Source organism: Paralichthys olivaceus, chromosome 17 (assembly GCF_024713975.1).
Source record: "Paralichthys olivaceus isolate ysfri-2021 chromosome 17, ASM2471397v2, whole genome shotgun sequence".
Taxonomy (NCBI): Eukaryota; Metazoa; Chordata; class Actinopteri; order Pleuronectiformes; family Paralichthyidae; genus Paralichthys; species Paralichthys olivaceus.
This window is the reverse complement of record NC_091109.1, coordinates 12,496,119-13,072,834: the sequence shown is the minus strand read 5'-3', so window position 1 is coordinate 13,072,834 and position 576,716 is coordinate 12,496,119. Positions and strand designations below refer to the sequence as shown.

Here is a 576,716-nt window from a genome sequence, read left to right as displayed (position 1 = left end):
AACACACAAAGTGGACATATCCAACAACAACTTCCATACTTACCATCAATAAGCAGTAATTAGGAGGTTATTAAGGTAAAACTGTTAATCAATGGTGTAGTTGCAGAATAAGGTCATTAAGAATAAGGCATTAATAAGTGCTTTATAATGACTAATACAGAGCCAATATGCCTGTAATGTCCATGCTAATAAGAAACTAGTTAATGGTTGATGTGTTCCCTAATATAAAGTGTTACCAAAAAAATATATATATAACTGTGGAAATACATTGGAACTTCACCCACAGTGTCTCAAAGGTCTGTACAATCTTTATCCAACATGGGCCATTCTAGTATTAATTTTGCAACACAAATTAACTGACAAACCATACACATCCATATGGAATTGCAACACTCCCTTAAAATCTGGTCAAATTATAGATGTAAGTGCAGACAGAGCAGAAATGGGATAGAAGAAGAAGTTAAGCCTCTGGGTACATTACAAGAGTAGGAAGAATTTATTAGTGCACCACAATAGTAGAACGAAATGCTGCTCTCATTTTATCCCTGCCCGTAAGCATGGCCCCTATTTTTCATTGACGAGACTGTTGATCAGCTGAAACCCAACACCTCCTCGTGCCCCGGCAGAAAGTGATGATGACTGAAAAGTTTTTAGCTTACTTTACTGACAAGGTTGAATCCATAACAGCTTCTATTACACCCCATGGGACACACTGTGATGCTTATCACTCACCTCAGAACACCTCACATCACTTCTCTCCCACGTCTATGTCGGAGCTTTTAGAAAGAATATCTCAAACGAAAGTGTCCTGTTCATTCAATTTACAGTTTCTCAGTCACTGAATCTATTGAGCTCCGTCTGCTGTCAGATTTTAACAGTCCCAGTGTGTCCAAGATTACTTCAAAGTTGCTTCATGACCTTTAAAAAAAACCTGGATGGGACCCTTCCCTCACCCAGAACTACAGACCAATCTCCAAGCTTCCTTTATTAAACCCACTCACTTGCAGTGAATTCACCGGTTAATCTCCTGCTGTAGTCTCACATGGGTTTGCTCTGACATTATCCAGAGTTGTTACTCTGGTGCTGGCAGGAGAAACTCCTCAGTTTAATTCTAGAAGAATGTCCTGGGTTCAGTTAATGTCTTAAATGTCTGAGAGCAGCTTTAGAGAAATTACTTATACCAGCAGAAAACGTTTTTGGCAATTCAAAATAAATGTGTTCTTCTGGACGTAAATGCAGCCTTTGTCTGAAACTATTTTGTGATCGAGAGGCTGAGCCACAGAGCTGGGCTATTGCTTCATTGCTTCTAAAAGGAGGGTCTGTGCTGTGATGGAAGATTTCTGGAAGCAAAAGGAGAACGTGAAAGGAGAACTCAGGCAGCAGCTGATGTCTTATGCAGAAGATTTGAATGTAGACTTGATGCATCAAGGAGCAGAAGGTGAAACAATATACAAATGCTAACAGAGTAACATGAGCAATTGTCACCTTCAAGTCTGAAGATGTCTCCCACAGCATCCCAATTTATCTCCCTCACCCTGTGTCACCCATCTAACAGAATATCTATGAAAGGGTAGAATTGCTGTCACTCTCTATTACATGTAGGTGTTCACATCCTATTGGACAGTTACGCCTAAAGCACGCATCCCTAAATCGCATCGCCACATCTTGCCACTGATGTAATTTACGAAAGAGTTGAAGTTGGTGCCTCTCTGTCTGGGGCATCTGAATTAGATATGAAAGTCCATGAGTGGAGACACTGCAATGTTCTGCTATGTGGCCCTTTACCTATAGCCTGACCTTGGCTATTGCTTGGAGAGAAAGGAGTATGTGTGGGAAATGAGACAGGCTCCATTCTCCTGTGAACAGGTGTATTGTGTGAGTATGGTCAACAATTCCCTCACAACTGCCACAGTTATCTCTTGTCCCACATGGGTCCCATTTGGGTTGATTATATTTTATGTCTTTGCTTACACCTTTTTCTTTTTAAAAAATGGTTTTTCCCCTATTATTACAATTAATTACAGCTATAGCTTCTTATCATAGTAACAGATTCTGAAAGAAGGAGTTCACTACACGACTAGAATGAAGTCAAGAACCAGATGGTGCAAAACCCTGTTGCTAAGAATCTTGGTGTTTAGACTAACTTTTAGTACTGTGTCATCTATAGATTATTTAAACTTTTTATCAAGGTTATCTTTCAAAGGCCATTTTAACTGCTGTCATTTTCTCATGATTATTGTACCAGATGCTTCACCTTCACTGTCTCAACCCAAAAATCTTTTAAAATTCTCAGAATGCCCAGAGCTCAGAGAAGTGACAACAGTATTACAGTTTTAGCCTTGTTGCACTGGCTCCCATTATGTTTTAGAATTGATCATATTTGCGCAGTGCCCATTCTAAGCCTGCCTGTTTGGAGTGGGCTGTTTGCTTGGCCTCTGGTACTGCTTGTTGCAGCTCTCTTTCTGAAAATGTATCAGTGACCAGCAGTGATTGAACCCTAAAGCCACCTCTGCTGCAGAAATGCTGTTCATCTGTTTATTGATAGTTTAGTGAAGACTCAGTTTGCAGAATCCCAAACTGTAGAATCAAATGTCGTTGTTGTCGTGAACGTGTCATGATTGACAATGTCAGTCGGATTATGCTCGCCTGTTCATTCAAATTTTACACCAAGTGTGAAGCCAATAGGATTAACAGTTCTTGAGATATGCAAGCCTCATACAGACAACTAGACAGATATATATGGAAAAAGATCTTGTTGGGGTTGCATTGTGGTACAGCGATTAGCACTGTCACCTCACAGTGGGAATATCCTGGGTTTGAACCTGCAGGCCAGCCGAGGCCTTTCTGTGTGGAATTTGCATGTTCTGCTTGTGTCTGTTTGGGTTTTTCTCCCACTACTCAAGATTCCTCCCACAGTCCAAAGACATGCAGCTTAGATTAATTGGAGACTGAATTGCTTGTAGGTGTGAATGGTTGTCTCCTTATGTCAGCCCTGTAATGGAGTGGCGTCGATGTTTCTCGCCTTTCGCCCAATGACAGCTGAGATTGGCCCCTGCCAAGTATGAATGGATGCATGGATCTTAGTATTGATTTTTGAGGCTTTTTTATGGCCTTGCTGCTCATTATACTGTATATCTGATCTTTAAGTTGCAAATGAACCAGTTAGCAGCCAGAGGTACTCGGGGGTAGGTTTAGTTGTGAGGTGCAACTGAAAACTGGAAAAACAGAATAACAGGTAAAGCTCGCTTTTCTTGAGTTTTATCTAATATTATTGACTGCTCAGATTGCTTGATTTTTTTTAATTTTTATTGATTGATTGTCTTTTTTCTCGGGACATTGTAATTTGGTTTGTTTTTATTGACAGCCCTGACTGATTGATTTATATAGGTTTATAGATATTCTTGTTGTAATGTTCTTCTTTGTGAGGAACCTTATTTTTAAGGTATATAGAAATACAGATTAATTTATTATCAAAGCTGCTTAACAATATTAACTTTATACTGCAACTCATCCTGTTCAAGCTGTAACAATGACATCACTGTGAGCACCCCCACTGCAAACTAGTACTTTGACATTTCTTTTATTTCAAAAATCAATTTTCCATTTCTCTTGGAATCTACTCTTCTTTCTCGACAGTCACAATAAAGCATGTCAGTATTGACATGTCCACTATGTGTGTGTTCAGGAACACCCTGACTGGCATACAGTTAAAGGAGTCCACCCTGAAGGACATGTTCGTCTCCAAAAACCATTTATTCTTTAATGGCAGAAAAAAAATGTCATGAGAATTTCTTTGTCTGTCTGTGTTGCTTGGCCTTGAGGCCAATCATAGTCCAACCTTGCGCTAATGGCAAAGAAGCAATTATAAAACTGAGCATGCTGACTAGCATAATCTTTTCAGCATGCCAGACATTTTGTCTGTCCTCCAGGTCTTACAAAAAATACATCAAGTCCAAGGTGATTTTTTTTTTTCATAAGCCCATTTAGAGGGTTTGAGGAATCTTCCTAACTAATTTCAGTTGTATAAACTAAGGCTGTTTAATGACCTCTCAACTTGTTTTTTAATAAACTTGAAAGTACATAATTAAATATGGCAGCTTCACATATGTGTGAGCCAAACAGAAACACTAATCTGGTAATGTAATCTTAATCAAATTTCCAAACACGAAACATCAAACTGGCACCAGTAAGTCGCTGATATGTGACCCCTGTTTGTGGTCATTTGCCAAGAATGAGAGTTGGTCTTTATTTATTCACACAACTGTAGAGCAGGAACAGCCAAAACAACAGAACTAACAAAATAATTTAGACTTACTTATTTAAATCTGTACCAAAGAGACATTACAATAAACTATTTGAACTTGCACTGTTTGCAAATGCTACTTCATCCTGTTAGAAGAATATAATGCAGCAGATGTGTGTAGAATTTGGGTCAGGGAGTCATTTCTTTTTTTAGGACTAGTAACACAACATAATATTAAATGAAACCCCCCAACTACAAAGCATATACAACCTTTACATGCTGATAAACCAGATGTTTACTGGCAATACACAACTAGTATGTGGCACTACACATAAGCATTTCAAAACAATTAATTATATCACATGTCTGGTTTACTGGAAACACCTTTCCCTTGTCAAACAATAATAATCCAGAACAGACTGTAGACTCTAGATAGCACTGCTCATTATGAGCAGGGGCCCGGAAGGTTAGATGGCTGGTTGTCACAAGAAGATCCAGCCTGTGGTTTGAGGGAAATGTTGCACTGCCTGTGCAGTCACCAGCTGTCTGTTGAAATATAAATCTGTACTGTCAAACTGGGGCTGAAACATATATGTGGGGACAACATTGGGGCCACTACTGATGGAGCAAAGCAGATAATATTAAAATAAAGAACAGAGTGTCTCCAAATATATTAATTTGGAGTTTTTCCACTTAAACTGAAAGATGATTGAGGATAGTACATTTATTATTTAATTGAAAAACTAAACCATCATTTGACTGGCTTTTACATGACAAGGACAGATATATTTATTGAAGTCATTTATCATGTTTTACTCTCACACAGAAGGTTGCATTGACTTTGTCTAGCCTTGATGACAATATAGACATTTCATTGTAAAGCTCTAAATTGCTCCATGACTGTGGAAGCAATGCCCTTCTTCAGGTTCGCACACAGAAATCAAAAAGGTGATTCAGACACTTGGCTTGTGTCACGTTGGTTAAATATTAGACCTTAATAAAAAAGTCTGAGACCTTTCCGACTTATATTTAGCTAATTTTATTCTGCAATTATATGTATATGTATATTTTAAGAGCCACAGAAACAAGTTGGAAATGTATAGAGATAAAACTGTGATGGCGCTCAGTCTTGCTCTGAGTGGTGAGAGAATCAACTCACTGCGATCTGGTGTGTGTGGCTCTGATTGGCGGTGATTGAGCCCAGGTGTGGGGAGCCTTCATATACCCTGAGTCTCCAGCGCCCGGTGCTGACTCATTGTCTCACCTTCAGAGGCAGTGAGAGCTTCTCCATGTTGTCAGTGTGTCTGAAAACACACCACTAAGAATTGTGCCTGTAGTTTTCCCAGTGAATATGTTGGTGCTGAAGAGTTTGCTGTGACTCCAGCCTTCACCTTTCATTTAGAGTTGTCTGGGTCTCCTGGACAATTTGAGTTTTTAGTCAGCTGCTTGGCAGTGGTGGTTTTGTTAATCATTTGTGGTGCATTGTTTCTTTAAGGAAGTCTGTGGCTCTATACAATTTTGTTGTTTTGTTTTCCCCCCATTTCCAATCTATCGCTACTGTGATTTTTGTGGTTGTCCCCCTGGGATAGCTTGGAGACACCCTTGGGTCTGCACCTGTGTCCCACTCCCCCCCCTCCTTTCCTGACATAAAAAGTGGCATTTTAGCCTGCAGTGTTTTGCATTTAAGGATCCAGCTAAGCCTCTGACCAACCAGTGGTTTAAACACTGGATATGCACATACATCTTTACAGAGAGCGGCTGCTTTTGGCTGCATGTGGAATACGTGATGCTCCAATTCAGTTTCAAAACATGCATTCATGATTTGGAGGAAGATAAAGATGCTGCAGGCAGAGATAGTCAAAGAGAGAGCATGTGAAACACAGCAGGTGATGAGTTTATGCAACGAGGAATAAAAAGCAAAAATTGCAAGAGGGTAGGAGTAGAGAGGAGAAAATGAGTTGCCTGTTCAATGGACTTAGGGAGAAGTGGAGAATACGCAAGAGGTTTTGTGGAGGACTGCAATGTAATGACAGCCTAAGAGAGAATCTTAAGCTTTTAACAGATTTATGATTACCAGGAGGTCTCCACTCAAATGATCACATCAGCAGAAAACTGTTAATTCGACACAATAAGGCTCAGGCTTCTTCCACTGTAATTAACTCAGCCATTTTACAAACTGACACACTACCTGCTGCTATCCTTTCCCAGAAACAGAAACCACACAAAAAAACACCAGTTTACAGGGAGTTCTTTGTCTCAAGAGCACAACAACAAATAAGTTGATGGGAAAAGACAAGAGGGATAAATAAAAAGGCAGCAGCGGCAGAGGTGAGGAGGAGAGCGGGACATAAATAAGGTGAAAGGAAAGTGTGAGAGGAGGAGAGAGAGGATTGATTGTTGCCCTGCAGCTCAGGAAACAACCACAGAGCAGCAGCGTTCATGACCTCTTGAAGAAGGCTTTATTACTCCGTGTTATCTGCCGTGGTGAGAACCTCCCCACGCTGCTGCTGCTGCTGTTGAGAACGGCCTGGTCATTTCTACAGATGGTAGTCTGCTGAAATGTACGAGCACAAGCAAGTCGACTGTTGCAGAATGAGTTTCGATTGACGTTGAGTTGCACTCTCAGTTTACAAGCCTTGTTAAATGTTTTTGTGGGTAGATGTTAGAGGTGGTGCCTGTAGTTCAGGAGAGGGTTCCGCTGACTATTGAATGCAGCTGCGTGAAATCCTTTAAACCCAGTTCATCACGCTGGCCAGGACGTCCTACAGAAGCGCAATAACGCAAAGCATGAATGCAAAGCCAAAACACAGCTGCAAAAGTGACCACACATCTGTCTGCTCAACAGTGAGCATTGAACTGGACTATTTCAATCACCTGCAGTGTAATACTGTATATACTGCAATATTGTAAATTTCACCTGTTTATATTCAATACTGTAAATTTCACATGTTAATATTTATTATTATTATTATTATTATTCACTGGACACTTTATAGCATTAAGGCAAAAATAACCTTTTTAACACCAGAACTTTTTAAACACTAAATTATTTTTAGTTTTAAGTTTTTTAAGTTCTAGTCTTTATTTTCTTCATATTTAAATGTATTACTATTCTGGTAGCAGGAACAATAATAATTTCACCACACACCGTACTGTGTATGATTGTGTATGTGACAAATAAAACAATCTACTGTATCTATCCATCTATCTACATCTACCAGAGCCACATCCAAAGAGGATTGAGTATTATTCTACCTTACTGGGTGCTCCGAGCACTTATACCGTAACCCCTCAAATAGACAAGCATCACATTTTAAGCAGCGACTGGCTTGACTGCAGTAACTCTGCTTGGTTCATTGTCAACGTACAATTTATGTGCAGGTTTTGTGGTTCATCGGGTGCAAGAGCAGTTCTGTGTGACCAAGGAGATTATAAAGATTTTGTTGGAATATGTAATATTAAATTATTAGAATAGTAGTAATATTAGAGGGTTAAAAGTTAAAATGCCAAAAACTGAACCAAGAAGTCCTCTCTGTCTACTCTCTGTGCCGCTCTACTGCTCCTTCTTCAAATCAGCGTGCAGTCTCCTCACTTTGCATCTCGTCCTCGGCATGTCTTTTCTCTCTCTCTCAAGTCTCCTCCTCCGTCTCCTTCCTACCCAGTGCCTCGTGTTTTCCATCTTCTCTTCTTTTGTTTTGCATCTGTAGTGCCTCCTTGTCGCTGCCCTATTGTTGCACAGGCATATGGCTTCACAACCATCACATCATTAGGGGGATGCCCCGACAGGAAGTAAACAATGGCTGTGTCCGACACCACTCACTAATCAATATATAGTCCACTATATAGTGAGTTTGCCATTTGCAGTGGACTCATTGTTTCCCACAATGCATTGTGAAAGGAAGTGAAAAACCAATGTTCACTAACTGAGCAATATATCAATCAATCAATCAAAATTATTTGGATAGCCCATATTCACAAATCACAATTTGTGTCATAGGGCTTAACAAGGTGTGACATCCTCCGTCCTTAACCCTAAACAAGAAAAAAAAACTTTTAACAGTGGAAAAAGAAAACGTGGAAACCTCAGAGAGAGCCACATGTGAGGGATCCCTCTCCCAGGACGGACAGAAGTGCAATAGTATTTACAGCATTGGTTAGAATAAACAGTTAGCATAATGGAAGGTAAATAAATTGAGGAATTATTGTCAATAATAGAAGAGTATCTGAGTAGACATTCTGTATATTAAGCAGCCTTGTTGTAATCATTGTCCACAATCACGATACGCCATCCGAATCTGATGCCATCACATGATCCACTGCCGCCATCAGGATCCACCGTCAGCTGTCACCTCGATCATGGTATATATACCATCATGCATTGGGCTGGGACATGGTCAACAAAATGGTATAACTGTCCATTTGAATCTAGAAGCACACACTAAAAACAACAGAATCATAAAAATAAAACAAAGTATATAAAAGCCTACTGATTAAATGCCAACAGAAAATCGTGCACAATAGATGCTAACCTAACCCTATCCACATGACCAACAATAACACATTAAACTGTCTACTGACCTGCCACTGCTGTGGTTGGGGTTAAACTGGGTTTATGCACATCTTGATGAGGAGCAGTAGTGCAGCTCAATAATCTGAGCCCTCTTACCCATTAGTAGAACCATTTACACCATTTACATGCCAGGACAAATCAAGTGTAAACCCATGCATGTGTACAGATTATTGATCAAGTGTCAACATGTTTACAAAAACACCCTGCGGTTACCTGTGCAAAGCTTTCACTTTGAGGTGTTGCAACATTTACTTTGATCGGTCCTATCAAACTCTGAGCATCAGACAACGGTGGCAAATCGTCTTAATGTGGACCACACAAATGTGAAAGGCTTGTGTTATACTTCATTTTCCAATAAGGGAAAATCCAACAAGACTTTACCGCAACTAAAAGATGAGTTCAGTCTGTGGATATATGAAACATAAAGTAGAGTATTAACAGTGAAAACCCAGGATTAGACTGGCTCTCATTTCAAACTGAATGTCTGGTCTTAAAGCAGGGAGTTATGTTAAATAATAACTCAGGCTGAGTTATTAGGCTTCTCTGATGCTGCTGAAGGTTTATTTCCATCTGTAAAAAAGATCAGAGCACTTCAGTAAACTCAACACTTTTCAAAGTTACTTGAGAAACATTTTATTTTGTTATCACCAGTATCTTGAATTTTATACAATGTTGTAAAATACTGTACAACAATGTACAATGAAACAGACCACTCTGTGTTATTGATGTATCTATGCTTTCAGTGTAATCTGCTGAAAATGGCATCCTCCTGTAAAGCTGCTTTCAGACATGCACCGGACTCTGCGGAACCCAAATGCACGAGTGAGACGCAGTTTCAACAGACTAAATGAAAACAAATCACTCTGGGTGAAAAAGCGGTGTCCTCCACGTAAAAGACAGAGAAGTCCAGAGAGTTTGTGGTGATCATAGCTGACGACAGGGTCTTGGTGCTGTAAACAAAATCATGTGATCTTCACTGTTGTCTGCTGCACCCGGCTGCTCCACCTTTTGCCTGAATAATACAGAGGATTTGTTACTGTTGTGAATGCGTCTGTGTAGATAACCTCCCAATTGCAGGAGTGGATTACAGCATAAGCATCTTTCAGGGGCTACGTACAAAGGAGTTTTAGTTTTAAAGCACATTTCTTTTGCTACGTTTCCACTTGGCGTCTTCACTGCAGCATTCTCAGGCCCCTGGAACTAAGACTTTAGGAAATGCCACTGGCCCTGTGTAGGTAGTACTTTTTGAAATGACGACGCAGACGCATGTTTGCTTCCAGATTGGCTCTTGGATCAGTCATCCCTCAATGAATGCAACATTGATTATACTGCAAGCTTGGTTAACATTGTCATTGACATCTGAACCTTGACGACGGTTCAATAAAGGAGAACTCCCTGCTCTAATTTTCACCATTGTTGTTCCTTGTTAAGAGTATTTTCTGCAAATAAGCCAACAACTGCAGAGTAGACAATCTGATATACTCAAAAACATGCACATGGCCACTGTATATAAGTGAACATGTGATATGTGTTTTCAGGCCGGTTGGTGGGGCTCAGAATCTGTAACATCAGCAATATAATAAAACGTATCTATGATTTTCCTTCATCGATCTAGACTCAATACCCCAGAGACAAAGTGAGAACTGCTGCTGTAAGATATATAGACTTTATGCAAAGATGCATGACACCTCGCACTATCCAGAAATGAAGCCAACTATCCTGGATACAACAAATTTGAACACTTGAACCTGAGAGACAGAAACTCAGTTTGAGAAAAGTTTATGTGACGTGCACTTTGTTTTGACAGTTTGCTCCATGTCCTATCCACTAACATGGTGGAGGCAGGTATCATGACCTATACTGCAGCCAAACACCGGGTGACAGCAAAGACGATTTGTTTTAAGTTTTGAGGAGCTGTCATGTGAAAGTTCAAGAAAGGTTAAATAGCTGTTGCCTTATTGAACCAAAAGTTGAGGCCTTTTTTTTTTTTCGCTTCACCATATTATCTGCATCTGCACTGAAGAAAAGAAGCATTCTGATTGATTTATCTCTGGTTAAATTCATTCTGTCTCTGGTTTGACTTTGAGAGAAAATGCCTCACAGACACTTTTGGGTATTTCTGGCAGGGAATCTACCCAAACATAAAGATAAATATTAGCACAACTGATTGTTTTTCATCATCTTCACTCCAGAAATATCACCATCTGTTTTAATTTAAAAAAATCCTTATCGGTGAAAACAGAGTTGAGCCTCACAGTGGGAGTCAGATTATAATTGAGAGTCTCCTCAGTCCCTGAGTTCTTTTAATGTAGGAGAAAAACTGAGTTTTAGAGAACGAGAGGGACGATGAGACGTGAGAGAAAGTGAAGGAAAGTGATGAATTAATCAAAGCTAACATGTGTCCACCAATGTCACAGTGCAGCATTATAATCCTTTTCAATGATCCACAGCTAACGAACGACACTCCTGCATTTGTCTTCAGAAGTGACAGCTTAATGGCAGCTGTCTCTTGGCAGCAGTCAAAAAGTAGCTGGGGATATTTCTTTCTCTCTCTTTCATGTAACACTTTCTGGTTCCTTATTGCTTCCTCTTTCATTTTGACCCAATTTCCACTCCTTTAACTGCTTTTATGACGTGAGGAGAATATAATAGCTTGGTTATGGTCCAGTTAAATTCAGAGCAATTTTTAAAGGTAGAATTGTTCATATTACAATTGTAATGTCAACAATTGCTTTGTTTACAGCGCATGTCATCATTCTCTGCAGTTCTCTTAAAGCCCCAACATTGTACTTTTCATTTTTAACCCAAACCCTGTCGTAAATTGTTTCCTCTAGATCTCACTGGTGGCCCGACCCAACCAAAGACATTGAAAATAACTTTCTTCCTGATTGTCTCCTTTGCAGTTGTAGATCACAAAGAGGCAGCTATATTAAAATGAGACCATTTCAGAAAACTCCTTGTGGTACATTTTACTTATGTAGAGCATTTTAAAGTTCTTTCAACTCATTGTTTTGGTCTTTATTGCCTGCAACTTTCATATTTCATTCAGTTCATTTCTAGCTGCAGCAGACAGCTGTTTTCAGTGAAAACGCTTGGATACAGCATGAAACAGCACAAAGATATATTTGGCAGCAAGCTGGTGAACATAGTTGAGCATTTAGCAGAATAAGAGCCAAGTGCAAATGTTGCTTTGTCTGCTGGAAGCAACTGATTCCTTTTGCTATATGTAAATTTTTTGTACTCACCCTAAATGCTCAGAACAATACGAGCTCAAGTTTTGAGTCTCAAAAAGGCTTATTGAGAGTTTCACTTACTTGAATAAATCTTGTTTATTACAACTTGGGTTTATTTCTGTAGTTTTGACTGCCATTTCTAACTGTTATGATAATAAATGTTAAGCTAAATAAATCAATTGTTGACATATGACATGACTCAAGTATCAATCCTTAAGAGAGTCTTCACACAGAGCTTAAAGTTTAAGACCACTGCGTTGAAATAGCGGCATGTGGCCTGGGGCCACTTTAGATCCAAAGATAGATCCAGTAATTATATGTCTATGGGAAATAAGCTTGTATTAACTATCCTGTAGCAAAAATAATGGCTGTATACATGTGCATACACACTCAAAGAACCTAGTATATTGTATAAATAAATAAAAACACAATAATAAAGAACAAGTAATCCCAAATTGACAGTGTATGAATGTAGTGTGATAGTAAAAATGCTGCATATAGAGTACATGTGTATGTCTTTTTATATATAGCATAATGTGTATATATGTAAATAGAGTGTTTGCCAGAATCACGTAGGAAGTCCGCAGCATGCTGTTGGCTACTGTCAGTCCTTTTACTGACTCTCCCTGTGTTTCCAGTATGTGCATGAGAACTTACAAGTTGCCATCATCATTAAAAATCACTGAACACCCCCAACGCCCAACGATTTCTCCATCTTTGACTTCTGCTTCACAGTAAAAATGAAGGTACATTTCCAAATCTCTAAATTCGGATTATTTGCAATTAATTGTGTCTTTTCAAAGCTGTTAATGTTTGTTTGTCTTTCTTTCTCTTTTTCCGGCTGCGTTTCTACGTAATACTGTGTTCTGTCTTTTTTATTGTTCTGGGATTTTACAAGGTCTGACATTGACGCTTAAAACATTTTGTCTCACCTCAAAGGTACTCCCCCGGGTGTTTCTCTAAGCCTGAATATTAAACATTGTCTGAATGTTTGTTTACCTGCCCGAGTGTTGTTTTTAGCGATTTTGCAGCTCCTAGATAGAAAAAAAACACTTACATAAACTGCAATGATTTTTTTAAAGCAATGTTTTTTACTGAATACAGTTCCAGTTCCAACTGCGGTGCCGATGCAGGAAGTATTTCCTATATGTCATGAAAAGCATTCTAACAGTATGGAGCTCAGGCAGGTCGACAGACGTGTAGCATAGTCCTTCAAAGCAGAGTAAAGTTATCGTCCCATCATAGACCAAATAAAGAAAATCCATAATTTATCTTTCTATCAATCATAGCCATGATTTTCTTTAACCTTAACCAAACCTCACTGGCCGTGAACAGATTGGCACAAAAGCAAGAATTTGAACAGCATTGTTATTGGATGTATTCCAGGGACGGCAGTGGGGCTGTGATGAAAAGATGCCATTTGTTTTTGTGTGAGAACAAATTTCCTGTGAGAACAGTTTTGTCATTTTGGTCTAGAGGGAGGGAGACAGAATGTTGACTCTTGCCTTCTTTCATTCCTGACATTTCCCCGCACCTTCCATCGCCTGCCTCACTTTCTCTCTCTCTCTCTCTGTCTGTGTAACCCCACCTCTTCGCCCAGACTGTGATGTACGAGGCTTTATTCGAGACTCTCCGATTTCTCCCAAACGTCTCCACAATGAGACATCAGGGGTAAAGAACCTATTTGTATCCATGCTAATGAGGCTGAGTGAGTCCATCCCTCCTGGTGTGCGCACAAGCACACACTCATGCACACGCACACACACACCCCATGAAGCGGCCCTCCCCACAGTGAGAGTCTACAGACAGAGTGATTAGAATATTCTCTTTTTTCTCCATATCAGGCCTGTTGGAGGCTGTCCTTGTTGGTATTTACTTTAGTGGAGGCTTTTCAAATTGAGTGAATTATCTGCTGGTGATGGAGCTATAATTATAGTGCCTCAGCAGTCACTCCAGGGAGAGGGTCCACACTGTTTTATCATGAATACAAGGAAACTGGCAAAGTGCAGAAACAAAGAAAGAATGGAAGAAAGTTACATTTGTGGTTAACAGATAGTTTAAACTGCTGTGTTAATTTGTAATAAATCCACAGTAAGCCTTTTTGCACCACTACAATAGGGACCCAAAACAATATCTCAGTTTCCAGATCTGGCCCTCAAGACAATTCCATGAGGCCGCCCATGTTTGATTGTTGACTTGGCGAACAAAACAGTTTTTACGGATTTCCCCCAGTCATTTCTTTAACAGTCATTGTCCAGAATTGTTGTTAGATTGTTAACAATCTTATGTTGGATTGGCAGTAAATCACCTGGAATTGAATATTGGTCTACTTTTATGATTGTGTTTCAGTCTTGGCTATTTGAGTCAAATCAGGTAACGCCATGTTGTTCTCTCCCGTGCTAGGGTTAGGGTTAGGGTGCTGCTTTTTCAAATCAAACATCTTCTCAGTAACCATCCATGTGGTTGTTTGGTTTTAATTTGCTTGAAATATCAAAAAATGTTTTTACAACAATGATTTGATATGACAGGATATGAGGGGAAAGCAAGATAGGGAATAATGTCCAGGGGACATCTGGAGCTGGACATGAACTGTGGATGATGTGGGGTCATGACAAATACTCTAATGCCATCCTGCACTATAATATACTATACTTCACTTTCCTATATCAACAGTTGAACATTTTGAGTGAGTTAGCATACAAGCATTGTTTCACTGCTGAAATACAGTGATTGAAATGCTGTTTAAACAATGGATGAAGAAGAAGAAGACACCGCCAAAGATGTCGAGAGCCGTGGCCGGTGTCGATGTGCTGTAAACAAAACTACGTGATCTCCGCAGATGGAACTTTACCCTCTTTCTTGTTTCTGCCTGCTGCTCCACCCCTCACCTGAATGCTCCGAGGTTTCTGTGTTGTTGTGAACGCGTCTCAGAACAGAGAATCTCTTGCAGCGTAGTTCACGAGGGAAAGTCTGGACCCAATTCTGTAGACATCCGCTGACGTTCATTTTCTGAAAATGGAAATTAAAACAAATGATTCTGAGTGGGTTAGGGTTAGCATGACATGTTCCTTAAATGCTGTTGCTGCAGTGGATGAACACCAGAACAATAAATAAACCTAAACGTGCATGTGAACAAGACTTAGTGATGCCAACCCCATAAATATTCGTGTTTTATTGCTGCTTGTTCTTCATTTTAACTTTGTTGGTCCTCAGAGAGTTAATCAACATGAAATATGGACAAAACATTACCGTCATCATCCCACTCATGTTTTTTTTAAGGACACAAAGTATTTTACCGCCAGACAAAATAAGCAGTTGATCTGCTACAAGAAGCCCCATGAGGAGAAATGATGTGTATTAAAAGTTGTATGATTTTCTACCAAAGAGGACATACTGCAGTGGTGACTCAGTCCCAAGTGCATAAACAAAAGAATGAAACCTTATCAAAACAGTTCATTTCAAGTAGCAATTGCAGATTTCTGGCAAGTGGAAAAATGATAACAATCAAGAGAAAGAGAAAGCTTTTAAGACTCGCTCTGTGGCATAAGAAAAATCAATTTTTATAGGCTTGGGTTTACAGATGGATTGTGCTTTGTGCCTGTAAATGGCGCTGTGAAGCTCATCATTGCATGGTTATCAGACATTTGGAAAAAAAATGTGACAATCATAAAACCACCAGCTGTCCAAAAAAGGACACAGTGCATCTAGTCCTTACGTAAATGCATGTTGCCTTAAATATCTATTTCAGTTAAATTGTTCTCTTTAGCGCCCCTGAGCCTCCTCACTAGCAGAAATTATATTTATTTGCGAGGAAACAATTTTCACTTTCGCTGCACCTTGAAAGCCACAGTCACATTTTATCCAAATCATTGATTGGGCACTTTAAAAGGGATGTTGGACGGGCTCCAGGTTGAGACTCCGCTGTGCACACGAATGAGAGGCAATGCAAATTGGGAGCTTCATGATGTTCAGAATTGCACTGCATGGAACACTTTAGAGGTTTTTGGTTTACACTTGTGAATCATTCTGATGCTTTGACTTTTTGTGTAATGGACTTTGATTTATTAGGGGCCCGTGCGCAAAAACTCACAGATTTTGATTGAGGGAAGTGGAAACGACATGTTGTATTCCTCTTTTTACAAGACTTTGAATGACGATGCGAATGTTGCTGAACACATGTGACATTTTCTCCTGATGGGTCAACATCTGGGGTCTACTTCCCCCTCCACACTATCACTCTCTCTTCTCTCCCCTATTTTCCACCCATCTCTCATCTCCTTCCCCCGTTCTCTCTGCTCACCCCAACCGGTCGAGGCAGATGACCGTCCACATTGAGCCTGGTTCTGCTGGAGGCTTCTCCCTGTTAATGAGGGAGTTTTTCCTCTCCACAGTCCCCAAAGTGCTTGCTCATTGTGGGAACTGTTGGGTTTCTCTATATTTTGATTTTAAGGTCCTGTCTGTTTTTTTTCTGTGTTATTGCCTTTTCAACTTTAATTTCTGTAGTGTATACTACACTTTCTTTCCGCTGTAAATTTCCCCGTTGTGGGATGAATAAAGTGTATCTAATTCTTTGTCACTACAATGTCACTTCTCTGCTGTGCTCGTGTTGTACTGACCTGTTGCTGACAAATATAAAAGTAACCACACCATGTGGCTGTAACTGCAAATATGTCTGTGCATCTAGCAATTTAAGCACTCATCTACTCTACTATTATGCTGTTATGGCAAATCTTATTATATATGACAGTGCTTCATCACAGCGCATCATATATTTTTCCCTTGCAAACACAAATGTGCTCACAATGAACAATCACATAACAATAACAAATGTGCATGGAACACATATAGAAATCAGAGGTCATCACATTTTGGGTCTGTGCTTTTGTTTTTTTTGGTTTCATTTCACTGCAAAACTTGTCTAACCCATTTAGCAACCACACACACTGTGCTGACTCCACATGATCACACCTTTAGGCACACACCCCCAGCACAGACACAACATCTGTACTTCATTTACGCCGCTTTAAGCTTTGTCCACTTTTAATAAAAATTTGAGTTGCTGAACGTATCGTCGCCTCTTTTCTGTCACCATTTCTGACGCCTCTGTCAGGACGCACGCCCACAGTTGGCACAACACAGCTGGCTTCAACTACATCTGACACAATCTCTCCATTCGCACTCGTACAAATCAGTGCGTCAACAACAAGCATCTGGAAAAATAACACATATTATCAACATGAATGTATTCGTGGTCATCCAATTGTGAAAAAAAAACTATGAAATATCTTTCTCTATAACTTGAAAAATCCTCATTTTTAAATACAATGCTCTGCCTCCTCAAATGTCTGGTTCACATGCGGAAATTAGACGCCACCTCATACGGTGACTGAACCCCCACGGCCGCAGCCAGCTAGGGCCTGGTCAACGCTGCTGGCAGCTTTAATCTTTATTTGGAATTTGAGTTAATTATTTCCTGTTTTACTTTGTCGAGTTACTTTACTTCCAGTCTTTTTTTCTAGTTCCCTCATTTGTGATTGGCAGTTCTTCCATTAAGACCTTTGTTTATTTCTTACTTTTCACTTTTGTCATGCTTCAATTTCTTTTAACGTCCCTCATGCTTCCTTTTTAGTTTTTTCCCTGGATTTCTTTGTGCTTAAGTTTTGGAACATTAAGTTTGCCTGCTTGCTTTAGTCCACACATTATGCCCACCTTGCTGTGTGGCGTCTGCTCTTGGGTCCTCACCCTACTCTGGATGTAATGTATGATGGAATATTTTAACTTGTCTAATAAAGGAATACAGTGGTCAAAACGTGATGGCAATCTGCCCATTAGAAAACCTGATGATGCCACAGGATCCACAAAGTCATTTTGATGCATCATCTGGGAATGTTGAATGTCTGGACCTTTGGTCTGAACCTGAATTAGGTTGGTGACTTAAAGGTACAGTGTGTAGAATTTTGTGATATCTAGTGGTGAAGTGTCATGTTGCAGCTGAACACCCCTCACCTCATCCTTTCTTTCTAAACATGAAAAAGAACCTGTGGTAGCTTCAGTTGTCATAAAAACTCAGAAGGTGTTTAGTTTGTCCAGTCTGGACTAATGTAAAAAACATGGCGGCCTCCGTAGAGAGGGTCCCCTCGATGTAAATATAAAGTATTTAAATATAAAGGGTCTTTTCTGGGGTAAAGAAAACTACAACTCATACAATTTAGATGAAACAAACTAGTGAAAACATCATGAGGATTATTAAATTACTGACAATAGATCCCTTTCACTTAAATCTTACACACTGGATCTTTCAAAGAATTCCACAACTATGGACCATAAATGTCTGTAGAAAGAAACATGGGAAACCATCTTACGGTGGTGAACTGACTGACTGAAATACACTGTTACCTTTAAAGCCATGTAAACAACATGGCTAAAAATGTGTGTGTGTGTGTGAGCGTTATGGGACGCTTGTTGGATTCAAAGGTGTGGCATGTATCATTTTTAGACATCACTATATCACTGTCGAATTATGGTGCTATCTTGGTACATTTACTGTGAACAACTGGCCCCACGGTGGGGAAGATTGGTGGTCTCTGTCTGGTCTTGTTAACGCTGCTGTTGTGACAAATTATCACCACATCTCCTATAAACCAAGTTCACTGGTTTAGCACCTAGGCCATACATTCCATTGCACCATGTGTGTCAATACTCTGACAGAGGTCACTACTGAGTTAAAGGCAGCAAGATAGAAAACTAAAATATCATCAGCACAGAGGTTAGTCACTTTTTTAAAATTAAAGTGTCAAGTGACAGTGCTTCTGAGGCCTCCAGATGCACTCATTGTTTTTGATATACTCTGAACTGTATGTGGCTCGAAGCGTTAATTCTGCACGCATTGCTATACTGGGACTTTCATGTTTGCAAGCTGTTTACATGTCACACATTCTAAACATATAAATGCACTGTACTCGGCTGTATTTATTATCAGAGGAGTTCTCTAATTTAACTCATAGCCTCAAACCATATGCTGTTTAACTATCTATACATGGAAAGAGAAATCTGGTTTTTTTTTATCCTCTGGTCCTGCTTCCCCTTTTCTTATTTTATTTAAGTCGTGCATGATTTTATTTTATTAATAACAAATAGGATATGTGTGAAATTCAAATCAATCGAGCCTTTTAACAGATGGACAAAGGTACAACAGAGATGCTCTGAATTTGTGCGTGATAGATGATTGCTGCATAGTTGAGGCACAACTATTAAACAGCTGAAATGCACTGAGAGCTGAGAGGGAAGAGGATGTTTGTCACCCACTGTTTTCACACAAAAACAGCAGCTGTGGCTGAGGGGTAGAGCGGTCCTCCAACCAGAAGGCTGGCCTGTGGGCAAGGAGCTGAACCCTGAATTGCCCCTCATAGAAAAGAAAGTGCTGCTAATGGATGCACTGTATGAATGTGTGTGTGTGTGTGTGTGAATGGGTGACTGGCAAACTGTACTGTAAAGTGCTTTGAGTGGTCATCAAGACTAGAAAAGATCTCAAATTCAAAATTCAAACCAAATTTAGAAACCTCATGATGATTCTGAGAATGGATAGAATATCCACACACGTCATGAACCTGCCAGACCAGTTGTTTCATCCGAGCTACACAGAGCTGAGCACAGATCATACGCACAGAGAGGTGAGGTGACTGCTCAGGTTTGTAGTCGTGTGTGCCTCAAGACCGATGCACCAAACACATCGATATCACTCATTGTGACTTCCACTTCCAGTAGATGCCATTACCACATGTCCATCTTAAATAATCAGCCAAAAGTCCTCCACAACTTCCCTGAGAATAATCAGGATTTTTATTTTCTTTGCTAATAACATTACCAAGTAATAGTTTGGGACTAACCTTGTCATCAGGACATAAAGACATTCTGCAAACCCCAGATGTGGGTATTTATTCACAGTGATTCACAAATGTCCGTTTCAGACATGGGAATATTCAGCAGCGTTCTCCAGGCCCAACTAGGAAAGAACAAAGGGCAGCCTGATATCAGCTGTGTCCAAAATTAGCCACTCACTCACTCACCGCTACTTCTCTATAGAGAAAATTCTATGTAGAGCACTATATAGTGAGCTCATCTGCAAAAAATAAATAAATGCTTTGATACACAACTCAGTGCAATTTCTGTGCGTCAGTAATTAAGTCATTGTCATAGGATTATAACAAACTACTTCGACCACCGATAGAAAATCCTCTAATAAATTTTAAAGGTTTATTTGCACTTGAATGTGAAATAAACCTGTTTGCTACAGTTTGTGATGCTCTGCTCTTAGTTATATTTGTAGGACAGGTCAGGCTGTTGCTGCCGCCTTCTCTCCTCTCCACCATTTTTCTTCCTAAATGCCACACACGCAATGCATGATGGTATATATATTGCTCGGTTAGTGACCTTTTGCTTGTGCACTACTTTTTCGAGATTTTCATTTTGCAATAGAATTAGTCCACTATATAGGTTTTTAAAAAATACACTAAACATTCAGACAGCACTACAAAATGGCAAACTGATTATTAGTGAGAGATGTTGGACAGAGCCATAGTGCAACTAACCATCAAGTTTCAATTCAGTACTTGCTAAACACCCTGCACAAACACAAACCGTGCATACTTCACCCACCACCTATACCTTTCCTGCACATTTGAACCCTCCCGGAATAATAAAAAGGGACTTGTTTCCCTGGGGACTGCTTTAACTGCGCATCCAGGAAGCTGGAGAAAGGAGATCACATGTGAGTGAGAACACATAACAAATGTTTATTATATTTTTGGGGTTTTAATCCTAAAAATACATGCATGTAAACAGTATGTAGTATTAATATAGTCTATGCTGCTGATTAACCAAGAATTGCCTGTAGAATGTTCAAGGCTATTTTGCTACTTTTCATTATGGCACTCATAACTTGCTCAAATTAAATATTAAAAATCCTTGAGAGGTGACAGTGTTTCAGCTCAACTCTCATTCACGGTGACCTCCACTGTCTGCATGTCATGTTTCGGAGGAATTTTTTTTCTGTAGAAATGTTGGCAATTTAGAAACTCTTTAATGTGTAACTCATAACTTGCTTATAATAAATATCATGTCAAATAAAGGTGACAAAGATATTTCACCCTATTCAAATTAATGGTGACAACCAATGTCTGCATGTCAAGTTTCAGAAGATTTTTGAAAAAATTAAAAGCAAATTGGCTACTTTTTCATAATGACACTCATAGCTTGCTCTTATTGAATATAATTTGAAAAATAAATCCTGGAGAGATGGCAAAGATATCTCACCTGACTCTTCTTCCTGGTGACCAACACTGTCTGCATGTAAAGTAAAATTGACTACTTCATTCATTATGGCACTCATAACCTGCCCATACTGAATATTATTTAAAATATATTTTTAAAGGTGAATCAGATATTTCACCTCTTCCCACCACCCAGTGTCTGGAGCAACTACATTATGTAATACACACAGTTATTCTAAAAACACCATGACAACAGTTGCTTGTCCTCATTATTAATCATGCAAATACTTCACTGTGCAAATTAATGCTTTCTTCTCAGTGCAAATATTGTATACTGTGCAAATATACTGTTCAAACAAGGAAGTAACACAGAAACGTAACAGAGACTGAGAGGACTCCTCTGACTTTCTGACAAACGTTGTGTGTAGCATTGCATAGATGTCCAGTTTTTCATTTCCATCTAAGTTCCTTCATCACAACCGTGACAGAACAAAAGATACATGATCATCCAAGAAATCAGAGTAGCTGTCATATAGCGCAACCATGGAGGGACAGCAGCAGAGACTTAAGAGGTGTTTGTCACATTTGATTGACAAAGAGTTTGGAACTGTTACGTACTGTTTTAAAGGTTCCATGGCTGCAGGGGTATTCTGAATAAACTTTTCAAAAGTTAATATTGTGAAGATTATATTCCACCAATGGTCGAACGTGGTATCCCAGTGGTATTAACTGTGCAGTGCTGTGTAGAATATTCTCGGTTAAAGTTAATGACTGGTTCCTGAGTGGTGTCTCCAACAGATACACAAAACACAAAATACAAAAATATAAGTGGATATAGAAAAAACCCCAAAAGTGATTGGTGGAAAAGGTTAATTATGCCACATAATGCAAGTCTCCTCATTAACAAAGTGTAGAATTAGTATTATGGGTACAGCAATCTGGTCAGGGCCATGGATTTTTAAGTGCTGGATATTTTTGCACAGAAACTGGTGATGAAGCAAGGCCTGTTTAAAGGTAAAGGAGCTGAAACAATTATATCTATGTATTTATCTAGTTCTGTGATCGGTGCTTAGAGTGTTCAGAGTTTCTGTGTGACTTGTGAACAGCTTATAGATCTGACAAACCCCTTAATTTTTTGATATCTAGTGTCTGGTACATGTCAGCATTATTTAAACGGTGAGGGCTTCTTGTGCAGCAACATTAAATTCATATTCACAAGCTAACAATACTTTTTCTATGCTGCCCCTGCTGCATATCGCCTGCTGCTGCTTTAATACTGCACCACGCTTAACCCACAGGTGAACGACTTGTGGGTTTGATGGTCGACTAGTCGTGTGGTCTGTGAAAGCAGCTCTAGCTTCTGACTTCCCAAATCTGAGTGCCTATCCCGCTCCCGCTGAGTGACCCCCCCCTCTTTGAGTTGGATACATCCATCAACCAAACCCTTTAACTGCAGCTCTCCTCTCAGAGTTCTGAGCTCTTGGTTAATTGCAAGGATTTACTGTAGAGTCCTAGTACGGTCCCAAGGATCAGTTGGATTTACTGACTAAAGTAACCTTAAAGAACCATTGATGGTCAACACATTCATTTGTGGTTAGACTATCTTGAAAGAATCCCAAAGTTAATGCTACAACTATTCTTTAAATGCAACTTATAGAGTTCATTGATGAATAATACTGATAAACACAATACTGATTAGTGGGGTGGGGGACTACATGGCCTTTGTAATCGATAGCCATGGAGCTTAGGTGAGCCAGTGAAGAGCCACAAATCCATACAGAGTCCCTTAATCCACACAAGATCCCTTGTCGATGACAGTTTGTGAGCACAAAGTGACTCTACTCCAAATTGTAATCCAAAGCAGGTTGGCAAAGTCCACAAAGAATAGTTAATCCTTCGATTTGGGGAAGATTCACCAAAGTCCTCTGTTTCTTTTGGAGGTGTGGAGGTAGCTGGGAGAGCACCTCCACCTGTAACAGAGGATCGATCAGTGCAGGTGAGAGCTGTTAGCTGATTGATCCTCAGGTTTAAAAGGCAGCAGCTGAGCTGCCTCACGAGGAGACGGACCGAGGACAGAGACACAGGAAAGAAACTAGGAAGGACTGAGCTTCAAAGCGAGACCCTTTAAGTTCAGTTCATGTATGTTCGCTCACGTGTGTATAGTGTGAACAAAGTATGCTGAAAAGCAACAGTTTTGTCTTTGGCTGAGTGTGAGAGACCCCGGTGGCATGGTTAATTGCCACAGGAGGACACTCAACACGAAGAACTCAGAGGATGCACTCTGACATTCCTGACACACAATTATGATTAACTCACATACTTGAGGCAGTGTTGCTGCTGTTACATTCAGCAAAAACAACCCAAGGGTAGTGGTTTGTCAGGGACCATGGTGTAAAATTGAAAGAAAGTTACAAAAGTAAATATCTCAAATATAATTTATAATACAATCTAAAAAGACATTTTTGTGTAAAGCCAATGATAAAGAAACCATAAAAAGAAAGGATTTGAGAAATATTAACTCAAAGTCCCCCCACCCCTTCTTCAGTCTCTGATGGCCTCTCCCACTTCCTGCGGGCTGTCTTTAAAAGGCCACATCTTTCCCTCTGGCAAAAGGCTTCAGGAGCTCAGTGAGGCAAACAAAAAGGTTTATGTTAGCAACAACTCAAAAGACCCTGTGACAGAATTTTAACTTAATTGTGTGCACCCAAATTATTATCAAACAGAATAGTGTTACAGAGTGTTACAAACCAAATCGAAATAAATACTAACCCCGGTGGGCAGCTCCTGATGTGGCGGCATCATGGTTCACTCAACATCTTATAATGCAAATCAAACTCTCTCTCAATATAAATATGTAGATATTGAGTGTGTGAGTGTGGAAACAGAACTATTTAAAGATGTTGCTAAGGGCTGAGTGACATGATCAGACAGGGATCTCAACTTTTCTCAACATAGTACCATTGTATTGAAAATGTCCATATATTTACAAGCTATTAGTACAAAGTGACCATGAGTCTTTTACCTACTTCCTCTCTAAGTAAACCAGAAACTGCTCTATCCTCCATCTGCATTGTAGGAGTAAGTAAATATGCTGTGAATAGGCAAGTGGCATCTCATCTGTACCTGTGCAGTAATATACATAATGCAATAAAGTGCTGTACATAAAGTGTGCAGGAAGTATTACAGATCCTTTTCAAGGTAGCTGTGTGTGTACTGATTACAATGTCTGTCTCTAAGAATCAATAATAATAATCCATGTTGATGCATAATTAATAATAATGTTGGAGTACTATCTCATACTTATAATTATGGAGGGGGGGCTGGTAATGCATATATAATAACAATTGAAATGAATTATTTGAACGCATTGATTACCATGGCAATGGTCCACGCTTCACAGCAGTCTGATCAGCCCACAGTATGGGGTATTTCACAATTATTATTATTATTATGAAATTGATGATTAAGTATTCTCATCCTTTCCTTAAGTACAAAGTACTTATACCACATGGAAAACTACTCTCTTACAAGTAAAAGCCCTGCGCTAAAAAAGTACCCGATGCAGAAAAGGTCCCCAGTTGATGTGGAGCTCTTTCAACTATTTTATATCCAACTGCAACAAAGGATCATTTTCTTAATGGACCAGTCTCCTGTGTATTTTCTCAATGCACAGATAATTTAGTTGAAAATAAAATAGTGATGATTGCAGAAACTACAACTAACTCAACTATCCACATCTTTATCAATTACGATACTGCTGCCATGATAATGACTGTACCTTTATTTAGAAACTTAGAGGTAAGAAAAATATAAAATATATATATATAATATATTTCTATATACACCACTGTGGCTTATGGAGTCTTTTGTGACGTAACATAAAAGGGTGCTGAATTGGATCAAGTTTAACATAAATATAGAAATGAAAACTAAGGAACCCAATCCCATTGTGCTACAGACAGCCTTTGTGACCTGCACACGGGAGCAGGGCCCCTCTCCAGGCCAGCACACATGCGAGTGTCGAGAGCAGGAATCTTTTTTCGACGTGAGATATTAGTTAAAAAGAGATGTTGCTAATCACACTAATTAAGGCTCCGTACCTAAATAGAACCTTCATCGATGTCATTAACAACACCCATGTTTACCCACGTCTTCATGCCAAAATGGCTGCTGTGAAAACATTCTTTTATTCTGTTGGGTTCCTTTAATTATCCAGTTGTCTATACACTAATTGTGTATTGTAATTAAACCACCCTTTATCAAGGTAGTAAAATAGATATTGATCTTGAGATTTCAGCAGGTTTTTGAACCCAGAGGTCATTGCTTTAATTGATCTTTTATAATGGATTTAATCCATTTAAACTTTTGAACAGTATACAAATTATGTACTTATATATCTAAATATATATTTAGATATGTCATTTGACAAAAAAACGGTCCTGCTCCTCCCAATATTTTGCGCACTCGAGTAGAAATGCCCAATACTGCATATTCATTAAGGCAAACAAACTAAATGGACAGCTTGTGTTATTCTACATGCAATCATCAGAGCACGACGTTAGTAGATCAGCTTGCGTGTTTTTTGGAGGGTGAAATCATGTTTGCACATGTTGTTACACGTGCAAATCTTGAGTAGATCAGTCCCTCAGTGTTTGTATTTCCTTCATTACATTTCCAACCTACTAGCTTGATTAACTGTTAGCCTCTGTGGCATCCTTGTTGCCATTTCTTTGCAGCCACGTTGTGTGAGAACTCAACCACTTCAACAAGTCAAGTCATTTAACATATGTTTAAAGAAAAAGCATTGATTCCATTTGGTGTTGGTGCAGGACCAGTAGATGCTCAGCTTCATACACTGGGGTCCTGGCAACGAATTGAGTGAATGGGTCTACTTATACATGAGGAAATAGAATACTAAAGGCCCAGGCGTTACAGTCTGCTGGGCCTATGACATGGCACATCAGGAAGCCCCTCACCCACATGTGTTGTCGACCATCAGAGGTCACTTTCCTGAAGAATGAGGAATATACAAAAGCTCAAGGTCTAATATGTAAAGACTATAAAAATAAAAACTTTTAATTGATATGTAATTATGGTCATAAACTGAACTTTTGTTAATTTGGCTGTTATAATTCTAGTATAACTTGAAATCCATGACAACAACAAGACTTCAGGCTTGGTTTGTGCTTTTGAACTTTTGCAGATCAAACCTGAGCAATGACTCTAAATTGTTATTTCCTGCCTAAAACAAACAGTACTTACTACTTGTTTAACTGAAGACATTTCTGGCACATCCAATACGCTACGTTCTTTCAATGTGCTCTCTCACAACTTGTATGGGATTATAGTCCCCAGGTGAAATGGTTATGTAAATCTAAACTTCATCTGCATAATGATGGTAACATATTTACATAGTGACAGAGGCAATTTATGCAAACATTATACTAATGTTATCACTAACCAGGCATATTTAATCCAATTTACCTTGATTCTTTCAGCCCTTGCTATGGATCTGGATGCAACAGTCTTCATCTTGTCTGTTTCAGTGTGCATGTTTTGCTGTGGAAAAGCATTTGTCGATTGATGACCTGCGTTTGTGTTCCAACACAATGTTGTACACGTTAGACTATAACTGCCACCTACTATGTTGAAACTGAAATTCTTTTTTTAAAGGAAGTGTCACACTGACAGGAATAGAGCTTCAGGTGCTGCTTTGAAGCTGCACTCATTATCTTGTGTACTGTACATTACACTGACTACTTTCTGTGTGTGTGTGTGTGTGGACTTTCCATTGCACAGTTCAGTATGAAGTCATTGACTTGTCATCACTCAAATGGTCAGAAATCACACAATCTCACACATTAACACTCTTGTGCTCGCTGTTTAGCAGGTTCCTCATGGAAAAGTCACGATCGTGCTTCATCATCACAATTTCCCCTGGCAGCCTCTGCTCTCTAAATCTCTATGTTGAGGAAAATAACATAGATTTATGGGTGGGGCGCTAACAATATTCTCAGTTATTGCTAGAAGCAAATGAATAAATCACCATGCCAAGATGATTTGGTTGCATTGCCTCGACCCTTAAGAACTGTGTGTGTGTGTGTGTGTGTGTGTGTGTTCCTGCATGCAAACTCATTTGTGCCTCCGAACAGTATTGCATCTGTTTGCCTTTGCATTCAATTTGAAATGTGTTATCAACCCAAGCTGCAGCCTCCTTAAATCATTCCTGTTTGGCTTAACCAGTTGATTGTTGTTGGTTTTCAGTTTCTTGATGAGGCTGATGAAATCCAGTCACCTGTTAAACTCCGTTGCAAAAAATAAGGGCCGGATCTACTAAAGGTTTGCGCGTGTAAAGATGTGTGCAAACTTGATTTCACCTGCAAAAAAACATGCAGCTGATCTACTAACGCTGCACACTGAGGATTGTGTGCAGAATAATATACTGTCCATTTAATATGTTTGCCTTAATGAATATGCAATATTTGGCACTTCTCTCCAAGTTTGCAAAATACTGGGAGGAGCAGATGCAAATATTTCAATTTAGCACACGCAATGTGATTTCAAAAAGCCTGAAAAACATTGGTTGTGGCTGCATCCATATTTAGTACGTTTGAAAGGTAACTGCTAATCGGCACAGCGTTACGCACAGATGGCTGCAGTTATTGTGGTGAGGAGGAGACGGCATGGAAGAAGACGGAGAGAACAGGTTTTGTTCTGCTCGTGTTAACATGTGTGGATTGACACAAGCAAAAATAATCCCTCTCTTGTCAGGGCACTGATGGCCATCGTCACACCAGATACAGCACTGTCCAGCTTTCTGGTGTGCGCTACAGCGGCCCGAGTGTCGCGCCTGAGCGCTCGTGCCACAGCTCTCACCTGCTGCTCAATATTGGTCAGAGGCATCTCTTCCACCGGCCCCCCCACCTGTCTTATTTGCCAAGGTTTTATTATGAGCTTTTTTCTTTTGTTTTTGTTATGTCCTGCCATCTTCTCTTAATTTCATCAGTTTTTGTTTGACCCACAGCATTTACTTTCTCTCCCATATCGAGTTTCTATGAGTTCCATTAATATTTCTGTGCTGTGGCTCAAGCACTTGTGGTCACTCTGCTCTCTGTAATGCTCCATGGCGGAAACCAGTAACACGCGCAAAACACTCATTTAAATAGTACCGTCCTCTACCATGTTTGCACCTTTTATCATTTGTGCAATTACTTTTAGTAGATTGCCTGCAAAACGCCCACAAACTAAACATGCAATCTTTTAGAATGCACAAGTAATTTATCACTCTTTGTTTGGGATTTTAGTAGATCAGGCCCTAAATGTAACCACATCTCCTGTTTGTCTTATTTGTCAGGACATTTTGTTCTGCAGGACTGCTTTTAAAAGCATGATTGTGGGTGTTCATCTTATTGGATGTCTTTAAAATCAACTTTAAATTCCCTAAAGGGAAAAATGCATAATTTATACAGAGGGTCACATTAGTTGGTATAAATAGCGCAGTATGAAAATCTACATTGAGGAACTCAAAGAGGATTAAAAGCTTGTAATGAATCTTAATGAGTGTGTGTGTTTGTATGCATTTATTCAAATGTAGAAACTATTGCTGCTTTGTAATACCCTGAATTAAAAAGAAAATTCTGAACGTACAATATAAACGTACAATCTTATCAATTCTATCATCAGATGTGCCAAAAGATGCCATCACCTGGATCTGAAGCCATGAACAAAGAGAGTGAGGGAGACACAGGCTGACGCACACACCCACTCACACTCAAACACAAACACAGTTATAAGTCATTATACATGATAACCGTGGGACGGCATGTCTGCTACCGTGTTGTCAGTCCCCTTGAAAGTATGAATATCTAGACTAGGGGGTGGAGAACCTTTTTGCTACCAAGGCCAATTTCAATTTTTATAACATCCTTTGGGGGCCATACTAAATTATTGAACACTTATATCACAGTAACCTCTCGAATGTGAATTAAATCAAACAAAGAGGCGCTGGAGAGAAGGGTTTCACACACACTGAGGAAGAGCAGTAATTAAAGTCTGGGACACACCATGATTCATAACTTTAAAAATTAATTCATGAAAATGTTGTTGCACAGAGTTCAACATAGATGAACTTGAACCAGGAGAATTTGACTGTTGATCGAGAGAGCCGAGGAATATAAAACAGAGACAGACTTACCGGCTGTGTTGCATCATTTTACTTTTCGCCTCCTATGAAAGAGTAAAAACTGTTTTGCAGACAGTTATGAAACAGGAGTTGATGGATGAATAGGTTGGATTTTAACTGTGTGAAATTGTCCTTTGAGTGACCAAGCTGAGCTGAGGTGTTTTTTTTTTTAACCTATTCCTGTATAAAAGGGAATAAATGTCAGGGCTAAATAACAAACAACCATTGCAAAAACAGAGAGATATCCCCGGAGGCCTGAAGATAGTCGCTGTGTCACCAAGCGGGCAAGTGTCACATATATCTTTTTTACATGTGTGAGCCCAATGGGAAAAAAAAAGTTATCGATTTTCAGTTGAGTAGTTTAGCCTCTCTGCTTTTTCCCCCTGGTGTGCCAGGTTCGATGTGACAAATGCACCGAACACTGAGGTGCTCTCTCACCTCACTCTCTTGCCAAATTGGCGCGTTCACCCCGATGCCTTGTTTCCATCGCTGCCAATCAGAACCCGTGTCTACTCCAGAGTCCTTTGACCTCGGTGTTAATGCTGATTTTATCCTTTCCTATTGCTGAAAAAATCTGGTGTTTGTGGGTGTTTTTTGACCAGTGGAAAATGATCTTTGCCACTGTATAGGGGGAGCACATGGGGCTAGGTTCTTAATGCCAGAATGGCCAACTCTGCCTTAAGCTTCCTAGTGTTATTTCTACACAGAAAACAGGACAGCTAAATGAGTCTGAGCATCATCAACGATATTAGTTTGGTGGTTAAATTTCAAGACCATGGATTAATCATAGGATACCACAGTGAAGTTTTTAGTACTGCTTTATTTTATAGACAAGTTAGACAGTCTCCAGAATCATCACATGATTGTGCACCAGAGTTCCACACAATCTATCAAATCACGAAACTTTTCAGTCAGAAACAAAGTGGTGGAGGCAATCTACCTGTGCTTGCAGGGTGGCAATACATTGTGTGACAAAGTCTGGTTCTAAGCTGTTTCTTAAAATGATCTTCTAAACCATTTGTGTTGGCATCCCACAGTAACTTTCACTTTGTGTTTAGTGAGTTTTACAATTGCATTTCTACATTTAACCAATTTAGGGCCAAATCCTCTCTTCAGTTTTTGTTGAAATACTTGAATAAACATGTCGAGAGAAAATCCATACAAGCTGTTGAGCTGAAGAATAACAGAAAACGTGTTCTCTCTCCCCCTTCAAGGGATGCTTGATGACATATTGATTTAGCAGTATGTCTGAGGAAATACAATCCACATGTCATGCTGTATTTTCTTATTGTTTACCATTTGTCTTTATACGTTGGAGTGTATTGTGTCTCGTTGCACATTTCTTAATTAAATTCTGATAGGCGCTTCGGCGATAGACTGTGGGTGTGCGGGTTGGGGGTTGCCAGCTCAGGCGCTCTTATAAATAAGCGGGGTAATTTATCATGTGGTGCTGGACCAACAGTCCAGACCTCAAAACACAAGAAGTAATGACCAGAGCGTCATGGGTAGTTTAGTTGCTCATTTCTAATTGATGCGTTTCTCCCCCTGACAGTATAGTGCACCTCCCTGTTGAGAGTCTCACAGTGATCTGTGCTCTGAGGTGTGGAAGCATGGCTGACACGAGTAAGGAACATGTAGAGAGCCACTGGTGTCAAAAGTAGATCCCAGCATGGATCACAAACACAACTCAAATGTTCAACATCTGTAAATACATAGTAATATTCAAACTACTTTTGTCATGTGTGTGTGATCTCTCACTACAGATATCTGCAATCCAGATGAATTATCATTAGGTTACTAACCCTGGAGTGCAAGGAACTATTGGAATTGCTCTGAATATATTATATTTTAATCTTTAATTCCAGCTTCAGATATCTACGATTTAATTCTGACTAATCATAATTCAAGTTCATGATATCTACAACACCATACTCACTAGTTCAAACTTACTTTAAGGTATCTTGAATTTGGATTATGAATAGTCAGAAATGAGTCGGAGGTATGTCAATCTGGAATTATCAACAGCCCTCATATAAACCCTGCTACAGAGACAACTGGTGTCCACACTGCTCTGGGACTGCAGAGGTGTGTGAATATTATGACAAAGATACAACCGCTTGCTTATTGGATCTTTTCTTTCACGATGTAGTCTTTGCTGATTTGTCAGACTCCTATGACGTGACCCCCTTCTGGAGCAGCATCGGCCTCAGCAGTGTAGGACGCAACATGGATAATCACTTACAAGCGTTGCTGACAATGTTGTCTTTGCTAACAGCTGTTGTGCATTTTACAATGATACAACTGCTTACATTTGTAGGAGACATGCTAATACACCAGCCAAGGCCTTGGTCATGAAGCCAACATTGGGGGGACCAAAATCTCACAACTCATTTTTCTGTATTTTGTTATTTAATACAATTGAGTAAGTATATAAAATTATACAAAATACACATACATATATTTAAATTAGCATGCATACATTAGACTTAAGACATAAGACAGCAAACACATAAGGGCCCTCAGTGTTTAATATTTTATGGTATTATTTTTTACCAATGAACAGAAATATGCATTGCAATAGATCTATGGAGACAAGAACAGTTGTTTTCGCAAAAGGTTTGGCAAATAGTTTATGATTGATCCTCTGTTCAGTCATCCTTTATCCTCCTCTTCTCCTCCTCTCCAGTCATCTTTCCTCTCCTCTCCTCTCCAGTCATCTCTCCTCTCCTCTCCAGTCATCTCTCCTCTCTTTTCTTCTCAGTCATCTTTCCTCTCCTCTCCTCTCCAGTCATCTTTTTTGCTCGTCATCGTAGCATAACAGTTTTATTATTATTATTCATCCAGTTTGCAATTCAGTTTATTGGGTTGGATAGACTAATTTATAATAACTACTATTATGACTACTGCCCTGACACCAGCACAGGCATGCCCAGTGTACCTGAGTGGTGATGTGATATGCGTTTTCGTTTGTAGTAGTATGGATGTAGCCTGATACTGGCAGCCTCAGAGGTTTGCTGCTGGCTTTTAAAGCATTGAAAACAAGATACTCCACTGAATTGTTTTTAAAAGCCTTCATGTAGAGCTGAGATCATTGAGCAGTGGCCAAAGGCCAGGATTGATTGAGCTTTTTCTGTTCAGACCCAGAGACTAATGTCTGAGAGGATCCACTTCACTTAGTCTTTTTCAGTCATTTCTCAAATTATACTTTTGTCTCACAATTTAGTTTGATTTAGGTAATTAAGCTTTTATATAACCACAGCATCCCAAGCCTGTTTTATCTAGGATTTGTTTTTTCTTGTTACAATTTGAGGTTGTTGTACTGCTGTCCCTTGTACAATGTATTTTGCTCCATCCTTTCATTCTACTTTTGTGATTGCCTCATTATTTTTATGTTGTATAGTACTTTAATGTTGGATACTCTTATACCCAAAAGGATTTCTTAATCTTAAATTATATATAGCATATGAATGGAAGTGGTGGACTAACTGACCGATAGATCAAACTGTCATGGTCCTGGCCAAGGCTAAAAGTTGTTCTCCCTTTTCCTGAGCAGCAGCGGTATGACAGAGAGGGCCATCAGTGTTGAAAAGCATCAGGGGACTTTCAAAAGGGTCAGTGTGAGAACCCAGACGGATCAATGGCAGCAGGAAATGACAGTGACTCTAACTTGTATAGCAGTAAAGGCACTGTCATATACTATTCACCCAAGTCCTTACCCATGACCACTCTTATGACAAAACCATTTAAGGAATTCAGACCTTTGTTGTCACAACGTATTGAATGTAACAGTACTGCCGAATTTAAGGGAGCAAGTTCACTGCAGGAGATCTTGAATGCTGCATGTGATGAGGAGTTCAAAATTTGTGAGAGTCAGAATGTGACAGATGTGTCAGATCAGAAATATTTTTCAGGACAGAAAGAGCGTCGGGTCCATCCAAGAAGAGTTCTTCACAGTGTGCCATTAGGAGGTTGTGTTAAATGTCTAATGAAGCCACCAACCCACAAAAAAAGTGAATTTTGAAGTAGAGATTAAGATAAAATGCATTGATGACCTCATCATGATTACTCAGAGCCTTTGGTCAGAGGAATGATGGAGTGCATATATCCCTGGAGCTCGTGTTTTTTTCCCCCTCTGGCAATGAGTGCTGTCCATTTCTGGAGATTTGTGACACCATTGGTGCGGAAACTCTTTCTGGGAGAGAATGGTTTAACATTCAGAAGACTTATGTCCCTGAGGTAAATGAGTATTCAAATTATTCAAGTAGTATTCAAAGCCATGGTGTTGGGGAATGGAAAGCAGCCCCAGAGGCAGCGCACAAGCTGGGCGAGAGAGCCTTAAGTGTCATCTGGCACCAACCAAGCCAAACATCCAGTCGGCCTTTTGTTATCGTAAGACAAAACATACACAAGATAAACAAGGTAGCTTAAAGCAACTCTCTTGCACTTTTTTTTAACCTGAAAATAACAGTTTTAAAATTAGTTTGACAGTACACAGAGCTCTAATGCCACTTTCATTCCCACTTCTCGAACTGCACACCTGTATTTGCACAATGTAACTTCCATAAAACTTCCTGTGAGATGTGCAGTACTTTCAAAAAATATTTAGAAGTCATTTAAAAACCAGCATTGATCTTCAATATTCTCCAACGAAACTTTTGGAAAATAGTATTGTAATTATATTGTGTCTATACAGCAGCAGCCCGTCTGGTTCAAGATCATAAGGAAAATTCATTATTGTGTTTCAGTTGAAGAGAGATTCATTTGACCTTAGAGCCATGCGGAGCTCAGACAAAGATTCCGACACTGAGCACAACAGAAGTAACTGCCACTTAAAAAATCATTGCGTAGCTGTAGAGGGCGCTGTTGCTCAGTAAAAGTTATAGTGTTGCTCTAACTTACACCGGTTTATTTATCGAATATTCGACATACAATATATTGTGTTCATACCTGCAGTACATGACCCCATCTGCCCCTGACTACTGCTAGCTAGCAAAGTAGTACCTTAGTACTACTTAGTATTAAAGTAGTAGTAGCTTGATACCCCAAGCATTCCAACTAACCAATTAATCAACATTATTCTTCTGACAACAGATTGCTTGCAGTTGGGATTTAGTTCTGTGACCACACATGCACCAGGTGGTGTTGCCAGCCTCTCGACACTTGGGGGAACCTATGAATGCTTCTCTGAACACGCTTGAGATTCATTATGTTTCTGGGATTTCCTCAAAATACCTTTCACCTTGGTCCTCAATCAATCAATCACGTTTTATTTTTAAAGCCCACATTCACAAATAATAATTTGTCTCATAGGGTTTAACAAGGTGCGACATCCTCTGTTCTTAACCCTCAACAAGTGACACTTTTGGGCCAGAGTTTGCTTGTACTTTTGCTTTGAAAATAACGTCCTTTTAGGTGCATATGAGTTGTTTGAAAAGGTCATCTTTTCATGGGAGAGTCCTTTTTAGATATGATCTTAAATTATACTTCACTGATAATATTTCTTTTTTTACATTTTTGCCCTCTGAATTTCAACTCAGGCCTTTCACAAAATCAAACCCTCCTCTTTATCCCTGAATTAGATTGTAATATTGTAATGTTTCTTTGATATGTGGGTCACGAGAAAGGAGAGGACGATCATCCGCGGCCTGATACAACAGTGTTGACTCCAGCCTACAAATGAGTAGCACATTAAAGGGCATACGAAAAATGTTTCTTAAGGTATTATTGGGTATAAGGTCTTAAAATAGTTTGATAAAGGTTGAGAACACTGTCTTTAAATACCACTCAAAAATCTCCAATATGTATCTGTGGCTTCATTTATAGAACAATACATGGATGTATATGTATCCATTTTTGTGAACACAAACCAAAACTGACCCTGCAAAAGAAAATCAGTTAAAGCACATTTTAATCTTTTATTGTATTGTTGTGTTAATAATTAAATACAGAGACTTATGTGTGGTGACCTTTAGTCATTTCCTACATGATGAGAGTGGTAGATGGCAAGTGGGTTCTCAGTGAAAAGCTTTCTGGTGACGGGGCTGCAGCTGGAGAACATCTAGCCGTCCCGAGCACCAGTGCACGGCTTTGTGTCAAGATAAATGAGTCATTGGTTAAGTCAAGCCATTGCGACACATAATTTGAAAAGACAAATTAGTCACATATGACTTTCACATTTCTTAAAGTCACACGCTTTCGATTTAAATAGAGAAATTTGTTTTCAAATGGCGCCCTTATAGCAATGTAAGTGCAGTCAATTGTGTCTGACTACATTTGGAAACTGGACATTATTGCAAATTGCCTTTTGATGTTGTGCTGCCCTGTTCTCCTAGAGTGTAAGGAAACGTGATGTATTGACTATTCATTTTAATAATCCCATCCATAACAGAGGGCATTATTGAACAGAGCTCTAGAGATTTTAAATTGGCTTACTGGCCAGTCATATAGGCGAGAGGATTGTTGTGGTCCCTTAATACTCATTGCCTCCTCATTTTTCCAATCACATAGTCGTCTAGCAGTGCTGGCGTGCCGGCATCCATCGCATAGTACTGGTCACAAGTGTCCCCCCCAGTATTTACAGCAATCACATTGATTGCTTCACACCTCGCCAAATTGAAAGTAAGGATCAGTGGTACACTCTTTATATATTTACTTAAGAGGGGTCTTCACTGCCCTCTGTGCAACTGACAGCACATTTGTGTTCACTGCAGTAATATTACATGCAAAACATATACCAAAATTATACTTGCTGAACTTCAGAATACATTTTTCTTTTTTTTAATATTCTTTTTATTAGGTTATGATTTTGGGAACACATAATGAAAAAAACATACCCCTAATAAAGGTCAACGTAAATACAAAATGAACTAATATATGGTCTGTATTTATATTTACAGAACAGTTTATTACCATTCACCCATTCACACAGTGCATTTATTGGCAGAACTTTTTCTATGAGGGGCAATTCGGGGTTCAGTTTCTAAAGCCAGATGCTCTTCCCAATCTGAGTAATTCACACAGAGGTAAGCCGTTTCTAACCAATTGTCTTCAAAAATATCAACTTGAGTTCTTGATTAAAATGTAATTCTCAACAGTATATATATATTCTATATCAATCCACTCGTTCATGGTTGGTGCATCTGTCTTAAGCCACTTTCTGGTTTGTCTGCAACTTGCTGCACCCTTAACAAATATTCATCTTGATTTGCACAGCGACGTTCTTCTAGATTCCCAAGGTACATGATTTTAAAATTAGAATGAATGTTCATCTTGAGAGCTGCCGTCAGGGCACCATGGACACTTTTTTCAAAATGGAGCCACAGGCAGACAATTTCCAAAAATATGAACATGGTTTGGTACCACACTACCACAGGATCTTTAGCAGGCTGTCTCAGAATACGTCTTTAAAATTGAACATAAGTGTTCAGTATTTTTTTTACTATTAGGCTATTTACACAATGTAGGCATTTAGATATTTGATGAGGTCATTTTATTTTGTACATGTCACTTAAATGTTTTCTTAAGCTATAGCATCAAAACTGGTCTCCAAATGTCTTCAGAAAAAGAGACCTAACATTAAAACATCTGTTCTAGGCAATATCATTTAGCCATGAAGTCAGAGCGGGATTTTCATAAGATTATCACAAAAATACCACCTTAATTAACTAGATTATACGCTGCACAAGACCAATAAACTCATGTGGTGATTTCGAAATCTCTCTTTGTGCTTTTGATAGGAATCCATCGAAACCAATTTAAACTTGAAGCTAACTTTGAGTATGACAGTCTCTGCCTGTGTCCTTCTTACTTGCACCTCAGGTAATTTTGGAAAGTAGTGTTTAAAGCGGCTAGCGGCTGTTGAGCCTCCTCCAAGAAACTTGGAGTGTGGCAAAAAAGATATTTGACTCCCCTCAGGCCAGCCGTCAGCAGTGCATTCAACAATAAAAGAGCCAAATAATTACTGTGCCTGAGGAGTTGATGTGTCTGCAGCCCCCAGTGGTGCTCCACACAGGGATGACTGCCTACAGGCCTGTGGTACATGGAGATATGAGGGACTGATGAGAGGGGGAAAGTTGGTGATGAAAATAGTGAAGAAAACAACGAAGTTGGGGGTGAGAGTTAAGGTGAGAGGGAGGAAGGACACGGCACATTTCTACTGTTTAAACTTTCTTCAGTAAGAATGATTTCAGTTCGGGGAGCTGCTTGTCCTCTTGTGCAGCTTCTTGTGTGGGGGGGTGGAATGATCTTAATTCCTGTGTGTGGGCCTAATTGAAATGCTGGGATATGATGATTCATGCCACTGATTTCCCTTGTCACAGGCCCTGCTCGGACCTGGTATTAACATCCGTCCTGAGAGGTCTGGTCACAAGTGGACAGCGTTAAGTTCGTCTGTTCACACTTGGTATTAAAATGCGTCCTGAATGTGTCTCATGTGAACACATGTGATCAGATCTCACTTCCTCACTCTATATGCAAATAAACACAACTGACATTTATCTTCGCAAAGACCACAATATGTTGTTTATACCCAAGTGTTGGTGTGTTGTGTGCGTGTGTCAGAGATATATAGAAAGAGAGAAGAATGGCAAGCATCAGAAAAGCACCAATCATTATTTGTTGGTCATAGACAAAACAACAGATGACCCTGAGAAGCATATATATATATATGTTAAAGCTGTAGCAGGCCAGAGGACATGAGGGTAGATTTGCATTCACATGCATTTGGCCCTTTGTGCTTTTTGATTCTTATTAATTACAGACATCATCAGCACCCTTCCGTCTGAAAGAAAGATGCTGAAAATAAAAACCATTTGTGATGAGGTGGCTGCAAAGATTTAGACGTGAAACACGGTCACACCTCAGAGCTCAGCACCTGATCATGGATGGTTAATATTTAAAGAGCTTAGGTTCCTACAAAACACGACTCCCTCCTCTGAGGGATAAATATGTCTGCAGGAGAACAAGACACCGAAAACTGAAGTCTAGATCCAGGAAAATAATCCAATACACTATTGAATGTTATATCCAAAGCAGGTTGCACATGAAACATTTTTTATACAACACAGCTTCATGTCTGAAACAATATCTTCATGCTGAGACCAGGCCTCTGGCTTTAAACAGGCAATCGTCATATTTCTCTGTGGACTCGTACAGCACGAATGTCCTCTTAATGAAAACAATACCAATGCAGTCAATACCATTAATCTCAAAATGTATTCTTCTGAAAAATCCAGTTGCCTGAAACCTGTGCTGTGTGGCAGCTATGTTTGTCTTTCTTACTGTCTTCTAAGTGCTAGATGTTCTCGCCAAAGGGCAACACAACCTCAGTGCGTGCGCAGCACGTTTTCACATCCGCACTGTCCTGGATGTGCTGCCTTCACTGGCCTACGTGACAGCTGGGGGCTTTGCAGGATGGAGCTGAGGTCCTCCACTGACTCAATCAGCATTAAGCTGCGAAGAAACCTAAAGCCTGAGAGCGCGTCTTCAGTCCATCTGCCTCCCATCCGGCATCGGCTTTCCAGAGACAGGGCTGTTCAGTTGCTCTGTAGTCGTGCTGTACTGTAATGCACTGACAGCTTTCAGACATCCTGCCCACCCGGCCGTGCTCAGTTTGGTTTCCCGGTCTTAGAGGGCGAAGCCTCTATAATCCTGAAACATGAACTCCTGCTGAGCTTGAGTCAATGGATCCTCTCCTTTCACTGTTGCTGTCATAAACCCGCTTTTCATTTTTCATTGTGAATTCAGAAGAGTCCACTGAGATCAACACCCTAGACAAAATATTTCATGCCAAATGTTAAGAACTTGCTGTAGAATATACAAATGTGGATTTTAAAGCTAAAAGAGAATGAAAACATCCTCCATTGTTGGTCTATTGTAAAAAGAGGTGGTTTCATAAATATTGCGCATTCAGATTATGTCCCGATACCAATCATCCACATAAAAGAACAGAGGAAATGCACTTAACATGCATGGTTCAGAAGAAATGAATCATTCAGTCATTCTCTGAGGTAAATTTTCCACACTCAATAGAATGTGTGCACAGTGCATTAGACTGTGCTTCACCACATGGAAATGCAGGTGTTTCTGCACCCAGGATGCATTGAGGATTTTGTGTTTTGTGATCTGAAGTGGTCAAGGAGGTATTGTGCCCACATGGAAGTAAACAAGTAAATGCAATTGCATTGACAGTCCAACACTATGTGGGCAGGAATAATAATCATGTGTGACTGTTTCTGTTATGCTCCTAGCAGCCATTAGCCAGTAAGCACACAACACAGTCCTCTCCTCAGTCCTCAAGTTAGTCAACAGACCTGTCAGATCTCAACATGGACACTAGAGACACTCACATCTAAGAAATGTATTTTATCCTTCGTTTTACTTGAGCTGGAGCTTGGGATAAAAACTCTTCACTATTGGGGCTGGGCAGTTAACTGAAAAAGTACTGAAACCAAAATGTATAACCGCTTATCAACTTAATTGTGCTCATGTCGTTAATTCTCTTAATAGTTTCCCCAACGTGTGCATTCACAAACTGTCTGTTTTCCGCTACGTTCATTTTGCAGTGGCGGCCCGGGTACCTTGTATCATGCTGTATTACCCTGTGTTTCATGTCTCTCTCCAAAATGTGGCAGTCAAACACACATTTTAAATAATATATTCTTCTGACTCGAGGTTGTAAACTGGGCATCAAACTCTCGAGGATGACTGGTCAGTGAAACTGGTGATATTTGATGAGCACGATAGTCAACTTCTACTATGAATCCAGGATGTGTGTATTATTCTTTTGAATCGAAGTGTGTTTAAATCACCTGCAGGGATGATCCATAGCAGCTTGAAGTACAAAAGAATGGCCTCCATGTCCCCATATGGCTGCCAGTGGTCTCCTGCATACCAATGTGGGGCTGTAATTGGAATGTGTGACCTATCAATAGTACCACATGCTGGGGTGAGCCCCTGTGTTCCCTTTATCAAAGGCATCAATGTTCTGGCTTCTCTGGGGATTTTTCTGCAGACAGATCACAGGCCCAGGTTTACTGTCTTAATTCCAACAAGGATGATCTCTTGCTTCATTTCCGAATGTATTTGAATATTAGTAAGCCAGTCGCACTCTGTGTCACTGACAACACCACTCACTAATCTGCAGACAGCAGAAGTAGAGATGCTGCAGCTATGGTGTCTGAGCTATCCATCATTAGTCAATCAGCTGCTCCTGTGTTTTGACTGACCGCCAGTCAAACTACACAAAGCAACACGATTGTTTTACATGTGTCAGGTTGTCAAATGTGGAATTTAACGCGTTTCACATCAACTATTCCTCTGGACATTGATGTGTAAAAGATGCAAGAGGAGACACATCTGAAAACACTAAATTTTGAAATCTTATCACAAATTATTAGAGCTGCAGAGACTTTAAGGGAATACTAAGGACTTAAGAATGGTGATGCTTAAAGCTCAGTGGACTGCAAACTTTGGACACATGCAAAAGTGCATGAAAATGAAGAAAACATTTGAAACATCTGAAGACAGCCAAACATAGAGGTTGTGCTTCTGTTCGCAGCTTGTTTATTTATCTGGTTGTGTTTTCTATAAGCGTCTTGCTTATTCACATCATACACACCAATGGATTGTTGGATAATTCTGATTTTACTGACCTCCATGTTCAGTATGGAATTTGTTGTGTTATTATATTCTTTCTTATATAATGTCTTACACTTTGTAGTGCCTGTCTAGTTAAGTTAAATGGGGTATGTGTAGCTGTGCCATCATCTTCTGCCATGCAAAGACAACATTGAGAGAATTATTTTTACTAAGTGTGGAAAGGTTGTTTTTCGTAGTCAAGATCCAAGTTATGATAATCCAGTAGTCTGTTGCTTGTTACAAAAAATAGCTTTTCTTTCCTGTTGAAATAAGAGCAGGTGCTCTTCTTTGGTCCTGATGCAAAATATTGAAGCCAACAGAAACAAGCTGCTTCTGTGGCTAATAGGAACGACACTGGCATGAGGCCTGGTGTGGCAGTGTGGACAAATACTTGCCCGACAAAGTGTGCAGCCATCAGGCAATAATCATTTTGTGGAGGAAGTCAATTAGGTCAGTTATTTTTTATCTCTTCTTCATTTAGGGTCTTTTTAATTGTGCAATTAATGTTTTTACTCGTTCCAATTCAGCAATAAATTATGACTGTCTATGTGTTGATGCGCTGCAGTTAGAAATGTACAATATTTAAAAGAAACATATCATGAATGTGGGTCTCTGGGGTGGCTGCCAATGCAGAAACATCTAAAAGCCAATGAGCTGTTGAGATATTAAGCCCCCATCTACCTCCAGTGGGGAATCTCATTGAATTAGACCAAACCACACTCTCTGAATATGCACCAAATCTCTGCCCATAGATTCCGAACAACAAATACGTTCGACTTTTCCACAGGGAATATGTCACAACGAGCAAAGCACGCAAAATACACTGTTGTTGGACCCCCAGCCTGAGGAGACGAGAGTTAAGGGATGGAGTTTGTTTATCACCTTGTTAGCCTTGTCACCTGGCTGAAGAGCAGCCAAAGGCACTTCTAAATCCGTGCTGTCATCACCTCAGCCCTGCCTCACACAGGAACTTCAAAGCCTCGTCCCTATCTTTGCCATGTGCAGCCCTAAACACCATGCAAACAGCACCCATCATCCAGCAACCATGCAAATATGGCTCTATTGGCTGGGCTTCTACCCACTACTGACGAGGCATTTCAGGAGCTTCTGTTGCAGTGTTCTCTGTGAAGGAGAGGAGCTCCCTTTGCTGTGGGTGACATGCAGCAGCCGCAGCCAGCGTGGCCCAGGCGTCATACCTCGGCTTCATATTTGTGCCACTGCTAATGTAATGTTCTAGTATTACCTTGATATCCCCAAGTCCAGAGTTTATTTTTTTCTCCTTGTTTTGTGTGAACCACAAGAATAAAAGGCACACTAAAAGTAAAATGTGGTCTGGATTGAAAGTATTATTATCCTAACAAAGCATGATAATATTATAAATACTATTTTCTTTTCCTAACAAGGACGTCATGCATGATGCAAATAATTTCAATAAACCTGATGAAGGCCAATGATCAGCATTAGCCACACTGTGTGCTTTGGTTTGTTTCCTTTTTCTTTGAATCTAAATATATCAGCCCTGTGCCAAGGATTCTTTTGCACACACATTTCCCAACCCTTTTTTACCTTTCAACAAGGACATCGTATTTTGGATGATATGTATTTGCAGGGATTTATTTAGATGAACATTTTTCCACTCATGTAATGTGGTCTCTCTCTTCCAGGGCTATTTAAAGGGCCAATTAACCCTAATAACTATCAAAATGACTATTTTTGTACATATATGTTGTAAATGATATAAAAAGCAAGAGGTTTTTACTTATTGTAATAATTTTTAGGATTTCTACATGTGTATAAACAAGTATATAAAGTGTATATATATATATATATATATATATATATATATAGTAAATAAACCAAGAAAATTCCAATTCCTATGTTTGTTGCCTGTCCATCATGACAAGAATAACAAACGACCTGGAAAGGATTAAATGATTTTAATCAAAATGCTTTACAACTGCTGACACTACCAGACACCACAAGTTGTGTAGCATCTAAACTGCCGCTGTGAGTGTCACAGGCAGCAGGAATAATATCCACAGGCTAAAAGAACGTCTAGTGATGGACTCATGATTGAGCTTGAAGCTCTCAGACGGTTGTGCGGGCTGCTGTTCAGTACAGGAAGTGAAGACAGTAAGCGAGTCTGTCGGAGAGCTGATATAAGCAACAGTGTGGAGTTTGTGTGTTAGAACTGAGAAGGTCTTCAATAGCAGTGGAATAAGTGTCAGTAACATCTATTAGAGCAGGTAGGAAAAGCAAATCGCTTTTGAGGGAGACTTACATTGACTTGACAGTGGGAGCATGTGTCCAGCACTGATTGTAAATACGTGTTGAGTTTGACCGTAATTGTCCTTTCGTGCTGCACCTCTCAGACAACCACACATGTTCTCTAAAACGCTCTCAGCTCTCCTTGAAACATAAACTACTCATGTTTGCCATTTAAGAAAGAAAAAGTGATTGAGGAAGAAAGACTGACCCCTGCTATTTTCTGTTTAGTGTTGTTTATCTGATAAATAAGTGAATATCACTGTTCAGGTGTTACTATGGAAACTGCAGCTCTTCTGGTAGTAAACACAACAGTGGATGGACTAACCTGAGTGCGCTTCATTATATCCCCACACTGTTGTGCTTTGAATTTTCTTTTAGTGGAACCTTTTTTAAATTTTGCTTTATGTCACCGATGTGACAGTAAACTCACGATCATGTCCGTACCACTAAATTGTCAGTAAATGATAAATCCATTAACGTATTTTCTATCCTTTCAGGGTCAGGAGGGAACTAGAATTTAAAGCGGCACAATGCAAGATCCACCCTCGGCTGTACTGGAGCCCCCTCCTCCTCTTCATCATTTCCACCGACAATGTCTGTCTTGGGTTTCTTTAGTGGCTCTGCGATGATGTCGAGCTAGTTGGCTCTTATAGCTGCTAGCTCCGGCTCTGGTTGTTGGTGTGTGACATTAGCCATAAAGCCGGCTGTGATGTTCCTGCACGGTAAACCAGGGTTACATGGTGAGGTTCCAGGCCTCCAGGGGGCACTGTGGCAATGACAGACATGCCATTCTCCTTCTTTTAAGTTTGTGTACCTTATGAATGATTTTGAAACCTTTATTTTAAGGTATGAAAACTACCTTGTGTTGCTTTGAAATGGAAATAAAATAAAATAACCCAGACAATTAAAATGGACAGTTATTATAAAATTGTGTCAGCAACATCTCAACATTTCGATTTTTCACTTCATGAAATAAATTTGTGCAAATGATTAATAGATTCCCACAAAGGAAAATAGAATAGGAAATTTAGAGAAGTACCAAAAAAAAAAGAAAAGCTCTTGGCATTTCCTTCATGAACACATTCAAATTAGGCTTTTTCATGTTGTGCATAGAAAACACACACACAAACACAGATCTCATGTGTTTCGCTTCATTCCCTTTGCTCTATATTTTCACACCTCCTACAAATTGAAATGTCCATCAACATTCAACTTTAAAATGAATGAAGATAGTTTGTGACAGGTTAAATGAATGACCAGTCACCAGTAATGAATGTAAAACCACTGAATGCAATCAGAGTTTTAAATCATTAATAGACCCACTGAAGATTTGTTTGTTGATCACAGCTGTTTGTGAGACTCTTTCCCCCTGAACGAGTCCGTTTATTAAAAGCCTGGAGCTCAGAGATCATTTAGCAGCAGGATCGATGGCAGCGTTGCCATTTACGCATTTGACGTAGTAGCTGTTATAGTTCCTAATTATGCCTGACACTGCGACAGGACTGGTCAGAGCTAATGATAGTGTGTACTTTTCATTTATTCAGACAGGAGCTGGAACACACACAGACACCAAGTTTATATAGGCTACAGTCAAATCAATTGTAGCAGAGCGGCAATCCTCAGAGCTCAATCAGAGCTGTCAGGACATATTTATTTTACAAGTATTTTAGTCCAATCTGTTTACTGGAAAGTCAAAACTATTCCTCTGTGCCGTCAAGAGTGCTATCAGGGGAACCTTTCAGTTTGAATGATTAAATACTAAATTCGCACAGCATTGGTGTTTCTGTGCATGTTGATGTATGACCACATAAGATACAGAACATGATCCCTAATAATGATGAAAACTCATTTTCTTGTATCATGACTAACTGAACTGGATGAACCATCTTTTTTTTTCAGCTTAACCTCAATATATCAAATTCATTTTCTCTTTTCTTAACAAGGACATCATGCATGAATTAAAAAAAATTAATAAACCTGATAATGGCCAATGATCAGCATTAGCCACACTAATATGTGTGCTTTGGTTTGTTTCCTTTTTTCTTTGTATCTAAATATATCAGCACTGTGCCAAGGATTTTTTTTTACACATACATTTCCTTTTTTACCTTTCAACAAGGACATCATAATTTGGATGATATGTATTTTTACATGTAATGTGGTCTCTCTATTCCAGCCCCATTTAAAGGGCCAATTAACCCTAAAACTGTGAAGGCGCTCAGTCTTGCTCTGAGTGGTGAGAGAATCAACTCACTGCGATCTGGTGTGTGTGGCTCTGATTGGCGGTGATTGAGCCCAGGTGTGGGGAGCCTTCATATCCCCTGAGTCTCCAGCGCCCGGTGCTGACTCATTGTCTCACCTTCAGAGGCAGTGAGAGCTTCTCCATGTTGTCGGTGTGTCTGAAAACACACCACTAAGAACTGTGCCTGTAGTTTTCCCAGTGAATACGTTGGTGCTGAAGAGTTTGCTGTGACTCCAGCCTTCGCCTTTCATTTAGAGTTGTCTGGGTCTCCTGGACAATTTTAGTTTTTAGTCAGCTGCTTGGCAGTGGTGGTTTTGTTAATCATTTGTGGTGCATTGTTTCTTTAAGGAAGCCTGTAGTGGCTCTATACAATTTCAGTGTTTAGTTTTTCCCCTATTTCCAATCTATCGCTACTGTGATTTTTGTGGTTATATCTTTCAAATTAAATATATCCTATTAGCCATGTGGACACACAACAGTTAATTTTGGCACTGTGCATGTCTTACTATTAACCATATATGCAGAGCTAATGAACATCTGATTTAGTGGACAAAATGTTGCAATGGAAAAGTGATTAAGACATATCAGCCCTAATGTAAATAATAATGTTTGTGTCATGTTAAGCTTTAGTGTAATCATACGTTGTCTGCCTGTTACATCATGAATAGTAATTCAGCTACAAGCTCAGATGACAATCCAATTATCTGCTACATCTGTATCACTATATTTACTATTGACTCATAGCTGATGAGCCACGAATCTAAATGGACTGACTCATTTAAAACATAGGGGGGACATTTAGAAAAAAAAAACTGTGAATAAGCAGCAACCCACCATGACATCACACATTGGTTTGTGCTGTTTAGAAGCCTCGTGTTTGGCATTTTGTCCAGTGCCATTTTGATTTATGCAACCAAAAATAACCATATTTAGAGGGGGTGGAGCCTGATTGAGAGCTTTACACTGCAGGCCCTCCTTCCCCTGCCAGCATTAGATGGGCCCTAGCTGTCAATCACATGGGATGGCCCCCATGCATGTTGCCTCACTTCCCCTTCCTCATGTGCCTCGGTCTGATTGTCTTCCCCGATCCTGATTATGCTCACCTGTTTCCCATTACCTCCATGTGTGCTCATAGTCTGCGTCTCCCCTTTGTCCTGTGTCAGTGTGTCTTGTCCTCTTGTCAAGCATCTTGCCTTTTGCCTCATAGTTTTCATAGCTCCTTTGGTTAGTGTCGTTTAGTTTATCTTTAGATCTTGTCCCTCTTCAGAGGTGATTTTTGTTTATATATATTAGAAGTGTTGTTTCCCTGTTGTAGGAGTTTTATTTTAGTATAGGTTCATAGTTGATTCCCTCTTAGGAGGAGATTTTGCTTTCTTGTAACTAGTTACAGCTGATCCCTCATTGTAGGAGCTTTTGTTTAAGTTAATGTTGGTAGTTTATTCCCTTTTATTTGTAAGTTTTGTAATCATTCCCTCTTTTCTCCAGTATTTGTATTTGTTTGACAAATAAACACCCAAGCTGAATCAGCTCTCTCCTAACTCTGCGCCCGAGTCCTTCCTCCAAGTCCTGTGCGTGACAATTAACTGTATAAAAATTTTGATTGAAGCTATAAATCAAGTTTATCTATCATTTTCATGATAGATAAACTTTTTGCAACCAGAGGAGTAGCCCTCTGCTGGTCATTTGAGAGAATACACACAAGATTGAAGACCTTATGATTTAGGAATCAAAATTAGATAGAGTAGGAAGAAAAAACTGTTCAGCTAGGTTATAGCGTTTGTTTTGGTTTCAACTATGTGCCCAGTGAGTTTTGAGCTCGAGATGCTGGCTATCAATCTGACCTCTTATTGTCGCTCACAGCTGCTACTGATTTCAAAGCTTCATGAAAAATTCAATAAAGAGATGACAAACCTTCAAGTGTCTTTTCATATTTCAGCTTCAATAAAAGGGCTATTCAATAAAAGTTTCAGAAAATGGTGAATAGTACATTCCCCCATAATACTCAGCACAGCAGGAGCAGTGTGGACATCTTCAGTCATTATGTAAATCTTCTTACATGTCGCAGGGTTTGACTGTGAACTGACCTTACTTCTCTGACAACAGAGAGCTGTTCTGAAAGATTCACAGTTTATACAATGACAGCAGATGAGCAAAGCCTGCATATCATTCTGTTTTGTTATTTAAGGACTGTTCACATTTTTCTCTCTCTTGAATAGAGAAGGATATGAGGCACAGATAAATATATTCCAACAAGGAGAGTGGAGCAGAAAGTGTATTTTTGATTTGTATTTATTATCACCTGTTTTAATTGTAGGGTTTCCTGAAGTACTGCTACACTTCAGGCTGGGTGGTACAACTTCAAATCAATCAATCAATTAATTAATGATTATTTTACGCCCTCCTCACTCTATCCCCCTCTCTCTCTCTCTACTCTGCTCTTTTCTAATCACTCACACGTAAACCTGCTCAATTCATATTTATGTTCCTGGATAAACAGGATACAATCGCCTCTTCTGCAACAATGAAGTTAAAACATTTAGTTGCATCATAACCTGGGGGAAGAACCTCTCTGCTGTCTGATTGCACACACTGAGGAATGTATTTACCAAATTGACCGCAAGATTAAGTCTGTGAGGTTATAAACTCCATTTTGGCAACTGTGACACAAGTAACTTTGTGCTGCTCCTCATCTTTGAAAATATCAACATGACACTTATTTTCATTGCCGGAATGCTGGTTGCAGTTTTCCATCTGAAGCCACCCCTGCTACACGAAGAGCTGTTCACCTGTTTATTCAAAGATCGGTAAAGCTCGACTCAGTTCTCAGAACCCTCAACTGGAGAACAGGTTGCTGTGAACGTGCACAAATATCAGTAATGGACATAGATTGCCATCCGAGGTCCGTTAAGCAGTCGATACATCTTCAGGACCAAGTTCACAACTTTTCAAAATAAAAGCTCTGTAATGCCGCTCAGTATAAATCATTGCAGTAACAAATGAGCACTGTGTTTTTACTGTGAGGAGAATTTGCAGAAGAGGAAGTGCTTCTATAAATGCTGTTGCCAGGACGGAGATCAGCGCCCACAAAAAAAAAGATTGTGCTGTAGGTTATCCAAGGACAAGATACTTTCAACTATGTTCCACCCCCCACTGGGTGCAAGGCGCTGTTTGCCTGTTCATTAAATTTGTATTAATATTGAACGTATTGCATGTCCAAATTAATTTGTCACTTTGGCCTTTTTTTTTTATTTCTAATGTTCTCTTCTAATTGTTTTTGGACTGTTCCTATTGACTTGTGGAGGCACACGTAGATTGTCACTGTCCGGCTCAAAGACAGAGACAAGAAGGGAAATGACACGAGTTGACGATACTAATACAAACATTTATTTGAACAATAACAGAATATAATCAACACAACGTGTAGGAATCAGTAAGTCAGTTTGTAAAGCATGCATGGGTGAGTGAAGTGTGTCTGTAAGCAAAACGAAAAGGGATGCTGCTGTCGGGAGTCAGGGAGAGCAAGATACAGTGTCACTGTTTACTCCAGATTAAATGCGAAATAGAATGAAGTGCTTGATGGTTTATAATGCTATATAAAGGGAAGGACTCTGCAAGTTCCAGGTGTTAAACATGTTCTCTCCATATCCAGTGAAATCACTCATTAGAAAGAACAGAATTCCAAGGTAACTTCCATAAAATGCAGAAGTGAGAAAATAGCAGTCACAGTATAACTGCCAGGGCCTGAAATAAATTCAGTAAAGGAACAGAAATTGTTTTTCGTTTCACTTTCAAGAAATACAAACGTAGGAATGCTGGGAGTGGATGCACCCAGAGTAATAGAGGAGAAGTGGAGGAGTAAGTCAAACTGAAACTCATTTCACAAGCATTTTTGTGCAGTGATGAGCAAAGACAAAGAAGCGATGTTGTCATTAGTGCACTTACACAAATTCACATGTAACCATTTTGCCACATCATTTATGATTCAGTGGTAAAGATTTGACACAAAGATAAAAGATTTTGAGCTGCACAGTGCTGCGCTGTGAGCAGAGGTCCCACTAGAGGTCGTCTGGGCCTCATTTCACCCTCATGGAGTCTGTTTTCTATGCAGAAACATGCACACCAGTAGCCTGCTGGAGGTCATGTTGTAGGGCTCTGGCAGTGCTCCTCCTGTTCCTCCTCTCACAAAGGAGCAGAAACTGGTCCGGCTGCTGGGTTGATGCCCTACTATAGATTCCCTGTCCAGCTCTCCTCGTGTAATGGTCGATCTCCTGGTATCTCCTCCAAGCTGAGACTGTGCTGGGAGACACAGCAAACCCTCTTGCAAGCGCACTAATGCATGCGCCTTCCTGGAGGAGCTGGACTCCCTGTGCAACCTGATTGGGCTGCAGGTACCTCCTCATGCTACCAGTAGTGACAAGGACTTGAGCAGAACACAGAGAAGAATCAATCAGGAAGGAAAAGGAACGATGAGCAGGACTGGTACATTCATTTAAGAATTCTCTTGATAATATCAATAATTAGTCAAGGGCTGATATCAACCCTTGTGTGGCGTTCATGTTTTTGTCACTCAGCCAGTGTACGCGGGTCTGGTGGACCCACGACATTATTGGGTCTTTCAATCAAGACAGCTATAACAATTTATGTAAAAATACTTAACAGATGTTTACTGTATCCCCATTACGAGCAATATAGACAGTATATATGGTTAATATTTGTCATTTACCCCTGTTAAATCAAATTTATGAATAAAAGTGCTGTTCGTTTTTTTGTGACAAAATGCAATTAAAAAAGAAATGTCAATTACAATCAAGATATGGATGGAAAAAAAATCCTTATTACATTGGTGGCCATTCCTGGGGCTGGTTGCGGATGAGCTTTTATTGGAGCTTTGAATCTCATCCTCTTCCTCTTCTTCAAACTCACTGTCAGACTGAATTGACAGAAATATGATCCACATCTTTGTCGTCTTCCAAAGCTTCTCTCTCTTCAAAAATATTTTCTAAGGCCCTCTGAGCAGAGAATCTCTTCACCATCTTCATTGATTGTGATAAGGAGCCACACGGTCATGGCTATGTATTTGTTGTCTCCCGCACATAGACTGTATATCCCCGCCCCCAAATTGCAGCTGGGATAGTGTGAGAATATATAGAATATTACACTTCTTAGCCCTGGATCCAGTGGACCCGAACACTGTATATGTAATATAAATGTGTAGGGGGGGTGTACAGTGTATAGTCATTGAAAATATGTTCTTTTATATGTTCATCACAGAAAATGAGCCAAAGCCAGTGAGTCTGAGGTTGAAATAATTATTAATCACATCATTTTTCTTTTAGCAAACATTGAAAATGGGTCCCACAGACTCGAACACCACACAAGGGTTAAAGATCTGTGACTGTGTGACCATATGGGACTGTAAGTGTTTACACCTCGAGTGAGCCGAGATGCATTTGAAATGAAAAGATGGAAAGAGGAAAACCAGAAAGGCCTTATCAAAGCTTATGAGTAAAGTAAAACAAAGTCACAGTGTTTTCATGGTTCTTATGATTCATATAAGACACATCCAATTTTTCAGTATTTAAATAAACTACTGCAGTGTCCAAACTAAACGTGTCTGTTCTCTTGGTCCAGAGCTACTTCAGACTTATTCCTTGTCATTAGTGAGTCCTTCTCAAACAGTTCTACAAAGTACAGTTACTTATTCTTGTTTGAGCGCTGGACGTTGTGTTCTGATTTTTTTGTTAAGTCTGTGTTGCAGATTAAAGTTAGAAAATGTCCTGTAATCTGATCTACAACTTCTCAAATCATGCAGTTCTATTAATATTATAATAAAAAGATTCCTAATAACTAACGCCCCATCTCCCTCGCCCACCCTCCCTCCAAGTTTCAAGGATGGTTCCTCAGTCTGTGTCCTCCATGATCTCCTCTCTCCTCATCTCCTCTGAGACACATTGAAGTGACTGGAACGGCCTTGACATCAGTACCTCTCCACATCAGAGGATGAAGGAGTGAGAAGCATGATCAGAAGAATAAAAAGCACACAGTAGTCTTAAGGTCGCCATGCATTGACCGTAGCATATATTCAATTCCTTTTTTCTTCTCTATTTCACCGTTTGGATGTGTGCCACCATGATTTTAGTAATGTTGTGTTCATAAGAGGAAACCCTTGTGATCATGAGATCAGTCAGGGTTTTTTGTTATTGTAGTCCAGTCACACACTTCCCCAGGTAAATTGATGCAATGATGATCCTTAAGGTCTCATTGTGGGGCATATTTGACTGTCCTCAGTAAAGTAGGCTGTTCAGCCTCCAGCCAGTTTGAACCTTGTATAAATCAATGACAGAGAAAAAATGATATAAATACAGAAAATATTAATATTTAAATAAAGAAATACAGTCTGTGATGAAAAGGGCTATTTCTGTATTTCTACATTATTTCTGTATTTATACATCTATGCATTTCAATATGTATTTATTTATTTATTTCTGTATTCCGAAATGTATTTAAATATATTTCAAAGAAAATGTATCTCAGTAAATGTAGAAAGGAATAAAGAAAGCAATGACAAAATGAATGATGTATAGAAATAAATTAATTTATGTCAAAATACTCACATTTTGTCATGAATCAATTTATTAATTATATATTAATTAATTGATATGAATTACTTATTCAGTCCATCTTCAGAATTTAATGTTTCAGATATGTATGCAAACTGAACATGCCAGCCAACTCCAATACTCAAGAAACAAATGAAGCAGCTTGGAAGCAGCCTCCTGGGAGGTTCTGTTTACGATAACAAAAAAGTATAAAGATTCTTTTCCTCTTTTATTTAAAACTAGATCCAGACGCAGAGATACTTGAAGGCATCTACTGTTCAATTCCTTGTCTTTTAAACTTGAATTCAGCTTCCCTTACATGTGATGGAGGTTCTGTAATCAAACAGCCCCGTTGCTTTGTTCTGATTTATTTGGACTTGAAATGGGGGCTTCAAGGGAGGTGTCCCACGAAATAGGACAAAGAAAACCAGTGGGAGTAATTGTTTTCGCCTCACAGGGACGACTGAGGCACACGAAACAAATCTTTGCTGTTCAGTGCCGGCTCGTCAAAACAGTCTATGTGATTTCCAAAGCAGATCAAATCAGGCCGCGCCGCACGGATATCAGTGATGGACACAGATTGCTATCTGCGGCAAAAAAAAATATGCTGGGGAATGTAACTGCAGAGCACTGAAATTAAAACGTCCACAGAGATAACAATGAAATGAATTGTAATTGCATCGACTTTGATAAACAAAATGGAACTCAAACACATCACACGACCAAATACAGTGATGGAATTAAATTTGATTTGTTTTTATGTGCAGCTTCAAAATCAAAAAAATGAGGAAGCTCAGTTCTCTTCATGAATTTCTAGACGAACAACTGAGGTGCAATGTGCCTGTCATGGTGTTAATGATCTATGTTTAACTCATTCTAAAGGCAGGCTCATTCAACAGTCATGCTTTATTGAGACTTAATATTCCAGGGTTTTTCCTCTCCTCTCGCTGCTCATGTGATAAACATGAAAAATATCTGAATATTCAAGAACACATGCCAGAACAAGGCAAACATCCCATTTTCATTCTCGCAGTATAAATCGAAGGACGCAACAAAAAGCAAGTAGACGATTTGTTTGTAATGTCAAGCTTGGAGTGAGGATGGCGCTGAGGGAAAGGTCACAGAATTCATTACTTACATGTTAATACATGCTGTCGATTATTTATTCTGTTTGTTTATTTCTCAGGAGAGCACATTAATAAAGATTTCTATTGTTAAGACTCACTAATATGCAACAACTAATGAATGTTTTTTTTTCTGTCTCATATATTGAAACACACACACACACACACACACACACACACAGTCAGCATCAGAGGAGGCAGTAGTGTAGACCCTAAAGCCATGTTATAAGTCAAGACAGGGTGCAGGGTGCATGTAGCTCTAATCCTCCAATTAATTCTCATTCCCCACAAGCAGACGACCCCTGAGAGCGTCTTGACACTTCCATTAAAAAGTAAAAATGAAACACAGCATGAAGGTGAAGAAAAGAGAGATCTCTTTCTTCTGCCCATCTCTACGGAGAGAGCAAACTTTTACAACATTCTTTTGGCAAGTAGGGAGATGTTCATTTCTTTTCTCTTGTTCTCCTGTGGGGCTGGTATTCAGAACACAAGCCAGTTTGCACCAGGAGATTAACACAAAGTGGGAGCGGCCCTTTTTCTCCTCTCTCCTTGTCATTAATTAATGCAGCAATTTCTACACACATGCAAATATTCAAGAGACTACTGGCACTAGAGACCACTTTGTGAGGAGATAACAAAAGCCGTCCACATGTGGACTTTCCGACGCATGACACTTTGAAATAAATGAGATTGAATACGGAAACTAACCCTATGGAATTGTAAATTCTATAATTTTGCAGCGTTTGTATATGTTATGACTTTTTTGACATATTGTAAGAACAGGTGAAATTGCGAAAGTACTAGACAATGACTGTGCATTTAAAAAATGTTCAATAATAAAACGACTTAATTGGCTCCCCTCCTGTTTTCTCAAGTGCACAGACACAGCTCTCTGCGACCTGTAATAACCTTGTAGGTTAGGAGTTAAGAGTCATATAAACATGAAAGTTATGGGTTCATTCATTAATCCAATCTTTTTTACTTCAGAGTAAAGAATGAGTGAGGCAGGCTATCACAGCAGAATGTAGCACATGCATTCAGACGTTCTGAATTCTTATATAATGCTGGATAGTTGTTGTGAAGGATGCATTCTATTTGATAGATTTGGATTTGATTTGATGATCAGAGTGTTACTACAGTGTTACAACCAGCAACAAAGGAAGGAGATGCACTTTAAAATCTGTTTGGAATCCGAAGCTGGAGTTGTTGGGTTTTTTTTTATCGTCATTAATTAACACAGGATGTGGTGGTGGGGAATCAGTAGAGAGTGTGGGTGTATTGTAGAAATGAAAGATGACTCAAACACAGAAGCGACGCAGCACACAGGCTTAGTGGTGATGCAGTTCCAGCCAACACAAGGCACACACTCATCCAGGACCAGAGCTGTTGGGTATCGTAGGAGAATTGGTCTCAAGAAGAGTGTGTGGAACACTTCACATGCAGGTGCAAATCAATTAAGAAGCGCACAAGCATGGTCGACTCTTTGGCATCTGAAATTTAAGCTCTGTACATCTGAGTACAGAGCTGATGTTTAAACCCCAGAGTGGAATTCTGATATTACTCATCAACGTGTGTTTACAGACGCGGCACACTGTTTCATCAGTGTTCCTTTTGACACTTGGTTTTGATTGTGTCTCGATGAAAAAGTGTATCAGCCTGACTTTCAGGTTTGTGTTGCATTTTCATCTTTTAGGTCTTCTCTGCACTTAAAGGCTACAGCTACCTCCTCCTTGTTGTTTGCAGTTACCATGGTTATACGTGTCGTTCCTGTCTATTGAGAGGTTAGTGAAAAAGGCAAAGCTTTCTTATTGTCTCTCTCTCTCACACACACACACACAGTGTTCCTGTCACTGTGCTCTGCAGTGATAAAACAGACTCATTGTCCTCAGTAAATCTTCTTGTCATTTGCTGTTTGAGGAGAACCACTCTCACTCTCTCTCCCTCCTGTTGGTTTTACTGCAACGAGTGTTTCCCGTTATCTGCTCTAGAACAAGTAATAAACAACTTGGCTTCCCTCACTTGTTCACGAAAATATTGTTCTGGATTTAACTTTTGAGGAGAAGGAATTTTTCATAAGATTAATACAGGGAGTTAACACTATATTACATTTACATTTAGGGCATTTAGCAGACGCTTTTGTCCGAAGCGACTTACAACATTTGTCACAAGAGAGAAACCACAACATATCACCGTCGATGGGGTAAAACGAAATATAGAAACAATTGTCAAGCCCTCATCTGAGGATCGTAACTGCTATATTATTACATTATATATATATATATATACTGTTCTAAACCTGCCTGTTTGCTTGGCCTGTGGTAATGCTGGTTGCAGAGTTTCTTTCTGAAACTCTAAAAGTGACCTGCAGTAATTTAGGCGTGGGAAAGGTTTAGTGATCCCAAACCTGAGAAACAGTCGTCGTGAACACGCTGTTGCCGTGAGAGACAATGTCACTTACGTTGATGAGTTCCGGCCGCTGCTGTTAAAGAGCTCTGGTCACCTGTTTATTATTATATATATTTGTTAATATTGAAAGTATCACGTGTCCAAATCGCACTTTATTCAACACTGCACTTTCTTTGGCCCCTTAACAAAACCCATGCCACATATGTCGAGCATTGTCTCTGGCAAAAATCTTTGATACTTAGTATTTCGGGTTTCATGAGAGGAGCATTATGACATCAGGTAACTGTGATGGTACCAAATGGTCTACTCTTGGGATATGTCATCTCCTGATAACTTATAAATGTCAGTATGCTGCCGGTATATTGTTGCTTCCTGTCTAATTGTCAGTGGATTGTAGATTAATTTAGTCTATAAATTTGTCTCATCCAACAACCAGTGACACCAGACGACATGACTTACAGAGACGGAACGTCACTGAATCTGAGATAATCCTGCAGTGAAACCTCTCAAACATCTAAATCAAAAACTTGGAGCTTGTGATTAGAGTGTTATGCCACAGACGAGCAGGTGATTGAATTGGAATGTGCTTCTCAACAGTAATTAGCTGGTTTTGAAACGTATCCAGTTTTTACTTGAGTTCACTTGATTCCCACGATGGCCCTGCTCTGAATATCCATATTCAGCAATAGTGCAATTTAAGGCTGGCATTATGACATGGTGTGTCACTCTGATCCATATTATTGAAAAATAATTCTACGAAAAATGCTGTTGCACAATACTCCACTTCCTCTTTCCTCCCAATTTGCAAATGTAGTAATTTCGAGTGCAACAGTATACTACATTTCAACATTTCTCCAATGTCTTGACTTTGCTCCTGACATACCAGAGAAAAATGGATGGAGAGACGTCTTATCTAAAAGCATCACTATCTGCTGAAGCCCCATATTCATTCTTGACGACTTGATGTTTTTTTTCTACCCTCTCTCTGTCAGTGGACAGAATGTTGGAAATTTAATCTTGGGTTACCATTTATCAGTGAGCAGCATGCAGGGTGTAATTTGGCAGTGAGGGTGGTTGCAGGTGATTTGCCGGCACTTAAAATAGAACCAGTGTTGGGACGAAACTTGTAAATATATATGCACCTATATTCGGCTCCTCAAAGTAACATTTTACTTTTAATACATAGATGAAATAGATGAATGCACTCAATGATACCCATTTGAACTGCCTGTGGTTCAGGGAGCAGAGCGGGTTATCCACTAACAAGACTGTCAGCGATTTGATCCCCATCTCCCCTGTTCTGCATGGGGTGACCTCGGGCAAGATACTGAACCCCAAATTGCCCCTGATGACTGCTGCTATTGTATGAGTGATGCATACTAGAGAAAGTGCTGCCCATAGATGAACTGTATGGATGTGTTTGTTTATGCATGAATGGCAAAACTGTACTGTTACGAGCTTTGAGTGGCCAGCAAGACTAGAAAAGATCTTTATAAATACAGACTATGAAAATGAAACAAACTGTTGAAAATAAGAATCATTCAGTTGTTCCTGTGCCAATATATTCCCAATTTAAGAATGAGGCATCAGTATTGTGCATGGTGTTTGTCATCCACTGTCAATTGTTTCCTGTTTTATATTGTGAAACTCTTTTGTGTGATTACCGTCCATACCCCCCCTTATGACTCATATCAACATCGTATCTCCTACGTGACATGTCCAACGTCTCACTCAAACCCGGGGGAGGAATCATCGAGCAGTTAGCAGCTGTGCACAATCCTGAGAAAATACAAAGTAAAGACATACAGTAAGTATGTACACACACACACTGGATTTACCGCAAGTAGAGGAGGGTTGATGGCGCTTCCCACACGCTACATATGCTAAAATAAAAAAAAATAACTCTCCCGGTGAAAAAGTGGGGACATATATTGAATGGCAAAACTGTACTGTTGGGTGGTCATCAAAACTAGAAAAGCAACATATCAATACAAACGATTTACCACATGTCTACATGTTTTCATATGCCGTTCAGAGAATCAAATAGATGGCCGGTGCATGGCTGACACCGCTACGCTATGTGGCGCTGCACCCCGTTCAACAAGTGGTTGTAGAACCACTTCCGGTTGACCTATACGTCACAGCAACAACAAACTATCTGGCGACATTTCTATCGGTTCTCCTCGTCCGTCCAGAAGTGAGTTGTTGATTTCGTCGAAGCCGTGGTGTCGTTTGAAATTTTCCGGCAACAACACTACTATTTATTACCAGAGCCGTCTCATTACAACTGGAGGAATGAGAAAACCTGTAGTGTTTGATTATACAGATGACTCAACCCCTACATGCTGAGGTCACTTTCTTCATGATAGCTTTTTAATTTCAGTAAGATCAGTAACGTAATCATGTGATCTTGTAATATTTTATTCATGAATAACCAAATTCTTGAAATTTTACTTTGACTGAAACCCTCGTACAGTGTGAAATGAAAGGAGTGAATCAAATCAATTATTTGAAGAATAATTTATTCTGGCAGGTTGAGATAATAAAAAACATCTATCTTAATGCTGGAAGGTTTGAAGTAATCAAAAAGCTTTACACTTGCAAACACAAGAGCGAAATCAATAAAGCTTTTAACTCCTTTTATGAACCGTTTGAGTCGCAGCTCAATGTTATTTCCCATTTGAACTGTGATTTACACAAAACTTGAAAGATTACATTTCATTATCACCATTTGCAAAATTTCACATAGCAGTTTGAGATATGATTCCTTATATACACACAGTATCACACAAGAAACACAAGAATTTGCAGACTGAAAGCCACGTAGAAATTTTTTTGAAAATGCGTGTGTATGAATAATAATTTTTTATTACAGCCCTTAAAATTTGGGATTTTTTTGGGGGGTTGGAGAAATAAATTAAGACACTAGGCTGGTTTCCTTCTTAACTTTGTCCAACTTTCAAATTCTGTCACACAAAGGGGACAAATGAATCACGCACATTAGCCTGATGAATTGAAATTCTCTCACAAATGCCAGTGGACAAGGAGGTGCTAGATTAAATGTGAAATTACTTGTGCCAGTTTTTTATACATTTGAAAATATATTTAATTAATTTGTGGAAACCAAAGGTAATATTGTGGCTTTGGTCACAACTAATAAAGTGTTAAGAAGTGTTCATTATGAAACGGTAGCGGGTCAGAGACATCAGCAGGTGATCCCAGACCAACTTCAAATGTGAATGTGAATCGGTAAAGTGCTCTAAGATGCATCCTCAGTGTGCTCAGACCTGTACTTGGAGTAGTCCACTTGTGATCACATCACTCAGGACAGATGTTAACACCAGGTCTTACAGGGGTCTATGGAGTTATTTCAGGTGTTTTTAAAAAACATGCTTTGAAGGACACAAACCAGTGCTGAGGAATAAAGGGCTCCACACTCCTAAAGATCATTAGGCGTGGTTTTTGTGGACACATAGTTTTTGCTGCTGTTTTGACTGACAGAGATGTGCCTCTTTAACCGTGGGAAGCGTGTCACCAGAATCTGCCTAAAGTAGTTTTGGAACTTTTTCCCCACAAATGTGTAGAAGATGGGACTGACGCAAAAGTAGATATAAGCAATGTTGCGAGTGATGTGTAGTGCATAACCCCTTCTCTGGATCTGCGCACACCCTTCAACACTCATCAGCAGTACAACGTTGAACGGAGTCCAGCAAAGGAAAAACAGCAGGACGATGATGAATATGAGCCTGACAGTCTTGAACTTGGTGACTATCCTGGATGAGAGGACAGTGATCGTGATCCTTAGGTAACAGTAGATAATAACCACCAGGGGGAAGATATAGAAAAGAAAAAGCTGAATGTAAAATTGAGCTTTCATCAGATGTTCCATATTAATATTTGGCAAATCACCTGGAAACTCATCACAGTGAGTATTGTTAGAGGAATAATGGCTAAACGTGGTGACGACGATCATCGGCCTGATGCACGCCAGGCTGCTGATAAGCCACACCACAGCACAGGAGATGGCCGCATAACCTTGGTTCCTCACTCGCGATGCCCCCAAGGAGTAGACGACAGCGAGGTGTCGGTCGAAGGTCAGGAGAGTAAGAAAGAGGATAGAACTGGAGAAGCCCAGAAAGTAGACGCTGTACACAATCTTGCACATAGCCTTGCCGAAGATCCAGCTGGAGAGCTGCATGTACACCCCCATGAAGGGAAGGCTGCTCATGAAGATCAGGGACGACAACGACAGGTTCAGCAACAGGATGTTGGTCACAGTGGTTAGCTTCTCAAACCTAGGAAGAACAAGAGTCTAGATGGATCAAAAATGTTTGACACTGATCCTTTATTTTGAACTGGTTTCATGTGGCATGATCTGGGTTCCCGCAGAAGCCAACTTTACCTGCAATGCTGCAATCACATGTCATGCACCGCTCTGAACAACCCTCTACAATACACACCCTCCCAATTCAGTGGTCTATTTAAACAGCAAAGATTTCCCATCACCCACTTTGCTTGCGCCCCCGCTGCTGCTGTGCCAGTATTGCTGCTGAGTGGTTAAGCCCCATCATCCACCTGTAGGCTCTGACGGGGGTTTTATATTTTGCTCATAACTCCGATTATATCGGAGCATAGACGCCAAAACCTAACATGTCCTGCTACTGCAATAAACATTTCAAATGTTAGTTGTCTGACTGAAATAACTGAATGTGATTTGACTTGCGAGGCAAAAAAGTTTCACTAACATGGTATGAATCCACCTTAAGCCTGAACATAGGTTCGGTCAAGGTTATGAAATGAATAAATATTGAAAAAGATATATTTTTTTCTTTTTTACTTACTTATTTACTTAGGAGTATTGGAAACATGGTTATTTTGTCTTTTACAATGGGTTGAATGAAAATATATGTGATAGGTAGAATAAGAAACCAAAGAGAAAAGGAAAGATTACCTTCTTCAGGAGGGTTATGAAAAGATGTTCTAAAGCATTCCCAGCCTCAACGATTAACGCTGTAAGAATCTACATCGCTGTCAATGCATCAAGGACTAAAAATCACATTGGTTTAATTGATTAAAATGTGTCCACAGCTAAGCCGCAGGACTGAATAGTGTTTTGTTCATCTACTTTTAGAACGTTAGAAAAAAGTATTCATAATCAAGGTTTTTGAAGAAGGAAATGAGGGAGGGAGATTTCACTTGTATTTTCTGTGCCTGAATGGATCCATAGAAAGTGTCTTTACTTACCCTGGCAGCATCTCTTCAGACCTCTATAATACACTGCGTTCTAAATTCACGGCCCTGTCAGATTCTGCTGAGATCCCCTCTGACGCTGTCATTTGTGTTTTTTCATGACCAGCGTCAATTTTTGCTTGCTCACAAAGTAAGAGATCAGTATCAGTAACTTTAAAGTGACTCTGAGAGGAACTTCACCTCTGAATAGTTACTGATAGTTCTTGTTAGTTACTGTATTCCTGTCTCTCTGGGCTTCTTTTTTACGACTTCATCTAACAATCGCCCTGTCATCCTCTTTGCCTCCCAAATGTGAGAAAGTGAAACTGATTGAGGGTGGTTCATATATGGAATTAAAATTGACCTTGATTCACACTTAAATTCTCAATCACACATCTCCTAACTGAAAATTGGAGATAAATGCTGTTTTTAAGTCTTTTTAACTGATGCACAGTTCAGCATTACTCTGGAACTTTCTTGGCCTTATTCTGGTTATTTAAGCTGAAATCCGATATCTGACAGTTCCTTACTGCTCATAGGAGATTCTGTTCAGGGTGAGGAGAGGGAATGAAAGTGGCCCCATTCTCCCCGTTCCAAGTCAGTGAACAATCTATTCTTTAATTCTAGAAATCTGTCTGTATGTCTCGCAAATCTTGAGAACAGTTCATCTCATCGGCTCCTCGATTGGCATTTGTACTGTTAAAGGTATGCTTTATTGATTTGGTGCAATCTGGGCACGTGATACATTCAGTATGAATACAATTTGAATATAATGTTGACCAAAACGCTCTGTAGCAGCGGGGCCTGGGACTCGTCAGTGACATTGTCGATAACAACAACATTCGTTCATGTCAACAGCAAAGACAACTAATTCTCAACAGTGCAACACACTTGCACAGTGTTGCTTTATGTTATTTAAAGTTACAGTCCTCATGCATCAACCCAAATTTGACATTTATGCTCAGAAAACCTCCAGCAAAGCCATTCAGTGTATGTACATTCTGTAATCAATGCTCTATGTGACAGTTTTAATGTTAGTAGCTGAATCCACAACCCCTGCACTGGATTTACATTGAAAATATGCACCCAACTCATAAACAAACATAGTTGCATATAAGCTCATGATGTCAGTGATATTGACCTAATTTTAAACTAGTCACTCGTCAAACCATACTGGAGCTAAGTTACTGCTGATTTAAACGTTGTTGTGCCATAAAATAAGATCACGGATCATAGGGCTACTCTTTGAATGATGGGAAAAGACCTGTGATTGACAGATGTCTTTGTAAAACAACATGGGTTGTTTGGTTGCAGAGAAAACAGATTCACCGGTTGGTCTTTTGTTGTATTTCTGCCTAAATAGCTGCTCATTGAGTGTTTCCAGTAGTTTAATACCACACTTGCAGTCACAACATCTACAACTCTCATTTACACCGACTATAAAATCTGAATTATACCCTAATTCTGGGTGTGTGTATTCTAAACACTAAATCATACAGTAATTTAAACTAACCCCCATAAAAACGTTTCAGATGGGGTCATGGACACTACATTAAACTGCAAACCTAGACATTGTTTACGATGGATTATTTTTAATCATGCCTGCATTATGCAGTCTTTGTTTTCATTCAAGCTGAGATGGTTTTTTTGTTTGTAGTCCACTCACCGATGGATGATGACCAGAACCAGCCCATTTCCACAGAGGCTGAAGAGAAACATGAAGTAGTACAGGATGGATAGCTGAGCCCCGAAAATGTTGTCTTTGTTCCTGTCACACGGTGCGAAATCATCATCCGAGTCATTGTAAATACTATAGTTGTAATCGAATGCTGGTTCCATCTCAAATGTTTGCAGGATAATCTGTCAGAAGAACAAATGCAGCCATTAAACCATACTGTGTTTGAAATGATAAAATGATCAATCCTTAAAAATAGTTTTCAGGTATGTAAGAGCGATTAAACTCTGCAAATGTGCTCCTGAGACTCAAGAAAATGAGAGCGCCAATACAATGTGTTCAACTAAAAGAAGGAAAATAAAAGCAGATGTTCGTGCTGAGCTGTGATGACTTACCGCCCAGCCAGTGGAGACGCTTCTGCTCACTGTCTGACTCAAAATGAGTTCAAGTCACTTGTCAGGCAGCCAGGGTGAGGAAGTTCAAGTGTGTTGGTGAGATGTGTGTGTATAAAAGGGAGGGATCTGCTAAGAGCAAAGCATTGCTACAGAATCACCCTCCTCCTTGGATCAGATTCAGACGCTCTATTTACAGAGACAGGCTGAGAACATCTGTGCTTGCAACTCACTGTGACCCTTGTGAACGTCCACAAAGAATTTAGTAAATATTTTTTTATAGTATTTATATAGTGGTTTTCTAGTCTTGATGACCACTCAGAGTGCTTTACATTACAGTTCTCCATTCACCCATTCACACACACATTCATATAGTGCATCTATTAGCAGCACTTTTTGTTGTTCTATGGGGCAATTTGGGGATCAGCATCTTGCCCAAGGACACTGTGGCATGCAGATGGGAAGACTGGGGATTGAACTTCTGACTTTCTGGTTGGAGGACAACCGCTCTACCCCTCAGCCACAGCCACAGCCACCCCATCAACTGCCATGAAGTAGAAAACTGACCCATGTGCCCCAGAGGAGCATGTGAGCTTGCGAACAAAGAAAAGTGACAAAGAAATTTTGAACGCAAGTTTTCTAAAAACCATCACATCGCTTCAACTAAAAAAGGTGTTCAGACCAGGGATTGTAAAAAAAAACAAAAAAACATGGATGATGCTTCTCTACTTCCTCCTACCAAACAAAAATATTTTAGAAAAAGGTGCCACCATCTTGCATTTTTGACGTTTGAAGCCGGTGTCTGCACACTAGTGATCGTGATGTGGAGCGACAGCATCATGAGTCAGTCTCAGCTGTCAATCATGCAGTTTCACTCTGTTGTTTGTTTTAGCATCAAAAAACTAATTAAAACCACACTCATCAGAAACAAGAACACTTGAACCTACATCAGTGTTGTAAGAACTACATAAAATGACAACAAACATCTTTGAGAAAAAAATATTTGATGCGTACTTTTACTTTTTAGATGTTTTGGCTTGACTTTTGGGAGCTGTCATGTCGTCCATCTTTATATACAGTCTATGGCTCCCACCAACAACTCCTGTGTTGCTTCAGCAGAGTGAGACTATAAAATATGATCGAGAAAGGCCAGTTTGCAGTACAGCTCCATGAGGGAGTTATCAGGTGCCAAAATCACAACACAGCAGTTTATAATACAAGGAGGAGGACGGGGGTTTACAACTCTGGCAGCTAACAGTGCTGAGCCTGAAGATTGCCAGATAAACAATAGACTACAAAGAAATCTACCGGGAATGTGCAATGGCACCTATCAGATTTGGATTTAACCAACAGAAATGAACAAGGCAGCTGCACTTTTACATATTATTTATAACGTCAGTCTTTACATAACCGGTAACAGGTAAAAATATATTGCATGATTTTGTAAAACCAAATACAAAGACAGAATTCTTTGAGCAGTCAGCCTTCTACAGTATCTGCACATGGTGTGGTTACAGATAAGGACAAATGTTTTCAGTTCTGGTAAGAATTGGATGGAACCTCAGCCAGATTTACACTAAAGCAGTTACTGTAAGATATTATATGGGAGTACAAGTGCGATGCGGTTAACTGATGACTCAGTTACAGCTCATACAAAAATCTTGATCAAAGTTATAAACCTCTGTTGGGCAACTCAGCGTCACGTCCAACAGTGAAAAACTGATGCTGTCTCAAAATTAGGGGGCCCTAATCCTTTAGAGGCTCAATTCAAAGACCAATTCCATCACAACGGTGCGACTGGGCTGTCCCATTTCTAAGGCTTCTTCAAATGCACCCAGAAGAGTCCTGCTTTCATCCCCAAGCAATGAATGCTCCAACTGGTGGATCCCTCACAGGCTATACCTATCCCAGAATTCATTGCACTTCAGTGATGAACTGTTCATCAAAGAGATAATTGCCTCAGCAAGCAACAAGACCAAAACATCAGGTGCTTGCACTTTTATATATAAAAGTGCAACTCAGCCAACGCTGTACACATGTTAAAAAACGTATGTAAAATGCGAAAGAACTACTACATTAAATATTGTAAATATTCAAAATTGCCTGGCATAATTATACAAATTTAAATAAAAGCAAGAGAGGGACATAAATTACTGTGGGGTCTGAAACTCAGAGTTTCTGACCTCACTGAACCTGCAGAATTATTATTTTTAAATTTCTGATGTAGTCATTGTTTTTATTTTCAACGGAAAGACTGCTCTGACTCTCTGTCTGTGATATCGTCACTTGACACTGGGTTTTAGTTGAAGGTCCAGTGTGAAATTGAATGTAGAATAATTCTCATGAAGTTTTCACTAGTTTGTTTCATCTAAATTGTATGAATTGTAGTTTTCTTTACCCCAGAAAAGGTCCTTTATATTTAAATACTTTATATTTACATGGAGGGGACCCTCTCTACGGAGGCCGCCATGTTTTTTACATTCGTCCAGACTGGACAAACTAAACACCTTTTGAGTTTTTATGACAACTGAAGCTACCACAGGTTTTTTTTTTTTTATGTTTGGAAGAAGAGGGTGAGGTGAGGGGTGTTCAGCTGCAACATGCAAATTCCAACACTAGATATCACTAAATTCTACACACTGTACCTTTAAAGGCTGCTTATTTCTGTTTTGGTTCCAAATTAATTCCTGCGAAGACATAAAATAAGGATCATGTTTATCTTGCTCTTGACTTCAGTATCCTGTCTGTGACTCAGTGCCAAGCCCATTGCTTCATACTGATGGTGCAACTCAGAGACACAGAGACAGGAAGCTAGAAGGCACGATAGATAGATAGTTGCACAGAACACCTGCTATCTTCAAAAATATATTTCACATATATACCATGCAGAAAGGAAGGAAATCACACATTCATTTGGATGAGAAATGTGTTCACCACCTCTAAAAATGGTAACGAAGACGTCATCAGCAGTCAGCAGTCAGTCTGTTCATGGGGGGAAACAGTGGCAAATGTAATTTTTGCAATCAGTAGATTGTAATTTTCATCTACTCCTGCTTGTGACTCAGCGGTGAAGCTCTAAAACAGTCTGAAGAGATGTGACAGTCAAAGTTTGAGGATTTCTTTTGTTCAACATTGTGTCAAAAGTACCAGACAGATACTAATTTGTCCCCATGGACGGAACAATGACACTTGGAGGCAGAGCAGATTAAACCTGAATGCCTCCCCGATGAGTGTTATTAGCATTCCTCTTTCCTGAAGACACACTGATATAAGAACTTGTGATTGTGCTTTAACTGAGCTGCTGTGAAATTGGCACTTTCAGAGGCCTCATTACTTTATCCTCCGCAAAGTGACACCAAGTCTTTGTTAGTTTCCCCTTTGACGCTGTCGTCATTTTCTGGTCTAGTGGCCACGTTGTTTAAATAACAAATGCCTTGGTGTCCGTCTGAACCAATGGGTGTGTTTAAAAAATAAGGTGTGGTTAGGATTGCATTGTTAAAGTATTTTCTATCTTAATTAACTGATGTTCTATACAACATTATCCAACTAAATACACTTAGACCAACTTCCTGTTGTTTGTAAAACGTGGTTTTCGAACTGAAACAACTCTGCTGCTCGACATTTCCTGTTTTCTGCTGGTGCTGTTACTTTATGCACATATTTTTGCAAAAACGTTACCATGTTTATTAACGTGAAGCAAGCAGTGTACTGCTGACTGTGTTTAAAGGAGAAAGTATAAAATGTGCAAAGCTAAAAATGTGGAGTCCCTTTAAAGTTGTAAAAGCTAAACTGGCTAAGTTTGTTGACACACTCCATCCATTATCTTGTATCATTTCTATGACCTGGTGGGACAGGTACTCCTTTATTGTCATTTCTATTTGATTTGTAATGTTTGCTGACCTCCTGTCATTCCAGTGCTTCTTACCCAAGTTCAACCTGACTAGAAGCCCAATGAGCGAGGAGCACTGAACCTTTAAAAACATATACTATGGTGTCAGTTTGGCCCCAAGCTCCACTGTGAGGAACCTTGGAGTTATGTTTGACCAGGACATGTCATTTGACCCACATGTCCTAGAGACTTGTTTTATACAGCTTTCTTCCACTGGCACAATATTGTAAAATTTGGAAACATCCTGTCTCAGAAAAGTTGCTGAGAAACTAGTCCACTCTAGACTAGATTACTGTAATTGTTTCTTATTAGGATTTCCCAGGAAATCCCCCCCCATTCATTTGTTTATTTTAATACATGTCAATAACTATGTCACTTTTTTTCTCTCATGGTCCCTCTCTCTCTCTCTCTCTCTCAAGTGCTACTCATTGTGGGAACTGTTGGGTTTCTCTATATTAATACGATTTTAAGGTCTTGACCTTCTGTGTAAAGTGCCTTGAGATAATGTATTTTATGATTTGGCGCTACACAAATAAAATTGAGTTGAACTGAACTGAATTGAATATTCCTTAAATGTTTAAAGGTCTTCTGCGCTAGTTCGATTATTAGTTGCTAACCACCAGCAGATGTTAGGGGTCACCTGTTGTGTACCTCAGTGTCATTGGTTGTTTCTGCCTTTTAATCAACTTTGAAGTTAACTTGGATCATTTGCAATAAAAAATCATGTTTTTTCTAATCCAATAATAGTCACTCAAATAATTTAGTATAAAGCAACTGAGGGTGATGCATCCTGAGTTTCCATGGAGTCAAGCACCAAATCACTGGATCCTCCACTTCCTACAGTTCAGCTCAGTAACATATTTAATACTCTTTAATTACCTGTCAGGTAGACAGGCCCTTGTCTTTCAAATAACACCCCCCCCCCCAGTGTGTAAGACAGGATTTATGTATATTCAGAGAAAATAGTGCCCTCTCACAGTGACACAAATGACAAAATAAATGATACTTTAAAATGTCATCATGCTCACTTTTCTCTGCGGAGCTTCCATCATCACGCCTTCATATTACAGTGCCTTGTAATTTATTTTAAAAAAAAAACTCACTGCTGTCTGTTCCAAAGTGAATTGATGTGTGGCTGTGCTTAGTTTATGACCTGTTTATACAAAACAGTTAAGGCTGTGAAATATAGTTCACTGTCCACTTGAGTTTACAGCTACACTGTAGTTCGTATAAACACTCAGTGCTAAAAACCAAATGGACTAATATTTATATTCAATCATAGCTGATCTTCATTGTTCATTCTGTTGTTATTTTATGTTCGGTTATTGGCTTTAAAAACAAAACCTTGATGTATGAATAAGAATAGCACATACCTCCACCCAGGCCCAAAATTCCCCTTAAATTCAGTTAAACCACAGCACATTAAACACACCCATAGATATCAGTCTCTTTTATCTGCCAGATTTATTTAGTCAAGATGTGAATCATTCAACGGGAAATCCTAGAAAATGTCCCAGGTTTCTTGGAAATCAGGGGCAAAAACATAACCTCCGCGGCAGAGGTAATAATAAAGCAGGTTTTAACTATAATTAAAGGTAAAAGTGTATTTTTAGTCAATGTTATCATGAACAGATGAATGAAAAAATGAAAAGATTGGTAATTAAGTCATTAAATTAAATGAATTGCGCTTGAGGTCCCTGGAGGCTGGTTCACTTGGCTCAGACCAAGGAGACCATAGTTTTATGAGTTTTGCTCTACTGTTACTGTTTTTAGAATCCCCTAAGCTACCACTACAGGAAACAACCACCTCTGAATGTAAAGTGCCCAAGGGAACAGATAGCAGTATGATTCATTAGGTTGGTTGTTGTTCATCTTTGCAAATGTTGCAATGAGAGAAGAAATAAATATCTAAGTTATAATCTGAGATGTCTAAACAGATTACTTTTACTGGTGCTTAAAATTAATTCGTTTACAGACTGACTCTCATTTTCTTACACTGTTATAACACTAAACTGAGAGTAGAGATTTGCTACTGACCAAACATTGACTTCTTTATATTAAAATGTATACGATCTTTTCAGACAATGTCCAGTAAGGTAACAGAGCAGAGGGCAAACAGGGACTCAGAGACAGAAGGTGTACTCACAAGGTTTTCTTTGAACAAAGGTGCAGTCCACAGATGGACTGTGACGCAGCACGAGAGAGCAGCGTCACAGTGAAGGTCAACAACACAGAGTAGAGAACTGGATAGTAAAAAAAGAAAAAGGAACAGGATGAAAAAGATGTTCAGAATATTCTGTCAACCATACAAAACAGGATGAAACCAACACTAAGAAAAGCAATCAATCAATCAGGTTTTATTTGTATAGCCTGTATTCACAAATCACCATTTGCCTCATAGAACTTAACAAGGTGTGACATCCTAGAGAGCCTAATGTGAGGTATCACTCTCCCAGGATGGACAAAGGTGCAAGAGAAGCTTTAGTGTTTTACACCAGGTCAGGTCTCTGTTGATCTGTTGAATGCAAAGGAGAGTTACTTCAGCAATGTCTCAAAATAAATGTTTCCAAAGTGAGAGGCAGTGCCCCAAGAGCAGAAGAGGCTCTTTGTGAGGGAAGAGAAAGCAGACAGACAGGTGGGAACTGCTGGTCTGTGGTCTGGGGCATTTTCCTGCAGCAGTTGTAAACATTGATGAGTGTGAAAGTGGACAAAGCCAATTATATACATTTTGGAGAATAATCAGTAAATCCACCAGCCACAGTTGCATTATAATTGATGGCTCATCCTTGATGGCTGATGATGCAAAATCCCTAATACAGGCCATGACACCCCAAAATACTGTAATATCTGTGCATAATGTTCTGTTGTATCTGTGCATAATGTTCTGTTGTATCTGTGTAATATCTGTGCATAATGTTCTGTTGTATCTGTGTTGATGTTCTGTGTATCCGTGCCTAATGTTGATTGGCTAACCTGCAGGTTCAGGAGTGGGTGGAGTTAAGGGGTGGGAGAGACAGGGAGTTGGATAGAAGCAGAGAGTTGTAACAGGAGTGTTATCAGAGAAGTATCAGTGTGAGTTGTGGCTGTGACAGCAGCTCATGTTTAGGGAACCTTATTGGGGTTGAAATAAAGCCATTGAAAATAAGGCAACGACTCTGGCTCTCCTTCCTTAACCAGAGGCATTACACTGGTGTCAGAAGCCTGTGATTCGATTCTGCTGCAGGGGCACCGGCTCAGGACACTTTGGCAGCACTAAAACCATCCGAAGGCTGCGCCAGGGGTTCTACTGGGGTCAGCTACGGCGGGATGTGGAGGACTTCTTCCGGCGTTGTGATGAGTGTGCAGCCTACAAGGCCCCCCCACACGCCCCGCTTCAGCAGCAGGCAGGAGGGGCACCTATGGAGAAGGTAGCTGTGGACATTATGGGCCCGTTCCCCCTTACGGACAGACGGAAGAAATATGTGCTGTGTGTGATGGACTACTTCACCAAATGGCCATAAGCGTAGGCGCTGCCAGACCAGGAGGCTTAGACAGTAGCGGATGCTCTGCTGGAGGGCATGTTCAGTAGGTTCGGGACTGCAGACATTCTCCACAGTGACCAAGGCAGGAACTTTGAGTCCAGGGTTTTCGCATGCCTGTGTTAACGGCTGGACATGCAGAAGACACGTACCATGCCATTACACCCACAGAGTGATGGTCTGGTAGAACACTTCAACTGCACCATGCAGCAGCAGCTCGCCATCCTCACAGCCAACCGCCAACTCGACTGGGACAGGCACATTCCTCTGGTGAGTTGGGCCCGAGCAGGCCAAAGAGACGGAGGCAAAGACCGCCAAGGTTTAGGGAATTTTTTTAATGACCCCTCGTGGGTGACGGGCTTCATAAAGGGGGGAGGGGCAGTGTAATATCTGTGCATAGAGTTCTGTTGTATCTGTGTTGATGTTCTGTGTATCCGTGCCTAATGTTGATTGGAGTGGGTGGAGTTATGGGTCGTGCGAGACTGAGAGAGGGAAGTGTGGGAGTGACGGAGTTGGATAGAAGCAGAGAGTTGTAACAGGAGTGTTATCAGAGAAGTATCAGTGTGAGTTGTGGCTGTGACAGCAGCTCGTGTTTAGGGACCTATATTGTGGTTGAAATAAAGCCATTGAAAATAAGGCAACGACTCGGGCTCTCCTTCCTTTACCAGAGGCATTACAATTCATTTGGAAGATGTGCTAATATCAGTGGTGGGTAAAATAGTGCATTTACTTCATTGTTGTACTTAAGTACATTTTTTATGTATCTGTGCTTTACTTAAAGGTCCAGTGTGGAAGATTTAGGTGAAAGGGAACTATTGGCAGAAATTTAATGTAGAATAATCCTCATGATGTTTTCACTAGTTCATTTCATCTAAATTGTATGAATTGTAGTTCTCTTTACCCCAGAAAAGGCCCTTTATATTTAAATACTTTATATTTACATCGAGGGGACCCTCTCTACGGAGGCCGCCATGTTTTTTACATTAGTCCAGACTGGACAAACTAAACACCTTTAGAGTTTTTATGACAACTGAAGTTTACCACAGTTTCTTTTTCATGTTTGGAAGGAGAGGGTGAGGTGAGGGGTGTTCAGCTGCAACATGCAACTTCCACACTAGATATCACTAAATTCTACACACTGTACCTTTCACTTTTTTTACACCTTACTACATATATCAGCAAATATCAGTACTTTCTACTCCAATAAAGATTGACAATATGTTACAAGTTCACATACAGCTACAATTTGCAAGTACTTTAGGTATATTCAAAGCAAGTACTTGAGTACAATTGTATTTATTCATTTGTACTTTTACATGATCAATGCAACTTAAATTAATAAATCTTAAGTGCTGACACCTACAAACTAATGAGTATAAAGAATGTAGATGGAGATGGATGAACAACAACAGGCCAAAGTAATGGTCTAGGTTCTTGTCCTGTGATAATAACACTGTTGTTGTTATTATCACAGGAACTTGCACAATGTCTCTAAAAGACATTGTGCAAGTTCAGATAAATTCAGATTGTAGACATTGCTCTGACATTGGGACATGGATCTGAGTGTCACAAGCATGATCAGAATGAAAAACGGTGCCACAGATCCTGAGGTCTAACCACTGACGACATCTTTCACAAAAAGAAATAGGGACGAGCTTTTTCACATGACAGCAAAGCTGTACAGAGCAACTGAAGCATTTACCAGTGCCCTGTCCGACCTAAAAGAGTGTATAGTGTAAATTATGCAAGATGTCGAATGTTCAGGAGTGGAAAGTGCACAGACAGACGTCTAGCACCAAACAGGGTTTCCTTACACAAGCACACTCAGCAGGCAAAGTAGCATTCTGCCAAAGGTGCCTGCAGAGTCAGCCAGACAGACCCCTGCCAGTAGCCCGCTGTTGGAAGATTAAGGGCGTCTTCTTTCAGATTGACTGGGTGACACTTCCCCCACAGCCCGGGTTGGAAACTTGGTGTGCTTGGTGTAAACTAAAGCCAGTGTCACACGATCCACACACACACACAAACACACAAACACTGAACAGGCCATTTACTGTGACAACAAATTAAACAAGGTCTAGGAGTAGGGATGTTTTCTTTTAAGCAAACTAGAATCAAGCCAACTGTCCAAGAACATAAAGATGACCAAATTAAGTGAAGAATTCGTAGGATAATGAAACAAATATTGACATATTAGGTAATCTGCAGATACTACCTCTGTAATAACGGTGTCTCTTGTATTTCAATCTCTGTCTGCTGTCGTCAGATTTAGATTAAACCCACAGTGTGTAGAATTTCGTGACATCTGGATGAAACACTAGTGAAAACATCACTAGGATTATTTTATAGAAACAATCAATGGACAACAGGCATAACAATTGATATATAAGTCTAGTGTAGTGTGTAAACAATGAATGACCACCAACACAGCATCTCAGATACCCCTCCACATCCTGACAGAAAGACAGGCATGTCTGATTTTTCATATTAAGGCTTAATATGAAAAATCAGACATACCCTTAATGATTAAGGGAATCTGCGCCCAAATTCAAACATGTTAAATGTTTGTTTGTTGAGCTGCGGTAACCACACCTCTGCCTTATACACATTTCCTCAAGGGATGATCACGACATAATAAAAAGAGAGACCCTGGTCAGTCAGTCACAAGTGCTTTCGAGTGACGTCATCCACGTTGTATAAGATGGCAAACGCGATTGGTCAGGAAGCAATGTTCTGACTGTCATGTCAGAATTTATGACTCTTTAATCACCTAATCGGAATCAGTGACCATCTAAACAGACAAAAATATCTCATAGTCTGACCCCATTAGGCAGATAGCAGCCTTTGGCCCACAGCCTATAAAGCAGTATGATAATGGGTGCAGGGACACAGCACTGCTGAGATAGGTCTGACTATCAAAGACAACTGTCTGTGTAACACTGTGGTTGGTCTGTTTTCTTTTCTAGTTTAAACAGACCAAATATCTGCGAAAGCATTTAAGAGGTGGGTTCCCCAGCACAGATCTGACCTTTGGAGTTTGAGGGCACTGGTCTCAATGTTTGTATGCTGATAGGATCATAGTGCAGCCAGTGTTGCTAACACTTCATATTGCTGATCAAAGATCACTCAAAATCACCATCATGTAGCTAATAAACAGAATGGCTCCTTCTGAATTTGTTTTATCCAAAATCTGTCCTGACTAAAATATAATTAAAAAGTCAGTAGTCAGTCATTAAAAACTCAGTGTTACATAATTAAAGTTTATTTAAATATAAAAAAAAAACTTTACAACAAACTTGATAATGCCATGTTTTTTTCATATGTTGTTTATAAAATGTACAAAAATATTATTCCAGCATTCATGGATATTAAACATCATATTAATCAATTTGTAGAATCAGTTTTGTAGAATATGTTTCAATTACAGAAGATTGAAATGCAAAGAAGTCCTAAGAACCTGGTTAGAGATCTTGTCTAACCCTTGTTTTCTGACACGATGGCAAAACAGAAACTCAAAATGCCACAGGTAACAAATCATTTTACCATCTGCACTGGAAAATAGTTTTTTAACAGTGAAGATTGTTTCAGAAAACACATTAAGTAGGTGTCAGCACTCAGGAAGGATATTAGAAAAAAAAGAGTTGATATAGAAGTGTTAAAACCACCCACAGCTGCACCTTTCAGACTCACAACATTGAATGTGAGACTAACCAGCAGAAACACGGGAGCTTAGTCAGTAGCAAAAGCGGAAGTAGCGTGACATTGATGTACTGCTACAAAAAGCTTTAGGTGGCAGGCTGGAGTGGGTGTACAAAAACATGTGACTGTGATGCTGAAGCCTCTTCTCTACCGCTTTCTGTTAGTCCACAGATAAGTGACACAGTGCAGAGGTAAGTGTGTTGATGGTTTGGTGTATGAGGCACTTTTAACATCATGACTCACATCAGTGTGAACCATGTATTTTTAGAGTTTAGGCTCATAAAACAGTTGGTTAAAGGGAACTCAAAGTCTATTGAATCTCTTTCCATTTAACAAAGTGTTTTGAGCAGAATGAAACCATACAAACCTAAATTTTGCTTTAGCTATTTAGGGAAAACCAAAATTATTTGTTCACAAAAAAGAAAAAAAGTCAAAGTTTACTATATCCTTCAAATAAATTGTTTATGAATATTATATTTTTGAGAGGCTGATTGTCTTTCAATTGACCTTTATTGATCACTTTCATGCTCCTCAGAGGATGAACCATATCAGCATTCAATGAAGTTCCCTCTAGCACCACCCTCAGAGCAAAATATCACATTAGCTTCAATTTATAACACAACAAATTAACATCTTAAGCACATTCATGGTCCCCATGAGCTTCATGAGCCCTTCTGATTTTTAGAGACCCTATATCTTAACACTAAAATGTACATGCGTTCAAAATGGCAGATTGTCATGATCACATTCATGCTCCTCAGAGGGTGAATCCATTCCATGTTCACCGTTTCATTTTACCCAAGTATGCTCCACAAGGCACCTGAAGAGGTTGTGTGACAATATATCTGTGAACAGCTATGAAAACAGTTTTCTGAATTTTTGGGCGGGAAGGATAAACACCTCATGTCTTGTCATATCAAAAAATAATATGCTGTCTTAAGCTAAGTGATGCTAAATCTTTTAGCATTGTTTTTTTTAGATAGCTAACAACACATGCAGGGATAGCAGGTGATCAACTGAAAGAGGTCTTTAATGGATCTAAACTGTTTGGGCTCATTTCAAATGATAACACTGAGTTTTTCATTTTTATTTCTTTAAAAATAGAATTTTTATTCATAAAAGATTTCTAATAGTTTGACATCATTTTACTTCACCAGGAATGGGATGGCCCTATGAGCCTAAGGAGGATGTAAAGTCAACCAGTAATGCAGGTATTGTTATTGTTCAATTAATGGTTACTCAATCTAGTGCAAGAAATAGGAAATGAAAGTGACTGGATGATGAATGAAAACAGTAGTTCATTAGTTAACATATTAGACAATATGTTGTCGCATTGATGAAATTAGTCCTGTCAAATTAGTGTGGAGATGCATCTTTGTAAAATCAGGACAACAGAAAACATGGAGGAGGTTTCGAGTTAGAATTGACAGTAATGTGGACAAATAAAGAAACAGCGAGGCTTCATCCCTTAAACATGAGAAGATATAAATATAAAACAAAACAGAAAGAAATGCCTATCAGTAACATAAATCTGTATGATTCTGCAGTTGAGGCACTTTCTTGAGACTTATTGGCACCAACCCAAATGCGAGCAAAATAAATCTATATAAAATTGATAAACAAAAAGAAAAGATGATGGCTAAAAATAGGCAGAATAGAATGGATCCTTGAGAGCTGTGTCTGCCGCAGTGATTGATTAGTGCAGCCCTTGGTGATAGTAATGTGCTTTTCACTTATACAAGTCTATAAAGCAGGCAGACTGTAAAATAAAACCAATATTGTGGTTGTAGTGACTTCATCTGCAGGTTTTATCTTTCGCACTCAAGAATTTTTTGGTTCTTATCTTGTTATTTGTTTGTTTTCACAAGATGAAAAGGTGAAAGGTGTTGAAATGGTGTGCTCCATTCCTCCATTGTGACATATCCAGATGGAGTATCATGAAATGTACTGTACTTTTAACATAATTTGCTGATACAATCATTCTCTCTGGAACAGAGCTGCGCTGAGGGTAGATTATACTCACCCGTTGATATAAATCTCAAGTGGTGAAGCCAAAGGAACCGCAGCTTTCAAACACAGAATGAGAGATAAGTAATATGCAGCTTTACTCATAATATGAAATAATTAGAAAATGTCAATTACTCATTTGGGATCTTTTGCAACATTATTCCATGTATGGAAAGACCAAAGTTTTATTTGGCTTTATAGGTGATCTCTTATTAATTGTTTTTTAAAGATATTTTATTTCATTAAGTAGATTTGTCTGTTTTTGTGAATGGGGGTTGGAATTTGATTGCTGGTGATGCTTGCCTGTTGGCCTTGTTTGCAAAGCTTTCTGTTTCATTAACTTAAAGAGTGACTCAGGTAAAAGAGGAGGTAGCTATTGTGTTGTGTTTTCCCAAACATGAATTCTCTTGATAGTTACACAAAAAACAACACGTCTCAGTTACAGCCATTCTGGTGCTTATTAAAACTTACTCAAGATAAGAAACCACCATTTAAACCTGCTGTCAAACTTTGCAAGTTTAAAGTTTGAATTAGCCGTGTCAGCCTGGTATCTCAGTAAGTTGCCTGCTGACCATCTTTAATCATGAAATCCATAATCATGGGGGTATGTCTGCCTCCAGTGCAGCTGTTTTCCACTCTGTCATAAAGGAGTCCACAGTCACACACATTTCTGGGAATCTCTAATACAGTAAATCACTTCCATAAAAGCAGCCACACTGCTGTGTCCTCAGACGTTGGGTCCTTTGCTGTAATGTTCCCTGAGGTTGAAGGTCTGATAACACATAGAAGCATCACACACGCCTGGAGGCCCTGAGCTGCCCCGTTTACCAGGGTCTCCCTGAGGTCCTGGTTTTCCAGAAATTCCCTGACTGCCTGGATGACCAATTCCATCAAATCCCCGCGGACCCTGAATTCCTGCAGGGATAAAGAAGGATAAAACAGAATTTTGTAAATGGTATTTCTGCGCCATTTATGGAAATAACCTCAAATGTTCTAACTAAAAATAGCATCCTTTGGATCATAAACATCTACTCATGTGATTATGACTTCCACAGAAAAATACTGCACTTAATATCTGTATCTTGCCTTCACATTCTCCCTCACCAAACCAACCAAGCTGTCACTAATAGTACTCATCGAGAACTAAGTTCAACCAGGATCCACCCACGAATGTATTAAATATGTAACACTACAACAAGTTCAGATGCCTTTTTGTTAAAAGTGCATTCGTGGACAGATCTGAAAGCTCAGATGTCAGAACACTGCCATTGCTGAAATAGCTGTTACTTCACATAATGGAATAATGGATGAGTCATTTTAAAGACCGTGCGGAATAGGTGCACTTTTTACATACCTGGATGTCCAGGTGGTCCTGGAGGTCCACGGTAGCCCTCTCCTTTGCTGCCCTTGAGTCCTCTGGATCCCATGTCACCTGTGGACATAATATATCTGCTTAAAAAAAAAGTACAATTCAAGTATCTGCAAATGGGCTGTCAAGTTGGGCACAAAGTAAAGGCTATGTTTAGTTAACAATGTCCAGATCTGTGCGGAGTCTTTCATTAAAATGTAACAATACTGCAACTTATCAACACCTAACTTTTTTTACAACCTTACTCTTACTGAACCAAAAAATCTAAAGCACTGGAGTTTCATTTAAATCTTCTGTCTCTTTTGGACACAACAGTTTCAGTGTTCCAAGTGGACACTGGAACACCTCACTATCATCAGACAGGATTTAAATGAGTTTTACTGATCATTGTTACTTTCACAAGTTGGAAATAAGAGAAATGTTTGCAGATTTTTAAAGTGTGAAACCTCAGAAAACTCTCTGCAGGACAAGTCTCAGAGCTGACATTCATGCCAGTGGTTCTGAAGCTGTATTTAGGCACAATAGTGCTTCAAGCATGCTAACATTTTACATGATGCTAATATAGTAATCTATTCGTAATCATAAATATCATTTTAGCATGTTGAAATTTGCTAATTACTATGAAATACCACGTTTATATGTTGGATGACATATTGCTTTGACCTGATGATGTATAAAATGAAAAGTCAGTGGATGACCATCATTAAAATCTATCCTGTGGGAAAGATTAATACCCATACTAAATGTGATGGCAGTCCACTAGTGGGTGAGACATTTCATTTAAAAAATGTCAACCCCATGGTGGCACAAGATGAAAAGTTTGGTGATCACCAGCACTGGGCACCACGGGTATTTGTTCAAAGTTTTCTCTTAATCAGTGATATAGTTGATACTTTCTGTGTGAGCCAAAGTGGTGCACTGACAGGCAGACTAATCAATGTTGTCGTCTTTAGAGCTGTGCCAATTGTGTGGGAAAAAACCCTCTGAATACAGTTGCCAGCAGGATGGTGTTTGCGCAGCACCACTCCCCAGGATCTGGAGAAATCTCATGGGGAAAATCTGTCCATCCAGATGGCTGAGCGCAAGTAATACAGCTGAAAAAGACATTATTCTTTCATTTAGCTCCTTTAAACATTCTCTTGAAGCCTGACTCTACAAAGTTCTCATCGATTAGAGGAAACGCAATGTTCATACCCCCAAGTGAAACTTTGTAGACACATAATTCACAACTCAGAGAGAAAGAGAACGAATCATGTCAGGCCAACCTTGGCTCAAATTCATAATGTTGTCCTTGATCTCTATGTGGACAAAGATAACTAAAATAAAACTTAAGCTTCTTTCAGACATGCACATGAACCCCAGATAATCACCTGAAATAATCAGCAGGGGCTGTATGTGGGAACACAAATGTCAGAGTCATTTGCTGTGCATATTCTGCTGTGTTTCTCCTGCCAGCCCTCTATTAAAAAGTCCATGTGGATGGATTGATGATGACATGCGATTAATGCAAAACAAAAAAAAAAAAACAAGCATAGAGAATAGAGAAAAAATCCATCATACACGTCGATGACACTGGTTAAAATGTCAACTTAATATGCCAATCAAATTCGAGAGCTATTTGTGATGCTGGTGTTGATGTGCTGCAAACAAAATAACTGTGGCATATTGCACCCCCCTCTCGCCTGAACACTCAAGATTTGTTTTTTTTGTGAACACATGTAAGCAAATACTTTCCTACTGCCTGAGAAAGCCAAATGTCCAGAACCAAAAAAGTTAAGACCCTGTTGTGAGGAAATGTTGTCAGAGTTCATGTCTAAAAATGGCTTTAAAGATGTACTCCTGTACTCCTGAATTGTACTTTCATTACATAACAAAACAGTGCCAGAGCAATAGAAGACATTATGCAGCTGTTTTTAATATGTTGAACCTGCAGACTGTTCCTTTAACTTAACAAAAGAGACAAGTTCATTCAACTACAAATGACATGAGTGCAATTACCCTTTTGAGATTCTCTGGGAATAAAAGGTCATTCAGGACATTTTATCCCTTTTCTCATTGGATTCAGCCTTTATTCTCTTCCCTCGGTGTTTCGAAGCAAACCTCACACCTCTGGTGTTGCTCTTCTCCTGAACTAGCAAATTGAAATAGTCCACAGGAGAAGAGTGGTACAGTTTGGCATCTTTCACAGCTGATTAGCCATTCCCTGTCTTAAAGTGGTGATAAATCACAGACAGCTTATTGGGATGCGTTCAGTATTTGTTGTCTTTTGCTCTGCTGGCGTTCACTGATGTTCACTTGTTTAATGATCTTGTTTTATGGGGTACAGTGAACATCAACGCATCCAATTTGTGCGGCGTTGACACTGTTTTGATTTTAATAGTTGATAAAAGAAACAGTAAATTTTGCCTGCACTCTTGTTCATGAAGACGTGTTTTTTGTTTCCTTCAGGGTAAAAAGAGATGTTTGTCACAGTTTCAGACAGTGAATCAGACACTGTCTTAAGGAAGAGAGCATGAACTTTCACAAGGTGTTGACGAGTACCTTAACAAATTCATACATTATGGGTCATATCACCTTTGAGGCCTGCAGGACCCTGAAGTCCAGGTGAACCGGGGTAACCTGGAGAGCCGCTCCTGCCAGGGTAGCCTGGAGTTCCCATGGAGCCTTTGGGTCCTGGTGCTCCTGGCTCGCCTGGGGGTCCCTTTATGTTCTGGCAGGGTTCACACCTAGCTGGGGGGGCCAAGGTCTGGAGCAGTGCTGGGAGTTGGTCTGTAGGGCACAGCCAGAAAATACTATCAGTGTTATTGAATTGGATTTATCCTCTCAAAGTCTGAAGGTCTATATAATATTCAGGGTTACAACATTCTTAGGGTTTTTCCTGGTAGGTACCACTACATTGAAACAATACTTACTTATTATTTTTACCTTTTAAGGGACCAAACTGCAGGTTGCAAAAGAAAGAAACCATGCTAAAGAGAGTGGATTGGATTCCTTCACGTTTACATCTCTTGCATCTCTCTTAGTTTTTGTTATTAGAAGCTAATATGTGACTTAACGAGGCAAGGAGGCATCTCATGCTTGAGTTGCTTTTAGATAAAGGGTAAACATGGCAAAGGCATTTACACAGTTATGGAGTGTTTGATTATTTACATTCATGTCAATAACGCTAAATAATGAAAACCGTCCAATATGTTTTGTGTTATTTAACGTAGAAGTAATTAACCTGCTTAACCCCAGTTTGTTTTAATGAATGAGAATCAATCAAAGGAATGTTGTGAGATGTGAAGCTCTCAATTTGAGACAACTCATTCAGGCTGAACCATGGGAAACAGTGGGTTTCCTCTCTGGTCGACATGAAAACAGTGACATAATAAAAGACACTTACTTCGCAGAACATCAGTGCAGAGCTTTAGAAGATGTTCATCTGAGGGGGGTTTGCCCTGCAACACACAATTACACCTTTCTTCAGCTGGATCCACTCAGGGACTAGGAACACATGCTCATCCTGTGATTGACTATGCCTGCAAATTTACAGGATCTCACGATCCACTCTTTATCTTCACATTCAGTAGCCCACACACACTGATAGTTGCACCCCATTACTCCCAAACATAACTCCCCGAGTCCAGACAGAAAATCACTGATTGTATCTTTCAGCCCAATTATTTCTCTCTTGGTTCACTCACAGGTTTCCCTGGATATCCTGGCTGGCCTGGTTGGCCTGGCAACCCATCCTGGCCCGGAAACCCCCTGGGGCCGACAGCACCCATGTGGCCCATGTCTCCTTTCTTTGCTTCAGGACCCCTGGGGCCCATGTCACCTGTCACACCTTTCTGAAAAAAGCAGGAGGAGAGAAAGACAAATCAGACATTACAGGGAAACAGCTGTGGGCTTGATATTGTTTTCAGTAATTTACCAAATTACGCTGTTTTATACTGGAGATTAATTGACTGTTAATCTCCAGTACAAAGCCTCTAAATATTGTCCAAATATAGGGCACGGGTGGCCACCAATATTAATGATATTTGCAGCTACAACTAATGATATCTGACATGGACAATTGGGATTTCTGCTCACAAAATCAAAATCCTCTGGATAGAAAAGAGAAGCCTGGTTTTGTCTACCGCTGTCTGAAATCAAAGAACCATTGTTTAAAAAGAATTAATTTCTAGAAGAATTTTAAGTGGTACATGTGCCACTGTGGTGAAACTGATGTGTACAAGAACAGAAGCAGGACTTATTGTAGTATTGCATACTGTATATACAGCATTCTAATGTTTTCTACTTCAGTTTTTATTAGAAATTAAAAAGCATGTTAATGCAGTGTATATTCAGTTATATCTTCCGAATGGTACAGCACTGGCACAAGTGAGAGAGGCTGCACAACTTGTGATTCTGAAGACAGTACAGTAAGTGTTTGATATTTAAGATGTGTGCGCCTTTAGAAAGGAGTACTTTTGTGATGTATATTTTTGCCCGGGGGGCCAGATTTCCCCCGGCCTGGAGGTATTGGTTCTGTAAGTCTTCTATAGCAGCCGTGCAGGCTTGACAGGGCTTCTTGCCGCGGTGAAGAATAAGACAGAATGGATTATATCTAATACCGCAAAGTCTAATTCGACAAACCTCTCCTTTCCTTCCCCTGGGTCCCACTTCGCCCTGGTGGAAGAAAGAAAAGAGAGCAAGAAGGGTGGGGAGGGAGGAGAAGAGGAAGAAATGGAGAGAGACAGTTAGAAACTTCTGCTTTCATATCAAAGGCTGAGACAGTACATCGGAGGGGATATGCTCGCTGCTCTGCATCGCTGATGCAGGAGTGTTCTCTTTTCTGCCAAAACTGATGGCTTACCAATCATTTTAGATTGGTTATTGTAAGGTGTTATCTAAAGTGCTCTCTTTTTTACCACTTTTTTAATTTGATGAAAAATGCAGATCGTAGTCCTTAAACAACACCCTCCAGTGTTAACACAATTTCTGTGAGGCTTTTGTTTGAAATTTAGAACCAGGACATTATCTGAGGCTCATGATGTGCTCTGTTTCCCTTAAAATCCTTCCTCTTTTCCCTCCACATGTAGCTCGGTCTGATGTCAGGAAGCTTAATCAGAAGTAACAGAAATATATCATATCAGAGAACATAAACACAGCTTCCTCCAGCTATCCTTCTCCAGTCAAAACCCTGGAGACGTGCAACAGGTCGCTATTTATCTGTTATTCATTAATTCACATAAATGGATTTATTAACTAACTTAGAAACCATGCTGCTGCCACATACCTAAATTTCTTAGGTAACTTTAAGCAGAGGACTCGATGGAAACAACACTCGTGCTCATTTCAAGGATGAAGGATTCCTAATTTCTCTGCAATAGAACTTTAAAGAGCTCCTGGGACTTGAATAAGAAATTCAACACTTAAAACAACCTCACACAGGAAATAAATTAAACTGTCATGCCTTGGTAATGGCAACATGAGAACACAACAGTGATCCACTCTGGTTACAAACAGCAGTAACATCTGCCTGTTTCTGTTTTAATCTATTTTCTATATCCTTTGTCTTTACCACAGATTATCTGAGCCTCCTATTGCTCCAGTTTCAGTTGTCGATCCCACATCTGACAGAAGGAAACCTCACCCTCAAAAAGACATGTTTACATTGGCAGCACCTTCGAGCAGCTGTAGAAATCATGACGTAAAGCCAGAAGCCACAGTCTGTGCAACGCTGGGACAATGTGATAAGAACTACCTACCATTATCATCCAGTAACTACAAGGTTAACCTTAAGTGCCTTGAGATAATGTATGTTGTGATGTGGTGCTACATAAGTAAAACAAATCGAATAGAATAAATTGAAGCAAATTGAATTGGATGTGAGGTTTATGATCAATTTACAACCAGCCACTAGGGGGAGATCAAGGTCCTTTGGATTTACTTTTGGGGGGTCATCACATTGTCCATTTTTATTTATGGTCTATGCTAGAAATGGTTTGTTTTTAACGGACTTCAGTTACCTTGGGCTCAACACCACCCTCTGTGATTGGAAACTGATCTTTCTGAAGGGCAGACTCCAGGCAGTGCAGAGAGGCAACACCACATCCTCCACCCTGACTCTCAGCACCGGCGCCCCCCAGGGCTGCGTGCTCAGCCCTCTCCTGTACTCCCTGTTCACGCATGACTGCATGGCCACCCACAGCTCCAACACCATCATAAAATTTGCTGATGACACAACCGTCATAGGCCTGATCATCGCCGACAGTGAGATGGCCTACGGAGAGGAGGTCAGAGCCCTGACATCTTGGTGCCAGGACAACAACCTTCATCTCAACATCAGCAAAACTAAGGAGCTGATCGTGGACTACAGGAAGAGACAGGGAGTTAAACACGCCCCCTTCTCCATCAACGGGACTATGGTGCAGCGAGTCAGCAGCTTCAGGCTCCTAGGGGTTCACATCAGTGATGACCTGACCTGGAGTCACCACACAGACTCCATTACAAAGACGGTGCACCTGCATCACCGCCTGGTATGGCAGCTGCACCGCCCTGAACCGTAAGGGTGGTGAAGTCTGCTCAGCGCATTACCAGGACGGAGGACCTCTACACCCAAACCATAAACTGTTCTGTCTGCTGCCATCTGGCTGCCGTTACCACAGCATCCGGGACCACACCACCAGGCTCGGGACAGTTTCATCCCCCAGGCCATAAGACTTTTAAACTCCTCCCATCAATCATAATTCATCTCTCTGCAACTTACAATATTTGCACTACTTTCGTATTTTTTTTAATATTCTATTTCATTTTTTATATTTTATATTCTATTTTTATTTTCGTAATTTCAGAGCATGTCTAAAGGGGGGCTTGGGACTCAAGCATTTCATTGCCAGCAACTGCTAAATGTAATTGTTGTGCATATGACAATAAAACCCTTGAACCTTGAACCTCGAACTGGCTTTGGCATCTGTGATACATGGTGATGACAGATGGCTCATCCAATCAGCAGTCACTCGTATTTTGTGTGAGCACCTGCAAAGTACGGTTGTTGGGTTTGTGTGACAAACCCTCTGTTGTGTGTCATGCCAGTGACGTCATTATTGTCACAGTCAGTCTCCCATCCTTCCACCCCTCAGTACTTTTCCATGGACTCCGCCTCTGCTTCATCTGCCAGCCAAGCCACACCCTCTCACCAATCCAAATCAGCTGCTCCTCATCACCTGCAATCAGCCCAGTATATATTCACCAGCTCCACTCTCAGTCAGTTGCCAGATTGTTCTACGCCTTCATGCAAGACTTTCCAGCAGTTATCTGCGGACTGATTCTTTGTTGCCGACCCTGCCTGTCCCTGACTAACCTGCCTCGTCCGAAACCTGGTAATCACCTCTGCCTTCCGTCCCTGACCAAGTCTTCTACCTGTTGCTGTCTGTATTGCCTGCCACCTGATCTGCTAAGAGCTGAGAATAAAGAATGTTACCAACTGTCCATGCTTGTTGTGCAGCATTTGGGTTCAAACCATACCCGTTACAATTATAAAGCAGAGCATAGGTTTCTAAACCTAACCAAATCATCACCATAAGGGTTATCACATCATAAAAGATATTTATATTTCAGCGGTGAACAGTAACCTTAAGTTTCAGAGACACTTCTGCGGTGTTGACCCAAATAAAGCAGCTTTCACTCCAATGTATTATGTTGTATAGAAGTTGCATTGGAGGTGCAGTAATGTTCAACTCTGCCTCCACAGCTCACTTTCCTCCCTTACTCGCTTACTCCATGTTATGTTACCTACGTGTAGTCACAAGAAAAAGGCAATAGGGGAACGATCATTGTGTAATTAGCATCTTTTTATCACCCTGAACCAAAACGTCTAATTTATTGAACCTGAGAGGCGCTAATCGCTGTGCAGAAGAGCCTCGCTTTTTGCCCTAAATCTTAATGCCACATTACTTGGCGGACGAGTGGAAGCGAGGAAGGAAATAATTGAAACAGAGCACACCCTCACTTCTCCTGCAGTGCAGTTTTATCCTGCAGGAATTAGGAAGTCTGTCTGAAGGCAAAAATATGTCATATTCATTTCTGGGGGTGACACACTTGTGATAGACTGCTGATGCTTTTAGCCTTGAGGTCGTGTCACATAGAAGTTGGGCTACTCTCAGCAGTGTGTGCACGTTAAGCTGCATGCTGAGAAATACAATCGTTTTATCTGTCTCAAGTGGCACAGGCAAAAAAACACAATTCTGCAATATAGATCCTGCTGCACACGCACAATTACACACACACCTCTGATTGAATTCTTTCTACAATAGAGATTGATGCCTCAGTAATTGATACTCACTGATCGATTCTATTCATTTGGTGTTGTTCCCAAAATGTATCAATTAAGAATGCTAGGCCTGAAGGCTTAAAATTGCTGCAGATAGTACAGCAATTTATATCTCTATTTTTATTCATTACCAATTATTGATGATGTTGATAATCTCAGTATAGATAAACATGTGAAATCAGTTATACTGTTCTGCTTCTTTCACCTAATGAAACCTCATTTCATCACATCAAATCATTCCTCACTGCTCAGATTTAAAAATGATTTTCTATTTAGATGGAATTGCATTTTATCTTCAGCTTTAGTGTACGCAAATATATCATCAAATATATACAGTTCACACTCTGGAAAACAATAAAAAAGCACAACATATATGACACAATCATACAAAAAACTCATTGCAATGACTTTGATATTAGTTAACAGTGTAAATTGGTGTGTCCGAGTTAAACTACAGGTAACAGATTTGCATGGATTTGCTTTGCCTCTGCAGCAAATCTGATTCATTTCAGTGGAATCACCATAACCAGTGGATTTGCTCAGACTGTTTTAAATGATGGTGGGGCTGCACTGTCTCTAACACGCCGTCCTGCCGTCACTGTATCAGAATGGTTTGCCTGCACAGACTGCTCAGGCTGCAAAGTGACCATAGATTTCCGGTTCAGTGTAATTCAACTTGCAGTGACTGAGCATCTTACCATTGTCAAGAATCTGAACTGTGACACTGCAATCCTCTTATGGGTCTGAGGTTGAACCTAAAGCAGGCAGTGGCTTTAAAATGAGGGGCTTGAGGTTGCGGATCCTCAACAGAGTAGCCAGGTCTCTTACCTCATCGCTTCTGAAAGTTCTCTTTTGCAAAGTACATTTTATTTTATGATTTTATATTATTCTATGGAGCTTGGGTCACTTTGTTATCTTATTTTTGCTTTTTTCTTGTCTCTTCTGTAATCTGCTTTTTCTTTTATTTGTCTTGCTCTGTACAGCTCTGTTCACTCCCACTGATTTCTGCTTGGCTTTGTGTTCTAATTTTTATCTTTCTACATTCCGTTGAATTTTGTATCTGTTTTGGAATTTATTTCAAAACCTTTTCTATGGATGGTACCAGCTGTGGCGTGCTTCTGTCTGTCTACAAGGTCACAGTCCGGGTGAACGAAACATGTGGCTGTAAAGTATCATTATTACAAGCATAATGGTGAGAAAAGAAAATTGGTTGTGGAATTTGCCATTTCTAAGAGTAAAGTAAAAGAAAGTCGCTGTGCCTGGTTTGCAGGGATGTGGAGATGTGGAAAACTGAAAATACAGCTGGAAACAAGCAGCTGAACTGGATGAGTTGCAAGGACAAATGCACTTGAAGGAAGTTAATGCTCTTTGGCGGAGTTTCGGTTCCCAATAACCAGCTTCCACGTAATCGCATTCTGACACAGACGGTGTTACACAGGCAAGGTTTGTGGTGAGAGAGCTAATAACTGAGAAGTTGAAAGACTCATTGAGAAGGACAATTTGCCTTTTTGCTGCTGTGTCACTGCTAGAAACGGACAAAGTTGTGCATTGTGTGACAGCACAGTGCAGAAAAAAAAACGTGTGCTATTTCCATTGTTGTGACATCTGAATTGCATTTGGTGAGATGTTTCAGGACATGAAATGTGGAACAGATTTGCCTGATAACCCCAATATTAAAAAATTAAATTTACCAAGCAAGGACAAGCTACAAGTTCAGTACCTACTGTTGTGATAAGAGCTAGTGCAAAACTCCGCTCAAGACCCACTGACCCAATCCTGGAAGACCGAATGTGAGTCATCATCATCATATTTACCATCTGACATCAGATGCCTTGTCACAGAGGAGCAGTTTCAGACATCTCATTAGAGTGGTCACAGTGAAATTTGTGTTTTGTAATTTAGCAGGCCCACAAAAGATATTCTAAAAGTCCAAATTAGATGCAAGTTAGTTTAACATTTTATCTCATTTTGTTTTAATGCAGACAAAAATATTGCGGTCATAATAATTTTTATAGTATTTCAGAGTGCTTTTTATATTTAGGAATCGTCTTTTCTTCTTATGCCCTTGAGGGGACATTTGTGACCACAAACACATTTAAACCACAGTGTCTCTGCCAAACCAATCTCATAATCTTCGCTGCCACCCCGTGGAAGTAAAATGACTCTACACTTACAGGCACACCGGGAGTCCCAGGTTCTCCATCTCTGCCTCTCTCCCCCTGCAAAGACATACATCATGATTAACTGAAGGTTTGTGTGAATTAGCTCACATACACTGTGTGTGTGTGTGTGAGAGTTCCTTTACTTATATCTTTGTGCGGACCATTTTAAGCATAGTCCCTACAGAGGACAGTTTTGCAGTGAGGACATTTTGACCAGCCCTCACTTCCTCAGGGTTACGACTTGGTTTTAGGGTTAGAATTGGGTTGAAGTTAAGGTAAGGGTTAGGCATTTAGTTTGGATGGTTAAGGTGTAGGTAAGGGGCTCGGGAATGTATTGTGTCAATGGATGTCCTCACTAAGATAGAAGCAGAAATGTGTGTGTGTGTGCGAGGATGAGAGTGAATACGTGCAACAACAGTGTGTCAATGTAGTTATGTGTGTGTGCCAGTGTCCGCTGGTCCATATCTTCATTCTGTGAGTGTGTGAGCAGGAGAAAAGGTCATGATTACCACTAGCAGCCAATAAGAGAAACCCAGGGAGAGAGGGAATAGGAAATGGCTAACAGTGACCTTTAACAAACCTGACTTTTTATCTTGTGTGTGGCTTTCCAACTGCATCCTGCAGCACTGTAACACACTGCTCTTCTCTCTCTGCTCCGCTGGGCCTTCACACTGTTTTCCATTAGCGCGCGTACAAGGGAGCTAGTGAATCTGAGCATTCATCACATGCTGGGATTGTTCACTTTGTGATTGGTGCTGCTCACAATGCTAGAAGTAGAGTGGCTGATGTAAATCACTGCAACATGACTTTTAGATTTTCTGAGTTCCAGTAATGAGGAATGGGTGCAATCTTAGAGACTGTTGTCGCACCAGCCACAAGGGAACTCCTCACTAAGATCAGTACATTACAATCCCATAATCAAATTAATTACATCAGATCCTCTTTTATCAAAAACTTTGTGTAATTAGATTTTGTCAGTTTCAAGCATGGCCAACTTAAATTGTCTGGAATCACTTTTTGGATTTAATTTGAACAAGTTCCACACATTCATTTTGAATGTTGCTGGTTTGATACAATGACTGACAGAGGTATCCAATGGCAACACTATATTTTCATTATAAATAGTTTATGGCCGATGTGTCTAAGTCTATTAAATCTGCTATTGAGACAGCACTGAATTAAAATTTCACTGTAAACAAAGGAGAAAGGACCTCACACAATAGTTTGTATAATGTAAGGATTGAACAATGCAAATTGCCTTGAGATATTGCATGTCATGATTGGATGCTATACAAATTGAACTGAATACAGTTTTCTTTCACACATGTATTGTTGCTGCGATTGGCTGTATAGTTCAGTTCTGCCACTGTTGATAAAGTCTATTAGAAATTCCTTGTGTCATTGCAAAGTGGTCTGATTATACCAATGAGTCCAATTCTGTAATAGGGTTATGTTCATAAACACAAAATTGCTCGTTAAAAACACTTACCATTGTTTGGCAGGGTTTTTTAAAGGTACAGTGTGTAGAATTTAGTGATATCTAGTATTGAAGTTGCATGTTGCAGCTGAACACCCCTCACCCTCTCCTTCCAAACATGAAAAATAAACTGTGGTAGATTTTAATTGTCATATTTAAGACTTTTTAAGGCCATGTAGACAAATGTTCAAAATCTTTATTTAACACTTTTATTGATGAGTGATGAGTTTGTCAGACTTTCCACCCTGTCAATCTGCTTCACCAGAAATGATTAAGACATAAACACTAAAACAACCCAGGTTCATGCTCAATAAATTATATTTCAATGCAGGAGTTGTGTGACACAAATACCTGGTTTCCTTTCGAGCCAGTCTCTCCGCTCTCTCCCTAAAAATACAACACAGAACATAAGAACACGTCCCACTGAGAAACCGACAGTTTGACATCCAAATAAAATAATGCTGTTTGAGGAATTAATACTAGAAAAATAGCATCAGTATTCTGTTTACATAATACTGTACAGAAAACAAACACAGCACATTAAACTGACTGATCCGGATTAGGATTGTTTGTACTGTATTTGTGTTAGGCCGTACTGCTTTTGATGTGTGAAGGACGACCTTCAGCATCATTAAAATGAATCATGTCATCTAAGCCCGATAATAAATAATGCATTAACAAGTACGTATAATGTTAAGCTGTCAACACTTCCGCAGTACAACATGTAAATTGTGTAAGCTCCTCACAGCTAACGCCATTAATCATTCATGAAGTGGCTCCTTTGTGTCTAAATGTGGACTTGGTTCGGTAAAAAACTAAATGAGGCAAGTCATTTCTTTTTATTTGATTGATTCTGTCTTGGCTCCCTGACCTTGTGACCTTTGAACCCCGGCAGCCCCATGCCTCCTGGCAGCCCTGGAAAACCTGGCTCCCCCGTTGAGCCCTGGAAAGGTCAAAGGTTATTGATCTTTGGGAATCAGAGTTAAAAAAGAAAACGTTTAAAGAAAAGTACCATGGAAAACCATGGTACTTTGGAATCAAACAAGGGAGAATCTTCATCTGGCAGGAAAAAAAGATCCAATTATGTGTGTGACATAGACTCTATATAAAGATGGATGACCTGACTTCTCCTGAACCCAAAGCATCTCAATTGTATAGGTTATAAATCCCACCTCTTTAATATATGGGACATGGTCCAAACTTAAAAGCCAAAGTGCACATCAGATCATTTTTTCTCACAGATAGTCTCTGTTGTTTTAGGTATAGGTCTGATTACACTAATGAATGTTCAAGTGTTCATTCATAAGGAAAGTTTGATTTTAATTAGCTATTTGATGCTATAAAAACAGGGTTAAAGGTCATGATTCAGAGCAGAGACTGATGATTAGTCACAGCCTCCATCCCCCGATCACTACTGCGCAGGCTCCGGCTACAAATGTGCAAAAGGACAAAACGTCCGTGTGGAGGGGGCTGGGAGAGCACCTTCACCTGGACCAGAGGCTCAATCAGTGCAGGTGAGAGCCGTTAGCTGATTGATCCTCTGGTACAAGAGGCAGCAGCAGAGACGCGCACAGAGGACAGAGACACCGAGACTGAAAGACTGAGCTGCAGAGCTAGTAGTTTATGTTGAGTTTTGATTCATGTTTAATGGTTGTTTAACAAAGTGATACTGCAAAGCAACAGTTGTGTCGTTGGCTGTGTGTGGGAGAGCCCTGTGGTCGTTTAATATTGTAGTATAATAAGGATATTTTGGATTCCTGTCTGGATAGTGGAGATGCTTCGTCCATCTTTGTATACAGTCTATGATGTGTGACAAGCAATGGGTCAACTGCAATAAATGACTGTTGCACTGTGAGAAAAAATAATTATTTGCAAGTAATCAAGGTTTAATATTATATAAATATTTTAAAGATGCTTGAGTGAAAACTTTACTCCATCCTAAAAAAAAAAAAAAACACCTGACACCTTCAAATAACCAATTACCTGTAATTAAGTGAAAGAACAGAGACAACTCAGAGTCTGTTTAACATCACAATGGTTGACATTTATGGGCGTAATTACTGAGAAACGTGTCAATTAGCAAACAAGTGGCATTAACAGTGTAGCTGTCACACATCAGCAGGATTCAAACTGCAGGCTGGTGAAATAAGAAGTGGCTGTCAGGAAGGGAGGGAAGAGACTGAGGACGAGGGTGGTTCAGAAAAAAAAAGAAAAGGCGAAAGCTGTCACCCTGATCACACCCTGATCCCTTCGGGGGGAATTAGCAGAGCCCCTATTAATCCTACCACCATGTTGAATCCTCTCAAACTCACTGGGGGGAAAAAAGTGCAAATAGAGTAAATGCTATTGCCAAGTGAATGAAAATGCAAGACCCCTTTAAATAACACACATAAAACTTCAAATCTGTTTTCATGAGCAATTCATTTCTGCTAAAATAATCCATCTACCTTGTAGGAGGGGCATGACACGATACTGATTAAAGAGCGTGATTATTGCCCAGGTGGGCTTTGAACTGGTCACAATAAAAGGCTGCTCTAAAATGTGCAGTTCTTTCATGCACAACAATACCACAGATGCCACAAGTGCGGAGGGAGCGTGCAATTGGCAGGCTGACTGCAGGAATACAGAGCTGTTGCCCAGGAACTGAATGTTGATTTCACTACCATGATCAGCCTCCACGTTGTTTCGGAGAATTTGGCAGTACCTCCAACCGGCCTCACAACAGCAAACCGCATAAACCCTGCCAGCCTAGTGTGGCCATCTTCAGCTGAGAGATGATCTGATATCAGCCACCCAGACAGCTGTTTGCACAACTGCAGAATTTCTGCAGTCACAAACAATCTCAGGGAAGTGCCTAAAACAAGTCTCTCTTCAAGATAAACTTCACATTTTAGAGTGGCCTTTTCTTGTAATCAGTCCAAGGCGAGATTTGAGAGAAACAAGCCTTTTGTTTGCATAGAAGAAATCTTACATCTGTTACTTCCACTCATGAAAAATGGGAGCGAAAAACAAAAGTGTTGCGTTTATACTTTCGCTGAGTGCACATGTCCCAGCACCAGTTTTGTTGAAACACACACTAAAAGACAGGACATAGATTCTCAGTGAAATGTAAGATACAGATAAATATTTAGGAATAAAAGAGGACTTTTGTGGTTTTAGCACCGTATTAGCAGTTTTTAAGATGAATTGAATGTGGATTTTTGTGATGATGGAGTATCTATGATGATTTTACCTGCTCATATTTTGTTGTGTACTTTTATTTTTAAGTGTGTGTGTCCTGCTTGCACACCATGATGTAGTGTCTCTTATCCACTCTGTAATGCACCATCAAGGAGCCCTGTGGCGAAACGTATTCTTTAAATAAATAGCAGACCATTGTTGCCAAAGGATGCAAATCCTTTGGCTTCCACTGGGCCACAAATGATCAGTTGTAATTTACATAAAGAGCAGCCTCTGACGGTGATGCCATCATTTTTAGTGGTTAATTATCACATAGATTATATTGATTTTCATTATCGGCTATGGCCTTCGTCTTTAGGTTGTTTTGATTTACTGTTGTCTTACTGGGGTTTTTGCCTCTTAATTTCATAAGAGCAGAAAATGAATAAATTAGATTTTGCTATGCTTTTTACACTGAGGGTTTGTCATCATCATGAATCAGTGTTTGGCAAAATGCATGTCTTTTTTGATACCACAGCAAATGGCAGGGATTATTTTTACTGGCTGGTGGACATTAGTTCTGCTTTTGTCAGGTGCTTATGAGAGAATCTTATATTATAATATATATATCTATATATATAGATATATATATACCATAAGAATGTCCTGAAAACGGGACACTATAGCAGCAGTGGGTATGATGTGAATCTCTGTGTGAATAATCCATAAAAATAAAAAGACAGTGACTCAGAAGGGTGGACAGAGGAGGAAAAGCAACAGACAAAAGAAAGGGAGGTAAAGTGAGGACAGGGGTTAAAGGAAACAATGAAATCTGCTCGATAATCAGCTGCTGCACTCACCTTCTGGCCTGGTGGACCGAAAGAACCAGTGACTCCTGGATCTCCACACGTTCCCTAAATAAATCACACACACACACACACACACACATACATTGCATTTGTCTGGAGATGCCCGTGAGAGCCCCCATCTTTACAACATGCCTTCCTCAATCTAATCTTTATAAAGTCTTGGGGCTGTATTTAGCAATCATAGAGACCAGCACGCAGGTCACTGAGGACACATCAGAGAGTAGCTGCTATTTGCATTCATATAGGTGCAGGCCGCCATGCACAAAGAGGTGAAGCGCAGAGGAATATAAATCAGAGTATGTGATGTGTAATCATTATCCTCACAGCCAGTCACATTATTGTTCTCCTCCCAGTTAAACATGCAAAAGTGGCCCAGAGACCAGCCTTGCCACATTCCCAGAGCATGAACATGTTTCTAAATAGTAAGATAGTATTCATCAATAAGTAGATATTACACAATAAAAGTCTGTTGTAGGCTACAGTGACATTAGTGCAATCAAAGGGCACATGTGTTTTTTTAAATTAAGGTAAGGGAGCAATATAAGTGTAAAAATATTATGGCAACATGCAGAACACTAACTCCCTGGATGGTCAAACATGGTCAATGTCTTGTTATGCAGCAGGGGAGGAACTAAAGAAAATGAGTCAAGCGTGCCAATGGCACCATTATTTCCACATCACATGAAACAAGGGGCGATAAAAAGACAAACAAACCTTTGCTGTGTCCGAAATCACTCACCAATCACTACTACTATCCACTTTTATACCTTATATGGTGGACTCTATGTGTAGAAGAATGGAGGAGAGTTTAGAGGAGAAAGCGCAGCACGTCTCAGCCTTCTCTCTCTGGTGATTCTTCTCCTAATTGTCATCCAAATTATCGGAGTTATATTTCAGATGGTGCAGTTTGGTTTTGTATGACCGGCACGATAAATCTGAGATGTGGCAGTAAAATATGTAATAAGAGCCGAGCAGCGAATCACAGCATTACAACTGTGACAATCAGGTTTATTCCTACATTGAAACGTCAGCGTTTTTTTACCAACATGTATTGCAAAATTAACATTTAAGAATTATTGTGGGATTTTCCACCAGCTGGGATTGTTGTTGTCATAATCCTGTGATAATGAAAGTGTTGTTTTGTTTTGCAGAATCCACTCTATAGTCCTCGACATAGAAGTGGAGGGTAGTGAGTAACTGTGTGATTTCAGAAACAGCCTCAAATTTTTAAATAAGGTGAGACAGATATTTTGGCAGACAACAATTGCAATCAAACTGTCATTTATGGTAAGTGTACAACGGCCATGTTTGATTTAAGAAGACACTACCCTGTTGACCTTTGCATCCCTACGCCAGTATGTACATATTGTACAAGAGTTATGAAGTATTTGAATTGTGACACAGTCTAATTTATTATTATTATTAATTGGTAAAAAAATAAACATAGAAGGTTATGCATGTGGTGTTTGTGCACTTAGACAAGGTTACAAATTATATGTGCACAGAAACACAGAGGTTTGTGCAGTAGGTGTACAGCAGCTAGATATTTGTAACTAATAACTAAATTAAGTGAAACAACCATTGTGTGTGTAGCACTGCTTTTAAATTAATGTGTTTTCCATCTGCAGTTAGCGGCTACAGATGGAACACACATCCTTCAGACCTCTGTGGGGTGTTTATGAGCTGATGGGGAGCTGATACACAGACAGGAGTAAAAGCAGGTGACGACACAACAGATGCTTAAGATCAAATTCAAAATTGACAAATATAAAATTGGAACTAACAAATCCAACATTGTCCCTCTGAAAACAGGCCGTTCCTGTTTCACTTCTCTATATATCAAACTCTGATCTTCCACCCCTGCTTCTCTTTCCATCTTTGTTCTGTGCATGCTGTGCCGAGTATACAAATTGCAAAGAGACAGGAAATGTGCAATCCAAGGTCAGAGAAAGAGGAACGTGTCCCTGTGCCCCTTGTGTCAGTCTTTTTGAAAAGACAGAAGCAGATGCCTTTGGGCTCTACACAGATTTTACACATAAAGGTGAGTTTAAAATCAGTCTTGCTGCTTTTTAAAGTCCCAATATCACAGTCTCTGGTGCTTTGATTTAGACCAGAATTGATTAAAGTTATCATCAACTGTACAGAGGTGCAGGAACAAATCAGTGGAGGAGCTCTTCAATCTGTAACTAGTCGACACATTTACAGTTTGCATGTCTAATAAGAGAGTTAAAGTAATTCTCTGAAGGAGGGAAATACATGCATGCAGACACCAGCAGACCCATTATGAAGTGTCCTTGGCAGAGTGGCATTTATCGCATGTTTAGAAGCATCTACAATTTTACTCCAAACAAGCTGACTCCCGCTCAGCAGTTTTCTCCACGGGAACATCAAGAGAACAGGGAGGGAACAACATCAGAACAGGCTGAGAATAACCGAGCGGTTAGGGAGAAGCAGGCCATTAGCATAATAACTAATTATAACGTTCAACGAACAGACCTTGGGACCATCTTGGCCGATCAGTCCGGGCGGCCCCGGGGGCCCCTGGATTCCCTGGACAGAGAGAGAGGGAGAGGTTTTGGAGGAGAGACAGAAAAGTAGCGGGGAGGAGAGGGGAAGGGGCGAGAGGGGAAGGGGCGAGAGAGGAAGGGAATAAGGGAGGGAGAGAGAGAATGAGATGAAAGAGACGGACACACTGCTTTGGGCTGAATGTGACAGAGTGCATGACGGCTTAGTCAGGAGGCACTGAGGGAGAAATGAGATGGCTCAGGTCCACACGCGCACACACTCACACACGCACACACACACACACATAAATGTACGTCCACATATGCACACTTGTATTTGTAAATACACACACACACACACAGAGTTTGCATATTCAACAAAGCATTCTGCTGTATCCAGAGCGCAGCTTGAAGCTGTTAGACACTTTATCTTCCCACATACCTTCACCACAGAGAAAACACACACATATCAACCTTCTATCACATGGTTTCGCTGACTCTAGTCTACAGTCTAATATGACCGACTGACTGACTGTAACCATTCATTCATACAAATCATTTCACTGTTACAGTTTCTGACTGTAAGGGAGGAACAAGCACTACATTTTTTTCAGTAACAACAGGGTATGAAAGCAAAATAGATATGGATACTGCTGTTCTGTATTTGATGATTCAGGTTCTAGTTCCTTATATGATTGCAGATTGATCCAAATTCTAAATATCTACTTAATATGACTCCCACAGGCCAAAGATACACAGGTTTGTGGACGACTCTAAATTGCCTGTAGGTGTGAGTGTGAGGATGAATAGTTGTTTGTTTGTTGTATATGGCAGCCGTGTGGCCAACTGTGAAGCTGTCCAGGGTGTAGCCCCCGATGTCAGCTGGGATTGGTCCAGTCCTCTCTGAACAGCAAAGGATAAGGCTTGGATGCATGAATAGATATTTGTCTCTAAATCCGTTGGAACACAATGTGCATAATATTTCTCTGGATTTGTCAGCAAAAAGACAATATTAGGTAAAAAGAAACCCACATTGTGAAAAAAGTTATATCCCAAAAAGATTTAAAGGGAAACTGCCTGTCAAACTTGTTTACAGTCAACTCTAAATACTTATTTTAAGACAGAGGCACAAAAAACTAACTTCTTATATTTAGACTGATTGTATCAAACTATCAAAGGAGCTAATGTTAGCTTCATGAGTTGTTTGAAAAAGTTTTCTCTGGCTGATTTTTACAGGGTTGATGATTTTTTAGCTGCTTAAGGACTGAGGCTAAGATCCCAGGCAAAAAGTCAACATCCTGTCCAGCAACATCCTGTCCAGTTAATGAACCATGAATGTCAAATATCCGCTTAAACTTTTATCCCACATCTTGCCCTTGTTTTCTGTTTCGTTTTCAATTCATTTTTGTCTCGATCTCATTGTCCTGATCGACCTGTGCTTCCTGTTCTCTTGAAGTGTCACACCTGAGAGGCCAGAGTTTCTCTTTAGCGTTGCCAGTTCATCTTGATATCTTTTGAGTTCATTGATCCAGCACTTTGTTTGAGCAGCAGCATTTGGACAAGCTGCAGGCCTCGAATGCATGACTGGTCAAAGCCCACATACAAAGAATTACAGTAGTCAAGTCGAAAGGATGTGAGGGCCTGGATCCCCCTCTCTAGATCTTTAGGGGGGAGATAGGCCTTTACCTTGGCTGTAAGTCTCCACTGAAAGAAGCTAGACCTTACATCTGCTCATCAGATTTGAAAATACTGTCAAAATAAACACCAAGACTCTTCACAGAGGAGTGAATATTAGGGGCTAGAGGGCCAAGGTTGCCCACATCCAACAGTTCAGGGTGTCCAAACACAATGAACTCAGTCCTGTTTTCATTTAGGGTGAGGATGTTTAAGCTCATCCATTATTTAGTGTAATTTAGACACTAAATAGCAGGGGCTGCAGTAAACCCTTAGTTTTTTGATTCAAGGGCAAGAAGACTTGCACATATATAGAGATAATAGGATGGGGCCCAGAACAGAACCTTGAGGGACACCACGGGTAAGTGGGGCTGTCTCTGAGGAATAATCACCCAGTTGGACAGAGAAACTCTCAGGACTGACACCACCTGAGTGAGTTCCTACATGTATGACCTCTGATGCTCATGAGCTGCTTTCAGACATGCACTGAACTCCATATAATCCATTGAGAACACAGCAGGGGACTCTACGCAGGATTCACCACAAGCAACTTGGTGTGTTGATAATGTTTCTAACAATCTTCAGATGACATAAATTATACAAATATCAGGATGAAAAAGCAGTGCCACCCATGTTGAAGACACCATGTCAAATATCAAGAGAGCTTTTGGTGATAGGGGCCGATGCCAATGAAGATGTGCTGTAAACGAAACTGCATGATCAGCTGAAATTATACATCCTTCCTCTGCATGCTGCATCAACCCCATCTGCATGCACCACCGATTTCTGTGTTGTTGTGAACATGTCTCTCCTGCTGCGTAGTGTGAAAGGAAAACTCGAGATGATGATGATTCTGATACCTTTACTGTCTATTGGACTGAACTTTTGTATTAAAGACCTTAATTAGTAACCTGATCCTGTCTCTAAGTCTGCATTGTAAGTCCTTTGCTTCTGACCAGTGTACAGCCCCTTATCTTCAGCCATGACATACACCATTTAAAAGCTAAAGTTTATCCAAACTTAAGGATTTTGTGACATTTTCACGTTTTGGTTTGTTGTGGGAACAGATTTATGATATACATAATTTCTAGCACCAAGAAACAAACCACTGTGTGTCTATTGATTAAAAAGAGCAAAACCTAGAGTACGAACATTTGAAATGCCAGGTTTGATTGGTGTTGTTTGGATTAGCTGACATTTAGTTTGACTCCTATGTATATTTATCATCACATGATCGTATGTGGTTGCCTGGATACGAGTGGTGGCTCATCCAATACCTCCTCCTCTTGACTCTGTGTGTGTTTGTGTGTGTCACATAAGTCAGAGGCTCACTGCAGGCATGTCGTCACAGCAGTTCTCTTTTCTACTGAGCATGAAGGCTAAAAGAAGAAGCCTGTGGCTGTGGAAAGATGACCTCACTGAGAAGTGCTCAGGTGGCTGCAGCAGCTTTTAGCTCTTATTACCAAGGCTTTATAGAACAAACAGAGAATGAGCCGATTGCAGTCGAAGAATACTTGAATGTATCTATGTATCTCAATATGTACAATTAATGTTTCATGTGTTGCATTGGGATCCAGAAAAGATATCGAAATATTTTATTTTTTATACATCGATCAGTGAGCGTTGCCCAGTTCATCATAACAGGCTATGCAATGCAAATCTTCATTTACGTGATACACTTAAATGCCTGTAAATGATTCACTGAACCTATTCTTCACCCCACATATCTGTACTGCCTCTATTTGACCACAAGAGGGTGGCAGAGCAATGACCGCAGTGTCCAGCCACCACCATGGAGGCCTCAGTATTCACAATGCTCTGCTGTAATTCCATCTGACTGCGTGTAATCTTGTTTACCAGAGGGGGGGTGCCCTCACTGTGTGTGAAGCCGTAACCCCACACACACCCGTCTGACTCTGGCGCTAAATTAACAACCACTCACCACCTTAATGGCATTGCTAAATAAATCAAATGGAGTCATATGGTGCCTGCACCAAATTAATGATCTCATTAGGAGCCCACTGCAGGGACGGGACAGTGAGCAGCTTTATGTGCCGCAGTGCTCAAAGACAAATGAAGAAACCGATAGAGCCGGCAGCCCACTTGTTACAGTACACAGGTAACAGTTGGGAAGATGCTTTCGGATCAGACTTGTTGAAAGTCAGTGTGGACTGACTGGGCCCTTTTCTAGTTTCTTGTTGACAAGGTAAACTCTCCTCATCAGCCTGATGGGACAATAGCCTTTAATTATTCAACATATTATTTCTTCTTTTCCTTTGGACGGGGATTTTCTTTCTTCCTCCCACTTCTGAATACCACATGCACTGCACTCATTGTCATTGTCGACTGTACTGACGGCCTGGGGAGGCTGTGCTGAGATATGTGCCACCTCCATGTTGCCAGCTGCTTCCTGTCACCTGCCAGCACAGAGCTGCATGATGAGGGAATAAGGGCCGGTGTGCTAAGAACAAGTTGTAGGACGTCTGAGTACGTTGAAGGGCAAAAGTGTGTGGAGCTGTTCTGTGTAATCCCGTATGAAGGTGAGTCAGAGGGCTTGTCATCAGAGTCTTCCTCTGGCTGAATCCCACTGGCTCCCTAACTCTCCAGGAATTCTGTGTCGCGTGCACACTTTGAATTGTGCAAATCTACGATAGTTTCTCCCAGTAGGTATCCATGGTGTTCAGTCGAACACGTGAAAAGTTGTAGATGTAACTGTATGCCTCACACGTTACTGTATATGCCACTATATACTGTATTATGTATATATAGTGTATATTACGTTGTGTCTCTACACCATTAAAAGAAGAGAGCCTGGGTAAGTCCACAGATCCCTCCCTTCTCTCTCTAAGCAGTACCCAAGGTCAGGTTATAGATAAAGGACCAACCAACAGTGAATTGTAGTGTCTACGCTTAGAGACTTTCATATCTACCTCAGATTCCCCAGACAGACAGAGAAACTCTTTTGAGTATTTCACCAGTGGCAACACATAAGGACACAATGTGATTTAGGAATGCATATTTAGACTTAACCATAAAATAGGATGTGAACACCTGCATGTTGCATAGAGAGTTACAGCAATTCTAGTCATTCATTGATGTGCTGTTAGAATGGGTGACACAAGTAGAGGAAGATATATGGGGATGCTGTGGGAGACATCTTCAGACTTGAAGGTGACAGTTGCTCATGTTGCTCTGTTTCAGTGTTTGTATATTGTTTCATCATTGCATCAAGTCTACATTAAGTTGTTAACTTAATAGTTGCATGAGACATCAGCTGCTTCCTGAGTTCTCCTTTCACCAGCTTCTAGAAAACTTCCATAACAAGTAGGAAGCACAAAAGCAGTAGAAATCACTGCAAACAATACAGATTTGTCATACAAAATGAAGTACTAATACTGCAGTGGCGCTCTGTGTTAAAGTTAAAGTCAAATCAAATGTGTTGACATCTTCTAGTCTTCTAGTACAGTCTCTGGCAACATAACATTCCTTTGGGAACATGGCACAAGCAAAAAACTTGATCAAATATGTGTCAATAATAAATCAATCAATAAATGTAATTGTATTTGTATAGCTTATATTCACAAATCACAGTTTGTCTCATAGGGCTCAACAAGGTGCGACATCCTCTGCCCTCAACAACAGAGAGGAAAACCACCAGGAAGGACAGAAGTGCAGTAGAAGCCGTGAGCAGAAGAGCGCATCAACAAAATAACAATATCCAGCAGAGCTCATCTAAGTAGAGTATGTCCAGGCCCATGTGTGCAGCCATGAGAGAGTCATGGACCCATGTGATAAACAGAAAAACACAAAAAACACCTTATTTTGATCATCGTGCAGAATTTGACATGAACAGGATCACTCCAGTGTCTGAACCAAGATGAAAAAACATTGACGTTACCTTCATCCCTGCGAGTCCCTGAGGCCCAGGCAACCCTGTGTCTCCCTAAAAAGACATTGAAGGACACAGAAAATAAACAGACGCAGGTGGATTTAAGCCACCAACAGCACTGACATGTTAACAGGAGGTCAGATCTTACCGGAGCTCCAGCTGGGCCCACTTCACCAGGAGGTCCCTGAACACCCTGTGGACAAGAGAGACTAATTTTGTATAAACTGCATATATAGATGTATTATTTAAATTTTCATCTTTTGAATGTTATATACTTAAAAATGCTGTTACATGCAACATTTGTCATTCAAATACAAAAATGACAAGCTTGAGACTCTATTTCTGTGTCGGCGGGGAAACAACCACTTCTTTCCTGTGTGTTGCAATTTACTTATCACTATGGAAAGGAGGAAAATGATTATTTTAGCTAACCCTATCCCACATAATTGATATGGTACTTAATATTCCAAAATCCACCATACATGAACAGAAAACTGTAGCAGACCGCAGAATTAAGAACTGAGTCATATTTCTAAAATGTAAACCCACTGAAGAAGTTGGTCAAGACTTTGCAGGACTGCCACAACATGAGCTATTTAGCAAAGTTGAATGATTGCATTGATGAGTTCCACGTGACAATCAAACCAAAATCCAACTACACCCAGTATTTTGACGTATAAGGATATCCACCCGCATTCTACAGTTTAGACTGACACACATTAGCTTGAAGGTTTGTTTTTTTGGCTGTATTCTAGGACTTATTTCCCCCCGGCACTGTGCATGGCAAGAAAACATTTTCAGTAAGTAGCTGATAACTCTCTACCCTCTGCTCCCATGCCCAAGCTTTAGGAGAATGAGATTCTGTTAAGTCAAGTTTTAAAAAAGACAAATTGAGCAACTCCTTTGTGGGAATACTAATGAAACAGTAGTGACATCCAGCAAACCCCTAAATTCAAATTAGCGTTGTGAAAGAATAGTCACTGAGTCTAGACTAAACAATATAATTGTTTTTATCCAACTTTCAAAAGTCTGTTTTTCCTTTCGGATATAAAACAGAAAATGAAAAGAGCAACACTGGGATTCAGGTCACGTGTCTGATAATAAAACCAATGTCAATGAAACATAGGACGAATGAATGTGCAGCTCTTAATCCAGCACTACTTTATGCTAAATGTATTAGCTGTAACACAACACAGACTTTATTCTGTGTAAGCTCAGTTTCTGCACAGTTCTCTGATGCACTGACCTCAGACCAGCATTCTCGCTGCACTCTGCGCTGTGGTCTGGTCAAGTGCTCATAATGCTGTTTAAGAGTCAGAGTCTGACACTGAAAAAATAAAACGAGCCCATGGATGTTTAGTCTCATGTGAATCGGCTGCTGGAGCTGGATGCAGGATACGCAGCAGCAGCAGAACTGGTTTCAGTTTCAGCCTCTTAACAGAATGTACGACTCTGAGAAACGACACAAGACGAATCCAGAACAAACAGACAAAAGATCACATAGGACTCAGAACAAAGCCAAAAAGGCTGTCACCTCCGACAACTCCTATACAGACACACGCTCCACTATATAACTGAACTGTCTACTGACAACACACACTCGCACACATGCACCGTATCACTGAGTACCTGTGTATTATTTGTGTCTTTGCATTATTTTGTGTACATTCAATCTGTGTTTATGTATATTTGTTGTCTCATTTTGCTTCTTTTTTTACTGCACACTACTTGAAGAGCTGCTGAACAGACTGTCCTTGTTTTAGCAATGGCATTAAACAGCTATATAAGAGCCCTGCTATTTTATTTTATTCTATTCTGTCCTATTCTGTTCTATTCCAGTCTATTCTAGTCTAGTCGATTCTTTCGGACACTACTTGACACATTTTCTCTGCGGCAGTAATAACATCATTGTCGCAGGTTTATGACGTACAACAACATCAACGCTGGCCATTGGAAAATCACATAATAATTTTTAAATATTTATTTTACACTTAAGTATTAATAGTTTTTGGTAAAAACATGTTGAATGACCATCTTTAAATGTAGAGATAAAGAGGTTTGCTGCAGCTTGTGGTTTCATGCAGCTCCACTTTTATTTACGTTTGTACGTCAATTCAGGCTGTTCCTGCTGCCGTCTCTCTTCATGTCTCTCTGCTGCGAGCACAATGCATGATGGTATATATTGCTCAGTTAGTGAACATCTGTAATAAGAAATTGGTGCTTCTAATCTTTCAGTTTTTTGCTCATAATCATTGATCTACTTTGTTCTTTTGCCTTTTGGAGTAATTTTTTGTGGGGTTATTAAATTGCAAATAGAGAGCCCAATCAAGTTTCACAATACAATCATGTATCTGCATTTTAATTAAGTTTTAAATGTGGATTCTATTTTCAGTTTGGATTTAATTTAGCTTATTTCCTATTATTTTCCTATTTTCATGCAAAAATCAACTTCCAATTTGCATGAAAACAGATACATCACATTATAAAATGACTTATGGTTGTTCATATTTTGTGTCTTGGAAAATAACTGTTTGGAAAGTGACATATAAAGGTGAAAGATCGTCCTGATGTAATTTCATAAAGTAAACATGAAAAGGGGGTTTACATTGTGCAGTGTCCTGTTGTGTCATGCACTGTCAGATATCAGCTTTGAAGCTCTACTGACTCTCACCACAGGATCCGAGTGCTTTGCATTCAGACTATGTGAACCTGCACTGATGATTCCACTATAGATAAGTGTGCGCTGTGTGTGTGTGTGTGTATGTGATAAAGTAAACTAAGTGTAATCCCTGGGGTTTAGAATGAGATTGATGGATCTGGATATCAGCAGGTCTCTGACATGGTGGCTTTACTCTGGCAACAACACTGGGACTGTTTAGCATCAGAAATACATTTTGTGACCTCTGTGTTCTCTCTGCTTATTCTGTCTGTCTGTGAAAAGTTTAGCCAATGTCAGATCAGACGAAATGATTCAAATTCCATTTTAATGGTTTGTCAGATTGTGACGGAAGGAAATGTGGAATTAAATTTGAGATAAAAAATCAGCTGAGCGCTCGTGATAACAAGTTCTCTCCCAAGAGAAAAACTCACAAACATGTTTAAGTGAAGCGGGCCCTGCATCACAGCATTTGTCTGAACTCATCTATCTCTCAGCAGCGTACCAGCAGGTCTGAGGCTAGATGAGGACATGATCTGTCTTTGGCAGATTGTGGTTATCGACACATGATCGTACCTGAGGCGAGAAGAAGAGGGCGGGATGAGAGATGAAAGAGAGAGGCCACAAAGGGCGTGTAGAGGAGACGATCACAAAGAGGACTAGAGGATTATCTAACTTTAATATTTTGGACCAAACAACAGCAGTGAGTCTGTTTGGGACAGATCAAAATAAGAAAAATGCCCCTCATTCTAAAAACGTTCAGTCTTACACACAATTATACAATCGGCATCACATTTAAATGAACTTAAGATCTGGATTTTAATTTGGATCTCCACCAAATTGCACAATCTCATAAATATCAATTTTTTCCTTTAAGATCTGTGAATTATTTTCTGAGAAATCAACCAAAATGTGGATAAATGTCTTATCTCACAAGCAACAAAAAAGATTCCTGGATCAACCCACTGATCTGGATCCACATTCAAATTAAAAAGCTTTTTTCGTGTCTCATAAAACATCCCTCCATTAAGTCTCATGGTAAAACAACCAGCAGATTTTGCGTAATCTGACTAACTATTTGACATTACATTTCTGAGCCAAGGAAAAATAATGTTTGGTTTCACCCAATGTCAGGCAACAAGAATATGATGAGTATTACCAACAGGCAAAGTGTTTTAGAAGGACAAGTATTTATTGTTAATAACCCTGCACATAGTCGCACAACAATGGAGACTGAATGGACACAAAATAATGTGACAACATGGACACATTTTCATTTAAATTTGACAGAGAGATAATCTAAAGCTTGTATTGAATAGAAAACTATTCCTCATCGTATTATGTCTCTAAAAACAGATTGTTACATGTGAATATATAGAATCTGTGGACGAGGGAAAAGATTTTGGGCCGGCAGTCTTCAGTATTTAGTCTTCTAGTTTGACCAATCACGTTTTAAAAGGCTTTGGTTGCCCACAGGTAAACAGTCCATGTGGAGAGCAAAAGAGGTGGAACACACTGACTGAAAAACAATGGCTACCAGCTTTTTAATTATATGCAGACAGCTGTTAAAGAGATTAAATAAAAAGTTGTCTGGATGTAAAGGTACAGTGTGTAGAATTTAGTGATATCTAGTGTTGAAGTTGCATGTTGCAGCTGAACACCCCTCACCTCACCCTCTTCTTCCAAACATGAAAAAGAACCTGTGGTAGCTTCAGTTGTCATAAAAACTCTGAAGGTGTTTAGTTTGTCCAGTCTGGACTAACGTAAAAAACATGGCGGCCTCCGTAGAGAGGGTCCCCTCGATGTAAATATAAAGTATTTAAATATAAAGGGCCTTTTCTGGGGTAAAGAAAACTACAATTCATACAATTTAGATGAAACAAACTAGTGAAAACATCATGAGGATTATTCTACATTAAATTTCTGCCAATAGATCCCTTTCACCTAAATCTCACACACTGGACCTTTAAGAGAAACCTTTAAAAAGTAGTGTGTGGAGAAACATTTGACTTGCAGGATTAAAATAGACTAGTCGCACTATAAATGGTGTACAGCCAACAGAAAGATGGAGTCTGTCTGCTCCAGAGGCTAATTCTGAAGTGTATGATGTCATGTGACGTCATGAATTGTGACTGTAGTATAGTAAAACTATTTTCAATAACAATAGCTGCATTCGTAGTGTTTTTCTCTCACTGTGCTTGAGAATCAGCTTGAAGCAGTGGGAAGCTGCTCTGCACGCACGCATTATGTAACGTAGTTCCACTAACACTTAGTTTGTTTTAGTTTTTTTTGTTCGGTTCCACGTCTCATCACTAACTCTCCTGTCATTTCAGGGCCTGCCTTTCTCCCCTGCCTTGCAATCACCTCATTTCCCTCACTTGGTTTTCCCCGCCCACCTCCTCACCTGCAGTCCATTTGCTCATCAGCTCCTCAGTATATATTCCAGTCATTTTCACTCGCTCCCTGCCAGAACGCTAGTGTGTTCTTGCCTAGCGATCCTGTGTTGTATTCTGTGTTCTTGCCTGCCTGTTCCTGACCTGACTGCTACCCCGTTTGGATTTTGGATCCCCTTCTTGCCTGCCCCTTCGGATTTGTTTGCTGTACCGACTGATATCCTGGTTTTGACCTCTGCCTGTCTTCTCTCTGCCTGACGGTGAATAAACCACGTTGCCCACACTAAGACTGTCTGTTGGCGTGCTTTTGGGTTCTCCCTTGCCAGCAGCAGTGTGCGTGACACATTAAGACCTTTCTATTTGTGCTTTGCTTTACATTCTGGCCAAGATAAAGTGTGGGGTGTGACAGTGATGAGTTTAGCAGTCTGACTCATGCAGACATAGGATATTAAAGCAAGTACATAAAAAGGGCATAACATTCAAGAGTTAAAGAGATTTTCACCTCAGAGGACAAATAGTGACGCGGGCTTGACATAAGTAGATTCATTGGCTTTTTCTTGCAGCTGGTTTGTATTTATTTATTACCATATAGGTGTATTCAACAGTGGAATTGAACTTTCTGATGATGCTCACTGCCCACGTACAGACACAAAGGCTGAGGTCTGCTCTGGGTGCATTTGCATTGGGTCTGTGTGTATGTGCGTGCGTGTCCGTGCGCGCGCACTGGGTTTACTAGCACGCAGCAGTGTGTAAAAGCAGCAATGAATCTGAGCTCTCATGTTTACGTCCTGATTATTCTTCCCTTCAAATCTTTATGGCACCAGTTAAAAACTAGCTGCTTGTTCTATCCTCAGAATGCTGAGTAAACAGGAAATGTGTTTGAGCATGGGGGTGAGCAGTCTCTTCACACATTATTATAATAATATAACATATAAATGTATATTTTTCTGACTATTGGAGTAGCCGTGTAATTATAACAGAGGAGTGTTTTGGCTTTATTGTCAAATAACTTGGCCAGTTTGACATTTGACAGATATGTGATGCTTAAAACTTAAAAACCCCTTATGCAGCCTTCTGTAATACACATAGCAAGTATATATTTATATATATATCACCAACTTACCGGGGAACCTTGAGCTCCACTAGCACCAGCGAGTCCAGGACTCCCCTTCTCTCCCTGAGGACACAACAGACATTTAGTTACAGCCATTCACTTTACTAGTGCTGCTATGAATAAGCTCCACATGGTAGCATCAGTTGTCATCGGATCCTCATCATTTAACTAGATATTTCTGTCGAAGACAACATGACATTAGAAGAATACATGTATAAAACACACTAGATCCACTTACAGTGATTTAGCAGCAACTAAAAGCAAAGGTGAATCAGTGTCTCTGGCTTTGGAAACAAATGAATGAATGCACGAGAGAAAGAACTGATGAGTAGATGGTGGTTTTGTGCATGAGCTTCATTCTGTATCCACGATAACATAAAACAGACATTTTAAAAAGGAATCTAGGTTTAGAGGTAAAGCCTGTCAGAGTCTATGATTAGGATTAAACCTTAATATGGTACATTTATATATAGTAAAATAATAAAATGTATATATGTATAGCCATTGTAGCAGCTTAGTTTATATCTTACAACTGTCACAATTTGTACAGACATTAATGGTTCACAGACAGTCCATGCTTCTGACTTTGGTCTTCCTGCAGCATGAGGTTGTCATTTCTGACTATAACTAACAGACCCCTCGTGATTTATGAATTTTAATTTGAATAACAGGTGATTCTTCAAATATTCTAATGTGTCCAGTATATTGGTTTACACTGACATTCTCATCAGCTTCTATTCATGTAGAGCTAAATGGCAAATGTTAGTGTGCTGACACACTGCACTAAGATGGTAGGAATCTTACTGTGAGCATGTCAGCATGCGGTTTAAACCACCACTGTGTTGCCTTATAGAGTCGCCAGCATTGTTAAACCTGGTGCAAAATAAATATTTGAATGAAGAAGCTGGTTCTCAGCTGAGTATTTGTATTTGCTTACTAAAATATAGAAATATGGTAATTAGCTCGGAAAAAGCCCCTGAGTCAACTTTTGAGGGAGATTTCTTTGTCTCTCATTGATCCCAGGGTCAAGAATGAACTTCCATATTCAGATGAAATGGACTGTTACTTCCAGACTTCAAATGTTCAGACATAAACCTTTTGGCCTGTTGTGTTTAATGCCATGTTATTTTTGCTTCACTCTGTGAATGTCCATAGAACTTGCAGTTTGAATATGACGGGAATGTTTGGATTAAGCATGTAATGAGTCTCAGTTCTGACGCAGGGGCAGCTTGTGGTGTGGCGAGGCCTGTGGGCGGACGTCTCGCAGAAAGGCGGCAGCTTGTTAAAGTAAAAATGAACGGTAACAAACAAACACATTTAAAGCCACAACACAACATGCAAATAAAGTTTAAACCTCCAGTAAGACCTCTCTGTGCTGTTTAACTGTGTGTGTTTAATTTGTAACGATGTATGTGGTATGTGACCTGGTTCCAGTGTGTGCCACTATGATACACTGGCAATGACCATGTGAGACAAGCTGTAAAACATGTTATACAGTGAAAAACATTCATTTGTATGTGACGCCTCCTGTAAAGCTCAGACTCCTCTGTTAACTGCAGAGAGTATATCTGTTGCATCGCATTTTTGTGGTCGGCCTGTCGGGATAACAAATATTGTTGACCCAAACATCGTTGGGATAAATGGAGCGAACCCTGCGAGCTAGTTCAGGCAGCCAACTCCAGCTGCGCTGCTCCAATCATGTGACACACATCATGTGACATACCTCATTCTCAACAATCATCTATTATACATACCCACCTTATTAGGCAGCCTATTTAAGCAGAGAGAAATTTCCCATCAACCCCTTTGCTCGCACTGCTGCTGCAGTATCGCTACCAGTTGCTTCAGCCCCTCCACCACCCCAGCATCCGCCTGTAGGTTCCGGGGGGGGTTACAAGTATCTGCTCGTCACTCCCATCATATCTGTGTAATCATATCGGACTATGATGCATGTTTTGTGTTTGTCATGCATTTGTATATCTTGGGATAGTGTTGGAAGTGATCTCTCTTCAACATGTCTCTTTGTCTCTCATACCTCTAACATATGCATATTGATCGGATGCGTGTTTCCGTTTGTGTCCTTCTTAATGGTAAATGGATTGAATCAGTTCTTTTCCAGTCTCCACTCAAAGAGCTTTAAATTTTGTATTCATCCATTCATGCACACAATCAGACAGCACTTATTTACACAGCTATTTTGGGGTTTGTAATCTTGCCCAAGGGCACTTTTGAATGCAGAATGGAGGAGCCAGGGATTGAACCACAGCCTTCTGGTTAGTGGACGACCCTCTCCACTCCCTGAGCCTCAGCAGCTCCAATTAAATATCAAATACAATAGCTCACATACAACAAAAATCCTTGAGGTGTACTGTCATGAGGTGGTTGAAGGTACAACTGGCAATATTCCACGTTTTGATTTCTCGTCAACAAATCTTTTAACAATTCCAAAAGCAAAATTGTTTCCTCCTAAAGCTTTATATATTTAAAATGGATCACAAGTCTGTAATTTTACTTTATATTCTCAGTAATTCCCTTAAACAGATGGGCACTGTAGGTTTTATCAGTCGATTCTCAATCATGGGGAAATAGTCCATTTGTTAAGGACCATTAATATAAAATAAATTAAAATAATCAGGAGCAAATTCAAGCATGAATGACCTTTTCAAGATTTGCAAATGATGAAAAGAACTTAATTTCAGCTGCAGCAGATGTAATGGCACAGTCCTCATCAGTTGAGTGGAAACAAGAATGGTCTAAATCGTAATATTAGATAACAAACATGACTGAGGACAGATAATGATGCTCATTTTAGTGGTCATCCACATTGCAGCCCCATCTGTAAGGTTTCATTCAAGGGTTGTAAAGGCTCAGCTTGCAGTTTCAAATACACTCAGAAGATTTCTCGGCTGCATGGCACCAACATTTCCCTCACATAGCATTTCCAATCTTTATTCAAGAGCCTGTTCTGTCAATTTCAGTGCAATATTTCTTAATTCCACGTTCATATTTTGCTTTCCTAAAAAACTCTGCCCTTGCAAATATCCTCAAGCACACATTTTCTCTGCTCCTGCTCAAACCTGTGTGTGTTTCTGCACAAAGTTCATCAGCTTCAGTTTGAGTCCTTCTCCTCGTGTTAAGGTTGTTTCCGTGTCCTTGCAAAACGTTTACTCTCAGATTCTGCAAATCTTCTGCTCTTGTGCACTGAACCTACTAAAAGGCCCACTAGAGTATTACATACCCTTAAACTCTTCTTTCTTCCTCAAAACTACATATTCAAAAGATTTTTCATGAAAAAATTCCACTCATGGCCTTAATATAGTTTAATAATATATATATAATATAATATACTCTACACCTTCCTTCTTCACTTTGTGAGTGGGGTCTATTAATATGCTAATATAGCCCCACCCCTGCCCCCATCTCCCTACATTCACATCTAACCTGCAGTTAAGGAGCTACTGAGCCCGGCTCACAAGTTAACAGGATTGCTTTCTTTGAATTGAGGAGACCAAAAGATTTCTGAGTGTACAGAAGCAGACTGAGCAGGACGAGACAGACTTACAGGACATCGTTGCTGCAGCGATATATATATATATATATGTAGATGTTTGAGTGCAGATAAACTGTTTTAAGCAGCATCAGAGCTTCATATTTTCACATTAGCAATGACTTTTGAAGAGAGTGGGCAGGTTTGGAAGGAACACATTGCATAATAACGTAGTTTATGTTAGTTTATGCAAACCATTCTCTTGAATAAAGATATACTACTATAATGAACATGTTCCATTCTAAAAAGCACTTGTCATCTCTCATTGGCTGCTATTTATAGGGCTCATTCACATACAACTATCAAATCGATGGGGTCAACGCCAAAGTCTTATACTATACAAATAAATACTGCAAATGAATCCATCCATGACCTGTGCCTTAACAGAGCCCCTAGCATGGATGCAAACAATTTAATTAACATTTTAATTGTTTTGAGGATAAATTCATTATTTACCTAATTATTTAAATAGTTTTAATATAATAAATACAAAGATAAAATAACTTAACATGGTCAGTGAAACAATTTTGTTTATTCTCACAATGATCATGTTCCTGCATAATCAGACAAGTATGCAACAAAATGAAAACCTGCCTGTGTCTGTGGTCTTAAAATCTCTTTTCTTCATCTAATACAAAATCCTGTGATGCCATTTAAAGCCACTTTACAACCAAAGGTATCTGGAACTTTTAGTCCCGGAAACTTTTTCTAAGAACTAAAAGGTTCCAGCAGATCGGCGTTTGATTCGATTTCCACACGGTCTAAAGACCAGGGGAAATTAGACAAATTAGCCTGCTGATGCATGAACAGTTGATGGTTACAACCAACTGTTCCACTCCAGTCTGTGGTGGAAGTTCTCTGGAAGCAGGCAAAAGGAGAAATAAGGAAGCTGCTTATAAGTTCCAGAGAAGAGTTTATTGCAGCTTGTTCACAGAGTCACATGAGCAGATGTCTCACACAGCCCCCCAACCTATCTCCTTCCCTCCCCACCTCGCATCACCCATCCTAACAACATGAGGTGCTGTCACTATATGTTGCATGTATGTATTTGCATTTTATTGTATACCTCAAGAACACATCTAATTCATAATTGTGTTCCTAAGACTTGGACCCCTTCTGTCACCTCTGATATAGATATGGAAGTCCCTGAGTGTAGAATTAACCCCGAGTTTGACCCTTTGTCTCTAACCTGGCCTTGGGTATTGCCAGGAGGGAAGGGAGTATGTGTAAAATGAGATGGGCTCTGTTCTTCCAATGGTAAATAAATAGCAGATGTGCTATTTGAGGATTCTCAAAACTTCCTTAACCTAGCAATGATGATGCTATAAAAATCATTACTAAATGTAACTATATAAATCATTACAACAGTAAACATGGAGGAGATTGATAGTGTTGCTGTTCAACACACAAAAAATCCCACATTGACCAAATTAAGTAAAACTCTGAAGTACTGTACCAAACACAGCACTGGAGGTCTCACCCCAAAGGTCCCTGTACTTTTCTAAAGTACTACCCCCGAGCAGGGACTCTTGGGGGGTAAAAAGATTTCACCTGTACTTAATCTACGCCTTGGTTCCTGAGGTGGAATCGTTCCTGTAAAGGTTCTTACTTACTGGGGGAAAGTTCCTGTGGTGGAGACACATAAAGATGACTTGTTGTTGACTGCTCTTTCTGATCCTACCGTTAACCTGAGCTCATCTATGATCTAACTTTAGCCCTGGTTCGGCTCAGCTCTTCAAGTATGACGCCATGCAGGTGTGAAGCCCTTTCCCTCTGTTTGAGCCTCTGCAGACACTGAGGGTACCAGGTCTCACCAACGTGTATTTTAAGTGCAGATTTCTGCATGTTGGCAGCGAGGAAACAACTGAATTAGCTCTCCTCTGCATCTGCTTTCCTTTGAAGCGTCTCGCCACACTACGCACATAAACCCGTAAGAGCAGCAGACCTCATAATTACACAGCCAAGACGCCCACCACAGTCCAATAAACGACAAGATGGCATAAATCTCTCAAGGTCTAGAACAAGAGAAAATAGACAAGTGCTCTGACACTGTCCTTTCATGTAAGCAGACGAATCTGCCACTTCAGCCTGCCGCATATTGTTAAAGACTGAGGAGACTGTAACCGCTTGACGTCTGAACTACACTAAGATTCAAATTGAAGATCTGAAAAAAAGTCAATAAAAGATAAAGACACCAAGCAGAGAAATACAAGAATACACAATAGAATGTGTGACTGACCAGAAACTTTTCTAACAGGGGAGCAGCAGCTCGCTTGCTCTGGGCCGAGAGTCAGTCGCTACTGCTAGTCAAGTAGTTTAAGTATGTCAGGGCTGACTCATGAGTGGGTGGTGAAACAGTATGTGGGATCGACAGGCTGATTGTGCAGCTTTAGCTGGAAATGTACCTGACTATTGTGGTAAGGAGAAAAAAGCCCTTGAAGCTTTCGAGGTACTGTTCAGTCGATGTTCAAACCCTCACCAATGTTCATGAGGTTTCAGGACCGAAAAAGGAAATAGCAGACACACAAGCAGGTGAAATGAGTTTGCTTTACAGGAAGTCTGTGAAAGAGGATCTAGTTGAGGTGGTTAAGGATCTGATACGGATTACTCCTGGCCTCACTTTAGTGGTTTTTCTGGGTGCAACCAACTGGGAGGAGACCCCAGAGAAGACCCAGAACATGCTGGAGGGATTATACATCCTATTTGGCCTGGGCACGCCTTGGGATGCTCCATGATGGAGCTGGGAGATGTGGCTTGATGGGTATTTCTGGGAAGTCTTTGAAGCTGTATCAACCACTCAGTGAGGGATACTGGATTTGTTGTACATGCCCCATGGGTGGTTGACATATTCAGGTAAAACATCAACTATGATCATTTGTTGGCTATACAGATAGCACCAAAGTGGCAAAAAAAAAAATAAGGAGGCATTTCATTCATTAATATCTAATTGTGTATTTTGTTGATTTGGCTTAAAATCTTTGAAAGCTATAAAAATTTGACAAAATTACAATATTAAGTATTAAATAATTGATTTATTTGGATTAAAAATGAAATAAAAAGAATATAATTCATAAATGAAATATGAATCCATGAATGAATAGGCCTAACTAAAATAGGTGTGACCCAATAACTGAATGGTGAGTGCACATGTCCTTCCCTTACTCTCTTTAAACCTGTTGAGTGGTTGTTAAACCAAGAATGTAAATTTAAAAATGTATGACGAATAAATAATGAATAGATAAATAATGGAATTTAAAACCTTAAAAAGAGAAATTCATGAATGGGCTTTCATATTAAGAATCCATCCATGTATATATTTATATCCCATTTTGACTTCCATTTTCCTGTTGCTCTACTTTTTCCTGTTAGCCATTTGATTTTGCTGTAGCTTCTGCTCTTAGCCTTTCCATGACACTTTGGTCTTTGCACTGGTAAAATGACATCATTTTAGTCTTGACATAAGTCTCTCTGACTGAAATTGAAATTAGAAGCAGATATCAACAGACTAAATATACCTCATATTTTTCTACCCCATTCTAGCTTTACCATGCTCCTTCCCTGCTCTATATAGAATCTTGCCAACGGCCACAGGACCGTGCGTCCACCAGGACAAATTTAGATCTAAAGGGAAGCCGACTGTCAGCAAGTGCAGGACTGGCTGATTAATTCTAACCTCACATGATGTCACTTTACTGCAGGAAGCCTCTCTGTGCACTCTACCATTATAAATAGCCTGTCCTGTTTGTGTGCGTTTAGGGGTGGGAGGTCAGTATGTGTCAAGGGATGTGCCTCATTTACCTCACTCTGTGCATTCACATGAGTCAAACTGCAAACTAATGACCCTCTATAATCACCATGATTAATCACCTCATTACAGAAAGTTTAATGTGTGATGCTACAACTTCTACATTGTTTAAGCATAATATATTCTTCTGGTGATGTTCTTCTGAGAAGCCAAGTGGGAGTTTTCTTTTCTTTTTAGCAGACAGGGCTCTGAAAGTCAAGGTCAAGGTTTTCTTTTTACTTCAACAGATGGTCAGGTGATTGAAAGTTGAAGGTTTGTGGAAATGAAATTCCTGAATAAAAGAATCAGCAGAATAAAATAAGATTAACAGCGTTACATGTTAAATAACCAGTCCTTTGATTAAAAGTCAAAAAACAAATCAATACAGGTTATGGTTCTTTCCAAGAAACATCTTAAAGGAAAATCGTGCATTAACAGAAAATCTTAAAGGTTTTGTTTCAGATCATCCTCTGTTTCCAGGGATTACGTATTAAATGTATTTATTTATTTGCTGTAGGTTGTTAAATACATATGAGCCTGATGGCATGCTGTTATTTTATTACCAACTCTAACCATGAATCCTGCCGAAGAACTTATTTTGCATAATAACAAGAACAAATAATAGAATTGTTACATAATGAGGAGCATTAAAAAAATAAAAAAATGCGCAAAATACAATTGGAACCAGGGATTTCTCCCATCTTTCAACTCTACTTACCAGCATATATTTATGAATACAAATACAAAGAAGCACAAATTCAATGACAACATCCATAACAACAAATCTAACTTAAAGACCCTATGATATAGATTTATTTGAAGAGGCAAAAGTCTGGTTGTTTGTTACATACAAACTTGGATGTCTTTCACTATAATATGCCAAAATAAGAAATGTTCACATCTAACTACTTCACTATTTAAACAGCTATTAAAGTCCATTTAGAAAAAAACTGTATCAACTATAGTTTTCTCCCAATTATATCCTTATTGTTCTGTTGCATTCAGTTTGAGTATTCAGTTTATAATTTACCACATCAGAGTTTTCTTTTTTAACCATGTGACCCCCGGTGGCTCTGTAATCTGTACTTGTGGTGAACAACTGATGATTTGGACGTCTAACAGCCTGAGGGATGGAGAGGCTGTAACTTTCACATTAGCAGGTCTCTGAACCTGCTGCTAAATTACAAGCATAGCAGTTTAAAATAAGCCCGGCTTAAACCCACAGTGGCTTCTTTGTAGTCTATACAAAGACTATTGTCATGGGTTTGCTTGTTTGAGCGACATATTTTAAAGCATCCCACTTTCACCTAACACTTGGAAACAAGGTTTTGCTAATATTGTTGATTATTTTTGTGCTTTTTGATTTGTAAAGAACATATTAAAGAAAATGTATATTTCGATCACTAAAACATTTTCCAAATGTCTCCTTACAGATTTCACTTATACTGTTTAATTACAGGGAGAGAGAGTGTGACAGGCACTATCTTTATCTCTGTGACATTAAAACCTCACACAGCTACATTTAAAAATCCATAATTTTAGGTGTAGAAATCTCTATACCAGATAATAAGAGACCTACGACCACCATAAAGCAGATAACTTTCTTCGCTTGAGTGTCAAACATTAAATCCAATGTTGCTGAAAGATAGCAGTTTTCTGTTTATGTGCCTTTTTTTGTATGTGTGTGTGTGTGATTAAAGACCAGGCTGCTGTTAGCCTGAAGCCTTGTACACTATATCAAAGTTTAGGCCTCATTAACATTCAATGGAGCTGTCATGGATGGGTACACAGAAATTCCTTACAGTTGATGGAAAATGTTTTCCTCAGGCGGTGACCACACTGGTGAGTAATTTGGTTGTGCACGGATCACATCTGTTTTTACACACACACACACACGCACCTTCATATATATCATATACTGTATATTTCAACTTTACCCTCACTGAGTCTCCACTCCTTGGTAGTTGTGTAGGAAGTGACATAATTGCAGACGTATTTTTTGGCGCTATTCTGATGAGGAAGTTTTGGTAGTGAGATATCAAAGAATCTAATTTGAAAAAATCTACCATGTGATAAGTTTATAATGTAAACTCCTCCTTCGATCATTACAATCCTCCAGTCCTCCACAGATAATACTGAAGATGTGGCCTTTGTGTAGCGCGGTTCCTGACTTACAGTAGATGTACGTGATAGGTGAATATAAATTCAGAGAACAAAGCAGATGAATGAAGAACTGTTAGATCAGACCACAAGAAACAGTTGAAAGCTCCAAATTATTAACAATCCGACCTATGACCTTAGATCCACTTTGGAAAATTTTGCTCCCAAAGGTCAAGAATATATCCCTGCACAGCAAAGTTTCATGTATTCATGCCTTAGGTTACTCTCAACAGCTTTTTAAACTGATCAAACAAACCAACTTCACCTACATCACAATAGTCAGAAGCTGCTTTGATAAGCACTGGAGCAGACATGTCAAACTCAAGGCCTGCGGGCCACTTCCTGCCCGTGGTACAAGATAAAAAATATCATATGTCTATCTTAACTGGCCCACCAGTAGTGCACAGGCTCCACTGGCCGAGCCACGGTGCGCACTGCCCGGCTAGACATACACAGATCTGGCTCTGGCACATGCATATAAAAGAACAATGAAGCTGACCTAAATGTGTTTTCTTTTTGCACTTTATCCAATATCCTGTCTATCCTGTTTAATAAATGCTGACCTTGTTTGGCCCTCGACGTCGTCCCAGTTTTTAATTTTGGCCCTCTCTGTGTTTGAGTTTGACACCACTGCATTAGACACCATTCGGTCATTTCTAAATGCTTAATTTCAATTGGCTTATTCTGCTATCTGCTTCAACGCTTTAATCACCAACCATTCACACAGCTCTCAGGGTTGAGGTTGAGGCTCAAGAATTCTGCATGTGGACTGAAAGAACCAGGAATCGAACCACCAACTGTGATGGCACTCAGTCTTGCTCTGAGTGGTGAGAGAATCAACTCACTGCGATCTGGTGTGTGTGGCTCTGATTGGTGGTGATTGAGCCCAGGTGTGGGGAGCCTTCATATCCCCTGAGTCTCCAGCGCCCGGTGCTGACTCATTGTCTCACCTTCAGAGGCAGTGAGAGCTTCTCCATGTTGTCGGTGTGTCTGAAAACACACCACTAAGAACTGTGCCTGTAGTTTTCCCAGTGAATACGTTGGTGCTGAAGAGTTTGCTGTGACTCCAGCCTTCGCCTTTCATTTAGAGTTGTCTGGGTCTCCTGGACAATTTTAGTTTTTTAGTCAGCTGCTTGGCAGTGGTGGTTTTGTTAATCATTTGTGGTGCATTGTTTCTTTAAGGAAGCCTGTAGTGGCTCTATACAATTTCGGTGTTTTGTTTTTCCTCCATTTCCAATCTAGCGCTACTGCGATTTTTGTGGTTGTCCCCCTGGGATAGCTTGGAGACACCCCTGGGTCTGCACCTGTGTCCCACTCCCCCCCCCCTCCTTTCCTGACACCAACCTTCTGGTTAGAGGATGACCCACTCTGTCTCTTTATTCCCTGTAGAAATCATTAGTAGGAACCCAAAACGGCCAAACACTGACCAAGTAATGTGTTGTATATGTGATTATTATAAGATTAAATTATTCTACTGGGCAAAAAACCAAAGAAGAAAAATAACTGAAGCTACTTTTGCAGGACTCTGTTGTTTTATTTTGAAATAAAACAGTGAATACTGTTATCAGTCAGAAACAATGCAAATAGAGTCCTCAAGCTGACAATGTCTGTAACATGACTATTTGTCCAACAGTCTTCTCTGATGAAGCTGTGATCCAACTAACTCAGCCTCACATGCTCCAGATTCACTTCACTCCACTTAAGAAAGATATCGTGTCTTTGCTCAGTTGACTTTTCGTGCTGGAGCTGAACTGAGACCTTGTTAGACGTGTTTTCAGCTCACCTCTCGTGTATTTATATCCAGACTGCTCCAAGGTAAATGTCCTTGTTAGACTTCAACAAATATTAGAGAAAAACTAACATGTACCCAAAGTACCTCAAATAAGTGTGACTAAAATATGTATGTGTGCTGCAGCTATTCATAACGGGCCAGTTTGGGGAACGCATTGGAAAATGTTAGTGCCTGAAAACATCCGACACCAAATGATGATTTTCAGTGTCATAACAGGAGAAGATGGAGAGAGGAAGAGAAAGAAGTCAGTGTGGGATCTCATGGGATTAAATCATGCTATGAAGTGTCAAAAGTGTCCTTTGTGTGTATAATAACGCACTGAAACCCAGAATTCACCAAAACCTGTAGCAGCCATGAACACCACTTCACCTAACAGCCGTCTGACAATCTGGGCAAAAGTCTGCATTTAAACTGTGCCCTTTTAACCCTAACATTATACCCAACAACCAATTAGCCCTTACAGCACACAACGCTGTGTTCTGTAAACATCAGACGGTTTCCTGTAAATCATTAAGACGCTTAATGTACCCTGACATTGTTGCGGTGAAGAAATTGTGCTTGTTTGTTAGTCTTGCGGAGTCAGTGATGTGACTCAGGTCTGATCAACACCAGCTTGTTCCAGGAAAGTCGATCATCTGGTGGTCCTGCAGTTTCAACAGGATTTGTGTTGATCTATGTGCTGAATCATAAGACGAAGCCTTTAGCAGCAGTGGCTTGACATAGCCAAGACATTTAACTAGTTAGACACAGACATGATGTCATGGGCCCATGGATGTGGACAGCTCCAAATTAATATGCATTCATATTCTTTTTGGTTCTATCTATAGGTATGAGGGTTTTTTATCAAGGTGCACAATGCTGCATATCTGACTGAATATGAAAAATACAAAAATACTCCTCTGCGATAAGAAGTCCTTAATTAGATTTTATGTATTATACTATTGGATTATTATTGAAAATGAAATAAGATGAGTTTTAATGTTGGAACTAAATGGGACAGAGCCAACAGAACATTTTCTTTCATATCTTAAACAGCCAGAAACTGTTGTGGGTAAAAAGGTAGTCCAGAAATATGTCCTTTTTCTATGTTGCTAAGTCATTTACATTACAAGTAAAGTACTTATATATATATATTCTTTGTTACTCTCCATCTCCATAAGCAGTTCATGTCAGGAAATCAGGGGAAAGTCCTGGTAAATGACTGTATCCATGGCAGTTAGTTTCCTGCATAAAGCCAATAATTTTCACCATCCTTTAATTACTGTCAAACAACCTTGTCTCTCTGGTTTATACACAAGTCATTTCTACCAGCCATTTATGCACTTACGTACTACTGCGGGAAGTCGTGTGAGGTTCATATAGCACTGGGACATCAGAGAGCATTCAACGCACTTTATTATCAGTGGGATGAGCTAATGTGGAATTGTGAAATTAATGTGAATTTTAGAATTGTGAATAAATTAGTTCAGTAAATTATCTGGGTGATTTTTACTAAAATATGTTTTAATACAAAAGGTATTTGGGAAGGAGTGCATATTCATGTCATGATGGAGAATTGAATAAGGAGATTGGTACCATTTTCAACATGTTAGTGAGTTTTAGAGAAACACACTGAAGTTGGTTATCATTCGGTTTGTGTCTTTCAAAAGTAACACAACAGTTGTAGATGCTTACTAACTGTCCACACACACCATCACAACCCCCCTGACAAGTCCACACATGGACACCAACTGTGTTCTTACTCCCTGTGTACCACCACCCTCCCGTTGGTGTAGAACACTTCCAGACTCTTGGGGAAAGTAGTTTATTATGATAACAGGAAGAGTCCTAAATTACTGAGCAGTGCGGCTGCGAGTCAAACTGCTGGAGCGCTCAGAGGACTTCAGAGGGGACTCAAAATAGCATCACGCGCTTGTAGTTGGTGGGCGTGCTCGCCTGCCTGCACATGTGAGCCTGTGCTCTTTCATTTAGCCACTTGCTCTTTTCAAGTCACCACATTGGGGACATCCCATATAAGTGTACACGGGCCACACTCCTGCAGCGGTGTCAGTGTCATTAACTGACAAGAGGAGAGAGTTTTCAGATTTACTGTGTGTGACATAACGCTGAGGTTGATACTTTTATGTCTAACATGGAAGAGGATGTTGGCTGGCTTGTTTCACTTTCACACACAGGAAGCTGCTCACTTTCCCCTCCGTGTACCAGTGTGCAAAGAAAAGCAGTGGATATCACAATGGCACAGCTTTAAAATTCCTGTGTAGCTTTTAAGGCTATTGTTCATAATATAGTACAGTCAGGCAATTACAGAGTGGTGTTTGAAAACTAGAACTTCTATTACTTTATACTTGTACTTCATTGTATACTATACTGCATTTTCAGAAACAAACTATTTTTTGCATTGTTTTCAATTTCATTTTCAGATTAAACAAGCATTGGTGTGTATTTTTCACAGAATTTAATTTTTGTAAAAGTCTTTTTTGATGTTAAGGTAAAATGAGTAGCAACCAATGTTTGCCTGGTAGAAAGGAAAACAACAAGAACCATATATGTGGGTATCCCTGTATGTGGATATTTGCACGACATTTATGTACTTTTGGTCTGGGGTTGTTTTAATGGTTAAGTAAAAATATTTTTTTGGGTCCAGGTTCAGAAATATTGAAGAAAGAAGAGTGGAGGCTGTTAGAGCAGCATAGAGAATGGATTTCTGTGTTTTTTTGCACAAGATGTCCAACATTTAGTGTGATGTGTGATCTCCCACAGTCCACACTGACCTTTGTTCCTGGTGGCCCGACCAGTCCACCGGTGCCTGGTAGTCCTGGCTCCCCCTGTTTGGAGAACCAACACACAGTGAGAGCCAAATCCAACACTATCACAGTATTTTTCTGACTTAAATTGTTTCAGAGGCAACTCTGGATATCCCAAACACACGCAGGGAGCCAAAACACCAGAATTACAGTTCAGTTATGTTCTCTTTACTTCATTTGAATTATTGCATCTTTCGGGCTACACATGTTTAGGTTTTCACTTTGACTGTTAAACAGAACTAGATCTTACCATTGATCCAGCCTCTCCCGGAGGTCCTGCCTCACCCCTCTCTCCAGGAAGACCCTATGTAAAACATAAGCATAAAAATAAAATACTTGATAATTGGACCCGGATTACCACTTTGAATGCTTTGTGAATTGGTGGTTAAATTATTCAGTTAACTGGGTCATTAGAAGTGATAATAACACTGTCCCAAAAATACCATTATGGTAAATTGTAAATAGATTGCATTGAAACTGTACTTTTCTAGTCTCATTGACAACTCAAAGAGCTGTACACAGTGCTTCTATATGCTGAGATTTTCTGTCACACGTTCACACTCAATTTATGGTTCAGTAGTAAGTAGCTGACAGGAGATCATATCGCCAAATTCCCACAATGCTCATCACGAATCTGACAGGGATAGCACCAAGTACCACATCCACAGTTGGATGTCACTAAAATAAACCTGGACCTCTCACTCTTTACAGATCTAGTTAGTATGGAATAAATAGGATTTTCATTAATTTACAATTTGGGTTGAATATAATCATTTATATGTTTAAATATTCATTCAAACCTTAAATTATTATTATTATTATTAAAAGCATCTGGCTGTCCTTAACAATAAAGTCTTGTGTGTGGGAGCTAAGTTCAGTTTTGCTCAGTGTGCAATTTTGCTGTTAGGCTCATAGTCTACAAATTGTAATCTCACCTTGGGTCCAGGGAGTCCTGGTTCTCCGATTAAGCCCGGCTGCCCTCTGTCTCCCTGAGAAACATTGATAGCATAAGTTGACTGTCAGTACTGGCTGCAGATCAAAAAAGCCACAGTACAGATGCAACCACTGCTTTAAAGATTTACCTTGTCACCTTTTAGACCAGGCTCCCCTGTCAGTCCTACAGGACCTCCTTCACCCTGCCAAGCCAGGTCAAGACAATAGGTAAGAACTCAAAAGCCAAGTCACTAAGTGTTCACTGAACTGAACAAGTCGTCTTATCACTTTAAAAATCAATTAGTCTGGAAAATTGGAAATTTGAAGCATTATTCCAGAAATGACCAAATAGCTGTTAATAGTTTTTTTTTCTTTCTTTCTCTCGTTGAGGGTTAAGGACAGAGGATGTCAAAATTGGATTCATTGATTGAGAGGATTTACCCTGCTACAGGAAGAGAGAATCATTTGATGAAAAATAATCAATATTTGTGAGGGACACAACCAAGAAACCCTGGGAGGTCTTAATAATAGTAATAATTGTGCAAAAGTGTTAAGTAGCAGTTTGGTTTTCAGTGCATGTCAATGGTCATGACATGAAGACACAGATTGATGTTTGTTTACCAATTAAACTTGGCAAAGCTCAAAACTGATCTTTCTCAAAGTTAAACCAGGAAACAAACATCATCAGTTAGACCAAAGGTTAAGGAGTCTTCAAGCTCTGGCCTCCTGAGGCTCACATCGGTGCTTCAACAAACTAATTATGGAAATGTAAAGATGACATATGGAGCAGCTGAATCCAAAAAGAAATTGCGAATAGCTGGAAGCTGTTTAAAGGTAATGTGCAGGCGTGTTACCTTCAACCCTGTTAATCCAGGAGGCCCAGCAGCCCCATGATTCCCGTCCTTACCCTGAGGACAGAGACGATTTACACTGATTCCAACATGAGCATGTATGTCAAAGACTGGTGGCAGCAGTACGAAGAGGTGAAAAGGTACAGTAGAAGGAACTGATCGGCACTTACAGGCTTACCATCAGGTCCCGGTGGTCCTTCCCTTCCTTTTTCTCCTCGGAAACCCTGCGGAATTATAACAACACACATACATTTCAATAGCCATGCTGGTGGCCTGGATCTATGGCAAGAGTGGTCCGACAGTCTGTTCAATTATCGGATGAATAGCCATAAAATTTGATATATAGATATTTAGGCTTCCATAAAATCAGAATGACTTTTGTGATTAACTGACTTTTCATTAAGCTCCATGAGGCTGACATTTGTAGCACAGGGTGAAATGTCTTGACAACATTTATGTGAATTGCCATGGCAGGTGGTACAGACATTTATGTTCCCCTCACAGTGAAATGCAGTAACCTTCATGATCCTTTGACTCTTTACCCTTAACTATCACTTTTGTCCAATGTCTGTTTGATTTATGTTCAAATACCTGACATGACAGATTCATTGAATACTATCAGTAAGTCATTAAAAGGACAATTACTCTAGAAAGTTCTTTTAACATTAACCACAACAACTTACTGGTCATACATGCCATGAGTATTGCAAGTCTAAGTTTTCTGCTTTTTAAGAAGCTTCAAAAGGACATTTGGAGATTCCAAAACCCTCCTTGGATAAACAAATACTTACTGTGAGTCATTGCAAGTGAGTATTAATACGAGTTATTATTATAATTATTAATTATATTACAATAAATTATTAAGTCTTTAAAGATGATTGGAAGAAGAAATTTGATGGAAGAAATGTATGTATGGGCAGTTTTCTAGTTCTCGAGACAAAGTTGTGGTCTTCCCTCCCTCTCCAAATTACATATTCCATCGTGATAAATAGTCTGTACATGAATAACTACTAGTGTATGTAATAACCTCTGACTTCTGTGGAGCAAATGCATTATTGCAAAACAACATGGGGACAAAAAGGTGAAGACAAATGGGAAAGGTTTTGGTTAGTCAACTGTGTGTGTCCACGTATGTCCACGTGTGTATGTGTATGTGTTACCATGCGGCCTGGTGGGCCACGCTGCCCTGGGGGTCCAACTGCACAGTGACTGCAGTCGGCCTCTTCCTCAGGGGCAGTGCGGTTCAGAGGACACTGAGGAAACACACACAGACAGTCAGTGTTTTATTCATTAGGATTAAAAAAAACACAATCAGATCATAATAACCAGCTGATTTTAAAAAAAAAATGTTTAAACGTGTTATTATGTTAATATAAATGTTTTGTAACACTTGAAATAAAAAGGTCACACTTTAATTATCATTTCAACTCATATCTTATTAAGTTCTCTAGTTTTGCATTTCCCCTGTGGCTAAATAAGTCAGATTCAAAATGTGAGAGAAACAGGAAACTGCACTCACCCTTTCATCATCCTGTGCACCATCAGAAAGACAGGACAAATGTGTGTTACTATCTTTGTAGCCTCATACACGCAGCAACACATTGAATTTTAAGTTTGACATGTGACCTGTGTAGATTCAGGTTGGTGACGGTGGAGCTCTTACCACAGAGTAGATCTCACAAGCAGTTTCTCTCTCACTCTGGTGAGGATCACAGTACAGACGCAGCTTCTGAATCTCCACCTGAGTCAAAACAATCGGAAAATATCATCATATGGCAAACGTCAACAATATGTTTAGAGTTTTTCCACCCTTTTCTCTACTATTTAGTGCTTTAAACCATTTTGTATGATCACCTGCCCTGGTTAATAAATAAATTCAGGGCACTCAGAACTTTCGTCCGCAGTTTTATTTAGAGGTATGACTTGTGTACTCACGGGCACAGTGAGGCCTGTTCCTCTCCTCTTAGCCACCTGCGTCTCCCCATTGATGTAAATGGGCTGCACCGGTTCCAACATGACTTCCTGGATCAGTTCATCGTCAAGGAAACTGGCGACCTTGCGTGGCCTCACTACAACTTTGAGCTGGTGCCATTTTCCGTCATACAAATTCTGAAAGAAGGAACAAATATTTCAAATATAAAGATACATTAACAGAGAGTTTATTCATGTTCAAGACTGAAACAGCTTTCATTCATGAGCAAAGGTGAACATAGCTATCATCTTGTCAAATCTTTAACTCAGCCTCCCATTTCTCTTGGCAGTTGTATGCATGTGTTTCATCCCGACTAATTTTTTTTAAATGTGTTATTTAAATGCTCCACAAATAGTTAGGACTGCAGAGTCATTTCGACCAAGAGCTCTTTTTCCATCACTTTTTTTCTCTTAAAGTCGTAAACCATATAGAGACAGAGAGAAGAGACAGAGCAGCTATTGTTTCATCGGAGGCTACGCCACAGCCATCATTTCTAAAAGGACAAATCTCAGGCTTATGCCTCGTGCCACATCAAAACAAATCAAATCAAACACAAGCTTAACATAATTACAACTCTCTCCTCTCTACAGTTCTAGGTGTGTGTCAGGATGGAGGATACCTTTGGTAAAAAACAACTTGACGTGTCCAACAGGATGTATTATTAGCTTGTGCTGCCATGGAAGAAGAGGCATGCTCTCCAAGTATTACAAATCAGCCAACTGGTTTCCACAAGGTAAATACAGTGGTTTAGCACAGGAAACGTTTTCTTTGAGCCTCCTGCTGGCTTCCATCACATTACATCTTCACCGGGCCGGCTGTAAATTGAACTCAACAGGCGATGATGCTTAAACTATTACTAGCTTGGCTCCTCACAAGTCAGGTTCATTCACAGCGACCAACACGAAAGGAAACTCGAGATTGGAAGAGACAAACTCACCTCACAATAAATCCTTTTAGTGGCACAGCAGGAAAATAACAAACAGCACAGAACATGACACAGTTGATATTAACCAATATACCTACGCTGTTGTGGTAAAAATGTTTGCCTGCATGGACTTAAAAGTAGAAGTAGACAAATAATTGGCCAGGCCAATATATCAGTATTACGCATATAAAACCATTTAAGTAACTTAAGTAGCTTTCCAGACATTCAATTCCATAGAAAAATACATAAATTGCTTAGAAAACATGTGCTATATATGAGAAATCACAATAAATAATTGCAAAAGACATAACTGCATAACAGCATTTTTTTCAGCCCGTCTCTTGGTATACTGAAACTTCTAATAATGTGCAAAACATGAAATGAAATGTCTGGAAAGTTGATACACTTTCTGTTTTTCTGATATTTTACATGTGAACCTTAAAAAATCAGAGGAAGAATACCAGTTCCGAGTTGTGCAGCTATCTTTGGCTTGTAAAATGGTCTGTGTTTATATAGCACTTTTCTAGCCTTGATACATTTTTGGCCATGTGCAGCACTTAGTCAACAGCTGTGGCTGAGGGATAGAGCGGTTGTCTTTCAGCCAGAAAGTCAGCAGTTCGATGGGCAAGATGCTGAACCCCAAACTGCCCCATAGATGCTAATAGATGCACTGTATGAATGTGTGTGTGAATGGGTGACTGGCAAAGTGTAGTGTAAAGCACTTTGAGTCATCAAGACTAGAAAAGAACCATATAAATACAAACCATTCTATAAGAAGGGTCAATTTTTAGGGTCAGTATCTTGCCCAAGGACGCTTCAGCATGCAGAGTGGGAATGACTGGAACTGCCGACCTTCTGGTAAGAGGATGACTGCTCTCACAAAAGTCATAATATACCTTTGTGTACCATAAATGTACATTTTGTATTGTCCATTTTAATTTGGTTGATTTACCCTTACAGCACCAGGCTCATAGTCTTTGGAACTGTGTTCAGAGGTGAAGGTGCAGTCATGTTTGTTGAGCTACTTAATACTGAGTAACCAACAGAGGGACAGATCAGGTATTTAAGCAAATGTAATCAAAATTATGAATAATTAGGAAAAAGAGCATTTTCTGTCCTTGGTCAGGTATGGATATGAAACTCAGTCCTTATACAAACCTGAAATCCAGATTTAAAGATGACACTTTGCTCCTCTTCGTTTAGTCTAGAGGTGGTGAAGGTGACAGTTTTGTCCTTTCCACTTAGTGTCACTGCCGCTTGGATCTCCTTATCCTTTGACAGCACCCTCCAAAGGTCAAAGGTCAGCTTTGTAGCCGACCCCTGTAGACGCAGGGTGGCTACAAACACATAGGATGGAGGGAGGCCTTCTGGGAAAATCTCTCTGGTATGAAAATGGAGCAAAATAATGAAAAATTGAACAATAATTGGTGCAAAATATATGAAGCATAAGAAATTGTTAAGGACTTGATCGCACTGTTGCTACCTGGTATTCTCAGTAATGTCTGTGGATGCAGTCAGAGCGTATGCTATCTCAGAAACCAGAGAGCCAGGGATCTTCTTGGCCTTCTTGTGAATGTTCAGGCCCACCATCAGCTCAAAGCCTTTCTCATCACGAGAGGCCACTGGGATTCTTGTTGGACAAACAGACTCTGAAAAGAAAAAGCCTCCTTTATAAAGACCGACTGCAGCTGTAACAGCGGGGCCGAGCCACATCTGTCTGCACTGGCTGTTAAAACATCGAGCGCAGGTTAGGTGCTGAAAAATAACTGAATTCATTGCTTTGCGTGTATTTGTGTAATAACTGTAGTTTGTCTTACCTCTGACGGCAAACCCTGTGCTAGGCTAGATAGTGATGTTGCACTGTTTTGCTGTAACATTATTCACTGCTTTCCACTGCAGCTTGAGAATGATAAATGCTAAGTTGAACATAAATTGGTATTATGATCATTACAATGTTACAGTGATCCACAGAGGATAATTAATATTAATGGCATTTGTTGATAATGACTTTGATTGCAGCTATCATAAGGACACAGCTTTAGTGTGTTGCTATGGTTATGGCTTTTGTTGAAATTTGTAGTTACATGGTTATGGTTTATATTTATATAGCACTTTTCTAGTGTTGATGACCACTCAAAGCTTTACAGTACAGTTTTCTATTCACCCATGCACACACACATTCATACAGTGCATCTATTAGGATCAATTCTGGGTTCAGCATCTTGCCCAAGGACACTTCGGCATGCACTGTGGACTGTGGCTGTTGAGTGAGACTCACTCTGAACCAGATTTTATCTCAAACACCAGCAGATCGTCTTATGAGATGTGTAACCTGACCAAACCTGACCCAAACCTCTAAAGACTTGACTCATAATCCAATCCGAGGCCCACTCAGGCTCATAGCCAGTGGCTTTCACCAGAGTCGGAGATCAGCTCCCTCCAGGAGAAGAAAAACACTTTTATTTAACAAGTCACCGATTCAAAATTCTGACCTTCACATAGCTTCTGCTCCATGGACTCTCGGATACGGTCAATGTTGGTGTAATCCTCTGCATACAGGACGTAGGTGGATGATGGTTTATTGGCGATGGATACCAGCTCTGAGGTGGTGATCTCACTGCCGACCCCGACTGCAAACACTGTAATGCCCTGGGCTCTTGCCTCCATGCTGGCATCTACCTAAGAAACAACAAATGGGCCTCTGATGGTTGAGAAAGAGGCTTTTCAATTTAGGCCAAACATCACAAAAATGAAATACATATTGCAAACATTTCAGCCAACAGCTTTTATACAGTATTTACCACATCATCTTGAGATTTTCCGTCAGTGACCACCACAGCAATGCGATTCTTCACTTGGCTGGCTCGCTGAGATGCGGCGAAGACGTGGTCAACAGCAAACTTAATGGCCCTTCCAGTCTGCAAGTCATTCAGAAAAACAGTGAATGAAAAACACCATGATGCTGTGAGGGATGGCATGTGTGAACTTGTCTGTTCATCAGTTCTCAGCCACTGACCGCATTATCACAGAGTGCAAATTAAATTGTATACACACATTAAAAAGCTTATTTAAATCTACTTGGAAGTGGAGAGTATCAATCAAAGAGAAGGGTACAGTATTCTATTTTTCAAAGAGCATGTTACATAAAGCAAATTTAGCAAGTCTGTTTGTTTATTGAGTAATCCTATGCTTGTGGTGTTGCTTGTGTGGTCTTGTTGCACCTGCTGCAAGCGAACGCTGGCACTCGTGGACCATACTTAAGTGTTGCCTGCCTCTCCATAACCAGCCTCAGAGCGCTCAACTTTATTAGTTTCTTTGTGGATGGAGTTCTGGGTGTAGTGAACATTTTTATAGGATATTTTACGATATATTTTGAGAGTAAAATCGTTTTTATTCTCCCACCACTCTGCATGCAGGTGCCCCAGGCTACCAGTTATGAGAAAACCAAGTCAGCAACCCTCAGTGGCTACCCCCCACGCCCCCAATGTGAATGCATGTGACAGTTTTCAGTGTTAACACAGTATTTTTTATTCTATTTTCTATATTAGGACTATTAGGACTACTATATTAGGCTAATCAAGCATTTCATTTAAAGTTTATTTAATATAGTACCTGTCACAGAGGAAGTCACATGGTGCTTCACAGTACAATTTATTTTTAATGAAATGATAAATCCATCAGACAAAGCTCACATAAGAAAAAGAAAACCAGGAAAAATGTGAATAAATTAGTGTTTTGCATTTTTCTGCATGCATCCACAGAGAACGCAGATCTAAGGACATTCCATCGCGTCTGATTCATGGCTTCAAACGCACAATCACCTTTTGTTTAGTGAGCACCGATCAGAGAAAACGTGCTGTCCTACCTGTGTGTTTCCGCCCAGGTAGGTGATGCTCTGTATGGCCTCAATGAGCTCCGCGCCGCTCTGGTGTGTCCCCAGAGTGATCTCCAATCGAGGTGTGTCACTGTACTGGATCACAGCCAGCTACAGATACAGCAGGACAAGGTGCAAGGGTAAAATGTTTTTCACTGAAGCTGGCAACTGATACTGGGCAGCTGTTGCCCACTGAACAGAAGGTCAGCTGTTCAATCCTAGGTTTCTCTATTCTGCATGCCTGAGTGTATATTTAATATTATGGCTGCTAAGTCAATTAATTTGAGTAAAATTTTACTGAATTGACAGAGAAAGTGCTGCACATGGCTGCACTGTCTAAATGTGTGTGTAAAAAGGGTTAAAACTTTACTGTACTGTTTTAAGTTGTTTAAGCTGTTATATAAATACAGAGCATTTACCATACTGTCAAAAATGTCATGTATTTAACATGAGGAAATATCAAGATGATAACTAAGAGATTAGCCACGAAGACCTTTAAAAGATATTATAGTGTTCAAGTACAATTGCAGCTGAATGTGTTTGCAATGAAAATGACAATCTCAGTTGGCAGGTAAATTAAATGTGTACAGGTAAATAAAGTATGTGCCCTGAAATGAATGTGTTGAGTATGACGTGCATACAGAATAATACAGTTTGCAGTACCTGTGTGTAGTGGGAACTGATGTCAAACTGGCTGGTGATGTTGATAAGCCACTGCTTGGCCGTGTCAAAGTCAGAGAATCCGACACTCCACGAGCCATCAACAATATACACCAGGTCATTGACAGCTGTGCTGCAGCCTACACACAAACACACACACTCACACAATCAACCAACACTATGGTCTCAAAAATTTGAAATATCAAAAAGTGATGTTGAATATTTCATGCATTTAAACTGAAACTGCAGCCAAAAGGTCACTCTGGTGTATAATACATGGCCGCTTCAGTGTGTTGGATTTTCTCTGTGACATCCCGACCTGCTCGCACATCGTCCTCCTCCTCTGCAGCCTCCAGTGGGGTCAGTAGTAATAATGCACTCCATACCGACCAGAGCAACATGTCTCTGTAGGAGAGCTGTCGGCCTCAGTCCAGACAGACGTGGCTAAATCAGAGCTGAAAACAAAAAAAAAGTTTGATTAACGCATGAAAGATTCAGATTTAGCTCATATGCTTTGCCATTGTCATATAACTATGAAGATTATTTTTGAACCCTTGCAATTTGGGCATTTTAACGCCTGTCCTTTCCCTCCTTTCTTTCACCATCAAACTCAAAGTCTTCATAACTAAAACTTGGTCACATCTAACTGAAATTGCCTTATGATATTTATTGCAAGTAAATTGTGATTGTGTTTGGTGACCACATCTCATCATCACAACATTTGTACAGTAGAAATATCACAATATGTTCAACAGTTTGAGAAATTTCAGATCTGTGTTTTGCTACAATCTCAAAGTTAAAATGTCCACACTGAACTGAATATGTCCTATGAAATGCTTAGGCATATGCATCTTTGCAAGAAGATTTATTATTTTGACTACAGTGTATATATATTTTATCTCCACATGTAGTAGGGCTCAAATAGCAACACAGTGATGTTGTGGGATGTAATTCATATCCCATCCTCAAGGGGTCACTAGACGTATATCCCCTGTCCACAACTGGACCCTCTGTGCTTTTCAAGCTGAGGAACAAAAGTCTAAATTCTTATTTCATCAGCTGTAGTTCCTGGCCCCTAGAATATCCACACTGTGGGGAATCAAAGTTTCCAGTGCAGTGAAGAGCATTGCTGATTTTTCAAACTCAAATCTCCATCTACTGCAAATGGAGGCTGTCGTGCATAGTGTCTCCACAGAGCTGTGTCAGTGCTGGAGGATGGTTTGTCTGTAACCATTCTCCTCCTGTTATTGGAGGGAAAATTGCTCTGTGTTACACATGATGATCTACAATTGTGTTGCATTTGCCTTAAACCAAACCATGCACCTTTCACCTTAATGTTATGTGTTGTTAAAACAGTGCACATCTTTGGAACATGCTCAGCTAAGTGAGAACTACAACAAGTGTGTCAGCCCAAGAAATATTTTCTGCTGGTGTACTGTTACAGTTCAGATGCATCTCTTTAAAATACACAGACACACACTTCATAATACACACAGTACTATAAGAACTGTATGCATGTGTACAAATTAAAAGGACCTCATTTCAACAGTCCAACATAGAAAGCCCAATTTACTGACAGTGTTTTTCTCTTTTCCTCTCCTCCGTCCCCACTGTCCTTTCGTCCTCCTCTTCCCTGTAAAACAATTTGTATAGTTCATGTTGTGCCATGCAACATGGCGCACGGCCCTGCCGTGTTCTGTGTTCGTTTTACTGCGCAAACACGGTTCCACCGACCACAAGGCTGGGTCAAAGAAAATAACTATGTGAGCGCTGTGCTGGGATGGGGAAACAGGAATATAAACATGGCAGTGAGGGCTACAGTGTGTTGGCCCTGGCTTTAAAGACAGGGGAGGATCAGGGAGCTGAGGAGAGTACAGCTGCCACAACCTCTGTTTTACAAAGTCTCCTCCCTGCTCCTGTTACCTTATCCTCTTTGTGTTGGGCTTATGGAATCATATTTCAACAATGGACTTGTTCATAGTGTTAATACAGAGTATATTTTAAAAAAAACAATATACACTGGTAAATTGATCTGTTCAGCACAGTTCTATCCTGCTCATGGAAACTACTATTACCAACACTACAGCACAGATATAGCCAGTAGCCATTTTTATTTGTGCCTCCATAAGGAGGAATTGATCTACAGCACTCATATGAATGAAGACATCATTCTCAGTCAACGTGCACATGTGCAACCCATGTGGATAAAATGTGGACAAGTGCAATACACTTGAAATGGGTAGACTAAGTGCCCCGTAAATGTGGGCTAAATGTGGACTGGATGAGACCCATATGTGTTCAATAACATGAGCCCATGTGGGCTGACTGTGGGCTCCATGTGGGGAAAGGGATTTTTATTCAAAAGGGTCCCTTTTGATAGCAGTGGTTTTAAAGTGGGCAAGCAGCTACTGTAATAGTGACTTGGAAACTGTTACTGGTGAAATCATTCATTTTAAAACATTACATCAACTGATTCAAGTCTATAGTCAATCAAGTGAGTTATTCCTGCACAATAGAGGATTTTAGACTCTTTAAGATTTTTAAAATGTGGGAAACCACAGTCATGGTGACAGATTTAACTGGTTTTCAAAATTTGAATCTTCAGAACGCACACCTGAGACGTTTGGCCAGATTGTAAGACCACACACTTGCTGTTTGTAGGAAACAATTTGACAGTGGTGACGCCAGAGACTTGGGCTCTCACAGAAACTTATGTGTGTTCTGGTCTGCAGCAAAAACCAACTATGGATGAAGTCATGGCTGAGAAGGTGAAATTAAATTGGTTTATACATCTTGCAGCGGGAGGTAAATTGGAAAACAGTTTTTAGTAAGCTTGAAAAATATGCAACATCTGATTGCTGACGTTTCCTGTTCAGCTTGCTCTCATTGGCTGTTTGTTTTTCTCAGTATTCCAGATTAGCAGATTATTGTAAGCAACAAACATGTTTGATTGATTATTTCATAGACCACACTTCAGGATTATTTGGGCGGATAATGGGAAAGTCCCTCGCGTTTGTTCGGTATGGGCAAATCAACCCTTACTGCAATAGAGCTTCAGAAAGGACCCCACAGACCATCTGCAGTAGCTAACAGATTGAAGCAATAGGGTGTTTTTATTGGCAATGTTAATATCAAGTTAATGTCTTTAAATTAATGTCGCTTGTCTTTTAAATGTATCTAAATAACTTTCTACAGTGTCCTGCTGTTACAATTTATTTGAGCTAAAACTGCTGTTAGTGTGTATTATTTTCCTTCATTATTCATTTAGCCTTTCTGTCTTTTTTGCAAGTGTGTTCACTAGTCTAACTCTTTTTATATACAGTCTATGGTCTAACCTGATTAGACCTCTACATCTACATCCTAGACTGTGTGGAAGCATTAATGGGAGTGTTTCTTGAATGACATTTTTCTGATCCTCACACTAGTTTTGTTGAGCTGCGTGATGGGGCTTCGCCTTGATTATTTGTATTTTCATGTATTTGATGATAGCTACGAATTTCATCCTGTCTCACCACACCCATTATAAAAATCTAAAAGATAGATTTATAGTTTCACAACTCTCTCATCTGTATCAAACTTTGTTAATTGTCTTTGCACAAACAAAACACAGGACTTTTGGTTTCACGGTTTTGTTTATTGCACATTTAACACTATATGAGGCATGCACATTTGGTTGGCACTGTTCTGTCATTTGTATTAATTCTCTTTTCTTTGTGTTTGAGTAACAGTATCTGCTACCTCAGTCCTCCATCCTGGTCTTAGGTCAAAAGAGGTGGCTGAGGGGGGAGCCTGATTGGTGGAATCAATGTCCTGTATTGTTAGCAGTGTTGTTTTAGTACAGTTCTGCTTGGTTGACCTGTGCTGTTGGTTACAGTACTCTTCTGCTGTTCTGGGTCAAATAAATCTGAAAGGTAATCCTGTACTTGTTTGTACTTTGGCTACTTGACTCTGCCCAACTTCAACTTCAGCAGAAACCACCTGGCTGGGTGTACAGGGTCGACGATGCCAAGAGGATTCATGCCTCTCCTATTTCTAATAGAGAAATGCTCAAATAACAGTAGGGGACATTCAGAGAGCTGTAATGGAGCTGTTTAAGGTTGAATGTGCAGCTCTGGCTTAGCCTGGACAACCGTGTAGCAACCAAGCTAAAACGGAAGCTGAGTTTGGTTTTATTGTTAATTAGTGAATAGGGTTTAATCCTGTTTTAAAATCACATAACACACTATTCTGTGTGAACAAAACCTCCGCAGGAGCAGGACAGGGTGGTCAGACGGTTCAACAAAGAATGACTTTTATGAGGGTGACCACTGTTTAATTCCGGTTTCCTACCAACAGTCAGTTTTGGTTCCATTCAACCACGACCACGAACACTAACCAGGTAGTTTAGCCATAGTGGTGACAGTTTAGGAAACAGTCAGCTAAGTGAAAACACTGCTTGTGTTGTCCTGTCAATTATGTATTTAACAAGTGAACTGAGCTATAGCTCAGGGGACTTGGAATAAAAGGGATAACGCAGCTAAAAGACGCTTTTCTATTGATGGAGCTTTGATAATGATAAAATAAACTTTTATAGCCAATCATTGGCCGGCTTTACAACAGCTCCAAACTTTACACTGACATATGTTCTTCAAAAGGCAACTAGAGGGCGTGCAATAGAAATGCTTTGTAATTAGTAGTGGTCGACCAGTAATGGCTTCTTAATGGCCAGTGCTGACATTTAAGCAGTTATCAGAAATGACCTCCCGGGGAGGTCTGGAGAATCGAGTCCTGACTCTCTGCAGAGGTTTCCTTTCACACATGCACAACACAGCAGAAGATTCTCTGCTCAGACATGTTCCCAACAACAGATAAATCTCCAGAGTGCTCAGGTGGTGCAGCATACAGGAGGCAGGATGCGATGTAACAATCAATGCATCCTTGGATATCACATGTTTTTGTTAACAGCACATCAACACCTGCATCGGCCCTTATCAGAAAAATGCTCTTGACATCTTTGTCTGTGTCTTCTCCAGGTGCACCGTGGCTTTTTTCATCCTGAGATTTCTTTAGTTGTTTGTTCTGTGGTTAAGTGCATGTCTGAAAGCAGCTTCAGAGAGCATGGTGGGCGATGGTTTATATGCAATGTCATCATTATGTTGTTGTTACTAACTTAATAATATCAAATGAGACACAAATTGCGAAACATAAACATTTTTTATCTGTGATGCATTAGTCACTTGGACACAGATTAATAATTTCAAGTAAAAGAATGTGTTTGCTTAAGTAGATCTGCACTGTACTTATTATTTGTCCACGTCCACAAGTAATAAAACAAATAAACTCTGTCAACATTTATTTAATTTATCTGTAAATATGTTCAGCACGTATTTTTGTTTATCAGCTTCATGAGCTTCTTAAAGTGCCATAGGCTATATTTGTCTGATTAATCATCTGACATTTTAATTGACACATCATGGTCAGAATCAGTGCAAACAAATGTTTTTAGAACAAATCTATCAGTCACGTTAGCAGATAGGTCCCAGGAGAACATTTCAACACAAGAAGATAGATCTGTGAGGCCTCAGTGAATAACATTAAACACTGACACTGTGTGTTTCTCTATTTCTAAATGTGTCTCTACCAGGATCCACAAAAAAACCTGCATAGACTTCATTTTTTCATCCTTCCTCAGATCCTCAGATCCATCTATACATCCTCACCTCACTGCCTCTCTCTTTCATTTTAAAGCACATTAGTCATTACAGACACTGTGGGTGGATAGGTGGGCCCTGAACCTAAATTCCTCCAAACCTCACTCTACATTTGGCAAACCAGAAGTTCAGCGAACCAACCACATCAGCCGCCTCCACTGGCTCGAGCATCACAGAACATTCCTTGTGTGCAGATGTTGGAATAGCTCGGAGCCTTTACTTGTTGACTAGAGGTAGAAATTCCAGTACACAGGCTTTTATCCTTAACATGCTCATATCTACATTTCTAACTGATAGCTGAGAATTTTGTTTTGTCACTGTAATAAATTATAACTGTAGGGTCAGGATATTATTTTATTAGAGTTCATTTGGATTTATCACCTTCTTTTACAGACCATTATCCAAAGTATTGTTTGTGTTTTTTTAGATTTTAAATGGAATTAGACAACATTCCAGTCATTATTTGAATTGATTGCACTGTGGTATTAGAATCTATTTGCAGTGTCTTGAAACTTGTAAAGAAATCTAAATGCTAAAGTAAACACAGTGCAAGGAAAAAACAGATATTGTACTTTAGATTAAAGGATTAAAGTGAGATTGCGTTCTTCTGAACTTCTGCTGACAAAGGATGGAGCTAATTCCTTCCTTAAGACAGCACAAGTAAGTAGGTAACCTCAGTTTCACATCAGTATTTTAAAAAATAATTTTGAAGCCCATGTCAAAAAACTTATTAAAGGTCCAGTGTGTAAGATTTAGGTGAAATGGATCTATTGTAATTGTTAATGTAGAATGTTTTTTATATTAGACTGAACAAACTAAACACCTTTTGAGTTTTTATAACTGAAGCTACCACAGGTTCTTTTTCATGTTTGGAAGGAGAGGGTGAGGTGAGGGGTGTCCAGCTGCAACATGTAACTTCAACGCTAGATATGACAAAATTCTACACACTGTACCTTTAAATCATGTTACTGTTATCTAGGTCATATAACCCAAATGAAATACCTTTGTCCTTTCCTGAGTAAGAGAAGCTTATTCACGCCTTTGTCTTCTCACACCTGCAGTGCACTGTCTCCATGTACCAGTCATTCCCCTGTGTCTCAGCTTCAGCAGAACGCTGCTTCTCGCAATTTGACCAACACCAAGCTTACAGGGCCCATATCTCTTCAGTCCTATTCATTGGCTGCCAGCTAAACTTAGGATTCATTTGAAGATTCTTTTAATGACTTTTAAAGCTCAGCAACGTCTAAACCCCCAGATACAATGTGCAGCTACTAACTCCCTGCTCCAAGCCATATTCTTGCAACCTTACTTGAAAGTAGTTTATAATTCAGGGCTGGTAACTGAGGGTGACTGCACATTACCCTTTTTTAAATCACTGTTTAAAATGTATTTTTATAGCAAAGTCTTTTAATGCCTGATATTTGGTTGGTTTTTAACTGATGTTTGTTTTTAATATTTTCTTTTATCTTATCTTTTTTATTGTTGTCTTGTTTTGTTCTGTGTTAGTGTATTCCTAGGTATTTTCTAAATCAATTTTTTTAACCTTGTGCTATAGAAATAAACTCTCATTGTTAATAATATCTCTCTAAACTCTGCTTATTTTAACAAACATTTCAGCAACTGATCATACCAGACCAAGAAATGTAAATTCAATCAATCAATCAATTAAATGTTATTTGTTTAGCCCATATTCACAAATCACAATTTGTCTCATAGGGCTCAACAAGGTGCTGTTTCTTCCGTCAAAAATAGTGCTTTAAGTCCAGTGATGACACGAATAACCCAACGTAAAAATAACTGGACCAAAGAATTTTAACTGTCATGTAAAGACAGATAATTGGTGACTGCTACTGAAGACTATATTTTCCTGACATTCAGCAATGTAATGGCCTTTACAAGATAAAACTATACGTCCCACACCCGAAACTGGTGTCTTATCCCTGGACTGTCTGGAATCCCACCGCACACACCTTCTCCATCATTTCCACTTCATTCTGCACTTGTACGTACGGTAATTAGAATGGAAGACGAGGTTATTTCAGTCTTCAGACTCAAGGAACAACATAACTCTGAAATGCCAAGACACAGAAAGAGAGAGAGAGAGAGAGACTGGTGCCTGTGCTATAGCTGAGGACCTCGCTGACCCATAATCACAGAGGCTGATGCACTGTATGCAGTTAGACTGTATATTTAGCTTAGTCTTCTCATTGTCCTGTTGGCTGGTCGCTTATGGCTAAATCGAATACATGTTCGCATGTCGGGAAAGATTCCTTAAGAGCAGTTGTTGATGACTGTGTGTACACATATGTACCAAATGTACAGCTGCAGATACTGGTACTGGTAAATGAGAGAACACCCAGCAGACTGACAAACCACCATCATGAACACAGAAAGCTCTTATCCTCTAATAACCAATGCATACTTTTCTAACATGGTCTCCAGTCAATACACAATAGACAATACTAATCAGATTTTGATTAGTGCAATATACTGTTAATACATCAAGGAATATGATCCCAGCCCGAGTCCTCTGAGGATTCAGGTTTACCCTCCACATACCAACACGTGCCGTAAAGAGGATGACAGGGCCTTACCTTTCTCCTCCAGCTGCGAGCAGGCACTGATGAACGCCACTGTATGTGAGGAGAGAGAGTGAAGAGAGTGAAGTCCTGACTCTGTGGTGACAGTCCTCCCTCTGGTTGGCAGAGGGAGTGGTAGGAGTGTCAGGGCAGCCTTTACAAACCATGGCCAGCTTCACCACAGAATATGACACTACAGAGACAAATCCGGATCCAGCAAGGATTTACTCTCTCATACACACTCTCCCAGTCAAGACAGGGTGTGTGGACTGACCCCAGTGTGGCAATGCATCTGTGCGTGTGTGTTTAAGCATCTAAATTTGAGTTATTACCATATTAAATCACCAAACACCAAAGGCTTAAAGCTTGTCAACTTCTAACTAATCCAGCTAATCCAACGTTATGGTTTTATGTTGAAATGAAGGCCTCATGTGAAGTTGAAATCGTAATCTGCAGTCATGTCCCACTGTAAACTGGGGCACCTATGCAGGAGTGTAATTAAAGTGCAGGTGGAAGATGCACTGCAAGGTGCAAGTGATGACACAGCACACAGTGCAACACTGTGACAAAATAATGATACAGTTACAGCGTCCTCTACTTAAACATTTTATTGTGAACATTTTAATTCAAGCCTTATCATTCAGTTGCAGGGTATGGATAATCTACAGTGTCTCCTGTGTTACCTCCGCCAAGGAGTTTATGTTTTCACCCGTCTGTTTGTTGGTTGGTTTGTTTTTGTTGGTAGTTAACAGGATTAAGCACAAACTACTGGATCACACAACTTGGTGGAATCTTACAGTATGGGACAGGGAAGGACCCATTCAATTAAGGTGTGGATCTGGAACAGTGTGAAGATCGAAGTATTTTAAAAAATATATTTTTCTTAAACATTGTGAGGTACAGCATTTTTCAACATTTTCATTGATTTCCCAGAAAACAATTCACAGATCTTGATGAAAAATATCAGGCATGTTTGAGGGACGATGGGTATTTAAAATGTGGTGTAAAAAAAGGTGGTTTCATTAGGGGACTGTTGGGAGTTCTGTTTCCTAAAAGCAAGTGTTTCAGAAAATTGCTGAATTAATTTAAATGACTACAGAACTTTTGTAAATCAATTTGTAACCTTGTTTGGATAAGTGCTATAGAAATAAACACTCATTGTCAATAATATCTCTCTAAACTCTGCTCATTTTAACAAACATTTCAGCGACTGATCATACCAGACCAAGAAATGTCCCATGTAAATTCAATCACTCAATCAAATTTTATTTCTATAGCCTGTATTCAAAAATCACAATTTGTCTCATGGGACTTAACAAGGTGTTACAACTAGAACTCAGTGAACTGTATTTTCTTTTAAATGCATGTTTTTCATAAGGTTCTGCCTTGAAAAAGTAGAAAACAATTTAAAGGTTTTTCAACAATTTAAAGTTTTACACACAATGTTCAAGGTATCCTGTGAGTCCTTCAAGGCTTCACCACATTTTTATTTAAGGGAAGGGAGACGTTTTCTTCGATGAGGCCTGTGTTTTCCTGTCAGAATCACGGTTTGTGCTCCACATGTGATGTTGTCCAAATAATCATCGCAGCTTTCCTAGAATCAAAGGACCCTTTAGTTATCGTTCCTTCAAGAATCGATTCACTTAAATTCTACATTTGAGCCCACATGTGCCTTTTTGGTCTTTTCATGACAAAATATAGAATATAGAATATAGAATACAGCCTAATCCTATCAACAGCCCCCAAAACAGATTAAAGCAGCTTTGAAGATCAAAATAATGTATTGTTTATAACAGGCTTATGAAATACCATCGACAATCAAACTAAAGATACTGAAAGAGGGCATTGAGCAATGCTCTATCAAAATCTATGGTCTCTTTTCCTGTGAGTACCTGATTGTATTGCTTCTCCAGGGGGGCTGTTCAGCACATTATCATCCAAAGGTTGTTCAGAGATTCTCCTTTTGTGAATATGTGGATATATGCATAAAACGCTTCCAAAGATCCTGCATAAAAAGGCTTTAAAAGCACAAATTGAATTGGCATCTCAACACAGACACACTCAGACCTCACTGATCTTATCCTTGTGCTTCTACGAGGACAAGAAGCCTGAACTGCTATCGCCCCCTGTTGGAGACACACGGGGAGCATGTTCTCAGAGACCCCCTCTGATCAGTGTTGCTACACTTCCCAGCTGCTGGTTAAAAGCTCTGCAGTTGCCCGTTCTGTCCAAGCTGAGAAAATACAATAAAAAAATGAAAAAAAATAACAGCAAAAAAAAAACACGGTTCTAAAATTAAAAGTTCAAATATGTGGATTTGCTTCCTCTCCAGGCAGACCACAAGAGGCTGGACGGCACAGGGGACTAGGATGAGCTCCAAGTCTCTGGTTACTGCAACGATATGATTCAGTTCTGGGTGCATGACAGTATTGTTTTCACCTAGTCATGCACATGCACAATTATTCTGAATATACCTGCGTTACGTAGAGAGCAGGGAAGGGAGGCACCTTTATTTTGCATTTAAACATTAAAAACCTACACTACACTGTACGCGGGCTGACATTCAACCATTTCACAATGTCTCTGAAGGTTGTGAGCTGTGTCTGAAAAGTTCCTCCACAATACTGAACCAATTTTTATTGAAAGGTACAGTGTGTAGAATTTTGTGATATCTATTGTTGAAATTGCATGTTGCAGCTGAACTCCCCTCATTTCACCTTGTCCTTCCAAACATGAAGAAGAAACTGTGGTAGCCTTCAAATCTCATAAAAACTCAAAAGATGTTTAGTTTGCCCGATTAGATGAAACGAACTAGTGAAAACATAATTTACGGATTATTCTACATTAAATGTCTGCCAATAGATCCCTTTCACCTAAATCTTACACACTGGATCTTTAAGGGGAAAATATGTGGTGGAAAATGATGCAGATCCAATGCAACATTTTATTTTCAACTCTATGATCTCATGCACAAGGCTTGTCCTATTTATTCAAGAAAGCACTGGATTATATTTAAAAAAAAACACTGGATGAAAAGGAAAGATTAAAACCTTTGGAAAAATTTCTCAGGCACACAGAGTTATAAAATTTGCTCTTTTGTTTTTTACTAGGCGGGGTTACAGCTCCAGACAGAATCATAAAAATTAATGAAAACCAAACTAGCAAATGACTTCTGTGATCTCATATCTGAAGGGGCTGAAAAACAGATTCAGTGTATTTTGTTGTGTTTGAAATCCACTACTGTGCATTTGCTTCTCACGGGGTCGAATCAGGAGGATTCATCTCAGCAGTCTGGTTGTCTCCTGTGTATCTGACCTCCTGACCTCAAGTTTGTTAATACAATGAAGACAATCTAGTGAGAAAAAGAGGAAAGAAGCAACTTTTACAGACTCACACAACTTTAAAAACAGAGGAATTCTCAGAACAGCCTCATTTAACCACTCTGCCGTCTGTCTACTTGTAATTGTCACATTTTTCCATCAGGGGGTGGTATTGCCTCAATGAGAGTCAATGAAAAACCAAATAAAATCTATTCATTATCTTCCTGAGAACCCAGTGGTGCAAAACAGTTAAGTACCAAGTTATTTTACTTGATTTACACACTTTTCAATTTAGAAAGAAATTTTGTTCTCTTTTACTGCACTTCATTTGTTGGATATTTTAGTTGTTAGTTATTTTGCAAATTCAGAGAGTCAATAGATCAAAACCAGCAAATTGTATAATTATAAGTGAATATATTTTGAGGTAACTTCCCAGCTCTCGCTCCCCCTTTCATTTATATCTCCTATCCTATCATCTTAGTAAATCATTAAAAAAAATGTATTGGTCCAAGAGAAACAATTTACATTATTAACTTTACCAGCTGCAATATTAAAGTGATGGACACATGATGAACACGTGATGGATACATAACTCTCAAATGGGCCATTCGGCATCTGAGCACTTTTACTTCTACTCTGCAATTATTTTTTAATGCTGATACTTAATTTTCAAATCAAGCTTTCAGTAAAATGTTACCTGCTGGTAACACAGGATTTTAATATTTAGGGCCAGAGCCTTGGTTAGTATATTTCACTGGCTTAAAATTCAGGAGACAGGCTATTAAGCTAAGATAAGTTTTGTTTGAGCCATACCCCAATCTGCCATTTTTTATTTATTGTGCAAATTTTGTGTGAATAGCAGCTATTCAAAAAACTCAACTTCAGTGACATGTACGTTCCTGCAAAGTCAAGCCCCAAAAATGTTTATATTGTGCAAAGGCCATTCCCACTCAGAGAGGAGGACGCAGAAGGATCCAGAGCTCCAACTCCCATGGCTGCCACTGCTGAACCTCCTGCTAACACTGGAGTCCGGCCTCCGCGTCCAGCCCAAAAGCAGCAGCGGTTTACACCCTGCCCCCTGCCTGTTCCGTCTCCAGCTTCCCCACCTCCTCTGACTCTGCTGATGTCGTCACTACATCTGTCTGTGATGGTTACGATGTGGTCGAAAAGTCAATCGGGGAAACAGACTCTCCAGGAGCACCGGCTCCACCATGTGTGCTCTGTGCTAATGAACCTGCCATCACTGCCATCCAGGATTATTTGTCACTGTGCCAGGTTAAAGCAGCCAAGCAGCCTGCACCTACCTCAGAAACCTCAGACTCTGCTGTGAAAACATCTCCACCTTTTCCTCTGACTCCTCCTGCTGGATCCACAGTAATTGCATCAACCCCAGATGTTGAGGTTATAAATCCGGAGGCCACCAGAAGTTTGGACTGTTTTAACTCAGGCTCTGCAGGTTGCTCTGGTTCTGCAAAACACTCTGCTGCTGTCGGCCTGAAGATGCAGAATAAGACTTCTCTGTTATTCTTTCTTCTTGATATAATTTCTGCTTGTTGCATTTCAGTTACTCCACATCATAACTCTGCCAGCTGCAAATTTGTGAGGGAATTTGCTTAAAGGTCCAGTGTGTACGATTTAGGTGAAAGGGAAATATCAGCAGAAATTGAATATAAAATAATCCTAGCGATGTTTTCACTGGTGTGTTTCATCTAATTGTACAAATTGTTGTCTCTTTACCCTAGAATGAGCCCTTTATATTTATCTACAGAGGCTGCCATGTTTTTCACAGTTGTTGAAGGCTACCACAGGTATTTTTCATGTTTGGAAGGGGAGGGTGAGGAGAGGGGTATTCAGCTGTAATGTTCAAATTCACCACTACATTCTACACACTGAACCTTTAAGTATGATATGACCTATGGCAGGTCCTGCATTAATGACATGTCATAGAAAGTGCATGAGTCAAAATCGAGTTTTAAAACTTGTATCAGTCTATATTGCTTTCATTTATAATCAACCCATATAATGCGCTTCCGAACACAGTACCCTGTGTTCAATTATATTATCCATGTCCAACTGACACAGGAAACCTGGGGCCATGCTGAAGTTGTTCCAGCATGGCCCCAGGTTTCCTGTGTGTCGTGGCATATGACAAAGCTGCCATGTGTAAACTGTTGTGTGTGTGTAGTGTACATACAGGAAGAACCCAGAGGAATTGGGTTAACGGTCTACACAATGCTGTTAGGGTCAGTAAGTTCACAGCAGCCGAGGAACCATGCAACACAAATAAATCTGTGCATCTGGGATAGAAAAAGACTAAAACACTGAGCTAAGAGAGGAAAATATTTAAAAAATCATATACAAAAAAGAAAAAAGACATTTATGTGAAAGTGATTGGAGGTCAAGGTGAATATACCTGCATATAATAAACAGTTAATTGTGCAAATGTTTAAATAATGTGATATCAGTGACTACAGAAGAAGCATAGTGAGTTATTTACTGACCACAAGGCTGAAGTACAGTAGACAAAACAGATTTCTAGAATTATATTAATCTTCATTCCCTCTTTAAATCAATCAATCATATTTTATTTGAATAGCACCGGTCTCTCTCTCTCTCTGTCTTTCTGTGTGTCTTGGCATTTCAGAGTTATGTTGTTCCTTGAGTCAAGACTGAAATGACTTTCTCTTCCATTCTATTTACCGTACGTCCAAGAGCAGAATGAAGTGGAAATGATGGAGGCGTGTCATTGGATGGTTTTCAATATAGTCCAGGGATAAGACACAGGTTTCTGGTTTAGGACACATAGTTTCATCTTGTAAAAGTCACTGCATTGTTAAATGTCAGAAAAAAATAGCCTTCAAAAGCAGTCACCAGTTATCTGTCTTTGTATCAAATAAACAATCCATCAAATTTGATTGTATGGCCCATATTCACAAATCACAGTTTGTCTTATAGGGCTTTAACAAGGTGCAGCATCCTCTATCCTAAACCTGAACAAAAGTAAGGAAAAAATACAAAAATACCCTATTAACAGGGGGAAAAAATCAGAAACCTCAGAGAGAGACATGTGAGGGATCCCTCTCCCAGGACAGACGGAAGTGCAATAGATGCCGCGTGTAACTGTACAACATCAGCGAAATAACAGTATTTACAAAACTGATTGGAAGAAACAATTTGTAACATAATGGAAAAGTGTGTCGCTGTTTCAAGTATTTGTACATATGAAAAGTCTGATAGAGATGAAGGGAGCAGCAATGAGAAATGAATTGAGGAGTTATTCAGAATCAGAATCCTTTATTGTCAATGTTCAACATTGTCACCAACATTAAAACAGTGGAAATGTTAGCAGCTCTTCTTGTTACAGCAGCATCTAACTGATTTTTGAAATCAGAACAAGAATCAAGAAGTATGGGAGGGAGTCAGTAATGGTAGGGTGTGTGCATTGTAGGTCAAGCAGTCTTGTTGTAATCATATTCCACGATCAGGATCCACCAACAATCAAAGACGCGGACATTTGCATCCTGCATCTTAATTGGTTTAATTGATAAAAAAAGCCTACTCCGGGTTTCCAGAAACTCCACCAACAGCCACGCGGTGGCGGTAGAGCGCTAACCGCGCATAGCCACTCCGCCGGAAATGAGGAGTAGAAGAAGAACGAGTGATCGGGGAAAGCAGGTCCAGCACCGACGCCGCGTCAGATGTTCAATAACCCGTGAAAACCCCGCAAACCTCCGCCTGTCCGCGCCTCTCTCCAGCGTCACCACCCCGTGTGAGTTGTGAATAATGAAGATTGATCTGTTGTTTACTCTGTGAAGCTCCCCCTGCGCCGCTGATAATGCTGAAAATGAAACTACCGATGAAAACGGCCGAGGAAGGAGAGGACGAGGCGGTCGAGGACGACTCATTGGATCGGTCGGCGCACCAACATTTCCCCGGGGCGGCATCTCCCTCCTCGGCGTCCTTCGGGCTGGAGGAGTCGCCGGGAGCTCACGGGTCTCCGTCCCAGCTGGACAAGGAGACCGTCTACGAGTGGTTCGGCCTGCATTTAAACCCGGCCAAGCGCGTCGAGTTCATGTGCGGGCTCCTACATATGTGCCAACCCCTGGAGCTCCGTTTTTTGGGATCTTATCTGGAGGACCTCGCCAGGAAAGATTATCATGTTTTACGGGACTTCGAGTTCCGGGCTAACAGTCCGGGCGATCTGGGCGTTTTGACGGACGTGATTGACCCGGTGGTCCGCTCCAAACTCCTGGTCTGCCTGTCCCTCCTCGGGTCCGACAGCAGGGAATGTGCTGGAATACTCTTCGGGATTCTGAGCCATGTAGACCCGGCCCTGTTCTACAAAAACTATGACTACTCCCATCTTCCGTTCAGGGGTCCTCACCACCACCACCACCGCCCGGTCCACCCGCCGTGTCAGGACGGGGGAGTGTACGGGCGCTCGGAGCAGACCTGCGGCTTCTCCGCCAACGAGACGGCGGCGGGACCTCTGGAGCAGTTGGCGCTGCTCTTCACCATGGCCTCTCTGCACCCAGCTTTCCATTTCCACCAGCGGGAGACCGTCCGGGGCCAGCTGGACAAAATCGAGCTGGCTATAGAGGAGAGACGCCAGAGTCAACTGAGAATCAACGCCCAGACAACGGTAACTTCACCAACACTTACACAAGCCTGTCGTTTGTAACGCTGAGCTAGCTTAACACGTTTTAACTTCTGCTCGAGTCCCTCTGTAGCATAGCTGGCTATGGGGGGGGGATTATAAGCAAATTCCACACGTATAGCTAATCAGATGATAATAGCTAATGCTAAGTACTTCGGAAAGGTCTTGATTAGCATGAGCTGTGGTGCACGCTAGCTGATTTAGCTAACATCTAAGCTGGTGGTAGCTCTGTGGTTCCAACCACTGACTCCAGCCATGTTCAAATACATGGGGTATAGCTACGTTGCCTCGGAGCCATTATGTAGCTTCCTATTTGTCTGGGTTGTGGATCAATACTTGCTGCTGTTACCTTTGTTAACCCCCCTGTAGTTAAAGTCAGTAACCAGCCTCCTGGAAGCAGAGCACTGTCATTAATATTATTGTTGTAGTGATCATTCGTTATCCAGTTTCTCCAGATTGCTCCTCCACAGCTGATCTGTGATGTAACTGAGCCACAGTGGGTGTTTGACGTGGTACTGTTTCACTTGTAGCTTTTGAACATGACACCGGGTGTCTATAGGTTTTCACTTCCACCAAACAGGACAGCAGCTCATCTTTCTCACCGTGTCTGCAGGAGAAGTCATGTCACATAACTTAGCTGGTTTCCAGTTTGGTATATTGGTGTGATCCTTATAGTACTTGTATTTTAATGGTAACCAGCATGGCACAAAGTAGATCAGACCAACCAAGGCCGATTGTCCTCTTAAATCCAATCAATCTGCACCACGTTGCACACACTCAGAATTAAACCCCCTAAATATGTTTGTTTCATTTTAATCAAGAACCATTTCATGTTTTCTGGGAAATCATTGAAAATGTCCCTCTTCAGCAGTGTGATAAAACACCACACTAAGATTTAGTGGGTCCTTCCATGACACATACCACATCCTTCCACCAAGTTTTGTGGTACACTGTGAAGAGGTTTTTGTATTGTCTGTCTTACAAACCAACCAACCAACCAACAAAGCGGACAGGGATGAAAACACGATCTCCAAGGCGGAGGTTAAAAATGTTTATTGCCAAAATGATCAGAGCTTTTGCCTGCATTTTACACAGCAACCATTTTGTCAGTTAAACTGCCGGGCACCATTAGAGCCTTCAATGAAACCAAAAATCAGAGCACATACTGAAAGACCTGCCTGAGCCCTGGAGCACATGTGCGACTTTATTTATATAACAGGGGCGCTCATCCCTATGGTGTGTAATGAGCAAACACTTCACCTCACCTGATTCAATACAGTTCAGTTTTATTTACATTGCACTTTGTCATAACATACATTACCTCAAGGCATTTCTCAGAATAAGGTGAAGATCTTACAATATAAAGAAATCAGTTCCCACCATGAACAAGCACCTGTTGACAGTGGAGAGAAAAATATACCTCAGACAGAAGTGGACTGAGGGTGGGCGGCTTCCTGCCTTGAGTGGTTGGTTTGAGAGAAAAGGAATGAGAGGAAGAGAGAGATGGAACAGCTTTACATATAGTTGATATTTTAAAAATTATTGATGGGGGGGGTGCAGTGTCTATGCAATATTTCTCTCTGTCTCCATCAGTCAACCTCTGCATTCCTTTGAGTCATGGACCATTATCGACAACGGTCAGCAGTCAGCTAGTTTTTATTCCATCTGGTTCCAAACTAATTTAAACTTTTCCTCCCCCTGGGCTCGGGGGATTTAACAGGGGAAAGAACCACTGTCTTGCTTGCTTGAAATGGAACCCTCCAGGCTGTGGAAAACACAAAGCTACTGTATATGTCTTTTAGGCAATGGTGTCTTGTTGAGTCAGTGGAGCTCAGGGTTTCTTCCCAAAGACTGTCTAATAATAATGGTAAAGCTCTGTTGATTGATGAATTGTTTCAGCATTTTTGAAGCGTACAGTCATGTGAAAAAACAATTTCTCCATATGGATTTATTGTCTTTCTCAATATATCTAAACAAGTATCCGTTTTATCCTTTTTGATTTAGAGCCTTTATATACAGGTTCTAGAACAAATATAATAAAATAATACAAATTATTTACTTTTAACACCTCAGATTAGGTACCAGTGATTACCATCTCTTCAGGGAGGGCAGGTGGAGCGTGTCTTATTCCTCTGACATCTAGACCCAGGTGTTCTCTTTGCTCTCGAAGTGTGTGGTGTCATCATCAAGATCTGAAATGCTCTCCTGGGTTTAAACGAAAAAACTGTTGTTGCCTGTGAGTCTGGCAAAAGAAGTAAAAGAGATCTTCAAACTATTTGAAATTTAAATCATTCCACTGTAATGATAACTGGCATAGATTTCAAAAACTGCCAATTTGTCCAGTACTGGCCACCCTGGTTAATTCAGCCCAAAAGCAATTAGATGCAAAGAAAAAACTCCAAGAACCACAACTTTAATCACAGGGTCTTCATCTAACTCTTGTAACTGTTAGTGTTAAAGTACATGCATCTAATTTGACAACAAAATTGACCTGTATGGGAGGCCCCTGGAAAAAAAAACATTTCTGTCCAAGAAAAATATTAGACAATGACTAAAGTGTGCCAGTGAACATATCTGTGAAGACCCAGCCTTATGGAATAATACGCTCTGGACAGATGCATCACAGTTAGAGTTGTAGGAGATGTATTTGGCGCAGAGTATTTACAGCTTCCTAGGAACTGAAACTCATCCCAACACAAACCAAGATTTGAATCCTGTAAAAATAGGCAAGAATCCCCTCATGGATCACACATCTGATGCAACTTTGCACGAAAGAGCGGTTTCAATTTTTTCGCAAACCTTAAAAGAAAGTAAATTTCCATGGGCTGTACTTTGTTTTCTTCACATGACTGTGTATATACGTATTAAAGGAAAAATCCCTAATCTGAAGTCACGTCAGACAGAGTTTCCCATCAGCCTTGTGGGTCGACCACTGTAAATGAACCTTCATTTGTGTGAATGTCTTGCTGTCTCATCTCACACGTGCATGTGGCAGTTTACATTAGGGATGCTCTTGTCAGCTAATCAATGACTGGAAATGAATTTTCAGTCTATTGTCAATAAGTCTATCAGAGGTCTCACAGAAAAAAAGCAATGATTAAAAACAATTAAATGTCAATAAGAGATTGTTGTTTCTGCCTGATAAATAATTAATGCTTGATGCCCACTGATCAGGTGTCAGAAGCAGTTTATCCTTGTGTGTGGCAGCACCACACATGATGCCATGTTTAAATATAACCAGAAATGTCAGTTTTGGTAGCAGACAGACTACTTTAACCATTTTTGTTAAGTGTGCGAATAAAAGAGGAGCTTCACCTTTTTTACTCATCAGAGTTTGTTTCAAACTACCGCATATGTTTTAAGTTTGTTGTTCCTCCAGAGGGTGCTGCCTAAATTGTCTGAAGCGATTTCACTCGTGTCAGGGTGGGTTGTGGCTGAAGACATGGTAAAAATAGAAGAAGTGAGCATACCAGACCTCTGTATCCTGCTCCTCATCTCTGCCTGAGGCTCTATGCTACATTAGCACTACTAACATAACACACTAAACTGTGAGGGTGGGTGCAGGTGCTAAAATAAACAAGGGTGTATCAAATGTAATGTTTTTTTCTTAGTTAGTGCATCAGTGTTACAGTGCAGTGCTAAACCAGTAGAGCGCTGCTTTAACACAGCGAGCGTACCTTTAATGAAGTCTGCGAGGCTGTCTGTTCTAGATGACTCTGTGAGGTTGACATCCTTATCATGAGTCAGGTCCGGGCCTGGTGAAGATGCTCGCCTCTTAATAAAATAACCCTTTCCATTTTTAGAGGACTGCACTGTGTCTGGACTGTGGCACTGTCTGATTTTTTTTTTTTTTTTTTTTTAAACACAGAAGGGGGAGAGGGGCAGTGAGTGAGAGATCGGTTAGAAACAAACCCAGCTAACTGGTGTGTGGTCCTTGTGCTGACATAATGTCTGATCCCTCCCTTTTTGATTGTTGGACTATTTTGCTTTAGTTTGGCTAGTTTGGAGCTCGGCTGTTATCACTTAAGATAAGATAAGATCGACTTTATTCATCCCACACTGGGGAAATTTCAACATTACAGCAGCAGAAGGGCATCAGGATAGAGACAAATAAAAATATAGAATAAAATAAGAATAAAAATATACATATGTATGTATATATATATCAGCACATATGTGTGTGTGTGTGTGTATATATATATAAGGAAAAATGTAAACAATATGCAAAGATACCTGATACAAAGATTCACAGTGATTATTGCACATTGGTTATTGTATTGCATATTTTTCTATGGTATTTTTATTGCACACATGTTGTTCACTGTCTTAAGCCAATCAACATTTAATGCATAGCTACTATATATATTTAGCTGAAGTTATGGGGTTTAAATTTAGGTTTTAGTCAGTGTTTACACCAGAGCTTTTGGTGAATCTGAATAATGTACAATAGAAGATATCAGATAAAAGTTCTATTTTCTCATTTCCATAAAGGACAAACTAGTGATGACTCTACTGTTTCTCTCTAACATGATTTCGGAGGCACTGACCTGTTATTTAATCATCAAACTACATAACTTAACGTGAATGAATTACCACAGGTATGAGGCCTTTGTGAGTGTGTTTCATGAGTAACTACATAACCCTGTAGTTTCACATTTACATGAAACTATTCACAGTGAAAGAAAACTACAGGTTATAAGCTCAAAATACAGCAGGACAATGAGAACAAACCAGTGTGACGCAGTAACTAACTTTCTTTTTGTTTGTTTGTTTCTAGGAGCTGAAAGGTCAGAAAGTGGATTTCCTGCCCCCCCCAGCACTGGGTTTGGGAGAGTGTACTGCTTCACATCCTCCGTGTCAGAGCCGACGCTCCAGCCGCTGGGTGGCACAAAGAGAAGGTGAATAGAAACAGTGCATATATAACAATAATTACTAACCTGACACAAGTGTAACACGGAACTTAAGTTGTGCTTCCAGTTTCTTCCGCCGCCTTGATTTTATCTACCAAAATATTTTTTTTCGAACAAGGGTCAAATAACTCAGATTAATGAAGCATGGGAATTTCTAACTATTGTAAGATTACAATAATCTTATTTATTTTGGGCCTGTAATGTTCTCTGTGTTTCCCTTCATGTTTTTCTCTAAATATCTGGTGATGCTAGACACATTCACATTTGTGAATGGGTCTGAAACCTCCCAGCTCAAAGATCTCCGTCCAAAATGCCTCTGAATAGAAAAGAGCAATGAAATGTGTGATGCAGCACAGAGGAACAGACAAATGTCTGGAAACACTTACCTGCAGCTGTTTGTGCTTCTCACATCATGATTATTCCAGTTCAATTAATACTGTGGTATAGCACATTCAACAGACCTCTCCCCAGCAGCAGCAGCAATCTTGGTTGTTTATAAAAATAATTGAGCAGCACTGCTCTGTCAGAAACCAGCCTCATGTTATAAGGGGCTGTTTTTTTGGTTACCGTATAATGTTTTTGATTGGCCTGACCAGTTTCAGTATGAAAGGAAATGATCTGATAGGGAGGACAGCCAGACCAATCCACAAAAGTGAATATGATTGGTGTGGTTTCCAGGTTAGGGCTGTAGGTGGACATACACAGTGGAAAGTACTGATTAATTCATAGCATGTACTATAATATCACAGATCATTGTATGGGCCTAAATATTTAAATAGGCTTTCAGTCGACACACACCAGTGTTTGTTAGTAGATGCCTAATCCCAGTAAGATCACAAACTCCTCATAGTTCATTAAGGATTTCTGTTGTTGTCTTTGCAGCGGTGCATATAGAGGGGATTGTGCTCAGGGGCATCTCTCGGACCAGAATAGACAAGGAATACAAATTTGAGGTAGGTAATACCACCACACACACACACACACACACACACACACACACACACACACACACACACACACACACACACACACACACACACACACACACACACACACACACACACACACACACACACACACACACACACACAATGCTCTGCTACAGCTTAAAATGTCTTGTCTAAGTGTGATTTGACATTTTTATCTATGTAATCTCAAGTTCACTAAGACTTGACCCTGATTATCGTAGTTATGTCTAGTGTTTCCTGTAGTGTGTGTGCGCACACACACACACACACACACTCTCTCACATTCTGTTATCTTATTGAGAAAACTCGTTGGCATTATACATTCCGTAGCCCCTTACCCTAACCTCAACCATCACAACTAGATGCATAACTCTAACGCTACCTTAAACTTGTGACCTTAACCCTAAAAGCAAGTCTTAAACCTCAGACATCCCATTGAAGAAGTCATAACCAGGCAGAATGTTTTCATTTTCCCAAAATGTCCTCACTCAGTCAGGTTTTTTTCTCTGAAAATTGTCCTCACAAAGCCATAAGTACAAGTGTACACACACATGCTTGCGTTCTGCTCTACTGCTAACAGCTTCCTGCATGTGCGCTCTTAGCTTTGGTCGGTGGCCATTTTGCTGCATTTGAAAAATGAAACAGTTATATTAACAGTAGAGTGTAACAATAATAGTTTTTTGGAAAAACCACAAGCTGATTTAATTGAATAAACTTTAAAGAGACTCAGGGAGATTCTCACAAACCACATTCAACCCAACACTGATGTGCAAAATATATGTACAGACCCTTGAATGGTTAAACAGTGCACCACACTTGCTCCTGCTGGTGCCCCATTTAAAAATTGTTAGTTGTTGGGTTGGTTGTTCGTAGTATTTTTTTGCTAAATGAGCAGTGTGTGTCAGGATGTGTTATTTACTTGACAACAATTCATACTTCTATCTCCTCACTGTCAGGTGAAAAAAAAAAAAGACTCACCTTATGCACAAGTCATTGTCATCTTGGTTGTTTTGTTCTGCTTGTTACTTTAGTGCTAGTCTGGAAATGAGGCTTTTTAAAAATCTCATTGTGGTACCATTATTAGCTAGTTCGAGCAGGAGGTAGCTGCCATGTATTTTGTCGCAGCCAAATCACACTTGGCCATGTGGGGAAAAAAACTGCAGGTTCTGCGTGTGTCTTTATTTTTAGATTACACATTATTATCTTTTATAGTTTCTTTGCCCCAGTTGGCAGTGAACTCAGCTAAACCGAGTGTCCAATTCTACAGTGACTGAATGTTGTGCCAATCTTGTGGCAGCTCATCACTACTGTTGACCTTATCGGTTCAAACATGAATTTTGTCTCAACACAAATTCACAGTATTTAATAAGCATATTTAGTGCTCGCTTACAGAAAGAGAGATTCGCTAAGACAGATGGAGATGAGACACTAACCGTCCTGTTGGCTTGACTGAGCTTTTATCCTGAAGCCAGCAGCATTCAGCTCTCCATCTGGACACTGATCCACGAGCAAAGACCCATCACACTCATTCTCACGTGTTCATATCTGCAAGCATGAGCTAAATAGGCATGCAATGATTCCATCATGTAGCATAATTAATATCCATTACAGATAGTTACGTTTTTAATTACTGGGAAGTGGTAGTGGTAGTGTCTTTTTGATCTCTATTAGGTAGATGAATGTTTCTGTTGTTAAAACATTTATACTTCTGTGGGGTTGTAGATCTTTAGATGTGTATCATCAGAAATATATGTGTGCGTGCGTGTGTACTGTATGTGCGTATCACCCATTAACCCTCTGAGGAAAGAGGATTGTGGGGGTTTGATTTATGACGTGAAAATCTTGTTTCATTTTCCCTCATAAAAGTTAATTTACCAAATTGTTGCATCTTTAGCTGAGTTGGTAACTGGACACGCTAAGAAAAAAAGGGATTGTGCAGCAGTATCTGTGTAGAGAATGGACTCTTATCTATATCTGTGTTTAACTTGCATGACCGACTACAACTAACCAAGTAGAACAGTAATGCCTCATCAATTCACCTCAAACACAAACTAGTGCACAAACCCTCATATTACATTCCACACACATAAGCAGCTTATTGTATCACAGGGATGCTACAGCAGTAAATACCTTCATTGCACTTTGTAGCATGTATGATGTATATGTTGCGCTGGACTGTTGCTAGTACTGACAGTAAATTCATTTCACTCAGTGTGTTATCCATATTTTCCAGAAACTTATATGGATTGATATTTCCCCTCTCGTCAACATCTACACACTTATCTTAAATTTATGTGCTGTTTTACTGGGAACACTGAATACCAGAATCAGCCAACAGACCATTAGTCTTACTCTGTTACCACACTGTACTGGATTCCAAACCAAACTTTCACTGTCTGTGGTTCTGTGGTCATTAACGGGAACTGAATTCATTATCTACACTAAAATAATCAAAACAAATCCAGTTTAGAAAAGATATTCTCACTGACGTCTTGACTTGTCATAAGAAAATATTACCAGCTGGTGTTGAGACGTGTGTCCCCATAGTTGTTACGTGATAAGTCAAAGTTTGCTATTTAGAACTGTCCCTGGGGGCTTATCTGGCCCTGTCCCACACCCACACTGTGGACAGCCCCTACAGAAGGACTGCAGCTTCTCGCTCTCCTTTTCTCAGTTGGATAAGATTTACAGAGCAGAGACAGGCACTGCTCATGTTCTGGCCTCTGTCACTTTGATTCACACTTATCAGTGTGTCTGTCAGAGTTCGGGATTCAGGAGACACCATGAGTGTTCATTGATTAATCAAAATTTATTTGTACAACCCATATTTACAATTTGTCTCATAGGGCATCCTTTGTCCTTAACCCTCAACAATAGTAAGGGGAAACTACCATAGGTAGTTAATGTGACCAGTTTGTATTTTTGTCAACTTGATTTTTGGTCTTAAACAATTTGATCCCAAATATGGATCATCGTCAAGCTTTCTCACCGTAGTCCATGTAGTGATGGAGGTCGTTCTCTGCTGTGTTTCAGGTGAAGTGGTCAGACTCTTCTTCGACCCGTGTGACCAAAACCCACCTGGAACTGGAAAACTTCCTTCTTAAGGTAAAATGTGCACTTTTGTTGAAGATATAGTTTTTTTTAACACCTTTCAATTGCAATAACAAAATTGCCAAGTTATGAGTCCTGCAGAAATGGAAAACTCCAGTTCCTTACCAGCCACACTTCATTAGCATTGACTTAAAAGCCTTAAGTAAGCTTTTAGTGTGGAACGATAGGCAAGAAATAAAGGGTGATGTCAACCTTTTCTACAAACATAACTTTCAGGTACAGAATAACATGATTAGAACAAGATGATTTACTTGGAAGTAAACAAGAAAAAAATCTTAACTGTTTCTCCACTTTATACTTGCATTTCATAGCAGATGAGACATGTTAACAGACAACTTGCAGTTGTAAACATGCAGGGGATGATTGCTTTATTTGCACAAACCTGTTTCTCAGTGAATCTTGCCTGTTGTTTACCTTTCTTCTATCTCTGCAGCTTCCTAAGGATCAGTGCACTGAGTCTTTTGAGAAGAGCATCCTGAGGCTTCTGAACCAGGGCGACCAGTATGAGAGCAGAGAGGTGGAGAAGAACCTCAGGTACATTTCACTTGTCCCATTAATATTTACATAATTAGCTGAAGTATTTTTGAGCATTCTCAAAATGACTATCACCTCAATGGTTTCCTTTAGTGAGAATCAGTATCTGCGATGTGGGAAATGTTCATGATAGATAGCATCTCAATCTTTTTTGACACATTAAAATGTTACAGACTGCAGCCTTGTCTTCGGTCAAGGCTGCAGTCTGAGTCCTGCAAGTGGAAAAAGGTCAATGTCTGTCTCAGGGTCATTTCCTGTGTGTAATAAATCTGGAAAACAATTTTAATCTGTGTCACAGTGCAGTAAAGAAAAAATTACCACGCACGCTTTCGGAATTTAAATTGGTATTCTCACCTGCAGAAATCCAAGTCAAAGATGTTAAGTCACATCTTCAATAACCATTGATGTGAAAGAGCTGTTGGTTGTCACATGACATCATAACTTATTGTAATTGATGAAGCTCTACAGTCTGTGGTTATTCAGAAAAGTGATTCAACACGGCTGCATCCCTCACCTCGGCAACATGATCCAAATTCACACCCTCCCCAGATGCATCTTATTTTCAGTAGTCCATCTGCTCGTCATACATACAAAGTTTTGGTGCAGGAATCTTTATTTCACTTTCTTGAGCATTGTGAAATATTGCCTTTTTAAAAATTGGAATCGTTTTCCCAGGAAATCATTCATGGACCTTGATAAAAATCCCATGCACATTAAGGGAACTGCTATAAGTGTGTGCAATTTGGTGCTGCTTGATTGAATTCAAGCTACTGATTGGAGGTGTGCACTCCATTCTGTATTTAATCCTATATTTTTCATATTTTGAAAACCTTGTGTTAGTATTTCTTGTTTGTAGTGTTCAGACGAGTATCACTGGTTTGATCATATTTGTGGATATTTACTCATGAGGGGCATTAAAGGTTCAGTGTGTAGAATTTAGTGACATCTTGTGGTGAAGATTCATCCTGCAGCTAAATACCCCTCACTGCACCCTCACCTTCCAAACATGACAGAGAACCTGTGGCAGCCTTCAGTTGTAGTAAAAACTCAAAAGGTGTCCATAGAGAGGAGCCAGACCTGATGTGAATATAAAGTATTTAAATATAAATGGCCCATTCTAGGGTAAAGAAAACAGTGATGTGTAATTTAGATGAAACACACAAGTGAAAACATCACAAAGATCATTTTAAATTCACTTTCTGCTGATAGATCCCTTTCACCTAAATCTTACACGCTGGACCTTTAAATGTCAGGGTTGGATGGGTGTGAAGAGGTAAGGCTCATTTTCAGAGCCAGCCACACCCTTTTTCCTCACACACACACACAGACACACACACACACACACACGGCACTGTGTCCATCAGTTTCATTTCGTGTGAAAGGAAACTTGGAGCTCGGGCTTTTCACCAGTAACTCAGCCCCAAATCCAGCTGCATTGCAAACATTGTTGCTGCTTGTATTTGCGAGTCTCTTGCCTTTTATGGGTCTCGGCGCCACTGTTGACAGGGGAAAGATTTTTGTTCTATTATTTTAACTACAGTATGTTAGTATAACTGCAACATATTGTCGTTACAAGACAGCTCCAGATGGTAGCACATGTTTGTTGTTTTATCAGTGAGGCACTACAGTGTGGTGTCATGGTTTGATCATAGCCACACAGTGATGGAAGTACGAAACTGTCTTTTCATAGAATTCATCTCTTCTTATAGATACAGAATAAAATATATGTGAATAAGGAAGTGTGTGACTTTGTGTTTCCAGGGAAAGGTTCCTGTCTGCTCCTCCAGTCTTCAGACAAACCAGAAAGGTCTGCAGCTTCTTCAACTGTGACTCCACTTACTCTGCTAAACCCAGTACTTGCAGATGTGAGTATCAAACTAAGAATGACATGATACCTTTGGAATGGGTTAACATTTAATCTGCTTTTTGCAGTCGTAGTCATACTTCTGTGCTCCTGTTACAGAACAGACTCATTTTCTCTGTGTACTTTCAATGTACTTTGATACATCACAACCATTTCTCTTAGTCCTCATGTTTAAGTTCAGTGAATATACTTGTATTCACAGTATTTAAAGGAGCAAGAACATTACTGCAGTCTTGTCGTCAGACATGTGCATTAAAGGCTCTGTTTAAGGAGTGTCACTCCACAATTATTAAACATGCTTTCATCATGACTTGAATAGTTCTAGAAATGCGCCTGGGCATTGAGATAAAATAAGTTTTTACAGTCAGACCACACATGGTAGAATTATTTACATAAGAACAAAGAACAATTTAGTTTTTCAATTCTATCATTGTTTCAGTCACAGATATGAAACCACATATGAAAAATATGCTATGGTATCAGAGATTTGTGATATCGTGCCTTGGAGGTGGTTGGTGTGGTGCCATGGATGGTTCATCATTATTTCCCATATGTGATACCTTTAGATCTGGACATAAATCAAGAAATCTTTTTCTCTATAGGCAACTGCCAGCTGGGAAAGGCCTACCAAGGAGACTGCTCCGATGCCTCCAGTCAGGAAGAAGGTGAGAGGAAGTAAAATTCCATCACAGCTTATTTCCTCTGTTTTCCTCTGTGTGGAGCAGTATTGGCAGAGCAAAGAGTAGTGTGAATTAAATGCACTGGAGCCTGTATAAACAGTGAATCAGACCTGAGTGTGTTTACAAAGGAACAGCCCCACCACTGCCACTCTAGTCACAGCTTACGCTAAATACTAAACTCGAAAAGCTGACTGGCATTTATTTTTGGAGGTTGCTGAGAAAGGCCGAGTGTGTTTCAAATCCTCATATTTCAAAGCTATATTTGCCTGCTCGTGTGCAGGACTGAGTTCAGCGCCAGCAGTCACAGCCCTGACTGGGCTCAAACTTCAGAATAGGTCAGTGCCCAGTCCATGCGGGGAAATCTTGTGTTTTGGATTAGTGTTATACTCATTACTAGTACTGCTTGTGTGGGATAAGGAAATAAAACAAAATTGTATTCTTTTTCCTTAAGCTTTAAATTACATTTTACTACAACAACAAAATAATCAAAGTGAGCCTTTTATGTGAGCAGTACTGAATAATGTTCTTTACTTGAATAACCTGGCCTATTAATAAAGTGAACCCTACTTTATGTGGCATTGTCGCAAGCAGTAACAGCTAATAGTTAGAGTTTAGAAAGGAGTGATCTGTATGTATATGTTCAAATTTGCCAGCGCTCATGATAAAAAGAAGTCCTGGTCATTTTTCTTGTCAAAGCATCTACGAAAAACATTTAATATCACATACTGTACCTTGATTCTTGATGAAAATCGGTTGTAATGACATTTTCTTGATTTGTCTCTCAGATTTAGAGTCGTATGTTCAGGGACACATGAAAAAGCATGGGACCAAGAGCCCAAGTCAAGGGTGAGTAGAGCCTCTATGATCTGATCTGTGCTTCTGCAATGTTTTCATCCCAATGAGAAAATAATACCATGAATGTAACAACTAGAAATGTAATACCACTGTGTATAGTGATAGTACTGTGATAGATATGGATCAATTCATAATTTCAGAGTTTAATATTGATGAGAATGATGAAATACTCATGTGAAAGGACGTCAAATGAAATGACTTTCCTCTGTATCAGTCTCTCTAGTGCCAAAGCCTCTCAGGGAGACAGTTGGAGAGGGGGGCACACTGCAGAGGTCAATGGTCCTGCTGAGAGGAGGAAGAAGAGCTGTGCACTGAGGAGCAGTCAGGAGGCTGAACAGGTGAAGGTACTGCTACTTGCTTTTCTCCACCCATTCTAAAATGTTTATCGTCTGCTGTACTGTAGCTGCTGTCCACATATTATTTGAAATAGGTGAGAATAGTCAGACTTTTCCATTTGTAAACTGAATTCCAGGTAAAGCTAAAGATTAAAGGAGCTTAATTACAATCTATCTCTGTAATTCAAGCCTGCGAGGAAAGTCTACCACAACAGCTAGTGTTTCTGCTGTAACTTTTCTATCACCTTTAAACTACACTTGCCAGACAGAGAATTATGAATGGATTATTCCTTAACAGGAAACATGTTTTTAGTTGTTTAAGGATTACTCAACTTGAAGTAAGAAAGCGGTGGTGGTATATAACTTCCAAAAATTTCAGATTGTGAGTCGGCAACCTCTTGTGTCACCTATGCAGGTGTCTCTTGAAAATAAGAAGACAAATATTATGTCCTCCCATAGATGAGAATAATTTTTACATAGTGTTCAAAGCCTGCTTCTTGTACAACTGAAAACTACTCACCACTAATTATGAAATACTGTATACTTGAGCTTTATGTGGGAGGTGATTGTTGGGTTGGAGGCTGTTCTGGTTCAAGATGTTTTTCTTGTCTCACAGAGTATGGCAGAGGTTTGTAGCTGTGTTTATCATTAACTTAACTGTAAACTTCAGCAGCACAGTTCACAGTTAAGGACAACTCCACGAACTGTAGTTAATCATTATACATGGTAGATACATGAAGGTCAGTAAGAGTTAGTCTGCCTTTTACCAGTGAGGTGTGTGTGTGTGCATGCAATTCATCGAATGTTTTACACAGTGCCACGTGAATGGGAGTACTCACTCACCGCTAATCTCACTGATATAGGTCAAGACTACATGTATGTGTGTGAGGGGGGGAGAAAGCACGTTGCTGACAAAGCACATCCTCTCTCTCTCTCTCTCAACAGCTCTCTCTCTTCCAGTTACTGTCATAACAGAGGCTTAACACGCAGTAAATGTCTGACCCTCTGTTCTGCTGGACTGTGTCTTCTAAACATCACAACTCAGTCTATTCTTTTCTGCGATTGTACAAATTATTACTTAGAATAACTTAAACATCACCCTGTTTCGTTTTTCATGAATTTAAACTATTTGTCAGCAGGATTATATAAAAAGTATTAAATGTAAAAGCAAGAGTAATACATGTTTTGATTGTCCAACTAAAATCTTAGAAACATGACAGGATGTCTCTCTCTCTACTCTCTCTACTCTCTCTGTGTGTGAAAGAGAGAGTGTGTGTGTGTGAGACCAGTAGTAGTTGTTGTCTAACTTTGTAGTGACTCTGTAATGACAGGAAATCACCTAAATGTGAGAGGTGCTCTTAGAAAACTGACTGCTGATGTTCTGACTTGTTTTTCTTCCTCACAGCACCAGGACACTGACAAGAGAAGCCACCCAGTCACTAAAACCAAGAGCCGGGTCGTGCCCTCTGACAGGTAGATCAGCTACTCACTATTTTAATTTAAGTCTGTTTGCTCAGCAGTCTCTCTGATAACTTAAAATCCAGGCGTGTGATGACTAAAATTCTAAAGATTATATTTCAAATTAAAGCCAATCGCAGTGGATTGTTTTAAAGTAACTGTTAATCACCTTTGCATTTTAAGATCTGATCAGATGTGTGATCTATATGGACATGTGACTGTGTATTTGATTTGACCATGGCACAACACAGCACTGATGTGTTTAGGTGTCACTGACTCCACATTTCTATCTCTGCTGATGTTCCTACACCTCTCTCTCCCTCAGGGACAAGGGGAAGGGGAAAGGAGCTGCCTTTGTGACCAATGGTAGTTTGGTGCCAGCTCAGTCGCCTCAGAGGAAAGGTGAGTGTCCGTATTGCTGTCATGATGTTTGGATGTAAAAGACAGGGGAAGTAGCTCCAGGGTGGTTGTGAATGAGTGAAACAGATATGAAATGACTGGCAACTCCCTTTGAGTGAAGGAAAGACATTTTAACTTTAAGTCAAATCAGAAAACACATTTGATGCACATACAGTATATTTAGACCATGAATAAATCCTCTTATATCCTCATATATATATATATATAACTCAATACCCCAATTGCACATTGCAAACAGGCTCTTTTTCTATTGCAAACAGGAACTGCTTAGAACTTATTTACCATAATGTATACATAATGTGCACACAGATAATAATATTACATAATATTGGCTCACAAAATGGGGTTCAAGGGTTAAAGAAAGGAAGTTGAACGTTAAATGCTTATAAATTAATAGATGGCTATCCACCAAATACAAATAATACAGAGATTACTGTGTTTACTGTAGAATCAGAAAGTTCCTTAAGTAAAGTACTTTGTCTGTATTAATGGTTTTGCTTGTCTAATCAAATAAAACAAAGTACTTTACTTAAGGAACTTTCTGATTCTACAGTGAAATGTTAAATATGTTTTGTTTCATCTGATTAGTTCTGTGAAAGCTATTTGTTTTATTTGATTAGTATAGACAAAGTACTTTACTTTACTTTAAATAACTTTCACAGAACTAATCAGATGAAACAAAACATGTTTAACATTTTACTGTAGAATCAGAAAGTTCCTTAAGTAAAGTACTTTGTCTATATTAATGGTTTTGCTTGTCTAATCAAATAAAACAAATAACTTTCACAGAACTAATCAGATGAAACAAAACATATTTAACATTTTATTGTAGAATCAGAAAGTTCCTTAAGTAAAGTACTTTGTTTTATTTGATTAGACAAGCAAAACCATTAGTATAGACAAAGTACTTTACTTTACTTTAAATAACTTTCACAGAACTAATCAGATGAAACAAAACATGTTTAACATTTTACTGTAGAATCAGAAAGTTCCTTAAGTAAAGTACTTTGTCTATATTAATGGTTTTGCTTGTCTAATCAAATAAAACAAATAACTCTTTCACAGAACTAATCAGATGAAACAAAACATGTTTAACATTTTATTGTAGAATCAGAAAGTTCCTTAAGTAAAGTACTTTGTCTGTATTAATGGTTTTGCTTGTCTAATCAAATAAAACAAAGTACTTTACTTTAGGAACTTTCTGATTCTACAGTGAAATGTTAAATATTTTTTGTTTCATCTGATTAGTTCTGTGAAAGCTATTTGTTTTATTTGATTAGTATAGACAAAGTACTTTACTTTACTTTAAATAACTTTCACAGAACTAATCAGATGAAACAAAACATGTTTAACATTTTACTGTAGAATCAGAAAGTTCCTTAAGTAAAGTACTTTGTCTATATTAATGGTTTTGCTTGTCTAATCAAATAAAACAAATAACTCTTTCACAGAACTAATCAGATGAAACAAAACATGTTTAACATTTTACTGTAGAATCAGAAAGTTCCTTAAGTAAAGTACTTTGTCTATATTAATGGTTTTGCTTGTCTAATCAAATAAAACAAATAACTCTTTCACAGAACTAATCAGATGAAACAAAACATGTTTAACATTTTACTGTAGAATCAGAAAGTTCCTTAAGTAAAGTACTTTGTCTGTATTAATGGTTTTGCTTGTCTAATCAAATAAAACAAATAACTCTTTCACAGAACTAATCAGATGAAACAAAACATGTTTAACATTTTATTGTAGAATCAGAAAGTTCCTTAAGTAAAGTACTTTGTCTATATTAATGGTTTTGCTTGTCTAATCAAATAAAACAAAGTACTTTACTTAAGGAACTTTCTGATTCTACAGTTAAATGTTAAATATGTTTTGTTTCATCTGATTAGTTCTGTGAAAGCTATTTGTTTTATTTGATTAGTATAGACAAAGTACTTTACTTTAAATAACTTTCACAGAACTAATCAGATGAAACAAAACATGTTTAACATTTTCCTGTAGAATCAGAAAGTTCCTTAAGTAAAGTACTTTGTCTATATTAATGGTTTTGCTTGTCTAATCAAATAAAACAAATAACTCTTTCACAGAACTAATCAGATGAAACAAAACATGTTTAACATTTTCCTGTAGAATCAGAAAGTTCCTTAAGTAAAGTACTTTGTCTATATTAATGGTTTTGCTTGTCTAATCAAATAAAACAAAGTACTTTACTTAAGGAACTTTCTGATTCTACAGTGAAATGTTAAATATGTTTTGTTTCATCTGATTAGTTCTGTGAAAGCTATTTGTTTTATTTGATTAGTATAGACAAAGTACTTTACTTTACTTTAAATAACTTTCACAGAACTAATCAGATGAAACAAAACATGTTTAACATTTTCCTGTAGAATCAGAAAGTTCCTTAAGTAAAGTACTTTGTCTGTATTAATGGTTTTGCTTGTCTAATCAAATAAAACAAATAACTCTTTCACAGAACTAATCAGATGAAACAAAACATGTTTAACATTTTATTGTAGAATCAGAAAGTTCCTTAAGTACTTTGTCTATATTAATGGTTTTGCTTGTCTAATCAAATAAAACAAAGTACTTTACTTAAGGAACTTTCTGATTCTACAGTGAAATGTTAAATATGTTTTGTTTCATCTGATTAGTTCTGTGAAAGCTATTTGTTTTATTTGATTAGTATAGACAAAGTACTTTACTTTACTTTAAATAACTTTCACAGAACTAATCAGATGAAACAAAACATGTTTAACATTTTCCTGTAGAATCAGAAAGTTCCTTAAGTAAAGTACTTTGTCTATATTAATGGTTTTGCTTGTCTAATCAAATAAAACAAATAACTCTTTCACAGAACTAATCAGATGAAACAAAACATGTTTAACATTTTATTGTAGAATCAGAAAGTTCCTTAAGTACTTTGTCTATATTAATGGTTTTGCTTGTCTAATCAAATAAAACAAAGTACTTTACTTAAGGAACTTTCTGATTCTACAGTGAAATGTTAAATATGTTTTGTTTCATCTGATTAGTTCTGTGAAAGCTATTTGTTTTATTTGATTAGTATAGACAAAGTACTTTACTTTACTTTAAATAACTTTCACAGAACTAATCAGATGAAACAAAACATGTTTAACATTTTACTGTAGAATCAGAAAGTTCCTTAAGTAAAGTACTTTGTCTATATTAATGGTTTTGCTTGTCTAATCAAATAAAACAAATAACTCTTTCACAGAACTAATCAGATGAAACAAAACATGTTTAACATTTTATTGTAGAATCAGAAAGTTCCTTAAGTACTTTGTCTATATTAATGGTTTTGCTTGTCTAATCAAATAAAACAAAGTACTTTACTTAAGGAACTTTCTGATTCTACAGTGAAATGTTAAATATGTTTTGTTTCATCTGATTAGTTCTGTGAAAGCTATTTGTTTTATTTGATTAGTATAGACAAAGTACTTTACTTTACTTTAAATAACTTTCACAGAACTAATCAGATGAAACAAAACATGTTTAACATTTTACTGTAGAATCAGAAAGTTCCTTAAGTAAAGTACTTTGTCTATATTAATGGTTTTGCTTGTCTAATCAAATAAAACAAATAACTCTTTCACAGAACTAATCAGATGAAACAAAACATGTTTAACATTTTACTGTAGAATCAGAAAGTTCCTTAAGTAAAGTACTTTGTCTATATTAATGGTTTTGCTTGTCTAATCAAATAAAACAAATAACTCTTTCACAGAACTAATCAGATGAAACAAAACATGTTTAACATTTTATTGTAGAATCAGAAAGTTCCTTGAGTAAAGTACTTTGTCTGTATTAATGGTTTTGCTTGTCTAATCAAATAAAACAAAGTACTTTACTTAAGGAACTTTCTGATTCTACAGTGAAATGTTAAATATGTTTTGTTTCATCTGATTAGTTCTGTGAAAGCTATTTGTTTTATTTGATTAGTATAGACAAAGTACTTTACTTTAAATAACTTTCACAGAACTAATCAGATGAAACAAAACATGTTTAACATTTTATTGTAGAATCAGAAAGTTCCGTAAGTAAAGTACTTTGTCTATATTAATGGTTTTGCTTGTCTAATCAAATAAAACAAAGTACTTTACTTAAGGAACTTTCTGATTCTACAGTGAAATGTTAAATATGTTTTGTTTCATCTGATTAGTTCTGTGAAAGCTATTTGTTTTATTTGATTAGTATAGACAAAGTACTTTACTTTACTTTAAATAACTTTCACAGAACTAATCAGATGAAACAAAACATGTTTAACATTTTCCTGTAGAATCAGAAAGTTCCTTAAGTAAAGTACTTTGTCTATATTAATGGTTTTGCTTGTCTAATCAAATAAAACAAATAACTCTTTCACAGAACTAATCAGATGAAACAAAACATGTTTAACATTTTACTGTAGAATCAGAAAGTTCCTTAAGTAAAGTACTTTGTCTATATTAATGGTTTTGCTTGTCTAATCAAATAAAACAAATAACTCTTTCACAGAACTAATCAGATGAAACAAAACATGTTTAACATTTTACTGTAGAATCAGAAAGTTCCTTCAGTAAAGTACTTTGTCTATATTACACACAGGTTGTAAGATAAACAAAACATATGGCTGAACACAACTCTCCTGTAGGCTGGTACTATTCACAGTGATTTCAGACCCTGTACCACACAGCTCCATACTGTTTACACAACTCACATGCACAACAGTAGCTCTGCTTAATGTAAACAACCATACTGTTAGACAGATACATACCAGATATTTGTTTCACACAGATGTTGTTGCAGATGGGGGTTCTGGTCCTGATACGTTTGGTGAAACATCATCAGAAAGCTACAGCTCACCATCCAGCCCTCAGCACAGAGGACCAGAGAGCCTTGATAGTGAGGATGACAACAACAAAGGTAAAATATCTTAGTATGCATGTTGAAGAATTCCAGTTTCTTTGATAGAAGACGTTGGTGTCTGTTCTTACCTGTTCTTGTTTCTGTGTTAGACACAGACAGCCACTCTGATGACTCCAGTAAATGTCCTGGTCCTGACATGTTCTTCACACGCGACACTGTTCCAGCTGTGGTGGGGGACGTCTCCTCTGTCCATTCTCTGTCTTCCAACAACCACCGGCCCCAGATAGATCCCCTGTGCCCAGAGAGCAGCACCGAGTTTCCTCCTCTCTCCTTCATGCATTCTCTGCCACCTCCCAGCCAAAGCATCGCCGCTGATGGGAAGCTCTCATCTGGTACAATGATGATGCAGATGCCCTTAGTGCCTCCAGCCATCCCAGGCCCAGGAATTGTGGGAGACCCAGAGAAGAGGGACATGCTCCCAACCTTTGGGATTCCGCTGATTGGCCTCCGCCCTCAAGGAAGTCTGTCTGTGCAGCCTTTTGTTCAGAGGTTTAAAACAGTTCTGGGTGGAGCTGATGGAGCGTCAGGGATTGGCTCTGCTGCTGCCATGCCACAGGCTTCACATCAGGCCCCAGTCAGAGCTATGAGTGTCATGACCCCTGGCCCCACATCCTTCTGCTCTCCACCTCAGCAGCCCTGCCAAGACCCAGCCAGTGTCAACTCAGGTCTGGCCTCCTCTCTGCCACATGTGGAGCCTTCACACGCCAAGCACCCGGGCTTATCTTTACCATCTGGCCTGCCTTCTCCCTACACCCTGCCCCCTATCCCCTCATCTGTCATGCCTACTGTAGGAGCACCTGTAGCCACTGGAGTGGCTCCATCTTCTGGACATGTACAAGCTGCTGTTCCTCCAGCTGTGCCCACCCACACCCCTGGACCCGCCCCCAGCCCCAGTCCAGCACTTACTCACAGCACGGCACACAGTGAATGTACATCCTACAGCAACAGTGGTTCTTCCTGTGGAAGTGCCCCCATTGCCCCTGGAATCCCTATTGCTCTTCAGCAAACCCATCAGCAACAAGTGACTCCACAGCAGCCAACACAGCCACCACCACCACAACAACAACAACAGCAGCAACAGCATCAACAACAACAGCAGCAGCATCAACAGCAGCAGCAGCAACAACATCAGCAGCAACAGATGGGCTGTGGTACGTGTGGTTGTCATAACAACTGTGGCGGGCGAAGCAGCAACAGCAGCACTGTCAGCGGCGTCTCCAGCTGCCAGACACCCTTATTCTTCCCCACCCACCAAATGGCAGCAGCAGCAGCTCGCCAGGTGTTCAGCGTTCCTCCGCCTCTCTTCCAGCTAACAAGCATGTGCAGTAACAGCTACCTCACCCAGGCCCAGGCTCCTCACCAGGCCAACGGTGCTGCCACCCTGCCTCCCTTCTTCACCGCTGCTCCACCTCCTACACACCCGTCCCCCTACGGCCCCCTCCACGCAGACGTGCCATCACACATGCTGGGCACCCAGGCCGCCGCGGTGGCGGTCGCCGCAGCCGCAACCTACAACCTCCAGCAGCAGATGGCGCCGGCGGCATCTTTCTGCCAGCGGGTCTACCAGCACGTGTACCCGAATCCTCTGGGGATGCTGCCTGCTGCAACTCTGGGAGGAGGCGGAGTAAATAAGAAGAGCGGCAATGTGTCCTGTTTTAACTGTGGAGTCAGTGGCCACTACGCTCAGGACTGCAACCAGCCCTCCATAGACTCCACACAGCAAGGTAATGCAGCTACGCAACGCAGGGAGAAACAGAGGAGCCATTAGTTTTCTTTTCCCAGAAGCCCAAACAAGTCCAGAAATAAGTCTAGACCAGTTAGACAAGTTAGAGCTTGAATCACCAAGACTGTGACAATGTGGTAGCAGTCAGACTGTCAGCGTTGTAACCTGGAATTAATCACTGTTTAACTGTTAAGTCAGTGTTAAAACCAGCTGCTCTACGTCAACCACTTGTAGGAACTACTATAGCAGCAGTGGTTTAGACCCACAGGTGTAGAAATGTCAACATCACCTTCTATTGTAACAACTGAAGAGATAAACCACTGTGTCACCTGCTGGCTATGTTACGAGAGGTTTTTTCTGCAGCCGCTGTTCTGTATGTTTCTGGGGTTTTACCGTGTTTTTCAAAAGAAGAATTCACCTGCAACTACTACATAATGTAATCACATAACCTACAATACAAAAGCAGAAACAAGAGGTTTGGTTTGGTGAACAAACATCTAGTTTTCCTCCCCACCATTGCTAAAGAGCAGTGCACAGTCGCTTCCATTAGTTTTTCAAAGGAAAGTATTTGGGCCAACTCAAGCATGGTAGCTGAAAAATGTGTAAAGCAGTGATTTCTCTTTTGAAGAACTCAGTAAATGTGGGACAAGATACCTATATATGTAAATACATACATATATACAAACATATCTATACAGGAATACACAGAAACAGCGTAAGGTTGAAGTTCACTGACCTGTAATGCTCAGATGATCATTTCCTCAGCTGTCCACTGATCGTGTATCCTCTGTGTGTTTGGATACATCTGTGTGTGTGTCCATGTGGCTGCCTGTGTGTTCCCATTGCAGGTGGCTTCCGGTTAAAGTACGCAGCCTCCCACATTTCAGAAGCATTCGACAATGCCGACTGAAGACGAAGAAAGGATGAAGAGTTCCTCTGGTCTCGTTGCCACGGTGACAGTCCTGTGTTTCTCCCCAGGCAGAGTCTGAGTGAGTGGTGCACTAAAGCATCTGTGTACTTCAGGAAAAAAAAAAAAGAATCTCAACCTGCCAAGGGCTCAGCGGACAAAGCCTAAGTACTTGTGCCTGAGAAAATCTTGTTTCCGTGGAGATGATACACTGTCTCATGCGCACCATCGGTGACTCTCTGTCCCTTCCCTTTCAGTTTGTTTTTGATATTTTTGCACTGAGGGATGGAAAATGATTAACTTATTACATAATTATTAGGAAGTTTTGTTTTTACATGAAAGTGGAGAATAGTCTCGACTGAAAATGGTTCTTTTACACTTCTTTCTAAAATAACGTATTTATGCGTTTTTCCTCATTATTACTGGTTACCTGGGATTTTATGTCCGACTAAAGTGTATAGTAGTTTTCAAAGATTAAAAACAAGAATCAAAAAAGTAATGTAAGCAAAATGGATATTATGTTCGTTCTAATTTTCGATTTTGCTCATGTTTTCTGAATGTACACCTTCTCATTTAGGGAATCTGAGTGTCTGAAAATGTGTGGCTCTCATGCATTTTTGTTACTTGATCTGTGTTTGATTAGAAGGTAAACTCGCTGCTTTGTGTTTTTCCTGTTTAATTTTTTAATTGTTTTACTTGGTGAAATAGTGAAGCAGGAACTTAAGTGCACTAAAACAGTTCTCACTGCAAACATGTTGTAAGGATTCATTCATTTAAAGATGAAAACCAACATGAAGTAGCAAACTTATCAGCAAATGCGGCATTTTGACGGTTTTGGTCTAATTTAGTATTACTAGGTGTAAAATTTCGATTTGAACTGGTTAACACTTTAGAGTGAGATCTGTGTTCTTAATGAAAAAGTACAGCCACTGTAGAAGAATATCATACTACCCTGAAACAAGCCAAGTGAACTCTGCAGAAAGCAGTGGTACTACTCTCAGAAGAAATGATCTGCTTAATCTTTACTACAGAAATAACACCTGTAGAACCTAATCCTTTGGGTAGATTCATGCTCTCCTGAAGATTCAGTTCTGATTGGATACTCATTACTGGAGACAACCACTACTATGAGAACACTAACCTCAGTTTGCTTCCTGTCCAGCCGCTTCCTTAGGCAAAAAATACGTTAAACCTTTTTTGACTCTAAGGCAGAGATCTTCCTAATGTCACTCATTAGGAAGATCTCTATTCGCCCTATTCTCGCTACAAGATTTCATTTTGCCTTAAATTCAAACTGATCATTAATAACTGAATGACAGCTGTGTAACTCATCGTCTCATCTCGCTAAGTTTTCAACATCCCGACATAGGCTTCCTATTCATAAAACAAGACTATAACTGTTTGCTGAATTGTGGCCACATGTGACTTAACACGATGTTAAATATACAGAAGGGTAGAGTCATTAAGCTGATGCACTGACCTCGTAATTACACAGTTTTCTAACTCTAGCAGGAAATATGCTACAGGTAATATTCAAAACCAAGACTAGCAGCAGGATCAGTCCCTGTGCAAAAGTGAATTTCATTTCTCTTTTAACCAGTAGATGAAGAAAGGGTTATTTCATTTTTTTAGAAGCTAAGTTAGAGTCCAAAAAGACTGTGATGAATAATGACACTAAAAGTACACGGCAGTTTGGAGTTGCTGGGTGCAGCCTCTACAGAGAATTTAGAGCATCCATCTTTTCTTTTATTAATGTTTTAATGCTAATGTTTAATATTTCAGCTGTTGCCTTCAGGGGTGCGGAAGATGGAGCATTGTTTGGGTGTTTTGGGTTTGACACGTATAGCTTGATCTCAGAATTTTCATTGTTTCTTCCCCTTAACTTTCAAACTGACAAACAGAGCAGAATTTAAAGTAGGTGTATTTTGTATGGGCAGTTTTATTTCTGTCAGATGTAATATTGAAACAGCTTGTTGGATTTAAGTCCATGTTGCGCTGCACACTGAAGAAGGAAATGTCCAACTATTTTCTGCACTCTGTAATTGAATGAAACGATGTCTGGTTTTAATTGCTGATCTAGTATTTGATTTGAGTTTCCTGACGCTGCTCGAGGATAGAATTTGAAATATGGAGCCCTAAAATATTCAATAATGCATAAATAGATAATACGCCAACAATATTTTGTGAAATAATTCATTAAAACGACTCAAATTCAACTTTTTTTTTGTCCTTTTGTCAAAAGTCTGCTTTAATTTAACAATTTAATATTTGTGTCATCATGTGACCCCTGACCTTTTAACCAGCAAGCTCAACAACTGCTGCCAGTTAGCACCGGTTTGCTAGAAGAACAACATTTAATTTATTCAACTATTATTCATATATTTATTCAACTATTAATGCTCTAATACAGAAAGTAGTGTCTCTCATATGTGTAGCTCTTAGACAGTTAATAGAAAGTGAGTGGTCAAAGAGGTTTAGGCTGGTATGTGTTTATTTACATCAGCAGCCACATAGTTGTTTCTGAATGCTCTGACGTTACTGTTGCTCTAACCAACAGGTGCTAACTGGCTAAAAGTAGCAGCAGCAGCTATGGAGCTTGGTTACTGAAGAGGTTCACTTTAGAAAAAAGCTATTTCTATACGTTAAATAAAACTCCTTTATTATAAGAATAACAATAATATTTAGCTTTTTAAATTGATATATTCTATTTATTGAATATTGAGTACTTTAGGCCTCCATACTGTGTAAAAGTACTTAACAGTTCTCATTACAAAATAACTGCAGGATGATTAAATAACATTGAAGGTGTTTTTTGTTCATGGCAGAAATGTTGGGTTTTATTTTTTAATTGAACAATAATAGTTTTTTTGTAAGCAGACATTTCTTAGTGACGCGCTTTAAGTTTTTACAGTTTCTGCAAATTAAGTGTGAGTTTGTATTAATGTGAGCGTGTGTGAAAGAAACTCTCAGGCTGCTCATTGGTTCTTTCAGGCCTTGTGGACGTGCTTGTCTCTGTTTTGTATTTTATCACCATTAACTCAAACTACTGTCAGTGCACGAGGTGAAAATGAATCTATGCATACAGTTGTTTTTTTTTCCTGAATGCTTAAGAAGCTGCCGGTGGTTGAGACTGAGGCATTTAACGTAAATCTGTAAAAGGACGAACAGCCTGGAAGAGCAGACTGAGTCCAGTTTGACTCTGAAGATTATTTATGTCCCAAACTTTCCCACAAAGTTCTTACTCTCATTCAATAATTGAATTCAATTAATTAATTGAAGTGGATTAGGCGACCCTGCTGATCAGATCATCATCAGATGTGGACCAGTTGTAGAAGAAGAGTCCAGTGTACATATACTGAGGATGCACCAAACAACCCAATGTGTACTTTTGTTTGAATCAAATTAAAAACAATGCTGTACTGTACATTTGCAAGGGATCAGTCTGCTGCCACCCTCACTTAAAATGTTTACTCTTTGATATCTATGTACTGGAAAGGTCAAATATATTTCTAGAGCAGAATTTGGATTTTATGCAAACTGTTGATCTGTTTTTTGTCCTGTAATTAAAAGCAATAAATACAAAAATGAAGTAAGATTTGTGATGAATATGTCACATCCACTTTGTCTTTTGGAAAGTTTGGACCACAATGTTTAATTTTGTTTTATTCTGTAATTTGCTTAGAATTATTTTTGTATGAATGGGGACATTGATTAATCAAGTTCTGTACTGTAAGGACTCTAAGACGAACTAAGAAGAGGACTTGTTGATTTTGCATTTTGTGCTAAATTAATGTATATTACTGTACACAAATGAGAAGCATTAATAACTTGTGTACATTATTGCTAATAAATTGGTTAAATCTTTCAGAAGCACAAGTACTAAGTTTGACACACCAGCACACAGCAGAGTTTCTTTCAAACAGGATGTGTTTGTTGTAAAACCTTTTTTGCTAAAAGAAACTGCTCTAAGTCATCTTTTAAAATTGGCCTTTTTATTTCTTTCAGTTACAAGAACCGATTGCCGCAACTACATTAAACCTCTTTATTGAGAATATCTTAGCTATTTGATCACAAAATACGATAACAAAATAATATTTTAGTTAATTACCTACAAAATTCAATCAAAGAGACCTATTTAAAAGATTTTCCGGTACAGCAGCTGCAAGAGAGAAATAGGAGCCACTTACAAACTAATATGTTCGTGTGAACTGTGTGAATAAGTGCAGTTTTAAAGGTCCTTACCAGTCTCAATGGATGTAGCAGTAGTGTTGTCACCGAGTGTTCTGTTCCTGTGTTCAGCTCCTGTTGCTCTGCAGCGAGTCGATGAGACACTTGTTGTACTCGGCCACTTGTTGAGAGACGTTCTTGGCCACTGAGGCGTAGTCGCTCTCCTGGGACTTCGAAGCGATGACTGGTGGTGCAGTTCAGGAAAAAAAGAAAATCACTGGTGGAGCAAATGAAAGGCTTTTTACAGAGACCACTCACACGTCTCACTGAGCTGTTTTTCAGTGGAGATGATGAGAAGCACCACTCAGACAATAAACACAGCGACAGATAGAGGATACACTCTTTCATCACAAAGTTGTTCTGCTCCAAGTGCTGCCACTTCCTCTCCAGGTTAGCCAGCTACAAAATAAAGCACAAACACACAGGGTATTAGCATCACAAGTTGCCCCATCAGCTTACTACTGTATTAACACAGACTTCAGACAGAAAAGAAAAGACTGGAAAGAGGAGGTCTCAGTGCTTTTAACAGTTTCTGTCCATTTCTCAGGTTTGCTCTTAGATGCAGTCACACTTATGCAAATTACGTATTAGTCAGGATGAAGATGTGACAATGACGGCTAAGTTGCTATTGTTTGAGGCTGTGATGCCTCCAGTCAAAGTTGAAGCCACAGCAGGGTTGCTGCTGTGGCCACATCTTGGACAATGGATCGTGGTTGTGGATCGTGATCTTAATGGTAGATCTGACACCTCTGTCATTACAGCTCTCTCCATCTTTGTTGGACATTTTCTTTTGTACAAATACATTAAACATTGATAAACCCCTTCATGTATGTTAGATGCTGTCTTCTCTCATCAATGTTGTAAATACTGTTATTTAGTGATGTGCTCAGCAACTCGCTGCATCTACTGCACTTCTGTCTGTCCTGGGAGAGGGATCCCTCACGTGTAGCTCTCTCTACCAGTTTTTTTCCTTCCTCCTGTTTTATCTTGTGAATATGAGCTATACAAATAAAATGTGATTGATTGCAAAGGAAGCAAATGTTTTATTAGCCCCCTAGCTTGCACAGAATGGAAGCGAACGGGAGGCGAAGGTTCGCTAAGTTCACCTATGTGTGACTGTGCCAGTTCACAGGACTAATGACACAAACATCTGAATAACTGGGCCTCCGTTCGCTAAAGAGCAAAATGCTCAGAATGATGTGTAAAATGTAACCTGAGCGTGAGTCTCGTTTTCTTGCAGTTTGGTTTTCAGAGCTTCATATTTCTGGTTCATCTCGTCCAGCAGCTGTTTGAAAGAATCTCGACGCTGAGTCAGCGACACTTGCGCCTCCTGCAGCCTCTGCAACCAAACACGAACAAGAAACAGATTATAGTGTGTTTTTGATGAACTACAAACAAATACAGCCATGTGTGCTACCATGTGTGTGCAACAGATTTGCAAAACTTATTCTATTTCTAAATGATTATCCACGTCTCCAGCCCTGTTACCTTCTTCTTCTCCTCTGCTGTGTGTCTCAGGGTGTCCAGGTCTCTGTAGGTGTGCAGCTCAGTCTCCATGGTGCTGACGCGCTCCTTCAGGCTGCTGAGCTCTCCAGTGATCTTCCCCTCCAGCTGCTGCACCTTCTCCAGGTCCTGCTGCAGACGCTGCGACTCTGGGGGGGGGGTGGAAGCGAAAGGTGTGTTTGTTTTTCATAGCAGGTGAAAAACAAACACTGTGTGTATCTGTGCACACGCTACCTGTTGTCAGTCCCTTGGCGGTGCTCTCTGATTGGACCACCTCAGTCTCCTTGCTGACCAGCACCTCCTGCATGTTCCTCAGCTCACTGGCCGTCACTGTGTCCACCTGACGTAGCCGCAGCATGTTCTACACACACACACACACAAACAGACATTCCATCACTTTTGTGGCTCATTTGTTTCTCTCTTACTATATTCTGTCTTCCGTCCACCAACCCCCCACTCCCCCCGCCACCCCTCCTCACCCTGCTGCTGTACTCCAGGAGGGAGACAGTGTCCTCCTGGCTCTGTGTCATCTTCTCCTGCAACTGAGACCTGGACTCCTCAAACGACTCCAGGAACCCTGAAACAAAGGAAGGAAGTTACTGCCACTTACGCCTGGCTGAAAGTTATTGTACAGTGAGGCCTGAAAAATTGAAACCTCATGCAGACACATTAACGCTCCTCGGTGCAGGACTGAGAAATATTCTGACTCTGGTGACTCCTGGTGGCTTCATCCAAGAAGACAATGTGTTTCTTAGTAGCTCTAATATTGTTTTAGATGCATGGTATAGTTCATCAAATAACTGAGGATCTAAGGAACCGAGAATTCAAACATGACACTGGAGCCATGTGCACATCAGTGATAGAACAATAATAATAATAATAATAATAGAATAGCAGAAGTTTGTACCATTTGAAAATGGTACAAACTTTTTCACAGCTCTTATCAATCAGCTTTATTTTTGTCTTTTAAGTAGTTCCAAGTTTGTCCACTGTTCCCCTCACTTCAATGCACCATATCATTATTGTTACACTCAAAATACTGTGACATTATTCATATCAAATTATTCAGTACATTATATGACAAAATGTCTACTTACGGTCAATTTCCTCCTCTTTCCTCTTCAGCTCCTTGTATTTCTGTTGACATTCTCCTGATGGAAAAGGCATGATCAGATATTCTTATATCACATTCATACTTTATATGGAAACATTAAAACATGATTTGACTGTCGGAGTTGCTGTATAGTATAAAGTTCTACTAAAAGATGACATGTGAAAACATATACATTTCTGAGGCTGTCTCAAGCATGCAATATAGGGTAACAGTTGACAAAGTGACTGACTGATGACCCTTAAAGACGTTCGACCAAAGGTGCTCACTCTGGTTCTGACTCTAGCAGGAAAAAAAGCTGTGATTTGATGTGTTACCCTGAGCTTCCTCTGAGTCCTGCTCCAGCTGCTGGATCTGCTCTGTGATTTGTGTGGTCCGGTCTCTGGTCTCTGTGAGCCTGAACACACACACACACACACACACACACAATTGATTATCAAAATTATTGCAGATTCATTCAGTGATCAACTGATGTGTGAGCCAGTGAGCCTAATGACATAGTGTTCTTGAAGTACAAAACTACATATACTATGAACTGTCTTGCATTACTTGGACACTTGGTATAAAACCTTGGGTGTAAACCTGTATAGATACACACAAGTATACTATTTATAGTATATATTTATAGTATACTATAAAGCAGTGGTTCTCAAACGTTTTACACTAAGTACCACCTCAGAAAATACTTGGCTCTCCAAGTACCACCATAATGACCTACATTAAAATACAGTAGCGTACCCTCACCCTAACAAAGGTTTTATTTAACAAGCATATTTAATATTGTTGGCCACTGTAACATAACACACAGTTTGAACAGTAACACTGTGCTTAAATATAGGAATATAAACAACTGTATTTCAATAATGAATCAAATAAAGTGTAGTGCACATAAAAGTTTAATAAATATTGGACTGAAATAAATGTTAAAAGAACAGTTCTTAAGTACAAAATGTACTGTACTTGATAACACAAATCTAAACAGGTTATGCATGGCTGCAGTCTCAAGTGACCGAACATAAAGTCCTCCTGAGCTGCACCATCATAATCATATCTCACATAAACCAATGCATTGGCCACCTTTGCAACAATCAGTGTCTTTTATTCTCTTTACACGGTGTCATTTGAAAGCTGCACCACGTTTTCTCTGCACACGTGCTCCGTGTCATGTCTTTGGCTAAAGGTGAACACAGCCGTTCCCCCGATCGTGTGAAGCTTACCGGGCTCTGACGATCCGGAGGCCCGCACGATATGGAGCTTCATGTGCTTTGACTATGGGTGTATCACCGGACTGAACGGTGGACTTTGACTGCTTCAGTTCATCACGTTTCTTAAATAAAATCCCACTGGTTTGTCCTGAGGGGCCGTGTGTTTGGTTGTATCATGCTAGCTAGCTTCACCGAGGCGCTCAACTAGCCACCGTTAGCGCCTGCGCTCGGCTCACGCACGCACGGCTACGTACGGCTACCCAGAAGCACTTGCAAACTTTTTAGTTTTAACTTAATTTATATCTCTTTTCGTTTTCTTGTCATCGGTTGATCAGATATTTTCATCTACTCTAATATGTCTGATAGTATTTCACATTTTAAATTTACTTTATTTATATTTAATCATGTGATTATTTTGCGGACCACTAGAGGGAGCCCACACTTTGAGAATAACTGCTATAAAGTATACTAAAAACCTCAAAAGGTTTTAAATCTATGAGCAACTGACTGATTATATGAACACTTACTGTCTCTCCATGCTGGCAATTTCCTGGTTGTCTTCCTTCACCTGGAAATGACAGAAAATCTTTATTGAGTAACTGCGTCTACTTGATCTGTCTCTGTGAGCTGCAGATGAAATCTCGAGAAAAAGCCAGTGATTGAACCTGGACTTAAATCATAAATACAACAATATAAATAGCACTGTTGCATTACAGGTTATTTTCTTTCATGTAGGATTTTGTTAACTTGTGTCTTGTTTGTCTTTGTGGAGCCGACCTGTTTGAATAGCTTCTCTCTCTCCTCCTGGGGTGAACCCAGACTCTTGTGCTCGGCCTCCATGGCGTCACGCTTCGCCTCCAGTGTCGACAGAGTCTCATGAAGCCGCACCACTTCCTGTTTTATGTGTGAGTGGGCCAGCTCCTGCACACAACAAAATGTCACATTAAACACATTTATCTACTACAGCTGGATATGGTATGAATGCTCCAGACCTCTGACCTTATGTAAAATTCATGTTGATATAACTTTTTTTTTCTACTCGTGTTTAATGAGTAACATGTCATTATCAGGAATGTAATGACAGAAATTTCACTGTACTTGTTCATAATTGTAGGTTTTATCTTCCACACATTAGCTGGTATCTAAACAATGTCTTGGATTTAACTTGAACCCAGCAGGAACCTGTCTGCTGCCCCTCAACACCCCAACTCACTGCTTCATAGTCCTCCTTCCTGGTCACCAGAAGGTCCAGCTCCTCCTGCAGAACAGTGAGCTCCTGCAAAACAAACAAAACATGGAGGCACTGAGAACAGAGGCCGAGATAAGGACATGAAGATGGTGACAGTGTAAAACCAAAGTATGAGTCCCCCTCTAGTTTAAATCAAGTTTTTATACATGTTGCCCTTCTTCCTCTTACAAGATGAAAGACATAAGCAGTCCAGTATTTCTGAGGATTGATTCAGACGGCCAGGTTTATGATGTCACACACATAAGACACCAATCCTGTCAACTTGTGGGTGGGGCTCCGTAGCTGGAAAAGGCTCCTCAACTGCAGATGTTGCTTTGAGGGTGGGCAGACTGGGAGCAGGGGCGGGGCCTTATTAGCATATTCATAGATCCCAGTCACGAAATAAGGACGGAAGGTGGAGTTACATTTTAGCCATTTTATAAGAGCACAACTTAAAGGAACATATTACATTTACAGCATGCTGACAGTATAACAGTTATACTAATACAAGCTAAAAGCAGTATAATATTCTTTATTCCCTATATAAACTACATTCATACCTGTAACAGTTCCTCATTGGCTGAAGCCATAGTGAAATACTTCTCTTGTTTTGCAGCAGACATTGATTGGACGACTTCATCAGCGACCTGCCTCTCCCTCCTGATCTCCTCCTCAATCGCCCTGATCGCCTCCTCTCGTCTGGGGAGCAAACGCACAATAGGGAAGGAAACAAGGGTCAAAGGATGGAAGGGATAAAATGAGGGAACGTGCCTTCCTTCCTTTCCTTCTTACGCATCTCATTTTCATTTCCTTCCATCTAAAGCTCATCTGCTTCTCTTCTCTCCAAATTGTCCAACCTTCTTTCCATCATTCCTCCCTCTCTCATTTCCTCCACCTAAGTCCAACCTGCTCTGGACTCCCCTCTCACCTCCCACCCATTACTGTAAAATTCTTTCCCCCCTGTTTTCTTTGCTCCCTCCCCTCGGTATTCAATTACTTTCTCCCTGTATGTACAGGCTATTGTCATTAATCCCATTTATTTATGTGCTGTATTACGTACACTTTAAATAAAACACATTTCCAACAAAAAGCTCAAAGATTGCTCTAACTGAAGTAAGACAGACAGGAGGAAGTGAGGACAGATTTCCTCATAAGTCAAAGTCATTAGCCAACAGGATGTCAGTGTATGTCAGCCTTTGTTTTACAAGGAACAAAGGTTGTTTGCTGTGCTGGCTGCGTCAGGGCGACAGGTGAATAAAGGTTTATCTTGGTGCCAGAAGACGTGCAGGTAAGTGTCTTCAGTTACTGTAAATGAATATGTAACAGTGAACTGCTTTGTCAATTCATTGAACAGTATGTACATTAAAGATAACCGGAAGGTTGTCAGAAAGGCTGCAGTGGAGGATTTTGTGTTAATATTTCTGCGTGGAATCAAATACGTATCGTGGCTAACATGATTAATCAGATTAAAGTTAATAGTTTGAAAAAGACATGTTGTTGTGTAATGTCCATTCAAACAGGTTTACACACAAGGTTTTATACCAAGTTAGTGTTCAAGTAATGCAAGGCAGTTCACAGTTCATAGTACATGTAGTTTTGGAAGTACTTCAAGAACATTATATCCTAAGGCTCACTGCTTACAGTGATCATTGTGTAATAGTAGTAGTTTAACAGACGGTACACATTGTTCTTCAATTGAACCATCAGTTGATCACCAGAAAATGAATCTGTAATTATTTTGATAATCATTTAAGAAATGCATTGAGACAAAATACCAAACTTTATTTGGATCAATCTGGGTGGACACTACGATGTCAACCATTTACCTCTGGCATCTTTCATTATATTCTGATATAGAGACACAACTATAAAATGATTGTTTCCCGCTGCCCTAAAAGGAGAAAAAAGGGACAAGAAATGTGTTTTACAGTTGACTTTATTTTATTTTATTATGTATCTTATACTTTACTTGATTTAAAACATTTCATCATTCTACTTTCTCTCTCATTCTATTTTTATTCTGATGTACTGCGTGTGACTTATTGTACCTTGTATCGTGAAGCACTTTGGTCAACCAAGTTGTTTTCAATGTGCTATATAAATACATTTGACATTGACATTACCAACTGTGTTTTGTATTTGTTAGCATGATGCAGAGGTGCCGGCAACCTCTCCTGCTGTGTTTGACTGCAGTGCTGGTCATTGTCCTGGGAAAAGCTGTAGGAGAGGATGCTGTGGTATGAAAAGTTCTTTAACTTTCTTTTATTACTCTTTTAACAGGTTTTTATGTAACCTCTTCACTGATTGTATGTGTTCATTCGTCCATCAGGATGTGAAGAACTTGACCAGCAAGGCTCTGCAGGTCATTCCTTATAATGACAACAGCCCAAACATTACTAAACTGGTGGTTGAGGGAAACCAGATCACTCTAAATGAGACGGACCAACAAGCCCTGGCCTCTTATCCCTCACTGGCAGAACTCCACTTGGATGGTAACCGGGTGACTGCAGTACCAGCCAAGTACTTCTCTGTGGTTCCACACCTCAGAGTGCTATCTCTGTCCAGGAACATTATCAGTCGGTGAATAAGAAAGCACATCAAAATGATAGCCTTGTTGAAATCTGTATTGGATAGTATTAAATACTAACTTGAATAGATCTTGTGTATGTTGTTTTAACACAGTGACATTCTCAAAATAATGTATTTTCAAAAATGTAGGGATGTGCAGGTAGGGTTGTTTGTGTGTAATCTTTGTGGATACTATTTTCCTATTTGATGATGCACCTTAGAACTGTTACAGACTTGTAAGTCAAGTATTACTCACAGTGATCACTACAACTGATTAGAAATGTGGGTGTTGTTATAGCCTGGATCCTGAAGCTTTCTTTGGCCTGGATGTCCTGACAGAGCTGGACCTGTCCAATAATCTGCTGACAAGTCTCCCCACACAACTACTGGGAGGGATAAAGAACCTACAGGTACAATGCAACGATATTCTTGTAAATCCTACAACACAAGCAATATTTTCAGTCTGTATCATTTCACATGCCAGTCATATTGATGATTTACCAGTTCATTGACCTTGGAGTTAAACTGAGAAACACAATAGTAATCAAGTAAAACAGTACTTGTAATCCTGGTCAAGTACTAAGTTTTTGTTCATCACTACACTATTTACATTATGTTCACCAGGGTATTAGTTTTACTGACAAATGCCTGATCTTATCTGGTCCCATTAGAAGCTGAACCTACAGGAAAACCCCTGGAATTGTTCCTGTCCACTGCTGAGCATCATTGGAGAGATCTCTGCAGCAAACATTACCATCGGTAAAAATATGTATTTTACACTTTTACTTAAGTACTATATAGAGTTGTGACTGACTTAGGTACACAAATTTCAGAATAATACAAAAATAATAGTTAATATACTTATATAAACAGAATTTAGTGCAAAATCATCAACTTTCTTGTGGTTCTCATTTATAAGAACAAAATTCCCTCGAAGAAACAAGAAGCATTTTTTTCCTCAGACTTTAACATTACAACACATTTTTTTTTACTGTAACCCCTTAGTTTCATTGGTGCAAGGGAGAATGAACTCTGAGTGGAAATAGCTTGTAAATATGGGAGCCTATTTATTTAAAATCAATGAGCTGTGATGTCTACAGCTGGCCCCGTAGTCTTTGGTTCAAATCCAACATATTTATTGTTTGCAATGAATACAAGTCGCCTGCACATGGTGGGGGTAGAGAAGTTTATCCTGGAAGAGTAGAGTCTGTTCAAGTTCACACTACTAGTTCACTCTACATAGGCTTTTCCTGTAGGACACTTGAGCAACCTACTCAAGTGAATGTTCATTAATTGAAGTACTTTCTATGTGGAATGTCTGTTTCTACAGGGGCACCTGGAGTCACCTGTGCTTCTCCAGAAATGCAGGCTGGCAAAGATCTTTTAGAGGCTGCAGCTGTGTGTTACCCTTCACCATCTCTCACAATTAATACTGACCGCACCACTCAACAGCCCTGGACTGCATCCACTACACTGAAGACCACACTGTCATCAAAACAGAACCACAATGGTAGGAGAAGAGAGGAATAGATGTGAATCTTCTTATATATGTGAACATGACAAGCTTAATGACACAGTCTTTCTTCTCTGTCTTCCCCCTCCAACCTCCATCAGACCAGACTCCTGTGCTCAATAACACATGGAAGTTCACAGCATGTGTCGTAGCCCTGGCACTAACAACCTCCATGCTCATTGTATGTGCCATCAAGGGGCCTTCCTGGTACAAGCTCTTCCACAACTACCGTCATCGGCGGCTAGACCCACAGGAGGATGACGAGGACAACATTGCATCAACGGTCTTCTCGGAGATGGGAAGATACCACAACCATCAGACCTTCACCTTTGAGCCAGAGAACGGGCAAGGAGAGGAGGACGAGGACGGGTATTTTGAGGATCCGTACATCAAGAGAGAAGAGTGACTTGCCGAAGAGGGGAATTTAGCAGAACCATGAAGAAACACAGAGCAGCTTTACGGCCCGGTCACACATGCGCGAATGTAACAGTGGTGAACCTTCACTTCCCATTCACTTCCAATCTGTGCGAGGGGGCGAATAAAACATTTGTTTACTGTGACGTAGCAAATCGCAGCGTGGCTTCACATGCAGTTCAACTTTGGTGAACTTTGACCTGCGATATTCGCTATGGATTCAAGTACATGTGACCTGGCCCTGAGTTACCAAAGGAGCCAGTCACCTTCTTGCACAGATACAATCTGTCACTTGAGTTAAACCTAAAAAGTGGGTGTTTAACACATTTATTTTGTAGATGTCATATCTAAAAATAAAAATAAATACAATTATTTCACTTACTTAAATATTAGCTCTGCTAAAGACTATCAGTCTGACAGTTAATGGCTCTATGGCTGTTACTGTGAGTTTGTTTAAGTGTTGGTGATTCAAGCCATTTCGACCTTTTGTATTGATTTTATGTTACTGTGTGACATCACAAAATTAAAGGAAAAACATACACATGTCAACATTAAAGCTCTTTCTAACCCAAGTCTTCCCTATTCCTAACTAACAAATCAAATATACACAATCCAGTCCTATTGAGACATGAACACCACACAAAGGTATGTCATATTTCGGTTCCACATTCCAGTGGTCCACACCCGAGTAAATGATCTACTGCAAGATGCACACTTGAGGTTGTATACAAACAAAGCAGTATTCAAGACGACTACAACTCAGCTGAAGACAGACATGAAAAGATGTAGAATCTAATTTACTAAAAGGATCAATATTAGATCGATATGATCTACAGTGTATGGTAGGATATAGTATGTACTACAGCACAAGTGAAGATGGTTTTGCAGTCTATAGAGAATGGAGATATCTGCATGCTTTGTCAGTGAAAAGTGTAAAACACATTATATTTCTGCTAACTTGAAAGACTATGCAGTCAGGTTAATTACACAGTCATATATGCCCTGGCCATTTTAGCTTCTTGGATTTGTTTAAAAGAAATTAGGGATTCTTTCTGCTTTTAATAATAAACGTAATTGAACTTTGACCAATACTTACTCCCTCCTCTCGGTGAAGATGCTGTCGATGCTTTTAGCCTCGTTGTCGTTCTGGGCTTTCAACTGGGAAGAACGGAAGGAACACGGAAGCAATGAGAGTTAATTCTCATCATATTATTTTATTAACACTCAGTTTTTGCAGTAAATCAACCTGCTGATATACTTTGATTTGACCACTAACTTTCTGGGTTGCAGCCAGAAAAGTAAATATATTGTAAACTGTCGAGTACTTACAATGTTGTAATCATTTATCATTTCCTCCATCTCTGTGTTGGTGTTGAGCTTGTCCACAAGCTGGAATTAGAAATAAAGAGTTGACACAAACATAAAACTTATAATAATATATAACAGACACTATTTCCACCTTCTTATACATCCTTCTGATTCTTAATTGATTTTTGGCTGTTGCTTTCAGAACACAACAACCATAGTCAGACAGTTACCATCATATATCACCAATGATCTACAGGATTTCCTTCACTGCCTGTAATTTGTGTCATTTAATCAGCTGATGTTTGCAGACTTGAGATTTACAGCCAGTGTGAGTCATTATGGATAACTGCATCAGCCGATTACCTATAATAACTGTGCTTTTACAATCTCTTGTTTGTAAGTTCCAGGATGCAGCAGGTATAATAATAATCATTATAATAATATAATAATTACTTTTGAGCAGCAACTCACAGAAAATAATTATCGCCTATGGTTAAAACCTAAAGATTTCAGCTGTTTACCATATTGTAGTCAGCAAGCTGGCCTTGTAGATCCTTAATCTCTGCAGCAAGACCTTCAGCTCTGAGGAAGAAAGAAAACCCCAAAGTTATGGTCATTTAAGGGATCTGTTAGTCAAGTATAATTGATACAGTGTGAACACATGCTCGTAAAAATACCACTGACCTCTTCTCATAGGAGAGGTAGACAGAGTTCTCCTGGTTGTAGTTGTCAATCTCTTTGTGCAGTTTGCTTGTCTCTGTGGTCAACTCAGTGATCTTACTCCTGTAGCAAAGCAATAATATTCACTTTGGACAATTATGTATCAACAGGGAGGTTAAGAAATGAGTCCTGAATTAGTGTCTTTGTGGAACCCAACTGTAACATAGCCTTTAAGATGAGAATATCCCTTACTATGTTCTCTTGCTATATCTAAAAGCATTTACAGTATACCACAGTTCTAAAACCTATAGTTCTATGGGATCTGTATCCCCCACATGTATATGTGCTGTATATTTATTGTATAGTTCAAGTGTGTTACCTGAGAAGGCCCAAGTAGTAGGACTTATCCAGAATCTGTCTCTGAGGTCCTGTTGGGGATTAAAGAAGGAAAGACATTTTCAAGAAAAAGAGAGGTGTTATTATAATGATGTAATGTTTTGACATATCTCACAGTAGTCATAAATGTAGAGCTAATACATGAAACTAATGCGACGTAGTACAATGATGTCACCTTTCATGCCCGTCTTCATCCCACTGAGCCCCTGTTGGGTGACTGGCCTGTCAGTCACTTTGATCTGTGCTGACAGGACTCCAGGGGTGGCAATTGCGATCCCGCCCCTCATATGACCGCTTGTACCTGGAACCATCTGTATTACAATGAAAGAAGAAAACGATATGACACTTGAGTTTAACAAAGTTTAACTTATCAGAAGGTGGAAAGGTACCTAGTCTATTATGAGAAAGGAGGCGTTGGGTTTCATGTCTAATCAAATAATGACAAACATGGAGAAAAGGAAGAAGAAAAAAAAAAAATTGAATACTGTGAAATTATAGGGTAGCCGGCAAAGGGGGAAGGTCAAGTAGAAATAGAAGAAAAATACAATGGAGGAAAATGACACTGCATTAAGCTCTCCTTTGTACATACAAGGTGATCAGCTGGAATTATTTTTCCTGAAATAAAGCTCATGGTAGTGCATTTACCACACATATAAACACTGCCCCGCATTATTAAGTTTTGAAGTTGAACTAACTGAATTATTACTAGAATTTGTATTTTATCTGAGGCAAGCACAGATTCCATTGTTCTCACATCTGTATACCAAAACATGCTGATGTTACATATATCTAAATGAGGTCAGGTTGTTTATGGGCTTTTGGATCTGACTTTAACGGAACACAACATACTCAGAGGAAGGGTACTAACTCTCACACCATCTCAACGTGACTGATTTTTTTGTGAGCTTTTTTTGTACTTTTAAGACTTTTAGTGTGTTGCGTGATATTTGAAGCACTTGACTTACCATTGTGTGTATGTATATATGGATATGTCAGGTGTTCTGAATTTATTTGAGTTATATTTATTTCAAATAGTCTCCTTTCTTTGAATAAGAACTTGCTCCCACTATTCCACCAGCACCTGTGGGCTTTTTCAGATATTACCAATCAATGATGTTTGTAATGATGCCCCTCTCAACACTCACTTAGAGAGCTGCCTTTTAACTCCAACCTAACCCCACCTCAAAGCTACAAATAATCCAAACTGCAGTCGACTTACCCCGGTTGCAACACGTATAGCTGTTGGAGGAGGTCGGACAGCTGTTGGGGGTCTCCCAGCACTAGTGGCCACAGACCCAGTGCGACTCATTGGACGACCCATGCCGGAGGGAGGACGCTGGCTCGTCATGATGCCTAAAGCACAGCAACAAAATGGATATAATGACTGATATCCATGTTGACTGATGTTGGTTGCGGTCATACAAATCCAATGTGATGAAAACTGTTTGCACATTGACAAAAAGGAACGGAGCGATGTTTCTTCCAAGGGGGACTGTTGCTCTAGCTTCAATAACCTGATTTAAACATTCAAGGACAGTTTTAAGGGGTTTTAAATCCACACATGTGGACATGAAAGCTGTCTCAGTGACTGAATGATGCCTGATGTGTGAGACCACAATCCACGCATCAGTTCTACTTGCATCACTTGTCTTAGAACCTATAAAACATCTGCATTAGCGTGATCAGATGCAGCATCACTGTATAAAGCAAAAAGCACGAACTATGAGGAGTAAACGCAAACAATAACAACAACATACCAGGTAAAAGACTTTAGCTTGACCGAAATCGAATTGTTTGTTCCTTCATTGCAGTAGAAACTTTATGTTAGCTAACAGCGTTAGTCTTATCTATGCAACGTTACGACACCAGTAAGAGTCTGTAGTAAACCCAGTCTGGTTGACTACAACTAAACTCGTCTTGAAATGATGTGTTAGCTGTCCAGCTTGGTTTACCACTAGCTAGTTAGCCTAGCTACACAGTGTAGTTGGGTGAGCTCGCAAGTGTTTCGCATATCAAACTGAACTCGGTCCTCTCTGCAGTCAGACAGTAAATACCTGTACATGTCATGCAGAGGTGGAAGTTTGGTTATTTTACCTGAATGAAGAAAAGGCCGGAAACGGTGACACGGTCAAAGCAGCAACTTCAGATGTTGAGGGTAACTAAGGAACAGTCTTCTTCTCCTCCTGACACCAAGGAAAGCGTCATGGTTAAACGCGCATTACTGCCCCCATCCTCCAAAAAAGGGTATTACATGCAGACCTGTAGTATTCTACCACTACAATATAGGGGTTTGTGTGTGTGTGTGTGTGTGTGTGTGTGTGTGTGTGTGTGTGTGTGTGTGTGTGTTTGTTTGTCAGCCAACATTCCGCTCATAACTTTCCCCTCACACGTCTCAGGGGATCATTTGCATATGATCTTTGTCATCCGATTCTTTTCATTGTGTGTTATCTACTGTTGAAATTCCATGTTGCAGCCCCCCCCCCCAAGACCTTAAACCCAACAGTTCCCACAATGATCAGCACTTTAGTGACTGTGGAGGGAAAAAACTCCCTCATTAACCGGAAGAAACCTCTGGCAGAACCAGACGGCCATCTGCCTTGACTGGTCGGAATGAGCAGGGAAAAATAGGGAGGAGAGGAGAGATGGATGGAAAAGAGGGGAGAGAAGAGAGAGAGAGAGAGAGAGAGAGAGAGAGAGAGAGAGAGAGATGGGGGACTTTCTTGGTCTTTCTGTGGTTTAATTCAACATGTGTGGATGGACTCACAACACATTAAAATACCTGAGATGTGAGAATGATAATATGGGAAACAGAACATCAATGTTTTATACCTTCTGTTGAGGTCACACTCTCTAATACTTAACACAAACTGAGAAGTTTGGTTACAGTAATTTAGCAGAATACAGAATAGATTTCTATTAAAATACATGGTGATGACTTCAAGCATGTGTTATAAATATTGTATAATTTAAATCACACATTCTGGCCTAAGTCATATTCATACCAAAGGTTAATGGTTTGGTAAAATGTTAAATAACAAACATGTAGTCTACAAAAAGATGGCAATATTCATTTTCTGCCAGGCTCCACTAGAGGTCAGTGTCTGTCTTAGCTTGTACACATCACACACACTAATGAATTCAGACTCTTGGATTATGCCTTTATAAAAGTCACACCCAGTTAACTACAGTGGGATATTACGTCATGTGGAATGCATTGCAATGTTTATCTTTAAATCCTGCAACCACAGTTTAAAAACAGCCCGAGCAGAACACAGTAAAGTCTGCAGAGTGACTCACAGACTTTTTATTTTTGCTCTCTTAACCACACAGTGTTTAAGTTGACTCAACCTGATCTTTTAAAATGAAATATCACTCCTTATATTTAGCCATATGTGGTGTGGACCTGAGATGTGGCTGATGTTTTTTTTTTATTCATTAATTTTTTTTCTTTCTTTATGAAATACAGCATACAAAGGACCCACAAAAACATAAATAACACAACTTCAACTACATAGTCCCCTGAAGTACAGTCAAATATGAGAGAAAAATAAACCAAAGACAAGAAGTCTCTGTTTTTAAAGGTCCAGTGTGTGAGATGAAATTGATCTATTGGCAGAAACTGAATATAAAATAATCCTAGTGTTTTTTTCACTAGTGTGTTTCATCTAAATTGTATGAATTGTTGTTTTCTTTACCCTAGAATGAGCCCTTTATATTTAAATACTTTATCTTTACATACGGAGCAGGTACTCTCTGTGGAAGCCGCCGTGTTTTTTATAGTAACCCAAAGTGGACAAACTAAACACCTTTTTAGTGACCACTAGATGTCACTAAATTCTACACACTGAACCTTTAAAAGACTGAATCAAAGCTCAATTAGTATAATTCCCAACTAGGGCGGCACGGTGGAAAGTGGTTTGCACAGTTGCCTCACAGCAAGAAGGTCCCAGGTCCTTTCTGTGGGTTTTTCTGTGTCTTCTTCCTCCAACAGTCCGAAGACATGCAGATTGTGGTAAGGTTGATTGGAGACTTGAATTGACCGGAGGTGTGAGTGTGTGTGAATGGTTGTTTGTCTCTGTATGTTTGTATGTTAGCGTTGTGATGGACTGGTGATGAACTGATGACCTATCTCGCCAACTGTCAGCTGGGATTGGGAAAGTCCCCTCCTTATTATAAGCATAAGTGGTATAAATAATGATTGGATGTAATACGAAACAGGGATTATAAAAGGAACCGTAACAATATCTTTTAGGTCATAAAATATATAATTGTATAAATAAAATGGATATCTGTGCAGACAAGGCCTTAATATTACTCTCATTCTTTTAGAAAACAATATGAAGCCCCCTGGAAACACAATAAGTCAAACACAAATGAGCGTTTTAGTTCATTTTATTTAATGTTTATTAATCACATCACTAATTAACAAGTAATCACAATAAACACTTTTTTTTCCAAACCAAAAAATACAATTCAAATTAATGAAAAAAAACAAAAAAAAAAACACAAAAAAACATGAGGAGGTTCTGCAAATGTCATAGTAAGTCTAACCTAACACATCCCATTGTTTTTTCAGCATGCACTGCAGGTGTAGTAGGTGTTTATTAGCGAGTGTTACACTTGTCTGGTACGAGTACATGTAGCAGTACATGAAGATCTACGTGGCTCCTCGGATCGATTATTACTGAGGAGCATTAATCACACAAGCCAAACCCAGCAGCTACAATTAGTCGCCTTAATGTCAAACGAGGATGTGTTAGGGTCTCGGTGTGTGCGGCTCTTCAGGGCAGGCTGCTGCTCGAGTGCAACGTGTAGAAGCCAATATGTATTGATATGCGTTACTTCCAAATTACAGGCTTATTCACTGACCTCTAAACTCAGTGCTTTGTGTACTGTGATAAACAATATCTTGTGATTCTGGTGGCTTCAGTCACATTCCTCTTTTTTCAAACAAACCTATACAGAGGTCACTGAATCTTTAAAGCGAATTTTGAGCTAATCAGAACATTATTTTCATCTCTTAAGACTGAGTTTGTGGACATCATTTATTAGTGTGTATTCATAAATGTGCACTACAGGTATGGTTAAATGCCTCTTGTTATAATTAGGCTCTATTTGCCAGGTTCTAAATCAAGCTGCTCTTACAGCATCTTTAATAACAATCTGGCTCTATGAGATTTTCTGCGTTCGTTGTATTTGGGTTCAGATCTCCTTTAAAAGAAGTCCGCAGCGCAGTTTGTGAAACTGGCTGTCACAAATCAAAAGTGTAACCGCTTCATCCGCGAGTGCACAACCGTCACGAGGCTACAGAAACACAACGATAAATACATATACAAAAGCGTTGCGTCTTTAGTACAATATATCTCAAAAGACATTCTTTCACTTCAGTGGCCCCTTTCCAGAGAAGAAGGCAGACCTTTTCAATTTGTCATACTAATAATGAGAATAATAGTCATAATAGTCATGATAAAACGCATACTCCCCGTAAAACCATTAAAGGTACATGGACATAAAAGCAGCCTCGAAACTCCCACCCACCAACCCCCCGGTGATGTTCTTGATTTCAGGGCCGTAAAGAGTGCATCGTTAAAATATCTTAAGTCCGAGGGGCGAGTAAAAACTCTGGGGTAAAAGCAAAGCTAAAACGCGGTTGTGGAGAGGCACAAGGAAAACTTCAGCTCGGTGACACAAATTCAGCGCTCAGCTGGCAGAAAAGCACTCAATCGTCTGCACTTTATACATTCCCTCGTTCAGAAGACATTGATCAACATTTATTGCCTATTACTGTTTTAAAAAAACTTGATCTTTGCTTGGTAGCTTTTCACTTTTTAAGGCATTCCAATGTAGAACGAAATAATGAATCGTTTTTTAATGATTGAATAGGAAAGGTGAGGGCAGCGTACGCCAGTTTATTGCTCATTTGCTTTAATTAGGGATCAATTGAATTACTTGTTCAAAGATGAGTCATTTAACGGTTAATGAAACATCATCACTCCGATACATTTAAGCATTAAGGTGCAATTTAGTTTTGTCAAAGCGTTTTATGAATCATTATTAAAGTGACAATTTGAACTCAACCCAGGAGTGTTTTTGTAGAAGGATATCATCTCTCGGGGACAGTCAATGCAGCTACGGTGGTAAAATTCAATAAAGCCAATGATGATGATGATTTTTTCTAGAAAATGCCTTTTCTAGTATTAACATTCATTTTTGTGAAATTCAGTTAATTGAAAAAATCATATATGGATATATATATATAACAAGTGCTGGGTATCAAGCTTCATCTAACTCACCGAAATGTGTCCGCAGCTTTGAGTATGAATCTGTCAGAGTTCAAATTTCCTCAGATGTGTAATTATTTGATCAGAGGGTTTTACATTTACATGAAAATATTCTAAAGAAACAAACAAAAAACATTCTATAAAATCTATTTATTTATTGAAAGATTAATTTTACACATTCCTACAAATTAAAGTCATATATTTTTTTTAATATTATTTTTCATCAAGAGTTGTTTCGGTATCAATAATAGTTCTTGAATCGAAAACGACACCCAGCCCTTGTTATAGCACTATACGTAAACTGATGAAGTGGATAATGAGCAGTATGTCATAGATGTATCAGAGATAATTGAACTGCTAATGTAAAAAAGAGTATTTCTGTCTGTTTGAGCCATTGAATCGCTGTATATAAATTTGCACGTGGAACTAAATCAAGTCTCTAAAAGATGAAACTTCAATGATCATAAACTAGTTTGCCCTGTTTGTCACCATTTAAAAATCACCATGTGAGTTACAGCACATCGACCGTCTAAGATATTTCCCCAGAGTTACACATATGGTACCAAACCACAACACTTTGAGTTATAATGCACACAGGCTTTCAGCTCCAGGGGGGATATTACAGAATCTGGCCATGCGTTTGAAAGGCAATTGGAGGCGACAGTTGAAATACATTGCTATAGGAGAAGAGGATAAAGCTGCATCATGTTCCGCTGCCAGTACTTCCAACAAGACCACGCACACTATTAAAGATGTTTTGTGTCAAGTGCCGAAAAACATGCTACTGTAACCCTCATGGGAACACCTGAACTTGTGACTACACACAGCTACCGGGACAATTTCCTTAAATCGGCTGATACCAGGTTGTTTCATATGTTTTATCAACTATGATATTCTCTCATTATCATCTTCGTCATTAACTTTAGTTTTCAGGTATGAAGGTCAGGAGGCACAAACGAGACACACATCTCCTTCAACGTCAAAGACATTTCCTATCTGACATATTCCTCATCTCCCACCGGACTGTACGCTCACTTACAGCTTCTCGAATTTCAAAGACTTACAGGTTTCTTATTTTGCCATTCACGTGAAACACACCTCAAAAGCCTCATTTCTGCACCTTTCTAGGAACACCTCCCTCCTCACTTTCTTCCTCCCTTCACATGTCACCTCTTTCCTCACTGAGTCTTGGTTTGAGAAAAATCCTGTGCGTGTTTCCAAGATGTTCGCACTACTATCAGGAAAATAAACGAACACCGTATTGCTTATATAGGAAGAAACGTACAATAAATAAATGAAAACTTGTTTTTTAAAATCAAAACCTAAGAGGAAAGACAGAAATAAAAACCGAACGGAACACCGAAGCTCATTTTTACACAATTTTTGTCACTCAAACACATCATCACAAACACAGAGAATAAAGAGTTAAACAGCCTAAAATGTTCATACAGCCTACTTGTTGTCTAGCTTTTTTTTTGTTTCTCAGCTTGTTTATGGTAAGTGACGATGATGAGAGGAAGTGATGATGAGGATGAACAATGGATTACTGTGGACGTTATTGAAGCAGAGTAAGTGGTTACTGGGAACAAACAGCCCCTACAATCACGAGGGAAAGCGAAGCTATTGTACGTGTGTGACAGAAGCCGTAGGTGAGTCTGAAAGGATTTCCATGCTGCTCGGGAGACAAGTAAACTGCTGTCTGAGGTGCGCAGGAGAGGTGATGCAGGGTCAGAGTCCACCACCAGGACGTGGGTAAAGAGGATCCAAGTGAAACTCAATGATTCCTATAAGAAGATGCAGCCACAAATGTACGGAAAACTTGCAGTCCCCTAATTTCCCTTCACGTAGATTCCCAACGAGGCTCAAGCTTAGTCTATACAGTCACTTCAGCCAAATGCAGGAGGGTGGAAAGGTTTGAAACGATGAGGGTGACGGCTCATAATGGCGAGCTCAGATGTGAGAGAAGAGGCATGAAGCAGAACTATTAGATAAGTCAAAAGTTTGCAACAACAGATTTAAGATCAGGGAGGTTTTCAGAGCTTTATGGGGGCAAAGAAAAGGTCAAGATCTCATTGAGGAGCTGCTGCCGTCCCCCTGGACCTCCACCTGGAGATGCAGCAAGGAGGGGGCGGAGGGGGAGCCGTCACAGCACGCGGTGGCGGCCAACGACCCAAAGAGGGAGACGCTGCGGCAAGTCGGGGGCAGGTTTTGGTGGTGGCGGTGTAGAGAATAGAAGGAGCCGTGTGGGTGGGGTCCGCTGTCCTGGGGGGCTGGCCAGGTGACGATGTCGGCGCCGTGGTCCGTGCGAGAGCGAGCATTCTCGCGGAAGTTGAGCTTGAAAGACTCAATCTGCAGCAGAGAGGTTGGAAAGAGGAGTGGAGAGAGAGAGAGAAGAGGGGACAGGGATAAAGGATAAAAAAAATTACATACGAGAGAAGGTGGGGGAGTGGGAGAAGATGATGTTGTGGGGGGGTTGAGATGAGGAGGGCAGAAGGACAGCAGAATTAGATGCCTGTAAGATAAGAAGTCAAAAGATGGTGGTGTGATCAGGGGCTGTGGAGTGCAGACAAGATGAATTTTAGCACAGAGACAGTTTGACACTGCAGCCACAAAGACATGAGCATGAAAAGTGCTTTTATTATATCGCGTGTGATGTCTCTGATGTTTCCTGTCGACATCACTGGTCTGTGCATCTCCTCCTGAAAAACAAACCCCAGACTGACAGTGGATGAGGCACAAACATAAACTTACTTGTCTCTGGGATGCTCGAGTCCAGAGCCTGGGGCTCCCGGAGACTCTCGCTATCACATGGAGCCCCGTCCTTCAGCCCATTCTCGTGGGCAGCGAGGTCCCCAGCCTGCCCTGGCTCAAAGCCTGGGGCTGGGGCCTGGGTGCCACTCAGGGGGGTCCCATTCCCCTCAGTTGTCTCCTGGCCCCCCTCAGCCTAGAAACACACAGCAGGCCGTGTCAATTGGTGGGGATGGGACAACCTGGCTCCAAATCTATATAACCACATATATAATGTTTTTTTTTTGTTGTAAAAATCTGTATATAGCTCTTCATGTGCGGATCAAAAAACAATAGACGAACAGTTTAGTTTTTGCTTACAAAAGTAAAGCACATGTCTGCTACAGCCTTACAAGATCTGGAGCCAGACTCAGGTGGGGGAAGATGGAATTACAAAAAAGTAATAACACATGAATGCAGTGATAGAAAAGAAAGTCAAGCACATTAAATTGAAACAAGACAGAAGTGCAGTCAACATGTGTAGAAATGGTTTTCCTGAGCTGTGAAATCTTTGGTATGATCTCGTATGTTATTCTACATCGGAGTGAATGAAGAATAATTGACGATAAGTTAAACGGCAAATGCAAAAACGTATCATCCTGGTGAAACCGGGTAAATACACATTAAAAACAAAACAAAAAGGCTTTATGGTTAAAGCACAGTGGCGTGAAAACCTCTGCACAATTAAAAAAAGGTCTGAGTTAGTGTGCAGAACAAAACACTCTCAATATGACTCATCACCTTTCCTCATTTCCTAACAATGATTATTAAATCTGGGGCTTCCATCAGTCAGGCTGAAGAAAATGATATTATATATTTGCATCTTTCTAAGACAATGAAGCAAAAGCAAGAGTGGAAAAATAACAGATTTTGTTGTTGGTTTAAAGAGGACATGTTTCAAAGTTGTGTAAATCATCTTTAAAAATAGACTTCAGTTAACACTCATCCAGAAGCTACTTGAAGGTCACTATTATCTGACTGCTATTTTTAGCTTTTCCTGTGATTATGAATCTTCACAGAGTTGGAGGGTGCAGATGACGACTGGGTGTGCAAAACAGTGCGTGAGGAGGAGGAGGAGGATGAGAGTGAAGGTTGTGATGATGAAACACAGATGGACTGCAGTAGGCTGAGGGGACAGGTGACATCATATCTAGTAGTAGTTTTTTTTTGCAAGTTCGCAGTAGCGATCCACAAAATAACCCATAATTATGATGCTTAGAACTTTAAATGAGTTGGAAAGGGCTGAGTTGAGCATTCAGACTATTTCACAACAGAGAAATAGTATTTTATCTGTATAACCGGGTCACACTGTTTGAATGAAAGATATACACAGCATCTGTGTAAATTCACGGTTGCTGTGTAAAATCTAAACACACATCAACAAAGTCTTGTGCATTAAACACTTTGTAAACAACAATACCATAGGGATATCATTCCTGCCTGTGGCTGTCAAATTGTATAATGACAAGCTGTAAATAATCTTAAACATGTATACTGTGTATACTTAAACTTACAATCATGTACAAATGTAAATCTATACATACCCAGTTCTTATTTCTACATATGTATATCTTTTATTTCATTTTAGTCTTACCTGACTTTTATATTACTATGTTTATACCTGCTTTTTCTCTTTCACCTCTTTCTCAGGAGCTCTGTGACGTTTGAATTTCCCTACAGGGATTAATAAAGTACTTCTGATTCTTCTTTAATTTAATAATAGCTCAATTAGTCATGAAAGTTTAATGTTATAATAATCTGATAATGATGAAGACGAGTGAAACAATGCATCATTTGTTGCCATCAGGATTACATCAAGTAGTCGCCACTATCAGCAAACTGCAGGTAGAGAAGGAAACAGATCTTGAACACTCCATAATATCAACTTCTACCGTTCAAACTGCATTTTAATTGTGGGGTTGAATCATAAAATAATTGAAATTGAGAAAGAAATTGAAAACAGCTCCACATCTCAGTTTCCTTTAACAGGAAAGTCAAAACAAGGATGTGTTCATGTGTGATGACCTCACCTTAATGTTCCCTCCACCAGGTGAATGGCTCAAATTGTCAGTGGAGCCCACTTTGGACTGAGCCTTTTCCCTAAAGTTCACTTTGTGGGACCCGATCTTCACGTCCCCGCCACCTGCAGCACACAAGAGTATCATCAGTGTGTGATGAACACATGAACACGAGGTTTTTATTGTTAACAAGTTCTTCATGTCGAGAAAATAAAAAGAACATATGATGTTCTTACATATCACTGTAAATGTTGTAGCTGGAGATGATTATAACTTTTGAAACCAGCTATAATGCTATGTTAACTCATTTATGTAACCAGCAGCGATGTTTCCTAAAAGTTTTGAAGACTGGATGGATGTTTAAACTATTAAATTGAAAATGAAACCAATGTGGTCTGATAGAACATTTATCATTTATATTAATTGACAGCTGTCAGTACAACACAATCATCTGGAGTTGTAGCAACACGTTGAACCTTTTATGAAGGCAGGATCTGCTGAGTGTACAGAGACGCTAATAACTATCACAGCAGACTCATAACATCTTCCAGCTCACCAGGCTTGTGCTTGATGTTGTCCTTGGAGCCGCACTTTGACGTCACCTTACTCAAATCCACCTTCTTGTTCAGTATCTGCACCTGTTAAATGTCACACAAGCTTTTCTTTATCAACAGTGACAACAGACAGGATGGGTCGAAGGTCATGAGAGAGACTATCCTCTTGTCCAATTTCATTTGACTTTTTTTGCACCACAAAGTATTACGACCACTGACTGAGCATGGGTTGTCCTTGCTGCTTATTAGTTTTTCTTTATTCTTGTAATATCATGACTTTTCTCTCATTATATTACAATTGTATTCTTATAATATCACATTATTCTCAAAATCTCAGAATATTTTAAACTTCGATGTGGCCCCAATACTCTGTTGTATTTTTGAATATTTATACTGTGTTCTGAGTGTCGGACAAGCAGTGATCACAGTATCACCTACTCCATTCTGAGGCAAAAATCTACTGAAAAAAGACAAACACAAAGAAATCAGATTGTAACTTCAAGATCGCATTTGTAAGAAAACATGCTGAGCTTTGGGATTTCAGACAGGGTCCTGGTGTCCAGGAAACACATTCTCCAGGCTCACCATCGTTGAAATGAACACTTTTATCAAATTCACATTATGACACATCACTGCAGTGACATCATTTGGCACACTTGCTGCAAAGATTGCAGGTAAAAAAAATGTCAGACACCATAAGAAGAAGCTGAGGACAGGACAGAAAAACCAGAAATCCCAAATTCACATCTGTGTCGTCTGTGTCTCAGAACCAGACAATCATTACGAGCCAATCAGAGGGCAGCGGAGTTTGTTCGATTGACTGGTGTTTAGTGAGTTAGTGACAGGGCAGGACAACACAAGAAGAGATTAAAGGAGCAGGGGGCTGTGAAGCAGGTTGTGGGCAAGGGGCCGGTGCGTTAGGCTTGCTCGCATGCTGTCCTGTAGCTCGAATTCTGTCGCAGAGCAGCGCTATGTGTTGATGTGCGGTGTGTAGCTTGACTGTGAGGGAATGCCTCGACTCTGCAAAAGGCTGAGAAGCCGGTTCTAAGGACCGTTGTTCCTTTTTAGGAGCAACAAGGGGATGGAAATACAAGATTTCTTTGATTCTGTCGTTCTTCCCATCTGTTTAACTGAGTCCAATTGTTTGACTAATTGGTCGCTGGTCGTGGGCCAGACAGTACTTACATTCCCTCCACCAGGAACATGCTTCATATTGTCCTTGGAGCCCAAGCGTGAGGTGACGTGGCTGAAGTCCAGCTTTTTGGAGACTATCTGAACCTATATGGACACAGCATAGCAGCAAGAGGGGAGAGGGCGTGACAGGAGAGGAAAAGAGAGGTGATAAGACAAAAAGAGAAGAAAAAAGAACAAAAGAAAGGAGGATAAAAAGAAGAGAGTAGAGGAGAAGTCACAGGTCGGGCTTGAAAAAAGGACAGAGGAAGGGAGCAAGGTTCACCTGGGCAAAATGGCTGCAGATATTTGAACTATTTCATCTGATCTTGCTATCAACTGCGGGGCAGATAAAATGTCTGACACGATCAATACTGCTCATGTTTCCATTTGTAAAGAAACAGTGATAAGAAGTGGGATATATCCAAATATTGTTTTATGCAAATGTGGAGAAAAGGAAGACAGGAGCCAGTGAAAGCCTCACAGGATCTATTCTATGAAGTACACACATGCAGCACACGTAGCACAACATGTGTCCCTGTTGAGGAGAATGCAGCGGAGTCTCAGAACATGTGTTTGATGGAGACACAGGACAAGTGTTAAGCACATTTAAACAAAAAAGAGTGATGACGGCAACATCGTTTGGGTTATGACATGCAGGTTAAACCAAAATTGCTATTAGACAAAACCTTGATGCGCACGTGAATCATTTTTTTTACATTTTAAAATTCAATAAAACACTTTCTCACACCATCTCTCACACAGCCTGCTTCACACATGACCATCAACCAGCAGGAGTCATAACAGCAGGGACAAGAGCATAATCCCTCATTAGGTTCTGGTCACTGCAACCAGAACCAGAGTCTCTGCAGCAGTGGGACGATCCACCAACCAAGTGCAGCCTTCTGACTGACATCACAGTCCAACACTGTTTAACACCTCGCAGGACAACACTATGTTAAAAACAAATTATATTTCTGTCATAGAAATATCTGGAATCAAAAGGACAAACATTTTCCAATCAGCCCTAAAGTGACTGATTTTAACTTTTACTGTTAAAGCTGTATTATTTTCATGCAGTTGTAAATGGAGGATCTCTCTGCAGTGATTTTGCTGTATGTGAATATTATATGAAGAAGAAGCCATTGCCAGTAACTATCGGTGTTCCCCAGGGGCCCCTTCAGTTTATTATTCATTTACTTCCTCTTGGCCACATCTTCCGTAAATTGAACATCAATTTCATTGCTATGCGACTGACACCTAGCTCTACCTGTTCACCAAACCTACCTCCATTCTCCCGTTTACCACTCTCTCTGATTTCGTACAGGAAATCAAATCCTGGTTCAATTTTCTCAAACTCAACAGTGATAAAACTCTTTCTCCTAATTGGCACCAAATCCACCTTAACAAAATCAGACAGTTTTTCCTTCACTATAGGTAATTCCTTAATTCCCCTCAGGTTGAGAGTCTGGGTGTCGTCCTTGACAGCACACTATTTTTCCAAGCTAAAGTCAATAATGTTACTGGGTCTGCATACTTCCATCCACGTAACATTAATCACCTCCGCCCGTCCCTCACACCCAACAGCGCCACCTTTCTGAACTACACATCGAAACACCCTCCCGCACTCTCTGGTCTTCTTCCTCCATCCACATCACTGTACCATCTGCCCGCTTGACTACCATGGGATCTAGAGCATTCAGCTGCTCTGCTCCCCGCCTCTGGAACTCCCTCCCACCAGACATTCATGACATTGACTCTGTCTCCTTTTTCAAATCCTGATGTCAAGCACACATCCCTAAAAATACCCATTAAATTCATCCTTTGACTTTAGTCAGTCAGGAGAAGAGGTTTCCTAATCATAGTCTGTTCAGTTGGTTTTCAAATTATCTTTCATATGATACATTTTGTACAGTCTGTTGTCATTGAGAGTAAACTGCGTTCATGTTGCCTGCTAGAAAGAACACATCATTCAAAACAATGAAGCAAAATAAAGAAGCAGAAATAATCCTTTGTCACTCATGTGATTAAAAATCTTAATTCTCCATGGACATGTTGGAATAAGTACAGTGTGTCTGTAGCTGTGTGTTTATGTTTGAGAATACAGTGTGACAGCTCAGGATACTCAGGGTACTTTTACTACTAAAAACACAAAACATATAAAAAATATGAGAAGCTGTAAAAAGGAAATTGCAAAACATGTATGAGTAATAAAATAAAGTTATAAGAGAGAGGAAAGAGGAGGACGATGTGGTGATGGTGGTGGGGATGGAGAGGGGAACTCACTTTGCCCTGGCTCGTGTCTTTGGAGGCAACAGCCCTGCTCTGAGAGGCAGATGAAACCTAGGGAGACAAGCCCACCCTGGGTCAACAACAACAACAACAACACCCTGTAACAAAACACAAGGAAAGGAGGAGGAGGAGAAGGAGGAGGATAAATATTATGACCACAAGGCAAAAATGGTTAAGGCCTTAAGGTTCAGGTTAGGGGAAAGAAGGGTAGAAGCAAAAGCAACAAATGTGATAAGGGAGGAATAGTAGGAAGAAAAAAAGGACATGGAGAGATGAGAGAAGAGAGGATGCAAGAAAGAAAAGAAGAGCAGGAAGACACAAAGGTACAGGGAAGAGGGTTGTAAAAGTAGGAAATGGAGGGAAGGTAATGGTTGGTTGCAGACACAGAAGAGGGAGGTGATATGACAGAAGAGAAGAACTTGAAGGATCATTCCACTGAAACTTGGGTCTGAGGCCAATATTTTCACAGAACTCATAAATGTGAGGGGGAGGTGTGTATCTGCAGCTACTTCAATCTGTGTGGGTCGAGGAGTTGGTCATGAAAATAAGACCAACGTTTCAATGAGTTGGGATAATCCTTTAAGAAACAAGACAGGATAGAGAGAAAGACCTAGGGAACTATATAAGACACAAGCTTCCTCTGACATTTTTTTCCAACTTATGCATCAAATGTTCCAACAAAGACGTTGTGAGAGTTAAAAGCTTGAAGAATGGTTGAAATGGTAGAAATTAACATGCTCTTAAAACCGAGCAAGACAACAACAGAACCAAATATTCAAGGAGGTGAGAAGTGTAGCTGTTGATGAGACCGTAGTAACCTGGTTGTGTTTCATGCTCACACTGAAAAGTACCAGAGTAACACGTTAGGTCTTACATTCACAAAGCATGTTAGTTGAGAGACAGTCAGAAAGTACAAGCTCTTAAAAACATAGAGAGCTATCTAGAGGTCGGACAGCTGCAGGAGAACCCACCAGTGGACGTACCTTCCCTCCTCCAGGCTGGTGCTTCATGTTGTCTGTAGAGCCGATCTTGGAGCGGGCGTTGCGGATGTCAGGGGCTGGTGCTGTGCTGGGTCGAGTCGCAGTCTTAGAGGTGGCGGTAGTTGTGCTAGAGAAAGAGGCCCGAGGGGCGCGGGGCACCAAGGGCTTTTTCTCCGGCACGGTGCTGGAGGATGGTGTGGCCGGTTTGGCTGCTGTAGTTCGAGCGCGAGAGGCGGTGGTGGTGGTGGTGGTGGCACCAGCGCTGCGGGTGGTGGTGGTGGTCTTGGGCTTGGTCGAGTCAGCTGAAAGAGAGTGTTATTTAGAGTGTTATGTGTTTCATAGTGGGGGAAAGCTGACCTGGCTCTCTCTACGTTAAATATATATATATATATATACCTGTATGTCCAAAACCATAAAACATTATTTATCAGGTGAAATTAAGTAATTAAATAACAGAGATTATTATATTTATATATTTCTAGATTTTTTGTATTTTTGTTTGTTTCTGAAAGATTGATTGAGATACATGATGATTTGTGACCTTTAGCTTATTTGGCTGTTTGAGGCAGATAAATAGACAGATCTGTTCTTATGAAACTTTGAATTTGCTTCTAGTTGAATCTGAGTGTTATTCTTTATTTATTTCCAGTGAGTTGAGAACAACATAGACTAAAACATTTTACGAAACTGCAGAAGTTCTGACACTGGTTAACAAATATTGGAATCTTTGACATTTCCCTGCTACACTTGAATGAAGAAAAATGAAAAAAGAAACTCAGAGACGTTAGGTATACCCACAACTCGCTCTCTCACTCACACAGACACACGTGCACACACACACACACACTTGACCCAAAGCCAAACCACAGAGGACACTGTCTTGCTGTCACTGGCTGTCACCCTGACAGATAAATGTGTATAAGTGTGTGTAAACACACAAAAAAGGGAAAGTGGAGTAAAACAGTGAATCAGCGAACTGTGAATCAGCAAAAGCAGACAGAGACAGAAAGAAAAACAACCCAGCACCGAGGGATCATCCTCTTTCATTCAGACCTATTTTAAAGTTGAACTTTAAGATCTCACTGACAGCTGCTGTCCTGCTTTTGTAAATCAGTGAGAATATCTCATTGAACAAACCTTATAAGTCTACGAGTTTTCTGTAGTATTTATAGCTGACAACCATTAATTCGTAATGCCACCCATGTCCGATGGAATCTGGCTGACTTTTCCATAATTAATAGTCAATAATGAATAAATAAGACCATCCTTATTCTGTAACTTGGTCCAAGAAAATCGGAGTGCTGCAAAAGTGCATGTTTAAATCTCCTCCTGTGTGAGTGAATGCAATATAGCGTCCTTTACTTCAGCAGAGGCACAGCAAAATTCACGCCACATAAAATCACTGAGGTTCACGCACAAGTTGTGATATGTCTTTCTTTACTGAAGTGCTGAGGAATGCTGAGCCACATGTCCTGCTGTTGATCCTCCCTGAGAGCCTTCAGTATATCTCCTGCTCATGTAAGACCTGTTTAATTGAAGGAAACCTCCCGCTTGCCTCCGTGTTTCTAAAGAGTAATTTGACTTGCCACACGAGCCCTGGCAGATTAGACCTCCCCAGGCTGCATCAGCAGGAGCTGCTAACTCCTGTCAACAGCGAGGGGACAGTAATCCATAAACTGCTGCCGTGAAGTTTTTTTTAACTCTCCAGGCCCTTTCAGCAATAAAGCCTCGCTCTGTACGAGCCAGCCCAGCATTGTGCTGGACGGCCAGTGTGTGTTGCACTGTCGCACTCCTGCTGACAGCTGTCATGATGCCAAAATATAAACTAATCTGTTGACAGGGAGAGGGAAGCTGGAACTGTGTAGGAAGAGAAAGGGAGGAAACGGTGTGCAGAAAGCAGAAGCACAGGGTCTGACACTAGCAGGAAATAATAGCACTATGGGTTTTTTTATATCTTTATTCAAGAGTCTATCAGTTTGAGTATATACCTAGTGCTTGCACTCTAATATACGCTGCCTGTGCTTAGATTTCCTGCTTCAGCTCTTCTCCTCATGCTCACACTGCTTCTGTGCACACGTGAAAGGTCTGCTCTCTGATTGTTTCTTCTGCTCTTGGATTTATTTTTGCAAAAAGTTTCAAGTCTTCAATAGAATGCAATGGTGCAGTGTGAAGTGAAACTGTCCTTGTAGTGGGTAGTGGTAGTTCTATGCCTTTCACAGTCTCGTACGAGTGGTTACTTTAACAAACAGGGCAAGGTTATTCTTCATCACTACATCTGGCATTGTATTGGCTAAGAAATGATTATAGAGCTGGAATCTAAGCACAACCAAGGTATATTTGAGTGCCAGGCTAGGTAAAATATGGACGTAAGAGTCCTGCTCTTAAACTGAAAGACCATGCTCTTGAATAAAGAACTGAAAAAACCCCATATGGCACTACTTTACTAGAGTTGTCAAAGTACTACATATAAGCCATTTATGTCCCTTGCACAGTCATTCTGTTAAACCTGTTAAATCACACAGTATGATCTTTTTATAATGCTGAAGATGTGAAATTACATGGATAGGTTTTAATTATTGGACTGTTTTTTATTATTTTGATACTGGTGTTACAATCGTCTATTTTCTTCACCTTGTTTTACCTACACTGAGGATCTAAATAAAAAATAGAACTTTAATAATATTTTCAGTCATTTTTAGTTGACCTTTTGATTATTTGATTATTACTGAAAATATTATGAATTAATATTAATTAAAACTCAGCTGGGTGTACTCTATAGATACAGGTATTTATAATTATATAAGTTAAGTCATTAAATGCTTACATTTTTTATTTTCCTAAATCAACTAAAAAACCTGTTCATTTGAGATATTTGTATTACTTTTCTGGGACTTTCCATAATAATGGAGGTGAGTGTTGCTATGATACCTGCAGTAGTCTTCAGAGTGCTGGGCTTCTTCTCGTCTCCTGGTTTGCTGTTTGTCTTCGGAGCTAAAACACAGACAGTTTATAGCCATTAGGACATTATGTGTGTGATTAATACACAATGTCCTGGTATGAAAATGTGGTGATGATAAGCCAAAATATTAAGAATCTCGTTATATGTGAAACCTATTCTAAAATATAACCAAACAAGATGCTCCATATTTCTCTTTTTAACACAGGGAACAGGCTGATCTTCGAATATACCCCCCCGAAAGGAGACAGCATCAAATTCCAACCTTATTTTGATAAATTTCTCATAAAATTTGACCTTTATTCTCCAAAAAAATCACATTATTCCTGTAATATTTCTCAAAATCGCAAAATATTCTCTTGACCATGGACTTATTCTGCATTATAATAATAAAAATCAATCCAAGACAAAAAAAAGAAAAGAAAGATCTCTTCTTACATCATCAGAAATGCATGTGTGTGTTTGTACATGTGAGCATGTCTGCCATACCCAGAGGCTTTTTGGCTGCAGTGGTACTGGTGCGAGTAGTCAGTGACGTCCGCACAGATGTGGTGGTTTTACTGGCTGCAGTGGTAGCAGTTCCATTTTTGGTGGCAGCAGTGGGGCCTGTTAGATTTGAGGTGGCAGTGCTCGCCTTTGGCACGAGGGGACGCTTCTCAGTGGTCGTCTAAGAAGAGGGACAGACACAAAAACAAGGCAGATGTTAACAGAGACAGAAGAGGGACAGGAGGACACCACCAGAGACTGATGTATAAAGGGTCAAATTAGTATTTATAACTAGAAATCAATGAAAAAAAGGGCACTTTGTATCATCTGCTGCTGTTAATGACGCTACGTGAGGATCGCACATTTCATTAAGCAGCATATTTTACTCTCATCAGCCCATATGATGATGCCACGCTCCACATACAGCTGAGCCGCCCTGCAACAAGCTGGCTACACTGAGCTGAGTCACACAGCACCCTGGGCGCTGAGAGACTAAACAGTGACTGCTAACTCTGTGGCGGTGGTGGTGTAACACTAAGTTACACACAGAGTGAGAGAAGGCTGACAGGGATTAAGGCACAAAGCATGAGGAAGTGGTGCAGGCCAGTGAATGGATCAAAAGACAATTTTAGCTGATGTGCGGTTTTAGAAATCAGTCTTAAGAGTTGACCCTGATATTATTAAGCAAGGTTTTCAATATTAGTATTCATACTGCCCCATGAATCATTTTTTCTACTGATGATTTTTTATTGTTGCTATTTTTAACCTTGTTTACACACAAACAGGAAAGGTAGGAGGAGAGGAACAAGACCTCCAGCAGGAATATAAGAAATACAAGTGCGAGCACTGCAGTCATTTCATAAAGGTGAACAATTTACAAATATGTGCTTTATAATATTTTTGAGTATTGCTTTCAAATGAGGCCCCATTAATGAAGGTTTTATGGGTTAAACAGATGAAGAAGAAGCTGACTTTAAAAACTTAAACCTGGAAAAATAAAGAATTTCAGGGCAAATGGTCAAAACTGCATTAGCAGGGATAAACATTCTGATTTACTCGTATTACTCTCATCAGTGCAGACTTGATGAGGTTTTCGGGAAAGTAAGACCTGTTATACTTCATTAATAACTTTAATAACTTCCGTCTTAAAGTCTTTGATTACAATAATCTAAACTAAGCAACAAAAATGTGACAATATTTTAAATCAGTAGCTTAAAACTTCTATTTAAAATATATGTATACATTATTTAATACATCAGGAGGTTATGTTTTCATCTGTCTGTTTGTTAAATGGTCTGTATTAGGATCCTCTTGTAAAGATTATGTGTAAACTACTCATCAGACTGCCATGAAACCTGTTGGATGCGGTATGCATCAGGAAAGACATTACATTTTACAACTTTACAACTGTGGTTTCATTAGGGGACTTGTGGGTCTTTGTAGAGGTATGTGCTCTTTAAGTGCCCCACTAGTGAACCATTAACAAAAGCTAGTGAGAATGTGTAAACCCATTCTACAGGACACTTTATTTTCTTATATCTGAGCTTGGACTTACTGAACATAAAGCTCAGCAGCTGTATTCCTCAGTACCCGACTAAGAGCCTGTGCATGCTAACACACACACAGACCAGATGGCCAAATTCTCCAACTAGGAGGAAACAGATTTTTACGAGGAAAGGAAAAACAACAAAATTAAGAACCGAGCTCAACATTTTAGATTTTGAATACCATTACAATCAACACAGATCCATTTAATAGGAAGATATTTTTTGACCTGTTCCAAAACCATCAGGTTTGTTCTCTTGTATAACCAACTGAGTCAATGTGACCTTATCATTTCTGGTTGAAAGTGAGAGGTTAAAACTATTAACAGCACTTCGAGGAGGCTTGTATAGACCTGTCACTGTGCTGTTGGGTGTAAATCCTATCTGCATCCAAGTGCGTTGTTCCATGTAACTGAGCAATCTGCAGCCTCTTACAGACGCTCGGACAGCCGACACTCACCTTGGGTTTGACATCACGTGTGGTGCTGGTTGTGGCTGACAACGAGAGGCGGCTGCTAGGGGTGGTAGAGGGCCTCTTTGGGCCTGCGGTGGCTGTGGATGGTGCCCTTGCTGTGGTTGCTTTTCTGTCTGAGGTGAAGGTGGTGGAGGAGGGTGTGGGGCGCTTAGACGGGGCTGCGAGCGAACCACTGCTAGCAGCTGCGGAGCTTGGCCGCATTTTGGCAGCGGCGCTCGGTTTGGTCAACCCGGTACCAGACTGTGATGCAGGAACAGGCCAAACGGGATGGATGGATGGATGGACAGGGAAAATAAGGAGGGAAAACAAAGAGGACATGGAAAAATAAAAATAAGGATAATGGAGGATAACGGCAGCAGGCAGGCAGCAGTTCAACCTTAGAAATTAAATCAAAAACACATGCTAAAAATAATAATTAGAATCACTTCTATTATTAACACAAGAGTATGCCTTGAATTAGCTCTGTAAACGTATGGATAAAACAAAGGGGTGGCAGAAGCATTAGCAGCATGCATGATACTAAAACGTTTACTTTAAGGATGGGGTATGGGTGGGAGACAAACTCATTAAAAGATGGTGTGGATCCGGATCAAGGGGCGGATCCAGGATTAAATCAATTTGTTTATGAGATGTTGATGAGTGTTTTTCAGCATTTTCGATAATTTCTCTTCGAATAATTTGTGGCTCTTGATGAAAAAAAGCTGACATATTAAGAGGACTGATATATATATATATAGGGATCTACTGACTTTAAATGAGATTTAATAAGGTGACTGTTGGGCCTTGGAGGAGGTATAAACTATACTGAGTTCCCAAACAGTTTTCTGCTATCTTGTTATCAACTTTATAAAAGAACTTTAAAATACCATAAATACATGGACTCTTTAAAGTAAATGCATCCTTTAAGTATTTACTATTAAAACAAATCCTACCTTGGTCTTCTTGTCTGCACCTGCCACGTCTTTGTTGGGTGCCACGCTGCTTCCATTGGCTAGAGGTTTCGATTTCTTGACCTTCTCTCCCACGTCTGCCTTTGCTGCTTTGTCCTTCTTGTCATCCTTTTTCTCTACAGACTTTTTTTCATCCTGTATTTGGTCCTGCTTCTCTTGCTTTTCGCTCTTCTGCTCTGGTTTTTCTGCCGGCTTTTCAGATGGTTTCTCCACCTCACCCTCTTTCTCCATCTTCTGGGCTTTGTCCGCATCAGCCTTCTCTTTCTTGTTTTCCTGCACTTCAGCCGTCGCCTTTGTCTCTCTGTCAGCCTCCTTCGTCTCTCTGTCAGCCTCCTTCGTCTCTTTGTCAGCCTCCTTCGTCTCTCTGTCAGCCTCCTTCGTCTCTCTGTCAGCCTCCTTCTCAACTTTGTCGGAACCGGTGTCGATCTTCACGGGTGTCGGCTGTGGCTCAGGGGTCTTCTCTACCTTGTCGATGTGCTCTTTGTCGTCCTTGATCGCTGTCTTCTCAAGCTTCTCAATATTTTTGTTCTCTGGTTTTTCTTCCACTTTAACCTTTTCACTTTTGTCCATTTTGTCGATATTCTCCGTTTTCTCAGGTTTGCTCTCTACCTTTTCTTCCATCTCAACCTTTTCTACTTTCTCAGTCTTCACCGATATTTCTACAGATTCTTCTGCCTTGGTCATCTCATCCTCTTTCTGCTGCATTGACTCCACTTTCTCTGTCTCTTTTTCTTTTCCCTTTTCAGTCTCCTTCTTCATCTCCTCAACCTTTTCTGCCTGTTTGTCTGTCTCCTTCACTTCTTCTGCCTCTTTTGGTTTCACCTTTTTGTCATCCTCAATTTTCACCTCCTTCTCTTTCTCTGTCTGCTTTTCCTTCTCTGTTTCTTTCTCCACCTTCGCTGGAGTCTCAGTACTTGCGTATTCGACCTTCACACCTCGTTGGTCAGCTTTGTTCAGAGGTTCAAAGTGGCCCGTCTTCTTAACGCTATCCTCCAGGATCTCCTCCTTCTTCTCTGACATCTTGTCTGACTTCACTGGAGAGAAACATAGAAAATAAAGGTTTTAATTTTGAAATCTACAACCAATGAACTCATCACTTATAACCATCATGGACTAAATATAATTTCTCAACAAACACATATAGGAAAACATTGAAACTGAAACTCTCAGAAGGAAAATAAAGAAAACAAAACTGAAGCAGGAAACTTCTACCTCAATTTTATATAGTCATCACTGCAACTAAATTTATTTAAGCAACCAACCAACCAACCAATTAATTAATTAATTAACCAACCAACCAATCCACCAAACTTTAGCACCTTTAATACAGGTGAGTACATTTCAAAGTGCTTTACAACTGACTGATGAGCCAAGAAAAGACAAAAAAAAGATATAACAATAAAAAAATGTTTTTTATCCATGGATAGATGAATTAAAAGTCAATAACATGGGATAAAAACACATACTAATAATATGGGATTATAATTTTGATGATCCTAAAGATTCCAGTCAAAGATTTAATTCCCTACATATATATTACACAAAATACTTAACGTATAAAGCAAAAATAATATAGAAAATATTCAAGGTAAATGGACTGCATTTAAATTATGTGTTTCCAGTATCAACATCTTCTTAAAGTGCATCACACAAGCCACACACACACGCAGACACACCCACACAGAAACGCACACAGAATGCTCAATAAGCCATCAGGGGCAATTTTCAGTCAAGTATTTTGCTCAAGGACAGTTTGAGATGGAGAAGCTGGGGATCAAATGACCGGCCTTCTAATTAGTGGACTACCCACTCACCCCTCTGAACCACAGCTGCCTCCAAAAGGAAACCTGTGATTCAGATTCAGCCTCTTAGCTCTCACGCAGATTTCAGCTGCACAATAGCTCAGATTCAGTGTGGGAACACACACAGTAACAAGTTAAACAGAAACGCAGGAGATGATGTACGGTGAATCTGCTGTTACTGAGTTCGATCTTTATCTTTCAACCACACACGTACACAGACGATCGCACAACAAAATAATATCGGACAGGAAAGGTTGTTGTTTTCTCCCTCACAGTCTAATCTCCCCTGGCTGCTTCCCCTCTCTGCCCTTGACAGATCGTCCCTCTGCTGTACAAAATCTTGTTGTTGTGTTCTCCATCATTTCCTGCAGCCTCCTCCTCTTCTTACCCCTCCATCATCACCGCCTTCAGGACCCCAAGCTTTTACATCAACCTGTGTTTTGTTTCTATTATAAGCCTTTTGCTATTTTAATATTTCCTCTTAGATGACCCACATGTAAAATCACTGCTGTTTTTTTAGATGCAACAGACTGATACAGCTGAAATGCACCAGCCCTTCATGTCATCCTCTATCTCGGTCATCTCTTCTACCTCTCCCCATCTGTCTGGACCAATCTCTACAGTCTCATGTCATCTGATAAGGCAGACATGCTGATGATGAAAACTGATGTCTTCCTGGTATCAGCTCAGGCTATAAAGTGAAGATGCATTTTGGACAAAAAGACAGAAAATACAGGACTAGGGCCCAAATCCATCTCTGAAATATCTGTCAAAATAAACTGCACCTGAACGCTTAATCCATGAAAACAACAATTTGGTTTTGGAAGTGTCATTAGTTATACACTTGCAGACATTTTCCAAAACCAAACTGAACCTGTTGTGCCTGCAGATGGGATCAATATAATGCAGAGCACATTTTATAAATGAAGCCAACTTTGTAAATGTAAGATATTCCACTACTGTTGTTCTGAAGACCATGCTGTGCGAATCAGGATGACGCTGCTGACCCACTAAACCAAAATATCACGCAATAAAAACAAGCCAAACGAAAACATTTCCCTCCTGTTGAGTCACTGAATGAAACATGCGCATCATCTGACCCCGGGAGATGATAACCTAAAAACGGGGTGAGCAGCTCACAGACACAGCTACTGGCTCTTGTCAGGCCATGTTCCACGTTAGAGGCCGGATCCTCAGATGCCCACATGTTTAAAATGAACATGACATAATGGATTCTCTCTTTTGTCTTTAAGGAGACACTGATTCTGTTCTACAGATTTTGGAGGATAGATGCTACGTATCCTTCACTATCCATTGTGTGGTAGGTTTGCTTTCAGGTGAAGGAAGAGAATAGAGGCAACAAAGATTTGTATCTCTCCCACTTTGTCTTTCTTCTTTTGGAGGATAGTCATGCTTCAATTCTGAAAGCAGATTAACAATGCTCTGGGGGCTTTGGGGAATGTTAACAGGAAGTATCATGTTGCTGGGATCTCACTGAGCTATGCTGTGGGCTACAACCTGAGCTCCATGTTTTTTACATATTTGTTTACAAAGGGTCACCATTAACAACGCTGAATTAGCAGGTCCTATTTAGTGTAGGTGTATATGTACAGACCAGTATTACTGTATGTCTGTGATACTGAGGAAATAAATTATAATATCACATGATTCACGTGCAACTACTGGAGCCTTTAATTTGTAAGATCACAAAATGAATCTCGGAGCCCATCTGCTATCGTCTGATGATGAATTCACCTCTGGGGGCAGCATACAATATTTTGGGCCTTCAGGTGTAGACAGCTGATATCCAGGCCAAGACTTCTGTTTCAAAACTATTTATTGTCAGACTTGTTTATTTACACAGTGATACTTTTTGTAGCTTTTGGCCCAGGTGACATCTTGGCACATCTAAGAATTATCTGTATACAAATGCAAAAAAAAGCTGAAGCATTTCAATGTGTTCCACCTCTTTTGCTGTCCCCAGACTATTTACCTATGGCAGCCAAAGCCTGCTTAAATTTAATTGGTCGATCTAGAAACAAACACCAGTAGCCCTCTGGCCCCAAAACGTTTTCCGTATTTAAAAATGTGTCATCATGTCTTTGTATTCAGAAATGACAAGAGTAAGACAGGGTGATATCTGCCAGTGCACAACAATTAACTTCCTGCTGTTTTTTTTGGAACAATAACATGCATGTGTACCTTTCACCTCACACAGCATCTTCACTTCACATCTCTTCCTCCTCGGACTCATGGCCCATGGTTTGAAAATGTCTTCCATAGAATGTAAACTTAATCAAAATCATTTTCATGGTTATGCTTGGATTTAGTAATACGACCACTAGAGTGGGACAAAAGCCACAAGCATATAACTTAACAGGTCAGAATGAATAGATAATATAAGAATAGATAATCTCAATATATTGTATATGGAGGTAAAAACTACTAGAACTAGTTTTTCAAATAGAAAAACTATGTGGTAACAGTAAGAAAGTCTATAAATTGTGAGGGACGTAAGGATACAGTTACAGTAAAGAAAACGTGTCATTATTTAATTCTCCCTCACCGTCACTCCTGTGACCTTACATGTTTCTGGATGTTCCTGGCAGACTAATTCAAATTCACATTCAGTCAAAGAGGGGAAAAAAACTTCCATCGTACGACTGAGAAAGAGGACAACCACAAAAAAAACAAGACAAAGAGAGTGAGAGTCAGTGTGGGAAACAGTGATTAGCAGGTTGGGGGTGAGTAGGTGGACAGAGATAAAGGAAGCACTAAGTAGGCACAGGAGAATTGATGGGGAGTGTTAATAAATTCACTTTCTTAAGCTGGGCTCAGACTACCAATTTTAAAATGGGGTTGCATCAAATACCTGAGGAACAACTTCACAGAAATTCTCTCATCTCAAACATGCACTCACTACAAAAAATGAAATTAATTAGCGTCGCACAACCTAATGTCACCTCTCCGATGTGATCTCATCAGGAAGATGGTGCAAAGAATAAATACATGATGGAGACTGGTGTAGGAAGAGAAAATGCTTTGCTGTGACATAAAACAAAAGCAGAAGAAACTAGTCGGGATGAGAAAATGGTTAGGGACACGTGGTCAACAATAATTATCTGCACAGTTGCGATCGGTCTTGGAAGACACGTCGCACAGGCACTCGTATTAGCCATATATCGACAAGCCTTTCCTCCAACTCCACAGGGCACTGACGTAATCATCCCAATTTTAAATCCAAAATATCACACATCTTTGATAATTATCACGGTGGCCCTGATGATTTTGCAGGTAGATCAGCAGGTTTCAAAATGGCTGAACATCAGCACCAACAAGTGTTGCAGACTGTATTCCTCCTCAGATTCTGGGGGGGGAGGGGGTGAGTCAGGTTAAAACCCCAAAATTCCTGCAGTGTGAGGCCAGCTTTATGCGTCCAATATTTAAAATATAAGTTTATAAGCATCTTAAGAAAGTGCTAATGTCAATAAACTTGTTGATGAAGGAGAGAGACAAGGAGGTCAACTCAGGGAGAGGAAAGAAAGGAACAAGATGAACGGATTGGGGTGTAAGGCTTTGACAAGAAGGCAGTGACATTATCTTACATAATAACACACAGAGACCCAGCACCTGAAGCAGTGACAGACATTAGAGCAAACAGAGTGGACACAAATAGGTGACTGTATATGAGGGAAACAAATACTGACCTAAATAACACGAGTCAACGCTGTGACAAGACAAAGGAGGGTGAAAAAACCACAGCCTTGGTTTTTCTACACTGTAAAAAACACTGAGAGACTCCAGAGATCAACTCGATCCTCTAATTAGAGAGGAAATCTGATCCGTGTCACAGCTGTGGAGAGCCTGCGGAAAATGGCTTCATTTAAGCAAACAGCAGGAGGAGGTGACACCCGCATTACAGAGACACACACACTCTCCTCTGTGAGTCTTTACCACAGTGGCCTTCTATCCTTTGTGCACAGCCCCTTGGTATAGAGCGTGACAATGACTGCCCACTTTTATAACGGCTCTGGTTCCTAAAGTACATTTCTAATTCATTTTCTCCATTGACATTTCAGAAAATCCTTTAAAAAATGGGTTTTACGCCAGGTCGACCAGCTTTGTGACGAATCAAGACCATAAAAAATCGGAGCAAAATAATATTGGAAAAATATAGGCAAAGCTACAAAACTGTGTACATACTTATCTTACGAATGAAGGATGAACCACACATCCCATAAACCATTGCGGATGATCCCTTTCTAACAAATACCAGATACCTGCTTCTTGAGTTGAACCAGACTTTCTTTTCCTCATCTCTAAAAAAAAATGCAGCATGTTACAAAAGGTAGAAAATCTAACACTTAACCATCCAAGCGTGACTCACTTAATTGTTGGATGGTTATAAAATTATGGCTGATAATTTCTATACAGAAAATGAACCAAAACTACACTGTCAATCGAAACAAGAGAACCACAGATAACGATATTTGAATATGTCAATAAACAATCTTCTTCTCCTTCTCTTTGTTTCTCAATCTTTCACCTCAGCTTCCTCTCGTCCCTGCTCCTTCAGCCTGTGTCCTCGTGACAACAGCCTTTTGTTCTCATCTTATTCCAACCCTTGTGTTCACCAATCACTTTCCTTTTCTGTCTGTTTCCACCCGATCTCACTGCTTCAGTTCGTCCCAAATACATTCTGACCGGGTGACTTTCTCAGTTCTTTCTTTCTTCTTCTTGAATTAAACCCAACCTTGCACAGAGTTTCAGGATAACTGATACAACAGTTCTTCTGTAATTGTGCTAAAAGATGAAAAACAAACTAAGACATTTCACTAAAAACAAACGGTAAACAAACATGATGCAGAAAGATAAAGTTTCAGAACAATGAGAGGGGGGGATGAGCTCAAAATGAAGCTGGGCAATTAAAAAACAAAAAAGACAATTATTGTCCTCTGAAGAGAAACATGAATTATTAACACAGCAGTAATGGACAATGCGTGTGTGCCTTGGGGGTAGATGAAGCATGATATGGAGCATTAGTGAAGGAAATATTTTATGAGAACATGCTAAGGCATGATGTCAGTCATTATCCCTGGAGCTCAGCCAAGAGCTTACAATAATTCATTTTCACAATATGAATTTGTGATTCATTTCAAATATCAAATGTGTTTTTGGTAATAAAGCCATCACCACAGAGAATAATGGGCAGAAGAAGGGGGCTCAAACGTCATGAGAAAGTGATTTAAATGCCCCTGCACACCAAGACGAAACCCACAGGTGATCATGTAACAGCAACACCTGGGATTTTTCCTGCAGTGACGTGTTAAAATATCTGCTCTGAAAGGGACCATTAAGATCTCTCATGCATTAATAATCCTCTTTTGTGTCCATCTGCATGTTCTTACTGACTCAAATCTGTTTTATTTGCACAGCGCCAAAGCAGAAGATGCATTATCTCAAGGCACTTAACATTATAATGCATCTTTAAATACATTTGCATTAGGTCAACATATCTGTTACTCTCCCAGTGCACACCTTAATACAAAATGCAAACACATATGCAGTCAGTGCTGCATATCAGCACTCCGACAATCATTAGCAAAAGCAAACACATGCCTGTGTCCAAAAAGGATTTACTGGTGAGAAGATTCCATTCATTCTTTCCTGGCGAAACATCATGAGACTCGATTCTCGGAGTGAATGCAGCTGAAAAACTCCCAGAAACCAGGAAAATATCACCAGACATGAAAGATTTAACATGACAGTAGATCTAACCAATGGATCAGGTGTATGTTTAGTGTGAGATCTGCTTTGTGTCTTTGGGTTTAACTTTCTTAAATACTTTCTTTTCAAAGTGGCGAGAACGCTGCTTTACAGAGGATTTAATTTGACTAACACACTGATTCCTCCTCATTGTTCATTCCCTCTCTTCTTTATGTCCTCCCCTCCTATCAAGTATAGTTCATCAAATCCTAGGTTTCCTGATTTCTATCATGAAACATTCATTTGCATCTCTCCCTTATTTTGTTTTTCTTTATTTCCTGTTTTCTCTTTCTACCTCACCCAATCCCCTTTCTTCTTTTTCTCAGTTTCAAATCTGCTCATCATTTTTCCGCATAGCCCCTCTGTAGAGATGGAGCCAAGACCAAGCTATAGGATACAGCACCATGGGAGCTCATATATTATATATGCATGCATTGTATACACTATACAAGTGCATAGGGACCCCCAAGCATCATTTCTTTCCCCAAAGGAACCATGGAAGTTTTTGAGCGTTATCCATTGTGGATATAAATGGTTTTCACACAACAGGAGCTACAGAAATTCTTTCATGACCTTGGTGAGAAAGCAAACAGATGCATAAACATAGCACACAGCCTGTGGCTAGATGATGCTGCCATGCTCCTATTTAGACTTCAGGGGACAGAAAAAAACCATCATTGCCCCTTTAATAGTCAGTGGCCAGGCTGGCAGCCTCTGCTACACTCTGCTTTGTGACGAAAACAACTATACAGCGAGCAGAGAGGAGAAAAACCAGACAGAGACAGGCAATGTAAAGAGACAAAGTGTAAGGTTGGCATTATAGATTGCACCATCACACTGGGTCACACTTCCCGGTCAATGACCCCATTTTGGCTCAGAGGCGATCCCCATTCAACGTGACCTGCTTGCCACCATTTTGGCTCTGTCAGTCCTTACAATGAATCTAATGAGCATTCAGAGTAACAGAAAGACAGAAAAAAGGGGGAGAAAGAGGGAGAAATGCAGACAAACTGGAAACAAGGCAGAGCAATATCACAACTATAATGAGCAGCGTTATCCTGACCCTCTATCCATATGTCAGCTCGAGAGTCAGCCTCGGTAGTAATGCTCAAAGCTTATTGTGTTGCATCTATGGCTGCATCAAACAACCTTATGCACATGGACAGACATACTGAGTCACAGCTGAAGACAGCCACCTGTGTCCCAAAATGCAAAAACTAGAACATCATAACTTTAAAATCCATTATATATAGTACTGTACATACACACTGTACAATTATTCGCAAATCTGTGTCTAAAATTGGCCCTGTGTGTATGAGTCGCACAATGAAACAGATACTACGAACATGGAATGTCAAGTAGCCTGCAGGGGGCTGCTCCGTTGTTGTCGACTTCTCTCAGCTTTTCATTCTTTCTCTTTCGCTCTCTGTGTCTCTCGCCGTCTGACACTCCTCCTTTCAGTCTGCCTCTACAGCTATTCTCAAGAAAAACTTGTGCCAGAAAATCCAATCCAGTTAGAAACTGACGGTCAATCAATGAATCAGAATCTTCATCAATAGACCAAAACACACACAATCTTCAGACATCTACCCTACATTCATGCTCATACACTAGACTTCAATATACGGGTAAGGCTGGGTTCCTATTTGAACAATGAGTCCTTAGTATTGTTGGTAGAAAAGCCTTCCCTTCTCCATGTGCTTCATTGTAATACACTACTCAGAAAACAACAGATGACAACAATTGCTCGTTTGCTGTAGCTCCTACCCCATAACATCCAACATCATTCTACAGATTTGTTGCACTTAAGATTATTTTTTTACAACAGGCCATTTTATTTCAAGATCCTGCAGGCAAAACAGTGGGAGGTAACAGGTTAATCAACAAACTCAATTATCCCACACTGGCATGTTCGGTTCTCAGAAGGACAGTTAAAAGGAGGAGACATCACCTCCACCTACCATCCATTGTGATGAAGGGGTTAGTGCTGGAGGTCAAGCCAAGGTTAGTATATCCACCCATGGTGAAGTCATCATCTATGCCCCCTGCCACTGTCAAATTGCCAGCTCCAAAGTCAACATATGCACCAGTGTTGACTTTAGTATCCACTTCCTTTCTTTCCAAATGAGCATCTTTAAACATGTCAGATTTGATACCAGTTTCTCCTTCCATGTTGGCACCTACAGTCTGAGCAGAGCTGGCATCCGTGCCGCTGAACCCCTTGGGGCTGAGGGGCACTGGAAGCACAATACCACCAGGTTCCTTCTCCACCCTGAAGCCCTCCATTGAGGCATCTAATGGTGAGAGTGGGGAGCCAGCATTGCCATCCCTCAGTGGTGGGAATGGGGAGAGGCAGAGGCGGGGTTCAGGCGGGGCCTGGCGCAGGTCGGTGTGCGTGGCGCCCGCTGCGGAGAGCGTGGGGGGTGGGGTCTGGGGCTGATCTTCTGCAACTGTCAGTGAGCGCTTCATGGAGTGTGGTGGGCGACGTGGACCACCCAAGGGCGACACCAGCTGGTCTAGCTCTGCTTCATCTCCACTTGGGTATTTATCAGGCAGTTCTAGACTAGTGGGAACCGACAAGTGGGAACATTCAGACATTGCTCGCCGCATGGCCTTCCTCTGCTGCTCAGCCCGTCCCATGAAACAGGGCTCCATCTCCTCCTCTTCTTCTATCTCTTCCTCATCGCTATTGTCCCCTGAAGAACCCTCACATAACTTTTGAGCTCCCAGAGCTGCCCCGGCTCCACCCACTTTCTCACCCCCCCTCTCTAAATGGTTGTCATTGACAACTCCTATAACACAGTAGTTAGGGGCCACCTGGGGCATAGCAATCTTTGGACTGGATTCAGCAAAACTGGAACTTTTCCATTGTTCATTTGGAGAGTCTCCATCTACTGGCGAAGCCTTCACTGGTGAGGCACCAATTGAGTGTGGAGCCATTGCATTATTCGGTAATGGCAGCTCCACAGATCTGACTGGGGATCCAGGAACCGGTGGCAGAGAGGCCCTGCTGATGCCACTACAAGGCTGGGCAGAGGGTAGCCTACCTGGTGAAGCTGGGGAAGGGAATGGAGAGGAGGAGAGCGGACTATCTGGGCTCTCTCCAGCACTGCCCAGAGAGGCATTACCCAGCGAAGTGCTTCCGGAGATGCCCCCAACAATCCCTGGCACCTTCAGCTCTGCGTCCACACCGCCCCTGCTTGGATGTTCGAAGAAGCACAGCTTGTCTTCATCCGTGAGTCCAGTTTGTGCCAGAGGTCTATCGCCTGGCACCAAGCTCCTCGGGGGGCCCATGTCCATGGCTGATGGGTGCTGCCAATCCCAGCTCTGTTCTGACACAGTCGGTGTCAGGGACGAAACCTTACACAAATCACTGTACTCTGAGAAAGGAGAGCCAGGCTGCTGATCTGAAAGAGAAGACATGCTGTCCCCTCTTTCTTTTCTCTTTCTCGCCCTTTCTTTGTTTCGCGGTCTGCCTTTGTCTCAGTCTCAGGTGTATGCAGGTAATCTTCACCTCGTCTCTTCCCTTCTCTTCCTCTTTTCTTTGTTGTTCTGAGCTGTTGCTCCTTTTTCTCCAGTCACTCAGATGCACTCTGTGCTCTGTGTATGCGTTCAGTGCTGTCTCCAGTCTGAACTCAATCACACGCTGAGGGTGAACTGAATGTGCAGCTCTCTCCCTTGTTCCCTCCTTTCTCTCTCTCTCCCTCACTGATTATTCTGGCAGTCATGTGACCAAGTAGTGGCTGCCAATTGGCTAATGCCAGTTTGCAGATCCCACCCACCGTGGTGGAGTGAGTAATTCCCCCACCCCTCAAGCTTTCTGTTTCGTTCCTCGTTTTTCTCCTCTCAACCCTTTTTTCCCCCTCTAGTTTTGTCTAGAAAACAGAATTCCCCTTGGGGAGGATTGAGTGAGGGCTGAGGTACTTTGGGTAGGAGAGTGAATTTGAACTCAAGTCCTTTCCAGACAATAGACATAATATGCATGCATTTGTCTGCAGCAATACAATGGATTTCTGGGTAACATTCATCGCTATCTGACCTGTTACACCCCTTCTATGTACTTAGTTCCATTGTACTCTTTCTCTTTTGTCTCATCCAGTGCTGTTTAATGTAAAAGAATACTAAAGGCTTAAAACCTTAACAGCCCAGGTTGGCAAAAAAAGAAAAATGGATTAGATCAGAGAGCAGAAGCCTTGAAGGTTAAAGAACTAATGTTATGAACTGTGAGTCAACTTTTCACACAAAACTGTGAAAAGTCAGATGTATATTCTGTGGGAAGTCACATTTCATGTGGTGTGTTCTGAAGCAATGCCTCAGATGTAAGTTGATACCCAGAGGTAAATATAAGGAAGACGGATGAGGAGTGAAGCCTCTGGTAAAGAGATTGTGACGTCTGTCAGAGCGAATCTGCTCATATGTGGACGAAACAATGCACACGCACGAACGCACGCGCGCGCACACATGCACACGCACACATAACAAGCTCTAGAAATACAAAGATTTCATGTTTTCATACAGTGTATGCACCTGAGTAGTCTTTCTGCCACGTACCATGTAAGAAATACTCATGAGAGACAGACATGCCTATACATGCACTTACATTATAGTCACATCCACTCAATCCAGGCTGCAGACAAACGAGTCAAGTATGAAAACCTTTGGCTATATCTGACTTACCAATCTGGTGTTCTGTTTGTAAGAAAAACACTGTTCTTATTCCGCTGTTAATTCAAATTCAAGTACAGGAAAGTTGTCACAGTTACCAGATTTAATTCTCTTGCCAGTCAAAATAGCCGCCAGTTACAGACGTTCCTGTGGCTGTGTCTTTGGACTGAAGGGTGAACTTTGGCATAAAACAATGATTTATAACAAGCAGAAGGGCAAAGAGGGACAGAGCGAGGGATGGCGGGACTGTGAGGGGGACGTAGACAGATGAGGATGGATAGAGGAACGAATGGAGGAAAAGCTGGAGGAACAATGAAGAAAAATGACAGCAGGGCATCAGGAAGAATAACTGGAAGAAGGTAGCTAAAGGATGGAGTGGGAGGAAGAGGGGGAGAGTGATAAAGAAGTGGGGAGAAAGAAAGTAAAGGACATGGGAGGCTGGAGTCAAATGAGAGCAGTGGATATTCTGTGTGTGCACACATGTCACATCCTGCCACCGTTACAGGACAGGACAGGACAGGACGACACACATGGCTGAGGGGCATGGTGCTTCTGTCTGGATTTATTCACTGCATCTTGTATTTGCACTGACAAAATCAGTAAAGGTCATTTTTTAACCCTCACTAATGGGTTTGGTTTGAGTTTAGAGCAGTTACGCTGACTTAACCTTTACGTTCTTCACTTCTATTTCAGGCCAGAGACCAAAATGAACTGGAAGGGCCAGGTCACAGATATGCAAATGAATCAGCACTGAACCTTAGCCACCTGCTTCACTTTCAATCACCCCAAGCAATAGGGCAAATAAAACCTTCATTTCCTCTGACAAAGCAAATCGTAGAGTGGCTTCATGTGGAGTCCAACTTTGGTAAACTTTGACTTGCAATATTCGCTCAGCATTCATAATTTAAAAAAAAGAATAAAATAGGCCTGTTCTGTTCAATGAACATTTTGCTAATAAACACAACCTGTGAATAACTGAGGTTGACTACTGGTATGAGTGACAACAATCGCTGCATTGAACCTGTTGTGGAAACGCCGGAGAAGCCAGCGCCATCGTGTGTTCGTCCAGATGACTATACAGTCACAGGTCAGGGAATTTAACTCCTTCCAGAAGCTGCGTCTGGATAACTGCTGTTCCAGCACTACCTAAGGCTGACCTGCTAGCTAGGGTCTGTACCGTTTTTCAGCGCTGATGGGATTTCACAACAAAACATCACGTGAAGTGCATCCGTGCATTTACTTCATCGCACAAAGATTTGCATCCCGATTGCTTATGTTCCAAAATCACCTAGGTGAATATGATTTCCTGAATCTGAAGGTTCAACAAAAAGTGGCTCTTTTAGTAACAGAGGAGAAATATTCAAATGTTGACTACATAACAGAAATAACTTCAGATAATCCTTAGTCCCCAGAATTCCAGAAGAATCACTGCTTCATTAAACAAGTCTATTTCCTGCCAGACTGGTCTCTACCTATACAGCAAGTCTGACACATCTGGTTACTGCATTCACAGGAGATCTAAGTGTGCCTTCTCCCTACCTTCAGTCCAGCCATCAGTCCATTTGAAACAGCTCCTGGTGACACCTACATGTTTGGACACCATTAAAAGGCAGCTATAGTCACCACAGTTAGAAAGCATGTTCCGGCCAAAAAACATCTCAATCACAGCACTGTCACATCAGCTAGAGCCTGTTCCATTCCCCAAACTGCATGTCTGGTCTCAAGACCCTGATCCTTCCATCACAACATTAGTCACTGACTGTCACTCTTTTCACATCACACCTGCACAGACAGACAGGGAGACAGACAAAGAGGGAGGGAGGCATGGACAGGTGGGTAGACACGCTCGAGGCTGGTGTACTGTCGCTGCCTCTGTGTATCACATCTGTCAGGGTTTTTTCCAAACTTCTCTCCCTGTCCGATTGCCGCTTGTTGTACAGAACTGACACCAGAGTCCGATGGGGACAATACAGACAGACAGACAGACACACACACACACACAGTCCACCAAATAGATGACCTCACCCTGTCTGACATGGTTGGCTGGCAAAGACACAAACACAGACACACACACACACACACAATACAAAGTGTTGCATAATCCCAGTGGACGACAGACTGGAAGACTGTGCCTAATAACCCGTGCAGGCCATTATGAGGGCAAACAGAAAAAAACTAAATCATTAAAGGGCAACTTTTTACCTTTAAAGAATGTTATTTATTTTGGACCAAAAGAGAGAAAACTGCCTGGTTTTCACAATATAGTGTGATTTCCAAAACTGTAAAAACTATATCACAAAAAGTATGAATTTCCCATAGTGCAAATTACTTACATCAAGGGACATGGTTCCTTTGCTTGAAACTGTAACTCAGGTCTGTTAAATTCATTAGTTAATAGACCTGTGCTAGAATTTTTTTTAAAGATTTGAAGTTAGTAATAAACCAAATTGAAATTTAGACCTGGTGATGGAGCTACAAAAGTCAGGAGATAAACATAATATTTAAGATGCATCATTTGGAGGCCACAAATATCTTGACAAGATATTTTATATTTTATTATATAAAAGATATATTTTATGTTCATCCATCACGTAGATGTTTAGGTATTCAATTTGATAAGTGTAAAGTCTTTCCTGTTGGTTGCATTAGAGTAGCGTCATGGGATTTTAAAAGTCAAAAAAGTGAATCTGCACAAATTTCAATTCATCCACTAGTTGCTGAGATTTTTCAGGCTGGACCAAAGCTGAGTACCGACCAAATTGACACAGCCAATCTCCAAGACCACACACTGCTAGCATGACTGAAACACAACAACATGTGTGATGAGTGTGTTAGGGGGGGAAACACAAACCGTAATGTATGCGGTTTCTCTGGAGCTGCTGACGGCTTGTTCCAGTGAATGGGTTTAATTGTTGCTGCTTGAAACCTATTAATGATTCATTGGATGGTGATGTTTCAGTTTATTAACCGAGTCTGTGCTATTATTGCAGTGCTGGTTGGAAAATTGTTTTAGCTTCAGAGTTAACAGTAAACATCACATCTGCTTTGTGTCAAACGGACAGAGCCCAGTCCTGTTTGGGCCTATGAAACCCAGATATGGAAAAACGACCATGCTACAGCTCCATCCCCCGTTCTCTACTGTACATCTCTGTTGCTCTACATCACAGGTGCGTAATGACCATTTGTATCCAGGATATTTGGGCTTTATCTTTAAATAGCAGAGAAAGTGGAGTGATGTCCTTTCTTTAAGTACAGTACATGGAGGAAATGCCAAAAACCAATCAAAACATGTAATGTATATATATTAAGACTCATAGTAATAGTTGATGGTTATTTATATATGTGATGTAACCAGTTGTATTTCAATACCTTTATTTATGTCACAAACACAATCTGTGTTTCATTGTTTATATCAGCCAACCCGGTTGTCTTGTCTTGTCTACCAGCTGTCATCCTGTATCAGTGTAAAATGTGTAATCAACACATGCTGTACATTCCCACGCAGAATATGCGCGAGTTGTGGTATTTCTGAAATTTGAGAAATTCCTTTGCTGTTACCTGAATACAGACAGGGCAGGAGGAAGAGGTGATGATCATAGGTGTAAGGGTGTTGGTGGGGAGCGGTCGGCGTCGGGGAAGTGGTGGAGAGACAAATTATGGAGGGAGACAGACAGTCTTTTAGTGAAGTCTATTTATAGCTCGATTGCATCTCCTTGGCAGCCTTCCTTACCATCCTCGCAAAGCATCGAGGAAGACCCTCTTCCCTTTTGTCGCCAAAGCAACCGCCTCCTGTTGCTATGGTAACTGGTTCCTCATCAGTGTGCCGGCTCTAGCCACATGTGGGGTTGGGGGAAATGGTTTGGGGCATGTTTGATGGTGGTGGTGGGGGTTTTGTCTGAAGAATCATGGGCTGATGGAGGGAGGGTGGATGGCAACAGTGAAAGCCAACAGATTGTGTGTGAGTGTGTGTTTGTGTGTGTGTGTGTGTGTGTGTGAATGAGGAAGGGTGAGGGTTATTCACATCTAGCATACCCCAGGGATGGCATATCACAATGCTAATGTACTCTGTGTCTTGCCACAGGTCAAATAATTCACTTCAGTCAGTGGCATCTTTGTATTAATCACATACATCAAGTAAGAAAGTCCGATGATGAAGGGATGAATGAGGGATGAATATAAAGATCTATGCTTCTCTCAAATATACCACAGACAAATACACATGCCTATACAGTACATTTGTGCTGGCACTGATCTCAAGATGTGATTTAGTTCATTTAAATCACTATGAATATTTTAATTACGCTATCCCATACAGCTATGCATGGCCTGTCAGTAGCTGATGCTTCACTTGTTCTTTAACGATCACTCTGAGCATAGAGCAGACAGAAACTGAAAGTCTGCTCAGTAGTTCATCTGCACAGTTTGTGATGACAACACATTGGCTTCTAGCTACTGTTAATATCTCACCTTGTATTGTTTCATTTGGTGAGACGATTATTTTTCTAGTATGAACACTATACCAGCTGTGGATGTGGCTATCCTCTGCACCCCTGCTGGTTGTTCATGAACCATATAGGATGTCTATATATCAAATTAGACCTGAACAGTAGCTGTTGAATTTTTTGATGATCAAAATATCGACAAGTTGAGTTATAACTTCAACTAAACATGAGTTATGAAAGCTGTGTGGATTTCACTTCAGTCAATCATCTCACATCCTGTCTGTGTTTCCATCTACCACTAATACCATGTAATTCATTCATTCATCCATTATTATATAATGCTTGTCCTTTGAGATCCCAGCTAACATTGAGCGAGAGGCGGGGACTGATCGTTAGCCCATTACATAGAGACAAACAGCCACCCTCACATTCACACTTTGGGGAAGTTAAGAGTCTCCAGTGAACCTAAGCTGCACATCATTGGTCTGTAGAGAAAACCAGAGTACCCAGAGAAAACCCAGAGCCAGAAGTACTGGCGCCATACCTTTTTTTCCCTCATCAGTTTATCCATCTGCTATTCATTGTCATGAAGCTTCGCTTTGCTTGCTGATAAAATGACTTCATTTGCCTAAACAGCCCATAACAGAGTGGGGAGAGAGTCTCATTCATATTTATTAATTAATGGCATAATAACCAGCAGCTCACTTATTCCCTGTGAAGCAGCTGCAATCGCCTGATCTAAGTTCATCATTCATAATAAATGAATCTGGCGCCTTCAGCTAATGTAGCCACAGCTGCTTCACCCGCTGACGTCTCCGTCTCAAAGACAAAACACAAAAAACCTCAGACCCTGCTGTGGTTACAGTGTCTGCCGTCACCACCGTGTCAAACTGTCCATTACATGTGACCTGTAAACACACAAAAAGCCATTCTACTGCTCCTTAAGCTTCATTTTCCCAGAGGACATTGAGGCTGTTGACCACGGGGAACCACAGCAGACAGAGCACTGGACCAGGCTCCTAAAACTAAAAGCTGATGGTACAAGGATCCACGCTAAGTGAAAGGAAAATAATCTAAATGAAAATGAGAGTGACATTTATATCTACGGCTGTAACTATTTTATTGGGATACCAACATATGAAGCACAGGAAGTATCTAAAATGTATTATTATAAGGTATAGCAAATAATGCAGTACAAAGAATTTAAAATGTCACCTGAGAGACATATAAAAGCATTGCCCTGCATTCTAAGCCTAGGTCTGGCACCAACAAATACAAAATAAAGGTCAGAGCATAACTTTACTTAAATTATAATTGCTATTGTATTATTAAAGGTTCACTGTGAAAAATGTAGTGGCATCGAGTGGTGGAATTGCATATTGCAGCCCATCTCCTCAAGCGAGTAGGTGAATCCACAGTTAGCAGGTAAAAAGAAACACAAAAGGCCCTCTTTAAAGCCAGTGGTTGTTTTGTCCATTCAGGGCCACTGTAGAGACATGGGAGCCTCCATTGAAGAGGAACTGCTCTAACAAAAACAACACAGCGATTCTTAGTTTCAGGTGATTATACACAAATGAAAACATCAGAGTGATATTGATTTTAGAGCCCACACACTTGTCCTTTAATAAGACTACAGGTTTGCAGCAATGATAGCAGCCCTGTGAGGCTATAATTAAGCACAGTGGTTTTTTTTAAGCGGAATAATTTTAGCATTTAAAAAGGAGAAACCACTTCAGCATCATGCAGGCATGCCGCACTTTGCTATCACCCCATCCTGCTCGCTCTTCTTCAGGCTGCTGGAAGATTATTCTCATTTGCAGCTCATTCCCTGCCCCACAGTATTTCTCTCTTCTCCTCCACTCACTACAATACAGCTTTCAATTTCTATTGAGCGTTCATTTCTATACTCACTGTAACACACATGCTTGGAATTTGAACTTCACAGAGCTCAGCGCAGAATGTGTGCGCCTTGATTGTCTGGTGCTTAGCTCACGCTGTTCTTTGACTGTAAATCTGTCTCCCTTCTCTCTCTTCATCTCTGTCTCTTGCTCCTTGTTGGTTTGAATATATTTCAAAGACTGTTACAGATATGCACCAGTGACCAGTCTTGTTTACTTGTTTTACATAATTTAGATGCTGAAAAAGGGAAACTTTGCTGTTTTTGACAACCTCCCACCGAGGTTTGTGCAGTGGAATCACTTATACTAAAACCCTATACCACAAAATCCCAAACAGTCTCATTCCTGCTCCCTCTGTTCCTACATTTGTAATGTTGCCCTGTTTGTGTTCATTAGTTCAGATGTCCATTGTGACAGATATACTGGACTTCCTACAATTTTTGCTGCACAATTGTCACTAGTGCAGTGCCCGTTCTAAACTTGCGGGTTTGGAATGGGCTGTTCTCTCGTCCTGTGTTAATGCTCAGCAGCTACTTCAGAATCATTTCTTGTCTTTAGTGAGTCCTCAAAGATTTCGACAACATACTGAATCATTTTTTATAGGTTTTATAGTTTATGTGTGCTGGACGTTGCGTGCAGAACTTTAATAACATCTATGGTGCAGAGTGAGGTTTTGGTTTATCCTCCCTGGTTCTTCTGCAATTAATTTTTTTTTTTTTCACAAAATGAAAATGAATTTGCTTCATTATTGTTCACATGTGTAAGTTTGAATTATTTAATGAACTGGTGTTATTTTTTCATACATTGCATGTTGGCTATATTTCAGATGTCTGTTAAGCAAATTTAAGCAAAAGTTAAGCAAGTTCAGAACTTTTAAAAATAAAGGCTTGTAAGTCTGCTCAGTATAAAGTATTAAAACAACAATCATTGTGCTTTTACTTTAAATGCAACTTGCTAAAGAGGAAGTGATTCAGTGTTTCTGATATGGTGAAATAAAATAATAAAAGGATCTGGTGGCAATTTTGACCTGTGATTTGACACAGTTAGCAACGACTGCTGTAGTTTAATCGAGGATGATTGTTCATCTCGGTCCATAGACTGGGCCACACTGCTCCACCCCCTCTTACTGCTACAGAGCGCTGGTTATCTCTTTTTTTTTTTATCTCAATTTTAAACATACCTCATGTCCAAATCTACTATCCACTGCACTTCCCTGGGCCATTAACAATACACATGCAAAGCCGATCAAATGAAATGTTTGCGAGATGCGTATTCAACATATATATTTATACATCATTTTTAGCATTTGTAGGTAGATGTTGTTGTTTATGTCCGTGTCCTAGTTTTGTATATGCCCATCAGTAAGTGCCTTGTCAGTGTAGTGTCTCATTAAGTCCAGCATCTGTTGCTGTTTCTATGGCAACAACAACTGATCCTTAGCCTCTATAGCAACCCCTCCTCCCAGTTTCTTCTCCTCCTCTTGTCCCTCCCCCAAAAGCACTTTGTGTCTCTGTCTTTCAACCAAAAGTTGAAAATAACAATTTGACCTGATCAAAAGTTTATAAAGAAAGTCTTTCACACATCAACCGATTGTTAAGTTAGAAAGATGACAAGCAAAGCTCCTGTGTGACTGTTTCATAGCGATACACTCAGGTTAGATGGACAAATGAATGTTTAAAAAGTACTTTCCAGACATGGACGCTGTGCACAGTGCCTGCCCATCTGTGTGTCGAGATTCTGTCAGAGTCCTTCATCAATTCAAAGCAGAAACAACTGATGCAATACTTTACTTTACTTTATCCAATCTCAAAAATGACTGACTTTCACAACTAACGCATTATAAGTACTCCAGCATATAAATGTATACAAGAGCTTACATACAGATGCCAAGTGAAAGACAAGAAAATAATAAAACTATGGGTTTGGTAAAACTGGGAAAGCTAGCAACAGCAGGCTACACTTTGAAAATGTGCAATCGATTCATCCCAACCCCTCCCACTGGCCCTCTTGTCAAAGCTACGCACCCAAAACAAATGAACACACACTGACTGACAACTGCTAGAAGCCGACTTCACTGTGACTCGCTCATTTTCTGTGACTCTCAAATTTATGGCTATAATCTCTGCTTGAGCAGTGTATGAGAGCACAGTGGCGGACGGATACACTGCACGAGCAATCTTTTCATTCAAATAATTTCATTGAGACCAAGTGAAATGATTGGTCATGTTTGTTACCTTTGAGGGCCTAACCCTAACCCTATCTGATGACTATATTTATTTATTTATTTATTTATTGGTGGCTATCAGGATGTGAGGAGGATTTCAACAAATAAGATAAAGTGTGTTTCAGAAACAACTTATCTTCCTATACCTTTAACCCTAACCCAAACCCTAGCCCATCTCTGTAAAGTGTTGGGCACAGATTCAGTGCTCTCCATAGATTCCAAGTCTCTGAACACTGGAGGAATGAACACATTTTACGTAAATATTCACAAATTCCATATTTTGACACAAGTGCTTACAACAAATTACAAAATAGTTTGTCTCTGTGTTTCAAATAATCCAATCAAACGTCTAAAAACAATTTACTGTGAGTGTTTTCTGATATGTAGCCTCTGTGTTTAATGTTTACACATCTAACACTACTGAAGCACTACACTACTACTACATTACTTTCACAACAACATAAAACACACCCATTGCTCATTGGGTTATATGTATTACTTCCCATTCACTGCTGTGCACAACTGTGTGTTATCAGGGTAGAGACGAGGTCTGGCAGCAAATGTCAACAGTGTGCATACACACACTATTCCATCCCCTTGTGATTAGCCTGACTGACCTTGGTTAGGATGAGATAATAAAAAAATATTTGTACATCCAACCATCCAAAATATTTGCTGCTTGTCATACATTTAAATGCTTAACTAACAGCTGATGCTGTTAGTTATTTTGGTAAGGATTGTTTTTCTCCCAAAGGCATTTGACTGGTTTCAGAGCTGGTGATTGAAGACTATACAGTAGCAGTTTCATCGATTGTTCAGTACTCTTCAGAAAGCCTTTCTGTATTGAAAGAGCTAAATGTACTAAAAATAGCTGGTTGTGGAAAAGACTTTATCCTGCATTATACTCTAAACATTCAAAAATGACATCATGATTCTATACTGACAATAGCATTAATGTGTATTTCATGGAATATGATTGTATCTCAAAGTTCTGTATGTCTTATGGTAGCTCTGTCTACATACCCCTCTATTTACCTCTTTATAAGCATATCACTGTTTCATGCACATTCTTTATCTGCCTCCCTATCTACAAGGGTCTCTTAAGTAGTCTTACCTGTTTAAGTATGCCTGTCTCTCTCTCTCTTCCTGTCTTCATCTGCATCCATAAATCAGTTCCTGCCTAAACCTCCCAGTCGCTCAGTTTGTTTATCTCCTTGCTTTTCTGTCCTGTGTTTTTCTAAACAATCCGTTGCCTCAAATCTGTCTGTTCTTGTTGTTCTGTTTTTTTTGATATCTCTTGAGTCTGTCTGAAGTCTGTCTGCCTGGGGAGTGGCGAGGCTTCTGTTCTCCGAAACTTTAGTCCTAGGATCCATTTAAATTAATTTTCAATGTTACAAGCTAAATCTGCAAAAGAGAACCTTAATAAGACTCACATATACACAAATACAGAATATACCTCAGATAAACGGATAGTAACATTCAAAAAAACAAATAAGCCATAAGATTAAAGGGCACATACCCGGAACCTACCTATAGCACTGATGATACCATATTTTTTTTTAATATGCTTCACATTAGGGAACAAAACAATTGTTTTCTAATTCTCTGCAAAGATGATATTTTGGTATTAGCTTGGCAGGACACTGAAAATACACTGTACAGTATGGCCCTGCCTGTTTACTCACCTGCTGCCAAAGCAAATCTTATCTCTGCTCTACTTAACTGGGAATCAGGTCAATGCTTTTTTACAGAAGAAAAGTTTTTAAAGAGTACAGGAAAGATAAATAAGGGTCTGCAATTGTAAACTTGTATTAATCAAACGTGTGATGAAGGGGTGGTCTTATCCAACATTTCAGAAATAATAATAATGCAATAAAGTGTAATAGAAAAGGAGTAGTGTTCCCTTTCTGTGTATAAATAACTGTTGTGATGGGTCATGTGAATGTTCCCTCTGATAGACCTTCAGCACCATGGACAGAGTCTTTTTAATAATTGTTATGTAATGTAAATATATCGTCTACAATCATGGCAGAAACTGCATGTTGATGTCCTGTATTATAGTATAGCATTGCTTTTATTATTCTGTAAGTGTATTGTGATTTTTGCTCACAGATCCAACCAAAGAAAATCAAACTATGGATGGTTCAGACAGAAAAAACATAATCTATGTCTTTCCAGACTCTTATAACAAGTGTTATGAAAACTAGAATAAATGTATTAACACATGTTAAGTGTATGTGACCATGATTTGTATGGATGCTTGAGTTAAAATTAAAAAAAACATGTTTGGGATAAAGTTAAAGTGACCATAAAAAATGTGACTTTAGACCACAAAATTTAAATCATTTGAATAAATTCCCTCCGGCCGTTCTTGAGATATTGAGAAAGCGAGATTTACACAGATGGACACAGATGGAAACCATTTGGGTCATAAATAAAGCTGATCTTTTGTTAAAGGCAGCTAAGTAACGTCATAACATAGCCATAATCTAATGATAATGCCAGGCTTTAAAATGATTGTCAGGCTGGTCAGAGGAGGGGGCCACATGTTCGTGTGCTGATGGTTTATATATGTGTGAACTTTGTGTGATGGAAATAGCTAACTGATTTAAATTGACAGGGAATGTGATTGTTTCCTGTGTTGAAATTTTGTATTGGGGGGGAAAAGGTCCTATATTATTATATTTACAGATGCTTACAATGTAGGACTCCACTCAACTCAAAAGTTTCCACTGACTGAGTTGATTCGCTGCCTTTTTAAAATGTCAATATTGAAATTGATCTTATGTGCAGCCTACACAGCTGGCATGGGGCTATCTCTGTATGCGGTGAGAATTTGTTCCTGAAGCATCATTTGAACAAATAACTCAGAGTGACTCACACTCTCTCTCCAACAGTGAGCTGTTGGCTATTACAGTGGCACCAATGAGGCAAATCCCAACACATCCCCAAAGCCGTCAAAAGGCATTAGCTCATGGTCCCTGGTTCATGGAAGGGGCCATACTGTACAGATGTCCCTTATGGGCTACCATCTAACAGGCCGCATCCCAATGAAAGGAGCCTAAATAACAGCCAAAAGCACTGATACATTCTATTCACACTTGGCTGCATTTGAGGATTTGTTGTAGTCATAACTATGTAGTTAATGTGACCACCAAAGGCAAGATCCACCTATAAAATATAAAACAAAACATGTTATGCCCCTGTTTTGCCTAACAGCACTTTGACGTGAGAGACAAAGAGAACAGACCCTAACCCTAAGGAGTGGGGAACAGCATGTGGTGGGTGTGTTAGTGTTCTTGTATGTGTGCACGACCCACAGCCAGTGAAGGAGCTGCTGTGTCACAACCAAAACGTCTCTTAACCATTACACTAATAACTGCAATGGCACATTATCACAAGGTGGCTATGTTGTGTGTTCCAAGCATGAAACTGTCCTGCGTTACTGCAGCTGTAAGTCACTTTGCATATGGAATTATGCAATCACGTGATAGATGGTATTGAATATTCATGTGTACATTTCTATGTCTGAACACATGTGGGTGACGATGCATTCTATAAAAAGAGGTGTGGAGTTGTGGTGTACAGTCAGACGGAAACACTCTGGGGTTTTCTATTAATAGCCCAGCCTCTAGGTAAGAAGGTACAGAAAAATCCACTTTAAACCCTCTGCAGTTCAGGCTGGTTGGACTTTTAGATGTAAAATAATAGATTTGAAAAGACCGAACTATGAATTAGAATTTTTCATATTTCCTTCAGTTAACAGCCTCCAAGCTCTTTCCATGTCACAATGTAGATACAGAGGATCTACCAGCACACAGTTGAATGCTCACTTTTTGCACACCCCACTCGTCTTCTGCCACCGGTTTTTCTATCAATATTTTTCAGTATTTCAAACACAAGCCTACCAAAAGTTTACATCATCCTCCATCTTCAGCCACACTTCTACCTTTCATTTTTTTACTCCTATTTTTTTACATTTCTTTCACATCCATCCCCTCTTAGCAGCTTTCTTTCACCTCTGCATATCCCTCAATCTGTCCCACAAGTCTGTCACAGAATCCTTTTCTCACTTTCTCCTTTGCGTCTCTCTCCTGTGGTGCACAAACGATATTTCTTCTTATCTCTGTACTCCTCTTTTACGTCCTTAGGTTTCTCTCAAAATTGATGAAAACCCTTTTTTTTTATTCCTCACTCCAGGTTTATTGTGTTTCAGCAGTATTTACCTCACTCTTTACTCTATACTCCCCTCTCTGTGACCTTCTTAATTCTCTCCTCTTGTTTTTTTTCTATGTGCTCCACATGCCTTCTTATCTTTTGTACAAGGCTTAAATATCACTCTGGGTGACAAAGACCCACCCTCGACACTGACAAAGGGTCTCATTACACAAAGGGCAAACAGAGCCAGCTGCATTCAGCATTCTGTGTTCTTGTTCTCTCTTTAAGAAGAACATACAGCCACACAAGCACAGATATATGCTCCAAACAATGCACACAAAATATAGAGCCTTCATGGAAATCAAATCAGACAGTTAATGGTGTCTTACATAGTGATGTTTCCTATTTTGCTGCAACAGGCACAGAAACATGCACTGACAGCAAATGCACACGTGCATAAGAGACACACATCACTGAAAGATGTGCACATTGACAAAAGACAAAACTGCTCAAAACAGCAGTTAAAACTCAGCCCAACCAGCATAAATAACCCTATTCAGATATGTTCATCCACAAAGCTGCAATACATTTGTATCAATGTGACTCAGAAGTGGCAGATATATACTAACACGAGCCCCTGTGTGGAAGGAAGTAGGGGGCATTGATCAAAGCTGCCTAATAGCCAGGTTCAACACTGCTGTTCCTGTGGTGAGCCGAAGGCTGGCTCAGTCCTCATTACAGCCTCCAATGGGAGGCAGAGACAGGAAGTTCTGACAGGAAGGACAAGGATATGAATCCTCTGGATCTGTGCATCTCCATAAATCAGCAGTACACACAAAACACGTCATGTCCTCTGGAAAAAGGCCAAAGACACATATGCATGCAGACACACAAACAAGCACTTGGAAGTATTGACACATATGTGTAGAAACTATAATAGTCACATGGATGCATCACTGCACATGAACATATAACATATACAGGTGACGTCCACATTCCCACTCACACACACATAAGCACAAGTGTAAACCTATTCCATTTTAGCTTCCATGTCTGGCTGTAGTAAACATTGTTATGTCTAAGTCTGCTGAAAACAAATCCCCTCCACATTAAAACAAGAGCTGGACAGGAAGTCGATCAACTGCTCCATTTTCACAAACCTTCACTTGAATATTAACTCTGATTTCCATCATTTAACTCACACTGATCTATTTAAAACTGCTGGGAGGATTGTCATTCCCAGTTCAGCTGAAACCTCCTTACTGAGTTGCACTGCTACAAATTAATTCTCCATTAAAAGAAGACTGCTTTATGGAGAACCAGACAACAACTTATTTAGTTTCTACTAGTTTAACAGCTTTGTCTGACTTACATCAGTTAATGCAATATATGTAAATGGATGCTACCTTGAAAAATTGTAGAGGTATCTTAATTATGTTCCTAAACCACTTCAAAAGTTATAGTTTTGGACCAAAAAATTCTAGCACCCTACGCCATAACACTACTTTGGCTTTGATACACATGTTATATTTGATGTTATATTATAATTATTCTTCAGTCAGTACCTGAAGCTCGTTATCTTAGATAGGGTTATGTATCACATCAGAAAAGGAGCAAACTGCTCCACTGCATATCACGAGTTTGAAGAATCCAAAACAGAATCATCTTCAAATTGCTTTTAACACCAAAAAGACATTCTGAAGAACCTACTGCCTTTTGAGAGGGAGCAGGTGGCCCTCTTGAAATCGAGAGCCTATACTGAATATGAATTACTTAACACTTAGAATGGCATGAAAGCACTTGATACTGTGCCCGCATCTCATTTCTGTTCTTAGCAACTGTCCCCTTGTTGCTGAATTGTGCAGTCAACAAGCTCCCAACTGCTTGTGTCTTGCATCGATCATTGTGGAATCATACCAGAATCTCAATAATGAGGCATGAACAAAACACAAAGGATTTAAAGGAGGACTCACCTATGTTGCAGAAGCAGCAAGGCAGGAATCATCGCAGAACATGGAAAGTAAAATCAACGAAAACAGAAAATTACGATTTGAAATGTTAAAAGTAATTCTCAGGAGACACAGCAGGATGTAAACTGTTGATGCGTAACAGCGAGGGTGAGTTAACATGACAACAACATAGCCCTCGGAAGTTTTGTCTAGAGGAAGTTGTAAAGAGACAGGCAGCTAGTGAGGAAACCCGCGTTAATTGGACACAGAAGAAGACAGAGTGACACCTCACACCTGGATGCAAAGAAACTAGAGCACGACTACAGTGTTAACACATACACTTGGACAGAAGAGAAACAGAGAAGGTAGGATTTCATGTGGTGAAGATGCCTAGGGGTGTCGCTAAAGAGAGAAAGACTCCGTGATTGGTTAGTTGTAGCACACCTGTCAACAGCAACTCGGTTAATCGTGAGAACATCCCAGCAGTGAATCGTGGGGAACCAAAGCTAAAGGTCAAGCCAATGCAAAACCCCAGTTGGTCATCACTTGAGTCCATGCGTACGTTAGTCACTCAGAAACACACCATATTAAACACGCCAAAAAGCCCCAGCCAAGACAAACGTGTCCATGCAAGGGACAATAAATAAGGGTCTAATCATCTACCTAATCTCTAATGAATTTCAAAAATCTAAACTACTCAAGCTGGATAGAAAGATCATGCATGATGTATTTTTCTTTTAGTTACTCTATCTTTAACTTCTAGGTTGTCCTGGGTTGACTGCAACCAACCTTCAATGGTGGGGGCAGGTGGAGGGACCACAGCTGGCTCCTCCATGGGGTCAGCAAAGCTGGGAAAGAAGGGCTTAGCTGCAGGGTTAAGACCAGATCCTGGAACTCCCAGAGGGTTGACCGGTGGAGGGGAAGAGGGGCTGCCGACAGGGGATGCCTGCAGAGGGAGCTTCTTCGCTCCTGGCGAGGTGGGACTCTTCACTGAGGATGAGGATGATGAAGAACGAGACTTCTTGGATTGTTTTTGGGATGATGTTTCATCCTTCGGCTCTTTCTGTTGGAATTCCTGTGCTGTGGTTTTGGGGGAGCGGAGGGGTGCTGGGCTTAGGGTGTTAAAGGACAAGCCTAAGCGCAGAGGAGGACCTGAAGTGCTCATATCACTGAAGTCAAAAATCTCACTGTTGCTGCTAATCTGCGAGTCGTTCAGGACCCATGACGCATCTGACGGTGAAAGAGGTGGAGCTGAGGCCAACACCTCACCCTTGGGAAAAACCCCAGGACTTGACTCCGAGGCAGGGCTGAAGGCCGAGGTGTCTCCCTCAGGCATGACTTGCATACAAGACTCCTGGAGGGAACTGGTGTTGCCAAACATCCCGCTGTCAACCATGTCACTCACTTCAAGGTCTGGAGAGTAAGATGGAGAAAAGGCCTGGCTGTCGTTGCCCAAACTGGCATTCTCAGTTTCCATCAAGAGATCAACTTCATCACCAAAGTGAGGAGACATGGGAGAGGAACCAAGTGTTGCATTGTTGGCAGTTGAGGGCATGGTGAACGGAGCTGCTGTGGCTTTGAGCTCGCTGTTCAGGACCAGTGGACCAACGGGAGCACCTGTTAGGGAGAACAGGTCTTCGGACAGGGGGGCAGGAACCAGACCTTCATCTGGGTAGACCTCCTTTTTCCAGGGACTGTGGCTGGTGTCCACTTCTGTAAATGAGGCCTCCAGGTTTGCTGGGGCTACACTCCCTAAATCCATCATCACCTCCTCTGTGACCTGAGAAGTTGCTGCAGACAAAGGAACAAATGGTTCTGCCGCCACTCCCCACTCCTCTGGAAGCTTCTTCCTGCTCTTCCCCTTCTTTCCTCGGCCTCCACTCTTCCCAATCTGCTCCTCCCAGCCGCCCTCTCCTCTCTCCCGCCTTGGGCCAATTCTCTGGAAGAACTCCTCTGTTGGGGGAGTGTTTTCTCCCAGTGCTTGCATCTCAGGGTGACCCCTGCTCTCCAGGTTTTCGTAAGATCCCTCGTCTTTCTGTCGCCTTTTCTTCTTCTTTTTCTGTTTTCGGTCCGACCCCTCTCCATCCCTTTCATCACCTCCTGCATAGGCAGTGCTCTCTCTGCTAGGCCAACTGTCGGGTGGGTCATCAGGGCTGGCTGCAAGATGGCTTGCATGGCGACTGATCATCGTATTTACGCTGGGAGAGAAAGGGAGGTCTGAAGACAGGCAGCCAGCCTGGTCAACCCAGCTGTCGCCTAAGGCACCTTGTTGTGGGTGAAGAGGGGAGAGTTTAAAGTTGGGGGGGGGTTGATTGAGCATATGAATTGGTTCCCTTAGTCTAGATCAAACAGAAAGTAACTGTAACAAAAGTAACAAAACATTCGTATAAAATAACGTAAACAGTGTCATCTAGTATCGTGTCCACTTAACATGGACACAGAGACAAACAAAAATACTGCTTCATGGAAGAAAGGAGGTCAATTAGGCAACAATGCTGCAACTAAAACAGTGTTTTTGGTTTAAGGACATTACATCACAAAGCTTAGGTCTGAAGGCCAGCAATGGCAAACAGCAGATGTCAGGGTGAATTTATTCTAAATGGAAGAAGGTAATCAAGGGAGAAGAGGCAGATGACAGGGAAACAATTGGAGGAAGAATGGCCCTCTGTATCAAAGTTGGTTTTATACTTTGGCCCAGTTTGGCCAAACACAAACAAGCACACGGAAACACACACAAGCACACACACACATATACATACAAAGCTAAAGTGGAGCAACTGTCAGACCCCTCACAGAACTGTGGCTCTCAAGAGGGTAATATTTCATTTGAACAAATCCTTGACAGAACAATGCTCGCTCAACATATACATCCTAGAAGCAGGAAATGCCCAGTGAAAGAGAATCCCTTAAATGTTGTGTCGCAATCTCATTAGGTTTGGGGGAGCAGCAAATATCAGCCATCCTGCTACATGTGCATATTGTGCTGTTACTGCATAATTTCAACAATGAATTAGAAAACAGCACAGGAATAGATTCATATCCTTCTGTGATTACATTAAATTAGATGCTGGACTAAAGCCAGGGTTTTATTTAATCTAGATATTATTATTATCTATCAAATGAGAAATGCAGTTGTTTTAGTTTGAGTCTTGCCAGATAAAACTTTACAATAAAATGCCGGCTGTTCCAAAAAATGAACAGGTGAAAACAGTGCAAGTAATACTCAAATCAGTATAACACTATAGCCCACCATGTAAATACTGATACTGCATATAAATGTTTTGATGGGCAACTTTATGGCCCAAGAATGGGCTGTACATTTTGTTCACAGCTCTTGCATGCAGTCAGATATGCTGCATGTGATAAAGGTATTTTACATTTACAAAATTGTAGAGGTATTTTATTTCAGCACGGTGGTTTTACCCAATCTGCTGATCAGCCACTGGCGATTCTAGAATAATTCTAGAAGTTAAGAAAAGGGATTAAAGATGGATGTCTACAGAGCAGGATTTAAAATATAAGCGAACTTGGCAGCTACTTTTTCTTAGGCTGGGAATTTCATAGACCTAACATGAAATCTATTTATATGATGTGTCCAAATGACACCTGTGAGTGGAAAGCTAAACCAGTGACTGAGGGAAGGTCAAAAATCTATGTCAATTAATTGTTACTGCACTTTGATGGAGATAAATTAGAATTAGTAGAATTATCAGATCAGCACAGGATATTTTCATTCTTCCTGTCGTCTCTGTTTCTGCTCTTATCACTGGTTGTGGAAGCTATTCAGATTATTAATATGCCAAAAAAATGCAATATATTGTAATTATGTTCTTATCAGAGTTACTGTCCTGTTTAACAGTGTAGTACACACACACACACACACACACACACACACACACACAAATCAGTTAAAAGGTGTCTCCATTTTCCTTTTTGCCTTCACTGCTTGTTCCAAATTAATTCAAAAAGTTTGTGAATGAATCATCTCTGTCTGCTGCAGAGCAGGTCGAGCTGCGACTCCGTTCTCTGTGCTCAGTTGTTATAATTCAAACCTTGCTGTTGTTTGGTCAATGCAAAAACAAATACAACTCCAGTTCAAACTGCAAATGTGAGCTATGATCAATCCAATTCTCTTTTTTTGCACCATTTTATAGTCATTGTTTTTCATAAAATTAAATTGTATTCGCTTTAGTATTGCATGTTGGCTATCTTGGAGGTGTGTTAAGCAAACCATCACAAAATATCAGACCCAGGTTTTTGACTTCTCTAAATAAATGCTCTGTAATTCAGCTCGATATAAAGGACAGCAGAACCGGGATGAAGGTCGAAGGTCGTCAACTTGTCTATCTGTGCGCTGCCCCACTCCCAATGATGCTAGTGTCCAAATTGCATCAAGTATGAAACTGAGCTTCCTCCAGTCCATTAAGAAAACACGTGCTAAGCCAATAATATAAATATTTCACAAGATACGTGTTCCACATTCAGGCATGACAGACTGACATTTGTGGAATTATTTAGTAGACTCTCTGTGGCTCTGATCTTTTTTACCTGAATGATCAGCCCGTTCAGCAGTTTTCCAAACTCCACTGATCGTGATTAGTTTATTATTATTATTATAACATACAGTGCACCTACATGGACACATCTATTTTCACTATTCATTATTCTACTCACTAAGTATAATTGGGTTTGTCCTGTAATTTGTCACAAGGCTGCATATTTTTGGACTCAGCTCAGGGTTATGTGGTGCTGAGCGAAAGTCTAACATCCTAGTATTCACCAGAGGAAGATGCAACACCTCTGTGCCTGCACGTCGAAAAAAAAAAAGCAGGGCCAAAATATCAGAGGGTTCTTCCACCTGCTGTGTAGCAAGGAACCATGGGGGCTGAGCTGCTGTGATGCTTTGTGCGTGGTTCCACTGGCCACACGGGATGCTAGCACAGCTCTACTTGGTGCCACAAGCCACAGCATGGTGACAGCTATGACTTCACGCCAACTAGGCTCAGACATGCATTGAACTGGAGAGGAGCCCTATGGGGGCGAAGGGAGGCCACTGGTGGGTGAGATGCTGGTGAGTGAACATTGAGAGACAAAGACAGCCTCTCTATGTACGTGCACACTCACACACAGCCTCAACACATGTATACAGTATATGTCTTCAAGCTATTAGATGATGGCACACCCCCTATATATGTCAGCATCAGATGTGCAATGACCTTGAGCTGAATCCACATTGGAGATGGCGTGTGTGTTGAAGAAGCTATAGAACAGCAAAGACAGACAGCTGATCTGAATACTGCACCCCTCTGTGGAATGAGCCAGGCAGTGCAGCACACTCATGTACCTATATGATCATGTAGATTGTACAATATATAGAAAAAACATCTCTTGATTGTCGCTGATTTAAAAATGCAGCCAGCGGATAAAATAATGATTCAAAGGTTCGCTAGTTGAAGTACCACTGTGAACAATGCTTTGAAATTGGGTCATTATCATTGCAATGATTACTAGTTATTAAATGTGATTTAAAATATTTCTGCATATTTCATGTGTCGAGTTGTCGCTCATACTAAAACATTACATTGTAGATCATGTATATATTTCTGATAAAGCTCAAAAAGATTATGTAACAGTTTCCTATAAGTAGAGCATGGTTGAAGAAGACCAGTTTACTTTGAACGAGATGCACTTCTGTCTGTGGCATGTGAGCTAATCTGCACGTGTCGTACCTGCTGACAGGTCTGCAGGGCTGCGAGGAACCTGGGGTTCAGGCAGCATGGGGCCGTGCTCTTTAGGGGCCTCTAACCCTGCTGGGGGTGTGGCGTGCTGGGGCTCTGCTATACTTGGGGGCCTGTCTGCTTGGAGAGTTGCAGCTCCTACCTCCACATTGACCCCCATCCCTCCAGGTTGGGTGAAACCTAAGGAACAACAGCAGATTCACTTAGCTTTGCAGTAATGTTACTGTTGTCGAAGGTACATCAAGAATAATGCAATATGTGCAGCCCAGTCTTACAGAATAATCTTACTGAAGCAAGATGGTGTGTGCATGCAAATAAATATGGTGAACAACAAAACAATATTTATTTATTTTTGAATTAAGGTAAAGACAAAAATTGCATCACCAGCCAAATTTGTTACAATTTTATTCAAACGTGCGTATGCTCCTTGAGGCCAAAACAATTTTTAAGTTTCAGTCATGAAAAAGCTGTAAAAAATTGAGCTAAGGAAGCCAAATGCACCTTTTCTCTGAATTTGAAAAAATATATTACTATTGCTAAATAAAAATGTTGAAAACTCAGATGCCACGTTCATGTTAGAGGCCAGTGGTTTAGCTGTTATTACCAGTATGGAGGCAGTTTGAGGAAAATAATGCAAGCTATACCTGAGAAAGCTCCCATCAGGCCAGTATCCATCATTTGGGCAGGGCTGCTCTGAGAGTCCAGAGGATCTAAATAACCCGCCATGGAGGCTGACAGGAGGGAGGCAAAGAACAACGGGTGGGAGGCACGGGGAAAAGAGAAGGACAAGAGGAGTACAAAAGAAAGAGATAGAATTGTCAGAAAAATGGTGGGTCGGGGATGGACAGATGGATGAAGTGGTAAATAGAGGACAAGAAGAGAAGGAATAGATGAGGTGGTGGGCATTAATAATTTAGATTTGGTGGACAAAACAGGAGGGTAAAAAGGCGATCAAGCATTAAAATCAAATGCAGAATGTTTGTTTTTGTTGACGATCCATGTGTAATATTATTCAGTACAGTACTGCACAAAGAGAAAAACAGAACTGTGCATCATTGCTTTACCATGTGATGAATAAATTAAATAAATATACTCTGTTTATACAAATATTACTGTATTTTCATACCTTTTGTCTGTTCCTTGTTTGTATAAAAAAAGTCTTTTAAGATGCCAAAGCACCAAAGTTATGCATTCATGGAATCAGTTGTTTAACTTCTCGTAAGGATATTTATTTCATTTCATTTCATACAAGTGTCGCTCTGTAGTTTTGCTCTCATCCTCCATACCTGATAAGAAATCTGTGGCCGAGGCCTGCTTCTGGTCAAGTGAGAGTGGCCGCACCTCTCCTTGAGGTTCTGGGCGTGACGCTGATATCTGTCCCCCAGAGGTCAGCTTACAACCTGTAGTGACAACAAGGATTATCCAACATGAGTTCCCCCTCCTTACTGGTGACGTGTCACTGTACAACCCCCATTTAATGACACGAGGCTATTAAGTATCACAGTCCGCTGAACACAAAAATGCACAAATAACTCCAAGGCATTAAAACAATTAAAAATCATAGTGGACACAATACACGTACGAAATACTCACATGGACCTGCACAAAAACATGCACCCGCTCTCTCACCTGACAAATTTCTCCCCAAGAGCAGACATCCGAGTCCCATGCAACTCAACATTCAGTGGTGTTTGCTATGTGCTGCTCTGTGCCTCTGTGACTCTGTCTGACTCTGTCTGTCTCCACTGCAGCCTCAGCTGGCTCTGAGCTACTAACACTGTGAACCCCCAGTCATACGCACTCACACACAATCCAAAACAAAGACACACACACACACACACAGGAATGCAATCACAGTCGGGGAGTCTGGGTTTTGGTATGACGTTTCTCTGTCTGTCTGGTTCAGGTCCCAGGCCCTGCTAGTTAGCGCCTCCCCTTGCAGCCCACTCCCACCCTCACTACTCCTGAAGTCACCTTTCAACTCTTGTGCCAGCCTCCAACCGGAGACCCCTGACTGAGGCTGGACTCCGTGACCTGATCTAATGTGGCTGGAGAAGCGAGAAAATAAAGATGAGGAGGGAAAGGCGGGAGAGGGTCAGGGTGAAGAGGAAGATGGTTGGACAATTTTAGGAAGCAGTTACAGGATAGCAAAGAACAAGAGAAAAGAGGGAAAGAGGATAACAAAATGGGGGAAGTAAGGAGGAAAATAGGGAGGGATGAATCAAGGACAGGAAAGACACAGGAAGAAAGTGAGGCAGAGGAGAGGAGGAAAAGAAGGAGGGAGGCACCAGTGGCAAACCTCTTCCAGCAGCATTCAGAGGGTGACAGTGAGACGAGCAGACAGGACACTACCCAAAGTCACAAACGCTTCCATATATCAGACACACACAGAGGCCATAGTGGGGTGAGCATGTCTGTCTCGACGGCACACAGAAAACACTCTGTCGGCAGGGTCACCGATTGATTCAAAAACACTAATGCAGCAGAGCTCGTCTGTCTGCCTGTCTCTCGCTCTGCTTTGTGAACAAACATTTGGGGACATTAACAGGGGATGTGTTGTGAGGCCAGGACAAACACACCCACATGCACTGAGCGTCTCCTGCTCTTCTTGGTTAAGTCAGTGAAGTGGAAGCTCGGCAGGAAACCAGATTCTCCTGCTGAGCTCGCCCGCTGTCCAAGGTGCTGAAATCAACCTGAGCCGCTTTGAAAAGGGTAGTCAGGGGAACTGGAATGAAAAACTTAAATATGCATCCATGTTTAAATTTTCAGCCCTAACTTAACCATGTGGATTGACCTGGGTAGTCAACAGTCTTATTTAAAGCTGTGACCAGAGGGTGTTTTATATCAGGGGAGGGAGGTTACACAAGTGCATATCCTCAAAGCTGGGAGCTGTCTGGTAGGTCCCAATCACTCAAAGAAAACATCTCTCGGGCAAAATCAGCAGTCAGATTAGGACACTCCACTGAGTCAACTGACTAGAGAGTAGATGCCTGATAACGTGGTACTTAAAGGGGAATAATGGTATTTTTCAACCTACATTTATACATGTGGATGTGTAAATAATTTTTTGGACTTTTAACCATCACCACCTCCATTTTCCTGCAGTTTGGATTTTACCTCTGACTGTGATGGCTTACTTGTTAGAGCTCATACAAACTAAGGATCTATATAATTACAAACCATTAACCATTTAATAATAAAGAGAGAGAGTGAGAGAGGCAACAAACAGAGAAGGGGCGAACTGCTGCACAGTCGAGAGTGAGACTTCTCGTTGAGCAAGATGTTGCCAGACTCTTAGCAAAAAAAAAACAAAATGATATTGTGGACTGTGGCAGTGACCCCATGAGATGGCAGAGTAGCCACTGCTGCTGTGTCACGGCTGACATTTATGTTTGCTGATATACACCGATAAAAAAACATTACAAAATATACCGAATAAACTATGCAGATTAATGTTATTAATGTTGACATTTCATGTTAAAAATAATTATTCTATTCATTCAAGTTCTATATTTGTGTTTTCCTTTTTATTTATAGTTATTCATGATAAAGTTCATGACTGAATTGTAAAATATCAAGTCTTAATTATATTTCTTTGTCACAGGGGTTTGATAAAGACATCCTTATGCATACAGTGCATTGGCCACAATATCGGCATCAGAAATTGTATTACTCCTTAATATCCGAATTCGCCACAGAATTCCATATCAGTCAGAATCTGAACAGTGATTTCGATCAATTGTTACCTTAACTTATTAGAATGACAAACCCCTCAGACCATAAGGTTCAACAACACCTTGATCAAAGCCCTTGATAGATGGGATTGAAGTTTTTACTTTCATTTTGTTGGAAAATCTGAGATATGGACTGTGAAGTAAGTCAAGACCGAAAAAAGAGAATCATGTTGGATTTATGCTCCACACACTGCACTGTGTTTAATGAACCAGCGCTGAACTGCTCAGCCTGAAAGGAGGAGGAAGACCAACAGCAATGCATCAAAAGGGAGTATGTGTGACCGTGTGTGTAGATTTTGGAACATGTTCCTATAAGAGTCGAGTCACTGTTCAACATTTTACATTTTAATTTGTACATGTATGTACAGTGTTTTACCGTGACAAGACCTGCTCCCTTTACCTGTGAGATCCATGTCCAGTGTGTGTTATGTAAAGCAACAACCAGATTTGCACGTAACGCAAAGTGCTTGAGATCGAATCTGTTACCAACATTAATGTTTTCCTCTCTTTTGTATGCTTATTACAATACCTCTCAACACTAGTATGGTTTTAAATGTCAAAATCACTTTACTCTAAAGTAAATAAATAACGGCTACAGTTTGAATGTATCTGAATGGATTTTCTTAATGAATACAACAAATAATGTGAAATCTGTAACTTTTGTTTTTTTCTCTCACGCAGTAAAAAATAGGTTGACGTATCAAGTATCAAGCTCCTGCTGTTTATTTGAATCATCCACTGCAAAATTGACTGCATTAACTAGCAATGTGTTGTTGATTATGATGTATGGAAGATACAAACATGGTGTGAGACAAACAACAACTGACTGCAATGAGCAAAGGATAACACTGAAATCTGAATGTAAGTGAGGATGTATGAACAATGCTGATGAGAGATTTTTGTTGAGCTGTTACACCAATGATCTGATGAAGAGGACACCAAACATACTTCTGGGTTAAAAATCTAATCCTGTGTTTACTGTGAACTAAATTTCCAAATTACGTAAGAGCTGCTGCTGCTGGGAGGTTGCTGACCTCAGTGTGAGGACGAGGTACTGCAAGACAGACTGGAGCAACTATGAGTCTGACGGATGGACTTTATCATCTCAGAGGCATGTGGGCGCGTACACACACACACACACACACACACACACAAAGTACACTCAAAGTACACTCAAAGTACACTCAAAGTACACACTCATACTCAGACAGGAACACACAGGCACACAGACACACACGCATAGAAAATGATGGCAGTCAACTACCACAAAGTCAGACACCAGGCTTAGTGGACAGTTGGCTGACCTGACAAATATGGACAAATATAGCCTAGGATGAACACACACATACAAACACATACTTCTTCTGATGCCAAATCCCCCTCATGCATGGACATGTTTAGGAAGTGGCACTGGAACATTGTGAGGTTTGTTCTGAGGACAACAGCAGCAGCTGAAATGTGTAGTTGCACGTACTATTCCTGTGATAGTTTCACCATCTGATTGTCCGGGAGTAAAATCGTCACTCCTTGCTCACCATGTTATTAGATTTTTGAAGGCATTATGACACTGGGACACAAGGCACACATGCCCAGCGCTAGCTAGAGACTTGAATGTGGTTTCGCTCTCTATGTTCACTAAATTTCTTGTTTACAATTGAGGAAATAGCAAAGTTTTCAGCAAACCTTTTTGACCTGGCAGCAACTGAGTCATTCTTTGATTCATCCCAAATATCATCAATCACCCAACTCTATGTAGAAGTTTTACACTTCCATCCATACAATTCTCTCTTTTAAGTTAAATCAATCCATCTATCCACACCAGTTATCACACACAGGCGTAAAGGTGCCCTGGAATTCTGCTGCATGCTAACAGACGCACCAAAGATCAAGAGCAGGGATGTTGTAAAGATGTCAATCGTACACAACGACAGTCCTGAGAGGTGTCAGGCAACATTAAGAACACATGGGAGGGTATTTATTCGTATATAGAAGCCTTTAATCAACTTTTGGATATTGCTATATAAATAGAAAAATATTTGAAAATATCTATTATCAGTTGTATTCTGATACATTGCATTGGTTGTTTTGCACTAATGCAAATGAATGTGTAGCTACACAATGCAACCACTTGTGGTTTTTGTCCTGCACTCTGCATGGACTTAAGTTTCATGCTGCATGTTGATCCCGCGTAGACCCTTTGGTTAGGGTGACAAAATATGTGCAGGCCCATACAGACACGTGGACCCAGGGACCAGGAATTGGTCTTGACACAGCAGCATCAAAGGAGTGACTGTAATCTTCCACTGTTCAGTGAACTGGAGGGACCCAGTGCCCGGACAGGCTCAGGACAATGGGCTTGTGAGAACAAGACACACACACACGCACGCACAAACATATGCACACACACATCTCAGATAAAGGTGATGCAGGTTTATTACTACTAATGTAGTATTTGCAAGGAGCTTAATCCCACCCTCAGTCCACTCTTTTGGAAATCTCTCTGCTTTGCTGTTCCTAATATCTGTGTCTGACCACATGTTAATTACACAACTAGCACAGATACACTGTAAACAAAGCTGCAGGCCAAAAGCCAGATGGATGAAGGTAGTTTTTAATTGTTCATGTTGAGGCTGATGTCAGAAAAAGGCTTAATTTACTCAGTTGGATACCATAGTCTGCTAACTGCATTAAAGTCATAGCATAGTAACTTTCAAAGCCATGGTGAATAACTAATACACCTATCTTTAAAGTTTACAACACGCATTGCTTCCATTTGTCTTTGAGGCATAGGTGTAGATGTACTGTTCTAAAAGTTTGCATTGATGATACGAAAACATCATTTAAAACCATGTCCTTGCTACGAGTAAAAAAAAAGAATCACATTTTCTAAAGACATAAAATTATGTGTTTTCGGATCAATCCTATAGCCAGCTAACTTTAAACCAAGCAGCTAACTTCCTGAGGATAGTCTCTGTCCTCCAGCTGACCCAGCCAGTTCCACTCCTTTTTTTTTTTTTTTTTTTTTTTTTTAAATGGGATAGATGAACCATACTGGCTAGGTCAGAGCTACTATAAGACCAGGAACAAAAAAAGTTAATTGTTCAGTGACATACAAGGGTTTCCAATTTTAACAGATATGGGCAGGGGCCCATATCAATGTGCTACTTATCCTTGAACCTCCTTTGCAAGTGAAAATATTTATTGTCCAACCAAAACTAATCTGGAATGACCCGGCAGGACAGGATAGGACAGGCTGAGGCCCTTCAGCTGTCCTCCAGCTGACTCCGGCCTCTCCCGGCTCCTCTGCCTCAGCCCGGGCTCCTCAGGCTGGGAAAGATACTAAGAACCGGAAGGGTCAGGGTCACCGCAGGACCACAGGCACACAGTGATGGTTCACCAAGAGGACAGAGTGCTATTCTCTGGTGAGCACAAACATTCAGAGTGTCCAGTTGATTCAGCCATGACAGGGCATTAATCACAGACCTTGAATCAGATTGAAGCGGTCAGTAGTTCTCATTCTGTCCACCTTTACCTACACAGATATTATTAATGTGCAATGTTTTAGAATGAATATATATATATAATTTATTTTACATATATATTTCTTTTATACCAGGTTCCTTGTCTTAGTAGAAATATGGGAACTGTATTATCATATCTTCTGTATTATCATCTCAGGGTCCTATTCCATTTCTTCCAAAAGGAGAAATTCTAAATGGAATTAATTTAATAGCAGAGAAAGAGAAAGAAGAAGTATGATGAGGATAGACGGGGAGTACACACATCTGGAGAAGGGATTAGAAGAGTAAAAAGGACTCGGACAGTGCCCCTGGGGTTAATGATGCTGTATAATGCCCAGTCAGTTTAAAGAGTACCCCTCCTGTTCCTCTGGCATACTTTCCCCTCCTATACTGAATATTCAACCCTAGCGACATGCTGTGTTCCTACCTTCATAGGTTGCGTGCATGGGGATGTGACCAGTGACTATAGAAGATCAAAGCTTGGCCTAATTTTATTTAATCCAGCCAGTAACTATGCCATGGTTTAACTTTTATAGAGCTCCTCCTGCAGCAGACAGGGCACATGGACTTTATGCACACACACAATATCAACAACATCAACAAAACTCTAGTATATCGAAGGTTTCTCTGTTGGTATGTACCTCAAGTGTAAAGTATATGAGTGCTGATGTGGAAGCTGCACGAGGCAGAGGAGGCTGAAATGTTCAGCCTGGCTGCTATCAGTGAAAAATCCAAAAAAAAGCATCACCACAGCCCTTTCTAAGATTTTAAACATGGATACAGCAACACACAACAGTTGTCTAGTGGTCCGGCCCTACATGCATTTTAGTAATGTGAGTACCCTGTGAAACCGCTTACCCCCCCCCATGTTTATAAAGTGAGATAGCATCCAGTACCTTTATGCTTCTTCTAAAAGGACCCCTGACAACAACAGAGAATACAATGCTCTTGACTATAGTGTTGACTAGTCAAGTCTTTGACTTGACAGTACTCATCCATTAATTTATTCATCAGTTTCTTCATCTATCAGTCCAGGGTGATGATGCTGCTTATTTTTGGCAGGTGATGGGAGAGGGGCACTTGTTTTTCTGCATAGAGAGGAGCTTTCACATATAAATTCTTTTTATTATAATTATATACTGTATAAATATATATTTTTTTATCATTTTATTGCCTGAGATGTGGCAAATTGTCTGAGCTAAAAGGCATTTACGGATGTATTTGGTTTAATCTTTCTTTTCCACCATGAAGAAAAAAAATTTCCTAAATGAAATGCTGCCAGGTTTGTGTGCTGGGATGACAGGAGGCTAATGCAGTGCTGGTACTAATTCAGTGTGCGAGAGGGTGATATGCATTGACAGGCAGTAGAGAAGCATGGTGTATTGGATGAGATGTCGCAGTGTGTGTGTGTGTGTGTGTGTGTGTGTGTGTGTGTGTGTGTGTGTGTGTGTGTGTGTGTGTGTGTGTGTGTGTGTGTGTGTGTGCGTGTGTGTGCGTGTGTGTGCGTGTGTGTATGTTTAAGAAGCAGAAGGTTAAAAAGACCTGCAGGTTTTCAAAACAAGGCTGCCTTTCCTTCTGAATCCTCAGATGCCATTGTATATTCCACACCTCCTTGCCCTCACCTGAATACAAGCCTGTGTTTATATGTGTGTTTAGAGGAAAATAACACGGAAACTATCCCTCTGCGGCTATTTTAATCCTCTCTGACTTTCTCCTGACCTTCTTCGTGTCAGGGTTTGTTAGTTTTTATTGGCAGGATTAAGGAGTTAAACTACCAAGAAGGATTTTTGCCCGAATTTGCAATCCAGCTGTCACACTCTCTCCTTGCAGTCATGAATCTATTGAGCCTAGCAGGGATTGTGCAGTCAGTACCCGTCAAATCAACAGATGAAGTGAACAAGTACTAGAGGAGGAAAATCACTAGTTGCATGCGGTGTTGGATGTTCCCAATTCAGAGCATTTCACATTTGAAGCTTAAAGGAAAGTCTGAGGCCTCACACACACACACTCTATATTCTGACATGAGAATAAAGAGGGAGAAATCTGTTCACTCAAAAACATACACACACATATGTGGGGATACACACAAAGACATAAGATTCGGGAGTCAAACGCACACACCTTCACATGTGAGGAACACAGATGAAAAGCTTTCTGTCTACAGAGGAGGCATCAGTGAGGGGGGAATTATGTTTTCTCCCAGCTCGGGGATTAAAGCTGCATCATGAATATTTAAAGAGGATTTACCCCCGTATTTCTGACACATCACTTCTTCAAGTGAAAGAGGCTGACAGCATGAGTTTATCAAATAACACAGAGATGGTGATGTGCGGCTGAAAGTTAGAGGAGTTGCGCTGTTCCGATCACGTAAAGAGAAGGTGACATCATGACAACGGGGCGATACTTCTTCAAAGGATGAGTCTTCGACAATGAGTTCTTACATATATACAGAATATTTACAGTATTTTGAATCAACTGCTGAAAGTCAGACTTGACCAGAATAAAATCTTTCTGCGAGTCTAAAGGCAGGATTATGGCTCTGTTAGACTGTAATGCTCATTGTTAGGGGTTACACACACACACACACACGCACACGTCATGATGGTATGCATGGGAAGTGTTTCAACATCTTTCACTATTAATAGATGAAACATCCTGGAACCATGACAGGAGCTCTGATGTACGTCTTCACTGTGTGGGCAGATGCACATCATGTACTGTTCTAATGTAGAGGGTTGGCTATGCTTTATATAAACAACTCCTCAAGTCTCTATCTCCTTCAGTCTGTTAAAAACTTTTCTCTTATTTTACTTTGAAAAGTCCTTCTCTCACCCACCTCACCCTCTTCAAGGGTAAGGCAAGAGAGCAGCTGTTCAGGGCGAGGTTCCCTCAGTGTCGGGATGTTCATACTTGTGTGTGTGTGTGTGTTTATTTGTGCTGTACATTCGGTACATTCCCTCCACTGAAAAGCACATCTGCTTACACAGAGGCCTTGTTCAATCTCTTCCTCCCTGCATCACCCACGCCGCAACTCCTAGTCTAAGTAGGACAGGCTGCCCCATATAGATGGTCGCGTGCAAACACACACATGCTGACAGAGAGCATTGCACAGGTCACAGTGATCTCTGGAGGTTACAGTGGATGGTAAAGCCTGAGCAATACTGCATCTCATCTCCGAGCTACCCTGCTGGTCATTAACTCAACAAGGTAATTAAATCATACAGAATGTTTAAAGGGGACACAACTAACCATTAGTTCAGTTATGAATTATTTCATTTGTATTACATCAAGCATTAAGACTTTAAAATGTTTAAAGCAACATTTCCATCATATTTCCCAGAACAGAGTGAGGTGAAGTCTTTTTGTCCAAGCAGCAGTCCACAACCCAGCTGATGAAGATCATCATATGATCGAAAACATTTATTTAAATCATACTATGCTTAGTCGAGGGTTCCTATGTCACAATAATAAGGGAGAACGAAAAATGTGAAGCAAATGAGACATTTTTGTCTCACGTGTTAAAGAACATTTCAGTCCTTTCATTGCTTCAAACAAATCTGATGTTTTCACAAAGTATGTTTTCGTTGCATTTTGACATTTTTCTATATCAACTTTCCAACATTCTTTGCAGTGTTTCCACTTTTTATGCAAAAACGATGCAAATGTGCACAGAAACACGTGGATGAACTTGTTGCAGTGATGCAAAATCTGGTGATGGTGTGTCGAACCAATAAACACTCATACCTGTCACTTGAAAAGGCAGTTTTCTTTAGTACAGCTGAGCATGGTCCAGTGCAATGTAGTGACTATACAAAAAGCAGATGAGCTTCTGCCATGACATCGCTCTCTGCTCTGTGCTGTCCTGAGCTCTTCAATGTTTAAAACCTGCACGTCGGCTGTAATTCAGAAAGAGAACCTCTCATGTACTGATACCTGGCAAACCTCTCTAAAGAAGGTAAAATCCCCATTATTTCCTTTTCGATGTGTTTTAAGCCACGAGGCAAGAGCGAATGCTTTTTTTATTCTTATCCCAAAAAAGGAAAGAGTAATAAAGTAATGTGTTTTCTAACCATCCTTCTGAAGTAAAAGAAAATCAAGTCCCTGCGGCAAACACTAATCTTTAAGCTTCACACTGTAAAAATCCACCTCATCTGAAAGGTTACAGCCGGCATGACTAAGCGTCTTGTTCTCTCAAAAAGCTGTAACGGTATAAAATATCCGAAACGGGGAATAATACTGTGCATAATTCAAAATGCTGCGAGGGACAGGAGAGACGGGAGAGGAGCCAAGAGAAGGGAGAGGCAGCAGTTAGACATTAGATAAAAGGTTTAGTTCAGGTTGGTTAGAAGAAGAAAGAGAAACCCAAAGCCAGGTAAGTGTGTGTTAAATATTGCTTTATTAGCACAAGGTGCAGGCAGACTACAGAGAGAGGCACATCTATAAAAGGACACTCTGGGATAATAGATACTATATGGAACAAACTAATTAAAGAGGCTGAATCAAACGCATGGTGGAACATGTATGAACTTCTCATGCAGCTAAAGAATAATAAAAAAACATCAAAACGGAAAAATATAGTGCGTTACACTACAAGGTGAAAAAACTGATGTGGTGTCTGTATCAACCTTGACATCTGATCCCTCACAACAGAGGTCTACAATGACTTTTACCTGGAAGATCCAATGAGTTTCATTAGAGTCAAACTGAGTTAAACATGCTTGTTCTTATTGGCTTGTTGGAGAGGAAATGCCATTTTAGACTTGTTGGCAGACCATAGAATCCCACCAGGCCTCATTCACAACTCCTTTTGAACATTTTCACTACGCAGAGCATTTCAAAAGATATGCCAAGATTTGTTTACAGTAGTAATACAGTGGTGTGGATAATCCATAAAGCTCCTCCAACAGTATAGGGACTATTTCTTGGCCAGACAGTGACCTCTGAGTGCTTTCAGTGATGTACTTTGAAATTCAAAGCAAACACTCGTATTAGGAAAACAAAAAGAGATGAACACCAATTTGTTTTGATGGTGTGCGTATTAGAGAAGAACCCATTCAATTTGCAAATTCACACCCAGGGGCGGATTCAGGATTGTTTGTTTTTTTTTAATCTCTTTTCTAATTTTTTCATAATTTTCCACATCTGAGGAAAGAATTCATAGATGTTGATTGAAAACATTCAGGCACATTAAGGGTGCTGCTTGCATCAGTGCAATTTGGTGCAACTTGATTGAATTTAATGGGAATTTGTGAATGAGGCCCAGATTGGGAAGTTTTCTCAATAGCTTGTTGCTAATATCACCTCGTAACTTATTTTGAGGTGAACGTAAGTGTTTTATTATGAATATTTATTGCATATAGAGTATAACAACACAAGAAAGCATAACACACAAACAACAAACACACATGACATTATTAATACTTTTAAGAAATTAATGGAGGCAAGCAAATAAAATAAGCGAGAAGTTTGTATTTAAATATAAACTGAGACCTTGAGAAATTTCTAAGAAGTGCAGACTTACAGTGAAAAGACGACGCAAAGACCAATGGGATATCTCTCTTACATTCTTTACGATTAATGATTGTCAACTCAAGGTCTGGCTATAATATTTACTTCTTCATCTTTTTGGGAATCTTAAAAAATAGTGCAAAGCAGTTAGAAAGTCCTGGTCCATCACAGGAGAAAAATAAACTGTTTGACGTAAATAAAAATGTTCCTTTGGTGGGTTAATATGTGAGTATGTTTGTGTGTGTGTGTGCTGGTCGCTGGGTGTTGACAGATGAGGCTTGTAGCGCTGGGAACTCAGTGTGAGAGGATTCAGACAGGAGGACAAAGGTTGGCAGCTCGATGGGGTCTATGCCTCTGAATCTGTGTGTGTGTGTATGTGTGGATATAAACATATTAACTTGTCTGTCTGATTCAAAGTGTTTTAATTTGCTACAGTAAAATACATGAAAGGAAATGAAATCTATAAAACAAAACTAAGGAGAGGACTTGTCATTGGACAATGGCCAAAAGGAACTAGAACCAATAAAACAATTTGACTTTCAAATGCGACTGTGTGTATGTCTAAAATCAGTTGTGTGTCAGAGACGCACAGTTTGCCCAGAGGAGCGAATCACAGTGTGCCGACATTGTTTGGAGGAACAGTGTGTGCTGAAGTGAGGAGAGCATGGCATGTGTGTGTGTGTGTGTGTGTGTGTGTGTGTGTGTGTGTGTGTGTGTGTGTGTGTGTGTGTGAGAGAACACTAATGTGGATGTAAACTCAGACTTTACTCTTCACATGGGGTCAAAGAAGCCACAGTTGGTGTAGATTGTGTGGTGGCTCTGTGTGGTGTGTGTGTGTTTGTGTGTGTGTGTGTGTGTGTTGCACAGGGATCGGGAAGAGGTGCACAGAAGCGGAAGCACAGCTGATTGACAGTCGGCATGGTGGTGGAGGCGGGTTCTAGTCCTCTGAAGCATGGGGGATTGAGAAAGGAGGGGGACAGAAAAAAAATCAGGGGGATCAAGAGAAAATCAGGAGGGAAGAGAAATAAACGTATGGGGTGGAACGCAGTTGGGGAGGGAGAGAAGGAAAGGAGATAAGTGCATCAACAAAAAATCAAAATGTAAGATAACAAATATTTCAAAGGAGGGTGAGAGGAAGGGATGAGGAGGGGGGAAAAGGAAGAAAGCAGGTTAGTAAAGCTGTCAAAAAATCAACTGCTACTCATCTAACAAATGTCAAATACTTGACCAATGGGAGAAATTTGATTTATGTCCCTCTGCAGGTTGTGTGCCAGATTCATCTACATGACTGTTGCAATGGTGCTCATTGGTCAACTATTTGGGAAAACACTCATATGTTTATATATAATGTATATATATACTTGTCTTTATATGCCATGCAGTAGAGTCGTGCAGCAGCGGTGACATGCAGCATCACACACACACATCTGCATTTGCTCTTGTCAGGATTCAGCTTACGCTCTCAATTCTCTGACCCAGTTACTACTTATACCGCCTGCGTCCTGCATCTGCTCCCAGGGGTTCACTTGAATAACAATGATGAATGAATCTAACGCACCTAGACAAAGCCAGATGCTCTGTTCACTAAAGTAGGCCCAATAAAATTATTCAGCCACACCTCACATCTCCTTTTCTATTATACTGCTGATTTCAGGACAGTTTGGGAAATCTGACACAGAACTGTTGACCAAAAGTTACAGTGAACATACACACGTACAGCTCTGTAACCATGGTAACACAAGCCACCCCATGCCATGCAAACAACCAGACAGCCAAGCGGTGAACATGCCAACACAGATGTTAGATTTACATGCAGATCACCCCTCCCACCGTCAACCAAGCTTTTCAGTCATGTCAGTGGATCATATTCAGAACATGAATGTGGCAGCAGGCAGGTTTTACAGCTTTCACCTCCCTACGTTGCACTTGTGCTGATTAGAGTTCAGTGGAATTTAGAGAAACACCTTCTGTTTGTGTCTTTTTTTGAGAATAATCTAGGACGATGGACAGAATGCTGGTAACCCGCCAAACAGGGCTCAGACAGTTACCGCATCATCACGATGCAACAATATTATGTTGACCGTATAGAAAGGTGGACGGCATGACACCTCCCCGAAAGTGAAACAAAAGCGTCCTGCTTGCCCCCTGGTGGCTGGCTACAGTATAGGTCATAAACCCCATCCTCTCCATGTTAGTGGAAGGGACACGGACCAAACTAGTCAAAGTACACAAAGTGAAAACCATAAGTCCATCTTTACATACAGTCTATGGGTTACCTTGCAGCAGTTGTTTGTTACTTCTACTTCTAACTGGAGGTCTATAATGACATTAACTCATTATTACTAGCAACACCATTAAAAAAAAAAAAATTACTAATATAATTAATCAAAAACTTAAAAAGCTTTTTTCTCAGCTGCTCAGATTAAAGCTGCAGTCATGTGTTGAATATGGTTAAATATCATATGCACTTGATGCGTTATATTTGGTGAGAGCTTAGGATGAAGAGAAATATACGACAGTCCTACACAGCCGTTAACTAGAGTGAGGCATCCACTGGCACCACTGAGGGGGGCTACTTTCTTATCACATGGTATGTCAACATTACATTGCTTATAGATGTCCTGACCATGTTTTATACTATAATATTACATGTCAGGGTAACCTCTATCTTTTTTTATACCTACCTACTCATTGACTGCATGACTCCAGTTGAGAGCTCAGATAAAGTGATTTATATTTTATATATTTGTTTGCATAGAATGCAAGTAACCTGGTCTCCATGAGGTGGATTTGCTAATCTTACCTGTAGACCCGATCAAATAGCTCTAGTATTATTATCCTGTGTGTCAATGTATCATCATTCACTTTAGCCAGGAGCATGTGTTATTTTCAGAGCTGACCTGCCAGTCATTTGTACGACTAGTTCATTGTTGACATTGTGTTATGCTGTAAGGACCCTGGGAAGGCCACTTTAGGTTTGAGACTTTTGTTGTGCACACACAGTTTGTCAACAGAGGTCAATTCACTTCGTAGTCTAAGGCATCATCCCCTGGTTATGTTTATTTCATATCTTATATCTGTGACAGACTTGTACCCTTACACCATGTAGAGTCAGTGTATCAGATCTCTGTCTGCATCACTTTCTCTTGCCCTGCTGTTTGCCTCATTTAGTTAGAGTTGAACTTGTTTACGTGTTGTGGTTGAACTGACTTGTGTTGAACAATTTTGTACAACATGTTCTACTCCACATATATGTGGGAATTGCATGTTTTCAGTGTAGAAGCCTTAACATACGAACTCATGCCGGCATGCACAGATGTGATGTTTGAAATGGAACAGAGTGAAATGAGGAGCAGGAGTGTGTGTGGAGTATGGAGGCTGAGAGATGAGGGAAAATTAGACCAGAATACGGAAAAAAACAACAACTGATATCTTGGTTTCCAAATTGAACCACACACATAAACACACACCCACACACATCAGAAACACTTCTCTGCTTATTCTATTTCGGTAAGAGCAGAAAGCCAAAAGGCAAGATGGAGGATTCGTCACTAGACACAATAAACAATCATCTCTAGAGCTGAGTGTCTTCCCTGCAGCTAATTATCTCTGATATGAGATTAGGCTCAATGATTCAGGAGTGTTTAGTACAAGGGACATGTGCAACTGGGCTTCAATGGCCGTGTTATTTCATTTGTTAACAGCAGAGCTGCTGATATTATCAGGGCAACAATTTCTGCTGCCAAGTAAGAATCCTTTTCATGAATTGATTATGCAAATTGATTCATTTGCATTTTCAAAGCAGAATAAAATTAAGTCTTAACTCCTGTGTGCATTTCCTGAGCTGTAGAAAGCAATGCAACTTTCATGCTCTAAATCAGATGTTTAGGGTGAACGACCCCACCACCATTAATGATAAAAGATAACAGTGTTAAACATGAAAGTCTATCAGAGTTTAAAGCTAGCTGATATTATTATCTAACACATTAACAGCTTATATTCAAAAATATATTATAAAATACACAAAATATGAAACATAATTGAATGAAGTGTTTTTTACATTGAATACACCTGCAGCTCCATATGATATTTATTCTCATTATTTTCATTGAAGAAAAATATACTTTTACTCACAGTGGTTTGCATGTTTAGGTGGCCTTATACATTTCTCTAATGAATTAAAAATTTGTGCTGGCAGGCTCAAAGCGACCATTAAAGGCTCCACAGTTTGAGATTCAGACACCCCCCCTCCTATAAGCCTCCAATGATTTTGTTCTGCTTGCTACTACAATTCACAACTAATGTCGAGTTATGTTTTAATAATGTGGGGGGTTAAATAGTTGCACCAAATTACTTTTTTAACTGTCTTTCATGTCTTTAGTATGTTTTGTGCGGATTTTGGGTTGTAATGATGGGAAGTTTACTTTGTACATATTTGCATATTTTAAAGGCTGTTCCACTTATTATTTTCTCGACTCACGCATTTATAGGTGAGTACTTGCAGCCCAGAGAAATAGGAGTCTGTCATCTCTGCAGAATTATATTCCTGGCGGTGTGGAGAGGGCTTTAAAATCAGTACTTTGGCATTTTCTTCACTTCAACTCCCCAATTTGAGCTTCTTAGAGACTTATGAGAGCAGCAGCCTTGTTCAGGAGAGGAGCTTGAAAGGATGCTTGAGAGCAATAAGAGCGGCTCCTGCTGTAAAATGCCGGTATAAAGGGAGTGCACGTAAACACACAAACACACAGAAATGAACTGAGGTGAAGAACAGGGAGGAAATGAACAAGACTGAAAGACTAGAAAAGACTTGAAAAAGGTCATGACTGTGGGAATGAGGATGATGAGGAGGCCTTATAGCGGACTGACCGGCAGCAAAGGGAACTAAGGGATATGTCTTACCAGGCTTTTGCACCCCATGAGCTTCCTGCTCGCCATTCTCCAATGCAGAACCCGTGTCTGCGTGCGCACACACACACACGCAGAAAACAAGCAGACACATTACTAATGAGAGCTAATGGCCAGAGATAGAAAATCAAACTAAATCGTACAGGTTTGTATGGAGAGATACAACAAACTTCATCTGTGTTCAACTGAACCCCACTGATCATTTTAGGCTTTTAAAAGGCTCCTGCGTGTTAGTGTGTGTGTGTGTGTGTGTGTGTGTGTGTGTGTGTGTGTGTGCATGTATGTGTGTATGTGCATGTTAATACCACACAGTCAAGCTATGGTCAGGCTGTGGGAAGGCGGAGGGCAGCGTGTCAGCTGGTGTCAGTGTGGGATGCTGAAGGAGATGATTCTGGGTGACATCTGACTGCTGAGTCGCTCAAATTTAACAGACACACAACACAATCACACCAATATACCACACAAATAATACACTGTATCAACACACCAAGGATCGAATACACAAGAGCATGAATGACTCAAACACACATACACATCAATGAGCATCATGTGCAGAAATATGTGCATGCACACAATACAGATTTTAGTAAATGGACAGTTTTTATCCAAAGTATGTTTTACTTCTCATTCACCCGTTAACTCACCATTCACACAGATGGTCGCAGTACAGCACCACGCCAGGTGCTGGTCTAACCACTGGGAGCAATGGGGTTCATGTTCTTGCTTTAAAGAGACAGTTCTCTCTATTTTTCAGGAACTATCCCTTTAAGGCATTTTTGCAAGCTAGGAATTAAACCTCCAACCCTGTGATTACAACCCACTCTACTACTGAGCCTTATGATATGGGATCATGCAGTGAGTTCAACTTTGTCTCAATGTCATTAGGTTACCTGAGGTGGACAATGACACTCCTTAATGACCAGGATAACAGAGCTGGGAATTAAATTGGTCAATTCATTCTAACTGAAAAGAACTAATAATTACAACCTTAAGTATAAAAATGAATAGGGTGCTGAGAGCTTTCTCTTGGAAAGAAACAAAATGTCAAAGTTTCTGACCAAACTCATTGTGTCCTTAAGACTTAAGAATGCATTTTCTTTTTTAAATTAAAAAAAAAAATGAACATCCATATTTGCTTTCTAACTCTTATTCCTCTCTGCCTTTGTTGCCACATTTTATCGTCACCTTTTCTTGCTTTGTGATACAAACCACAAAACCTTATCTATAACCTTAAACATGACCAGTTCACACATAATGCGAACCTTCACCTAACCACTGCTAACATCTGAACCCTAACCTTAACCAGGAAAAAAGATTTTTGGCCTCATTAGACCAGGCATTGGTCCCCATGGCCCCCAAGTTTGTTGGAAAAGGTCCTTGAGAGGCAACGAAAAAGTGTACACACACACAAACACACGCACACACACACACACAGACATGCAAAGCTCCAAAACCTCTAACATGCATGCAACATGCACATTCACTGCATTTACACAGAATGTAGGATTCATAAGTGTCCACACAAATTAACATACAGGGAAGTCAAACACATTACACGTGCATCGGTGCAGAAACATCATCTCCCGCTAAAAAACAATAACATAAAATAGAAAATCTCCTCCTGCGCCTGGATCTCTTGCTGACAGGGGACAATAAATTGCGGACTGCCTAGCCCTGCTATTTGGCACTCAGCGTGTCAGCACTTGTCCACATGCACACAGAGTGCCACAGCTGATCACTGGCAGCACCACCCACGGCCCGTCCTGCAGCCGGCTGCCACTGACGTGTGCCCATACACAGTCTGACTGTCTGACCAAAGTGTCTGTGCGACCACAACAGGCCTGAGAGCTGAGTCATCCCCAGTCCACTGTCACTTCTCTTTATCTGGTTATGTGCTAAGATCTTTATTTGATCCATTCACTGTTTATACATCTCTTTAGTTACCCTCCTATCTACCCAGCTGCTTGTTTTCCTTCTATCTCATCTAATATTTTACTGCTGTGTGGTAACATTTAACCAAAGTAGTGTAGATCCATGCTCCCTATATATAACATATAACATCAAAATCAAACACTGACTGGAAACATCATGTTTTACCAACTTCCTCATGCCACTTTCACAAATGAATTTTCTAAACAAGAAAAATGGTCTTTTGAAACCAATTCCTGATGAACATATTTTCTAAATGCACAGAAAAACCTGTGAATGCATTTATGTCGCACAAACACCAGATATAATATGTTCTGATGCTACACAACAAAGTTAAACGTATTGAAAGAGAACTTGTTTATTCTGGATATTCGATGCAGAAAAAGAAATAAAACCTGGTGAAGTATCATCAATTAGCTTTAGTAAATGAGTACGAGCGAATTAAGTGACATCACCATACTGTTTTACTTCCCTCCCTGCACAATGACATGATTAACGTGTAGCCGATAACAAACTGCTATCTAAAGGTCATGACCTTGGTGAGGATACGCTCTTAGGTATCATCAGATATGTGACCTTGGAACTGAACCTTAAACATCTTCACTGTAGCAGAATGAATATTCTCACTGTTCAGAGAACAAAACTTCCAGTTCAGATCCCAAACTTTAGCTTGGATGTTGAAGTCTGCTCGTGCTCAGGCTACTTTAATATCCCTGTGGCTGAATGACACGTCCACAGATAAAAAATGGCAGCCGGTGTCCAGCGGTGCCTGATACTATCCGTCATTAGGAGGCAACATGACACACAATTTCATCTGGTTTAAAATACGTTCATGCATCAGATCAAATTCAGAGGAGCAGATAAACATACCAAGTCATCAGGGAGATTTTAATCAAAATAACTCTTATTTAAATAGGAGGTGCAATCTTTTGACCTGATGTTGAACTGACACTGTAAATTCAGCTTACTGTAATGTTTTTAATGTCCGTGATCAGTAGTGGTTTCTTCTAAGCACTCCTTTTAGCCCTGTCATGAAACTATTGTTTCTCTTTTCATTGTTTCTATGAAAGAAAAGTGTTGAAACATCTTTGTATTGATTTGGTTTCCTGCACGGTCAGCACAGTCTTGCCTCCTTGACTGTGCTTGTAGTCATGATGAGTAATATCTACACTGCCCCATGCTTAACTGTCCCCAACATATCCGTCTCACCTGCCCTGGTGTCATCGTTGTCCAGCAGGGGGATGTAGTCTGTCTTTCCTACCGTCTCCCCGACCTGATCGTCGTAGTTTTCTGCCTCCAGCTGGGCCACAAAGTCCCGCTCCACCAGGTTCTCCACCTGCCCCGTCTGAGGAGCATCTGCCAGCGCGTCACTTAGACTCAGGTCTAACTCCGCCATGACTGCACAAAAACACAGAGAGAGAAGGGAGAGTCACATGATGAGTGGTGATGTCAAATGAAACAACAAGAAAATAAAGAAAAAGCTAGCAAATGGTACAATATAGTATATACTGTTCATCTCTTAGAGGGGGGACTACTTTTGAAGAAATACAAAAAATATATGCTGTACACAGACCATGAGGGTAATTTCAAAGATTCCGAAATGGTTATACACAATTGTATAATGTATAACCTGTAATCACGTGGACTCAAAAGTGTTAAGAAGACTGGAAAACATGTTCAGGAGTCATTGTGCTTCTCTTCAGCTCAACAATAGTTAAGAGAAGCTGTTGTTGAATTGGACCATATGATATAATCCAGATGAAATAATTACATCAGAAAAGCACAATTTGTTCAGTATAATGCGGTTTTGGTTTTCAATTGGTGGTTTTTAACTTAATTTACTGAAACAGTAGAGAGTGCTCCATTTCTGGGAAATTATCACTTTGAAATAATGGGAAACTCCTAACTCCTATAAATTGAATTAGAGTTACAAAAATGAAAAATGCAAGTGAAACAATGGCTTTGTGAAAACTGCAGATTAAAATGAAAAAAAAATAAATAAAAGGAAGAGAAGCAGAATAGAGAAAGATGGAAGTGAAGAGGAGAAGTGGTGAAAAGAAGCAAGAGGTCACACGGTGACAAAAGAAGCCCAAAAATAAAGCCTTCCTCATTGTTTATCGACAATGATGAGCAAAATGACAAAATTTATTTATTTCTGTGATTAGGGGGGAATCTGGTATGACCATAAATGAATGTTAAGCACTAACAAGACCTTGATCCAAACAATGTGATGTGGGGTTCATCCTGCTGAGGTGCCCCTGAGCAACACACTGAGCTGCTAGGCCTGGGCTTGACATATCTGGAGAGGAGCTACACAAAGCACAGGGATGAAAACCTTAACATAATACCACTGTCTACCACAGGGAGGCACAGTTTCAGTTGGGATTACACAGCATAAAACTATGCATGTACAACACAGAGGAAGAAATCTGGACCTGAACATGGACTCATGGACTCAGTGACACAAAGAGACCGTCATCCAAGCAGTCACCAGCTCATCCGGGAGTTCAGCTGACCAACGGCCACCAGGGGAATTTGCAGAGTCGTGATGTGTCATCCTCCAATTATAATGCCAGATTATCTGCGGTGCCAGCAGCAGGAGGAGGAGGAGGAGCAGGAGGAGCAGGAGGAGCCAGCCCCTCTCTGCTCCCCAGACAACCTCTGTGTCATCAACCCTCCTTAAATCAAAAACACTACAACCGACATCTCTGTCATGTAGAAACCATCTCTGCCGTCTTGGATGAACATCCTGTTCTCGCACTGTTGAAGCAGCCGGTCGTGATCTATCACGAGACGTGTATTGTTAGCTCCTCTTTATCTGTCAACAACATTTATATCCACTCATAAATATGAATGATCATTCTTCCCTAAACTGCAGCCACATGACAAATCAGAGGAGGAAAATGTTTTCACTGAAAGTACATCTAACACATTTTACTAGACAATCATTTTTAGTTTTGAGACTGAAATCATTATCTTAATAAATATATCGAGACTCGTTGCAATCTTCAAACGGAAGAGGTCGAAACTCAAATACAACTCCACAGCCCCATCTGCTGGATTGTCCATTCCCTGACTTAAAAGAGATCAGGTACAGGTATACTTCCAAAAATGAAGATATTGTTTTCCCAGTTTGGGGGAATAAAACTTAACTGGTTTTCTCAGAGCTCTGACATCAGCCCCAACCAGATCCTTTCAGGATGAATTGCAATTGTGAGACAGGCTTTATCATCCAGAATCTGCAGTCCTGACCGTGGATGTCTGGAAGCTGCGTCACTTTTCTTCCCTCACCCCAACCAGTAGATACCCATCTCTCCATTGAAGGGCAGATTTTTTTCCCTCTAAAGTCATAGAGTGCTTGCTTGTTATGGGTTTCTCTATCACATCTCAACCGTACTTAAGTGCCTTGACATAATTTATGTTGTAATTTGGCAAAACACAAATATAATATAATTAGTTTTGAATTGTTCTGCTGACATTTTGTTGTATAGGATATTGAATAGAACATATAGCACAAATAATCCAGGTCCAGGCCTTTATTTCAATGGGCTTGAACAATTAAAATATTATTATTATTATTTTAATGACAGCCAGTCAGTCATCTATTTAATCATGTTTTACAAGCATGTCTTTCTGAGACATATAAATCAATATAAACGATACGTTCGTGTGCTCATTACATGTCTGGTTGCCAGTGTATCAGCAGCAGTAAGTGAGTCCCCAGTGCTGAGACCTTGCAGGGTGTGTCGCAGGAAGGCTGTTGCCTTTACCACAAAACCATGGTGGTCAGAAACACTGCTCTAGTTTCCAGATTTAACCCCACATCATCTGCGTGTGTGTGTTTAGCTGTACGTCATGTGTGCCGGCAGCAGTTAGCCGAGTGATCCATGCCACCCATACCAAGCAAGAAAACACAGAATGAAAACAATAGCAATCATTTTAATGGCTGAAAAGACGGTCTAGTTTTGCATGTTCCTTTTTGGGTGTTTCAGCTTCTGTTTCTACAGTGGTTTTTCCCCACATGACCACAGGAGCAGAAGCTTTTCATTAGTCTTGTCCGACAGCGGGCTGGATTTGGGTTGAGATCCTAAAATCCTAAATTCAAGGATCTTTAGACCCTGTGAGGGGCCTCAATTTAAGCTCAGCTCCTGTTTTCCACCCTCGGCTCGTGATTGTGGTGTGGCCAGTCAAATGTAATCTGGATTCAACAAAGGAAGGAAATCCACGGAAACGGCAGTTTCTATTGTGTAGTCTGCTAACAAATGTTCCAGTGTATGTGTGGATTAGTTGTGCATTTATGTTTGTGCTTTAAACCCATATGTGTCCGTGTGTGTGTGTGTCGGTGTGTGTGTGTGTGTGCTCACGGGCTGGTGGGTGGGTGTTCACTGCCTGCCAAAAAGCAGAGGTGAAGGTTAAGCCCCTTCTTAATCTGCTTCGACACAACACTTTTGTATGTAAACAAAAGGACAGAATGACGAGCAAACAAGGGAGTGATTGAACTGCACATAGAAGTCAAGTTACCTGATCACAAGGCATGAAGGGATTAACAACGAGGGCTGAAAAGTTTGACAACAAATACAAAAAAAGGGTCTTTGTTGCAGTTATATGCAGTTTTGTTAAATGTATTATACAAGCCTGTTTTTGTACCATAATTACACTAGACATTATCACAAACCTATCCTGTGCAAAATAAAATACTGTGGTAGCATGGCTGAGGTCCTTGCATGGCTGCTTTTCTAAGAAGAGCCAAACAGAAAAAAAGTCCCTCAGTCAACTTTTTATATAAAAACATTTTGTGGTACACAAAACATTACTCAGTGATATTAACATGTAATCCTGAAATTCAAAAGTATTATCAAAAACAGCAATTTGTCAGTGATCGTAGTAATAATAAACTATAAATCAACACAGACTGTATGGATGACGCATCCAAACGATACAGAAGTTAAGCCAAAATATCTTGGATGCAAAAGCTCTCATTAATGTTTATGCTTGGAAGTAAATCATATGAATCAATTCAGAGCTTTTAATGTCTCATTAAGATGTTATTAGGACATTTTAACATCTCTGCTCCCCACTGTCCACACTCAGTAACTGCTTCTGCTTCCAATCTATGCCGTAGCTCCGGTGTAGCCTACACGTAAACATGTACTCTATGTCGTACCCTGACGTGCACCTCCCCAAAATTGGAACTATGCCGCGACAACTCGAGGCGAAGCAGACCACAAGAGCTGTCATTGGTTCGCTTGGTAGCATTGCATTTCTGGCAATATTTCCAGAATCTCCTGCTTTGCCTCACTTAGTTTAATGATCGTACAGACCATCTCCTCCGATGTCTTTCTTTTCTTCGCTGTAGTTCTTTTTTTGCTCATCAACACAGCTCCAACTCCAAAATATGTGAACAAGCCGACTGGAAACTGGAAGAAACTCAACACAGTGGCATAGAAACTCTATGGCATCTAGCATTCCGGCTCCATGCCCACTAGCGTTTCGGCAGTGTAATTGGAGAGCTATGCACACACACCTACACACAATGCTCACAACGGCGGCGTTGGCCCTGTGCGTAGCTACGGTGTAGCTTTGATTCAGAACCATGAACAGGTAGCTACTTGTGCGAGCTATATGAGGTCAACCAGAACGTTTAAGTAGAAGAATGAAAATAGATGTCTCTCTCTAATGTAATCTACAGTCACTATCCAATAATACAAGTTGGAGTTTGTAAAGACACTGTTAGTTCAGTACTCATGAGTCAGACCAAACCTATTTTCCAACAGGGCCCTCAATTACATATACTATAAGGTTTTGTGACTGCACTCAAAACTGCAATTGTGGCCACATGTTGTCAAGGATGGGAAACAATTGTGTAACTAGTTAAGGGCTCCAAGGTGCAACATCCAACAAGCTTCTGCACAAACCGGTGAAAATTAGCGTGTGAATGTGAAATATTATCCGGGCACAGCGGTGACACTGAGTGCAGACACTGATGTTGGAAAAGATACACAGGCTCACTATAAGTTCCAATGGTTATAATCATTAACAAGTCGGTGACGAAAGTATTCAGCTGCAGCTTCTCAGTTGATTCTGAGCGACGGTGTTAAAGTAACAAACGCTGCTGGCAGTTCCTCATATCAGCTGTCACTAATTAAACTTGGCTGCTGTCGGTTTCTGTGCTCTCTGTACACCATTGTCTGCACGGGTCAAAGATAGTTTACGATGGACGTTATTGAACCATGACCTTCGGTACTTGGCTCAAGAAGCTCAAAACTATGGTTTATGAAATCAAGACATCCCCTGTGTTATTTGACTATGTCAGATACTTTGTCATCCCTATATAAATGGCACAACCATAATTAATGGATCAGTAGATATAAGTGTATATTTAAACCACAAATTTAACTGTAAAGACTAAGACTGCAGCCAGTTTTTAAAACTGAAAGACAATGGTAGGTAATCTACAGTTTTTTTGCCTTATTATTATTATTTTATGGATTATTATTACTGGTAGCCTCTGAGCTGTGTTGTTTGCCAGCGTATCTGGTTTAATGGTCTGTGTCTTCTGGGTGAATCAGAATATAAATGGACTATTATCGATCTATTCTAATCTGAAATCTCTGAAAGTCCCCGCAAATTGAAAACAATAAACCTGATGTAGTAGAAGTAGGTCCAGAGTCCAGATATTGGAGTGAAAGCCCGATAGAAGTTCTGTAAATCCGAAAGGGAGTGAAAGAGAACGGAGGAAAAAAAAAATGAGTTGTGTATATGTGGGAGTTTCCATAGGCTTAACACTGGCAGGCTCATATAGCAGTTGTCATGGTGATGGGTGACATAACACTGTGAATCTAATCCAAAAAATCCCTCTGTATTTTCACCTCCTGATCCTCCAATATACAACAAAACCATGTAATGTCCTGTTGGCTTAATCCTGAGGAAAGGTTTTCTATACTCAGGAGTCTTGGAGACTGCTCAGTCACTAACGGACACCAGGATGGATCATGTCTGAGCCACAGACTGTGTGGAAAAATGATGGAACCCGGGATGTGCTAAAAGATGGCCCTGCTGCCATATTTGGATTTTTAGCAGAATAATAATTTTTTTATTAAGACAAACATTATTATTACAAACATCTGATCTAAACTGCGCTGGTTAAACATGAAATAACAATATAGATGGTGAAATGTTAATGTTAAGATGTTTACCCTTTGAAAATCATTAAACCTGAATTAATTCTTAGCTCAGATCTAAAAATCCAAAATGAAATAGTGTGTGTGTGTGTGTGTGTCAGCTTGATGAATAAGTATACACACACACTTGATACATACACTTGTGCATTCCAGCTGCAGGTCTGAAACCAGATACATAACAGCTGCTGGGACTTCTAGACTGTGCCGCCGAGCAAGGCACTGCAGCATTAGCTGCTGTGGTGTGGCTATAATTATCTCAGAAATGTGAAAAGACAAATGTCTCTTCCCTGGTGTAACGTGGTTAAAAAAGTAAGGGAAAAGTGAGAGGTTCATCCTGCGTCACACAAAGTGTTAGATCATTCCCTGAAATGTTGCACAGTCATGGTCAAAGACTAAAGGACATCCCTGTGCTGCTGAGAGTCTGTGACAGTACCATCTGCTGTTATGAAACAACATTGTTCCATAAAATCCACAACTTAAAGTTAGAATTTGCAATGTCAATACTGGACTCCCTCCAGCTACACTAACTATTACTTTAAAGGTTTGGCCAATGAGTATGGAGCTGTTCACTGTCCAAGGACAATATGGCAGTAAAACAGCCAGAGGGCAGTTTAATATCCCTACATTACCACTATGATTATGAGTGGTCACATGGTCAGAGCACTGAGAGGAAACCATAGACTGTATATAAAGAGGAGGAAACGCAGGGTGGGATCCATCTGGCAGAGACTCAGGCTTTCAAATGGACAGAGGAGGAGAGTTATTCTGTGTAATGTATGTGCAGATACAGGACAGAAGTCGATATTGAGCTTGAATATTACATTACAGAAAAAAGATAAGGCATTAGCTCTCCTGTTTGGGGAGAGGAAATTTAATACCAGATAACAGTCTGCAGCAAGTCACTGTTACCTGACTGGACTCAAAGTACGGAATACAATCTGTGTGTGGTTGGATAATTATTATTTTGATTTTATTACCACTTAAGATTTGTCTTTGTATTTTCACAGCAACCAGAAACATCATCCATCAGTTGATGGTCAGTAAAGAACGAGGACGTGTTTTCAATTTTTTATCAATAACATCTGAGGATTTGCTCTTTTTTTGAGATCTTTCACTGCATAAAGAAGCCCTGTGTACATAATGTACAGTGGAGATGTTCAGATTTCAAATAGAACGTCAAACCTATAAAATTAAATGAAATTAAGAGAATGAATAAATTAAAAAGGAAATATATCTATAACCAGTGTGGAAAGTATTATCTAAGTGCTCTGTGGTTATGCATCACGAGACCAAATTCTTCATATGAGTAAGTTACTAATAAAAGATGTTCATACGTCTCATAAACTCTTTCACAACTACAGAGAATGATGAAGTGAAAGACAGAATAAATTAAAAATGTCCCCGAACTTTAAATCTCACAATAAGTACAAGTAGGAAAGACATGAAAGAATCAATTAGCTTTTTTAAAAGATGAACTTATCAGTATCACTAGAAGTGGGCGATCTTCCCACAGAATCAAATCTTTACACCACACCAGGATCAGAATGTTGAACTTTCTTCTCAGTTTTGAAATGTTCTATTGAGAAAAGTGTGTGAAAGAGAAACGATGATGGAGACACGTGATACAAATCAGCACAGCCATCCAGTGGGCGGTCCTTCTGCTGGTTTGTGAGCATAGATCCATGATATCAGAGTGGCTCAAGTGAAAACATCATGTTACCATCTGTAATTCACTTTAAGATTAAATCACTCATCAATCACCATGTATAGTCATAATAAAGGGGGGGGTTCCACATCTTGAATATTATGCTCATTATGGGATGTTTAATAAAACTGAGTACAGTGTGTAATATGTATTTAAGTACACAGACTCAATATGGTCTGTAAAAACCTAGTGTTCAGTGTCCAGGGCCTGTAGACACTGTGTGGAAAGCTCTCCTCTGATGTCACTTTCTAAGAGAGGTGGGACATTTCCTCTACACGCCCAGTGTGCTAGGTTACCATGCAAGAGGGTGTGTATAGTGGGAGCATGTGTGTGTGTTTGTGTGAGAGAGAGGGAGGGAGAGAGAGAGACAGAGTTGGCCCGCACCGCTGCTTGACTGAATGCTTGACTCTGTGAATGTCGCTGTGGTAAAACACACATTCAAGAGGCATCAAACATTTACAGTTTTACAGATTATTCTCAAGTCTGATGTGTGCAGCTAAATAATGTTCCTAAAAAAGCAGGCACAAGTTCTGATTAATCATCATCATCATCATAACATTCACCAACAACATCTGGATTCATCTTCATGTTTATATAAAATCGATGTACTCTCGGTGATTCCACACATCCGTCCTTAAACGTATTCATGGGAGGAGAGAGGACATACTGCATGTACTATTGCTCTGTCCCAGCTCCCCTCCCTTGACCCTACTCCTAGATATGAAGTTCACTGGGAGTGTCCCCCTCCAAACGGAGCCACGAGGGGGAGGGCTAGAAAATCCTCCCCTAGGAATTGGGACACCACTCTCTACGTCATCAGCAGCCAACCAACATTATTATTACAGGGACAAACAATATGAACTAATGTTTTTTATATCAACCAACATTATAATAGTGACATAACCGACAACTGCAGAACAGATGGGACGGATTGATCTATTGACCAATACACAGTCAGTGTGTTTACATCAGTTATTTCAATGTAACATTAGTCCTGTCCATAGAAACTTCTGCCCTACACTGAAAACATCAGACCATGAGAGGGGAAGAGGAAACATTATTTCATGGTTATTTTGCAACATGCCCACCCGCAGCGGTCACCATGCTGATTTGCTTCCTCTGTTCGTAAAGCGAGTTACAAGAATGTCCGTCGAACCCTTTGCGTTCCGGGGGGTCCTGAATGCACTACGGGTGAAGGGATGTGTGAAGGGCTAGATGGTCACTACCCTTCATCACATAGAGAAATGGGACAACACTACCTCCTCACAACCAGGCGCGAAATGATTTACAGAGACAGCTGATGAGGCTCTTTTAGCTCTCACTCTCTCTCTCTCTCTCTGTCTCTCTTTCTATGTGGGGTATAATTAATACTTTAAAGTAAACTAGTCTCGGCTACTAAATCTCCCTAATTACATGATTAAGCAGTAAAAACAACTACTACAAATATTTTCTCACTTTGCTGGGGACTTGTTGGTTTTCCTTCACTTGCTTGACCAGTTTGACAAGCACCTGTTTGCACAAATGTAACTAGCTTGTACTAGTTGTTTCCCTCTCTCTCTCTCTCTCTCTCTCTATTAACCTCATGGCTCACAACCTACTTCACAGACACCAGCAGTGGTGTCTGCATGTGTCTGTGTGTGAGTGGGACAGAACATAACGGAGCAGAGATACCTCTAGGAAAAGTGCTTTTACTCACACTAAACAACTGGAATGAATAAAGGTTAATAAAAAAATGTTTTAATTGACTAAGAAAATTACAACTTTATGTAATTATGTTATTATGTAAGATATGCTGCAACTGTCTGATTGATAATGTCAGAAAGTCAAATAGCAAATCCTATAGAATGACCATTTATTACTGTGTACACTGTGTGTGTGTGTGTGTGTGTGTGTGTGTGTGTGTGTGTGTGTGTGTGTGTGTGTGTGTGTGTGTGTGTGTGTGTGTGTGTGTGTGTGTGTGTGTGTCTGGGTGTGTGTGTGTGTGTGAGATTTCTAGATGTCCCTGTGTCCAGCTGCCTTCACACTAATCTAAGAGAGATGGTATCACTGACATTCCCGACAGGCCATACAGTCTATTTCACCAAGCCACACAATCACAGCACTTTGTCAACACACCCTGACACAAGGAGAATGGAACACGAGAATCTCAGGGCTTCTTCAAATAGAGCCACCAACCATATATTTGTACAGAGTTTCTATTTATATGTTACGTGACCGTGGTGCAGTGGTTCGGAATGGTGGATCACAGGCATTGGCAAAAATAATGGCGAGTAATGACAGTAGGCCTATTGAGGTTTCCATCTCAAAGATGATCGTATGACTGGAGTCTGGAGCTGGGGTGTTTAATTTAAAACATCTTTGTACTCTGGCCTGGTGAGATCACACCTAAGCCTTTGGGCTCACAGCATGTGTTTAAAGCGTTTACACAGAGCTATAAAACCTGCAACAGAGACATGGAACCGCTTCCAAAAAGTTTTGCTACGAGGATCGTTTTCTACTGCTCTTTAAGTATTAATATTGTATTGTCTGGGTGAAACTCATTATTTCAAGTGTTGGTGACAGTTTTGTAACCGTATAATACCAGTAATAAATCTCATAGAAAATCTTTAATAAAGCAGACGTTTTGGATTGTGATTTGGATTATTGAAATTTGATGTATCACAATAATTACCACTATATAACTGATCTACCTCTGATTTGTAAAATTGTTGCTATTTATCAAATGTTTGTCATTCTCTGTCCAAGAGGAACCTTCACTCAGAAGTCTTTAAACTTAAAAGAAATGATAATGTGACTATTATCCAGTTAAGAATCACTGTCGAGGGATTTGAAAATGTTTTTATCATAGCAACTAACCCTACACACACACACACACACACGCACATACACACAGACTCACATTCTCTGAAACCTCAGAATGACAGTCGGCAAAGTAATACACACTTCTCTTATTTCACATTTCAACCCGCAGCCTGACAATGACAAATACATTGTGAGGCTGTGATCAGGTAATGACAAATACTGTGAAAACACACACACACACACACACAAACACACAGCTGTTTATGTAAGAGGCTGGTGGTATGTTCACTATCAGGCTTTACGACTACTAAGAGAGCTATGAGAGATGAGACGATGATGACAGAGACAGAGGCAGAGAACAAGACAGAGAGAGAGCCTCCAGGCCCCTGGTCTGTCTTCGTATAAAGGGAGTGGCCTAAAGCCCGAGGGACGTGTGCGCGTGTGTGAGTGTGTGTGTGTGTGTGTGTGAGATTAAGTGCAGTTACAGGGCTAAGACATTAATGGCCTTTTTCTGTATTACTTTAGGTATTTTCCAACTTATGAAAACTGGGCAGGGCCTAGTTCCTGCTGTCAAAATGTCCCTGTTCCTGAGCTAAGACTTTCCAATGCCCTCTCAAGGTTAATAAGAAGTAGCCAGAATTTACATTGTGTAGCAAAATAGGTACAAAATACTTTCATTGGCATCTTTTACAATAAAGAAAGTGTCTTTAAGGCTTTTGGAGATGCTCCCTAATTGCAGTGGAAACGAAACCAAAGCCAGTGTTGCTTCTACACTTTGGAGTGACACGTAAACAGATGAGGACAGGGAAATAAATACTCTAAAAATATATCTCCTCTCTGTGAACTTAGCTCGCAGGTTTTCTATTCTTACTCTAGCAAACACACACATACAGAGGGGAAGGTGGAGGTAGATCCACTGATAAAACTTTCATACTGCAAAAAAAAAGTATCGTCAGAGAATGAGATCACACTTGTTTCAGGAAGTCTGTCTCATGAAAAGGGAAGGTGGTCTAGTTTAAGAGGAAGAAAAGCAAGAACATTATTACACATATATGAAATTAATAGGGTTTAAATGTTTCAAAACAGAGGTCCAATGCTGCATTGATAAGGGTCAGTCATGACACAACACAGCAGGCTATAAAACATTAGAGCTGATGGAAAACAATGATAAGTCTAACATGGGCGGGAAAATAATGTGCTTACACACACTCACACACACACACACGTGGATACGAGCAGATCAGGAGGCTGCAAAGTGATCGACAACATACACATTGGTCCCCTCCAATTAATTGACAATGTTTTTTTTTGTCTGATAAGGAAGAATGGGCTCTGTCTGTACAGCAAACATTGTCAGTGCTTGTCAGTTACATGGGAAACCCTTCACAGATCTGCAGCATCTGCATTATTCATCTGCACATGGCATACTATTCATTATGCACTATATCTGGGCATAAGAGCGATGATGTTACATAATGATCTTTTCCATATGGTAGATACACACATGCATGTCCTCACTGTCTCTACTGAAAAAGGCTTTAAACCAGAAAGACCTGTGGGCAGTTACTTTACCATTAATGTCAGGTACATATAACATTTTATATTACGTGATACCATGACCACACATACACACACTTCCAGGACTATGTCTTCTCTAGTGCGTCACCAGACTATTTTCGTCCGCCTCATCAGATGCTGTTGCATCCGGAGGACAGGATTGATGGCAACATATAATTCAAGGTTTCAATTTATGTGCGTGTGTTTCAGGTATTACTCATGTTGTGGAGACATCAATCTGTTTACACAGACATATTATGGGGACTCATCGTCCTTAAGGGGACGGGAGCAGATCATTTAATTTTGAGGCGATGTGTTTAAGTTTAGATGAAGCTTGAGCGTAGGTTGAGGTTAATGTTAGAGTACGTCTCCAGGAAATCTATGTAGGTCAATGTAATCTTCCTCTGAAGTCATGGAGACACAACTGTGTGTGTGTGTGTGTGTGTGTGTGTGTGTGTGTGTGTGTGTGTGTGTGTGTGTGTGCCCCCTGCTGCTCTCACATCCACACAGGGCCTTGATGGGACCCACAGTGGCCCTGTTTGAGGGAGAAGTAAAAGGGCTAGTGTTTGACTCTGTTTGTACGTGTGTGTGTGTGTGTGTGTGTGTGTGTGTGTGTGTGTGTGTGTGTGTGTGTGTGTGTGTGTGTGTATGTGTGTGTGTGTGTGAAAGAGTGAGAGTGAGAGTGAGAGAGAGAGCTGTACTCTTAATAGAATTACACAGCGAGCCCTCTTAGATTTTTGTATAACTGAACACTTGCTTTATCCCATTAACATCCATGTTTGAAAGCAGACAGACAGAAAGACAGACAGAAAGACAGACAGACAGACAGAAAGACAGACAGACAGACAGACAGACAGGTAACACACCCTCCATCATGTCACCCTGCCCCTCCTCCACCTGCTGCTGCTCATTCTCCCCTCCCTCCCTCCCTCCCTCACCTCTTTTGGGAAGGACACACAGCCTCAGTGATTGAATGAATTCCCTGTATGTCCCCACTCGCCTACACACCCTGAAATACACACACCCACACACATACACGCTTTGGGAACTATGCCCTATTGTTGCAGAATGAGGCTTTACACATCGCAATGGAATGCAAAGCAGGGCAGACGCGCACACTCTCACAGGCAGACACACAAAGGTCAAAATCTAATCCCAAAACAAACACTGAACACACACTGGTAGTGGACACACACTCATCCACGACTAGGACACGCCAGAGGGGATTCACTAATGTGTGTCTACACTGCAGCTTGGTCTGCTGGTCCAGTACAATGGTGGATTCCATGTGACAAAAAAAGTAATTGTCTGCCTTGTTCTGACCCTGAACTTAAATACTTCACATTCCTGATGCCTGCTCACAGCTATATGATTCTTTTACACATGCCAACAATTGATTTATACTCGTCTTCGAATATTTTATATATATATGAATGTTATTAATATTTTCGGAAAATAAAGAAGTATTGATATAAATAATGAGAGGGATAAGGTAAGTTGTGTTGTCAGTATCAGTCTCACACACTGAAACACACTGAGGCTGCAGGTCCTGTGTCTGTCACTGATCAGTTTATTTTTCAAAACAGAGGAAGCAGTGGCCAGAGCAGTGCTCCAAACTCCCTGAGCTATCAGGACATCCAAAAGGACACATTTTTTATTTGACTGTCTGTATCACAGACTGTATATCAAGATGGACGACACATTTTTCCAAAATCAAAAATTGAAGCCAATATATCTCGAATACGAACGCTGCCAACTTGCACCTTTGGAGTCTGAGCAGTATCAATCGGGGAATGAATCCCTGGAAACAAGGTCCGGCTGAGGCGCAACAAATAATTAATTAAAACAAAAATTCCCAGAAACATGATCCATCATTGATACCTTAGTTTGTCCATGTCTCAGCCACTAACATAGAGGAGACGGGATTTATGATCGGAACTGCCGTCAGCAGGGGGCGATCACAATACTTTGTCTTCGCTCTTGGGCAGCTGTCATGTCTCCCTCCATAATATATGTATACAGCTGTATCATGCAAAGATATAAGCAGCAGCAGACATTTCTCTCTCTTGTTGAATATTCACAGTGAGGACATTAATAGTGTCTCGCTCACACATGTTACCTCAGATTCAACTTCGTAGCCGGCACTGAGGGACACTCAAGATTATTCTGCTCTGAATGTGGTCAAACAAGAACCACTTCGCCTCGCAGGCTCTGCCAACCACTCAACTAGCAGGATATAGTTCCAGTTCTTGTCCTCCTGGGTTTGGTAAGCTCTGACGTCACAGTGAAGATGACCTTTGACCTTCCACATACATATCGCTCCATCATTTTATCCTATTGGACTATCTCCAGCATTGAGGCATAAGGAAAAACTGAGAACTTTTTTAGATTTCTCTGCACATTTCAGTTGTTATTTTTGTATTCAAGCATTCTCAGTCACTCGTTTTTTTCTTAGTATTTTGTCTATTTAATTACATATGTTTGGGCCTCTCTGGCTGACTCTTTCAAATTTAACACTAAGCTAGGATTATAGCATTTCTGTTATATCATACCTCTCAGGATGCACCGCTACGCATTTTAGGGCCATTTTCTATATTACATGCAGTCAAATTTAACAACTGATACCAGGAGCAGATCTCTAGTTTAAACCTAATGAAAGTTATAAACCTATAAATGAGCAGGGAATATAAAGACATTACAGGAAATTATATTTTTCTATAAAATATCTAGTTTTTAGAGTTCACTAATACTGGCAATTCCACAGAATGTCCTCCCTTGTCTTGAGCACCTCTTAACCATATCTGTCCATCTACCTATCCACTCACGTGTGTGGCACCCCTCTTCAGCCTGCTGTATAATTCCCAGCAGGGCTGATTGGCAGTAGCAAAGCCTGGTCACCGACACACTGGTCCAGCTGCTACTGTTATGAGGGGGGATTACAGCGACCGGTTCACTCTGTATCATCCCATTCTTTCTCTCTGCCCTCTTTCCCTCCATCATTTCATTCATTCAATCCGCCGCTGTCACGCAATCTCAGACTCCACCCCTACAGCAACACATGAATTAAATATTTATGTGTAAAAATGACATTAATGTCTCTCACACGCGTTTGACTCCGTTAACTAAAATCATTTGGGGATTTCTCATCACATTTTGGAGCTAGTTCTAAGTGTTGTTATAACATGTTGCCCTGACACATTGATTATAAAACATGTAAATACATGTTGAAGGATTGGTGAGCAGGAGTTAGTCATTCAGACATTCAGGCTCTTTCCACACTGTTTTATATTTTCATTTTTTTCCACAGAATCCCACAATACAGAGGATTCACGCAGTTCTACAACAAATTTGATGACCTTTACCGGTGACTTTGCCGCTGTGACAATCAGAGAGCTGGAGAGTCCAAAATAAAGACTATTTGGCTGCGCTGTATCATCCAATTTACATTAATGTCCTTTGCCACATAATAAACTGCTCCACTGACTTAATGTCCCATTAGTGACCATGCTTACAAACCATTTATAGGCGTTTTAGCTCTGAAGGCTTTTTTACAATTAAATGATACAAAATCTCAAGAATATGCCATTACAGAGAAAAGAGAAGAAGCCCAGGGATAACTAGAGGGATTATGCTCCTCTCTGGTTACTCACTATGTTGTTTAGTTGCCTTCTAACTAACCCAAAGAGTAGTCACACAGTGTCATTAACTTAATTGGACTGCAATTATATTTTCAGCTTGAAAGCCTCAATCCAAAACCAATGTCACAAAATGTGCATGTTTGTTTACAATGTGTGCTAAAGGTCTGAGATAGTCTGATGTGGACAGTTTTTCATTTAATAATCAATTAATAACCTGAAGAAAATGAAAGATTAAACATACAAGTCACTTACGAAGCAAGACCCCCCAGAAATTGCCAATTCAGTCATCTCATCTCATCTCAGATATCAAGATGCTGCTTTACTATGTATTTTTGGTCCTAAAAGAATTTAACACCTCTACTTAGGAACTGAGAAACTGAGATGTACATCAACACATTGCTATTTTCTGCTTTGCATTCCCTGAGCAAACATTAATTAGTTTGCTAATTTGTTCAAAATTCCGAATTTTTGGGGTATGATAAAGTTCTGCAAGAACGACAGTTGATTAATCCACCTGGCTGTGACTTACCTCAACGTGACTGTAACAAGCCCATACAGCAATTAAAGAATTTAAATTTGCTTCCATGTTGAGCAATACAAACTCAAACCTGACTAAAGCCATTTGTGGTTTGTAGCGTTTGGGTATGACTAACCCTAACCCTAACTACAAACTCATCCGCCAACATACCTGGCTGAACCGTCTCAGAGCATGAATCTGACCTAATTACACACTTATTACAACTGAGCTGTAACAGATGCTTTGGTGGAAATCCAGATCGCCAGTCTTTACAGCCACACTGATTTTCCACTAAACAACACGAAAGGTTTCACAGATCGAATGCAGGGGTCGACACTGATTTAAATATTTCCAACGGGATCCACAGATTACATTCTGTTTGTTGCGACGGCTGACAAGGGTTGAGGGCTTTTTTTAAATAAATCACACCAACTAACTCTGGTTTCAACTTCTCTAACGTGAGTGTTTTAGGTTCTTTAGTCTTCTATGATAGTGAACTGAATATCTTTGGGTTTAGACTGTTAATCAAACCAAATGTGGCATTTGTAGACGTTACCTCAGAGGCAATTTTATAGCCCAATCGTGTGCAGACAACCCTGTGCACTACCACGTGCAACACCCTCAAAGAGCCACTGTCATAAAGTGTGCACCTCTTTGAGGGATTATCTCTATGAAGGCCATCTTTTCAATTTGTTTCATGCTTTTGAGATTGGCCATTTGGAGCAGCAATAAACACTTGCTCTTAAGAAGTGGACAAACAACATTTTGTTTAAATCATACCCCTCCTTACCCCTGTCCCGTCAAAAAAAGGTGAAGTACAGCGAAACTGAGGAAGCCTTATCATGCAAGGATAATGTGGTCTTTGTCTGAGACTAAACTGCCCTCAACACCGGCACAGGAGCACATGCATTATGGATTTCCTTTACTTCCTGACACCTCGACAGAGGCTGGGATGAGGCAGTGTGGCGACCTTGAAAGAGTATCCTGCTACAGTCGGGAAAACCCTGAGCCCAGATCAGTTTTCCTGCACCTTAGATTCAACCCTGACCGAAAACTCCCAAATAAGCCTCAACACAACAGGTCACTCTATAGCAAAGAATCTACTCAGACATATTTCACCATGATTTATGGTGAGAAGACACTGTGTGGGTGTGTGTGTGTGTGTGAGATATGAGAGAGTGCACCTCTAAGATCAAGATTCACACAGATCTGTGAGATCCTGTCAGCTGATGTCAGATCACTGCATCTGTGAAGATCACTCCAAATCACAATCTGTCCGTTCATTTAAATCCATGTATCCCTCCTTATAGCTTCCCCATTTTGAGCATGTCTACCTTCTACTTCTGTAAATCTCATTCTCGACTCTAGTACTGTTTGACATGATTCATGTGTTGGTGGTAAAAGAGGTTAGTGTTATTTGTGGGAAATGGTATAATGTATAATTTGCAATTTGCAAGTATAGTTGTCTGGTCTATGTCAGACTGAACATATCCAAAGAAGCCTTCATGTTGCTTTCCTGCCTGTAACCATGTCATGAGGAAGAAAAGAGTTACAAGAATAAAAGAGCACTAATAATTCTTCCCATATACAGATAGCAAAAAACACAGGATGCTAATGTTTGATCTATATGATAAATCTAGACATTATGCAGGTGAGAAAAGTCATACTTCAATACAGGGGCAGTGACTGGTATATAATATAAAGAGATTATTCCCTATAGGCTACAGAGCCTATAAGTGTAAAACCAACTGCCTGAAGCTCCCTGTTAAATTGCACTTTGGGTTTTACATTTTAATGCCAGGTTCTGCTTTTCATCTTGTTTAACTTGTTATATCCTTTTAGTTTTTTAACTTTTTAAGTGTTTTTAGGGCAGGTGCAATATTCAAATCACTTTTATTCTGCATTATTATTCAGGGTCTTACGTGATAAGTCCTTCCTAGTTTTTTGTTGTTGTACAATGCACTGTTCTGCAATTTCCCTGCAGGACAATACAGTATATTTGATTTCCTTTCCACTATCCCTCCACAAAATTTGATGGCAATTGGTCGAGTAGTTTCTTTGGCTAATTGTGCAAAATAACAAACAAAGACAAATGATGATAAACTCTTCCCTCTGGCCTCACTGTGATGATGGAACATTATCACATTAAATCCAGACGATAGTGATGAAAATATCTGCTTTCTACTGCTGATCATACATCACTTCCTGTCTCTGTCTGCTGCACCCAGCTGCTCCACCTCTCGCCTGAATAACACAGAGGAAGTAATGCTGTTGTGAACGCATCTGTGCAGAAAACCTGCAGCTGTGTTGTGCGTATGTGAAAGGAAAACTCTGTGGCCGATTCTCCAGATTTTAACCGTGGTCATGTCTGAAAACAGAGATCGCGTTTGGTTATACTGACTAAAATAATCCTTGTTATCAGTATTATCATGGTATAGATCTTTTTCCCAGCAGCCACGTTCTCATGATAGAGCAGCTACACCCAGGTGTTAGTAAATACATTAATTAATCCTTTGCTCTATTTAGGTACAGGCCCTTAATTAATGTGCTTACTAACACCTGCTCTAGCATGTCAACGGGGCTGCTGGGAAAAAAAGATCTCCTGTTACAATGTGATGTGAAAGTACTGTAATAATATGTTTTATACTATATTAATTTGTTTATTACATTTGCATGACGTTATTTGATCACTGATAACTATTCAAGTCACTTTTTTTTGCAAATAGTGTTTGCACATTTGTTAGTCAGACTGAAAGACAAAATAATTCTGAAACTGACAGTAGTTTACATGCTTTCTTCCCACAAATAATCTTCTGCAGCAAACAGTCATTGGAATTGAATATGTTCCAGGTTTTAAACACAGTGTGCTCTATTTTATTTTACTTTTGGTTTCTATGGGAAACCACATGACCAACCATTCCACCAACTCCACAGCTATGCTCCCGTAACAAAGTGTACTCTATCCAACGTCAACGTCCGACATGAGATTCTAGCAAACATGCCTAATTGATCCATTTACCCAATTTCTCCAGAAAGTGGCTAATGGCTAACATAGAAGGCTCCTCTCCAAATGCATCCCTCCTCCCCTGAGAAATGAAGACTCCAATGGGTGGATCCCTCCCAACCCTATCCCAGGATTCATTGCGCTTCTGTGACTAACATGTATTACATCCGATGCTTGAGTATCAGGTTTAACTCAACTTAACAGCTAACGGCACACATGTTAAAAAACCAAGGGGCATTCAAATTTTCTTGTCGTGTCCATTAGCAGCTCTACAGTAAGGGCGGGACAAGCTGGAGAAGCCGATCAAGGAAATCCTCTGTAGTTAGGTTCAGTTATTGTGGTCCACGTGTCCCAAGAAGGATGCGACCCCTGAATTAGGACCCAGTCGTTGACATAGCCCCTGTCACACCAGAATGTATGTTTGTTGCCATTGTTACATGGTTCATCAGCTCATTGTTCAGTCTCGTTTCTCTACTTCAGAACGCTTCAGAGTTTTTCCCCAGAATCCGAAATCCACAACTATAAAACTACGGAGAGTGCTATTTGAGATTGGCAACAGGCAGCAGAGTATTAAAATGGGCCTGCTCAGGAAACTGATTCAGATGCACTGTAGCAGAATGTTAAGAGCTGAGCTGATGTATTTATAAAATAGTGAGGGACTAAAACAGATGGTTTTCTTTTTAGGAAGTTTAATAAGTGGAAATATCTGCTCTTAGCAGCACCAGTCATGCTGCAGAGTTTTTAATCTTAGCAGGAGTTTCAACAGAACCAGCTTCACAATATGAATCCAAAGTAACACAAAGCCTCCAGCATACAAAACAACACTGTGCAGAAGAGTGCACCTTCTGCCATGAAAGCGTATTGATGTTTGCTATCAATAAATGATGTGTCTGTGTACATCACTCAGGACAAACACACTTCTTCACTTGGACATGTGATGTTTCTTATTTTCTCTGTAAAGACCACAGAGAAAACTGGGAGACGCCCAGTCCAGGTCAAACAGCGACTTTAGGTGCGGCACTTGCGTTTCATGTCCGTCCATCTCTGTGTTTTGTGAAACTTGTGCATCACACGTCTGATTCTGTAGCTGTTCAGCTCAGCAGCTCAGGAGCAAGTCAGTGTGGCTCTGAGTGTGGCCTGTCTGATGGCTGCCAGCCCCTCTGGCCTAATACCTGATCACTTTGGCAGGCTTACACTGAAGCAACAAGCAGTGGGACATTTTAGGGATGCGATTGGATCAGGTCCATAATGAATTCAGGGCCTTAGATCAGTCCCACCTCTTATTTCCCCAGTCGGTAATCTGGCTGTGGAGGATTGGAGAGTAATCTGGATAGAAGGAGTGAGACAGCGAGGGAGACAGGGAGGGGGAGGAAGGGTGACGTACAATCCTCTCTCCTGGGATTCCTGTTTCTATCCGTTTCTATATGGATATTTTGGGGTTCATCATGAGTAGACAATTTAGCATCCTTAAAAGATGTGTTTTTGAAGCACACAAGTCTTACACGGTCTTACACTGTACTCGTACTGTACTAGCACCACATTACTCATACAGTTCAGACAGGGGTGAATAGGAGGATAATGGTTGACTGGAATATTATCGTCAGTGTGTATCTTGGGTCTAATTGATTGGAGCACTGGTTGTGTCTTACAACCAACGCAAAGCCAAACCAGCTGTAAGCTAGTGAGGAGGAGGACCCACTTGCAGTATTTAAACCTAATGATGAAAACTGCAAAGCTGGTGGTGTCTGATATGTCCCTCCTGTCCCTGGTTCCTTATTTTAACAGCAGTCATCACCGTGTATGACTTGTAAATACACTCAACGCACGTGCACAGTCTCATATTACGAGGCAACATGACACAGTCAGGCGTGAAATCTCAAAGTGTGTCTTTAAGTAAGTTACCGTACTCAATAATGTCAGCTAGCACATCGTCAACACAACAATTGATGATAAATAAAAACAAAGAGCATAGTGTCCCAGTGCCAGTGGAACCAATGCACCTGTGTCCGACTGTGTGTGTGTGTGTGTCACTGTTTGAATGCACCTGTGGTTTCTAGTGATTATCAACATATTTAAAAACAAAGCCAAAGTTTGCAAATCAAACTTTTTCATTCAACACAGACAACATAGAGAAGGAGTGATCTCCAGTGAAGGGGTTTGGTTATTAGATAACCGTCTGTGGACATCATTAGGACCGGCTGATAATCTTATGTAACATTCAACAGAATCATGTTGCGTCGACAATGGAATCAAACACCGGATGCATTCACTGTGAGAGCTTTGGTCAATGCATAATGTGAGCGGTTCAGTTTTATATCATTTATAATCGAAACAGCTCATCACTTTGATAACGCGTCCATTTATTTTCTGGAGTCTTTACCAACATCTCAGTTTTCAAAATAGACAGGACTTATTTCCAAATAAGCAAACGTCATCCGCTGATGAAGACCATGATTAGAAGGGTCTGAAAAACATAAACCAGAGGACAAACAATACAACAACTCTTTAACTTGAGAGATGTTTCTTATATTCCGCTTCCTCACGTGTGTAAATGTGGAGGACAAAACCTTTCAAAAGCCTTGAAATATAAATCTCCGCAGATTCACAGCTTTTCTGACGAAAACTGAGCATTATCGTGTGTGTGCAGATTTAAGGGAGGATTGCTGCATTGCATAATATGTGACAGGGGTATCTGTGAGGTGAGAGCAAATCAGTGCAGGAGGGAATTGAAAAAAAGGGAACGACAGAGGTTTATCCTCAGCAACATGTGATGAGAAGTGACAGGAGCTGAAAGCACAGGGACAGAGGAGAGCGGAATATGTCTCTTCTCTTCTTTGCAGAATCCAGATTTGATCAGACTGATGAGAGGAAAAATATGAACTATAACGCAGGCCCAGCCCAGGAACAATGATGTCACAGTATCAACTGCAGAAGACGTCCATGCACGTACAGGGTTAAGTGTATAGAGGTCAGCTACAGTGGCTTTGTGATCTAAACATAGTGCAACACAAGTCGTTTAGCTGTTCAGACGTGGACTCCCACACACTGTAAATGAATGGAGTCCAAACACACACGCACGCGCGTGCATGCACACGGCTTACACAACTTTCCTCTTGCCCCCCTGTGACAGTGCAACTCCACCGTGCGCACCCCCGCGTTGCCTCAAGTGTCGTCGGGATTGCACGGAGCCACCATGTTGGTTCGCCCTCTCGTTGTAGGAGGGCATGTACGTGACGGAGAAGGGGAAAGTGAAAGCAGGGAATCGAACGGTGGCGCTGACTCGACAGCTGCAGCCGCTCTTTCCGCTGACTCGTACATTACGAACAGGGCGTGCGCACGCGGCGGACTCCCCTCCAGAAAGGGGAGAGAGTTTCCGAGCAGCCCGTGAAGGCAGCATCCTCCTGCACCGTGATGCAGAGATGATCCACAATCAGTGCTCGCGCACCCCGCACACACGCACCCCCGCACCCCGCACACACACCTGCGTCTACACACGCACACTCCCGTCTTGTTTCCGCGCCACTCACCGTTAGTTGTCCGCTTTTCGACACTTTTGTCGGGAGTCTCCGTGCGTCGCTGTCACCGCTGCGATCCGCCCACCCAACAGGGCTGTCCGCTGGCATCGAACTAACGTGCTCCTCCCCTCCTCCAATCGCCAAGCGATGCCGCCGACTGGCTCCTGTCTTACCCAATCAAATGGGCGTTGAGCTGTGAGCGACCAGGTAATCGTCCAATCACAGGCCTTCGTCGTCACTGCGTGCGCCGCTGACAGACACTCTGCACGTGCAATGGAGAAGTTTGACTCCTTTTACGGGACGCCGCGGGGCCAATGGCCGGGAGGAACGCGCTCTGGGCACGGACGAGGCCCAGGAAGACGCCCTGGAAGCGCCTGGATCATCGACATGTCACCGGGACGAAGACGCACTGCAGGCGGGCAGAGTGAAGCTCGGACGTGCAGCTGCACCGTAGATCCACCAGGGTTCATTCATACTGTGTGATCTGATAATGGGTCTCATTGATGTGTAGTAACTGATGGTAAATACACGAAGCTCCTAATAAAGTCCATGTACTAAGTATGTACTGAAATGATCAAATGTCTCATATTGTAGGTGTATAGCGACACCTTGTGGCAATGCATATCAATTACAGCCCATGGCTACTGTGGGCCAATGCTCGTCTGCTGCGTTTGTGTTTAGATAGATAGATTACTTTATTCATCCCCAGAGGGAAATTAGGTAAGAGAGTGTAAGTAGTGTAGTGTAGTTTATTATAGTGTAGTGTAGAGTAGTTTATTATAGTGAAGAGTAGTTTATTATAGTGTAGTGTGGAGTAGTTTATTATAGTGAAGAGTAGTTTATTATAGTGTAGTGTGGAGTAGTTTATTATAGTAAAGAGTACTTTATTATAGTGTAGTGTAGAGTAGTTTATTATAGTGAAGAGTACTTTATTATAGTGTAGTGTAGAGTAGTTTATTATAGTAAAGAGTACTTTATTATAGTGTAGTGTAGAGTAGTTTATTATAGTGTAGTGTGAAGTAGTTTATTATAGTGTAGAGTAGTGTAGTTTTGTTTGGATTAGTGTAGAGTACTAAAGTTTTGTGTAGTGTAGTGTAGAGTAGTTTTGTGTAGTGTCCAAACTGAGTAAATTACAAGTAAAGGCTAAAATCGACTTGTTTTTGGTGAACACTGAGCGTGTGTGATTTCATGTGAAGTGGGTGGAAGGTGCTCTGGTTAATTGGTGATATGACCCTTTAATGTGTCTGTGCTCGGGGGCCACATGTAACCATCAGTCCCATGAAATGAGGTAAGAATCAGAGCAGCCGTGGTGAGTTGCTTTCAAAGAGGTTTATTGAAAGAAATATTTTTGAAATGTTATAAAGTTCAACCATTGATAATGCTATCACACAATCAGAACCTGAAGCTTCACCATTGTCCCATCTAGCTGTCCTCCACATTTGATATGAATCACATATTATAAGAAACACTCCATCGACAGCCCAGTGTCACAAAGTATCCACGGTTACCTCAATGTTCCAGGGACCGTCAGTCACACAGGATACACCAAAAGATTTGCTGCTGTCAAAAGATCTGTGAGGCCTTCGAGGACACCACACTACTCTGTACTTTTCAGCAAAATGTGTTTGAGATTTGAACACAGCATGCAGTGAAAAGAAAGTACGCCGTGGTCCGACAATGCTCTCAGATGTGTTGACAGCAGTCACTCTTCAGGGTGCAGCCCATCCCTGCAGGGCAAAGGCAGAATTTCTGATAGTTTACGTGCACTTGATTTACCTTCTGAGGCCCAAGTGGACACAGAACTAATAAAAGTAAATCAAGTGCTCAATGATATTTGGGAAAAAGCAATAGTTCTGCCCAGGACTGCCACACATGCATCGTTCCATTACAGTGGTTTGCAACCAAAGATACAAACATACAATATCATATTGTATCATCTAGGATCACTATGTTTGCAGCTATTCAGTACCCCTCTCTTCCATGACCTGGAAGTAGTATGTATATATACCTATATATATGTATATATAAATATGACTCTCCCGGAAGAACCCAGAAGAATTCAGTGTTTCACTCTACACACAGTTTGCAAGCATACAGAGGAAAATCAGCTGCTTTGCACGTCAAAAACCTCATTGCTGGATGATTTTCAGTGCAGCATGCAAGTAGAAATGTGCACAATATTAAAAGTCTTTAGCTTCATCATCCTCATGTCCATTTTGACCATGGACAGCTTTTTTTCCCCCAATAAAGTGATTATTTTAATAAGAAATTAGAGCAGACTTTATTTATTTTAGTATATTTTCCTCTATAGTTTTCTGCATTTCAAAGCATGCCAAAGAAAAGGTTTCCGTTTCTGCATAGTGCTGGCTATACGAGTGCCAAAGAGTTTTGATTCCTTTACAAGTAGTAGAAGTGGGTATGTACAGGCGACGAGCAACAACAGATCCAGTGTTGTGTAAACGGTACCAAACACCCACCCTCACCCAACCCCCTCCCCAAATCCTCAAAATATCTACAAGGACCCAAGTCTGTCGGAACTCATAGAAAGTTGGATACAGCTGAAAAAAAGCTCAGCAGTATGGAAGAGCTATTAAGGGAGGTGTGTGTGTGTATGTGTGTGTGTGTGTGTAAGCTGAGTTTTCATGTGTGTGGCAAAATTCAACAATAACAATAACACCCATTCCCCTCTTTTCCCCTATTGAGTTATCCAAAGTGCGCCCTCTACTGTTATAATATGCACTATGCATTACATAAATGTATTCTCTAGCAGTGAATATTATTCTAAAGGTGTACCGTCACATACAGGGTCAAAGAAGAAGAGTCGACAACAACCACATTCTAGTTTTGAGGTCATAGTTCTGAATGTAAAAGATACAGTTCAGGCCACTAGGTGACTGTTATTGAACAGGAACAAAAAGAAACAGTCGCTACAGTGAACGAGATGTGGAGGAGAGCCCACGTGTGGAAATCAGTACCTCAGCACTTCAACCGTTACAAAGGTTCGACTGCCAGCTTCGCTCAGTGGTTACTGGATATTTGCAGTCACGTGTTATTGTGGGACCTCCTGGTGAGTGCTGGTGAAAATGATGTAATGGGCGTGTCAGTGAAGGAAACCCAATAAAACAACAGGAGGAAGACAGGGCTCGGTGGTGAGAGGGACTCAGTAGATTCAGGGATTCTAGCAACTTCACAATCACCATTCATGTAAAAGCAGCTAGGGTCTTCTTTTTTTTTTACTGTACAATAATTAGGGTTTAGTTTTTCCAAACTGTCCTGATCAACCCCCCCCCCCCCCCCCAAAAAAAAATGATTTTCAAGTCTGTGTAAAAATCTCCTTGGTTGAAGGTTAAAAATCACAGCTGCATTAAAACTTCAGTTTGAGTCAAACAAGAGCTTTCACGTAACATTCATCTTTTTCTGACCTAAATGTGTGCAGGAGTTTAAAACGTCGCCCATTTGTTAGAGCATCCATTGGCTTTGGTTCGATACTAAAGTGCACCGTTACAAAGCGCGACATCGGCTGCGTGAACAGCAACAAAGTCCAATGACCACCGAGGCAAAGACACCGACGACACGAGGGATCAGTTGGATTAATGATTATTCGGAGTAATGTGCACTTATACCCATAAATATTAAGAGACCGTGATGGATTTCAGGATTATGAACAGAGTTTACACAGCAAGCCCGACTCCACCAAATGAGCTCAAGTGATAAATAGTCAAGACAAAAACATTTTTCAAACAAATAAATAAATTAAACAGCTTCGACCAGCAAGCAGCAAAATACAATCGTCACTAATATGGATTAAAGGGGAATTCCACCAAACTGAAGGTTTTGGATGTTTCTTTCTGATTAGTTGGTTTTGAGTTCAGAGATCAAGGGAAACAAAGGCTGTGACATCACTCACACGTTCCTGAGACTGCATTCAACATCCGCACTGTTTAAAAAAAGTAAAGTGCTAAACATTAAGGGGTGTGGTTAAGCTGCTACAAGTCTCAACTGTTTAAAGGAATTTTGCACTTCAGGCAGGATGTCCCGCCTCTGTCAGGAGTCTTCGTTATGTTGGTACAGGAAAGACTCCGTCTGGAGATTTTTTTTCTTTTTCGGGGGAAGACAATTTGACGACGACACAGGTTTTCATTTTCCTTCATCTCGAGAACTCAAAAACTGATCAAAATGGAAGATTCTAAGGAAAATTCAAAATTCATTCACATGGAAAAAAGGACTTTGCTCCTGTTTGTACATTTCCACCTGCCCTGAGGATTCTGGGTAAACTCCAGACCGTGCCCCTTACACCGCCCACAACACGTTTCCATCACCACTTTTTGAAATGTGTGTGTCACCTCAACATAAATCATTAAACTCCTCCCTGTCAGATGGTTCATTCTCAAACATTGTATTAAACTAAGTTCCAGGACCTTTTTTTTCTTAAAGCAGACATGATAATATAGAATTTAAAAAACAAACCCTCACTACAACCAAATGAATCATGTTAGTTGTTAATGTGCCACTGCGCAGGCATCCACTGTGTATGTGTGGGAAACAATCAGAATAAAAAACACATGATTAGTGTTCTCAAAAAAATGTGTTGCTATTATATCATTTACACTCGGATGACTTCATGTGTATTTTTAAACCTATGTTATAAAGGGGTTTTATTTGTGCTGTCTACATTAAAAATCCCAAACAACCGATTTTCCATTAAATCAGTTTGGGGCTAAAGAGAAGAGGAATGATTCCTCAGCGTTCGATACAGTGACCATCTACCGTGTGTGAAGCAAACACACTGTGCCATGCTCTGCAGACTGAAGACAAGAACAAAGACCAACACACATAAAAAGCTCTGGACTTGAACTTATCACACACATAATAATAATAATAATAATAATCATATTAATATTAAAGCACACTCACTCGTCTCTTCTTGCCAGTGTTTGCATATTGTACTGTACATAGAATTATGGCGCATTCGGCTGGTCATTGTAAACTGGCAAACTTGTATATTTACGTGTCACATGACAGACTGTTATGTACAAGGTAAAAGCATTCTGGGTGATTGCTCAGGTGGAAAAAAAGTAAGGACCAATGAAATCTGAGGTAGCAAATTCAACTATGAAAAACTGGACGCGCTCGGTCAGTCGTCCTTCGTGCAAGTGCTTTGATTCCCTTTGGAAAATCAAAACCGACCAGTGTGACTTCATCACTTCATTGTGTTTGACAGGAAAAAAACACATCACAACTCATATCTCATTACTGATTAGTAAACTGGGATTTCCTGCTTGTTGAAATCTTGTTGGATTTTGGTGCGCTGGTCTGGTGGTAAACTTGTAAGTTTGCCAGTTTACCTGTCGGCCACGCTGCCTAAGCTCGCCATATGTTCCTCAGTCACTAGCAAACCTGTACAATGCTTATGATAGGGCAGCTGATATGTTCATTGAGAAAATTCATGGCTTTTAACCCTCCAGTTCCCACCCCTGAGGTGCAAACTAGCCAATCCAGTGTGCTCTTGGGAAGGCGGCAGCTCCGCCTCTTGGGGCAGGACATCAGCGTGAAGGAACCAATGACAGAAGGGGACAGCAGGTTTCCTGTTAGGCCAGCTAACACTACAATTCATCAACCAGTTTGTGAGATTATCGGAAGCGCCACGGACATATAGATTAGAATAATCATTATATCAATAGAATTTTCAGTGCAAGACGTAAATGGCTACTTGTTTCGTCGTTACTCTGTCCGATGTTGCTTGTTCTAGTCGGTCATCCAACACTGGATACAGCAGTAAAGGGATTCTTCTACAGGTCAGTAGTTGTGTCACCCTCAGGGTGACTGAGACGTCCAGACCACATCCACCTGGACAGTGTTCGTTAAGAGGCAGAGCTCTTCTCTGCTCCGTTTGTGGTTTTGGTTAAAGGTTGTGTTGTTGTGAAGTTCACAAAGCTCCAGATGTTTCATTAAAGGGGTGGGGGTGGGGGTGGTCAGGGTCACACACACATACACACATACACACACACACACAGACAGACACACACTCTCTCTCTCTAAACTGTGTGTCCCTACTTGAGAGGTTGATGGTGACCTAAAGGGTTTTGATGGGGGAACAGCAGGTGCCTCCTGATCTCCAAAGTGCCATGAGAACTGGTGGAAACAGGAGGAACTGCAGGATACAAACATCACACTCATTCATTCTCACCCTGTATCCCTCCCTCCATCCCACTCTCCCCCCCACCCTTCACCGCTTCCTTAGCTCCCCCCGGGGTCTGAGCTGTGTCTCTGTGGTGTCCTTGAGTCCAGTGGCGTCTGCGGTTCTTGGAGGGACAGCCTCCTTTGAGTTTCAGGATCCAGAGGAGACGCTCCTGAACCAGTCGCCAGCTCAATCCCGGCCACGACACACATCTCTGAGTCAAAGTCTAACGCTGCTCCTAAGCTTGAGCCCACCGCCGCCCCGCTGCCTAACTCCAAATCCAAACCTGAGCCTGTTGCTGGGCCTGAAACTAGTGCAGCCCCAGTCCCCAGGCCCAGCTCCAGCTCCAGATGCTGCCCCAGGCTGTCGAGTCTGGTGGGAGCAAGCTGACCCTGGCTTGAGTTGATCAGAGATGATTCCTGGGCCTGTAGAGAGTCGACAGCCTTGACCGGGCACTCCTCAAAGTCCTGGGAATCCAAGATCTGCAGGGGAGATGAGAGGGAACAACTGTGATGATGCTATTTCCTCTTTTGCTTCTGTGAACTGTGGTTTATGAGCAAAATCGATTTTTAAATCAAACTTCTTTTCACTTTGTGCTAAAGAAAACCCGAAAATCACCATTGTTGTTATAACAGTTAACCTGCATTTTCATGACAAAGAAATCTCCAGATAGAATTCATTACACTTCATGTATACAAGTATAATATGAAGAATACATGCATTATAAAAATATGAGTAAACATTTTTAGAAAAAAATATTTTACAATAAATGCCACATAATTAATCATTATAAAATCTGTGCTTACTTGTCTGTATAATTTAACACAACCATAACAGAAGTGAGCTACAAAAGATGTTGACATTGAAATGAGCAGTGTTACTGACTGTGATCAAGTGAGTCTTCAATCATTAAAACAAAGTCAAGACAGTTGATATTAAAAATGTGATGCTTGTCTATGTGAGATGTTATGGTACAAGTGCATTCTTCTTTTGAGTGCTGCAACCACATGTACCGTAACAACTCAAATAGACAAGCATCATTTTTAAATGACTGTTGGTGTTGACACTTTTGCATTCATGTTTTCCGTTAATGTCCTTGTGTGAGACGTCTCTGCCACCATAATATTCACCAATGACATCATTCAAAAACGGAGTTCCACAGAATAACAAAGTGAAATATGCAGAGACAAACGTCTTGCCCTCACCTGTGATAAAGAAGCCAGAGTGTCTGTCTCCAGTGGTGTACCTGGCTGAACCAGCCTTTCTCCTGGACCTGGTTCTGGACTGGGACCAGGGTAAGGCGAGGCCTGCAGAGGGGACAATAACACAGCCTGAGTCAGTCACTATTAATAATAATGCAGAACTGTGTTTCTTCCAGCCTCCTGCTGATAAAGTGTCACCCAAGGACCTGAACCCTGTGACATCAAGCATGATGCTTCTACGTGTGTGTGTGTGTGTGTGTGTGTGTGTGTGTGTGTGTGTGTGAGTGAGTGAGTGTGTTATTATCACCTGAGGTGGTGTGGAGACAGCGCTGTAAGCAGGAGGAACCAGAGCCATCTGTCTCTGCAGCAGCTGCATGATCGCTCCGATGTCTGTTGACATGCGACTCTCCAACCTGCACACAGCATGACCAACTGTTCATTACTACACAGAGGATAAATTAAGATTCTTTTCATTTCATCAATCAATACATTTTATTTAAAGACATTGAAGCTGTATTTTCTGTGGATGTTTGCTCGGATACTTATCTTACTATCAGTGAACCAGGAAGTTAGTTTGTACAATATGTATACAAACAGTACTATTGTACTAAAGTTACCATAGTCACTATCTCCCCAAATATGGCTGTGAAGTTTGCATGTAATATGTCATTAGTATAACTTGTACATATGAGACACTGAACACAGTGGCTGTTACATCAGAGTGTGAATGATGTGTGATAGAGGTGCTGTGTGTGTGTGTGTGTGTGTGTGTGTGTGTGTGTGTGTGTGTGAGTGAAATCCATCGTTCCATTTGGAAATAAAACCAGCTGTGAGCGATTTCTATTAAGCAATCCAGACTAACATTGGTACCTGCATAATATGTATCTCAATGCCACTTCTTACATCTACTTTTTATTCTAACATTATTATACTTTTTAAATGTTGGTATTGAAATTGTGTGGCTGAAAAAATTTCCCCCACAGGAATCCACAAAGTTTTCTTTGATAATTTTAGTAAACCAGCATTTTGGTCTGTGCTCACACTGTGGAAACAGATACATGTGTGAGGTTAATATAACGATTATAAGAACTCTGCTCATCTCCTCAGCTTCGTTCAACTTTCTGACCTCACCATATGTATAAATATGTTCAGTACTAATGAGTTCTCCCCATGCACACACCACTACTCCCCATCTATACTTCTTCACACAGACTTTCAGTCAGCTCGCACACAGTCAGTCATGCATTAAACCTTGGAGAATTCAGCTGGAGGCACAGCCCTTACAGCTACAACCCTGCACAGACACACACAGACTGTGATCTCTACGAGACGTGACAAAGGAGCCTCGTCCAGGTAAAGGCTACAGGGGCGGAAGAAGTCCTTTCTCCCTTTGTGATGGAGAGCAGAGATCAGAGGCAGCTAGGTTAAGAAAACACAATCTTGTGCTGTCGGATGATAGAAAGTGCAGTGGTGTCTCAACACTGACTCCCCTGTTGTCTTTCTATCACAACTGATTGATCCAAAAGAAAACTAAATAAGACCAGACTTTATGTGTCATTTTAGGATGTCACAATAAGCGATACTTCCTTCTTTTCCCTCATGCTACTGTTCTCTTTTATAATGTTAGTGCTCTTTTCTTTTTATTTATTACTTGAGGGCCACTGTTGTTTTGTGTATGTCCATGTATTTTTTATAAAGGGGTGTGTTGAAGTAAACAGGATTTATTGTTTTGGCTTTGCCGTGGTATCGAATTGGATATCTAGAATTGTGGAAATGTCACGGTATTGAATACTACATTTGTGGCATTGTGTCAAACCTTGTCTCCTTCATTTCCAATTCTTTCACTCTCCCTGCCTCTTCTGATCAGCTGACTGTTTATGTGTAATGTCCTATCAGATTTAGCCATGATCTCAATAATCAATCAAATAAGTCAATGTGGTTGCTATCAAACCTAAAATCTGTTTTCCTCTCTTTGGTTGTCAACTGTCATCTTAGTGCAACCCTCCAAAGTCGCCATCCAGTGCCCGCTCATCTCATCCAATCCTCAACATTTTCATCCATCCCCAGTGTCTAGACCCTGGGGGGTTTTAACCTTGATGACATCACAAAGGGTCTAAGCACCAAATGGACTCTCATTCATCTTATTATGCATGGCAATACATTTTGTTCAATCGTCAAAGGAAGTCTCTGCTGATTGAAATAACTTTGTACCTGTTGAGTTGTTTCTGCAGCAGGTCCAGTCGTGTGTCCAACTGGTTGCGTTGCTGGCGGCTCAGGCTGTGTATCGGCGTGTTGAGCGGCGGCGGGGAGGCCAGGCTACAGCTGGGAACCTCTTGGTATTGACCGCCTCCCCGACTCTCCCCCCAGAAACTGAAGATGTTAGACACGCCTGAGAAAGCACCTGTGAGAGAGGAGGACAGATTGAGAGTGTGCTTGTATGAAAAGGAAATTACTGTACAATTCACACAGATAAGGAGAAACCATTTGAATCTGTTTTACCTGACAGGGCATTGCAGGTGTTCCCAGTCTTGGGGTCTCCATCGGCCTCAGAGTTCTCTTTAAAGTTCATGGGCGTGGCCTGAGCCTGTGGGTTACCCAGAACTTCAGGAGGAGGGGCGAGGCCCGTCACAACAGACTCCTCCCCCTGTAACACAATGTGATCCTTGGTATCAAAATCACTTCTTAGTGTTTAAGGTTTAATTTGCATCTGGGTCAGTAAAGGAATAGGGGGCAAGAATGACAACTAGGAAAATACAAAGATGCTTTCAGGTTAAAAAGAGTTGTACCTCATCGCCACTGGAGTGAGACGACACTGAGCTCCGATGTGCCTCCCACTTCCTCTTAGGCGCCTCCTCCTGTTTATGGTTAGCTGCCTCCCTATGTCTTCGTCTCACAGACTTATGGGACTTTTTAATTTCTCCGGCATCTGCATCATCTAGACAGATGTGTCCAAGAGAAGACAATAAAAGAGAGGGATTGGTCAGTCCAGCTGGATGATGACTAATACGGGAGGATTGCCAGGAAAAACATTGGCATGGACAAAGTTAATCATCAACTGAAATTTACTGAAGATCAATTTCATTCCAAGAGTCGGATAATTTATCAATATGACAATTTTAAAAATACGCTCAGCAAAGTATGAGCTATGGAGCGTTGGCTACCTTTTTCTGTACGTCTCCGGAATGATAATTTGCGTCTCCGTAATTTGTTGAATCCCCCGCAGTTTGAGTCACCACTGCTTGGAGAGCCTGGGATCATGTTGGTCTGAAAGGAGAAATTACCAACATTAAATGGTCGTTAAAAGAAACAATGGAGGGATGCAGATTAAGGGACATGACATGCATTTAGAACAAGGATAAGTGAGACCATTAACGACAGAGCTTTAACTATTCAACATCCGTCCAAATGGTAAGAATAGCTCATAATGTTTCCGGTCCTCTGTCTCAATCTGCATCACTCCTCTATAGCCTCCCAATTGCATCCAGCTTGAATTTGTTAACTCACATCCCGGAGGTTGAAGGTGATTTCCAGGTTGTTCCAGAAGTTGTCTCCAAACTCAGGATACATGTCCAGCACCTCCAGAACGTCTTCTCTGAAGATTTTATGGAGGTCACAATAGGTTAGAGCCCTCACATCAGCGTTGGATTTCCCCGGCCGGGAATACAGGTTGATGGGCTCGCCAAAGATGTCATTTTTCCCTGGAGAAAGAGAAAAGGAAGAAAAGCTAAATGTGTCAGCTGACAATTGATGTCAGAGCAGAATCTAAGCTCAGGGACTGCCTGCAGATCTCAGAGACAGGCTATAGCCAGATTACAGTTCTGTATGGGACTGGTAAGGGATGTGTGGTTGAGCTCCAAAGACCATCTGCAGAGAAGGGAGAAACTTCTGGAAGAAAGCAGTGGGTACACTCTCTAATGACATGCACTTTCTGGCAATTCAGTCAATTCATATAAAATATCACATGCAGGTGCAGCAGGTCTGAAGAAACATTTCACTATTTGGAGTAACACCATGTACTCACCAGCAGATGGCGATACCAGCAAATGCAATTATTAGAAAGGCAACGCAACTGGTGCCTCAATAGTTTGTGCTCCTATAAAGTAATTAACGCTGGATGTTATGAAGTTGCTCAAAAATTAAAGCTCCTGTCTTCCTAAGAAGTCCATAGGGCTCAACTCACCACCTGCGATTAAGTAAATCTACAGACTGAACTGAAATAGTGAAAATTAAATTATGATCCTCTAATTAAAATTCCAAACTGAAATACTTTCAAGAGAGAAATATTTCCAGATGTTATTTTACTTCAGGCTAATTCATTTTCTAAAAACCTCGGGGGAAACGGGGTTAGATGGTAAATTCAGCCAATAAAACACGGAGAAGAACTGAAAGCTGTAAACGCTTTTTAATTACCCAAGATGGCTACCACCACATCTCCTCTCAGTATCTCTATGGATCCCCTGGATATAAAGTAGAGGGCAGTGAGCACGTCCCCGGCGTGGACCAGCGTGTCACCCGGAGGCGCGTGGGTGGTCTTGAACTTCATGGCCAGCGCCCTGAGGCAGCCCTTGGTGGAGCCTTTAAAAGCCTTACAGTTCTGCAGCAAGGTCCGGTTCAGATGGAGGCAGATATCTGCCTGGAGACACTCAGGGAAACCTTTCAGCACCTGGGGGGGAGGGAGCCAAGGGATGAGGGAGCGGAGAGAAGGACAGGACACGGACAAGGAAGGAAAGAGGGAAGGGGAAGAAGCGGCCGATAGAAGAGGACAGGATGTGAGAAAAAGTGGAGGATAGAGTGGATGGGAAAAGGAGAGAGGAGGAAATGAGCGATGGAGAGGGGGATGGAAAAAGAAAGCGTATCAATTGATAGAGAAAGATTGCATCAGTATTGATACATGCAATTAACAGAGACGGAGTGACGCGTTAAGTCCAGAACATAAAGCCAATGTCAAATAAATATCACAGATGGTGGATGGTCTAACAAGTGAAGCCTATCCTGTCTTTTTTGTCTTCATTACTTTTGGTGAACACTTTCGGGACATTAGCCTTTCAATGTTATTACACCATTTCATAAATTAACATGACACAACTTAATAGCCTTTACATTTATCAGACGATGGTGGTTGTAATCATCAAAAAGTTGTGATTCCAATGACATTTTTAGAAGAGGAGCATCAGGGGCCTGGGATCCTCACTCTCAAAAGGTATTGATTTGTTCGAGCTTCACAGGAAAATGATTTCAAACCGAATATTTCAGAGGGGTGTTACAGTGAGGAGGCCCGTTGAGTGTAATTAACACGAAGAGCCGGTGCAGTTTTAATGAGTTCACTGCAGCCATTGGAAAGTCCCAGCTCTTTAAAAGCGGCAGCCTTCTCTTGTAACTCTCTGGCTGACTGCACACAACACTACCTACAACACCACACTGTGCTCCTCGCTTCAAGCTGCTCTCTTCATTTCAGTCTTCAGTAGGTCGCCTTCTCTTAGCTCTAACGGCAACGGTCCATTTCTCTCTTGCTCCTTTTGTCTCTGTCCTCTTTCCACTCTGTCTTTTTTCAAGCCTCATTGCTCCTTCTTGCCACATCTTTACTTTTTGTTTATTCCCGATAGTCATATCTCTAGCTTTTCTTTCACCGTTACCTCCCTGCATCTCTCCTAAAATTTAACAAACCACATCAAATGATTCACAGTCGGCTTTGAGGACAGTCTAACACAAGAACACTTCAAATACACTGGGAAAATTATAAAAAGAAATTCTCTAGAACCTCCAAACAGAGTATTTTTGTGTGAATTTGAATAATAACCCACTATTACTCCCTGTACACATTATAGCCATTTTGTTGAATTGTGTGGTGCAAGTCCAAAATGTGCTGAAGACTGTATGATGACTGTATCAGGTGTTCTATAAACACCTTCCAGTTTAATGGAGCATTTTGCTGATCCTTAACTGCTGACTTACAAGGATGCACTGTTATGTTTTACATTAATGTTTGCTGTGATGATATATTAGTGTGGACTCTTCTATAGTTTCTTTTAGTGGGTAAACATTTTGCTTAGTGTGGAACAGAAATATTTTTATCGGCTTTTAACAATTTTTAGAAGTGAAGGGTTTTAATAATAACCGAGAGTACCAAAGAACATGATCATATTTTTAAGCCAAGCTAGAGGTCTATCACTTCCATCGAGACTGGGGGGACTGAGATTAACTTTTTTACAGACTTTCAACCAATTTGATCGTCCCCTGACATTTTTGTAAAGCTGTTTTCAGACATGGCCTCTAAAGGAACTCTGGAGGAATGGGTCTGGACTTTCTCCAGAAGTTTCCTTTCACATATGAATAACACAGCAGGAGGTTCTCCGAACAGATGCGTGTTAGAAGCATCATCAAGTTTGTGTGGACTTTATAGGGAGAGAGTTGGAGAAAGTCTGCAGGAACTCCAGAGGCTCTCACTCTGACACTTGCCCTCACACGTACAGTCCCTACAAAGAAATTTCCAGAGAATTTCTGGAGTTCAGTGGATGCCTGAAAGCAGCTTTACTGTCACAAATAGGTTGGCAGCCATTGAAAAGTCCCAGCTCTTTAAAGTGCCAGGCTTCTCTTGCAACTCTCTGGCTGACTGCACACAACACAACTACCTACAAGACCGCACTGTGCTCATCGCTTCAAGCTGTCTTTAGTTTTAGTTTAGTTTAGGTGGCCTTCTCACAAATAGGTTGGCATGTTTGGTGTTATCTTGGCTTTTATATTGAAATATCTTACAGTTATAAGGATTTCCATTAAATGTGGTGCAGAATAAGATGAACACCAGGGACTGTGAAGATCTCCTTTTTTTCTCAGGTGATTCCTGTAGATCGAACTGGGTTTTTCCACTATAAGGACATTACTCCTAGTGGCTCTTTGCAACTACACTACATTTCTACAACTTCTTCAGCATAAATGCATCCCACTGGTTTGCCAGTGGAAATCGTAAAATGTTTAATAACTTCACACATTCAATCTCTGATTTGGTCGAAATAATAAAAGATGCCTTGTGTCTGAAATTACAAACAAAAACACAGTATTAAAAATAACCCTCAAACCACAGATATTTTAGACTGCAGCTATAAAAAAAATCTTAAAATCAGCTGCTGAGGTACGAGCAGGACACGAACTTGTGGGAAAAACCCTTAATCTCTTCTCTTTCCTCCTTTGACATATTTCAAGTACTGGCTGATGATTTATCTTGATGACTTTTGTTATCCTTGTGTTTTTGAGTGAAATATCCTAACATCTGGGCCTGACTGTGATGAATTGATCCCCTAACTTTTCATTGACCCCGTTCAGACCTGGTATTCACACACGTCATGAGTCACTCGATCACAAGTGAGTGCTGAGTATAGGTCTGAAGGCAAATTCATCTTCAGTGTGTACTGATATCCAATCAGTCAGACCACAACCACAGCCTCAGCTGATGTCCTCTGTTTCACCAAACAGATTTTAGGGAGCTACATCACATAATGAAGGAAGAGGACGGTGCTGAGAGTGGAGCGCACATTCCCCTGGATGCACATTAAATCTGTTTCCCCTCTCTACTTTACTCAGTTGTGACACTGAACTGAAACAGGGTTTCACTGATCGAAAAATGTGCTTGTATTGGGTCTTCCTCACACTTCCTCTGAGATTCTGTAAGGTTTCACAGACAAAAATGAGGTGTTATTTGATGGCTGGAAAGACATGCTGATGTTATGAGCAAATATATGTCAAGCAAAGAGAGACATTTTTTAAACAGCTTACAGTGCAGTGAAAAATAGAGCTGGAAAACAACAAGTAGTCCTGAATCGATTTGTCAGATAATGGCTCTCGAAACATTTATCGATATAGAGACATGCATTTTGTTTATAATTCACATGATCTGTGATGAATAATGATCAGACAGATGGCATCCACTGACTCATACATTGTTTACATCAGTGGATGTATGATGTATGATTTATGATTGCCATCCTGCGTGTGTGTGTGTGTGCATGCATGTGTGCAGCACCATCCTATACGCTGTGAATCAGAGAGTTCAGGCTGAGGTTGACAAGCCTGTAAAGCACTCTTTCAATCTGTGTGTTTGTGTGTGTTGGGAAAGAATGTGTTGGCATACATGCATGTTGCAAAAACTCTAACCTATTGATTTGCACAAGTTTTTGTGTGTGTGTGTAAATAAATATTGTTGTACATTTGCAGATCTGGAATGTTTGTGTGTGTGTGTATATGTGTGTGTGAATATTATTTATGATACTCACATCAGTATGATTCTTATTTTCTCTGATGGTGTCGGACCATGCATGCTGAGACAAAGTCTTCCAATCATCCTATTAACGTACAACGCAGGCTCAAAATACTCCACTAACCTTTGTGTACACGTGTGTATTCATGCGCACCACACATTCATGAACATGAGCAGACAAGGTGTGCACACACAGGATGGGGTGTATGAGGATGTGTACTCACAGCATTCATGTCAATGCCATTGGTGTAGGACCAGGCGTGTTGGAAATACTCCTCCAGCCTCTGCCTGAGCGGGTTGGGGATCTGGTGGAAACGGATGAACTCCCTGACTCTGAGCATCTGGGTGTGGTAGCGGGCCGTCCCAGAGTACAGCCGCTGGATGATGGCTGACACATTCCCAAAGATGCTGGCGTACATCAGAGCTGGAGGTCAGAGACGAGGAGGATGTAAAGGCATGAGTTAAAGTTTGGAAGTAAGTCACGGTAGGGATAGAAAAATATAAACATCAGTAGAGCGTTAGTGGCATTTTAAACACTAATATGCCTGACTGACTGAGGCAACTGCCTTCTTCAAATTTCGTGTGGCCTCCCGAATAAATTGTAGTACAGTGGAAACAACTTATAGTGCTCATGTTTGTCCCGGGGCGAATTCATAAACGAATTGTGTAGCTTCTGTATGATTGTCCCAGAATTTTAGGAAATGGCAGACATTTCATTGAAATTAGGTTTATCAGGATCTCTTTATGAGGTGGAACAAATAAAACATCCAGTAACACTTTAAGAGCGTGGACACATATTCGGAAAAAAAATGTGAACGCAATATCCTGTTGATATTTGTTAAATGGACAAGTTTGACATGTTGACATGGATTCTGTATCATTACATGTGACAGGCTGTGTCCTTTAGACAATAGGTTTGTTCTGTAGAGGACGGTTTTTGTTGCGTCCATCCTGAGCCTCACTGTCTCGTTCTGTTGTCATGTTGGATCCTGTTAACCTCTCAACCTCTGTCAGCTCCCATCACTGTCTACATCATCCACCAAAACAGCTCTGTGTGTGTGTCACAAAGGGCACAGTTTATCTTTGACTCAGTTTGAATAAATGTTTTAATGCTCACTGTGATTTAATAGTGCACTTTCCATTTTAGGACAATTTAATATTGTACTTCGGTAATGGGAATGTTTCAGGTGTCAGGCCATTTTATGGCCAAGCAAAGGCCAAACTGTCTGGAGGAGGAGGAGGACTGCGGCCAAAAGTAAAACTAAAAACGGCATTGTTGAATAAGTGCCTCTGATTTTAGCTTGGTTCCACTGCGACTACGTTTTTTCATTTTTTCAAAAGGACAAGACTAAATGATGACAAATCGCATGACAAAAACAAACCAGTACAAGGGTCTTTTTAGACTGAGAACCAATTCTGAGATGCAATTTTCATGTTGTCATTCAGTGATTTGATCAATGACATCCAGGGTCATGCTACAGAGGTAATAAATCTATAGAATGAAAGTTGAGTTTTCAGCACAAGAGGGAACAGTGTCATCTTTCTGATGGATTTTATTGAATAATAATTAAGTGATATGTTTTCAGAATGAAAGAATAATATATGAAAAAAGAAAAAAAAACAGTATGATATAAAAGCAAACAACAGCATACTCTCATTACGGCGTGTTATGTGTGTGAAGTAATCCCTGTTGTCCTGATTGAAGTCTGCAGAAAAGTTCAACAAGAGCTTGAAAGAGACAATTCACCAAAAATACTGATTGCACGCTGAGAGGAAGGTTTGGTTGCATCTAGCTGCAGGAGTCAGAGCAGCGTGGAGACATGCAAAAGATCAGAGCCCGGTGAGTGGATTAGTGAAGCAGCTCGCAGTTAAATAATCTCTCTCACTCGTTTTAATCCAATAGCGTGGCCGACCTGGGAGAACTGCATGACACGCCAGGAGGAGACGGACACGGCTTTCCATCTAGATTAGTTTAGGTTACATTAACAGTGTATAATACTAAACATGCGTGGACATTTCTATAATAAGTGTGTGTGCGTCAAAGACGGTAAAGAACATTAGTGAGTGGCCTGTTTGTTAAATAACACACAGCTGCATTAATTCTAAGCAGACTCAACTCAAATACACATGTACCTCTTGTTTGAACCTGCCTAGGTAGAATCTGCATCGGGTTAAACTGCATTTCACATCATTTATGTCTTTTTGCCACAAGAGTCTACTTCTCAGCCAAAAGTCACATGAGAATATCAGTACTTACATCCGATGAGCATGACACAGATGGAGAAGATCTTCTCAGAGTTGGTGTTTGGGGAAACATTTCCAAATCCCACACTGGTCAGACTGCTGAAGGTGAAGTACAGAGCTGTGACGTACTTGTCTTTGATAGAAGGTCCAGTACCTGAAGTTTACAGAAGTTAAACAAGCATCAAACGGGTCCTATGCTCACCAGAATGACAGGTAAGCAACAAGGATCATTCCACAACTGTGGTCAGTCTTATTTATTAAAGGTTCAGTGTGCAGGATTGAGTGGCATCTAGTGGTAAAGATGCATATTGCAACCAATTAAATACTCTTGGGTTTCTCTGTAATATTGTAAGGTCTCAATCTCACTGTGCAAAGTGTCTTGAGGTAAGGTGGCCTTCAGGTAATGGCAGTGCAAAATGGTGGACTCCATCGAAGTGGAGATATGAAGGCATGATTCTATTAATTTTGAAAACACAACAGTTCTTCAATATTCAAGTGACTACACACAAATGAAACCTGTAAATATTATATTCCATTCCTGATAATAGATCTCCAAACATTTTACACACTGAACCTTTTTAATAGCTTAGACATTTTTAACCAGAATTAGAACTTGTTTGTCTGTTTGTCTGCTCAGTACCTGGGATGGAGTCATTGTAGTGTTTTCCCAGTTGGTCCCCAAGTGTGTGGAGCCAGCCAATTGAACCATTTCTCTCCACACTACCGATGGCATACCTGGGAAAGCAGCAGTTGCAACATGATTGTATGGTATATCATTCCCACATTATTGCTGTGCATATCTAATCCGACTCATTATGACATTGTACCAGATGCAGGCCAGCCAGTGAGCGATGAGGGCGAAGGTGCACATGAGGAGGAACAGGACAGCTGCGCCGTACTCCGAGTAGCGATCCAGCTTTCTGGCGACACGGACCAATCGCAGGAGGCGAGCAGTTTTCAGCAGACCAATCAGAGTGGTGGTCTGATGGGCGTGGGAGAGACAGAGAAAGGTAGAGATAAGGTATGGTGAGGCACGGCAGACAACAAAGCCCCTTGCTTCAGCGTTCCCACCTGCTGTCATCCTGTCACACATTTACACTCAGATGGTGCAACTGCAGCCATCACTGCTGTGGAGGAGGTAAATCCTGACTCCTATTCATTACTGTGGGCTGTCACTTCCCCTTCTTTTCTTCTTGTATTCAGCCGGCCCCCTCCATGTCCATACAACAAATAAATAACAGGCCGATTACTGGCACGGAGCCCAGTCCTGCTCTGTGTGTCCTCACAGTAAATAATGGTTTTCTGCTGAGGAAAATCTCCACTTTCCTGGCTCAGCGGCTTCTTCCCGACAGCATCAATGAAGTGAACCTTGGCAAACCTTTCCCCAAGCACTATTTGATGTTGGAAATGTATCATTTTGTGTGTGGCTTAATTACTATTAATAATTTATCATGTACATGCTCCCATTATATACGCATTTCAAGCACCACTTAATCAGTCAATAGAATTACCCTTAGTTGAGTTGCTGCGTAGAGTAATTCCATCAACCTTAGACTCAGTGGTTTTCATCATTATTTTGTGGGATGTATCCTCAGAGGACCTCACAACAACCTACCATGCAACCCACTCAGCCACTCAGTCTCCTCGCTCTTCCTCCAGACACCAACCTCCTCTTCCTTAAATTCTTCCACCACCTCCATCACTTCCCAAATGTAAGAACTTTAGTAAGCTAGTAAACTAAACTGAACTACACTTTACTGTGTCATCGCATGTTTCTCTCTGAAGCCAGTAAATATTTAAATTATTGATTTAAGTCTGTATAAACAGTTGTATACTGTTGTCTGTGTCTCTATACGTAAGCTTATGTCACATTACATTTTAACAGAAAGCCTGCGATACAACTAGAGGTGTGGAGTTTCAAGGAAGTGGGCAATCTGGAGGCAGACTGGGTCTGTTACTATCATTGGGCATTATGGGAAATGAAGGCTGCAGCATTTTTTTAGCATTTTCTTTCTTGATCCTTTCTCTTGTGTGGCCCTCAATTTAACTATCAAAATAGTAAATCAATGGGAATTAATTGTTATTATTTATATGCGTCTTTCAAAAAATGAAAAACACATAGAGGTCTGTAACTTAGCAATTAAATTCAAGTACGTTTTCAAGATATTTCTGAGAAAAAACTTTGAACTGATTATAGGGAGAAATAAACCAATATATTCAACAAATAGCAGACAATTTAATTCTGGTAGTTAATGTATATTTACTTGGGTTGTAAAGCCTCTGTTTCCCTATAATTACAACCAAATTACAAGGCCTGTGTTTTCAATCACACCCTATTTAATTTCAAGTGCCTTTAAAAGTTGGGCGGCTGTGGATCAGGAGGTAGAAGGAAGCAAAGCTTTTCCTTTAATGAATCGTACACGCCTGACAAATTGCACACTAACAAATTATGGACTGATAAAAGAGATGTTACTGAAACATTTTTAAATTGTTTGCTTTGTCCAATCATTAATCCAAAACTCAGACATATTTAAAACTATAATGATGTTAAATGAATGAAAGGATCCTCTTATTGGAGAAGCTGTTTGTTTTGATTCATTAATGCCTTAAAAACAAATCTATTCTTTTTTTCCTCAAACTACCACTTTTTTAATCTACTAATTGTTTCATTAGCATTTTGTACTCTGCCCTGTGTGATGTAAGGCAGACATGTTTTATTTTGATGCTCCACCACAGCTGACTGCAAACCAGCTTCCCCACGGAGACAATTAAATGATAAAACACAATTTAAACCACCTCTGCCTCTCTCTTTCTGCCTCTTAATTCCCATCCCTCCACCTCCTTGTTTCCCTTTCCTCATTGTTCATCTCAGTTTGTTACTGTCTTTTTAGTCCATTGCACAAAAACACTGTCATAGATGAAAGATATGATGTCAATAAAATGTTGTTCTCTGTATCCCTCCATCTCGCTGACACCTGTCTGTGTTCTCTTTCCCTCATGTAGTGCACAAACAACCAGTACTCTCCCTCCATCTTTACGTACCTCCTCTCCGTTGCGATAGATGAGCAGGTCAAAGGGAATAGCGGCCACCATGTCGATGAGGAACCAGCCTTTGAAGTAGTGGACAGCAATACGCACTGGGTGACTCACCACTTCATCGTTAGCGTTCACATAAGTTGTCCTGAGAGGAAGAGAGCCCATAACATTACAAGGCCTGACGGTTAATGGTTGTCATTATAACACTGTTAACACCAATAGGATTACTACATCGTACCACTTTATTTCAATAAAGATAACTGTCTTTAATAGTATTGTTTGTCTCGAGTGATTCAATCAGAAGTGGACAGCTCTAAGTTCAGGTGTTAATGCTCCCAAGATGCACTGAGGACAAACGAGATCCAATCACTCAGACCACATTCAGATGTGGTCTGGGATGCAATTGATGCAATTTTAATTTAATAAAATCGTTCAGGGCAGCACAGTTGTGTAGTGATTGGCATTATCGCCTAAGAGTGCATGTTCTCCCTGTCTGTGAGCGGGTTTTCTCCACATGTTCCGTCTTCCTCCCACAGTCTGAAGACATGCAGCTTAGGTTAATCGGAGACTCTAAAATGCATGTATGTGTGAATGACTGGTTGTCTCCATACATCAGCCCTGAGATACGCTGGCGACCTCACACCCGGATGTCAGCTGGGATTGCGTCCAGCCCCTCCATAACCCTTAAAGGATAAGTGGTCTGTATAAAATGGATGGAAGGAAAATCCTAACTCAAGCTGAGCACCGGGATTTGATTCACTGAGCATTTCCTTGACACACTGTTGTTCCGTTATGTTTGTTTCTCACAAACACATTTGCACATCTGGAAACAAAACCCATTGATGGACTGGCTATAATTACAATGCATTTGGCTGGATGTTGAGAAGGGAGATCCAATCGCATGTGGTCACTTGAGACTTATTCTCATGGTAACTGATGATATAGAGCAGTTCACTTGAGATCGGATCGCCTGATGCGCATGTTCTAACGCCCTGTCCACATTTATGTGCAATTTGCAAAACAAACTTTTCTTCTGTGTTTGAGCCTCTTGTCCACATGCAAATGGTATTTTAAGTCACTTAAACAAAGTTTTTTACAAACGCCTTCCACAGTAAGAATGAAACTGAAACAAAAATGGTGGCTATATATCTGCTTCTTTACATTTGGTTAGTGCTGCTAGGTTTAATTACAAATTTGCAGCTAAATTTAACATCAGCAGCAGTGACAGGCATCACTTTCATCCAGTATTGGACAGATCACTGGTTAAGACTCTTTCACCACCTATTGGCCGGGCATGCTGGTTTGGACGTCGTGATTGTTTTTTGAGTCTTCATCTAGTCGGAGATATTTGTGTAACGTAAAGGTCGTGTGGATGGATGTGGTTTTTTTAAACAGAGGGGAAATATCTTTTAAAAAATATGTCTGCAGTAGTGTAGACAAGGGATTAATGCCAGGTAGGAACAAGGCCTTAATGTCAGACCTGAAGTTGATGAGGATGTCAATGATGAACATGATATCCACCATTAGGTCCACCACATTGAGAGGAGAGCAGGAGTAACCACAACTCTGCATGGCAACCTCTTCCTGTGAGGAGAGGAGAGGAGAGGAGAGGGAGGGAGATTCAGAAAGGTTAGAGAAAATAGAGGAAGACAGGAGAAGAGAATTATAATCTAATGCTCTAAAAATAGAACAGTTCTGTGACACTACTTCTCTCGAGTAGATTAGCATTAAGGGTTTAAAGATAATTTGCATACGTACAATAAGTAGATAAAATATGAAAAAAAACAGGACATTCAGTTCTAGAAACATTGTCCTGAGAGATACTCTTGAAAGCACCATGAAAATCCTCTGTGCAAACTACTGCCCTGTTTCTAAGCAGGAACCTCTGTTCTGCTCTGTTTATTTGCTGTGGTGGCAAAATGTTGATGCTTAAAGTATTATTGATGCTGTACAGCACAGTTTGTACTTTACAATATAATGTATAATAATACAATAGCAGTTATACATGCAGGTAAACTGGTGATTGACCATTTCCCATTGCAAGTTGAGGAGTTTACCTTTTCCCTGGTGAGCATTGTTCAATGTCATGAACACAATGAAAACTGAGGCACCGTCGCACCTCACTGTCTTGCCAAATTATGGTGCAATGGTTCCATTAGTGCTTATAAGAGACAGAGCCAATTAAAACCTGTGTAGAGTCATTTCACCTGGGAGTGAATTCTGATTGTGTCTAATCACACTGCAGATCAGTGGAAAGGGGCAATGCTGCAGGATTTGCTGACCAGATTTATGTTACTACACGTTGACATTAATTGAAGTATATCTACAAATGTAGATTTTGGACATTTTGTGACTTGTGATGATGAAACTTGCAAATTTGATGAAAGTGCATGGGCAGAAAAAACATTACACAACACTATACAGAAATTTCAGTGGACACACAGTATATGTACATATATTTTAGTGAGTAAGTTACACTGCAGTTTAGCTGGGAGGCAAAGAGAGAAAAAATGAGCAGAACGTTGTGTTATTAATGCTTTCTTGACCACAGGCTGATAAATGATTCTGTCCCTATATGAGACCCCACCTGGTCATTGAGGAGGAATGCGGCTGAGTATGGGGTCAGGATGGCGGTGTAGATGACCAGCAGCAGGATGAGCCAGTCCCACACGGCCTTGAAGGGGCTGTAGTGCAACACTGTCCACTTGTGGATGCGAGGGGCTTGGAGCTTGTACTCCGGCAACACGTCTGCACCGAGTGACAGTACCTGGGTAAAGAGAGGGGGGGACAGAGGGACAATAAGACAGTGGATACAATGAGACAGAGAAGGAGTGAAGGCAATAAATGGAGCAAAGGAAGAGAAGGAGGACGGTATTACCATAAGATAATATATATAGCAGTAGTATTATGGAAAATGAGTTGACAATCAGGCTAACCACTTCCATGACGTGTGTTTTTCCTTCACAGTAGCCAGTGATGAGAACTGTTCTGAAGGCAGTGACTCAGTGACTCTCCTAAGGTTACACTCCCAGGCAGCATATCACACACACACACACACACACACACACATACATACACATAAACACACACACATACACATTCTAGATATGCAAATGTACAATAATATTTAGAGGAATACTCATAAACTCATATATATATACTCATATATCATATATAGTAGTAGGCTAACACAAACACTCACATCCTCTGTGTCTCCATAGTACTGAATCTTACACAAGAGCTTTGAATTCTTTGTGACAAAGTGCATATAGGCATATTCCAATCACACGTAAACAAACACACTGAGATCCTTCTCCTCCATCTTCACATTAAAACACAAACACACACTCGGAATGAAATCTCGGGTATTATGGTGCAGTTCTAAGTAGCTTTACTTGCAGTAATGTATTCCACAGTCGGCACCGCTCTCGCCCTGGGTGAGAGCAGGAATGAATCTGTATAAAGAGATCTGAGGAGAGCCTGCCTTGTGTCTCTGTCTTATAGAATCACACAGAGAACTGCAGAGAATCTGAGCAGGTGACAAAGTCAAAGTGACTTTTGACTGACTTTCAGCACTGTCACACAACAGCCTGCTGTGAGTATGCATGTACCACCAAAGTACACTGACTGGAGGACTGAGTTATAACTACAGTGGCTTAAAAATACTTCTACTGCCATGTAAGTTAGATGACCTTACAATATAATGCAATCCATTACATTACCAGCTATGGCCTGACATGGTCTCTAAAATAATAACGTTGTACCGTAAGTCAGAAACCTTTGAAAGACTTTACACGTTTCTTGCTATTTCCACTCTCCAAAATTAGATTCAAAAGGAAATAGTTACTGTGAGGCAGAACTGCTGACAGCAAATTTAGATTCAAAGGTGTCTAAATCCACTTTAAAGGTATTACAGCCCTTTTTAGGTATGAGCCTCCAGCTTAAGGGACAGAAAAGGAGTGGAACATCAGAATACATATTAAACTAAAGTGGTGATTTGTCATATTTGAGTCCGTCAAAAATGTAAGTCAGAGACTATTTATGCAAATGTCAGTTCATGTTTATTCACACTTTGTACAAGGTGATCCATGTAACTTGTTCCAGCTTGAAATGATTCTGCATAAGCATGGCACGGTTTAAACATTCTGCCAGTGATTAGTTCACAGGTAGAGTTGGCAGAGTGGCAGCGAGAGGTACAGCAGACTGAGTGACACAAACTGCACAGAGCCCGTGGAGTGTGTAAACAGTGTGTGTGCAGAGTTTAACAATCAAGTGAAAAGAAGGATCATAATATGAGTAGAGTATATAATGCAGATAATTCAGATATGAAGTAATACATCCTGTATTCCATGATTACATGTTATTCTTCCTTCATCTCCTCTCATTTTTGCTTGTTCCTATTTCTTCCCACTCCTGCTCATTGACTTTCTTAATCTTTCTTCATCACTGATTTAATGTCCCTCTCCCATCCCCATCTCTTCTCCTGCACACCCAGCAGCAGCTCAGCCACATCATTCATCCTGCCTCCACATCCTTTCTGCTCCTGCTTGAATGGCCAGTTTTTCTTTCCCCTAACCTCCCTCATTCATTTTCCATCTTCCTCTCTTAAATCTCACTTGCCCTTTTCTTTCTTTCACACTTTTATTCTTCTTTCATTCCTTCACATTTTCTCTCTCTCCTTATGGTCCACAACTATATCTTCTTCAGCTCCTCCGGCCCCATGGCAAATTTATCTATGTGCTTATGATTACACCATCCCTAGATCTTCTGGTATAAGAGGATCTGATATCTCTCATTATCTTGGGATTTCCTCAGGAGCTGTTATTATAGAGCAACATTTTGTGAGATAACATTTTGGTTAGGGTAAGACATTTTTTTCATATTTAAAGCAGCTCTTTGAATCTGGGCTCATTCAAAAACATAATTTCATGTATTTATATTTCTTTCTTTAAGGGTTAGTAAGTCCCTGCTTCTTTAAATTCTACATACATGTTTGTGGTAATTATATAAATATGAAATACTGACAAGGAGATGAATAAGCCATTACTAATTATATAGATCATAATTATCAAACTTTAATTACCAGTTGTTTTGAGTATGATCTGAGCTCTCTGTCAAAAAGAAAGGTAGCTTGGTTTGAGTATGTTACAAATGAATTAGTAAGCATTGCAAATGAACACAGTGCATAAGATACCTACACATAAAACACATTGAAAACAGGCAAAGCCACAAAGCACCGTGGTTTATCTAAATTTCCAAAGAGAAGAGTTATAATTCAGGTTCTCTAAATAAGTGAACTTCCACTTCATGGTCGTGTCTGACCTGAATTTTCCACAATACACCTGACGCACTTACTTCTTATCAGAACATGTTGTCTTGAAGATAATGCTGAGCTTTCCAAACTGATGTCTAGACACAAACAAAGTAAAACAGAAGCTAGCATTTCTTATCTACTGAATCCCTTGACCTGACAGTATTGCAACATAACACATCCAGGGCAGGGAAAGTTGTGTGTGTGTGTGTGTGTTACTGAGAATAAGGGTTTGTGTGTTAACTTTTCACATCCAGGATGAGCCTTTCATCCACCTGCATCCACCTGCTCCTTCCTCTGACTCTTTCCTTTGCTTGCACATACAACTGACAACTTCTTTAACAACCTCAAATTTAGTCTCTTTATAATTTACCAAACACAACCTTAAACTACAGATTAGTTGCTGTGTAGCTCATCACAATTTCTTCTGGACTTCCATGCAGGTTAGACAGGGCATAAACACACATGGGGTTTCTCTCAGGATGTGATAAAGATGTGACCAGACCAGACTGAAATAAGTTTTATGCATCGTCAGGATTATTCGAAAGTGTGACGCATCTGTGCGAAAAATCTGGATCGAGTGAATTTAAATATGGTTTCAATAAGGAGCCGTTGGGCCTTGGTGGAGGTATGCACTCTATTGAGCCATTGAATTTTCATACTGTATTAATGGACTCACTTTAATTTCCTGGGTAGATTAACGATTTCCATGGTTTGGTTTTACTGATTGACTGAACTTGTGTCGTGCTTGGTTCATGGTGTCAAAACCCTCTTTTATGTGCTTTGTTGTTTTCTGCTTAAGCAGACACACACACACACACACACATATACAAGTGCCCCTCTCAGCTGTGCGTCCCCTGCTAGAGTATCTTGCGGGCTATTCTTAGCCATCTGTGTGAAATACAAAACACTGCCCCAAGGACAGTTAAAAGTGCAGATGTCAAGATATATTCAAGTGCAGATCGGGCAGAGTTGTATCAGAGGACAGCCCTGGAGGGGGAGGACGTTGGGTAACCGAGGGGGCACTTCACAGAACTGCCTCTGTTATCAAGACGGTATTCTCACATCAGCGACAACACGCTGCTTCTCCCTGTCGTCAGTGTCCAGTGTGGAATCCCTCAGTCCAGCACAAAGCTGCATCATCAGCAAATTCTGCACATTATCAATGCTGGAGTTTGACACAGGGACTTGCTTGGACTGTATCTGACACACTGGGTTTGAAATGAACAGCTTGGCATTCAATCATTGTTAAAAAAGAAAGAAAATCGATCAAAATCTCAGGCTGCTGCCATGTCAGTTCTACTTTATATGACACTGTATGGTTTAGAGTGGCAGGAGAGCAGATACAAGGACAAAAAGAGATGACTTATGACAGGAGAAGTATCAAATTTAAACCAAAAGTCCTTTTCTTTCTGCAATGTCACTTTAACAAGATGAAAAGATGTCGATGAAAAATGTCGGCTCAAATTATTTTTTTTGATTTGATGAGAAAGCAGAAGTAATGACACAGACAAGAGGATGCATTGTGTTTCAAAGGGAAGCTCATTATGCGACAATGCATGGGCACCTAAGATTTTCATAAATAAACAAAAGTTGAAATGTCTGGAGATTGAATACTAATTGATCGAAGGACAAAGATGTAGAGATAGAATCAAGAATGTTAATATATATGCAGTGAAGAAAGTAGATATGAAGATGATCGAGTGTTTAAAACGTATTTTAAACATCTACTCAAGTTGTCCCGATAAAACTGATTGATGTTTAAACTGCAACTTCAGCCCTAAGTGTTTCTCTAAAACATGTCGGAGCGCTGTGGTCCCGAGCCCTTCCAACTACTGGCACTGGCAGAGGGGCAGAAGATGATCAGGGACGTCTCTGAATGGTTGACGAGGAGGTGGAATTTACACCGCTGATGCAGATTTCCAGATTCCCACACCTTTGATTAGAGGGTGTTAACCTTTTCAAATATAACCTACATAAATGTCAGGTCAGGATTGAATCTACATGAGCATTGGCCCTGCAAGGTCCACTGCGTGGTGTTCGGAGTCACGTTCAACCCAATAATGTGGATTTTTTTTAACCTAAATTTGGTAATAAATGTGAAATTAATACCAGCGTTCATGTACTTCATTAAAAACTTCATATAATTCAGTTAGCAGCTCAAAAACACATGTGCAGTATCACTTTAAGAGAAAAGTATACAGCAATTACAAAGCAGCATGAAGATGGACAAGGTTATAGAAAGGTCTGAAGTCTGAAGGTGATGACTCATCCTTTTAAAGGCGACAAAGTTTACACACACACACGCACACACACACACACACACACACACACACACGGGATGCATTCAGTACAGCTGCAGTCCTATAAAGGGCAATGACTGAAAGACACCTCCATCATTAATCTTCAATCAACTCTTCTCTCGGTGCAGAAGACTGAGCCACAGGCGCACACAGCTGCAGAGGTTTATATACAGAAAGTTTCACACCCAAAGTTACGACATCAAAAAGTAAGTGAGGCTGAGTCAAAGTGCATCTGAATAACCTACTACTTTCTGCAGCTTTTGTACTTCAGATGGTTTCCTTTGAGGGTGAAACTTTGAAAAGCAGATAGTGTACATCATTTCAGGCGACAGGCATCCTGAGCTGAGAGTTTGACGGGACGTACCATACATATTACAATGCTGCATACGTTGTGCAAGTTAATGTTAGCTTTTAAGAGCGGTTCCAGAGAGAGTCTTCGTCAACCCTCCCCAGAAGTGGATAACGCGTTTGAATTCAGCTCTCTGTAGTGACACTGTAAGTTTTATTAAATTTGACACTCAAGTTTGGCAACTTGGCGGGGGTCTCAGAGGGGAGGAGACAAAAATAAAGCACTGTATGAGGTTAACAGTAGCTGAAGGCACTCAGGCAGCACACACCATCAATGTGCTTGGTGGGGGTGTTGATGGGTTTGGGATGATTCCATTTCTCATATTGATTCATTTTGGTGTAAATTAAAAAAAAAAGGAAAGATAGAAACAAGGCATGCAGACGAATGGATACAGAGATGACAGAGGGAAAAATCTGCTCAGTTCTAAGGATATTTTTAGCCTCACATTAATTCTCATTTTTTAAATTGACTTTGTTCCAATTTAAAGTGAAGGAGTTGGGCCGAGGATATTTTCAACTGTATCCCAACTGTTCACTGCCTGTGGTGTTGCATCTATCTTTATCGGAGCAGGTATGAATCAGCACATCAGCACATCCTTTTACGTCTGGAAAATGAAACCACATCCCTGTGTGGAGACTCATACTGTACATGTACAGACAATAGCCCATTGTTTCAGGAACATGGACACATGGTATGTATGTAGGTATTACTGTAGCTGCCTTTTCCTACTCATATTCTACACACACACACACACACACACACAAACACATATTCACACAATTCTTCAGTGCAAATAGTGGGGATGCATAAATGTTCATGTGCATAAATTATACTTTTCTGCAAAACCAAATCAAAGAAAGAATTGACCTGAGAAATTGTTGTTTGCACACAATAGGGAGGCTAGGGAACGCATGTGTGTGAGTGTAGGTGCATCGGGGTAAAAGGCAGTACAGCTAATGTACTACTAAATGCTCTGTAAGTGTACAAATCAATTTTGTGTACACATGTACGTGCATGTGGTGCACTGCCTCAGGGCAAAGAGAGAAGTTATACCACCACTTTGACATAATATAGATTTGTTTGAGGGAGTAAAATAAAGAGATTAGGGGGAGGGAGGGAGAGAGAGAGAGGGAGGAAAAAACAGCGAGAGCACGTGCACATGCAGCTTGAGAAAAAAAAGATAAAAAGTGTGTAAAAGAGAAAGCTAGTGGGCGAGAGAGAAGGACGGAGAGTCAGAGCTGATGGGCACGAATACTCAGAAAGACAAAGAGAGAGCTGAGAGGTGAGAAAAAGGGTTGAAAGAAGAAAGAGTGATGGAAATTAAAGAACATTTCAATGACAAAGCTGCATGGTCTCACAGAGGACAGACTGTGACACATCACTCACCCACACACACACACACACATCACTCACTCACTCACTCACACACACACACGCATAATTAATTCCCTCGTTCTAATATCTCCTTTTTCTTTTTGCAGGCACGAGTAATGGTGAGGTTTGCCTTTCATTGTTTTGACCCGTCATGTTGTACATCATAAACACACCGGAAAACTGAGGAGCTCTGTCACCTTGCTGTCTCCTGCCAAATAAGGGTTCAGGATGAGGGTAAGGGTCAACCTAATTCTAACCCCCACCCTATAAACCCTTTAAAGGGGATTCATTGAAGATCGGCCAAAATGTCCTCACTTGCCCTGCGTGTAAAATCTAAACTGGTCCTCACTAAGACAGTGAAGTAAAAGTACAGACACACAACAAATGTTGGTGTGTGCTTACAAACCAGAACATCTGGACATTTACAGCAGCTGGAAATTAAATGGACTGTAAGTCAGTGCCTGTGCCAGAATGAGTGTGTCAGAAATCCATGTGTTCATGCTTCATGTTTTCTCTTGCGCTCTTTAGATTCCTCATGAAGACAATGAGTAACGCTTTGACTCAAAAGCAGAAAAACATGTCGTGACACTAAACGCTCATGTTTCTTCTTAAAAACACTTGTTTTATCCTTGTGGTTCTTTTTAGATCGTGCTCTGCTGTGCTGAGTTGGAAGCCTCAGCAAACGTGGTTAATATTTCACAATGAGCAACTGGTCAATATTTAATACACAGTCAAACAATACTGCTCATTTATTATAAGACAGAGCTTGTCCTATATCAGTGTTTAAACACAAGCAAAAGAAGCATATCAAAATTTCAGGGGCTTCAATTTCTACTGTCAACAGAGTGGTCTGGGAAACGTCAGCCGGGAAGAGCAAGTTATTTTGGGAGCAATTGCTCATGATAACTTTTTAATAATGCAAAATCAAATCATGTCTGTTTGGAGAAGGTCTACATGTGAACACAGCTCCTACCTCCTTACAGCACAAAAACACCTTCAGGAGGACTTGAGATAAAAACACATAAAATACCTTTTAAATGCAGCTAATATGCAGTTAAGCTCCAATAATCAAACCCCTGTCTGGAGGAGGTTACAGACACGTGTGTGAATGTATGTAAGCACTGTGCAGAAAAGCGAAAAAAGAAGGGCAGTTTATATCGAACAGGTGGCAGAGAGAAACGTGCCTGTCAGAAAGCTTTGCCCGGATGCTGGAGGCTGGAGGACAGGTGTTCGCTGTCCCAGCGGATGGAAATATTCCGATGTGTGTGTATCCTGGCATGACTTGTGAAACGCAAGCTTGGCTTCGAGTGTGTTTACCACAAACACAATATAAAAGGGTACAGGAACCATGCAAATATATGGTGCAAAAGGGCATTACACACACAAAGAGACACGCACACGTTAAAAAATACACAAAAACCCGCTATGCACATTTAAACACTGACTTCCTTTCATTTCCTCTGCTGTCACCCTGAACTTGAGCCTGTCAGCTAACTGGATAAATCCCACCGTAACCTTTTCTTGGCCTCATTCTAACACTTACATTTCAAAAGAAAGGCTGCAGGAGTTTTTCTCTTTTTCATCTTACAACGCTAACGCACACACAGTTCACACATAAGAGGACATAAGGTTTTGACACTGGCCGGCAGCTTTTTCTTTCACCAAAAGGCGTGTGTGATATTATTAGATAGTGTCTGCTTTAGAGTCAGTGGGGAGAGTCAGCCACTAATGTCTGGACAACGCAGACAGGGAAGGAATATGTGATTATTCCAGTAAAAAAAAACAGATTAAGGAATTAGAGTACATCTACAAATTGTTTTAACACGTGTTTCCCTGTTGAGTCCCAGCTGTTTTTAAAATTCCCTACACTCCTACTGAAAAGCTGCATTTCAAAGCCAAATAATCATAATCTTAATGATTTTTAAGAACATTATAAATGAACCGTTTACAGGGATTAATTATAATAAATCCACAGTGACTTTTCTCTGCTGCAATACATATCATTTCATTTCATTTTAAGGATGAAAATAGTTAATACATTTATGTTTCAAAAGGAATAACAATCACAGAAGATTCTGACCCTAATCTTGATTTTGTTTCTTAATCCTCTCAGACTCTCTTCATTTAGATTTTTAGATATTTTTAGATTGACACTTGTTTGACTTGTTTCAGAGAGTTTTATCATAGAGGTCATTTGATTTTACAGTGAAAATACACAAAATAGGTTTTTGACACTACATTTTGTAGTTTACTGCTGTAATTTTGTGTTTTGGACTAGAGTGCAGATCAGGCCACATTTTTTTCCGTCCAAACCCGTCGAAGCCTGACCCGAGCCAATTTTGGGCATAACCCTGACTGAGCCCAATGCTTTCCTTGTTTTCCCAGATTACAGAAATGTGCAGTGTAAAAACTCAGCCCAGCCAACATGACCGACTTGCCCTGATTTTTTTATTTTTTTTATCCCAGCCTTTTAGGTGCCGACAGATCCCAATGGTCTCTGGTCGGGTATCCACGCTCTATTATTGACCTGTGTCTGCTGGTGTGTCTCATAAATCCCCTTGCTGACTGCTGCTCTGGTCAGTACAACCTTGTGTTATCTACCCTTGGGCCAAAATTCTGAACCGGTCATTTTTTGGTCTTTATAACCTGCACATTCTTCGGCTAACGATCCAGTTTTTGCAAATTAAACTTCACTTTTAGACCCATGTCTCACCCTTCTGTTCTGTCCATGATTTAACAGTAGTTTTGGTATGTGGGAGAGGAAGGGTTGGAATTGATGTGTGTACTACTAAATCCCCCTGAAAGAAAATATTGAACCTTAACAGTAGAGAAGCAAACTTGAACCATCCATTAAAAACAACATTTTTCCCAAAACTGACCCAGCACACTGTCCATCAAGCTGCTTTTGTATGAACACAACTTCACTGCAATTCCTCGGCTCCTCAGCAACACATATAGCATATGCGAGCTAACACAAAAGCTGCACAACTTTGTTCAAAACTAAAGAAAACACACCAGAACCTGGTTTTATGAAATGCTCATGATGGCTATATGCCTAGCCTCATATTTGACTGATACATTCTGGTGATGGTCAAGGAATAAACAAGGTTTCTGCAGTGTCACTTATAACCAACCCCTCTTATTGTGTTTATGCTTGCATCCATATGCAAATGAATATGCCCCCCCCATATCGGTTTGATATATGCCTGCCACCACGATTGGCTTCCTGCTTGACCTTTTTCTCTCCAGCTCTGACAGTTCCCATTAAGACATAACAAAGGGGGCATATTTTCCCAGCACTGATGTCTCTTCTTCCTCTCCTCCTCTTCCTCCTCACCACAGCTCTCTCCTCCAATATTCATCAGCACCATCAGCGCTTAGGGAGGTTGCCCCCTCTCCCTGGATATATTTTTGCTCTCCACCTCTCTCTGTCTTTGTCCCCAAAGACACATCTCCTCCATGATCTCATCTCGTTCTGTGTCTGTGTCTTTACCCTTTCTAAATCTTTATCTTGATCTGTCTCTGCAACCATTTCTCCCTCCCTGTTTATTCATGTCTCTCCCATACTACAAAACAGAGGGGGATTGAAATATAAATGCAGCACTGTAACAGGACACAAGCAACGGCTGTGTGGCTGCTGACATATGGGCTGCTCACACACACTAATGCACATGTATTTGAATATTAATCCACAGAACAAAAATACTTCACAGCACAGTTCTTAATCTTTTCACAATGTGTCTGAGAAACTGCTGTAACCTCCTCATATTCAAATCAGAGGAAGGTTGGCCTTTAGTACAAGACCTGCAGTTCAATAAGAATGTATTAGAAGATTTCCACTTTGTACACACACACACACACACACACACATATATATATATAAATGTATATAAACACACCCTTCACATTGTGTTAACATGAGGCTAAAATATCCTACGCTGATTGCAGAGTACATGTTGTACAATATTGATGGGACTGAGTGCAGGGCTATAGCTTCTGCTCATGTGGCTTTAAAGCGAGCTGCATGTGAAAGGAGGATGCCACCATGCATTAGATTCAAACTATAGAATCAGGCCACACGAATAAATGATGCTGGTGTGTGGAGCCACAGCGGGACATATACATACTTAACACTATGTATGATTAATGTATGTGTAGTGAGCACTGCAAACATTAGCATTATGTTATTTTTATGCATACTGTATAATGCTGAATATTATATGCCATGTGATTGGCAAATTAGTTACAGTTCAAGTAGTTTCACTGAAAGAAAGCAAAGTTTACAATGTCGTGTCATGTGTCAATGTTTGGGCAAACATGCAAAGTGGTATCAGCATTATGAATTGTATATATTGTATAGCCTGAACTTGTTGTTATTTACACTATTCATTTATGATTACATACAAGACTTAGATGTCTTGTCATCTCAGCAAAGAGACAACTTTTTATCTGGGACATCCAAACATATCCAAAAATTGATGAATGACAATATTTGTGATGATCCACACGATCCATCATTGACTGACAACATGATTGTTGTTTTCTCTTTCTAAATGCTGAATGCTGACATTAGGTAAGTGATATATGATCCTCCCTTGCACACTTTTTTCACAACATGAATCATAAAACACGATGGGAAACACATTTACAGAGAAGTGACTGAAAGAAGACACAGGCGAGATGTAATTGAAAGCTCTAAAAACTAGTACAAGATCAATGACCTTAGACAGACTTACTGCTACTAGTCTTCTCAAAGCTTTGGTGATATTTGTTCTGTAGAAATAGTACTGCACAATATTCCCATCTGACAACCATGAAGCTGTGCTGTGAGAATTACGACCACTGACTTGTCAGATTGGGTGACTTTGACCTTTCATCCCATAGAGAGGTCAAGAGAAGTAGCAGAGCTGAAGATGGTGGAAGAAATGGATTAAAAGCTTCGGTCCAGTGCTTTCCATGGATGGATGGTCTCACTGTCTAAATGACAGCTGCTTGACCTAGCAATCCTCATGTGCAACCCATTGTTGGACCACAACTGCTTTGCATATGTGCAACTGAGTTCACAGTGGAAAAGATCATCTGTGCATGTTAGAGAACGGTATCATGCATGATAACCCAGATGTAGGACTCTGTGGGTCTGGTTGTGTAGATGTGATGTGTATCCTCTGCTATGGTCTTAAGGGAGGCTGAGATAATAAATGAACTATGACATCATTTGTAGCATGCATATAAATAATGTGGCAAAAAGGAGCACACATTCTCACACACACACAACGGGCACACACACAGACACACTGCTATGGTTCCCCTGGGATTGGTATATGAGTACAAAACTTGTCTCTTTGTCTCACAGCCCATTGGTTCACTAAGCACTGTTGTAATTCACAGATTATTATCCAAGTCACTGACGTTCCAGAGAGAAAAGCTGCTGATCCACACGCACACACTGATTCACACATTTCTCGAGCGTGCATAGTGTGGATGCATGAATGTACTACATGTACATAACGACCCTGGAAAAGGGAAGACGTTGTCTTCACAGAAACGACAGATAAATAGAAGGGTTTAATATGATTGAAAAACAACTTAAATTCAGCTACGCACATTACAAGTAGGTAGAAAGACAATTTGGGACAAAAGTCCTTCGTGTTTGCATTGAGTAGTTAGGCAGACTTAAAGAATGAAAAATGAGGGTTAAATCATGTGTATATTACTGAATCTATTGTACTGATACTGATTTGTTTTGTACACAATTACTGTAATTAGATTTTTTTCAGTAGTCTGAATACTCATGGAACATAAACTGCCTCTTTTCAAGAGGTATGAAAATGCATATTTAAGCCAGTTGGATCTGGTGTTGAGGCATCGAGTTTGACAAATTCATGGGATTGCGTGGCGAGTTAAAATGTGGCAGAGGACCGTGGGTTGACTCATATTGAGTGTCGACAAATGTGTTTGCAGTTTAGCTCCAGCCTGCTACTGTTTGACATGAGCTGTGGATGATGCCAGAGAGAATGTTTTGATATTTGTTCAACACATTTACACAATTTCCCATGAACTGTATCTGTAGTGTTATGTCAGGGGGTATAAAACATGACAGCAACCACGGTCTTACTTTACTGAGGATTAGCTGAGCCCTTCACTTCTACATTTGATGTATGAATTAGTATCATTGTGATGGATTCCTTTCCCCCTTTTTTTCTCCTTTTTGAAAATTGGGAAAACATGGAGGAATGGGCTAGGTCGGAATGGACCCTGCGAGTTAGCTAGAGGGCGCCCCTCTCACAAATTCTAAATGATTTCCAGTTGTATTTTGTCTGTTTACAGACAAATTGAACAGAGAATATGGACAGATGTTCTATCTCTTTCCATATATCTATTCAACATGAATGAGCCTTAGAGGTAACATCAACCCAACTTATTTTCACAGATGGCTGTTTGAAGGTGATTGATTTTAGGAAGGTGCCAAATTTGAAAACGATTCAGGCACAAACACAAACTAGATCTTTGCTGCTTGCCAACCGAGACACCTACACCTTCCTATCTTTCCCTTCTTGTCTTTCCCTTGTGTTTTTTTTTTGCATATAGAGCACAACAAAAAAATGATTTTGAGGCCAGTCATGTTGGCTAAGGCAGCTGCACCACAGCTCGTCATTTTCATGGTATCTGGGTAACAGAAGTGATTCTTCCCAGAAGTTAAATATTCGATAATCCCAGTAGCACCCTTAATTCACAATCACCTTCTCTCTCTCAGCATTTCTCTTTTCCCTGTGCTCTTTTGCTTCTCTCCCCCATCATCCCCTTTCTGTCTCCTCTTACCACAGCTCTCTCACAGTTGGGTGACAGCAGTGGGGTGCATATTAAGTCTTACCAGTGGGCTCCTTAATCCAAGACAAGCCGAGCCAAACCGAGCAGAGCCAGGAAAACATGCAGAGAAGATATCACTACTTTCTTTTGGTGAGTGCTGAGCTCTCTGTGATGCAGACATCCAGACGGACAGATTCAGAGAAAATGTGATGAAATAGAATCGAAATGTCCTAAATCATGACGCCACAAAGGGCAACACTTGCTCCTTCTAAATATTTCCATTTGGGACAATAAGTGGAGCAGCAATTTAATTATTTTATACGAAGCGGACTACTACAATGGCTACTGACACTCACACACACAGCTTACAGGGAGAATAGTGTGTCTTTGCAAATCACTTGTACAGTACAGCATGTGTGGGAGTCAGGGAAAGCCATGAATTACTCTACTTCACTCTCCCTTGTTCTCCAAGCATCTCCATCTCTGCTTTATACACCAGGCTCTGCTTTGTCTCATTAATGTGTGAGAATGTATTACTGGATGTACTTTACCTGCAGTGTAATGGTTTTCATTTGTCTAAATTTGTCGAAATGGACTGAACACAAAAAGCAAAATAATTAAATAATAAATGCAGTCACTCTAAAAGCCCCATTTTGAGGTTTCATTCCCAAAGTACCTGAAACAAACATTGTGGTATTGGGAGCCTTGGAGTGGTTGGATTTGATTTCTGAAGCATTTTTGCAACAACCTTGTGCAAACATAAGCGGATCGATCGGTGAAACATTCCCCATATTACTCAGCTTTATCAGGACCTAATAGAATCATGTTGACTGCAGGAGTATAATGGCCGCTGTTTGAATCTTGCTGAAAAATCCTCCTTTACAGAGTAAACTTTCCAATACAAAATCAATAATGTTTTTAAGGTGCCACACAGAAAATCAATGCTCCTCTGGGAGCTATTCTGAGTCCGAAGGAGGACTCTTGAAATAAAGACTGTTAAGCCATTTATCCTTTTCTTTTCGTCTTAGCTATTATGCCATACATGATATGACCAGATTTCATATCATTATGCAAAGCCAGAGCTGTTGATAGACACCGACTTTTTGGCAGTATTAAAGGCTGATATTATGGAAACAATTGTCAGTTAATAATTTCTGCTACAGAGAGCATACTAATGTTTCAAGTCAATGTACCATTATCCTCTGATTAATTGCTTCAAAAGCACATCTCATGAAATGTGGATCCACTATTGTGCCCTATTTCTGGCTTTGCCAAAGTCTTGCATAACTTTAAACACTGGCAGTAGGTAAGTTAAAAACTAAGGGTGCTCTCAGGTGTCAAACAGAGCCTGTCTGAAAGCTGTGTGGGTGGTAGAGAGAATGAGAGAAAGCGAGAAAGTGAGAGCGACTGAGCCAAAACTGGATATCTGACTGCCAGTCTGTATGACGAGTACATACTCAGCAGAGTATGTGAAAATGTGCTCCCTGTTTGACCACTGATCCGTGGCTATTGGACATATCTGAGAAACAAAAGACAGGGAGATATAACCTCAACCTGTGTGTGTGTGTGTGTGTGTGTGTGTGTGTGCAGTTGATAGGCCTATATGATCAAAATAACATTCCCGCTCAGCTTTGTTAATTCTTTGTATATTCTTGGCTGTTGATTTTTCTCTAGCATGGAGGCCAAACGAGGACAAACAATAAACTGCTTCAAATCCAATTCAACTTCATCTTTGGCTCAATGAATGAACATAATTATAAAAAGGATAACGCGAAAACTACAAAACAGATTTTCACCAAACTTGGCGGAGGGACGTGGGCCAGGAAAGAACACTTTGCATTTTGTCGTGGGTCCAGACAAAGGTGCGGATTCAGGAATTTTCACCACTTACTTTACCACTGCGAGACAGGGTCCGTTTTGAAACTATTTTCAACAAATGGGATTATGATTTAATGATTACAATAAGGCTTGCCTGATTTTAAGGGTTTTTAGGATTATGGACATTGACTGCACAAAAGATCTGCAAACTCTTAACTTGATACTAATTCTACATTATTTTGCTTATACATTTGTTCATTGAAGACTGGTCTAAATTATTAGGGAGCAGGTTGTGCTTGCTGCAGTAAAATATGAATGTTTCTGTTATGGATTTTTGTTGAAAATGAGCATTGTAGTTTCTGTTCTCACACACTGGAGCTTTTAGGGGGGAAAGCACTCTGTTGAAGACACATTTTCAATGGTTATTGTTTTACACTTATTCATTTACAGCACTGTCAAGAGAATACTCATCTAAAAACAAGATTTACACACATTTTATCATTTTTATTCGTTGTCATTAATTCAGTTCACATGTGAAATGTGACTCTGTTTTTATTAAATGTAGGGCAGTGGCCTCAGTTTTTATTTGTCCCTCAATGTCCTGCTGGTTAAGCTGACATAATAGAAAGTGACTCCGTTTAGCCTGGATCACTGCATGCCGAAGAACAAACCAACAACTGCATGATGGGGCTGATATCAATGCTTAAGCAGAGAAGACTCAGCAAACCCTAACCTCTGTATTTTACCCAAAATATTTTGCTGACATGCAGCTTTGCAAAAGGTTAGTTTGAAGCCTCACTCACGCAGCAGCATCTAGCCTTGTTTTTTAGAGAGATATATCAGAACTTGTACGTCTAACTACAACATAAAACATTCAGACTTATGTGAAATCTCTCATAACTCCATATAATAATAATAATAATGGCTTGAATTTAGATAGTGCCTTATATATATATATATATAAGTCATATATAGCCATTGATTTTCTGAAAGGGCTTCAAGCTGTGCACTGAGTCAATTTACAACTTATCTTCTAAAACAAATATGGCTCTACAGTATCTAGCACCAAAGCAGAATTCTATTAAAGTGCCCAGATTGTGTTTTTTGGGTTTTCCCCTTTCTTTTATGTGTCGTAGCATTTTTGTGCATTGAAAAGTTCTGCTTGACAACTAAGGACAGAGTTTGCAGCAACAGCAAAAGCTTAATTCTTGGTTTTGCACGTAAAGCATCTTTGTCAGATAATAACATACATATACGGTGACATAGGCTAAACAAGTATAATGGTACATATGAAATATAGGACAGCAACTAGATAAAAATGTCACTGTGAAACATATTCATCAAAGCTACATTTCTGAATAAGGGGCTTGCCGTTTCTGACTCATGCCTTAAGTGGTTAAACAATCACAAAAAAGAGGCTGATCAATTAGATCAGACTAGGCTTTTTAGGATGCAATATTTCAGATAGAGAGTAAAAGAGGTGCTTCAGAAATGTATGGTATGAGACAAATGATCCCAATTTGGGATAATCCCAACTACATACTGTAGTTAACCCCAAATTAAAACTACAAACATGTACATGACTCCCAAAAATGAAAAAGCCTAGTACTATTTTACACGAATAATTTCAAGAATTAAAGATTTTTCAACAAATAATTAGAATTTTAGTTGATGAGTCTGCACAAGTTATATCTCAAAGTGCCTCATGGTATTTCATTGTACAAGTAACAGTCTTAATGTTCCAGCTTTGCTTATAACACACTCATACACACACAAACAATCATGTACTTCTACAGAAATGTCCTCAGTCACCCAGATTGCCCCTCTCTGTCTCACCTCTTTCCCTTCGGTGGGCAGACATTGTGGCTTCTCTCTTGCTTCAAACCCGTGGCGGCAAGAGAGTGGCAGGCCGGGCGGGCGCGGCATTAGAGCAGCCGGACAGCAGGACGGGCGGTGGCAGTGATCGGCAGCGGTGGCTTTAGTGAAGGTCGACTGGTGCAGGAAGAAGTTGAGGAGCTTCAGCAGCGACGGCAGGACCATGGTCCTCAGCAAAAGCTCACCGCGGTGGGGTCAGGGTCCTCCGGGTGTCTGTGACCGCCCCCTGCACGAACCCACACGGAGACTTCACAATGTGGTGCTGCGACGACAAGGATGGCACAGCGCAGAGGCAGCCCAGAAGGCATACTGTGGCATACACATGCGTCTCATGCGTGAAGTCGCTGTCAGTGATCACTCCATTCCTCTCTCTGGGTACAGCTCATCTTCTTCACTCTTCCTCGTAAGCCTCTTCTCCCTCAGGTTTGCAAATGAAGGGAGTCGCAGTGGTTTGGCAGCCTGCTAAACATCCACATATTCAACAGCTTCCACCCAGATGTAACTGAACCTCAGCCTGTCTTCAGTCTCTGCGTGGCTCACATCATCCCTCAGCTGGCCCATGGTTCCTCATTACCGGCATCACTTTTTTTCTTACAACATCTCAAAGAGTTTCTTCGAGCGTCCTCACCCCCAGCAGCGTCCTTCCTGACAGCTGCCTGGCTGTTCAATCGTTGAATAAATCAGTATGCAACAGAGAAGTAGAGGCGCAGAGGAAAAGTACGACAGTGGACGGCAACAGGAGAGTCGGTTTCCATTAGTTGTAGATGGACCTGCGATGCTGCTCAGCCGCTGCTGGTACTATTACTACTACTACTACTCCGAAAAAGAGAGAGTGGCAGAAAGAGAGTGAGCATTGTAAGAGAGAGATAGAGGAAAGGAGTGTGCTCAGTGGAAGAAGCAAAAAATTACCCTCCGCACAAAAGAGATGAGATGCTCTGTTGAGGATAATCAGAGAGGAAGGAGTAGAAGGAAGACAGAGGAGGGAGAGGGAGAGAGAGAAAGGGAGAGAGGCAGATAGAAAAGAAGAAAATAATGGAATAGATATGCAAACACAGACAGTGTAAGAGTGTTTGTGGCTCTGGTGTTTTGTGGTTGTGTTATGTTGTTGACCCTCGGTACATCCTGGAGTAGAGGCACACCATGTAACATTATGTAATAATAAATTAATAAGAAGAAGAATCCAGCACAACAACACAACAAACTGTGAATCTAAAATGAACATGGAGCTGATATAAAACCTCCTATGAGCATTACTGTTGTTATTTCACAGCTGTTCATGTAATTCTGTCAATTCTCTGTGGATACTATAAAAAGCATTACTATGCAAATGAGGTTTGACTTAATTCATTCTGATATGTTTATGCAGTTATTCAATCGTTGGTAACTTATATTTAACATTTTAAAAATGTCAGTGTTGTGAGTCTCCCAATCACTAAATCCCACGCACAAGCGAAAAGTTTGGATTATGGAGCAGCCACTATCAATGTGACAATATTTGAAACAACATCCGCAGTATCAATCAGATCAATAATGCTGTAAGCACGCAGACAGACAGCGATAGATCGGGAGTTAGAGGAAGAGTGAGAGGGTCTTGCTCGCCCCCGAACTGGCCAGTTTATTGGAGCAGAAAAGGCAGCCAGTATTAACGCATTATTCCCCAGCTTGGTGGCTCGGACTCGGCAACTCGGGCTGTACATGTACAGTGCTGCATCTGATGCCACAGACAGTACCTGATACAATAACAGACAGTATGGAGTGTGACATTGAATTGAATTCCTAGAGGATCATTGTTGATGGTGAGGTGGAAGGGATTAAATGTTTGTGTGTGTGTGTGTGTGGGTTGCTCCTGGGGAATTTCTCAGCCACAACAAATCGCTGTGACAGTTACGCATGCTGCCCTTTGTCTATTTGTGTATATGTGTTTAATGTATGTGTTTATGCATGTGTATGTGTGTATATGTGCATGGGTACGTATGTTTATGTGTATGCCACAACCATGGTGACAGGTGAGAAAGGACGTTGTGTTCTTTAGCTGACACACACACACTCACTCACTCACACAAACACACACACACACACACACACACACACACACACACACACACACACACTCTGGTAAAGGTCACAGAGCAGTTAGCCGCTGCTTGGCGCAGGCACCTACAGGCCAGCAAGCTCATTATGCTCTGCTAGTATCCTAAAAATAGGCTCATGGAGATTGTTTGCCCCATGTTTGCCACCCAGGCAGAACCTCTTTATGTACAAATCCCTCCTCCTTCAGACCGACACGCCCCATAGCCTTTCCCAAATCATTTGATTAGAGCTTGCGATGGCTTAGTGTGCCGTCTGCAACAAAGTCTTTTTTTGTCTTTTCTATTAAAGTTGATCATTTCAGGATCATCTTAATCCCAGGCTATGACGCATCATCCACTAAAGACTTGACCAAGCAGGTTCTTTATCTAATTTGTGAGCATTTGTTGGTTGTTACTGGTATCACAGTACATGCAAAGCAGATTTCAAACGCCTTAAAAACACCATGAGGAGTACATTCTTTATATTATAACATTGTGTCAGGTCATGAGGTGGATTTAGTAGTCTACACTACAAACATTCAGATGATAATGAGAAATATGTTGTTATACATGGTACAAAAACAAATTACTCTGATTGTGTTTGTGTTTGTGTGGTGCATGTGTTAGAAGGACAGACATAGAGAGGAGGGTGTGATAAATTATTGTGACTGGAGTTGATGGCCTGCCTTACACACAGATATATACTTCTTGGGGGGGGGGGTAACTTATCTTTATTCATATATTTCTAGTGTCTATAGTTTATATTGTATGTTTTATTTATTTTGAATTATATTCTAATGGGTGTCTACAGGAAGGCTTCAAACTGAATTTTATTGTACTGGTGCAGTTAATATAATGTTATTTTGAAAAACAATCTTAATTTGAAATGCCTTGCTGCTACCTTACTAGTTTTGGTCATGTGGGCTACGCCACCCTCTGAAGATGTTGCCCTAGCATCCCTGACCACCTGATTTGCCTTGCCCTTCCATACATAACTTCATGTTCAGCCCATGTGTGTGATGTATATGTCTGTGGGAGGAAAAGAGCCGTAGTGAGGTGACAGAGCAGTGAAATACTAAAGCAAGTCTCTTGGTGGCTCTCAGGGGGCTTAAAAAGTCAACAAGCCAATTTAATGTTGGCGATATATTAATTTAAAACATCCCACATAGGACAAGCTGCAAAACATGGAGTATATTCAAGATATCACCCACCCATACCAACATGCTTGTTGACTAACGGTTTACTGGATGACTGAGAAACCGGTCCATTGAACGGACGTGTGAATAATTCAGGGGCTGGTGATGTGCTGATCTCTACGGTCTCCTTGGAGGCTGTAGTAAAGCCTGGCTGCAATGCTTTGTCTGCCTGCCCTCTCTCTCAGCACAGCTTATGACTCCAGGGGTAAATAATGCTGTGGGTTTTCTGGGCCAGAGCCCTACACACACACACACACACATCCAGGCCACATGATCACAACCCCACACCATGGACTGTAGAGTATGAACATGCAACCCAACAACACAGGAGCACACACAATGGAGTAAAGAAATTAGAAGAGATGAGGGGAGAGAGGGTAAGGAAAGAAATGAGAGGAACTTGAGCACTGGCGGTTCTTTACATATAGGGGGATAGGTTGCCTAGATACAGTGCAGAGAAACCCCCATCTAAATTTAAACCTGGAGAGGAGGAGAGAAAAAAGCTCATGCAGAGTGAGATAAAAAGAGTGAGAGAGGAAAATGGAGAGGTGACAGAAATGAGAGAATAGAGGGATGGAGGTTGATGAAAGAGGGCAGGAGAGTGGGCAGCAGAAATGACCTGACAGATACAACAGATTCATAGACGGATCATTGACTGAGCCAGAAAGCTAGAAAACAAGAAAGAAAGAGGAAAAGGAGGCTGAGGGTGAAGAAGTAAACCTCTTACAGCTAAGCCACTCATCAAACATGTATTGCAATCCTCTTTTTTTTTTTCATTTCTGTTAAATCGTCTGTGTGTGCATGAGTGTGTGAATGTCTGTATCTCCATCTTTTCTCATTTCCAGGTTCACAAACAGGAACCATCTGTAAAAAGTTGGCTTTCTTAAAAATATTTTTGCACATACAAACACATAGTTTTAAGGCATAGGGATGTTTTCATAAACAAGAATATCTTAATAACACACACACGCGCGCACATACAAAAACTCTGCCCCGGGCAAAGATGTTTGTTAGTACAGAGCAACAAATCAATGGGGGCATTGATAAATGGCTGTGGTTTCCAAATGAAGCATTGCATGAGGCTGTTAGATGTAACAGCAAGCTGAGCTGGGATTGTTTCTATCTGGGAGCCAGCAGCTCCCCTCCCTGGCCAGGAAATCACAACACAGCATGCGGCTCTATCATCATGAGGACCATGGAAGCTGATGAAGCTTCAGCATAGATATTTCACTCTCTTTCTCTCCATCTCTGTCTTATTGCATTTCTGCTCAACTATTTCCTTAACATTCCATTTTGTTTTGAAGAGGCCCATTTCATTAGGCCTTTAAAAAGCTCTCTGTGTCTGACTACCCTCTGCGGAAGCCACGCCATTTAACGGCCACCAGGAGAGCAGGGGTCTGGCTCACAGGGGGAGTATACACCCTCTTAACTGCTTGTTCTACCATGATGGCTTGAGATCAGTAAATGACAGAAGATTGAAATGCGTTTTTTGGCGAAGACATCCTCCCGACGTCTACGTGCCGTAATTGTGAACCTGCTCCCTCAACAGGTCAATCTCAGAGGCATTGCTTGTTTTCAGACTAATGGAACAGCACTTAAAATGGATACCCCTGAGGGAAATTGCGAGTGGGGGTTGATGAAGGCTTGTTAAAATGACTTATGAAACAGGGACATCATTAAAAATAGTTGGAGCATCTCCCAGCATGCACTGCGTAGACGACAGGGAGACAATCAGCACGAGCTGCAAATCCATCACAGACAGCCAATGTTTTCCAGCACTTTTCATTGGAGTACAAGTTCAAAAATGGCCTGTACTCGAGAGAAAGGAGGTTGGAAATAATTGGTACTAATAACAATACTAATACTACTATTACTACATCACTGCCTCTACTGCTTACTCCTAATATTAATCATAATATCATAACAATGATTTTTACTTCTATAGAAGTTTATAAGGTTGTATAAAGAATAAAACACTGGAACATTATAGAAAAATAGATCATATAAATAGATAGAAAATAATAAAATAGAATTAAATAAATGGTCAGTGAAAGTCAGTGCCAACGTCAATCTTTTTTTTAAAGCTTTCATAAAAAGAAGTTTTAGGAAGGGACACCTGCCTGAGGTCCTCATGCCGATATTCAGGTGTGGTATCCAGACGGCACGTAGAGGATATCATGAGAAATTTAAAGACACACTGCAGAATACTATAAGTACTCAGATGAGAAATGTATACGGCGTAGAGCCACCATGGTCTTTCACCACACTAATGTCTGCCTCAAGGGATTCTGGAGGGAAAAGGACATCCAAATCAGAATAACCCTCAAGCATAGAGGGCTGCTCTCCATTTTGCTTTGGCCTGTGGATCTGACCAAACACACAGGCTCCACCCCTGGGTGGACTTAAAGCGGAGGCTGATATAGTGAAAGTATAAGATCAACAGTAAGTGCTTGTATAGGTTCAGATGACTCAAGGCAAGATTACAGACTGTGATAATTAGGCTCTTCTGTTTTCACTTTTCTTTGTGATGAACAATATTATTTTTTCACAGTTTTTACATTTCATCATGATTATATGAATTCAAAAGTCTGCCAATGTTCCTAAAAGTAATCTGAAATTATGAGGGTGGTCAGGGCTATAATTACTAGCTATTGTTTTTCCATTTATCATCCTCAATTATAACATTGAAAGCCTTCATCAAATCCGTTAGGGGTTAGTATTTAATGTCCATCTAGACTGCAAGTCCTCAAACTTCTGTCATCCACTACACAGTCATGCAGTGGTACACACCTAAGTCTTGGTTGCAAAAGTCTGTCTAATGGTTATTAATTATGAGTCTTACAAAACTGAAAGAAAGAAAAGGAGCATGCAACAGAAGTTGTAAGGGGAAAGTGAAACAGTGAAAGACTTTATCATATTCAGAAAGTAGAGCAGTAGTTTTAAAGTTTAGAGGCAGTGGGCAGGGGATTTCAAACAATTGTTCTGAAGGGTATCACTGCCAAACAAACCTCCATATGAATCTACATATGCTGTTTGAGCAGTGATAGAACAAATAAAACACATTCTAAGGGAGTAGCTCTGAAATAATACAAATGCAAACTATTTACCCTCACACTGTGGGAAATGTAGATTTGTAGAAACAGACTGAAGATAAAAGGGCAGGTGTGTTTTAAAGATGGATGTGGTTTTAATCCAGGAATCTGTCAAACATGAACATATCACTGCTCTCCATCACAGTGAACAGAAGCATAGTCAGGCCACTTGGTATGATCAGTGAGAAAAGGTTTAGTTGTTTCCAAGCAACAGATACACACTAAAAACTAAATGGATCCAACCCGACTTCATGAAAAAAAAAAAAGGAATTTCTATAGCTTGTGGGAAAACGATTTGTCCTTCCTCCAGATGAGCACACCAATGGGTACTAGGACGTGAAATATATCTCAGGGAGGAAGACCTATTAGTGCTGTCTCTTGAGGCTTGATGGCACTGTGTGTTTGTGAGTGTGTAGGGGTTAAACGGCAGAGCAAGTGATGTTTCAGGTTCAACAAATTGCTCCATCTATTTTGTTGTGTTGCATCAATTCCGTTTCATGTGAGCGAAACAAAAAGTAAGATACCTGCAACAAGCGTCATGACTTCCTCATTCACAAGGACAATTTTAATCAGGCATTATTAATATGATGTCTACAGAAGCACAACTTCATAAGTTACTTCCTAGAGTCCCGGCAGTGTCAGGAACACACATTAAGTTGATGGATGAACTGTTTTGCACCTGCATGAAATCGTCCATCATGGAGGTAGATGAGCAAACTCCTCCTACACAGACACACACTTCCCTGGTTAACAATAATACGATGAGTTAAAACTAATTTCGAGTTACTCTTTAAAATGTAAAATAAGCTGCTCTCTAGTAACTTCAGGAGCAACCCTCTTATGTGATTTTATTTTCTTATTGTTTAGTTTTCCAATTAACTATTGATTTAAATCAATGCTTGGCTGCATTTGGTGTGGACAGATATTCAAGGGGTTCCAAGAAACAACTCGTAAGAGCTTGTCATAACTACTGAAAACATTTTGATTGTTTTGTACCTGGAAGGAGAAGAGAAAGCGTGTGGAACTTAAGTCCCAAAATGTCACCCTAGTACAGGCTGACTTTTCCCCCCTTAAACCAGTCCCACTGTACACTTGAGGTTTTTCCATCTATCTGCATGTAAGTCAGGAAACTATTTTCCCAGACCAAAGTCCACTGGGCATGTTTACCCACTAGTGGCGGCTAGGGAGTTGGTTTCATGCAGATACATAACATCTATGTGGAGATTCTGGCCATAGAACTATTGAGCTCCATATGATTCTGTTCATAGTTATTACACATATTAATTCAGAGGCTTCAAAATGAGGCTTTACACAGAATTCTGTGCACGGAGAGAGTCATGGTCACATGCAACACAATCACTAAAAAAACTATATATGTAGGAACACACATTAACTCATATAGTAGGTTTACAAATTGTATGTGTATAAGGTAGTAGACATAGGGCACCCATGCCATACATGCGCAAAGGAGCACACCACCCACCTTCATTTCCTATTTGATATGCAGTCTGTTTGTTCTCATAGTGTGTGTGTGTTTTATTCAAGACATAAATTACCTTTCATTTATTTGCCTGAGTATCTCAGTATGTCACATTGGCTGCGTGTGTGCATTTGTTTTCGTTCACTCTTTGTTACACAGACAGTAAATCACTTGTTACTCTCTCAAGCCACACGCCATCGAAAAATGGAGCCACACAATGGACGATGTAAAAAATGTAATTAAGAGAGCAAGATAGAGCACATTATGACTTAATATCTAAACACAGACACACACACACACACACACACACACACACACAAAGGGTATACAAATATATAAAAATGTTAAACACCCTTTCCCTTTATTGAATTCCGTTGCAACAGACAGCAAGAGATGGAGAGATATGGCTATAAAAAAGGAGGGCTGTAGAAAGAAAGTACTGCAGCATGGAGGTCAGAGGAAATTATGTTGAGCCATTTTTTAATTCTAACTTTTTTTTAGCTGAGCACAAAAGGAATGAAAATGACAGTTTGTTTTTATGAAATATTGAGTAAAAGTAACTTTTAAAAGAGCTGCATACAGGAGTTGATACGTGCTCATATGTGCATACATATTTATGTGGGGGATAAAGTTATTCAGATAATTAGAAAAAAACTGCGTCAAACATGCTGACAAATAGTGTTTGATATCATATGATGTGTCTCTCAGCCACACCAGAGAGATGAGCTTTTTCAACACTAAACCAACATTTAGATTTTGCCAGAGATTAAAAAAAAAAAAAAAAACTATTGAAGGGGCAAAAATGACACTTTAAAAAGCAGTAACAAAAATAAAAAATAACTTTATTGGAAGCATCCTGCAGCTATGGCACTTTTGGGGTGAGTGTCTATGAAATAGTAAATATTATAGATGAGTAGGTGTTTGGAATACTGCAAACAGGGGGGGGTGAAGGAAGGAACTGAGCTGACTTTTAGTCCTTTGAGAGTTCACCGAATTACATACAGCCATTCAGCCTCCAAGCAATGTCTCTCTCTCATACACAAACAGACACACACACACACACAGGAAGTGTGTAAAAGTACACGTAGGTGCATATGCATGAGCAAACTAACACGCATCCAGACAGACTCTGGAAAGCAATGATTCATTCAAATGCATATTCACATTCCGTGGCCCGGGAGGAGACTGGGCATCCTTCATCACAGGCAAGACGAACACTCGCCCCACGTAATTCATGTCAGGTCAGCTCACACATTATTCTGATGAATAGCCCAAATAAGAAGGAAGGGAACGTTGCAAGAGTGTGTATATGTGTGTGTTTACACATAAATGCACCCCTCACAGGAAAGTTGGAGTGAGTGGAGGGTACTGTTGAGAGGGTAGTGCTGTTGAAGTGTCAGTCAGAGATGCACTTTCTGTCGGGGTATGACACACATCCTCTGTTCAACATTTTAAGCAAGTGGGCGGATGGCTTTTTAGTGCAGTGTATGTTCCTGCATATTGCACTATGCCTCTTTATGTGATGTCACCGTGAGTTGATAACCTTACTCAAACACTAAAGTGGATGAGCAGTGTTCAGTTCATCTGCCTCCTCAAACTCTTGAGTCTTCCACTGCCACTACAAAATGGACACAATGTACTGAAATTGCGTTTCTGCTTCGATACGATTTCATAGACACAAGCATTCATGCATGAACACATAAATTATACAAGCTCTCCATATCCGTCAGCTTCATTTACGACTAGACATAAAGTTTTACTGGTTTCACTTGATGTAGTCAATCACTACTGTATGTTCAGCGACCCGTAACTCACACGTTTTTATATATGGATGTAGTATAATTCTGAAGCCACTGAATTTGTTAAAATCTTATAAAGGACTTTCCTGATAAATCCATTCAAATTGCTTTGTCATTTTGGTGATAGTAACAACTGTGAGTCATAGTTAATATCTATCAGCGTTCAACGGGCCCTGATATTATCCTTTGAGATACGTCACAGTGATGGATAGCCCCGCCCCCCTTTGAGCCATTTGTCGCTGTGATGAATGGGTGTGGGACGACTGGCAGCTGCAACAGTGAATTGGACTCCTGTCGCCGAGTGTGATAAACGGCTGCAGTGGTGATGCTCCTTTGCAACAGGAGACCTTGGCCAACAACCTCCACAGAGGAGCAGTAAGTCACATATCTGTAAGCCAGAGCCCCCGAGCACATCCAAGAGCAGCGTCCATCTATCAGGGGAGACGCCTCCCTCTAGTCATGGCAGGTTAACAGCTGACCTGCTGGCAGGCGAGGAGAGAAATCCCCAAGTATGGAATAACCATAAAATATGTTCTGATGAGCCCGATACAATATGTCCTTGACCGTGCTGCATAAAACACTTTTCATATTACAAGAAAATAAAAAAAGATTTTACAAACCGAAATTTAGAAATAAATAAATATTTGAGAGATGTATGTAACAGATGTGATTCTCGCCCTTTGTGGCCCTTCACTGAGTTGTTATAGCCAATAAACCACAGAATATGTAAGTCAATGTGGCCCTTAACTCACATACGCTAAGAGCCTGAAGCACAATTCCAGTATCATTCAGATGACTGGGATGATCTATACTTGCCTCACACTGAAGCAAACTGCTGCTGAGATGATGCAAGAGCAGCGCTCAGAGGTAAAAGGTAGAGGAAGTTGAATCCAGAGAGCTGAAACACCACCATCACAGAAATCTCAAAAGGCTCCTAACTATTTTGTTGCAGGTATCAAAACAAGAGGAATGACAGTGGGCTGTCAAGCAAATTGCTCGAGTTAAGAGGTGCAGTGAAACTCTAATTGGGTCTCTTTGGGTCTCCTTTGGGAGAGCTAAGGCCTGTATGTGTGTGTGTGCGCGTGTGCAGCACTCCAAAAAGATACCATGACTGCATACAAATGGATTACCCACAGGAGTATGATCTCACGCTGTGAGATATAACTCTCTCTCTCCCTCACACTCACACACACACACGCACAAGAAAGTTTTAGACACCAACTCTGGAGAATGTCTACAATGGGTAGCAGGCTTTCTCCAGACTTTCTCTTTCACATATTAAGAACATTTATAACATAGACTCTGAGGAGCATTGAGGCGAGGGGTGGCGCAGCATGCAGGAGGTTTGATGTACCGTTAAATTTCTCTATGGAGATTACGTCTTCGTCTGTGTTTTTGCATTACATCTCTTTGTCATCCTGTGTTGTTTCTTTTTTTTTTGTATTTCTTCAGTTTTGTATCTGCCGCATGTTACAAATGTTATCAACAAAGACAAATATCCAGGTATCAGTCACTCTGATATTTGCCTTTTCACATAATGAAGACACACAGATAATGTCGGGACAGCATCCATAGTTCAGTGCAAGGGAGAAGGAGGAGGAACAAAATCTCAAAGTGGATTCAATACAACACATTACCAGACTAGCACTAGTGATTAGGCTGAATCAGACTGCAGCAGCAAAGGAAGTAGATCATTTCTCTCCCTTTATCATCTCTGTGTCACTAATGCTGCCTTGTAATGGGGATGGATACAGAGAGAAGAGTGTCAAGCTGACAAAGACTCAGAAATACAAGGGGGGAGGGAGAAAGTAAGAAATAAAAATTACATTAAATACACTATGTCCAGTATTCTACCATAATTACTATTCTTTTAATTTACCTGTTCTTTTCCTCTATTGATGCAGTCAACTTATTTTGCTGCTGGCCAATAGGTACAACCATTTGAGGCTAACTTTCCTCAAATTTGCAGCTTTGGCTTTTATTGTTGCTGGTTATTTCACTGTGCCCATTGATCTGTGCAGTCAGAAAAGAAAACTGTTCATTATCTTCAATGTGAAACACATGAGCGAAGGTAAATACTAATATGAAAACAAAACGACAGCACCGCAACATTTACTTGATCAATAGTTTCAGAGTTTGTTTGTTCCAGATATGTCTCACTAGCATCTTCTGTCAGACCACAACATCATAGTCAAGCAAACTATGAAGTTGTAATAAATCAGAATTATCCTTGTCGTCACCATTTTTCAAACCTATCGTGACAAACCTAAAGATATGTAGATTAAACCCTTTATTTTGGCTGTATGGAGACTCCCTCCTAACATATTTCCAATGAAAGCAGAGGATATGAGTTTGTAAGTCTTACAACATATCTGATGCATCCAGAAGTTCTTTTCCATCCATCAATATTTTTGTCTTTTATCTGGAGTCACTGTGGCAGCAGGTTGTGCAAGGAAATCCAAATGTCTCACAGTGTCTCACAGTGGGACGGACCAGAGGCTCTGTGACTGTAGCTTGTTGCAACCTCACTCTTTGGGTGACTACCCACAGCTCATGTCGCTAGGTGAGGGCTACAATATACCCTGGTGGATTGTGAGCTTTGTTTTTAGGCTCGGCTCCCTTCAATCACAACAGCTCAGTACATTGCCCACACTACTGCTAACAGATGATTATGTATGATACACCCACAGCAATCGCATTGTGATCCCATCAAACAGACCACATCTCGAGGCAACAGACCCCATCTGGAGGCTGTCTGGCTTGCATCTGACTGCATCTTGGCTACAGTCAGCTGGATGTAAATGCCATTCACCAGATTAGTCAAAATTGGCCCAAATTAAAGCATCTGTCCAACCAGAGATCATCTCTTGTAACTTTGGCATCAAGTCTTCCTCAGTACGCTGGATTGAAATGTGGACACATTTCACAAACTAAGAACAGGTGGAAAGTAAATGCAAGAGCCATATTATTATCTAGATAACATGTGAAGGTTCAGGCTGCATTTTTAATGCCAGGTGTAAATGTGACGCGACAGGCATATGAAGGAGAGGAATCGTGACCAGTGTATTATTAAATAATATTAATAATAAGGTAGAGATGTTTGACAAGGTAGAGTCAATTACAGCCAGTAACTGGGCATGCGTGTTCGTTGTGTGAGAGAGAGAGAGAGAGAGAGAGCTGCCAAGCACAAGTTGTCATCATCAGTGTGGGTGGCAGCTAGACTGACTATTGATCCTAAGTGAGGGTCTCGGCTGCTGAGTGTTTCTATGTGTGGGCTTCACTGTGTGTAGGTGTGAGGGACTCAGTGATAAAGCAAAAAAGAGAGAAGCTGTATAGGGAAGCAGGTCTGTGTACAGTATATGTTATGCCTTGTGTGCACACAAAGCAGGAAGTGATGTTTTGAGGTGAGCATTTTTAAACCAACGCCTCACTGACACTAATTAAAGACATCTATGACCTGAACCAACCTCTTAACGCAGAGCAACAATTTATAGACCCTGAGGCGTCACACATGTGAGGTCAGCGGTGCACTCGCCATGCACATTTCAAGCATACAATAAATTTTTGTATGTATTCCTCAGCTCATCACACATCAATAGAGTGTGTAAAAGCCCCACATTATCTGGTTATCTCAGATGATGTTGCGCGTCGTGACAGCCTGGTGACAGGGGTTTTTCCCGTATACAGCGACCAATCATCTTTTCCCAGGGGCCAGAAACAGCATCATAACGTGATAACGTGACTCCACACATTGGGCTGTGAATCGGGGTTAAACCCGAGCGGTGGGATCACATGAGACAAGAATGAAATGAGTATAGTAAAACCCCCTGAGGTCCTCCTGTGACAACACAGGGCCAGGATAAGCCAGGAGGCAGCACATAATGTACAGACTAAAGATTGGATACTATGCTGTGTAAATATGCTCATTGAGTTTGTTAATTTTGTTATTTAGAAGAAGTAGAAACTTTGCTTCTTTAATTCATTTTTATTTTACAACATAGTCAATTATCGAAAAAGACTTATCATCTCCATTGAGATATTTTCTTGGGGAGACAGTTGCTTTTAAAAGAAAACCTGATGTTTGAATCCACTCTCAGCTAAATGTATATACTAAATGTATGAGTTTAGAGGAACACAGGCTGCTCACTGCACCACGAGGTACATTTAAATGAGTCATTGAGAAAAGAGGCTAAATTAACATGCAAGTTGTCTGCCTACTGTATAATTAATATGATATTATTGGTTCATACAAAAGCTGAAATTCAAAACTAAATCTGAGCTGGACCTGCAGGTGTTTGCGACAGCTCATCAGATATGACATGTACTTACAGTGTGCATAAGCAGGTTAGATATCTATGTTGATGTGATATCTACATGAAAAAGGGACTTAGTTGATGTAACGTTCACAACAGCAAAGTTTGTGTACACACGTACTTGAGCTGTAGAAGATACGCAGGGAGTCTTTTGGCACCTCGTACAAGTCCAGCCGGTCTGTGCGAGCTTATGTGTTTAGCAGATTTAACTTCTCCTATCACCACCTTCTGTCTCCCATGGGGGGGGGTGCCTTGAATGATGGGACTCTGCGCTGTCAGTTTACTCACACACACACACACATAGATATCATCCAAACACACAAATATGCAGACTTGCAATTTCACCACCTTAAACCCCAGAGATAAATTTTGAGTGTAGGGATGTGCCAGGTAATTAAATCATGTAAAATGTTGATTCCATCTTCTATCTTGCTTGATCCTTCTCGCTTGTACATGAGAATTGTGCTGCAGCGATACATAAACTACTGTCTTATAAACATAGTATAATGTTGGTTTAAAGATCCACTAATCTTTTTTAATATTTACAACAAATCAAACTATTGTCACTCAACTGGATTTCTGTATGGTTAACGTTTACTGCTCTTATTAACCCTTATCCACCTTCACAAAGATGTGTTCAGTAGACAAGTGACTCTTTGAGGTCGTAGTGAGATAAATGTTATGCATTAACAGCATTAATGATATCAATGTTAACTACTTAACACATAAAAACAAAGTTTGGATGTGGCTATGATTTGGTATTTGGTCATAAACCACAATATTTTGACATGGTGCACTCAAAACATCAACCTTGTGGTGTTGCTAAATGTCGAAAGATCACCAAAATCGGGAGGATATAATCTTCTGATACCAAATTCCACAGGAATGAATCCTATAGCTTTTGAGATGTTTCAATCTGGACTCAGGTGGGCAGCAGACACTGACATTACCATCCCAAGAGAAAAGCCACAGCATGGCTAAAAGCTATCGCTGTACCAAGAGAAAACCATCGAAGACACCACAGCCCTTCTAGCTGTAAGGTGACAGTTCTATCTTCAGGAGTTGTACAAGTGAACTTGCTTGTGATTATTGACGACACGTCACCTCTCAACCCAAATGACTACTGGGAGGTTTCAGGTGTTTAACCTCTGTGTGTCTGCTCCTGTGTTGAGCCTTGTTATGTTTAACAGGCAGGTCAGCCACAGCCAGTGGGTCGTTGTGGTCCTCTGAGTCAAGGATTGAAAGGGAAAAGAACTTTAAACAGCTTTGTAGGTGACTGAAAATTGGTGTCTTAAACCACCTCCTCTGTTGAGAGACTGCTTTTCCAGGTGGACAAAGATGGCTTCTTTCACCCCAAAAAACAAACCACAATGAGCCATGCACAACTTGACTTAGAGGCCCCTCTAACTGGTGGAGAGGTTATCAACCGGTTTGGTTAACAGAAAAACATTTTCAAGAAACAGAAGCACGCGCACAAGCAAGCAACTTAAACCATTGCAACATTTTAAGACAATTATGGGTGAGAAAGCAACTAATGAAGTTTCTTATATAAATTCTGCAACAAGTTTCTTTACTGAGGGCAACAAACTGCAAATGTAGCACTGCAGCATGCACAAATCTACTGGTCGCACTCACAAATTGTCGAGACAGGTATACATCCACCCGCGTGTGTGACATGAATCTTCCAAGACTTATCACTCGGAGGATCAATACCTGGCCAGTCTGTGCCTTTATTACATCATTACTGACTTACAATGCCTCATCTGCTTTAAAAACAGCATCATAAATACAAGCTGCCGCAATTCAAGCAGCAGAGCCCTCCCTTATTTCACTTTTATTAAAATTCAGGGATTATGAAGTGGGGGTCTTTGATGAAAGGGAGGAAAATATGCGCTGATACAATCTGTAATAATTTACCGGTGACGCACGGCTTGCAGCACATCCTCATGAGGGTTTTTCATCAGCATGTTATTGAGTCTTGTGTTTACAGCAATTACGCTTAATAGCCTGTATTGTAAACAACTGAGTGCAGTGCATTGATTTGTGTGTGACCTCATAGGAAATCGCAGCAACTTATATGTGCACAGACTGGTCATTAAAGTGAATGGATGAATGAACAAATGAGTAAATTAATGAAATAGAAAACAGTCAACCATCCAATTCTATGTGGAGCACCTGTCACTCTCTCTTCTCCTGCATGATTAATGGATGTGTATTCAACTTTTAAAAGGTGAAAGGAGTTTAACACTACACTACACACACTGTGAGCAATGATCCCCAAGGACAGATCCTCAAACTTGGCTAACGTCTTTCAAAGGCCAGAGAGCAACTGTCCTTAGCAGCCCTTGGGCTTCAAAGTGTCTGTCCTCTGGCTCCCTCATCACACACACTCCCTGGAGTGTTACACACTAATCAACAGGGAATACAGCAACCCTCCAATCACCGCAGTGACAAAGCACTAAGTGGAGAGAATGTGGACAGCAGAGAACAAAGATAGATGGGATGGGGGCATGAATGCAGCACTCTGAGATGAGCTACAAAAAACAGCCTTCCTCAAGGGATGTCACTCAAATGCTTACAGAGATACGTGATGCAAAGAGACACAAAGGGACAGCAGAAGCAAAGGCAAAAGAGAGAGTTCGACAAAAATGAGGGGGGGGGGGGCATAGATAGCAGATATGAAAGAGACTGCATATATGAGACAAGGCTAGTGTGCACAGGTGGGGGAGAGAGGGAGGAAAAGGGTGAGGAGAAGAATATGTTTGATCAGAATGCAAACAAGGAAAATGAAGATGAAAAACAAGTGAACACTGAAGGGAACTGAAATTTAACTTTGACAGGTGGGACAAACAATAATGCCCTCAAGTCAGCACTTCAATTTCACACTTTGCTTCACCACGCTCCACTGCACCACTGCAGTCTGTACAATGCCATGCAATTAGAGGTGTTTTTCTCGACAAGTTGCTATAAAACAAAGAACATGACCATCTCTCCTTCTTTTTTGATTGAATTTTGATTTTAATGCAGCTACACTTTTACCGCCTGCTTTCGTTCTTGTTTTGTTTTTCTTTCATCGCATCTCACAAACTCTTCCGTCGGGGAGAAATGCACCTCCGGCCGCAGTGGCATTTCAACCCGACACTGCATTCGACAACTTCTGAGGACATTTCAAATTCAATGTGAAATTGAATGTAACACAGCCCTGAGACTGACAGAGAGAGGAGGACAGACAAAAGGGAAAAAAAGAGAGCGGGGGACTCGTTCATGGGCGGCAGCAACACTTCATCACCCACCAACCAAGCAGTTCCACAGATGAGTTGGGTGTGGGTGTGTGTGTGTGTGTAATGTAGTGAGTGGATACAATTTCAGGCAGAGGGAAGAGAGTTCTGATTTATTTGTCCAGTGCTACTGATTGCTACATTCAAGGGCACTGCTGGTAAAGGTGATGGATGGGGATTGTTTTCACATCCCTTAGCTTTCTCTCTCTCTTCATGATCAGACACTCCTGGAGGCTGCCAACCTAACTTTTCCTGCTGGCAGAAAAAAAAAAAGGAGGACTGGACAATAAAAAAAAAGCAATTTGTCATGGAAGCGCTTACTGATTTATTTTCCTCTGCTATAGTCCAGTATTGAGGCTGTTTGTGCTCTGATTCAGCTGGGCCACCATAGTCAAAAAATTAATTTGTCAGGGATGGAAACAGATAATATTTGTGCTTTTCCAGAAAATCATTTATCTCAGCTCAACGAATACAGACAGTGCTGTGAATTGTTCCTCTAAAATATAAATGTGTCCACATACAGCAATGCTACAGCTCATCTTGCTGCAGCGTGTACACTGTACTTTAACATCTGCAGGTGGGGCACACGTCATCTGTGTTTACTGTGTTTACTGTGTGTAAAATGTCATTAATATCAGTTTGCTCAAGTGATTACCTCTACTAAAACAATTACACACGCACAGTATGCATAACAGAGCTCAACAGTCAATAAAACAGCTTGGGCTGTGTCTATTGGACAGTTAGTGTGTTATAAAAAAGACACACTATCTCAGCTATTATCACAACACCTATTTCACCTTTATTGCTTCTGTCTTCGTCCCCATCCACTTGTTATTGCCAGAAAAATACATCAGGTTCATATTTTCCCATCATATTATTATGCTCACAATCTGTAAAGGATGTCACAACTAATGTTTGTGTTTCATCATAAAACTGCACGACACTGCTCATTCACAGAGTCATTATTTTTGAGGCTGAAATGTACAATAGCTTTTATGAAAGTCTTCCATAACTGGTAAGTTGGAGAAACTGCAGACTTGCACATAACTTTTAGTTTTATATTGCACATTAATAAAACAGCCCAATATTAAAAGTAGTATTTCTATTTTAATGTCTATTATTTCTTATTTTTATTTCACACTACATTTTCCCTTTGCACTGTTCCAATTTTGAATTTGAAGATCAATACAGTTACATCTTTATCTTATCTCAGTTTCCGGCTGCCGCATTTCACATTTCATAATCACTGAGCATGATTGTGGACTGAGATAATTCACAGTATGAACAAGTATTAATGAATCAACCCATCTTCAACTTCATGGCTGCCCCCATGAAGTTGTGTTACTGTAACTAGAACCAAAAGCAGTGGACACGCCCACACATATTGTCCAGAATCATGCAGACATGTAGACCAGTGTGTGTGCACGCTAACACTGACAGTGTGCACTCCAACAGTTCTTAGCTTCTGCCTTTTGTAAACACATGTGTTTGTATTGATGAGCCAGAGCCTGCCAGTGTCCCTTTGCACACAGTCTGCTCCTGCACGCACATTTCTGTCAATACACACATGCGCACATCGGCACAGGGGACATGGGGAGTGCAGGGACATAAAAATGTCCCTTTTATCAAGTGACATATGCACTTTTGATGTGATAAATAACAGTGGTCCGTCAGATTCTGTCAGTACATTACATAAAAATAAATACTGCTAAACGCATTCTCTTCTTACAGTCTCACGTGTCCCTCTCTTTCTCTCCTGCCTTCTGTTTCTCTCTCTCTCTAAAGCAGAAAACTCCAGTGTTTGCCGAGCTGCTGCTGAACACGGAGCTTAAATGGTAACATTTGAAGAATGTCAGCAATAGCCCGACTCTAACCTTAATATCTCACTCCTCCTCACACACATACAGAAACAGAGGGAGCTAAAAGGGAATATGTGTGGAGCTGAGACACTGAGTTTACTTGACTGCATTGTCATGCTAAAATTGGACTATTCCAATGCACTGGTGATTGTCGAGGAGAGGAGAGGAGAGGAGGAGGGGAGGAGGAGGGGAAGGAGAGGACTTTCCAGATGCTTTGGTGCAGATGTGTTGTGTCTTTCCATAGACAACATTAGATGGGACCAAACACATGGAGACACTGCAAACACACACACACACACACACACACACACACACACACAAACACACACAAACACACACACAAATCCACCGAAATATAACAAGTACATTTTTAGGCAAAGTATTTCATTATGGAATTTGTGGGCAAATTGAATAATTTCTATTTTATTTTTAACAACTGATCCGTTTGCTGCAAAATGAATCATGGCTCTGCATCACTCCACAAGTCTAAACTGTTTTTAGTAACAACAGAATAAATTCACCATGACTGTGTTTCTATGCAGCTTGTAAAGGTTTCCCTGAGCTCCTCTACACAGACCCGAGGCTTCATTACTTGTGATTTATGAGCGCTTACCATTTAGACTCAGCAGTGCCAAGTCGTCACTTACTCACTCTTGAGATGCTAGTGGCACGCTTTCACCATACAGAGTCTTTGCTCAAGATCGTAAACACTAAAGGCAATGGTCCACCTGGACGCAATCTCTCATCACATAATTGGTACGATGGTCAGTGGAGACATTGTACTGCAATTGTTGGTGCTTCTCAGAAGAGTGCGGCCAAATCTTTTCTTTGCAGTTCTCCGAGGTCGAAATGAAACTTTACTCTTTTTTTTTTTTCAATAATAATTCAGTAATAGAGAGGCACCAGTAAAATAATAAAGACCTATTTCACCGGAGACAATTGCAGAAAAACAATTAAATACCAGTAATGATGGTTGAATTAAGGGATTCTGTTATTACACTGGCTCACTGGCATAGCTCACTGTGAGTCTGTGACACATGGCAGAGTCTATGCATTTTACAATATCATCAAAATGCAACATAAATACTTGAAAGCATATTTAGTCTTCACTTTTTTTTCAGACGATTGTGAGAAACATTTTAATAAAGTTTAATGGTCATTGTGTTTAGAAGTACAACAGCACCTTGCTTCTCTCAAATTCTACTTAAAGCTCCTGTTTCTGTTTTTTAATAGAACATGTATGAACACATACATTTCTATTAAGACTGCATATTAACCTTAATTCCCTTCAGCAACAATTCAAAGCTGCTGCTCTGCTCTGCTTAAATCCTGATTTTATAACCAAGACATCATCTGACAATGTCACCAGACACATGACTTAAAGACAAGGCCTGTGCTTGGCTGTATATAATTGTATATGTATAAATAACTATACCATTTTAAGCTCGTTCTCATTGTCAGCTACAATGAGGCCAGATGAATGTACAGCATTGAGAGGTGTGTCTACAGAGGGAAAGTCCAACATGGCTTTTTTGACACTCTTCCACAAAACTTGGCAACGATTTGCTGCCATGTGCATGTTTAAAAAAAAGAAAAAAGAAAAGTCACTAAAGGCCTCTGAAAAGATGGACAATCCGCCAACAAAGGTACTCAGTTGGCAACACTGGCATGTCCCTGATGACGTCATGGAAACTGATCGTGCCAATTCATTCTGAAAGAGCAGTAGCCAATGGGGAAACACCGACGCTTGCCTGGCTGACCATTAAAGTCATTTCATAGCTCAGTCAGTTCGGCACAGACATTCAGAGGGCTCACCCTGCCGTCCGACCATTATTGACCAACTGAGTCTTTTTTTTCAGACACTACACATTTCTATTATGCAGAATTGCTGCCATTCTTAATGGGAGTCTTTATATGATTAATGGGATTGTAAACTAAATATCTTGTGTGTTTGCAGTGTTTGTTGGATTAAACAAACTGATAGGAAAAACTGATGGGTATTCGCCACTATTATTTTAGGAAAATAAAAGATTTGTCAGCTGTAACAAAAAAAACAAGAGAAAATAATATTCCCACAGTGTGGTTATAATGTCAGTGCTCCAAGACTTAAAATCATAGCTGCTATTCTTGTTCAGTGTCCCTCCCACAAGAAAATCCAGTCTCAGTTCCTTGATACATATACAAGCAACTGACGCTGATGAGGTCAAAGGTCACACGTACCAGGGCTCAGACCACTGATGAAACTAAATTCATACACACGTCTGTAATACGCAGCACATGTACTCCCCTGATTGCTTACCCTGTCACACTTACATATACACACTCACTCATCTCCTACATGTCACACTGAGGCCTCCCTCACACTTTCATTTTCTGGATGTGTAATCTGCAGCTGAACAACACACACAGCTTTGTCTCCAGGACATCACGTTAACTTATATTCATTTCCTGGAGACTCTTTCTAACCTTCACCACAAATACAACTTGTCCAACCACTACGTCAACCTTAAACTAACCACCCTCACCATAAAGTCTTCAAGTGTAATTATATACATTAACAGGACTTGCATTTTGTCCCATTAAGTCCTCTACATGTGACTGGGTCAACAGATGTCCCCAACACCAAACACAGACACACAAATACACACAAATGCACTGCCCCACCACTCACCTCCTGAGCCACAAGGGATGAGATGCGGACAGCCCTTCGGACCCTGGCGTTCCTCCCCCCCTCCTGGGGGAGGCTGTCTCGCCCACTCAGCGACATCTCGCTCATTTGGTCGGCCCAGGACCCCCGGCCCATGGGTATGGGTACGTCCCGACGGGCGTCCCCCATCCCTGCCCAGCTGCCCCCTCGCACCCGCCCGCCATCCGCACTCCCCCGTCCTGCCACACCGTCGGCCGTCCTCCCCCCTCCACTCTCCCCCAGAGATGGAAAGGGTGACGGCGGCACCACAGTTGGCACCGTAGGCACCGTCAGCGTGCCCCTGAGGCCTCTTCGTTTGCTCCTCCACCTCCTCACCCTCCTCTTCCTCCTCCCCCTTGACCGTGCTGTCACTGGTCAGCCCCCCAATGCTCCGGCAGCGACAAAGAGTTTTGGCTCCTGAGGTTGTTCCCTCTGTTCTCTCCTGTTACTCTGGAGTTAGTTTGATTCTCTCTTCCTCTGTTTCTCTCACTCTGTCCGCACGTCATATTGTGTCCATCTGTATCTCTGCCTGTGTCTCTGTGATTCTCTTGGGGATGATAAAGACACAGAGCTCGTATCTGATCCACAGCTGTACTCGGTGTGACTGAGCGCTCAGCCAAACTGCTGCTGCTCTTGAGACTTCCCTCCACTCACTCTCTCTCTCTCTCTCTGTCTCTCCCTCTCTCTTTGCTTCTCTCTCTCTCTCCCTCTACACAGGATCTCTTCCCTCCCTCATTTTGCAGATCGCACTCTTCTAACAAAACTCGCTCTCTATCCAGGATTTCCTTTTGTTCTCGCTCTCAATACACTTGACCCCCCTCCTCGCTCTGTCTCCCTGGGGTGTCTCTTGGTTACTCATCCTGTCCCTCTGCTTATTGGTCTTGTATTCCATCTGCATTTCACTTTTCTTATGTCTAAACTCTGCGTCATCTCTCCACCCTCAATTTCTCATTTTCTATCACTCTGTTGGTCTCTCACCATCTCACTTTCCCCTTTGTAATGAATAAGTCCCCCCTCTCTCAATGTGATCCCCGTCTAATTTAAAAAAAGCATCATATTTATTCTGTACACTTTCTCCCCTGGTCTATTTCTGCAATAACTTCCCATTCTTTGCCTGCAACAGATTTTTTTCTGCTAAGTCCTTTTTTTATTTTATGATTTAGCTTCTTTTTATAACACATGTGAAAAATGTAAATGTAAAAATAAAACTAAAAGCTCTGATGCTCGAGATAGTTAAGATTAAGCATGTCCTTGAAAAAAATTGAATTTGGTGAGGTTATGTATTCCCAACAGCATTTTGGTTCCGTTGCAATAAATGAAAAAGAACAGCTGACAAAATTGGCACTTAGAGAAAGTCAGAAGCAAAAATAGGAAACTGTCCTGCTCCCTTTATTTAATAGTGTTTCTGTTCTAATTCACTTTCTACAGTTCTGTTCCTTTCCCTCCATCCCCTCTCCCTCTCTTTAAATCTGTTGGTGTTAGTAATAAATGCTGTCCTACGTAATGAACTCCATCCCTCCCTCTATCCATCCATCCAGCCACCCCTCGCAACCCCTCAACATCCCACTCTCTCCCCCTCTTTCTCCACCCTCTCATCCCCTTCTGTTCGCTCCTCATTACTTAACACACAGCTGGATTAGTGTGAGTGGAAGAGTGCGTGTTTCACATCCTCAACTCAGATTGCGCCGCAGCTTTTTGGGTCTGTATGTCACTTTCTTTATCTCCTTATATGCACTTCACTGTTTCAAAATCCATGTCCTCAGTAACAGTGCCAACATTTCCAAAGAAAAGTATGCAGTCTAAGCTATTTAGAAAATGTCACATTTCTAGACCACTCGACCAGTTTATGCAAACAACTCATTCAATTTCTTCCTCAAGCGCCCTTTTCCCTGCAATGGGATTGGATACGATCATCATTCACTCCCAGGTCAAATGACTCTGTAGTAGACACGAGTTTTAATCAGCTCCGGCAGTGATGAAAACATGACACCCGATTGAATGCGCTAATTTGGCATGACAGCGAGGTGAAAGAGTGCCTCCGTTTTTTTTCTTTTCTGACGCAGAACGTGACGCATCAGAGGCATTAAAGGTTTAAAATAGTTTTCCCTATGGTTCAAGCGACATCAGTGAAGGTGATAAATCTCATAAACAGGTCGTCAACAATGTCACCGAAACATTAATAATGCTGATTGACTTCGTCTGTGGTTAGAATAGCATCATGTTATCTCTCTCACCACAACCCTTCTGAAAGTGTGTGTACATGCAGCACATTACTGCCACCTCCCGCTGTGCTGCTCTGTAGCTGAGTCTTACCTCTGACCTTCTTTATGTGAGGGATTTAAAATAGTGTTGGATAATGATTCTTAAATGATTACATATAACCTGCTCCTTTGAGAACTGCTATGCCCCCAGAGGACCGTTCAGACCAAAACCAAAGTATTTAGATGGTTCCTAAAATAATGCAGGAAAAAAAGATGATGCCCGGGGGAGTACATTCCTCAAAATACAATTCTTTGTAGAGGAATATGACTATAGATTTTATAACAGTTATAAATGTCCTCACAAAGATCATGAGCACAATCAGCAGCATTGTTGAAGAAGCATATGACAGAGATCAAAAGCAATTGAACTGGAGGCTTGCAAACAGACTGGTTTGTGTCACATCAGCCGATCATTGGTTTTAAGCAGAAGCTATGCATCATCCTGATTTGTTGTGAGCCTACTTCTATGACGGTGGGTTATGATTCATACCAAATAATGCTGGCTTCTGCTGACCTAGTTTGTGTGTGTGTGTGTGTGTGGCGGTATGTGTGTGTATACATATGTGTGAGTCATAAGGTAAAACGCTTCTGTATTCGACACTCAAACATGGATCCCTCTGGAAAAAAAAACATGAAATTAATGGACGAATGGAAGTTTTTTGGAAAACGCAGCCAAAAGGGGAAAAAATTGCAATGGCCTGGAAATATTCCTTGATGAATCGCACTGAGAATAGTGCGCTCTATGAGTCTCATTACCCAACTAAAATTGTTTCAGGCAGAGGTCTCTCCCTCTCTCTCACTGAATGTGTGTGTGTGTATTTATGAGACACTCTGACAAGTCCCGGTAATTATCTTTAGTAAGTAGTACGTGACACAGGGCTGGCACTGCATGAACAGGGACCACAGAGCTCCTACTGGCACACAACCTACAAACGCAACATACATGCACACAAACACAAATCTTTTTTTCTAATCAAGGGCCATTTTGCGTCTCAGGAGAAAAACCAACTGACGAAACAGGGTCTTGCACTGACAGACAAATGTCACTTAAAATGATCTACCACATTTAAGACCGAATATATTATAAGCACAATGTAGCAGCTTATCAGCCCAACTTTCACAGTTGGGCTGATTCATGACAGCTGCTATAAAACCTGCACATTGTGTGACTTTCACTTTGTCATCGGTTGATATTTGGGAGTGTTTTGTTGAAATTTGCAGCAGGAACATCCCGTCCTGACTGTGTATCTCGCCTGACTACTGTTGTAGGCACACACGTGTACATTTTCAAAAACTGCATTAACACAAGCAAACACAAACATGCTCACAAGTGACTGTGGTTCCGATTACTTCGTGTTCATGCAGCTGTTGTTTGTCTTTAAACCTAAACAACACCTCTGTCGATCAGTCCCAACGTCTCATCCCTCCTTCCAAAATGAATGGATCTCTAAGTCTCTTTCATCCGGGAGGCTTCATAAATAATGGACACAGCAGCAATGCGGACCTGAATGCCAACACTGGGTGGCTGCTATGATGAATGCGTCTGACCCTTGCTCACTTTTGTAGATATGAATCGTAACACTGAAATGAAGGAAGCACCATGATTGAGGATCACTCATAGTAAAAAAACACTGTCCGAGCTGATGTTTGACCCTGCTGCTCCCCTGACACCCGTATTTATGGAAACAAAATACTCTGTGTTACTCATGTACAACACTACTGCAAGGCGTTGGGCTTCAATTTTGTATTTTATTCCCCCATTCCTAGCTGTTCATTCTGTAAATAAAGCCATATTAAGATGGTGAAATACAGCTGTCAGACCACACTTGATTGCAGGTCCTCTTCATAAGGTTCAGGGAGAGGCCAGCGCCGCTGAACGATCTGACAGTTTAAGTTTACCTCATGCATTTAATATCTAAACTAGAGTCATTGAACTCTGAGAAGGCAAAGAGCTGAACAGATACCGTATCAAAGTGTTGCAGGAGCAGCTGGCTGGCTGAGGTTGGGAGACATCTGCAGAGAGAAAGCCTGTACAGAAAGAGTCTAATTCCATAAAAGGAGCTGGAAAATGTTCTTGTGCGGTCAGTGACTGATGTGTGTTCGTTGGAAAGGAGCATATCAATGTGCAGCCAAGTAAAAATTTAGTGGGATAGAGAGAAAACCAAAATATGCAAAAAGATTTTTAGATTATTTTCTAAGTTCATTTTGTCTCAAGTTTGCATCCTAGCAAACACATGACTGGCTGCTGGTGAAGTCACAAAATGAGGTGGCTCTCCACCTTTCTTTCTGCCCCGCTCAGTTATAATTGGCTCACAGACATCATTTATCATTTGAATTATGCACTTCTTCTCTCACCCTCCTCTCTTTCCTCTCTCTGTCTTCCTTCCTCTCCACCAAACCCGCAGCGGTGGCGGCTCTTTTGTTCTCATCCAGGTTGCCCCAGTGGAATAGATTCATCTTTAATCACAGATTATGGTGGCTCCCTGCTCTCCATTTCCATTACCATGCTCAAATGCCTCCAAGTCATCACTCTTCCGCAGGGTGGAGACAGAGAGCTGACATATTAGCTATCATAACGCATCTTGACAGAATTAGAATTGAGTGTGGGGTCTAAGGTGGCCTGATCAGAGCCACATCAGTGACGGTCAATCAGCCTTCAAATGACTGGGAGTTCTTCCAGAAAATCCCTGACCTGCACCAGACAATGGTTGAATTCTCTGCTCACGTGTGAATGGACTGAAATAATCGCTTTAGCTCTCTGCTTTAGTTCAAATGAGATTATTAATGACTCTGACCTCATTTTCAATTGGGACGCAGTTACTGAGGCACCTTAGAAAAAACTGTAACAAAAGTCCCAAAAGCCTTCTGCCTGCTTCTGCAGGAAGCAATCATCTCTCAGGATATGAGGCTTGTTAGAGTAAGTAAACACTCTTCAAATCACACTTTCAATTAAATTCCAAGCATGAACTTCTAAAAGCTACAACTTCTGAGAAATAAGATAAACATGGATGATTTGAATAATCTATTAGCTCAGGGCAGTGAATTTGGGTGTTTTTTTGAAAAACCAAAGCAGAACTACATATTTCACATCCAAACGTGCACTTTATCCATCCTGACACAGAATTCTCATGGTGCTACAAGTAGCATGTGTACCTGACAGATTTTCAAACTTGTCATCCTGGAAAACGTTTGTTGAACGTGTACACCTGCATGTGTGCAGCAGGCTTGTTCTATGTTCTTTAAAGATGCCCCAAGATACAAGTTTGACTTCCTCCTCTGAGCCATTCATCTAACAGATAATACTCTTCTACTACCGTGCTGCTGTTGAGGGGCCAAAGGTGGAGTAGAAATGACTTTATAAGGATAGGCTTGTGAATGGGATTTGCTGAGACGGGAGTAAACACTCAGAATATTTCCACAAAGTGAAAACAAAGCTTTCTCCAAAAAAAATACTACAATGATTATTTTCCATTCGGCAAACGTGACTGCTCTGAATACGATTAATATCCCTGACAATTAAATGTAAATATTAGTACTTTAGACTAGTTGATGGTAGTCTTAGTAAGAAAACACAGTTTTGACTTACTTCAGCTGTTAGCATTATTATTCTACAAATAATCAGGCTCAAACTTATTTCTCATTGCATGTTAGATTAAGTGGAGACTCTAAATTGCCTGTAACGAGGGAATGTGAGTGTGAATGTTTTTTTTTTGTCACTGTAAGTTTTTTGCCCTGAAAAGTTGTATGTTGGCCCATGTAACCAGGGTGTACCTGTACTGTGCCTCTCGCCCAATTCCAGCAGCGACTGGCTCCAGCCCTCCCACGACCCTCAAATGACAAGCTATAACTAATGGATGACTAGTATTAGCTGGGGTCGCAACATTTTATTGTTTGATTGACTAGTCATGCATTTCCCTAAATAGAGCCAGGCCTCAGAAGAAAATAATATAATGCCAGGCAATAGGGCCAACCGACTGCAGCCCTCTTTGCGCTGCCAAAGACCCGGACGGGATGTTACAATTTGCATAAAGAAGCAAGTCTCTCCTTCTCTCTGTGTTTGTGTCTCTCTGGCAGTCATGGATGTTACCGCTACACTACCAGTTCCCCACACAATGGACCAGGCAGATATATTTAATTAGCTCTGGGGGTTGATTTACACAAACACAATGGACGCATCAGTTACTGCCTGGCTGGCTTGTCAATGCCCCCTGGATGGAGGCTGTGAGGGGGATCATGACAAATGACGTGTGCATACTGCTATCAGACAGGTGTGTGCGTGCATGTACAGTCAAAATGGACGTTGTGTGTTATTACCGTTTTTTAACGTGTGTTGTACGGTGCTATGAGTACATACACCGAGGGACAGATGACAGATGTGTGTGTATGTGTGTGTGTTTTGTCTGTAGAGTGCACCAACACCTGCTGTGTGACCCTCCTCATCATAGTGCTATCATTGACACTAATGGAACAGCAGTCTGTTCATGTGATGCAAACACCTTATATTACACATTAAAACATTAATGAAGTAGTATGGCCTGTGCATCATCAATATTAATATACATGTTTATATTTTTTGATCTGTTGTTAGCACATACATTCCATGGAGTTGAAATCTGCCAAAAATATCTATATTGATTTTAATGTTTATATCTGTTGAAATTAGGCTCAGTGAATTGAAACCCACCATAAGTTTGTAACCAGTAAACTTTAACTCAAACTAATTATTGCAGCATTTTGTAACAAAAGTCTGGGAAGGACCTTGAGAGGTTAAACCTGTTGGAGGGAGGAACCCCTGGCCTAATTGACTGTGTAAAGAAAATGACTTCAACCACAATTTATTTCTGGATGTCATCAGAGCTTTATGGCTCAATTTTCTTCAGGGTGTCAGAAGGCACAATCTATTAAATTGGAAGTTTGTCCTCAAATAACTTTGGACATCCTTAAATTAGATTTCATCAATGAGAGATGAAGACCTGGGGACAGACACAACAGATAAATGTTTTGAATGGTCTTCTTTATTAGGTTTTCGTATATCAGTGTCAAACAGTATTAATGTTAGTTGGTTGAGACAGTGACCCATGTGCTCAACTTCCAACAGTTAAAAAACGACAAACACTACATTTACATGGACACCAATATTCTGATATTAACCCATAAAGTTGGTAGTCTGAATCAGACACTGTCATGTAAGCAGCATAATCTGATTACCCTAACCCCAATAGTCAGAATATTGGTGTCCATGTAATGGTAGTCAATATCTTCATACCTGAACATTGTCTGTTGGTTTGGTTTTTGGCAAACTCATCTTAGCTTGTGTGATGTTTTCTTTATGTTACTTTCCTTTTGATTTTGAAACATTCTAGTTTTGCATGGATGGAAGGCCTAAAGGAAGAGCAAAATATCTAGTTCGAGCCAGCTGCATGGTCCTTGCTCCTCCATTATATAATTGCAGCACACACGTGACTTTTGAAACATCACAGTCTGCAGCTGTGCCTGCTGACAACTCCTTGTTAATGGCTTTCCTCTCCTCCGACCAAATCATTCTCTCATTGCAATGCACCACGTTGAAACTTGTTCCAAAAATTCACCAGCCGTCACAAAGCCATCCATCCATCCCAGCTGTTACTGGGCCACAGGCGGGATACACCATGAACAGGTCACCAGCCCTTTACAGACAAACAACCCTTGATTCTCACATTTGTCACAGCCAATTGAACCTACCTCTGAATGTCTTTGGACCTCAGACATGAGGACATAATACAACCTGCACACACAAAAATTCCAATGTACCTTCAGGTGAGAGGATATGGAACAGCGCTCATTTCCCTACACCTCCCCCTCTCGATGTCCCCTATAACAAATTACACCACTACTTCACTCCAAGGCTGGGGTCCCTGTCCCACTTAGTGTTGGCATACTGCTGAGGTAGCTAGTGGTGTTACTCCCCCCCAACCAATCCTCCCAGCTGGGATGGGGGCTGCAGCTCCAGGTAGGAGGGTGGAGGACGAACCCCTGCTCATGCATCTTCCTAGGCATCATGTGAATACCCAAGTTCCTGCCTCTTGTGTGCATGTGTGTACCACGTATGTGTGCAACACTGCATGTGTGTGAGTGTGTCTACTGAAGCCTCTGACTGGGGGCCAGGTGCTCCTAATGCTTAGTATGACGTATGACGTTGTGACATCAGCGCTATATATGGCCAAGTGACATACCCTTGAATGAATGAAACTATAGTGTATGTCCTTGAGCAGGTTGAACAAATTCATTCTCCTTCAATAACACCTTGCGTTACACATTTTGGGGTTTGCTGCTATGGAGAATTAATAGGCACCTTTCTTGGAGTGTGTGAGTGTGTGTGTGTGTGTGTGTGTATGTGTGTGTGTTTGTGTGTGTGACTGATGACAAAGTGTTGTCAGCACCATACTGAGCAGGGCGTATATGGAGTCATTTGATGAGTTAGCAGAGCAGTGTGAGTAAGTATGTGTGTGTTGATTCCTTCTTCAGCTGATGTATAACACCATTATGAGCAGCTGAGGTGACACAGGCAACAGTGAGGCTTGTACTAACATATATCAGTCATCTGGTGGTACATTAAAAGGGATAACCCAATACAAGCTGAGCTCTCACCACATATCTCCTTCACTGACTCAACTTTGTATTCTGGCAAGCAGCCGGTGTTCACTGAGCCTTGGGAAACGGCCAATGGCCCTAAATTGTCCTCCATCACTCACTGGCTTTATAACTGTTGCAAAGATAAGTAAATAAATAGATAAAGGGATAGATCAATAAACCTTCATTGTCTCTGATGGCGTGTAGAAGTTGACAGGCAGCAACAGACAGTAGGGGAAATACAAAGAGAAGAGTGTGACGCACAATACAGCACACTGCAATGAAGGTGAAGGACAACCCCTACAATCCCTCCCCCCTTATTATTGATGTCTGTGGTGAAAGGGCGGCATTTGGGCGGAGAGAAAAGGAGGAAGTGATAACGAACAGCTTCTAGAGTGAAGGACAATGGGCGAGGGGAGGGATCGGGAAGGACAAGAAGGAGGAGGATGGGTTGGTGAGGGAGAAAGCCCCAGGGAGGCAGGGGAAGGTGAGGTGGAGATCAGAGCTTGGTCAATGGCAATGAGGGGGGCACACAGAGTATAAGGGGGGCGATGCAAATGAAAAATGCCTCCAGTGAGATGGCACAGACTGGAATTCAGGTTACAGGAAGGGAGTAAAGAGATGAGTAACACACTGCCCTCTCTTGATGACAGGGGGCTCCTATGCAACGCTCCAGGGAATGAGTCCTATGACGGACTTTCTACAAAGGATTTTTTTTTCTGGATGAATAAAGTAGAGAAATGAAACAATATTAATAAAATAGCTCATGAGACAGTGAGAAAAACCCTCCATAGAGAAGCATTAACGCAACAAGGCGTGACGAATGACACAAAGAAGTCAGTGAATTATAAGATAAAAATATATAGAATCATATATACGGATACAAAATAAGACAAGGTGACATAAAGGCAAATGGAATGAAAAGCAAGGGGGGAAATACAACTCTAAATTCTGGTGTCACTCTTGATTAAATATTATCTAATAAAGTCAATGACTTTGACAATAAATGTCTTTAATCTAGAAAGTAAAAGAGAGAATGAAGAAAAAAGACTTTGGACACTAAGGAAGTTAATGAGCATCTCTTCAGTGTGACAGGACATTATGAGAGAGCGGGGACCACACGCTAAATCGCTGATATACCAAATATAAATGATACGTGCCGTTTAAATGAAATATGGTTCAGCCTGGCCTAGTCTATTTAGGGCTTATCATATATTATTTGACAATACAAAAAAATGCTGTGTGGTGTGATAAATGTGCCATGTCAGACAGATGACAAGTTCGGAAGTGAAAGGGGTTAGAAAGAAGTGGCTTTAACAGACCTCTGCCCCCCCCTCTCCATCGCTGCATGACTGAATCAGCCACTATAGCATAACACACATGACTCTCCTGTCCAGTAGAAGTCTGCTAAAAGTATGGGAAGGTAAAGCTAAATGTGCTGCCTATTTTTTTAAATGTTACTGTTTTTATATACAAAATCTGCTCTGGCCTTTATAAATATTAAGCAATTCTTGTGTCAGGTGTCCCACACTGGGCCTTTGATGGGTAAAGAGGGATTCGAGAGGGTGAAGCCTTGTGGTCACAAATAGCATCTTGAAGGTTGTGAGACAAGGTAATATGGAAGATGAATTGAACAGATGACAGACATGAGGGATGGATATTGACATGGTGGGATCAGAAGGGACGGGTTGAAGGCCAGACTAAGAAAACAGAGAGCCTGCTGTAGCATTAGGGGAGAGTGCAGCATATCACTGCAGAACAATTGTATGACTTCTTCTGAGAGCTGGATCATTTAAGGAGGCAGTGCCTTGTTTTGGGACAGATCACCTGCCCACACCGGAACCAGCTTTTCTGAGGACAGCAGCATGAGCAATGATGGCTCTTTCTTGAAATCAACGCTCTCAGGCTATTTAAGACAGACTGCTTGTAACAGATTTTAAAATCAATTGTCCAAGACTCGATTTTAGGAAAACTGTTTTCAAAAATTCTAATATGGGAAAATGCTCAGTTCGCTCACACCCTCTTACTAACGCTTCTTGTGAAAAATATCCAAAAATGTGACATTTGCTTAACACATCAGGTGGCGGAAAGAAAAGACTTTTGTTTAAATGCATCCATGTATGCACCAGTGAGTAGGAAAGCATGTGTGTGTATACAAGGAGGGAGAGTGTTGAAAGCTGGAACAAAGCGACTGCGTTATGCATCTGTTGCCCAGCACATAAAGGTCAGAGCTGATTGTGTGTCAGAGGCTAAATAACACAAGAGCCTTCCAAATAAATGCCAACACAAATGATATTTTGAAAAAGCAGAGTGATGGGAGCTGTGTTCTACAGACATCAACAAGGAATTGTGCGTTTTGCGTGCTGGACAACATTTGTCATCGCAGAACGTAGATTTCACAAACATATTGCACGCACATGTAGAAACAGTGGGACAATAACAATGTATTCTAACCATGTAACCTTTACGCCGCCTCCCAGGTACAGCAAGCACATTATTTTACCATCAACCTCCACAAGTTATTGCTACTGGCTAATTCATCGCTTCACCTGACCACCATGATTCATTACAGCAGCAGTGACAATACGGTGACTCAACTTATTCATCAGTAATGAGTGTGTGTGTCTAGCGTTGAAATGTGCATATATACAGGTGGTTGCAAGAGCTGTGAGAATGAATCACACATGTGCGCGACACACACACACACACACACACAGACAGACAGACACACACACACACACACACACACACACAGAGATTCATATAGGACCCTTAATGAATTCCTGCTCTCATATTTATCAAAGTAGCCCAGCTGGGAGGCTGTGTGAGCGTGTGTGTCCGTGTGTGGGTACATGTATGTGTGTGTGTGTGTTGTGACTCCACAGTAGAGCGATACATTACACTAATAACTTCGACAAGAAATTTTATTTCATTTTTATTTTCAGATGTATACGTCCCTTTAATGTTGTGAGGCTCTATGGTGTTGTTTAGTTATCAATTAATTCAGACTGTGGAAGCTAATTAGCTTAGCTTGCCCACATTGATACAAAATTATACTTAAGGCTAATATAATTCCAATATGTGTATATCAATTATAGTTATTCAATTAGTTCATCTAGTTCAATAGCTTTACCTGCAGTTCCCGCACACTCAGTGTTGTGACACGCCCACATTACACAAAAAGGAGCATCAATCTAGAATGGAGTCATGTGATTTTCTTATTTTTCTTTAATATTTTTCATTAAAACTTTACTATGACTCTCACTGAGGTCTCAGTTCATTTGAAAAAGAGAATAATTTTGTGTATCTCTTTACCATCTTCACAAATGGTCTAATAGGCACACAAATACAAACACACACACACACACACACACACACACACACACACACTCTCAAACACAATGACAGATGGGATTTGACAGTTCACTTTGCGTGCCGCACCAGGTGGGGATGACCTTTAAAGATGACTGGCACGAGCTGGAGGAAGGAAGGAAGAAAGAAGGACGGACAGAGAGAAGAGAAGAGAAAGAATAGAGAGAAACCCACAGAGAGCTGCGGCGGTTGTGAGGGATTTGCTCTTTTAAACTGTGAATCAGTGGTCTTTTAGAAATACCACAGGATGCTAAAGTGTTGCAGCTCACAGCCAGTCTAGTGGAACAAAGCCCCTTCAGTCCTATTGCTCTGATTTTGTTTACGCTTCCTCTCAAATCAGATCACTTCTACCCTGACTTTCAAAGCCATTTAAATTGTTTATCCTAAAAGTCAGTGAAGTCACCATCAGTACATTTTTCCTCCACTCCCTAGAATAGCCACAGTCTCCATTTTTTATACAGTAGCTTACAAGTTAGATTTCATAAGACATCTGTTTGAAACTTTTATGGCACATAAAGAAATTATAATGTGATGCAGAGCCTCTTTTTTTGGAGTTCATTTTTCAATGTATTAGTCCCAGGGGGTCAGTCTGAGGCAGCTGCCCAGTCAAACTCTGAAAAAAACATTCTTCTTTCATCTGCTTGAAAATTGGGAATTTACAGCTCATAGCAAAATAACCATATTTAATGATTTGGCTGCACTTTTGGGGGCAGTTATGTCATCCATCTTTATATACAGTCCATGGCTCAGAGGAATCACTTGACATGTTAACTGAATGTCACCCTCACCCTGAATGATTCATATTGAAAAGCCAAATCTGATTCAACTGAAACAATCTAGTACAGGCTTATGAGTATTTGTTTTTTGGATACATGTCGGCTGAATGAATTGTTGTTTCTGCATGGAATTTTTAAAAGGTAGGTTTTATAGGTTGGGTCTGAAATGCAAATAAGCGATTTGTTAAAAGACATACTTACAGCTTGAACTTTTTATTTACATTACAGTTTGTCCTTCTTCTGAAATGGCCCTCCCCCATGAGTGGATTCCAGGGTTTTAAGCACTCTCAAGTGCAGTGTGTTGATATACACAGAAACACTTACCTAATTATTTCTGCAGGCTTTGTCAACAGCAGCAGCCTCGTTTCTGCACAGTGTGATAACAGGAACAGCCAAAATAATGGGGGGTTCATTCCACTGTCCCTGCTGACTGACTAAGCTGATAAAGTGGGGGCACAGAGTGTGCATGCTAATCAGTGCAGTGATGGAGATTCATTGATACTGTAACCCTGTGTGAGGAAACGCCTGCAGAGTGCACACGTCTGGGCTTTTTATCTCCTGCTTTAGTGCATTTTAAAACAGTTTACATGGAAGGAGAAAAGGACAAAGTAATTCAGGTGTTTAGAGGGTGGAGACGCTGTTGTGGAAATTTGACTGACATGATAAAACATTGGGATTTGATGAGTTCTGTACTTAAAGATGTCTCGTTAAATCAAAGAAAGTTGCTCAGTGATTGAATTAGTCTAAATGCAATCACACAAAATTTGAGAGGATGTTTTACATGTTGATCTATAATATTTTGCACATAAATCCATTTCTTTGACTGAAGGATGAGGTCATACAAAGTGCTGTCCCCAAATGGATTCATGCAATTCTACGTGGGCCCATTTGAAACTTCTTCCCAAAATACTGTTACAGACAAGAAACACTCAGTATAAGTGCTCAGAGCTAAAAACTACTGGGGATTAAATGTGCCAAATCTTCTTGAAACTGTCCTTGTTTACCATTAATACTGTGGAAACTAGCAGACAAATACCGCAAAAACTAGTTTGGGAATTACACTGAGCTCTATCAGCATGTATTCAGCAGATGGAGCTTCATGGTGCCCATATGAAAGACTTTTTGAGGTTAATCACAATGTCAGCTCCAATACAAGACTGCATATAGGTTATTTTTATCTCAACAAATGACATAATATAACCTTTTTTATTTGACATTAAGAACGGTGAGAAATCCCTAGAAAGAAAAATGGTTTTCTTAATTTAAATTAACTAGGCATCATTACTTTTGAGAAATAATATTTAGTCCTCTTAGCTGTAAATATATAGTGATGTCAAACTGCATGGATGAAAAATGGAAGCATGCAGTACCTCACATTTATTCAATACATTATAGCTTGGTGATACCCAGCGGACATGGAGGTACTGGATTAAACAAGACAAAGATACCAGAAAGGGCTGACAGCTCCAATAAACTCAAACTTTGACAGCTGTGAAAAGGGTTCCTAATGGATTACACACACACACACACACACACACACACACTGGTTCTCTCTTTTACTGCATTCACAGATACAAAATAAAAGTATTAAATCCATTTTGAGGTCAAAGTAGGTGTTGATTATTTGTGTAATGGAACCATGGTTCATCCGTGATCTGTGCAGTTTGACCCCCATGGTCCGGAACACATGTGAACAGCAGATTAATTGCAAAGTTTACATATTGGGAGCATTTCGGGTTCCCGGTTAAATATACGGATGACGGGACCGGCAAAGAGCAGTGTTTCCCACAGAACTGTTTCATTCTGTGATGGCAGCATGAGTGCACCTGCATGCGCCCGTAGTTCGCTGTACAACAGAGCCTGAGTGACAGGTACACAGACTAGACAGCGAAAGAGAGGTTTTCATGCATTAGAGAACTGCTTTGTATGCCAGTGAGGGTACTCAAACAGCTGCAGGTAAAACCACGAGGTATGACTGTCTGCATGGACAGTGAGAACTTTACGGATGACAGCACAAGCCTGCAAGATGGAGAGACAGAGCGAGGATAAGGCAGATAGCTCTACAAGGAATCAAAGCAAAACACTACTTCAGAGATATCTTATGCTATTATGTTTAATTTTTTGGGTTCATTATGAAACTGTTGATAGACATAACAGAGGTTATAATCTTTGGGTTAAACTGAGAACCATATACACTTCTGCTACAATATTTTACTCTCCTTTTCACTCTCTCTCAGCCGTTTCTGCCTCTAAATCATATGTGTGCATGTATATGTGCTATGCAAATCTGACAATGTATTAAATTGTGACAGATCACCAGCTGAGATGTAGATACAAACACAGATACACTTTGAGAGTTGGGAGAATTTGCTGCAGACAAAAATCCTAACACTCCTTCGACAGGCTGCAAGAGAAACTTGCAAGGGAAGCAGAAAAGCCTTGACTTTCTGACTAATGTGCCAAACACTAAAATGCCTCTAGTTGTTGTTTAGGGTGGGATGCTTTTTGTTGTTCTGACCACAAGTTATATGCTTTTCTGTTATTTCATGAACAAAACTCCAACTACATTGCAGCCTGTTAAGAAAAGGCTGAGAGAAGGAATAAATTATGAAATATTATTTTATTTGAAGCTAATCCAAAAACACATTTTTGTAGTTCTGTTTTGCCCCTTGGCACTGCTAGCAACATTCAAATATTCAGTTGTGATCTCTTTCCTCTTCTCTTACAGAGAGCACAAGAAATGGGAAGACAGGCGTTGTAAAAGTAACATAGTCTGTAGATGTTTTTGTGTTGTAAATTATTTCTGACACACACACACACACACACACACGTCACAACCCAAGAAATAAAATAACTAAAAACTGCTGAAGCAAAATATTTTTTTCTTAAAGGGAGCTCAACACTTCATAAAGTGGAGGTGACTTAGCTGTCACAGTGATAACAAAATCCTTTTGGTAAACAGCGGGGCAGCATTGAAGTACAATGTCGATATCCTGCGATTACCCCGGAGACATGTCCTCAAGCTGAACTGTCGTCTTCAGTCCGCATGGCTTTGTTCCAGTCCAAAAGTCAGCCCTGCCTGCTTGTCTTCTTGGCCCCTATCCATTTAAAACAGCATTGTCTCCTTGCAGTTGACACAAATCACCTGCAAAACATGTTCCTCCTTTTCCAAACCATTCTGCCTTATGTTGAGGCTTTCAGAGGTCAACATCCCTAGAATATATAGGAAGAGATTTAAAGACAGAACAGATCCTTACCTCAAAATAAGGTCAGAACAGGATGCTCAGTAAGAAGTAAGTGATAAGGAGAAAGCAAGAAGGCAACAGATAAAGAGACAAAGAGAAAACTGACAAAAAATAAGACAAGAGAGAAAGATAAATTAAAAGGAAGTGTGGCAGAGTGAGAAAAAGGTGGAGAGGAAGCGAGTAAATGAGAGCAGAGGAAAAAGAGGAGAGTCTCCCGTGGAGTTCAACTTTTGGAAACTGACTCGGTCTCAGCAGGTGGGTCGGCGAGAATCCCTGGCCAGATTCCAAGCTCCCATGATGCTCTGCAGCAGCTCATGATGGGCCAGACATCACATGACACCCTGTTACAGAGCTGACATGTTGCGTTAGTAGGACACATGGATCGGTTCTCATTGATCTGGCCAGGTGGTGCTGCTGCCTCACACATGCGCACACCTGAGATGAGACGACCCACTCCGCCAATATTCCTGCACGGATTGGTCCGTTTCCCAGTTAGTGAATTTGAGTGCTAAGCAGTTTTCAATTCAGGAAATAACCTAACCTGAATAAGAAACAATAGAAGGTGATTTGTCACTGTAGCGTATCAACCTGGGGAGGCCTGGTTTTTGTGTACATAAACACCATGTGGGGAGTTTGTGTGTATATTTGCCCACAGGCCACAGTTTATTAACCTGATGTGTGTGTGTGTGTGTGTGTTAATGAAGTCATTTGTTAACACACAGATGAACCAGAAACATAGAGAACAGGAGCAGCTCTATGCAAGCTGCACAGGCAGATGGTCGACTCACATGCCAATGAGTGCACGCCTGTATACACACACACACACACACACACACACACACACACACACACACACACAGTCGAAACCAGGCAATATTAGCCACTGTGGCAAAAGAAGAATGGTTAATAAGGGTATTCAGTCGTATTGGACTATTCTACTATAGTATCAACACCAATTGGTGTGAATCCTGTTGGTAACTGAGCAGCTCAAAACATTTAGACCAGATTTAGAACAACACACAGCAAACTTTCAAAGTTGCTCAAAGCAGCATAGTACTATCTTCTAACTACTTCAAATGTTATAATAATGTTATCGGCGTCACATTTTAATATAGGTGGAGGAAATAAACTGAATGTTCTCAAATCAAAAATTCATTCATTAAATCAAACATTTAAAAGATACAAATGTGTGGATGTTAGGCCCCCTTCTAATCTACTCTCAAAATATTACTTTGTTTTAATTTGCAGTTGCAATATATTACCAGTAGGGGGTAGTGCAGCCCCCGCTCTACCACTACTACCAGCCCTCTCTCTTTTTCCTTTGGTTCTTTCTCAAATAGTATAACTTATTATGGAACAGACAGTGCAGACGAAGAAGAAGCCTCAAATTTGAGGTGAATATGTGTATTGCTTTGTGTTTATTGCTTTGTGCATTTATGTGTGTATGTGTATACAGTATGTGAATGTACTATTTGTTTGATATCCCTGGGCACATTACAAAAGTTCTATACTGGGTCGTTGTTGTGTTGAAACATGTCTAGTTGCTGTACTGTTGGTATTTACCATGATATTTCTACAAGGCTCAGGGTCTGGACCACGGTCATGGATAATGACTGGGCTTAAATGGCAGCCTCCGCTTCCATTCCCTGGCGTGAGCCAAGGAGCCGACACCAAGCTAATCTCTGGAGAGGTTCTGCAGTCTCAAGAGGACTGGCTGTCCTGATACTACAGCAGGTAATCAGATTGGTCTGTGTGTGTGTGTGTGTGTGTGTGTATGTGTGTGTGTGTGTGTGTGTGAATGTGAGGGAGACCGAGGAAAGAGATGTGACAGATCGACTCTGCGATTGATTTCCTCGTCACAGTGTTAGTGTTGACCTTATGGGTGATTTAGAAAGTTCACATCCGTGCAAGTGTGCTCATGTTTGCATTTGTGCTCGGGCATGTGTGTAATATGAGTGCTGAATAGGTGAGCCTGGCATATTGTATATAATCCTAGTAAGACTTCCTTAATGAAATTATATCGACTGTGCATTAATTGTGAATTTAAAGAAGAAGAGGGGAACTGTAGTCAGTGCATAAATTAGGAAATAATTTCAGATTATTACATTTAATAAAAATCCAAATCAACAAACAACACAACATGGTGGAGCAAACAGCCTGTTCACACACCTAAACTGCTTCTAATACAGCACAAGTGCTTTTATAGAAATGAGGATTCATAGTGCAAAATAATGGAAACTCGCTTCCGGCTGCACTGGAGGCATGAGCTGTGCTTGTGTGTGTCAGTGACAAAGGACCTGGGTGCCTTCCCTGGTTCACTCCACTGCCTCCTGAGATGAGCTCATTGCTTCGCCCCGCCCAACCCGTACACACCCTTTGATAGATTGGTCCGAGGTGGGACCCTGACTGCCTCACTAAATTCATCTGGATGCAACCATTTCCCCATGTGGGGAACGGGCGAGATCGATTGGGTAAGACATAAAATTGGGTGCATCTCAAGCAAGTTCAAATTGAGACTAATAACAGTTATTTTCAGAGGCTGTCGTTTAAGGAGGTACAAGTAGAGGAATAAGAGAGCTATGCTAATGCATCAGCAAGTTAATGAACAATGACAGGCACATCATACGCATTAGATGTATGAGAATTGATCCATCTTAAGTACAGATTAGTTTCTTATGCTTGAACATATAGGTTTGCATCATTCACAAATACCAAAGCCATGTGCAGTACATTTCTAACCTAGTGGTAGCACTGGAAATTACACTTTCACTAACAGCACAGATCCAATGAGGGGACACTGAGAATGGAGGCTGAAAGCAACACACAACTGCAACCTCCTGATCGTATCACAAAAAAACGTAAGTCATTACAGCAAAAGAGGCTATAACACAAAAACGTGCATATAAGTCATTATTGTAGCTCAGTGGTTGAAGCAAAGGTACATTTTGGTCCCCTGGACATCATAGTACTTCAGTGTGTGTGTGTGTAAAAGTAAAGTTGCATTTAAAATAGCAAAGTGTAGGTACAACACTGTCTGCTGTCTAAATCTGCAGCCTTCCTTGTCAGACAGATGTTTGCACTTCAAAATATAGACAGATCTGCATAATAAGACCTTTATTCACACTAACATGGAGGTTAAGTTAAAAAAAGCAACCAGGTCACACGTAAGCAGGGTAAAAGACGGACTAATCAATAGCTGCTTATTGCCGGGACCTTGAGCTCCTTCTGATTCAATTACCTGCTATGATGAGGAAGGGCAGCCAGGCAGGGAGGCAGGCAGGCCAAGCCCACAGCACTGTGATTAATGGGGCCAGGGCCGAGGAAATGGGTCATACAGACAGAGAGCAGGGGAGGGGGCAAGAGGAGTAAAGAGGGAAGAGAAAAATGATCGGCTGAAGGATAAAATAAAGAAGAGGAAAAGAAAAGACAGAAGGCAATTGCAGGGAGCATATGAAGAGAGAGGACAGTAAAAAGAAAGAGAGAGAAAAATGGGGGAAAAAAAGAGCAGGAGCAGGTGTAACAAGGGAGAATAGATATAGTAAGAATTGTGAAGAAACAAGTCGAGATAAAGAGAGGGACAGAAAGAGTGGGAGAAGGTGTGGGACAGACTGTGTGAACCCGAGTAAACTCTTTCATTTGTCTCACTTTGAACTTTCCCCTCTGTGTGGTCCTCCCTCTTCTGCTTTCTGTCCATCTTACCCTTCTTTTCTACGTTCTCCTTTCTGCGTCATACAGTAATGCCTCTTCTGACACCTGCCATGTGTCAGGAAGTGTCTTTGCTAGTTTCAGACCACAGTGTTTAAATAGCAAAAGCAATTTTACTGCTCGCACTGCTATCTCTTCTTCCACCACTGAAACAGGTTTATCATATTTGACAATCACATAGGCTATGACATATGTATTATGGCGCGTGTGCAATGCAGAACGCCTTGCTTCCATTTCTGCGCCAGTGTTATCAGATTAGAGGTTCCACACTGCCTGCTCGAGGTCTTGCATCATTTCTCTGGGTGCTGCAGAAAAGACAGTCATAATTATCTTTTACCACAGTTTCAATGTGTATCTGTCAAATACGTCACGATATAAGTATTTACAACACTTCCTTCACACTTTTCAAGTAAAGACACTCTAGTGTTTCAGTTGACTGAATCCATTCATTTGTTTTAAAAAAGGTTTTTAGATACACAGCTTCATACATATCGTTTGGTTGAGTACAAAACCCAACTTTTATTCGAGGGAATACAGTGATCATACTAGAAACCTCATGTTGACATGCAGCAGATTCGTGGCACTGCCGTCACGTGCCGCTCAGTGTTGCCCCCGGCGTTATTTAGCCACTGCCACCCACAGGGTTGTGCTCCATGAACAGAAGACAGGGACATGTTTTAATAACTTGTGTGAGTGTGTGTAACAGTTTCTGTTGTCCTGATACTATTGCAAGTAATCAGGTTAGTGTGTGTGTTTGTGTGCATGCGTGTGTGTGCGTGCATGTTGAGGAGAGGTATAACTTCCCAGTAGTGGTAAGAGGCCTTCAGTTAAAGTGCAAAAAGATTGAGAGGGCTTCCTGCCTTAGTGTGATAATTAGAAGTGGATAGATTCAGCGTACACACAAGCGTACACACACTCACAAATGAGAACGCAAGCTTGACTATTAAAAGATGAAGAATGATGACAACAAAAACAATGTATTGCATTGTAATGGGCTGTTATTATTTCTACCAGCCTTCTAGATTATATTACAATGGCAAATGTTTACTCTATATATTATATTATAACAACTGTGTTAGAGCAAGGTCATTTTATTCTGCACTTATCTCCATGTTTTTAATAACTATGAATGCATCACACGTAAAACCTCACTTCATACAAAAGCTGCAAAAATATTAACTTCTACTCTCCACCTGACTTAGATTTCATTGTGATTGTCCTAACTGAAGAGTGTTGTATCCAAGACACAGCGAAATTAGCTTGAAACCAGCTTATGCTATATAGAGCGTTGTAAATGGCTGAATCGATGTCTGTCTGATGTTGTTTGAATGCGGTGGCTCTCGGCAGCAGGAAGGAGGAATGGATTAGTCTGATATAGATCAGCTGCTTGACAATGAGCACATTTGTTAAAAGATCAACGTTATGAAAGTCACCTCTGACACCACACTCCTGTTTCAACATCAGGATTCATGATTTAATTACAAAATCATCAACTGGACAATGTTCAACAGGTTTCAACTGTAGTTTCCTGACACGATGTTTCTAAAACAAGAACTGTGTTAATACATTCTCCCATTTCACCAGAGAGAAGGTTAGAGAGAGTGTTTCTGAATCCCTAGAGTCGTGTAACCAGGTTATTAATTCAACGTCATAATTGTTCACATTCTGATGTATCCAGTGGTATCTTGTTATCTTATGCTGCTTTGTAGGATGATTAATGCTTTATGCAATTAACTTCATCCTATACGCTCCACCTCACACAACAATCTGGGAGCAGGCAAGGATAGAGACAAAAAAAGGAAATGGAGCTAATAGCATTGCAGGTTTAAATGATCTGTTTTTACTGAGGATGTCTGTGAAATAAACAAATAAATAAACCAAAGACCGCCAAAGAAGTTATGTTTGTATCTTTGACTGTCTGTTAGAATTACAACAGTAATTACTGGAAGGATGTAGAATGGGTCAGGGAAGAACAAATTAAATATTGGTACAGATCTTTGTACCTTTAACATTGCGAGATACAGCATTTTTACAAAACATCTCAGAAAAGTCTGAATCTTGATGAAAAAAAAAACAATATATAGAGGGTGTGTGTGCAATTTCGTACAGATCTAATGGATCTAAAGATTGTTTCACAGGGGTGTAGACTTTTCCAGCTACTATACGGTAACAAACAAGCTAGAAACCTGCAAATACCACCAATGTGTAGCTGAGAAATGTAATATGGCCTTAGCTATAAGGCTTGTGATATAGACTGTTGAGCCTTGGCAGAGCCATGTGCTCTACTGAGTGCACTTCTACTTATATCTGAAATTCATACAATTGCCCAACACACCCTGCAGAATCTAGTCCCATGTGAGGACAGTGTTTTAGATACAACTCACTTCGAGATGCTGACAACATGCTTCCTTCTTTCTGGGTCATTGATCCCACATGGAAGGAGCATTCAATCAGTTTGAGGTATTGAGGCAGAGCCACTGAGCCGGCGGCTAAATTACAGTCCTGCAGGTTGAGTGTGTCACATGAATCCAGACTCGACTCTATTCCAGCCTATTTAACTGACAGAGCAAGGCACCGGCAATCCAGCATGTGTGCTTTCTGACCAAAATATCACCATAACGTCTCTTTGGAAACTGCTCCCCAATGACAAAAATCCAATAAATCAAGAGGGAACGGAGCAGAATGAATAAGAAACGATACTTGTTGCAAACAGGAAAAAGGTTGAGCCGTGGAATATAACTGCAGATATCCAAATATCCTATACCGTTTGTCTTCTTTGTGTAAAAGTAATTTCTCTTTGGCGATGAATAAAGTTCATAATATCTGTGGGCAAGAACAGACATAGAGGTTCAAAGTATCCATTATTTTATGTTCTCATTTTTGATTGTAAAATCTACTGCTGCAATTTGGACCCATATCTGGAAGACATGTTTGAAAAATCCAATTCTGTTCTTTTACCTGCAGTCCTGACAGAAATGGAGACACTTCCAAGACAAAAATAGTCAGTTGGCATAAAAGAGCTACCGCCGTGTTATACAAATTGGATGCAGTGACACAAAGAAGGGAAGGAAATTAACACCTGATGTAGCTGAAACCCCACACAGCCTGAAGCAGAATCACAATAATAATAAGCTCAATAAAGCACTCTCCTCTAGGCAGAATGAGTAACACCTCATTTTGGAAATGATCAACCCCTCATTTCTACTAATTTGTGCCACATTTAACGGACACTGCCAGAGGTGCATCTCTCACCAAAACATCCCGTGTCACATTAGAGCCCTGCCGTCCTGGTGCTTTGTCAGCAAAAAAAGAAAAATGTGCTGCTAAAAATACCTTCTTTTGAATCATTCATGTCACATACTATTTAGAAAGCTCATGCATACTCATGACTCTATGCAAATGTGAATTACAGGGCTTTGAATACAAGGGAATTCAATTAATGGGACAACAGGGGCTGCAGTTAGAGTAAACATGAATGAAGCAGGGGATTAGGAACTTTGATCAAAATGTGTATTCCTCAAACAAAGCACAGGTTTAACTGTACAGCTGTCTTCCCCAATGCAACATTTTTTTACAGGACAAGCATCCCATTAATTGAGGAATCTGAAGTAAACAAAGTGGGTTTCCACAAAGTTTTAGAAGCTATAACTTTCCTGACAAATTCGTTCCCAGGATATCCACCTGTAAAATGGTAAATGGTCTGTATTTATAAAGAGTTTCGCAGACCACTCAAAGCACTCCGGCATACAGCATGGGGGTCACTGGGATTGAACCACAACCTTCTCAGTAGTGAGACCACCTATTTCCACCACCAGCCGCCACTTTGTGCATGGAGAGACATTAAATGCTGATGGAGCTGTGAAGTATGCATATGAGAAGCAGTTGTGTCCTCCCTGCAAAGCCATTCCTCAAGAAATATGTTTGGTCATAGACATAAAAATTGCTCTGCTGCCTTAAGCTCAAAATAATAATAATAATCAGGCTACTATTTGTATTCAGGGAAAAACAAACAAGGTTGTAAAACTAATATAACAGAAAGCAATGCCTGTCTGTAAAAGCGATGTTCATTCAACCAACATAAAATGTGCACAGATCAGGATGTAGGAACAGTTTGCAGAAACATCTCATGAAATATATTCAAGTTTCCAGAAAGTTTCCATAGCTGCTTGAGGCACTGTACAGGAGAGACCACCCCGAATTGTACTCAGTGTTCACTAACACACACAAACAAACTTATATATTATGCACTTCCCCATCACAGTGGAGGATGCATACAGTGTACAAACACACACACGCACACACACACACACACACACACACACACACACACACACACACACACACACACACACACACACACGCGCCTTCTCCACAGGGATCTGCTCTCATCCCAGTAAAGGCCAGCTCATTAAAGAAATATACACAACCTACATTCTGTTTAATGTAAGTCTATAATGACAGAACAAGAGTTCCCTGATAAGAGGCTCATTACATTTACCCTGTATGAAGACCATATATTCTCCAACGTCAGTAGCAGTAGTTTCAAATGGCAAAAAAATGTAAGATACACTATATGATAATGAATAAACATTTGAAGATTTATGTGGGTGTTTGCTTTGATGAGATTTACGTGTATTACGTGCCTCTCTCTCCATCTGTTCCTCTTGGACCTTTTGTAATGTTTCATGTTTTATTTATAGCATTTATAGCAATATACCTGTTGTGATTATGGTTGATTTGCTTCCTTTACTTGTGTGTTTTTCCCACATTGGTGATTACTTCCATGCATGTCTCATTGGCCTATCCTCAAGTATTCAGTCTCCGTTTGAACCCCACTCTTTCTCATTTTCTGCTCCTGATTTTGCCTGTAAGTTGTTTTTTTTTCCTTTATTAAAGTTCTGTGTCAGCAGCCTGGTGTCTGTGTTTGGGTCCTAACTGCTTCAAGTAAAGCTGTGACAGCCTCAGCAGGGAGAGGAAAGGAATGGCTCAGAGAATCTAACCAAATAAATCACTTTAATTAAGACTATTTTTTGCCAACCCATTCTCAATTTCTCCACCAGCGTGCTCAGCATTAAACTTGGGAGACTGTCATCTCATTTTTCTCTCTCAACTTTTTGTGTTGGTAAAACACTTTGGAGAACATATTTTGGGACTATTTATAAGCTGCTTAATTGTGGCTGAATCTTGTCAAAGTATCAAAATGAATGTGTCTCCTGTTCTGTTTCTAATTTGGAGATGAACCCTTTGTCTCATTGCACAGTCCCCAAAGACAAAGTGGACAACCAGAGTGTCTTTCCAGAATATGCCAGTTTGACTTCTTTCTTTTATTATTAAAGAAAACAACAAAGCATTAAATTAGGTGAGTGGATATGATAGATGAGCAGAACTCAGGACAACCAGCTGTAAACAACATTCTTATTCTTAAAACCCTTGAGGAAATGTGAAAATACATCATAGTGAATAATATGAAATTATGATCATTGTGTTTCTGTAATTAATGATGACTGGAAATTTAATTTGCACAATAGCCCAATTTTTATATATTTTGTGATTACATCACTGGAGAAATAAGGTAAGGTGAAGAGGAAAATTCTAATTATGGAGAGTCATTTGCATAAATAACAATGTACAGCAATGATTAATAATTACTGAATATCAAGATATGTAAAGTAGTTGCATTTGTAATTCTACAACTATTCAATTGGAAGTAAGTTCAAATCAAGTAAGGAAAAAAAAAGAAGTCTTTTAAACCATCAGTCACTAACTGATAAAAGTTGTTTACATGGCAAAGCTTTAAAATCTTGAAAACGTCACTAAGATGGCTCTCGTATCAGCATAATAATAAAGTAGTGAAATCATCTCGTTTTATCTTGTAGGCGATGTTTGCATCCGTTTCTTCCGCTCTGCAGCGCAAACATTTTTGATACAGCAAAACACCAGCCTTTGGATGACTTTGCAACAAACTCAAAACTTAAAATGCAATCAGCCCAAACACAAACTGCAAACTTCTAACACTGGCTGCAGTCGCGCTCTTGTAATTTGAAGAAGATGGAGACAGATCCTACCGCATTGCTGTTGGGTGCTGTGCATGCCATCAAATTTCGCCATTGGATTTCACTGTGAGGTTGGATGTGAGTTTGCTTGAGTGGAGAGGCAGCGTGTGTGTGTGTGTGTGTGTGTGTGTGAGACCCAGTATAAGTGAGCGTCAGAGTGTAGTGAGTTTGATTCACTGTGCATGTATGTACATGTGGCATGCAAGTGGAATGCCATGTGAGTCAGGAATATTGAATGAGAACTGTGATGGCTGAGTGTGTAGCTAATCAAGTGTCCCTGGTCATGAGGCAGCGGAGGAGGCCAAAACCAACCTGTTCAGAGCAGGAACAGTGCAGTGGACTCATTTGAAATGAGAGAGGGAATATCCATATGTTCTTGTTCAGAGTGTCAGATGTTTTATGGAACACTTAAATTATTCAGCCCGACTTGCCTTTCAACATCTTCCTCCCTGCACGTCTGAGGAGATGCTGAGGCCTGCTGTCACACTACATGATGTGCTGCTGCTATCTTCAGGCCTGAGCTGGTAATGCAAGTGCTGTTTCAGGCTCCAAGTTTAACCATAGAGCTCAGCTGGAGGTATAGTGGAATATTTATCATACTATAGTTCGAGCTACAGTGATCATGGAAATCAGTTAGCTCAGTGAAAATAAACTATATATATATTTAGAGAGAGAGAGAGAGAGAGTTTATATAGACAGAGACTCGACTGAATCTGTATGGGACTCAACATTAATGTAATGTTGTTATGGATTCACTTCTACACTTCTGTCTTTGATCTGTTTTTCCTATTCCCACCTTTTGATTTCTACTTTAAGAAGAATCCGAAATATATTATATGTTACGAAATAGTGGTTACACACAAAATGGGTGTGGGTGATGTACAGTGAAAATGCATGTTGTGTTGTTCCATTCCTTCAACAGCTCGATATAAATAGTCCACAGCATGTGGAGACACAGCTGGTGTAGGTTCCTCCATCTGCACTACAATATAAGTATAATACACAGTATGAGTTAAGCACATGCATACATATACACATAAGTACACGCTGAGGGTTATGGTTTGACCTTGCCAGCTGCACCTCACAGCATGATTGCATTGGGTTTATATTGTGTTGCATCATCAACTTTGGATTATTCTCTGTTGATGTTCCCGTTCTGACTCAGAGGACAGCATGACAATATGATAAGAACAGATCATTTATGTTCCTCTTTAGTAACTCCATGAAGACTACAGCCCTGAGAGAGATTAACGTAATCTTCCCTGCATGTTGTTCATCTCTCATGGGTTCCAACGTTAAACTTTAAATATAAAACAAAACAACTTTTCATTGCATGCCTGATGGTCCACTAGGAGGAGACTAAATAATGGCTAAAATGAGTTCACAGCCTGACCCACACTGGATTTCTGGGGTCGATGTAGATTTTAGGGAGTAAAAAAATTCCTATACTCCAATAAATGTTATATACAGTATGATGTGCACGTTTTGCTCTATATTTTTTCCCCCTAATTTTACAGACTTCAATTTAGCTACGGGCTAAATGTGGTACAAACCATCTTTTCTTGTTGTTTGAGATTACAATTTTTCTGTTTTTCATATTGACACACAGGTTCATCTGTGATAATATTTATATTGGTGAAAAATGGATATTTGAAATACAATTATAAGACATAAAAAAATCCAAAACTCAGAATTTATGCTGTGACAAATTCCAGATCCTTTCTGATAAAGAGAGTTAGAAATCATCACTTATTTTGGAATAGGGAAGCTAATAACACCAAGTGACTCCCATTAATGAGGGGCTGTTATACAGTGCCACTGTGACATGTCATACTTGTTAGATGGCTGAAAGTTTATGGCAGATTTCTCGACAGTTTGTCATCATTGTTATATGAAACAAACAAGTGTTATGGGCTTCAAATAAAGGCAGGCAGCTGACTAATGAGATATCAAATTGGCAATCACTATGAGAAGTTGCTGATTAATAGACACGCATGGACACACTGACTGAGTGGGTAAGAGACGTAAGACACTTTGGAAAGAAAGACAGACTAAAGGTGGCGATAGAATAACTGACACAAACTAAATAACATAAATAGATTTCTTTTTGCCCTGCTCTCAGCGCTCTGAAAAAGGCAGAATAATGCTCTGTGATGGAGTGTCCCGACGTGAAAACCTTCCTCATAAAGCCACATGGTTTGTGTGGCCATCTCCATCTATGAATGACGTCCAGAAAGAGGTTTTCATTTTTACTTGACAGTTGAATGTGGTTTTTGTCGCCTCATCTGTGTCTCCTCAGCTGAGTTCCTCTGACAAATGCTTATTTTTAGCACATTTGGGGAAAAAACCCACAGGAGGTGGATTCAAAGAAAAATCATTTTTCAACATGAAATTCTTACCCTCAAAGAAAACTCACAGCGCACATGTGTGGAATCATAGTTTATGTTTCTCATTTCTGTCAACTAAAAATATCCCCTGCTCCTGCATTGTTTGCACTTTACTGTATATTTTATTCCACAGAACCCAAATGGAAGCAGCTACAGGGAGTGCCACTGTGCACAGTGTTCCTGCAACCAGGAGTTGACACTGTATGACAGAACACACACAGAGAGGAGAAGAAGCTTTTTTTGAGAGCAATTAGCTGCTCTGACAGTGGAGAGAAATGGAAGTTGGAGAACACACACTTTCGAGTGTGCACAGATGAAAGCTTTGCCTCATATCACAACCTTTTCTATTGCTGCATAAGTCACTTGCTGGTAACAACACTACCTTCTATCATCATCTCACCAGAACTTAATCAAATTCATGCTCACTCACTTAAACTGAGACCATTTTCTCCACAGGAAGACTACAACTAATCAAAGTAGATTTCAGAGCAGAATTAATCATGTTGACTTAGTTGCATATCTGTCTGAGATACATGAAATGTAAAAGGCCCTGTATATTCAAGTACTGTATATTTACATCAGGAGCAGGTCCTCTCTACGGTAGCTGCCATGTTTTTTTTAACAGTAGCATTGAATGGTAAAACGAAACACCTTTTCAATTTTGTGTTGACTGAAGGCTACCACAGGTTCTCTTTAATGTTTGGAAGAGGACGGTGAGGTGAGGGGTATTCAGCTGCAACATGCAACTTGACCACTAGATGTCACTACATTCTACACACTGAACCTTTAATTTCCCAAGTTCAGCATGCACTAAACTGCAGCTGAGAATAAAAAACAAATCTGACCACAAAGAGCATAAGATTTATCCAGACAACCCTCAGCCATACAAATAACACAAGCGCAGCCTCTCTCTCTGCACCACACACACTCCACACTTGAACTGTGTCCTACCTGTGTGACTTTCTCTGTGACGTGGTGCGTCCGGTCAATGAGTTTGCAGGGAGCTATGATGTCCATCTCCCCCGTGGGCAGGGCGATGAGTGGGTCAGGTTTGAAATCCACAAAGTTGAGGGTGATCTGGGGGATTTTGGAGATGGTTCGGTACCGCATGAGGTCCGAGTCTGACGTGGAGTTCAGTATGTTGGATTTACTGTTTACTGCACCTGCAAACACACACAAGGTAAATGTCAAATTATCAAAGCAAGTAACAGAAGAGTTGCTCTGTTTTTCTGCCCGCACTCTCTCACCCGTGCTGCTGCTGCCCGGCCGGATACTGGCTCTCCGGTTCTTTCTTTCCCAGTCAGTCCTCATGGCCTCGATCTCGTCTACAGAGGATGCGCGACGCATGCTGTGGAAGCTTTCTCGCGAGCGGCTATGTGACAAGGAGCAGTTGGAGCCTGAGGCGTCCGGGTTGAGGCTGAGGCGGTGATGGGGCGCTACGCAGGGTGATGACTGGGTCAGGGGACCCACCAGGTGGGTTCCGTGTGGAGGATGTGGAGGATGGGGTACAGTAGGCTTAGAGCCCAGTAAAGTGCGCTTGTCCTCCCGACTGTCTTCTGGCCAACTTTGCAGGGCTAACCTAGGAAACAGAAAAGAGAGAGAGTATGATCGGGATGCTGAGTGTCTCTTCAGCCCCCAAAAAAACCTTCAATGCAGCTATGTTGTATTTTGACCTCACTCTTTGGGGGTGGAGGCAAGAAGATATCCTTGCACGAATCATTTAACTTTCTAAATGAAGTTTTACTCAAAATAAATTTAGGTTGATAGTTAATGAGCCTGAGAAAGTCGTCAAATGTTAAAAAAAGATTCAACACCTATGTCGGACTTGAGTGAGAATCTCACTGGAAAGTTGCTCTACATCACCATGCTGAAAAGATGCAGCATAAATGCATTAACACTTTATAGGACTGTTGAGAATCAGTAAAGAAAGAAAAACATTGCAAATCATCAGTAACTGAAATAACACACGTCCTTGGCATACCTGCTTCCACTGATTTGCTCTTGGTGGTCCGGTGGTAAGTGGGGTATGGGCAGGAACTCCCCCAGGCCTAAGGACTCGGGACTGTGGTGGTCTGAGTGCAATGACAGAGGTGTGGCAGTGGGGATGCGACCGGTCTCAGGGTCGTCCAGAGACGCTTTGCTGTTGGACAGGGAGCGCAGCAGGGGAAGACGCAGCTTGAAGCCTCGCGGACGACCTGGTGGCGAGGCGTATGAGAAGGTGAAGGAAAAGACTAATATTATGATTGAATGAAACATGTAAAAGAAAGAAAGAGGAAGAGAGGGGATGTAAATGGTTTTCTAGGTAGTGGACGTGATGCTAGGAGTGGGAGAGATATTTGAAGTGGATCATGCTGAGCCTAATAGATTTTTAAAAATACAGCTTCAAAAACAATCTACTGGAATCTGGGACAGTCACATTGATTAGATTTTGGTTTTATCCACAAAGTGAAAAAAAGAGAATTTGGCTGAGAGAGAGTTCAAAATGATCGTCCTACTTCAGACACTGTTCCCCTGGGTTATATCGCTGGAACATTAAAGTGCACAGACAGAACATGAAAATCAGTATTTTGTAAAAGTCAATCCCACACAAATACCCAGGATTCATTGGAGCAAAATTACTTAGCACAGATCAGTAATACCTGTATAAAACCTGTAAGTCTCTTCGAAATGAATGAACAAATCCCAGTAAATGAAAATCATGTTTGTCACCCCTCACTCACTAAACATATTAACTTCTCTTCAGCTAATGATTTTATTTCAGGTAGTCTGTGCATCTACCCTGCTCATAATTACTCCTTCATTGATAGTGACTGCCACTTATAGTGCTATTTTATATTTGTGCAAACGCTATGTGTTTTTCTTTTACTGTACTCTCGTGACATAAAATGGAATAAAAATGCTGAGTAAATGCTATATAAAATAAACTTACTAAAACAATTACTTACTTATTGATTTTTTAAGCTACTCTTAAGCACTTTTTTTCTTTAAATGAATAACTTGCCCAACTTAAACTATAAATTATAAATGAGAGCAGGGAAAAGGGTTAAACAAGAATGAAGAAAACAGATATCCACTGTCTATACTCAGAGAAAAACATCAGTCAGTAGTTACCGGTGACGAGCCAGGTAGGCAGGCGGTGGTTAAGCTCCTCTTTGTGGTCTAGAAATGTCTCGTCAGTCATGACCTCAAAGTTGAGGATGAACATGATCACCACACCATCCTCGTTCTTGACTGGCACCACATCCACCATACACAGGAAGCACTGACCTGTGCGGGGAGGAGAGAAAGATAAAGCTCAGCCAAACTTGTTGAATCTGATTGGGGGGGCTTTACTACTTAAGCTGGAGTGAATATGGTTTTAGAGTTGAGTCGTCAGGTTATTGGATGTGACAGGCCTGGACAGCATCAGAGTTGACTCTTTATATGCAACACAATCATTTTAATGAGCAGGGGAAATTCTACATAATCAATCTGCAAGCAGAACAAATCATGTGCATTCTGAGTGGTCACAGATGCAGCCGTGCAGGTCCCACTCTGACTGTGGGCATATCTATATACACGAATTACACAGGCCCACTTTCACACAAACACTTTTTCATTCTCTCCCCTTATTAAATGTGCATCTGTGCTTAATCAGCTCTGACACACTCTTTCATACGAGGCCGGGCACGTTCACTAATCTGCCACGAGAGCTAAAACAGCTAAGTAAGCGTGAAATTAAACTACATGTGACAGTAAGTGGCTGGGAGTTTTCTACCAGGTTTACAGGCTGAATACACTGCAGATAGACTCGAGGAGTAAGCTGTTACTCTGGTTTGGACCCTTCAGAGCAGCAAAATACACACACACACACATGCCCATATGTGTGTGTCAGTTAAAGAACACATCCCACATCAATTTTCACCTATCATCATGGTTGTTACACACACACACACACATTGAGACATGACCAAGCCATTGTTGTTTTAATTTAAAGATATTCTAGACATAGAAAAACCTGCAGAAGCAGATGAATCAAAGGCGATGCTGCTAAGGGAAACAATCTAATTACAACTCAAAGTTGTATTTTTCTTCTTTATTATATATAACTTTATATAAGATTTTTTTAAATATATATATAAAGTGCCACAACAAATTTACGACTTAAAAAGTATATCTCTTCTCTATATCGAGATACCGAAACCTCCAGTAAATGCATACTTGCCAGTCAACAAGTCACAACAATAAAAACAATGTTTACAGAAATCACCAAAAGTACGTAAGTACAATAAATTATGGGTAAATAATAAAATAGATTTGCACCACATCAACACACCATCTTCACATGTTTAAATAGAGCTCCATGTATGTGACGTAAGAATTAACAGAGAGCAATTTGATTATAGTTGCATTCTCAAATATAAGACAGAAAATGAATTCAAAACGATCTCTGAAGTGTCCAGCAGCCACATTCTCTTGTTACACTTCATTTTGATCCAATCGAATGTGTCTCTCTTGCTCCTTCTCTTCACTGTCCTAATAAAAACAACTTTATAAAACCAAGCATTTAAAATAAAATACACCCAGTTTGCAAAGTCAAAATAAAGACTCATGATGTGCATCAGCTTTTAGAGAATTTAAGAAAACAAATTTGACATAATCACTGTTAGTATTTGTTTATTCTATACTCAGATGTGTTGGCCGCTGTGATGTTTCTCTCATATTTCTCAACATACCTGGCTTCAGTTCGTCCTGTCTCTTACCTGGAAAGTAATGGTCAGTGACCAGTTCAACAAATGGCAGCCACAGCAGTTTCGTCAGTGCGCAGCACTTTTACCCAGCAACTTATGTTGTACAACGCTACGTACAGTATGTCTCCTGCATGCATGCCTTACTCACCCACCCGCCCGCCTGTCATTCATGTCACATCACCACTGGTGAGTGGGCTGAAATCCGATTGGACAACAACATAATCCCAACACAGGAGGGGGAAAAATATGAAACACGGGGAAAACTAAGGGATTACACCATCTGGCCATATCTGAGTGTGTTTGTGTGCGCGTGTGTAGGTAGAACATTCATTCATGAGTTACTTTCCTTATGAGCTATGAGACTGCACTTGCTTCATCGGAAGGTGTTGCTGCATCGCGTCTAAAGCTGCTGTACAAAGCTCTGCAGCACTGAGCACAGCAGCAACACTATTTGTTTCCAAATGATAAGATGTAGTCACAGGAGCATTAAAGAAGAACCATACGAATGTGCAATAAAATAAAGATTGTGACAAAGGAAGGTAAACAGGTATTTTAAGAGCAAAGCTGAAATAATAAAATAGTGTAGATTATATTAATGTCTGATTCTGACCATTTCTGATTCTGATCACTGTCACATGAACTGTTATCAGAAACAGATTTCAGTCACAATCACTCCCTCTTTTATGTTTGATTCTACGTCTCTAGATTGAGCATGGCATATGTATTTACAGGAGAACTTGTCCGAGAAACACCATATTATAGAGTTTGAACCACTGAGCAAACCATTTAACCTGCAAGTTGTTGTGTCTCTGTTGAGACCCAAAGCACAGTCATGTACTGATTGTTTGTGGATGACAGATGGGACTTGCACAGACGCACAACATTATAACACACACTGCAATGCAGGATTACATGTCAACAAAAGAGGATCTAACCTCTGTTCATTGTTCTTAATAGTAATACATTACAAGTATTCACTGTTAATTCTTGAATCTAGAACGTGCATTTGTAATGTTTCCCTTTAAATACACACAATGCATCATAACCTCATATGCATGAATGTATACAGTAGATGGAGGCATGAGCTCACTGTGCGGTGCATGTAAGTGTTCAAGGACATGAAAACACGTGAACACACATCAGTGTACACATGGGTTTATCCGTGCATGTGCGTGAGTGTCCCGAATTTGGCAGAGTGGTGGAGGTCGAGTGATGAGCTTACATATTTCAGGGACATTAGACCTTCATGTTGTTGACCATCCTACCGTCTCTGCCTCCTGTAGAAGATTTCCTCAGAGAGCATCTGAAATGAATTGAGCTCTGAGGTTAACAGGGCAAATGCCTTTTCATCTAAATGCTCCTTCTGGATGTTTTCCAATTCAGAGTGTACCAGCAGATAATCTGATTCAGCGTTGCTGATTTACAAAGCTCTGGGAGATTATCACAATGCGCTAAACACATCCAAAAAAAGCACAGAGTGCAAACTTCACATGGTGGGGTGGGCATGGTCGAGTGACAGTAACAGTAACAGTTTGTAAAACAAGACCAAACAGTTTTAAGGACTATTTACAATGGATCACTGGTCAAAATGGGACAACATGTGCACCTCAAAGTGGTTCTGTGTGGAGGCAATTGGGGAAGTGAGAAACTAGAACCTTGCATCAGTTGTCAGGCTGGATTGTGGGTAACGTTTTATGCTAAAAAAAACATTTCCAAATGATATTAAGATTTTGTTTTAAAAGTTAAAAATGTATTAATCATTTCTAAAGATTAGATTACTTTTAGTTTGCCCTGTTATTTTCTAATGAAGGATCACAATGTTTTAGATCTGAATGTAACCGGTTGGTAACAAGGAAATAATAATTTTTAAATAATTATCCAATCACTGTTGTGTACGCATCTTACACAGGTGTTAAATTGATTGAAGTAGTCCTCCCCTCCCTTTCTGATTAAATAGCACTGTATTACAGGCCCATGTTATGATTCTGGCAGGTCCAGGGTGTGCGTCAGTGGTGCGAGGCGCCGGGCTCGGCGAGCGCAGAGCTATTCGATGCTACTTTAGGGGTCTTGAGAATTTATGGACAGCCGAGCTAACCCCTTTTTGTTGGTTTATTAAATTGCCTGATGTCATGCCTAAATTCACGAGTGTATTAACCCCAGGTATTATTTCTGTTGTAGATGAAATACTGCCACTTTTGTAAGTTGCTATTTATGTAATGTGAACAGATGCATTAAAAGCACAGAGTTGTTGAGTGGAGGTAACCCTCAGGCATTTGTGACCACTTGTCCTGCAATAGCTCTTGTTGTTTTGACCTCAACTTAATACTTAGTGTATGCTTCTCTAGAAGGTTTTTATTTTTCCAGCTGTGTATATCTGTATTGAAATATCTATTTTTATAGAAAAGGAATAATTAAGAAGTGTTGTAAAAACGTCTGACCAAATAAAAATGTTATATTTTATAATTTAAACACACGTCTCTGTATTCATTTGTTGACAGACCTATGTATTTATGGGGAACCCTCTTAAAGAGATCAGTATAATTGTAGGGATCAATCAGGTTTATTCTGGTAGTATTTCGGTTAGATAAGGTATCATTAAAATAGTCACTGATGTAAGTGCAGAATTTAAAGTGTATACAGCTGTTTTATCTGTTTATGGTCAGTGCAACAGGCTGGAGGATGATCTGAGTTCAAATTTGTCATTTCTCTTTTTCTCGACACTTGAAAAGTTCCAAGGCCCAGATGCTGGGCTGATATCTCTGAAGGATTCTATCAAAGACAGACCATTTTATTACTAAAATATTTCATCGATACACAGCATGTATTCAGCAGCCTGAAGACCAGAATCATTGAGCACGTTACTAACTCTGTGCTGAAGGCTGCAAGCAATAACATGGGTGACCTTTTCATACTTGTTCACTTGTTTTAAACAGTGACTATACTTGTCCAATAAAATGTAATTTCTCATGGGTTACTCAAGACTGAAAAAGGGATTTTGACTTATTGAAAATGTGCAAATATTAACCTTGCAAATACAGCTCCAGCTTAAAAGAGGAGGTGGGATACTGCTGCTGCTGCTGCTGCTGCTGTTAGAGTTGATCCTGGCCAGCTGTAAAACTTTCACTGAAGTTTGCCAAATTGGGCTTTTCTGAGTAACCTGTACCAACAAATGTATCAGTGGTAGTCTGATTTCCCTAAAGAAGTCATTAACGTTTCATCTAAACTTTAAGATCCTATAGATAAAATGCTATTGTATTTGCCAACAATACATGCTTTGATCTCTGTCCCAGTTTTCTTCCTCTGACTGAGAATAAGTCTCTTAAGAGGATTTGTGTTCATCTACTTAGTTGTCAAGAATAGTAGCATATGTCCCTGTCAAAAGACATTTCAAAATATATTCACTGCTTCTCAAGGCAGGGCTTTTGATTCTTTATAGTGTTCTAGGTAAGTTAGAGAAATCGATTCATCGAAAGACAGAGTATTTCGCAGTGCCCAGAACAAGAATGGTAATTAAAAGGTCGGATAGAAGGTGAGTATTCCACGTCTGTTTCGATTACAGGTTTCTCATCTGCTGCTCCAGTCAGTGCTTCAAAACTCGGTCTGCTGGTGATTTAAAAAATTGACTGACCCTTCCCTTTCTCCCGGTAATAGATGGTTGTGGATTCTGCAGCTATGCATGCCTCTCTGACTGGCCTCAATGCACACTTGGAATTTACTATTTACCCGGAGGGTCTCGTAGCTAGGTACCAACATTGTATCTAGACACTGCACCACAGAGGAAAGTCAGCCCCAATGGCATTTACTTGTGATTGTGTACTTAAAACCACAAATATATCTATTGATATAAAAACTTAAAACATTAGATATGTGTATAACATTGGACCTTTTGGATTCACATGAATTAAGTCATATTTGATACGTTAAACAACACAAATCTGTGACCTAACCCTTGAAACTATTTCTCTTTTTAAGTTATAACAACTCACTGCTGAACACAAGCATAACATTCAAAGATGTGTTTGTTGATAAGTGCAGGGAACAAAGAGGAATCCCTTGGTGTAAAGACAAATTGTAACTCAATAATGAAAAGCAGTCCATTTTAAGGTGCGTGACTGTGTATTGAACTCTCACACATTGAACAGTGCATATTACTGCGAGGGGTAAAACAAACCACCACTCCCACTCAGAGGCCAAGCCCACTGCTGTTCGATCACTGGACATTGATTAGTTGAATTGTCCACTTGTTACATTGCGTCTCTGTGCCATGGGAAATCCCAGGATTTGGGTGAGAGAGTCTTGGGCCATGGGTGATGAGACAAAGGATCCAATTCCATCGGAGGCTCCTCCTGTGAGCTCATGGAGAACCACAGTGTGCACTGTGAGTTTCTGTGTGGTGTGAAAAGATCCACCTCTGCTCTTCCTAACCAGGTCCACAACATCTGGGCAAAGGACTCAACTCCAGTTGGAATCTGTAATATTGACATCCTTGTAACATCAAGTCGACAGCTTGGTTCTGCTTGCCGAGGACACATGGCTCTGACTGACCATAGGTTGTTTGTGCTCAATACCACACCTTTGTCCCTACACAGAGTTTCAGCACCAGGAGCACTGTGGACAGCTCCCGTAATGAGGTGGCAGCTCCAGTCATTTTAGTGACGTATTTGGTTGAAGCACAGACAACTGAACCATCTCATGTGGTTTCTCATGAAACTCAAAGCGACCACCACATGACGGGCTGACATAATTCCAAGCAGGTGCATGACAGACAAAGATGTCACTGCTGGAGCGATGCAAGTGCCTCTGACCTCACGGGCGACAGCTTCACTTTAAAACTAACTGAATCCGGCTGCACACCCAGATACATTTGTGGGAGGGCAGTGGTTAGTAGTTAATGGCGAAACCCAGCAGTGTCTGGTGTCTCAGCTTAGCTCCATTGTGTTGAGGGCTGCGGTCAGGTTCTCCAGATAAAACAGAATGAAGCCTCACCTGCGCAACGGCTCCACACTAATAATTTGGAGAATGTGCGCAGAGCAAGAGAATAACTGAAGGGTAAACAGTTGTATTGAATCTGACCCCTCTGAAAGAGAAACAGCCAGTTTCTGTATATATATATATATATATATACAATATATTAGACAGTCAAACTCTGTTTACACTCTCTGTTGTGTAAGAGACTTTACTTCACAAATTACATTCTGACCAGAACAAGGTCAAACGCTCATCGACAATCACAACCTCATTTGCTTCCAGAAGAAAAAAACTAAAAGGGAACAAGAAAACTTAAGATAGGAAAAAGTTTTTACTGCTCCTATTGGTTTTCAAATTGTCGTAGCTCATGGTTAATGTCCATCACAGACCAAGGTGTGTGTGTGTGTGTGTGTGTGTGTGTGTGTGTATTTGCGTGATGTTGGAGGATAAGAATGTGAGTCGTCTTTCTTCTCAGGTGCTCTGTTCTGTTTCACACACACGGACAAAGTGACAGACGGGAATGGAAGAGGCAGAGAGACTCATTCATAGACACACTCCTCCAATTCATCACTTTGGCAAAAAAACAAGTAACTAGGGAAAAAGTTCAGACCTTCATTTCCACGGATCCGCTGAGACAGCTTTAAATATTCTACAGACGGACTGGCTGCAGGCCAGCTGGCAGAGCTTGTTATGTTTCAGGCAGCAATCAGAGGCAGAGAAACATTTTTGTATCGCAAACACTCAGGCCAAGATGAAAACCACACTTGCATAATTGCCTCAAAGTGTCATTCATCAAAAGCAAAATATAAGCACACAGATTAATAAATGATTGCTCTCAATGGATGAGCATAACAAGATCTCGACACCGTCATCACGGGCGTGACCTGCTCATTTACAATCAATCTTAAAACCAGAAGTGTCAGGAGTAACTCATGCACACACACTTTGCTCAAGTGACCTTGAAAATTTGTATTTTCATGAATCAGTGACTAAGTGATGTTAAAGTGATAATTTCTTTTGACTCTCTTGCCATGGACAGGACTCACAGGGGCAGTCTTCACTTTCACATACAGCACTTTTCCAGTCTTATCTACCACTCGGTGCACTCTACAGTACACGTTGCAATCACCCATTCACATAGCACTCCTAAAAGCTTTATCACACCTTCTATACACTCTCAAAACAGGCACCAGGGGCAACTTGGAGTTCAGTAGTTTACCCAAGGACACTTTGGAATGTTGACTGGAGGAGCCGGGAATCAAACCACCGACCTTTTGGTAAGTGAACAACCTTCTCTACTTACTGAGTTATTTGTCTGTCTACATATCCACAATCAACTACAGACAATACATTTTGTGAAATACTCCACAGTTAACAGTATAATGAATAGTCAATAATTTCAAACATAGCCTGCAAGAAAGGTCTGGATCAAAAGCTCTTTTCTCTATAGGAAAGTGATTTCCTTGTCCACAATGACAGGGTGGATGGAAAAACACAGTCATTTAAATGAGCATGGTAATAGGAAACCCCTTGTGGTTGTATGTCACCATGTTTCATAAAAAACAAGTCCTAGAGATACAATAGATAAAATGGAAACGCAACATCAAAGCCCTGATGTCCTGTCGGCTCCAGGGACGCTAATTTGTATCTGTCTCTGACCTCTCCGTGATGGAGCAATAGGAAAGAGGATTTCCTCCTGGAGGTGCTGAGTAATTAGTTTGGATTTATCAGTGAGCAACTATCTGTGCCCTGTGTCATTCTCACAGGGGAACCACGGCCGTCATCATAAGTGATGTCCTACTGAGAGACGAGGTCAGCTACTGTATGTGCTGCTTTAGAAAGGTACAGCATCTGTGTATTAATCGCCATGTAGCTGACACCAGTATGCAAGATATGTAGAGATAAATACATTATATCCACAGGACTTATTCAAATTAACGTATTTTCTCAGTGTGATTTCCTCTATTGTCATAGTTAGAAGGTTAGAGCACAATTAAGTGGTAGATCAAACTAAAGTATGATACTTATAATGGTATCAGTTGAAGGGTGAAGGTGCAAATTAGATTCAAATAAAAAAAAGGAACCTTGGTTAAAGGTACGATTGTGAACAGAATAAATTATATGCGAGACAGGGTTAAACAAATATACTTTGAAAGACGAAGTGCTATTATTACCATCTGTGTTGCAGAACACTGTGTATGAAATTAAATGTTCCACACTGTGTGTGATGCTGAAGTTATGTATGAAGTTACTTTCTTTTGCACCACAGGTCCTGAAGGTTGTATTAGATTTTAAAGATTGACGACAGTGTGGACTCTTGTGTGTGAGCCAGCAGGGTTTAATTGTGTTTGACGATGCTGTAGATATGACGGTAACTGTTTAATATGATGTAAATCCATTAACCCACTATAGAGGGGTCCTTTTAATTAATGACCTTGTCATACCTCAGCTTTTTGTCTGCAGGCTGCAATCTTCCTGAAATGTTCTAATCTGGGCACACCGTTGAAAACTAGTCCTAGTACTCCACTAGGTGGCAGAACACAACAACTTTGCCCTTCGTCTTCCTTTGAGGTAATTTGCACAGTGGCAATAGCAACTATATGCACACACACACACACACACACACACACAAACGGAAAAAGAGAGAGGTGGCATTAATCTGGCTATACGACTCCACAGCACAGAGCCTCATTCAGGTGTGCTGCTCTGACAGGGCCGGCTGACAGAATGAAAAAATACATGGGTGCATTCGCGCTCAAGTTCATGTGTTATATTGGTGTTGTAACCCGCACCTGTCCCTCTGATCTCAGCTGTCTTCTTATAAGAGATGTAACACCGCTCCATCTTTCCACACTGATAAGCCACACATGCACCACAGCCACACTAATGCCATGAGGTTGACCCCTGTGCCTTTTTCCAGATTGCTTTGGGATGGGAGGCAGCGTAAGAACAAACTACTCCAGAAAACAATTCATCAGCCTCCATCACCTGCTATGGAGACAAATGGCCAATTGGTGAACTGTGTGTTTACGTGAAGTGGCAGACGAGTTGTAACAGATTGTCTTGGCGTGTGTGTGTGTTATCGGGACTTATCTTTCCTATTGGGACAAAAATCAAGTCCCCATAAATAAATACATTGAATTAAAGTAAAAACATGTTTTAAGGTTAGGGAAATAGTAACTTAGCTTAAAGAAAAAATAACAAAATATATTCACACATTTATTTATGTGTTTTGTCTGCTTTGTATGATAAATAGGTCGACTCATTCTGCCCCCTATTGGCAGCAAGTGAGTGCAGACCGCTGGTGCAGATGTGTGGTGTATGTGATTGATGCTGCTGAGCCGATGGGAGTGGGGTGGCTGGGAAGTTGACAAAGCTCGACACTGAACTGGAGATCCATTAAATCAGCTGTCCGTCCCAGAGGACACCTGCTCTGGCTGAAGGATGAGGTGTGCTGGTAGTGAGTGAAGCTCTGGTTTTGTGGAATCTGTGGACCGGGAACCCTCTCGATTATAACTGGGAAAATCCCATCCAAAAAGTTTGGGGTTGTTAAACCCATTGATGAACTGGCTACTCACTGGAATCAGACAGTATTATGTGAGAATGACTAACCTGACATTGTATTTCAGTCAAATTTCCTGCCATTTAGCCATTTCTTCAGCAAGATGTGATGCAACCAAAAGATGAAGAATGTTTCAGTCAGCAGGGATGGAAGGCAGGTTCTTAAATAATGCAGTTGTAATCTACATACTTGTATCATAGACCTCAACTGTTTTTCTGTCAGTTTTGTGACCAAATAAATAAAAATATTAAATACAAAAATGACTGATCAATTTAATGTAATTCTCTCTCTCTCTGGAACCGTAAAAGAATGATACGATATAGTTTAAAATTCCTCCCAGTGCTTGTGCTCATATACACAATGAAGTCCTTCAGAGTGTCTGTTTTTGTGACAGATCTTTTTGGTAAATTGGTCAAATGAATAAATAACCTTTCCTGCATCATAATCATGCATCATGACAGCTTCAGAATAGATAAGATAAAAATAACATTGTTGGCACAAGTCAGTTGGTATTTACACACTATGTGCACTTCTATATTTGTAATTGGATTTTTGAAATGAAATTAACATTTGTTATTTTGCTCGTGATGCTGTTAAGAAAAAAAAACGGAAACGTGTATATGTTGTATATATATTGTTGTATATGTGTTTTTTAAAAGTAATATAGAATTTTTTTATATAGCACCCTTTATACAAGACACGCAATTCTCTACACACATTACATGTTACTTCCCTTTAAAGAAATAGACCAAACACAAACAATGTTAATGTAAAATGGTGAAGAAACGCTCTGCAGCCACCCTCTGGTAGGCAACAGTATAGCAGCGATTGATACCTACAAAATTGTGTGTGCCTACACATTTTGAATCAGCTGGTAATAGTGTATGCTGCAGGAACATTTGGGGAAGGTTTAAGCATAAAAAAAAAAAAATACCACCTGACCCTATTAGTGAAAAGACAGGTTTCTCATCAAGATGACTACATTGATTAAATGTACTCCTCCACAGCCTCTACTATTGACGTGAGGAAATAATAAGAGGATGAGGTAATGAAGGGCTGGAGAGATCAGGTGATTGACACCAGTCACCACCAGTCAATAAAAAGACACACACACACACACACACACACACACACACAACCACTACACTTTCTTTTACAGATAAGGGGAAGACCTCTGACATCTGTTGGGGTGGCTTGGATCGGAGACTCTGCTCCTTAGCATTGAAAGGAGCCAGTTGAGGTGGTTCAGCCATCTGATCAGAAGGCCTCCAGGGCTCCTTCCTTTGGCTTTTGTAGGCATGTCCATCTGGGAGCACACTCCAGTGCAGAGACCCAGAAGTCAAAGGAAGTATTTCATATCACATCTTTAAATCTAATTTAGCCTGCGAACGTTTCTTGAGAGAAGGACCCTGCTAAGCCCACTGCCACCGTGACACTGGGTGAGCAGATGAAAGTGAATGAATGGATGGATGAAAACAATACTGCTGTTACATAGTTTCGATTGAAATATCAAACTTAAGTATTGACCACGTATAATGAGGACAGATATTTTAAATACTTAATCTTTATATTGATGTCTAACTCAAATATCAATATGAGTATCAGCCTCATAAATTCATTGCTGTAACACACACACAGTGCGTAGCTGTGATCCCACAGGATGGTGCCTGAGAGCCTTCAGGCTGCTCTGCTCTATGAGACAGACGGAGAGGCCACCTGTGAAGAATCAATGTACAGGCTGTCTAAATGTCCTTACACGTGACACTGTGTGAGACTGTGGTGTCAAATACATAACAGCATAGTCAGCTGGATGTCTCATTCACACAGTGCTATGAACAAATTACATGTCAGTGCAGCAGCACAGGCACGCAAACATGGTCAGAGGGGCCAGCATGGCCGCTAAGTGAAAAAACACGTCACAACCTGATACCCAGGCATGGAGATGACCACAAACATTTACACGTGTGTTTGCAGCTAGACACAGAGGTTCCTATAGATTACATGTCAGGAGGGTTTCAAAACATCAGCACTGCAAACCACGAAGACAAAAAAGGTCAGGGGACATCGATACGCTGAGGTCCATCTAGGTAAGGCTCACATCAGTTAATGCATTCTTCAATTACATGTCCTACCAGCTGATGGGACACAACATGAAAACGGGAGGTACCAAGAGAGAGGGCATTTTTATTGAATGCCACAGTTGAGTAATTTTAAAAGGTGGGATGACGGTAAAGTCACTTCTTACTGAAGCATTCACACATCACAAGGTCTGCCTGAAGGTTTGAGGATCTAATTCTGTTTTTTTATAATTACATCTTGGAGTATGGGAGGTTCACTTCTACTCCTCTGAAACCACCATCGTTTCAAATGCATGTGCACTTAAGTTTAACGGCATTGGAGGAGTGATATACATATCTGCCTGACCATGATGTTTGAAAACTGTTGCACACCAGTGCACACCTACCCAAAATAATCACAGTCCTCATGCTCCAGTAGAAACATGTGAAGCTCCAGAACACATGATAAAATTGCTCATGTATAAACATCTGGTAGTATCTATGAACAGGATGTAGATTTACATGTTGTCGGTGGGTTTTTAAAGCTCCATCCACAAGTCATTTGCATGCTTCCACAAACACTTGAAATTGTATCTACACATTATCTCCTCATATTTCAAGGGCAAAATAAATAATGACACAAATTATACTCTGAATATCGTTAAATAGTACATTAATATTAATGGAAAGCACAAGTAAATGCCTGGTCATTGACACATTTGACTTTTTAATGACTAGACGAGAGGAAGGTAGTGCCAGAATGAACTTCAGGTGCCAAGAAAATATTTAAATCTGCTTGCTGTAACAGATGTCAGTGCTAAATGGCTTCAGACTGGCCAAGTTGGAACAGAAGTGCAAAGATGAACAATCAAGGACAGACGCAAACTATCAATCATTACACATCACACATTAACACACATGAATACATTTACACTAATGGGCCCTAAACTACTATAGTAGAGTACAAAACATCCCATAATTCTGTTTGAAATCTGGCTTATATAAGATAAGATGCATTCACGCTGTAAATTCATCAACAAAAATCGAACCAATGATTACATTCTGTGAGGCCTCACGCTAACGCTGAACCAAACAATATGTTTTCCCAACCCTGTAGTTGTAAGGTCTCGAGCACGCTCGCATTTTTGTTGAATGAATCCATTTGTTTAGCATGACTTTTATTATATTGACCGACGCTTCTAAAGAAAATGATCTGTAAAAACAAAGACTAGATTAGATATGTGATGCCATCATATTAAAAATTATGTTATTTTATTTTAAATTATCATTTTCAAAGGCAAATCCTATGTCAAACATAAATGCTGTGAAACTCCACATCAGACAATCTCCAAGATGTGCATGAGCAGATCAGCAACACATCCATCATGCACTGCAACAAACCAAGTGGAGCCGAGGCTTGGGTTGCCATGCCACTTAGAACCCTTGTGACTTTTACAGTAGCATGCATCAGTCAAGACTTCACTGACATTATAGTCTATGAAAAATCTTTTATGGAAACCTATAACTAGCATGCAAATTGTTTATTTGTTTGTATTTTGAGAATTAGTTCAGCACCTATGAGTTTTCACCCTTCAAATTTATATTCATTTTAAAGACCACTTAATTTGATTACTTAGAAGAATAATGTAATGAAGTAAATACACTCTCAAAAATAAACCCTGCTGTTGACCCCATGGTATGTTCTCTAGTTCCTTCCTCATGAAGAATTTGACATTCATTCTGTCCAACACTTTCCTTTTGTGCATAGTGAACATTTCAATCTCCACAGCCGTCTCGTTTTTGTGGCAGGTGGAGGAGAAATGAAGTGTAAAGGAAAGAGTGAGAGGATGAAAGTTTCATTTCCTCTCATGTCCTGCGGTTATTTAACATATTGACGATTCCCATCCTCCTCTGCCCCTGTCTGCCGGACATTCCTGAACTCTCTCTGTTTACAGACCGACAGGAATGCACACTTGAGCAGGACAGGTGTGCACTTTACAAATTCCAGGCGATGAGCCCCGGAGAGTCCCAAATAGACGGGGAGGACAGAATGATGTGTTTCTTTTGACCAACACAGCTCACTACTGGAGTTATTTTTCATCAAACATCCACAAATCTGAGAGGAACAAGGTCACGGGGCTCACATGCGAAAACAAATCACCAAAAACCACACAGTCAAATCAGGATCATGCAGACGTGCTGTCCACACATAGAGTCTGTGAAAGTGTGAGAGGTTGGAATGGTGCAATTCGGAGGTCAGCTGAGGTCCTTTGAATAAAGGAGAAGAGTTGATTTGGATATAAAACTCTGTGGTTGCATGTTGTTTTCATGGTGCTTGACAAAGGCCCGAGGGGCAGAAGGCAGACATGGCCCAAGAGATTTGCATTTGCAAGTCAAGCAAACAATTAAATACATATACTGTATTCATGGATTGCCTATGGCTTTATCAAATAAATATAAGCCTACAACAATTTGTATTCAAGAATGAATATAGAGATCTAAGTTTTTATAAGATCACCCTCTCTTTTCTTTGCTGTTATTCCTCTCTTGCCCTCTCCATCTCTCCCACTCCCTCACTCCCTCCTTGCCAGTTGAATGCGGTTATGTAAGATCTTCAGACTTCTCAGCAGTGGAAGCAGCTGGAGAGAGACAGCAACAGGAGAGGCGAAGACACTTTCATAAGATATCTGATGTATGTTTTCAGCTTTCTCATGCCTCTCGCCCCCCCCCTCCGATCACATGCGAGAGCTGGGCTGATTTCCCAGCAGAGCCTGAAGCTTGTGAAGGCAGAGCAACTCCACTGCTGTTTGCTGGCGTGTTCATTTACTCGCCGGCTTCTTGACTACACAATCTGTAATTGTCTCCTCTGAATGGAGCCGAGCCGCTTTGAAACGCAGTTAGTAATTGTCGGGCCGATGCTCTGCGGTTTGACTAAGCAGCAAGATAAGTGTTTTTTGGCAAACGGGGCAGCTTGTTAACCGTAATGAGCAAATCGCTTGCATCAGAGAGCGAGAGGAAGACAGTGAGGGAAGATAGGGTGGAAGGGGAGAGAAGAAGAGAGCTGTAGAGAGGATATAAATAAGAGAAACGCTGAAGTAAAATTGAAGGTGATGAATTGTTTGTGGTGATAGGATGATACTGGGACTCTTGTGAGAACAAAAAAGCAGGGCAGTGGCCATGATATCATTATCATCTCTTTATGGGCGGGTTCGACAAATACTGTCCACCACCTGCTCCCTAATTTAAGGGGACAGTCTCATAAGCTTGTTGCCTTGGTAACAAATGTTGAGAGACAATTTTAAAGTTAGAGACAGTAAAGAATACAAATGGAAGCCATCGCCCTGTTTGTGGAGAAAGGGTTCGGCTGAATGTGGTGTTACAGTGCAGGGTGTGTGTCTGTGTATGTGTGTGATACTGGTACCAGCTGTCATTTTATAAGCTGTTTGATAGAAACCAGTGTAAAACAGAGTCTTGAGAGTCATCTGTTGCAGCCGTTACCGTCTGCAGACACGAACACACACAGCCATCACATCCATGTTTATCCTCTCAGTCTGTATCTTTCTCATCTTATTCTTCCTGTAGCTACTTTATTTTTCTCCTCCCATTCCCTCACCTCATCCGCCTCCTCCTTATGCCCCTGTCTATGGCCTTAGGGTAAAGCTAGCAGTGACGTGTAAAGCGCCAAATCTATACAGCTCCCCTAACATTTACACGTACATACTTGCACATGCACCCGCACAAAGCAGTGACTAAGAAAACCTGCTGTGCCTGCTATAGCCTTGGGAAGAGAGGAAACTTTAACTTGGAGGATCTGAGTCCAGTAACAAGGCCATTTATCAGAGCCAGGCTTGATGATAGCCCAGCAGCAAGGTCTTGTCTAAATGTATACAGCATGTGCAGTATAAACACACATGCACAAACAAACACACACACATAGTGATATAACTAGAAAATATAGACAGTTTAAAAAAAGTACTTAGAAACTAACAAACAAAAAAAATAAGCCTACATTATGTGATTGTCGGCCACTAAGGGGCAGCTTTGTGTCTATGCATGAATTCTCAATGGGCTCGACACTGAACCTTTAACTAAGGGACAGTGTTTTCATTCATTAAAAATATTGATTCGCTTTAACTGACCAGTGAGTCAGAAATATTATATTTCAATGTTTCATGGAGAATAATTTTTTAAAAAATCCTCAAATTAATCCAAGCAAACCAGACTTTAAACATTAAAATAGAAGTAACATATATATCAACATATTTTCTACCTTCTCTAAGTTTTTCCTCTTCTGCTTTGTGTCTATGTCTTCATCCTTTATGGAGACTTGATAGAATGGTTCCCCTTTCCCTCTCACATACACATCAATGGGTCTCTATCTGTGTATTAGCAAACATGCTTGCACATAGTTTATGTATATATGTGCAATGAACAAACTAATCCATAATTGGCCTCAATGATCCACAAACCATATCCATACTGTGTGGCTCATTAGTTTGATGAATATGTCAGTTGTTCTAATCGATAACTGACCAGCTAATGAGCCGGCCAACCAAGCATGGGAAAACTCACAGACATTAACAGATTATGTGCAATGCAGGAATACAGCTGGACCTGCGCTTCACACAACTGCAGAGTGTAAAGTTATTTCTGTCCTTTTGCTGCTCTGTAAATGTCAAGGTGAAAAGTTATTTTTATTCCAGGATGTCACGCAGCCTCAACAATAACCTTGGACAGTAAGTGATGCTATGACATGACAAAATATGACTCTATAAGGTGAGGCTGAGGAAATCCATATGAGACAAGATAAGACCTTACGATTTAAACTGAAAAAGAAACTGCACAATCATAACATCAGCTGAACTGATGTGATGCAACAAACTAAAAATACTCTGCATTTAGAATAGACTACATATGTATCTCAATATCAGAGCTTCCTGTTCAATTTCCCCAATCAGCTCAAGGTCTTAAAGTGGTCAGTGTGTTTATACTGTGGTTTATATCACCTTTCTATTCTCAGTGCCTCTAAACCAGCCGGCAGCTGAGGCAGATCACAGTTAAGCACATATCTGATTTAACATAAATTTCTGAGCTCAACCAGGAGCCAAGAAAAGCCCCAGACCTGTGTGTGTGTGTGTGTGTGTGAGAGAGAGAGAGAGAAAGAGAGACAGGAAGAGCTGATTGTAAAGCGACAGAGAGCTGAAGTAGAGCTTGCAAGTGAGTTTATGGGGTAAATGGATGAGCAACTGTGTGTGTGTGTGCGTGTGCGTTTGCTCTTGAGATAGAGAGGGCGAATGAAAGTGTCAGAGAATAAGCTATTGAACATGTAGAGAGGAGGAGAGCTCGCTATTGAGTATGTGAGAGAGTGAGGGATTGATTTACTCAACAAGTAAGATAAAGATTGGGACAAGACAGAACCTGTGTGTTTCTGTGCATTTGTGTGTGTGGTAATGAATGTAAAACATTCATCTCTATAGGTGATGTTTCAACATGCAGGACAGCAAATAATTTCCTTTGAATACTGGCTATCAACAGCAAAGGACATGGCTGTACGCTGCTAACACACACACACACACACCACAACCTAATACAGCGAGGCATAAATATTTAAGACATAAATATATTGATAATGTTACTAAGAGTTAATCAAGTCTCTCGATAGTGGGTCAAATGAATGATTGAAGTGTCTTCAGTTGTCACTGCTTTATTTATTAAACACCTGCATCCACTGGGATGCTGAGCGCCTTTATCATTCCCCACGGGCAGATGGGGGTGATGGGGCTACATTCATGTCTCTGTGCTGCTACTTGGAATGAGAAATAAATAAAAAAAATAAAAAGCTTGTACTGCAAACTGCATCAAACTGTTGGCGGCATTGATGGAGCATTAATAACATGAATCTGCTTTTTGTTGTACAATTACATGGTTAAACTGGCTAATTCGAAGATTGAAATAATTATTGGAAATATTATTTTGAGGGGCTGCATGTGAGAGTTAGTTGCTAGCTGCGGACATTCTCTGAAGTTTCTCCTGCCTGCTCCTCATAACTCCAGAGAATGTCCGAGTGAGCCCATGAGAGAATACAGCAGATAACCCAGAGGATGTATTAACATCTCAGCTTGAAAGAGAGGTGCTATACACGCAGAATACACCAGTGAAGATGATGCCTTGGAAAGACAACCAGATTCAAGCACCACCCCTCGTCTGAACTTTTGCGTATGACCTGATTATCTCCTGCTGCGTTTTCAAATGTGAACGTCAAACTCTGGAGAAAGCCCAGGCCCCACATTGCGTGGACATTCTCAGAAGTTCAAGTCTGAAAACTGCTCTCATTTATTTGACTTTATATGTATAAAATAAGCACGTTGCCACGCTGGTTGCTCACTCTTCCTCAGCATCAGTCATCATCACAGTGATGTCTCTGTGCTATGAAGAGGAACAAAATATAAATCTTCTTCAACCAAACCTCAGATCCTCCTGTCTCATTATGACAGCGTAATTGTGAGGCTGCGTGTGTTCCAACATGATGCACTTGTAAAAGTCATGCTGCCTGTGATTAACTTACATTTTGACAGAGCATACTGAAGTTGGTCAGTAAAATCAATATGCTATCCAGTCCTGGGTTTGATGTGGTAATGGCAGTGAACGCATGTTCAATTACCTTCTACATCTGAACTATGACTTGCTTTTCAGAATATCCTTCAAGTCATATTCCTGCTGATGTCAAAAGATCAAACCCATACAAGGAAAACTGACAAATCTAAAAGTTAGAATTGGATTTCCCATCTGTGTAATGGTACAGCTGTGGTACAGGGGGTGATGCAAGGATATTGGAGCAGAGTGAAGGGTGAGCAAAGAGAGGAGAAAATCCTTTGAAAAGGGATAAGTCAGAGAGCAAGTGAGAGCGATTAGGGGAGAAGATGGGGAAGAAAGGGGTCAGCAATTTCAGACTTTTGTCAAATTGTGATAGAGGGTCAATGATTTCGGACATTTTATGAAACTCTTTGTGCAAAAATAATGAGCAGGGCCTTGTTTGAAACAAATGAGGAAGTGCTTGTGAAGAGCACAAACGTGGCCTCTGCAATGGCTAAGTCAGATAAAAGCATTTCTTAGTAGTATATAGAGGATACAGCAGTTGGCAGCGACACTTCGCAGTAATTTTTTAATAATGTTTGTTATTGTTAATGCATAACTCGAGTCAAAATAAGAAATCTGCTGCATGGCTTTAAAAGAGGAGCAGCAGACATACTGTTGTATTTAAGGTGTTGTATGATTCAGTTGCTCACTGAAGTGACGTGACATAACTTCAAGTTATATAACAATGTTATCCCAAACAGTGCTAATGGCACTGAGTGGGATGCCAGGGAAACATGTAATGGCTTCATAGAATGATTACATAGTTGAGGAGAGAAGAGAAGAAAAAAGAATAGAGGGGGAGAGGAAGGGAGAAGAGAAGAAAACTGTTGTTCACTAAGGTACTTCTCAGTTATTCGCCTGTTTAATGTAAGGATCCATACATACATTCTATCTTAACAGCAAGGGCTGAGGGATTATATCTTGTCTGTGTTTATTTTCAACAGTGTTTTCCTCAAGTCAGGTTTGTCTCCTTCCTCTAATTACAGATCTGGCAAGTCGCTGTCAGAGTGTTTTCTACAAAGAGGAAAGAGTGATGCTCCCTCTGCCCTTTGAGAATTTCCTTTCTAGTTTATTAGCTCCTCTCAGTAAGCTTTCTGTTAAAGGTGTTTGAAGACATGACGTAATTTTTCAAAGCCAGCGTCTGCTCTGAGCGGGGACGGGCTCTGCCTGCCATTGGACTGCAGTGAGACACCACTGGACTATGTCTGTGCAGCTGATGACAGCACTGAAGTGACTGACCCCCCACAGGCAGACATGAAAACACATATTCAGTGTTTGGGATCCATCATTATCTATCAACTGCAGCACCGAGAATATAAAAAGCTGTTGTAAACATAACAAAACCTAGGTCTATTGACTTTCAAACAAATTCCTCAATGCACGCACATGTGAGTACATACTGTATATACAAATACATTTGAATATGTGTATATGTATGAACATATATGCAAAAGAAAAATATATATGGTTTATGTTTCTAAGTAGTAAAAATAATCCCTGCAACAAGAAGCAAAAATGAACTTTTCTTTAAATGTCAATACCCTTTACAAGAAATTTTAGGAATGCATCTAATCACAAGCTTTTAAATGCTTGTGTAGCTTGTATCTCTCTCTTACATGTTCAATAGCTGATTCACTGACACTTTCATTCGCCCTCTCTGTCACACGTGCACACAAACACACACACACACACACACACACACAGTCACTCATCCACTTATCCCATAAACTCACTCGCAATAATATTAATGAAATATATGTGGAATTTTATTCGGCTGCATGCAATATACAAATGTTTGTATCATATTCAGCTATTTATTCTTTAATTTATTACTTTTTACATTAGATGGCTTTTGTTTTGTGGTGTGATTATTTGATGAAATGCTTTTGTTAAAGAAAATGTAGCATAATGGGTAAACCAAAACTACCCCAACACAACCACACTGCCATTTCAGTCCATGAACTAACCGTTGGTTATGAACAAACAACAGGTAGCTCAACGAAAAGCAGCAGGCTGTGATACATGTTGATAGCACGGCGTCAAATTAGAGACACGTCCTAATAAGAAGTCTACGAATAAGAATTGTTCTCCATTTTTTTCTTCCCCCACCCACCCATTCATCTTCTTTCTCATCGAGAAAGAGTAATAGCATCTCGTTAGCTCTAACGAGCCCATGGCTGGCTGCTTTCAGAGGCTTAATGACGAGAGGGGTGGAGACGGGTGGCCTGACCCCCATCTCACGAGACTGTTCTCCATAGCTCAACTCCGATCTGCCCAGACGCACTGTTTCCTCAAGCATATACAGTATTTCCAGGTATTTCTTAGCCAGGAGAGATGTGTATTTCACTGGCCTGTAGTCTGCATATAGTCCTCCTGGCATTACGGTGTAGTTTCAACCCGGGCCCTGAACCTTGTAAAACACAGCAAGTCTTTCGAGAATGATAGCATTCTGAGGGCTGATAGGGTCGTGATTAATCTACTGGAGAGAGGGAGATGATGATGTCAGTGGGGGGCATCTATCTCACGCAGCTAAGGGAAGGGGCTTGAACCTCAACAAAAGAAGAAGCCATTAGGATGTGAACAGCTTGATGTCTTCCTGAAGCCAGGACCCATAGCAATTAAGCAGCTATTATAATGTCAATGATTGTGCTACAGGCTATCAGACTCACTGTCCCCAGATATATGCGGAGGCAGCAATTTGATCTGAGCAATTAGCAATGCTAAGATTAAGTGTGCCTGCACTCCTGCTCCACTTGTCCCATTTTTATTCTGCTCAGACCCTCTCTCTCCAGGGCATAGGCATCAGTTTCACTCCTCTTCCTGTTTAGCATCCTCCGTCTCTCTCTCTCTCTCACACACACACACACACACACACACACACACACACACACGAGTCTCTGAGTGGTATTACATTTTTCTCTCATTCAGTGTCTATCTTCTCCTCTCTACACTTCTCCATCTCTCATTCGCTGTCTGTAAAGTTTTTGTAATGTGCTGGGGCAGGGTTCAGGTGAACTTGTGAAGAACAGCGAGAGTGCTTAACAACTTATACAACAATACTAATAGCAGGTGTCAGTTGTGCAACGAACATAAGGGCATCATTGTTAGATCTGACTAAACTTTGGTCCGTCAGTCCCAATCGCGGTCGAAGGCACCTTTCACACCTGTCGTTTTGGTTTGGACTAAACTGAATGTCCAAACTTAAATCTGAAGGTTCAGATAAAACAAGGTAGTTGCCCCCGTAGCACCCAGTTGTCTTTGCCACTTTGTGGTCTTTTCATCTTCCCAGCTTGTTGTTCTATTTCCTACTCCTAGGGACTTTTTATTTCCCAACAATTTACAGTTTTACAGTGTCTCTGATGGGCTGAGAGACACAGTAAACTGTCAATTCACATAAAATACTCTTCACTGCACCGGCCTGCTTTTGTTGTGTCTGAATTTTGGATCCTGTAAACTTTTCAAACAGTACCATCACAATGGACAAAAACTGACAAATGTAAAAATCTCAGTCTTGTGATTAGACAGAGAAAAGCACAGTTCCAAAAAGTCAAAGTCAAAGGCTACAGACTGTTGCCAGCTTATTTATCTTTCCTGCTTTTATTCAGGGTGTTGACATAAAACCCACTTATTAAATCTGCAATGCATAATTTTAGATGCATTTTTTAACTCCACTCCTGATGCTTCCCGCTTGGCTCGTCCAGCCATGATTGGCCCTGACCACTGTGATTAAAAAAACACAGTGCTCCGCCTGCTTGACTGGGCTAGTCCCATTCTGTCAGGCGGCCCGTCTCTTAGAAGGAACCTGATATGCGGTGGGAGATAGAATGTCAACTGGGGGAGCTGCCATCCTCCAATCAATCTCTTTCCTCTTCCATCTACTCCTATTCCCTGCCCCCTCCCTTGCTTATTTTCCCATTTCTTCTAGTTACCTTTGCATTTAATTTGTCCACTTTCCTTTTTTTATTTGAATCCCCCCTCATATGTTCTCTCTTGCCTAATCTTCCCCAAGTTTTTTTGTTCTCTTTTGGACTCTTCTGTTTGATTGTGACCTCTCCCTTCACATTTCCAATTCCTTTTAATTCTGTTGCAGCACTTCTTCCTTCCACCTTTTTTATCTCTAACCCATCAACTTCAATTGAAAAATTGTAATAGTCAGGGTTGGCTATAGTCTGCCTGCCTTTAATGATATCCGAACAATATAAGTTAAGTAGATCCCCTCCAGGTCATGTAATAACAGATGTTCCATTTCAAAAGGGGCCAAAGAAATAGCCTCTAAAACCCGGCATTGTGCTTCCTGAAAAGCAGCTTTACAGTGTCTTTCTTACAGGTGACTCAGGGGTGTAAAGCAATCACAGGGTGTTCCTCAGCTTAACTGCTGAGGTCCTAAATTATCATCATCTTATATTATACGTAATCACAGTGTCAGACAGGTCATCTAGTGACAAGGGATTGCAAACATCTGCAAAAGAGGAAAAACCTTCACACAAACTGACAGAATGAGAACGTGCCTGATCTATTTTGCTTGATGATTTGCCCACTTTCCCTTCAGTGCAATATAACTGAGTGCAACAAGACAGACGTTGTGATATATGTAAATGTCCTGAAAGTGATCCCGTCTTTGTATGAAGTGGAATCGTGGTCCTGTACGTTGGCCAGTGCAAACCATTCTGCCAGCGTGAAAATGGCACTGATAACAGTGACTCCCATTTCAAAGCAGCAACTTGACCCTCTTGTCTCTGCTTGATGAGTCACGGAACTTTTAAGACCATCTCATCTCCCAGCCTACGCTCCTCGCTGAGTGACAAGCTCAGAAGGGTGTGCATGCGCCATGTGTGTCAGCATTAGCCGAGTGAGTGATCTCTGTGTCATCATCCCTCACAGCCGTAAGCAAGCTGGCAACGCCGACTTGGTGCCCGCTTGACGAAGGCCTCGGTTGGCACCTGTCAGTCAGTGACCAGCCAAGTGTGGCGCCCTCCATTAGCCTGGCTGACAGCCGTAAACCCGGGGCATCACTCCCTCGCGTCATCAGCTTTACGCCACCCTGCCAGCGCTTGATCAGGGCGTTTCACGCACAAGAACATAGAAGCATGCGCGCGCACACACACACAAACATACAAATCCTTGCAGCGGGCCATTCACCTCGGACAGAAAGTAGCAACCTGGAGTCATGGCTAGGGCAATGCATCACCATGACACCTTAGACCGACTCTGATATCGGCTCTGTACTGTCACTCTTCCTATTTCATTCCTTCCTTTCTTCAGTCCTCCTTGTTTTACTTCCAGGAGATTTTTTTCTTCCATCACTCTCTCCATCTCCTCCGCCCGTGCCTCCCTCTTGTCCTCTGAGGTCTATGGCTAATTTATGTATGGCTCTGGGACTGGTAGCCAGCAGCCATCATTTCACTGATTCAACTTGGCTAGGCTTCAAGGTTGAACAGGACACACATTTATCTGAGACCTTCTGGTTGCATAAAGCTCGCCAAAGACCAAAGACCCAACTGTTCCTCCTCAACCTCTATCCGCCCCATCACTCCCTCCTCCTTCTTCCTGTTCCTAAAAGCATTTTTTGGAAAGACGCTCTTTATTGCTGTGGCTTCTAGAGGATTAAAGATTAAAAGATCCTTGATCTTCAGTTAAAAATAATGTGGTGCTCTAATTAGGTCAAAAACAAGGTCTCTGAACAGCAGCTAAGCCTTGGCCCTGTTTTCTTCATCTTGTCTGCATCTAGTTAGCTGCTCAGGGCTACAGTGGTAATTTTCAGATCAATATTCACGTTCTAAAAGTTCCCCGCTCAGCAGAGGGAAAATACCTCTGTAGTGCTGCCACAACTCCAACCCAACCTCGCTCAGAGAATCAATACATTTCATTGGCCAGTAAACACCTCTGACATTGATGTAGGATCCCACAACACATGGTGAGGCTCCCTGTGTGGCTGTATGACTCAAATGGCCATGTTTATGTCAGAGCACTTAAACACTTTAGAGCAGTGCAGCAATCCCAAGGGTTAAGAGGAAAGGAGAGGTACTGATGTAAATCCAGAAAGATCTTGATCAGGGTGTTTTGACAGCTGCTTTTTACAAATGAGTGAATAAAATAAGTCTATAGAGGATGGGTTAAGTGATTGTGTTGAAGAATCATTTTCATTACTAAGCATTTACATATGTCTCTATGTGTTTTTGTAATATTTCAAGTAGTGATATTACCCACTAAAAAAATAAAACACTTGGACAACCTTGATCCTTTAGATCATCATGAGTGGATGCATGTGTGTGTGAGAAAGAGAGAGAGAGAGAGAGAGAGAGAGAGAGAGAGAGAGAGAATGTGTGAGCCTTGTCCTTCTGTCTGATCAATGGGAACATGTGTTAATGAGTGTTTACGCCACGGCTGACCGGACCATCAGGATCCAGTGCTAACCTCCTCTGTCTGCTTCAGTTATGGATGCAATGCATCCTGGTGACCTGCAACACACACACACACACAGTAACAGACAGAAACACACACTCTTTTTTACATCCCATCAGGCAACTGAGAGACATGAGCATATTCTGTACGAATGTTGAACATGGTAAACAAGAGTTTTGTTGTTCAGCATTAAACACATGATAATTGTGAGATGTAAAGGGTGTTTTTTGTCTATTACTTTGTGTGTGTGTGTTTTGTTTGAACGCATGTGTCACTCTAGCTATCTCTAGAATCACTGAATATAGCTTGCAGTGTGTGTTTGCACATGTATATTTTGTATATTTTGTGTATGTGTGTGTGTGATTTCTCCACTCAAATACAAAGACAGTTTCGAAAATCAAAGCGTATTCAAGTATAGATCTTGCTACAGTTGTTCTAACCTGCAGGTTAAAGCAGAGCGTGGGACAAACCACATCTGTGTTTACTGAATCAAACAAACTGAAAAGCTATACATAAGTGTGAAAATAATAAACACAGATAAAATAAAATAAAATGTATTTTTCTTTCTGCAGGTTCTTTTATTTACCAGCCGTCTATCCAAAAGGTTATCGCTGTCCATTACCATTCAGTCCCGCTGAGGTCCATCCATTGATACCCGAAAGCACAGTGTAAATGTCAAAATATGGACGGTTGCGTTGTTGTTCTGAGCATAGAAATGAGGAGCTGCTCAAACAGCCCTGCTGGAGGGAACATCCCGTGGTTACAAGCATCTCAACAGGGTTTATATCAAACTCTGCAACAAAATGACCTATGAACAGAGATACTGCAGAACAGTTTGACAGAATCACAGAATCGAAACAAGTTTTTAGTCTGTTGGAGAGTAAACATGTTTCAACTATTTGTATTTATATAATTCATATAATTCATCACTTATTTTCACTTATATCATTTTCACTTCATGTGAGGAAACATATATTAATTCTGGGTTCGTGGACTGTAGAAGGAAACGACCTGATAGCTACATTCATCTCAACATGTTCAAAATACCTCTATTAACCAGGAAAAACAAGGCAATGGCGTTCTAATCAAAGCAATAGGCCTGGACTTTAGAAAGTGGAAATTTCCCAAGAGAGACAGCACTGGTCGAATCCAATTTCCCTCTAGATTAACCGACCGTTCACGCAAATTATAATTCAAGGAGACAGCAATGTGATTAGAAAGAGCTTACCCTCTCTTGTATAGGAGTTTAACCAAGAAAATCAACAACAACTAAGGACACGAGTGCCACATGTTGACAGCTGTTTGTGGAGCTTTAACCTGTATATATTTGCGAGAGCATATTACCTCCAATAAAAAGATTATATGGACTTTGAACAGCTGACACATTCGACACGTAGTATTTGTATCGCATTAAATGGAGAAGCAGGACATGTAAACAATTCAACATTGATTGCAGAAATAAGATGATCGTTCCCACATAAAAGATGAAGGACTGAGTGGAATTGACTGTAAACACCATGAAGGCAAGGTCTCAATTGCCCTCTGCCAAAGAATCATAAACTAGTATTGGAAATAAAGTTAAAGGAAAAATAAATACAGGTGGAACAGTATCACATGTTTTATTACATGCCGCCTCCCTGCTGTGTTTGTTTGTGATATTCTCTGACAACTCAGGTGTGAAAAAGCAAACACGTGTGTGATTGTACAAGTCCTAGTCAATGTGTGGTATGTCAATAGAATGCATTATTGCCAAGTGACAGAAGTGCCTTTGAGAATTGGACATAGAATTGACAGAGCAATCATGATTTAACTGCTAAATGCTGAAAAACTGAACACTTGTCTCTCTCATACACTCATGTCTCACAGGGGATTTACAACACTATCCTCAACTTGTTTCTGTCTGCATCCCTCTCTCCCTTTTATTTTTCCTCCTGGTCAGCATGCACCAGCACTTGTGCAGATAAATCACACTCCTAATTACTATGCAATTGATTTACAACAGAGCAAGATAAAGTGGAATACCCCATTTGCATAATAATGACAAAGGGGGTCTCAGAAGTGTTGGCTTTAAAGAGCTTGTCAAGGGGGGAGACTTGTCAGAGCTGTTACATAACCAACGTCAGACTACATCCCCTTGTTCAGCAAGCGAAACACATTAAAAGCACTGAGGTGCTCCGTGCCTGAACCGTGGTGCTGAATGAACCAGACTGCATCAATTATAAGTAAACAAGGAAAGCTGATTTGTTTTAGTACCTTTTACAGAGCAAAGTCACAAAGCGCTTTTCAAAAAAACAAAAATCAATAATGAGTACAAGAACAAGACAATAAGACAATAAAGCAGGACAACTAGACAGTGGAGAGAGAGAGAGTGTAAGAAAGAATGATGAAGCACAAAACTGATCTTGTGTGTTATTGTGAGTACTGTGAAAATGTTTTGGAACATTATAGAAAACTGTGGCCAGGACAAATTAAACTACCGGCAACATTCTACATTACGAGCAACACAGCATCAAGTAAGGACACACATCCACGGCAGTTGTTTGTGGAAATGTATATGCTCGTCTCTTTCCCTCTGCCATGATGTCTCTACTGGGAATGCCGAGCAAGCTTCTTATTGGTAGCTAAAGATGCATAGTTAGTGTGTAAAGTAGAGCAGCAAAAAGTTCAAAGTTACAATGCAACATAAAAGAAAGATAAGTAATACTGTACGTTCTGTTCCACTTCATTTATCTGACAGATCGAATTATTACAGCACGTTCATTTGTTTGTGCAGTGAAGTTAAGGATCTTAATACTCCATTGTTTGAAGTTAAGATTGCTGCAAGTGCAAACCTAGCTACTGTGTAACAAGGACAGAAATTCAGAGACGTGACATTCAATCACTGGTCAGCAAACAGCAGCAGTGCTGATAAACAGCATTAGGATAAGAAGCGTGTTCCTTTCATTTACATTTTTCAGGGTAAATTCACTGAAAGGAACCTGAAAAGAAAGATGATGAAATTAGTATGTTTCATCATCTAGTCTATGTATTCTTATCCTCATCTTCATTACTGGGGAAACTACTTTGAGTTAAATTGGTAAACAAGCCACACTATAAAAGTATCCCAGGTGTCAGATTGAAGCCAGAGGAGCCACCTCTTAGTGTTTTTAATGTGGGGAAAGAAAGAGACTTCTCTCCCCGTCATGTTTGGGATAATTAGATCAGGCCTGTGACTGGCTTAGTTCCTAACTTTCTATAAGCCAGGACATGTTGGTGAGCAATTAAGTGGCTATAAGCAACTCTACAAGAAATGACTTTTCACTTTTCCCACCATGTCTTTTTCTCCTCTCACTGACATTTGGAAAACAAATAATGAGCATATTGAAGCTCACATTTTCAGTGGTTTCGCCAATTTATTCTTTCATTCCCATTGTGTATTTACCTTTAACATACAGCACTGTGCTAAAGTGTTAGTTCCAAAAAGTAAAGTGAGGATCATCTCCAAATTCTCCAAATATCATGAATAGTTTTCTCAGTCTATCTCTTTAACCTCTACTTCCTCAATCGCTTCCGTTTTCAGTCGAGCTGAAGTCAACAGATTCCATCGGTAGAAAAGTCAAAGAGCAACGTTGCCAAAGCAGGAAGATGAGAGCTGTACGTCATGCCACAACCTTCCCTCTCTCCATCTTCCAGTAAAGGAGTGGACTGTGCTGGGATAAGATGTGCTGAGCCTGGTGGAAGCTGAAGGTGAAAGCCAGTCATCCTGAACTGTACAATTAAATCAGGGTGGCAGCATGAATGGGCTGCTCCCCTGGAGGGCAGCAGATAAAAGAGGGTGGCTGCTCCACTGTGGAAAAGGCTTTATGGTTTATGGAGGTCCTCCTTAAGAACTGAGAACACAGGGACAGAGTGCCGCTGCCCTACAGGCCCCTGCTGCCCTCACCTTAAACAGTCCCACTGTTCTGTTTATCTGTCACACACACTCACACTGCTCCCTAACATAATTCAGCTGAGCAATCCACTGACAATATCAGTCTGGCTTTAGGCGATCTGAACTGAGATTTGAAAAAAACAGCAGCCAATCTGCTTTTAATTCATATTTTTCATTGACACAGATTTACACATATATGTTATACAAGTAATCCAACAAACCACACCTTCAAACAACAACTTGCTGGACATGTTCATTCATTTTAGCCATTTTAACGCATCCTTATTTATCATTGCCTCACTCACTCTCATTTCCCCCTCTCTCATCATCTTTTTCCCCCAGCACTTTTCTCAGCCAGCCTCACAGCTTGAGGGTAAACCCATGTGGTATCGCAGTGGAAAGAGTCAAATAATTCAAATGACTGTGAAATTGGGTTGGAAATGAGCTCGCATGTTAAACGAGGTGAAGGAAAAATCCAGGAGGCGTTGAGCAGTGTGTTCGATGGGACTTACTGATAAGCTGCACCAACGGAAGCTCGCACTTTGGAAAGAGTTTGAAGAGGGAGTCTGCTAACTACAGAAAAAAGGTGCTAGGCTCATTACGGAAAGGCCATGCAGTTAATTCATGATCAGCCTTTAAATCAAGTTTGCCAACTCGGTAATAGGTAACTAGTTTTACTTTATTTTTCAGACGGAAACTGCTCAAGTGTGCATTACATTTAGTGATCCACGAATGCCCCTTTGTTGTAAATTTACGATATATGGGGTGTTCATTTTGAAATAGTCTCTCACCAAAAGCTGCAAAACATTAACCATCAACATTAAACTGTTTATATGTGTATTTAGAATTACTTTTATATAACAAGTGGTGAATGTCTTTTTTTCACATGTGCAAATTGCAGCATAAACAATAGAACAGGAGGAGTCACACATCCCCACACTCTTGTAGTGTTGTTGTATAAAAGGCGTAAAGCCGAATAAAACAGACCAGTAGAACTACAGTGTTTCCCATTGCACCACACAGTGTGACAGTTATCCATATTCTCATTTGTCCTGCCACAGTTTCATAATGATCAGAACATATTTGACACCTCTCATTGTGGCATAAAAAAAATCTTTCCTGTCAAGCCTCATAGTGGAGTTGTGTGCAGCACATTTTCCCCCTCAGTTGTTCTTTCGCTCCCTCTCTTTCTCTCTCACAAACACATTAACTGTCAAAGTCCGACTGACCATTGGCAGCTCAGGTATCCTGCCACATCTGTCAAAACACGCAGTAAGCTTTAGCCATCCTAGGCAGGCACAACTTGGCATAACATTCCACTTTAGCTGTGCGCGTTCCCCTGATGGACATGCAGTTTAAAAAAAGGCGTCAGACCTGAGCTTAACACCTGCCCTCTCTTTTCACTCTGGTCACAATCTTAACAATCAAAATAGGATATAACTCTGCACTCAATAGTAACAACATCAACTTAAGCATCATCATTAATCTGCATTTTCACGTAACGACTTTCTTTCTCTATGTTTTTTCAATGCAAAAAAATGAATATGTAAAAAAGAAAAACCTTAAACCCTGCATTGTGTAGCACTATCAGCCATCACTGTTTACCCTTCTCAGTTGCATTGCCTCTACGTTCCACTCATTCCCAGCATGCACGAGTTGGTTTCCATTTCCACACTAAGGCTTTTTGGAGAGATAAGGCTGTGAGCCAGTTCTCTTGAGGTCCCGGGCACACGTGCACACACACACACACACACACACACACACACACACACACACACGAGCCAGCCAGAGGAGGCCAAATGTGTATGTTTATGTTCTTCCTGTCAACAGCAAAAGCTCTGTGGGGAGAGTTTGTAACCTGTGTGTGTGTGTGTGTGTGTGTGTGTGTGTGTGTGTGTGTGTGTGTTCCTCCTGTATCATCTCATGTCATCCTGTGTGGTCTCTTTTTCTGTCCCTCTCAAACCTAAGAGCTGCTGTTGCTCTGCAGCTCTGTTTAAGGTGCAAAGGCAGTTTTAGAAAGCAACATATAAGCTATAGGTTTCTGAACCTTGTAAAGTTGAAACAAGTAGTTAATTATGTTGTACATTCAAAATCTATTTAGTTTCATACTGATGCAAACACAATATATTATATATATACACATTATACTATATTCAACATATATATATATTATTAATACTTTTAGGAACTTCAGTTATTCCACGACTTAAAGGTTCAGTGTGTAGAATTTAGTGACCTCTAGAGGTGAAGTTGCGTGTTTCAACTGAATACTCATCTCACCCTCCCCTTCCCAACATGAAAGAGAACCTATGGTGAACTTTAGTTGTCATGAAAACTGAAAAAGGTTTTAGTTTATCCAGTTTGGACTACAGTAAAAAACATGGCGGCCATCACAGAGAGACACTAATGAGTGAAAACATCACTAGGATTACTTTATATTCAATATCTGTCAAAAATCCCTTTCACCTAAATCTTACACACTGAACCTTTAAGAAAGTCAATGAGCTGCCACATGGATCAGTCTGCTTGTTTTATTAATTCTTAACTGCAACATGTTCAAAATCTATCAGAGCACCATCTCCCATTCATTCAAAAGCCAGATGTTATTGTATTGCTATTATAGTGGTGAATTTGCAAAATAGTAAGAAAGAGAGCCTCTGCAGAAGAAACTGATCTGTTTTGTGAAGTTACAGGATGAGAGCAGAGTACACACGTTGTGTTCCCATCATAAGCTCATATTTCTATCTTTATGATTATCCATTAAAATAAAAATGAAATATTGCGCCACTAACTTCACTCCAGGTTTTTGTTGGTCATTTGTGCAATAGGTTTCTGCTGCCTCGAGATAATGTGCCTGACCACATCTCATTTTGAGACCAACATCCCCATGGGCTGTCAGATGTTGCATTTGACATTTAACTAACGTGGGCGCTGGGCAGGAAAGTGACGACTGTGTCAGCCTGACCACTTGGCTCTGCTTTGTGCAGGGTGATAGGGCCCAGCAATAGATCCCTCAAGGATCCCGGGCGGCTGTGGCTGAGAGGTATAGCGGTTGTCCTCTAGCCAGAAGGTCGGCAGCTGAATCCCCAGTCTTCCCCATCTGCATGCCAAAGTGTCCCTCATAGAACAATAAATGCTGCTAATAGATGAATGTGTGTATGGGTGAATCACAAACTGTATGTAAAGCACTTTGACTGGTCATCAGGTCTAGAGAAGCACAATATAAATACAAACCACAATATCAACATAGCTACTAGACTGATTAGATGTTTTTTTTTCTATTTACTGCACTAAGTAAAATAATATGCAGGGATTAAACTAACCAGATGGCTTTCACGTAGCCTCGCATATTTTTGAGCACAAAAAGACAGGGAATTGAGCAAACACAACAATTAAATGAAGATTTAAATGAATCAAATCACACAGCTTCACACGTAATTTTGTTTTGGGAAAGCAAGATGCATCTGTTAGAGGTAGATGGTATTTAACAGCATCACATTCCTTCAGGCGATTTGCTTGTGTTTGTTTGTGTGACATGTTTATATGTTTGAGATGGGCTCCTGTGGCTTTGTGTGTGTGTGTGCGTGTGTGTGTGTGTGTGTGTGTGTGTGTCTCCCCTTAAGTGACTCATGGGAATAAGTGGCTGGGGTTTGCTGAAGGGCCACTGAGAAAATGGGAGGCAAGATATGCTCACAGACGGGAGGAGTCAAGGAGACAGAGGGTGGTAATTGCCCAAGTGCAGTGGAAGATGGACATTAACAAGAGGAAGGCTTCACCATTAAGGCTTAAAATGAGTGCAGGAGTTTAAGAAAGGGAAGGAGAAGGATAAACTGGCAAAAGGACAGGGTATGGGAGAGGTTATAAACACCAAAAGTTTCTCTAAATGAGTTTGAGTGTCAAAGTAAAACAATTTCCTTCCTGGTCAGGAGGATGAAAACTCACAGAGGAGCGTTATTAGGAGAGGAACACTGGAGAGGAATGAGGAAAGGAGGAGGCACATGATAAGCACTGTTAGTGAAGGACCCAAAGGAGACAATATATACAGCAATTCAGCCATACCCAGCTGATTCAATTATAGGCAACCATTATTTGGAGTAGTCAGGCCTGAGGTGAGCAACGTAAATTTCAGAGGAAGCCAAAACCCAAAGAGAAAGGAGAGGGGACTGAAGGTGCCCTGGGGTTGGCAGATAAGATTTATAGCTGGGGAGCTGAAGTTGAATTTAAAGTTAGGTGAGGAAATATAGCATCACAACTATTGTGATTCCTCTTCCTGTCTGCATTGTGTCCCTGTGTAAATAACTGAGAGGAGTACCGTTGCTGTCATGGCTGCAGATTCAATTTCAAACAGGAGCTTATATACCAGAGATATTTATTGAATTCAAACTTTTTTCTCATTGCTCTGGTATTTTGAATGCACTAGGCAAATACATTTTCATTGGGGCTTCCCTCAACATGAATAATGACTGAGTTTCAAGGAGAAAGCTGTTGACAGCTAAAAACTGCTAAAAAAGCATCAGAGCCTAAAGAGTGGTTCAGCCACATTGAACAGAGCTGCACTGAAACCAGCTAGATTTTGCATTGCCCACGAGTTGAATAGTGAGTGTGACAGAAATCCCAAAAAGAATACAAATATCTCAGGATGAAAGTAAGGAGCAGTGCGTGTAGAAGACAGACAAAGATGTCAACTTATAAAGGCAGCAGAGTTGATGTGCCATAAAAAAAAAGGCTTATGTAACAAATCCTCTCGTCTTGCAGCTTTTAATATCAAATAATATATATTATTTATTCAATTTATTTATTAAAAGTGCTAAGAAACATACTCTGATATGCCATAGGAAAAGATTTTGCAGCGTGTTCCTGTGATTGTGGTTGGCTTACCTTGGCACAAGTGAGGCAATGGTGCTCTGTGACTGCACACTGATTAACTGATGGATGACTGAGTAGTGGGAGCTGACTGATACGGATGAGAGTTGTAATGGCTCTGACAGGGAGCCCAGGATGCAACCGACAAAACAATCTCCTTGTGTCTGCAAGACTACAGTTAACATCGCTCCAAGTGTTAGCAAGTTTTCTTTTATTGTGCAACCACACTAAAAATCATGATGACCTGCTGACACGTGAAACGAAAAACATACCACCACACGATGCTTTGTAGCGAATTCAGCAACACTTTTGACCTCGACCAGATGTTTGGCTGTTTATTTCAGCAACATTTTATTCCGGTGGCCTTTCAAACCTCCACAAAGACCATGTTTGCTGAATAAACTGCTGGGTGAAGCAGCGAAGGACAAAATGTGTGACAAAATAGCAAAATGAGGGGAAAGAATTCATTGAAGTATTACTTAGCATGGGAACTTTTTATTTCTGTCGTCTTTCCCTTTTTACCAAGCTTTATAGAAAATAAACAAACATAAAATGATAGAAGACGAAGACTTAATGCTGTTTCTCCAAAAAGAGCCTCCGCCATTATGAGAGCTCCTGACACTTGAAGGTGAGGCGTCCACTTTCAGATGCCATCTACATCAGCGCAGCATCTTAAAGTACTCAGTGCCCACTTGACATCAGGCCCTGCTCGTGATGGATTCTCTTAAAAGTGGCGGCTTTGAATACACGGCCACTACATTTTTCAGCTAGGGTCAATGTACCTATTTGAAGCGAAATGCATGGTCAGGCAAAGGCGGCTGTGAGTAGAGTCCATTAACTCTCAGAGACCTGTAGGACAGCTAGAGTGAGATCTCGATGGAGGCTGGTCACCTTGACTGTGCAGTGCTTTGTATTCTCAGAGGAGCTGGAATGCTGAATCCACAGAGTAAGAATTTCTACCTCTGCCTTGTCTGCTGAAATTACCTGTCATATATTCCCAGTGGCTGCTCGCTGCTTACAGCTACAGATTTAATACAGACAGAGAGACAAGGTTAGGAGCAAAAGTCTAATTTTAATTACTATGTCCTGAGCTATTCTCCACAGTTCCATTGGTAAGCAGAAACCAATCGGCCTCCTTGGAGGACAGCAGTACAACATACTGTGCAAACAATATAAGAACGCATGGAGAACCAAACTGATCCATAAAGACAGACTCCACTAAAATCCTATATCTCCAATATCAAATACTCACACCCTGTGTGGCTGCAGTGTGGTTCTGAAAAGTTTGGAGCTTACAAATGTTTAATCACATGGAACGCAGAGTTCATACCTCCTCCCACCTAAACATGCCTGAGTTTGTTCATCAAGATCCATGAAATCTTCTCCAAGAAATCAATGGAAACCCGACTCGCAGTGTTACCAGAAGTGTATGGTTTCCTCTCAGACCTATTACGCACGCTTTCAACAAACAACAAAACCAAGAAACAAATGAACAGTGGTGAAAACTTCCGTGGCAGAGATTAATAAATTAATTCACAAATAAAGCCTCATATCCGTATTCAAATCTAAATATATCTCCCTGATTAATCCAAATGTTCAGGCTCTTTCAAGCAATCATCTTTTCATTAGTAAAGAAGTGTCTCCTGCGGAGCTTCAAGAATATAAGGGGCTGAGCAGAGCAGAGTAGGTGTTTGGAATATATTGATCAAATGGATTAACTGTAAATGTTTTCTTGTTTTACTGTGACTCATACTTCTGCAGTGACTTTTTTTCCCTCTGACTAAAGCTGCTGCTCTATGGGGAACAGAGCTGCAAATCCTTTAAAGCCAGTTTACATGGTTAGAGGTGGTGTTTGGGGCGGCTGTGGCTGAGAGGGCAGAGCAGGTCATCCAGTAATTGTAAGGTCAGTGGTTCTATTGGAAGTGTACTTGGACAAGAGGCTGAGCCCCAAATTACCCCTGGTGATGAGTGAACGAGAAGCAAGAGTGATAGTCAAAGCATAAGATATAGAAGCCCTGTGTGATGGAAGAATGTAAACTGTAACGTATATAATGATACATGTATATCTTGTAAGTAACACATTTGTTGAATTCGGACCATATACTCCTCAGATAATACCCTCCTGGGCTTGTGTATTGACTGAACTGCAGAGGTTGGTTAGTAATTCAATAATCACAAGTCCACACACTAATCCCTCATGATTAGGACTGGAGAACAAGAGGGAGAGATAACTAATTCAAAACCAGGTTCTTTACACAAAGATTTGGAAACAGGAAAGCTTTTCATGCTACTTCCAGTCACCAACATGCTCAGGTTACGGATGATCCATGGTGTTTGCAAGAAATAAACCAGAGAGAATCTGATTTCTCAGTAGCAGGTGCAATGCATCCAGCACCTGAAGATGTGGGTGGTACATACACAAACAACAATCTCCAAACAACACAGGGTTTCTGCTGTAATGGCTGCCAGAGACAGGAAAAAAAAAATCAAAACAGGAGCGAGCAGGGCTGTCTCAAAGGGGGTTTGAGCAGCAGTGGCCTTGAAATACACAACAGACCTGAGAGGCATTAAGAGGAAAGTTTGGCAGAACTAGATATGTGTGCTGCGTGAGAGTTTGCACAATGTGTACAGTCCTCTCTGCGTGAAACAGCAGCCAATTGTTCTGTAGCTATGGCCTGGTCAGAGAATGTCTCTCACCCCCTCGTACAGCCAAGCTGAGAGGAACTGGAGCAACAAAGTTGAAAAGCTCAACTGGGAAATTCAGTCCGGTTCTCGCTCTCTCGCTATTTTATTAGTCTCAACAGCAGTGTACACACGTTGTCCTGTGTACGAGAAAGTGCTTGTACTCACACATGCTGTGCAACAAGACAAAAAGCCAGTACGTCTGATCAGGGTATACAAAAGGAGAAAAAGAGCGATAGAGAGAGAAAAAAGATGAAGAAGGATTGTGCTGAGGCACATTTTAACAGCAAAGAGATTCAATTTCTTTAATCAGACAAGAAATCAATATCTCACTGTCCAAACAGCAAAGAATGAGATGAAGCAGATGCAGACATCAAAGGAAGTTGAGGATTTAAATATGTTTCCTTCTGATCTCTTTATATCCAGCCCACATTCAAGACAGATATGATTTAATAAATAGCCCACATGAAAAACTCAACCCATTTAGGGAACGGCTTGTGTCCCTCTTGCCTGCTGTGTGGTTAGTCTATTCAGCAGTGCCTCCACAACACAAAACTGTTCAGAATTTTAAAAAGGCCCACGAGGAAAGATAACAAGTAATAAAAAGTACTAAAAACCCTGTTTTATAAAAGATAACATCATATAAAAATCATATGAAATCCTTCAATTTGCAAACAAAACACAAACACTACTTGAAAGGGACAAAGTTGAGATAGCAAAAGTGAGCGAAGCTCTGAATTTCTAAAGCAAGTGTTTACTACATTACTCATCTGGATGCAGACTCATTTAGCCAATCACAAGAGAATAACTAAAGGGTCATCTCTCTGCATTGGCATGGCAACAGTCACCATGCCAATGCCCATGCAATGAGCTGCTCCCTTGCCAGGCTCAGTGGTGCCTGATGATGATGATAATGATGTGGTGAGTATGTGCTGCGTACGTGTGTGTCAGTCAACAGCAACTGAGATTGTTTGGCATAAAAACTCTGGGTCTATTGTTGAACGGCTGTCAAAGTTTATTCCTTCATTGTGCATTGACGATAAGTGGCATCACATTACATGTATGTGTGTTTGTGGACGTCTTCCAGTTCAGAGTGCATTAGAACTGAGATAAAAGGCCTGAAGAGTGCTGACTGTCACTGAGTTGAAGCAGGAAGTCTCCTCCACCTCATTTTCTCCCTCAGCCATTCATGTGAGCTGTGTCTCCATCCAACCCTGTTTTCTGCAAATGATGTTTCCATTTTGAATAAAGTGCAACTTCACTGCGAATTCCTTTGAGTAGGAAATGTAATTGTTGGTGAGATTGTGCTCAGAGACAACATGTTTCTTGAATAAATGAAGCACTGTTTATCCACAATGTGATTCTGTGAGTCCCGTCTGTGGTAAGTAACAAAATCTCTTTGGAAGAGGTTAGGGAGCGATTGTGGTTTTTGTTATTTCTTAATAAGATTCTTGTGTGAAGTCATTGTGAACTTTTTCTGTATTAACCCAAATCTTCCCCCAACCTTAATGCTAAGTGTCATAACCTCACAATGAAAAAGTTTAACAATGCTGTAGTCACTACTTATCATCACTGCAGAGGAGTTTATATTGTTGATCTGATTGTCTGTCAGTTATTCAGCAGGATTATTATTATTATACTGCTGGACATATTACTTGGTGGAAGGATGCAGTATGGGTCAGGCTATTAAATTTTGGCACAGATATGAATTCCCACAGAATTCATTCAATCTATGGCGGTAGCACATATGTAGGTCTCAAGTGCAACAGAGTACAAGTAACATGTACACAGACTAAAGAGTAAAAGACAACTTCTCTTAAATACCACTTGCGGGTACGTGCACAACTGCAGCTGAAACTAAGAGGTCTGACTGTCTGTGTGGAGGGTAACAACTTTATAGACAATAGCACGTGCAAAGGGCAAACAGTGCTGAACACAGCTATACACTGTAGCGATAGAGCAAAACAGCAATTCTATTTCTCTTGTGTATAATGCAAAGTGTCAAAAAAGTTGGTTTATTGTGAAACTGTGGCAGGACAAATTAAATTACAGCAGCCTGCCACAGTTTGGATTATTGATGGGGAACACTGCTTTGACATGGTTGGATAGTACATCAGTTCTCTCAGAGAGCCCATCTAATTATAAGGATATTACAGCAAGATAAAAACAATTACGGGAAAAATGATTTTGCCTATGAATATTCAATTAATATCATCAGTATGAAAGTATTCTGCCCCAGTGCCGCCTCTAGATGCACTGTATGAATGAAACAAAAAAAACTGCTGTAAAGCTCTTTGAGGGGTCATCAAGAACCATTTAGACCGGGGCTAGGCAGAGGTTTGTCTTTCTTTTCACACTTCAACAATGCAACAAGCAGGTCAATTGTTTTTACTGGCACTCAGTTCAGGGCCCTGACTGCTGCTGTGTTACTGAGATCAATAATTCTCACATTGTGTCATCTACTTGCACAGTGTTGATCCAAATGTAATCACAAACAATTTCACAAAACTCTAAAATGAAAAAGCCTGTCATTTCCAAAAAGAACATTACATGATTCATTTGTATGAGCAGCTAAGAAAATGATGAATTGTTCCATTACAGAGCAGCAACGTGACAGAAAGTAAGTTCTCGTGGATGATGACAATGTTTGAACTGTTATTTTGTCGCAACCAAGTGTAAGTGGAGTATTACATGTCAGAAATCCAGATACCAGGGTTTCTTTTTAAGCGACGCAATTGCAAGGCTGAGCAGAGCCACAAGATACCGCCTGCAGACAACCAGCTGCACCTCCTGTCCTTTTTTTGCTGGGAGGGAAGAGGGGGGGACAAAAAATCACAGAAACCAAGAACCCCATCATAACCCTGCAGGAGGGAGGGGGAGTGATGATGGAGAAAGAGAGAAGACAGAGAGGGAGGGTAAGATGAGAGGGAGAAAATGAGAGTGATAGAGAGAGGCTTGAGATGGAAGGAAGAGAGGAAGGAGTGCTAGTGAGAGGAAAGATGTGAAGGCAAGCTTTTACCCAATGCGTAGTGACAGCTATCTAATGTGTGTCAGTGTGTGAGTGTGCACAGACAAGAATGTTTGAATGGCGTATAACATGCCATCAACAAGATTTGTCCTACAACACGTAGAAAGCCACATACTGTGCTGTACTGCACACACATTTCACAGTATGTGATTGCATTTCCATACAGATGGTGAGTGCCACAGTGCTATTCATCCACTATAATTCTGTTTCCTGCTCTGCGTTTGAGGTGGTGCAGGCTTCATAAAACATTGCACTCAAAATCACAAAAATAAATTTGGCTTTATGAGTTCTTTGGGCTCCACAGGGAGTTTCGTTCTCAAATTATCCAACTCCTATTTCAGAGAATTCATTAGGATTGGATAAAGTTGGGAGGGTGACTGCATTGCCCAGGTCTGGATGTTGACACTTCTTCATCTCACCAAGATAATGTAATACTAAATCCATATACATATACAAATAAGTTATTTCTTTCTTCTCAGCTCACTGGAAAAATTACAATTTGATATTGTCCTTAGTTTAATTTGAGTTCATAGCCGCTGCTTAAACTCTGGCCCATTCAACCGACCATTATAATTTGGATATTTTTGTAATAACACAGCACATGGACCATTGTGGTGAATGTATTTCTCCACCTGTTTGGTGGTGACATGTGCATGTTTATGTCTTAAGGACTGACATTGTGTCGTGTGTTGCTTCTCCCTTTATCCACGATATCGTTTTCACGGCATGTGAGCTCACTCGTGACTCACTGAAATACTAGCAGGGAACTTTAGTTTGTTTTTCAGCAATCTCAACCTGCAAATAGCATTTCAGACCATGGCTGACGATCCAAGCCAGAGGAGTGATATTGAGGTAAAATACAGCAATGTTCCTGCTGACCTGCTGAGCCAGGCTTGGTTGGTAAAAGACATATTTAAGGAGGAGGAAGAAGGGGAGGGGGGGGGGTCTCGGCGATGATAAACTGTGAACTTAATGGGTTAAAGGAAGCACCAGATTCAGCCTCTAGTGTTTGAAACATGCTTGGAAAGCAGCTTCTCGAGAGACAGTAGAAAATAAATTTCACGACAATTCATAATGTCGAGAGGACAGTGGGGAGGCTCAGTCGTGCCAAGCTTGCCAACAATGCCCCTGCCTCTACACACACACACACACACACACACACACTGCTCCAGGGTATGACTGGTGAAAGGTTCCAAGTCTGGACAATGGCAGCAGGTGTCTGCTGGCCAGAGCCACTCGCCTTCCCCCATTACTGGCAGACACAATGTCTGCGTTTGTGTGTGTGCACATGGTCATGACTTTGGTCTTTTAAAAGGTCTGGGGTATTGTGGACTTGTTACTGTACTTTGGGTTTATTTCCCCCCTGTGCCCCCGACAACACCCCAGGCACCTGCCCTCCAGATTCTCCACCTGCTGCATACAAATATCTAAACAGGGAGATGGAAACAACAGAACGATTTGCCAGCCACAGTCCTTTCCAGACAGAAGCTGCCATTTCAAATGCACTGTAGATCAAAGTGTAGTGAATTTGCCTGAGACAACACAATGCTGATTTATTATTCTTAAAGCCTGTAAGGCTTCACTGAAATACGCAAGATCCAGCTGTCTCTGCAAAATGGTGAACTCTTCCACATTCTGCATGACCCTCTGACTTTGTTCCACTCTTACCTGCAAGACACATCTTTAGTCTACTTACAGTCAGAGTAGTTGCCGTGAAGTGCAAAAACTCATAAGATCTCATAAGGAAAACAACATGTGGGATCAGTACATTTTCTCATAAGAATATTGTATGAACTTTGACCTATAAAAGGTCACATGACTGTGTGGATCTGTCTCCACACGCTCTCATCGACCACAGTCAGCTGTACTCAGACAGATGTTTACCTTCGACCTTCCGAGTCTACTCGCTCCCACCACAGTTTCTCCCAGAGCACTTTGATCATGAGCCAACTTACCATTTGCCAACCTGCCACGCATACCACTGGAGGCCCCCCATCACCGCCTGCCCTTGGGTCATGTGGCGATGCAGAGATTCAAGCTTCTGACGGGTGTCCTGTTACTGGGGTGAATTCAGGGGGATGGCTTGAAAGGTCGGTGGAGCTCTGGTCCATTAGCGGAGTCCCAAGTCTGGGATGCATCTGGGCCACCACTATCGTATAATCAGCACCTTACTGCCAAGGTCCCAAAAATGCACATCAAGACAAACTCGCAAACACAGGATGCAGAAACGAACACACATACTGTACATGCGTGATAGTGTCTGCTTCTATATCTGTCTCACTCTGACAAGAACCCCTGTGGGACTGAGTTGGAGGGTGAAGGAGATGCAGAGGAGAGAACATTAATGATGAGATGACATTATGATGGAGTAAACAAAGCTAGAGGGCAGACACAGATTGACAGTTGCTGATCTTTTATGCAAGGTCCGAGGCAGATTATCAGGAAAGCATGTCAAGCTTCTTTCAGACATGCACTGAACTCCGCAGCCCCTCCGCATTTTCTCCGCAGGGGGTGCATGTGTGAACGCAAATGCCCGAATGAGACGCAATTTCTGCTGACTTTCTCCACCTGGACTCTAGTATAAAGTCCGGAGAAATCCAGGAGATTTCGATGTGTGAACACAGCAGGAGATTTCCCGCTGGATTTCACCACGAGCCAGCGGGGGCGTGTTGAAGACAAAAATAAAACTAAATATCTCCCGGTGAAAAAAGCGGTGACACACACAGAAAACACAAACGTAAATATTAAGAGAGTTAATACGTTATTTCCTGTCTCTGTCTGCTGCACCTGTCTGCGCCTCATCACGTCTGAATGATGCTGTTGTGAACACGTCTGTGCAGAGAACCTCCTGATGTGTTGTGCATGTGTGAAAGGAAAACTCTGGCAAATTCTCTGGATTTTACCCGCAGGTCAAGCCTGAAAACTGCTTTACACAGTGAGGAAAGAAACTTTATTCTATATATGCATTTTACTCTTTGGAACTTATATTGTTTGTTTGCAATATTACTCTAAATTCTGCTGACTCACTTGAACCACACAGCATATGTTGCCTAGCAACCTCTGCTGATTTCAGTCATCGGGCTTCAGTGGCAAAGGAGTTTTTAGATGAGGAGCTGTGGAAACGGTGCTCCACTCAGGAACACAAATAACAAGTACGATAATTAAGGCAGACAGATGGCAGAGTGCTCCAGGTCTCTGTGGATCTGTGCCACATGATGTTAATCATGGCTTTATTAGAATTTAAATTACTTTTATCAACTTTTTAATTTCAACATGCAATAAAAAAAATATCCCATGCTGTTGTTAATATGTGACAAGAAACAATGAAGGATTAGAGGAGCAATAATATGTATGAATATAGTTAGCTTTGTTGAAATATTTTTGAAAAATGACCATCATGCTTTGTATATGTATCAAATATTCTCCTGAAACGGCATTTCTTATGTGAAAAAGAAATACCTCCATCTCTCCAGACAAGGATTGCTAAACTGTCCAAATTATGCCATTAAATATTCCGGATACCAAATAAAATATTTTTAATACTACATATACCAGAAACAATTTGACAATTATATAAAAAAACTAAAACAAATGAAGAAAATTCAAGTCAAGTTAAACAATGAGTGTTTTATTTCTCTTCAAACCTGGAACACAACTTATTGATTCAGCTTTCACTATCGCTCTGTGTGTTCTGTTTGCTTTCAGCATTTTAACAAAGGGAAATGAGTGAGCATGCAGTTAAAATCAAACTGTGACCCAATATGGAAATAACAGACACACTGGGTTCTGTTTGCCTAACATGATTGAATCTTTCTGCTGCCTGCATTACAGCTCTAGCCTATTACAAGTTGTTCCACTAGAGTTGTCTTCCTGTCTCCTCCCCATCCATCCAAAAACACACGTTCATATAGTGTTGCAATTAGCTCACATCTCCCCAGCACCTGTCTGAACACTGGAAAGAGCCAACAGATTGAAACACTGCAGAGAGGAAACTTGTGATTATAGCCAGCGAACAGTGAACATGAAATGACAGACTGGTATAGAACAGCTGGATGGCAACAAACACACACACGCACACACAAAGGTGCAGCTCAAAGTCAACAGTCAGGCAGAATACGCCAGATGCGGTCTTATTAAACCCTCACACTGTACAACAAAGACACTGGGGGCTGAATGCTGAGCTGCACTTACTCTGCCTGTAAAGGATGAAACAGATAGCAAATGGAATAAAGGAGAGCAGAGACAGGCAGATGCAAGAGAGAAGATGTAGGAATAAACTTAACAGAGTGGGAGAAGTAGATGGGCAAGAGGGCTAATACAATTTAGATAAATGTTACATCTGTTCCATGAGACACAGAGGAGACAGTAATGGTCACATAGAGACAGGCGGAAAGAAAATGGAGAAAGATGTTACTAGGATAATGTTAGTTCTGCGTTCAGCAACTGCCAAAGCATGCTTATATGCAAGTGTGGCAGTTTTAAATCCTAAATATTTGCCATAAATAATTATACATTAGCTACAGCAGAGGTTCAACGGAGTGATAGAAATCTCACTTCCTGTCTCAGCTGGAACTCTTTTCTCTTCCTGAGAAAATACATAAACACATTAGCATAGATGTGGAAAAATACAGCTCTTTTGAAAAGCACTTAGGATAATAATAATAATTAGGATTTAGCATAGTGGGGGGAAAAGCATCTTGTGCCTTTTCTAAACAGATTTCTCCAATCAGATTTCTAAACATTATTCAAGACAAAAAAAAAATTGCTATGAACTTCTTTGTCCTGATGAAACTAAACATGACCATGACTTTGGCCATTTTAAAGTGAACTGGCCAAGACCTTTGTAAACAGAGTACTTTTCCAATGTGAGTGAATTCAGTACCAAGGACAGAGGCAGATTGTAGAGGAAATGATGGAACGGCTGCAGTGATCCATTCAGCCTCAAATGATAAAGTTTAGCCTAAACAACCACACAGCGAGTCAAGGCAAAAGCTGCATCTACGAACTGTCACTATATGATGAAATAACACTTCACCGCGACAGTGTCAGTTCAATCATCCACTCTACCACTAGTGGTAAAGACAAGGCTCTACTGTGTACAGTTGTGTGCAGACATCACTTAGAAAATAAAGTAATTTAACAGCTTCTTCTCACATGTCATAAAACTGCTTAACCATTATGTCATTATGTTTTTATTGTTTTAAACTAATTTAACTTGGACACTTGATTGCACTCATTGATTATCACACAAGCAACTACTGCTTTTTTATATTGTAACTTGTAACTATAATTAAACCTGAAACTTAAACACTGGCATTCGAGGTTAAACCCTATCATGAGACCAGGAAACCAAACCCGGACCTGGCTTTTGCTCTTAACACAGATCTAAATAAAAAAATACTTCTAATGGCCTTGGAAATCCTGGGTGCACTCATGCAGGTACTTCACTGGCTTTGCTGCACTCTCTGTCTTTCAACCTACAGAGTTATAGAGACTTTCATGTCAGACAAGTCGAGGAGTAATGGCATAATCCACGAACATACACCACTCAATGTCTCCCCCTACGCTTTGTAATAAATAATCGCCCTGTCTCTTGGTAGGAGACATTTCAACATATTGGTAGAGATACTAATATGAGCCCACACTTTATTCAATTACCTGTCTCTGTCCAAACACACACATCGGGGCTGCTGCCAGCTGGGATTAATTTGCACAGATGACATGGATAGAGGCAGATTCAATTACATGCACTGACAAAAATATGGTGCTTAAGCAATGATGTCATGCTGTAGGTTATCGAACAAAAACAGGGCTCACAAGCAGGGAGTGCCAGGGAGACAGGCAAGTACATCTCATGTAAATGTCTCTGTTTACCAAACATCTTTAAACAAATCCACTCTACTCTTTACTACCCTGTGCATGTGTGTGCATGTGTTTACAAAATAATGCATGGATTAATTTTCACAGAACTATGAGAATATTATTTAGGTATATTTCTTGATGGTTAACTTTTGGAGCTAATCGGTCAAAGGTCAAGTTCACTTCAGAAATGCATTTTTCAAGCTATCTCTGCATCCTATGGGACTATAGTCAAGATGCTTACAGACTGAAAACAAATTGATCATATGGTGGGAATGACAATATTCTGTCGCTACAGCTGTTTCTCAATTCAGGGACTGCATTCTTTGGAGGCTGGATTTTAAGATTGATTGTGTTACAGTGGCCCAACAAGGCTATTGCATTTCAAAGACTCCTTCAAATGCAATGGATAAATGGGTCCTTTCATTCCCAGGAAATTAAGGCTCTAAAGTGCGAATGCTTCCCTGCACAACCTCCCCAGAATTCATTGCGCTGTGGTGATATATATTTGTAATGAAATGTAAAGAAGTAATGGTGCATCAAGTGAAGAGATGCTTAAGTATCACTCTTCAACTTGATGGAACAGCTAACAGGAGCAAATGTTCCAAAACCATGGGGGCATTAAAACTTTCTTGTCCTGTCCAATTGCAACTCTGTTGCTAGGCGACAGAAATAAGGGTGAGTCAAGCTGGTGAAGCCAATAATGGGAATCCTCTGTAGACCAGTCTCATTTCGGTTTGGCTTTGCAATCTACAAGGCCCACAAGGAGGCAGTCTTTGTGGGTCGCATCCTCTTTAGGCCCTTGAGTTGGGACACAGCTTATGAAGTCAGAAAATGACATCATTTAATGTCGAAATGCTTTAACTTTACAACCAATAAGAGACACAATTTAAAGCTCATCACAGTTATTTTATATCATATGGTGAAAATAATGTCATGAAAACAGGATGACTTCCATGACAATATGTCTCAGTGGTTGGAGCGACTATACTGATATGATTTAGTATAATCATGTACAGTACACACGTCTCAAAGGCGTATTCAGTAACAATGGATGGATGTTGACACTGTGATGTGTGCAGCACTTCTTCACTATGTGTGTAAACTCAAGCAAATAAACACAACAATATCTCAGCCTCTTTTTCCTTTTGCTATTTGTCATGAAAGACAGAGGAGATCACCTACACTGAACATCTAAAAACAGAAGTTTAAATTAGGAGGTGACTCAGTGAGCCTCTACAATCCCTCTGTGGTTTTTATGGCAGTCCTGGTGTGGAGCTGCTGTCACTTCGTCTTTCGATGCAATTTAAACGACTGCCAGGCAATTGGAAACAACAGTGGCACTTCAGAGATCAAGAACAGAGAACAGCAAATTGGACAGGTGGCTTTCCGAGTCTGTATTGAATGCCCTGTAAAGTTATAATGTCCCCGCAGAGCAGAGGGAGGAGGCAACTCAGATACATGCATCATAAAACATTTTCCAGCTACTTTTGAGTACAAACTCATAATTCCCTCAGACAGATGCGTGAAAAAACCTATCAATCAACCAATGTGAACCTTTTTGTTGTCTTAAAAGTACAGCGTGTAGAATTTTGTGATATCTAGTGGTGAAGTTTCATGTTGCTGCTAAATGCCCCTCACCTCATCCTCCCCTTCCAAACAATAAAAAAGAACCTGTGTTTAGTTTGTCCAGTCTGGACTAACGTAAAAAACATGGTGGCCATATAGAGGACCTCCTCAATGTAAATATAAAGGGCCTTTTCTGGGGTAAAGAAATCTACAATTCATACAATTTAGAATGAACTAGTGAAAACATCGTGAGGATTATTCTACATTAAATTTCTGCCGATAGTTCCCTTTCACCTAAATCTTACACACTGGACCTCTAAAGTTACAGAATGAGTAGTAAAACAACAGTCATTAAAAACCAACAGCAAATGTATCCCCACACACTTAAGGCCAATGAAAAACCATCACAAGAGGATTTAACTGGTATGCCCACAGTAAATTTTGTTCTGAGCAAGAACAGAACTCCCAAAAAACAAACAAGAGAGTCGCCAGCGCCTAAATGATTCATCAGCTGTGAAATATTAAGGAGCTGTAAATCAGGGTGGAGAGGAGAGGGAGGAGTGGGCCTGTAATTTAAACTGAGCAGATGAGCCCTCGGCTAAATAAGAAAAGAAGAAGAGAGAGAAGAGGAAAGAGGCAGGTATACAGAGGGTGAGACTAAGCAACACAAAAGAGAAAATATGAGGAGGAAGCGAGAGAGAGGAGGATGACAAGAAAACATGCTCATTACAGTCTAAGACCACTTCCCCATTAACAGGCCTTTGGACACAAGTGTATATTATTTGAAAGGAGAGCATGCAAAAGACCAATTCATTAATTTGTCAGCTCTTAAAGGAATATAATATTTTTTGATTCAATCCAACTTTATTGTCTCCACAGAGGTCAGAGAAACAGTTTTAATTTAACAAGGCAGGAGAAGAACCTACAGTTCACTTTGCACAGTGACAGTATGCCAATAGCCAGTTGTAGCCCATAGAGAAATCCTACTGAATCCAAAACCTCATCGAGAGGGAGCCAGCTGCTCTCCCACACACACACACACACACACACACACACACACACACACACACACACACACACACACACACACACAGACAGACAGACAGACAGAAAAGAGCAGGGTACACCACCAGTATTTCCTCTATCGTTCTCCACACAAACCCTCACAAACCCTGTCGATGCAAAACTCCCCAGGCTTTAGCTACTCAGAGCCATCTTACAATCAATTACTTTGTTTATTGCAAGTCAGCCTTTTCAATTTGTTCTTCCTATTTTGCTGGATCAGCGTCTGTACAGAAAGTCTGATCTGTTTGGAAGCGTACCACTGTCTATCAGACTTATATATATCAGGGTGTTGGTTGGAATACATTCCGCTTGTTTATAAAACATCGTCTCACTTGGGGAGTCACATTTAATTAAGTTTCTGAGGTGCAATTTTCTGTGGCCTGCCTTCTAATGGAAAAGCTGGGAGAACAGATTGCAGGCTACATTTATTCCTGTTGTTTACAGTTTACATTGATATGTAAATGAACTTGTTCCTTTACTGATGGGATACTGATGACATTTTCATGGTATAAAGTGTAAACTACAACTGGAGCTAGGTTTGTATTGAAAACACCTATCTTCACAATACAGCATGTAAAATCAAAGTCTTTTCCAAGCTGCCTACCAATCAATCACTTCATTTATTTTACGATATCTTGTTTGTGCAATTCCTGAGGGCTTCGTTTGCCCTAAATAAATGTTAGAAAAATTGAGGATTCATGTAGAAACAATAACTTAATGTCTCAGATATGTTTAGCTGCTGTCATAAAATAGATAAAATGAAAGATCCATTCTTGTTACATTACTGAAATAGATCCAACAACTGTGAATCACACAGCCATTTGTATTGTCCATTCTTTGCTTAGAATAGACAGATTAATGTGCGTTTCTGCTTATTAGGATATATTGAGCCTGTTCCTGCAAGTCTGACAGCATTTCCTTTAGTCTGGCTAGTGTTTTAGTCATTACCAGTGTATCAGCAAAGCACTACATTAGTGTCCCAAAATGAAACTGGGCAGAGAAAAAACCCATATTTGAATAATGTGCTGTATCATAAAGGATGTCAAAGCACCTGTTATCTAACAATACAAGCAGAGGCAGCAAAAAGGGATTAATATCCAATATAAATTAAAATATTTGAACGGTGATACATACTCACTTCTCTAAACCATAACATCATATATTCTTTTTCAATCTATATTATATTGTCTCTCTGATGATTGGGACTGGAGACACTTTGTCAACCTTGAACATTTACTGATCTGAAGATATCCTGTCAATATACACAAGGTCTGCAACCTCAATATGACCACTTCATGCCAAACCCTAAGTTCGATTCACATCTTTTCCCTGACCTAAACCAGGACCTAAGAAATGACGTATTGTCTCCATGAGGTCTACTGATAACGCCAGCGTTTATGCAGGGACATTTCTTCATGCTTACAGCTACACCAGCATACAGGGTAAAAAGAAAATACAAGTGGGGAATTTCAACTATTAGACACGAGTGACCTGTTAACGAATCAACTTTGTTTAATTAAAACTGGCTGTGTGCAGTGAGAATCAATGTCTGTTCCTGTGCTCTCCGCTCTCATCTTCCTCATGGCCAATTAGCAGGGTTTGAGGGTGACAGCCAGAAAAGATGTGACTGCATCATTATTTAACAAGGACAAGATGAGAGATTGAACAGCAGGCACTGGGACACAGTGTGACCCAAAGCCTGACTCTCAGAACCAGTATCAACCAAATTACAACACAACAACACACTTGTGCTGTTTTGATTCAGGGCCTGAAGTAAAAAATCGGCCTAATAAAAGATGTGTGTGGAACAAATAGAGAAAAAGGAAGAAGTAAGATCACTAAAATGACGAGGGTCATACTGTAACTTAACAGAGGAACATTATGCGTCATGCTACAATCAAAAAGTATGCCAAACACAAATGCACATATTTACACATTATTTTTCTACAGGTTACATTTTCTGCCCTTGTTTCAGTCTTTGCTTTTTTCTTCCCTCTGGAACTCATTAAAGTTAACACAAGTCCAGCAAACATAACAGCTGCAGAAGCCAACAGAGAGAAGAGGGGCAGCAAATACCCAAACAATAACTGACAATGTTACCACCAGGAGGACAAGACGTGCACATCTTTGCAGTTTGTCTGAACTCAGTTTGAGATGCATCAAGTGTTAATTATTGAATCACATTTTAATGAACACTGATATTTTAACTTAAAAGTTGCATGTCACAGTCCAGTGCCCCCATCCTCTGAGACAAAAGTCAGCATCCAAGATAGCACTGAAATAACAAACGATCGAATGCACGCGTAATATCTACCTTTGTAACTGCACTAACTTACACAAACAACACCGGACACATGAGTCAGTCTGCTGCTGCTGCTGATGGATTCTGTATCCATGGATTAAAAGGGGCCAGATTTAGAGCTGGTCATTCCTCAGTTTGTGGTTATTACAAAGGTATGGGGACCGCAGCAGGCTGCTACTGACAGACAGATGGACAGACAGTTTGACTGAGGCTGAGGCCTCTCATTCTGATCCAGTAATTCGTATGAATACAGCGTATACACTCACTACATGCACAACATCTCACATGGAGTGCATGTGTGTGACAGCATGAAGGAACAGCAGTAAGAAGGGAATAAACCACGCGTGGTTGTGCAGGGTGCCAGAGTGCATCTTTGAAAGAGGGTACTTTGTTATGCAACAATATTATCATGATACCAGTGGTTAAAATGGATGACAATGATATAATTCTTTGCAATAATTTGAGAGACAAATTATCGTCCAACAAAATGTGTTACTGGGACAGACCTGCCTTTATATCTTTAATAATGCACCAAGTTAGAGGTTTCCTTGTTCAGTTTACAGCTTTATTTATCTGAGAATTTCTTTCATATCCAGGCAAAATTACACTGAAATATCCCTATGAATCAATTTTCTAACAAATCCAATTGAATCGAACCCAGCCTAAGATAAGAAATTACCAATGCGTATGGGAACTGTCAACAAAAGGTTTATTGGGTGTGTAATTGCGGTGCTTAAAGGCGCAGTGAAAACTTTTGGGTCCACCTAAACGATGTGCTGGTGCACATAAATGAAAAATGTTAGTTATGTAAGAAGTTAGTCTGGAGCCCTGGTGTGTGTGTGTGTGTGTGTGTGTGTGTGTGTGTGTGTGTGTGTGTGTGTGTGTGTGTGTGTGTGTGTGTGTGTGATTAAACAAACACAACAAACAAGAGGCATGAGGACTCGCAGCAACAAGTCAAAACAATGTTATTCTGGCTAGTGAATCTGTCCCATGTCATTGATGGACGACCCCTGGCACGCAAACCCCCGCCCTCAGTGTAATGGCTCCATAGTGCAGCCCACTATGGAGCCATTACTGAGATCTATTGGAAAACTAGCATTAGTAATGAATGGGGTGTCTGTGTCCTATTAATGAAGCAGGGCGTCTATTGAGTTCTGGTTGCAGCCGTATTAAATACAATGTTTGTGTGCGTTTGTTTGTGTGTGTGTGTGTGTACACTAGCAAAGGTAAGGAGAAAAATACAGATACCGCACAAATGCACATTTCCTATATATGTAACAAACCTGAATCTTTCTGTATAGCCTGTTTGAAATATTTGACAATTATCAAGATAACAACTGACCGAGGTGAAAAGGTTAAAAGATGTTTTTGCGATAGTGTCCAAACAGACAATTATTCCAGCCTATACAGAAACAGAGTTATAGCTGTGAGTCTGTTCACAATCCATTAAAGCCATAGCCTCTGACTAAAACAGTGAGATTAAACCCTATGAATGGGCCCTAATAATGCATACACCAGATAACATCAGGACCATGACTGTAACCATTAATTAAAAACTGTCCTAATTACTACCACACAATTAGAGGCTCTCAGTGCAGAAACCTCGTAAGTGAATAACCCACCAAACTGGCACATCATCCAGTGTTTCTGTTGACTTGACCTATTGCGCTGACCTTTCTGCCAGCGGCTGCTTTGATTGAGGACTGGCAGGCTTCAAAGGGAAAATCTCACATGTTTAAATCTCACTGGGTTTAGCTGAAGCAGTTTGGCAGATTTTACCTGGTGAAGTGGATGCAAGAGATGCAGGGGGAAACATACAACCTGTTTTCATTCAGAAAGGTTCAAATCTGCCACTGTGTAACACCCCTTGGCGTCTTGTACAGACGTTAGGGGGCGTACCCTTCTGCGTCGGAAAGAGACATGCCAGGCTTTCAATCAACTCCAATTTAAATCCACTCACAGCACATTGCAACACTCAGAGCAACTGCTCTGGCCATCCATTCACTCAATTATTCTTACATTAATTTAATGATTTACGATCAGCATCCATCCTTGATTTGTCTGTCCACCTTAATCATTTTGAAAAATGGATTACTTTGTAGTTATTATCCATAGAGTAGGTTTCATCCTGTTCTGATACAGACTGCAGCCCAAACCACACGAACCCCTCTCCCCCATAAATGATTTACTGAAGACAAAACCATCTTAACTTTGCTTGTTTATGTCAGGGCCCTCTGAGTTCTGTTGAAGTAATAGTTTAATAGTTTCTGATATTATAATCATAGGAGAAGCAAGGAAGCACTTCACCATAGACTTGATTGTTAGCATAGCATGCTAGGGTTTCCTCTTCAACAAATATGTTGGACTTATTGTGCGGATTAAATTTTTTTTTTTGTTGATTCATGTCATAGCCAATTCCAGAATAAGAATGGATTGTAACATATTATTTTGTTTGATTTGACAGCTAGATTTCATACAGAGGGACCATAAAAACACTAAGATACAAGAAAAGAAGAAAACAACAAGCAATAATAAACTTCAAATTAATTATTGCCTTGCAAGTAAAGGACCAAAACAGGCAGAAACATTTGAGTGAGCTTCAGAGTAAATTCAGAACAAGAAGGAAAGTGAGAGGGTAGAGAGAGAGAGTCCACCATCAGCAGCGGGAGGCTGCAATAAAATATAGCCTATCAGCTGCTTGTTGGTTCATTTACATCATCAGAGTATCCATTATCATCAATTAAACTGGTGGCCTGGAGGCTTGCACACACACACACACACGCACACGCACAAACAACCAGTCAATAAATGAATCCTTCCAGGCAAAGCAATGGACTAATTGGAACCAGTCATAGGTTTACATTAGGAGAGAGAACTCAGAGTCTCAGAGGGCTGAAAAATGTGTGACAGAAGAGTGGGAGGGAGCGAGGGAGAAAGGGAGGAGAGAAAACATCTTTCTGTGAATGTCAAGAGGTATAAACCAGGGAGATGACAAAAGAGAAAAGAGGTGAGAATCAAGGCAGAGAGAGAGGAAGAAGACTATTGTAGAGGTAAATAAAAATGAGAAAAAGAAATCAGACCTGCGAAAAAGATAAAGAGACAAAGAGTTGGGAAGGAGAGAGTGAAATGGCAGGGGGAGGGTTTTAAGATGTCTTCCTGCCATTGAGTTAATCAGTGAGAGGAAAACTGGGAGCAGATGGAGAATTTAGTTTCATTTTGTTATGATTGTTATAATTCCAACTCTTTTCCCACAGCAACCTTTCACATTCAAACCATCACACACTCACATCAGCTTGCTTTCACGTGCAAACACACTATTGCATAGACCACTTAGCAGAGACTGGAAGATTTGTGCCTTGGAGAAAGGAAGATTGGACCAGACTGCAAGTGAGAGCAAGAGAGGGGGAGTGGGAGAGTACAAGAAGGGACATAAATTCAGATCAATTGAATAATGAAGGAGTGTTAATGGCCTTCCTAATTATAACCAGGCCTGTCATTAGCAGATGCTGGCTGACAATCTGCCACAGCACGATGAATGCTGGTTCTACAGGACCTGAGGCCAGACAGTGGCTTTACACACACATGAATGCACAAGAACACACATACACACACACCTGTACCTCTCACCACCTCTTCATGGGCCACCATCAGCTGTGTGTGTGTGTGTGTGTGTATACATACTATGACACTACATCTCATTTCACAGGGTGAGGCACGGGGCCTCAGGTGCCCTGATCCTAATGCCATTACCACCATGTCAACATGGTGCCTCTTCATTACACTGCTTAACCAGCAGAACAGAACTCGTACAGCAGAAGGCCAACCCAAGGTCAAGAGGCTGATACGTATATATGGCACCTTTTCCATTCATCAAAAAACCTACCAACACCCACTAACATCTGATTTTTATCTACAATGACAATGAATACAATCACCATTCACCCATGGATCAAATGACTCTGACAAAGACACCGGAATTTTTTGGGTCTAGCTTCGATCGGCAATGATGCAAACGTGACACCCAGCTGAAGGTGCTAATTTGGCAAACCAGCGAGGTGAAAGGGCGCCTCACTTTTCGGCTCATATGTGGTGTGGAATATGACTCACAAGGAAAAAAACACAGAAAAGCAAACTCCTCTAATGTAAATGGAAAATAAATAATTAATTTCCTTTTTAGCCAATTTACCCGCATTTAAAAAAACCTGTGTAAAAGAGGTATATACTGTATGTGTTTGTTTTGTTGCCTTGTCCCACACTTCTGGATGTTTACTTAGTGCTAATCTTATGAAATGCGGGGAATTTGAATGCAGGACAGGGGGTGTGAAAGGCCTTAATTAAAGGTTCATTCATGGCTTGACCCTAAAAGATGGACTTGTTATTTTTGATTTAGTGCTTTCTGTCCAAGCGTAAAAGTGGGAGCATGTTTTTGTGCAGTCATGCACTTTCAAACACAGTCAGTGTTCTTCAAGAATGTGTCTGACTATGAACTCGTATGCTCCAATCGCCTTGATGTGCGACATGGCTGACCTCTCACATGGTCCAGCAGGTAGAGGGATCGAGCGAGAGCTTCCCCTCTGCTCCTAAAGCCTGAGCAAAAGTACGAGAGGTGGATTAACACACTGCTAGATATTCTCCAATCCTCTGAGGACTCATGCACAAATGTACACACATGTAGCCAGTATTGGCATTGATACGTTTGAGTGACACTCCTGCCACAGGTAGAAGCTAAATGACTAAAGAAGAGCCTTGTGAGTAGATACAGAACATTATCTGAAGTCTCAATGGAAACAGAAATGTTGAAAAGCATTCATTTTATACAAAATGAATTTTGTACTGTGAAATGATTTAATTTATTGTACCGCCAGACTCTAAAACATGCATTCACAAATTCACTATGTGGACTCAATTGTATGGTAAGATTTTCATTTTCTTCTTTTGCTAATGTGACCCATTATCCTTTTGAAAATAGTCATTAGGACGTAAAATCAAATGTGTTCTTACCTGACCACAGTCTAATTAAGCACACTAATCATAGTTCATTAGTAATCTAATTAGATTTTTTAATAAGTAGTAAATTAGACAGCAACAGAATGATGTTTTCCACAATTATTTACAACCATCCAACTGTGCTGCTTCATAATTACAAATTAAGCATAATCAATTGTTTGCTGCCTCTGTCTAACAACTGTAATCATCTTTTAAGACATGCTGATACAGTAACTGTTTAAATGTGAGGGTAGAAGGCCAACTCTTATAAAACTGCAGTCAACTCTTGACAGGTCGACAAGGTCTCTTTCAGTGTCAACAACGAAGACGGATAAAAACTGCCCCGATGTCTTACAATGTTTCGGTTTTTTTGAGAATTTATGGCAAAGTTTGTCATAAAATATCCTCAAAAACCTTTAGCCAGGTATGGATTTTATGAGACCTGCTGGTATATTTGCTTAATCACAGGAAGCTCAGATGAGACCAGCCCACATGTTTTTTACTGAAGGTCAAATCATCCCATCATCATACAAATGAGAATGGAGACTGAGTCCCTTTTCTGGATGTACTTCCCCGGGGCTTTATATGTATTTTGACATTCACTGAACGTAGACAGTGAAGATGGATAATCATTACCCCTCATGAATTTACAGCACCAGCTCACAGAAACCTCTCTGTGTTACACAGCGAGCAATCCACAACAGACTAATGTGTGGGAGATCACATTGTGCTGATTTCTTTACTGCACTACTGATTACAGTGAAATAAATTACCAAAACCACAAGCAACAGGACAGTGGGGGAACAATTTCAAACTTAACATTATCAGCTACAGAGGATAATTTGGATAAGTCGCAAATATATACAGAACTGCACAAACATAATGTTTCTAAACCATCACTCAATACAAGAGCAAGACTCGTGAAGACCCAACAAGAAGAGCAAGTTCTGTTTTATGCAGAGTGGTCCCAGCAAGTTAATTAATACTTTAAAACTATTGATTGCATTATTTATGAAACCACCCTTAGGGTTGAGGTTTAGGGTTTTCGCATTTTTTATTTTTTTAGACACAGATACAATCATTATTTTACAGACAAAACTACAGGTAGATTTTCTTGTAGTACTAAAAATTAATATTTCATAAGTCTGATGAGTGGATATTTAATTGACAGGTCATATTATATTACGTTTGCTTTTAGTATTGTCAAATCGAATGAGATTTTGTACAGAAAGGGTTAGTGAATTGAAGCATGACTTAATCCTTTAAAGTTTTCGTAAACAAATGATAGCTGTTTTACTTGTAAGAAGATACCTCTCAAAAGTGCAGATTTGTACAGGACATGTATGCAATACTGCTTGAAAGGGCTTTAATGTCCATTATGGCGCAGAGTGGACGGATGCAATTATCTGTCAAAGTGACAGTGTGCTCATTCCAAATGAGGTGTGTGAGAAGATGTGTGTGGATAAACATAATCACTCTGGATTGGGGCTCAGTGACATGTAGCTAGTGTGTGCATTATTTATCCTACTATAGAGTGAGGAGTATGTGTGTGTGGGGTTAAATTGGTCTATAATATATAAGGAAATAACCAGTGACCAGGGTGTTACGAAAGGGCTCAAATAAACAGCATGTTATCCAAGTCACAAAATGTTTCCTTGAAGGAGACCTATTATGCTTGTTTTTGGGATTCATAATATTAATTTGTGGCTCTACTTGAAAAGGTTTACAGGCTCCAATGTTCCTAAAACACTTTGGTTTCTTTATTCTATTGTTTGCTGCAGCAGCAGGAGACTCTCACAGCCAGATTCAGCTCCTTTAGCCGGCCAGCAATGCAGGTGAGAGAGGTGGATCCAGACGACAGAGACCGGTGGAGAAGAGCACATCTCTCCTTTGTCATCATGGGCAAAGTGGGATCATTTGACAATGAGATGAATGAGCCAGCAGCCGTAATGAAGCTGGACTTCAGTGAGTGTAGTGTTATATGTTTACAAGGTTACAGAAAGATCCAGATCCAGATTTCACCTCTACCATCATCAGCTTTCACACAGTTCAGGGGGACAGGAAAAAGAACGTTTGTGCAGCCTAGACATTGAACTTTTACCCCTGGGTCTTATTCCAAACCAGATATCCAGGGAGTTCTCACATGCCATCTTGGGTGAGTGTGAGAGTAGAATCGCAAATAAGATCCTCGGAGATGTAGTACAGAAAGCTGGAGAAATGTCTGGAAGCACATGGCCTTCATTATTCATAGTTTATCTTTTCCATACCTCAAAACTAAAACTCAGTATTTCATAATTATGTGTACACTATGTCATAATTACAAAACGGCAACTTGAGAGGTAACTTCTGATCTTAATTGTATTTTTATTATTAAATAAAAACTCATAGGCAAGAAAAAGACAGGGAGTGTCTACTCTGTTGAGCAATTACCGCTGAGCAGAAGTACTGTGGGTATTATATCAGAATTGTGGGGCGTGGTGTCAGGAGGTCTTGTTGGCTCTTCCTTTTCCGCAGGCTTCTCCTTCTCTGTCTCTCCTCATTTTGTTTTAATACAATAACCAGACGTAGAAAGTTAAATGGATGGTTTTGCTTCATCATCAGTGTGCATGGGATAAAAGTGCAGGCAGAAGTAGGGAAAAACTTGAGAAAAATAAGAAAATGCCCTTCAACCATAAGAGCTTTAGTAAAAGCCATGCAGGAGGGGCTCCAAAACAGCCCAACGATCATCGTGCACTCCCAGAAATATGTGTAATGTTAACTCATACACTCTCAAAAAAAGCCCTGTCCTAATTGTCGGGTCTCAGGGGTTCAAAGTGTCTGTCATGGAGCACTTCACAGAGAGGAGGCAGGAGGGAGAGAGTGTGTGAAAGTGTTAGCTTATTAAGTGATACTACAGCTCATGTTGCTTCACAAGCCACCACACAGTGCACGCACAGACACACACACATGCACACACACACATCAAATCTATGTGGCTCATAGAAAAAAAAATGCATGGTGATAAGTTGGCAGGAGGAGAGAAGGAGAAAATCAAGAGGTAGAGCAGGGTTCCAACGTGTGATGATCATCGTCCCTCACACTGATGCTTGAAGCAAAGAAGATAGAATTTACATCTTTTCTTCGTTAAAAGTGCTACTACCACACAGCTCCTCTGTTACAACTTAAATTCTGGCTTAAATCAAATAAATAAAAATATTCAAGGCTAAAAAATGTCCCCTGCGACTGTTAGCTGGATTTGACTCTTGTACTTAGCTGAGTGGGAGTTCTTCTTAACTGTTGTGTATCCAAATGCAATTATTAATTTCCTTAATCTATTGTTTTCTCTATCAATTTATTGATTTTTGGGGGGGTTGTAAAACTCTAAAAAATGCGAGAAATGCTGCCACAAAGGGCTTTACAGAATTATCAGAATATACTGTGGGTGTACAACTCACACACAGTTGGAATGTGTTTTTTATGGGGGTCGGATAAGCTTCTGTCTACCATTTTTTACATGCATTACGTTTAAGGGAGAAACACAGGTGAGGGGTCTCACTGTATTTGCATTTTTAATATACAATGAAGCTAGGATACTGCTGCCCCAGAAAGGAGCCAATTAATTGTGAATGGGACTACGAACACATGAACACATATATTTCAAACACACATGGTAATATAGTAATACTACCATATACCAGCAATGCTATGTGCTCACAAGCAGCATGAACTTTTCTAAACACATTTCTAACAGCCACAAATAATGTATATTTTTCATTTCAATCTACAGCAGATAACTGAGTGTGCATATACACATCGTTTGCTGCAGTTGACATATGTGTGGGGATGAAACTACAGATAAGAAGTTATTCATAACATGAATAAATATTTATTTGCCAAAGATGATCTCTCACATGATATACAGGTTATTTGTTTTGTGTAAATGATACAGCGAACCACAGGGCCTTTGTATTACACTGTGATGAGAAAGCGATTTGCTTAAATCTTCAAATCAGTGTGGTTTATTTGCTCGATGGATTAGATAGTTTGTCGAGGTCCAATCATCTTCTCCTGCTTGTGTCACCGCTCTCAGGGGTAGCCCACACCAGTGCTCAAGTTATAATCAAAAGTTGTCTCAACTTTGTTGTGTATTAACTGATATGAGATGCCAATGAATACTCCCTTTATCAGACCAATAGCACAAAATGCCAGCAAATCATTTGTCATGTTGTCAGTAGAGAAAAACAAAAGAGAGGTGCAGTAATTTAATCGAGACAATTATTCAACAAAACAAATTGACTGTCTGTTGTGTTACATGCGAGATAATAATAATTTAACTTTGATTGTTATCATTCAAGAGAGACAGTTAATGGTTACTAAGGGCAACAGAAGCTTTTCACTTTCTAATTTAGGCCTGCGAAACAACTTCATCTTTCTGTGTGATTATAATTATGGGATCCTTTCACCCTTAATTTATTCCCTATGGCTTGTGTTATGGAGACATTTAAATGACAACTAGAATGGCACTCAGTAGAGCGCATACCTCTGCCGAGGCCAACAGTCCCATTCAACTCAATCAAGCCGCACAAATGTGCACAGACTCATAGAAATCAGTCCCCTCAATGTGCGTGATTTATTTTTGGCGAAAATGTCCAGAAATCCTGGATCCTGGCCAAAATGTACTGTTTCTTTCTTTGCCCAAGTCCCATCTTTCCCCAAAGCTTAGTGGAAATGCATTTCATATGTTTGAGAAACAAACAAACAAACACAAAGGAGCATTAATATAACCTATAAGTCTAGGATCATGCAGCTCTTTGAGGTTACATATAGACACAGAGGTAATTTGATCTAAATGTTAATTGAGTTGGTATGCTGACATGCTTCAAGCAATGCCAACCTTAGTTTAGTATGTAAGCTTACATCTGCTGATTAGCTCTTAATATAGTAAAGCTAAGTCATACGCCATAAGGGTATTCAAAAGTCACCAAAGAATTATGTGTATGTATTATATGAATTAACATAAATTAAGACTACTAGAGGAGACTTCAGGGGATCAAAGTTATCATAATTGGTATTTGAGAGGCACATGAATGTGTTTACTATATTTCATGGCAATTCATTTGATACTTTTTATTTGTTACTAAAAAACAAAAAAGTCAAGTCAAGGAAAACATTTAAGTTTATGGGATTCATCCTCTGAGAACTACAAATACACAAAATGTCACTATAAGTCATCCAGCAGTTGTTGAGATGAGTCCAGACAAAAGTGGTAGTTACTGACCAAGTGTACTACATTGCCATTCATATTGCTAAATATAAAAATGTAATATACTGATACTTTAGTGCCAATATTTCACATATAATGTAGGTAGGTATTAGGAAAACAGGGAGGTATAGAATACTGTATTGAATACTGTGCTCATATCTTTATACAGGTATATACTATTCTCTCTCCCCATCTTCATGTATGTGGCACAATTTTTGCGAAAAAATAACATTTTATAATTCTATAATCAGAACTACTGCCCTTTATTCTCAGAATAAAAATAAAAGGCTATTGAGCAAGGAACAGGCAAAAGACAAGAGGAGAAGTGAGAGGAAGAATATAAAGAATGGAAAGGGAAGGAAAAAGAAGAGGAGAGCAAAAGGGGGAGCAGAGGATTAAAAATGGATGGGAGAGTCAGCCTTGTGTAACGGTGAGACACTCTGAAGTTTGGCAGGGGTGGTCGGTTGGGGGCAATTAGAAGAAACCATAGCTATCGCCCTCATTAGACTAGTTGATTGGGGGGGGGGGGGAGACGAAGTGAGGTGTAGGACCTAGAGTGGAGTTTCACCCTGACCAGTGTCCCTTCTGCTTACAGTATCATGTGGTCTCTGAATGTCAAAGGTCAGCTTCTGTTTTTCCTTCCTCTTGTTCTGTCATTACCACAGACTTGTCTCTATCAGCCTTATTGGAAATATGTATTTTCTCTTTTACTTGCACTGGTCCTTTCCTGCTTTCAGATTGCTTCTCCCAATTTGGGGTCTTTGCATAACCTTCTATCCCGCTCCTACATTTCCAAAATAAACACAGTTGTGTCAGAGGGTATTAGGTCTTCAGTATTCAGACCTTTTGTTGTGTCACTCCAAATTGTGATCAGTTGGATTCTGTGAGAGCTTGTTTTGAGTCCAACTGTGTCAAAGTGACTGGACATAGTTTGGAAAGGCTCACCCCTGGGGGCAGTATGCAAAGTCCCAAAATTAACACTGCATGCCAGGAAAAAAGGCAAATGATGAAGTCAAAGGAAACTCTATGTGGATCTCCACAGTAATATCATGTTGAGGCCTAGATCAGGGCAAAGGTATAGAAAGGTATGAAAGGATTTCTAAATTGGTCCCTCAAGGCAGAACACTAAGCACCAAGTCTGGTGTTCACCAGGCATGGGTGAAAGATGATGGTGGCAGCAACGTGCTGTGGGGGTTCTTCTCAGATGCAGGAGCAGTTAGACTGGTCAGAATTAAGTGAATGTTGAATGTAGGAGGTCCTCAAAGGAAACCTGCTCCACCCCAAAGCATACAGCATACACTATAATGGAGTGACTTCAGGATTGTTTTGGATGAGCCCAGTCAAACCTAAGATAAAACATCTGGGCTGAGAAATGAAGATTGCAGCTCCCAGACATTTCCCATCCAATTAGACAGAGCTTATGATGATTCATCACAGAAAAAGGGGTAAACTGCCCAAATACAGTCAAGACTTATTCAAGAAGACTTCAATGTAGCCAAACTGTAGCCAAATGGGTTTGTACAGAAAATGAATGATTTCATTTCGGATAGTAATTGAGTGTAGATTTATGGATAAAAACAACACAATGGAATATGAAAAAAGTGGAGTGGTCTGAATACTTTTTAAAGCCACTGTATAGTCTACCTCTTTACTCGGTTCTCAATCCCTACAGATCAGAGGATATCTTTGTTTGTCATCTCTCTTTTGACATCTACTGGAACTATCGGACTCAAACTTCTTCTATGCTGGAAAACTGTTCAGCAACACAGGACAGTTCAATCCAATGGGGACCAAAGCATTGACAAGAAGACACAAGGTTCACAGCCAAAACAAGCAGAGATTTTTATCTTATCATTTTAGGCTTTTATATATCTTTGTGTATGGTTACATTTATTTTACCAATGGCCCCATCACAGAGAGTTCTTCGATATTTTTAAATACATTTTAAAATTGAATTCCATTAATATGTTTTTTCTTTCAACTAATGACTTATTAGCCTTTCCTAAGCCCTCAGAAGTGACCTTGTTTCTAGTGTCAGACAACACCAGGGAAAAAATCTTCAAAGTGGGGAAGGACAGTAAGCCAATTAAGGAGATGGTGTCATTTGAGACAAGCTGACGTAGGTTATACAGTACGGAAACAAAAGGCAGGCATGGCCGAGCTTACAATGACAGAATAATGCATGGGGCAGAGGCATCGAGGTGTTGCCTATAGCCAGCTTAGGTGGACTCTGACACATGACTCAGCAGGGGTGCTGGAGTTTACTGTAGGAGCACAACACAAACAACTTAAATGTGCTTAATCAGAAATTCTCCCAAGGTTTCAAATGTTACAATATAATGTCCTCTCTTTCCTGATCTAGTGTACCTTTTCAATGTTCTGCACATTTTCAAGGAGACACATTCTTTACATGTTTTACATGGAAATAGTTCAGACTAAGCTCTGCTTATATATTTTTGCCAGTGTTACAAGCCAAGCCAGTTTGCCTTTCTTTTAGGTCTCACTAAGCATAAACTTTAAAAAACTACAATCACAGTGAGTTAACTAATTTTCTTTTACATTGTGAAGTATTTACCTCTGGTTTCTAACTTTCTGATTGACTCACATGTCAATGTTGCACCTTAACAGATTTAAGTTACAGTAGTTTGACAGAAATGATTACTAAGTCTTGACTAAAACATAAAGTGTTTTGTCAACTTCAGCTAGACTGAAAAACTAAAATATATAAATATTTCTTTCAGCTCTGAACTCAGCTTCGAAGCAGTTCAATCATGACACCTCACAACAACATATGCTATTTCGCTACCATATAGAATGACAGGTGAAGGAGTTACACAGAAAACACAGTGGAATGTCAAAGCCAGTCAAAGCCTTATCTTCTGTGTAAGATTTGAGGAATAAGATGCTTTGATGAAATCCCTGAGTCTTGGCATGGCACATTAACAGATCTCATTTCAGGAGTGGCTTCACCCTCTTCCCCCTTACTGCTTCATGGAGTACACATATATAGGTATCCCACACACTAGCATTTGAAAAATATAGTAATAAATTAGAACCTCACATTTACATGCGTAAAGATATTCACCCAGTTCATTAGTGATCAGGGATACTGAAGTAATTGCAGGGTTCATGACTAAGTGAATAATCTCAGTTGAGAGTATCACCTGCATCTCTTGAACCAATTTGACTCATGCATGTACATGTGTAATGCAATTATGTCTGTGTAGCACAGGAAGAGTCCTACACATCATGGACTAGACTGTGTATAAAGTGCAAAACCATTTAGACATATTTAATACTAAGAGGGACATTTGTCCACTAGTAGTAGCCCCCATTGTGTCAACTGTCAGCATATATCGAGCGCAGAATGTTCATTTGGGGAATTGTGGGTAATAACTGACTAAAGTGAATTTGCATAAGGATGAATAAGGAAAGTGTGCACATCAAGAAGCTGTAGCACAGATGAGTCTGAGCATTTGAAGACTGCTCTCCTTTAATATTTTACCCAGCTAAGCTCAGATCATGTCCCTTAAAATTCCTCTCAAATGTGTCCTCTCCTCTGCCTTAATACGCTCTTAAAACGAAATATCCAGTGAGAGACCCTCTTTAGCCCTCGTGTAATGTGAGCCATGAGTTGCAAAGGCCATGGCTTACCTACACCTAGATGACTGTGGTGAATAATACATGTGGATGGGGCTTTTTCATGTGTGGTCACTGTGCTGGGGTCAAAGGATTAGTAGCAAGCAGCACTGGGGTTTCAACTAGCATCAAGGGTAATCTGTTGATCTGAAGTCAGTGGATGAACTGACCTGCACTAGGGTTTCACCTATCGCCGGGTGGGGGGGGGGGGGTATCACTGAAATGGAGTCAGATTCATGCATAATGGTGGGGAGTGTCCCCGGTTTAGGATAAATGGTTTTGAAGGCAGGTGGAATCCCCTAAGGGAATCAGTGGGGAAACCAGGAGTGAGTGCATTTCAAAGTAAGCATGAAGATTATAACACTGACGTCCACCGTGTTGGCCTCTCTGTCACACTGGGAATCCTGTTTGCACTGATGCAGCTAAGTCCACTGTTGATGACAACAAAGAAATGCTGCCTAATGGTTGTGGTGATGATGACAACAGCTATCATCACAACAACCATTAAGCAACATTTCTTTGTTGTCCTCGTTGGGAAAATGCTAATAGAAATGATCATGGTGATGACAACATCAGAGATGAAAAACATGCTCGAATCAATGTTTCTGTTGGTTCCCTACACAGATTGTAGGCTATTGCTTTAATAATTGCCACATCTTTAGTCATGTGACATAAGCATAAGATGAATTTCCATATTACACATATATAAGACACTGTAATATCTGTGCAGCATGTAGTCCACTTCCACTATAAGACAGACTGGTAAGAAAAATATTATATAATGAGAAGCCAACTGAATACAATGATGTATGTGTGTTAGAGTAGATTATCGTTTTAGCTTTTTTTGGGGACATCATCACAAAATTGTTGATCATTAAAGTATCCTAAAAACCCACAGCAAATTCTGCACAACCAAAATGTTCATGGGTGTTTTCTGCCACTGCTTAGATGTCTTTTCTCTCCCTCCTGCTTTCTATTGCTTTCTACTCTGTCTATCAGCTGCTCTTTCCACCCCCTCCCTCCTCTCTCTGAACAGTGCAACATTAAGTCCTAATAGCATTGGGTGAGACATACTACCCAATAACATGGTTCTGCGCGAGTGCCATTTATCCTTCCCCTGCCTCATAAGTGCTCAAGTAAATATCACACCAGCAAACATTAAACGTGATGGGCTGGGTATTCAAAGCCTAAGCAATGGTAGAAGAGGCAGTCCACATATCATCTCTGTCGACAGTTGTTTTTGTCATGGTTTTGTGCGTTCAGAGCATCTTCCACACCACACATTTGACAGTGTTTTGCTGCAACCACACTGAGTGAGTAATACCATCACCGTCAACAAACGAGGTTATGTATGCAAACATCGCTATTGCACCAGATGAAAATGAAATGACACAGAAAACACACAAATACACACCCATACACACACATTGGCCGGTGTATAAAGGCAAACAACCACTGATATTATAAGTAAACATGCACAGACATACAATATGCACTCTGTCATGCACACACACAACCACATGCAGATAGACAAGTGCACACATAATGTATCATACACATGCGTACACACAACCACAAACAGTCAGACAAGTGCACACATCGTGTATCATACACGTGCACACACACAAGTACGATACACAAATACACACAAAATTGAGGTTGATGAAGCATCATAATACCATACGTGTTCACAATCATTAGTTGTGCTGGGTTATTAAACATCACCACAACAGACTTTCAGAACAATATGTCAGGGCCATTAATCAAATGATCTAATAGACTGAAGTGAAAGAAAAAATGGCATTTTTTACTGATAAAAGAGAACTGCTCGCAACAGGCAGTGATAAATAACAAATATTCACCCACATGGCTTTTCCTACCACAGCTACGCACAAGACACCCAACTAATTATCTCTTTTCCCCAGAAACACAGGTAGCAGCACGAATCTCTGCCTGTCTGATCGGGAGGATACGTCCCCTTCTCACTCAGAAGGAGTCCTCTTGTCATCTCGTGCCTAGACGACTTCAACTCCCTCCTGGCTGCTCTGCCTGCTAGCGTCATCCGACCTATGCAGCTCATCCAGAAAGCAGCATCTCAACTGGTCTTCAACCTTCCTAAGTTCACTCACACTACTCTGTCTCTGCCCATATCCGCTCCGAGTATTCATTGATTAAAGGTATAAATGATCTCTGTACGTCTCCTTTTAGTTCAATGTTGCATAAACTAAGCTCATTACATTACTTTAAACTTTTTAACTTAAACTCCTTTAACAAACATCCAGCCATAGGATAAAATGTACACAGTCACATTCTCTGAAGAAACGGTAGACAACACTTGCAGTTTGTATATTGTTCACATTAATAACATCAGAGAGCAGGCTGCACGGTTTGAATTCTCCATTCAGGTTTTTGGTTTTTTTGAAATATGACTACACCTCTGCATTGAAATTCTCCTCAGTATCTAATTTATGTTATTTTAGATCAATAAGAAGGTTCAATGTATGCCTCATGTGCAATTCAATACCAGACTAAGCCAGTTCAGACCTGGTAATAACTGGTAAGTATCCATGTCAACAAACCCAATAGACATATAGGACACATTTACTTTAAGCAGAGTGAAAATGTCCTGGGCTACATTGACGGACTGCCTACTCAGCTAATGTCCTCTGAGCCTCCACAGTTTCATAATAAACCAAAAATATTTTCTCACTCCCCAGGTCACAATATTAATTGAGCACCACATATTGAGCACCACGCATTTTGCTCAGCCCCACCTAGCTCTGCTCTCTCACACAAACACACTGAAAACAGACACATCTGTAAACTCAGACTGGTTAGAAATGAAACATCATTCGGTCATCTTGAACAAAAATGATGTAGGCTACAATTAGAAGATAATACAGAGCGGGGTAGTGAGATCCGATCACAAGTGGTCACAGAAGACATATGTGAGAACAGGTGGCTATTAAATATCAGTGCGATGGACTTTGCAAACAGATCACGTCCATGTTTATTTGCATATAGAGGGGGGAAGTGAGCACTTGTCTTCAGAGGTGGATGCTTATACCAGGTCTGAACCAGGCCTAAAAACCCTTGGTTCACAGATCTCTCTGGATGAAAGTGTCAAGTGTGTTGCAACTCTGACCACAAGCATTGTTTTTTTGGATCCACGAGTCTCAATGCTACTCTAGTACAAAAATTCAGAGATCCAAGTTCTGGTGGAATTTAGGAAAAGGTTGCAAAGGGAATAACAGGGGCTGTTCCACACCAACCATTGTATTTAATAAAAGTCAAATATTAATATTTTCCCCTCTTAAATCATTATTTAAATAGGGACAAATCTCAAGTAATTACATTTTTCTTTTTTATATGTCACCAAAGCAGTGGCACCCATCACTAAAGCTGCTTAACAACTCTAATTATCTTGTCAAACAACAGTAACCCTGTACTTTGTGTCACTAAAATTAAAAATGACTTTCAAGAGCTCCCTGGGTAGAAAGTGGGAAGACTGCAGGTACTCTTTAAACACCTACAGATGCAGAAACTTTTTTGAAAACGTCTTTGTGGGCGTAAAATCACTTTCACAGCCACATAGAATTCTGTCAAAAGGAACAGTATGAGGTGGCCTAGTGATTGAGGAGACTGATGCACTGTTCACTGTAAAAATATTAAATATACTGGAGTGAGAACTCTGCACACAGTGCTGTGTTGATTTCTTTGCTTATCCCAAAAAATAAGTTACAGAGAGCCTTCTCTCTCCTCTAGGTCTATAACAAGAGATAGGGGTGTCTTAACCTGCCCCTACGTTTGCATTTCAATGATTCCAGAGGGCAGACAACTGGGTCGATGCTGGATGTCAGACTTTCTTGCCCAGCCTCACTAACTCCCCAGTGAGCAGGACAAGATGAATGGAGTAAGGGAAGAAATGGAGAGAGGTAAAAATGTATGCAACAAAATAAACTTTAAATGGATAGGAAAACAAGAAGGGAGGGACGAAGGAATTGAATAGGAAATTGACAGATAATAGAGAAAAGAGATTGTAACGCACTAGTGCACACTGCCCTGTGTATTGCTGTCCAAATAAGGGAATTCACAAATATGTAAATGAGCAAGCCTCCAAATATAAGAGCCAGTGAGAAAGATAGAATGAGTAAGTGATGAGGGGAAGGATAGCGAGGCTCCGTACTGCCTAGGCAGGTCCAGGAGAGAGAGGTAATGAGTGACAGAATCAAGCTAATGTATCAGGCTATTTCCATGGGTTGTGCCACTGGGGAATGAGGGTCTGCAGTAATTATACCCCCATGCCGGCAACAGCCAGTGGCCTAAGTTGTCATGACCGTGATATCTCAAGAATACCTTAAGAGAATTTCCACACATTTGGCACAAACATTCACTTGTGCTTGGATTTCATCTTGGGTCAAAGGTCAAGGTGGCCTCACAAAGTAGGTTTATGTTTTTCTTGAACATGATATCTTAAGATCAGCTGATGGGAATGTCTACAAATGTTACTGAAAATGTGACATATTAGGACTGCCCATAGGAAATTAAATTTCATATGCATCTGGCATAAATCTCTTGGATTAGATTTCAGTGCTCAAAGTTCACGGTGGCTTTCTGTGATATCACAAGACTGCTTGAGGGAATTTCTTCAACTTTGTATCAGTTGTCACTTGGGACTCAAAGATTATGTTTCAGTTGTCAGAGGTTACAGTGACCTTTATATGCATCTGGTAAAAAGTATGAAGAAATATGTGCACCAAGCAAATAAGCCAGGCCCACAATATTAATGAACATGTACTGTATGAGAGCAGCAAACAACATTAGTGCTCTTCAGAAGCAAAACAACACAGAGAGAGTAAATGCTTAATGCATTGGCGTTCACTATGAAGAATAATGGCGAGCGACAAATGAGAGTGGTGCAGATGAATGTGCACTTGATGAGTAGCTTCGATTTTACACTCAGCAATTGGAATTGGTGGGGCAGTCAAACAGATCCATTATGGTGTTTCTGGGAAACACATACAGTTATGTTTGTGGTGTTTGGTTCTTTCTTAACAGCAGAGGCTTGTCTCATTGGTAGGAATTTACCCCTAAAAGAAGAAAAATAAAAGATATTTATCATCTGGCTAGGAAAATATCAAATTAGCAATTAGCCCTTTTATTATATGAATATGCACAAAATGCGTATTCACCCATATTTTAATGACACTGAGCAGAAGACCAGAACATCTTATTATAGAAATTTGATTTAAGGTCTAAATAATAAAACCGTAGCCAACACCTACTTGTAGCCAGCCATATGATTCTTTTGGAAAATCTAACAATTCTTACAATTAACAACTTACAATTCTCTCTCTCGCTGACACACACACACAAATAGTGTGATCAGCTGGAGGAGCTGAGGGGGCGTGCTCAGTCAGGCTCAATGCAGTTGGCAGTGCGCAGCACGAATGACAGAGACACAGAGAGGAGCAGTAAATTACAGACAAAGCCGGTAAAAAAGTTCTTTTTTTACCGTCCAAACATGTCTGAGAAGACCCCAAATGACTTTCTGGACCCAGTGTCTACACCAATTTATTCACAGTCCATGAGACATTATAAGTTTGTGCTGCTTTGATCTTTTAACAGTTTCAGAGAGATCCATCACTGCATAGCAGAGTCAAATGTAGTCTATATACACAGAGATAAATACGTGTATCTACATGTGTTTGTGTTTCTGTGACAATGAGAAAGGCAGCGTCCAGTGCACCAAACAGAGAGAGACAGAGGAGAATCCTTGGCCTGTGAATCAGGTCTCTGCTTTCCAGCAGCCACACACACGCTCATCAAGGAGGCCTCAAATAACCAATGATTCAGGGATGCTGGCAAAATTACAGGATGAGCATGTATTTAGCCACACACAAAGAGGAAATCATATTGTCATGGAGCAGGACTTAAACATTCTTCACAAACACACTATATTCAAACAATTACACATTCAATAAAGAACTATGTGTCTGCATAGAAACAGAACCATGCACTAAAGCATGAATACTCTGAGTTCACACAATTGAAAACTTAAAGCACTCTCCACACATAATACATTTACATAGCCAAATGGTATTTTTTGGTTTAAGGTGACATATTACTCTATTTACCTTTCTTACTCTGCCTCAATGCCATTTCATCTCTGTGCACAGCAGCGTGAAGAAACAATACCAATGGAGAATGCTGGGCCATTTGAGCGCACCCTGGAGGAGAATGAAACACATCTGATAGATATTGGCACTCAGCAGTGGGGGTGGATTGACAGGCCCTGATGGACTGATGCCACGCAGGCAAATGAAGTAATGAAGCTATAAAATGGACTCACTCTACCTATTCACCCTATTACTGTCTCAAGCATGGCACTGTGTGTCTATCACTCTTGATGAGTGCTGTGTTAGGTCCACCAGACACCATGGCGGGACCCATAAGTCCCCTCAGATTTAATGGAACAGTTGCTACAGCAAAGCCTGGAGCTATTTAACAGAGACAGGCTATAGTCTGCACTCCCCTGCCAATAAGTCATCATACAGAATGATGCAGTTATATAAGGACAGGAAAAACTAATTTTCACTGGTAATAGATTCACTGACCCGTCCCTAAAGCAGTGCCATGGTACCAGTCTGTATAAACTTAACCAGGAGAGGCAGTCAAAACTGACACCATTACTGAAATGATCAGTTATTTCAGTGACTACCTTACACTGGAATCATATCTATAATCACTGCATGAACGGTAAGAAAACATACACTATAGTTCAAGCTGATTTCACCAATTTGATAACTTGCGTGGATTCAGTGGTTGCATAACAAGCTTCCACTGTTCCACCGACACTACAAGTTCAAGCAAGCAAGATGGACGAGTGCTGCATTGACTAACAAGACCATAAGGGAAAGAGGCAGATTCACTGCATCTAATAACACAGTATAACAACATCCATCTATCACCTGTCTGCTACGGTGTCAGACTGGGTGTCTCACATCAGACTACTATGAAAATATTTCTTGTGTCTTTACGTCTTCTCTAAAGCCTCTGTGGCATACCCCAACTGTCTGTCTGTCTTTCTGTCTGTCCACCCTGCAATACTCTGGAGACCTGTCCAAGGTACACCCCACCTCTCACCCAATGTGAGTTGGGATTGGCTATAGCCCCCCTGCAACCCTCATAAGGATGAGCACTATCTGATGGATGGATGGATGGACTGTTGTTTTTTTAAGTTGATATATAGAACCCATAATCCCCATCACGCCACTTTTGAAACAATGTCGTGCACTGGCACACTTTAAACAGGCTTGAAATGTAGTTGCTTGTTATTTATTAAGAAAATGGATGGATGAGTACATTTTAAAAAAGCTAAATAATTCATGTGAATTCATGTTTTTTCCTATAATCTTCTTACGTCAATAGTGAAGTAATACCTTCATTAGCTACTGTAAATGTTTCTTACAAATTTAATGGTGGTGACTTAACCCCTAGGGAAAAGGAACAGCCTTCAGCAGCACAATCCACTGGTCATGACAATCCTATATTTAGGTGTATAACATCTTCAGTCCACCTAATGAAAGATTTCATAATGATCATTACTGCCCACAGCAGCCAAGAGTCAAGATTTCAATTACCTTAGAGGTGCTTCTGTGAGGAAACTAAATTCAGTTATAGCTTTATTTCTCACATGGATCAATTTATCTGCCTAAAAGATAAACACTTAAAATATCCTACAAGATCCTGCATGGCTCTTCAGAAAAAGCTTGATCTTAGAACATTGCTTTGAAATAAATGTGTCAGCCCAGGATATTAAACTGATGTTGGCTCTAATGGCAAACCAGGAATCATTTTTGTTATAGCTGCATTGTCAGGAGAAACCAGGAATTCCAATTACAAGTACAGGGATTTATTTAAGTCAATAAAAACCAGACAGAACTTTTTGAATCTGGTGCATGAGTGGACAGGATACCCCTATTCACAGACACACTCACACACACACACACAATGAGAAAAATGTACATACTTATTTACATATGCAAATGAGATTAGGCTGGAGTGGCAAGAAACAGATAAGTGCAAGAAGGGCTGCTTTGAACAGAGAAAGTGTATTGTAATTGCAATAACATGAGATGTCACGTGGGAATCTGAGTGTGTGCAGAGGACGTTTCCTCTTCTAAGAAACCACAAATCCAGAGGGGATGACGGCAACATGTATAATATTTAAGAAGAATGTTTGAAACCTCATAAGCTCAACTATATTGATTTTGGTTCATAAGTGCTGCATGACACCTCCGCACCTAAAGTACAGGAAAGAGCTGTCACACTCTGATGAGAGCTTGCAATGGGAGAGGGGTGGGGTGATTTTTATCATCTGCATTTTACACCACCTAGCTTTTTGAATTAAGGCAAGAAACAGCCGCCTGCACCAGACTAGATGAGTCATGTTGAGGGTGCAATAAAAACCAGAACACATTAAGAACGGTGAAAAGGAAACAGTTATTAGAAAAAAATTCAATTTGAAATGATATGTATAAAATGTTATAGCCTCGGTTGCTGGCCATCTTCAAGATTAAACAGCGTGCATTAGTCTGGGGGTTTGCAGTCATCAAGTAATGACGAGGGCTCCAGTATCAGCTCTCCCTTCTTAGCAAATCTATATGGCACCAAGAATAATGCTTTCTAATAATAGGCGGCACACACACACTCAGAAGTATTGACAGACACGTATCCAAGATGTAAACAAAAAAATAAATAAAGACAGACCAACATACAGTGCACAGATAGACAAAATCAAACAAACTCACAGACTTAAACAGTAGATCTCATGGAAAAAGTAGCTTCAATTCTGATGCTCTGCTTCCACTTTGTCTGCAGTAAAAAGAGTTTATATATATTTATATTGAATTCAAACTTGTATATACACAGACATCTCTGAGATGAGGTTTATTGTTTAGCAATGATAGCCTCCAACCAGAGGAAGGGTATTCTTGAATGCATATGTGAGAGAGAGTGTGTGTGTCTGTGTGTGTGAGTGCCTCTGAAGATGTGTGCTTATGTATGTGATACCACCAAATCTAGTAATATGTACTGTATTATAATGTAGTTGTGCTGGATGAGACATAGAAGTACAGAATATATGTATAATATATATTATATATTTATGGAGCCGAGCACTGAACATGTGATTCAAATCGATTTCACAGCCTTAAAGTATAAAAGCAAGTAGAATGCATTGTGTTAATTACACCGGTATTATTCAAGCTTGTTTCAGCAATTAACAAGCCCGGAGTGAAACACACTCTGGTTCACCCAGCATACATTAAAGCTTCACATTTAACAACAAATCAGGTTAACTCAGCCAGATTTCTCCCACCACAGCCCAGCTTTTTAAGTCCAGCACTGTTCCAGGGGTCAGTCTGGGTATCTGTATTCACCCTGCCACTGTGCAGATTATAACTTTGACCCAGGCATTTTCCAAACACTTTCACGGTATGCGTGAACATCGTGAAGTGGATTAGGTGTCACTAACCACAATGACTTCCCAACCACCACGTTTCACAATTCGTTTTTTCAAGTCTGACTCACACTGGGACGCACAACTAAGTGAGAGATTTATAACTGCTGATTATCAGTATAATCAAATAAGCCTCTTCCCAGGGCAAAATTAAAGTCACTGCTTAAATTGAATTACATTTGGTTCCCAAGATCCTACTTAATAGGGTGAAGGGCCACTGATGTGTCTTCTTAGCATGGATATGAACTACTATTTCCCCCCAAAACACACACATACACTGTTACTTCTCATAACGTATGTGTTGTAGATGCTCATATTGATTTAAATATGGTTAAGTATGTGTTTGTATGTGAGTGCGAGCATGCAGAAAAGCCTGATACAACACACAATGGATGATTTATAATGTGGACACAGGAAGCAGCAATATCATACTTTGATATGTAGTAAATAGGGCAGTAATTATTCTGAAATCAGGCTGAAATTGTGATAAGAATATCCACAATATGGGGACACAGGGCAGCAGAGCCATGGTACCCCAGCACACGGCTACACTCTCAGTACTCATGGATTTTTATTTTCGTTCAAGTTGGAGAAAGCTTTGTAAATGTTTCACATTAAAACCAAAATACTGTGTTGGTAATTTTGCTAATACAAAAAAGGTATGAATTGTGGCTCAAAATTGAGATCAAGATCTGAACCTTAACATCTCTACTTATTAATCATCATTTAGCTAAAAACTAACACAGAACACCCACACTATGAGCTAAGTTCACAGACTTCACTGAAAGTGTAGAACTGGAGTGAGAGACTGACCACCTGCTGAAATCTGCGACGCTGCATCCGTGGACAGCTTCAGAAAACTCCTCTAACACCACCTGTTCATTATGGTCTTTGGCCTCAGTCAACGCTCCACCCTGCCATTAGTGTTGTTTATTTCTGTCCTGTTTTGTGCAAATTACTTTCTTTTCTTTTCTTTTTCCTCCTTTGTCCCCACGGACACAAGTGCGTTCTTGGGTCTCTTGAAAGGCTCTTTACAAATCCAAGCTATTATTATTATGAAGCATTCAGTCCTACTCACAGTATCAGTGCATTTTTCATGCAGGATTTAAATGCCATGGTAAAACAGAACGTGTTATTGTTGCTGTTGTTGATATATCATGTACTGGTGATACAGTTCTGAATCCAGCCTCCTCTTTGTTACCCTAACCCTCTCTCTTTCCTATCTGCTCATCCTCTATGCTGTTATAACACATTTAAAGTGCAAGTTCATGTCGTTATTTAGTTCATTTGTGCTGAAGCAAAACAAAAAGCTCTCCAGCTCTCACATAAATGGATGCCTCTCCCGTTAGTTCAAAAACACAATGTGACTTCTTGTTGTGTGGGTGTCAACTCACAGAATTTATCTAGCATTTGTGTCAGCGTATCGTGTGCTCTTTTGTTGGAGGTAGGAACATCCACGGCAGTCATTGGCATAGAGCGCTAACCTCTCCTCAGAGGCTGCAGGTCTCTAAGTGCTTTGCTTAGCTACTGCTGCTAGGCAATCAGGAGTCCGCCTAGACGCACAGGACAGCCTGCTCCCCTGGGCTCAATGCATTATCACAGCAAAATGCTGTGAGGACACTCACATAGTCAGATAGACACCTGATAATTTTCCAGACTCACAACACATTCGGTTGAGACTTTTATAATGCCTGGGGGTGCTGTTAGTTCAAAGTCACACAAGGTGAAAAGACTGGTGCTTATGTCTGCAGCTGGGCTGGTGATTTCCCCGTCTTTTCCAGAGGATTCAAGGTTTGTGTTTTAATGGTGTGATTGTTATTCCTGTGCAACAATTCACATATAACCAGTTGGCATATAATTTCATTTGCAGGCATGAAGGGGCATAACTGGCACTTTCAAACAAGTTACATTCAGCCATGGATCATCAAGAAAGAGGAGTGAAAGCCAGTATAGTCTTTACACCAATTCCAAAATCCTACTTCACTAAATTCAATTATTCTGCAGCTATTTTGCATTAGAGAATTTGTGTATGTTCATAGTTGATGTCCACTACTGATCCATGAAGCTCTGTGACATTCATACAGTGCAGCTGTTGAAGAAAGAAGGACTCAGCTTGTCATATATGACACAGAATACACAGATACTTACTACCCGAAAGAGAGGGAGCAACTGCCTCTGTGCCTCATAATTACATGCTCATATACTGTATTAACCTTTAGACTGGGGCTCTTATTTTTGTCCTCATAAATGTGCTTAGTTAAACTAGTTGAGGGGCACCAAGGTAAACAAGTTGAGTCATCACCCCTCTTTAACCAAGGGAACAGAATAAGAGATAGATGCTCTGAGCATAAAGTTAAGCAGATGGCAAATAAACATGGGAATTGAGAAGGGGTGCGTGTAGTGCACCTGGCTCCCAGGAGCAAGAAGACATTACTGCTCAATGAAGTGTATGGGACCAGGCATGATGTCCCGACCATTGCACAGTTAGCTTTAACACATCTTTAATGAGGCACTTCAGTTTAAAGGCTCCATCTGTCTGTCCTTTCCTGTGACCCCTGTCAAACGACTCAATTCTCAGAGTTTCTATTTTTGTTTGGGTGAAGGGATAATTAAAATAGCCTAATAGAACTGATAACTTCATCCTGATTGGACCGTCATGTCATGCATGCAGTTAGAAGATAATAAAATTACAATAGCCGACTAACATGTATCTAAGACGGTCCTTTCTAGACTGCTCAAGGTGAAGATTAAAAAAAACACGTGGCTGTTATGTGTCACTACAGACAAGAAACTTTATCCTAAAAACATGAAACTGTATGTATTCAAAGGATTTCTGACACGTGTCTCAACTGGTACTGTCACAGAAAGGAACTGTCAAGCTACCATCATCTTGAAATAGGGTTCAACTCCAGCAGCTTAACACTGACACCAGTGACATTCTTGAATTGATCTAGCCCATGATGGCTGTCTTCATTGCCCCTTGATGCAGACAACCTGTAAAAGAACATAGTCTGTCACTAGCTGACGAGGGGCCATGTTCTCTCTTCCCTGGTGGAGGGACGGAAAGAAACAGACAGACAAAGGTCCTGACAAGACACTGAGTGTCAACGAAACAAGAGGGAGGAAACAGCAGAGCTATGCATCTAAAGCCAAGAGGAAAATGGGAAGCAAGCAAACGAAAGAGAGAGACAAACAGTGATACAGAGGAAAGAGACAGTCGGAAAGAAAATAAGTGAGATTCAGAGACAGACAGGGATGTAAAGTTCAAAAGGAAATGAAAAATGAAAACCCATCGAAACAAACGGCTGATTTTTTTTTCTCCGATAAACTTTTTTCTTCTTTCTCTCCAACAGAACAAAGGAACCAGTTCTATTCGAATCCCTCCCTCGTCAAGTCCATGTTTCCCTTTGAAGCAAGGCCACCGTAAAACCGCATAGTTGTGTGTAAAGCCTTACAAGCAGCGCCCAACTGGGGCAGTAGCACACTGTACCAAAAATCTGTACACAGTATGTGTGCACATTCCCACTATCGCAGTTTACCTGGAGAGCATGATTGATTAAGCTGGTGGGTAATCGGAGTCAGACAATTGAGCGTGAGAGAGAGGAGGGAGATATATCATTGTGAAGGCTCATGCCTAAGCTTGGCACTAGATAAATGTGTTCAGATGAAGTCTGTGCGTGCACAGTGTGCATGTGCAATGTGTTGCGTGTGCGTGCATTCTCTATATGCATGCATGTGTGGATCATTAACACACAGTCCCACCATTCCGAGTAACTCACACACCTGCACACTCAGTGCCTAGTGTGCTTTACGAGATCAAGAGAAAGGCTTTTCTTTCTCTTTGCCTTTGCAAGTCCACGGAGGAGAGACCGGAGCGGGGAAGGAGGCAAAGGGGACAAGAGGAGGTGGCATAATGTTTCCTGCCTGTGTGCATTATGAATGAGTTTTGTCCACAGCGTTCGATCAGTGGCTTTCTGATGGCTCGCAGGTGACCCGCTGGGGTTACCTAAGACTCTGTTTGTGTCTTTGTGTGCTTGAGTGTGTGTGACTATGACTGAGACAGACGAGTCACCAGGGTCACACCCATTAACACACACAGATAACTGCTTTCCTGAGCATACATTTTCATTTATTGAATGTTTTAATTAGTAAAAGTCAATGAGGATTTTGTGGGTGACAAAATCCTTTGGGTCAACACAAAGAATGCCCAATCCTACAATGTTTTAATTTCAATTTGGTATCATTTCAGTCAATAAAGTCATGATCTGACATAAAAGCTCCAAATGATTTACTTTTACTCACAAGTTATATCCATTGTTACATGCACTAGACCAGCGGTCTGTTGCCACAGAAGATAACACACTTCAGTCTGCTTAGCACTCCTGGCCTACTTACTGCAAGGACATTACAGTGCTTCCTTACTGAGGCCTACATATTATCTGCATGTAGAGTACACAATGATGTACGTTTCTGTGGACAACCAATGTTTTTTTTTTAGATTTTAATGCATTATGAGGTTGCAAACCACCCCTACAAACTTATTTTTCTGTAGCACACACTCATCCATTGACTTCTACATTTTTCACTGGGAGCACATTGTCGACAGAAAAAAATTAATTTTCCGAATATATTTGAATTAATTGCTTGTCCCTGACAGCTCTGATCTAACACTTCTAGGGTACGCTGAACATCAAGTAGTGTTCCTCATGTCATTTTAATCAGGCAAGCAGGAAACATATATTAGAGTTGTAACAAATCTGGTGCTTCTCTTGAAGTTGTGTAAAACAAACCTCACAATGGACTACAACAAAATACAATGAAACTTTAAAAACTGAATGATGATCTGAACACAGCCAACAATACATTTGATGTTATATGGTCATGAAATAAGGGTATAAATTAGGGGTGGTCATCTCTAGGCACCTCATGATCGATTCTGATTTCAGAGGGTTCAATTCAGCTAAGACTTGTGTTTTACATCATCAACCTTTACTCTATCATGGTGGCCCTGCCTGGCCCCTCTTGGCAGCATCAAGGCGTATTACTCTACTCTAGGTCAACAAGATATTCTGCTCCTCTGCTCTTTTCTAACCACTCACACTTAGAACTGACCTTTATAAAAATCTGTTGAATTTATATTTATGTTCCGGATAAATGGGGCGCCGCTTCTTTTGCAACAAAGAGGTAAAGAAAAACTTGAGTTGTGTGATAATCTGGGGAAAGTACTTCTCTCTGGCCTGCAGCCTGTGCTTGTGTGTGTCCGTCTCTGTCACAAAAAAGTCACATGTATTTAGTTATGATGGTGTATGAATCCGGATCGTTCCCATCACTTTATAATGGCATAATACGGTGCACACTTGTTTAAATATGTGCCTCATAATCAACAAACACAAAGTAAACATCAGCACTGTTCAGGTGAGTGTAAAGTGAGCGCAGGTCAGTGGGAGAGTGGAGGGAGGACACAAACTGACGCGGCGGGACATCACTAAAAATAATTAACATTTATCTTGTTTATGTTCTGTCGTCCACTTCCGCATCATGATGCATTGAAAAATGATGACTTCCCCCACCTCTAGTAATAATACACTCTTGTGACAGACTTGGCATAGGAAACAGCACTTGCTTCATGTCATCAATTCTATTAAAAAATATCATATTACACACCTGAGCATGTGTATGCTATTTATTGTCCACAATAAATCCATGCCCAGCAAAATTGTCGACAAAATGTAGTGAAAATAAATAAATTGCAGTGTTTTTTGGACTGCGATTATTTTCACGAGTAGGTTTTCTATTCACATTTTGTTGAAATGAAGCCCAGAATCATATTCATGGTTTTTACAGTAGATTCTCACACAGGAGCTGCACAGTTTCATCACTAGAGCAACTGGTGATTCTAATCAACCACCAGGGTTTGGGCCAATGGAGCAGATGCACAAAGCTGACAGCCAACAGGATGCAATTAGCTCGACAACAAGTAAATATGTCTTTGTCATGGGAAGCTGAAGGGGAATGTGATGATACAGAGCAAAGCAAAAGAACCCGACCCCCATCTGCTCCCCCGGGGACTGTTGGGCCTGAGTATGATGTGTTGATTTGTACAGATATAAATTGATGGAAAAATCAGGCATGCTCAGTTTAGTTTCCTCTTCATTGATAAATAAAGGCACATGAATCTGAAGGCTTTGGGCAGGAAAAATGCTGGGTGGACATTTTCTATCCATGTTTGACACTTTGTGTTAATTTGCTGTGTGAGACTCATCTACCCCTCACTGCAGTTGTATTTCATGCATATGGGATCACATTAGCCATTGCATCACCAACAGGAGCTTTACAGCCATTCGCCCATACTGACGCAAGAGCCTTGCAGCCATTAAATGTTGTTGTTGACAAAGCTTTAACAATGCATCGTTAGCATGGTGGACCCTTTAACATAGCCGGTGGGTCAGAAATGACAACACATCTGTAATTATAAACGCAGGGTTCAAGCTTTTTACAAGGTGCCTTTGTATAGCAGATTGCTGGTGTGTATCTGTGTCTACATCTTCAACATAAACAGTGGAAAGTCAAATGTGCAGAGTGGAGGGCGGAATTGGCAAAGTGCTCCTCAGAAGTATCAGAGAGAAGAGTCAGCTGGCGCCATCTCTGTGTTCCTCCCGCTCCCTTTTACTTTCTTCCTCTCACCACCAGCAACACTTTCAGATTACGTGACGAATTCGCTTCCTCACAGTCCCTCCCTCTCTCTCTTTTTCTCACTTTTTTTTTTCTATCTCTCACAGATTGGGTTTTCTTAACTTTTTAGAGCTCCACTGTTTTCCTGTCTCTTAGTCATCTTGGGGTTTTTTCAACTCAGTTTGTTCCAAGCTCTTCTCTCTTCCTTCCTTTTCCTCCATCTGTCTCATTCACTCTATCCTGCTGTTCTGGTGTCTATCTACAGGTGGAAAATGTCCAGCAGATGCTTTGGCCATAGCCCAGGGAGTTTCTGATGGCAGCTCTTTATCACCATGGAAGCTGTCTACCATTGTAGAGACCAGTGTCCTATTACTTGGTCCTGATCCAGTTGGCAGGTGTACAGACATAAAAACACTCCAGCCATCTGAGAGAATTCTACAAGGGTTTCCCCTGTGTACTTTCCTCTAAAGTAAATCTTACTGTTAATGTCACTTAAGGTCAAGTCTAGGGCTGTAACAATTCTCTAACAGAAAGCGTGGTCCAGATTTTAAAAGTTTTGCGATACGCGAAGACAGAACTGCAGCGCGACTTCCTGCCCAGCCCCACACGTAGAACAGAATCGTCGGTTTAACCTTTAAAAAAGTGCGTTGTAAATTCTGCGTGTTGTTGTCGCTCAGAGCAGACACCTCGTTACTGAAGTCGGTGTGAAATCAGGTGTTGGAGTCAGGTGGACTGTTTATTTCCTGTGGCGTTTCCGTAGAGCTGTAGGCCGACGTATGCCTGAATCTGACTGAATATATAAATACATATTGTGTATACAGGAATGCTGTTGTTATTGAAGTGGCACAGACGCTTCTCTTTCTGTCTAATATTCTGAGTTGTTGGTTTATGAAGATCCGTGGTAAAACCTGGAACAGATTTTTTTGGTTGCACGCGTTTTTCGTGGTTGAACTGGATTCAACTGAACTGTGTTGGTCTTTTGGGGGAGACTGACACAGACTTTGTTAATATACGGATTGAACTCTGGACGTTGAGACTGTGGGACACACACACACAAAAAAACTGCTGTTCTGATTTAACTTTGAAATTACTTTTGAATGATTGTGCAGAATGTTCTTTGTTTAAAAAGGGAACAAAATTAAGATAATGTATTAATGCACTACATCAAACTAAACATATTAACTACTGCATTACATTAGCTTTCTTTAAATACATGCAGAAAAAGACCGAAAGTACCAGACCACATTTTCTGCACTTTCATCTTCAGAAATCTGGCACCGACATGTTGCAAGGGACAGGATAACAAAATGGATTCAACAGTAGTAGGTCCACTAACATAACAGCTCACACAACAACATGTGCTGGTGGGCGCCAAATGTTTTGCACACAACAAAAAATACATATTGAGTTCAACTTTGAAGCAAGTTCATTGTATAGTGCCAAAACCATTTACACCTAAAAATGTCACATCCCACCACACATTCACTGACAAGTAGCTCGCGTAGAATTCTCAAAATCACTGTGGCGGAAAAAACTCACATAACAGCATCTAGAATGGCACACTCCGAGAATCTTCATCTTTCAACAACAACTCTCCTTTCAACATGAAACGCACACACACACAATGACCTTGTTTTTGTTCAAATCCATCTCGTATGAATGGAAATAAACACAGGCCTTCCTTTCCAAATAAGCACATACACTGCGCTGTCTTTACGCTGGATCATCTCCATATTCATCGGCAGGTGAAAAACATGTATACCCTCTCCTACAACCACACAACAACCTCTCAAGTCAGTTTGTTTTTTCCTACCGTCTTTGCGGTAAAGGTTGATCTCCACCTTCCTCTCCTCTGACCCCAGCAGGGCCTGTGCCATCTGGGCAATAGCCAGTCGCTTGGTGTCAGGTCCGTACAGGAAGTTACACGTGCATGGCTTCTGCATGATCTCAGCCCGGGAGTAACCACACATGTGGCAGAAGCCATCGTTGCAGAAGATGATTGCACAGTTCTCCACTCTGGCATTGGCGATGACAAACTTGCGACCTGGGGGTGGAGAGAGAAAGGTTTATTTTTACTATAGTTTTCTCCAGGAAGGGAACACAACGATCAAATCAATGCTACTGTGGGTGACAGAAGAAACGATGGACATATTGCAGGTGGAGAATGAGTGAAGGGAAAACACAGTGTAATGAGTGTAAACATAACACTTACACTGACAAAACCAGCTTTAACCACATAAAACTCAGTACTTCTCTAATTCTAAACATTATAAGTGGTAAAACATTGTTATCTTTCCTGTTGCTGTATAACATGTACCATATACTTTCTATTTTGTTAATTATCTAAATTTCATACCTTCCCCCACTTTCAAATCATATTTGTCAAAAGTTTTACCACTAATTAAAATGCATCTTAGTATAGTTGCATGAACCCAGTCTCCACAATCATGTATAATAAAGCCCTACAACAGTTTCGACTTGATGTCTTTAACAATGACCGGTTGTCTTACTCAAAGTATTATAAAGAGGAATACTTCCTATTTTGAACTAAAATCACAATAACAATGCAAATCTTTAAAATTCAGCTTTACCAGGCAATATTAGGACCACCGTTAGGAGGGAGTAAGGGGCATTTCAAGGAGGGATTCATAAAACTGTGAGTTACTGTAATTTTATGAAGCTCTGATTTAGAGAGGACATTAAATGCACAGACCTCTCAGGTGAAATCAATGAGGTTAAACATGGCAGCATTCCAGTTAGTTTCACCAGGTCCAGGGCAACTTAATAGAACACAGCCATTACCAAGTAAAGTGATGGGGACCACTTGCCATGAGTCAGAATGTCTGCTGTGCACAACTGAACTCTCTCATGGGGGAAGTCACAATACATAGTTAAAATGACAATACTATGACGAGGCAGTTTGTGTTTTGAGAGTAAATGTTCATTATATTATTATTGTCATTATTATCAACACAAAAAGAGGAATATTTGAAATTTGACCTGCAGCAACACATTGTTTAATCAAGTTTTACTCACCAAACAGTCTTCTTTAATGACCAAGCACTTCTTTCACACAGGTTTGTTTCATTTAGTTTTACTCCATTATCTGTAGCGTTGTTTTATTTGTGTATGGTGCTCTATTGTTGTGTTATCTTCAAATTGTTTTCCAACTATCACCTATTGTTTGCTTCTCAGCCTGAACCTGTAAAGCACCTTGTAGCTTTGTTTGGAAAGGTGCTGTGCAAACAAAGTGTATTATTATTATTACTCGAGGTAGTATTTAAAGCACAGTCCAATTAAGCCACATTTAGCTACGAAGCATGTTTAGGGAATACATCTAACTGCTCCCTTTCAATTTAACAACCATGCAAATGCAAAATTAAAGTTAGTCAGTAAAGTTATTCTCCAACATAATGTCGAATTTAAGCTTGGACTGACCTTGTGCTCCTTCCTGCCGAGTGATGCACAACAAGAACAACAATATTAAACTCTACACTCCATTAAAAGAAGCTTGTTCTGCTGTTTGACGCACCTGTCTGCTGACTCGTCACCTTCAGAATAAGAGCGGCACTTTCAAAACAAATGATCAGATCTTCCTTAAAAGCTAAAGTCATGTTTTCTTTTATATAACGGAGCAGACGTGTATGACGTTCACAGTTAAGTCTTTGTTTGAAATAATAGTAATGAATAATGTTATTGTCAAAAGGCTGTTATGGTTGGAAATGTGCTTCTCTCCTTTTCTCCTCTCAAGACTTCATTTTAGTGCCGACTCAAAAGTATGTGTGTGTGTGTGTGTGTGTGTGTGTAGTTTTGTATATGTGTGTTTATGATTGTGGTTAAAAGTGTAAGGCCCAGATGGAACCTTGGTCCCACAGAGCTCTGATATGAGTCTCTCTCTAAACCACTTATTGTAGAAGGAGCCATTTAGCTTCATGGCCTCTGTTCAATGTCAAAGGATGATCTTAATGCACACATACACTCTCACACACACACACACACACACACACACACATACTCATACTTCATTACCCTGCACTCTGCCTCTTTACTTCCAATGAATTGTGAATAAACTGCATGGCTCCTCTCAAGGGGACTCTCATGTGTTTCTTACTGGAGCAGACAGAAGTGTGTGCTTTTGCATAAGGCCTGGGTGCACATGTGACAGTGTTTGTGCTGCATCAAGGTGATTGTGTGTCGGGCTGATACTGTAGATGGCTTCCACTAAAGAGTTTTAAGCTTCTGAGAGGCTCCTGTTACTTTTACTATACTAAGCCCCACTGTGTCAAAGACTTATAAATAGCCCTATGGATAATGAGAGGGAATGAGGAAAAGTTTGCGAGAGAAAATGGTGGTTGAGTCAAGAGAATGCAGAGGAGGATGAATAAATTGATGGGAATTGGTTGACGGGGTAAAAAGAGTTAAGGAAAGAAGAATTCCATGAAAAACTATGGTATTGAGAAAAGATGGCAATAGCATGAAATAGAAGTAATGTAATGAATGGAGGGAGATTTGGAGAAAATGTCAAGGTGAATTAGGGATTCAAGAGAAGTTATCTGTGTGGGGTGGAAGAATATGACCACATTTCTCAGCAATTAGAGTGAATCAAATAAATGGACTGAGATCTGAGCAAAAAACTTTTTCACTCTGCAGCAAATTCAATTCAGTTCAGTTTCACTTTTTTGCTTTTAACTATGTACGGTGTCCTTGAGTGACAGAAAGGCCAGTTTGAAATAAAATGTATTTATTCATTATTTACCCCTGTGAGGGCAAAGCCTTCTAACCAGATCATTAGATTTAAAAAAAATCCCAGCACATCATTTTAATAAATGAGCCTGTAAACTTAAAATCTAAATGAAGAACTAATAATAAACACACAAAAATAGAGAAAAATGTATCACTACCTCGAAGTTTCTGGGCGTTTCCACTCCATCACAGCATTGTTATCTGCCATTTACAGTAAACACCATTCTTTTGCAGTGTGGAGAGTTTATAAAATGGTGAAAAACACCAACTACTGATTATCCTCCAGAGCCATTAAAACTAAAAAGTTGAATGTCATTTCGAAGTGCAATTTTCTGTTCTGTCCTATATTTTGTCTTCCCACATATACTTACTTTACCCAAAAGACAGTGATTAATGGTGATTCTCCTCGGATATGACTTAACTTATAAACAGTTTCGACAAGCAAGAATCAGGGGAAAAGTTGTACCTGTATTCCCTATCAGTGTTTCGGAGGATCAATATTCATTTATTTGTCTCTACCATGGTTATACCGCAGAACTGATGCTGCAGCAATGCATCACAGTGTGTAAGCCTCCAAGGTACAGTCATTACAATTCCAAGCTGAACATAATGCAAGACTCAACCCTGTTTGTCGTCCAAGTCTCATGCATCCAACATGTACAGTATTTGCACCTTATTCTCCGGCAGGCCTCCAAGAGTGCTTTTCTTCTTACAGACCGGAGAACAGGCCACTTCTGTGCCAACAAACCCCAAATGCTTTACTACTCAATCAACCTTTTCTGCAGGATGAAAGCTGGATGGATCGAAAGGGTGAGAGTGTGAGCATTTTAGCTTATTCAGGATTTCCCACTCTAAGTTGCACTGCATCTGGTTTTGTCTGCTAAAGTTTTCGACAAATATAACAGTAACTGTGAGAGTTTCCAAACACATTTGAAAGCTCCTAACAAGGCCACATTTTAAAAGACATGTCCATTATAATGATGCCTCAAGACAAAGGGGACTATTTTCAGTAAGATTCTACATACGGGAGGTGTTTATCAGAGGAGTTAGAGTCACGGATAGAGGACTGAGTCATTAACATTTTTTAGGGGAATAAAATACAATATATCCAGCAGTATGATTATTGTTGCAGTTGACAAGCCAAACAGGTCCTTAATTCAACTTGGGTCTAAAAATAAAGCCTGATGCTTTCCGTCATTTCCTTGGAGACTGTAAACAAATCTTCTTCAATGATTCCAGCCATGAAAAGTAAACTCTGAAAGGTTAAATTCCTCCAGTTACTTCAAATCTTGATCACAATGAACCTTAAATGGAAGAATGGATTTGAAATGTTTGTGATCACTTGAAAATGAAATGACTGACACAATAAAGCTGGGTTTTATAAATCAAATATCTGTAATTGATTTCAGTTGAGTTGAGCCGGGATGCATTCACTTGTAGTGCCATTGTAATGGTATGAGTGCATGTGTCCTGGTGGAAGCAATTAAGAGTCCAGATTGTGTCATTTATTTCACCTAAACACTAAACAAAACATTTCCATGCCCAATTGGACGACACTATCTCATCATATATGAATAAAACAGAAACCACACATGACCAAAACATTACTCCTGAGTTGAGGTCCAAAAGAAAAGGAGGAGCTCATTGGCAATCATCCACTCTCACCTGGGTGTGTTACTCAACCATCAAAAAGTGCAGTGTAATGATGTGGCTCATTCCATAACGAGGAAACACAGTATATCTAAAAGGCACAATTCACAATTTCAGCTGTTACACCACATACGTTTATTCTATAAATATTTATCTATGACTATACAACTCATCTAGGTGCCTGATGAAAATATATTATACACAATTTCGATACAATAAGTCAGTGTGAGAGCTCTTTTGTCATTACAATGATTGTCGAGTACAATGCAATACAGCAGGCTGTGCTGTCTATGGGACCAGTGTATAGGACTGATCAGGAAGCTTGATTCACCAACAATTCACTATCAATACGCAACACAATCACTACAATCTGTCAAAACCTACCGCCCACATTAGGGTGGGGGGTCGGCTCACCATGAGTCATGGAGGGCCAGTTGTTTGCAGGCTTTCGTTTTGGATAAAGACTTAAGACTCCTCCGAGAAGAGGGAAAGGATTCATCTGTGATATCACCCGCTAATGGGCCTGGCAGGAAATTAAAAAACCTGCTGAATATTGACTCTGCATGACACATAGCTGGTCACCACTGTGCTGCAGCGAGGCTTTGACCAAAATTACTCCCTCAGTCCCTCACTGATCATTTCATATACAAGAGACGCTCAATGAAATGAAAAATTGAGATCTCTGACACCTTGTAATCATCCTAATCCTGTATCATCGCTGACAGATGCAGTGTTATGTAACAGTACATTTACACATGTGATGCACTGCACTGTGGGACTGTTATTGGATAGTTGTGTATGTGAGATGGACTCAGTTTAAATGGACTCACTCAGAATTGTATGAATTTATACTGTAAATATGGATTGATTTTGGACACTATACATTGAACAGTTATAAAGTGTGTCCTCTGTTCAACCAAACTGCCCCACAGTCAGCACAGAAAATGACATGATGTCATCGCTTCATTGCAGCCAGGATCAAATGGTTAAAGCCTTGTGCACACTAGAGGATTTTAAAAACATTGAGACCACAGACGTTATGACAGATTTAACAGATTTTTAATATTATAATCAACAGAACACACACACTTTTCCAGTTTGGCCAGAAAGTCAGACCACACACTTGATCTAATGTTACTTTAGAAGAAAAACAAACACGGAGGAAGATCAACGTCCTCTGCTTGCCACACTTGAGTGTGTTCTATTTTACAGCCAAAAAAACAAAAAAAAGAGACAATGGTTGAAGTCATGAGAAGGCGGAATAAGCCTTCGCAGTGCGAGTAAGAGGTCATTTGGAAATGCATCGTTGTTTTTGCAGCTTTACAAGCAGACAACATCCAGATGTTGGTGCTTCCCAGTCATCTCACTCTCATTGGCTATTGCAGGTTTGCTCAGTATTCCATCTGTGCCAAATGTTTGATATTTTCCATTTGAGATCAGGGAGGCTTCGACACAAACGCTTTAAGAGATTAAGCATTAAGGTTATGTTGTAACACACTTAGATTGTTTGGGCTGATAATTGGCTCTGATTGGCTTCGAATCGGCAATGCCACCGGGATAGACTTAAGGGGCGAATCAGGTCTAAAATCTGCCTGATCATGAACGCTAGCCCTAGGAGATGGGATGCAGTGGTTAGCTAGTGGGTGGGCACACACCATGAAGAGCTATGTCTCTGGTTCTCATCTTGCATGAGACCTTTATTAAATGTCATTCCCCATGTATATCCCATCATTTCCCAGCTTCCCAAGTTCAAGATTCGTTAAGCTCTGTCCATCGATACCAAACTCTCCCAAGACTTTTTATTTTGTACCTACACATTCTTGGCCAGCTGCCTCACCCAATTTGAGCCAAACCTCACTCCTCTACCTCTGTCAACTCAGCAGACCTGAGCAAAGATCTGTGAAATTGCAAACTGCTCTCTGGTGCAGCCAGATCAAAATTTGCTCTAGAGTCAGTGAGAAAGGAAGAGAGACTTATATATGCTGAGTGGACGACTATCTGAACAACCTGGGCCAAGATCCTGGGAGTAGGTAATGTGTCATACGTTGCCCCCTATGATGAATGAATGAAATTAAAACTAAAATTAAAACTCCACACGCTGAGGTGATTTTTCTTGCTAAGTGTTTGTAATGAACTCTTTATTGGACTTCATTATGAAACAACCGCTGAACAGAAATCACGTTTTAACAAGAAAGAGGGTAGGCGGTCATTATTTCCTCCAAATTCTGTTTCAGAGGCAGTTCACAGGAGTGATGTGTAATTCCCCCTCTGAACCACCAAGTTGTTTTATATCCACTGAAAGGAGGCTTGTCTACCATATTCAGGCATAACTGCACACTTCATTTCTTTTCAAAATCATCCAATGACACTTCTTGTACACTCCACAGACTCCCACTGCTGCAGATGTTTTTTTATGTTTAAAATCCTATTGAAGTCTGCAGTTAAATGATTTGTGTAAGTTGGAAATATTTGTTCCTGAATCAGCTGTCGAGTGATAACTTGGATATGTTGCTGTGGTTATTACTGCATTGATGAAGTGCATTTGTGTGTGTGTGTGTGTGCGTGTGTGGGAGCATATTTACTATCTCAGGAATTTCTAAGAGAACAGATAAAGAGAGCAGATGAGGCATCATAACACAGACTTGGAGGGGAGAGAATAGGGAGGGAATGGAGTGATACACAAAGCAGCCAGACACAACACAGTGTGACCCTGAGTTAAGAAATAAGAAACACAGACACAGCGTGATTAAAATTGCCTCTAATTGAGAGAGAGAGAAGTCAAAGTTTTTATCTAGACTTACAAACCAAATTAAGCTGGAGCTTTGAAAAAATCCTAAAACTACATTGAATGAAGAATTTAAAAATTGGAATAAAACGAAAGTAAATAAATAAAATTTAAAGTAAATAAAATATAATTAAATTAACCTGAAAAGCTGAGAGCTTTAAAAAGAGGCAACAAGCAGAAACGGATGTTGCATGGCACTCATGTAGAGCCCCTCCCTCCATCAAGGTCTAACAGTCCACTTAAATTCAACCAAGCTGGACCACACACACACACACACAGATATCATACACATTATCTAGAAATACTTTTCCTCTGCATGGATCCACACCAAAGGTCTTTCTTGGCCCATACCCCGGTCTTCTACCAAGTTTCATTAAAACCAGCTCAGTAGTTTTTGAATAATCCTGCTCACTGATAAACAAACAAACAGCATTGAAAACATAATCACCATGGTGGAGGGGCCTATAGCATTATGGTTTCATGTTTTAATCAGCAAAAACAAACAGTCAGCATCAGATCATATGGATGACACACAGAACACACAGAATCCTGTTTGTACGGCTCATTTGTAATAATTTGGAAAGCACATGATCTACTGTTGTTAATGGAGGACATGTTGATAGATGTGCTCTTACAATCTATTTCACCTCTTTTGCTCCATGATGAATGTTGCATTGTTATCCCACCTGATGAAATTGATAAACGAAGCAACACAATAAAACCGAAGTTGTGTGTAGAACCGCCAAAGACTCTCGTGTCCTCCTCCCCCTCCCACTAAACCCCCATCAATCAATGACATGCGACACGAATCAAAAGAGACTTTGCCCATTTCTTAAAGAGAAAGTAAACGTCCATCAACGCACTGCTGCAGATTGAAAGCATCTGTGCCCATTTCTCCCTGTGTTAAGCACACGATTACAGCCCCTCCGTCCCCTTCCATCATAAAACTGACATATCATCTATCAAAGCTGCCCATCCCGGATTCAACAGGCTGTTCTCCTGGGAGACATAAAACTGGTGGAAGGGTCTGTTCAGATATTCATGGAAACAGTGGAGATCAGTGATGTGGATGCACTTGATAGCCTGCCGCCGTGAATTAGCGGCAGCGACGGCCCTCGGAGGCTCATAAAGCTTGATGGGTTTGTCTGGCTGCAATGAGCACTGGGTATAAGAAGGCAGAGCTGTGTGTATGTTGCACATTTCATTATCCAGCCTATGAAGAAGTGGTTTTCAGTCACCGATAATGGCCAAAAGAAACAAGTAGCTGCAGCTGGTTAACTCTTTTAAACGAACTTGTCTCTTTCAGGGTACATGAGGATTCACCGAAAGTGATATATTGGGATATTTGAAACACATAGAGATTAGATTAATTAATATGGTTCACTCTGAATAACAATATTGTAAGAAAACCACAGGGTGAGAGAGGGTTAGGGATATAAAACAGGAGAGTGAAAAGAGGGAAAACAAGCATCACAAAGGATAGTCTGAAAATCTAAAGTCATGACATTAAATGAATTACAGTGACGGGAGAATGAGAAAAGGCTCATTTATGTGTAATGTGTATATGTATACTCTGCATTCATTATATTGTTGCATTTGTATGAAACACTTGAAACGAAGTAGCGCCACCAAATATCATTTGGGGCAGTGTAGCTAATAGAGTTTATATTGCGTCTCTGGGGTACATCACAACCACAAACTGAACTCTAAAGGAAGTATGTGGGCAGTGATGGTTACTTTGTTCCAAAGGGACGTATCTCTTTTCATTTATAAAAGAAGTACAGATGAGCCGTAGCCGTATTTAGACGGTCACATACTGATGTGAAAAGGAAGAAGGACAATTAGAACAACAGGGGAGAGTCTGAAGAGCAGCTTGCTCAGTGTTTGTGCTGCTCAGAGTTTAGACCACAGCTGGAAACGGGGGGAAGATGTCATCATTGGCTACCAGGCAGGGGGCCAGGACAGTATTATGACACTGCATGCATTCAGAGAGTGGTATATGTATATCTGCGCGATTATATTTGCTCACGCAAATCATGCATTTGTAAATATTTCAAAATCAGCATACCTAGATCCAAAGTGGTCAAGATTAAACAAATAAATATGATATTACATGGATCATGTGAATAAACACGTGAGAAAATCATATCATAATATGATGCAGTATTCTTAAAAAGAGCTCATTATCCAAAAATGCTAGATTCAGATTCTTTCAAAAGTAAAATAGCATGTTGCATCCATCCATCCACCCATCCATCCAATATCTACTGTATGTGAGGGAAGGGGTCGAACAAATCCCAGCTGACGTTGGGTGAGAAGCGAGTTATACCGACAGCTTGCCAGTCACAAATAGCCATTCATGCTCACATTCTGAATGTGAAACCTGGAAAAAACCATCATGCAAATTTCCCACAGAGCAAAGCCTTGTTGTTTTGAGGTGACAGAGCTAACCAATTCAACACTGTGCCACCCTTGTTTATTTATAGGTCGTTTTTTATTACGCTCCAGTGGTTTTTAATTCAAAATGCTCTTTTGATTTTCTTTTTTTAAGCAAAGCAGCAGCCATATAAACATTCATCCTATCATCCACCAATATTTAGTTGAACTATGAATACTTCCAGTCTCCATTCCATTATAACAATGTCAATTATAATGAATTCTATTTCATGGAGCCTATCTTAACACACAAGAAATATGTTGATGCTTAAGTAACAAATGGCACTAACTTCAGAAGGGAGATCAGAATAATGAATGCTCTACAATGAAGGAAATGACACTTGAAATGTTTTTTATCTTGTTTCAGAGAGACATTTTCAGTGATTTCATTCAGTAATGTTTCCATACAACTATGGAAATATTTAAATTACAGATGAATTAAATCAAACAGTAACTGTCAGATAGCAACAAGATGCAAACAGCAGTTTCATGAATGAAAGTCTACCGCCATCCCCCAACCTCCACAGCCTCTCTTCCCCCTCACCTCACATCCAACATTGCCACTGAATAATAAACGATGTGGTGTGAAACTTTCTAAAATAAACTACTAGTTTGGGATAATGGGGGCATTTTTTAAATGTGGATGATCCCCCCTACTGTGTTAACAAATTGGAATGAAGTGACAAATACTAATCAACACTACAAAGGTGGGGTTATAGGCTACTTATCAATCAGTGCCAGGTAATTTCATTATCACAAAAGAGCTTTGTCATTGCTGACCGGGGTATAGTGGACATGTGCTCTAAACACAACGGTGAGCAAACTGTAATCCAAGACCCCTCCCATTCGTCTTTGGTCGTGGCGGCAGCACTGGCCACTCCACTCCTGCTCCCTCGATGCAATTTCCCTCTAATGAGCTTTTGAAGGGAGAGAGCAGATAGGGAGGCTGATTAAAGACAAGCTGCTGCTTCTCAAGAGGAAAACACCATTTCATATTCCCACTGACACACACACACACTCACACACACAGAGAGACATGCACACAACCAAATGCACACTCACTCACACACACATACGATTTTAGACACACGTTCTCATAAACCCACCAACGCAGACTGAATAATTCACTAAGACCAGACCTTGGGGGCTTTGCAGTCTGACAGTTTGTGTGTGCTTGTGCATGTGATGTGTTTGCATGTCTGTGAGTGTGTATCTGTGAGGGTGTGTATGTGCCTGGAATCTCCCTGAGTACACTGCGTAGGCGGATAAGGAGGGAAGCCCATATGCTAGAAGCACAAGTCAACATATCAGCTCTGTGGCTGCAAGCTACAGAGATGGAGAGATAAGGAGGGAAACTGAGATGAGGGACAGAAGAGAGAGAGAAAATTAATGGAGGAATAAACAGGATGAAAGAATGAAAAAGGAAGTAAAAGAAAAGGAGAAAAAAGAAGCAGATGCATGTGATTGGCTGGTTTTCTGGTGTAAACGGAGACAGGCTGAAGATTTTTTTTTTTTTTATCTACCCACTTCTAACTGGGCAATTGCCATGGAAACCAAAGATTTGACACATGCTAAATTCTCCAGCACAGAGAGCTGGCACTCACAATAAATCCAGTAGAGCCCTTTAGTGTCTCTTACACCAGCCAGCTCAGAGCTAGGAGCCCAGCAACATCACCAATACAGTTTATACTAAGATTTCTGCAGCAATCACAAATCAATATCAGCCTATTGATAATGAATTATTGGTACTGGTTATCATATGAACAGGATAAGGATGCATTTATTTAATTTAGTGCATGCATTGTGATTTTACCAAATGTGATATTTTCCATCTTTTCACCAAGTTATCATCCACTGTGATTTAAAGATAAAGTGCGTAAATTATTGTGATCTCTTTGTGGGTGCAAATTCACCAGTGGCCCTGTCATTATTGATCTTTGGGTGATGACTGGTGCAGACTTCTTAGGACTCGATGTTCTGACAGTCCAGACACACATGGATTCCCCACCCCCACCCCCACCCCAATTGGGGACAAGAAAACTCAGATTTAGCTGCAAGCTCCAGAAATAGTTAAAAGTGAGTACCTAATTTAATGTATGTTACAGTTGAGATAATTATATACAAAAAAATGTCCAGGGTCAACAATGTACCTTAATATCAGTATATATTTATATAGTCTATTGTTTTATGTTGTAAAACATACTTTTGGTAATCTATTCACATTGTTTTTTACTGCTTTAGACTGCAGTTGTATTTGTGTTGCCCTTGGTCAGTGTCATAGAGGGTTCCAGAGAAATCATGAGCAGGAATATCATAGTCCACTGAATCATATGAATTGTAAGTGGGAGTTAACCTTTAACATTAGTATTTTCTAAGCAGCCAAAAGACCTAAAAATAGAGTTCCGCTGAGAGAAAGTAATGAGTCATCGTACAAAAGTGTTTTATATCAATCAAACAATCCAATTGTGTTTTTATAGCCAAAATTCACAAGGCTGAACAACGTGTGTCATCGTCTACTGTCGACAGGAGTAAAAACAACCCAAAAATAAAAAAAAACCTTACATGGTACAGTTTCTAGCATAAACGGAGAGTTGAATCAATGTAGTATTCATACAAAAGAAAATGTCTGGCAGGGATGATGCAATAATGACATGAAAAAAATTAGAACAAACATTAAACATTAAACATTCTTATTGCGAGTGGATGAGCCACGTGCCGGTGCCATCCCCAGGTGGGACACCCTCCTGTCTGAGTCCCTGCCGTCACAGCACCAGAAAAAACAATTACACCTAACTCTCCCCTGCTGGTCTGGGCTTAGAAAACACATAAACAGCATTTCACCAAAAATGAAAATGCTGCCACGGCACAAGATGTCTTTATAAAATGTACTCATATTTTTACATCATTAGAGATGCTTGGCAGACACTGTTGGCAGGACAGAACACTGACGGAAAAGTGCTGATGTCATTAGTGTGAGACAGCTGACAGGAGGATGGGGGGGGGGGTGTCCTGTCATGTTTTGACAGTCCAAGCATTTATTTGAGTCCACTTAGTGTTGTATTGTCATGCAATTTCTAACCAGAGTGCTTAAATAATAAATATGCTTACATTTATTTACTCAACATAAAAGTGTTGGCACATTATTTTCTGTGTCAGCTCTTATTATGGGAGAAACACATACTTTACTCAGACCCCTTCACTTTTCACACCGTTTATTGAGTTGTAGATTTGACTGTAAATGGATAAGAACCATTTTGAGTCTAAAACTATGATGACAAAGTGATCAAAAACTAAAATCTCTCATTAATAGATGTTATTACAACAGTCAGACATGTGTCCTAATTTCATATTAGCTGTATGTTTCAGGTCATTGTCAAGCTGAAGGGAAGCCGTCGCCCCAGTGTCAGGTCTCTATACATACGTTGCATCCATCCTTCACTGAATTCTGACCTGTCAAACAGTCCCCGCTGCTAAGAATCACCCCCCCCCCGTCATGCTTCCCCTGAGGGTTGGTATCACGCAGTTGATGAACAACTGGCCTTTTCCAGACATAGTGTGTGGAGGTCTGCCCAAAAGGTTCAATTTTGTTTCATCCTTTTTTGCTCATGCCTTCAGAGACCTTTAAATGTCACTCAGCAAACTTGTTTGGCCTGATTGATGGAGTGTTGCTGAACGACTGGGCTTCATCTCTGTTAAAGACTTCTGCAACTCTAACTGTTAATGAGACTTAGAGTTAGAGTTCTCATGCCCCTGGTGCTTCTTGTGGTTGACTCATTTTGGCAGTTTGGCTAACTCAAGGTTTCTCCCTTTCACAATTGTTGAGGCCACTGTGCTACTGCTTTGTGGGACCATATATACCTCGGACTGGTTTAATCAATTCAATTTAAATGTCAAGACACATCTTAAGGATAATTAAAGCAGGATGCATCTGTTTTCAGTTTGTCACAAGAAAGAGTGGATACAGCAGAACAAATATGACAAAGATCACACAGCCATAACTCACTATGGGCATGTTCAGCAACAAAAAACACGAAATCCCCCGATTCATTTCAATCATACCATTATTTTAAAGTACTGCTACAACTGAAAACACTGAACCTTCCTCAAAATATTGTGTAACACAATAAAGCTCCTCTGACAAGGTATTCCACTGGCCATTCAAATGTTTGTGGAATTTACCCAAAACGTTTTTTGTGTAAATCTCACCTTTCTTTACTCTATGAATTGCAAACCCTTTACTCAAATTTAAAAGTAAGTGGCCTGCTAAATAAACTCTTTCAAAAAACATTCTGTTATCTGTCATCTTGTAACTTCTACAATTAGGTAACAACTCACTTTAGATCCCGACTTTAAAAAGGGAAGAAAGTTTACTGAGTGCCAAAATTATTCAAGAAGACAAGTAGAATGAACCATCACAATTATTTCACAACTTATTTTCAAGAACAAAGCAGGAAGTGGGAGAAAACCTCTTAGGGAATGAGCTAAGATAGCAGCTTGAATTTGAACAAATGGGCCACCATGTTTTTGTTTTCCTAATCCACAGTTGAATACATCTATGGAGTCTTCAATGGAGGTACAGGAAATAATCCTAATGGAAATAAAAACACTGTGCAGAACCAATCCCATGCAAACAGACTCAGAAGGTCACCTGACTCAAAGCTGTGATTCCCTCCTTCGTCACAATTTGGGATTCAGTCATACGATGGCACTTTTCAGAACGTATGCACCGGTCCGGTCACCCAGCAGTCGTTAAGAGTGATAATCCCATAATCACTGCAATTCTTAATAGGCTGATTCGCTCTGAAGTGTCTTTGGCTACAGTGTGTACAGCATCTCCCCCTGTCTTAATGAGGTTATGCAGATTTATGCAAATGAGGTCTAATCCCCGGGACACAGGGGACTCCAGGGTCTCTAAGTCAGTTCGCTGCCCTTTTCTGCGTCGCCGCTCTTCGGGTGGCACAGGAGCTGCGGGCGATTGAGAGAGGGAGTCCGAAACAGTCGAGGGGGAGACAAAGACAGAAAGAAAGGGTGGATGAGAGAGGTGTGATGGGACTTTGAGAGGAGCCTGAAGGAGGGAGACTTGATGAATGGAGGGGACGAGAGTGAAAGGGCATCTGCAAAGAAATAAAGCTGTGACGAATACAAGTTCAGCCAAAGGGCTGAGAGGAGAACGATCCAGAAATCCAGGGAGCTGCCAGAACACGCGTGCTGTCCCACCTGGACATGTTTCGCCTTTATGTGTGGACGTCTTTGAATTACTAAAGATGAGAAAGGCCAATCTACGCACTTTCCACCGAGCCTCTTATTGATCATAACACTCACACCCCACCACCTGCACATAATTTATAATTTATTACTTATATACTACTGGCACTATCACCAATCTCTGCACCTTCGCACAGCACGTGCCCATAACCCTGTGAATCTGTTAATGTATATATGTATATTCTTTATTTTATTTTATTTTATTTTATTTTATTCTATTTTATTTTATTTTATTTTATTCAATTTCTTACATATTGTTGTTTTTTATATTGTTGTTTTATGTACATAAGTAGTGCACCAATGACACCAAGGCAATTTCCTGTATGTGCAAACATACTTGGCAAATAAAAAAAAAAGAATTCTGATTCTGAATTCTGATTCTGAAAGATGAACAAACTATTTTAACTGAGCAAGATGGTAATGAAGACAGTTATTATTTTTAATGTCACATGTTAGTTTGTTTGTAGTTGACAAAGAATGATTATCTCAAACTTTTGAGACATTGCTTAATTTATTGAATCCTACCTTGCATTAGCTATATATATATATATATATATATATATATATAGATATTGGTTTTAAAATAATAGTTTTAAAATAATAACAGCGAATCATTCATTCAGACTGAATGAATGATTCGCTGGCGCTGCCTTTGCTCTCACAATGAATCTTTAGCTGGAGAGACACTGAAGCAAGAAGCTGGTGAGTCAGGGAAAAAGTGGCTTCTAGAAGCTGTCAGTGCACGTTCACGCATTTTTCAGACATGTGTATTGAGCTGAATCCCATTGTAAGATGTACATTTTACGATTCTTAAAGCTCTAGAATACACAAAACAAAGAAGAATACATTAATTATTGCATTTGCATTGACTGGACCTGAAATACTATGTCTTGGGGAAATCAACACATGCACAGGTTTTCTTTGTTTTTCATGTCTGATTCATAAATTATCCCTGAATGTTTTGATTGAATTCACAAACATAAACCTGATTGGCATCTAAAATATCATTACGAGTATTTAATGGAAGCCAAAACTAGACATGGCCCACAAAATGAGTCATTATCTACCGTGAAACTCCTCCCTGAACCCTTTTATTTTGTACTGTTTTCATGTTGTACCATGAAAGACACTGACCCCTTTCCAGTTTCACATCAGGATATGGAATAAACATCCCGATCACCTCCTTGAGCATCACCTGACAAGGTGTTTTTTTTTATCATGGCAGGGAAAAAACAACAGGAATGCAGGGATGCAGGAATTCCTCGTTTGATGCTTCAGTCTTTGGGGCACATGTTCTCTTCTTACTCAGCCAATTAGCAGCTGATGTTGTGTAGGGAGATAGAACTCTCTCCGAGATGCTTCTAACGTGTGTGTCATGATCTAAGAGAAGAGACTGGGAGCTCATCTCCCCTCAAACGATTGCTGTGCAGCCACAATCATTCAGGTTTTTGGGGGATTTTTTTCACGGGTGTTTTTGTAACACTTTTGAAGCTCTGGTCTCAAGGCATTGGCAGCGTTTCATGAGTTCAGTTTCTCACAGGGGGACCAGTGGGCTCTCTGCCTCTGCATTGACTGGTAAACTCGATAATGATGAAATAACAATGCAATCCAAAATGACTATTAAAGGAAATGAATAGAAAAAAAAACGTACAGCTCTGCATTTGGTCCAAATATGTGTCCAAATAGACCAGATATCTACTGCAATACTTCAAACCCTTCTGTGTTGACCACTGGGTCAGGGGTGTAGAAAGACTGTCTGCTAACTATAGGGTCACAAGTTTAATCCTCACAAGAGCCGACTCATTCATCCTTATCAAAGACTAGAAACTGGAGCTGCTCTGTGCTTCAATTCACTTTAGGCTACAAAAATAAGAATATGAATCTGAAACAGAAGCCAAAGTAAAAAGTATTGTTTTTTGCTCTGTTTAGGCACCTGATCAGTTTTTAATATCTGCATAGGACTGATATTAATCCCTGGTTCTATTCACGACTTATCTCAAGTTATTTTTTTATAGTAATTAAACGATTGAAAAGAAAGTAAGAAAGGTGTTTTGTTTGGGGCTTCTATCAATTTTTGCTTTTGGCTCCAATTAGATTTTTCAAAGGGTTGAACCTACACAAATAACAATTTGAGAATGGATTTTTTTAATCTGCATTTAAGATATATAAATATATATATAAATATATATATGGGTCCTGCACTTGACTTGGAAATGGAAAGCTGGAAATATAAAAAACAGACAGAGCCATCACATAACCTCTTCCCCCTCAGTCCCTCCAGCAGGTGCCATGTTACCCATTTGGATGCATATCCATTTGAGATCAGAGAGCAGTTAGAAACAGCAGCACAGCGGGCACCGCGGAGATGGAGAGATCTTGAAAACAGGTTGTCAAATGAGACAAAGAGCAGAGAGACAGAGGGAACGGGGTGCAGAGGGAGGGCGGTGAGAGAGAAAAGTGTTTACAAGCTCTGAGTGTTTAAAAGTGCGCGCTTGTGTCTGTGTGTGTGTGTGTGTTCTTTTGTGCGGCCACTCGGTGACGTGTGGGTGTATGTCTATGAACAAGAGAGAGGGAGGAAGACAGGAGACGAGTGAGAGAGGGAACGAGTGTGTGAGCAAGAGACAAGTGATTTCACACCAATAAAGTGCAATCTTGAGGCACTGACTCACTCCTGACTCCAGCAACAGTGTAGCAGGGTTGCTGTTTACACCCTCTGAGTGAAACAGATGGAGCAGAGAAATAAAAGCTAACCACCGGAGAAAAACCTCAGTGCTGCAGTTATTCTATACGAGAACAGTATAGCACCGACGAATAGAAAGGGCCTCCATTAGGAAATTACTGAGTCCACAACATCTGGAGGAGGGCTGTGAAGATGTAGGAGTGTACAGGAGGGTAAAGCTACACTTTTCACTTTCACAGCCACAGCAGTAGTCAGATTAGACAAATCCAAGATAAAAAAAAAAGCCTGTGCACTCAAATGTCTCCTGTGCATCAAAGTCTTTCTTGAAATGGATCCTGTTCTCTTACTAATCCTGGCTTTATATCAATCGTCCCAGAATTTAAAAGGGCAAATATTTCACAACAATATCTAACCAAAACTAGAGTAGATTGAATAGTGCTAGCATTTTCCAGGTTTACTAGCATGTCAGTGATTAGCCTCTGAGCTAAGGTAGTTCACCAACTATCACCAATTGTTCACCAAGCATCTAGAACCAAATGAAAGATAAGGTGTGTAAGATTTAGGTGAAAGTGATCTATTGGCAGAAATTGAATATAAAATATTCATAGTGATGTTGTCACTATTGTGTTTCATCTAAATTATAAGAATTGCAGTTTTCTTTACCCTAGAATGTAAGAGAAAATTATTTATATTTACATCGGGAGCAGGTTCTCTCTATAGAGAGGCCATGTTTTTTACATTAGTCCACACTGGACAAACTAAACACCTTTTGAGTTGTTATGACAACTGCAGGCTACCACAGGTTCTCTTTCATGTTTGGAAGGGGAGGGTGAGGTGAGGGGTGTTAAGCTGCAACATGTAACATCACCACTAGATGTCACTAACATCTACACACTGAACCTTTAAGTATTTCTTTTAGAACTTTACTTTATGGTAAAATCGGTTGAAGAATATTGGTTCCCAATGTTATAGACTGACACAAACGTGTGATATAATCCTCAATTGGTTTGGAGTAGTTTGATAATTCTGTCAATTTCAGAAATGAAAAGCTCACTCGTTAACACATTTAAAGAATATGGCTATTCTGTATTTGCAAATTTGTAAGTCTGCCTGTTTTTGACTTCCTCAGGCCCAATCCCCTTATTTCATGATGAAGACAAAATGGATCACAAAAATACAGTCATTTCATAAGAAAAGCAATGTTGTTCTTTACTCAAACATGAGGAAAACTAAAACTATTAAAGGTGTTGATTATGAGAGAATTTATTATCATTGTGCATGTCATTAAGGATCACTGAAAACCTACGACCTAACAGTGCAATAAGACTATTTTACTACACCACATAAAAAAACTATTGTTATAGTTAACAATTAGTCAATTCTTCAATACATTCAATTATTATTATCCATAACTATTTCTAAAAAGATGTGGAACACAGAATAACCTGCAGTTACTCTGAGACACAGTGTACCTTCTCCTGGTTGTGTGTGTGTGTGTATGTGTGGGAGTGTGGGTGGTTGTGTGGGTGGAAGAGTCAGGGGGGCAGTTGTCATGGCGATGAAGTGTTTGTACGACAGCTGTAGAATGATAGCGTCCTCCCCGGAGCACGCTGGCTTCGAAGCTTGTAATTGGACCAATTGGACTAAGGTGCATAAAAACAGTCACAAAGCATAAGGTTTGCGATGACCTCATATCCAGGTCAACTGTGGTGTCGGCCATTTGTCTGTGCCGTACAGTGTATGGTCTGTGCCAGATGTTTGGATGAGTGTGGACATCAAAAGTGGAGGATCACAGTACAGTAAGCAGAGAGGGTTATGTGCACAGAGGATCAGTGCACAGTAAGCAGAGAAGGTCAGGGGCTAGATTTCCAAACATTTGAGAACTGGATACAGGCTGCATACTGATCGAATGAGCTCATCAATCTGATTATCTATTCTATATCTGTAACTAGATGTATAAGATGTATAAAAACTGTAAAATCTACTTGTGTTTGTTTGAGGTTCAAATGGAAGTATCTAGCACAAATAGAGAACAAGAAAACAGTAAACAAGTTGTTCCCTGTGAATTATGCATGTCTGTCAAGGCCACTTGCAAATAAGTATGTCGACAAAAAACAAATTGCACAGTCTCCGAACAAATAGCTGAGCCTTTAGCCAATCAGTGCAATACTCAGAATGTGGCTGAGTGAAGGAAGAAGAAGCAAGTCCTGTGAGAATCTGATTTTCGGATATTGCTTGTGTTATTTTGGATTCAAATTATTATATTGAAAACGTTCAAAATCTGATCTGTGATGTCTGTGGCATTTCGAGGAAGACGCAGAAGACTGGGAGCCAAATAACATCCTGATTTGAAGTGAATGAAAAATATCTCAGCTGAGTAAATACCAGCTGATCAGCTGCATAACACAAGTAATGCTGAATTAATGTTGATTCTGAACCAAAATGTTGATTTTGAACCAGAAATAATTTCAGTTGTTTCCCACAACATCATGTTTTGAGGCAATAACACACAGATCAGCTTACTTAGTGTCTTACTTAAATGTTGTGGCTGATTGGTTGCACAATTGCACACACTCAAGTCATATTTGTCTACACACAAATATGGCTTTATATATCAGGTTATACAGTTGCTAGTTAAAATCGTGATGTTTACACGAGCCTGTGTCTGCAGTAGATTTCATAATCCCCTCCCACTGACTGACTGGTCATATTCCCATGTGAACCGAGATCACGCTCCTCATTGATTTTCCTCCAGTGAACACATCAATAATCTCCATGCAATCTCTCTTGACCTCTTGTTCATCTCTGTCTAATAATCCAATAAACATCTGTATCCCAGGAATTAATTTTTAACAGCTACTATACATTACTGTCTCGACCGCCCGTCTGAGTTGTAAACATTCCCCCTACACATCCCCCTGGCTGGACTGCACTTTACAGTTGCTGTTAATGTGACCTGACAAATCGTATAGACTTATGGAGATTGCATCCCTCTGTGTGTACGATGTTTGATTCATTAAAAAAGACCATGTGTGAATCTCAAATGTATTTGAATTAGAAAACATATTGAGAAGAATACAAAGGATTAGTGGAGAGAAGGGTTTTTTCATAAAGGTACCACTATTGAATTTAAAGGGAAGCTCCTCCCATTTTATATATTAAAGGGTTAAATGTTAAGATGTGTTAAATTAGTGCTGGAGAATAGAAGATAGATAATGAACAAAGTGATGGCGCTAGAAAGAAGTAAAACAACCAGATCTCTTCAGCATTAGACATAAGTCGCTACCACCATAGCACTCTGTAAATTGAACTGTTTGTTTTCCATTTGCATTGTGGGTAATATATGCCCCAGGTTTTTGAGAACGCTTAAGGTGAATAAAAAATGACAATATCTCTAGCTCTCTTTTGTGACATTAAAAATAGGAAGAGAGCTGGATTGTATGTCAGGGCCATGGGGGCGCTCGGGGTAGCCGACCAACTCTTTGTGCTCTTTAAACAGGAGAGTCTGTCAAAGGCCAGACTGTCCCACTGGATCACAGGAGACATCCAGGAAGCAGACGTGGATGTGCACATTCTATCCATGGAGCTGCGACCAGTTGCACCCCTTTGCAGGTTTCACTGTGTTTACATACATGCATCCGTTCATAATCTACACCGCTTATCCTCTTAAGGGTCGCATAGGTGGTGGGGTACACCCTGGACAGGTCCCCAGCGTATCCACAGCCCTGTGATATTTACATTCATATTCCACATTACTGAGTATTGCTGTCACCCACTCAACCAGGTGAGCTAATGGGTGCCACAATATTGAACACAGGTTGTTTTGCCACAGGAGATGGTTTTAGGATTATGAAATTTGACATAAGCATATTTTGCTTTGTATTAAATAAAATGTGTATTTTATGCTTCGGTGCTCATCAGGTTTTTTAATTTATAAAGATGCAAGTTAAGTTGCTCAGATAAGGAGCAAACGTCCGTCCTCATCATAACAAGATTCTCTTTCTACAAACCTGCAGAACCACACTAACAGATATACGAATGTTTAAATCTACAGTTGTGGTCAGACGCATCAGTCCCCCTCTTTGTTTGAGTTCAGACAGCTGCATTGGCTCAAGAAACGCAGGGTTGCAAAGAGAAATGTGTATTTCTTGTGTTTACCTCTCTATCCTCTCTGTGAAAGATAAAATAGTTGCCGGTGTGATAACTTTTTATTCAAGTGGAACACTGTCTCAGTATTATAAACCATTCTGCTGTGTTTTGGGGTCTGATGAGCTTCTCAGACAAAACAATTCTTACACTCATCTTAATGGATCATATTCAATCTGAAAAGCCACTAATGGGAAGTCTGCCTCTGGATCATTTCTTCGTCGAAATAAGAAACCACTTGTTTGTTGGTTTCTGCTGAAGTCATAAAACTTGACTCCAAAACTGCAATGCAAGACAAATGTAGGAAAAACAAGGTACTCTGCTGGCATAATAACATAAAGGTGAATTTTATTTGAAAAACTAATGACTGGAAAAACTGCTGATGTGAAGTTTTCAGATACATATACTTTTTTTATGCCGGCGTACAAACGACCATTCACACTCACATTCACACCTACAGCCTCAGTGAAACAAATTCCAATCTGCATGTCTTTGGACTGTGGAGGCTGAAGTACCTGGAGAAAACTAACACAGATACTAACAGAACATGCAAACTCCACACAGCCGCCAGCACCACCATGCTGCCCTACTGTGCGTCCATTAGCTGGAAATAAAAACAATAATTATTAAGCAGGTGATTTATTTCCACTTGGTACATTTGTTCTGTGCTGCAGTTCTTTTGGAAGGCAAAGCGCTCAACTTAAATTAAGTGCTACAGGGAGAAAAACAACTTGTCCATGAACTGGATTAAAAGACTGATTCATAATAGAGGCCCTGAGCTGCTTAATCACTGCCACTGTCTCAAGTACAACAGGATCTCACACAATATGCCAGGTGGAAACAGTCACCATGTGACGTGTGCTGACAGCAGATGTCCACAGTTTGCTCTGTCTCCTCCGAGGCTTCACAGCTTGTGAATATAGAACACTGTTTAGAATCCTTAACCACACTCATATACCATGAATGTTGCTTTTTATCATCTTACATGTGGAGGTTTCCATCACATGATCCATATATCGGACTCTGAAACAAACTGCTGATTGTTGTTCACAAGAAGTTCATGCACTCTCGATTACCCACGCCAGGCTTTCGGAAACATTATGTACGCAGCTACAGATGACTTGACATGTGGTGTCACAGGAGGAAGAATGAAAGTTTTTCTACTTATTTTCAAATCTTGTAATGAAGCTGCTCCCAAATCTGTAGCAGACACGATAGTCCAACATAACCCTGTGAGACCCCTAAACATGGAGAAGCAGCTTTTAGTCACTATATGCACAGCGCTGCAAGCAACAGCCTGATCATCCAAGAACACCCCATCCATTGCACACTGAAGATGTATTTATCTATTTATTATTTAAAAGGATGTACATCACTTATTCAATTTTTATTTTATTTTACATATTTTCCTCTATTTTATTTGCATTATTTATTTAGATTTTAGATTTCCCTACAGATTCTACCTTTTTATTTCATTTACCTGTTTTAATCTCTTTACCAATTCCATTCTACTCTTTTTATTCTCGTTTATTTAGCTTGAAAGCTGTGATTTCTTTTCTTTTTGCCTCTGTGTTGTCTTTTAATGCCTTTCAATGCTTGAATCTTCCTCTGTGTATGAAACGTGCTTTACAAATAAAACTGCTTTACCTTGAAAAGGGGCCTTCAAGTTATTAAGAATACATGATGCACAATATTATAAAAAAAACTTTCTCTGTGCTTCATTTAAAACATTGATAATCTGATAAACCTATTCTCTCATTTTGAATTTGCATATACTTCAACAATTCCAGAATTAATAAAGATATCATAACTGATGTCAACCACTTCATTACCCACAGCCATTAGACACAATGCTATCTCTATCAGCGTGCTCGATTAGTCCGAACCAAAAGCCTGAAACAATAAATAGGAAGTGATTCTGAAGATGGGAGTCACCTAGGAAATGTTTGGAAAGCTTCCATGTGTGGGTATGTGTCTCTCTGTTGGAGGTTATGTTCCTCTGCAACGCTTGAGTGCTCCTCTCGTGAAAAAAACAATCACCTGCCACACAAAGAAGCTTCCTGAAACCAATGCAAATCTGCTGCAAAGAAAAACATGAAAGATATTTTCACAGTGGAATGAGCTGGCGGCGATCCAGTGAGCGGCAGAATACCCTCACCTTTGCAGAATCACCCATGTTTATCAGGATGGAAAAGTGAGCGTGGCAGGATTAATGTCAATTACCCAACTCTGACATCAGTTTTTCAACTCGACTGCTCTCATGTGCCGTCGCTTTTCAGGTAAGGCACTGTTTTCACACTAAACCCCCCCCCCCCCCCCCTTACACAATCTTGTTTGAAGCTCTGCTGCCGTGACTCTCGGGTGTTACAAACGCAGCAGATATCACTTGCTATTCCACAGCAGCCTCTTGAACCGCTCGATCCAAGAGCATATGGTGAATGGAGGAATGAGAGGAGTGTGATTTTTCAGCAGAAAGAGGCACCTCATGAGTTTAGATGCTTGAGAGCAAATTGAGGGAATATGTCACTTATTCTCACATCTCCATCTTTACCTGTCAGCTCCTGAAGAGAGTAATTGACATTTTGTCTAAACCTGTAACAACAAAAAAAACATTAATCATGCTCAACCATCCTCTGAACGGGCTCTTCAGAGGAAAGTGCTGTTGTGGGCTTCTGAGGCACGATTGAAGTCTGCTGATCACATGAACGGTGATGGAAAAATACAAAAAAAAGGATTTGCATCAAAGATATAACACCACTGGGGACGGATGAAGCCTGGTGCATTTTGAAATATAGTCAGCCTCGGATTTCACGCCACTGGGCAGGATATGAAAAATTTAGCAGCTTAGATATATTGTTTGTTTTTGGAGCGTGTAACTTTCTGGAGATTAACTGATAGGATATGGGGTTTTGTACTCTGAAGGGAAGGAAAACCAACTATATAAATGTTTAATAAATGCAAAAGCATGTGTATGGTGGAATATTGTGGTGTGAAATGGATTCTGGATTAATATCTACATCCAAATAAAATAGAGTGCATGGCCCCAAAGGCACTTGAGGGTCATTTGTCTTCTCTGAGAGGATATTCAGAAACTCCCAACATGTCATATAAAGGACTCTCAGTCAGGACCACCATCACTTCAAACATATGTGGTGGGTGAAGAGGAAACCGCCCTTAAGTCAGCTGAAGTATCACAAGTTATTAAGAGGTGGTGTTTTAAATTAATAACATGTTGTTTCCTGATGTTTCCCCCTTCACTGTGTCACAGCATTTAACCGAGCAGCAGCAAACATTATAATTGACGCTTATTCATGAGGGAGCCACTTCCAAACCTGAGTCACCAAATCAATTAACCTGTCAACCTTAATGGGAGAAAAAACAGGCTGTGTGCTCATATTAATGATGTGAATGGAAGAAAATGAATGATCTTACTCTGGCTGTCGAATTTCCTGATGATGGTGTCCAGGAAGGTGTTCTGCGGAGCCACATGGCCCCTCCGGACCGGCATCTTCGCAGCGGTGGCCCCTGGACTCGGAGAGACTTTTTTTTATTTAATGTGATCACAACCGAGGCTGCGTCGCTCCGCACGGTGCTCCCCCCTCGCTGCGCTCTCTGCTCGGAGCCCTGACAGGTTTCAGTGGCAGTAATCCAAATTCAAAGTTCACCCCCAGGAAGTTCACACTCGGAGAGACTCAGGCTTCTTTGCTGGATCTCCAAAAGAAAGTGGGGATTTACGCGAGTTGTGGAGAGGAGGAAGCGCGCTGTACGCACGGAGCCGTTTCCCAGCCTCTAGTTTCCAGGTGAAGAGGAGCGATGGTATCTTCTCTCTATGCCCAGATGAAGGGCTATCGGTGGAGGTATGATTCTTTTCTGGTTTCACACTCGCTGGAACTCAGCAGACCTCTCATCCTTCGCTACCGTCCGCTCCTGCGAGCGTCGTTGGAGCCATAGTTTTGGCGCTGGAGCTGCGCGTTATTTATCCGCTTCTCATTCCACCTCCTCCCTGTGCGTCCGGAGCTGAGTGTGTGTGTAACTGTGGAGGAAGAAGAAGAAGAGTGAGGATGTAAAAAAGAAACAGCAGAGCGCAGACGTGCAGCCTGGTCCGTCCTTGCTCGGTGTTTTATTGAAGGTGTTCTCCGCGTCTCCTCTCCCTTCCCTCTCTGTGCGCTCTGCCGGATGACTTCAGCTCCACCGGCTTCTAGCTGCGCCTCTTTTAACCCTTTGCGCATCAGGAAGGAGAACTGCTCACATGCACTTTTTATTATCATGGATGAAGAAGTAGATGCGCCATAGAATTCTCCTCATCCCTTTAAAGGAGGAGGCTCCAGGAAACTATAGTCCCAAAATAATTGCCAATAATGTATTGGATTAAATTGATCTTCAGTGCAATCGGATGAAATTGGACTAAAGTGGCCCGAGGTTGAGTCCAATTTCAGGTTCACACTGATGGTGCAGCTGGACTCAATCAATCAATCAATCAATCAATCAAATCACAATTGGTGAAACATTCTCTGCCCTTAACCTTCAACAAGAATGAGGAAGAACTATATACGAGAATAGAATTGAAAATACTTTCTTGTCTACCTCAGAGAGTTATAAGTGAGGGATCCCTCTCCCAGGACGCACAGAGGTGCCATGGCGCATCAACACAAATCACAATAGCCACGTGTCTAACGTATGTGGAGAGGTGTTTGAATGTTTGAAAAAAGAAAATGTCTGACAGAGAAGAAGGGAGCGGCAGTGGTGCATGTGGTGTGAAAGAGGAACGTGCTTTGTGTTATCACCATCACACACCTCCTGGAAAGAGCTGTGGCCAAACGGCTGCTGACCTGAGCCTGACAGGTGTGAGGATACATTACCTGTACACACACACACACACACACACACACACACACACTCCTCTATTGTACTCCACTCTGTAAAGAAAACCAATCCTCCAGCTTCACTAAAGAACATTTACCTGCCCTGAGGAGAAGCGGGTGAGTCTCTCTCTATGAACCACCCATTAGTATCAGCATCTGTTCAGCCTCGTGTTCATAAACCAGTGGAACAGGCGCCGGAGATGCTGCTTTGTTGTGTGTCGGGGTTGGATGGGGATTCTCCACTCACAGGCTGCTGGAGCTACGTCACAGCGCCGGGGTTCCCCCCCCCTCCGTCACGCTGGGGATGGTGCTTTCACGTGCTGTGGGAAACGGTTGCGTGGGTTGAGGCGCACACGGATGATCGAGCAGCAGATATGTAGTTAGGTTAAAGTAAAACTTTTACAAACGGGGATTTATTCATTTATATCATTATGTATTTCTTTTGTCTTTAAAATTGATTGAACAAAATGTTTTTCTTTATACTGCTGGGATTCGAATAGTTTCAATTCTATTCAGTTTTATTTGTATAGCACAAAACCACGTCATACACCATCTCAAGGGAATTGATATAGTAATACTGAGACCTTAAAAAACCTAACATTAACTGGAAGAAACCTCTGATCAGATGATATTTACAAATGTAATGATGTTAATACAGATATCAGCACCAGTTCATATCAATAATAATAACATTGGTAAAATCTGACCTGTCGAATGTGACAGGTCAGATTTTACAATGATGAGTTTACGGAGCAAAGACCCTGGAATTACTGAAAGTATTTCATTATCAAACTCATATTAAACTTAGGATACATGCACGTTCATGCTCCTCATTTCAAATTGGATGATGTAGCCAGCATCGATATTATGTATGGTCAATTTATGGAACTGTCATAAATTAATAATTATATGTTAGAAGTTAAAAAATGTGCATGTTTCTTTTTTCTTTTCATTCAGGGAACCAAGCCACTAAATTAGCCAGGTTTTGTTATAGGTATTTGTTTCTAAAAGTTGTTATTTAGAAAGATGCTATGTGCATTTTGGCAGCGTTTCAGCAATTTGTTTCTAAAAGTTTTAGGAGATGTGTCCCAGATGCAGTTTTTGTGATTTTCCTTACACGGCCTTGCCCCTGCATGTCCATCAACCTCACGCTCTTTTCACAGTTAACAGGATTCTCATATCAAACTCAGGGATGCAAGAGGCCTTGTTAGCAAGTTTTGTTGTTTTCACTTCTGTCAGATCCAGACCTGAAGCCACACCGCTGCTCCGTGGCTGCATTCATCAAAGTGACCTGCACAGCAGTGTGGTTACATTCATTTTTCTCCCCAGCGTTGAGTGTTTTAATGATTGGTGAGGTATGTGATGAATTGCAGCCTTGCAGTTAGACCAGGCCTGAGGTACTATCCATCAGAATGTGACATTTTTGTATGAATTAAAAATGCATCAGTTCCTGCTCTTATTACAATCCAGTGGTATTTACTACAGCAGCTGAAAGCCATGAAGGAGCTCGCTGGTCAGCCGTCGCCTCTCAACTCCCTTATTTAGTCAGGAAAAGAGAGAGGGAGGAGGAGGAGGAGGAGGAGAAGGAGAAGAAGACAATTTGTCATGGCTGAGACAGATGCCAGCCTGTCACACACTTTTAGTGTTTACTAGAACACATACACACTGCACACACATGGAGAAAGAGAGAAGGGCAATGTTAATGCTTAAGCAGTTATTTATGCTCCTTACTACACACAGTAATGAGTAAATGTCTGAATAAGGGAATCGAAAAAGCTCAAGGCGACACATCCATTAAAATCGACATGGTCTTATAATGCATAAACATTTCAGCAGCAAATGAAACTCCTGTCGTCAGAAATGTCACATTCCTTTTTCTGCTCCATGCGTTTACTAAGCAAAACGCAGGAGCAGTGACGGCAGCATGTTGTTCTGGGCTTGTGTGTGTGTGTGTGTGTGCTGGAAAACAAAAGGGTTCAGGCTCAATAAATTGCATTAAATAAACCAGGCATATTTGATGCATAGGCTTTCATTTAAGACCTAATGAAATACTGTACTTTATAACATCATCTTTATGAATATTTGCAGATTTTTTTTGGAATGGAAATAAAGAAGCGACTCTTGTGTAAGGACATAAGTTATGTCTTCAAAAGTACATATTCCCCAAATGTGTCTCACCTGCCATTGTATCAGAAAAACAAAAGACAGTTTGAGAAGTTGATCTTTTAGGAATAAAACACAAGAGTCACAATTTTCTGATGACAATACAGTTGTGTTGGGGGTCTCATGACTGGGTTAAACATATGGGACCTTGTTTTGTCTATTTTAATTGAAGTTGTGTGTTACAGGAGAAGGAACATTGTGCTGGTGATACTATGATAAAATGCAGTGACATACTGTTTAATAAAAGATATTTAGAGAAAGAGAGCGAGACTTATTCTCCATGTGTAGAAAATGTTTACTGACTACTCCATGGGAAATGTACTACAAACTGTAAAATATAAAACATCTTATTTCTGTAAACTCAAACATAAAGCAGACTGCAGGGGCATATACATTTTCTTTAAACACACACATCAAACATAGATAAATGCGTAATAGGTGTTACTTGGATTGTGTCATAGGTCTTTTAATCTATAAATACACGGTAGAAAACGGCTGTACAGGCTGAAGAATAAACAGTTTGAGAGAAGTCTAGAAATAGTATCCAGTCATATGATGACTAAGGACTACAGAATAATGTGTGCATCAACAGGTACTTGTTCAAGACATCCATCCATCCATATATATCCACCACAGAGTCCTCCATGTATTCAGGGTGGTGCTCTCACTTGGCTTGGAGTTCATACGTGCATACACACACATTCACACACACACAGACACACACACACACTCCCTCAGCGTCTGGACAGGTCGCCTCCTGTGAAGAAGAGAAACAGTGAGACGGATGATCTCATAACTTCACTGTTGTTTCCTGTAATAACTTGACATGCAACAAAAATAAACCTGATTCCACTGCAGAGTAAAAGATGTAGTTTCAGTATCACATTTATAAAAATTTAAATCTATGGGTTTAAAATCTCATGATGTCGCCTTGTGTTTCGAAATGTCTTGGACCTGCTTAGGTAGTTATATATATTTAAAAAGGTTTACAAACTCAAATCAATGGTGGGAGAACCCTCGCCACAAGCCACTGCTCGTGAGTTTGAAAAGCTTTTTCAAATATGAAAAAAACCTTAACCGTCACATCCTCTACCATTCAGAGACGTCCCCCAACGTCTCCTGCCCCCAGCGTCTGTCCCCATCAGCAGTTCAAACCCCACTGGACTACGCTGCTCCTCAGACACGGTTTAGCCCTGGCTGACTTGGCACCAGCCACCTGTGCCGAAGGTTGCAACAGTTCGGGACGACCGTGGTCTTGGTAACTCTGGAGGGGAGAAACCCTCTACTTCATTTGACATTTCTGTCACAAACGTGTTTGTGTGCTGCTTTGTCCTAGACAACCAATATAACTTTGCTTTAGCAAGCTAATTGATATGTCTAAGGCGTGTGCGAGTGTGTGTTTACAGTAAGCAGACGTTTCTTTGCCCTGCCCTCCAGCAGTGCGTTCGTTGACAGCAAACATACGGCTAATTACTAGAAATTCATTTGAAATACGTGCAGGAAGTGTAAACAACACAATTTTAAGAGCAGATGAGAAACGTATCCATGTGCGTCCTCTCCTGGCTTGTGTCTGTCTGAGTGAGGCAGAGCGAGAAGCATCAGTTGAGACATGAGAAAACTTAGTAGTAGTGGCAGTTAATATGTGTAAGCGTGTGCGAGCCCACAGCCACATGCCAGTCCAGATTGATCGCTGTAACAATCTAATCTGTCAGACGTGATGTCCGCGGAAGTGTAGCACTGGGAGGGAATATGAGCTGGAGGGGGGGGGGGACCCTGTGTCATATGTGGCTACATCCAATTAACTAACGCAATCAGCCATGTTGAAGAATGGATTAGCACGTAATTGCCTCAAAGGTGGGAACCTCCATTGAATTATTCATAGTGGGCAAATGTATGTTTAGAGTGTGTCAATCTGTGGAAATGAACGTGTATGTATGTGTGACAGTCTAGCACTAATGGAAAGTGACTGTTAATGTATATGTGGAGAGAATAACATCAAGTGGCGATGATGGAGGCTTACTGCATTGTACAGGCCTATGTGGTCCACATTATAAGGGGTTGAAGACAAGTCATGTTGATGATCTATTTTAATTGAAGTTGTTGTTGAGAAAACAACACAAACCAGGCTGTGCACCATTTAAAACACATCATTATAGTAAAGACAACATGGATCATATATAGTGCATCTAAAGACCAAAACAAGTTCTTGTGTGAAAGAATTGCATATTATGCCACAACTGCAGCTGAACCTATGAGGTCACACAGTCTGCGTGGACGGTGAAAACATTATGGACCTCAGTGCAAGCAAGCGAGCAAGAATGCGGCACAGTCTAGATAATTAATGGGAAACATCGGAACATGTATTTCAGGACTTCATGAAATACAGATGAGCCCTTAGCATGTTCTCATCTTTTTTAATGTGGTAGAACGCAGATCGATTTGTTGCATTACCTGTATGAGTGCTGACTGTTTTCTACCAACCAAAGGGATAACTGCAGTGAGAAACATGTGCATGTATAGAGCTGAACCACTGCCACACTTTGAGTTGTCTGTTTTTGGCACCAGCTCCTCATTCTTCATGCTCACGTTGAAATGTTTTCCAAATATGTCACGCATGATGATAGAGGGCCAATCAGTGCAGCCATCTATCCTCCTGTCAGTCCTCCTGTTGTTGTTTGTGAATAGAACATTTGAATGCCTTTGCAGTGTTCCGAATGATATGCACTGTTCAAATAAATGAAGGGAACACCTAATGGTCACAGTATAACACCAATCAGTTAAACTGATTTCAATCCGTCCATTTAGGAATCACAAGTGATAATGAATCAGTTTCACCTGCGTTGGTGCAAACAGGTGCAATGGAGGGGAAAAATCAAGACAACCCCCAACAAGGAAATGGTTTTACATGTGGTGGCCACAGACAGCTGCTCTCTCTTTATCCTTCCTGACTGACTCTTCTCTAGTTTTGTGTTCTGCTCGCTGCAGCCCAATCAGGCTGCACAAGGAGTCCAGCTCTTCCAGGACGTATAATGCTGCAGTTCATGGTTATATGTTGCATATATTTGAAAATCAAAGTACTACTTCTTTTATGATCAACAAAACCTAAAGAAACAAAGTTTGCCGGATGAACATTGAATGGATCATGTTTGCTGGTTCCATTGATGTGAGGCCTTGGTGTTTGCAGCAGGTTTCTGTATGTGTGAGTTGGCTTTTCTTACAGGATGTTCTCTTTTATATTCAGACACGAAACCATATGAGAAAAGTTATATTTCTTTATCTGATCTTCTAAATTACACTGATTTACACTGATCCATTGGTATTTACCTGCCTGTCTGTCGGCTGGGACCCTGTATGTAAACATGAGCCACGCGCTAATGTTTTTACATATATTTAAATGCTCGGCTCACACTCTGACAAAGCAGGTGTACAAGCAAATCCATCTGGCTTCGCTCATTACTCCCCACCTTGACAGCTGGTGCACTCGCAGCTGTGTATGACAGGCAGGACGACCGGCTCGCTCTCGCCGTTCTCACACTGCAGGCTGAGGAAACGGACCGGGTTGTCTGGATCCAGGCGGTAGCTGCAGCACTCACACACCGACTGGAGGTACGGCTCCTGGGTGGAGAGAGGGAGGAGAAGAGGGGATGGAATTACTGGAGAAGATGAGAGCGGCAAGGGGAGTAGAGGAGGTGGAAAGAGAAGCTGAGGGATAAGGTGGAGGAAAGCAATTAGGAGATTGGGAGATGATGGGGAGAGGGTGGAATTAGAGCAGGAAGAGGTTATGAGACAGAAGAGTTGAGACAATATGAGTAATACTGAGGAGAAGGACAATACAAGGGAGGAGTAATATATCTTCACTCACATCAGTTACAGGAAAACATACACATTCCAAGTGGTGCATCACATGACAGTGGATTTGTGCAAGTTGTGAATCCAAAACAATAACCTAATGCTAAAAAAATATAAAATTACTGAAATGCAATACAAGGACAAATTTGGTAAAGAATGGGGCAATGATTTCACATTTCTTTGTAACTCTTGAAAGCCACAAAACCCAGTCTTGATGCTTTGCGTGATAGAGGGCGGCTCGGAGATGGAAACTGAGCCCATGTGTTCAATTAGTGCAGGAAAAGACCCGAGGAGGAGGGAGAGTGCAGAGAGTATAATACATGATGGCAAAGAATGATAGATAATAGGAGGAGAAGGAGGTGAGGGGAAGAAGAGAGTCTGACATCAAACACCTTCAACTTCACTGAGAAATAGCAGTTATTAGTGCTTCACACATTTTGAAGTCCACAGTGCGAGTGTGGGTGTGTGTGTGTGAGCCGGTGGTGAAAAGAGCCTGTGGTTCCTCTGAGTGCGTGCCCGCTCTCTCCAGTCCTGCTGATCAATGAAAAGGGAACTTCTCCGTGCTGCCTAGTCACCGGTTACCATCCCTGGTTGCCACAGTAACAGAAAGTAATGACACATTTGGCTGAGCTGATGTTTATTTTTACTAATCTCCCGGCGTGATTGACTCTATTTTTACAGTGGAGATGTATGGATGCCAAACAGGAACAAAGTCGCCATGGTGATGAGGTGATGAGCTCGCCGTCTCACGAGGATGAACAAGGCAACGAGCGAAGGTAGGAAAAGAATAAAGGAGCCAGAATCGGTAACAGGCTCCACACGTGACCCCTTCACAACACTCCTATCCAAAACATCTATATTTAGATCAGTGGTGACTCAACTACTGAGTTTTGTTTTGCTGTTTACCTGTTTCCATGTCGTCTATGTGAACATGACGACAGGTTACCTTCTGTCAACTGTGATAACAGCTGCGAACAGAAGGGAAAATGATCAAATAATCATTTCCCCACGTTCACAGCCTCTTACCTGTATCCTGAGAGCGTGTCGACGGTCTGTGTTTATCCCGAGAGGTGTGAGATTACAGCATGTGTGCCCGTGCTGCATGGGGCCGAGGGTTTGACACTCTCAACGCTAATGTCAGGTCACGTTTCAGGAGGAAAACAGATGGGAAATTTGGCTGCACATTTACAGCCAAAGCAACAACACTGGTTTTTTTTGAACCGCTTGATAATAAAAGTTATGGGCAATATGGCCCAAGAAAAAAATGTAAACCAGGTAGGAAGAATGCAAAGTTTTCTAACTTCACTCTTCATTATATACCGTTTATAAAAGTTTGGCACACAAACAATAAAACAAAGTGATGGCGTATTGTAGAGGACTCACTAATGACTCTGAAGAAGCTCCACAAGGCAAAGCAAGCGGCCCATTCCAAAGAGGCAGGTTTACAATGGGCACTGTACTAGTGTTGGAAATGTAAATCCAAAATACAGTACTTTTTAAATGAGTATTGCAGAAATTCCTAACTGTAGAAAGTGCACCGATTAAACACAATTAACCGTACTGCCCTGAAGGGTAGCTTGAAAGCAATTAACAACCAACTGCTTTTTTTCAACCAATTCATTTTTGCGGGCCTATATTGATCACCAGTGTGCAGCCAGCTGATGTCGATGTCAATACTGGTCAGTGTCGCCACAAAATGATGGAAGAGTAATATCCTCTCCCTCTCTCTCTCTCTCTCTCTCTCTCTGTGTATGTGTGTGTGTAGGTGTCTACTCTCCGTACCTCCAGGATTACGTCAGTCCTGGACAGACAGCGTCCCCTGCAGAAGCTGACCTCCACGTTGTCAAGCCGACAGCCCCCCTTGGTGATGTTCCTGACCTGCATGTAGCGGCGACACTCTGGCAGGGGCTCGCCTGAAGGAACCACAGAAACACAGGGGAGGAGGAGGAGGGGGAGGAGGGGTTAACATGAGATTGAAGGACGAAGCAGAGGGAGGATAAAGAGGGCAGGGAAAAGGTGAATAATGAAAGAAAAACGGGACGAATTTTTCTTTCTATTTGCATGAGAAAGTAGGAGGGAGAAAAAAAAGACAAAGGAGCCGGAGTCCTTTCAGAGAGCACGGCGACATTGTCGTGCCCCCTCGCAGCATGTGACATTTCCTCCACTGGGAGATAGATTAAAGCCCCAATGTAGGTTAAGTAATGTCATCTCTCACTAATTGGCCACTGTGGCAATTGGTTTTTAGCCTCACTATAAAATGAACTATGGAACATTCAAATCCAATGAAGTGGAACAGCAGCCACAGAATGAAAATGTAGATTTTGACTGTTCCTAATTATATGTTTGTTATCAAGAGTCATTTATCTGATACATAAGGATGCTGTCAGGTGGATTATTTCATTTGTTGAAACTAATGGCTTCATTTACAGAGCATTTCTTCATGAATTCCTCTTTGTAATACCATAAAAATATATTTCATTTCTGAACACTGTCTGAGTGTGTGGTTTTTCTTTCTGTGTCTCTGCATGTTGCACTAACCTGGAAACTGTTTTCTACAGACCGGACAGCAGCTGCCTGGTTCCTCCACCTTGACCTCCCCCTGAGAGAGAGAGAGAGAGAGATGATTTGTCTTTTTGATATAATTTAGAAAATGAGAACAGACAAGTGATTCATTCAACAAATGATGGAAAAAAAAAAAGAATCGGCTGCACACTAACAGTACATTTATTAAAGCACACACACATCAAGGTGACTAACACGCACGTCCAACACTCACACGCACACTCCACCCTCAGGGACTGCAACAGCAAAAAACATTGTACCATTTGTAAATATGCCTTATTCTATTTTCTACAATTCTACACATATCTTGATTGGAGAGAGAAGCCTCCCATAGTTTCATTGTACCTGAGTATGACAATTAAGATCTTAAAATCTTTTAATCTTCAAATGTGATGTAAGCACACACAGCATATATACTGGGCGAGGAATTAAAAAAACAGCCCATCCAGGTTAGCCAGAGCCATAATAACATACCCAATACATCCGTTACAATAAAGAAAATACACAGTACAAGTAATCATTAATAACATTAATATTAAGCAGAGAGAGACAAACTTTACACAGACAAAGGAGAAATTGTCAATGTCTTCGCAGAGTGAGGAAGCATAAGGAAAGTTAAGATTATAAATATTACCACATGCCCCAACACAACTCTATAAAGGATGAAACTGGTGAATTATTATATGCGTTGGAAGTGTTAAACCCCATTTAATGTGGGAATGTTTTCTCACTGTGGGATCTTACTAAAGTGACTTGAGATAACGTATGTTGTTATTTGGTGCTACACAAATAAAATTGGATTGAACTGAAAAAAGTGCATTTGTAATATACCATTCTGGACTAAAGCTGTGGACTTCCTGTATCTTTACAAGGGGGACAGAGATCTCAAACACAGAATGTACCCCAAGTTCTGATGAGTTATTATGGTGGGTTTGTTCACAGTCTGCAGAATCATCTTGAGACATTGAAAAACTGCTGTATCTCATGACCTGGATAAATCTTTGAGTCTATGCTGAACAGATTGATGATGTGACGAACCCTTGGGAGCTTTTTTGGACATTTACAGTATTTGATGACAAAATAAATCCACAAAATGATTAAAAGCACAAAGCCACCTGTTATCACATGACCTAACCCTAAACTCAAATCATGTGATGATAACAGAGCTTCATCTGCTAACAAAAACTAATGGGATGTGGTTGAACGTTCCTAAAAAACTAGTACAAGAACCTGAAATGAAGATATTTTATTATTTTTTAACTATATCACCAACGTTTTTTAATGATTATCTCAGTCTGCATTACTGAGAGCCCTGCTGGTTTTCGTTCTGGACAATTCAGGACTGATCTTGACCTGCGAGGCGATGATCAGGACCAGGGTTGAGATCCAGAGTATCCTGGAGCTATTCTTATTACAGAACAAGTGACAGTGTGAGCGTGATGAAAAAAATGACCGGAGGGGAACAAATGAATGTCAGAAATACAGGCTGCCACACAGAGAGACCCAATCAAACAGATGAGTAGAGGCACAGAAATAAAAAGGCAAAAATTGAAAAGCAAATATAGCAAAATAAAAGACAGCGAGTGATGTAAGGACTCACAGGAGGTGCACAGAAAGAGTGAAGCAGCATAAGAAGAGAGTTCCAGAGAGAAGCAGAGTGTCCTGTGGTGTCCCTGTCTGAGAATAGCTGCGGTTAGGATGCAGAGTCACACACACAGTCTGACAGCAGTCTTCAGAGCGCTTACCAACACCATCCTCAGCTCACCCCCTCAAACGTCCCCCAACCACACCATCTCTCCAACACACACACATACACTCACACTCACACACTCACAGCTCCTAACTGTTAACCCTGAGGACTTCTCAGGTCCAATCTGCTTTGCCGCTGGTCTTCCCTGAGGGACGGAGCAGCCCACTCACTTAAAGGCTGGCAGGTCACAAAGACGACCATTTTGAGTCTTTTCAGTTAAAAGCTTATGTGTGTGAGTGTGTGTGTTTGATGTGACAGGAGGTCAGTGGTGAGAAATGTGGATGCTGCTTATTTCACGAAAAGGACACTTGGCATTTTAAGTAAAAGGTTAGTGAGATTTGTGTCATCTAGCTGTGGAAATCAGAAGTGTTCATGTGGACTCGGTAAAAAAAACATCCTGATCAGTTTTTATCACCAGAAATGATGATAAAAAATTTTTTTTTAAACTGTGCTCACAGCGGAGCAGTGCGGCCGGAGATTTCAATTTTTAATCAGCAACGCCATTAACTGTAAGCTGAGTCATAAATAAAAAGTCGGCACTGACACAAACCAATCCTCGGCCGCAGCACAGTGCACTAAATTACCTTTTCATTCTGGCTGGGATGAGGTGCTGCTTTCACGAAGGCATAACTTAGCGCAGCCGGGGGATTTGAGAATGGGGACACAAATAGTTGAGCGAGTCAATGATGCGACAGATAAAAAGCTGTGCACACTACAGGTGGAACACTTGGTAGACTGTTGTACTTTGTGGAGCTCACAGAGCAATTAACCTCTCCCTTCAGTTCTGGATGTCAGCAGAATTTATTTTTACCCTGGCCTTTAAACAGCGCCGTTGTGCTAAAGATATCAACTCCGCACGCTGTGTCGAGAATGACACAGTGGACTTTTCTGTTACTTTCTCCTTTTCCTTCACCACAGAGAGCTGCTTTTCATCAATTAAGCCTTTTCTGATATTTTCAGCCCTAACTGTTTGTTGGTGTGTGTGCTTGTGAGCAAGATTAAAATCAAAAACAGAACAGGTTCTCATGAAACTTGGTGGAGGGATGTCGTATGGCTCAGGGAAGAACCCATCAAAGTTTGGTGCAGATTTAAAACAGGAAGCCAATCAAAAAAATGTTTCACTTAATCTAACACTGTATCTAAATTTTTCTTTCTTTACATTTTCACTGTTTTTCTTAAATAAGAAAAACTCATTTAGAGGACTCATATCTATGAACGTGGGACATTTGGTGCAGCTTGATTGAAATATTGAGCCTTGCAGCAGGTATGTGCTCTACTGAGTGCAATTATATTTAGCAAATATCTATTTTGTAAGGTTTATTCACCAAAATTGCACAAAATGTTTCGCATGAAGCTTGTTTTTTTTCTGTTTACCCAGGTTTTGAGATTAGAGAATGAATGAGTGAAGAAAAAAACTAAATCTGAAATATGATTTTTTTCTTGTCCTTGAGAGAAGTAGATTTTCATGTGCCTGGCAGATCTGGTTTAATTGAGTGATATACTGTATCTCAACAGCCATGCCATGGATTACCATGAAACTATGTATGAACTCAATCATGTCTTTGGTCATCCTCTTCCCTATGTGCAGCTATTACAATGTCATTTTTATTTTTGTTCAGTACCTGAATTCATCACCTAAACTTAAGACTTGTGATTTTTGCACTATTTAGCAAATAGAGCATGCTAACATGCTTAACTAGTCACTACCACAGACTATATTTCAAGATGGAAGACATGAAAGATCCTCAAAAGTTAAACCAAGCTTCTTAAAAAACTTACTTTGCTTTACTGGTATTGAGCCATAAAGTTCAGTTTAGTTTTATCTTCCCAAGGTTCGAGATATTCATCTGTGAAGTTTTTCTGTTTCTGACCCACCACAGTGTTTATAACTTTCATTACTAAAGACACGGTGTCTGGACAGTTTGATCTGTTGAATATGCAGAGAAACAGAGAAACTGTTTTCAGAGAGGCTGTTGCTGTTGATTTCCCTAGATGTGATCTTTGTCTAAGCTGTGAACATCTCACATCAATTTACATTTACGGTTATTGTGATGAGATGAGATGTATTTGCATGGCTGGAGCCTATGTGAGCAGTAAGATATGGTGTAGACTTGGAACAAGGAGAGAGTGAGGGAGAAGCATAAAAACAACGTAATGGCCCCAAAATGTTTCACAAAACAGTCTTAAGCAGATCCTGCTCTAAATCTGTCTGAAGCAGGACTGGATATAAGTATAGTATTTCACAGGACCAAAAGTTCCACTGTGGAATGGACTTCAAAAATGTATTCATATTTTATATGAGTTTATTTTTGTCCTCATCTGCCTCTAGTCGTTCAAGTGCATCCATAATTGACCGCTCAGCTCGGCGTCTCCTCTGAGATCACCAAGTGTTAACCACACATACACGTATGACCAAGCAATGTCCTTGTGACAAAGGCAAAGTCAGTTTCACATATGCCTGACATAACCATTACACACAATACCACATGTTTAATATTTAAAAAACTGCACAGCATTCCATACTTGATATATAATATTCTTAAAAGTGTCTCAAAACTTCAGCAGTTCACAAAACTGAGCTGCGGCCGACGCCATGAATTTAGCAGAACACGTTCGACCTTTGTCAAAGGGTGAATATACTGCATCCACATGAAACTGAGTAATGTCAGGAGTGAGTGTTTCGCGGGAGGAAGAAGGGCACGTTAACGGAGAGAGTGGAGGCTGGTGGGAGGATGGGACAGTCAGGTATTGATCTACTTCAGCCAGCGACTTGCAGAGAACATCCCACACATTCTTGAGGGAGCAGAGCATTTTCTTCCCTTGCTCGGAGTAATTGAGATGTTTAGTAACCGCCAGAGATGCCGTATGAAGTGTACCACCCTGAGGAAGCAGCGGGAGTCGAATAGACAGATGTCTGGGACTATATCCTCAATATGAGAGTCTTGAGAACAATTTAATCTGCTAGATAGAGAGATTCAGTTTAATTTAGAAGCTCCTCCTACAGTAAATGACTACATCAGGTAACAGATGTGGTGCATTACATTTCCTTCATCCAGGAAAATACCTGAATTTTCCAGGCATGTAGACATTCCCATTCAGTGAATCAATAATGAAGAGTTTTGTGCTGTTGCAGAAAAAAACATCCAAATATATATATTACATTCAGCAGAATAAAAGGCCTTATTCTGTAATTTTGCCAACAATATCTTTGAATGTATATTGATTGTGTTATTCTCGTTCAGATGAACACATGCATAGAGAATAAGCACTCAGACAGATGTCGATTTGATGTGGAGAGTTAGCGTGTCTCACCTCATCACAGTGGAGTGGAGGACACCTCAGCTGGCACTGCTTCTTCCCATTCACACATCGACAGGACGTGCAGCCCTCCTCCCACTCTGATCCTGCCTGGCTCACACACACACACATGGACACACACACACACACATCATATTTATATTCACCTCCCAGACTCTTGAAATGCAGGTACTATAATTATTCCTCAACAGCCCATCACTCTTTCCTTCAGGCGTATTCACATTACCGTCTGTGTCAGAGCAGGTTTGATGAAGTAAAACCGGTCATAGCTCAGGATCTACTTCTTCAGTGAATCCACTAAAGCTCTGGCTGCACTGTTGTGCATAATTTAGGTTATGGAGGCACGTTAGCATGCAGTAATTACAACAACACATAATACAGAGGGCATCGTAAATTTTGCGTGTTACAGCTGTGGGAATTGGCGACAGTGCTTTTACCCGCGCTAAAGCGCCCACAGTTCAGTCTTTGCTGCTCACACTGAAGCATTTGGCATAACAATCCTGAGGTGCTTGATTAGAAAACCATAGAGGGTCTTTATGTAGACATTAGTCATCTCAAGGTGACGGATACAGAGAGAAACAGAGAGGTTGGGCGGACAGAATGACTGAAAGGCAGGGGTTGACAAAGGGGAGAGAGAACGAGGGAGAGAGAGAGAGGAAAGGATAAATGGTATGAAAGAGAGTGAAAAAAAATCCCGTGAGGGAAGCAGAAGAGGAAAGGTGAGTAAGTCAGCGATGGTACGAGGGGGGGAGAAAAGAAAAACAAGGAGAACAATACGAGAGTGAGAGAAAGTCCTGGAGAAGGACGATCAAGAGGAGGGACCTGACCCTCTTGTCAGGGTATGATTAATTCTTATAATCCTATAATATCCCCACCTTCATAAATAATTCCTGGCAGGCTTGCCCAGAGTGCTGGCTTTCTACGGTACTTGCTACATAATTGATGAAGCTGAGGGCTGCAGAGGCATTGTGGTGTAATGTGGCCCACAGGGCATGTCACTCATCTTCTAATAAGGCCATTCTTTATGAGTAAATAACACAATGGGAGTGAATGGTAGTGAATAAAAACAGTGCATTAATGGTCAGGTTCAGACACACGCCATAATGAGGCAGGCGGGGTGGAGACGAGCTGCCAAGATTGCGGGGCAGCAGATGCCTGGATACTTGGGTGTAAGCCAGTGAGTGTGTGTGTGTGTGTGTGTGTGTGTGTGTGTGTGTGTGTGTACCTCTCGCAGGATGCCCTGGTCATGGCAGGGGCAGAGGGCCGGGATGACACACACACCCTCCGTGTTCCGGTAAAGTCCCTCCTGACACACGCAGCCCTCAGCGGAGTGACTGCAGTTGACAGGAGAGGAGGAGTAAATGTCCTGGCAGCTCCTCTCGCAGAGCAGGACCTCCTCTGACACGCTCTTCCTTCTCCACTGCTCCCCGTCAGGACAAGCTGCAGAGGGCAAGGAGGGCGAGGAGGAGGAGAGCGACAGGAGTGAGATGAGTTTTAAAAAAGGTGCCAGAGAGGAGAAAATAGAGAGAGGAGGCAAGATGAGAGGATGGAAAAAAGGAACAGAATTTAATCAAGAGAAGTAAAAGAGAAGTGGGAATCAAACGAGGGTGTGGACAGAAAATTTGAATATAAGAATGTATAGAATTACTCATTGTTGCTTAAGTTAAAGAAACAAACTTTATAGCCATAGTGATTGCCGGCAAAATTAACCGGGGTGGATGAGCAGGGGCAAAAATACGGAGCGAAACAAGGTTGAATTAATATGATTTATGAATGTAACATTATTGTATGAGATGCTTCTTCTATCATCGTTAATGACTGATAAAAAATGATCTGTCTTCAGCATCTGAAAGGATCCAGCCAGAAAAGGTTTGGGGCTAATGTTAGCAGCTTCGACTTCGCTCTGCACAGAATTTGGATGAGTTGACACTCACAGTTACTCATATCTAAAATGTTGAGCTTAGAATGAAACAGCCTCAAAATGGTTTGTTATTAGTTGCCCCAAACTGCAACACAAGAGCAACATTCTCACTTTTGTCCGTGTCTTCTACATGATTTGTAAAGTAAAGATGTTTTCATACCCTTCCTAAAAGTAAACATATTATGCTCACACATAGGTTCATATTTTTGAATTTGGGTTATTGTTTGCATGCTCTGTTCAGAAAATAAATGTTTTCATGCTATCCATTGCTGCAGCTCCTCTTTTCAGCCTCTGTCTGAAACACTTGGTTTGAAGCTGCTGTCTTTTAAAGGCCCCCCTCTCGATAAAGCCCATGAGTGCATTATACACATGTAGGGCATTGTGACGTGACGTGATATCACAATGATGCAGAAGTATCGGCAGGACTACTGACAAGGTGTTTAAGAAATTCCAGCAGCAGTGTTCTCTGTGGAGGAGTTCCCTTTGGGGAATTTGGGCTTTTTAACTTTGCAGAACTTTTATCTACACAAAAGAAGAAAATTTCATCTTTAAAAAATGTTAAGGAAAAGTCGTACGGTGAACTTCAGCAGTATCGACAGGGGGCAGAACTGAGCTGGTGTCATTCATTTAAACCATGTCTCGTCTCCCCTCTCATCACTCACCACAGTCAGGGGCCATGCAGATCCTGGTGCGATGGTCAGGGCCCTCACACGGGGCCCCTCCATATTGACTGGGCTGCAGGACGGTTCTATTGGAGCTCTGCTGGCCTGAACCACAGCTGGCTGAGCACAGACTCCACTGGGACCAGCTGGACCACACACAGTCCACTGAAGGGGGAGGAGAGGACATGAAGCAGCACATTCAGGCCAGTTTTACTTTCACTTCTATCCATTTAAGCAGCATATTGAATTAACCTGATAATGTTACATTACAAAAACAATGCATTCATTTATATCAAGCCATTCTCTAACTACAGCATCCTGTGGAGGTGATCCTGAAATACACAATGTGGCAAAAACAATAGTGAAGAAATAAAAAATAAATGAGCCATTGCTTCACAAATGTCAGCACTGCTCTATACAACAGCCACAGGGGACTACTTTCTGTGTTCAGAGAATTTTGGTTTAATGAGTGTTTTAGCAATCTTCTATTCATTATTTGTAATATCTTTTACACATTTGTCAGTTCATGAATTGTAATTACCGAGTGTGTTGTCACTTTCAAAACATGATTCTGTAAATTGGAGTTCTGCTGAAAGCTGCAGGAGGCGTAAACAACCAGGGCCTTTTCCTACACTATGTACAAAGCGGCTCCAAGCGCACTGCAGTTGTCTTTGCTAGTTTCTGAGACTTTTGTCATTCTAAATAGCAAATCCACTCCTGCACTGCTATCTTCGAGAGATGATTCACCAAGAAAAATCTGGACTGAATGTTATTTGGCACATTACCAGGTAGTATGCACCTACGTAGGTGGGCGCGCAACACATTTACACTGCTCGGGTGCTTTCCCAGCACACATGCAGATCTGTTTCCTCTGCAGAGGGAAGTGTTCCTTCTGACTTCCTGGCAAATCCACCTATATCGGTAGCAATCCCCCACAGTGCACCTAGCTTTTAAATGTTTAAATTGGTTTAATGCATATGATACACCTATGATTCATTAAGATTCTAAGCAACCTTTTAAACCATATGATATTTTCTTTCCATTGTGAAACTGGAAGAAGTAGATTTTGAAATCCTGTGCCATGTGCTTCACACCAAGAGATTGTTAAAATAGAGTCTGTGTGTCTCCACTGTGGAGGTGCTGAGTAAAATGTTATTATGGTCAACAGTTATGATCACTGAACTCTTTCCTCTCCTGCTGCAGCAGCTGTTACCAACCATAGATCAGGTTCACATGTCTGACATTGTCCTGACAGTTCGACCAAAGATTATTGTAGCTGCTTCTTTCGTTGCTTGAAAGAGCGAGGCCCTGTAAAGTGAGTGAAATGCAGCTGGGGCAGAGCATCACTCACCATCACAGCTCTCTGAGGTGCAGTTGAACGCTCCTCCTTGGCACACGCTGGAGAAAGTTGGTGAAAAACAAGAGATGAGGTGAGTGAAGGCAAAAAGAGATCTTATTATGTTACCGAACACTGAGACGCAGAGACTATCATACCATATTAATCAGAGTATCAAAACACTGGGGAAGATGAAATGACTTACGAGATGTCTGCTGCATCGCAGACTATCTATTACAGATATCATGGTATCTAACTGGAATGTTGGTGAGTGTAAACTACGACATTTAACTCCGCTGGTGGTGCACAACACTTTTAAAAATTAACTCAAATCAAAGGTGATTCCCGTAGCATTTTTAATTTCAAAAATCTTTGAGTATTCATCATAACTAAATCAAGGTTGATCAACCCGATTTGACTGTTCAGGTCAAACATAATGTATTATTGTATGACGGCATATTAGGGCCATTCAAAGAGAAAAAAAATCAGAGTAAAGTTTTAACATAATGAGGAAATAGTTGTAATTTTAAAAGAATGAAGTCGTCATTTAAGGCTATGTCAACTTTTAGAGCTGAGTATTAGATCAGCCTGTCGCCTGCATTAAAATGAGGAATGTGGAGCATCTTGTTAAGTTATACTTCAATAAAAGTTTCACAAATATTTCTCTTAATATTATGACTTTTTTTCTCATTCATTTCTGACTTTCTACTGTGAACATTATGAATTACTTCACATTTCCAACTTTTTTTCTTCATATTACAACTTTTCTCATTAAATTAGGTATTATTATGACTTTATTCTTGATATATTACATCTTTACTCTCATATATACAGTATAATGACTTTCTACTCAAATCTGACTTCCTTATAATAATATCATTTTTTTTCCATTAAATTCCAAATTTATTCTTGTAATATTTTTACTTTACTTTTTTCTCCAACTTTATCATCATATTATTTTTTCTTTCCAAAATGTTGCTTGTGGGAAATTAGAGTCTGCGCATCTTAACAGAATTATTAACATTATTGTGAGTGATCTGTGTGTTTAATCAATTAGGCATGTGTCATACTCTCTCATACTTCTCATTCATAAAAATAACATAAATGGGTTTATAATAATAATAGTACAGTACAAAAGATAGAAGGATCAAAGAAATAATACAAGAAATACAATCATATAAAAACTCAGAGCAAAGATTCAAACAAAGAGACAAAAAGAAAACACTACATTTCTCATGACTCATCAAAATGTGTTGTTTTTAAGCAGTTGCATGTGGTAGAGGTCTAAGTGATCAATGCAGGAGAGACTGCTCTCACTGCAAACCAGAATCTGCATTTCAATACATAACTAAAAAATGATTCATTCTGCAAATTACTGTCTGCTTCATGTGGACAGTCAATCTACTTTCTATAATGGAATCTGGCGCCTGGGAGGTCAGTCAGACTGATGAAGAAGCACAGCCACTGTTCAAATGTCCCAGGATGTTCAGCACAAGGGGATGAATGAATACGCACATTAATATGCAGGAAAGGACAAACGTCAGAGGAAATAAAAAACGGAGGCACAGCTGAGATAAAAAAGACTTTGAACTTCCCCACTATAAAACGTTCCAGAAGATTTGAAGTTTACTGACCGCAAACCATCCATAACCATCACTCTAATATTATTTTTACTTTGCACTCATCTAGTCATCCTGCCAGTAGATATTTATGAAGCAGAGTTTAATTTCTGTTTCTTTCCCCACCTCAACCTTTGCTTTCATATATAACCTACAGATCCAACATATAGAACCTCAGTAAATCCAGAAGAGCACATGGTCAACCATGCTTATTGTGCACCCTCCTGTTCCTTGTGCTCTCCCTTCTTAAATGCATGAAGGATTAGAGGAATAATCCTGGAATCAATTACTGTGCTTCAATTCAGAGGCTGCACTAAACATAAATAAAACATTTCCTCATACGACAGGCTCCTCGGAAAGGAACCAAGAAACGCAGCATTCTGAAATGTGAATCCTCAGAGCACCACAGTGTAACGCACACCTCGGTATTACACAATCTCACATGTAGCCTTTAGCTGATTTCCTCAAATCATTAAGTAGAGACATAGAATGTGGCTGTGTCATATTTACAGACTGTACTTTGATCAGCGCCCACTTAAAGGAAAAAAGGTCATAGACTTTAAAAATCGATGAAAGCCACTGAAATGTGAAGCATGGTGGTCTCCGTGACGAGATCTTTAGAGGAGGTTAAGGTTCAGCCTGACCTCTTAGGAACCTCACTCGGATAAAATCCATGATCCAGCCTCCCCCCCATGTGTGAAGGACAGTGTGGGTGCTCACAGCCGTGTTGCGGATGAAATTGTGTGTGGTGTATTACCATGTATTGCAGAGGTGCTGAATGGCTGTTCCAGGTGGCAGCAGAGCGTCCGAGATCTCCGCGGTGCTGACATTCAAGCTTTGGTAACCAGTTGGCAGGGAGAGCGCTGAACAGGGACAGTCAGCGTGGGACACACATGAGCCACCGAGCAACACCTATGAGGGACGAAGTAGCACTGTTCAGAATCTGAGCTGCTATCCAACCACACAAGGACAAACTGATTCTTGTACTATCTTAGTGACAGTCAGCTTTTACCTAAACCTTAACCATCCAAACTAAATTTATAAAACTAACCCTCAAACAGCCTGAAATAAAAGTGGCCAAAATGTTCTCACTCAATAAGGTCTGTGCTCAAATGGTACTGACTAAGCGCACACACACATTCACAGCCCCTTACCCTAATCTTAACCATCACAACTACTACAACGACTTACCCTAACCTTAAAAAAATCAGTCATTTGTATCTTAACATGCTGTACACGTCATCATAAATTCAATGCAATACAAATGACAAAGTGCGGTCCCACAGGCAGCGAGTCTGCTGCTGCTCTGCAGCGGATCTCCTTGGTGAGGGGAGCCGGAATGAATCCCACAGGTTCGTTGTGGACAGCCGAACCGAAACCTTAAGCTCTAACTTTAATCATAAGCAATTTATGCCTTACCATAATCTTAATCTAACTCTCACCTTAAAAAATTTATTAAACTTTAATATATATATTTATAAATAACTGTATTATGTTAAATATAATGATTTACATTGCAGGGACTGTCTTTTTGCCCCCACAAGGAAGACAAGTCCCCATAATATGACTGTGTAAATAGTCATGAATAATACTTGGACACACACACACACACATGCAGACAAACAGAGTCCAGACCTGTCCAGGAGGGCAGGTACACCCAGGGGTACAGGGCCCAGGTAAACACTGAGTGTGTGGCCACAGGTCCTCACAGGTATATGGACATTGACCTGAACAGTCACTGAACACCTGTCCACTGGGACACTCTGCAACACACAAATAAAACACATCATGTACAGTGAATGTCACAGACACAGTTTGTCTCGTGAAAAGATTTTCTCAGTCACATTTGAGGTCACACCTTTGACTGCGTGACACCATAAATACACTTACTGAAAATACCACCCATAAAGAATTTCACGAGTTGCTTGGCAACCACTTTAATTGAGGAGTGATATTGCTCTGTGGATAGATAATATGTAAATGTGGTAAATGTACAACTTCTAATGGTGCGATTGTGTCTTTGTTACCAGGCAGGCAGCGGTTGGTGTTACAGACAGTGTGCTGCTCGAGGGGTCCAACACAGGCCGCCCCACCCGGCTCTGGCTCTCTGAGCACCGTCTTGTTCCGCACCGACGACCCACCACCACACGTAGCGCTGCACTCACTCCAGGGCGACCACTCGCTCAACAAACAACCGACTGGACAGAGAGAGATGACGAGGATTGAATGCATAACAAGTGAAATGTGACCTTTTAACCCAATTGAATTAAATATCTGACCACTAACAAGTTATAATGTAATTTAACAATACGATGCTTTTGAGTCAGTGCTCCATATCAGACCTGGACATGACGGCAGGTCACAGCTCTCTGTCTGATTGGTGGCACCACAGGAGGGACCACCTTCTGTGTCGTGGCAGAGACGGGTTCTTGTCCTCTGGCCACGTTCACAGGAAGCTGAGCAGGAGCTCCATGTGCTCCACGGCTCATAAACCGGGCAGGGAAGCTTAGTGCACACCAGAGTGCCATTCTCACACACACTGCATACAGGACATACAGCAGATAGGAGGTGTTTGAGGGGAGAGATGAGATTAAAACTTGAGCTTAAACCTGAAATTCTCCTATAAAAGCTTTTCACATCAGTGATCGTCTAATATCTCAGATCAATTAGAATCAACATTTTTCAACATGCTCATTGTAATTGTCAACTTTCTCTTTCACCCAGATCCGTGTCTTACCAGGTGTTACAATCCATGGCAACCTCGTCTTTGGGGAGGTACTCCAGTGTCCCGTTGCCTGATGGGATACCACAGCGACACTGTGTGATTGGCACACAGCGACCGTCCTGCAGCAGTTGTCCCTTCGGACACCGACAACCTGAGGAAGAAGAAGGAAAAGTATTTTTAATATTTTGGAGACTGATGTAGGAGTGAAAGTTTTGTGTTTTTTTAAGAATCTGCTGTTCATGTAAGACGTCAATGATTACCTGCATGACAGGCTCCTTGGAGACACTGGACATGCTCCCATAAGTCAGTGCAACTGCGAGGGCACTGATTGGCACAGTTTTCTTGGTAGGTCCGTCCCCTGTCCTCACAACGCTCCCCTGGGAAACAAGGAAAATCCTTCTTTCACACTCCTCATAAACAATGAGATGAGCAAACCTGTGCAAAATATGTTTTACATTTGATTGATACTTAGGAGATTGGATGAAAATTTTAATAACAGCATAGGTCTGCGAAACTAATCATTTGAACACAAATTGCTGATTGTCTTACTTTTGACTCTTTTGTGACATAAGTTTTGTGAATTTTTTAATTTTAACGAGACAAAAACACAACAATCTCCAACGAGGATTAAACAGAAATACAAGCAACAGATGGATCTCTTTTACCAAAAGAAAAAAAAAACCAGACAATTTTTGTTCTCTGACTGAAGTAATGATATCAACATGAAAAATTGGCTGGTAGACTTCAGCTAGTATATTCATTTAAATAGTGTCTATTTAATGGTGTTTCCATTCCACCATCCTCAAATCCATTTATATATTTACAGATGCAAATAATAGCATGTTGAAACATTCAGTCCCTTTGACTCTTTTTAATTAAGCATACACATATGGAGGTCTACATGAGTTTGAAAAAAAATAAAGCATAGTCGTACCCAGGCAGAGTCCTGTGTTGCAGCTCTGGCTTTGGGTCTGTTGGCTCCTGCAGCGGGGCCCCAGAGGAGAGGCCAGGGGCCGCCTGTAGCGCTGTCTGACTCCACCACTGCACGGGTCTGCACAGGCCGTCCAGGAGCTCCACGCACTCCACTGACACAGATCTGGAAGAGCAGAGTGATTATCATAACCACCCTCTACTGTCGTCGTAATTATAATGATTGTAATTATCATGATGACTGCTGTAATCGGTACGATACCCGTCGTCATCAACAATAAATGAGTGTTGTTTGTGCACAGGAACACTCGAGCTGATTAGATTTCTGATTAATACCATGCAGACTGGAGCTTAAACCATTTGTTCAGCATAAATGAAACCGTTGTTCTTCCTCGCTGAGCAGTTTTTAAATATCTGGATCCACCGTGATGAAGCACGAGACTTCAAGTGTTTGACATGCAAATCAAACTTAAGGTCCACTGGGCATGAGAGTCATTCTGAGCCATTCCCATTCATATTGAGCAGGGAGAGGCAGAGAAGAATGGAGGGCTGATAGGAGCGGGCTCAGGATGAATCACCCTTTGCACACTTGACACTAAAACCAATCAACTTCATGCGTCCCCACTGATACGCGGACATTTAACTTTTCCCTTCTTCAGATCCCTTTTTTCCATTATCACTCCTTTGGGGAATAAGGACAATAGGGCTGCAGGGAATGCACAATAACATTTTTCACAGTGGATGCTGATTGCAAGTGCTTAAACTATCAACTGATGGCTACTATTAATCTCAGTGCCTGCAGTGAACTGACACACAATAAATATCCACACAAAAACCAAGTCCGGTAGTAGACTTTTTTAGATTTCAATTAGAGATAGGCCCGACACATTCAACAGTCATTCTATTTCTGCTCAAAATGCATCCCACACTATTTACTGTATATCTTGAGTTAAAGAGATCCAATTGTGCTGCCACTGGATAGACTGAAAAACTTGGTATGAGTTTCTGGCCCAGACATACAGAGCTGAGTCTTTTTCAGCCAACATTTTTCAAATCTGTTTGCTCAGAGTACAGATAAACAGCTTCAATAATGATGACACAGATCAAGTCTATGGACCCAAACAGTTTGGAACAAATGCATTTTCCACAATTCACTGGAATTAAATACATTTCTAACCTCACACAAATGATGTGTGTTTGTTTGCATACGGAGCGAGGACGTGAGAAGCACAAGTGGTCACTCAGGTGTGAACTGACGCACTTAGAGCCGTCCGCTTGTAATCAGATCACACATGTTAATGCCAAGTTTGAACAGTGCCACAGAAGCAGCATTACATTTTTAAACACCATGACCTTGCTGCACCTTTATTTTTTTTTAATAAGAGTCATGTTCGCTCTTGATCTTCATCAGGAGATATTTACTCATGCATCTATTGTTAACTCTGCTTTTCCAAATTTTCCTGATATCAATCTTGCATTTTATGTCATTCGTTGGTTCATCTCATCTTCAGCTCATCATCCTTTTATGTCTTACATGAAACACTTTTGAATTGGGTTGTCTTACATTTTCTACCCACATTTCAAAATGAAATTACCTCCCCTTCCTCTCCAGAGAGCACAGTCACTGTGACAGTCACTCTGACCCGATCTATAATTCATTTCTTTCTACGATACCATGCTTGTCTAGCTCTGACTAGTTCTCCTGCGTTGACTGCATGAAATCATTTGTTGGGAGCAAAGTGTCATATTGTAGCAACATGTGGAGGGGAAGTCGCACGGAGCCAAACTGCCAAATTCATTACTTTCCCTCGCAGTGGAGTTAGAGAGGGAACTGGAGCTTGACAAAAGCAGACTGAGGAATTGACTGCACTTCTGCCCCCGAGATAAAAGTGAACCTCCCTTTGTCCTCTCGGATAAACACCATTACCTCTGCAGATGTCAACATCTGGACAAAGCCTCTCCTCGACAAGCGGTCCTGAACATTGGCTCTCCTCCTCCTCCTCTTTGGAGACTGGGAGACCAGAATCGAGGTCCAAACACGCCCGGAAACGCCTCTGGATGGACACGATTCTATTGCCACTGGTAACCCCAGCCTGGAAAGAGCTGTTCTGCAGGGAGGGTGAGGGCAGACAGGGAGAACAGGGAGTCCACTCTGACCACTCGCTGATGATGACTGAAGGAAGGAAAGAGGCAGAGTGACAGGATGAATGAGCTATTGGAGATGAGGCTCTTTTCATCATTATTCTGCGTTCTTACCTTCACACTCCCTCATGTCACACTGCAAAGTCCCATCGTGGCAAAGGCTGGATGAGTGGGGAGACAGATGTTAACAACACAACCAAACTCACAGAGCCCGGATAATGTAAAAGAAATACACGGAGGCGGTGAAATTGAGAGTAAACAGTGGACTGTGAAATAATCCTTTTCTATCCGTGCAATTTCAGAATCATATGGATGCAATACTGTATATACTTTGTTCACATTGTACATGTTTATATTTGATATTATATTTTATACTACTTGTGTTTATATTATATATTTGTTTTTTTCTACTCATTTATAACCTTTACTGAGAGTTTGTTCCACTATTTCCTCTGTGCTGCTCTAACAGGTTAAATTTGGGGGACTAATAATCTCATCCTATTTTATCCTATCTTTTTCTTTCTTTACTTGTCTTATCCTATATTTACTTGTCTTTATCTCATATTATCTTTACTTGTCTCATCTTATGTTATCTTCAAAACAGAAACAGCAGAGAATGGTTAAGATGCAGCACACATGCACAGACAGCAGGGTAACCATGTCCATATATTGCATTAATCCAGTAACTGTGCAGTGCTTGGCAGAGTACATCAAAATGTCTGTTATAGAAGCTGAAAATCAAACTGCCACTGGCGTGGGAGGACAGGTGCGGACAAAATTAGCCCCTTTCATTTATTTTTAACAGCCAGGGTCTAACCAGGTACTGCAGCCGATGGTGACAGTGGCGCCCTCGGGGACAGTAACAGGTGTGGGTGGCTGTCCTGAAGCTCGGTGCTGCAGATGGACGCAGCCACATTCTTCTGGAGGGACACAGGTTCCGTTCTGCTGCAGCAGGCCCTGAATGCACATAAGAACAGAATCGCTGATAGTTCTTTGTTTTGGTTCATTTGGTTTCATATTAAAATCAGTTTGTATTTAAAGAAAACTCTTAATGATCGTACAGTATATACACCAAATATGTTGCTGCCTGTAAACACAAAACAAAAGTCCAGTTGCAAAACATATACTAACATACATTTAAATACACTGAATATTCAAATGTTCAGTCATATATAATTTAACAGTAATCCACAGTTGAGCTATGGTTACTGGTGTGTTCTGCACCTCTGGAGATCTGTGCTCTGTTCCATATTTCATTATGTCCTCCCCCCCTCCCTTGCCTGGACATATCATCAGTCCATCAGAGGATTTTGTAATGAATCAAAGCTGAGCTGCTGAACTTGGCCAAACAACACTGTAAAATTGTCATCACAACTCTTGCCAAAGTGACGGGGTTACAGCAATATGTAGCACACAATATTACACTTTCTAAATTCATACCAGTAGATTATTTTACCCCTCTGGTCTCGACAGACTGATATAGATAGAAACGGCTTTGATGTGACGACACACACACACACACACACACACACACACACACACACACACACACACACACACACACAGTAGCTTATCTGACTACCTGTCAAACCAAGAGCCCTTTTTTGATGTGGCTCAAAGTAGCGTACAGGTATTTACACCTAGAGATCGCAATGGTTCAGACTGAGGGGTCAAAAATAACATAATCTATAAATGAGAGTTTGTAATAACTGCTAGGAGAGACGTTAAGTGAGAGAATATGTTTTAATTGCTCTCATCTACTCACATATAGAAATCATATCTAAATATTGTTGTGTGTGTGTGGAACATTAAACAAAACATAAAAATTAAAGACATCACGTCTTAAAAAATACAATATATATTAATATATTTGATTAAACCTTTTTATAACTGTCTAATTCACATTTACCTTAAATGACCAGCAATTGAGAACGTGCTATTACAGAATCACTCTTAGTCAACGGCCACACAGTGAATGAACACAGTGTATCCCGAATATTTTATGAAGTAAAAAAAGAGCTACTGAGAAAATTCACCTGTGGGCAGTAGCAGCCGGGCGTACACTCTCTGACACCTAAACACAGATCTGCCCGGCCCTGCAGCACACACTGCTTCTCACAGGGGGCTCCACAGTCGGAGTATATGAACGGGGCCTCGCAGTCTACAAACAGGAGGGAAAAAGACACTTGTTTTGCATGAAAAGACAATTTCAGCAAAATAACACCCACAGCTTTTTTAATGCAGACAGCCATGAAAACACACATGCAAACACCTTTCCCTTGGACTCACCACCACACTGGCTGAGGCTACACGCTCTGCTCTGCATCTCAACAGGAGTGCACGGTTGTCCCCTGGTGGCCGGGGAGAGAGCTACACGGTAACGCTGCTGCCTCTGCGAGGCGCACGAGCACTGAGACCAAACGCTCCACTCCGACATGGGACAGCCTTGCAGAAACAGCACAAATCAACCAATGTGGTGCCACACACGGGTTTTAATTTTTCACTCATTACATCGTGTGCATACATTACTTTGTGATGCTCGTTTGTGTACGTCTGTCTGCGTGTACCTGCACAGGGCTGTTTGTAACACAGCTGGGTCTCCTCTCTGTTCCTCTCCGCCTCAATCTCAGTAGGACATGCTGCATCACCTCCCTCCTCACACACACACACCCTGCGCCGCGACACAGACCCTGCGCCACAGCTCCGGGAACACGGTGACCATGGCGACCAGGGGCAAAGGTCATCTGGAGACAGAAAGTTACGATCGGAGTAAATATGAACTGTGTTTTCCAGCGTAAACAGTCTTTTCCAACCCGGTGCATACAATACGGACAAAACTAGGATATCGATATATATGGGCTTGTATTTGAAAATAGAGAAGTATGCACTGCATAACTGTGGCATTTATGAGAGTATACAAACCCAGACAGGGAAGACTATGACAGTCCTGGGTCTCTCTCTCTGGCCCACTGCAGTCAGACCCATTGTTTCGTGGTGGGGGGTTGATGCAGGCACGGCTTCGGACATGTGCCCCCTGTCCGCATGTCACTGAGCAGTCCGACCACACTGACCAGGGGGTCCACCCACCATCCACTGACGACAACACACACAACTTTGTCATTTGCAATGTATTACCACTACTACTACATCTCTAATTTTCTACCAGGAGATTTGGCTGCCTGCTAAGACAGACAAATGTTTCGAGATGTTTGCTATATAGTGCATTTACTCTTTGTCTTTAATAGGAATGCAGTGACCCACCTCTGCAGTCGATGTCCTGGCAGTAATCTCCCTCAGGGGTGCATGTGCTAGAGAGGCAAAATAGATGAGAAGGAGCTTGGAACACAGACAGGAATGTAATTTCCTTCTCAGTTCAAACCCTTTACCAGCCATATATTCCTTTCCACTGTGTTTGTACTCATCAGTCTCACCATTGTTTACACTCTCCCTGCAGCCAGGTGTGCCCCACGCTGAGCTCCTGGTCGTCGTGCACACAGAGGGGTGGACAGGAGCCTGGGCTGCAGGATTTATGCTGGACTTCTTCAAACTGGCAGTCTGCTCCTTCAGTCTCCGGGACCAGAGACCTGACACAACAAAAACTTACTTTAGCTTGTTAGCTTTGCTTGAATGCTCCCTTTCCTCCAGGTTTGTATTGTTCATAGTTTAGTAAAGTTGGTATCAGAAGTTGATGTGCAGCTGCTTTTCTTGTGTGCATACATAATATTAAAAACAGGCATGAGGAATAATTGTTATTATTATTATAATATTTTGTCAAATCTCTGCATATAAATCGCAAATTGAGTGGAAATTATATAAAAACCTTTAAACAGGTCATTTGTACCTGTATCTGGTTCTCTGGCCCTGCCCGCAGGTAACGCTGCATGACGCCCAACTGGACCAGGAGCTCCACACGCACGTCGCCTGGCAGCTGTTGTTGGAGCAGAGGAGCTGTCCATCGGAGCAGCTGCAGTTGTTACAGTCCACCTGATGCCAACTCCCGGCCGCCCAAATCTGTCCGAGCGAGTCCACACAGTCACACTGCCAGAGCTGCACGCACATCCCGTCCTGCTGCAACTGGCCTGCACACACACACACACACACACACACACACATAAGTTAGTCATTTACACAATGTACCGTATTAATGAACTGAAACTAGAGTGCAGCTGCTGGTTTAAAGTATCTCGCTATTCACTAACTCCGCCTGTCTGCAGTTTAGTGCTGTGCAGATGGTTTGCAATGGATTTTTTGGGCTAAAAACATCTGCCCTGTTGTTTCTGAAAATGTGAATGATTACAGTAATGTGACTTACACTATACTAATAAAGATGTGGGCTAAAAGAAAAAAGAATCCTGAGCAGAAGGATGCTAAAAAAAGCTTGCAGATATTGGGCGATAATTCTCTCTGACGACGACACTATGAGCGACACCATGAAGCAGATTGAAATATTTATTAGTGCTATTAATCTCCACTGTATCAGAGCATGGGCGCTCCTCCCAGAGACAGATATCTGAATACAGTGTGTGTCGATAATATATATTAAGCACACAACACCTCAAAGTGTATTCAAAGCAGCTCATAACCAGTCTTGGGATCGAACTCACCTGTTTAGCCACGAGCTCAAACACACATACAGATGAATGGTGCTTATCTGTTCAGCAGCAGCAGGCCCAGGACCTTGAGGGAAGAGTCTCTCAGACAAACACACACAGTGGCTTATCTGTTAATTAAAATAGAGAGCAGTCTTCGTACCTTCAGGGCAGCGACAGCCGGGCTGACACTCGGTGTTGCCCTGGCACTCGATGCCCTGCTGGAGGTCGGAGCAGCGCTGTGGACACTGGTTGGCACACAACACAAACTCCTGGCCTGGCGGGCAACCTCTCTCATCTAGACAAGGAAGTACACAAGCAGAAGGTCATGATTTTATTTTTTTTACTTTTTTTACCCCATGATGCTACAGGCCTTTTCTTCACCTAACACACCTCAACAAGAATGCTGATAACAGGCTGTGCTGACTTTTCAAACACAAAGGTGGACCTGAGAAAACAGCCACATGCTGAATGAACTAGCAGCCACCAATGCACAGGATGAAATTCTAACTCAACAAAAATTTTCTGTTCCTCACCACAGGGTTTGGTGTTGCAGGGTTTGACCTGGTTCTTCTCTCCTACACACTTTTTGCCCCCGTTCTTGGGTGGAGGGCTGGAGCAGGAGCGAGTGCGTATGGAGCGTCCACCACCGCAGCGCTTATCACAGCGGGACCAGGGACTCCAGCGTGACCAGCCTCCGTCCACTGCAATGTCCAGACACAGAAGCAACCATGACGACGAACACACACCACTGAATCCCAACCTCGGTGAGGAGACTTGGTGTCTGTCTTTTAGTTAGCAGGATTATTAACAGATTACCACAAGACTTGGTGGAAGGAGGCGAAGCGGATCAAGGAAGAACCCATTACATTTTTGGTGAGGACGAAGATCAGGGGCCACTTTCACCTTCTATAAAATTGTCAGGCGTTTGACATTTTCTTTGATTTCTCAAAGAACAACTCTTGGTTCTTGATGAAAAAATTCCAGCATGTTTAGGGAACTGATATTTAAGAAAATGTAATATGGTGCCAATTCTTGTAGCCCATTTGAAGGATTTATATATGCCTCAAATTATATCTAAAGAAATTTGATGTCAGAATAAAATTAACTGAATATTTTGTCTTCGTTCAAGCATCTGACGACCCCTAAGATATATGTACCTCCAGGATAGAAACCAATTACCTTTGTATTTGTTCGATATGTTTTTTGCATTTTTTATACCCTGTAAAAATGTATAGTATTGAAATGGAATTGCATGGTTTAATGTTTCATACTTCTAAATTGTGTTTCTCTAGTTTCCTGATAGCCATTAATGCAGATATTTTGAAATGTCAAAGCAGCAATAGAAGGAACATCCTATCTCAAGTTTAAAGTTTGATTCTCACACCATGCTGAAATAAAAGGAAAGAAAAACACTGCATGGGTTAAAGTGATGATCCCAACTGGACTCTACATGCAGCTGAGGTTGACTGACCTCTGCAGGGCCTGATGTTACAGAAGCGCTGCTCCCGGTTCCCTCCGAGAATGTCTTCGCACCACGAGCCGTTGGGCCCGGGGCTGAGGAAGGTTCGGATCCTCCCCTGCTGACCCACTCCGCACGATCGCGAACAGAGGCTCCACTCCCCCCACTCCGTCCAGGAGCAGTTCCTCCTCGCACAGTCAGGTCCGATACATACCTCACCCCCATCTGGGAAGACATTGAAGAAGACTTGATGGTGTAATCGCTGGCATGTCATTTCAAATTCCAGTTAATGTTAACTGTAGGTGCACTTTGCATATTGTATTTCTAAACCTAATGTCCCTTGTTTTTAGATATGTCTTCTTTTTGCTATCTTGCCACACACACACATCATGTTTTTACAGGATACTATTTCTCTTTTGTTCTTCTCATCCCTCTAATTGAGAGTAAACTCTTCTGGTTAGATTTAAATAAATTAGCTCTTATACACAAACTAAACACAGTTGCTACAAATACCATTTGTCCGTATTAATCTCTGACGTCCGATCAGAAAATAACAAATCCACGACCAAACCTCTGCTGTTGCCGGTGAGATAAGCATTGGTGGGAATTATAAACCGAGCCACTCACAAACAACAGTCCCGCACAGCAAATCCACAGATGAAATAAAAACCAGTCTGTGAAGAAATGTTATAGCGAGTGAATGCAGATCATTACTTACAAAACAAGCCTTCTCTCTCACACAAACACTCTACAAAAATGAATAATTCATCCTCTGTTGTCTGATGTATTCAGCTGAATGGAAAAGTTTGGCAGTATTTCTTTTCTTTTGAGCTAAATGTGCACCCTGACACTTTCATTAACAATCCGGAGATGCCTGATTCAGTACAGCGTTTCGACGTTTAGCTGCTGGAATAGTTTGCAGATAAACAATAGTTCCATTTTGTCCAATCTCCCATTTACGGTACTTCATCTGAATCTGTGATCTGGTATTTGTGATAACTCTTTTGTACTCAATTTAGCGAGTATATGCAGGTTATTTAAACAAGTTTTATTCCCCTTGTCTTGCAAAAATTGTATGTCAGCAATTTCCATTACTTCCATTACTGCCGGTCCAGGCCGGAGCCGATTACATCCACTGTCTGCCACAGAGTCCTTTGACACAGGAGTGAATACTGATTTAATAAATTCCAAATGCAGACTTCATCTTTTTTGACTTATGTATATTCCTTCCAGGCTCCAACTAACTCTTGTATACTCACAATTTTATTTGCTGTTATTGGAAATATATTTCAAAAAGACCCCAAGTCAGCCTGATTTGAAGAAAACACACTGTTAAAGCATTGACAAGAAAAGAAATCTACAAGGATTAGTTCACACTGTTGACAAGTAGGAGAAGAGATTTGGTATCAGTCACAGAGACTGACAGGAGTGAAGTGATATACCTGCACACTGGGGCAGGTTACACGCTTTCTCTTGGTGAGAGCTTCCAGAGCAGGGAGGTTTGACACATTGACGATGACGGGACTTTATGGCCGGGCTGACAGCATCAGTGCAGGTCTTAGTGCAGGGACTCCACAGTGACCAGGGAGAGAAGCCAGCGTCCTCATCTACAGAAGGTGGACGAGGACAGAACATGAAAAGTGGGAAGGACATTCAAACAACAAAAAAAAGAGAGAGCTCCAGAGTTTAAAGAATAAATAAAAAATGTTCACGCTATTTTAAAACCTAGAAATAGTTAAATTAAATAAACTGCAGTGGTCCCTAAATTATTTCCAGAGGTGTACATTGTATATGGAGCTGTGCATTGTATATGGAGTAAATTCACATAGCACAACACTGATTGCCATTCAGACAAGGAAACTGATCAGCCCAATGGGGGAGAAGAGAAATATTTATTTTTTAAATGACAGAGAAGATGGTAATACATGGTATTAAGTTTTGTATAAAAGGATGATTTACCTGGTAAAACTGGTTCTTCTGTAGGACCAATAATTACTGCAAAAAAAGGGGAAAAATAATTAGCAGTTAGTCTTGGTTGTGACCTCTTACAATGGCTGACAATGAAAATATGAAAGTGGAATTAAAGAAGACAAACTCAGTGTATTCATTCTCTAACAATCACAGCCCCAATCTTCTACAACCACTGTCATTGCAGCAGTTTGATCTATTACAGACCCTATGAGCTCTGCTTATTCTACCCTCTGTACCTGGGCAGTCAGGGGCCTGGCAGTAGGTGGTTTCCTGGCGTGGACCCTGGCACTCTCTCCCTCCGTGGGCTGGTGCGGGCTGAGTGCAGCCCTTGGAGCGCGTTTTCAGTCCCAGACCTCCACAGGACAGAGAGCAAGGGCTCCAGGGGCCCCAGGGTGACAAGCCACCGTCGACCGGGCAATGCTCCAAGGAACAGTTCCACCTGCCGTGTTCACAGCCGCTGCAGGGGACAGGAGGGGAGAAGAATTGAGTTGTGTTGTGGTTTGAAGGGTTTGTTGCAACTTCATGCAAAAGAAAGGTGTAACCTTTATAATAGTGATCTTAATTGCAATGATTTATAGAATTACAGATACCAGTGTTGCATGCACGTAAGTTCTGTCTTACACAAGAACTTATCTTTCTCTCTGTAGTCTGTGTACCTGTCACTTAGAAGTCTATTGCGTGTGTGAGTGCACATTTGCCCTCGCTACCACTAGACACTAAAGTACTTCTGTGGGAAATGCTGGATACCCTCCAGTGCTAGAGGGTGTACTGGGAAATATAAGACTGTGGGAAATGTATGTATGGCTGCAAATAACCCCACGATCATCAGCCCACCATGTGCTGCAGTCGTGGACCAGGGTGTCTCCAGACTGAAGCTCCATTCCCTCCGAGATGTTGTAGAGAAGCAGGGATGAGACCGGTGTGATGGAGACACTCTGTAGGGACGCCAGAAACTCTCTGTCCACCAGACAAGGACACTCCTGAAACATTCATGTGTGTTAATCTTAATAACATTATCCAGATTCAACTACCATCAATTTATTCAGAGTGCAAAAATCCTTAGATGATGAAACCACCTGCAGACAGACTCCATGGTGCTGGTACGTGAGCAGAGGGCAGTGACATCCTTCCTCGCAGCCGTCTGAGTAGCAGCCCTCTCTGCCGCTGATCTGAGCGCAGCTGAACGGACAACCTTCACCTCGTTCACACTCCCTGTACAGCCGGCCTGGAGGGCAGCCCACCTCTGCACAACATCACAAACACACACTGATTACCTGTTTGCAAACAGCAGTTGGAGCCATGCTGGTCACTCCCAAGTTACAGTTTCTTACAGATCGAGAAGATTGAGCTGTTGCATTTACAGCCCCCACATTTTGGAACTCTAAACTAAGACACACTTACTCTCTAATGTCTTTTTAATCTTGTCTTTAACCCTTTCTCTTTTTAAAGCTTTTGGTTTAACTTGCACTTATTTTTACTGTTATTATTTGTTTTACTTTTGTTTTAATAATTTAACTACTTCATCTCTCATGTGCAAATAGTCAACTGCCTTGTTTGGTATTTAATATTTTGGTTGGACTTCTTCTTATTACGCATTTGTAACATGCAAAGAAAAGTGCTACATAAATAGAGATTATATTCTGTCTGTTGGCCCTGGCGACCTGTCCAGGGTGTGCCTCGCTTCTCGCCCTATATCAGCTGGAACCGGCTCCAACTCTGCGTCCCTCAAAGGATAAGCAGTACAGATAATGAATGGATTATATCAAACAGGAAACAAAGACTCACCGAGGCAGACCTGCGTGTTGCACGTCTTGCTTTGGCGACTGAGGCCGCTGCAGGGAGGCGAGCTGCAGAGACGAGAGCGGGTCTGCTGCCCTCCACCACAGCTGACCGAGCACGCAGACCACTTGGACCAGGGCAGCCACGGGCCCACGGAATCTGGAGGCAAAAACCACGGACATGTGAAAAAAGAAACTGCATTCAGAAAGAATGTGAAATGGCAGTTATTACATCATTAATGTGTATATATATATATGGTGAAAGCACTTGTTGCTTAAAGGGTAAAGTAAGATATCAACTCATCAGGTTTCAAGTTGAATATGTTCAGACAGCACTACCTGTGCACAGGTGTATGTTGCAGTCTTTCTGCTGCTCAGCGGCTCCCAGGCAGCCTCTCCCACCACTCTGAGGAGCTGGATTATCACACAGGCGTCCCCTGACCTTAACTCCTCCTCCGCAAGGGAGCGAACACTCAGTCCAGGCTCCCCATTGGCTCCAGCTGCCGTCAACGTTGCAACCCGGGACCGACTGACACCGCAGAACTCCAGCCTCGCATGAACTGAGACAAAATAATAATGACGGCAAAATGCATAAATGAAGGTAAATAAAGAAAATAAATCCAACTAAATAGCATTTAAACTTTATCACCAGAATTCAAATGGTTTCTTTTACCAGTTTTTGCAGTCGCTGATGATGCTGTCTCCTGGATTCGCAAACTGCCAGTCAGATCCTCCAGGCCATACCCATGATGCATTGCTGGAATCTAGGCCTCCTGATCATAGAACAAACCAGAGACAAAACAGTTATTCAGACTAATCACTGCTTAGTCTAACAACCTGTCAATACAACATCACCACTTCCAGTAGGATTTTTCAAGTACACAGAATGTAGATCTCACCTGCAGCAGAGCTGTTATGATATTTGCAGCGGCACTCGTCTCTCCCCACGCACACTCCGTCCTGCAGAACCATGTCACCTGGACAACCACAAGTCCGGCTGCACCCAGGGGAGTCCAAGCACACGGTGTCACCGTGGAGATCGGAACAGGAGCGAGGGCAGGGCTTCCCACAAGGCCATTCTTCCTGGCCTCCACCACAGTCTTCAGAGGACAGGAGAAATTACAGAAAATGCATGAAGGGTAACGTGATGAAAGAAAGGGTTAGAGAAGCTACCAGGAAGCTTCTATACTGTTAATATGGTTACTAATGAGTTCATATTTAATTTGATGGTGAATAATGTCCATATTCAAACACATATTTAAAAATTAAATTATGTTAACCTGATTAGGGTCATACTTGGCATTAGCATTAATGGAATTAAGACGTGAAGTATCCCGACCTTAGTCGCTTCATATAAATACAGTATGTATAAATCTTAATCACATTATTATCACTTCCTAGAATCTTATATTAAACTATTTAAGGTTGGGATTTTAAAACTACCAATAGCATCATACAAAATAGCATGTGATAATGAGTCATAATAAGGATATGCTCTCAACATGTAAACTGGATTATAAATGGAATATTCTATTAGTTTGGGTGAATCCACAGACAACATATAAGAGTGCTCTGATGTTCATCTTGGGGTTTATCAGTGAACCCTGTTGTCATTCTGCTGGTTAGATGTAAACTGGAACAGATTGAATTCAACCAAAAAAGTTGATTAATCCTTTCAGACATCCACTTTATTTCAACCGGGCCTTTAACTCTCGTCTTTATTCCACTCCCTCCAGGACAAGACTCTAACGGAGCAGCACCTTGTTTCTAATCAGGCATCTCTTTGGTTTTTATTCGACCTTCTCCAGAGCAACCATTTCACTCTTCATTTCTTCATTTTAGTGTAATAACTAAATGAGTGCTTCTCTGGATACATCCACAATGAATACAGACTTCTTTAATGTACTCACCTGAGCAGATGGTAATGTTGTCATGGCAACCACGTTTCTGTCGGCTCTCTCCAAGACAGGGCAGACCACCAAACCTGGCGGGCGGGCTGTTGCATTCCCTGGTGCGGGCGGACGATCCGGCACACGCGTCACAGTCCGACCATTCCGACCAGTGACTCCATGAGCCGTGGACTAGAGAGAGTGAGTAAAAGAAACAGAGAAAGTGATGAGGATTGTGGGAGCAGGGAACTTAAAGGAAAAACAAGAAGTAGAAATCTACATGTATTCATACATATATATTTCTTATTCATATTAATAGGAAAGAGGTTTTAGACCTTTGGAGAAACAAACAAAAACCAGGATGAAAGACCAACAAATAGAGGATAAACTTTATGTAAAAGAATAAATCACTAAGCAATCTTGTCCCTACCCGGACAGAAGGTGATGACAGGGCAGGGCTGTCTCTGGATTTGAACTCTGACCCCGTTGTGTGTTTCCTGTTCTCCTGTGCAGGCCGCCCCACCACCCTTGGGCTCAGGACAGCTGCAGCTCCTGTAGCGAGACACAGACTCTGCCCCACAGGTCCTGGAGCAAGGAGTCCACTCTGACCACTCGCACCACTCACCTGGCACTGAAAATACAAATCTACATTTACACTCTGGACATACAATCGTCCCATGAAGACTTAACATTAATCACAAAAGGGAAACTTAAGACTGAGCGATTGCATTCAAACATTTCTTTTTAAAGTTTTGGAAGTTATTCAGCAATCATGCAGAGACGTACTGCAGGTCTATCTCACCTGGACAGGTGTCAGTCGTGCAGTTGAACCTCCCACCCTCACAGGTACTGAAACACAGGAAACACAACAGAAAGACATTCATGCAATTCTTCCTCAGTCTTTCCCTGAGAAATTCAAATGTAATGTACAATAGGTGATCTCTGTATGTGTGTTATTCTGACCAGTTGTTACATCCATCCTGGGCTGTAATGGTTTCTCCTGGTTCCAGCCACTGCCCGGTGCCGAGGTCCAGGCAGGGACAGTCTTCTCTCTCTACACAGACTGTCCCATTCGCAGACAGGACCTTTCCCTCTGTACAGTAGCAGCCTGGCTCACATGTCCACTCACAGTGCTGAGGGACAGGAGAAGCACTTAAACATGATCAGATTCTATTATCTCTATCTATAAAGCATGACTTCATCTTAAACAGGTGAAGACAGGGGGGATGTTTGGTGTCCTACTCACTGCCAGGTCGTCACAGGAGCGAGGGCAGGAGGGCCCACAGCTACTGAACACTGTGCCTGGAACCTGAGAACATGGAGCAACTGCAAACACACACAAACATTGTTATAACTGTAGAAATAAACACAAAATGAGTCACAGACAACACACAAAGACACATTTACAGTCTGTAATCATACCTGGACAATGGTCAGTGTTACAAGCTCTGACCGCCGTTCCCAGGCCCTCACAGTAATTCCCCTCGGCTTCTGGCCTGGGACTGTCACACTCTCTCCTCCGGCTCTGGATTCCCCCACCGCAGGACTTGGTACACTCCGTCCAGTTACTCCAATGACCCCACCCTCCGTCACCTGGAAAGAGCCAACTCATCTTTGTGAAAAAAATCCAAACAGCTTCACAGTAAATGAAGATTTAGATACTGGATGTACTGCATGTATCTGTGTGTTTGAACTCACAGGGCAATGTGAACAAAAATGTTCTTATACTGTAAAACAAGCTTTTATTCTTTTGTATATTTAGTTTTTTCTTCTTTTCTTGAACTAAAATATGTTTCACACCTCAAATGTAGACGAAAGTCTGATACACTTGACATGGGCTTTTATTTCTCTGGATTAACTATGAAAAATGGTGTGATTTATACCATCATCGATTTGTTATCAATACATGCTGAGTCTTACAGGATGTTGACATGCAAGTTTCCTGGAGACTGACTCATGCCAGAGTTTGAGACATTAGGATAAGATCTGCAAAAGTCCAATTAGATGTGGTCTGCCCACACTAGCCTGATAGTCTGGATGTGCAATGTGCAAACATTCAATTAAAAATGTAATGCAACTTCTTTAGATACCAAATAAAAAGGATCAATGTTAATTAGCGTGAAATAAACTCACGGTCACATGGGCTGTTGATGCAGACCTGGTCCTCTCTGTGTGGTCCCAGACATGGCAGGCCGCTGCCAGAGCGCTGGGGACTAGAACAGAACCTGTACCGAGACTGGATCCCCGCACCACACGACACTGAACACTGACCCCAGGGAGTCCACATGGACCACTGGCCGTCAACTGCAGAGAGAGCGAGAGAGAGACAGACAGAGAGGTATGTGTATTGATGAGGAGAAAAAGAAAGGAAGAAGAACACGAGGTCGAATGAGATGACAGGAGGAAAGAAATTAATGATACTCATTTGACTTTTTCATGCGTCATCACTACAGCTGTACTGTCAATTATAATTCATCACGCTTGAAATCTTAAATCTTAGAGATACTATATATTACTGAAGACAGAAATTAGATAAGAGATTATTCACATGAAAACAATGTAAAAAAAAAAAAGTAATGACACAATGAAATGAGAAGAAATAAAAGACAAAGCACAGAAAGATTCAAGAGTTTTTGCCAACCGTTGCATCTGTCCTGAGAGCAGTTCACCAGCCTCCCTGCTTCACATGTGCTGAAATATAACAGTTAAATTAGAAATGAATTTGATATAAGGATGAACACAACAGCAACACTTGAATTGATTGAATTTGTTATTTGTTATACCAGTTGTTGCAGTCAGTGGGGACAATGTCTCCTGGCTTGTACTGCTCCCCGTCCATGTCACAGCGACAGTCGGACTCTCGCACACACACACCGTCCTGGGAATATCAGGGATCGTGAACAATAACCGTGTGATTTCTGTGTCTGTGACTTTAAACTAAGTTTGTGTTACAGCAAGACCTCCCACCTGTTGGACAGTTGCCGGTGGACACTGGCAGCCTGGTGTGCAGTTCCTGCTGAGGTCCATCGCAAGGTCTGTACACGACACTGCCCCCCTCAAACACTGCTTCCACTCCTGGCCGGGAGGACACACTCGGCCGTCACCTGACACAGCAAACGAGTGCAAGAAGAGATCATCAAAAAAATATGTTTAAATTTAGAAAATGTGTAAAATAAATTTATAGATTTAACTGGAAATGAGCAATTCCTTTTGAATATATTTGTCTGAATTCAAAACATTATGTGTTGTATGATACATTAATCTGGCAATGAGTATCAAACCTTCTCTAAAAGGAAGTTAAAAACTGCTCTCTCTGTGCCTTTACTTAATCCTGCTCTTTAATTAGACATGACCTCTTTTACAATTTATGCTATTACACTATTCCTATACTTATATATACATATTAGTATTTCTACTAATCTACAACTTGCATTTCTTATGAAAATTGATCAAATAAAAGCACGGCCATTTGTTTCTCCTGCTGCAGTCAGTTTGAGCTCATAACATTATTTACTTTACTGGCTCCTTGTGTTTTCTTCTTCTACAAAACCACCACCTCATCCACCATATTTCATTCATATAAGAAGTAAAAGTACATCCTGCCGTGTTCTTGGAAACACAATAGTAAGCTATTGTTTGAGTGATAAGATGTTGCTGTACCACAGGGCTGCAGATTACAGGCGCTGAACTGCTGAGCGGTGCCGTGGATTCGAATCGGCCCGCGGGTTCGAGTCCTGTACCCTCCTCCACATGACACTGAGCACTTTGACCATGTGCTCCAGGGCTCCTTCACACCTGAGAAACAACACAACTGGATTCACTTTTGTTTTGTTTTAGATATTTTATAATGCATAAAGAATAAAATGAAAACAGCACACTTCTAAAAGTTCAGCTTTTTAGTAGCAAGAACTTTGCCCAGATTCTTGTCCTTTTCTGTTAAAGTTTGTTCATTTTAAATTCGAATTTCATATGAAGAAAACCACCAAGTAAGTTTACAAACCAAAGCAGGGTTCAATGCTGCAGGTGTCAATCCCGACTCTGTGTCCTTCGCAAGGACGACCCCCGAACACCGGAGGAGGGTTAGTCCCTGAACGATACCTCCTTCTCACGCCAACATCGCATGTTCGACTGCAGGTGCTCCACTGGGTCCAGCTGCTCCAGCCACAGTCCACTGAGAAACACACACACACATACACAGGTTTCAATCAGAAAGAGATTTGTAGACAGTGAGGAACATGGAGGGATAGAGAGTGAAAGGTAGAGATAAAAAATGTACATTCAAAATTGAATTTGACAGTGAGAGCACTAACCAGAGCAGGGAGCTGTCCCACACTCCATCTCTCCATTAATGCAGGTACTATTAGAGAGACGAGACAAAGTGACATTTGATTACTGCATGTTTTACAAGCTGCATTTAAGGATGATTTAGACTCAATTAAATCTATTCAACGAATAATCAGAGGCAACATTTTTGTCATCACAGCACCAGTTATTGCAGACATCGACGAGCAGGACGGTGCCGGCTGGATACGTCTCCCCTTGATGGTAGCACGGGCACTGTGCCAGGGGCACACAGCTGCCGTTCAGCAGGTAGAAGCCCGGGGCACAGTAGCAGCCGTCATAACAGGCAGTGGCACATTGCACCTCAGTGGAGGTCATGTCCAAACAAACCCGCGGACACGCACCACCGTGAGCGTCGCACTCAGCTGCCGTCATGAACACCATGCCCTCTGGACACACACCTGAGAGGAGAGGAATAAGAAAACAAAAAGCGGAAATTAAACTTGGAAATAACTGGAACATCTGAAATCAGTATATATATCGTTATAAAATCATTCACTCATATGAGGTACAGGATGCAGCACCTGAGCAGGGGTGGGAGTTGCAGTCTCTCGTCTGTATGTGTGGCCCCTGGCAGCTGCTGCCCCCATGCTGTGGTGAGGGTGAACTGCAGAGTCGCTCTCTTGTTTGAACACCAGAGTCACACTCTGATGTGCACTGAGACCACGGTGACCATGCTGACCAGCCGCCATTCACTGGAACCACAAAACTAAAATCAGATTCTATATTACAGGAGTTTTTTTTTTGTTTTTTTTATCCAAAAGGAAAAATGGGTAGAAAAGAAACTGAGGAATCATGTGTCACACCTGGACAGTGCACCGTGTTGCAAGGCTCTTGCTCCTCGCTGTCCCCATCACAGCCAGGGCGAGTGGAGTTGAATGTCGCGAGTGTGCGGTTGCAGCTGCGGAATCTGCGTCTGATTCCCACCTCATCTACCAGGTTGAAACACGTCTTACTACACTCTGACCAGCCGGTCCACTTACCCCAAACTCCATCTGGTAGCACTGCACAAGAGAAACGGCAAAGTCATTACACCACCACAACACGGCGAGCACGCATACAGACTCGCATTTAAGTTTTTGATAAAAATGTGTAGGGCTGCAATTAACAATCAACAGACAACATTGAAAATGTTCATATTTAAATTCTGCAGCACAGGGTGATGTCATTTATTATCTTGTTTTATGTGACCTACTTACTGAAACCTTAAAATATTCAACTGAATAATGTGAGACCAAGAAAAGCAACTGATTTTCATATGGCTGTTTTGCTAGAAAATTATTTAATTGAATAATTGATTAGCAAAATAGTTGCTGAATTTGTATTTATTTTTTAATCATTGTCCTATAAGTGCAGCACTACTTTACTGAAATTGTTGGAAATAGAATGGTTCGTCACAAAATCTCTAAAGTCAACTCCAATATCTGAATATAAGAAAAATATCATTAAAAATTAAGGATGAGTGGGTTTCATTTATTTTATGCATTCATTTTAATGCACAGTGTGTGTTTCATAACAAACTTAATGGTACAAATGAGAAAATCTTTCAAAACTTCTGTGTCGAAGAAAGTTTGCATAGTTGTACCAGGGAGGCAGGGGCTGGAGCAGCTGCGGGCCTCAGAGGAGTCTCCTGGACAGGGCTGGACTCTGACTGCTCCTGGAGGGTTCACAGGGGACCTGAGGAGACAGTCAGGGCATGAGAACAAATCCAGATGTAACCTGCTGTATATATAATACCTGAGCAGTTCACCTGTAGCGCTGCTGAAGGCCCAGACCACAGGTAACATCACATGGTGACCATGACGACCAGGCCGACCAGCGACAGCTCGCCACACAGCTGGAGGTGTCGCAGGTGACTTGTCCTTCTCTGCAAACACTGGTGAGACATTATTTTCTTATTAAAAAAATCAATAGCAAAGGTTCAGGCTGTCTCCCACACACAATGCTGCACATAATGTATACTGACAACTATTTCAATCTGAAGAATCAATTATTTTCAGACAAAAACATCAGAACAGCTTTATGAACTAGACATACAAATCTTTCTTAAAAACCAAAATGAATATGGCTGTGTCTCTCACCATGTTGTACACTGGTCCTTACTGAATGTCTGTCCTGGCTGCAGTGTTTGGCCGTCCCAGTGACACACACATTGGCTGGCATTTACACACCGCCCCTCCTGAAGGTACAGACCACTGGGACAGCGACAGCCTGAAGAAAGACAAAACATATTATAACATTGTTACTATGATATTACAGTTTGTCTTATGACTTATTGTCTATATCAGTGTTTATACTTGGATTGTATGAGCCTGTGTGACCTAACATCCCTCCTGCAAAAACACAAGACGCATTGTTTCAGTGTCTTCACTTTATCACTTCTAAAGAGGTTTTGCATTGTAATCGAAACAATTAAACGGTGTGTGAAATCGCCGACCTACTGAATCACAGTCAGAAATCAATTAAGACACAATGGACCATAGACAATTTATCTTGGACTTGTTTCCAGAGCATTACTTCCTCATATTTCTCTCATCAATGTAAGTGCAAAAGCAAAATACCATTTTGTATTTTGCAGCAATAACCCAAATCACCTAAATACATGGTCTTAAGCATAATTAAAGATATACAAGTATGTAAAAGAGGTATTATTATGCACATGATTACTTTTTTAGTATAAATGGATTCTGAACCAGCCTTGTATGCAGTAAGAGACCTGTTACCTACTCAACCTCACAACCATTATAATCTCAAACTCCAGTACAGTAATATAAAGTGCATCCTACCCAGTATACATGCTGCAGTGCAGTTGTTGGTCAGGCTGAGGTGTGAGCAGGTAGGAGGACAATGCTCAACTCTTCCAGCCTGGCAGTCTGCCTCAGTCACCAGCACCATGCCATTGACACAACCTGGAAGAACCAGTCAGTCTGTGAGTGTGTGCTTACCCACAACGGAGGTGTGACACAGTTTGCAGATTTCATTTTGCAGCAGTGACATAAACAAGGTAATAATACAATAAAACAAATCAGGAAGAGAGTACTGAGCTCCAGAATGCAAAGTTTGATGGGTTCACCTGTCTGTGTGCCGGTGTCTTTGGTGCAGGACTGGCTGTTGCAGCTCTGGCTCTGCAGGGTCATGCCCTCACAGTCTCGCCCACCGTTCTTGGGAGGGGGAGCGGAGCAGGTTCTGTTCCTGAGCCTGACTCCACCACCGCACTGAGCGTCACACTCCGACCACTCTGTCCACTCTGACCAGTGACCATCAACTACAAGAGGAGACAGGAGAGCATGAGACTGAGATAACCACTGAAGGAGACAGTGAGTACTTGTGAAAGATGCCCTCTTCTCCGCTCACCTGGACATGCTTGAGGGAAGCATGCTCGACTGTCAAACTGGGCTCCATCGCAGGCCCCTCCAGGCAGAGCCTCCCTCAGAATGTCTCTCTGCCGAAACAAGGAGCCCAGACCACAGGACACACTGCAAGCGCTCCAGGCTGTCCACAGGGACATGATGCAGTCCACTAGAGGAGACAAAGCGGGTTGTAAAAAATGGAATATTCATATTTTCCTGTCAAGTCTCATCACCAATTCTGAGGTGGAATGGTAACCTACCACAGTCTTTCTCATCCGACCCATCCACGCAGTCCTTCTGTAGGTCACACCTGCGGTCCAGGTGAACACACTCCCCACTGTCACAGGGGAACTGCTTGGGAGAACACGGGCTGGGCACAGGGGGGCGCTGTGTCACCACTGGTCTGGCTGTCGTGCCTGAATGAGACATGGTAATACAATAATAAAATTATGTTCAACAATTTTATAAATCTTATTTTTGATGTCTTTTTGGTTCATCATAATATACACAGGAATGTGCAGAGATTTAAGGCACTTTTTTAGGAATTTTCGGATTCCAATCCATCTCACAATCTCACTGATTAATGCCACTATGCCACTTTCCTCCATCCTTCCATTCCCCTGCCCTCTGACATGGTGTTGATGCCTACCACAGCGTTCTTCATCCGACCCGTCCAAACAGTCCCGTCTGCCATCACACACCTGCGCGGAGTCCACGCAGCCAAATGATCGGCACGCAAACTGGCCCTCCACACAAAGCACTCTGGGTAGGCCCCCATCATCAGGCGGTGTGGTGATCCACGGTGCTGTAAATGCAAAATAGCGGCAGGTATAAATGCCCACTCTGTGCAGTGAAGGGTGTCGACCCACCTGACCGATGGGTCTGTAGGATTAACTTATAAGGTTCACATACCTTTTGTGGTTTGTAGACCAGGCCTTCCAGAGCTAGGAGAGGTAGTGAGGTGCAGTCCAGGCTGACCTGTGGTAACCCCTGGGTAGATGGAGGGTTTGGTGGTCCAGTGGCCTGATCATTTACAGTAGTACAAGAAAAAAACTGTGAACTGCAACCAGACACAACCTGAAGCTTAATAAACTGAGTAAAAATATTTGAACTTTTTAGTAAAAGGTTTTAAATCTCATTCTAAATCTCAAGAACAATGAGTTAAATTCAATATGATCAATAGCCAGTTGTACTTGGAATTGTGCTCTTCTGAAGTCCAGGTTGACCCGTGACCCCTGACGTAGCCACACCGGGAATGCCACCTTGTGACCCGGTGGTGTGGAGGCCTGGGGCACCAGTAGTAGTGTCGCCATGGAAACCTGGTCTCCCTGCAGAACTGGTCTGGTTCTGCAGACCTGGTGAGCCTCTGGTTGGAGCTGTACCTGTAGATGAGGATGAGGTGAAAGATAAACACACACATAAAGAGACACATGACAGACATCATTTATATTTACATGCTCATCTGGCAAATGTTAATTGTTACAAACGCTGGATCCGAAAAGGAGACTAGAAATTAATATAAGAAATTAATATGAGTGGTATAAATAGCAAGAACAAGAATGAATATAGTATATGGCCCAGTGTTCATGGGCTCCTACCACAGTTGATCTCGTCAGAGTGGTCCTTGCAGTCTGGTCGTCCATCACAAAGCACGGACACAGACACACACTGCTCAGTGTGCTGGCACGCAAACTGGCCTGGCTTACAACGCTGTACCGTCACTTTTCGACCACCAGGGGAAGATGAGGTCACGCTGCTGGGGGTCATCAGCTCTTCTACAAAAAGCAGGAGGAAGAGTTGATTCACATGATTAACAGTTAGAAATGATCGTACACTTTTGTATTCAGTTCAGTTCTTCACCTCCTCTGCACCCGAGGATCTCAACACGCATGTAGAAGGTGTGTCTAAACTCCACTGGGATGATGCGGAGGTAGCGAGCTCTGACCAGCCGATCGAGCCAGCGTGTCGCAGGGGTCCTTCCCGTCATCCGCACCTCGAACACCTGCACCACAAATTATACTTACACATATAATGAGGTTTTCTTAAGAAAAATGCAATGTTTTTAAATGCAATGACTACAGCACCTTGGCAGGGCCACCAGGTTTCCCATCTTCAGTGTAATCTGAGAAGAGGCTGCTGTGCAGTGCGAAGGCCAGGCGGTATTTAGAGAGGTAACCCCTCATGCGTTCACTGCCCTGCGTCACCACCCCCGATACCCACATGGGCTCCAGGAAGTCCACTTGGAAATATGGCTGAGCATCTGTGGGTAAGGGACTCCATCCAGGCTCCATTACCTGGCTACACAGAAGAACATATGGTTTATATTTGCCTTAGATTCTTATTTTCAGGTCAACAGCCACATATCGATCCAGACCACTTACACATTTGGGACGATGTTTAGTCTTCCAGCGTCAGCAGGGTTGTTCTCACGATGTGAGGACGAGGTCAACTGTCCATATCGAATTTTCCCATCCTCCAGTCCCAGGGGAGAGGAGCAGATTCCTGCAGGTAAAATGAATTTTAATCCAACAGAACCAGTTTGGTAAAGATTACAAGATACTAAAGCCTTTGGTGTGCAGTATGATAAACTATTTTTATGAGGGTTAAACAGATGTGTCTGTTCTCAAAAGACAATAAATGTTAAAAATAATGAATCAATCAAACTGCGTTCATTACTCACCACGATATCCTGGTACACCAACCTGTCAACAAATTAAATATATAAATAAACACCTGGAATCTTTGGGATTTTTAATGATTAGAGTTGAACTCTTCCTGTGAATATTAATGTATGGTTTAAATGTAGGATGTTTAAATAACAATTGTATGAAATTTGTACCATTTCCATAGAGAAAAATTAATTAAACAAATCAGGCCTTTATTTTCAGAAACACAGCTGTGTTTTCTGCATCATTGCTTTTCATTTATTTGAAGCTATAAACTTTTTATTAACTCTGTGACTTATGTATTATGACTTGTATAATATTTATATGTATAATATAGAGAACACAAGTTTGTTTAAATCAATTTTAACATAATAAATGTTTAAGATGATAAATATAGATTTTGAAGGAACCAGTGTATCACTTACAGCTGATGTTACTGCAGGGCGAGAGACAGCAGCCATGGACGGAGTCCTGAGAGGAGCAGGGGTGGGAGTGTGTGGTCTGTAGAGTAAAGAGAGTAAATGCAACACCTGAAATCTTATCTGACCACTTTACAGCACAATGAATAAAAAACCTGGATAAACACAGAGAAGGATGAAAAAGATTTGAAAACAGGTGAATATTTCAATACTTTCAGAGTAATAATAATAAATAATACTACAGTTAATATGACTCCACCTGTCTGACTGGGTTGTGGTGTTGTGGGGGTGGCAGCCAGTTTCATCCTCTCCTTTTGGACACTGGAAGATACCGTCACATCTTTTCCCTGCATCAATGCAGCCCCCTGGTGGGGGACAAGAGAAGTGCCCAGCAGGGCAGCTGCGAGGACTGGTGGCTGTAGTAGAGGGCTGAGTCCCTGCAGGTAGGGAGAAGGAAATGTGCAATGTATGTTAATCCACTGAGCTTAGTTAATTAAGAATGCAAGAACGATGACTGGATTAAAGGGGAAACTCACCACAGTACATCTCATCTGATCCATCGCCACAGTCATTGACTCCATCACACACAACTCCCAGTGGACCTGCTGGTACACAGCGGCCATTTTTACACTGAAACTCCTTCACTCTGCAGCCGCCCGCAGGGGAGACTGGCGAGGGAGGGGTGGAGGTAGTCGACCAGCGATAACCTTAATGGTAGGAGAGGGAAAGTGATTTAGAAGAGGATCTGTGCACAAACTGACAAAGTGGCATTTAATCAATCTACCAACCATCTCCACAGCCCATAATCTCAAGTCGAAGGTAGATGCCATTCTGAAAATCATGTGGCACCAGGCGGACAAACTGAGCCGACACCATCCTGTCCAGTCTGCTCTCAGCCACCCCTCGATCATCATGGTTACCAAGAAAAACCTGCAGGGGGAAAAAGTGACACTTTAACCTCAAGATCTAAAAACGCAATACTAAATAAGTGGCCTTTAAAGTCGCCTGCACTTTGATGGCTGACCTTGGCTCTGGGCCGTGCATCAGTGACGAGCTCTTTGTAGGTGTACCACCGTCTGCCGTCCGGGCTGAACTGCAGGTAGAAGCTGGACACAAACGTGTCAAACCTGCCACCACCCTGTGTTAACACACCTGTGGAAGAGTGGAATGCATTTTATTTGTTTCACTGATTCACTTACACACAGCGCACTAACTAAACCAGCACTTCATTATGTAGTTAAGGTGCCTGCATGTTTACCAGTGATGTTGTAAGGTTTCAGCAGGTCTATCTGCAGGTAGGGGCTTTGTGTGTCGCTACTGTGTCCGTTGGGGCTCCGCTGTGGGAGGTCCTTATATTCCTCAGGTTCTGGACTCCAGCCCTGCAGATACGTTGAGAGTTTTCCTATTAGACACTTAACCCAAGCTGATAGAGATGTCTTTGTATCACGGGTATTTGACAAAACCAAAACCTGATCTTTTTGACCTGATAATGGCAGTAGAGGAAAAGTAATGTGCAGCAATCTATGTGAGACAGACATCGAGAGATTTCACCCAAAACCGAAAAAGTCAAACTGCAGGCCGGCAGAGGATCACAGAGGAGTTTAACATGAGGCTTTCTAACAACAAGCCTCCCTTAAACAAGAGCCTTATGGCCCATGTTGTTCAAACAGCAACTAGAAAACATGCATTGTCAATTTAAAAAGCATCTAAACTTTTCTATTTCTTCAATCATGTCGATACTGAACCCAGATTAAACTAGAATGTCACTGAGTAGAGTCCATACCTTCACAGAGGCCTTTATAAAACCACATATATATAAAGTGTAAAAAATATTCCTGGATCTACACCATGTGATAATGAAATCTTCCTTGGGTCATGCCCTGCCCCTCCATTCAATTTCATGGAAATTAGTTGAGCAATGTTTCCCAGGTATGACTTTATCTACGTGATCGTGGACACATCATGAGGATGATCATGAACCAGAACAAAGTCTAACTGTGTAATATAAACTGGATGTGTTGTACCTGGAGGTCTGTATGAGAGTCCCATCCATGCAGGCGAGCGGCCTCAGGTGGGTGCCCACTCTGCTGTGATGAGGCCCTGAAACTTGAGCCTGGCAGAGTCTGGACACCCAGAGGAGCCCAACACTCATCTGAACAGAGAGTCCATGAAAATTACAATAAGACAGAATCAGTCAAAATACAACAAACATCTGGTGACCATGAGAAACACACTCACCTGCAGGAGGAAGTGGATATGTGGGAACCAGGGGTGTAGTACCCTCTGCTGGGCTGGAGGTCACAGTGTCAGGGGTCTCTGTCACAAGAATGGTGCCATTTTCTGCTACATGCAGAGGATTTCGAGAATTGACAGACAAATGTCAGAGAACAATGTCATTTCCTTATTTTGTTCACAACGAATAAACTTTTGTATATTTGTAGTGTTGAGTTTATAAAGGAGCAAGATTTTTCAGCTTTCTACATTTTGTAATTGTTGGTCTAATATAGAATTTAATGCAGGTAAATGTTCCATTTTTGTTTTAAAATTATCAGCAATAAAGGGTCTTTTTTAACATGGATTTGTCTGATCAGAAAAAGCAAATTTCAAATTTCCATCAACGTCACATGGGGAATTCTTTTATTCACAGGAAGATATTTCATCAGCAGATTTCATAACAAGAGTCAGGATTCTACCTTGGCAGTAACAACACCTGTCTCCCTCTCCAGGCACCAGACTTTGACCCTGCCCAGACAAAGGAACTGTCAACATTTAACTCATGTGTTTTCAGGGCCAGGCTACGTGATAAAGTCAATTTAAAGCTATGACAGGGACAGAAAGCATTGGACTTTTGACAGTAGATAAGATTAAAACACAGATGCATTCAAGTCTAGACAGTGTTGTACTTTAATGAAAAGACAAATGTGCAAAAGCTGTAGTTTCTCTCTTGCCTGTGGGCATCCAGTGACAGCGTATGGACAATAGGGGGAGCACTTCACTGTCAGGCTGGGCAGACAGTGGCATAACTGGCAGGGGTCTGATCTCCATCTGTCTCCCACAGCATGGGCCTGACGCTGGTACTCACATTCATCACAGGGGTCTGTCTGACACCTGCATACACACACAGACATGTATGTTGGAACTGATAAAGCATGTACCGAACTGTCAAAGGAACTAAAAACATGAGATTATCTCTAGTTACTGAAAAGCATGGTTGCAAATAATGTGGGTTCAATAGATTTTGAAAAATCAAGGCAAATCAGTAATCAAACATGTGAATTGATAAGATTTCATGTAGAGGGCATGGATGATATCAGTACAATTTGATTTAAACCTCTCATTCCAAATGTTGTATGACGTACGTTTTACAATAGGGTTACAAAAGGGTAAAACCAATAAGGATCACCGTCTGTGGACCACAAATACTCACACACTTAAATTCAATTTGAAAAATGTATTTAAAAATTGCATTTACAAAATAATGCATTTGTTTTGACTTCAATGACAGACTGTGGATCAAGTGCAGAAGGGTAAAGATCCTTTGATACATTCAGGAAATTTACATAATGATTACAATTCATTCTAATTAAAATGTGTCATCATTGTGTCACTAACAGAAAGATTGGATGAGTCACTGAAATATTTCCATTCATGCTTTGCATACTTTGTAAATCATAAATATTCACAACAGATTGGAAATAATTCATTTGCAAGTGAAAGCAAAATTTTGACCAGACAGAGGTGAATGTTGGAAAGTCCTTGGGGTCATCTGTAAAAAAATAACTCTGCAGATCTATGAATATCTATGAGGAGAATTGTAATGGTGTTCCATCAGCAGAGGACTACTCACCGACGAGCTTTCCTGTAAATTCCTCTGCACGTTCTACCGTCTCCGTACTTGATGGGATTATTTGGGCTGCGGAAAGACCACTGGACACTCTGGACACCGCAGGGCCCCAAGCACTCTCCCCACTCAGACCAAGATGACCAGCCACAGTGCACTAGAGGAAAACAAAACAGACTTAATGAGTAGTAAACATATGTCCACTATGAAGGCACTATGGATTTGATGTTGATCTTACTCGACTTTGTGTTTTTAACAGACTCACCTGAGCAGTCTGCGTTGGGCTGACATCTCTGAGGCCTTCCTCTCTCGCAGACACAAATTTCACAGTCCACTTTCATCTGCTGGCCCGGCCAGTAGCGCACACCGGCCAACTCACATGCACACTCCTCTGGTAACACACACTGTTGGGTATGGCTCATCACCTGGCCCTCTGGACACCAGCAGCCTGAAGGAAGAGGAAGTGCCAAACAGAAATCTCTCGCTGTCATTTTATCTATTCGAAAAACGGCAAGAAACAACAAACTATCACAGAGAAGATATTCTCGATTCCCTCTGACTGACCTGAAAAGCATGGTGCTGTGGAATCACAGGATGTCCCACTTGAGATGTGGGCGCAGGACACTGGACAGGGAGCACAGCTGTGTCTCACCAGCCCAGTGGGACAGCTGGTGTTGGCACATCCATCATCAGGACAAGGCTCTGGATTGGAACAGGAAGGAAATGGAGGAAACTAATCTTATTACCTTGCTTAGTATTCCTTCTTTCATTAAATATTATCTGTTTCTGTCTCTGCTTTTTTAAGGATTTGTGTCCAAAAATATTTTGTGCATACGTCTTCTTGTAAGAAACAAAAGACCATTAGTAACTGAAAACAAAAACAATTTCCATATCATAATTATTTCTTCATCTTTCCCTTATCTATAACACCATACTCTTTGAGAGTCCCAACAGTGCTTACCACAGAGATATCAAGTGAAGCAGCATGTTTGGATTAATTTTATTCTGCTCTTACTGATTTCCATGGCGAGGTTGGATTGTCCAGGTAGCTGAGAACAGTCTAGGCCTCCGTAGCGAGGAGGGATGCAGCCTCTGTGTTGTACCTGAACTCCACCACAGCCACTGGAGCAGTTGGACCAGCTCACCCAGGGCATCCACTGACCATCCACTGAAGAGGGAGGGAGAAAGCGTCACACCTCAGAAACATATATTACATTTAATTCTCTATCTAAGTTATTATTTGTCCACCTGCTTACCTGGGCAGGTGGTGTTGAAGCACTGCTGCCTCTGGACATCCTGTCCCCGACAGTGGCGCAGCGGGTCCGCTTGCGGGCAGGTTCTCTGCCGGCTCGTGGAGCCTGTCCCACAGGAGGTGCTGCAGGGGCTCCAGGGACCCCAGGAGCTCCAGGTTCCACAGCCCTGCTCATCTGTGGGACCTCCAAGTGGCGCTAGAGAGGAGTCTGAGCAGTCTGCCACACCATTACAAACCTGGTAGCAGGAGGGGTTTAGTGAGCTTGGGATGTATATACTTTTATCCTGCGTTCTATGAGAGCAGAAGATCAATTATGTTTGATATTTGCAACTTTTTTCCTGTAATTTCTTACGTTCTCATTATTGTTTAATATGTTGCATATGATAAGTACTTTAACAACTCCATATCATTAAATAATTGATCGTTAAATGATTAATCTCTTTTTTTTATATAAATGTTGACATGCAGACTCAGAGTATTGTACTTCTAGAGATTAAATGAATGATGATTATTGTATGAGGGAGGGAATTTTACAAACAATTAAAAACACTTCTTAAGAAACCCAGCGCCTACCATGCTGAAGGGGACACAGGATCCATCCATACATGTAAACTCAGGGCAGGGGACAGTGTTGTTCTTGCCACCAGGGGGCAAAGGTGAGACAGTTTTATCTGAATAGAACAAAATGTCAAAAATATTATCAAAAGTCCATCACCATTCATTTCACTCCTTCTCATCTCTCTTGTCCATTTCCATATATTCTCTATTTGGTCCTCTCCTTGTCTATCCTTTCCCTCCGTCCTATTTATTTCATGTTTTAAGTTCTCAAACCCTTCTTCAGACCACCCCCCTTACAGTCCCTCACCTAGAATACTTCCTATCTCTACTTATCTCATGAGAACTCACCACACACCAACTCATCATCGCCCCGTGGACAGTCTGGGAGGCCGTCGCACACTTGAGTCATGTTCACACAGGTGCGGTTGTCACATGAGAAGCTGCCTGGACAGGGAGGTATCTGGGTAGAACCTAGAGGACAACAAAATGTCTTTAGACAAAACCTGCCTCTGTGACCAAATGGTACATATTTTGGGATTCTCCTGTTTAACGCACCACAGTTGTCTATGCTCTCGTCTGAGGCGTCCCTGCAATGTGGAGTCCTGTCACAGAGCTGGTGGTAGTCAATACACTGGTCCCCACTGAGGCACGGAACCTGGCCAGGGCCACAGGGTGTGGTGCACTGCTGCTCATCACTCCCATCCAGACAGTCTGTCTCCCCATCACACCGCCAGGCCTGAGGCACACACTGTCCACCAGTGGCACAACCGAACTCATAGGATCTACAAGCTGGAGAAACAGAAGGCTGTAGGGAAACTGACCACTGAAAACACCCTCCCCCTGCAATCTCTGAAACACGACTTTTACCTGAAGAGGGCACAGTCGGGGTGACATGTGGTTGTGATGGTGTTGTGAGGATAGAGTAGCAAATGGTTCTGTTCTCATCCTCTCCACCTGGACAGTCCGATGTCCCATCACACAGCTCGGTTGTGGTGATGCATGTGCCGTCTCTACAGGCAAACTGGTCCGGAGCACAGGTCACTGCCAAGCAAACGAGATACATCAAAATACATCACTTCAATCATGCAGGATGGGTTTGCTTCTGTCATATGTGAATCATATAACCTCCTATTGGAAATCGTTTAATTGTGTTTTATTATAGTTTGTACCTTTACTTGGACAGACAGCTTCATCTGTTCCTGAGGGACAGTCTCTGTTTCCATCGCACACTCTGTCTGCAGGAACACACTGGTCCCCAGGGCACTGAAACTCTCCTGGTGCACATACACACCTACAAAAAGCAAACATATTAGATAACCATGCAACATACTGTGTAATCCATCATCCAATATTTATTTTGTATGATATTATCGAATAATTTAAAAAATTTTAAATGCGACTTTCTGAAAATATGGTTGAGTTTTTACAATTTGTGTGGCATTCAAGATAAACTTTCAACTTAAGTAAATGTCAAGATTGTGTTGCATACATGCACTAAAAGCTGCACCTATCTGACAAATAGAAAACCTCTGAAAAAACAAAAAGAGCAGAGCTGAACACGCACCCCCTCTCGTCACTGAAGTCCCCACAGTCATCGTGTCCATCACAGCGGTGGAAGTAGAGAATGCAACGTCCTCCAGCACACAGGAACTCCCCTTCGTCACACACCACACCACAGTCTGCACCGACAAAGGTCACAGAGTTACAGAAGTGCAGATGAGTATTCACACAAGTACGACCACATTTAAACACATTTAAATACACAAAGCCTCAAAACATTTTACAATAGTGAATAATGGCAACAGAGAATGTAAATAGATTGTAATTGACAGATCACCTTGCTCATCGGACACATCAGCAAAGCCACAGTCCAGTCGTCCATCACACACCCGACTGGCTGGCAGACACTTCCCATTGGCACACTGAAACTCTCCTGGTGGGCACAGGGGCACGGGGGTGGTAGGTCCGCAGAACTCCTCGTCTGATTGGTCGGCACAGTCTGGGTGGCCATCACAACGCAGAGCCAGGTTCAAACATGGTCCACTGCAGGGTTGGGGGTTAATTGACTTTATTCACTACATAAACTCTATTGTTATATAGTTAAACATGATGGAAATTATTTATAATGTAAAAAACCTATTCAATAATCAAAGTCAGTTGTACTGAACAGAAAATACAATTCTTGGATCAATGAACAAGTTGACATCTGTCTGGAATCATTATCACAACTGGACCAAAAGTCCAGTCTAGACATTAGGGTGCAGCTAGAGGTTAGATTAGCACACAACATGTTGACAGTAAGCGTGTTACCATATGCCAACACCCTGGTTGGACTGGCCAACCAACCAGCCAGCCAACCAACCAACCAACCAACCAACCAACCAACCAACCATCCAACCAACCTACTACATGACATTATATTGTTAAAAAAAGAATGATTGAACCCACATACTTGATTTATTACATCTGAACATTTACCAGTTTAGCACCTTCATAATCTCTACATACAGAATTTGAGGAAGTCAGTATGGTAGTGATAGTGTGGGGTTCACCTTGGCGTGCTGCTACAGCGGAACTGGTCTGGAGAGCAGGTGGATGGACACAGCTCGTCTGAGCCGTCGCCACAGTCGTCCTCATTGTCGCACACCCAGTGAGAGGGAATGCATCGGCCCCAAGCACAGGTGAACTCTGATTCTAGACAGGGAGGAGAGGGAGGAGGGCAGACCACACCCTCACAGTGCCACACACCATCCTCACAGGAGCTGCACACACAAAGATCAAATCCCCCCCTCAATTTTAATGAAGGAGACAAACTTACTTGATTATTTGAAAATTTTGAGTAAAGTTTTATATTTTCACAAGTATTTTGTTAGACAGACCAGTTTTGACAGTGTTGAGTGATGGTGGTACCAGGTGGAAACATAGAGCCCTCCCACTCACATGGACACTCAGTGGGAGCGACGCAGCCTTCCCCTATAGAAGAGACAACATGATGACAGTTCTGCTCTGTATTCCTACAGCTTCCTAACCCAACATAATGTAAAGTTTGGCTTAAGGGCAGCAAGAGGGGGAACACAGTGTTGTTAAAATCAAAAGGGCAAACGTAAATGGGAAATGGTCTGTAGTTAAATATATAGCTTTTTTTGTCTTGATCACTACTCTAAGCAATTTACAGTTTTGACATTCACACATAACAGTGTCTATGTGCAGTACTTCTCTATCACACATCAATCACTTTCAGCACAGCCATCAGGAGATATTTGGGTCTCCTCTCGGATCAGTAAAGTAGGTTCAGTAAAGTATTACACCATGCCTCACCATGTCGTACAGAGCCAGCAGGGCAGAAACAGCCCTCCACACAGGAGAGGGCTCCACACTGAGAGTGTGGACTCTGCTGAACGCTTGGGCAAGAGGCAGAGCAAGCTGGGCCACAGGGTTTGTACACCATCCCATTCTCGCACTGCAGAGCTGCAGGGAATCACGGGAACAGAAAATCGATTGAAGACTCAAAAGACAATGTGTACAAATGTTTCAGAAAAACACTGACACAAGACTTCAGTTGTATGAGTGTAAGATTCACAGTATGACAGTGTGTTGTATGTGCAACATACGACAGAGCTCCTGGGACCTCCAGCGGATGTAGACCCCTCTGCGGTTACACTCTTCAGCATAGGCAGCAATGGCTGTGCAGAGACATTCACAGTCCCCGCCTGAGTCACAGCTAAAACACACACAGACGCACAAACATCAGTAAAATACAATCAGCAGTACATGTACACACAAAGACACACGTGTGCATCAAGTCTGTGGTCTTAAGAAGCACATTTCTGCTGATTGAAGGGCTGTCGTACAGTGGCAGTAGTTTGACTTGCATATTTCTGGAAGTAATAAAAAATATAAGCTATATTTGTATCAAAAAATTATTTTAAGTATATGTTTTGAGCTTTTCACCTTCATTTTTGACAGTTGTGAGAGGGGGGCAGAGAAAGTGGGGGAAGACATGCAGCAGAGGGCCGCAGGTCGGAATCAAACCCAGACTGCTGCAGAGGCTTGTTGCTTATATGTTAAGTTACAATTCAAAAAGTTTCATGAATGCACTTCTAGCATCTCAGCTCATAAATTTTGTTATAAATAGTTTTTTTTTAATCTGTGTCGTTGTGTTTGTTGTGTTCTGTTTGGGCCATCCCATCCCAAGCGATAGCTGTTTGATCAATTGTGAACAAAATCCCTGGAATTTCATGTCCAAATACATGTTCAGGTTGTGTATTGGAAGTATGATACATACTCGATGATTTTGTGTGTCGATCAGACACTTACCCACAAGCGTCAAAGACACACCAGTCATAATACTGCTGGAAGGGAACCTCAGCGTGGCACTGAGAAAAGAGTTCCTGGGTGAGGACTGCACACTTTTTCGTGGCCCACGTGACTCTGTGGGGGTTCAGCTGAACACAACAAACAGAGAGCAAGTAGTTTTTGGTTAGCTTTTGCATTTTCTATGAGGAAGATAAAGTCTATCACATGATATAAAATTGTTTACAAGGAGGTTATTAGGTCCGAGTCCACAGTTCATGTAAATGTCAGTGTGTGTTTGTGCATTCTGTATTGAACTTACAGCGCAGGGGTCTCGGAGGTCCTGATCTGCCACGTCGGGGCAGGAGGGGCTGACCTTCCAGGAGTTTCCAAACAGCTCAGCCGTAGACTCCACGATGCCCTGCCGCGTTGTGAAGTCGTTCTCCGTATCTCCATCAAAGTTACCGCACAGGCCCCCGACTCGACCCCGCAGGTGGGCAGCCAGGCGCACATAAAGGCGCATACCTGTAAATAATTCCGTCTTCTATGAATGTCAGGAACAATAATTGGTGAATTAAATTGTAAAAAAACTTAAAATTTGTCCCACCCCCGTCCCAAAGGAGAGTGACCCCGAGTCGAGAGGACAGGGACACAAACAGGCCGACTCTTTCCAAAGACAGACCACTGCCACTGTAGGACTTCGGTAGAGTCACAGGCATCCCGTTCACTGTCACAGCTTTACCTAACAGATAGAGACAAAAGCATTTATTTCAAGCAACTGTTCTAAAGCATAGTCCAAGGTGCTTATGACACCCAACCTGCCATCCCCCATAACACCCCCCAATCCCTCCTACCTCTCAGCAGGTGTATGATGGTGTTTCCCAGACTGAGGGTGACCGACTTTGTGCAGGTGACCCCAGTGCTCCCACAGGGCACATTCTCCGCCGTGACACTGAACAAACCGCCGGTCTCCCTCGCTAAGACGTACTGGCAGTCCCCCAGGAAAGAGAAACAGCGGCCATCGAAGGTCACATAGTGCGGATCCCCCGTTGCCACGCACACGCCAGCACAAGCCGACTGGCTGCAATGCCAGCGTCGCTCCTTACACACACTGCAGCAGAGAATGAAGAGCAGTTGAGATAGTTACAAGCTGCAGTGATGTAATGCAATGAGTCAACCGCATACGTTACCATGTGTTGCAGTCTTTGGTGATGGTGTCGTTGCTGTAGTAGAGTCGACCATTATGGTGACATGGGCACTCGTCCGGCAGAACACAGCGATCACCCTGCAGTGTAAAACATCATGTTATGTAGAGGAGTCCGAATTCCATTTAGTTTAAAATACATGCTTTCACCTTTTAAACCTTTTGTCTGAAGATGACTTAAAGAAGATGCATGACAAAGTGAGAGCTTGAGCATGTTTAACCTCTGTTCCCACTGCAAATGTGCTTATTTGGCTGTCTTCATTTGGCAAATAGATTATAACAATATATTTCAAGATTTAATGATATATTTTATAATTAACTGAGCTGAGTGGACCAGATATTTAAAAGACATTATCCTATCAGCTAAATCCATTTAATAGCTTCAGGCTGTTCCATACTTTTGCCATAGGTCGTTTTTAGCTTTTCTTTTAACTAGTTATATTCTTATTAAATGCATTTTTAGATTGTTACTCAAAAGGACATTACTGTTTTAGTACAGTCTCACTACTCTAACCTCTTGACAATCTGCATATTTGATCTTGCTGGCTCACTAATGAAAAAAGATATCCATTGACAAAACTAAATTTGAGTTTTCACCCACTAGGAGGACAGTTCCCTGGGGACAGACACAACCAGATAGAGGCTCCTTGCAGCTCGATTGTCCGGATCTGGGCCCCTGCTGTTGGCCAGGAGGGTCCAGGCTGGAGCAGGTGAGGAGGCAGGAGCGTGGAGAGTAGACCAGAGAGCCTGGACACGGGTTCACCTCCTCACAGCGCTCCTTGCTGCAGTTAAACAGTCCCTGCTCACACACACTGTGAAGGGAAGGGGTGAGATAAAGTGGGCATTGACATTAATTATGATAAGTTTCTCCGAAAATCAAGATTTGTACTGAAATGTCAGCAGCATATAAGTAACAGGAAGTTATAAAAAATAAAGAAATACTACAATATTAAATTGCCCTTTAGCAAGACAAAAAATATCTGCTTGGTCAGTAGAGTTTACTGATATAATCTCTAAAGAGTAACTATAAAATGATGAGGCAACAGGAGGTGTGATGAAAACCGTTTCACCAGATTCAGCTGCCAAGGATTGTCACTCAGAGTGAATGGATACGGTACGTCACACTTGATATCAGTGTGATAATTATCTAATCCAAAATAAACCATTAACTCAGGCTAATGGTCAGTACAGGGTAGAAGGGCAGGAAACAGGCGTGAAATCGGATTGACACATATTCATTCAGCAATCTGTTCCACGATAGCGAGTAGAGAGTGACGAACATTGTCGTATTATGGTGAAGAGACGCAATGAAATCAACCTATCCTGTAGCAGGGAGCAGGAACATAGAGAGATTTCATTAGAGCTCTTACACCACCAAGGACTCAGTGGGGTGATGTGGTGTCACACACACGGCACGGCAGGAAAGCTAAGAGTACACTATTCTCATTTATATCATCTTGAAATACTTCCTAACTAACATGTTAATACAATCAAAAACAAAAAGAACAGTCAAATAAATGATTATTTATCCAATAATTATTCTTATTGTATTCATATTTATTCATTACTTATTATTATTATGTATCAGTATAAATGTACTGTGCTCTTTTGTGACTTCGGCTCCAACGTACGCTAAATGTGTGACATTTACACAAGTAAACACAAACACTATATTGTCACCGTCCCTTGACCTTTATATTGTCCTCAAAAACAAATATACTGTGTATTCCATAAGAAATGTCTATTTCAGAGATGAGAAGATTTATCAGCACATGATCTGAGTAGTTTTAGTCACTTCATGTAATGGAAGCTCATTCAAACATACCAGAGCCAAACCCATACCCATGTGCCAATGTTTTATTGTCGGTGCATCAAAGCTGTGTTCTACTGAGAGAGGAGAAAACATGCTTACCTTCTCTGATTTCTTATCACATCTACCACAAGATAAAAGCAGCATGCAGATAACCATATTAGGACGGTACTTTTTAAGGGTGTGCTGTAAAATATAATTCATGCATCTGGGTCTGTAAGAGCTTGCACTGAATTGACCTCCACCATAATGTTTCCTTTCGACAGGTTAAGTGTGCCATCTGTCTTCAGTTGCTGTATCTGTACAGCAGTGTTAATATTTAACCTAAGTGAAAGATATCAAGTGTCAGAAGATGTTCTAAGCTGAGCTACGCTGTTTTAAGTTGCAACAAAAGCAACAACAAAAAAATCCAAAATTTTCTATCATTTATAATAATTTCAAACTGAAACATAATATTTGCAATTTGAAAAATATAACTACAAATTTCACACTAATAAAAGTAAAATGAAAACAATCAAACTACAAACTTGACAAAATGAATACATGACATACAGGAGTATTGTAGTTGAGTATCTTCTGTTCAACATACCAGGAGTTACAGTTGTTCTGGATGACAGCACCGGGCTGGAACGTCTTGTCCTCTTGCACACATGGGCACATGGCGATGGGCACACACTGGCTCTGGTGGTCCTGTGCTAGTCCCGGCAGGCACTGGCAACCTGGAACGCACATCTTAAGGCCCACTCCGCCACTGTCATCGCAGCTCCAGCTCTGCCGCAGGTCTGAACACGAGGCTCCACATGCTCGACCGCACTCCTGGTAGACCTGACCACCTGAACACTGGACCGCTGGGGAGAAAGCAGAGGAAGAAAGGTTTGTTTGCCGATGGGGGAAATCATCTTTGTGGTTTCCATATGAGAGTGCACGTGGTTTTTTACAACTGAAGCTTTGTAGCTCACACTGATGCTGTTGTACTTTTAACAGCAGAGACATCCCATTACATTCAAGCCTCCTATCCTTAACGTGTTTGTGAGAACAGTCACATGTTGGCATTCAGGTATGCGATCAGTCTGAACACTAGCCTGGATGTTAAATCAATTCTTGCAAGTCCAGTCAAATTGTATTCGTAGTGATGTTAGTAAATTGACACTTCAGTGGACACTGTGGACTCCATGGTGATGGACATCCTCGATTATCCCTAAATCAGTGGCCTTCCTACTTACGGCAGAAGGTGTGGTTGCGCCATTGGACAGCAACGCCCTCCTGGGCGCAGTGCCGTGCATAGGCAGTGAGGACGGTGCAGTGACAGGCCTTCTGTGGAGCGCAGCCGCAAACCTCTGACAGACAGAGACGGAAATATGGCTCCCTCTCCACCACGTCATGACACCCCTGCAAGATAACCGAGAGAGGTGCATAAGTGAAAGAAAGAGGGGCAGATAGATGATAGCACTGACGTAGCAGGAGATGAAAGATGCTCTGTAAACACTACCTGAAAGATAGGGCTGTGAATGATGGAGCACACCGTCTCTGCATAGTATCTCCTCTGGGTGTACGTGGTGCAGGGGTCAGGTGGAGCTCCTCCAGGTAGAGTACAATGCTCTGATGTAAACTTCCCTGCAAAGGATGACACGCTGTTCTCCACGTCTCCTTCTGGGGTGGTAAAATCATCATGCTGGTTCCAGGTCAGCGTTCCACAAAGGCCACGGACCTTGAATATAAAATTTAATACACACTGTATATTCTTTTCATTGTAAATTTTAAATTCTAACCACTTTGCATCCCTACCCTGTATTTAAATTTAGTACAGTCTAATTTAAAACAAAATTCTCCTGGTGAATAAACCATATGAAATGTAAAGGACACCTTGTTTGCAAACCCGGGCTGCAACATGACAATGGCCAAGGGTCCATCTAGATACCAGAGCAGCTGGGCTCCAAAAGTCTGGATGAGGAGAAATGAAGAGGAGGCCCTCCGCACAACCAGGTCTGCTGTCACCACAGGTAATGCCTCTCTCACACCATTCAACATCACTGTACCTGGAAGTAACCGAACCAACCATAAATAATCACAAGGCAGTGAACACATTCAAAAGGACGACTTCTTGCAGTTAGGGTTAGGCCAATAACTGTCGTACAATTAAATGTGCAGTGTGCACGTGCATGTGTTAAATTGAACATTGTCGATGAAATATTTTCCAAAATCAAATACATTTAATAAAAAATTGATATTATTGAAAATCAAAATAGTTCATCTTATAAGATGAAATATTTCTCAAAATGTCAATAAATGAATCATTCCACTTTTCAAGGCTGTATTTCCAACTTGTTTTGTTGGGCCAAACTGGCTGCTAAACAAAATAGAGAGGTTTTTTGAGAGGTGAATGTTTAGCATCCCAATCCAAAATGTATTTCAAAATGTTTTATTTTCAAACTATTTATAAATGAATAATAAAAGGACTGAGCCTAAGAGTGTTGTCAGATGTCGGGGGTTATGGCTTGGGTGTGACCAGAACAGCATATGAAAGACCCCCCAAGATGGACACCATCTGGAAAACAACAAGGTTGGGCCAAAACAAGATTGTGGCGAACTGTGACGGCCAGGATGAAATAAACGGGTCTGACAGGAGGAGAGGCCCGACATGTTACCCAGGACAGGCCCAGATGGAGGGAGATGCCTTATCTCAGATCAGTGTGTTTATCTAACTTACCAGTGTCTGTGATGGTGACTGTGGTGCGGAGTGCTGTGACTGACATCTCCCTCAGACAACCCAGGCCTCCTCCTCCTCTTCCTGCTGTACACTCCCCACAGCGCACCTTCATCACGAGCTTCCTGTCAACAAAGTCCTGAGAACACAAAGCAGAAGTGGCCACCATATACACAACTGTCTGTGAGGTCATAGTTAATCTAAAAGTGTGAATGGTGTGTGTCTTATGTCTCACCTCCACAGCAGTGAAGGGACAGTCTCCACCCTGCAGTGAATACCTCTTTTTGTCAAAGGTGGTCACCTGTAGCGCCCCCATCAGGCTGCACTGGCCAGCGCACTTCTCCCCAGTACACTGCCACTGGCCTGCTCTGCAAACACTGGAAGAGAGGCAAGAGAAGATAGGTTGGTGTTAAAAGGAGCATGGTGTTAAGAGAGGTGCAGGAAACAACCAAACACACGTTTCTCCCTCACCATGTGTTGCATCTCTGCTGTATCCTGTCCCCTGACTGGTATGTGCGCCTGCGATGGAAGCAAGGACAATCGTCTCTTTTCAGACAGAGTCCTTGGTGAAGGTAGAGGCCCGGCGGACACTCACAGCCCCCCACACACTCTTCCCTGCACTGGCCAATGGCTGCAGCCGGCCCTGGGGACTGGGGAGATGAACAGCTGGGGGGACAGGAGGACACACAGTCTGAAAACACCTGACCTCTGGCACAGACACGACCTGAAGAGACAGAGACAATAGAAAATAACTGTGAGACAAGTATAGTCTGTCTACTTTAAAGCCTCAACCATCTGCACCAATAGTATAATTTATCATATTTCATCACCACAAAGGGTGTCGGTCCTCCAAATTATGATGACATGTTGTTGGGCGCACTCTCTGGCGTAGCTGGCCAGAGTGTCACAAACTGCCCCATCCCTGTCTTTGGGTGGCAGGCTGCAGAAGAGGTAAAGACAGGTGTCGATGTACGCTGCTGGGTCCAACTGAAAGACACAAACTGAACACTTGTAACAGCAAACCTGCATCAAATAACATGCAAAGGTTCTTCTGAGGCAAATGACTAGAGCCTCCAAAGTCAGAAAAATACAAATCCTGCAAAGTGGCTTTAGATAGCAGCAGTATTGATACAGTAGGTTTACTGAGAGGAAAAAGCTGAATTATTTTTCCTGTGGGGTGATCAATAGAACAAACAGGCACAGAGAAATTTCAAAACACATCAACAACCAATGCAAATATTTGTTACATTATGATATAAGTAATGGCTGCATGGGTAATGGGTCATAAATTTAACCAACTAACAGTAGATCAGTGCCATCAGGTGTTGCGACCTTTAATCCCAAGACGCGCTCTTTTAAGGCAGGACCACCATAGGTTGATTAGTCCTGGGTGCATGTCCCTAGCATCATGGGGCTGTGTTGGGATCTTTCCTCCTGATCCAGAGCCATTGGCTGCAGCTTTCTGCAGTCTGTGATGTTCCTTTTATGGTCTGGCACGGGGCTTGTCTGTGGGTCCCCAGATTATTTTTGAGCAAACTGATTATGGATGTTGCAAGGAAACCCCTGCAGCAAACCTCCACAGGCCAAACTATTGCTTTCCAGCCACGTTGCTCTGCCTCAAATGCCATGTCTGCATGCTGCAGCCTTTTCCTCTCAATCACTTCATCAACAGCATTGGACCAGAGTATCAGGTCTGGTCTCAGGGTGGTAGCGACAACGTGCTGGCCCACGTCCACCAAAATTCTCGGGCTTGCTCCAACTGACCACTCCTGGTCAGTGGCGGAGGCCCTCCCTGTCCATGTTCCCCCTAGTGGACAATTGTTGTTGTTTGAACTGCAGTTGTCTTTGTTTCAATTTTTGCTGCTAGGCATTTAAGTACTTGGGAAAGACTTACAAGTATTTGAAAACCAGTGAGAATGTGCCTGAGGGTACCTGCAGTTGAGCATAGTGGGCAGGATGGAAACAAATATTCAGAAATTCCTAATAAACATTATATTGTTATTATTAAAGGGTGAACCATTTCTTAACCAACAGTTTTAACTGGTTTCTAGTAAATCATTCACTTTTGTTTGCAGTTCATTACACAAGAGGCTTGGCTCTGAGAGAAATTTGATCGAAGAAGCAAACGGTTTTTATGCCACTTGGGAAATATAAATGGTGCCTCACCCGAGAGTGGCAATGTGAGAAGGGGTTTTCCAGCAGTCGGTGACACACAGATTCTGCTTGCTTACGCAGAACAGGGTCTCCTGAGACATCACAGCTGTGACCAAGCTCAGCTGCATCACTGCAGCCCTAAAGGAAGCACGGAACACAGACACACAATAAGCATGTATTTTAATTACACAAAACTTTGCTTTCGCACAAAATAAACATTATTCAGCTAATTTATGGGATTATTATAGCATCATTATAACAATATGGTTGTTTTCAAATATCAAAATACCTCATGAAGAAAAATAATAGTTGTAATGTAATGTAAAATGTATACTCAATCAGTGTATTCAGTGCATTACTTCATTCTGCTGATCAGGAACTTTCCATGAGTTGCCGAAGCTGGCAGCGAACTGGGACACAGTTCCACCCATTGTGGTAAAATCATCTGTGCACAGGAGACAGGATGCAGATTGTCTACAGTTGATGGCTTTGTTACATAAAATACTCTTCAACGATTAATACTCAAAAATAATTTTGCAATACAAAGAGTATTCAAATTTAAATTGCAGTAGTGTGAACATGCTGTTCTCACCATCAGGGTTGCTGTTGTAGACTCCGCAGAGGCCCCTGGTAGCTGCCAGGTGCTCAGCGGTCACTGTCAGGTAGACTGTGTTGGCCAGGTCAAACTTCACTCTCACACCCAGGCCACTCTCCACAAACACAAAGTCCCCCAGCCAATGAACACTCACTCCTGTGCAAAGAAGAAAATATATGGTGCTTCTGCTTTGCTGCACAATATTGCTGTTGATCCATCCATCCATCCATCCATTCAAAGGAGTCGCAGTTTAAGAGAGCCTAATATTCTTGGAGCTGCTGGAAGGATGCAAATGCGTCTTTCAGGTACAAGTGACCAGCACTAGATATTTCCATCTCATATCAAATCATCTGAAAAGGAAGGATCTAAAATTCACAAAGATGAGCTCAGTAACTAACCCAGGTATGTTGTGGAGGAACAATCAAGATGTGGTTGATGCAAATTTGTGTTTAAGATATGAAAAGATATGCATAAAGTATTCTTTGTGTTAAAACCCAGATTCAAGTTTATTAAAGTGTAAATCTATATAATCCCACCTCTTTCAGATTGTTCCATTGCTTTGGAATTAGTGTAATAATTGTATTATTCAGTATTCAATAGGGAACCATTGGTGAATTTAATTATTTCTGTAATCCTGGTTAAAATCACTTTAAATAGGAACAAATTATTTCTAATTTGAAGCTAGACTGATATTGCCTGGTTTACAAAAAATGGACTTGAAATGAAAATGCTTTAGTGACAGCTGAAAGGAGTTTACCATTTTGGAAAAGTGGATCTCCGTTTGCAACAGGAAGGTTGTTCAGTGTTAAGTTCCTGTGTTGAATTGAAACCAAATCTAGACCCAGCATCATCCTCAAAGCCTGAAAAGAACAGCCACATATATATAGACGTACAAAAAACATAGTAAAATCAATTATTACCAAATATTTCCATCATACACAATGACACATAATAACAGTCACAAGTTAAACTGGCTTTTGTTGGCCCCCAACTAAGCTTCACTTGAACAACCCTGCCTTATCAATTTCATACCTTACTGCAGTCTCCTCTCCCATTACAGACTGTGCTGATGTAGACTGCCCATGTGCCATCAGTAGATGAGGCCAGCAGGTAAGTGCAGGTGCCCTGGAAGTGGAAGTGCTTCCTGTCAAAAGTGCGATAGTGGGCTCCACCCCAGGACATGCATGTGGCCGAACCCTGAGGCACCCTGGCACTACCCAGCAGGCCGCTGCGCACCAGTGGGGAGGACTGGGAGTCTAGAGATCAATGAGAAAGGAAAAGTAGCACTGTATATGTAGTCCATACATAGAAGTTAGGTAGTTAGATATTCTGTGTGTGCATACTGGATATGCATGTATGTTTTCTGACCAGGAAGGAGAGTGTAGGTGCACGACAAGCAGGTCTGATCAGAGGCATTTCTCCAGCTCAGTCCCCACTGGCTGCTGCAGCAGTGCTCCATGGACATAAGGGACGAGTTGTGAAATCCAGGGAACTCTGCACAACTCCACGTAGAGTAACACTGACCACGCACACCCACACCTGCGAGAGGTAAGATTTGAAAAGAATAGAGGAAGTAAATGCCTTGGAGAATGAATGTAGTACATGGAACTGGTCTGTTGGTTTCTTGGCCTCACCTTCAGAGCAGCGTGGGCCACTCCAGCCCTCACAACACGCCTTCACTGTCTTGTTCACTACATGGCTCTCCATCTCTGGAGGTCTGAGGTGCACAGAAGATAATGAAGTTAGTACATTCTTGATACTGTTTTGATTCATTCAACTATCATACTGGTCACTTCCTTTGCATTCCCTCTTGGATCCTGTTGTACCTTTTAAAATACAAAATGTACTCTAGGTGACAAAATGTACCTGATAAAAGTTTTGATAAGGTATTCGTTCCTGCATTGCATTTCTTGTCAGTTTATTTTATCAGGTAGGTGTAATATAAACATTGCATCCTAATATTTTCAATTCATCGCCTCCACCCGCACTCGTGCTCTTATCAGCCAGCAGGAGTCACTGTTGAAGCGACAAGGACATGATCCCTCACCATATTCCCACCACCACAAATAAGAACCTTTAATACAGAGACCCCATTCATTTTCCATTCAGAAGACCCCTTCTGTCTTCTCTTGTTTTCACTGATCCAAACAACCCAAAATATGGAAACAGGGGCGTGTAACACAATAGCATGGGGATCCTGTCCCACTAGCCTTGCCCTCCCTTTTACACAGAGGTCAATACAGCTTTGTGAATATCTCTGCTGTTGTATAATGGTGTTACAACCCTGCCATTTCTTATTCATAACTCTCAAACAGAGCTGTAAAGGTGAATAAAGACTGCAGGCTGTGTAAAAGGAGCTTTGTGTGGTAAAGTGGATGTGTAAAAACATTTATCTGTTGGTTTTTTATTTGATCGATACCATTGAGCAATACCTCTTTTACTGAACTAAACACACCTCTTCTGAACTACACACGTCAGACGGTCTTACAATCATTAAACTCCTCACTCACTTGTACAAGAAGCAGGAGGCATTGAGCCCCTGTTGTTTGTAGTAGAGGGCAATACCATCATCACCTCCATGCTTGAGCCGCATCCTGTCCACGTCTAACCTCCAGTCCTGGGTGTTGTACTGATAAACCTCAGAACAGCTCACTTCAAGCTGCAGACGTGGAGACAGGACTCGCTCCACTCTCTCCTCCATTTTATGCTGACACCAGTGTCTGGAATATGATACAGAGATTTAATTTTTAATTTAATTTCCTCTCCACGTCCAAGTATACTGATTGACACAAAGATTGACTCAAGTGCCTTAATTCCACAGATCAGATTCAACTTCTTTGAGCATAAACTGAGAATCAGTAACTATGTTGTAATATAAAGATATACTATGCAACAAATATTTACATATACATCCCTTATTGATATGAAGTTAAACTTATAGCAAATATAATGATATACTATATAATTTAATAAGTAAAAGGTACTTGATTCAATATTCTAAAATTCAGGACCTCAATACTGTATCAAGTTGGTCAGTGGGTTGAAATTAATAAGAGTATAAATAAATTAGCACTGATATAGGAAAAATATTATATCAAAATGAATTTACAATAGCCTTTTTAATAGTGCACACTGTGTTCTGTGTCTTGCTCATGCCTGTTGCCACATTTTTCTTCTCTTCACTGTCTCACCTGTTCCCTCTTAAAAACATACTTAATCCTGTTCTCACTGGTCTCAATCACACTCACCCCATTCCCATCACTGTCTGAAGTCCAAGCAGAGTCAGTAGTAGTGTCTCCATGGTCCTCTCTTCAGTATTTGTGCTTAGAATTCCTGTAAAGAAGTCCATAAGCAAGTCCATATCCAAGACTGAATTTCTTGAATTTGAACATATTATTACAATCCCATCTCTCTGCTATAAGTGCCCTTACCTTTGAAGTGCTTTTGGTAATTCTTTAGATTTTTGCCACAAAAAGTAATTTTCTGTCACTTTTCTTTATTGCTCTGTCCAGCAGTTTGCAATACAATCCACAGTGAAGTGATGATTTGCCTTATGGAGGGAGTGGGACCCCAGACCCAGGGTTTTAAATGCGGGGGGTGACTCAAGGGTTGTACAGTAGCATCTGAACCTGCTGTCATTGGACATAAGTGGCAATGTCCCAGCTGGAAGAGCGAGCATTGGCCACCCGACCTGTGACGGACACATCCTTTGACCTCACCCAGTCAAACTTTACAGGACGCAGTAGGTGACTGCGGGGGTGGTGGAGCCTCAGCCACAGGATAAAGAGGTGTTTGTCAGAGCCTAATCCTGTAAAGAGACACTTTTCGGGAAGGATGATGGGGGAATTTATTCAATGAACCGTGTCAACAGACGAGGAGACCGAAGGCTTTGAGACTCACCACTATCCCAAGTCTGACCTTCCGACCCCAGAGTGAGGAGGCTCAAACACAGCTGTCACCAGAGTACACTTTAGACTGAGCTGAGTGGAGAGGACGGAGAAGCTACTGTCACAAGATTTTCGCTTAAATAGTATTCGAGCTGTGTCATAATTGACTTCTTCAGCCTCGGAGTCATTGTGTATCTTGACAGAAATAGCAAATGTCGGAGTCAGCGTGTCATGTCTTCATTATCCTTCATGAGAAGACAAGTGAAAAGAGATGGTACAGAGAAAGAGAGAGAGCTTTTATCTGTAGGATATATCAAGTGCCCATGGGCATGAAATAAAATCATATGTGGTCAGGTACATTGAGGAAAGTGACCTTCCTGTCGTTAAACCAGCAAAACAAGATTTGGACACACCCCACAGGTGCTTGCATCATGCGCTTTAGACTATGCACTTAAATCATTAAAATAGAGCCCTAAACCTTGTTTCCTGTTATCTAGTGAGGTGAAAAAATGTTGGCTCTGGATGGGAAAATGATAACCACCATGGTTCAAGTTTGTAGATATATAAGATTGTATAAAGCACAGGATGCTGACATCAGCATGCTAACCACTATTAATATGTTTACGTTCAGCATTTAACAATGGTAATTTGCCATTGTCACACTGCCTGTGTGAGCTGTGCATGCCGTTGCAGGCAAAGTTTCTGCTGCAGGCTACGGAGCTGCAGTGTGTGTTTTCTGGTATGAATACTGTATGTCCTGTAATCACAGGTATATATATATAAATAAATGTCAGCACTCTACAGTATGAAGCTGTGCATCTTCTGCTCCTGCACCAACAATATCACCATGTCAACACAAATGAGTGCTTTTTGTCAGGTTCACAAAGTGTTGCAAATATTTATGTTTGTGACACATCCAACAGATAAATATTGAAACTCTGTTGATATGATCATTTCCAATGTATATTCTGCTGTGAACCACTTGCAGAGAAAATAGACGAAACCTCAAATCTCTCCAAGAGCAGCACGGCTCCCACCACTTATCCGAGCCTGAGCCATGCAGAGATGATCCAAAAAGCACAGAAGAGTGTCTGCAGCCGTTGGTTTCACCAAACGTGTGGAGAAGACAATGGGCCGATCGATGACTCTCTCACCTTCACTTTTTATTCCCAGAGTTACCCAGATATAAATAAATAAATGAATAATCTATTAATGTTATTGTTGGTTGCTTTTAATAGACTTTTGATGGATTAAAAAAAGTGATTCACCTTTAATACATTGTTTTAAATTATTTTTAGAGTTTCTTTATTTAGGCAGATTTATATGTCAATATGAATTAATGAAATTTCTATGAATCAAATACATTTTCTTGTTCAGCTCTCTGGCCTTTCTGCATAATACTTTTAAAAAATATAGTCATATTGAGTTTGGGATGGGTAATTCAATGGGTAATTTAAATTTTATTTTAGAATTGTAATCTGGCAGATTATCAAATTCATGCAGAATTGTATTTTTGGGCACACAGAACACAACAGCTGTGCCATGTCTATTTTTGGTATAATATCTCCATTCTCTCTTCTGGTGTGGTTAGAAATAAACTCAAGGATTGCAGATACATTAAATATGTTGAACTAATGTGTAAAACAGATATGGGAATAAATCACAGAATTCAAAACTGCAAAGAATGTCCCAGAATACCCAAACTTAATTTAGTTTTAAATGTGCTGTTCAAAAAAACATGCCCAGACTTGAGTCAGATTAATTATCTAAAAACCAAATCAGTTATTTCATAATATTTACAACCCGCTGTTGGCCAATCCGCTTCCGTCGCTTGTAGGAGGTGAAGTATAACCAGGGAGCATTGGACACCGCATTCAGGAAGTTTTTTCAGTAACTGACACAGGAGTGGATTTACCCCCAGTGATTTACAAAGCACCTGAAGCGGGTGGACACCTACAGGTAGTGTTCTATTCTTTGTTCCTAATACAGAGCTGCAAGTGTCTTTAAACAAGAACTGAACTCCATGTATCACAATATTAGTTCTTAAATGCTTTAATGTAATATGGAAGAGTGACACAATAATAAATAATTATCAAGGAAATAATTACTTGTAATTAATTGTAAAAATTGACACAAGGATAATATTTATCTTGTAGAAGTGCAGCACAAACAGAGCAGGGAGGGAAAACGTAGATTGAATGTGTCGTTGCAGCGATATGATAAAAGTAAATATAGTGAAGGGAACAAAAAAGAATTGAAAAAGAAAACAAAAGAGAGTGAGCCAATCTGCAGAGTGTGCTGTAGTTAGTTGGAAAAGAGATGTGGTGGAAATCTGAAACAAAATAAATGATTTTGTTCGAGAAGTTAAAATGTATTTTAAGAGTTTTATGATAAGCCTTTGCAAAGGGTATTTAATAGATATTTATTAGAAACCAGTGGGTGGTTTAGAGATAAGCATACAAGTCAAGGCTGTGAGATATCAGAAAATGAGGAGGTACAGCCAGGTACTGCTGGAACAGTAAGCATGACTCACATTCAAGGATATAAACTAAGCTGACAACAGTAACTTTCCACAACAGAGTGAATGACAAAACAATTAGGCCTTTAAAAACTGTTGAGTAATTTTGTATGTGGAAACAAAGCTCTTGTTCCTTAAACTCAATTCTTCAAACTGTTGAATCCAAGATCTTTTTAAAAAATTAAATATATTGTGAAGTGACTTCACTTAAAGTCTCTCTTTCTTTTACAAATCTCACTCTGGATATTCTTTTCTCTTCATAATACAGGCATGAAGCTTCTCTGTCTACTGCTGTTGGCCTCTTTGGCTGGCTGTGGTGCTTCCAGGTCAAGAGACTGGGCTCATCACGGGGCTCCCATGTTTGCTGACCTCACAGTTCGTGAATTGAGAGCTGTCCGGGCGTACCTGCACAGTATTCCTCAACTGGAGCTCACTGATGCTCGCAGCAAGACTCTGATGAAGAACAGCATCCTCCTGATAGAACTCCATCTTCCGAAGAAGCAAAAAGCCCTGAGAGCTCTGGACCATGGACATTCAAAACCCATACGTCAAGCCCGTGTCGTTATCCAGTTTGGGAACCAAACAAATCCCAACATCACTGAATACATTGTCAGTCCACTGCCATCCCCAATGTCTCATGAAGTGAAGACCTTCAAGGGGGCTAAGCCTGTTCACTTTGAGTCGAGGCCTATTACTGCTGCAGAGTATGAACATATGATTGACATCCTTGTTAAGATTACAACTAAAGCTCACAAGCTCCTCTTTGAGACCACAGGCGGGTTTTCCTTCACTAACTGCTCTGACCGCTGCCTGACGTACTCTGACATAGCCCCCCGTGGACTGGGTCCTGGTGAGAGGAGAACCTGGATCATGTTGCAGAAGTTTGTGGAGGGTTATTTCATCCACCCAGTTGGGTTCGAGGTACTGGTCAACCATCGGAACCTGGACCCCAAAAAATGGTATGTTGAAAAGGTCTGGTACAACGGCATGTACTTTGACAGTGTTGAGGAGCTGGTGGAAAAGTACGAAACAGGAGGTGTGGAGAAGATCAAGTTGCCAGATCACGATGACAGTGACCTCTACTCCACCTACATCCCCCGGGGTCCCAGCAACACTCCCACCAATATCCATGGGCCAAAGCTTGTGGAGCCCCAGGGTCCTCGCTATCACATTGACCGCAACTTTGTTGAATACGCTGGATGGTCTTTTGCCTACCGAGTTCGCTCATCAGCTGGGCTTCAAGTCTTCGATCTGCGTTTCAAGGGAGAAAGGATCGCCTATGAAATCAGCCTCCAAGAAGCGATTGCCTTCTATTCTGGTGATACACCTGCGGCCATGCAAACAAAGTATATTGATGCAGGATGGGCCATGGGCACCTCAAGCTTTGAGCTAGCGCCTGGAATCGACTGTCCAGAAATTGCCACATTTATCGACCTTTACCACTACTACGACACAGACAAACCTCTGCACCACAAAAATGCACTTTGTATTTTTGAGATGACAACAGGGATGCCCCTCAGAAGGCATTTCAACTCCAACTTCAAGGGGGGATACAACTTCTACGGGGGGCTGGAAAATAGTGTGCTGGTGATGAGGACAACCTCGACAGTTTACAACTATGATTACATCTGGGACTTCCTCTTCTACCAGAATGGGGTGATGGAAGTAAAGGTCAGTGCAACTGGATACATCCACTCCACTTTCTTCACACCCAGCGGACTTCAATATGGCAACAAGGTGTACAATTATGTGCTGGGGAACATGCACACACACCTCATCCATTACAAGGTGGATCTGGATATTGCTGGTGAGTATTCAATTACAATCATCATGTTTTAATGTCTAATGTATCATTATTTGCCATTGGCCCTCTGTATTTAAAAAAGGCTATAGGAAAAACCAGTAGGAAAAACAGTTTTAACAGAATTATACATATTTGGTTTCATATGTCACAGGTATGAAGGTTGACAGTAAGGATATAATTGGTCAAACTTTTGCATAGGAAACAATAGGAAGCATCTTGTCATAGCCCCACAATTAATATTTGGTATTTCATTAACTGTGACCCCAGGTCATCAAGAGTTTCACCCTACTTTTTTTTGCCAAAACAACAATCCTTTCCAAGACCAGAACCATCACACCACATAACAATGTAGAAAGTGAGAATATATCAAATGTTCCCACTGTTCATAAAAAACGTTGGCATTAAACATTGTCTGCCATCATGCACAATCCTCTAATACTGATATTCTTAACAATCCATACATTGTGTTCATCGTGTGTTTATGAAGCTGTGAAGATAGAGAAACAAGAGGAAAGAAACGGCACAGATGCATTGAGCTTTCATCAAGTTTTTTTTATTAATGCCAGTCTCTGGACTTCAGCCTGTCATAAAGCAGACTTGGCTTATCAAGCGTCTGTAACTATTCTGTTGAAATGTTTGCACATGGCTCTGTGCTTTGCTGAAATCAATAACTTAATCTCCCAAAAACCTGTCTGTCACATACCCAAAGAATTAGCTATGGAAACCTTTGATACAAAGGTAAATTAATTGTGATGTGACTGATTACACCTTGACATCTATCTTTGCTGTCACTGTGACGCAGGTCAAGAGAACAGCTTTGAGTCGATTGATCTGAAATACGTCAACTTCACAAATCCCTGGAGCCCGGAGCATTTCATCGTCCAGTCCAAACTCCACAGGACAAATCACGACACCGAGCGATCTGCCGCCTTCCGCTTTGGCAAAAAGTTCCCCCGCTACGTGCACTTTTACAACCCCAACGAGAAAAATAAATGGGGGCACCAGAGGGGTTACCGAATTCAGTTCAACTCACATGCCCATAGTGTTCTTCCGAGAGGCTGGAGAGAGGAAAACGGCATCAGTTGGTCAAGGTAATACAACATTTTACTATTATGTTTCTAGTAAAAGAGTATATGAGTAAATATTTAAACCCATGTGTGCCATGTTTTTATGGGGACCACCATTCCAAACATCTTCATCATCATCTTCAAGTTTACTTGTATTTGATATCTTTATAGACACTGACATCTCCATCTAAGCAAAGTTTGCACACATAGCAAAATGGTTTTGTAATGATTGACCCCACAGATGATCACTGAAGTGGAAGAGTTTGACCTCTGGATTAGGAGCGTGGTTATAAATCAGGCCAAAGTAGAGCTTTGGTTTGGGAAAATGTGGGTTACAAAAACAGTCATAAACCAAGCTGCAGCTGCAAATCATATCTGAGTTCTCCGTCTCTCAGCCATCCGACTGACAGGTATTATAACACTGACTGATGACCGGTTTGTCCGCAGGTATCCTCTGGCTGTGACTCGTCATAGAGATAGTGAAGCCACCAGCAGCAGCATATACAGCCAGAACGATCCCTGGGAACCTGCCGTGTCCTTTGAGGACTACATCCAGAACAATGAGGACATAGTCAACCAGGTACAGTAGTGAACATAAGGAGAGAAAAAGATTTACATTTAAATTAGCATTTCTCTTACTTTTTGAGGTGTAATGTTAGTGACTATTAAAACAAAATTATTTAATCTAGTTTTTACTGGTGTAGGAGGCTTGATTCATAAATAGACCATTTTAAATGGATTCTTAGAAAAGCTGTTTATATTTCAGGGGTGGGGGGATGTTTTACTGTGAGGTTATGTCATTGGATTACGTTTGTTCTTCCTAAAAGAATCTGTTTATCAGTTCTTTTTCCAATGCTGACATTTCCCTCTGTTTGCACATTTAAATGGATGAAAACCACATGTTCTGTGTCCTATTCAAAGTAGACTTACTGTAATGTTTGCTTCCCTGTGTGCAGGACCTAGTTGCCTGGGTGACGGTCGGCTTCCTGCATGTGCCTCACTCAGAAGACATCCCCAACACGGCAACACCCGGCAACGCAGTGGGTTTCTTCCTTCGTCCCTTCAATTTCTTCGATGAAGACCCTTCGGTGTCGTCGCGAAGCACCATCATCGTCCGGCCGGGCCAGGATGGCAAACCCAAGGTCCAGAGATGGACACCTGAGGTCGTAGGACACTGTGTGACGGACAAGCCGTTCTTTTACAACGGCTCCTATATTGGAGTCTAGGGAGGTTTTCTAAAAAGTGTTTTAGCACAATTATTATAATTAGGCTCAATAACACAATTTGGATCTTAGATTAATGACAATCACTTGAAGAACATATAGTCAGATTTATTCTGAGTCTTGCATAACAATATGACAACCTCATGAGAACAAATGTAAAAGAAAGACAATTTTGAAAAGGGAGAAGTTTATATTGTGTTATTGTTTTTCTATCAATGGTTATATATAAATGAAAAGCAAGTTTTTTTTATTGAAATTATTTAGCTACAGACTCTACATTACACTGACATAAAACAATCACATTTCACACCTGTCTTTCTCCAATCTGGCTGCACCAATTTAAAAGATAAATTAATCTTAATGGCAAAGTTAATAAAACACAGTATGGCAAACCACACATGTAACCTAGCAGGGGGAAGTGGAGTGGGTGTGGGGCATGGAGGTCTTGAGAACTTGAGTAATCCCATGGCGGGTCTCCGTGGCTGAGGTTTAGCAGCAGCAAGCATCCAGGATGCAGGATGCTGCGTATCCGCCCCACATGGGTCTAAACTACGTCCCTCAGCACGCTCCACCCGCCCCCCTGGCGGGAATGTTTTCGCTCCACAGACAACAGGCCTTACAGAGCAAACAGCCTGATTCCGGATCCTTCCACACAAACAGCCCAGATACCACCTGGCGGAGCCGTCGCCCCTGGAAACCTATCCATACGTACAATGTGGCAGAATTTACGGAAAATCAACAGCACATGTTACTGCTCTGTCCTTTATGTACACATTCCTGACAGAGCCACGTGACTCACACTCACTATTATATAAAGTGACAAATTAATCTAAGTTTCTGGATCTTATTGTATGTTATTGATATTGTTTTGAATTCAATCTTTTGTATCAAATATCAAACAATGATTAAACACAATTTTCTGTTTGCCATGAAACTAAATAAAACTTCCAGAGCAATGAGTGGTTTGTGCAGTGGGAAAGTGGGTTGTGTAAAGGGTAAATACGTGTTTTTTTAAAAAGTGAAGAAGGATCAGGCCAACAACTGTCGTCACTGTCTAAGGACTCTTTTTATAGGTGTGTGCCAATGTTTTACAGTGCACATTATAAAAGAGGGATAGTATGAGAGCTATGCATGGACGTGGACGTTAGAGGAGGGGACAGAAAGACAATCTGAAATGGCTAACAAGCATTCCTATAGCAACTTCCATAGCAATGACTATAGGAATGTACTGAATGCAACACCATTTATTCTGAACTGGTGTAGAGAAGCTTTACATGTAAAAACTATGTAATTCTTCTCCATGTGTTTCAAATCAGTGGAGACATATTTTAGAAATATTGAGATATATATTGAGAGACCCGCTCCATATATCCATAAAGCTTTTAAATCTAAAGGGCTCATTCTAGGGTGAAGAAAACAACAATTCATACAATTTAGGTGAAACACACTAGTGAAAACATCACTAGGATATCATCCCTTTCACCTAAATCTAAGGTACCAGTGTGAAGAAAAAAAAACAGAAGGTTCACATGTCAAAGACCAGACCAATGCATATTTGTTACAAAAAATATTTCTAACATGCACTAGTATGTGTGGGTCTGTTATAAAAAGACTGGGATCTCAGATGGAGAAATGTGGCCACCTAGTGGTTTCTTAAATAATTGTCTTCTCAGAAGCTGAAAATTTCTGTTGGACACAGGCCATGATTTGATATTTTATATTATGGGTAAGGGGTAATTCTTAAAATGTTAGAATCAGTATTAAAACTAGTGTGCATGTTTCAACAATTATGATTATATTTGTGTTTTTATCATCAACATGTATATGTACAGGGTTTTGAAAAGACTTGAAGAACTGAACTCCTGCTGCTGTTCATCAGGGTGGGGAGGGTCCACACATCCTTGACCAATTAGCAGAGAGTGGAAGTGGGTTATAAATGTGCAGCCTGTTTATGGTTCATCATGCAACATGGTCCATGCAAATGTTATTTCCATGTGACTACTCATGCAAACTTATGCTTTCTCAGACTAACATTTACACTAAATATTGCATTACAGAAGCTGTATAAATGTATTAAGGATTTCGTATACCCTTCTCTGGTCTATAGAATATTCATTTGATTGCGATGTTTGTTTATTTACAGGGATTGTGGCAAAACCCAAGCATCTTAGAATCAAAAGTTAAAAATGAGAAAACCCACCAAAGAAGCTCAGGTGTAAGTTTTATTTGGGAGTGAACAGGTTTTGAAAAATCTAAGAGAGTTCCTGAAGTTCATTTTAAAAATATAGGGAAGGCAATAAAAAATGTATCACAAAAAATAAAGGAGCAAGAGGCCATTGTCTGGCTTGTAAAGCAGCAGCCTTGCTTCCATCCATCTGTTTGTCTTTTCCTTTCTATTTCCAGCTTTGGCTTTGCGCTAATCATCCATCTGTTTTTATCAAAAGATGATTAATCCTCATTCATTCAAGCCTCATTGTGACTTGGGCATGGAGATGTCACATATGTTTGAATGATGCGATAGTCCAACACTACATCCTGTCTGAGATCCTGTGAGAGACAGCTATAAATAGAGTGTGTATTAATTACACACACGAGTTTAATCCTCATTTACTGTCTGATGAACCACACCTTTTCTTTTCACAGTGATAGTACACCAGGAAATGTAATGAGTAATACAGTAGTAAATATATTTATAATCACAATGTGTAATAACCTGTCCATCTTCCCTTCAGCCCAGTAGAGCACGGAGTGTCTTTGCTCTGAGGACACACATCCTTGGTTATTTACTCAATCCAATCTCAAACGACTACTTGGGTTATTTTATTATTATTTATTTTTATAAATGTTTTACTATTTTTTAATAAATTGATTTCGATGGTAGGAAAGAATAAAAAATCTTCTGTAATCATTAATTATCGTGTGTCTTATTAATGTCCTCTTTAGTGGTTGATGAGGTTTTTTTCTTAAATATATCTGTCTTGCTAGGCTTTATGAGAGAGGTTTTAAGCTCTCAAAATGAAAGCTTGTGCTCTAGAATTAGAATAGGAAAGAAACTCCACCCATAAATGATCAGCTTTATGTAGCCTGCAGTTTAATATTTTGTGAGGATAATAAAAAACATGTTCTCGGGAAATGACGTCTCCGAGGCAAGGAGCCTGTCATGGGCATGCGCGTCTGCTTAACACCTCTGTAGTCAGGGCCCTGAACTCACAACTCTGTGACCCTGTAGGCAAGTTATTATTATAATTATACTATTCACTTTATGTATACATCTAATATTCTAATATATGTTGCACAGATTCATAATGCTGGTTCGACATGGTGATGTCCTGGACCATGCTTGAGGAAATTGTCTGTATCTGAACCTTTCTGAATTTTAGAACTGCACTCAGTGTGGGCGGCTATGGGAAATGGGGGAGAGAGGAGAGGTGGGTGAATAGTTGTGTAACTTCCATATTATTATATTTCATATTGCTGTTAAGAATCTTGTTGTAACCTATTTGAAAAAAAACATTCAAGGACATGATTTTAAAAAAACTGCTTTTTCTAAATTACACTAGCATTCCAAGAAAAAGAATGGTGTGAGATTTATGGGTACAAGGACACTCCACACCATGAAACAACATTGTGTAGCCGTTCAAACAGAGCCAGTCAAATAACAAGGTATAGTGGACATAGTTTGGCATTTTGGGAGGTTATGGGACTCTCTTCATATCCACATATTGTCAGGGTTGGGAGGTGCGTGGGGAGGGATCGAACGTGGTAGGAAAAAAGGGAAGGGAAGGACCAAAACGGAGAAACTAAATATGGTTTAACAAAAAGTAGGACAGGAAACAAACTTACGAGGAAACGTGACGAGAGCTGACGGGACACATGAACAGGACATGACCAGAATCGACGAAACAACAATCACAAGGGGGAACACCAAGACTTAAATACACACTTGAACTAATGAGTAACTGGGGACAGGTGGCACAAGACAAACAGGTGAACCTGATGAGGGCAGGAAGTAAACGGGTGAAAACACACAGGGAGCAAGGACTACAAAATAAAACAGGAAACACTTAACAAACTTATCAACGAGAACACAAATACAATAACCAAGACAGGGATGAACACAGGAGAGGCACAGGGTGAAACATAGTGAGGGACAAGGAGGGGAACACAGGAGAGGGACACCGAGAACAACACAGGAGAATCACAGGGTGGAGCACAGAGGAAGGCAGAAGGGAACATGAGAGGAACACAGGAGGGAACATGAGAGGAACGTAGAAAATACATAACCATGACAAAATACACCAAAACGTGACCAAACAAAACCACAGCCGTGACACATATCTAACAGGGAACATTGTTGCACAGTTATCTGAATGCATGTATTAAGCAGGAGTGCAGATATGAGATAAACTGAACGTATCCTAATTATAACCCTGCCCCTCATCCATCAAGCATGTGTACAAGTGCATGCTCATGTGAGCATGTGCCTACATCTGCAGCCGGATAGATGCACACTAGTCCCCGCTGGAATGCCAACCATCCCATTCCTCTTTGTCTACTTCCTAAAAAAAACTCCCCCACCCCGTCAGCAGCTGAGATTAAACTTCAGACAGACAGGTCCTGCAAAACGCAGTTAGACAGGGGATAGAGAGAGACAGAGGCAGAGAGACAGGGATTACAGGACAAACACAAGAGAGAGACCATTCAATCCCCAGGGAGGATATTAGCTGGTCTCATATTATCTGCTAGCAGAATTTTAATACCCGAATAACAAGTCCCTTACTACTTCAAGTTAAAATCCGCTGATAAACATTTCCGCCTGTTCTACATTAGATCTAACTTTTAATGTAAGTTCAAAAATTCAGTTTAATTATCATTGATTTGCTCTAATTACCAAGGAGGACGTGTAAATTGTAACACACTCCAGAATAGTTAGCTTTGGAGTCATTAGATTAGGTGGTGTAAAAATACAATGTCACTGAAGTAAATGCTGATGTCATTGCCGTGAATGTGCAAATGAGTCATCAGTCATCTGACAAAGCAGCTGGTCAGTCCAGGCTGGTGTGGAGAGGAAGGGGCGGGGACATGAGGAGGGGGGGAGGACGAGAGGTCAACCAGAGGACAGGGTGAGGTGAATCAGAAAACAGTGATTTGCATAATTTCAAATCTCAACCCCTCCCATGTAGACACATTAAATGGTTGTTTAGATCCACCTCCAGTTTCCTTTCTCAGTTGTAAGCATGGGGATCATACAGTAAAACTTTCAGTGAACTTAACCTGAAGAGAATGTTTTTTATACCGAGAGGCCAGAAATATCATGTTTAAATGTAGGACTTGTCACTTTTGCAATCTAGGCTTGCTCTGCAAGAATTTTCTCATGCAATAATGTGTTTACTGAAGTAAGGAAAGGTAAGAGAGGTCCCTCCTGTCATGACAAATCAAGATGCACTACTGCACTAACATGTTCAACAAGCTGTTCCCTTTGTAGAGCATTAAAGGGATAGTTCACCATGAAATGAAAGTTCACTTATTATCTACTCCCCATGATGCCTATAAAGAAGTATTTAGGTACTTTGGAAGTTTCAGGGATAAACTTTGTTGAGGCAGAATCCAATACATTTGAATTCAGTGTTGATAGTTTCTTCAGGCGTAACAAAACAACAGAAAAAACATAACATGCCTCCATACTGCTCATGTGGTGTCATCCAAGTGTCCATAAGCCCAGACATTCATATACACCATATATAAACCATGTTCGGCTGCTACAAAGTTTTCCCCAGAGTGTTTTGTGGACTCAACACCTCACCAACCCCTCCATTGGCATTGTGGTGCGTAGATAATGAGTGAACTATCCCTTTAAAACAGGTTGCCCGGGGGTCACTCACCTTGACAGATGTCCACAATGGAGTGACTCACTGAAAGCAAGAGGATTATGTGTGTCAGGGAGCGCAAGAGGTAGGAGCCACCTAACTGTTCCTTCTACCCTCTGGTTTCAGATCAGAATCATGTAGCAACAATATGCCAGCTCACTCATTCAAATCTGAATCTGCTAAACTGACAGAAATTTCAAAAGATCAACAGGATAGCATCAAGAATGCTGTTATTTGTAGGAGCCTTTAGGATGATCGCTCAACAGCTCTTTGTACCGCATGACCCTGTCTTCTTTAATCCTCCTTCTGTGCCACTAGATCTCAGCCAGTCCTCCTCCTGGGTCCCTGTGGGTAGTTGTGGCAGCCTTGTGCTCTCAGCCACTCCATGGACATGGCGCACTGTTTGTATACCTGCTGGTCTCCTGGAATCTCCTGGTTTGGTAAGAAGTATGTATCGTTTAGAACAGGGGTGGAATCAGGGTCAGGGCACTGGCCCCAGTTGAAATCTGATGGCCCCTGAAGTGGCCCCGTCCTGTCATTAGGGTGTCAGACATCTCAAAGCAGCTGTTGAGTGATTTATCATGATCATAGCCGATCATGACGTCAAGTATGTGAAGGATATCCCTCCATGAGAAGCCCGGTCAGTGTGCCCAAAGAAACTGAATTAAGTTGCTGCAATAAGATCCGGGACTAATTTCCCCCCCCATGGATTATAGTGATGAAAGGCCCTCAATGAAACACCTGTATACATCCTTCCCCCTGTTGATGACCTTTGACCTTTTGACCTTTAATGGACTTTTTTTTCTGATTGTACCTGATCATGTACATGCATACATATACACAGAGATGGATTTTGTTGCAGACAGACAGTAAAGGTGAGCACTGCCAGAATGTCAGTGATATCACACAGTTGAGGTCTCCAGAGACATCTAGTGTCAGAGCAGGGTAAGTGATATACCTCACTATGACATAAGCTAAGTGAGGTAATATTCCTCAAATGTCCATTCATCCAGTAACATAAAGGGAATGGAAGTTCTGTAGTTGTCAAACCTTCTCAAAGCCCAGAATTTGATTCTGATTTGCTGAATCTGGAGCCTATGTGGGTGTGATTGGAAAATATGATGGAAATTTAAAAGTATACCAGTTGCGACAATGGGAACAATACAAGTAAATTGTATTTGCAAACTGAATTCTGTGCCAAGGAAGTCAAGGAAGTTTTTGCACATTTCAGGACTCTATGGGGGAAACAGTTTCAGACAGAACTGCATCAACTATTGAAACTTCATATAAGGAACAATTTATTTGATGATTAGCTGAGTTATGAACTGGGTTATTTTTTACGTGCATTAAGTTTTAACAATCCTTTGACTCCACCTTTGACATTCAGATCAAACAATCACTTTTGTCATCATAAATAATAATAATAAGAAGTTCTCTCAAAACAGGTGATGCTGAATACGCTAAACAATGAGAAAATGCCCCAACAACAGAATTATATTGGGTAAATAATCAATTCATTAAATCAATCAGTTATTATATGAGTTTGTATATAAGGCTGTAAAAATAAAATCCAAGGAATGCATTGAGAGAAACTAGTCCAGAACATGAGTAAAAAAAACAATGACTGATGAATCAAGTTTGTCTATTCTGTGATTTGACTTGAATCATGGTGTAATCTCTTATATTTGTTCTGCACACTCACCCAGCTGTGATGAACGTGCACAAACAGGCACACACACATCTTTCCCTACTGAATAGTGCAGCCCATGGGATCTCGTTATACATAGTGTGCCATCTGCACTCAGACGAAAACAAGTCCCGGTAAATGTCTCCTACCGTCTCCATAACCACAACCTCTCAGCTTCGGGCTGTCCTCCTCTGTGGGCAACATTTTATTTTTCCACCAAACCTTTGATGCATGATCATAGCTGTGATGAGCCCACACACATGATGTTCTATTATACAGCACGGAGAAAGTTTTTCATGATTTAAATGTATTTACATACAGTGCATTAAAGAGGAAATCAAAACATTTGTATATCCAACAATTTTAAGTAACTCCCAAGAGAAATAAGCTTTATTTCAATGATCAAATTAATTCATCAGGTTTTTCAGAAAGGAAAGAAAAAATCTGCTTTGGTTTTTTTTTGCTATATATAATACACATTTATAAAACTAACCCTAATTCTTGTATTAATTGATCTAAATATTGATTTATTCATGATTATCTTATAATATGAATGTATAAAGTGAGAAAACTACTTTAAAGAATAGACTAATGACAACTCTGGAGTTCAATTTCTGCAAGGAAATATAAAAACAATATACAAATGTAGATACTTTTAAATTTCATGTAAATTTATCTTAATCAGAAAATCACACATTACACCTGACACAATAAAAAAGTTTGTGAGCTGTGTTTGATGTGATTTTGTGAATCTTGCACTGTTTTGTATGAAAGCAGAGAATTTTTCCTTGAAACTTTATTTAGATTTTATTTAGCTTTTTATTTTAATACTTATCTTTTTTTATGTAATTTTATTTAGTTAAAAAATTTGAATGACAGGTTTAATTCTAAGCTGAAGCTGTTTACGTCTCCTGGCACATGTAGGTGCGGCAGCTGGACCTCTGCTCCTCACACACTTCTCACGCACAAGCTTGCATCATGGTCCCCTCTGAGGTCTGCTCAGACTGCAGGGCTGAGGATGTGCTGTTGCTGACCCACACTGTCTGTTGTGACAGGGGGGGCACAATGGCACAGCAGTAGGGGAACCATTTAAGAATTAAAGTTTCCTTTTATGTTTTAGTTCTGACCCACATACACCCCAGACACGCATCTCTGGCTCCAGGAATTTCACCAGTGCAGCTGAAGCAGTCTTCAGGGGCCCGGTAAGGGTCAATGACAATACAGGAGAAAACTTTAATTGGGGAGAACTCACTATAACTGCTCACCCACTAGATTGAGACATATGGAGGAAAGAGGTGACTTCAATATGAGCAGGTAGTATGAGGAAAATTGTTTCTGATAATTGTTCCTAATCTGAGTTTAAGTGTGTTTTTAAAGTAAAGGAAATTAAGTGATAGGGGTATTAAATAAAAAGAAACTCAATAGAACAACAAAGAAAATAATTAAATGATTCTAGATCTGTTCAATGTTAGATAGCATTCTCATTCAGGATTACAGGGCAGTGACAGTAAATAGGGCCACTCAGTCAACTGTGTAACAATCTTGAATTTTCCCTCTTGTCAATGGAAACAGAAAGTGCAGTGCCCTGGCAACATTTTCCACCTCAGCAGACGGTTTGTTCAGCTCCCTCCCAGAGAATGATCTCTATGACTACAGTTCAGGATGTGAGGAGAGTGTTTATACACTGATGATCCATATTTCTCATGAGTCACGACTAATCATGTGAATTATATTCAGCAGCACAAACCTGTTCTGTTCTGTCACTCTGTCTGGGAGAAGTGTTATGACACATCCATCCACACTAATAATAACTGAAGTTGAAAACCCATGTGAATACAATGTTTCTGTTCTTTTCATGGCTGGTTGGTTGTAGTGAATGTTAAAAAAAAAAGTATGTTGTTAATATATTTTATTGTTTTATGCAATAATGACCTGTTGCTATAATCAATTTCTGACAGGAAGAAACAAAAAAGTGAATGAATATAAAAAATAATCATGAGAGTTTTGATTTTCCCAGCAAATTCTGACTTACTTAGTTAATTATGTCATCACTTAGTATTACAAGGACTATTTTATTTTTTATATTGTCCTGGCAGAAATGGGCATCTATATATATGGTCTTCAAAGTAATTTTCTCTCTTTAGATACTAGATATAAGTACATTATAAGATAATCATCAAAAGCAAGCAGTATTTAGTTTACTGTCCGAAATCGCACATCAAACGACACATCACAGTGTTTTCCAGAGCATTACATCACATCAATGTCGTTGAGACAACAGAACAAACACATCACATTTCTTCGCCCATTAAAGATATTGGATGTGCTTTACTCATTCTAATAGAGGCAGAGATCAGGACGGCAGGGAGATGAAGGCTGACATTTGTCGCCCCCAACACTTGCAGCTGTGTGTTGTGCTGTAGAGGCCACATCTGTTCCCACCCAGCTTAAAAACAGTAATCTGTGTTTCATACTGTCCAGGCTGCAAGTCATTCAGTACCAAGGTTTAGCTGCAGAGGAATAGAACAACATGGACATGGAGGATTACAAGTTACTTCGTCATCCCTTATTTTAGGCTCACACCCTGCATGTGCTGCGTTACCCTTTATGCTTTCATGCAGTCAGACTGAAAAAGGGAAGAATATCTACACAAAGAAGCAACATAGATTCTAGCAAAAACAAAGTGCATGGACTTTGTGCAACATTTGTAAACCACATTTTTTGCCACGAAGCACTTCCCCTTTCACTCTTTTAAAAGGTTATACCCGATATTCACTGCCACTAGATGTTGCACTAGCACCCGCATCTCAGGCCAAAACAAATGTTTTATGGAGCCAAAAAATATCCCACATATGAGCACTGCCATCCTGCGAATTCAGAGTCTGCAGTAGCAACCAGGAGATGGATTAAGTATTAAGGTCCCACCAATACATGCGATCGACCAATTGCGAGTCAGTCTCAGCTGTCAAATGAAGACCAGACTTACTAAACTTGAAAAATGCGTTTGGACGAACATCAGTGTGATGATAAATAATGTCAGATGACAGGAACCATCTGATGTGTACTTTGATTTTTGATTAATCTGGTCCATGTTCCATCAGCTAACATGGAGAAGGCAGGATTTATGACCTGTGCTGCTGCTGGCTACCAGATAGATCGAGACACTTTGGCTTCACTTTTGAGGGGCTGTCAGGTTGTCCATCTTTATTTACAATCGGTCACAACACACACAGAGGGAGTGTGACTTCATTCTCTGCTCAGGACACCTGTAATCCACTGCATCCTCTATGGAAGAAAATAGTTGTTGGCTGCTTTATTCATGATCATCATGTATACATAACATCTAATTCACAAGCTGAACACACTAAACACATCCACCCCCAACTGCTCCACTTACTCTCCCACCCCTCGGCCACCCAACTGTCCCGCCAGCTGTCTATTTTAGATGTCCACATAACACCCTTCAAGTAATAACTGTCTGAGTGGTCTCCTGGAGTTCATCCAGTATATTCTGCAGCAAGGAATTTTGCATTTCAAAAAAGTAAATGGCATTTATCGACTATTTGACATTTAAATGTAAAAGCTGAGGTCCACAACAATCAGGGTTGGGTCTCGGAACTATTTTCAGTTTCAATAAGCTGGTGAAAGTGTAAAGACTCAAATTCAAGCCTTTGGCAGTAAATAAAAATGCCGGTAGTTACTTTTTTATTCATTATGATAAATCTGTGTCTTTTGTTTTTGTTGTGTGTCTCTGATCGTTTTGGATCTTTCTGTGGTTTGTCCATTTGGTTGTTTGGTGTGTCTTTAGGGTTGTTGGATTGATTTGCCAGCAAGATATGTAAACAATCATGTTTTTCGAAGCTGCGGTAAAGAGCCCTGGGCCTGTACGTCGAAAAAGGCCCTTCAGTAATCCATCCATGATACACCCATACTGACTCTGGGGGACCTGTGCCATCTTTTCCTCTCCTCTAGCTTTGACTGCGATGAGGGTCCAGTCTCCAAGCTGTATGAGTTCTATGAACATGATCCATACGTCTTGTGTCTCTTCACTTCCACAGTATTCATTTATTGAATAATCAGTTACATTTTGTGTGGATTTCAGATTTGCCCGAAAAGCTAACATGATAAACCATGTCTGTATATACAATGATACTATTACAATGGGCATTGCACAGAAACAAAAGGTCTGCAGTCTGACCTGCTGAGCTGAGATTCACTGAAGATTCCCCCTGCTTCATAAACTATTTTGTTTACGTGCATTCCAACTGTTGAGTGTAGAAACCTGTAGTTTCTTTTTTTAACTGCTCCCTCTTGTGCAACCCTCTTATCTGTCAGAGTGAAGTGTCAATGGATCACCCTTGATTTTATTTTGCCTGAGGAAGAATTCATTAAGTTGGGTTGGAGATCTCCATCTAGGATTCCCTGTGCAAATTTGATCCCTTTGTTGCCAGTTCACATGGAGATTTTAAATCTGCCACATTAGCCTGCGCATTTAAAAAACCGCCTGGAAAAATAAGAAGCGATCGACGAACCATTTATTCTAAGCTTGTGACATACCAAAGTTATTGTGGCGGGGTGTTGGCAGATCATTAAACCATCATTGCTTTTTTAAATTAGACGGATTTATTAAGTGTCTGTGGCAGCCGGGCTATTGATAGTGGGGGATGTGGAGAGTGGGTGTAAATTGCCACATCTTTTTGAGACAATTAAAGAAGCTGTAATGAGTTTAGTGTGACATGCTGGGACGTGTGCTCCATTGATACAATCTCAATGTGAAAGGAGCTGCGTTGTTGTGCTTCTGGGCCTAACTCAGCTTAAAGAACAGAAACAAGCATTTAAACATTATTGCAATG

General features: G+C 40.8%; 9 protein-coding genes across 26 annotated transcripts; 3 read left to right on the top strand and 6 right to left on the bottom strand.

The window, feature by feature from the left end:
• Positions 1–58,278: 58,278 nt before the first annotated feature.
• LOC109638422 (C-C chemokine receptor type 3-like) lies at positions 58,279–63,231 on the bottom strand. Its single transcript, XM_020101404.2, has 3 exons — positions 63,073–63,231; positions 62,669–62,862; positions 58,279–60,068 (listed from the first exon to the last, which is right to left on the bottom strand). Exons 2-3 carry the CDS (start codon positions 62,839–62,841, stop codon positions 59,213–59,215), a joined length of 1,029 nt encoding a protein of 342 aa, XP_019956963.2. The 5' UTR covers positions 62,842–62,862; positions 63,073–63,231; the 3' UTR covers positions 58,279–59,212.
• An 8,154-nt stretch (positions 63,232–71,385) lies between these two features.
• Positions 71,386–132,684, bottom strand: LOC109638412 (collagen alpha-1(XXI) chain-like). Its single transcript, XM_069513108.1, has 31 exons — positions 132,627–132,684; positions 131,369–131,504; positions 131,053–131,189; positions 130,381–130,500; positions 129,317–129,433; positions 129,008–129,194; positions 127,999–128,164; positions 127,674–127,896; positions 125,554–125,727; positions 125,282–125,359; positions 124,779–124,871; positions 123,789–123,842; positions 123,622–123,675; positions 122,917–122,970; positions 122,770–122,823; positions 122,085–122,138; positions 121,802–121,855; positions 107,757–107,810; positions 101,733–101,777; positions 101,594–101,638; positions 96,014–96,067; positions 93,509–93,562; positions 90,361–90,432; positions 89,841–89,876; positions 88,025–88,069; positions 82,172–82,204; positions 81,235–81,381; positions 80,934–80,988; positions 80,123–80,317; positions 77,534–77,611; positions 71,386–77,094 (listed from the first exon to the last, which is right to left on the bottom strand). The coding sequence occupies exons 2-31, from the start codon at positions 131,448–131,450 to the stop codon at positions 76,907–76,909; spliced, it is 2,802 nt and encodes a 933-aa protein (XP_069369209.1). The 5' UTR covers positions 131,451–131,504; positions 132,627–132,684; the 3' UTR covers positions 71,386–76,906.
• A 13,597-nt stretch (positions 132,685–146,281) lies between these two features.
• Positions 146,282–173,571, top strand: zcchc2 (zinc finger, CCHC domain containing 2). 4 transcript variants are annotated; one of them, XM_069512486.1, is made up of 14 exons: positions 146,282–147,280; positions 152,073–152,193; positions 153,088–153,158; positions 156,207–156,278; positions 156,718–156,818; positions 158,580–158,683; positions 159,285–159,347; positions 160,148–160,208; positions 160,432–160,561; positions 161,958–162,025; positions 162,336–162,412; positions 167,237–167,353; positions 167,446–169,080; positions 169,928–173,571. In XM_069512486.1, the coding sequence occupies exons 1-14, from the start codon at positions 146,474–146,476 to the stop codon at positions 169,987–169,989; spliced, it is 3,489 nt and encodes a 1,162-aa protein (XP_069368587.1). In that variant the 5' UTR covers positions 146,282–146,473; the 3' UTR covers positions 169,990–173,571. The 4 variants fall into 4 exon arrangements, with proteins under 4 accessions (XP_069368587.1, XP_069368586.1, XP_069368585.1 ...); XM_069512485.1 differs by having other exon boundaries at positions 146,306–147,280; positions 160,432–160,555; XM_069512484.1 differs by having other exon boundaries at positions 146,306–147,280; positions 160,432–160,555; positions 167,225–167,353.
• Positions 169,938–188,341, bottom strand: ift74 (intraflagellar transport 74). Of its 2 annotated transcripts, none has more exons than XM_069512487.1 (21): positions 188,214–188,341; positions 187,339–187,472; positions 186,295–186,430; positions 186,103–186,151; positions 185,748–185,846; positions 185,585–185,645; positions 185,085–185,144; positions 184,852–184,913; positions 179,821–179,959; positions 179,246–179,308; positions 178,810–178,953; positions 178,560–178,600; positions 177,145–177,224; positions 176,814–176,867; positions 176,196–176,293; positions 175,951–176,077; positions 175,702–175,865; positions 175,427–175,552; positions 174,552–174,612; positions 174,229–174,397; positions 169,938–170,096 (listed from the first exon to the last, which is right to left on the bottom strand). In XM_069512487.1, exons 2-20 carry the CDS (start codon positions 187,465–187,467, stop codon positions 174,282–174,284), a joined length of 1,809 nt encoding a protein of 602 aa, XP_069368588.1. In that variant the 5' UTR covers positions 187,468–187,472; positions 188,214–188,341; the 3' UTR covers positions 169,938–170,096; positions 174,229–174,281. The 2 variants fall into 2 exon arrangements, with proteins under 2 accessions (XP_069368588.1, XP_019942732.2); XM_020087173.2 differs by lacking the exon at positions 169,938–170,096 and adding an exon at positions 173,962–174,145.
• Positions 180,387–184,327, top strand: LOC138405259 (leucine-rich repeat-containing protein 19-like). The gene is made up of 7 exons (XM_069512489.1): positions 180,387–180,548; positions 181,407–181,497; positions 181,590–181,840; positions 182,127–182,238; positions 182,500–182,587; positions 183,159–183,338; positions 183,443–184,327. Exons 2-7 carry the CDS (start codon positions 181,408–181,410, stop codon positions 183,745–183,747), a joined length of 1,026 nt encoding a protein of 341 aa, XP_069368590.1. The 5' UTR covers positions 180,387–180,548; position 181,407; the 3' UTR covers positions 183,748–184,327.
• Positions 188,342–190,493: 2,152 nt separating the features above from the next.
• Positions 190,494–284,943, bottom strand: LOC109629516 (microtubule-associated protein 4). 13 transcript variants are annotated; one of them, XM_069511988.1, is made up of 17 exons: positions 284,783–284,943; positions 262,061–262,249; positions 242,541–242,654; positions 241,899–241,985; positions 241,246–241,434; positions 236,306–237,781; positions 208,595–209,646; positions 207,648–207,902; positions 205,647–205,824; positions 205,130–205,192; positions 202,193–202,503; positions 201,216–201,272; positions 198,945–199,037; positions 197,762–197,843; positions 197,218–197,330; positions 195,152–195,344; positions 190,494–194,749 (listed from the first exon to the last, which is right to left on the bottom strand). In XM_069511988.1, exons 2-17 carry the CDS (start codon positions 262,245–262,247, stop codon positions 194,745–194,747), a joined length of 4,455 nt encoding a protein of 1,484 aa, XP_069368089.1. In that variant the 5' UTR covers positions 262,248–262,249; positions 284,783–284,943; the 3' UTR covers positions 190,494–194,744. The 13 variants fall into 13 exon arrangements, with proteins under 13 accessions (XP_069368089.1, XP_069368092.1, XP_069368093.1 ...); XM_069511987.1 differs by lacking the exon at positions 190,494–194,749 and adding an exon at positions 194,756–194,912; XM_069511989.1 differs by lacking the exon at positions 190,494–194,749 and adding an exon at positions 194,756–194,912 and having other exon boundaries at positions 202,205–202,503.
• A 1,141-nt stretch (positions 284,944–286,084) lies between these two features.
• kcnh2b (potassium voltage-gated channel, subfamily H (eag-related), member 2b) lies at positions 286,085–488,342 on the bottom strand. Of its 2 annotated transcripts, XM_069512757.1 has the most exons (23): positions 488,056–488,342; positions 486,528–487,128; positions 461,204–461,434; positions 378,807–378,962; positions 377,677–377,890; positions 376,943–377,274; positions 376,647–376,858; positions 308,266–308,445; positions 307,159–307,262; positions 305,685–305,823; positions 303,470–303,624; positions 303,283–303,377; positions 302,656–302,796; positions 300,623–300,822; positions 296,561–296,813; positions 295,655–295,848; positions 295,312–295,414; positions 294,937–295,085; positions 294,650–294,794; positions 294,362–294,551; positions 292,458–292,563; positions 292,154–292,255; positions 286,085–291,430 (listed from the first exon to the last, which is right to left on the bottom strand). In XM_069512757.1, the coding sequence occupies exons 2-23, from the start codon at positions 486,601–486,603 to the stop codon at positions 291,008–291,010; spliced, it is 3,900 nt and encodes a 1,299-aa protein (XP_069368858.1). In that variant the 5' UTR covers positions 486,604–487,128; positions 488,056–488,342; the 3' UTR covers positions 286,085–291,007. The 2 variants fall into 2 exon arrangements, with proteins under 2 accessions (XP_069368858.1, XP_069368859.1); XM_069512758.1 differs by lacking the exons at positions 461,204–461,434; positions 486,528–487,128; positions 488,056–488,342 and adding an exon at positions 380,438–380,585.
• A 1,884-nt stretch (positions 488,343–490,226) lies between these two features.
• Positions 490,227–557,063, bottom strand: sspo (SCO-spondin). The gene is made up of 117 exons (XM_069513107.1): positions 557,059–557,063; positions 556,321–556,530; positions 555,445–555,527; positions 555,179–555,349; positions 554,843–555,066; positions 554,568–554,670; positions 553,808–553,966; positions 553,575–553,660; positions 553,228–553,353; positions 551,892–552,048; positions 551,533–551,785; positions 551,297–551,438; positions 551,065–551,200; positions 550,221–550,393; positions 549,847–550,065; positions 549,581–549,746; positions 548,947–549,205; positions 547,149–547,359; positions 546,534–546,628; positions 546,198–546,454; positions 545,951–546,085; positions 545,666–545,868; positions 545,368–545,495; positions 544,662–544,771; positions 544,369–544,518; positions 543,930–544,023; positions 543,603–543,812; positions 542,888–543,093; positions 542,615–542,729; positions 542,220–542,341; positions 541,918–542,091; positions 541,606–541,839; positions 541,399–541,521; positions 541,066–541,163; positions 540,497–540,728; positions 540,256–540,408; positions 539,805–539,942; positions 539,506–539,688; positions 539,247–539,397; positions 538,348–538,507; positions 538,093–538,141; positions 537,638–537,742; positions 537,424–537,551; positions 536,658–536,778; positions 536,424–536,551; positions 536,188–536,329; positions 535,936–536,106; positions 535,659–535,836; positions 535,406–535,481; positions 534,995–535,016; positions 534,696–534,816; positions 534,399–534,612; positions 534,175–534,316; positions 533,913–534,089; positions 533,508–533,696; positions 533,227–533,337; positions 532,964–533,119; positions 532,575–532,730; positions 532,319–532,483; positions 532,038–532,229; positions 531,751–531,873; positions 531,046–531,175; positions 530,715–530,840; positions 530,550–530,641; positions 529,771–529,968; positions 529,489–529,659; positions 529,110–529,365; positions 528,934–528,980; positions 528,624–528,794; positions 528,284–528,418; positions 527,591–527,727; positions 527,407–527,501; positions 527,265–527,314; positions 526,757–526,927; positions 526,046–526,216; positions 525,870–525,949; positions 525,587–525,756; positions 525,426–525,472; positions 525,054–525,254; positions 524,645–524,815; positions 523,634–523,834; positions 523,408–523,507; positions 523,074–523,294; positions 522,742–522,894; positions 522,033–522,199; positions 521,791–521,936; positions 521,193–521,413; positions 520,945–520,980; positions 520,428–520,592; positions 518,998–519,210; positions 518,060–518,227; positions 517,687–517,821; positions 516,776–517,013; positions 516,366–516,518; positions 516,196–516,242; positions 515,857–516,027; positions 515,502–515,678; positions 515,224–515,379; positions 514,971–515,095; positions 513,752–513,891; positions 513,049–513,095; positions 512,720–512,965; positions 510,797–510,958; positions 510,123–510,239; positions 509,875–510,013; positions 509,480–509,676; positions 509,165–509,335; positions 508,773–508,900; positions 507,895–508,049; positions 505,534–505,580; positions 504,183–504,347; positions 502,825–503,039; positions 501,594–501,689; positions 496,508–496,568; positions 495,752–495,882; positions 493,585–493,735; positions 490,227–490,877 (listed from the first exon to the last, which is right to left on the bottom strand). The coding sequence occupies exons 1-117, from the start codon at positions 557,061–557,063 to the stop codon at positions 490,855–490,857; spliced, it is 17,223 nt and encodes a 5,740-aa protein (XP_069369208.1). The 3' UTR covers positions 490,227–490,854.
• A 2,489-nt stretch (positions 557,064–559,552) lies between these two features.
• Positions 559,553–565,253, top strand: aoc1 (amine oxidase copper containing 1). The gene is made up of 5 exons (XM_020087226.2): positions 559,553–559,656; positions 560,484–562,022; positions 562,822–563,110; positions 563,534–563,666; positions 564,043–565,253. The coding sequence occupies exons 2-5, from the start codon at positions 560,486–560,488 to the stop codon at positions 564,310–564,312; spliced, it is 2,229 nt and encodes a 742-aa protein (XP_019942785.2). The 5' UTR covers positions 559,553–559,656; positions 560,484–560,485; the 3' UTR covers positions 564,313–565,253.
• Positions 565,254–576,716: the final 11,463 nt, after the last annotated feature.

Coding starts and splice junctions, on each gene's coding strand:
- kcnh2b (XM_069512757.1), bottom strand. CDS start 486,603: ATGCCGGTCCGGAGGGGCCATGTGGCTCCGCAGAACACCTTCCTGGAC. Junction 377,891..378,806: donor GCCTACCTGGCTCGTCACCG/GTAACTACTGAC, acceptor CCTCGCCACCAG/GTCGTCCGCGAGGCTTCAAG. Junction 305,824..307,158: donor GACATCCTCATCAACTTCAG/GTCTGACATTAA, acceptor TCTTCCTCTCAG/GACAACTTATGTGAACGCTA.
- zcchc2 (XM_069512483.1), top strand. CDS start 146,474: ATGCTGAAAATGAAACTACCGATGAAAACGGCCGAGGAAGGAGAGGAC. Junction 162,026..162,335: donor CGGGTCGTGCCCTCTGACAG/GTAGATCAGCTA, acceptor TCTCTCCCTCAG/GGACAAGGGGAAGGGGAAAG. Junction 169,081..169,927: donor CATAGACTCCACACAGCAAG/GTAATGCAGCTA, acceptor TTCCCATTGCAG/GTGGCTTCCGGTTAAAGTAC.
- LOC109638422 (XM_020101404.2), bottom strand. CDS start 62,841: ATGGAACCAGCATTCGATTACAACTATAGTATTTACAATGACTCGGAT. Junction 60,069..62,668: donor GTTCTGGTCATCATCCATCG/GTGAGTGGACTA, acceptor TGTTCTTCCTAG/GTTTGAGAAGCTAACCACTG.
- LOC138405259 (XM_069512489.1), top strand. CDS start 181,408: ATGATGCAGAGGTGCCGGCAACCTCTCCTGCTGTGTTTGACTGCAGTG. Junction 182,239..182,499: donor GAGGGATAAAGAACCTACAG/GTACAATGCAAC, acceptor TGGTCCCATTAG/AAGCTGAACCTACAGGAAAA. Junction 183,339..183,442: donor ATCAAAACAGAACCACAATG/GTAGGAGAAGAG, acceptor AACCTCCATCAG/ACCAGACTCCTGTGCTCAAT.
- ift74 (XM_069512487.1), bottom strand. CDS start 187,467: ATGACGAGCCAGCGTCCTCCCTCCGGCATGGGTCGTCCAATGAGTCGC. Junction 186,431..187,338: donor CTATACGTGTTGCAACCGGG/GTAAGTCGACTG, acceptor ATTGTAATACAG/ATGGTTCCAGGTACAAGCGG. Junction 184,914..185,084: donor TGATAAATGATTACAACATT/GTAAGTACTCGA, acceptor CGTTCTTCCCAG/TTGAAAGCCCAGAACGACAA.
- aoc1 (XM_020087226.2), top strand. CDS start 560,486: ATGAAGCTTCTCTGTCTACTGCTGTTGGCCTCTTTGGCTGGCTGTGGT. Junction 562,023..562,821: donor GGTGGATCTGGATATTGCTG/GTGAGTATTCAA, acceptor ACTGTGACGCAG/GTCAAGAGAACAGCTTTGAG. Junction 563,667..564,042: donor ATGAGGACATAGTCAACCAG/GTACAGTAGTGA, acceptor CCCTGTGTGCAG/GACCTAGTTGCCTGGGTGAC.
- LOC109638412 (XM_069513108.1), bottom strand. CDS start 131,450: ATGTTGCTCTGGTCGGTATGGAGTGCATTATTACTACTGACCCCACTG. Junction 129,434..130,380: donor ACCTGGGCGGAAACACACAG/GTAGGACAGCAC, acceptor AATGACTTGCAG/ACTGGAAGGGCCATTAAGTT. Junction 129,195..129,316: donor GAAAATCTCAAGATGATGTG/GTAAATACTGTA, acceptor GTTGTTTCTTAG/GTAGATGCCAGCATGGAGGC.
- sspo (XM_069513107.1), bottom strand. Junction 545,496..545,665: donor ACCTCCGAGACCCCTGCGCT/GTAAGTTCAATA, acceptor TGTTGTGTTCAG/CTGAACCCCCACAGAGTCAC. Junction 521,414..521,790: donor GTCCACGACTGCAGCACATG/GTGGGCTGATGA, acceptor TGTCCCCTGCAG/CGGCTGTGAACACGGCAGGT.
- LOC109629516 (XM_069511987.1), bottom strand. CDS start 262,247: ATGGCGGAGTTAGACCTGAGTCTAAGTGACGCGCTGGCAGATGCTCCT. Junction 209,647..236,305: donor ACCTGCCCCCACCATTGAAG/GTTGGTTGCAGT, acceptor GTTTCTCTCCAG/TGAAGTCAGACAAGATGTCA. Junction 197,844..198,944: donor ATGTTCCTGGTGGAGGGAAT/GTAAGTACTGTC, acceptor GACATTTAACAG/GTGCAGATACTGAACAAGAA.